Raw genomic sequence first — 570349 nt, forward strand, 5'->3', positions numbered from 1 at the left:
AAGCAGAATAACTGTAAAAAGACATTTTTTGAGATAAGGAAATTTAAATATTGATTGGCTATTAGATGTTATTAAGGAATCATTGTTAATTCTGTAGATATGACCATATTACAGTTATGTAAGAAATTATCCTTATTTTTCAGATATAAACATAGAAGTATTTGGGGTTCAGATGACTTAGATATAATGTCAGGAGTTTGGAATTTTGTGGTAACAAATAAAAAGAAAAAAAGGAGAGGTAAAGCACGTGTCCCGAAATGTTAAAAGATATTGTATTTGATCAGTAGGTTTTATGAGAGTAATTGTACTATTTTTTCTAATGTATGTTTGAAAATTATAATAAATTTTTTAAAGAAAAAATACATTCCTGAAAAAGCACTGTATCATCTTAATATTAAAAATACAAATATTTTCAAAAAAAGTTTAAGTGTTTTCATGATGGATGAAATTTTTATATATAAGATTTTAAAAATGACTCTCTCTGTCTCTGTGTTGCTCAGTCGTGTCTGACTTTTTGTGACCTCATGAACTGTAGTCCACAAGGCTCCTCTGTCCCTGGAATTCTCCAGGCAAGAATACTGGAGAGTGTTGCCATTCCCTTCTCCAGGGGATCTTCCCAACCCATGGATCGAACCTGGGTTAAAAATGACTAGTGGCTAGAGAACAAACCAGAGGGTACTAAAGACAGAGCTGGCAATTTTTGTAGTGGGATGAGCACTGGCTTCAAACTGCTACTAGTGAGTCCCACCCTGTTTGGCAGGGTACTTTACCAGTCTGGGCCTCAGGGTGTTTTTGTTTCTAAGATGAGACATTGGCCAAAAATCCTTTTCAGTTCATCTGTGGTTCTCAGTGTGCTATGTTTCTACTGGGCTTGTTGGAAGAACTTTTTATTTACTAGAATTGGGAATATATACAAGATACTAGGTTTCAGGTTGAGCCCTTAGAATTCTGGTGGTTTTAAGGAATTTCTTCAAGGTGAAGGAGGAATGCTAAGTGACCAGAGATCTGGATCTTCCCTAAACCCCAAGTCAGTAGAACACCTCAGCTTCTGTTGTTAAAAATTTGATGCTTCCTTTTTTGTGCAACTCCCCCAGGAAGAGTTGGTCTTTCTGTGCTCACTATGTATAGATTATTTTTATAGCTCTTTCTCTGTTTACTTTCCCCAAGACTGAGATTCTCAAGGTAGGGATTTTCTATTTCGTTTTTGTATCTTGAGTATCTGGGACACAGTGTGGCATGTAAAGGGCGATAATACATATTTGTTGAATGAAGGAATAGATGAATGAATGAAAACGAACTGAAATACTTCAGTGGCATTTAATTTAACTTCATGGAACATAATGAAAAGAATATAAATGCTTCTTTACTATTAAATTTAGAAAGTTTTGGCTCTTCCCAATGGAGTGCATTTCCATTGTTCCACTCATCTCTATGTTACCTCCTTACCCCAATCCTTACCAGTAATCCACAGCAGCGTGTTGTCTTTTGCAAAATTCATTTGATCGGAAAACATTATGTTCTCCCCTCATTACCTAAACTATTATTTTTCAGTCGCTAAGTCTTGTTCGACTCTCTGTGACCACATGGACTGCAGCATGCGCGGCTTCCCTGTCCACCATCTCCTGAGTTTGCTCAAAACTCATGTCCATTGAGTCGGTGATACTATCCAACCATCTTGTCCCCTTCTAAACTCCTATAGCTATAGTTATAAAAAGGCTGAGAGGCCAGTAAGTTGGAAAGCCATTGGATTTGTGGTATATCTTCCTGCGGGTTGATTTTATTCTAATATTTAAAGAATTGTAATGTCCTTAAATGTAATATCTCTTGAACTACAAGAAGAGCAAACCAGTCAATCCTAAAGGAAATCAATCCTGAATACTTACTGAAAGGACTGTTGTTAAAGCTGAAGCTCCAATACTTTGGCCACCTGATGTGAAAAGCTGTCTTATTGGAAAAGACCCTGATTCTGGGCAAGATTAAAGTCCAGAGGAAAAGAGGGTAGCAAAGGATGAGATGGTTAGATAGTGTCACTGACTCAGCGGATTTCAACTTGAGCAAACTCCAGGAGATAGTGGAGGACAGAGGTCCGTGGGGTTGCAGAGTCAGACACAACTTAGTGACTGAACCACAACAGTGTAATTCGTAAATAATTTAGAGCACTGTTTTACATTAAAGATCATGAGTGTATTGTGAGGTAGAATGTTCAACTAACACAATGCTAAGATACATCATGAGATTGTGCAGAGCCTTTTGGGCTATTAATGCCCTTCCTACCCCAGTTCCTGGGTAAACGTTTTATTCTTTTTGTGGTATTTTGGTAGAAAATGCCTCAATTGCATTAACCTTGAAAACCTTATATGAAAACCCTAGAGTAGTAATATGGAACAATGAATTATTTATTTTAAAATATTCATATTCTCTTTAGAAATAACTGGTTTTGCCCTTGTGTATCAGTACAGGCACCCTGCTGGTGTAAGGAAACACATTTATGAAAATCATAGCATGTATACTTTTTGAAATAGCAAATAATTTGAAAAAGTTGTCAGTTCCTCAGATAACTAGGTGCCTTGTTACTCTTTAACAAAAGGACTGCATAATTCAAATTCTTAGTTCATTCAGGTGTTTTTTTCCCTCTTATTTTCTTAGGTTTCAAATGACTGGACACTTAATGAGCCAGTGGAGTCAATGTTTAATGTTCATAATTCTTTTTGAACTGTAGTTTGCTCTTTATTCTTTATAGTCAGTTGTTTTTTCTTTTTTGGTATATATGCAGGTATATTTAAATCTTTTTTTATTTTATTTTATTTTTTTTTACCATTTAGAAGACTGTTGAACCAAGAAAGAGCCTGGTACTTATGTTGTTTAGTTGCTAAGTTGTGTCTGACTCTTTTGTGACTGCATGGACTGTAGCCTGCCAGGCTCCTCTGTCCATGGGATTTTGCAGGCAAGAATACTGGAGTGGCTTGCCATTTTCTCCTCTAGGGGAACTTCCTGACTCAGGGGTCCAACCCACATCTCCTGTGTCTTTTGCATTGGCAGACAAGTGCTTTACCACACAGCCACCTGGAAAGCCTAAAGAGCTTATAGTGAAGCTAAATTTAAATATTCCTAATTTAGCGGTTTGAAAAAAAGTTATTGAGCACTGAATGATGCTAGGCACTGTAATAAGCATGGCACTAGCATAACTTTCTGAATGTAGTAGGTAATCAGTAAAGGCTTACTAAAAAACTAGCCAATCTGATCACACAGACCACAGCCTTGTCTAACTCAGTGAAACTAAGCCATGCTGTGGGGGCCACCCAAGACCGACGGTCATGGTGGAGAAGTCTGACAGAATACGGTCCACTGGAGAAGGGAATGGCAAACCACTTCAGTATTCTTTCCTTGAGAACCCCATGAACAGTATGAAAAGGCAAAATGATAGGATACTGAAAGAGGAACTCCTCTCTAGTCAAGGCTATGGTTTTTCCTGTGGTCATGTATGGATGTGAGAGTTGGACTGTGAAGAAAGCTAAGCACCGAAGAATTGATGCTTTTGAACTGTGGTGTTGGAGAAGACTCTAGAGAGTCGCTTGGACTGCAAGGAGATCCAGCCAGTCCATCCTAAAGGAGATCAGTCCTGGGTGTTCATTGGAAGGACTGATGTTGAAGCTGAAACTGCAATACTTTGGCCACCTCATGCAAAGAGTTGACTCATTGGAAAAGACTCTGATGCTGGGAGGGATTGGGGGCTGGAGGAGAAGGGGACGACAGAGGATGAGATGGTTGTATGGCATCACCGACTTGATGGACATGAGTTTGAGTGAACTCCGGGAGCTGGTGATGGACAAGGTGGCCTGGCGTGCTGCGATTCATGGGATCGAAAAGAGTCAGATATGACTGAGCGACTGAACTGAACGGAAGTAGGAGTGGTAATAGTAATGAAGAAAGGACTTAAACCTTTGCCTTTACTACATCTGTGAAATTAGTTGTTTCTCCTCATTAAAGTTATAAAGTAGAAGTATGCTTTTCAAGTACTTGATAAATGTTAAATTTGTGTTTAAAGAGAGAAATGTTTTTTAGATGATTCTAAAAAATAGAAAATGTTATTCCATTTTATTTTTCAAATGCATGAGTTATTTACTGTTATTTACATTTCTAATTTTCCTTTTCTTAACTGACTACTGCAGCTGTTTATATTCTTTCTCACATGAGGACTCTGAACTGTTACCTTTATTTCCTCACCAGACGTCACACCTTCCTTTATAGTCTTTACTGAAATGACACTTTCAAAATCTCTAGTGGCTTCCTTCTAGTCAAAATGATTATCCTTTGCTCAGTTCAGTTCAGTCACTCAGTCGTGTCCAACTGTTTGTGACCCCATGGACTGCAGCATACCAGGCCTCCCTGTTCATCGCCACCACCTAGAGTTTACTCACACTCATGTTCATCGTGTAGGTGATGCCATCCAACCATCTCATCCTCTGTTGTCCCCTTCTCCTCCTGCCCTCAATCTTTCCCAGCATCAGGGTTTTTTTCCAATAAGTCAGTTCTTCACATCAGGTGACCAAAGTATTGGAGTTTCAGCTTTAGCATCAGTCCTGCCAATAAATATTCAGGCCTGATCTCTGACTGGTTGGGTCTCTTTGCAGTCCAAGGGACTCTCAAGAGTCTTCTCCAACACCACAGTTCAAAAGCATCAATTCTTCAGTGCTCAGCTTTCTTTATAGTCCAGCTCTCACATCCATACATGACTACTGGAAAAACCATAGCTTTGACTAGACAGACCTCTGTTGGCAAAGTAATGTCTCTGCTTTTTAATATGCTCTCTAGGTTGATCATAGCTTTTCTTCCAAGGAGCAAGTGTCTTTTAATTTCATGGCTGCAGTCACCATCTGCAGTGATTTTGGAGCCCCCCAAAATAAAGTCTGACACTGTTTCCACTGTTTCCCCATCTGTTTACCATGAAGTGATTAGACCAGATGCCATGATCTTAGTTTTCTGAATGTTGAGTTTTAAGGCAACTTTTTCACTCTCCTCTTTCACTTTTCATCAAGAGGCTCTTTAGTTCTTCACTTTCTGCCATAAGGGTGGTGTCATCTGCATATCTGAAGTTATTGATATTTCTCCTGGCAATCTTGATGCCAGCTTGTGCTTCATGCAGCCCAGAATAAGCAGGGTCTTGAGACTTTTTCTGTGGAACTAGCTGCTGTCTCAAAAGTCCACTTTTCAGTTCTGTGTTCCTCAACTCTGTAGCTCTTGCTGCAACATCCATCTGGTAGAACTTGTCTATGTGTACATCTGCCTGGAGGGCATCTTCACACATTGCCTCAAATACTAGCAGATGTGAAACCAAATACATCTCAGGCCTACTTCTCCTAACTTCATCTTTAGTGTTTTAGTCACCTACAGGTCTTGAAGTTCTGTTGATATTCTTCTGTGAAAATAACTCTTCTAAGTATCTCATACTTGGTAAGAATCAATTGACTCATCCAAAGTGACTGATCTAGAAGGTGAGGCCAGGAATCAAGCCAGGAATCAAGCTGAAGTCTTAAGATCTGAAGGACCAGGGCCTATTGCTTATAAGGTCCATGGTGCCTCATCTGGAATCTTTGGTACCAGATGAATTTCAGAATTTAGAATTTTTTAGAGTGTATAAAATAGTAACATACATTTGCTATTTATTTATACAATAATAGTCTTTGGGGGCAGCACAGAAGATATAAACAAATAGGTTAGTGTTTCTTCAGAGAAATATGTGAATATTCACATGAATAGTGCTAAAACATGATGATCAAAAGCCTCACGTTGGGACTTCCCTGATGGTCCAATGGTTAGGAATCACCTTGCAGTGCAGGGGGTGTGAATTTGTTCCCTGGTCAGGGAATTAAGGGGCTTCCCTCTTAGCTCAGTTGGTAAAGAATGCAATGCAGGAGACCCTGGTTCGATCCCTGGGTTGGGAAGATCCCCTGGAGAAGGGAAAGGCTTCCTTCTCCAGTATTCTTGCCTGGGAAATCCCATGGACAGAGGAGACTGGTGGGTTACAGTCCATGGGGTTGCAAGAGAATCAGACACTGCTAGTGACTAAACAACAGCAAGTTAGTAAAGTATCATGACAGAAAGAACAATTTCTCTCTCTTTTTTTTCAGTGAAGTATAGTCAATTCACAATGTTCTATTAATTTCTGCTGTATAGCAAACTGATTCAGTTATACAGGTATGTGTATGTATGTACATACATATATATACACAATATTCTTTTCCATTACAGTTTATCTAAGGAGGTTGGATATAGTTCCCTGTGCTATATATAGGATCTTGTTGTTTATTCATTCTGCATGGAATAACCTCAGACTTCCAGTCCATCCCCCCACGCCCTTTCCCTTGGCAAACGCAAGTCTGGCTTCTATGTCTGTGGGTCTGTTTCTGTTTGTAGATAGGTTTGTTTGTATCATATTTTAGGTTACCCTTAAAGTGATGTATATGGTATTTGCCTTTCTATTTCTGACTTACTTCACTTGGTGTGATAATCCCTAGTTCCATCCATGGTGCTGCAAATGGCATGGTTCTTTCTTTAAATGGCTGAGGACTATTCCATTGTATATACGTGCCACGTCTTCTTTATCCATTCATCTGTAAGTGGACGCCTAGGTTGTTTCCATATCTTGGCAATTGTGAAAAGTGCTTCTGTGAACATAGAGGTGCTTGTATCTTTTTGAATTATAGTTTTGTCTGAATATATGTCCAGGAGTGGAATTGCTAGATTATGTGGTAATTCTGTTTTTAGTTTTCTGAGGAACCTACATACTCTTTTTCCACAATGGCTGCACCAACTTATATTCCCAGAAACAGTGTAGGAAGGTTCCCTTTTTTCCCATACCTTCTCCAACATTTACTATTTGTAGACTTTGATGATGGCCATTGTGACTGGTATGAGGTGGTACTTCATTTTGATTTTGCTTTGCATTTCTCTAATAATTAGTTATGTTGAGCATCTTTTCATATGTCTATTGGCAATCTGTATGTATTCTTTGGAGAAATGTCTATTTAGGTCTTCTGCCCATCTAAAAATGTTTAAAATTCATTTTTACTTGGAAGATAATTGCTTTACAATGTTGTGTTGGTTTCTGCTGTACAACACTATGAATCAGTCATTAAGTATACATATATCCCCTCCCTCATGAACCTTCCTCCCATCCTTCTAGGCCCTCACAGAGCACCAGGCTGAGCACCCTGGTATACAGCAGCTTCCCTAGCTATCTGTTTCACACATGGTCATGTATGTCTGTTAATGCTTCTCTCTCAAGTGGTCCCACCCTCCCCTTGCCCTGCTGTGGCCACAAGTCCATTCTCTGCATGTGCATCTCTGTTCCTGCCCTGCAAATAGATTGACCAGTACCATTTTTCTAGATTTCATATATGTGCATTAATACACAAATTTTTTTTCTTTCTAAGTTAATTCACTCTGTATAACAGGCTCTAGGTTCCTCTACCTCACTTCAGCTGACTCAAATTTGTTCCTTTTTATGGCTAAGTAATATTCCATTATAAATACATACTGCTACTTCTTTATCCATTCATCTGTCAGTGGACATCTAGGTTGCTTCCACGTTCTGGCTGTTGTAAATAGTGCTGCAGTGAACATTGGGGTACTTTTTCAGTTACGATTTTCTCAGGGTATATGCTCAGTAGTAGGAAGGTAGTTTTATTCCTAGTTTTTAAAGAAATCTCCATACTGGTTCTTCATAGTGATCGTATCCATTTACATTCCCACCAACAGTGCAAGAGAGTTCCCTTTTATTCACATTGTCTCCGGCATTTGTTGTAGATTTTTTGATGATGGCCATTCTGACTGTGTGAGGCCACATCTTGTTGTAGTTTTGATTTGCATTTCTCCAGTAATGAGTGATGTTGAGCGTCTTTTCATCTGTTTGTTGGCCATCTGTATGTCTTCTTTGGAGAAATGTCTGTTTAGGTCTTCTACTCATTTTTTTGGTTGGGTTGTTTCTTTTTTTGATTTTGAGCCAGGTGGGCTGTTTATATATTTTAAAAATTAAGCCCTGTCAGTCACATTGTTTCCAAAAATTTTCTCCCATTCCATAGGTTGTCTTCGTTTTATCTGTGGTTTTCTTTGCTGTGCAAAAACTTTTGAGTTTGATTAGGTCCTATTTGCTTATTCTTATTTCTGTTGGCTTGGGAGACTGACCTAAGAAGACATGGGTATGATTTATATCAGAATGTCTTGCCTATGTTCTCTTTCAGGAGTTTTATGGTATCATGTCTTATGTTTGAATTGTTAAGCCATTTTGAGTTTATTTTTTGTTCATTTTGTGTTTATAGTGTGTGGGTGTGTTCTGGCTTAACTGATTTACATGCAGCTGTCCAACTTCCAGCACCACTTGATGAAGAGGCAGTTCTTTTCCCCATTTTATGTTCTTGCCTCCTTTGTTGAAAATTAAGTGACCATAGATGTGTGGGTTTATTCCTGGGCTTTCTGTTCTGTTCCAGTGATTCTGGAATGTCTGTTTTTACACCAGTACCACACTTTTAATTACTGTACCTTTGTAGTATTGTCTGAAGTCTGGGATAGTTGGGGTTTCTGCTTTTTTCTCTTTTATTTCCAGGATTGCTTTGGCAGTTCTGGGTATTTTATGGTTCCATATACATTTTTAGATTATTTGTTTTAGTTCTGTGCAGAATACCATAGGTAATTTGATAAGGATCACATTAAATGTGCAGATTACTTTGGATAGTATTGATGTTTTAACAACATTAATTCTTCCAGTCCAAAAGCATGGGAAATCTTTCCATTTATTTGAATCCTCTTTAGTTTCCTTTATTAATGTTTATACTTCCTAGTATATATGCCCAAACAAGGATTTTAGTCAAAATGATTCTCTATGTTTAATTTTCCTGAGAACTACATCACTTCATGGGAAATAGATGGGGAAACAATGGAAACAGTGTCAGACTTTATTTTTGGGGGCTCAAAAATCACTACAGATGGTGATTGCAGCCATGATATTAAAAGACGCTTACTCCTTGGAAGAAAAGTTATGACCAACCTAGATAGTATATTCAAAAGCAGAGACATTACTTTGCCAACAAAGGTCCGTCTAGTCAAGGCTATGGGTTTTCCTGTGGTCATGTATGGATGTGAGAGTTGGACTGTGAAGAAAGCTGAGTGCCGAAGAATTGATGCTTTTGAACTGTGGTGTTGGAGAAGACTCTTGAGGGTCCCTTGGACTGCAAGGAGATCCAACCAGTCCATTCTGAAGGAGATCAGCCCTGGGATTTCTTTGGAAAGAATGATGCTAAAGCTGAAACTCCAGTACTTTGGCCACCTCATGCAAAGAGCTGACTCATTGGAAAAGACTCTGATGCTGGGAGGGATTGGGGGCAAGAGGAAAAGGGGATGACAGAGGATGAGATGGCTGGATGGCGTCACCGACTCGATGGATGTGAGTTTGAGTGAACTCTGGGAATTGGTGATGGACAGGGAGGCCTGGCGTGCTGTGATTCATGGGGTCGCAGAGAGTCAGACACGACTGCGCGACTGAACTGAACTAAACTGAACTGGGTTTTAAATGAAATTACAGCAGTGTTTCAGGTACTTTATATAATCTCTATATTTGTATAATCTTATGTGATTATATTAACAAACTTGTGAAGAAACAGAACTATTTCCATATCACAGATGAAGAAACTGAGGGTCAAGGAGTAATCTCAGAGTGCAAAGAGCAAGTAAGGTGTTTAAATTCATGATTAGTGTCAGAACTGCATTAATATCCAAGTTTGTCAGATTCAATAGCAAACCAAGTTGTCTGCCTTAAAAAATAAAAGACTGGTTGGATGTCACTATGTTAAATAGTACCAAACATAGTCTGAACCCACTTACCTAAGGCAGTAGTATTTAACAGAATAACATACTTCATAATTATTGGAAAGAGGGAACAAACTGACCTTCAGCTTTATGGGTTTCAGGTGTGGAAGGAAGTTCATTTCCAGGGTGGATCAGCAGCAGAGAAGAGGGGCAGGAGAACATGATGAAAGTCTCAATTATGTCTAGTAAATTTAGTGATAGAGATGGGTATTCTGTGTGTTGTTATTGTTCAGTCACTCAGTCATATCCGACTCTTTGTGACCCCAGGACTGCAGCACACCAGGCTTCCCTGTCCTTCACCATCTCCCGGAGATTGCTCAGACTCATGTCCATTGAGTCGGTGATGCCATCCAACCATCTCATCTTCTGTCATCCCCTTCTCCTCCTGCCCTCAATTTTTCCTAGCATCAGGATCTTTTCTAATGAGTCAGCTCTTCACATCAGGTGGCCAAAGTACTGAAGCTTCAGCTTCAGCATCAGTCCTTCCAGTGAATATTCAGGAGTGATTTCCTTTAGGACTGACTGACTTGATTTCTTTGCAGTCCAAGGGACTCTCAAGAGTCTTCTCCAACACCACAGTTCAAAGCATCAGTTCTTCAGTGCTCAGCCTTCTTTATGGTCCAGCTCTGGACCATACATGACTACTGGAAAAACCATACCTTTGACTATTTGGACCTTTGTTGGCAAAGTAATGTCTTTGCTTTTTAATATGCTGTCCAGGTTGGTCATAGCTTTTCTTCCAAGGAGCAAGCATCTTTTAATTTCATGGCTGCAGTCACCATCTGCAGTGATTTTTTTAGCTCAAGAAAATAGTCTGTCATTGTTTCCATTGTTTCCCCATCTATTTGCCTGAAATGATGGGACCAGATGCCATGATCTTAGTTTTTGAATGTTGAGTTTTAAGCCAGCTTTTTCATTCTCCTCTTTCACCTTCATCAAGAAGCTCTTTAGTTCCTCTTCACTTTCTGCCATAAGGGTGGTGTCATCTGCATACCTGGGGTTATTGATATTTCTCCCAGCAATCTTGATTCCAGCTTGTGCTTTATCGAGTCCAGCACTTTGCATGATGTACTCTGCATATAACTTAAATAAGTAGGGTAACAGTATACAGCCTTGACATACTCTTTCCTAATTTGGAACCAGTCCATTGTTCCATGTCCATTTCTAACTGTTGCTTCTTAACCTGCTCAGAGGTTTTGCAGGAGGCAGGTGAGGTGGTCTGGTATTCCCATATCTTTCAGAATTTTCCACAGTTTGTTGTGATTCACACTGTCAAAGGCTTTATTGTAGTCAGTGAAGCAGAAGTAGATGTTTTTCTGGAATTCCTTGCTCTCTTTGTGATCCAGCGGATGTTGGCAATTTGATATCTGGTTCCTCTGCCTTTTCTAAATCCAGCTTGAACATCTAGAAGTTCTCAGTTCATGTAGTTGAAGCCTAGCTTGGAGAATTTTGAGCATTATTTTGCTAGTGTGTGAAATGAGTGCAATTATGCATTAATTTAAACATTCTTCGGCATTGCTTTTCTTTGGTATTGGAACGAAAACTGACCTTTTCCAGTCCTGTGGCCACTGCTGAGTTTTCCAAATTTGCTGGCATATTGAGTGCAGTACTTTCAGAACATCATCTTTTAGGATTTGGTATAGTTCAGCTGGAATTCCATCACCTTCACTAGCTTTGTTCATAGTGGTGCTTTGTAATGCCCACTTGATTTTGCACTCCAGAATGCCTGGCTCCAGGTGAGTGATAACAATATCATGGTTATCTGGGTCATTAAGGTCTTTTTTGTATAGTTCTTCTATTCTTGTATTGGCAAGGTGGCAAGAATACAATTTTTCTTAATATCTTCTGCTTCTGTTAGATCTGTACCATTTCTGTCCCTTATTGAGCCCATCTTTGCATGAAGTGTTCCCTTGGTATCACTGATTTTCTTGAAAAGATCTCTAGTCTTTCCCATTCTGTTGTTTTCCTCAATGTCTTTGCACTGATCACTGAGGAAGGCTTTCTTATCTCTCCCTGCTAGTCTTTGGAAGTCTGCATTCAGATGGGTATATCTTTCCTTTTCTCCCTTTCTTTTCGTGTCTCTTTTTTAATCAGCTATTTGTAAGGCCTCCTCAAATAACCATTTTGCCTTTTTGCGTTTCTTTTTCTTTGGGATGGTCTTGTTCACTACTTCCTGTACAATGTTACAAACCCTAGTCCATAGTTCTTCAGGCACCCTATCTATCAGATCTAATCCCTTGAATCTATTTGTTACTTCCATCGTGTAATCGTAAGGGATTTGATTTAGGTCATACCTGAATCATACTAGGTCATACTACGTCATACCCAGTGATTTTCCCTACTTTATTCAGTTTAAGTCTGAGTTTGGCAATAAGGAGTTCATGATCTGAGCCACAGTCAGCTCCTCATCTTGTTTTTGCTGACTGTATAGAGCTTCTCCATCTTTGACTGCACAGAAGATAATCAGTCTGATTTTGGTGTTGACCGTCTGGTGATGTCCATGTGTAGAGTCTTCTGTGTTGTTGGAAGAGGGTGTTGTGACCAGTGCGTTTTCTTGGCAATACTCTGTCAGTCTTTGCCCTGCTTCATTCTATACTCCAAAGCTAAGCTTGCCTCTTACTCCAGGTGTCTCTTGACTTCTTACTTTTGCATTCCAGTCCCCTATGATGAAAAGGACATCTTTTTTTTAGTGTTGGTTTTGGAAGATCTTTTAGGTCTTCATAGAACAGTTCCACTTAAGTTTCTTTGGCCTTAGTGGTCAGGGCATAGACTTGGATTACTGTGATATTGAATGGTTTGCCTTGGAAGTGAACAGAGATCATTCTCTTGTTTTTGAGATTGCATCCAAGTACTGGATTTTGGACTCTTGTTGACTGTGAGGGCTACACCATTTTTTCTAAGAGATTCTTGTCCACAGTAGTAGATTTAATGGTCATCTGAATTAAATTTGTCCATTCCGGTCTATTTTAGTTCACTGATTCCTAAAATGTTGATGTTCACTCTTGCCATCTCCCGTTTGACCACTTTCAATTTACCTTGATTCATGGAACTAACATTCCAGGTTCCCATGTAATATTGCTGTTTACAGCATCGGAATTTTACTTTCACTGCCAGACACATTGACACCTGGGTGCTGTTTCCACTTTGGCTCAGCCTCTTCATTCCTTCTGGAGCTGTTTCTTTGCTGTTCTCCAGTAGCATATTGGGCACCTACAGACCCAGGGAGTTCATCTTTCAGTGTCATATCTTTTTGTCTTTTCATGTTGTTCATAGGGTTCTCAAAGCAAGAATACTGAAGTAGTTTGCCAGTCCCTTCTCCAGTGGATCTGTGGACCTCTGTATGCAGGTCAAGAAGCAACAGTTAGAAACAGACATGGAACAATGCACTGGTTCTAAATTGGGAAAGGAGTACGTCAAGGCTGTATATTGTCACCTTGCTTATTTAACTTATATGCAGAGTACATCATGTGAAATGCCTGGCTGGATGAAGCACAAGCTGGAATCAAGATTGCCGGGAGAAATATCAATAACCTCAGATATGCAGATGACATCACCCTTACGGCAGAAAGCGAAGAGGAACTAAAGAGCCTCTTGATGGAATTGAAAGAGGAGAGTGAGAAAGCTGGCTTAAAACTCAACATTCAAAAAACTAAGATCATGGCATCTGGTCCCATCACTTCAGGCAAATAGATGGGGAAACAATGACAGACTTTATTTTCTTGGGCTCCATGCAGATCATGACTGAAACCATGAAATTAAAAGACACTTGCTCCTTGGAAGAAAAACTGTGACAAAGCTAGACAGCATATCAAAAAGTAGAGACATTACTTAACTGACAAAGGTCCATCGATAGTTTTTCCAGTAGTCAGGTATGGATGTGAGAGATGGACCATAAAGAAAGCTGAGTGCCAGAGAATTGATGCTTTGAATGATGGTGTTGGAGAAGACTCTTGAGAGTCCCTTGGACTACAAGGAGATCCAACCAGTTTATCCTAAAGGAAATCAGTCCAGAATAGTTATTGGAAGGACTGATGCTGAAGCTCCAATACTTTGGCCACCTGATGAAAAGAACTAACTCGTTGGATAAGAACTTGATGCTGGGAAAGATTGAGGGCAAGAGGAGAAGGGGGCGACAGAGGATGAGATGGTTGGATGATATCACCGACTCAATGGACATGAGTTTGAGTAAGTTCTGGGTGTTGGTGATGGACAGGGAAGCCTGAAGTGCTGCAGTCCATGGAGTTGTAAAGAGTCTGACACAACTGAACAACTGAACTGAACTGAGTTTTCTGCTGATGGGCTGGGCTGTGTTCCCTCCCTGTATTTTATCCTGAGGCCAAACTATAGTGGGATAATGGCTGTAATAGGGACTGCCTTCAAAAGGCCTTGAGACAGCATGCTGCAGCTCCCAGGACGGTTTTATTCAGTGCCCCAAGCCGGCAGCAGGCCACTGCTGACCCACACCTCCACTGGAGACTCCTGGACACTCGTAGGCAAGTCTGGCTCAGTCTCTTGTGTGGTCACTGCTCCTTTCTTCTGGGTCCTGGTATGCACAAGGTTTTGTTTGTGCCCTCCAAGTGTCTGTTTCCCCAGTCCTATGAAAATTCTGTAATCATATCCCACTGGCCTTCAACGTCAAGTTCCCTGGGGGGTTCTCAGCCCCTTTGCTGGATTTCCAGGTTGGCAAATCTGTTGTGGGCCCTAGAACTTTTGCTACAGTGTGAAAACTTGTTTGGTATAATTGTTCTCCAGTTTGTGGGTCGTCTGCTCAGCAGCTCTACAGTGGGGCTAATGGCCACCTCCTCCAAGAGGACTTATGTCTCACGCCATGCCTCGCAAGTTTGCCACTCCCAGAATCCCGTCTCCGCAGCAGGCCACTGCTGGTCCATGCTTCTGCAGAAGACACCCAAACACTCAGAGGCAGGTCTGGCTTAGTCTCCTGTGGGGTCCCTGGTTCTTGGTGTGCACAAGGTTTTGTTTGAGCCCTCCGAGCGTTTCTAGTGGGTATGGGGTTTGATTCTAAACATGATTTCACCCCTCCTACCATCTTGTTGGGGCTTCTGCTCTGCCCTTGGACAGAGGTATCTTTTTTTGGTGAGATTGAACATTCTCCTGCCGATGATTGTTCAGCAGCTAGTTGCAATTTGGAATTCTTTTAGGAGAAGATGCATGTAGGTCCTTCTACTCTGCCATTTTGTAAAATCATTCTGTGTGTATTAGTGTTTGAAACACTTTCTGCTTATTCAGTTGAGTTTCTGGGTTTTGAGCTCAGTTTCATCTTTTTGCATTGCATGTATGATTTTTAGGAAATTCATTTCTGGAGATTTGACTTTTTCATGTGGAAAATTAAGCTAAATATATGACTGTCTCACAGAGAAAGTGTGAAAATTAACGGGTTAATGCTGGAAGAGCAGTTAAAGATCTTCAGACAAAAGTGCCATTGTCAATTCTATCATAGAATCATTTGGACTCTAGAATAATGTATCTAATGAGATGACAAAGATAGTATTTAAGCACATTTATTCTTAAATATTTTTTCAAGTTATAACTGTGGTTTCTAATTTAACAAATCTAAATTTATTTAATCAAATGGGCCTGGAACCCAGAGAGTGGTCTTACACCAAAAGGGAAAGATAGATAATTATCCTTGTTTTCTTATCTGTTAGTTTTCTAATTATGCAGTTTTTTCCCGTGAGGCTATGCATAGGGCCTCTGAAAGCAACACTGTACTTGATTTAAAGGAAAGCAATTTAGAGACCTAAATTTTTAAAGTCATTTTTCTTTAGCTTACAAAAAACCCAAAATGTTAATGTCCTGGTAATGCATGTTGATGATACGAGATACGCAGATGACCCCACCCTTATGGCAGAAAGGGAAGAGGAGCTAAAGAGCCTCTTGATGAAAGTGAAAGAGGAGAGCGAAAAAGTTGGCTTAAAGCTCAGCATTCAGAAAACTAAGATCATGGCATCTGGTCCCATCACTTCATGGCAAATAGATGGGGAAACAGTGGAAACAGTGTCAGACTTTATTTTTGGGGGTTCCAAAATCACTGCAGATGGTGATTGCAGCCATGAAACTAAGAGATGCTTACTTCTTGGAAGGAAAGTTATGACCAACCTAAGTAGCATATTCAAAAGCAGAGATATTACTTTGCGAACAAAGGTCCGTCTAGTCAAGGCTATGGCTTTTCGAGTGGTCATGTATGGATGTGAAAGTTGGACTGCGAAGAAAGCTGAGCACCAAAGAATTGATGCTTTTGAATTGTGGCGTTGGAGAAGTCTTGAGAGTCCCTTGGACTTCAAGGAGATCCAACCCGTCCATTCTAAAGGAGATCAGTCCTGGATGTTCTTTGGAAAGAATGATGCTAAAGCTGAAACTCCAGTACTTTGGCCACCTGATGTGAAGAGGACTCATTGGAAAAGACTCTGATGCTGGGAGGGATTGGGGGCAGGAGGAGAAGGGGACGGCAGAGGCTGAGATGGCTGGATGGCATCACCGACTCGATGGACGTGAATTTGAGTGAACTCTGGGAGTTGGTGATGGACAGGGAGGCCTGGCGTGCTGCGATTCATGGGGTTGCAGAGAGTTGGACAGGACTGAGCAACTGAAATATTGAATGCATATTGAAGTATATTACACTGAAAGAATGATGTTCTTTAATATTGGCTGTGAATAATCAGCATCTTAAGTAAACTTCTGGAATTTTAAAAAATAGCTTTCTTCTGTGTATCGGTGTGTGTTAGATGGCAGAAAAGATTTCATGCTTTTTGTTACCATGAAATTTTTAAGTATAGTTGTGAAAAAAATTTAAGTGCATGCCTAGAATTGGAAAAACTTTGACATGGGCTTTACATTTAACATAAAAATGCAAATTCACATAAACATGAAAATTAAAGATTAAAAAGTCTTTTAAATTACCTAATCTAGATGCAGACTAGACTGTTTCTATCAATATTGCTTTAGAAAAAATTTTAAAATCTGTTATATTTTCATAGGAATCTATTTTCAAGTTGAATCTTAAATAATTCTCAATACATAAAATTTTGTTTGAATTTCATAATACATTAAGTTAGAGGTAATTTTTTTTATTGAAATATAGTTCATTTCCAGTGTTTTAGGTGTACAGCAAAGTGACTTTTATATATATAAATAGGTATGTGTGTGTTAGTTGCTCAGTCATGTCCAGCTCTTTGCAACACCATGGACTTTAGCTTGCCAGGCTCCCCTGTCTGTGGAATTCTCCCAGGCAAGAATACTGGAGGAAGTAGCCATTCCTTTCTCCAGGGGATTGAACTCGAGTCTTCTGCATTGCAGGCAGATTCTTTACTGTCTGAGCCACCAGAGGAAGTCATATATATATATATGTATGTATGTATAAATAAATATCCTTTTCCACATTTTTTCTGGTATAGGTTATTCCAAGATATTGAATATAGTTCCTGGTGCTCCTAGCAGGTCTTTGTTGCTTATTTTATATGTAATAAAGTGTACCTGATAATCCCCAATTCCTAATTTATCCCTCCCATTCCTTTCTCCTTTGGTAACCATAAGTTTGTTTTTTATGTCTGGGAGACTGTTTCTGTTTTGTAAGTAAATTCATTTGCATTTATTTTTTTAGATTCCACAGATAAGTGACGTGATATTTGAAATTACAGACAGTTTGATACAGCTGTGGGTAGATTAAATTTGGAAAGAACATTGAAATTAAATTGCAACCTAAATCTTCAACTTGATTATTACATTGATTATTTAGTAAATAAATATATATAAAAATTAATGTCCTTAGAAAGTGATACTGTAGAATTGATGATGATGTTTGTTGTCAAATATAGTTTGATAAATTTTGTGTTACCTACTTTCAGAATAACTTCCAGAAGGTTGTAGTGTTAAAAGCTTATGTATTCAGGCACATAGAAATGCAACTTAAACAAGTTTATCTTTCTCAGTGTAAATAACTGGGCAGCACATTTTAATAAAAATTATTTTCAATTTAGTATTCATGCAGTAATTTACTCTTGAATTACATTGGTCTCATGCCCAACATTACATTTATTGAATACACAAATTCCATTATTTAGTATTAGCTGGAAACGTGCTATTCACACTACTCCTAGCATTTTACTAGAGATCTCAAAGGTGTTTCCAGTTTAAGAAAAATGAGTGGTCTTGCTTTGAAGAGAAACTGAGTTTAAGAAAATTAACAATTTTTCAGCAATCACATAGAATTAGTGACAGTGCTGATAAAGTTCTCTTTCTCACTGAGATTATTCATTTAAGATTGAATTTATTCTGTACATATATATTTATTTAAACATTATTGGATTTTAGAGATTAAAATAGTATCTCTGAAAAATTTACATTTTGCTCTTTCTGGAAGTTTTGGTTTATGAACTGTTTTATTTGAAAAATGCTTTCTCTTAATCAAAACAAAAATCAAATTCATAACTACTTCAGAATTAAGAGAACCTCCTCAAGGTGAAGAAGTGCACAGATTAAGAAAATTGTATTTTTCATATCCACCTTTATCATAGGAGTAAAGGGAATTTCTTGTTTGTTTCTGATCTGTGCCATATGAAAACAAATGACTTAGGAAAAACAAGGCTATAATGCCATCTGGGGGCTTTTCAGGATATCACAGTTCACTAGAACTGAGAATCCTATAGGGTAATGTACAGTTACCCCCATTTGTTCTTCAGAACTATAATTACCATTCATTTTTTTCCCTTTCACTGATTTACAGTAATTATACAGGAAGAATACTGGCTCAAATATCTTACCCTATCAAGATGTTTCTTTCCTGTAGCCAGGCAATGTTTTTTTTCCTCTCAAGAGGTAGGATATGTACAACATCAAATGTCTAAAATTTTTACATTATAATTTGCAATAGGATTGCAAGGTGAAACCAAATAAGAACAAGCTTAACCAAAAGGCATATACTAATATGCGTCTATGGCAGTGAAAATATGTTGCTTTTTTGGCTTAGTCACACCAACAGAGCCACCTTAAAGTAAGGGTAGCATTTGAGAAGTGCTTGTAGTGCAACACCCATTTTTGAGAGAGGTCATTTGCATCGGTCCATTAGCAGTCCTAACTGAATGCTAGTTTGCTGAATATTATTAAGAAAAAGAAGGACCCTCTGTACTATCAGGAGGTAGTATATACAATACACATGAGATAAAAACATGTAAGAGCTGCTAGTGTTTTATTTATAGTATTTTTGTTTGTTAATTTTTTTTTTTTTTACAATTTCAAGAGTGACTTTTGCTATCTGATGCTTTAACTATATCTTTCCCATTTGTATGATTTTCAAATCCATGTTGCTGTAAGCAATTTAATTTAAATCTCGTTATTCTATTTGTAGTTTTTTTCACATCTTTTTTCTTTTTGCTAATTACCTATTAGCTTGATATATAGTAGATGTTCAATAAATGAGAATAAGTCAATTTTTGAGTTTTCTAATTGTCTCAACAGAAAATAATATATCATAAGGGAAAAGAAAAAAGTTGAAATAGACAGTGGCTGGATTTGTGAGATGACATATTTGGTCCATTGTTTGCAGCCTGATTCTGTGACTATTTTATGCACATGTTAAGAGGACTCAAAGAAGTCTAGCTGCTGCAGGGCCCTTTAAAACAAGCAGAATAAACTTGTGATGAGATCTGATCCTTTTTTTGGTCAACTGGTCATGATTGCATCTGCCAGAAGCTCTAGTTAGAGTTGATGAGATTTGTAATATATAAAAATGAACATCTGTAAATTATCTGTTATTTGAACTGTATCACATTACTGTGGCAGAAGCTAGTTGTAGTTCTTCAGTGTTTTATCTTTTTCAACAGAGATGGGATTTGCAAAATTATTTGTATTGAAATATAGCTGAATTACAATATTAGTTATTGCTGTACAAAATGACTCAGTTTTACACATATATAATTGTTTTCATATTCTTTTCCATATGGTTTATCAAGGATATTGAATATAGTTCTCTGTGGTGTACAGTAGGACTTTGTTGTGTATCTATTCTATACATATACCAGTTTGCATTTGCTAATCCCAAACTCTCAATCCAACCCTCTCCCCTCCTCCTCCCCCCCATTGGCAACCACTAGTAGAAATAGAATTTTAATTGAGCATTTGACTACCCCAAATAGAGTCTATATTTCTGTGACTTAAGCTCTTGCCTATGGGTTATAAATAGAAATACCTCGTGGCAACTTCTGGAAAACATTCTGAAGAGATATTAAGTGGCATAAGCCATTTGCCTCTTCTTCATCCCTTCGTCTGTCTGCCGCCTGGAACAGAGATGCTGCCCTCTTGGGCTGTCAGGTAGAGGACACACGGAGTAGATCTATATGGAACGAGCCAGGGTCTGTCGAGTGCCGTACAGCTCTAGGCCACTTGCCTGGGAGAGAAGTCAACTTCTACTATGATGCAGTTATTTTGGGTTTTCTATACCTTGCAGCTAATCACTGACTCAATGGCCATGAATTTGAGGAAGCCTGTCCTTGGGATCACAAAGAGTCAGATATGACTTAGTGACTGAACAAACAAGAAAAAATAAAATTGTCATGGAAAATGCAGATTCATTTATTGATTTAGGTAACTAAAGGTGTATTCATATTTTCAAATTAATTTTTAAATAACATCTGTATGTTTATTGCACTAGTGTTGCGTATCCTTGTGATATCATCATAATATTATTAGAAAAGGGACTGTTACAATTGAGTAAAGAAATGCAGATAATAAACATAAGAAAAACATTCAACCTACAACTACAAGTGTAAATTAAAACAATAGAGTATCTTGTATCTATTAATAACGTAACAAAAACATTAAAAAAGGGTACTGCTACACTGATTTATTGCTTGTGGCAACATAAATCGGAAAACATTTGGAAATATGTGTTAAGTGCCACAAGAGTATATTTGCCTTTTGATTCAGCTGATCCTGGGAAACAGTTCTAGGGAAATAATTGTAGATATTGAAAATGTTATGCAGACAAAGATACTCAGTAAGGCATTATTAATAATGGTGACACTTTGGAAAAATCTAAATGTCCATCAATAGGGATTGGTTAGATAATATGTGATAGTATATATCAGACAATTGTCAGGTGACCATTGAAAATGAAGATTACTTATTCAACATATTATATTTGTTGGCACACAGTGGCATGTCAATAAATATTTGTTGGATGTGGGTATCTGCTACATTTCAGGAATTTCTGTAGGTTTTATACCTCCTCATAGACAGTAGACAGACATGGGTTTGGTTGTCTTGGAGCTTATAGTCTCATGGGAAACAGATGACATAATTATACTATGGAGTGGTTAAGACTGAGTTTCCACTGCAGGGGACATGGGTTCAAGCCCTGATTGGCAGTTAAGGTCCCACATTCTGTATGCTGGGTGTGGCACAGCCAAAAAATTAAAAAAAGAAAGAATTACACCATAGTTAGTGCTCTGTAGGAAAGGAACATGGTTCTATGAAAGCAAATAACAAGGCAGCCTTACATAGACTGAGATATCAAGATAGGTATCACTAAAGATGTAACCTTGAATTGAGATCTGCAGAATGGGAGGAAGTTAATCAGGAGAATGGATAGAAACATTATGTAGTAATACCACGGAAAATGCATAGATTGTAGTAACTGGAAAACTCAGGACACAGAAATGAATCCACAGTGTGATTATTTGCAGTAATGTACAGAAAAAATACTGGAAAGGATACATGAAAATACTAAGAACGATTTACATAGTGGTAGGGTTATAAGTGATTTTTTTCCCCTCATAAATTTTCTCAGTTTTCTACATTGTGCTATACTTCTATGAAATTTTTAAGAAACAGATTCTATTTCCCCATTATGTTACCATACAAAACTAATAGCACAACAACGTAGGAAGTTTTGACTCTCGTGGTACAAGAAAGACAAAAGTGAAGGTTTTTGTAGAACAAAATAAAGAAAACAAATGTGTGATAAAGCAATCCTTGATGCAAAAAGACTTCTGTGGGCATGTGCAGAGGGTGTAAAAATTTGACTGCTCTCAGTTTAACAGGAAGAGGAAGGTTTTCTATCATTCTGAGGGTCTTTCATAATCCAGGGAGCTAGACAAATTAATTGGGCTCATGAACAGTTAAAAGCCATATGTAAAATCTGTCAGATAGTATGTGGAAATGATGAACAGTTTTTGGAAGTTGTTCTGTTAAGGTATGTTTAAGTTTTTACAAAGGAAAGAAAATCAGTAGCCCTTTTAAATGCCAGGTTTGGAAAAACTGGGCAACTTCTTTATGATATCTCTACAAATTGTTTGCAAAATACGTTTTATACCTTCCCTGCATTGCAAGGAGGAAGGAGGCAGATGGATGAATGGGGAATAGTAATTTAGTTCCCAAGGAAACATTTTGCTAATTGGAAAAAAGGGCAGGATCAGGATCTGTGGCTATGGCAGTGTATCCAGACAGCTATGAATTTTTCTGCTGTTATTTTCTAACCTTGAAAGAAGGAGGAAGTTGCATTACAGATTTTAATGGTGAATGCTGACCATTAGCCACATAAGAAAGGCAATGCCACTGAAGAATTCAGGTTGTCACTGGCAGATGCACAGATCTGTAGAGTGCCAAGCAGGAATGAAACAGTGAATTCTGTCAATTAGACTTAGGAATCTTCATAAGAATTCCCTAAACAGGGGTTAACAGAAAAAAATCTAGAAAAGTACATATGCCATGTAGTTCACATATAGTTACTCACTCTAAGACTATAGATGTGGAACAATTCCAGTATACTCAAAGTACTCCAAAGACCTAAGTGTTTAGCCAGCATCTATGGAATAAAATTATTATTTTAATTAGGCCTTTAGGCTGCAGGAAAAAATAAAATAGGATAAAATTACAGGCTTTTTTATTTGATCTTAATCAGAAAATTTCCATTGCTACTTGAGATTCCCTGAGGGTTAGAAATGGGTTGGCATCCAGTAGGAATATATTATATATGTCAGTGTTCAATATAATAATGCATTTATATATTGATTTCTATTTTCAGAGTTTAAAAAAACATTCTGCTACTAGGAATGTTGAGATCTCCACCCCAATTTTATGTCCCATGGATTTCTCCTTGTTACCCTTGTCATAACAGCTTCTAACATGCATACTCACACAGCCAAGCAGAAATACACACAGTTAAAACCCTGGCTTTTCTTAACTTTGGGTTTGTGTTACAGTCATCTGGGAAATGTTTTAAAAATCCGATACCCAATTTGCTCCCTAGGCTAGTTACATCAGATTCTGGGTGGAATATCGGCGTCAACATATTTGAAAAACTCTTTCAGGTAATTTTGATGTACAGCAAAGTTGGGAATCACTGTTCTAGATAAACAAGTAAGCTAGCGAAATTATAAATTCATTTTAGTTTTCCCCCCTAAAGGCATAATACTGTTGTTCTTTACCAGTAATTACTGGGTGTGTGTGCACAATGGAATATTGTATTTGTTTATTGACTAACTGCTTAAACCCCTAAGGATGGTGAAAATGGAATAGGTGGTAAAATAAATATAATACACATTATTTATTACTGATTTATGAAGTGTCTTAAATGTGCTCATCTGCAGTATTAATAATTAGGGTGATTTCTGGGTAAGAGGGCTTCCCTAGTGGCTCAGAGGTTAAAGCGTCTGCCTCCAATGCAGGAGACCCGGGTTCGATCCCTGGGTCGGGAAGATCCCCTGGAGAAGGAAATGGTAACCCACTCCAGTATTCTTGCCTGGAGAATCCCATGGATGGAGAAGCCTGGTAGGCTACAGTCCATGGGGTCGCAAAGAGTCGGACATGACTGAGCGACTTCACTCACTCACTGTGGGTAAGCAGTCAAACTTAAGTAATGCTTCTTGGTGACCTAAATGGAGATTTAATATCTCAGAGTGTTATGTACTAGAATTCCAAACAGTTACAGTAATAGTAACAATAAAGCAATAAAGGTCATCTATTCTTGCAACTTTCTAGCTACTTACAGTGAACTAACCTAAGCTGACGTTTGCTAATAGAACTGCAGATGTAATCAAACTGTGGATGGATATTTGAACAGATTCATATTGTTAAAAGATTGCTCGATGGTTTACATGGAGAGAAGATAAAAATTCTTTGCTTGTGTTGTTCAGGGATTTAATATGATACACTATTGAATGACTGTGGTTGATTAATAAGGCATTAAATAAGAATCTGAAGCTAATGCAGACAATGGAATATGTTACAGTGGGTTTCTGTCATCATCAATGCACTCCTTACAAATACTATAATTATGAAGGAAAAGCCATTAGAGACAGAGACTGAGAACTCAATTTAAAATTCTGCTGCATTCTACTGAATTCCTTGAAGTATACAACAGACTCTTTAGTGGAAATGCAAAGTCTTTAGCTGGACGATTCCTTGTTCAAATGGGAGCACAGGATATATTGGTGCAATTGCATGTGTTGAAAAGAGGTCAGCTGGAGAAAATGAACTGGTTGTGTTTGTTGGAGGGGAAAGTAGGAGAGAGCTTTAAATAAGTCTTGTGATTTAAAGGATCTTTCAATGGGAAGGTCTAAAAGTTATAAGTAATACTTTATCCTAATTAGTAGGGGTGTGGTTTTTAAAATTCTAATTTAAAGTCTTGAGTCACAAAAACCTGGCTTTGAATCTTGGCTCCATCATTTAACAGACAGTGTAAATAACCATGATTAACATCTTTGAGACTCAGGTTTATTATTTATAAAATGAAGCTATTTCTTTTACCAACTTTGTAAGTGGTTATGAGGAACAATTAGGGTAGTGGAAAGGGATTCAAACCTGAAAATGCTAAAATTAAGTGTGTGGCAAACATTATTGATGTCCTATGCCACAGCTGTTCTCTTCTTCACTGTTGTTGGCAGAACCTTAATTTAGGAATTGACCCACTTCCCGTGGGGTAAATCGTGATCCAGTCTGGGGATGCCAGTTCCATACTAGTGTCTGGGTTAGAAAGGGAGAGGAGACCCAGTCTCGGGCAACAAGACATGAAGAGGAAGTTTCTCAAGAGGTTCTAGTAAAGACTCACTTTCATATGTTGGCAGAGGAGCAAAATTCAGTGACAGCTTCAGGTTGCCAATAAATGGCTTAATGACTGGAATTTTAAAATAGTTTTATTTTATTTATTTATTTTTTCTTTTTTTTCTTTTTATTTTTTTTTAAATTTTAAAATCTTTAATTCTTACATGTGTTCCCAAACATGATAAATCACATACAGTTAACCCATTTAAAGTATACAGTTCGATGTTTTTAATATCTTTACAGATACGTGCAACTGTTACCACAGTCAGTTGTACAACGTTTTTATCATTTGAAGAATAAACCTTGTATCCTTTAGTTACCATTGCTCTGACCCCTTTCCCCCAGCCCTAAGTAATCACTACCCAAATTTCTGTGTCTATAAATGTCCCTAGTCTGGACTTTCATATGAATGAAATCATATGGTAGTAGTTTCCTGTGACTAGCTTCTTTCACTTAGCATACTGTTTTCAAGGATCACCCATGTTGCAGCATGTATCCGTACTTAATTTCCTTTTATGGCTGAATATTTTATTTTCATGTATATATCACATTTTGTTTGTCCATTTGTCCATTGATGGATATTTAAGTTGTTTCCTCCTTTGGGCTGTTATGAATAAGGCTGCTATAAGCGTGCATGTTACAAGTTTCTGTGTGGACATGTTCTCATTTCTCTCGGTATATATGTGGGAGTAGAATTTTGGGGATCTCTGAAACAAAGGGAATTCCCAGGTAGATGGCACAGGATACCCCAGCTATCCTGTGCTGTACACCTATGCATCAGGCCTTAGCAATCAGTTCAGGTTGGAGTAGGAAATCAGATGTCTTGAGGAGGGAGGTCTCCAGGAATAAAATGGAATTGCTATCTTATAGATTTGTTCAATTACAAAATTATATTGAGAGCAGCAAAGTAAATCATAGGCCAGTTAGTTCAGGAAAAAGAACCAAGGGAAGGGTCAGTTAAGAAGAGCCCTTCTGGGACTTCCGTGGTGGTCCAGTGGTGAAGACTCTGTGCTTCCACTGTAGGGGATGCAAGCTTGACCCCTGGTTGGGGAACAAAGATCCTGTATGCCCCAAGATGTGGCCTCTCCAAAAAAGAAGAGGAGCCCTCTGAGAAAAGAACAAACTAAACTGTGAACACTGGGCTCAAAAAGTATCCATTCCTGAATTTTATTGGATCACATTTTGGAGCAGTTTCTACCCCAGAGCATTGTCGGCAACAATTAGCCAACAATTAGTGAAGACTGATAGCTGGGTATAATAGCAAAAATGGGGAAGAAAGATTAAAGATTAGGGAATGAGGCAGAGAGAGTCGTTCTAAAGCCAGTCCTTCCATGGTGACTCCCATCTGGAAGGCTGTGCCCTCTGATGAGCAAGAGAAGAGTGTCTGTACTGGGGTGTGTGTGTGTGTGTAGCAAGGGTATAGTCACTGGTTTGTCAATTTAGATACTACTCTCTTAGTTTAGTACTTTAGTTTGGCCAAGCCACGAAACCCATTTAGTTTAGCCAAATCAATACACAACCAAACAAAAACAAACCTTCAGAGAGGAAGGGATATCAGTTCAGTTCAGTCACTCAGTCGTGTCCGACTGTTTGAGACCCCATGAATCGCAGCACACCAGGCCTCCTTGTCCATCAACAACTCTCGAAGTTCACTCAAACTCACGTCTATCGAGTCAGTGATGCCATCCAGCCATCTCATCCCCTGTCGTCCCCTTCTCCTCCTGCCCCCAATCCCTCCCAGCATCAGAGTCTTTTCCAATGAGTCAGCTCTTCGCTTGAGGTGGCCAAAGTACTGGAGTTTCAGCTTTGGCATCATTCCCTCCAGAGAACACCCGGGACTGATCTCCTTTAGAATGGACTGGTTGGATCTCCTTGCAGTCCAAGGGACTCTCAAGAGTCTTCTCCAGCACCACCATTCAAAAACATCAATTCTTCTGCACTCAGCTTTCTTCACAGTCCAACTCTCACACTAGATGGACCTTTGTTGGCTAAGTAATGTCTCTGCTTTTGAATATGCTATCTAGGTTGGTCATAACTTTCCTTCCAAGGAGTAAGCGTCTTTTAATTTCATGGCTGCAATCACCATCTGCAGTGATTTTAGAGCCCCCCAAAATAAAATCTGCCACTGTTTCCACTGTTTCCCCATTATTTAACTTACGCAGAGTACATCATGCAAAATGCCAGGCTAGATGAGTTACAAGCTGGAATCAAGACTTCCAGGAGAAATATCAACAACCTCAGATAGGCAGATGCTACCACTCTAATGGCAGAAAACAAAGAGAAACTAAAGAGCCTCTTTATGAGGGTGAAAGAGGAGAGTGAAAAAGCCTGCTTAAAAACTAAGATCATGGCATCCAGTCCCATCACTTCATTGCAAATAGAGGGGAAAAAGTGGAAGCAGTAACAGATTTCCTCTTCTTGGGCTCCAAAATCACTGTGGATGGTGACTACAGTCATGAAATTAAAAGATGGTTGCTTTTTGGAAGGAAAGCTATGACAAACCTAGACACGTATTAAAAAGCAAAGACATCATTTTGCTGACAAAAGGTCTGTAGAGTCAAAGCTATAAACTTTCCAGTAGTCATATACGGATGTGAGAGTTGGACCATAAAGGAGGCAGAATGCTAAAGAATTGACACCTTTGAACTGTGGTTCTGGAGAAGATTCTTGAGAGTACCCTGGACAGCAAGGAAATCAAACCAGTCCATCCTAAAGGAAATCAACCCTGAATACTCACTGGAAGGACTGATGCTGAAGCTCCAATACTTTGGCCATCTGATGCAAACAGCTGACTCATTGGAAAAGACTCTGATGCTGGGAAAGACTGAAGGCAGAAGGAGAAGAGGGCGGCAGAGGAAGGATGAGATGGCTAAATGGCATCACCGACTCAATGAACATAAACTTGGGCAAACTCGGGCAGATGGTGAGGGACAGAGAGGCCTGGCGTGCTGCAGTCTGTGGGGTCGCAAAGAGTCAAACACAACTTGGCAACTGAACAACAACAACAAATTGGATAATCTGGAATAAAAAGGAAATGTCCTAGAAATATACAACCTACCAAGACTGAATCATGAAGAAACAGAAAATATGAACAGTTTAATGAGTAAAGAGAATTAGTCATCAAAAACTTCCCAACAAAGAAAAGCCCAGAACCAAATCCTACCAGGGTCAAAGAAGAATTGATAGTGGAACTTCCCTGGGGGTCTAGTGGTTAAGAATCTGCCTTCCAATGCAGGAGATCCAGGTTTGACCCTGGTCAGGGCACTAAGGTCCCCCATGCTGCTGGTAACTACTGAGCCTGTGCACTTCAGCTAGAGTGCCCATGCACTCTTCAGTCCGTCTGACAAAACCAGAGAGAAGCGTTAAGCACCACGACGAAGATCCTGGGTGCTACAACTCGAATCCAACACAGTCAAAAGAAAGAAAAAAAGGAAAGAATTGATAACCACCATTTTCAAACTCTTCCAAAAAGCTAAAGACAAGAGAAAATTCCCTAACTCACTTGATGAGGCCAGAATTACCCTGACACCAAAGCCAGATGCAGTCATTGCAAGAAAACTGCAGGCCTGCATCCCTGAGCACCGCAGATGTAAAAGTTCTCATCAAAGGATTAGCAAACCAAACTCAGCAGCACAATGAAAGAAACACACACCATGATCAAGTGGGAGTTTTTCTAAGAATGGTTCAGCATTCATAAATCAATACATGTGATATGCCACATTAATTGAATGATAAAAATCATACAATCATCTCAATAGATGCAGAAAAGCACTTGACATAATTCACCATTCTTTCATGATAAAAACTCTCAACAGTATTACAAAGTCCTAGCCAGAGCAATTAGGTAAGGAAAAAATAAAAGACATCCAGATTGGAAAGAAAAATAAAACCGTCAATACTCACAGACAACATGAAAACCCTAAAAACGCCACCAAAAATTATTAGAAATGGTAAATGAATACAGTCAAGCTGTAGGAAACAATCAATACACAAAAATCTGTTGTTTCTCTATACTTAACAATGAGTTAGTAGAAAGAGAAATTAAGAAACAATTCTATTTACATCATAACAAAAAGAATAAAATACCTAGTGATAAAATTTACCCAAAGAGGTGAAAGACCAATATACTGAAAACTATAAGACACCATTAAAAGAAACTGAAGACAGAAATAAATGGAATGGCATTCTGTGCTCATGGTTTGGAAGAATTAACATTGTTAAAAAGTGTCCACATTACCTAAAGCAATCTATAGATTCAATGCAATTCCTATAAAATCCTAAAGACCTTTTTCACGGAAATAGAATAAAAAATTATAAAATGTATATGGAACCACAAAAGACTCTGAATAGCCAAAGTAACCCTGAAATAAAGAGCAAAGCTGAGGTATCACATGCCTTGATTTGCATTTAAATTTCCTTCCCTGGTGGTCCAGTGGCTAAGACTCCATGCTCCCAATCCAGCAGGCCAGTGTTTGATTCCTGGTCAGGGAACTAGATCCCAGATGCTGCAACTAAGACTTGGTGCAGCCAAATAAATAAGTTAATATTATTAAAAGTAAAAATAAATAAATGGGATCTAATCAAAAGGTATAAGCTTTTTCACAGCAAAGGAAACATGAACAAAACTGAAAGGACAACCTATGGGAGAAAATATTTGCAAATGATGCAACTGACAAGGTATAAATATCCAAAATAAAAAATAGCTCTTACAACTCAATATCAGAAATAAATATATAGCCCAATCAAAACATATGCAGAATACCCAAGTAGACGTTTCTCCAAAGAAGGCATTATTGTTGTTTTCCAGCTGTGAAGTCCAGTCTGACTGCAACACCAGGCTTCCCTGTCCCAATCTATCTCCCAGAGTTTGCTCAAACTCATGCTCATTGAGTCAGTGATGCTGCCTAACCATCTCATCCTCTGCCACTCCCTTCTCCTTTTGCCCTCAATCTTTCCCAGCATCAGAGTCTTTTCCAATGAGTTGGCTCTTCATATCACGTGGCCAAAGGATTGGAGCTTCAGCTTCCACATCACTCCTTCCAAGGAATATTCAGGGTTGATTTCCTTTAGGATTGATTGGTTTGATATCCATGCAGTCCAAGGGACTCTCAGGAGTCTTCTTCAGCACAATTGAAAAGCATCAGTTCCTCGGTACTTACCCTTCTAGATGCTCAACATCACTAATGATTCAGTTCAGTTCACTCGCTCAGTCGTGTCCGACTCTTTGCGACCCCATGAATTGCAGCATGCCAGGCCTCCCTGTCCATCACCAACTCCCGGAGTTCACTCAAACTCATCAAGTTGGTGATGCCATCCAGCCATTTCATCCTCTGTCATCGCCTTCTCCACTTGCCCCCAATCCCTCCCAGCATCAGGGTCTTTTCCAATGAGTCAACTCTTCGCATGAGGTGGACAAAGTGTTGGAGTTTCAGCTTTAGCATCAGTCCTTCCAAAGAACACCCAGGGTTGATCTCCTTTAGAATGGACTGGTTGGATCTCCTTGCAGTCCAAGGGACCCTCAAGAGTCTTCTCCAACACCACAGTTCAAAAGCATCAATTCTTCGGCGCTCAGCTTTCTTCACAGTCCAACTCTCACATCCATACACGACTACTGGAAAAACCATAGCCTTGACTGGACGGACCTTTGTTGGCAAAGTATCTCTGCTTTTCAATATTCTATCTAGATTGGTCATAACTTTCCTTCCAAGGAGTAATTGTCTTTTAATTTCATGGCTGCAGTCACCATCTGCAGTGATTTTGGAGGCCAAAAAAATAAAGTCTGACACTGTTTCCACTGTTTACCCATCTGTTTCTCATGAAGTGATGGGACCAGATGCCATGATCTTAGTTTTCTGAATGTGGAGCTTTAAGCCAACTTTTTCACTCTCCTCTTTCACTTTCATCAAGAGGCTTTTTAGTTCCTCTTGACTTTCTGCCATAAGGGTGGTGTCATCTGCATATCTGAGGTTATTGATATTTCTCCCAGCAACCTTGTTTGCAGCTTGTGCTTCTTCCAGCCCAGTGTTTCTCATGATGTACTCTGCATATAAATTAAATAATTTGACCAATGCAAATTAAAACTACAGTAAGGTGCACACCAGTCTGAATGGTTGTCATCAAAAAGTCTACAAATAATAAATGCTGGATAGTGTAGAGAAAAGGCAACATTTGTACACTTTTGACTCTTTTTTAGAAAGTATATCTCTTCATTGGTATTCTCTAATGAGACAATGTCATCACAGTATCTTTTACTTCTTTAAGAATTATATCTTTATTTCTTTCATCGTACTTATAAAGGCTGCCTGTACTCTTTGTTAGATCCTATAGCTGGACTCCTTCACAGATAGTTTCTTTTACTTGCTTTTTTTCCCCATGTATAGGACACACTTTCCTATTTCTTTGCATGTGCCACAACTTTTTTCTTGAACACTGAGCTTTTTAGGTAATATACTGTAGCAATATTGGCTACTTCATTGGAGAAATAACTCCAAAAAGAATGAAGGGATGGAGCCAAAGCAGAAACAATACCCAGCTGTGGATGTGACTGGTGATAGAAACAAAGTCCGATGCTGTAAAGAGCAATATTGCATAGGAACCTGGAATGTCAGGTCCATGAATCAAGGCAAATTGGAAGTGGTCAAACAGGAGATGGCAAGAGTGAACGCCGACATTCTAGGAATCAGCGATCTAAAATGGACTGGAATGGGTGAATTTAACTCAGATGACCTTTATATCTACTACTGTGGGCAGGAATCCCTCAGAAGAAATGGAGTAGCCATCATGGTCAACAAAAGAGTCTGAAATGCAGTACTTGGATGCAATCTCAAAAATGACAGAATGATCTCTGTTCGTTTCCAAGGCAAACCATTCAATATCACCGAAATCCAAGCCTATGCCCCAACCAGTAACTCTGAAGAAGCTGAAGTTGAATGGTTCTATGAAGACCTACAAGACCTTTTAGAACTAACACCAAAAAAAAAGATGTCCTTTTCATTATAGGGGACTGGAATGCAAAAGTAAGAAGTCAAGAAACACCTGGAGTAACAGGCAAATTTGGCCTTGGAATGCGGAATGAAGCAGGGCAAAGGCTAATAGAGTTTTGCCAAGAGAACACACTGGTCATAGCAAACACCCTCTTCCAACAACACAAGAGAAGACTCTACACATGGACATCACCAGATGGTCAACACCGAAATCAGATTGATTATATTCTTTGCAGCCGAAGATGGAGAAGCTCTATACAGTCAGCAAAAATAAGACTGGGAGCTGACTGTGGCTCAGATCATGAACTCCTTATTGCCAAATTCAGACTTAAATTGAAGAAAGTAGGGAAAACCACTAGGCCATCCAGGTATGACCTAAATCAAATCCCTTATCAGTATACAGTGGAAGTGAGAAATAGATTTAAGGGGCTAGATCTGATAGAGTGCCTGATGAACTATGGACAGAGGTTCATGACATTGTACAGGAGACAGGGATCAAGACCATCCCCATGGAAAAGAAATGCAAAAAACCGAAATGGCTGTCTGGGGAGGCCTTACAGCCTTATATCTGTGAAAAGAAGAGAAGCGAAAAGCAAAGGAGAAAAGGAAAGATATAAGCATCTGAATGCAGAGTTCCAAAGAAGAGCAAGAGGAGATAAGAAAGCCTTCCTCAGTGATCAGTGCAAAGAAATAGAGGAAAAGAACAGAATGGGAAAGACTAGAGATCTCTTCAAGAAAATTAGAGATACCAAGGGAACATTTCATGCAAAGATGGGCTCGATAAAGGACAGAAATGGTGTGGACCTAACAGAAGCAGAAGATATTAAGAAGAGGTGGCAAGAATACACAGAAGAACTGTACAAAAAAGATCTTCATGACCAAGATCATCACGATGGTGTGATCACTCACCTAGGGCCAGACATCCTGGAAAGTGAAGTCAACTGGGCCTTAGAAAGCATCGCTACGAACAAGGTTAGTGGAGGTGATGGAATTCCAGTGGAGTTATTTCAAATCCTGAAAGATGATGCTGTGGAAGTGCTGCACTCACTATGTCAGCAAATTTGGAAAATTCAGCAGTGGCCACAGGACTGGAAAAGGTCAGTTTTCATTTCAGTCCCAAAGAAAGGCAATGCCAAAGAATGCTCAAACTACTGCACAATTGCACTCATCTCACATGCTAGTAAAGTAATGCTCAAAATTCTCCAAGCCAGGCTTCAGCAATACGTGAACCAAGAACTTGCAGATGTTCAAGTTGGTTTTAGAAAAGGCAGAGAAACCAGAGATCAAATTGCCAACATCCACTGGATCATGGAAAAAGCAAGAGAGTTCCAGAAAAACATTTATTTCTGCTTTATTGACTATGCCAAAGCCTTTGACTGTGTGGATCACAATAAACTGGAAAATTCTTCAAGAGATGGGAATACCAGACCACCTGACCTGCCTCTTGAGAAACCTGTATGCAGGTCAGGAAGCAACAGTTAGAACTGGACATGGAACAACAGACTGGTTCCAAATAAGAAAAGGAGTATGTCAAGGCTGTATATTGTCACCCTGCTTATGTAACTTATATACAGGTACATCATGAGAAATGCTGGACTGGAGGAAACACAAGCTGGAATCAAGATTGCTGGGAGAAATATCAATAACCTCAGATATGCAGATGATACCACCCTTATGGCAGAAAGTGAAGAGGAACTAAAAAGCCTCTTGATGAAAGTAAAAGAGGACAGTGAAAAAGTTGGCTTAAAGCTCAACATTCAGAAAACTAAGATCATGGCATCTGGTCCCATCATTTCATGGGAAATAGATGGGGAAACAGTGGAAACAGTGTCAGACTTTATTTTTGGGGGGCTCCAGAATCACTGCAGGTGGTGACTGCAGCCATGAAATTAAAAGACGCTTACTCCTTGGAAGGAAAGTTATGACCAACCTAGATAGCATATTTAAAAGCAGAGACCTTACTTGGCAAACAAAGGTCTGTCTAGTCAAGGCTATGGTTTTTCCAGTAGTCGTGTATGGATGTGAGAGTTGGACTGTGAAGAAAGCTGAGCGCCGAAGAATTGATGCTTTTGAACTGTGGTGTTGGGGAAGACTCTTGAGAGTCCCTTGGACTGCAAGGAGATCCAACCAGTCCATTCTAAAGGAGATCAACCCTGGGATTTCTTTGGAAGGAATGATGCTGAAGCTGAAACTCCAGTACTTTGGCCACCTCATGTGAAGAGTTGACTCATTGGAAAAGACTCTGATGCTGGGAGGGATTGGGGGCAGGAGGAGAAGGGGACGACAGGGGATGAGATGGCTGGATGGCATCACTGACTCGATGGATGTGAGTCTGAGTGAACTCTGGGAGTTGGTTTTGGACAGGGAGGCCTGGCGTGCTGTGATTCATGGGGTCACAAAGAGTTGGACAAGACCGAGCGACTGAACTGAACGGAACTGAACAGCCTTGTACTCCCTTCTCAATTTTGAAGCCGTCAGTTGTTCCATGTAAGGTTTTAACTGTTGCTTCTTGATCTACATACAGGTTTCTCAGGAGATGGGTAGGATAGTCTGCTATTCCTGTCTCTTTGTTTTCCACATTTTGTTAGGATCCACACAGCCAAAGGCTTTAGCATAGTCAATGAAACAGAAGTAGATGTTTTCTGGAATTCCCTTGCTTTTTCTATGATGAAACAAATGTTGACAATTTGATCTCTGGTTCCTCTGCCTTTTCTAAATCCAGCTTATACATCCAGAATTTCTCGGTTCATGTATAGTTGAAGCCTAGCTTGAGGGATTTTGAGCATTACCTTGCTAGCATGTGAAATGAATCCACCTGTGGATAGTTTGAACATTCTTTGGCATTGCCCTTCTTTGGGATTGATATTTTAATGATCTTTTAAAACCTCCAAATTTTGGTTTATTGATTTTATGCATTCAAGTTCACTGACTTTTTTCTCTCTTCTGCTTTTCAGTTCATCCAATGAGTTTTAAATTTTGATTACTGTTTTTTTAATTCTGCAATTTTCATTTGGTTCTTCCATTTTATATATTGATACTTCTGTTGTTGTTTAGTTGCTAAGTAGTGTTTGACTGTTTTGTGACCCCATGGGGTGTACCCTGTCAGGCTTTGGGTTGCCATTTCATTCTTCAGGGGATCTTCCCAACTCATGGATCCTCTCCTGCATTGTTGGCAGGTGGAGTCTCTACACTGGGCCACCTGGGAAGCCCTTGCTGATCCCTTACTTTCCGTTTTAATATTTGTTTCAAGAGTGTCACCGTTGCCGTTTGAGCAGTTCTATAACAGCTGTTTGAAGTCATGTCAGACAATTCCAACATTTGTATCATCTTGTCATTGGCGTCTTTAATTGTATTTTCCCATGTGAGCTTTTGTATTTTTTCACATGCCAAGTAATTTCAGATTGAATTCCACACCTTTATATGTATTATACAAAGAACCTGTTTTAAGTCCTCTTGAGAACATTGGTATTTTTATTTTATTAAGTGATTAACCTGGCTAGTTCCGACCTTATGTGACTGTGGTTTCAACCTTGGTTCCATTTTAAAGTGTTAGCAGTGGTATTTGAATTTGTCCTCTTTGTGCCACCCAGTCATCAGCCTTGGGTCTGAGTGGGATTCTATGCGAGCTGAGTTCTCAGTGTCTTTGGTATGCTCGTTAGAGCCACGCGCATTCAGGTGAGAGGAGTGGCCTCAGGAGTTAATATGAAATGCCCCATGGCGTTGCCTCTTCCCACTGTGGTTTCAGTGTCTTCGGGTTCTTTGGGGATCTCTCTTTTGATCTCTGATTAGAAATCGGATGCTCCAGTTTTCTCTGAACTTTAAAGATTCCTATTCTGACTGTTCTAGCCATAGAGGGCTTTTCCTACATTTTCCACTGTCTATATGACTGTGCTTACTTCTAGATTTGAGGCTGCACTGGATATAGGCTGGGAGAGCAGTTGTTGTTTAATCACTAAGTTGTGCCTGACTCTTTGCAACCCCATGGACTGTAGCCTGCCAGGCTCCTCTGTCCATGGGTTACTGGAGGAAAAAGAAATGCTGAATTGGTGTTGTTTTGAATTCTTTTTTCTACCATTGTTTTTTGATTCTCATACAGCTGCACTATCTAGGTTTTGTAGTGTTTACTTGGAAAGAAAAGGAGTTGTGTATTTAATCTGTCTTACCCCAAATTGGACCTCTATTATGTTTTGAAAGTTTATATTCTGAATTTACACTCTTTATCAGATAATTATTGCTGGAAGAGGGACAGTTTCTAGGGCCCAAGAGTGGACTCTTGTCTGACACTCAGAAATGAATTGTCTGAAGAGACATATGTGCTGACAAAGCAAGAGACTTTATTGGGAAGGGGTGCCTTACGGAGAAGGCAGTGGGACCCCACTCCAGTACTCTTGCCTGGAAAATCCCATGGATGGAGGAGCCTGGTGGGCTGCAGTCCATGGGGTCGCTAAGAGTCGGGCACGACTGAGCGACTTCACTTTCGCTTTTTAGTTTCATGCATGGGAGAAGGAAATGGCAACCCACTCCAGTGTTCTTGCCTGGAGAATCCCAGAGACAGTGGGCCCCCGTCTATGGGGTCGCACAGAGTCTGGCATGACTGAAGTGACTTAGCAGCAGCAGCAGCAGCAGCCTTGTGGAGAGCAGGAGGGTAAAGGAACCCAGGAGGACTGCTGTGCCATGTGGCTTGGGGTGCCTGGTTTTCTGGTGATGGGATTAGTTTCTGGGCTGTCTCTGGCACATCATTCTGACCTAGGGTCCTTCCTGGTGGCACACTCATTGCTCAACCAAGATGAATATCAGTGAAGAGGATTCTGGGAGGTCAGTAGGACAAGTCTCCTTTTGACCTTTCCCAAATGCTTCTAGTTGGTGGTGGCTTGTTAGTTCCATGTTCCTTACCAGGACTTCTTGTCCTAAAATAACTCATGTGAATAGTTACTATTTCACTAGTGAATAGTTACTATTTCAATGAAAGTGAAAGAGAAGAGTGAAAAAGCTGGCTTGAAACTCAACATTCAAGAAACTAAGATCATGGCATCCGGTTCCATCACTTCATGGCAAATAGATGGGGAAACAATGGAAACAGTGACTTTATTTTATTTTCTTGGGCTCCAGAATCACTGCAAATGGTTACTGCAGCCATGAAATTAAAAGACGCTTGCTCTTTGGAAGAAGAGTTATGACCAACCTAGACAGCATAGTAAAAAGCAGAGACATTACTTTGCCAACAAAGGTTCATCTAGTCAAAGCTATGGTTTTTCTAGCAGTCATATATGCATGTGAGAGTTGGACCATAAAGAAAGCTGAGAGGCAAGGAATTGATGCTTTTGAACTGTGTTGTTGGAGAAGACTCTTAGAGGCTATTGAATAGTTCAAACAGTTTCTGTCAAGTACATTTGTTGTCTAGGTGGAGAGAGGAAGGCTTAGTACTTCCCACTCTTTCTGCTTTCCTGAGGTTTCTCTAGTGTACTCTTATGAGATTCTTTCTCAGCTGCTCTAAAAGAAAGCAAAGGAGGAATCTGGACCAGAAGAGGAATCTAGATCAGAAGAGTATTCCTTAAGTTCTGGTGTATGCATATGCCACTGGACTAGTCCAGATGAAGGAGTTTAGGGAAGTACAGCTTCTCCAGGCAGCTCTTTAGGAAACCGCGGGGAGGGGGAAAGATTTCCTGATCCCCAAGCCAAGTAAAAGATGCACAAGCCATCTAAAAAAGGAGGGTAGTATACTCGGCATGAACTTGCTCTGCCGGCTCCAGCTGCAGCGCCACGCACGTCCACTAGGGGCCGCTCCAACGACCCAATCTGGGCGCGCAAACCGGGCGACGCCCCGCGCATGCTCACTGGGTGTAGCGTACGCCTCTGAACCTCTGCGGACACCCTAGCTTTAGACTGCTGCTCCCCTGGTGGCTACGTTAAAGCAAACTTCTAGCAGCTGGGTACGGCAGCTCTTTGGGGACAAAAGTGTTCCCTCTGGGGTGGGCTCCGCTTCGCGCTCACGGGTCTTTCGGGCAGACCTGAGCCGGCAGGTATCAGAGGGTGCGCTGTGCTGCTATCGGGGACCAGGAAGAGGCCGGGCTTGCGCGGAGTTGGGGTTGACCTGGGCCGGGGCCCGCGGGACGCCGTCGCTGCCCAGATGTTGCGATGGCTGATCGGGGGAGGCCGAGAACCACAGGGACTGGCCGAGGTAAATCCCGGGTGGACCCTGCCTGCCGCTGCAGTGGCCTAGCCTGCCCGAACTGTGGCTGCTGTCTGAGCCCGGCTCGCATCTGGACGTGGGAGACCCGGCGGAGGCGGGGCCTGCGGGTTCCGAGGGCGAGGTTGGCGGGGGTGGGGGGCCCTTTCCCTGCGAGGTAGACCCCACTTCCAGGAGGTGTGGAGACGGAAACTGATAAGAGTCCAACGACAGAATCAAGCACGCCCAACCAGTCTTCTGCCTACTTAAAGCAGCCTCATTCTAATTTTAAAAGCATCCAGTTTAGTAGAGAGTAAGACGGTGTGACTGCAGATTGACACTTGGTTGGTTTGATATTTTGTCACTTCCCAACATCAACTGATGCGTGCTCAGGGAATATGAAATTAATTTCATTAATTCTATAAAACCAAAAAAGATGTGATTATTTTAAAAATCAATAATTTGCTTAAAAGTTAAAATTATATTCGAATTATTTTGAGTTCCATAGTCACACTTTCTTCATTGGGCCTGAATAGCTGAATAGACTTAAATGTTGAGAATAAAGTAAGTTTGGAACCTGGAAAGTATTGAGGTCTGGAATTTATTTCAAATGCTATTCAAGAATAGAATTCATGTTGAATTCTCTCTCTTTTTTATAGGAAATATTTTTGATTGTTAAAAAAAACTTGCGTTGTAAGCAGTCTTCTCCATTTTAACTTCCTCATATCTTTGCAGTTGAGGCTTATTATCGTTGTCTTAAAAAGTATTTCGTATTTAAAATTAGGTTTATTACAGACAGGCTTAAATTCTAAAGATTGTGGAAGAATTGTGGAAAATTGACTAGTTTGTATGTGATATATATGACAGTTCCTTATTAACCCAATTCTTTTTTTAATCATAGAATTTTATTAACTAATTCTGTCCTGTTTGGCAACCTTTCATTTGGAGGAAGTAGTGTGCAGTTTTCAAACTTCTTGCGTTTTTCTCATCAAAACCACTGCTAGAAGGGCAGTGGGATAAATGAAAAAATTACTGCTTTGAGTTAATTTTTTTAAACATTAATGAGTGTTAAATTATATATTTCTTCATGTAAAAGTACTTGTGTTTTGTAACTGCTGTGAATTCTGAACCAGTGATTTTTCATTCATTGTGCAGGAACTTTGCATCTAGGCTTCTAGTTTGAAGCAGTGTTTGACTAGTGGGGTGGTTTTGCCCCTTAGAGGACCTTTGGCAATGTCCAGGGACATTTCTCGCTGTCACTGTTGAGAGTTTCAGGGAGAGGCTGGATTTCTATTGACAGGTAGTGTGTACAAGCCAGGAAGTAGGTGCAGCATTCTGAAATGCGCAGGAGAGCCCTCAACAAAAGAATTACCTGGTCCCAAATGTCAGTGTCGTCATGTTTGAGAAGCTACAATTTAGAGGTTAAGGAAACAAGTTTTATCATGAAATAGTACTGGATTTGACTATAGGAAGGGAATTGGTAAGATCTAGCTTACAGAATTATTCAGTGAGTTATAAGCCATATGTGCCTTTATACAGTGTCTGGCATATGGACTGCCACTCATGTACTTTCAAATAGAAATGAAGGTGTGTAGGTCTTAGGACTAAGCATCATACTGTGTAAATTTACCAATTATCTTTTTCAGTATTGTCCAAAGTTGAATTTATTGAATTCATTGACTATGAATTATTTCATTTTTCCTTTGTTCATTCAGTACATGTGTCGAGTGCCTGTAATGGGGTAGGCACTGTTTTAGTCTATGTCATATTTTACCCTTTTGACTTAAAGTTGTATTTCTGCCAGATTTTGAGAAACACCCGTTTAAAAATATTGTGTTGGTTTGGCCCATTAGTTTTTTAGATCAGGTTTATTGAGGTGTAATTTCCATAAAACAAAATGCATCCTTTAAAATTTATTTTGACCTGAAAATATTTAAATTTATGATGTGGATTTGTGCTAAGAGAAATGTTTTATGTTAAATTGGCAGTTACTTAATATTAGGGGAAATAATATATAGTATTAGGATACCATATATTACAGTTTCTAGAATCTTGTGTTCTTAGATGTATATCATATAGTTTTATTCCAATATGATCTTTTATCATAAATCATTTTATGTTTTTTTCTGTTACCTCCATTACAAGAAATCTCCGTTACAGACAATAGGTGAAGAACAAACCCAGAACCCCTACACTGAGCTGCTTGTACTGAAAGCTCATCGTGACATTGTACGGTATCTGGTACGGTTAGATGACTCCAGGTAAGCAACTCTAGTTACCCAATTGACTACTGTTTGGAAAGAGGTTTTTTTTTGGAATTCTACATTAAAAACAACTTCAGAATTAATCCAGCTTTTCTAAAAATTTTGGAACTGATCAGTAATAGCATTTAGTAGAAATTGACCTCAGTGGCTTGATGAAATGTGTCTGAAGTCTTTTTGCTCAGAAGTTAGGGTATCATTTCTGGTGATTTGATGGTTATTTTTGCTTATTCAAAGTTTTGGGTTTCTTTTTTGTTATTGTTTTTGAGTACTCAACAAATACTCTTGTTAATTTAAAGGAAATGTGTGACTTTAAAATGTTGGTGGGAGTTTTAACTGTATGTTAAGGTGAATCTAAAGAACCAACCCAGGTGGCACAGTGGTAAACAGTCCACCTGCCACTGCAGGAGACACAAGAGATGTGGGTTTGATCCCTGGGTTGGGAAAATCCCCTGGAGGAGGAAATGGTAACCCACTCCAGTATTCCTGCCTGGAAAATCCCATGGACAGAGGAGCCTGGCGGTCTATAGTCCAGGGGGTCACAGAGTCAGACATGAGTGAGCGTGTGCACACACACACCCCACATACACACAAAATGTTTAAATATCAGGTACCTCCCTGGAATGTACTATTTTCAGTAGAAGATTAGGAAAGTATTTAATCTGAATTTTTTGTTATTCAAATGTTTTTTTTTTTTTTAACACCAAAAACATTTTTTATTGGGTTATAGCTAGTTAGCAATGCTGTGACAGGTTCATGTGAACAGTGAAGGGACTCAGCCATAGATATCCGTACATATCCGTGTATCCACTCTGCCCCACACCCCCTTCCATCCTGGCTGGCACATAACGTTGAGCAGAGTTCCATGTGCTATTCAGTAGGTTTTTGTTGTTATTCATTTTAAATATGGCAGTGTGTACATGACCTTCCCAAAGTCCTTAACTATCGCTTCCCCCCAGCAACTATGAGTTCATTTTCTAAGTCTGTGAGTCTCTTTCTGTTTTATAAGTTTGTGTCATTTCTTTTTAGATTGCACATGTAAGGGATGTCATATGATATATGTCCTCTGCTTCCCTCAGTATGACACTCTCTAGGTCCATCCATGTTGCCGCACATGGCCTTCCTCCATCCTTTTTAATGGCTGAGTAATATTCCCCCCACTTCTCTCTCTCTCTATATATATATGTATATATGCACATATATATATTTATTTCTTTATCCATTCCTCCGTCAGTGGACATTTCTGTTGCTTCCGTGTCTTGGCCGTTGTAAACAGTGCTGCAGTGAACACTGGGGTGGGTGTATCTTTCAGGCCATGTTTTTCTCTGGGTATATCCCCAGGAGTGGGGTGTAGGGTCATTTGCTAGCTCCGTTTTTAGTTTTAAGGAACCTCCATACTGTTCTCCATAATGGCCTATACCAATTTACATTCCCGCCAACATCGCAGGAGGGTTCCCTTCTCTCCACTTCCTTTCTGGCATTTGTTGTTTGTAGGTTTTTGATGATGGCCAGTCTGACCAGGTGTGAGGGGATAGCTCACTGTAGTTTTGATCTGCATTCCTCTAATAACTAGCAATTTTGAACATCTTTTCACGTGCCTAAAGGCCATCTGTTTGTCCTCTATAGAGAAATGTCTGTTTAGGTCTTCTGCCCAGTTTTTGAGTGGGTTGTTTGTTTTGATGCTGTTAAGTGTCATAAGCTGTTTATAAACCTTGGAGACCAATCCCTTCTCAGTCACATCATTTGCAAATAATTTCTGTCAGTCTGTGGTTTTTTTTGTTTTGTTTTGTTTATTGTTTCATTGCTGTGAAAAAGCTTTTGAGTTTAAGTAGGTCCCATTAGTTTATTTTTGCTTTTATTTCCAGTATTCTGAGAGATGTGTTAAAAATGATTTTGCTGTGATTTATGTCAGAGAGTGTTCTACCTATGTTTTCCTGTAAGAGTTTTATAATGTCCGATCTTGCATTTAGGTCTTTAATCCGTTTTGCGCTTATTTGTGTGAGTGGAGTCAGGAAATGATCTAATTTCGTTCTTTTACATGTGGCTGTCCAGTTTCCCCAGCACCATTTGTTGAAGAGACTCTCTTTCCAGCATTGTGTAGCCTTGCCCCCTTTGTCATAGATTAATTGATGAGGTGCATGGGAAAATGTACCTTATTCTGTACTTCCTTGCTAGCATGTATGATGTTGTGTTATATTTGCAAATAGAGAAGGTGTATAGGTCTTAGAACTGTAGATTTAGCTTGTTATTGATCTGTAGATCTGTTTTATTAAGCCTCTGTTCAACTATATGCTTATCCTTTGTAGCCTCTATCACAAATAACGATTACACAAGTAATTGTGTAACTGTATAATATTTATCTTTCTCTCTAGATAAGAGTGAAGGACTTTTTTTTTTCTTATTCTCCACAGTGTCTTTAGTACCTGGCATGGTGCCTTACATGTAGCAGGTAACTAATAATTGTTAAATGAATGAATGACTCCCTCGACTAATAAGTGTACATGTTGCATGCCATCTGGAATCCCTAACCCCACTTCTCTTGTCTCTGTCAGCTACTTCACTATCGTCTCTTAATTTTCTCTTTTGTCTTTGATACCACCTTTATTATTTTTCAACCATTTTGAACTCAGTGGGTGACTGCTGCTGTGATTATTTCCAGTTCTTAGTATCATTGCTGATGTCCTTTAACCTTGCCTTCTCCGCTTTCCTTCTGTCTTTGGTGTTTAGTTGATTGTCCCACATGCAGTGCAGTTCTGGCAATACCTGGAGTTGTGTTGAGTTTTAAAGGTTAGGAGGACAGTCCTGATTAACAGTCCCTTCACCACAGTCACAGCTGCAGTCTCGGGTTCCCAGGCCACCTGCACTTCTGGCCAGTTAGCTACAAATTCTCACTATCCCCTCAGGTTTGATAATTCTCTAGAATGACTAACAGAACTCAGGAAAGCACTCTATTTATGATTACAGTTTTTAAAAAATTAATTAATTAATTTTAACTGGAGGCTAATTACTTTACAGTATTGTAGTAGTTTTTTGCCATACGTTGATGTGACTCAACCATGGGTGTACATGTGTCCCCCATCCTGAGCCCCCTCTCAACTCCGTCCCCATCCCATCCCTCAGGGTTGTCCCAGTTCACCAGCTCTGAGTGCCCTGTTTGCATCGAATCCATGCATCGAGTTTGGACTGGTGATCTATTTCATATATGTAATATACATGTTTCAGTGCTATTCTCTCAAATCATCCCAGCCTCGCCCTCTCCCATAGAGTCCAAAAGACTGTTCTATACATCTGTGTCTCTTTTGCTCTCTTGCATACAGGGTTATCGTTACCATCTTTCTAAATTCCATATGTATGCGTTAGTATACTGTATTGGTGTTTTTCCTTCTGACTTACTTCACTCTGTATAATAGGCTCCAGTTTCATCCACCTCCTTAGAACTGATTCAAATGCATTCTTTTTCATGGCTGAGTAATATTCCATTGTGTATATGTACCACAGCTTTCTTATCCATTCATCTGCTGATGGACATCTAGGTTGCTTCCATGTCCTGGCTATGATAAACAGTGCTGCGATGAACACTGGGGTACACGTGTCTCTTTCATTTCTGGTTTCCTCGGTGTGTATGCCCAGCAGTGGGATTGCTGAATCTTATGGCAGTTCTATTTGCAGTTTTTTAAGGAATCTCCACTCTGTTCTCCATAGTGACTGTACTAGTTTGTATTCCCACCAACAGTGTAAGAGAGTTCCCTTTTCTCCACACCCTCTCCAGCATTTATTGTTTTTAGACTTTTTGATAGCAGCCATTCTCACTGGCATGAGATGGTACCTCATTGTGGTTTTGATTTGAATTTCTCTGATAATGAGTGATGTTGAACATCTTTTTATGTTTGTTAACCATCTGTATTATTGTAAAGGATATGGTCAGGGCTAGCCAAATGAAGAGATACAGAGAGTAAGGTCTAGAAGGATACCTTCTATTTTGTGTCCTCAGGACACATCCCCCTTTCAGTGTATCAATGTGCATCACCAGTGAGGAAGCTCCCTCAAACTTTGGGTGTCCAGAATTTTATTGGGGTTTTATTACATGGGAATGATTATCTCACTTATTTGCCACATGACTGAACTCAGCTTCCAGTCCCTCTCTACCTGTTGTCCCTTCCCTGAGCCCCCAGGTTGGGAGGTCAGGATGATGTCCCGTGGCTCAACTACAAACCAGGGACAAGTCCAGCCAAATTATTGTATGAGCACATGGTCCTCAGATTTTTAAGATTTCACATCGATTGCTATCCTTCAACCAGAGGAGGCAGTGGCACCCCACTCCAGTACTCTTGCCTGGAAAATCCCATGGACAGAGGAGCCTGGTGGCTGCAGTCCATGGGGTCGCTAAGAGCGACTTCACTTGCACTTTTCCCTTTCATGCATTGGAGAAGGAATTGGCAACCCACTCCGGTGTTCTTGCCTGGAGAATCCCAGGGATGAGGGAGCCTGGTGGGCTGCTGTCTATGGGGTCGCACAGAGTCGGACATGACTGAAGCAACGCAGCAGCAGCAGCAGCAGGTATCCTTCAAAATGTCTTCTTGAACTGTTCTTATTACATAGTTTGAAGAATTTGAAGGAAAGGCCATCTTGCAGAATAAGGATCATTGTACAGATACTGATACTTGATTGCATTTTCCCAGTGTGGTGCTTGTGTGAAGGCTAAGTCTCTTTAGTTGTGCCTGACTCTGTGACCCGATGGACTGTAGCCCACCAGGCTCCTCAGTCTATGGGATTCTCCAGGCAAGAATACTGGAGTGCATTGTCATGCCCTTATCAGGGGGTCTTTCTGACCCAGGGATTGAACCCGCATGGTGGCAGGCAGGTTCTTTACCACTTGTGTATACTTCAGTTATTCAGTGATGTAGTAACTGTTTTGTCAATAGTACAGAGCTATTGAAGAGAATATCAGTTATCTATTGCCATTGTCAAATATCAGCCCAAGCAGTGACTATAGCCATGAAATTAAAAGATGTGTGCTCCTTGGAAGAAAAGCTATGACAAACCTAGATACTGTGCTAAAAAGCAGAGGCATCACTTTGCCAACAAAGGTCCATATGGTCAAAGCTATGGTTTTTCCTGTAGTCATGTATGGATGTGAGTTGGACCATAAAGAAGACTGAGTGCCAAAGAATTGATGTTTTTGAACTGTGGTGCTGGAGAAGACTCTTGAGAGTCACTTGGACTGTAAGGAGGTCAAACCAGTCAATCCTAAAGGAAATCAACCCTGAATACTCATTAGAAGGACTGATGCTGAAGCTCCACCTGATGTGAAGAGCCAACTCATTGGAAAAGACTCAGATGCTGGAAAGATTGAGGGCAGGAGAAGTGGGTGGCAGGGGTTGAGATGGTTGGATGGCATCACCAACTCAGTGGACATGAGTTTGAGCAAGCTCTGGGAGATGGTGAAGGACAAGGAAGCCTAGCATGCTACAGTCCATGGGGTTGCAAAAATTGGGCACGACTGAGCATCTGAACAACAGCAACAAAAGCAAACAGTTTATTTCACTGTTCTGTAGGGTGACATTTGGGTAGGCTCAGGTTGATGGGTTCTGTTGTCTGTGCCAGGATCAGCTGATCTTGTTTAGGTTCATGTGTGTTTATGTGGTCGCCTGGTGGATTGGTTGGGGTTGGCAGGTTTACAGTGGTCTCAGCTGGGATGACTGGGGATCTCTCCATGTGGTTGCTTGAGTGCTGTTTCAATAGGAATGGAATTTAAATACTGGTAAAAGGGCAAGCCCCAGTGTAAAACTCTTCAAGTCTATTTTCAGTATGTTTGCTGCTGTTTCATTGGTTAAAGCAAGTCAGAAGCTGGCATGAATTTAGTCAGTTGATAAATGAACTCTATCTCTTGATGGGAGAAGCAACTAAATCCTGTTGCAGAAGGTGGCAGATATAGGGAGGGAGATTGTTGGTCATGTTTATTGTATACCACAGTGAATCTAAATGTCTTGAATAGATTTTTTAAAAAGGCCAACTTTTGGCTTTTGCAATCAGGTAAGCATATTACTATATGAACTACATTTAATTCTTTGTTTCCAAGTCATGACTACGTCAGAATTTGCATATAATTAGGTATGAAGTTTTTCAGTCAGTTGCAGACCTGAAGAACTTTTGATCTCTTTTGTTTGAAAAAATTTAATTCTGTAGTGTACTTTATAAAAACCTGAAAGAGTCATTATTGGTAAGAAGTACATAAAAAATACACAAATGATGTAACTGTTACAAACAGAAGAGCACAGTGTTTTCATTCTTAATGTAATAGTTTAGATAGCTCAGATATAGCTTTACCATTAAATATGTACATTATTTATGCATTGTCAAATTATAGAAATACCTTTCCAGTTTTTAAATAGTATATCATTATGCCTTTTATGTTTTTATTTAGTTTTTATGGACATCACATTCTGGATTTTTGGTCAACTGTTGTAATCCAGGTTTCACGCTTCAGGTCTTTAGATAATATCATTTTATTGAGAATTTTGCAGAAGGATTTTCTTGTTTTCTCGGTGGCTCAGCTAAAACCAGTGAGTGGAAAATTTTCTCAGATTGGTTTTTGAAGATACCAAATAAATCCTGTATAACCTAACAGACAGCTGCCTTTTCTTTTCTTCTTTAGTATTTTTTGAACATGAAGTGAGGGTCATATTGATTGGGAGATCACTAAAGAAGGCTAAGCCTCAGCAAGAGTCTTCCAGAAAATGGACTGTGCTAAAATTGCATGTAATACTCTAGCATTTGACACATTAAACCAAACTGAGTTCATAACACATTTTAAGAATAGTTTTCTCTGTTGCTCATTTGACCATCCCTTGCTTCTCCAGGAAACAGACAAGGTTATGCAGGATGGTGATCATGACTGGAAAAGAATCAGATGACCCATGAAATGCCAGGCTGGAGGCCAGAGTATACCCCTAGGGTGACTGTGAAGCTGTACATTCACAGGGATTTAGACAAACAGTACAGTTTGATAATTCACTAACAGTGAACGATATGTTACACCTTTAAGAAAATATTCTAAAGCTAAGAATATCTTTCTAAAGATATTCTTAGTTTCTTTCTAAAACTAAGAATAACATTTAGAGAATAGAAATCAGTAGTCAAGACCATTTCAGTTCAGTTCAGTTCAGTCGCTCAGTCATGTCGACTCTTTGCGACCCCATGAATCGCAGCACGCCAGGCCTCCCTGTCCATCGCCAACTCCCAGAGTTCACTCAAACTCAGAGCCATTGAGTCCGTGATGCCATCCAGCCATCTTATCCTCTGTCATCCCCTTCTCCTCCTGCCCCCAATCCCTCCCAGTATCAGAGTCTTTTCCAATGAGTCAACTCTTCGCATGAGGTGGCCAAAGTACTGGAGTTTCAGCTTTAGCATCATTCCAAAGAACATCCCAGATCTCCTTCAGAATGGACTGGTTGGCTCTCCTTGCAGTCCAAGGGACTCTCAAGAGTCTTCTCCAACACCACAGTTCAAAAGCATCAATTCTTCAGCGCTCAGCTTTCTTCACAGTCCAACTCTCACATCCATACATGACCACAGGAAAAACCATAGCCTTGACTAGACGGACCTTAGTCGGTGAAGACCATTTAGATCCTCCTAATACCTCATTTCCCTGGGAAGTAGACAATAAAATGGAGTTAAGCATGAAAAAGGATTGTTAGAAATACGAAAGGAAAGGGAAGAAGCAGGATTGGACTAGGGGAGCCATCTCAAACTGTGATGGTGATTTGACCAAGTCTCTGTAAGCCCAGTGTGGAGCTCTGGAGGAAAGAATGCTCTTCAGATGGTCCTGCTTTAGGGAAATGACGAGGACTGTTTAACCTGCATTGCTTGGACACTGGCTGAGGGTCGTCCAGAGATGTGCCCTGGCTTCCACCACCTTGCTTATGTCCCAGACACTGGGTGCCAACTGAGATAGTTTGCATGCGTGCTTAGTCGCTTCAGTCATGTCAGACTCTCTGCGACCCTATGGACCATCACCTGCCAGGCTCCTCTGTCCATGGGATTCTCCAGGCAAGAATACTAGAGGGGGTTGCCATTTCCTTCTCCAAAGAGATAGTTTGAAAGCTGAAATGGACTCTTGAAGTCAACAGCTGGAGGCAGATTAGCCACATTCCTCATAACTCGGCATAGTCCTATCTTGAAGGGGTATCTGCAAGTCAAGATCTATACTGCCTTTCTTTACAAACTCTGTCTTGCCATCAGTAATGTTTGATGAGAGGACATTTTCTTTATAGAAGGATTCAAGCTAGGAAGAATCATAGAATTGGACTCTTATTTTGCCATCTCTAATAGAATAACAAATTTAGGCAATGCTTATTGATAGCTGTTAACATCACAAACACGTATACACAGACAAAAGATTGCCAGAAATTGTATTTCCTGTTGGGGAATATAAACTCCTTATGAAGTAGTCTTACCAAATAGTCAAATTTAAATATGATTAAGTCTCTAGATGTCTCAGTTTACTAGAAACACAAGGGAAACAGATGCATATAAAATGATAACACAAGAAAGTAGCTAACAAAATCCAGACTGTGAGAACTCTGAAGACAAATGCTTAATTACAAGGAAAAAAATATATGAAGAAAGAATCAATAAAATAAGAGAGACTAGAGATATAACAATCAGTTGCAGTATATGAACCTTATTCATGGACTGTATCGTCCATGGGGTCGCAAAGAGTTGGACATGACTGAGTGTCCAACTTTCACTTTTCACTAGATCTTCTAATATACTTAAAAAGCATTGTGAGACAAATTTGATTACATTGTGGTGATGTTAAGGAATTAAATGTTAACTTATTTGTGATGTAAATATGTATTGAAGTATTTATTGATGAAATGAAATACGGGATTTGCATCAAAAGAAACTGCAGGAGGGCGGGTATTGACTGTGGTACAGATGAAACAATATTCGTCACAAGTTGTTAATTATTGAAAACATGTGATGAGTACCTGGAGATTTTTGGTATACTGTTCTGTTTCTGTTATATGTATTTAAATTCTTCATAATGAACAATTTTAAATGATGTATATTTTATATAGAGGGGAAAACCCTCCAATGTAAAATGTATTCTTGTTTCAGTATATTTTTTCTTGGGTATTATTAGAAGTAGGAATCACACATAGACATGAACCCATCAGCTTAATAGCTGGATTACTAGCTGTAATCCAGCTAGCAAAAAGCTGGATTAAAGGATGTAGCTTTGATATACAACCACAGTAGGTTTCCTAATTTTCACCCTGAGTTATGTAGACTTATTCACTGAATTGCTGGTACAGCTGGACATTCGTACGCTTCCCACTCGGATGTAAGTTGACCTCAAAAGTAAGAGCAAGCCAGACTGTTCCCTTGCTGTGCAGTGCTGTGCTTAGTCGCTCAGCCGTGTCCGGCTCTGACTGCATGGACTGCAGCCCGCCAGGCTCCTCTGTGCATGGGATTCTCCAGGCAAGAATCCCGGAGTGGGTTGCCAGGCCCTCCTTGTTCCCTCGCTATGAACAGACAAATCTCAGAGAGCCCAGAAGGGTCTGATCTGAGCATACTCAATGAGTTCTTTAAACTTACTTATTACTCAGTGGGACAGAGAGGCCAAGGCTATTTCTGTAGTAGAAGTTCCTTCCAGAGAAGGCAATGGAGCCTGGTAGGCTGTAGTCCTTGGGGTTGCGAAGAGTTGGACACAGCTGAGTGACTTCACTTCCACTTTTCACTTTCATGCGTTGCAGAAGGAACTGGCAACCCACTCCAGTGTTTTTGCCTGGAGAATCCCAGGGATGGGGGAGCCTGGTGGGCTGCCGTCTATGGGGTTACACAGAGTTGGACACAACTGAAGTGACTTAGCAGCAGCAGCAGAAGTTCCTTTACAGGTATTTGAGTTCAGAAAGATGTAGTTTCCCACCAATTTAAGTCACACAGATTTTTTTTTGTATTCTAACACCTATAAACTTGATGTCATTTAACTTTGTGATTTGGGGGAGACAAAAGCTTATCAAAGATTTTACCTTTGTAAATAACTGTGGAAACTAAAGATTTTTCCATCTTTATTCTGTTTGTGAGACATTCATATTAGCATTGTGTTAAGTAAATACGTGCTTGTGCTTAGTTGCTCAATCATGTCCGACTCCTTGTGTTACTTAGTCAAGGGAAAAATTTTCTGATGCTAGAGTAGATCATGAAAGAGTCAGCAACATAAATATCTATGGTTCCCGAAAATGCTCTAAAGTTGCCTTCAGCTTCTCTTACAAGTTTCTGTCTACAAACTTCTCTAATTTTCTTCAAGAAATTCTAGCATCAAGGTAAGTAAAAGTTTATTTTAAAGGAAAATTTTATTATTTTTTATTTTTGTCTAGTTTCTGATATTAGCATTTTTCAACTTTATTATAAAAACTATATACTATTTTAGTTGCATTATGATTAGAAAGTACTTGTGAATTTGTTGGAAAGGGACTTCTGCATTGTCATAATAATACTCTATTTTTATTTTTCCAGGACTTTATGGTTATGTAAATATTGAATATAAGAAAGTTTAGGTTTATGGCTTATCTTTTTTTATATCCTTTAAGGTTATGTTTGAATCCATAGCACCTTTGATTTAGTTAAAATAAATTCTCCTGAATAAGAACTATTATATAAGCACTTAAGTGATGGCCATAGGAATTGCTTGCGGTAATACTTTATTTTATACAAATCTTTGTGAACCTTTGCTGTACTTTCAGCCACAGTTGGCAAGAATGAGAATACTTTTGCTGAGCTATCCAAAGGAAGGTGTTTACAGGAACTGATTGCTATAAATTGAAATAAGCATAACAGAATTCTCAGTGGACTAATAATTTGGACCCTGTCAAAGCATTCCATCATACTGCAGACTGCGAGCCCTTCAAAGACAAAAACTTAGCTCATTGATCTTTACTTTCAGGATCAAGCATATAAATATATAAAATTAATGCTTAATGTATAGCTAAAGCTTACTAAAGATTTCTAGAACAAACAAATCATTCTTCAGTTCAGTTCAGTCGCTCAGTCGTGTCCAACTCTTTGCAACCCCATGAACATGCCAGGCCTCGCTGTCCATCACCAACTTTCAGAGTTCACCCAAACCCATGTCCATCGAGTTGGTGATGCCGTCCAACCATCTCTTCCTCTGTCGTCGCCTTCTCCTCCTGCCTTCAATCTTTCCCAGCATCAGAGTCTTTTCAAATGAGTCGGCTCTTTGCATCAGGTGGCCAAAGTATTGGAGTTTCAGCTACAACATCAGTCTTTGCAATGAACTCCCAGGACTGATCTCCTTCAGAATGGACTGGTTGGATCTCCTTGCAGTCCAAGGGACTCTCAAGAGTCTTCTCCAACACCACAGTTCAGAAGCATCAATTCTTTGGTGCTCAGCTTTCTTGATAGTCCAACTCTCATATCCATACATGACCACTGGAAAAACCATAGCCTTGGCTAGATGGACCTTTGTTAGCAAAGTAATACCTCTGCTTTTGAGTATACTATCTAGGTTGGTCATAACTTTCCTTCCAAGGAGTAAGCGTCTTTTAATTTCATGGCTGCAGTCATCATCTGCAGTGATTTTGGAGCCCCAAAAAATAAAGTCTGACACTGTTTCCACTGTTTCCCCGTCTATTTCCCATGAAGTGATGGGACCAGATGCCATGATCTTCGTTTTCTGAATGTGGAGCTTTAAGCCAACTTTTTCACTCTCCTCTTTCACTTTCATCAAGAGGCTTTTTAGTTCCTCTTGACTTTCTGCCATAAGGGTGGTGTCATCTGCGTATCTGAGGTTATTCATATTTCTCCCACAAATCTTGATTCCAGCTTGTGCTTCCTCCAGTCCAGCGTGTCTCATGATGTACTCTGTATATAAATTAAATAAGCAGGGTGACAATATACAGCCTTGACGTACTCCTTTTCCTATTTGGAACCAGTCTGTTGTTCCATGTCCAGTTCTAACTGTTGCTTCCTTGACCTGCATACAGGTTTCTCAAGATGCAGGTCAGGTGGTCTGGTATTCCCATCTCTTGAAGAATTTTCCACAGTTTTTTGTGATCCACACAGTCAAAGGCTTTGGCATAGTCAATACAGCAGAAATAGATGTTTTTCTGGAACTCTCTTGCTTTTTCCATGATCCAGTGGATGTTGGCAATTTGATCTCTGGTTCCTCTGCCTTTTCTAAAACCAACTTGAACATCAGGAAGTTCACGGTTGACGTATTGCTGAAGCCTGGCTTGGAGAATTTTGAGCATTACTTTACTAGTGTATGAGATGAGTGCAATTGTGCAGTAGTTTGAGCATTCTTTGGCATTGCCTTTCTTTGGGACTGAAATGAAAACTGACCTTTTACAGTCCTGTGGCCACTGCTGAGTTTTCCAAATTTGCTGGCATATTGAGTGTAGCACTTTGACAGCATCATTTTTCAGGATTTGAAATAGCTGAACTGGAATTCCATCGCCTCCGCTAGGTTTGTTCGTAGTGATGCTTTCTAAGGCCCACTTGACTTCACATTCCAAGATGTCTGGTTCTAGGTGAGTAATTACACCATTGTGACTATATGTTTGCTTATTCACACTGCTCGAGAACAGTGCTTTCTTGATTTTATTATAAGTCAGCCACTGTGACTTTTATTATAAGTCAGCCACTGTACAAATTATTTTTCTTTTTTTTTTGCCTTTAAAAAATTTTTATTAATTTTTTAACTGAGGCATAATTGCTTCACAGAATTTTTTTCTCTGTCAAACCTCAACATGTGTCAGCCATAGGTATATGTATATCCCCTCCCTCCTGAACCTCTCTCCCATCTCCTGCCCCATCCCACCCCTCTAGGTTGATATAGAACCCCTGTTTGAGTTTCCTGAGCCATACAGCAAATTCTTGTTGGCTGTCTATTTTACATATGATAATGTAAGTTTCCATGTTACTTTTTCCATACATCTCACCCTCTCTCCATGTCCATAAGTCTTTCTCTAGGTCTATTTCTCCATTGCTTCCCTGTAAATAAGTTATTCAGTACCATTTTCCTAGATTGCATAAGTGAAAGTGAAGTCACTCAGTCGTGTCTGACTCTTTGTGACCCCCATGGACTGTAACCTACCAGGCTCCTCCGTCCATGGAATTTTTCAGGCAGGAGTACTGGAGTGGGTTGCCATTTCCTTCTCCAGGGGATCTTCCCGACCCAGGGATCAAACCTGGGTCTCCCACATTGCAGGCAGATACTTTACCATCTGAACATATATATGCATTAGAATACAATATTTATCTTTCTCTTTCTGACTTACTTCACTCTGTGTAATCTAACCTCATCAGAACTGACTCAGATGCAATCCTTTCTATGGCTGAGTAATATTCCACTGTGTATATGTGCCACCGCTTCTTTATCCATTCATCTGTCGATGGATATCTAGATTGCCTCCATGTTCTAGCTATTGTAAGCAGTGCTGCAGTGAACAGTGGGATACACGTGTCTTTTTAAATCCTGGTTTCCTCAGCATATACGCTAGGAGTGGGATTGCTGGGACATATGGTGGTTTTATTCCTAGTTTCTTAAGGAATCTCCATGCCATCTTCCATAGTGGCTGTATCAATTTACATTCCCACCAACAGTGCAAGAGTGTTCCCTTTTTTCCACACCCTCTCCAGTGTTTATTGTTTGTAGACTTTTGATGAGGGCCATTCTGACTGGTGTGAGGTGATGTCTCGTAGTTTTGATATGCATTTCTCTAATAATAAGCAGTGTTGAGCATCTTTTCAAATTATTTTTCTTGATAGTGTTTGTATCATGGTTACCTTCTACTCTACAAAATACAGATGATTGTTGTTTTGCTATGTAGTGAATGGATGGTAAAGAGTAGGGAAAAGCTATAATTTAGTTCATTACAGCCCTTTTTTCATGCCAAGAAACGAGGACTATTTCTTTAGTCCTTTAAACCTGCTAGAGGTAATCAGAAATGTGTTGGACTGGAAAGTGCCATATTGGAAAGGTAAATACGATAAATGCTAAATTTCATTGATTCTAAAAAGCCTATTTTCAGTACTGTAACATCTCTAAAATTTGGATACATCATATAATTGGTGTCTTTCATTTATAACTGATAGGATTTTTCCTTAATAGTACATAAAATAATAGTATGTCTTACAGTTGATGTCTTATATATCTTTAGTACATTTCTAAACAATCACTGAATTTTAAGATCTTGAAATAAGAACCACATATAATTGATTTTGGCATTTCCCTAACACATGATATGAGATCTTACTATTTTGTGTGTATCAGTAAAGGATTTCTCTTAAAATCTTAAGTTTAGATTTGAATCTTTGGGTTCTATTAATTTAGAGTGTTTTAAAAAATTTTTGTATATTATTGTATGGCAGTATAGCCCCTATTTTTTCTTCCATTGACTATATTAAACATTATTGGCATTTAATTACTTCTTTCATTGTTCCTTACTTCTTCTCATAGTTATAGTGTATCTTACTGTTAGGGATTCTTAGACTGAACTTTCATTTCTCATTTGGAGATGGCTAGAGTGTGTGCCTGACTGATGAGGATAAACTGATTTGAGATAAGCTGATACAGTGCTGCCAGTTTTCAGTTATCCACGCTAGGAGAATGGATAATTGTCATTTGTGAATGATCTTCCTTCCCTTTATTAGTTATTTTATGGCTGGTGCTGGTATGTAGCAAAGTCAAACTGGTTTGCATTTTAAAGCTTTATGTTTCCTCTTTAGAGCAGGTAATAATAAATAGTGGAACAGCAAAAATAAAGAAAAGGCAATAGAATATGAGAATTGAAAAGCCTGAATAATACACAAACTGGATAATTGACCTCTGAATGATAAAAAGAAAACAATGGGCTGTGGATTCATGCATTACTATTGAGCATTGTTTAGACTGAGCATTGTTTAGATTTAACTTTTGTTCACCACTGATTGAATTAAAGTTTGAGATGAAATGCTCTGTGTCTCATTTCTAAACTCTCAACCGTTCAATCATCTCTCATTGTGAAGTCATGAGATTCAGACATGATAAAGCAATAATGAGAAGTTAAAAATCTGGGCTAGAAAAAAGTATATTTTAAACCTGTACTCTTCTAAAAGGGAGAAAAGCAATTATAAGAGTTTCAAGAATCAATAGAAATTGATATTTTATACCAAAGAAATCTTAAGACCTTGAGTTCTGCCCTCCCCTTCATCATGGTACAAGTAAAAAGAAATCAATAGCCCTAGAAACATAAGCTGTTAAAGATTGACATCCAGCAGTATTTTTGGTATTTAAGGCGTTGCTTCATATTCAGACTGATTCAGACAGTCTGTGTAATTAAGCATAAGAAATTGTTTTTAAATATAAAATTGTTTTCTTTTTAGTCTCCATATCTTTTATATATTCCATTTTGAAAACAGAATAAATGTTATGTATGGGTTTAAAAATAATTCTTTGTATGGTTTCTATCTAGTTAACTAAGACATTTTAAAAGGTCCTTTCTGTTAAAAAGATAAGTAATTCTTTATTAAAAATTACTAATGGACTCTGTCAGACTCTATTAGGCCAATTTCCCACCTCCTGGATAATCTCTTAGCTCCTGCAGTAGAAGATGTAATCAAAAGATTCTGCAGCAGGTACTGAGTATGGGAATTGTCAGAATCAGTGAGGACAGTAGCTAAGTATGAGGCTTTGAAACTGAGCATGAGAAATTTGAACTTGAAGCTCGGTTTGGACTGTTAAGGGAAGTGTTACATGACTGAAGTAGGGAGACTATATGGATCTCTATAGGGTAAAATTCAATAGAACAGAGACTCTCAGGGCCAAAGTATTAATAGTTTTTGTGTCCTCAAGTATCAGTTCTCTCTCCCAATGACACACACACAGCTCACAATGTTTACTTTAATGAAGACGTTTAAGGCATGCCCAGATTTTTGTGAAAACGCACTAACAATCTTGCATGGAAGTACACATTTTCTAAACACCGTAGCTGCTCGTGGAGTACCACTTATTAATGGTTATTAACCATAACCAGATGCAGTTCACAGCTGGCTCTCAACAATACCACTTCCTTCTCTCCCATTCAGAAAAGCAAACCTGGAATTCAAGTGAATAAAAAGTGATATTAGGAGAACAACTTTGAATTGATTTTGGTTCCCTATGAGTTATTTACACACTTGTGTAGTGCATTATTAACAAAGTTGATATGGTTACAATGTGACTGCTGTATACCACTGTGTTGGGACACTGCTTGAGAACGATGCTATCTTGATTTTATTATAATTCAGCCATTGTGATGAATAATCCTGTACAGATTATTTTTCTTGATGGTGTTTGTATCATGGTTATCTTCTACTCTACAAAATATAGATAGTTGGTTTTTGATCTGTAGTGGATGGATGGTAAAGAGTAGAAAAAAGCCATCTTTTTCAAGGATATACATTGAAAAAAAACAAAACAGAAGCCAAACTTTCCCAACCAAAGGACACAAAAGGGAGATGGGATATTTATGTGGAAAGACCACAGAACTGAGAGGAACAAAGGAGAGATGCTGGCTTTAAATATAGTAGAGTTAAAATATCTAAATACCTTTACCTAGAAAATAAGGAATCTAAGGACATGATTCCTTTGGTCTACTCCTGGAATATCACTGCCTGTCACTCTAGCTTTTCCTCAGCTTGGTTTTATGTCACTTCAGGGTTTAATCATATGATTTCAAAGGAAGGACTTTAAAGATCATTTATAGATCTCCCTTATTCTTAGTCTAACAGGTATTATAACTCTCTGAATGGTCTTATTCATCTTTGGATTTGCAGTACCTGACACAAAAATTATAAAGTATTCTATAAAGATTTATTAAGTTGGCTTAAAGAACTTAATGTGCATTGATATTAGTAAGTCAGAATGCTATTAATAAAGTCTGATAATTCTTTTTAAAACATTTTATTCTTATTTATTTGACTGTGTCAGGCCTTTGTTGTGGCATGCACACTCTTAGTTGTGGCACGTGGGGTCTAGTTGCCCAACCAGGGATTGAACCCATGCCCCCTGCATTGGTAGCAAGGAGTCTTATCTGCTGGACCACCAGGGAAATCCCTAAGGTCTGATTCAGTTCAGTTCAGTCGCTCAGTCGTGTCCGACTCTTTGAGACCCCATGAATCAGAGCACGCCAGGCCTCCCTGTCCATCACCAACTCCCTGAGTTTACTCAGACTCACGTCCATCGAGTCTGTGATGCCATCCAGCTATCTCATCCTCTGTCGTCCCCTTCTCCTCCTGCCCCCAATCCCTCCCAGCATCAGAGTCTTTTCCAATGAGTCAACTCTTCGCATGAGGTGGCCAAAGTACTGGAGTTTCAGCTTCAGCATCATTCCTTCCAAAGAAATCCCAGGGCTGATCTCCTTTAGGATGGACTGGTTGGATCTCCTTGCAGTCCAAGGGACTCTCAAGAGTCTTCTCCAACACCACAGTTCAAAAGCATCAATTCTTCGGCGCTCAGCCTTCTTCACAGTCCAACTCTCACATCCATACATGACCACAGGAAAAACCATAGCCTTGACTAGACGGACCTTAGTCGGCAAAGTAATGTCTCTGCTTTTGAATATGCTATCTAGGTTGGTCATAACTTTCCTTCCAAGGAGTAAGTGTCTTTTAATTTCATGGCTGCAGTCACCATCTGCAGTGATTTTGGAGCCCCAAAAAATAAAGTCTAATACTGTTTCCACTGTTTCCCCATCTATTTCCCATGAAGTGATAGGACCTGATGCCATGATCTTCGTTTTCTGAATGTTGAGCTTTAAGGTCTGATTAGTCTTAGTAATTTTAGCACTTAAATGTCATCAGTGATTTTTTGTTTTTCTTGACCTTTTTTCTCTAACCAGATTTGCATCTGCTGGTGATGATGGAACTGTAGTTGTGTGGAATGCCCAGGTGTGTATTGATTCTGTGTGGATTATGTAACACAGACATGACTGTGTTGAGTATGCATTCATAAACATTACCTGGAGATAAGCCTGCATATCAGTAGACTGAGCTGAATTAATGTTTGAAAAGGGCTGCTTAGGATGAATCCATTTACAGTGAGGACCAATGTTTCATAATAGAGTTTTTTATTTAAGATTTTTCCTGAGAAACAAATGCTAAATTATGGAAATAAATGTCTTAATTTTAATTAAGCAAGATTTAAGTTAGCAGCTATGTACTGACTCTGAAAATGAATCAGGTGTTGCTTTTTGTGAGAGACAGTTTTTTCCAAATTGACAATTTTTTCTGAATTTTTCTAAATTGTTTGACAGCATAATATTCTTCATATGTTTCACTTTAATAGTAATGTAATAAAAGGTTTATTTTTTAAAAAATATTTAAGGCTTTACCAAATTTCTCTAGGTCCTCTCTTCCTAATCCTTGGATTCTCAAAGTATTCTCTTTTAAGCATTTATCTTCTCACCCTTGTTTGGATTGTTATCTATTCTGACTCCATCAGATCCTCATTTTTCAAGGGCTTTGCCTGTGATGGACACAGTTTAACATTACATTCATCACCTGCATCATGAAATCCTGCAACCTTGGAGAGATTTGAAATTTATGTTACATTTTCTTTGCATTTTTGTATTTACTACTTGGGAAGTCAGTGAGAGACTGATGGATGAAGACATTGGATGGATGGGAAGAGCTGTTGATGTTAAATAGAAATAGAGTCAATACTGACTTTATGAGTGGTTGATATATTATTGGGTACCTACATCCAATTGTTACTGTTTGCTGACTTTTATTTTCTTCTGCAGTGTTATAAGATGGAGATAATAAATATTTGCATAATGAAGACTCCCTATATTTTCCCTGCTAAGTTACTGATATTTTATACTTAATTTACACAATTATAATCTTAAAACCAAATGGAAAGAGTATTCCTTAAAGTTTCCTATAACAATCTGCTATTTTCTATTAGAAAATAATTAAAATTATTTAAGCCTACTCTTTTAGCATCTGTTTAGATTCTGTTGCTTAAATTATAAAATCTAAGTAATTTCAGATGGAATGTATGTATTTTCTACCTGGTGGTTTTGCTTAATTTTGTCATTTAAGATTAAGTTATAAAATATAAAGTGCTATTAACATTTTTATTGATATTTCAGACAGGAGAAAAACTTTTGGAGCTCAATGGACACACTCAAAAGATAACAGCTATTATTACATTGCCTTGTTTGGAAACTTGTGAAGAAAAAAATCAACTGATCTTGACAGCCTCTGCTGATAGAACAGTTATTATATCCTTAAATCTAGAACCAAGTGAAATAGCTGTGGGGATCCAAGGGACCAGTGCATACATTATTAGACTTTATCCTCTTGAGGCCTGTCTGTACATTCATGATTTAGCAAAAATGGTTTTGTTCTAGCCTTCATAAGGTGCTTCTTGAAAGTATTAGGTGTCTGAAAAAAATTAGATTGGAAGTAGCAAGTTAAGACTTAGTGTTGATGGAAACTCCATAACTAAAGCTGTTCTTCCCAGCTTTATATAAAATTACAAAAGATGGAGGAAATGGAAGAATGTAGGCTTAAAAATATTTATCATCTCAGTTTGCTTTTCAGTTTAGAGAAACAAAGATGAGTTGAACCAGAGAATAATTCACATTTTCTTATATGCTTATTGTACAGCAAAATAAACTTAATGGTCCCAACCCATAAGAACCTTCTGACAATCCAAGTCTGGCAGAAAAGTGAATTAGCATGTGCTCAGTGTTTTATATGGAGAAGGCGATGGCACTCCACTCCAGTACTCTTGCCTGGAGAATCCCATGGACAGAGGAGCCTGGTGGGCTGCAGTCCATGGGGTCGCAAAGAGTCGGACACGACTGAGTGACTTCACTTTCACTTTTCACTTTCATGCATTGAAGGAAATGGCAACCCACTCCAGTGTTCTTGCCTGGAGAATCTCAGGGACAGGGGAGCCTGGTAGGCTGCTGTCTATGGGGTCATACACAGTCGGACACGACTGAAGCGACTTAGCAGCAGCAGCAGTGTTTTATATATTTAGTATTTTAAAACAATTTAAAAATGTAAATTACCTTCCCTCCTTATACTTTTAGTTGAAAATTTAAGATGTAACAGCCATAATAAAGGAGAAGGCAGTGGTACTGCACTCCAGTACTCTTGCCTGGAAAATCCCATGGACGGAGGAGCCTGGTGGGCTGCAGTCCATGGGGTCGCTGAGAGTTGGACAGGACTGAGCGACTTCAGTTTCACTTTTCACTTTCATGCATTGGAGAAGGAAATGGCAACCCACTCCAGTGTTCTTGCCTGGAGAATCCCAGGGATGGGGGAGCCTGGTGGGCTGCTGTCTCTGGGGTCTCACAGAGTCGGACACGACTGAAGCGACTTAGCAGCAGCAGCCATAGTAAAGTTTTATAAATTGCATATATGTGCCAGGCATTGTTCTGTTTTGCATTTATTAACCCATTTAACTCTTATAATAAGTATTTTTATTATTTTCCTTTATAAATAAGAAAAGAGAGGTTAAGTAAATGGCCCAAGTTCATGGGCCAAAGGCAGTAGTCTGACTGCAGAGTCAGTGCTCTGAATCGCTATGTGATACTGGTTTCATAAAATATTTTTCTTAAAGGTAGCCTTTTTATATTTGTATGAGAATTTAATCTATGAAGGCTGTAGCTAATCTTGCATTGCCTTTTCTTTTTTAAGCGTCATAGAATAGCTTTAAAAAGTCTGTGCTTATCTGAGAATTCTATTTAAATAACTTCAGGTGTTAGTGAAGTTGAGTTTTAGAGTAAGCCCAAAGGTGTAGGTGTTTCTTAGGCTTCTATAGAACTAAGACATACTTTATGACACATTTTAAATAAGCTTGTCAGCTGAAGTGATTTTTAGACAGATTGCCAATAGGTGGTAGAAATTCACAAAAAGATTTAGGTGGAGATAAAATGATATACTGTGGTAATTACAGTGTTGCATAATCAGAGGCATAAATGCACTTTAGTATGTTTTGGTCACAGTAGCTTTACCACCATTGTTCTGTTGAGGCACATGTTATTTTATGGCCTAAAGCTCTTTTTTTGTTTGTTTTCTGTATCATTATAACCTCTGCAAAAATAGAATATAAAATTCTTTTTATTAGACTGCTCCTAAAGTACTAGAATACCATTTAGACATAATTGTTAAAATTACTATTACAGTACAGACATGGGTAGCTGGGACAATATCAGTATAAACTTTAACGGTGAATGCTAGTATAGAGTAATTTCCTTTGCTGAATGACTTTTCTTGTTGAAAATAATTTCAGGTTGCTTCGTTAGTAGTTCCATTTATTCAGATGAATTTTAAATTTACCATGCTTGGGTATTTGCTGTTAACTAACTTCATTAATTAAATGCTGAATGTAGGTTTTTTTGGTCAAATTATAATCTTAAGAGTCTATATATGTGTGTATATATACATTTATATGTAAATATGTTCTCATATAAAATGTATATCTTACCATAGGAAATGGTATGAAAAACTTGAAAATTGTTATGCTCCTTAAGTCAAACTAATCTTGGACCTTTTATGAGAGGTCTTGAAATTATTCTAAATATGGATATAGGTATTTGGTTACTGTCTTCTTTGAATTAAGATAACTAGTAAAATCATGCCAGGCACGTTGAGGGAGCTTTCAGTTAATGTTAATTAATGGATGTGATAGTTTTTAGTATGAATATTTTATGTTCAGTGTTTATTAGATTATGGTAGACTGTTTTGGAGAGTAAAAGTTAAATTTTTTATGGTTGCAATATTTAATGTTTGTAAAGATTTGATACTCAGACCATTCATTCTGTTGGTATTTTCAAATGGTTTTATAGTAAAATTTATATCAAACTTATTTTAGATTATAAGCTTGCTATGTTAAGTTGATTTTTGTAGTAGTGTAAACACAAAATACATTATGCTTTATATATTTTCTACATAAAATGTGTCACATTTATAATTTAATTATTAGAAAAGTTATCTCATAATGTTTTGAAATTCTGCTTAGAAATTATTTCTTAACATAAATTTAGAAATGGGATTGTGATACTGGTAGACAAGTTCAGAAAGTGTCATCCTTCCAGTCTACTGTAAAGGTAAATCTTAATCAGATACTTTATGGTAATAATCTTTTTATTTCAGAAAAAGTTTTCTAATGATTTAGATGAAATTATCTTTGAAGGTTTAAAAAATTATTTCTTCTGCACATACCTACAGCTATTTGATTCTTCTAAGGTTAGATTTGGGGGAGTATGTATATTAAATGCTAGAATGTTTAAATTTTAAATTAGAGCAAGAGGTGAGTCTCCATAGTAAGATAAGGAAAAAGGTAGTACCTAGTATGTTTCTAGTAGGTAATTCTAGGAAGAGATACTACTTTCCAAGTGATATGGCAGTAGCTAGTCTTTTTTTGTTGTTCTTTGTTTTAGCTTTAAACTTGAAACGGAGCTATTTGTGCTTCACTATCTGTTTTCTGTAAAATCATAATTTAGTAGTAGTTACTTATTTCCAAAACAAAATCTTTTGTGGCTAATTGGTGGCTACTCTTAGGTTCATTTTATAAACATACTAATTGGGGCTTATTATTGATAGAAACTCTGCTACACATTGGAGAAACAAACTTGGATAAGACTTGGCTACTTTCATTCCTATAGAAGAAATTACCTTAGATGGTCTCAGAAAGTGCTACTGGTTTTCAACAATTTCAGCAGGCTTGGGGAAAGATACTAGTAAAAAGAAATAGTGTTTCCTCATTTACTTTGAAGATTACTGATCTCTTGAAGGGAGAGGGTATCAAACTTGTGGACATATTTTAAAACCACTGAATGCTTGAATTTCTAAACTGATAAATATTTTGCATGAATTTTACAGTGTTTAGCTGTTCTTCAGAGACTAGGTGTTTGGCTCTCTGGAGGGAATGATCTGTGTGTGTGGAACCGAAAATTAGATCTTCTGTGTAAGACGAGTCACCTTTCTGATACAGGTAAAAACAAACAGACACTAAAATAAAGACACAGTGAATCTTCAAAGAGACTTTCCATGAATACAACAGTAATATAGGAGCTTTTCTTTTAAATTCTGAATATAATACAAGATGTAGCCATATTTTCCAATTCAGGTGAAGGGGTGTGTGAAATATATTTCCATTTCAAATTGGAAGGAAAGGATTCCGCCTCTTTTGGCTTCTTCGCCCCTTCTAACAGAATTTCTCAAAAGTGAACAAGAAAAGCCTTTTCTTATATGTTCCTGGACCGTGCCCTCAACTGAGTTTGATGAGCCTGTTGACACCTAGAAGCAGATCTTTATGACTTTACAAAGTATTATCTTCATTTGTACGGTCATCAGACTTTGCATAGAATCGTAAGGATGCCCTCATTTTACAGTTGGTTTTACTAAGGAAATTTCATTCATGTGCAAATGTAAAAACAGAATTCTGTTTTCTCAGAAAAAAATCAGTTTTGACTTACATTGGTATCAAAGAACTTAAAGAATAAAAATTTATTCAGAATAAAAATATTTAAGTGTAAATGAGTAAATTTAAATGACAGTAACCTTAAAATCATGTGATCCACAATTAAGTATTTTTGTTTCTAAAAGTAATAAAATGAACCCATGGTCATCCTAGAAAGAATACAGGCATACCTTGTTTTCTCGCACTTTGCTTTATTTGGCTTTGCAGATGATGCGTTTTTTTACAAATTGTGGCAATGCTGCATCATACAAGTCTTTGCACTATTTTTCCAGCAGCATTTGTTCACTTTGTGTTGTTGTCACATTGTGGTAATTCTTGAAATATTTCACACCCTCCAACAGCAAAAAGAACTGCCTGAAGGCTCAGCTAATTGTTAATATTTTTTTAGCAATAAAGTATTTTACATCTAAGGTACATACATTGTCTTTTAGACATAATACTATTGCACATTAAATAGATGACAGTATAACGTTAACAACTATTATCAGTTCAATTCAGTTGCTCAGTCGTGTCCGACTCTTTGCAACCCCAGGCACTGCAGCATGCTTGGCTTTTCTGTCCACCCCCAATTTCTGGAGCCTGCTCAAACTCATGTCCATTGAGTCAGTGATGCCATCCAACCATCTCATCCTCTGTCATCCCCTTTTCCTCCTGCCCCCAATCTTTCCCAGCATCAGGGTCTTTTCCAATGAGTCAGTTCTTCACATCAGGTGATCAAAGTATCGGAGTTTCAACTTTAGCATCTGTTCTTCCAATGAATATTCAGTACTGATTTCTTTTAGGATGGACTGGTTTGATCTCCTTGCTGTCCAAGGGACTCTCAAGAGTATTTTCCAACACCACAGTTCAAAAGCATCAGTCCTTCGGTGCTCAGCCTTCATTATAGTCCAACTCTCACATCCATAAATGACTACTGGAAAAACCATAGTTTTGACTAGATGAATCTTTGCCAGAGAAGTAATGTCTCTGCTTTGTAATATGCTGTCTAGGTTGGTCACAGCTTTTCTAACAAGGAGCAAGCATCTTTTAATTTCATGGCTGCAGTCACCATCTGCAGAGATTTTGGAGCCTAAGAAAATGAAATCTGTCACTTGTTTCATTGTTTCCCCATCTATTTGCCATGGAGTTATGGGACCAGATGCCATGATCTTAGTTTTTTGAATGTTGAGTTTTAAGCCAGTTTTTTCACTACTGTTATATGCAGTGGGAAATTTAAAAATTTGTGTGACTTTCTTTACTGTGATAATTGCTTCATTTCGGTGGTCAGGAACCAAACCCAAAATATCTTCAAGGTATGCGTGTGTTATTAAAGCATATTATTGTTGTCTTAGAGTAGTAGAAGCCCTGTGAGTGGAATTTACACTTCTTCATTGGAACTAGCTTATCTCCATGTGGGCATTATAAAATACTAGAAAAATAATATAATGCCTTAGTAAAACTAAACCCCTAACTTACTAGGATTTGTAGTTTAGCTTCTCAGTTCCCCACTTGATCACTAGTAATCTTGTTTGTAGTGGTAAAGAACTCGCCTGCCAGTGCAGGAGACTTAATAGTGTGCAGTCCATCCCTGGGTCAGGAGGATCCCCTGGAGGAGGGCGTGGCAACCCACTCCGGTATTCTTGCCTGGAGAATCCCATGGACAGAAGGGCCAAGCAGGCTACAGTCCATAGGGTTGCAAAGAGCCAGACACGAATGAAGTGACTTAGCATGTGCCCACACATGTTATAAAATACTGAAATCAGGGCTAAAAAGGGCCTTTTGCCTGTTAATGGAAATAATCACCTGTTACTGCAGTTCCCCTGCCCTTTGCAAATTAGCTTTGAGTACTGTGCTTTAAGTAGTCACAGTATTGCCCTGCTTATCAGTAAGAGATAGCAGTAAACCTTTGAGAAAATCAGTTAGAAAGCTTTTAAAACACCTTAAGTTGCCATTGGTGAGCTTTTCATGATTTGGATTTTCCAAATTACTGGATGCCAAATAGTTAGCAGTACTATTAGATCCTTATTTTATGACACTCCTTTCACTAAGCCTTGCTTGATTTATAGACTGGCAGGGCTTTTAGGGACAGTTATTATATATTTGGAAATAAGCAAAAATAATCTTAGTATGATAAAACGGAAGGAGCCTTGAACTAGAAAACAGGACACCCATGCCCTTTTCAACAGTGTGGTCTGTGATTCTGTGTATGAAGTTGCTACTTCTGGATTGTTGAGTTTATAGTAATTTTATTTCATAGATAATCAACGTTGTTTTAACAAGCTGTTTTCGGCATCTGTAATTCTCTGCTCTTCTCCCTCCCCCTGCTCTCCTCTCTCTTCCGCTTCTTTATCCTGCACACTGTTCCTCCCGTTTCTCCTCCTCTACCATCAATGCCCTGTCCTTGACCATGGAAGAATATAAAACATATTGGTAAAGCCTATGTGGAGGGAAGGTGTTGGCCAGAAATACCCCCCAAGTGGGAAGGTAAAGCAGATGAGAATATTTTCCCAATTAGCATATGTGTTATGAATTACTATATAAAAATTACACATATTTTATAAGGGAAAAGTTAACTTTAATAAACAAGTTTTGTGCCAACACATATGGTAATTCTAAATCTAACACATGAATTCTTTAATTTTTGCTGACAAAAGTGATAATTATAACATATCTTACAGAAGTTGTGGTTATCCTAAAATCATTTCACGTGAAATGTGATGGAATATTGTATCTGATTATTCTAGTAATACAAGGAATTTTGTAAATGTACTGAGTGATTATAAACATACTATTTGAAGGACACTTTCTTAGCTGTTGACTGTTGGCTCATTTATTTGCTGCCAGGGAGTTCACCCAGGCTTGTTAAATTTACATTGAGGCAAAATGCCAATTTTGTATTTCATTTGAGCTAGCCATCTTGTAAATGCCAATGATGATTATCTTAAGGGCTCCCTGGTAAATAAGTTTGCCACAATAGTACAGATATTCAAAGAGCATTTTCTACCCTTAATAAATCAATAAAGCCTTCGAGAGATCTTACTTTTCAGAGTCGTTTTCACATGCAAGTGTGATGTAGCAAATTGTGTGAGCTTTATTGTTACCATCCTCTTTGAAGAAATGACTAATATAAATCTGAAAATGTTTTTGATCTAATCTATTAAGAAAATAATTAACTTTTATATGTTTTTGAAGGGATCAGTGCTTTGATTGAAATACCTAAGAACTGTGTTGTGGCAGCAGTTGGCAAAGAACTGAGTGAGTATGATTTTCTCCCCCTTCATTTCTTCTTTTTTTAAATTTTAAATTAGCCTTGTGTAAACATTTCGGAAAGACTAATTCGGGTTTTTATGTAAAGGACATCTTTCCCTGCCCCAGTCTTGGCCTCCTGGAATTACTGAAGTGATATGGAACCTGAGACATTTTCAAGATGTTAGGTCAGCTCTTGTACCACACTTAGTCTAGCATAGGCAAGTGGGCAAGGTAACCCCCCACTCCTCTGATGCTGGAGAGGGCCATTTACATCCTACAGTCCTCTCTGTTGATGACCCACACTCACTCAGCAAAAACTTTAGCTACATAAAACAACACCAACATTCTGAAAACCAAAAACGAGCTGGGTTTGGAAGAGGGTTATTATGGGAGTTGAGTAAGACAGGAGCTGTGGAAATCAGAGTGGGACCCATTTTCTTGGAGGGTGGAGTTTGCACCGCTTCCCTCAGAGGAGTGGGATGGCAGAAGGAGGGAGAGCGAGAGGAGTGTGGTAAATGCGCTAGCTGGTTACGAACATGCCATTTGAAGGCCAGTCTCTTACTGTCGGCTGTTGGCTCACTCATTTACTGCCAGGAGTCTGCAGTTTAAAAAGAAACCAAACATATTATGCTCGTTACCTTACAGATAAAAATTGTGTGCTGAGAAGTGACGGAGTTGCTTTTTAAAATCTGCTTTTTTTCTTGAATTTGTCTAATGAAGCCCAGAGGGTATTTGATATTACTTGTGCTGCTACTTCTAGAGACCGTTCTCGAGATTTACCGTGATCATCAGTTGGCATGTTTGCAAATGCCAGTGGGAAATGAGCTAATGGTTTACCAGTTTTAAGCTGCTATCTGCAGGCTCTGCTCCTTTGCAGTCAAGTTTTTCTTTCTTCAACTGAACTTTCCCAGTGTAGTCATGTCTGAGAAGTAATTTTTTAGACCCAATGCTTATGCTTTCTTTTCATAAGCAGCTTCTAAAGATAAAATTTAGTGTGTACGTTTTTTTTCTTTTTCCTTGCAGAAATTCAGTTTTCCCATGTTCTTTATTGTGCTGGAAAGATGCCTCGCCTTTCCCTGCTTTTTTCCTCTTGTTGCTAATCAATCACTTGTGTTTGCTGGTTTTACTCTCAGTGGTTCTCAAAATGTAGTGTGCATGAGGCTGACCTGAAGGACTTGTTAAGAACACAAAATACTGGGCCTTACTCCCAGAGCTTCTAGTTCACTGGTTCTGGAGTGGGGCCTGAGCGTCTGCATTCTAACATGCACTGGGAGTGCTGAGGTGGTTCTGGGGCCATTCTTTGAGGGCGGCTGCTCTAAATATTTTGATCCACTTCTTTCCATCTCACTAGTGTTGCTCTGTTCAGGTCCTCTTCTCCTCTTTTGCCTGGTTGGTCTGGTGCGATAGTCTCCTGACTTATTTTCATTCCTCTACTTTACCTATTTTTTTGAATGTGTACTTAACAATGCTTAAACTATATTTTAGCCATTGCCGTTGTCTGGAGAACACATTGAAAGTATAAATATTTACGAAAGATTATTGTATTCAGATAATGATGAAGTATTAGTAAGATGTCTAAATATATGTAATGTGGAGTGTCCAAAGGGCTTCCCAGGTGGCTCAGTGGTAAAGAATCCGCCTGCCAATGCATGACATGCAGGAGGCCCAGGCTGGATCCCTGGGTCAGAAAGATCCCCTATGAAAGAAAATGGCAATCCATACCAGTATACCTGCCCGGAGAACCCCACAGACAGAGGAGGGTCACAAAAGAGTCAGACATGATTGAGCAGGCATGCCCAGAGTGTCCAAATATAATCCCCCATGATAGAGTTAGTAGCAAGTAAAATAAAATCTCTTTTAAGTATATGCCTATTCAGCGTGCCTGCATGCTGAGTCGTGTCCAACACTTTGCAACCCCCCTGGACTGTAGCCCGCCAGGCTCCTCCGTCCATGGTCCATAACGGCTCTCCAGGCAAGAATACTGGAGCCGGCTGCCACTTCCCTTTTCAGGGGGTTTCCCTGACCCAGAGATTGAACCTGCACCTCCTGTGACTCCTGCGTTGCAGGTGGATTCCCTCCCTGCTGAGCCATCAGGGAAGCCCTTACCTTTCTAATTTATGTGACTGTTTGCATATATTTCAGATACTTGCACATTGTTGCACAAACACTGTGACTGTTTGAATCCATATCAAAATTTGGATACCGGTGAAATTAATTCACCATGATATAGCCTGCTTGGTTGGCTGGTTAGGTATGGCCATTCCCTTCTCTGTTTTGGTGCTTCTAAACAATGTTTTCAATGAAAACATTAAAAACTCCAAACTGGAAACAAAATAAGCTATCATTTACCACCCTCATTTTGTAAAAATAACTTTAACAACAGAATACGAAGAACATGACCTCAGGAAAAAAGTATAGGGCTTTAAATTGAATACATTTAGATTTATTTAAAAAAAAAAAAAAACACTTATGTGGCCTTATTTTTTCTCCCATTTTTGCTCCAGATGAATGAAGTCTTTGCCCTAAGGATGAATGTAATCATGCCTACACGATGAAGTCCAGGCCTTTCAGCATATCAGATCATGCCTTCCATGATCTCCCCCTGCTTCCCTTGAGTCTTGCATCACTGCTGGCTAATCCACATTTCCTGGAACCCCCCAGCCTGAGGTGGTTCTCACCACCTTCCTTTCTCTTGTCACCCATATTGGACTTGACCACATAATTCATTGTCCTCTTTAATCTGGCTCATCACTACTTACTCTTTAAGAGCGCAGCTCTAGTATTTCTTTTTTCAAGGATGAAGCCTTGCTTACCTTATGCCTCCCCTCCCGGAGGTTTTACCTGTGCATTTTTGTAATCTCCTGTCTACCGTTTAACTTACTACTCTAAAACCTTATGTTTGCTTTTTGGTCTCTCTTTGCCCCGCCCCTTCAGAGTATTAGTGCCTTGGTGACTGAAATGTTCTTCATCTTTCTCCTAACAGATAAAGAGATTTTTATCAAGCACAATGAATGTTTAGTGGATTCATTGAAATAGTAATAAGCACTGATGCATCAACAGAAATTAGAATGTCATCTAAAAAAGGGAAGAAATTAAAGTTGGTTTTATTCAAAATACTTTATAAAAAATACAAATATTCTTAAAAATGAGTTTCCATTTTACTTAGCCTCAAAATAGGGCTTCCCGTGTGGTTCAGACGCTAAGGAATCCTCCTGCAATGTGGGACACTTGGGTTCTATTCCTGGGTTGGGAAGATCCCCTGAAAAAGGGAACGCCTACCCACTGCAGTATTCTGGCCTGGAGAATTCCATGGACAGAGGATCCTGGCGGGCTACAGTCCATGGGGTTTCAAAGAGTTGTACACCACTGAGTGACTTTAACTTTTTCATAAAGTAAATACGTAGTGCCATTTTCCTTATGGAAAATAAGTTTTATTCCTCTAAATGTACTATCTTTTCTAAGACAAGTTTGTGCCCCTGTCCTTGGTTTTAAGTGTTCCATACCAATTTCTCTTTTTCTAATGTGAATCTTCTCAACAGGAAATAAAATTTCTGTATGTACTGCCTGTAGTTACTTTGAGGCTTTTATTAGCTGGGCAGGACTATCATCACTCTGAATACTTATCCGGTTCAAAAGTTCAAGATTTTTCTGTTAACCCTTTTTTAGAATTGACTGTTGCTTTTATCTTCTAATTCATGTTTATTTCCTTGAAGTTATTACATACGTGACCCTTGTGAATACTTGACTATAGAGACTATATTTATGAACCTAACAGTCTCACATTGTCTTTAGTACTTCGTAGTTTTCTGGTCACTGTTTCAGTTTGTTCTTCCTGTTAGTTGGATTAAACAGTACAGTGCCTGCTTGTTATTCTGTAATCTCGATCTCAGCATCATTTGGTAGTATTCCAACTAAAGGAGAATTTTCACTCTACTTTGCTAGGTATCAGAAAGAGTCCCCTTTCTGATAGACAACCACAGTTTCTAAGACCTTCATCTGACAGCCACAGTGTCAATGGCTATCAGTATTAAATAACCTTTGTAGAGGTTTGTCATTTGGTAAAATGTGCCCAGAGACATAGAAGGAAATGTGGTGTGACCTGTTTTCCAGAGAGAAGTGTGAGAAAGAAGAGCAACTTAGTAATAAGCCATCACTTGGGAGGAACATGACCTCTGAGATACTAGTTTTTCTAAACTGTGAGCCGCCACAGCACTTGGTGCTGGGGCCTACTATAGCACCGACTACATCGATTCTGAGCTTGTTAATAAGTCTCACTCCCAGTCTCGATGAGTATTTCAGGGCAGTAACTGGAACCTAGTCACATATAATATCTAAGTTCCTGGACCATCATAATAAGTGTTCAGTAAATGTTTGTTTATCGAATCTTTCCAGTTGATTTGATTTTGAATTTTCTACACTGATTAATGTTAGGATTAATACAAGTTTATATAAAACTGTTTGTTAAACTCAGTTGAATAAAGCAACACTATAGTCCAAAAGAACTGTATAACACACAAAAATTATAAGGCATATCTTCTCAGAGAATTTGTAATTTAATGGTGTAAGCTTAGATATCAAGAAAAGTAAATAAGTAACAACTGCTGAAGTCTTCACCGATTTGAAGTTAAGCACAAATTTATAGCTTATTTTGCAGCAGTATTTACTGGCCTGGCATGAGGAGAGAAGGCTAATGGTTGGGGGTGGTTCAGGGGTCCGGACCAGTGCTGGCTCAGGAGAGAATACGGTGGGAGAGCGGGTCATGCACTGAAGGCTTAGGGAGGCTGGGACTTAATGGGTGCTGGGGGTTTAGAAGAAGGAACAGAGCTCTGAGGCTACACTTGGGATTTTAGTAGATCATCGCAGACATCTCAAGGATCTGAGAGAAAGAAAGTGGTATGAACGAGACTGTCTTTGGAGATGGGCTTTTTCAGTATTTTAGGTATTTGTCACTTAGTGAAATATTAGTTTTTTGAGCAGAAATGGAACTTTATCTTCTTTGACTATTTCAGTAAAATTATATCGGTCTTTTCATTTAGTAATTTTCAGGTTGGTAGCAGCCACAGAGGGATCACCAGGATGGGATATTCTTGAAGTTAAGCGCCTCCTTGATCACCAAGATAATATTCTCTCACTGGTTAATGTCAGTGGTAAGCTCATTGTGTCCGTGTTTATATTATGTAAAATTTTTTACTTGTTAACCTGTTTTGAACTTTAGTCTTGTTTTGTCGTAGGATTCTAGAATTACCATCATGAAAATGATGCTATTAATAAGGAGAGAGTGGCAGTGTTATTTTCTGAGGTTTAAACCAGTAGAATTCATCAAGTCTCATAGATTGGTAGGTCTTAGATTTAGGCTCAGGGGAAGGATGGAGTTGGGCAGAGAAAAGGGGTGATGGAGGAGACAGCATACTTACCTCAGCGGTTACTTGGCAGCTGTGGGATGATTGTCGTAGGCTATCAGTACTAATGCTTGGTAGCATTTTGGCTTTGGGGGCAAATGGTTCTGGCTCTTTTCTCTTTTGAAGGTCACACAGGACAAAATTATATACCACTCTATTTACAGTAGAATGAGCTGGATTCAGTCCATCATTGAAGAACCAGAGAATAACACCAAACTAAAGGTCTGCAGAAATGGATCATACCTGCCCTTCCTCATGGCTGTGTGTTTGGTTTGCCAGACTTTGTATTTGGCTTTATCATGATTTTAATGAGTATCTCCTGTGAGGCGAACCTGACATCAGATGACAGGATAGGATCACAGACCACAAATCCTGGGATTTAGCTACTTCACTTTCAAATAGACTGATACCTTATATCATCAGAGCTCTCCTGGGTAGTCTGGGCTCTGAGGTCAGACGCGAGGGCTCTTGGGTGGCTGCAGTTTGATAGTCTGGAGGAGTCTGTAAGAGGGTCCTGTAAGGATGCTGTGAATATGTTGTAGGGGAGGGCACTGCACCCCCTGACCTAGGCTGGCTCTTTCTGAGCAATACTTTGAAGAGACATGAGGTGAAGGGAAAGGGCCGCCAACAGTACTAAGTGTAGTCTCCATCTGTAGGCCGTTCAGTCACATTTTCAATTACATCAGGGAGAATGGCCCTCCCAACTCCAGAAACTTCCTCTCTAATAGCTTGTTCAACCCAGCTGCAAGTCTTTCTGAGGACTAGATTATCTGTATGATAGAAATAACAATGTGAGAGCACCCCTTTTGTCTTTTTCAGGGGACTCTTTTTCCTTTAGCCATGGTGGCAGCCCAGAAGGCAAGTTCTTCTTTGGAAGTCCCTCTGACACTGAGCCAGCAGCCCCAAGGCTGGAGCTGTTGAGAAGAGCACAGCAGTGTCCTGGCCGTTACAGTGGTCATACCTAGTTGTCCCGTTTTAGCAGGGAAGTATTGGGACCAGGACCTGGCATATTTCCATAATGAAGTTGAGGAGATGTTACTGAGGGAGCCTCAGCTTCATGGCACTTCTCTGTACACCTCTGTATCTACAGAGATACTCAGAACAGTTTCATTAAGAATGCTCTTGTCAAGTCTTTCTTTGCCAACATCTTAAGGAAAGGAAAAGGGAAAGCTAAGGCAAAAAATAATTTGTTAATGGAAATTACAGAAAACCCCTAGTACTTTTTACTTCACGAATTCCATGACTATAAAATTACACTACAGAATGCTAGCAAGCCAAAAGCATATTTAGGAATCATATATGGACGAGTGGTCTGGCAACATTGGAGAATGATGCTGTGGCGGTCTCTCATAACGGGTGTGTCTGCCATGCTGCAGATTTAGCCGCCCTGAAATGATTATGTTGTACGGTTCCCAGTTGCACCCTCAGCCCTGCTGCTTTATCCCCACCAATTACCAGTCAAAATGTGGCCAGTTACTGAGTTTATAACTCACAGGGAAAGTGCACGTTCAGTGAGTTGGCGCTAGGACAACCTTAGCAGAACGTTTGTTTGTAGCAGAATTCCCACAAATGTGGATAGTGAATACCGGGTTTGCCCAAGAGCTCTGAATGCCTCTGCAGAGATTGTCTAAGACCAACATACAAGGTAACCTTGCTTAACTCTTCTGGCAGACGGCTCTAGGTGCTGCCGCTTTATTTTATTCCTTTTCTTGTTTTATACTGACAGCATGATATGGTAGTATTAGTACTTCTGAGGGATGGGTAGACAGGTTTCAGCTGAGATTTTCATACTAAGTGACTTCTGATACTTGCCTAAGGATCAAAGTCCATCCTCATACAATACATCATTGAGGCTGTTTGGTGTGAAACATTTTGAATGACCAGTTTGGGATAATTTACACAGCAGTAAACTGCACCGACTCAGGTCAGTGTCAGCATTTCGTTTCTAGTGAAAAATTGTAAGTGGGCTCAAGTACTTTGCTTCTATTGCTTAGATGAATTACAGACACTTGGAGGAGATCAGAGCAGGCAGCTGTGTGGTCTCAGAAGGTTAGCTCCGGTATGATGACACGTGCAGAGCTGGAGTCAAGAATCTTCACTTGTTAATGTCTCTGGTTCTTCTGTAGCTTGAGTGAGATTGAAAAGAGGAGAGAAGGGGATGGAAAAGAAGGCCATGGAAAGATTACTGCCGTCTTAACTTTCCCACTAGTAGACCTACAAGCCTCTTTTCTCTCCACAGATGAGAAATGAACTTAATTCTTCACAGATTGAATTCCAGAGAGTCTGTTAATAAACTATGGAAACTGGACTTGGAACCAGGGAAAAATACTATTTACCTGTATGATTGGTGATAATTCTTTATTTTGAAGAGATTGTTCGTCTAGTTATTAGAGATCTCTGTCCTGGTATATTTGATAAATGAGATAATTAAATCATAATTGCTCATCCATGTATTCCTAAATTACATGTTTTAATACTATTAATATGAAATAATACCAGGGGCTCAAAATAATACCAGGGACTCAAAAGATAACATTCAGTGTCTTTAAAATGTCTACATATTTATTATTTAATTTTATTTCTACGATCATCTTCATTTAATGCTTAAGAAATCCAAGATAGAAAAAGATTAAATGACTTTCTGAAGGCCAGCTACATGGCTAGTAACAGGCTGAGTCAAAATTAAAACTCGAGTTTCTAGACTCACAGTACGCTGTTCTGCTCCACCTTCCACCTTTTCAGTCTTAGCAGTTGTACATTTTCCTTAAATGTATACTTTGTGAAGTGCCTTAGTCCACTAATTTCATTTTCATTAAACATTTTAAAAACTTGTTATTGTGCAAATAATACAGTCATAATAGAAAAATGAGGAAATAGAAACATTAAAAATGTAAAAATGAAAATGAACATCATTCATGTAGTATTAAGTACGGGTCCATGTCCTTCTAGGTGTTTTTGTGGGCATGTATACATATGGTGTGCTTTTTGTAACAGCATTGTTGTTGCTAAGTCACTTCAGTCGTGTCCGACTCTGTGTGACCCCATAGACTATATTTCTGTATTAACATAACATACTTTTACAACTTAGTTTTTGATAACAGCATTACTGTTTCATGGATGTCTTATTTATTTATTCAGTCCCCAATTGGTTTCAGATATCTTTAGATAGTCATTAGACAGATCATGTGTGTGTGATGAAGTTCCCGTAAAAATTCCAGCAGTGTGGGGTTCAGAGAGCTTCTGGGTCGCTGAACACGAGTGGCCTGCCTGGAGAGGGCCTGGCTGCTCTGAGACGCCTCCACACCCGTTGCCCTGTGTGCCTCCTCCCTCAGGAGGTTCATCTGCCTTTCGGCATACCCTGTATGATAAAGTGGTGAACAGTAGGTAGACTGTTTTCCTGAGTTTTGTGAGCTGCTCTAGCATGTTAACTGAACCTGAGGAGGGGATGTGGGACTCTTCAGCTTACAGCCAGTTAGAAACACAGGTAACAGCCTGGATTTGCAATTAGCATCTGAAGTGAGAGAAGTCCTGCAGGACTGAGTCCTTAACCTGTGGGAACTGACATTATTCCCAGGTAGATATGGCCAAAGCTGAGTTAAATTGTAGGGGTATTCGGCTGGTGTTGCATAATTGCCTGCTGTGGGGAAACCCCCACACATCTGGTGTCAGGCATGTTGTGGGTGTGGGAGTACGGGAGAAAGAGAAGTGTGACTTTTTCTTAACTGTATATGATCCAAGGTAAAATCCTTTTGTCTTTGTTCCCCAAATACTTAACCAAGTATTCCAGCATGGCTTATTTCTTTCTTCATTGAATTGAAAAGCAGTTACTATCATTTGCTAAATGTGTAAGTAAATTTGAGTCTATTTCCAGTTGGTTCTGTTAATCTTCCTGCTTGGCTTGTCGAGTTACCTCCCTGTTGTTAATACTGTGATTTCATAGAGCAACACTACTGGGCAGTTCCTTCATTTTTACTGTAGCCTAGGTAAATGATCAATAAAGAGACATATGAACTCTGCCTAGATGTGAGTTTTGTATCTGGCTCCCATGTTGGGGAACTCATCGTCTGGGACACCCTGGGCTGGACCGTGCAGGCCTGCGAACGCAACTTCTGGGACCCATCTCCACAGCTGGATGCTCAGCGGGAAATAAAACTCTGTCAAAAGCCAAATGATGTTTCTATTCATCATCTCACATGGGATGAAGAGGTAAAAAAGTTGAGAAAAATTTCTGTAATCTTAACATCTTTTACTAAACTCAGTTTCTAATTGGGAAAATTTAATCTCATGATATAGAAAGGTGTCATTCCTTGCATCCAAGTTGTGCTTTAAAATGTTTTGATGTATTTCGAAGATTACATCATTTGCTTTAAAAAAAGCATTTTAATCTTTTACCACATCCTTGCCTCTTATCTTTGAGGCAAGAAGGTGATTAAATGGCCACAGATTTTAGAACCCATTGAAATTTTGAGCTGTATTAAGTATTCTCATAGGATCTGAGGATAATGCTTAAAATTGTTTTAAGGAACACTTTGAGAAAGAATCCTTTTGAAGATTCCGGTGCATTTCCTGGAGAAATAAAGGGAATTAAAAACTTCAGGAATGCCTTTCTTTTAGTCTTCTAGCATCCTGGGGCAAGGTGATTGTGTGACAATTACAGATTTCAGTCCTTCAGGCCAGTTGCTCTTGAAGCACTTTACATCTTTTTTTGCAGTAAGAGATTAGTACCAATGGATTTCTGCATCTTGGCTCTGATCTGAACATCTCTTCTTTTAGCTTTAGGAGCTTAGAAAATATGTTTAAAATGGGGTTATTTTTCTAAATCTAATCACAAGAAATGTTTGGGTTGTAAAAGCTTTGAGGAAAGGGGTTGGAGGAAGCTGTTTCCTCACTTTATTTTGTGCCTGCCTATACTGTTTAAATCTTACAATTGTATGTTTTCTAATTTTTATTTTAAAAATGAATAATAGTATTCTAGATGGAGAGAGTGTGGTCCACTTTTTTTTTTTGCTTTCTTTGAATCTCTGTTACTTTAAAAACCAAACCAAAATAGAGTAAGAATAGATAGAGAACATTGTTCTACCTAAAGATGAAGTTTCTTTATATTCTAACTTTACTTTCGGGGAAAAAAGAGTAAATATATATATGATAAAAACAATAGTCTCAGTCAAGATAAAAACTAGATTTCTAAGAGTTGTAGCCCTAAAAATTATATTTTTAATTTGATACCTTTTTCTCATTGTTGTAATTTACAACAATGTTGTAAATTAGTGCTTAAAGTTTTTTCATTTTGCATTCTCTTTAATCTTTAATTTTTGATTGATGTTTATTAAATGCTTAATAAAGCATTACTCAGTTTTCCCTCATTTTCTTTCTTTATAAGAGTTTGTCTTCTTTTCTACAAGGGGGTCAGTTATTGTTGATAACAAGTGATTGATAGAGTGATTCTGTTGAGTAAATACTGCCCCAGAGCTTATTAATTCTCTAGTTGTATTGATAATTTTGTGGGTTTTGATAAAGCATTTGAACTCTACACAGATTTCTTGGTCCATATAAACTAGTTTCTGGGGTTTCTTTGCACTGAATGTTTCCCAGGGCTCCCGATTTTAGCAAGCTGGCCAGGTGTTTCTATTTTTGTGCATGGCACTGGGCCTTAGCTAGCGTTGCTGTGTGCAGAACACCAGTCCTGAGGGTCAAGGGAGTCATTTAGAGTATGGTAAGATTTAGAGTCTGGTAAGCCTTGGAGGCACGTTTGGTTGAGATACTATAGGTCTGAGTTGGCATTTTAACCTTTGAGGTTGCATGAGAAGTTTTCTCTAGTAAGAACAGAAAGGGAAAAGGATTTTTGAAAGGTCTGTCTCACTGGCATACCTGCTGAGTAAGAATAAATGATTCTTAGACGAGAGCCAGCAGAAGTCTAGTGGTTTGCAAAATAGGTTCAGAAGCTATGTGGTATGGTACGAGGCAAGAATAAGGAACTGGAGTAACGTGACCTGAATTCCAACACCACCTCTCATGTCTTAATTTTTTGTGTGACTTTAATCTTTTATTTTGACTTGTTATGCTGCAAAATAGCTTTTCCTACATTAGTGAGATGTTGTGAAGCTGAAGTAAGATAAATATTGGTGAAAGCACTTTCAAAAGATGAAAGCTGTTTTAGTAGAAAGGAAAAATGGAAATTTAGTAGAACTGGAAAAAATGTCTTTGTGAAACCACTATATATATCTATCTATCTATCTATCTCTGCCACTCTAGCATATGCTGTTTTGTATACTTCATAGTTCTTGGGATGCTTAAGCTGTGGAGCCCAAGTAATTTTGCTCACATTTTTCAGGTAGAAGAAGCTAAGTAGTTCCCCAGCGATACAGTATTATGTGAATGAAAACCCGGGTTGTACCCCAGCAGCTCCACCTCCACTGCACCAGTCTTCCAGCCACAGCCCCTGCTCTAGCTGTCATGTTTCAGTAAGGAAGCCAGGGATGCTGCAGGGTGTGATACACAGAGTTCGCTCTGTATTAGCAGTCGTGTCCTTCGACCTTCTAAATGCTGAGCTTTCTTTTGTGCTTTGATAGTTTTGGACTTTAGAGGGCAGTACAGTAATTTGGGCTGAAGGCTAGGCATAGGGAAGGTAACAGCGACTTTGTGATCTCACACCAAGGCTGGAAATCTGTTACTCCGGGTAGTGGTGTTAGTTTTATGTACATTTCCGAACTTTCATCTCCCCCAGAATGTATTTGTTGCAGTTGGAAGGGGTTTATACGTGTATAACCTTCAAATGAAGCGCGTGATTGCCTGCCAGAAAACTGCACATGACTCCAGTGTCCTGCACGTTGCCAGACTCCCAAACAGGTACGAGCTTCCATCTGCCTGGTAACAGGTAGAAGAAATGCATAGCTCCCAGGGCCACCAGTGCTCAAGGGGCAAAGTCACCTGGCTGTGTTCCTTGACCAACAGGTTCTTTTGAAAACGGAGAATACCCTATGGCTGTCTCTAACAGAAGAGTTTGTGGCAATATATTGCAAAATTTACAAACAGAAGTGTTCACAAATTATACTGAATTTCATTGTAAGAAGAGAGAATTTAAAATTTGGTATTTATTTTAATAGTTAGAAGACTTTGGGGCAGTATGTTCTAATTTTTTACTATTTTCCACAAAGCCACCTTTTTGGTGGTGTTGCTTATGGCCAGAATTAAATGGTGGTCTCCTTGTTGGCCGAGGCTACTAACTGAGGGCTTTCCTCTCAGGGCAGATGTGGCCATTGAGCTTCTAGGGATGAATTATATGAAGGAAATGATAGTATTTTCGGGGCTTTCCTGGTGGCTCAGCTGGTAAAGAATCTGCCTGCAGTGCAGGAGACCCCGGAAGTTCCTCTGGAGAAGGGACAGGCTACCCACTCCAGTGTTCTTGGGCTTCCCTGGTGGCTCAGATGACAAAGAATCTGCCTGCAATGTGGGAGGCCTGGGTTGGATCCCTGGGTTGGGAAGATCCCCTTGAGGAGGGCATGGCAACCCACTCCAGTATTCAGGCCTGGAGAATCCCATGGACAGAGGAACCTGGTGGGCTACAGTCTGTGGGGTTGCAGAGAGTTGGACATGACTGAGCAACTTAAGCACAGCACAGCAGTATTTACTCTGCAGGATACTTTCAGAGTGAGAGGTGAGACACAGCAATGGGGCTTCTCAGGATATTGTGAGTGTGTAATTCATAACTTGTTTTCCTGCATGCATTTTTAGAAATGGAAGTGATACATGTTTGTAACATTTGAGCTAGTCTCACACTATAATGCATGCCTTTCCTGAGGAGTGTTTTACTTTGCATTGTAAAGCCATGTTAAAGTGTGATTTTTTAATCAGCTCCTGCCCAGAGCTGGATGAAAGCAGATAAAGGTTGCACTGATGGTTTTCCCTGCACTTCGAGCACTTGCCCTCCATGGCGCGCTCTCTCTCTTCTGACAGGCAGGTCATCTCATGCTCAGAAGATGGCAGTGTACGCATTTGGGAGCTACGAGAAAAACAGCAGCTTTCAGTAGAGCCAGTGCCAACGGGTGTGTATCTTCTCTCAAAAAGGTGGTCTTGCTTTTTTCTCATATGAAAGACAGACGAAAGGCAGTTATGTGTAACCACAGGAATGATACACAGTGTGCTCCAAATAAGCATGTTTACATGAAGCGTTTGGGAATCGGGATGGGGCATTCACATGTTAATATTTACTGTAGGGACCGCCTGTTTATTTCAAGTCAGCTAGGATTCTTTGAGGGGAAGCTAACTGATCTGACTGATCAAATGGGCTTCCCCTGGTGGCTCAGACTGTAAAGACTCTGCCTGCAATGCAGAAGACCCAGGTTTGATCCCTGGGTTGGAAAGATCCCTGGGTTGGAAAGATCTCCTGGAGGATACTGAAGTGGCTACTTCAGTATTCTTGCCTGACTGACCAAATGGCCTAATTAGCTATTTATTAATGTATTGTAATTATGTCTGGTATATAAATATAATGCGTACCATCAGGCATCAAAGTTCTTCAGCCTTGAAGCATTAACATTGAACTCAATTTATAAACAAACACTTTTGTGTTTATGTCATTAATCTTTTGAGCTGTTGATTTTCTGATGCTTGATTTGAAAAACAAAATCCTGGTTAATTAGCAACCTTCGCATAAGCAATCAAATGCCAGTAGCCTCAGAGTTTCTTCTGGTTATTTGAAGTCATAGGGTATTGTCACATGTTGTTTTTTGTCTATCCTTAAGTTGTGACCTTCCCGCCCCCACACGGCCATTCAGCCCTTTCATTTCTCTCCACTTTGACTTCCATTGCCTTTTTCTCATGTTAACACACCTTCAGCAGTGCTTGAGTAGGGGCAGTAAGAAGAGCTGAGCAACAAACGTGGGTAGCTAAGAGGAAATGAAGTAACATAGTGAAAAAACCCTAGCATAGTGCCTGGTATCATCTGCTCACTTAGCCCTTGACTAAAATAAGTGAGAAATGCCTTTGCATTTAAGTTTTGTTTTTCTGATCTTACATTATTATTGTTAAGGAAAGGGAAAGTCACTCAGCTGTGTCCAGCTCTTTGCGACTCCATGGACTATACGGTCCATGGAATTTTCCAGGCCAGAATATTGGAGTGGGTAGCTGTTCCCTTTTCCAGGGGATCTTTCCAACCCAGGAATCAACCCAGGTCTCCCGCATTGCAGGCGGATTCTTTACCAGCTGAGCCATAGGGGAAGCCTGTTAAGAAAAGAGCATACTAATTTTGAGAATGACTAAAATGATTGTGTTTTTCTAGGTTTTTTTAACATGTGGGGATTTGGAAGAGTAAATAAACAAGCCAGCCATCCTGTTAAAAAGCAACAAGAAAATGCCACTTCCTGTTCACTAGAGCTTATTGGAGATTTAATTGGACACTCATCATCTGTGGAGGTATTGTTTTTAATAAGCATAGACGTGTCCAGGGGAGTCTTGCTTTTTGCATCTCATTTGGTCTCATAAAGACCTAAACCTTCTCTTATCAGTAAGTTTTTGCTGATTCTAAACATGGAGTGGGATGGGTTTTAGTATGTGTGGTAAAGATCTCCCTATACAGAGAAATGATTTGAAGGAGGAATGTCTTGCTTCTAAAAACTGGCTTAATTAACTTTACGTATGAGATGTAGGTAGACAGCTGACAATAAGGACAGTGTTGAATATATAAGAGTAGTAAATACTGTTAAATGGTAGTTAATACAGAGGATACATGGAGAAGTGTGCTTATATATGTAGAGGTAAAACCTTACAGAATCTAATTCCAGGGGACATTATCAAATTCATGAATAGAAGTCTGTTTTACTTCGTTTTGAAGGATAATAATTAGTTAGCTTTAGTAAAACCCAGTGTCTTGATTATCATCGTGGAGTTCAGAATTATAGAGTGCATCCAGTTCTAACTTTTTATAAATTCAAATGCATTAATATTTACTATCAGCACCACTGCCTGTAATGAAGAAGGAAAAAGACCAGTCGAGGTAAAGAGATAATTGCAACTGGTAACAGTATCACCACAGCCCTGAGTAATGAATTTCTTACATTATGCTTCTGTTTCATAGCCAGGGAGGAACAAATTAATTTTTCATTTGAAAGTGCATTTATTCTTAAGAGCAGCAACACAACACCACCTTATTATTGAGCATTATCCTGTATTTCAGGCACTATACTGGACATTAGAGTTTACAAAGGGATATAAAATAAAGTCCTGGCTGTTGTGGAGCTTATATTTCAGTAGACAGGAACAATATAGGTAGACTTAATAAGATGTTAATCTAGGTTGCTTATGATGGACCCAGATTAGTAGTGGAATACTCAGGAGTTAGAAGAAAATGGTTAGTGGAAGATAATGGATGGGCCTTGAGCTGAACCTTGATGCTTTGGAGGTTAAGACAGTCTTGTGGCCATAAGCTCCCTGAGGTTGGGTGCTCATGTCTTACTCAGTTTCACCTTCCTGTTAACAGGCAGCCCAGTTGTTTTCATTCTGTTTTTTAACTTCGGGAGTTGTGCAGATGGAATGTAGTAGACAGGAGGGCAAAGACAGAATCTACTTAGTGGCAAGGAGCAGGTTGCCTAGCCCAGAGGTCTGTGTTCCAGTCAGTGGACACAGTAGGAGATAAAGTAGTTTGGGGTCAGATGATTGAATGTATGGCTAAGCAGTTTGGCCTTTAAACTTTTTTAAAGAGTGGGTTTTAAAAATCTATTGAAGGTTTTTAAATGGTGCGGCATATTTGTCATTATATAGAAGTGTCAGATTCTTAGAAATTTGCCCGAGTAGCAGTGTTGACATTTAATTATTTTTTAAAGTATCTTTGGCTTCATTGAGAAAATCTTGGCTCTTTCTTAAATTTTCTCTTTTTCAAAAAATCTTTGTCCTGACTCTCTCAGCCTAGCCCTATACACCTGTGTGTACCGGATTCTCACTTGTGCATCTCATCTCCTGAGGGATTCTGCTCTGATAGCCCCTCCCCTCTCACTACTGCAGCATCAGCTCGGACTGTTTGCAGTTACGTTCAGAAATGTATAAGTTATTTCTCAGAAAGCTCACATCCTATTTCTCTCTTTCATTTCACTCTTTCCCTCGAGGAGCTCGTCTTTTTCATAGTTTCGTTTATCTTCTCTCTTACACCAGCTCTCTCCATAGGATGCATGCTGCCTTCTCATCAACACTTCATTTTCTTGTTCTTAACTTCCAGCCTGTCCCTTCACTGGGCATGAGCTTACTTTTATTTGGAGAGTTTAATGCTTTGTTAGCTTTTTCGGACAATTTCATTTAGTATTGACCTGTGCCTCCTTTTTCTGTGGCAAATCATAGCCTGAAGTATATTACTTAGTACCTAATTACATCGTCTTTAACTGATACCCTTACTGTTTCAATTAAGATTCAGTTTTCACAGCTGAATTAGAAGCTTCTTGAAGATAGGGATTATAAGCATATAGAAAACACTCAGTAAATGCCTAAGGATTGATTATTCTCTGTTTATATAGAGAGCTAAAGCTACTGTTCATCCTGGAGAACTTGGAATTCAGATATTTTATTGTGGCCATTTTTACATTAACAAGGCCAGCAGAAATGATTAAATGAAGCAGGTTTGTCAGGACTTCTACTGAAAAAAAAAAATCTTAAAACCTATTCTTCAAGAATTAAGATAATGGTAAAATTTAGATGACACTTTGGGAATTAAAAAAAAAAACAACTTTTACAGCTCTGTAGTTGAGTAGCGTTTACAACGTTCTGATTATTAAAATATTAGATATGGGTCTGGCATTTGTTATTTGTATGTGACTATCACCCACACTTAAATTTCTCATGAAAGATACAGAGTTTCATAGTCATATCCAAAGAGCTCTCCAAGGTATGCATTTCAGCAAGGACCTACGTTAGTCTACTTGGTATTAGCCACTTCTCTTCTTGAATTTCCTATAATCAGTAATTAATTTTTTTCTACAGATGTTTCTGTACTTTGAAGACCATGGACTAGTGACTTGTTCTGCTGATCACCTCATTATTCTCTGGAAAAATGGAGAACGAGAATCTGGATTGCGCAGTTTAAAGTTATTTCAAAAATTAGAGGAGAATGGTGACTTGTATCTGTCTGTCTAGGTTAGGGAATTAAAATACCTGTACATGAACCTCGAACATCAAATATAGGATAATGCTCTGAAAACCATTACCATATTGATTATTTATTTAATTCTGTTTAATTTTTAGGGGGGGTCTGCAAACCAGCAACAGGTTTGCTTCTGAGGTATTAGTACATCCACCAAAGAATATGGCACAAGTTTTTCATTTGACTTTCCTCATAAGTTACCTGAAACCATTGTAGGAATGGGTCTGATTTCGGCAGTCAGTTTTCAGAAAGTGAAGTGTACAGACTTCAGCACAACTGTCTGACGAAGCAGAATTAAATTATACCACAGTATCCTCACAGATATAAAATTTTTTGCTTTAAATTTTACACCAGAAATTGTATAATCTTATGCTTAATGAAAAGAATAGTGCTCAGAGCCTCTCTCTGTCTTTAGTGTTACTATATTGCCTCTAACTAAATCCATCACCAGGAGTTAGATTTTTAAATCTAGTTTCTTTCATTTAGCCTTTCTGGATTTTGAAATACCTGACTTTGTTATCCAAAACTAGTATATTTTAACTATGTGGCCATCTGTCATTCTTATACTTATTTAAGGAACCTGCTTTAATGGAAATAAATATACATGCTAATTATGGAAGATATTTTATAGAAAAATGAGAACTCCACTGAAGAATAAATAGGATGTAGCATATCTTGAATTTAAACCTTGCGCTGTCTAGAAAGCTGATGCTTCCCTGGAGGAAATGAAGATTCCATAATAACTGTCTGAGTGGTGAATGCTGTGTTTTAAGTGTCTTAATTTGAATCTAGACCACCCTGGAAGGAGGTAGAAATAGAAGTGATAGTATTTAACTGAAATTTAGTTGAAGTGAGCCAATTCATCTTACCATTGGCTCAAATATGAAATGCTTGAGACAGGCTTTACTTAACGTAGTTTCTTGCAGTTACCTGAGATTAAATCAGCTTCATCACCCCATCAGCCTTAGCGTACTCTTTCTCCCTTTTTTGGTACTAAAGGATAAAAATTAAAAAGTGTCCCATATATTAAAAAATGGGTGGTTTTAACTAACTAACTGTGGAGTTAAACTGCTGATGAAAGAATCCTATTGAAGTAACTACAAGGGGGCTGATGTGTTAGGACTGATACTTCTCAAAGAACACTTTCTGGGTTTATTCATCACACACACCCCTAATAGAATCCATAGACCCTAAGGGAATCTTTGTAAAAAAAATTTTTAACTAGTTTTACCTTTGACAGTTGCTTCTGTTATTAACTACCTGCAAAGTCTGGATGAGCTATGGTCATCTATGCCAGATGAGTGCCATAATACTTTTAAATGAGGAAGCTGAAGGCCCAGTCAGGTAAGCCTTTCTAGTTAGCTCAGCTCCCATTATCAGTGAACAGCTTTGAAAAAAAATAATGAATGAGAGAGAAGGGCGTATATGATCACCCCTTGAGCAAAACCAAGTAATGTTCACAATCATTGTTTTAATTCACAATGAAAACAGATTTATGGAGAAATATAAAATTTACATAACCTCCATTTTATAATAGAAAAATTAGCACTGCCTTTTAGCCAAGATCGTTATTATGGCATAATTGAGTGTTACACAGAGGTACCTCTAATCTCACCCTGAAGTTGGCACATGGGTAGGATTCCTAACCAAGCCAACATGCATTTTGGTCTGAGTGCATCAGATTATTGATCAGTCATTTTTAGGCTTTTAATTTTTCTCCATAGATGGACTTTACCCTATTACTAATTAGCTTTTTCTTTGGAGGGTCTATAGTATTAGGTCATGAGTTTATAAACTCTTTTTGAATTGTATAAGATATTCAATGAATTATAAAGGAATTCATAGATTCTTAACTGCTTTTCCTGATTTGTTCTGGATTAAGTGACAGCAATCTATTCACAAGGGATGTTAGAAATCCTAGGTAAGTTTGGGGAGCAGATAGCATAAGTAAGTACCACTATGAGTCCCTCTGTTATTAAAATTTAGAGAAACTTGATGGTTTTGATTTCATGAATGCCCTAAGGTCAGAGATAGGCGAAAACAACGAGATAGGAGAATCTAGCAGGGACTCATACTTGATGGCTGTTCACTTGTTGTATGGAGACTACTGCTAAAAGTTGAACTTTCAGATTAGGAGAATACTATAACTGACATCAATATATAGTATATGCATTTTCCCCACTTCCCTAGCTTAGCTTTCAGTGCTATTATATTTGCAACACCAGATATAATATCTGTACACTGGGCCTTGTCATTTTTACTTAAAAATACCCTTATCACTTCATTTTCTGGCTTATTCACATAAGAGCCTAAACTTCAGGGACACTGTATTTATCTTTGTCAAGTTGAGTGGCTTCAGATTGAATAGATGAGGCATCCTAACTCTGAAGGCAAGCATAATTTTAAAATCTTAAATTGGAAGTAAAAAAATAACCTAATTAAATTATAGTGTTATTTTGGTTTGGGCAACAGTGTTTTATAACTTCTGGTTCAGTAGTAGTAGCAGTAATATGACCTCTCTCTAAATGAGATTTTATTTTCCTAAATTAATAAGGCTCCCCTCAACAGAGAATATTTTAGTAAATAGCTTATTTACTGATTAGTAAATAAGAGACAATAATTTATATCTATCTGATACACATACCATCTAAAAGACTATTTCTTATAAACTATTTTTAGGAATGCACTATGTAATTACCAACTCAGTGAAAGATTACACCATAGTAAATTACACTGGTAAATTACACCATAGTAAATTACACTGGTAAAGAGCAGAGGTATGCTAAAGCTTTAGCTTTAGCAGTGTTAATATGAAATTAATTTGAAACTGAGTCAGCTATAATGTTCATATAGAAAAATGTCAGACATCCAATGAATGTCACTTACCAAATGTAACCAAAAGCGAGATGGTCAGGAAAAGATATTGTTGTCTCAAGCAAGCTTCTGAAGCTTAGGCAAATTGTTTAGCTCCTTAAAATGGGATTCTGACATCCTGAATTTAATGTGTTCTGAAAACAAAGTGTGTGGCTCATGAAATAAAGAACACTTAACCAAAAATTTGAAATTATGAAAAATTTAGGCCAAAGAGTTAAAATAAAAACAGCTGTTTGTTAGGAATGAAAAATGGCTGTAGGAATTTAGTTACAAGTACTTCACAAAAACATTTTCATCACATTTACATAATGCAGCATTACAATACAAAGCTAGCTGCTCCCCTGACCAAGCAAGTTCTCTTAGCATCTAACAAAAATAATTTAGGTACATTTCTTTCTTTGCATGGAATTGTCATATATGTTTGCATTTTTTGGTACAAAACATAGAAAAAAGCATTGGCACATTATGTAGGATTAAGTCATTTTTTCCCCCAGATACTAGTTCCAAGTGCGCTGCATTCAGATTTTCATTTGGAAAAAAGTAACTACTGGTGCAGTTAATTTAATCTCTGTCTATACCTCTCAGGAATGCAGCATGGAGTAGAGAATCTAAAAGAACAACAAAGATCTTGTTTGCTAAATCTCTAATATTTATAAGACACAGAAGGGTTGGCTGGTAAAAGAGAAGGGAAAATCTCAAGACTGACTTGATGTAGATCACAGAAGGTTGTGAAAAGAGCTGTATAAAAATATGCACTTGTGCTTTAGAAGCTTTTAGCATACAATTAATAGCTTAAAATAGTATTTACTGCTTCCCCATACGCCTACTTTCTGATATATTTACACATCTTGCAGTCTTTTTTTTTTTACATCATTAAAGCAAAATGGCATGATCATAAATATAGATAGGTTAAAAACATCTGAACCTTGAAACTTTCTCTCTCTCCTTGGTAACATGGCACAACATACTCCGTGGACTTAAACCCAGAAAATTTAGATTGCTCTAATAAAAAATTTTAAACAGCAAATGTATATAAATTTTTTTAAAAAACAAGCTTGTCCAAGGGTAGTCAGATTAATGGCTTGTATATAATACTCACTGTAGTGCCTTGTGACTGCCTCTGCAAACCAGAAATAAAGCTCTTTGAATACCCCCAAACAAGATGTCACTTCCTTCCCCTTCATGGATGGCTTTCTGTTAGGATGAATCCCTTTTTTGGGAGAGAGGGCTATGCAGGCTGCTGATACCAGTCTAAAGAAGGCACTCACTAGGCCAAGGCTATATTCTGATTTGAGTGTCACACCATTAGTCAGAAGAACCACCTAGCCATGGAGGCTCTGAAACTAGTTTATCAGCAGTTTGGTCCCAGCTGTTCTGCTCATTTTATATAGGTTTTTAAAAATTAGATATTCTTAGGCATCTTTTAGATTGATGCTCTTGAGGAAAATAGTCAAGCCAAACAGTGATAGAGACTTTCATGGTAAAGGATGAGCTAAATACTAGCAAAGCGTCATGGTCCCGCATCCACAGAGATGGTGGGCACGTGGGCACCAAGTCTTTGCTGCATGTGTCCTGCTAGTTACAGTGAATCAGCTGCATGGTTTGATGAGAGCACACAGGATTAGAGCAAGGCAATGGATTTTGCCATGTGTTCGTTCTGTCACTAAGTGATTGTTCAAAAGAACATATATTAATGTTTTTCTTCACAGAACATAGTTTTGTAAAAATGAAATTTGGGAAGTTGAATGATTCAAGGTCAGACATTAAACATTAGCTCCTTAACCTACATCTGTCATTTTCATTATGAAGGAATGCCTCTTACACTACTGTGATTCACAGTGCCCTTTGCAGATCCAGAGGTCACCGCCTCTGTCCTGGCTTTAATTGTCAGATGGAAGCCTCAGACTTTTGCACTTTAGGTCGTCTAATGTCTTCCAGTGTTTGTAGTTATCGGCCAAATGTTGCATCAGCGTTGGCAGGTGTGCAAAGGCTGCAAGGACATAAACAAATAAAAAGAAGCCTGTTAAGTTAGATTCTAGGAGCATTTATAAGGTTGAGGCCCTCTGGGACAAATTTGGGATCAGAATTGGAAGTGAGGTACCCTAGGTTAGGCCTAAGGTGAATACACAAGTGTGAGAAGGATAAATCACTAAGTACTGGTTTCTAAAATAGGAACAGGTCCTTTTAACTAAAAATTGCTAACAAAAGACCAGAAAGAGAAATTAAGGAAACAATCCTATTTATAATCACATCAAAAAGAATAAAACACCTTGGAATAAACCTACCTAAAGAAGCAAAAGACCTAGACCTATACTCTGGAAACTATGAAACATTGATGAAAGAAACTGAAGATGACACAGACAGCTGGAAAGATACCATGTTCCTGGACCGGAAGAATCAATACTGTGAAAATGACTATACTACCCTAAGGCAATCCCTATCCCTATCAAAATACCAATGACATTTTTTCACAGAACTAGAAAAATATTTTAAAATTTGTAGGGAAACACAAAAGACCCCCAATACCCAAAGAAAAACAGAGCTGGAGGAATCAGACTCTCTGACTTCAGACTATACTACAAAGCTACAATCATCAAAACAATATGGTAGTGGCACAAAAACAGAAATAGAGATCAATGAAAAAGAATGGAAAGCCCAGAGATAAACCCACACACTTATCGTCAGTTAATTTACAACAAAGGAAACAAGAATATATGATGGAGAAAAGTGTGTCTACAATAAGTGGTGCTGGGAAAACTGACAACTCGGTGTAAAAGAACTCAATTAGAATGTTCTCTAACACAATACACAAAAATAAACTCAAAATGGATTAAACACCTAAATGTAAAGTCAGACACTATAAAGTTCCTAGAGGAAAACATAGGCAGAACACTAGTTGCCACAAGTCACACCAGTATCTTCTTGGATCTACCTCCTACCTAGAGTAATGAAACCTCCTACCTAGAGTAATGAAAAAAACAGACATAAATGGGACCGAGTTAAACTTAAAAGCTTTTGCGCAGCAAAGGAATCCATAGACAAATCGAAAAGACAACCCGCAGAATGGGAGAAAATATTTGCAAATGAAGTGACTGACAAGGGATCAATCTGAAATATACCAACAGCTCATGCAGCTCTACATCAAACAGCCCATTCAAAAAATGGACTGAAATAGATATTTCTTCAAAGAAGACATACAGACGGCCAAAAAGCTCAACATCACTAAAATGCAAATCAAAGCTACAACGAGGTTATCACCCTCACACCAGTCAGAATAGCCATCAAAGAGTCTATGAATAATACATGCTGAAGAGAGAGTGAAGAGGAAGGAACCTTCCTACACTGTTGGTGGGAATGTAAATTGGTGCAGCCACTGTGGAGAACAGTGTGGAGTTTCAGAACACTTAAAGTAGAATTACCATATGACCCAACAGTCCCACTACTGGGCATATATCCAGAGAAAGCCACGATTCAAAAGATACATGCACCCCAGTGTTCCTTGTAGTACACTTTACAATAGCCAAGACATGAAAGCAACCTAAATGTCCATTGACAGATTAACGAAGAAGATGTGGTAGACATACACAGTTGGTGACTGTAACTCAGATGACCACTGTATCTACTCCTGTGGGCAAGGATCCCTCAGAAGAAATGGAGTAGCCATCATAGTCAACAAAAGGGTCCAAAAAAAAAAAAAATGCAGTACTTGGATGCAGTCTCAGAAACAGCAGAATGATCTCTGTTCATTTCCAAGGCAAACCATTCAATATCACAGTAATCCTGGTCTATGCCCCGACCAGTAATGCTAGAGAAGCAGATGTTGAACAGTTCTATGAAGACCTATAAGACCTTTTTAGAACTAACACCTAAAAAAGATGTCCTTTTCATTATAGGGGCCTGGAATGCAAAAGTAAGAAGTCAAGAAATACTGGAGTAACAGGCAAATTTGGCCTTGGAGTACAGAATGAAGCAGGGCAAAGGCTAATAAAGAGTTTTGCCAAGAGAACGCACTGGTCATGGTGAACACCCTCTTCCAACAACACAAGAGAAGACTCTACACATGGACATCACCAGATGGTCAACACTGAAATGCAGATTGATTATATTCTTTGCAGCCAAAGATGGAGAAGCTCTATATGGTCAGCAAAAACAAGATGGGGAGCTGACTGTGGCTCAGATCATGAACTCCTTATTGCCAAATTCAGAGTTAAATTAAAGAAAGTAGGGAAAACCATTAGACCATTTGGGTATGACCTAAATCAAATCCCTTACGAATATACAGTGGAAGTGACAAATAGATTCAAGAGATTAGATCTGATAGACAGTGCCTGAAGAACTATGGACAGAGGTTAGTGACACTGTACAGGAGGCAGGGGTCAAGACCATCCCCAAGAAAAAGAAATGCAAAAAGACAAAATGGTTATCTGAGGAGGCCTTACAAATAGTGAAAAGAAAAGCGAAAGGCAAAAGAGAAAAGGAAAGATACACCCATCTGAATGGAGAGTTCCAAAGAATAGCAAGGAGAGATAAGAAAGCCTTCCTCAGTGATCAGTGCAAAGAAATAGAGGAAAACAATAGAATGGGAAAGACCAGGGATCTCTTCAAGAAAATTAGAGATACCAAGGGAACATTTCATGCAAAGATGGGCTCAATAAAGGACAGAAATGGTATGGATCAAACAGAAGCAGAAGATATTAAGAAGAGGTGGCAAGAATACACAGAAGAACTATACAAAAAAGATCTTCATGACCCAGATAATCACTATGGTGTGATGACTCACCTAGAGCCAGACATCCTGGAGTGCAAAGTTGAGTGGGCCTTAGAAAACATCACTACAAACAAAGCTAGTGGAGGTGATGGAATTTCAGTTGAGCTATTTCAAATCCCCAAAGATGATGCTGTGAAAGTAACTGCACTCAATATGCCAGCAAATTTGGAAAATTCAGCAGTGTCCACAGGACTGGAAAAGGTCAGTTTTCATTCCGGTCCCTAAGAATGGCAGTGCCAAAGAATGCTCAAACTACTGAACAATCGCACTCATCTCATACGCTAGTAAAGTAATGGTCAAAATTCTCCAAGCCAGGCTTCAACAGTATGTGAACTGTGAACTTCCAGATGTTCAAGCTGGTTTTAGAAAAGGCAGAGGAATCAGAGATCAAATTGCTAACATCTGCTGGATCATCAAAAAAGCAAGAGAGTTCCAGAAAAACATCTGCTTTATTGACTCTGCCAAAGCCTTTGACTGTGGCTCAGAACAAACTGTGGAAAATTCTTCAAGAGATGGGAATACCAGACCACCTGACCTGCCTCTTGAGAAATCTGTATGCAGGTCAGGAAGCAACAGTTAGAACTGGACATGGAACAACAGACTGGTTCCAAATCAGGAAAGGAGTACATCCAGGCTGTATATAGTCACCCTGCTTATTTAACTTATATGCAGAGTACATCATGAGAAATGCTGGGCTGGATGAAGCACAAGCTGGAATCAAGACTGCAGGGAGAAATATCAATAACCTCAGATATGCAGATGACACCACCCTTATGGCAGAAACCAAAAGAGCCTCTTGATGAAAGTGAAAGAGGAGAGTGAAAAAGTTGGCTTAAAACTCCACATTCAGAAGACTAAGATCATGGCATCTGGTCCCATCTCTTTATGGCAAATAGATGGGGAAACAGAGGAAACAGTGACAGACTTAATGTTTTGGGGCTCCAAAATCACTGCAGATGGTGACTGCAGCCATGAAATTAAAAGATGCTTGCTCCTTGGAATAAAAGTTATGACCAACCTAGACAGCATATTAGGGCTTTCCTTAGAGCTCAGTTGGTAAAGAATCTGCCTGCAGTGCAGGAGACCCAGGTTTGATCCCTGGGTTGGGAAGATCCCCTGGAGAAGGAAATGGCAACCCACTCCAGTATCCTTGCCTGGAAAATCTCATGGACAGAGGAACCTTGTGGATTGCAATCCATGGGATCGCAAAGAGTCGGGCACGACTGAGCGACTAACACACACACAGACACACAGACAGCATATTAAAAAGCTAGAGATACTACTTTGCCAACAAAGGTCTGTCTAGTGAAAGCTATGGTGTTTCCAGTGGTCATGTATGGATGTGAGAGTTGGACTATGAAGAAAGCTGAGCGCTGAAGAATTGATGCTTTTGAACTGTGGTGTTGGAGAAGACTCTTGAGAGTCTCTTGGATGGCAAGGAGGTCCAACCAGTCCATCCTAAAGGAAATCAGTCCTGAATATTTATTGGAAGGACTGATGCTAAAGCTGAAACTCCAATACTTTGGCTATCTGAGGCAAAGTACTGACTCATTGGAAAAGGCCCTGATGCTGGGAAAGATCGAAGGTGGTAGGAGAAGGGAACAACAGAGGATGAGATGGTTGGATGGCATCACCGACTCAATGGACATGAGTTTGAGTAGGCTCTGGGAGTTGGTGATGGACAGAGAGGCCTGGCGTGCTGCAGCCCATGGGGTTGCAAAGAGTCGGACACAACTGAGCGACTGAACTGAACTGAATGTTACTCAGCCATAAAAAAAAGCCTGAAATAATGCCATTTGCAGCAACATGAATGGAGCTAGAGACTATCACACTACATGAAGTCAGTCCTAGAAAGAAGTATCACTTATATGTGGAATCTGAAAAAAAAAAGGATGAAAATGAGCTTATTTATAAAACAAGCTCAGAGACTTTAGAAACAAACTTATGGTTACCAGAGGGGAAACGTGGAGGGAGGGATAAATTAGGAGTTTGAGATTACCATCTACACACTACTATGTACACAGTAATCAGTAAGAACCTACTGTGCAGCACAGGTAATTCTGCTCAACAGTAGATCATGTTCTGTAATAACCTATATGGGTTAAGGATCTGAAAGAGAAAGGCTATATGTATATATGTAACTGAATCACCTAGCTGTATACCTGAAAGTAACACATTGTAAATCAACTATAATCCAACATAAAAATAAAAACAAATCTCAGTGAAAAGCTGTTTATCAAGTGACATTACCAAAAGAATCTGTTATTCAGAGTAGACATATTTTGTGTTCTCTAGAATTTCCTCCAGTGATATAAAACTCCTTTCAGCTTTGGAAATATGTCCTTTGAAGAGTTAAACACTTGTTTATCCAGTTATCGGCCATCCATTGAGTCCTCCATACACATGGTCTGTGCTGAGGATGCAGAAAGTGTTCCTTTCCCCCCGCCATATCTGGCCACAAACAGCTGACATTTTTTTAAAAAAGTAACATTTAACACCTTTAGGCCTGGCCTCTGTCATTAAAGGTAATCATTATAAAGCATAACAAGATATTCTGTTTGTGGGTAACAAAACATGAGCCATCTTACCATCCCAAGCATCAAACATGTCTGTTATGAAGTAGTCAATAAAGGAGATTTGGGACTTGGGGATGCTACAGGTATTCCGGTCAAACACTGGCATCACTACGGGCAGCCCCTGTCTCTTCTCTTCATCCGTCTGTAAGAAATAATACACACAGGGCTGTAGGGGACACGAGGAGGTGTCACAGTAGCATCGAGTTTGCCAGAACCACCCTGTGAAAAAGGGGTCACAATCCAGTTGTATCGATCAAGAAATAGGCTCAGCATTTCTCAGGGCTTCCATAACTCAGCTACCTGAAGAGCTGCAGTGACTGGATTCAGGTCTTCTGACTCTTAAATGTGTTAGATACTATCTTACAGCTACCCACCCACCCCCCGACCCCGACCCCACCGAAGCACTGATCTCAGGATTCATACCCTGTCTTCTAAGATCTGTTTTCAAGATTGCAAGGTAGACAACTTTCAGAGTAATACTACTAAAGACTAAGTGGAGTTGACACTGAGGGCACAGAAGCAGTGGTGGGTTCAAAGCTGCAGGCGCTTCAGCACGAATCGAAGAACTGGAACCAAGCTGTACCAACAGACAGTGTGTTATTCACTGTTATATGCTTGCAGTTTAAACAGAAAGTCAGTTTCACTTAAGACTGTCTAAATGAAAGCAGTAAGAATTATTAATCTTGCTAAACTTGACCTTTGAAAACACCTTTTTAAAATATTCTGTGTGACAAAACCCAAAGTACATACAAAGCCCTTGTGCTGCACATGCAAGGGTGTGAAGGTTGTCTGGAGGAAAACCAGGTAGGCAGGTGAGCTGAACTCGATTCTCTTTTTCATGGAATAACTATTTTTACCTGAAAAGAATGACTGACAAACTGTTTGGCTGTCTGTACTGGTCATGCATGCGATTCTGATGATATGTGTAAATTGAGCATTTTGCACACTGAAGTGTATGTTTATAATGCCTAAGGTCATAATTCACAGGACTGAAATTAAAATCCACACTTACTGGTGGTGTACTGAGCCAGAGACTGGCTGGCCAGAAGCCTCATGTGTAACTCGAGTGTTAGGTCACATTGTCGTGTGAACCTGTCCTTTATGGAAAAAAGGACACCTACACAGGGAAATTACATTAAAGAACTTAAAAGTGGTTCTTCCCCATTCCCCATTCACAGACTTTGAGTCTATCTAGGAGTAGGATTTTAAGTCTTCTCTGTGGGTCCTGGAAAGCCCCATTAATGGTGTCCTACCAGTTTCGGCTCAGCTTGCTCATTTCAGGTCAGTCGATCAGGCAGCCTTAAAATATCCACTGCTGTTCAAGGAGAGGTTTGGGGGTTTTTTGCCTCTTCTCTTTCTGGCAAGCTCAGAGCTGGCTGTCCTAATTCCCATGGACTCTCTTCCCATCCTTGAACGCTACAGCTAACTTACTGCATCCTTAGCTGGTTTTTGCTCTGCCAACCCTTCTAGACACCATTGGCTAGTCTTTACCCCTGACTCAGTAGTACATTCCAGTGAGATCGGCACTTGCCCTCCCCAAATAATTACTTGCAGCCACTTGGGATATGTTTGTCTTTCTGTCCCACATCATAAACATTAGTCCCTAAAGCCTCTTCTTTGGAAGTAGGCCTCTGTTTCAAATGGCATCTTGTGGTCTGCTAGTTTTGGGTTATTCTTCAACTCTTCACACTGCAAAGTTACTATTCTTATATAGAAATTCTGTGTTTCCTCTTTACTAATTTTGGTCATAACACTTGGTTCTCTCAGAATGTCCTTTCTCATTTCTAAATTTTGAAATCCTTAAAAAAAAAAAAAAAAAAAAAACCCAGCTCTAACACCTTTTCCACCTTTCTAGATAAAAGCCCTTCTTTTATCTAGGAAAAAAAAAAAAAAACCTTTCTGAACTCTTAGGACTTAACATATACCTCCTTTAGAAGTGTTTTCACTTAAAAAAATATATTGTGTGGACCTATTTATGTCTATGCCCCCTACTGCATTATGAGGTACCCTCAGGCAGAGATGTGTCTTATGTCTGTGTTTCCCACAATACAACGAGGAGATAATAGTTTTTGTGGAAGTTCAGGATCTAAAAACTCAAGAATGAAAAGAATCCCAAAGGCTCAGTTTCTCTCCTTCCCCCTAGAGAGACTTTGAGTAGTGACCAGCCATACCAGTTAGTCTCTTGAGGGACCAGAATCCTATTCCAGGCAGGGGTGAGCCATTTCTTTCTGAGGAAGAGTCATTTAACTTGTTCACTCATGGCGCTTCCCCAGAGAGGCAGCCCACCTGCGCAAAGTACTCCTCAGAGATCCTGCCAGCCCATTCAATGCACAGGTCCAAGGGGCGGCAGGGGTTGGCTACGTCCGCACACTTGATCATCATGCGTTTGATCAGGGTCTGGTTCTCAGGGAAGTTCTTCCCGGGAGGGCTGCACTCGCAGTCGCTGCCATCAATCTGGAAAGCAGACAAGAGTTGGTGCAATACAATGGTGAAGCCCACAAGAGTCAACTGTCTAGATACTAGACCGCGGTCACCCAGGCCACCTCAGCATGAGATGTGGTTGAAGGAGGCGTTCCCAAGTTTAATTCCATATATGGTATGCTGACATATTCAAGCAATACAAACACATAGGGCTTAAAAGTTCAGTGTTCCTATCACCACCCACCTTGTGGTTTTGTTTGCAACCAGTCACTCCCAATTTAACTGTCTACAGTCTTCAGATACTGATAGACATTTAATGAAAATCAACAGGAATATAATTCTTTAAAGCATCTAATTTTAAGGTCTCCCAAGAGCCCAAAGAACAGAGAACTAGAAGGGCTTTGAATCCTCTAAAACGCCACCATTTATTCCAGTCTCAGCTGTCTGCAGGGTCCTCTCATCGTCGTCTTTGGGCCTACTTCCTTTTGTCACCAGTGGCTTTATTTCAGGGCTCTTCTTTCAGGGAGTTCAGAGTTGCTATGGACACCCAATCTGTTCTTGTTACCAGGGAAAACAAGTGGCCAACACTCAGCCCTTCCTTACCAACTCCAAGTAAGTAGCCATCTTGTATTCAAGACGGAGAGAAAATGCTTTGAGGCCAGAGTATAGGGTATAACGGAAATACACTCTGATGTGTATTATTACATGTGAAATGCTTACCTCAGCTGCCATTGGCTTGTTGATGCTGTTCACAAATTTGTTCACATGTTCAAAGTGTTTTGTCATCTCTGTTGCTAAAACCATGTCAATAATAGCCTGGCGCAGTGTTCGATAGTGGTTCCTGAAATAACCAGAGGACAGAGGGCCTTTGTTCAAATCATGCCCCTGAATTAGAACTGTTCTGCCATTTCACCACACTCCCCACAGTCCAGGAGGAGGCTAGGGGCACTGAAGAAATGAGAAGACCACAAGAGCTTACCTGCTCATCTTCCTACCAATCCGGGACTTGGTGACACTATACCATCTTCCCAGAGATAGCTGACCCTCATATGATTCGTGAGTATTAAAAGAGGCACCACCTGTCACATGGGCACTTATCTTACAAGGTGGTGCCCTTCTGTCTGCCCTTGGCAACATCAGAACAGCCAGGCAGAAGGAAATGACGAGTTCTTCCCTGTGAGGCTGGCGCAGCAACCTGATGAGCTGTCCCTTGGCATTTGCTGCAGACACAGCGATTCTTATTACAGAGAAGTCTTGTCATTCCTTTTGATGACGGCATTGGAAGAGTTTTCTGATTAGCGAGCAGTTGTCTACATTACAGTCACACAGAAGCTGTAATGGGAGGAGCAGCAGCCCCGCCCCATCACTGCCCAGTTCCTGCCATCTTTTTCTAAGTCCAGGAGCCAGAATGAGGAGCTGAATAAAACTGGCTGTCGGCAACAATTCCTCCTCGGAAAGTTTTAAAGACGGAACCTGATACTGACGAAGCCCTCAGCTGAAGGTGGAGTAACTGAATATTTTCATATTATAATAACGAGATTTTCTCAGGTTTCTAGAGACCAAGGTGATCGGTTCGGGTTCATGGTGACAAGTGATCACTGAGGCCCGAGCGAGCTCTGCACTCTCCTTGCACTGCCCTCTCTCGGTGGGGGGCGGGGGTCGGGGGGTCTTCTCTCCAGCCTGGCTGGTACTATGTTGGAAGTATTCAGTCTGACTGCAGGGCTGTGTCAGGTGAGAAGAATGTCTCCTATCTGTTCACATGTGGCAAACTCACCAGAGAGAGTACAACAGTGAGTGGGGAAGCCGCACCCCACCCCACCCCCCCCCACCCCCCCCCACCCCCGCCACCGTGGACTCCAGGAGCTCTGCTGGGAGCGGGGAACACGGTCTCCTCATGAGTTAGGATTTTAAGTGCCCAAAAACTGAGCTGGGGAAAGATGGGGAAGGATACATTTCCTCGAGTTACACCAAAGATAGGAAGTCCTTTGGAGAGAGTAGAAATATCTGTTACATTTATCAGTAGCAATAATCTGTAGAAATCTTTGCAGCATATAAAGCATTTTCATGAACTCACTGGAGACCAAATGGAGTTTAAGAAGATGAAAACAGTCTAAAAAGTACAGTTAAGATGAGAAGAGCAAGGCTATTATTTTACTGTCTGATACAATGGGAAAACTATCATTATTTCCTCTTCCCCACCAAGAAGAAGCTAAGTACTTGGAGAAGTCAGGGAAAACTGAGTTTCCGCCTTACATTTTACAAACCCAATCACAAGAGCCTTAGCACACAAACCTGTCGATATTCTTGAAAATGTTGCATTTGCTGTCCTTGACCGTGAGCTGAAAGGCCAGGGCCGTGTGGTGACTCTCCAAGACAGCGGTGTCATTGTAGAGCACAGCGAGCTCACTGCCGGCGTTGCACAGGAAAGAGTTGGTCCTTCCCGGGTGGTCCACGTCGTGGACTGTGGCAGCGATCAGGGCGGCCACCTCGTCCAGCTGATCGAGGCTTCCCTGGGGCCCGGGGGAGGCAAGGTTGAGAGTTACCCACTGGATAATGGAGACCTACACTCATCCCTGTCTCCCAGGAGGGCATACGCCAGGGGATCCTTCTCTGACTTCCTAGAAGTTAAGAGGCCACCTAGGATACATCACATCACCTTGCTGTACCGTGGATTATCTGGAGGGAAACAGAAATCTGAGTTGTGGTTATAATGGATACCTAAATTCTTTCTCCAGAGTCCATTTACTCTAGTGGTTCTGCAGGAAAGTGCCAAACAGGAATGCGTGCAGTGTGGCCTAGTGCCCTGACTCTTCCATAAGCGGACGGAGAAGAAAGTGGCCTAGGATCACAAGCGTTACTTTACTTGCCTACTTCTGAAAAGATTGAGAGTGTGGCAGCAAACAGCACAGATGAAACAATAGATAACACTCTCCACACACACATAAAAGGAGCAGAGCCAAGTAACATAAGGGGATCAAGGGCAAGAAGGATTTTCCCAGGAAGACTGACGCTAAGGGGGCTCTCCCAGTCAAGAAACACAATTTCGCTCTGGGCCAGCAGGTGGCAAAGGCAAACAGGGAGGCCCCTCTTCTTAACGCACTCATTATATAATTAAAGAACACAACCCAGAGCATCGGGAGGCACAAGGTTTTCTCAGCTCACAGCTTGAGGAAGAAGTTATCCAATGGCCTGCTGTTGTGGAAGACATTGTGCTTTATGAACTCTTTCCTTCAGCCACCGTTTATTGGAGGCTTGCTGAGCGCCAGCTGTCTTGCAGGCTGCAGGAGTCACGGTGAATTACTCTGGCATGGTGTCTGTGCTAACGCAGCTGGCCACTTACTGGGGAAAGCATAAGTAACTCACTGGAAGGTGGGCTAAGGAGGTACGTGCAGGTGCTTTGTGAGTGTAGCCATGAGGCCTGGTCTCGTTTAGGGCACTGCTGTCCTTTCAGCTCTCTGTGCTGATGGAGAAGTCTGCACGTGGGCTCTCTAATACAGCGACCCCTCATCCCTCACGCCTCCTGGACACTTGAAATGTGCCAGTGCACCCGGGGAATGGAATGGCTCATTTTGTTTTAATTAAATGTGGCTTCTGGCTACTCTGGATGATGTGGATGCAGAGGGTGGGCAAGAATGGGGTCTCTGAGGGAGCGATTTTTATGCTGGAAACTGAAGGATAAGCAAGAGTCAGCCAGGCAAAAAATGGCAAGGGAGAGAAATCCAGGCAGAAAGATCAGTCTATGTGATGCTTCTGATGCGAAACAAAGTGATTTATGGAGAGGGAACTTAGAAGAGCATCATTGTGACTGAAGGGTAGTGAGTGAGAAGAAAAGTGGTTCCCAAGATGAGGCTCAGGGTAGGGGGTGGTGTGGGCATAATTTTTGATTTTCCCGAGTTGCTTTCCTAGGCTGTTGGAGGAAAACCCTGCAAACTGCTTCTCAGATGCGAACAGGTAAGAAACAGTGATTCTGAAGCTCAGCCCTGACAACTTTTCTGAAAACTGTCCCTTCCAGAAGGAAGACATTTCCATTTTCAGACTGACCTCCCAGAGCTGGGGGACAGTCCTGGCTCGGCCTCGGCCCACATGAACCACCCTCTCAAGCGGGCAGAGCAGTCAAGGCCATTCTTCTTGGTTCTTCCCAGAGACGGGTGCTGTGATGCCCAGGGCGAGCAAACATGCCTAGCCCCCTTTCGATGCTGGTTAGGAGGGGCCATGGTAACCCGCAGGGACAGTCAGGGGCCCGGGCTGCCCCTGCTTGGCCTCCATGCTCACTGATGCTCCCTGCGCAGTGAGGCCCCTGAGGCCCAAACTTCGGGCCTCCAGCCAGTGCTCTTGGAGCGTGTTCTACCTTGCTTGGAGTACGGGGCCGATTTATTTTTACGTTCTTCAATGACATAGATTCAAATGACTAGAGTAGACAGCAAACAGCATTAGAGGAGCCATGCCCTGCCAGCTCGCGCTGGTTCAGACCCTGCCCCTTACAGTGCTATCAGGGCCATGCCCTGAGTTTTGGTGGGCACTGTCTGTTAAGGCAGTGTCTGATAAATGCAAGGGAGGCAGGGAAAGAAGGCCAGGCTGCTCACTAGCAGATGGGAGGAGCGAGGCTCTTCCCACGGCAGGGACGACTGTCTATGGAAGAAACCCCCCGCCAGACCCATGGGAGGAGGAATGCAGACAATTCTGCAGGGCTGTCTTCCTTCAGCCAGCAGGGCCAGAATGGACTCCATCCTAGATTAGCCTTTGCGACAGCTCCTTTACCAGGATAAACAGTCACACACAGACAATACCAAAGGAACGCTGGCTATCCTGACCTCTCCACTAAGAGTGGGTCCTGGGAACAGGCAAGCGTGGGGAGGGGGCAGGGTCTGTAAGGCGCTGAAGGAGAATGCACTCGATCTGGCTGAGGACGTGGAGCTGTCAGTGACGTTAAGAGCTTTAGCCTTCTAAAGAAGTGTGGGGTGACCGATGACATGGGCATTTGGTAAGAACGTTTTTCTGACTCTTGAGCAGTGGAAGCAGGTCTGGTGGACGAGGCCTCAGGAAGCGCTTCACAGTGGACTAACCAGTGATCTTGGGCTGCTAGTAAACCTTTGAGCTCAGGAGTCCCTTCCAGCCCAATTCTCCAGGGTTCCTTGCCGCTCTAAATTATCTGATTCTTTGGCCTCTTAGAAAATGTCTTGTGGATTACAAGCATATTGTATCTAGTCTTAGACTGAATTGTATTGCTATTTGAGAATTTAATTAGACTCTGAATGCTCTAGCAGAACAAATAATTTAAAGAAAATTTCTTATTTTAGCGGAGGGAGAGTAAAGGAGATAATAAAGTGACTAAGCATTCCCTAATCGATCAAGCATTTAATCCATATTTTTTCTAGAGTGATTCTGTTTAAGAAGACTTCATCTTGAACTCAAGGCTGCAGTGCCTACAGGTCAGTTTGGTCTCAGCGGTAATGCCCAAGCTCCTGTCCTCCTTTGGCCGTGTGCAAACACTGCACTATCCTCTCTCATGTGGAAGATGGAGCTAAGTGAAACTGGAGAGGAATCTCCAAGTGTTTTTAGCTCCTCACAGAAGGAGAAGCCTGCGTGTTGTGGCTGCAGAAGCCCAGGAGTGCCTCACTTAGGGAAAGCTTGTGCACCGCGACGGAAAGCCCATGCAGCCAAAAACGGTGCCATAGAAACAGGCTGTTATCACCTGTGATACCACCTTTTGTAAAAGAGAGAAAAACCTTACAAAAGCATCGTCCTTGAACCTCCTTATTTGCTTTCTTGCTGATGAAAATTAATGCCAGGGTCAGTCTTTGGCAGCACTGAGAAGGCAACACCGCCCCCTCCCCGTGTCGGTGCCTTTTCTGCCCCTCTTGCCTGTCCAACTACCACTCTCCTTGAGCACCTAGGGTCCACGACTAAGTAAGGGAACGACTGCGGGGTAAGCATCTGCAGGTTGATGTCAGTCTGTCTCTACAGCATTTGTTCCAAGGGTATGTACTTTCTAAGCTTCACTTCTAATTGTAGCAGCAAAGAATTACAAGCTGCACTGAAAGTGATGATAGTTGGAAAAGAGGGGAGCCGGGGATCTCTTGCAGCCACACGTGGGGTATACACAGAGCTGCCCTGCAAACCAGCACCTTAAACGATGGTGCTGACTTCTCAGACTAAGGAACTTGGAACTCTTCCAGAAGTACAGAAATCATTAGCATACAGATGTACACAATTCACACCTATACAGAACACATACATACGTATATAAATCAGAAGGATGCTGAACGCTTCATAGCTATCTGGACTATAACATACCAATGACAAAACTCGGATCTTAAAATTTAATCTCTAGACCTAGTAACCATTTGCTCTAATAATTAAGTTCTGTCCTCTAAGCTGGTATCATGAAGGGCTCCTAGTGAACATTTGGAGAATGGGTTTATGGATCAGCCAGACATGTAAAGGAGTCCCTATGGCAGCATAAATGATTATTTTAGGCGTTTGGGGGAAGGGAAGACTAGGAGAAAAGGCAGTGTCTTTACAACACTGAAAGGATCAGTCCCTTTGGTAGTTCAAAGACTCTGTCAAATTGGGTCCAAAATAGCTGTTTGCTTTATATATTTATGAAGGTTGAGTTCTTAGTTCTCCAAAAGCTGTGCAGGTAACTAGATTGCGCTATCAAAATTCTACCTTCACTCTCTCCTTGCCGAGGAAGAAGGCTGTGGCGTGCAGGACGTCAGCGGCATGAGTGGAGTTGTGGTAAGCATTGGAAGAGTGGTAGTTGGCTTCAATCACCTGGAGCCAGGCCCGAAGAGTAGTTTCAGAACAGTGTAGAAATTCACATACTCCAAACCGGGAGAAAACTTTCAAGCCCAGGTAAACCAATGGCCTGAAAAACAGGAATGTACGCTCTGATTCATTGTATTAACTGCTCCAGAAACTGCTTTCTTTGAAGATGACTGGGCAATTGGTTCACCTCCCTCCGATGCTTACTCCACAAGCACAGGGGCATAAAAATCGTCCTCTCCAAATTAGAAGGTGATCGAGCCTCTCCACCTCACCCGTCACTTCTTTAAAACTAGGTGCCTCGTGGTGGCGAATCCAAATGACTTGTAGACTGTCTCTAAGCCATCTGCCCTTCAGTGGCTCTACAGCCAGGAAAGGCCTCTTACAGTCCCTCTCTCTGCTTCCACGTAAGCTCCACACTTCTGTGTTCCCTGAGGAAGTTACTAAGCTTGGGGACAAGAGGTATGGCTTGTGTGGGCTCAGCAGGGTCATGTCAGAGAGTCAGTTACTTATTTACAGGTGAGTATCATTCATATCCAACACCCCTGGAAGAAATGAACTTCTGTTTAATAGGAGAGGACTTTCTGAGTTATCGGGTCTTTCTCCTGCCTATAGGGTGAATCCAAGGAAGAGGCTACAGTGCTCTCAAACTCATGCTGTAAGCTGGAACTTTAACAAGTTCGGGCCCGAGAATGCTTAGAACTCTTGGCTCACTGGCAGAAAGATGACCTGGCTAGATCTGAAGAAGACACACAGTATTTCTTCATCCTGGGTTGCCACCAGGCTGATCCCAGATCTTACCCGCTGATACTCCCTGCTCCATAGGGAGCTCACTCCAGGGACCATGGCCTCTCCGCATAATTGAAACTCCTCCAGCACGGCATGAAAAGCAGAGCCTGGGTGGTCACCTGTGGCAAGGACTCATCTCCCTCACAGTTTCCAGATCTGAAAGTCTAGAGCGTGTCCATCAACCCTCCCCCGCCGGCAGCCGGAGGAGCCCCATACCTTTTGTGCGTCACAGCTTCCAGCTCAAAGATGTTGAACTCCCAGCTTTCCTCATTGTCTAGTAATTGGGCGATGGAGGGGGGGACATCACTGATGGTTACTGGCATCGCAAGGTGACTATGACTCTGGTGCACGTCTGAGCAAACAGATGGGGCAAGAAGGGTGGGTAACTGGGGACCCGTGAGCACTGCTGAGGATCTGTCATCTTCATGGGTGCTGCTAGAAAGTAAGTCTTGAACTTCCAGGGGCAGGAAGATTTTCACCTCAGGGTTTTCTTATACTTCTGAGCTTCAAGATCCCCCAGTAGAAAAATAATTCAGCTTAACTGAATTAACTGTTTAAACATGGACAGATTTGTGACTCTTACTCTGACAGTGCACAGGGAAGTAATTTATATTAGGAGACCTGGTTTCAAATGTAGACCATAGAAATGTTTAAACTCCAATGTAGACCAACAGGAAGTATCACGAACACCCTCCCCAAACAATAATCACAACACCGAGGGAGACAGAAGCCCAGAGACAGGTTACCAGCCACAGGTGGAGAGGACAACTTACTCTTAGTGAACACGTACTCGTTTCCTGACAGCCTTCTCAAGCCATCCTGGAATAAAGACAGATGCTATGAGAAGCATGCTTTCTATGCCGTTATCATTATTCTCTCAGTTCTTTAATTAGCCAAAGGGATTTGAATCCTGAATAACTCAGTCAATGTGCAACTCCAGGTGGAAGCTCAAAATTGGATGAGAACAGCAGCTACAGAACAGGGGATGCTCTCCTTTTCATGGCTATTAGCTGCAGGAGATGCAGAACCGAGACTTAAGTGACTCTGTCTGCATTCAAGTCTCTCACCTGAGCTGTGAGCTGGCTCTGTTCTCATGCCGTCTTTCTTCTGTGACATTTTGAAGCCACATCAATGAAATCACAAAAGTAATCTTGTTTTGGGTGCATGTTAATTTGAAAGGACCCCAGGCATCCTCATGAAAGTGAGAGTAAAAGTCACTCAGTCGTGTCCAAGTCTCTGTGACCCCAAGGACTACATAGTCCGTGGAAATCCCCAGGCCAGAATGCTGGAGTGGGTAGCCGCTCCCTTCTCCAGGGGATCTTCCCAACCCGCGGATCGAACCTAGGTCTCCTACACTGCAAGCAGATTCTTTACCAGCTGAGCCACAAGGGAAGCCCAAGAATACTGGAGTGCATAGCCTATCCCCTCTCCAGGGGATCTTCCCAAGCCAGGAATCACAGGCGGATTCTTTACCAACTGAGCTATCAGGGAAGCCCTAGGGACTGTTACTTTGGTGTCCTTAGACTTACATCCTAGGGAGCCAAATGCATGGGCCACATTTGGGGTATGATTTAACGTAAAGCCTTTAGAGTGCTCAGTCGCTCAGCTGTACTGACTCTCTGTGACCCTGTAGACTGTAGCCCACCAGGCTCCTCTGTCCATGGGATTCTCCAGACAAGAATACTGGAATAGGTTGTCATACCCTCCTCCAGGGGATCTTCCTGACCCAGGGATCAAACCCACATCTCCTATACTGCTGAGCGGATTCTTTACTACTGAGCCACTGCGGAAGCCCCAAAGCTTTTAAAGGTTGGGTTAATTTTTGACTAACATCTAAATTAACTTTTTTCCAGTTATAACTTCTATCTTATAACATGAGCTTTGCTGTTAGCCTTCAAAGGAAGTTTCTGGACTTGAGGTCTTGGGAAGGGCAGCACAGGGGAGTGAACAGAATGCCCATGTCCCACCATTTAACAGGCTCTTGAACTTTAGTCCCCAGATGTTCTTCAGTGTCAGTTCCTATCCTCGACCTTCTACCTGAGTACCTCATTATTTAGATCTTTGCTTGAAAGTCATTTATAAGTGCTTGTCATCCCGCAAAAGTATGTGCTAAGGTTTAAAGTGTTAATGAAGGGCTCTCCTGAAGTCACACTTAGAGTCTTCAGGCCAAGAGCTTAAACTTTCAGAACCAGATAAACAGATGAGGCATGACGGCCAGAACTGTCCCGCCTCTAGGGCGGGCATCGCAAGGGGCTCCTCTGTCGTGGTTCTTAGGTTTTCCTTCTGCTTCTAATTTGCCTTTGTCTCTTCTCTTTCCTAACGCTTCATAAGAATAGGTGGAAGCTTGCACTGGTTCCTCACTGCATGACCTGGAGAGGAAGCCCATGGTCTGGCAGCAGGGAAAGGACAGCAGGTCACTTGTTCTGGGAACCAGAATCTCCCCGCAGCGGCTCTGCAGCGGCCAGCCTCCTCACAGACCCTTGCCAGTCTTCCTTTGTGTTTTTAATGGAAGTATTGTTGACCCTCAATGTTGAGATAGTTTCAGGTGCATGGCAAAGTGGTTATTCATATATATGTGTGTGTATTCTTTTTCACTTTCTTTTATATTATGGATTATTATAAGATACTGACTACAGTTCCCTGAGCTATTCAGTAGGTTCTTGTTTCTTATCTGTTTTATATACAATAGTTTGTATCTGCTAACCCTAATCTCCTAATTTATCTCCTCTACCACCCCTTTCCCCTTTGGTGACCATAAATTCATTTTCTATATCTGTGAGTCTATTTCATAAATAAGTTCCTTTGTATCATGATTTTAAATTTTACATATAAGGGATGCCGTGTGATGTTTGTCTTTCTCTGTCTGGGTTACTTCACTTAGCTTGATCATCTGTAGGTCCAACCATGTTGCTGCAGATGGTATTGTTTCATTCTTTTTTACTGGCTGAATAATATTCTGGTGTGGTGTGTGTGTCCTTTAGAAATAGAGTCTACACTGCATTGGGATGGGTGACCAAGGCCAACCCAGGGCCTTGAAAGGAACAGGAGGTTACTCAAATCATGGGGGCATCAGGGACCTTTGGTAAGAACAAGGACAATGGACCAGAAAGCCAGGCAACATTCAGCATCTGCTGGCAGGGCTGGACAGAAAACTTGAAAGTAAAACTCTTCGGTGCCTCAGACTTTGTCCTCCCAAAGAATTCTTCCAGCTTCAGTCTCCAATAAGAAGCACAAATGAATAATTTGAACTTTCTTATTTTTCTTCACTTGCTGATAGATGATGATTACAGACACAGATCACCGCAACACCAATAGGCCAGGACAAGGTCCTTAGCAGTCAGCCACTCCTAGTGGTTACAGACGGTGGCCCCTCCCCTCCTCCCTGTACTGAGCCACAGTGGCCCCCCTCTGTTTTTATTGATTATAAAGGGAATGCTATGTCAAGCTTTTATTTAAAGAAAGGATTCTACAGGTAAGATTTTGGAAACTAGTGCTGTCATCTAAGTACCAACCCTTTCATTATATAAAGAGCCTGAGGTCCGAGGAACCCAAGGATAACTGTACCAGGTCAAGGGGAAGAAGTTAATCAGGGCCCCATTGTGACAGCTAGCCTTCAATCAACTGTCCATTCACTCTTTACTGCAACACGAATTCTGAAGGACAAATTATTCATTTGTGTTCCTGCCACTGCTTCTAGTTAGCTCATACAGCAGGTATTTCTACACCTGCCAGGAATAGTCTATCGGTCACATGTACTTGGGAGTACCCTTAATGTCATCTGCCCTGCATTTCCGGCTCTTTCTCATCACTCACAGTCATCAGCCCGCCCACGAGATCACTGGTGTGGGGATCTTCATCTTTGGTACCCAGCTGAGGGGAGTACAGTTCTGTAGTTCGTAAAATTTCTAAAACTCTGTCCAAGGCTTCTGCCACTGTGACAGGACTGTTTTCTTGGGCTGCATTGATTATATTTATAACCTAAGGAAGGGAAGAGAGAGAAACAATAAATTTGAGGACATTAGGGTTCTGCTTCCCAAAAGCCACTCATGAGCCCAGAATCTAAAAGAAATTAGATGATAACACATCTTATTGTTCAAAATGCCTGGTGTCTTCACGGCAGCACCTCGTCGTACTGAGGCAAGCTTCTCTCGCCACCCTCTCTGGTGTCTCTCTTACTTCGGCAGCTACATCTTCTCAGGCTCCTCTGCTGATCTGTCTCCTCCAGCTCTCTGCTACGGGCTGCAGTCCCTTGGAGATTAATGCTGGGCCTCCCTCTCTCTACAATTCTCTCAGTGATGAGCTCTTTCCTTTCCACGACTCTGGACACATACGACCCGCATGCTGAGGACTCTCAAAATTACACCCCAGCCCTGAACTCTATTTTGACCTTCAGATTTATATATTCAGTTCCCTGCCTGACCTATCTACTGGATTATCTTATTTACATGTCAAAAACTAAAGTCATGACCTTGCTCCCCTCTTCCCAAAGCAAGCAAGTAAACATTAAGAAAAAAAAAAGACAAGAGCTGCACTCCTTCGGTTTCTACATTGCTGGGAAAAAAAAAAAAAAAACTTCTATTAATCTTGTGCTCAAACCAAAACCTGGGGGGCCCTGGTTGACATGTCACTTTCCCTCAATTCTCGCCCTACCTGACAGTATAATTCATCATCAAGAGAAACTGAAGTTACTCCCAAATATTTCTGGATCTACTCATTTCTCTCCACCTCGACCGCTGTGCAGCTGACACCGTTCTTGCTTAGGATTCTGGAATAGGTCCATAAGTGGCTTCTTCTCTTTCACTCTTGTCATCTCCAGCCCATCCTCTGCATGGCAGCTGGGGGTTCTTTTCAATGAACATACCAGGCCACATCACTTCCCTCCTTTGAACTCTTCCGTGGTTTCTGCTGCACATAAACTGGAACATACACTTCCTCTGGGTCAGCTGGTCAGGACGCACTGAGCCCTGCACATCGCTGTCACCGTGACTCCCCGCTGCTCGCCAGGATCCGGTCACGCTGCTTCCCTTCCCGTCCTCTGTTGCTCCGTCCCCTCCTCCCAGCTCGGTGCCCGTCCCCTGCTGCGCCTGCTAGAATCCTCTTCTCCTAACATTCTTGCATGCTTCAGGTCTTACTGCAAATGTTACTTCCTCTACAGAGACCCTCCTCGACCACTCCTTTCACCCAACCCAAACAGGGCCCTAACCTAATTCTCCCTCATAGACACCTGTTGTTTTCCTTTATGACAGCGACTGCCATTTCTAACTATGTATTTAGGATGTGTTTATTTGTTTAATGTGTTTCCTTTCCTGTAAACTCCATGATATCGGTAGTATACCATTCATCACTCTATCTCCAGAATACAGCGAGGGCTCGGTGGCCCTGGCTGCAGAGCAGAGGCCACAGCTGCCACTCACCTTCGTGATGGGCGCCTCGATGGTCATGGAGTGGATCCGTGCCATGGATGGGTAGCGACGGTTCTGCAGACTTGGTGCTGGAGAGAAGTCGGGAAAGCTCAATCTGTTGCTGGTGGCTCAGCTGGGTTTCAGTGCAGCAAAGGAACCCTTCATGGACCGGGGGCCTGATTCTCACAGGACTACTGTCCTCCACTGCACCCCACAAAGCAATGAATTCACCCATCTCTTAATCTTAAACTGCTGAGAGCTCAGCCACTACTTGCCAGGGACTGCAAAGGCTGCTCTGGCCTAGAACTTTGATGACAGGAAGGTTTTATGAGTCTCAGGCCCACAGGGGGGATTTCAGAGAGGGTTGATGGGATCCGGAAACTTCATCCCAAGAGCCTGACGATGCACCAGGACTCACTTTCCCTAAGTCACTAAAGCCCAACTTGGGCAGGCCCATCACTTTCAGCCCTCAGCCACAGATCATGTAGCCAAATAACTGCCGTGTAGGCGGGAAGGTGTGATCCATGACTAGGGTGGGGGTAGGCAGGAGAACGAGGCCCCCTCATTCTGAGTCTTCAGGGTCTTAACACCAAGAACTGATGGTGGGTCTGGCTCTCATCTATAAAAACTGAGCTAGTCCAGCTGAAATCCCCTCATCCATTATCTTCTCCATCTGTCTACACCCGCAACCCACTGGGGAAAATGTCAGTCCATTTTTGTTATCTCATTTTTGGTCCCAATCTCTTGCATGCTGTGTGCTTTAGCCATCTTTCTCAATGAATTATCCGTCTTATTTCTTTGGTCCGTGTTAGTTCAGCCGCTTCCCTCATGCTCACATTTCCCACTGTGACCTGAAGGATAGCCGCTAAGAGGGACTCAGCTATTGAGACTGAGCTGCTCCAGCGGTTATGTGTCCTAACACATATTAAGACATAAAGGAACAAGCCTAGCGTCATTTCATAGGGAAGACAAAGACTATAAAAAGTAAAAAAGAGTAAAAAGGCCTAAAATTTTTCTGCCTACAAGAAAAAAAAGCCAGTTTAGTCATAATCTACTCTTTGGGATTTAGTTTATATGCTGACGAATTCTTGAATATATTCCTATGTCATTTCCTACTCTTTAAAGTCAAGGAAATATGCACTTCTTACCATCACTGCCTCGAGATGATATTGATTTCACATCAACGGACTCTTTCCTCCTGTTCTTGTATCTGAATGAATGAGACTCTAAGGATTTCAGATTAGTAATGGAGAGTGATTAGTTTACAGCTTATTCACAGCAAAGTTTACACACATTTTTTCCCTCGTTCTCCAAAGAAAACAAGGTTACTTTTTAAGCACTGTAAAAATATTTTTAAAGAAATAGCGGACCACTATGTCTTTAAATCCTCAGCACACACAGTATTATCAATAATATTAATTGTAAAAAGATGCCCTTTTCTTGCGGTACCATATTACATTGTAGTGCAGCTTATTATTAAGGGTTATTTAGTTCCATTAATAAATATCTTCTTGAAAATAGACATTAAAATGTGGGGAGAATTTTGAGGAGTTCTTTTTGACTTGAAGGATAAAGGATGGGAAAGGCTTCTGTGGGGATATCTGAGGAAATAAACTGCTAGTCAAATCCATAGAGAGTTGAATTTATTTGAGAAATCAATGTGGACCAATCTTAGGTCCCTCTGAAAAGTCAGACCTCTAGATGGTTTTCTAAGTTCTCCTGAGAATATGTTTTCATCAAATGATGCAGATCCCGGGAATGAAGAGAGGAAAACGCAATTTTATAATCTCAACAATTTCCAACCATTTAACTTTCACTTTCATCCCTGTTTTCTGGTGGAAAAAAATACTTTAAAAACTTTGTGTCTTTGCAGACTTTGAATTTAACACTCAAAATGTGCTGTCACAGTAATGTGAAATCTAAACAGTGCTACCGATGCTACCAAGGAGGACCAAAGGGTGAACATGTCAGAGGGCGGCTTCAGAAAGATACATTTTCAGGGCACCTGCTGCTTGTCCGAGTAACCCATGAGCAAGGAGAAAAACTTAACCATAACACAGAGCTTTCCCTCACTGCGCAAATGTGCAGGTTTCAGCAGGGGAAATGCTTTTCTCAGACACCAATAAGTGACCATATTTCAAGAGAGAAAAGAGACACAGTGATTTTTACAGAATTGTCTAGTGACACCAAAAAAGTACAAGAGAACACAGTAATTAACAGAACCAGTTCCAGAGCCAAACTGCTGAAATTCCAATCTCCACTATGCCGTCTAAAAGCCTTGTAACCTTGGGGATGTTCCTTCTGAAATTCCAATCTCCACTGCGCCATCTGAAAGCAGTGTAACCTTGGGAATGTTCCTTCTGTGTCTCGGTATCCACAGAATGGGGATGATTACAGCATCTCATTCACAGATTATTGTGAGATGTAAACGAGTTAATTCATACATAGCTCTTGGGACAGCCAGTGCCTGCTACGTAGTAAGTATACAGCTCATGTCCGTTATTATGAATCACATCTGTTCATCTGCATGTATAACTTCTTTTCAAGCACACATGGGATCATATTACAATATTATTTTACTACTTGTTATCACTTTGTAATATGTCTTCGATAAGTCTCTAGGTCACCTTTTTAACTATTTAATGTTCTTAAATATCTGATTCAATTTTAAACAGTTTAAATCAGCAACTATAGATAGCACTTTAAAAAATCTGATTCGAGTTTTAAAAGTTTAAATCAGTAGTAACTAAATCTGAATTATATTTATATAGCTTAAAGTGGAAGGTGCATGTGTGCTAAGTCACTTCAGTCGTGTCCGACTCTTTGTGATCCTATAGACCACAGCCCACCAGACTCCTCTATCCATGGGATTCTCCAGGCAAGAATACTGGAGTGAGTCGCCCTGCCCTCCTCCAGGGGATCTTCCCGACCCAGGGATTGAACCCAGGTCTCTTGTGTCTCCTGCACTGGCAGGTGGGTTCTTTACCTCTAGCGCTACATGGGATGCCCAGAGTGGAGGGCAGAAGTATTACAAAGTTAATCTGAACAACGCCTTAGGATCTTGACTTACATCACCTGACTTGAAATATTTTACTATCCCTTTGTGTATTTTTGTTTCAGACCCTGGCCTTGGATTTGAGCTTCAGTATTTCTTTAAAAGGTATCTAGAGTAGGCAGTACTTCAAGTGATATTGTTAGGATCATATTGCATCTTTCAAACCTGAGAAACTGATGGTCATTTGCAAGACACTGGTTTTGAGCCTATTCTGGAGCTTAATAATCATATACACCCATAACATTTGTTTATCAGATAACAAATTAAAGCCGACTTATTAAATATTTAAGATTAAATTCAGGATTAAAGAGCACAAGAGTTCCTCAAAGTGCAGTTTCCAAATAAAGCTAAACTAGAGAGACTATATACAGCCCAGGGTGGCTGGCTGAATTCTAAATCATTCATTAGAATTATTCAAAGATGGGAAATGCTTATTCTTTCAGACTTCATTTCAGCTAAAATTAAGAAAATCTTTAACAACAGAAAAGATCAAGGGTTTGCAGAAATTATTTCTTCAATAAAGGCCACTTAAATCAAAGAATTCATTTAGTCCTTCAATCAACAGATTTTGTGGAATTTGAATTTAAAAAGACAGAGAAACGAAGGATGAGAGATTCAAACAGCCATACTCAATGGCAAAAAAGGATACAGTGTCATCAATTAAAAAAAAAAAACAGCTACCATATACTGAGCACCTACTATGCATCAGACATTGTGCTTTACTATTTATTTAACAATAGTAATTATATAATCATTACAACGGTTCTGTAAGCTACAAAGTACAATCTCCATTTTACTGATGAGGAAATTTAAACTTGGAGAAATTGTGTGGGTAGCTCGAGGTCAAAGAGCTAATAAGTGGCAGAACTTCTGCCTTCCAAGATGGGATGGTTCCAGTTTATCAGTGTTCTGTATTTGTTGAGTGTCTATTATATGCAAGGCAATACTGGGCACCATAAAGGACATGAAAATGCTTGTAACAGTTTTTAGCTGGTAGGTTAGTTAAAACAATACTCTCACTAGGTTAAGGAAATAAACTAAACCATCTGTGAAAGAAACAAAGTGTGGAGGGAAGAGGAGAAAGATAACAAACAGTTAATTCATTTGACAAATGAAGAAACTGAAGGTCAGATCAGATGAAATCTTGCTGAGTATGTGAAAACACGGTCCACTCCAGAACGGAGGAAAGGAATGGCAGAAAGTGAAGAGGAACTAAAGAGCCTCTTGATGAAAGTGAAAGAGGAGAGTGAAAAAGTTGGCTTAAAGTTCAACATTCAGAAAACTAAGATCATGGCATCTGGTCCCATCACTTCATGGGAAATAGATGGGGAAACGGTGTCAGAATTAATTTTGGGGGGCTCCAAAATCACTGCAGATGGTGACTGCAGCCATGAAATTAAAAGATGCTCACTCCTTGGAAGGAAAGTTATGACCAACCTGGATAGCATATTCAAAAGCAGAGACATTACTTGGCCAACAAAGGTCCATCTAGTCGAGGCTATGGTTTTTCCAGTAGTCATGTATGGATGTGAGAGTTGGACTGTGAAGAAAGCTGAGCGCCGAAGAATTAATGCTTTTGAACTCCAACTGGTGTTGGAGAAGACTCTTGAGAGTCCCTTGGATTGCAAGGAGATCCAACCAGTCCATTCTAAAGGAGATCAGTCCTGGGTGTTCTTTGGAAGGAATGATGCTAAAGCTGAAACTCCAGTACTTTGGCCACCTCATGCGAAAAGTTGACTCACTAGAAAAGACTGATGCTGGGAGGGATTGGGGGCAGAAGAAGAAGGGGACGGCAGAGGATGAGATGGCTGGATGGCATCACTGGCTCGATGGATGTGAGTTTGAGTGAACTCCGGGAGTTGGTGATGGACAGGGAGGCCTGACATGCTGTGATTCATGGGGTGGCAAAGAGCTGGACATGACTGAGCAACTGAACTGAACTGAACTGAAGTAGGCCAGGGCCCACTATGTGCCGGGGGCCAGTGTGAGGAATTCCGCCCATGGCAAAGGTCATGAGGAAGGAGGCTTAGCATACGCAAAGGCGTGATCAAGCCTCAGGAAACCCCCTGTTCCCGAGCATCTAACCCCCAAACCAGAGTCTGTTTTATGCTCTCACCTACACCTCTGACTTTACGGGGGGCTCTCCCCCATAACCATTTCTCTCGGAGAAGGAGTAAACGTGCAGCTCCAAGGCAATAAAAATTCCTGGGCGTGACAAGAGTGTTTCAGCTTACGGAAGGTTATCTAGCCCGCCTGTATAGGTTCGTCCAGCCACATGTGATTGTTTACAGCCTCCAAATCTGAGAGGCACGAGATGTTTTAGGCTTATTAAAGGCGAATTATATTGGTGAAGGGTTTTTCATTTGTTGTGTCAATAATTGCTGCTAATTCCCTGCTCTGGGTGGGACAAGGATGTCTCAGGTCAAACCTCTCTGCTGACAGACTAGCTTGTGTGACAGGATTATCCATACTCCTGCCACATGATTGTTTACTACGTCTCAACCATAAACAGCACAGAGAGTTTTGGAGTATTTGGAGAGTCTTAATTAGCATGGGGCTTTTTCTTCTCATTGAGTCAATGATTGCCACCAGGCCTCCATATCCTTAGGCACCTGGGAATATATTAATCAATGTATTTGGAATATAGCAAAGGAAATATAGTAATTTTTGATGTTAGCAATACTAGACTTTTTGAGTTAATGGATTTTCTCTTTTGTAATAGATCACTGTACTTTGTTATAAATCACTGTGTCCTTACTATGTAAGAATGTAACTTTATCATATCTTAAGACTAAATAGATCTTAAGGGGAGCATTGGTGAAAGGATTTTCATTTGTTGGGCTGATGTTTGCTGCTAAATCTCCATGTTCCCTACACTTATAATGAATATAACTAGCATATAGGAAGAAATAAGTATTAACCTTTAAGCATATAGGAAAAATAAGTATTAACCTTTAAGATTAATCCTGTTAACCTTGGGTTAAATAAATTCCTTTCTTGATTGTAACTCACTACACCCTCACCCTATAGGAATGCAGCTTTATTTGGAGGGTGGTGCCTGGTTTGAGAAAAAACACACTTGGAAAAAATAAGTTTTTTGGATATCAGAAAGAAAGGATCATAAAATGTCAGCAGGTCTCACTCATGGCCAGAAGATGATGTAATATCCCTAAGACCTTTTTTTACACATTTATGTGAAGCACCTGATTTTGATAAAGGTCAGGACTGCTGACCCCCACATGACTCTGTATTCATCCCTATGTGTAACAAAAGGTATATAAGCAAACCCAAAAATAAAGAAATCGGATCAGTTTCCGGAAAGACTGATTCCCCCATGTCACTTCTTTCTTGCTCCCGTTTTCCTGGCTGAATTCCCATCTGGGGCATGGATGCTATTCCACGTAATCCAAGTTATTCAGCCTCTTTTTCTCCACTAATATTCCTACTACACTATCCATTTCTAATCTCTCTATATCTGTGATTAAATATGTATTTTTCCAAAGACTCTGACTCCGTCCCCCCACCTTCGAATCACCCTGGATCCACCGGGGCTGGACCCCGGTAACTATGTACTACGTAAGTACGCCTAAGCGGCAGGGAAGCCCCCAGCAGTGGGGAGAAGGTGCTGTCTGTACAGGAATGAGAGCTGTACATTGTTGGTGGCAGACTGATTTTTCCCTCTAATGATTAAAGAATTCCAGACCTTTCTGATGTAGAGGTCATTAGTTCAGCCCCCTCTTTTCATGGGAGAGGAAACCAGGAGTCAGTGAGTCTTGCTCAAGGTATGACGTGCGGGTGTGGGCAGCTGAAATGGTGACTTGCCGCCCTTGAGCCCCAGGAGGGCCTATTCACGTTTCACTGACTGCTGCAGAGAAGGGGAGCCTGACTGCGGTGTGACAACAGTGTACTCTCTGGACCTCCAGGCCACGCTCTGTTTTGAGTTTATCTGCTCTTCATGGTTTCCAGGCAGCAAAGGAAGCCAGGATGGGGAAGGCATTCAGGGGAAAACCTTGCCATGAATGAAGATTCAAAGCCTTTTAAGGGATCCGGCTTTTAACCTGGCTCTCCAACTTTTCATTATCACCACTGAGGTATCAGTAATTCAAGTTTCTGGGTGGTGAAACTGTCAATCCAGGATTCTTCAGACCGATTCATAGACGAGCCCACAAATCCCACCGGACCATGTAAGAGTGAAATTTCAGTATTCTCACCTGTCTGAGAATTGTCTCCTGAATCATGATGAATCTTCAGAATCTAAAGTTGTTCAGAAGTTTGGTAAAGCAAGAAAAAGAGATTTAAAATATGGTATTAGTTACATTTCCAACCAATTTCATTAAAAACTCTGATGAGTTCAAGAAAGGAAGACGTTGCACAGATAATATGAACAGATGAAAGATGTACACAGATGATGACTCTACAAATTCTCTGTGACATCCAGACACACAGAATGCCTGCGTCTGAGAACAGGAAGACATCCAAGGGAAGCTCTTGCTAAGCAAGACATCTAGACCTCCAGTCAGCTGTTTTCATTTTTGACAGTCTACAGAAATGCAGAAAGACAAAAGAAATTTTAAACAAGATTAAATATTTTTATCAGGCTATCATATGTACCCCTGTTTTTATTTCAGACATGTACATTTTTCCTGTAATATAAAAGCAGTCTGATTTTAAGCCTAGAATTAAAGAAAAAAAAGCTTTCAAAAAAGCTCTTCAAACACACATCAGTTATAGACAGAGTCAATTTACTAAATGTTTCTTCACAAGGTCTTAACATTAGATTCAGTTTGGCACCTATTTCTTACTTAGTATCAATTTTTTGTGCTAATGCTCGGTAAATATCTGTCAAATGCTAAGTGAAGTCATTAACAGTAGAAATAATAACTATGCTTTCTTTGGGGTGTTCTGCATTTCTTATGTTGATAACTCAAACATTGATTCTGGGACACATCCAGCCGATTATAATCAGGCTGCTTTGCTGCTAAATCCATCTATTTTTGGTTTCTAAAACCACGATACGTTTGTAGGCACCGAATGAATGGAGTAAGTTAACCTGAAGAGCAAGACAGACGAGTGTGTAGGACTGTTTATGGAGGAAGATAGTATGGTTTAGCAATGTCAGCTGTAACAGCCAGAAGTCCCATATATTAATATATTAGATACGGGCAAAAATGTTCCAGCTTGATTGACCCATTGAAAAATAATCACATAAAACTGAAGTTTTGTACAAATTGTTCTGCACAGTTCATTCCATGTAACTACAGAAACAGTTTCATGGCCAGCCTGTGTGACATCTTGGTCTTACAGGTGACCAAAGGGCTCCTGACTCATTTATCCCACAATTATGGGATTTTTAAATTTCTTCTGTTTTTTTTCTTGTTCTTACATTTTATTTGGCTTCACTGGGTTTTAGTCGGAGCATGTAGGATCTAATTCCCCAACCAGGAATAGAACCCCGGGCCCTTTGCATTAGGGGTGCAGAGTCTTAGCCACTGGACCAGCAGAGAAGTAAGTCCCTGGTTTGGTTTTTTCTTTACAAATGAAGACCATTTGCTCAAAGCTACTGAGTGCAATATGAATTTTTGATATACCAAATGAGTACAGCTTTTTCTCAGTCAACTTTTTAGCTCAAAAGCAAGTCATCGTTAAATGAAAGCTTTTCTCTCTGAATTACAATCCACCTTTCCTTAAGGACCAAAGTCCCGTGGCTCCCCAGATCACACACCAAAAACCCTTTCTTGTCTTTCACTGACCTCCCCAGGCCCGCTGATTGGACTGTGGCCCTCCCGGGAGGGCAACACAGGCTTTGTATTCAGTCTAATGGAGGTCGAGGAAGCCCGAGGTCGAGGAAGCCCAAGGTCCAAGCGAGGCCCAGGCCAGCCCTGCCTTTAGGATGACGGGCTCCACGTTACGGACAGCAGCGAGACTGGAAACACTCCTCAACCGGCCGACCGTCAGCGGCTTCACGCGCAGAGCTTCCCAGTGCGTGTCAGGCCAGGACTCACTTCACAGTCCGCTGTGGTCAGAACTGTGCCCGGCGGCAGCTGGCCCCGCACACCTCAGCAGGGCTAGGTTTATACTGAAGCTTCTGACTCACAATCCACGTGCCTCTTCCAGACACCTCCTTTTACAACCAAAGGTTCACTTGAATGAAAAAAATCTTAGAGAATTGCAATTTTCTTGGAAGGCTACACCCATCCATCATTTATAACTTGGTATGAATGCTTCCACTACAACTATTTCCTCATCGTTCTCACTCACTGAGAGCGGGCCTCCCTGGTGGCTCAGTGGTAGTGAATCCGCCTGCAAGGCAGGAGACGTGGCTTCGATCCCTAGGTCGCGCAGATCCCCTGGAGGAGGAAATGACAACCTACTCTGGTCATCTTGTCTGGGAAAACTCATGGACAGAGGAGCATGGCCAGCTACAGTCCAGGGGGTTGCCAAGGGTCTGACGTTCCTGAAGTGACTGAGCAGACAGGGAACACACAGAAAGTGAGCGGTTGTGTGCTTGGGCATTCACTGCTGGGCGGGCAGAGGAGGCTCGCGGGCCTGCACACTGTGGGCAGCAAGAGAGGGGCCGCTCCTCCCGTGACTACAGCAGCCTTCTCTTCCATGTTTGCACAGTGCTAGCAGTGGAGAAGGAAATGGCACCCCACTCCAGTGTTCTTGCCTGGAGAATCCCAGGGACGGGGGAGCCTGGTGGGCTGCCATCTACGGGGTCGCACAGAGTTGGACACGACTGCAGCGACTTAGCAGCCGCCGCCGCAGCAGTTCTACACCAGCAACCTAGTCATTACAATGTCCGTGCAAGGGAGGGAGGGTCGTCATTCCTTCTGACAGATGGAGAAGTTGGGGGACTTCCCTGAACCACGCAGCCAGCACTTGGCAGATCTCAATTCCAAACCCGGCTCTCTCTAGACCTAAAGCCACTTCCTGTTTGTCACACTGCTCTCTACGGTTAGGCCCCAGAAGGGCAGCCTGGGGTTCAGGCTTGTTAAACTGGGGTCTGAGGACACAGTGCTCTGGTTCGGTGAAGGGCATCTGTTTGAATATAATTCCCTTTGTAACTCTGGAGAAGACATGACTCTGCTATGGGTAGATTTTGTTGTGTGCACGCTAAAGCGAAGCAAAGAATCCTAATTTAAAGGCCACGTGACAGCCAATCTCTCCAGAGTATGGTGTTTTGTTCCCCCTCTTGCAAAGGAAATGCATCTATAAATGACTAAGAATTCTGGTATCCTGTGTCCCACGGGCTTCAGCACTAAGGTGCTGCAATAGGCCGGTGCCACGCCTGCCAGAGCTCAGAACTGGAATTTCTTATTAACAGCAAGGCCTTGGAGGCTTACAGCCTATTTGGGGGAAAAGAAATTCATAATTCCAATGTTTTAGTTACCTAACATGCAATAGGGTCCCGCAAGTGTTGCTGTCCTTGGGTTAAATGCTCTGTGTACAGACCCTGGGTTATGCTTGGCTCCTAAAAACGCTGCAGGTTCTACATGTGTGTGTCCATGCATGTCAAGGTCATGTGGTTGTTTTTCTCTTAAAGAATGACTGTTTTCCAGTGATATTCTTGGGACTTCCCTGGTGGTCCTGTGGTTAGGAATCCACCTTGCAATGCAGGGGATGCAAGCTTGATCCCCGGTCAGAGAACTAAGATCCCAAATGCTGCAGGGCAGCTCAGCTGACTGAAGCCCACACGACTCACCCAGAGAGCCTGCATCTGGCAGTCACTGAGTCTGCACGCTCCGGAGCCTGTGTGCCACAACTCAGACCAAACACAGCCAAATAAGTAAGCATCTAAATAAATAAAACTGTAAAAAGATATTTTCTCTGCACATCCACCCGAACGCTTAAAACTAAAAAGAAATTCCGTCAGGTATATGGAACAACTGCAACCCTTACACATTAGAGGGTGTATAAAGTTGTACAGTCACTATGAAAAAGGTCTGGCAGTTTCTTATAAAATTAAATGCATGCCTACCCTGTGACCCAGCTCTTCTGTGTTCAGTTCTACTCCTGAGTTATCTACCGAAGATAAATGAGAGCATATATCAGAAAAAGACTTGTCTAAGAATGTTCAAAGGAATCCAAACGGAAAGCAGCTTACAAGCCTATCAACAAGAGAAATAAACTGTGGTAGAAATAAAAAGAAAAAAAATACGGATACATACAACATACATGCATGCTGAGTCACGTGTCTGACTCTTTGTGACCCCCTGGACTGTAGCCCGCCAGGCTCCTCTGTCCATGGAATTTCCCAGGCCAGAATACTGGAGCAGATTGTCATTTCCTTCTCCAGGGGATCTTCCTGACCCAGGAATCAAACCCGCATATCCTGTGGTTCCTGAACTGCAGGTGGCAGGTGGATTCTTTACCACTGAGCCACCTGGGAAAAGCCCACGTACAACATAAATGAATCTCAAAACATTGATGATGAATGAAAGAAGCTGACACAGAAGAGGAGACGCTTCAGGAAGCTCTGGAACCAGCGAAACTAACCTATGGTCACAGAAGTCAGAACAGCGTTACCCCCGGGGGTGGGAAGGCAGGGAGTGGAGGCAGGGATAGCCGGGAAGCGGGTGCAAGGGAGTGTCTGGGGCAGGCGGGCGGGTTTGAAGTCTTGATGGGGTCTGCGCTACAGAGGCGCGTGCGTTTGTCAGAATACAAGGACTGTCATACTTAGGGTTCGTACACTCCACCGTATGTGACCTTTACTAGGAAATGAAAAACCTCTCAACCACATACTAAATTCGAATCAATAATATGCATGCCAAACTGCCAAGGGGTGAAATGTCCTGATGTCTGCAACTTAATTTGAAATCTATCGAAGAACAAGATGGAGTGATGGATGAATCAAGGGAGGGATAGATGGATTGACAGATACATAGATGATTGAGCCAAGTGTTACGGAACCTAGGTGGTATGTATATGTGTATTTACTTACAATTTTTCTCTTCTGTGTTTGAAAATTTTCATAACAAAATATTGAGAAAATTGTATGTTCAACTGAGAATATAGATTGATAGCTAAAAATTGGAAGTCTGAAACAATTTCAAAATCAGTGAAAATAAATAAGATGAAGAAAATTAAGAACAGCCTGAAACTGAACGAGGTGAGTGACATGTCCCCGTCCTGGGGACTCTGCCATGAACCTGGGCATGAAAAGGATGTTCCACTTCAAACCATAGCTATGGAATTGTAGACAGCAGCTGCCAATCTTAGACGCATAAGATTTACATAGGTAACTATTTAATACACTGATTTTAATAATTTTATTGATTGATTTTGTGTATTATGGAGTTATAAATGAACCTAAATCCTGATGTCTCTTCTGGGAGAAAAATTCTGAAATAACTTTTTAAAAAAATGGACAATCACAAGGCTTTTTAGCAGTTAAAATGAATCAAGGCCAGGATGACTGCAATGACCAGCTACTAAGCAAAGAAATACTAGATACCTCCTTCAGTATGCCTTTCAGAGTCACCTTGGGAGAGTGTGAACAGACCTTGGGTAGAAATGTCTAATCTGCTTTTGTCATCATGGAATGATAGAGTTATACAAGACATCCATTGTAATCAAAACCACCAGATTGCCCAGTATGTGAGCTGGGTGTGTGTGTAGGGGGGCGGTCATCCTTGATGCTTCCTTTTCTCTCATCTTCACATCTAGTCCATCATCAAATCTTGTAAAATCTCATTTCTAAACCCTTCTGGGATTACCCACTTCTCTCCATTGTCAGAGTACAGGCTACCATCAGTTCTCATCTGAACTCTGACCTCGGCAATAACCTTCCCAACTTAATCCATTTTCAACTTTTGAATCAGGATCCTGCAAAACTACATCTAATCCTGCCACTTTCCTGCTTAAAACTCATACTTCCACCTGGCCTTGGCGTCAGCCCCACGTGACGACCTGGCTATGAGAGGCTGCAGTGTGGGCTGGCCCTGCAGTTCCCCAGAGGCACCCTTGACCCCTGCCACTCTGCCCTGGGCTCCCCATTTGTGGGGTGCGCTGCCATCCCCATCTCTCTGATTTTCCCATGCTCTTTGCTACTACACATGTACAAGCCCGGAAGCTTCCCAGTCCACTCTCTTCCTTTTGCCCATCTGTCCTCCAAATCTGAGCTGAGCGTGGTTTCTCAGGGAGGCCTTCCCAGGTATTTCCTGCCCATCCCAGTCCCTCATGAGGCTAGGTTCTAGTTTCACAGGTTCTCAATGGACTTTGCCTTTATTGCGTTTTATACAGTTCATAACGCTGTACTTATTTCATTGTCTGTTATCCTTCACAACTACAAGTCCCACTTATAGCAGGAGCAGTGTCTCACTTGATTACCCTTGTAAACTTGACTACCCTAGTACTGAGTGCTAACACAGTAACTGCATGCAGAAGTACGCTAAATATCAGTGCACACAAGAGTGAGATTAATCAGGTTCTTCACCTTATAGCTTGTGGTGAAAACACTATTAATGATTAGCCCATCATACTGGCTTTTGTTGATTATACTTAATACTGATGTCTCTAAAGTGCTTCATGGTACGGTTCAGTTCAGTTCAGTTGCTCAGTTGTGTCCAACTCTTTGCAACCCCATGGACTGCAGCACAGCGTGGCTTCCCTGTCCATAACCACCTCCCAGAGCTTGTTCAAACTCATGTCCATCAAATCAGTGATGCCATTCAACCATCTTATCCTGTCGTCCCCTTTTCCTTCCACCTTCAATCTTTCCCAGCATCAGGTCTTTTCCAATGAGTCAGTTCTTCACATCAGGTGGCCAAAGTATTGGAGCTTCAGCTTCAGCATCAGTCCTTTCAATGAGTATTCAGCTGATTTCCTTTAGGATGGACCTGTTGGATTGCCTTGCAGTCCAAGAGACTCTCAAGAGTCTTCTCCAACACCACCATTCAAAAGCATCAATTCTTCAGCACTCAGCTTTCTTTATGGTCCAGCTCTCACATCCATACATGACTACTGGAAAAACCATAGCTTTGACTAGATGGACCTTTGTCAGTAATGTCTCTGCTTTTTAATATGCTGTCTAGATTTGTCATTGCTTTTCTTCCAAGGAGCAAAGGTCTTAATTTCACAGCTGCAGTCACTGTCTGCAGTGATTTTGGAGCCCAAGAAAATAAAATCTCTCAATGTTTCCATTGTTTCCCCATCTATTTGCCATGAAGTGATGGGACCAGATGCCATGATCTTCATTTTTTGAATGTTGTTTTAAGCCAGCTTTTTCACTCTTCTCTTTCACTTTCATCAAGAGGCTCTTTAGTTCCTTTTCACTTTCTGCCATAAGGGTGGTGTCATCTGCATATCTGAGGTTATTGATATTTCTCCCAGCAATCTTGATTCCAGCTTGTGCTTCTTCCAGCCAAGTGTTTCTCATGATGTACTCTGCATATGTTAAATAAGCACAGTAACTATATACAGCCTTGATGAATCCCTTTCCCAATTTTGAACCAGTCTGTTGTCCCATGTCTGGTTCTAACTGTTGCTTCCTGACCTGCATACAGGTTTCTCAGGAGGCAGGTCAGGTGGTCTGGTATTCCCATCTCTTTCAGAATTTTCCACAGTTTGTTGTGATCGACAGTCAAAGGCTTTGGCATAGTCAATAAAGCAGAAGTAGATGTTTTTCTGGAATTCTCCTGCTTTTTCTATGATCCAATGGATGTTGGCAATTTGATCTCTGGCTCCTCTGCCTTTTCTAAATCCAGCTTGAAAATCTGGAAATTCTCAGTTCACGTACTGTTGAAGCCTAGCTTGGAGGATTTTAAGCATTATTTTGCCAGCGTGTGAGATGAGTTCAATTGTGCAGTAGTTTGAGCATTCTTTGGCATTGCCTTTCTTTGGGATTGGAATGAAAACTGACCTTTTCCAGTCCTGTGGACACTGCTGAGTTTTCCAAATTTGCTGGCATATTGAGTGCAGCACTTTCACAGCATCATCTTTGAGGATTTGAAATAGCTCAGCTGGAATTCCATCACCTCTACTAGCTTTGTTTACAGTGATGCTTCCTAAGATCCGTTTGACCTTGCACTCCAGGATGTCTGGCTCTCGGTGAGTGATCACACCATCGTGATTATCTTGGTCATGAAGATCTTTTTGTATACGTCTTCTGTGTATTCTTGCCACCTCTTCTTAATACCTACTGCTTCTGTTAGGTCCCTACCATTTCTGTCCTTTATCGTGCCCATCTTTGCATGAAATGTTCCCTTGGTATCTCTAATCGTCTTGAAGAGACCTCTAGTCCTCCCCATTCTGCTGTTTTCCTCTATTTCTTTGCATGGTAGTGTACTGATAAGGGATTTTCCCAGTAAATGTGCTCCAATAGCGCCAGATCTGTGACAGCAGAAGAACTGGTGGGACGGTGAGAAGTCAAACACCTGGGTGCACCCTCATCCCTGAACCAGTTGCTGCCCCTCTGATTCACTGCTGTGTTTCTCGTCATCATCTATGCACTTATAAAACCAGTAGCTACTAGACATTCGTTCATAAAGGAATGATGAGTGACTTTGAGAGATTTCTTGATCATACAGAAGAGTGCTGGCTTTGATCAGTTTTCAACCTCAGGCTTGGAGAAGGTGCTGGCACCCCACTCCAGTACTCTTGCCTGGAGACTCCCATGGATGGAGGAGCCTGGAAGGCTGCGGTCCATGGGGTCGCGAAGAGTCGGACACGACTGAGCGACTTCACTTCCACTTTTCACTTTCATGCATTGGAGAAGGAGACAGCAACCCACTCCAGTACTCTTGCCTGGAGAATCCCAGGGAGGGGGGAGCCTGGTGGGCTGCCATCTATGGGATCGCACAGAGTCGGACACGACTGAAGTGACTTAGCAGCAGCAGCTCAGCAACCTCAGGCTTTACATTATTTGCTTGTTTTCTGCATCTCCCCCTAACCCAAATATTATGAGAAACTGTACAAACCTGGTTAGATGAAGAAAAGTACTATTCTCTTAAATACTCAGTGTAAGCAGTCTTTGAGTGAACATTCTTGCTCAGTGACTTCAATGACAAAGCCGAATGCTTTGATGTACTTGACAAGACTTCAGTAATAGTGGAGGTTGAATGCTGGATGAGAGATTTGATTTTGGAAACTGGTCATTCAAGACCCTCCCTTCATTAACATGCAGCGAAACTGACAGGGTAAGTGGTATAATACAGAACTTCTTTGATCATCTTTCTTTACTGAAAATACTTTGATGAGTTTTTCCTTGGAAGGTATGAATATCTGATGTAGAGATCAAATATCCTTTCTGTCTGCTCTATTTTAAAAAAAACCACTTGAAGATACACGTCTCAAATTTCCCAAACAGCAAAACAAATACCAAACAATGAACCCCAAAACACTGAAAGGAAATTCATGCAACATGCTGGATCCCCATCCTCAATGGTTACCTTTACATAAGCTCCCAAAGTCAGGGCCAAGTTGTTGCCATTGTTTTCATGCACTGAGTCTGGTTTCTCAAGATACTACAGCACCAAGACAGAGAAGTTGCATGGATGCCAGCCTTGACGCCTGGTGTCAGATCTCCTCACTTCAGGTAATTTCATGAGCATAACAGACTCAACATGACATTCTCTCTCGTCTTTTATCTTGATGGTAATTGAAAATGCTACTTATATCAAAGCTACATGCATTGGCTTGATATAAATGAAAATGCATACAAATATTTAAGATTACAGAAGATTAAAAAGAAAGATCTCAAGCTGCTTTTTTTTTTTTTTTCCAGGTCATTTGCTATATTCGAGACAAATGCAGAAATAAATACCTCCAGTTCTGGGAGGAAATTTTCTTGGGAAAATTTAAACACCCTTCTGTGCAATGTCTGATCTAGCATGTTCAGATATCACTGGTATCCCTTGGTCAAAACTTCTTTTACTTCAGTCCTAGTATCCACTGGCCCTACATTCAACATGCACTTGCAAGAACCTTTACACAGAGAAGGACTCTCATTACGCAGCCCAGTGAGAATCATTTCTGTATGCTTATCTCATGGGGAAACACTTAATGCAAGCCACCGTTCAGGTTTAGATGGTTTGTCTTTTTCCCCTTGTCCAGTTTCTCCTTTAATTGCTATCAAATACCTACAATGTAAGCACCACCTTGCTGCATACCTGGACAACACTGGGTTTTCTAATATGGAAATAGGATAGTGATTCTCAAACTTCCTCCCAGAACTGGATCTCTAACAACTTCCCCAGTGAGCTGGGGCCGCAAGTCTGGGGACTGCAGAGCAGTTCCTGAGGCCGCCCTCTTCAGAATGCTCTGTGCACCAGCAGAAGGGAACACCCGGGAGCTTGTTAACTCTGCTCTCAGGCTCATGCTGAACAGAATCTGCATTCTAACGTGCCATCTCTAAGTGAACTGATTTTAAGTGCAGTTTGAGAAACACTGATTCAAGTGGAAAAATCATAGGCCGCCAGATTTTTTAAAAAATCTGCACTCATAGCTGTGTAAACTTATGAGCTTCACTGAGTCTCAGTTTCCTTATAGGTAAACGGGACCAATGCCTACCTTTTAGGATCTAAGAGGATCAAACGAGATAACGTGTACAAAAGGCCTGGCCCACTAGCTCTCAGGCTGGTCTGTTATGTTGCAATCCCACAGAAGGCTGGGAAACCACACAGTAGGTTGAGGTCAGGGCCCCAGAACTTGATTGAAATGCAAGTTCTGTGAGGCTGAGGCTGCTGAGTCAGTGGCCCTACTTTGAGAACCACTGGCCTGGCAAATAGTGGACGCCCAGATAAGGCTGGATCCCTCTGCCTGCTCTTGCACAGAGGTGTCCTGTTTCCTGAGAATCTGGCTGCAGTGCCACTCACTGTGCCAGGGCTGATCTTAGTTTACGGAAATCATTTCCTTTAAGGCAGACACACAAGCAGCACACGTGTGTTTCTCCCTTTCATGCCATCATTTCTCTAGCCTCTGTCCCCTCACTGCTAGGGACAAAGAGAAACTTACAGATAAATCACCCCAGAAAAAATTTCACTGTGCTTAAAGCTTCTTGCTCTCAAGGAACTGTCCATGACTGATGGCACTTTTGCTAAACATTCTGTTGTGTGAACTCAGATGACTGCTAGATTTTGTCAGGAGAGGGAGGGAACTGCAACAATCTAACATTTTCCCCACTCCTGTTACTGCAGCATGCTACATTAAACTGCTTAATGACACCCGGGCTTTGCTGGCACTGTGATTAGCAAAAGATAGAAGCCACCAGCAGGCCCCTTGCTTAATAAATCAGGCCCTTTGGAAGCTACCCAGAGGCGGGGACAGCACCAAAGGAAAAATAAGCAATAGAGAGGATAGAATGGTGAAACAGCTTTATCACTGTGCCCTGAGGCTCTGAAAATGCTGTTCATCAGAATCTTTGCTTACGTTTTGTGAAAAATCACCCCTGGGAGGGGAAAAAAGGGCATCTCTAATGGATACCTCTTCTTCTAACTTCAGCTGAAGAATCATTTACTGGTTCTGTGAGACAAAGATGTTTAGGACCTGCTCTCAAGGGATTTACTGATAGGGGACAAAAAACAAGTACTGTCACAATGAATTTATTCACTCCGTGTTTGATGAGCATGTACTATGTGTCAGGCAATGTTCTAGACACTGGGAATGTGACAGAAAACAAAACAGATAGTTTTAGGAAGCTGGTTTGAGTGTCAAGATGGCATTTCACAAACGGTGTGATGCTGAGGGGTTAAAATTTAAGTTTGGGGCATTTCAAAACTTGATGCTAAATAGCCTGGACTCTCCTATTCAATTCATCTGTCCTCTAATGTTTTTCCAGGTCTTCTGGGTTTATCAAGGAGAAAGCCTCAGGCGGATCCCAGTCTCTGAACTTTCAACCAACAGCTGTAGTGTCTGGATTTGCTAACACCGTGGGGTTTTTTCTACTCTGATCTGTTTTACTGTTAGCTTCCATATGACTAGCCATTATGGCATTCCATTTTATGGTAGTGACTACCATGATGATACAAAGTATTACCAGTGACTGCTTCAAGGAAGAGGAAGAACTTTCCCTACATGCAGATGAGATGATACTATACCTAGAAAATCCTGAGGACTCCAGACAAAAACTACTAATAAGCTAATAAGTGGATTCAGCCAAGTAGCAGGATACAAGGTCAACATGCACAATCAGTTGCATTTCTTTACACTAACAATGAAATATCAGAAAAGAAATGCAGAAAAACAATACTTTATAAAATAGCACCAAAATGAAAAAATACCTAGGACTAAACTGACCAAGGAGGTGAGAGGCGTATGCTGAGAACTGCAAAACATTAATAAGGGAAACTGAAGAGGATTCAAAAATGTTACGATATCCCATGCTCTTGGATTGGAAGATATTGTTAAAGGTATTGTTTAATATTGTTAAAATGGCAATTCTACCCAAAGCAATCTACAAATTTAATGTGATCCCTATCAAAACACCCATGACATTCTTCACAGAACTAGAACAAATAATCCCCAAATAAATAAAAGATCCAGAACTTCCAAAGCAATCCTGAAGGGAGAAAACAAAGCGAGAAGCATAAGTCTCCCAGACTTCAGACAATATTACAAAGCTACAGTAATCAAAACAGTGTTAATGATACCAAGACATATGGATCAGTGAAAGAGAATAGAGCCCAGAAATAAACCTACACATTTACAGCCAATTAATCTTCAACAACGAAAATAAGAATGTAAAATGGGAAAAAGACAGTCTCTTCAGCAAGTGGTGTTGGGAAAGTTGGACAGTGCACATAAATCAATGCAGTGAGAACCATCCTCACACAATGTACAAAAATAAACTCAAAAGCCTTAAAGATTTAAACATAAGACAAGACACCACAGGACTCCTATAAGAGAGCGTAGGCAAACCATCCTCTGACATAAATCATACCAAAGTTTGCTTAGGTCAGCAGCCCAAGATAATAGCCACTCATTTGGAGCTGCTTCTTTGCTCTCTTTCCTCTTTTAAAAATTATTTATGTGTTCATGGCTGTGCCGGGTTTTCAGTGCTGGGTGTGGGCTAGCCGCATTGAGTGGGGACTACTCTTCCTGCAGTGCGCAAGCTTCTCTTTGAGGCGGCTTCTCTGGTTGCGGAGTGTGGGCCCCGCGGTTGCAGTGCTCAGGCTTAGCTGCCCTGGGGCCTGTGGAATCTTCCCGGACTAGAGATGGGCCCTCACATTGGCAGGTGGATTCTCTACCACAGGACCACCATGGAACTCTCTTTGCTTTCCTTTCTATCTCACCCCCACGATACCTCATTTGGCAGAAAATACGGATAATTCTTTGGTCAAAACAACTCTTCCATGCATCTTTCCTTTTCCATGCATCTTTTCTTTTCCATGCATCTTTAAGAAGCGTCTTTAAGATGACGTCTATCCATGCTCCTTTATTTCTCTGTTTTCCTATATCTGAGTCTTGTCTATTTGACTTAAAACTAGAACAGAGGGTGTCTTTTTTCTTCTGGGCAGCTCATCAAATCCCTTTCCAGTGATTAACTTGTAAGATATAATGCTGATAACTTAAGTATGAATAAATTCAGATAACCTAATTTAATCTGAGGGTTTCTCTGGTGGCTCAGTGGTAATGAATCTGTTAATGCAGGAGACACGGGTTCAATCCTTGATCTAGGAAGATCTCTTGGAGAAGGAAAGGGAAACCACTCCAGTATTTTTGCCTGGAAAATCCCATGGATAGAGGAGCCTGGTGGGCTATAGTCCCTATCCCTACTTCCCCCACCCCTCCCCCGCACAGAGAGCGGGACACAACGTCGCAACTAAACAACCACAATTTAATATGAATGTGTCCACCACCTACCTTGCAGTGCATAAGGCCCTTCAGGGAAGGGGCAGTCAACATGGAGAAGAAGCTGAAAGCTGCTTGGGGTGACAAGGGGAGGAGAAGAGAGGCTGGACACAGCCTGTGTGATGCACCAGGAAGTACAGCCACGGCCCTCACAGTCCAGAGGTCACTCTGCAGGGGCCATGCAGCTGGACAACTGGATTCCTGTATCTGCCTCGTAATACGTAACCGAGACTTTGGAACCAGAGTGAAGGAAGGTGCCAAAAGGCTGAGCTTTCTAGAGTGTAGGCTCCAGGGGGAGAGTGTGTCACAGGAGTGACAGGGGCCAAATTCTGGAACTTATGTCACCTTGGCAGACCTTACAGGCAACAGAGAGCCAGTGGAAATTTTTAAGGTAGAAATGAATGAGCTGAGTGGTGTCCTGGGAAGATGAGTTTGGCATCTTCCCAGATTCATCTTCTGGTGCAGGATGGACCGGGAGAGAAGGACTAGCTTCCACTCAGGAAGTGTGGAGAAAGGTAGTGTTCTCCTGGGGGAAGAAGAGAGTGGATCTGAAAGACCATGCTGAACTTGCACTTGCTCCTCTAAATGCTGCTAGGGATGCTGAAGGTCGAGTTCTCTTGGGAATCACATAATCTTCACACTGGAGGAAGCCTGTCCTCCCATGGGGGAGGACTGGTCACAGGGGCCAGGCCATCTTCACTGGCTCCTGCCGATGGGCTGGAGGCGACAGTCGCGTTCTAGTGGGACAGCCGTGGGAGCCAGCGCACGGGTGAGAAGGCGCGCAGATGACTAACCTATGCCTGTGGCTCAGTGTCGTTACAGCCTCAGCAAAGTGCAAACTTCCCCAGGCTACCACTGGTATTTCCAGAATTAAAGGTCAGCGTGCTGCCAGCTAGACTAGCTGGACAGTGTGCTCTGGGCCAGAGATCACGTCAGCCACAGAAGCCACAGCCCTGCTTCACGGCGCCCTCCTCAAGGGGTGACGCCCTCGCTCTGAGCCCCTGAACCAGGAGGAATGCGGACCTCACCCCGGGGAGTGCATCTGGGCTCTGGCTCACCTTCAGCTGCAGAAGGACGAGATTCGTCCTGAACTAACCCAGACCAGTGGTTTCCCTTTCCTTTCTTCCGCTCCCTTTTTAGGAAAGATACTGTGTTTTCTCAGGAAACCAAATTTCAACACCCCCTCTTCGTGCTTTTGAACTGTGGTGTTGGAGAAGACTCTTGAGAGTCCCTTGGACTGCAAGGAGATCCAACCAGTCCATCCTAAAGGAAATCAGTCCTGGGTGTTCATTGGAAGGACTGATGCTGAAGCTGAAACTCCAATACTTTGGCCACCTCATGCGAAGAACTGACTCATTGGAAAAGACCCTGATGCTGGGAAACATTGAGGGCAGGAGGAGAAGGGGACGACAGAGGATGAGATGGCTGGATGGCATCACTGACTCAATGGACATGAGTCTGAGTGAACTCCAGGAGTTGGTGATGGACAGGGAGGCCTGGCGTGCGGCAGTCCATGGGGTCGCTAAGAGTCAGACATGACTGAGCGACTGAACTGAACTGAAATTCTCTGTGGGCTTTCATACTGGCTCAGATACTAAAGAATCTGCCTGCAATGCAGGAGACCTGGGTTTGATCCCTGCGTTGGGAAGATCCCCTGGAGGAGGGCCTGGCACCACTCCAGTATTCTTGCCTGAAGAATCCCCATGGACAGAGGAACCTGGTGGGCTATACTCCAGGGGATCACAAACAGTCAGATATGACTGAGCAACTAACACGACTCTTTGTAAGTTCACAAATAGCGGTAAATATTGTCTCAAACCCACTTTTGAAAGGTCTTTTTTCCCGTATCAGTTTACTCTCCAGCTGCAAGGGAAGCTGATGAGTCGAGAGGCTCCCCCACGGGCCTGGACGCCGCAGTTCCCCCACCAGCCTCTGTCCTGCTCTGCACCTGACGCCCTCAGTCGTGAGCAAATCCTCGAACCCTGAAGCCCCCACGAGTCCTGGTTAGGTTTTGTAAAAATGTTCTATTTTAAAGCCCGCCAGAAAACAACTCTGGAACAGCCGCTCAAACAACTCCCCCTGAGCCCTCACTGATTCATCCAAAGGTAAGACAAGGCAGCGCATACAGGGGCCGGCCCAGGTCCGCCCCTGCCCTGCCTCGGGTCAGCCGGCGGGAAGGCGCTGCAGCAGCGCGGCCCCAAGCACGGGCGCCACGGTTCTCAGGTCCAGACGAAGAGCCGCGGCCACGGTGAGGGCTGATCTCCTCTGAAGAGGAAAGTTCCACCCCCCCTCGGAGCCTGGCCAGTGGGTACGGGTCAGCCCTGAGGTCAGCTCCGAGGCTCTGAGCTCCCAGGCCGGCCCCGCAGCACGGTCCTGGCTTCCCCCGGGGAAGCACCGTCCCCTCCGCACCACCGCGCGATCCCGGGACAGGAGCCGGGCCGCACCCTCCGACACGGGCGCTTACACACGTTCGTGCTTCTGTGGCTAAAGGTGGCAGCCCCGGCAGGGGGACCATGGTGCCAGGGAAAGAAGACCTGGCCTTTCCGCCCTGGAGAGCCATAAGGTGGATGATCTATGGAATACACTTAAAAATAAGTCACTGTCAGGGCCTACTGGGTGAATTTCTTCCATTTAAATGGAAACCGAAACCGAATCCCATGTACACCATTACTTCCCCAACCAGATCTCCTAGCCACGAAGTGTTCGTGTGGAAGAGAAATGGAAAAGAAGGCTGCTGCCAGTTGATATATAACAGGGCCTGGCTCGCAGACCGTGGAACTAATTCCTGTTGGATGTGTCCCCAAGTCTCCCTGTGATCAGGAGGTCAGGTGCCTCGGGGGCAGCCCCTAAGGAGACAGCACCTCCTGTGCCTGGGACCAATCAGGTCCGGGGACAAGTACAGGGAACATCACCCATCAGTTCTGGGGGCACCCCCCCCCCCCCACCCTGCATGCCAGGCGCCCTCTGAGAAAACAGGCAGGGTCTCCACCCCCGCAGCCTCTGGAGCCAGCAGAGACAGCGCTTCCTCCACCCGCCTTCTCTAGGGCCAGTGCCTGTCCGAGAAGCCCTTCCTGCCCACTTACTAGAACTCAACGTCAGTGCTGTGCCCTGGGCCTCCTGGTCCAGACGCCGCCTGCGGACGAGTCCCTGCAGAAACCTCCACTGCCGCCCAAACCCCAAGGCTTCGCTCCTGCAGCCTGCAAACACCCATTCCACAGACATTTTCTGTGTGCCCAGGCCCAGGGGGGACATGCAAAGATGAGGAAGGCTTGGCCTCACCCTTGGCAGTTCCACGGTGGCCTGGCCTCCTCTGTGTGAATTACACACAGGCTATCCTGTTCGCTGACCTTTCCACAGTCCTCTAGTCAAACCACACTGCTGCTGCTGCTGCTGCTGCTAAGTCGCTTCCGTCATGTCCGACTCTGTGCGACCCCGTAGACGGCAGCCCACCAGGCTCCCCCGTCCCTGGGATTCTCCAGGCAAGAACACTGGAGTGGGTTGCCAGTTCCTTCTCCAATGCATGAAAGTGAAAAGTGAAAGTGAAGTTGCTCAGTCATATCCGACTCTTCGCGATCCCATGGACTGCAGCCTACCAGGCTCCATCCATGGGATTTTCCAGGCAAGAGTACTGGAGTGGGGTGCCATTGCCTTCTCCGCAAATCACACTCCTCTCCCCTTATAAAACGTCCAGCAGAAAAGTCCCCAGACGAACCTAACCTGTCACACCAGATCCAAGCCACTCTGTAGCCTGGTGGTTCTTGACTTTGACAAATACGTTAGAGTCTGCTGTGGAGCTCTTAGAAACCCCATGCCCAGTCTATACCTCAGCCCCTTCTATCAGAGCCCTGGGGGCTCAGGCATCACTGATTTTTTTTTAAAATAACTCTCTAGGTAGTTCAAACATCCAGCCAAGACTCAGAACGACTGCATTAACCTAACCTGACCACCTTCCTCACCATTTAGCATGAGTGCTCACAGGTGCAGCTGCTCCCTCATGCTAGTGGGTGGCTGCAACATTCCTCCTGTAGGGACATCCGTGGTCCTGTGTTACATATGGATTATCCCCTGCCTGTCCTCAACCTGCCTTCCTCTCCGTTTGTAACTCCAGAGTCAACGCTGTGTGCTTAGGCCCTTAAATTCACTTTGATAGTTGTAATGCTCTGAAACCCACTGACCAATCTCTCCTAGACTCAGGGCGCCTGAGAGCAGACTGCACCCGTGGTTTCTCTGCGTTGTCCCGTAGTTCTCATTCATGTTCCAGGTATAGCGATTCAACCAGCACCCGTGGAATAAATGGCACTGGGCTGAGATGGGCCGTTCATCTCCTCCCCTCTTGTCCCTGAGTACATATCATACCTGTTCAGTTCTCTGCCCACAATCACCTTTCTTGACTAATAAGGAAAAGTATTATTTACCCTACTCCTTACACCGTGATGGGCTTCCCAGGTGGTGCAGTGGTCTAAAGAATCTGCCTCCCCAGGCAGGAGATGCAGGTTCGATCTCTGGGTCAGGAGATCCCCTGGAGGAGGAAATGGCAACCCACTGCAGTATTCTTGCCTGGAAAATTCCATGAACAGAGGAGCCTGGTGGCCTACAGTCCATGGGGTCGCAGAGAGTTGTACATGACTGAGCAGGCACGCACGTTAGTTACACTGTGATTCTAAACTGAAGAATGAGGTGGACATGAAGATAAAGAAGATGCTTTCTTCAGTTCCCTGGAGCTGGGCTCTGAAACCACAACCAGAAACTCAGCCTTCAGCAAACCCGAGTCAGATTTCTGCAGCAGTCAGATTTCTCCAAAATGCGGCAGAGCAAGTGTAATGGAAAACATGCCATTTACCATGATAATGGAAAAAAAGCTTCCTCTTTCTTGCTCCTTTTTCTAGCAATGGTACTGGAAGAGAGCATACTTACTGGAATTTTCTTCTTAGAAATTATTTAAAGAGACATCTTATCTATGAAGGTCCACAAGCTGGAATAAAATCCTCAGAGACAAAACTCCGCTCTGACTGTACTTGAAACAAATGATCTTTTAGGCAAAGGACTTGGAGACACTGCGGTTGGGGTATTAAGCTTCGATCGGCTGCATATGTCCAAATATGATGGGAAGATGAATTCTGAAGCACCGCTTAGATCTGACAACATTTAAAGGGCATTACCGCACACCTAATGAGTCCTGGCACTTCAATAACCTTCACAAGCAGCGGACATACCAGGCTCCTCTGTGGACACTTTGCTACCTTCTCTTCTTATTCTACATGGGCCCCCAAAATGCCCTGATGCAACTTACTTTCATGGCACATCAAATGTACGCATAAACTCGATTTCATCGGTACGTGGAGGTTGGGTTAGGGCATGGAGCACACGACGTGATTTACTTTGATTTAAACACCCACCAGGATGTCCCGAGACCCTGATATGCCTGGGGGAGGGTACAGACAGTCAGAGGAGGGTATAGACAGGCAAAGGCGGCGGGGAGCTGAGAGGCTGAGCCCCAGCCTGACTCTCAGCTGCATCTCTTCTGGTCTATACCACACAGGAGGGCAGGGCCAAGCCACGCCATTCCTGCTTCTCCTGCCTCTGGTTATCTTTCTGCCCCTGGATGGGCTTCTTCTCCCCAAGGATGAATTCTATCCCACCTCAGTCAACACCTCCTCCATGAAGCTGTCCCCCAGCTTACCCAGTAAGAGTAGCCTTTCTCTTGTATGGTGGTGGTGGTGGTTGCTAAGTCGTGTCCAACTCTTGCAACCCCATGGACTGTAGCCCGCCAGGCTCCTCTGTCCATGGGATTCTCCAGGCAAGAAGACTGGAGTGGGGTGCCATTTCTTCCCCAGGGGATCTTCCTGACCCAGGAATCGAACCCAGGTCTCCTGCATTGCAGACGGATTCTTTTACAAACGGAGCTCTGAGGGAAACCCTTCTCTTGTGTAACTGCCCATAATATACACTTGTTTTTATTTTATAACCTTAGTGGTAACTACTCTAAGATGTGCATTCTGGTTCTGTCACATAGCATCTACATGCAACCATTCCAGGCCTCAGTTCCCTCATCTTTAAAATGGGAGTCATTATATCTAACCTCATGGAGTTGCAGTGAGGATTATAGGAGTTAATGTATGAAAAATGCCAGCAGAGTAAGGGATACAAAGTCATCAATACATGATACACCTTATCGCGACTCTTAAAAACATAAGATGCTTGACAAGCTCCACTGATCAGAAGTTATGACTGAAGGACATCCCTGGAGGTCCAGTGGTTAAGCATTCACCTTGTGACACAGGGAATACAGGTTCCAGCCCTGGTCAGGGACCTGAGATCCCACACGCGGTGGAGCAACTAAGCCTGGATGCTGCAACTACTGAAGCCTCGCACCAGAGGCTGTGCACCACAATGAAAGAGCCTGCGTGATGCAACAGAGGTCCCACGTGCTGCAACTATGAGCTGATGCAGCCAAATTAGTTAATTAAAAATAAAATTATCAACAGAGAATGTATTGAGTGAGTTCAGTAGCATCAGCAGGAGAGAGGGAGGCAGGATGCTGGGACATGAGCTGCCCTCGATGAGCAGGGTCTAGTGTGAAAAGGGAAGCCAAAGTGTTAGTTGCTCAGTTGTGTCCAGCTCTTTGTGACCCCATGGACTGTAGCCTGCCAATCTACAGGATAGACTGGCAGAGTGGGTGGCCATTCCCTTCCTCCGGGGGTTTTTCAGAAGAGCTAAATGCACTCAGTAGGAGAGAGGAGGAGAGGGTGGCCAGGCAAACAGCCCAGGGGGGGAACCTGGCCTGGGTCAGGCAAGCAAGAGTGCCCCAGGCGGAAGGAAGAGTAGGTGGTGGTGGGGGGGTCGTAGGAGTGATGCCCGGACATGTGAAAAAGCTGGTGTGTTCAGGGAACTAGCAGAGCTGTCGTGGCTGGAACAAAGTGCAGTGAAAGAGGTGGGGAGTGTGCAGGAGCACAGAGGCCTTGGGTTGCTCCAGAAAGATGCCTGATGACTGCGTGTTAGACCACGAGGAGCCACTGGGGACACTTTAGAATGAGGACTATGGACTGGATGGGATGGTGATCTGTGTGTGCGGGTGAAGACGTAACAACTGGCTGGAAAATGCATACATGTCCACAGTCACCTTTATCACACCTTCTACTGATGGAGAGCAGACAAAAGAAAAGTATGGCCCGGGGCCAGCCATCTGGTTTTGTAGATACAATTTTATAGCAAAGCCTTGACCACTCACTGACACATCACCTATGGCTGCTTTCCTACCGTAAGAGCAGAGTAGAGATGGGCAGAGGCAACTGAGACTGTAGGATCGAAAATATTTACCACCTGGTCCTTTAAGGGAAAAAAAAAATGCCACCTTTCTAAAAAGATGTGTAGCACAGAGTTTCCAAATAATACTAGGATATAAAATACTCTTTCCCATAAATTCCCTATAGTCAACGGATTCTCACAAAATACTTTTGCTGATTTTTCTCTTGAGCTCTTGTCTGAGTGGCCTAAGTATGGTTGCAACTGATTAATGCGTGGATTTCCAACCCGAACGTGAGCTGATACTTTGATGTGCACTGAGCAGTAAGGTGGAAGCAAGACATCAGCTGCACAGGAACCCCACTTCCTCATCAATGATGCGAGAGACTTCTTTGTTGATTCACATAATTTTCGAATACTGGAGGGATATCTTTCTTTAATTTTTTGCACTATTCACAATGAAACTGCTGCAGACTTGATGCCTATTTAAATTTAATCTGCATGATTAACATTCTCTCCACCACTTTCTTAAATCTAAAAAATCAACCAGAAAATAAATCCTGGAAATTTTTAGGTTCAAGATGGTGACATAGGAGGGTCTTCAACTCATGGACAGACCGAATCTACAACTACATAGTGGACAACTCCCTCTGGAAAAAATCTGGAAACGAGTTGAGCAACTCCTACACAAGTGAATGAGAAAGACTGCACACTGAAGCTGTGGAGAGAGGTTGAGCAACCATCTTATCACAAACCCTCCCCCCGGCACGGCAACACAGAATCAAGTGGAAACCCCCAGCTTCTCCTGAGAAGCAAAGAGTTTGGATGCCACAGCTGGCCACTTCCACCTGAGATATGGGACCCCAAACGTCTAGCTTTGAAAGCCAACAGTGCTATGGGAAACTAATGGTTCTCGAAGGGCCCATGTGAACTCATCATGGCTAAACCCCAGGGCCCAGAGCAGACAGCAAACAGACATTCACTCAGTCTTTCTGTGAAAGAGGTCTATTTGTTTATCTTGAAGCTTTGATCTAAAGGGCAGGCTTTAAATTTAACACACATCTTGGGACCAAATGCAATACTATCCACGGACTGGGAGGCCAGCAGAGGCCATTTTTGCACTCTCCCTCCGCTTCATGCTGCCGGCATCTTCCTGAAGTTAAAAGATGATTGGTCCTTGGAAAGAAAGCTATGACAAACCTAGACAGCATATTAAAAAGCAGAAACATCACTTTGCTGACAAAGGTCCATCTAGTCAAAGCTATGGATTTTCCAGTAGTCACGTACACATGTGAGAGCCGGACCATAAAAAAGGCTGAGAGTCGAAGAATTGATGCTTTCGAACTGGGGTGTGGGGGAAGACTCTTGCGAGTCCCTTGGATGCAAGGAGATCCAACCAGTCCATCCTAAAGGAGATCAGTCCTGGGTGTTCATTGGAAGGACTGATATTGAAGCTCCAATACTTTGGCCACCTGAAGTGAAGAGCCGACTCATAGGAAAAGACTCTGACGCTGATAAAGGCTGAAGGCAAGAGAAGAGGGTGACAGAGGATGAGATGGTTGGCTGGCATCACTGACTCAATGGACATGAGTTTGAGCAAGCTCCAGGAGATGGTGAAGGACAGGGAAGCCTGGCGTCCTGCAGTCCATGGGGTCTCAAAGGGTTGGACACAACTGAGCAACTGAACACCAGCAACAATCTCCTGGAAAGGAGCTTGTGCACATACACGGCACCTTGGTTTTTGCGGCTGCCAGCCAGGAGACACCCCTTGATTGCCTGGCTCTGGTAGCCAGCAGGGCTTCTTTCAGAGGTTCCACAGGACTGCAACAAATGGAAAAATAGTTCTTAACAGGCTGTCCCCCAAGGGCACAGCACAGAGGCAGCACAGAGAAACACCCAGTCTCACCTGTAAGAGCGATGGTGATTTAGTCATTCAGTTGTGTCCAACTCTTCATGACCCCATGAGCTTTGGCCCGCCAGGCTCCTCTGTCCAAGGGATTCTCCAGGCAAGAGTACTGGAGTGGCTTGCCATTTCCATCTCCAACTTGAAGAGCTGCTGCCTGAGGGTCCCGTTTCCAATCAGCCTCCATCTGGTTCTGACTAGATCCTCTCCATTGAGACACTGACAGGTCTTGGCACACCTTCAACTCTAGAAACCACTAACTCAAAGCAGGCTGCCCAGACAATCACACAGGCATGAGGGCCAACCAAGAGCTCGGGCAGGGTGGAGCATTAAGTTTCATCAAGCTGTGTTTTCTAACACATAGAAACCAATACGGAGAATCAAGTAAAATGAAGACACAGAGAAACATGTTCCAAATGAAAGAACAAGATAAAAACCCTCAGAAAAAGGCCTTAATTAAGTAGAGATAAGTAATTTACCTAACGAAGATTTCAAAATAACAGCCATAAATGTGTGTACTGAGGTCAGGAGAATAATGCCTGAACAAAGCAAGAATTTCAATAAAGAGAGAATATAAATAAGTACCAAGCATAAATCCCAGAGCTAAACAATATAATAACTGCAGTGAAAACTCCAAAAGAGGAGTTTCAACAGCAGACTAGATCAAGCGGAAGAAAGGATCATTGAACGCAAAGACAGGGCAATGGGCCCACTCCGAGCAGCAAAAAGAAAAAAGAATGAAAAAGAGTGAAGGGCACAACCAATATTTGCATTACAGGAATTCCAGGAAGAGAAGAGAGACAGGGATAGAAAGCTTAGTTAAGAAATAATGGCTGAAAACTTCACTAACCTAGGAAAGGAAACAGATATCCAGATTCATGAAGCTGCAAAAGTTTCAAATAAGATGAATCCAAACAGACCCACACCAACACACATTCTAATTAAATCCTCAAAAGTCAAAGACAAGGGCTCAATCTTAAAAGCAGCAAGAAAAAAACAATGTTATGCACAAGGTAACTTCCATACGACCGTGAGCATATTTTTCAGCAGAAACTGTGCAGGCCCAAAAAGAATGGCGTGATATATTCAAAGTGCTGAAAAAACCAAACCAAACCAAACCAAAACAAAAACTGTCAACCACAATTCTTCAGGATTGAAGGAGATAAAGAGTTTTGCACATAAGGAAACACTGAAGGAGCTCGTAGCAACTAGACTGGCCCTGGGCTTCCCTGGTAGCTCAGCTGGTAAAGAATCAGTCTGCAATGCAGGAGACCCTGGTTTGATTCTTGGGTTGGGAAGATCCCCTGGAGAAGGAATAGACTACCCATCCAGTATTCTTAGGCTTCCCAGATGGCTCAGATGGTAAAGAATCTGCCTGCAATGTGGAAGACCTGGGTTCGATCCTGGGTTGCAAAGACCTGGGTTGGGAAGATTCGCTGGAGGAGGGCATGGCAACCCATTCAGTATTCTTGCCTGGAGAATCCTCAAAGACAGAGGTTCCTGGTAGGCTACAGTCCTTGAGGTTGCAAAGAGTCACACACAACTGAATGACTAAGCACAGCACAGCACAAACTGGCCCTAGAAAAAATGTCAAAGACACTTCTTTAAGGTGAAACAAAAGAGAACTAATTAGTAGGAACACAAAGTATAAATCTCACTGTTGAGAGTAATATACAAAAAACAATCTAATGTTGTAAAGGTGGTAGATTTTCACTTGTAAAAGACAAAAGTAATAAAAATAACTAAAATAATTTGCTAATAAATACATAAGATAAAAGGATGCTGAACAACATTTGAAAGAATAAAAACTGACCACTATTTTACGTTCCACAAAACATCAACTTGGAATGGATTGAGGACTTGAATTTAAGTCCTGAAGCCACGAAACTCCTAGAAGAAGATATAGGAAGTAAGCTCCTTAACACTGGCCTTGGGGATGACTTGTAAAAAACCTGACAGCAAAGCAAAAGCAACAAAAGCATAAATAGACGAGATGGACTGCATCACACTAAGAGCTTCTGCACAGCAAAGGAAACCGTCAACCAAACAAAAAGGCAGCCTACAGTATGGGAGAAAACACGGCATCTCTGATAAAGGGCTAATTACAAAATAAAGAACACATATAACTTAAGGGCAAAAAACAATCATCCAATTAAAAAATGGGCAGAGGATCTCTCTAGATACTTTTGTTAAAAAGATATACAGATGGCCAACAGGTATACAAATAGGTGCTCAGTAACGCTAATCATCAGGTAACTGCAAATCAAAGCCACAACAAGATATCAACTCATATCTGTTAGAATGGCTGTTATCAGAAAAGATAAGAAATAGCAAGTGTTGGCAAGGATATGGAGGAAAGGGAACCCTTGTGCGCTGTTGTGAGAATGCAAATTGGTACTGTCACTGTGGAAAGCAGTATGAAGATTCCTCAAGATACTAAAAATGAAAGTATCATATAATCCAGAATCCCACTTCAGGGTATTTATTCTGAGGAAACGAAATCACTGTCTTGCAGAGATACCTGAACCTTCATGTTCACTGCGGCATTACTTACAACAGGCAAGACGTGGAAGCAACCTCTGTGTCCCCTAATGAATGAACGAATAAAGAAAATCTGGGAATGAATACAGACAATCCAGGGAAGCCCAAGAATACGAGAGTGGGTAGTCTACCCCTTCTCCAGGGGATCTTCCCGATCCAGGAATCAAACCGGGATCTCCTGCATTTATATACACAATGGAATATTACTCAGCTATAATAAAGAAGGAAATTCTGCCATTTGCAATAACTGGACCTTGAAGCATTATAATAGGTGAAATAATTCAGAGAAGGACAAATACTATGACATCTCCTATATGTGGGATCTAAAAACAAAAAGCCTGATCTCATAGTTGCAGAGACCAGACTGGTGGTTGCCAGAGGCAGGGCATTGAGAGGTGGGTGAAATGAGTGAAGGTGACCCAAAGATACCAGCTTTTAGTGATGAGGTAAGCAAGTTCTGGGGATACATGTGTAGCATACATTAATAATACTGTATTGTGTATTTGAAATTTGCTAAGAGAGTAGATCTTAAATTTTCTCATCAAAAGAAAAAAATTTCTAACTGGGTGGCGATGATGTTAACTTACTGTGTTGATAATTTTGCAATATATGTCTATCAAATCATTATACTGTTCACTTAAAACTAATACAGTGTTATTTGTCAGTAATGTCTCCGTTTTAAAAAATCTGAGCCAATGTGGATAAAACTGTGATCTAGACTAAGTCATATACGTAAAGTTTTTTTATTTTTATCCATATGAACTGTGTCTTTCCTGAGCATTTTTCCTGCAATGAGTTTCTCTGTTCAGAATTTTCCAAGGGCATATGATGATATAGAAAGATTTTTAAGATGTGAGTAGTTAACAAATACTTAAATACAAATTAAAACATTCTTTGGAGGGTGGGGGAGTTCTCTGTTTTCACCACAATAACATTAAGAAGAGCACTTAAAATAATAAATTGTGCTTTTTCTTTTTTTTTAAAGTCCTGACTTATAGCATTCACTGATTTCCCTGGTCTAAAAATATTCCCACCATTGCTGTTTGAAGCTACCAACATGATGTCACTGAACATGGGTTGGGGAGATATGAGCTACTTTCTATTGCACTTCCCCCATGCAGGTAAAAGAAATGTAAGTAACCTCAAGAGCACAGACAATAGTAAAATGTAGTCACACCCAATAAGTTGTAGATTTTTGAGTACTTATTACCTGTTTTAAAATTTTATTTAACAGCATGATTCTATAATTTAATTTTAATAATGACTCACAGAACTCCAGAAAATTAAACGGTCAGTTCTCATGAGCCTGTATGAGGCGGTCCCTGCACACCGCTAAGTGGAGACAGAGAGCAGCCAGGCCGCTCCTGCAAGACAGCCAGAGGCCGCCGTGGGATGGGATGAGTGGGGCCGCAGGGCAGAAGGGGGCGTGACGCCGAGAGCTGCGAGGAAGACACAGCCTTCAGAACTTGTGGCTTCACGAATGCAGGGAGATGAGGAAAGTAAAGGTGCTCTGAAGTTGATTCCCAGGTTGGGGGTGGTGGGCCTGAGTGGAAGGGGTGGTCCCGTGAGCTAAGCCAAGGATTTCAGCGGATATGAGGTAAACGTGGTGACTGCATTCTCACCCATCCTGTCTCTTCTACAGGCCACAGGGCTGGAAGGCCGTTGCTGCTTACTGAACAGAGGAATGAATGCCCGGCTTAGGCTGAGCACATGTCCCAAAATGAAAAGTTCTCAGTGTAAAGTGAATTAATTCCTTCAGAGGAGGCAACCACCAACTGTTGCTCTGGGAAAAGAACAATTTCCTATCAACTGCTAATACTCATAAATTGCATAAAAACAGGTTAAGTAAAACTTGAACCTAAATCAGGTCTCAGTTCAGTTGAGTTGCTCAGTCGTGTCCTAGAGTGAAGTCAGGTCTAAGGTAATGCAAAAACCTCGTGTGCTGAATTATTTTAAGTCTCCACAGTGAGCAGATATTGCTCACTTAGATAATATATATCTATCATTAGTGTGAATGACACCATCCAAAAATGCAGCCTTGGGAATTTTAGCTAAACTTTGAGAGGAAAGCCCTTCTTCTCAAAGACCAACAGAGAATTTCCTCTTTCAATCCGAGTTGTCTTAAATGTGTCAGAGATGAAGAGGCAACATTAATGTTTAAGAAATAGCTCAGCTATGTCTGTTTGCCATGCATCAGCAAACCTCCAGGCAAGGTTATCTATCTTGCTTTCCTAAAGCCAGACGTATTTGTCTTCCTGTTTAGGCCTCGGTACTGAGGCCCCACAGAATGGGGCGGGCTGTTACAGGTGAGTGGGCGTGGGCTCTCACACAGAGGGAAACTGGATTCCCCGCTTGGCCTTAGGAACTCCTCCCGCTCTGTTCTTCCCATCCTCCACCTCCTGGTTGTCCCCACCACAGGCTAAGTCGCTTCAGTCGTGTCTGACTCTGTGCGTCCCCATGGACTGCAGCCCGCCAGGCTCCTCTGTCCACGGGACTCTCCAGGCAGGAACACTGGAGTGGGCTGCTGTGCCCTCTTCCAGGGGATCTTCCCCACCAAGGGATCAAACTCAAGCCTCTTATCTCTCCTGTACTGGCAAGTGGGTTTTTTGACCACTGGTGCCACCTGGGAAGACCCATAAATACCTCCTGCTGTTGAAGAGAGAACTGGATAAGGAGCAGCCAGGGCGAAGGTGTCCCATTCCAGTGGAGGGCAGACAGCGCCGGGCCTGCTGCCCTGCTGCCCACAAGGGACGGAGCGCCTGCGTCTACCTGAAACGAGGCAGCCTCCTTTCCAACGGTGCTCAGCGCAGGTACACGTGCCCAGAATATTCTGGGTCACTCCTCCCCCTTGTCAGCCAGGTGACTCTCTCAGCTTCAGCCTCTGGGGTCTCATGAAGCTCACTGTGCCCAGCGCCAGGCCTAAGGCCCCCTCTCTCTCCTGCGAGCCAAGGCTTTCCCACACACATGACCCACGGCTGCAACCTCAGCATCCTGTCCTGTTCCCTGTTGGGAGCTCCAGGTTGTCTTACCCTCAGACACCCCACAGACGTGCACCCCTCTCTGCTCAGGCCTTTGGCTGCTCCAATGTCGTTTCTCAGGAAAAGCTGTGGTTTTGCAACACCAGAGGCCTTTCTTTAAATAGCTCCGCGTAAATATGTACTAAAGCTAAATGGAAACATTTTGTTGACTTAGTGGCTTTACTAAATCTATCGACAAATGTTTGGGGCACCTACTGTGAGTCACGGGCATCGTACAGACGCGGTACCGTGGCAATGCACGGATGACATAAAGGACATCTCTAAACGTGAGCAGCCACGTTCAGGGTAACTCGGGTTGTGTCTTCAGCGGCAGTGTCCTTCTCCCACTTCCTCTTAAGAAGTCACCCTTGGATGTTCTCCATGGGAAAACACAGCAGATATTCTTTGTAGCAGCATGTGATATGTGTGCAGATCAAGACTTTGCATGCAATAATAACTTCGGACTAGACAAGGCTGTCCCTTTGATTTCCTATGCCTTCTGAATGTTACTGTACTAGGGAGTAAAAGTTAGCTTTCAAAATACTTCCCTGATATCTACTGGGCACGCACAGTGGCCCAAGGTGAGAACTGACCCAAAGCATATGGATGATACAGAAACACAGAGTCACCATCACCCTCACCGTGGGGACAGAGGAGACAGGCAGGTTCAGGAAGGTTCTTGGGAGGGGAGAGAACCTGGGTTGAAGGAAGCTGCAAAGGGTCTGCACCATTCAAAAATGGGTGACTCGGACAACCCAGACAACACTCACTTAAAGAGGACATGTTACATATCTGGGGGAGAGAAATGGGCCAGACGACCTTCCCAACAACTCGGTGATTCTGCGTTCTTATGGGCAGGAGAAGTGCATCTTGGATATATTTGCCACCACAGGCAACAGTATAGAAAGTGAGGGTAAAATCAACACACTAATAAAATCCAAGTAGAATTAGTTGGATGCTGAGGTCCTCGACAGAGCAGAAACTTGAAGAATGTATGTTTAGGGTACAGAAGTATAATGGTGTTATAAATACAAAGAGGCATCAGTAATAAATGCACTGAGGCGACGGAAAAAATTCTCCCCACCTTGTTTCCATGGATACATTTTCTATGTTAACACAGGAAATATAAAACAAAAAACCCCCATGCGACACATCTCAAGTAGGGGGGATTGAGGATGCACTGAAAACGTGCTTTATCACTGGAGATCAGCAGTGACTAGAAACGAGCAAGTGACTCTCCCCATCTTTCCCTCCTGGGTTCCTGCACCCGGCACACTCTTCCCGTCTTGCAGAGAAGGCGGTGGGTGAGGCTGTCTGAGCATTAAGCCTGTTTCGAGCACGCTGGGGGTAAGCACCCGAATCATGCAGACATCTCTCAGCCAGGCCACGTGCCTGGAGGGGCAGGATAGGGGGAGACTAGAGGTCAGGGCAGCAAGAGGCGAGGCACATCCAGAGAAGCCAGCCTGAGGGTGGGAACTCCAGGGCCGTGGGGGCAGGGGGTTGGGGGAAGGGGGGCCCCTTGCTCCCCACTGTCTACCCTACAGCTTTGGAAAGTGACAGCTAGATTTCTGCGGCAGTTTGAGAACCAATGAAAGGTGACCTTTACATCATCCCAAACAAAAGTGTTTCTGGAAGTCTGCTTCAGCACCCGTCATGTCACGGGAAAGCATTCCTGGGAGGCTTGGTGAGTCTGTGCTGACTCTGGCAGGAGCTGGACTGTGTGCACAGCTACATGGGCCCCTCTATCGCTTGTGAGAGGGCGCAGGGAGCTGGCTCTGGGGTACGATTGAGCAGGGGAGGGAAGGGCCAGACCTCCAACAGAAATATTATGAGAGCCTCACATGCAGGTCACATGTAAAATTTTACATTTTCTAGTAGCTGCATTAAAAAATAAACAGGTGAAATTAGTTTAATATTTTAAGCGCAGTATGTGCAAGATGTTATCGTTTCAACATGGAATCAACACGTGACTGAGATATCTTTAATGAGCTAATCTATGTTCTTTTTCATACGAAGTTCCTGGAATCTCATAATGGTTCATAATGGTTCACACTTGGAGAACGTTACCATTGGATGAGCTGCAGTTCAGTCTGGGACGGGCAGGTCTAGGGCATAAGCTGGGCAAACACGGAGCATGCTGGGGGCCGTCTGCCACACAGGATTCTGAGCCGCCTGGGTCAGGGGCTTCAAGCTCAGGAGGGGAAAGCTGGAGGGCCAGAAGTGAAAACCAGCTCCTGACTCTGTCAAATCCAGAACAGCCTCTGCTCATCAACCTGTGATTGGAATTCACATAACAGAATCTTGAAACCATTCCTCTTGGCCAGTAGCGCTTTAACTTCAGAGTGAGTCAGAAGCACCTGGAAAGTTTATCAGAACAGATTGGGAGGTGCTTCCCTGGTGATCCAGCGGTTAAGAATCTGCCTGCCAGTACAGGGAACACGGTTTCCGATCCCTGGAACAGGAAGATCCCACGTGCCGCAGGGGAATGAAGCCCAGATGCCATAAGCACTGAAGCCCGCACGCCTAGAACCTGTGCTCAACAAGAGAAGACACCGCAGGAAAGTCCACACGCTGCAGCTAGAGAGACCGGCCCTCACTCACCACAGCTAGAGAAAGCCCCACGCAGTAAAGAGCCAGCAGGGCCACAAACAAGCGAACAGGCTGCCCGGGCCCAGCCACTGAATTTCCGGTTCTGTAGTTGAGCTGTGTCGGCCTGACAAATTCCTGGGGCCACCACTGCTCCTGGGAACCACATCTAGAGAACCACTGCTCTAGTCTAACCTCTGGCCAAGGCATGACCTTCCTAGACAGCTTTTCCCACTGAAGGCTCAGGGTACTTCTATTTGATTACCTCCCGTGGGAGTGAACTCACTACCCACAAAGGCTACCAATTCCACTTCCATTCTAATATTTTCAATTCTGATTCTTTCCCATATTGAGCCTAATATGATACCTTAAAACTGTCCACTGCTTCTGCCTTCAGGGCTGCATTTCTCCTTCCTCACTCAAAGTCTTTACAAAACGAAAGATCTCTGCCATTCCTTCTTCTCGCTCCCTGGCACTCCTCCGCCTATGTGCCTTGTTTTAGGCAATTATGACAGGCTTAGTATTATGCATTATTATTACAGCAGAGTTCTACCCTCCCCTAATCTTCACAACAATTTCAAGATTAAATAGTTTACTATAAAACAAAATACAGTCGTCCCTTGGCATCCATGGGACCCACCCCCAGTCGTCCTCCACCCCCATGGACATCAAAATCCACAGACATTCAAGTCTCCTGTGTAAAATGGCATGGTAGTATGAACCCTGAAAAGCTTGTCTCAAAGCAAGGTTTCATAACTGCAAACTTGGCCAATTCAGTCCCTATTTCTGCCTCTACTATCCCCAAAGTAGGTCACGTGTGTGAAAGTGCTTTTAAAGCAGGCACTTCCAAATGCCTGTCCCCATACTGATGTTAGTCTGTGATGATGATTGCATACGTTTTCACTGATAGAAACAAAGATTCCACTAAGCCAAATGGATTCACATTAAATAGCTCTCCTGCATTCAGAGATTATGCCCTTCCTATTTTCCAGGGCTAAAACAACCTTCCTGTCATGAGGGTGAGGAGGTGCTCAGTGAAATTCCAAAGGCAGGAACTTCTCTTTTCTAGCTCTGGAAAGCCCTGTGCAAAGTCCAGGTCAAACTGGTCTCAGGCTGCTCTCAACCAGCCTATGTCCTGTAATGTTAATTAGTCAGAAAGCAGACCGCCTCCTCCGAGGCCGGCCATGATTTTCTCCTGCTACTACCCGGTGGAACAAGGGAGTCTTTTTGGGAGCTGCTCATTGGGTGAGCTGTGCTTTCGGACTTCACAACAAAACCACTTCCTCTTATTGGACACGAGACACGTGCCTCTCCCAGAGGCTTTGCTATGGCTGCACGTCCCCCTCCTCCATGAGAACAGGGACAGGTTACGCAGTCTGACGGACCTCAGCAGCTGCAGCCCCGTACTCGTCCCAGGGCTCCAAGCCTGCCACGGACGCCTGGTGTTTGAGAGCACTACGCTCCCCAGCAAGAATACATAGAAGAACTACACAAAAAAGATCTTCACAACCCAGATAATCAGGATGGTGTGATCACTCACCTAGAGCCAGACATCCTGGAATGCAAAGTCAAGTGGGCCTTAGGAAGCATCACTATGAACAAAGCTAGTGCAGGTGATGGAATTCCAGTTGAGCTGTTTCAAATCCTAAAATATGCCAGCAAATTTGCAAAACTCAGCAGGACTGGAAAAGGTCAGTTTTCATTCCACTCCCAAAGAAAGGCAAAGCCAAAGAATGCTTAAACTACCGTATAATTGCACTCATCTCACACGCTAGTAAAGTAATGCTCAAAATTCACCAAGCCAGGCTTCAGCAATACGTGAACTGTGAACTTCCAGATGTTCAAGCTGTATTTAGAAAAGAGGAACCAGAGATCAAATTGCCAACATCATTGTATCATCAAAAAAGCAAGAGAGTTTCAGAAAAACATCTACTTCTGCCTCACTAACTACGCCAAAGCCTTTGACTGTGTGGATCACAACAAACTGTGGAAAATTCTGAAAGAGATGGGATTATCAGACCACCTGACCTGCCTCCTGAGAATCCTGTATGCAGGTCAAGAAGTTAACAGTTAGAACCGGACATGGAACAACCAACTGGCTCCTAATTAGGAAAGGAGTATGTCAAGGCTGTATATTGTCACCCTGCTTATTTAACTTATATGCAGAGTACATGAGAAATGCTGGACCTGATGAAGCACAAGCTGGTATCAAAATTGCTTGTAGAAATATCAATAATCTAAGATATGCAGATGATATCACCCTTATGGCAGAAAATGAAGAACAACTACAGAGCCTCTTGATGAAAGTGAAAGAGGAGAGTGAAAAAGTTGGCTTAAAACTCAGCATTCAGAAAACTAAGATTGTGGCATCTGGTCCCATCACTTCATGGCAAATAGATGGAGAAACAGTGGAAACAGTGACAGACTTAATTTTGGGGGCTCCCAAATCAGTGCAGATGGTAACTGTAGCCATGAAATTAAAAGATGTGTGCTCCTTGGAAGAAAAGTTATAACCAACCTAGACAGCTTATTAAAAAGCAGAGATATTAGTTTGCCAACAAAGGTCTATCTAGTCAAAGCTCTGGTTTTCCCAGTAGTCATGTATGGATGTGAGAGTTGGACTATAAAGAAAGCTGAGCACCAAAGAATTGATGCTTTTGAACTGTGGCATTGGAGAAGACTCTTGAGAGTCCCTTGGACTGAAAGGAGATCCAACCAGTCCATCCTAAAGGAGATCAGTCCTGAATATTCATTGGAAGGACTGATGCTGAAGCTGAAACTCCAATACTTTGGCCACCTGATGTGAAGAACTGACTCACTGGAAAAGACCCTGATGCTGGGAAAAATTGAAGGCGGGAGGAGAAGGGGATGACAGAGGATGAGCTGGTTGGATGGCATCAACGACTCAATGGACACGAATTTGGGTAAATTCTGGGAGTTGGTGATGGACAGGGAGGCCTGGCGTGCTGCAGTCCATGGGGTCACAAAGAGTCAGACACGACTGAGTGACTGAACTGACTGATGCTCCCCGTATTCTAATGGCCAAGGCTTGTAGGAATGAGGATGTGGGCTGCGCTGAAACTGGGCTGGGGGTAGGCGCTACGGGGAGGCAATGTTGACACCCCGTCTGCTTTGACCAGGCCAGCTTAGGAAGAGCTGGTGTAAAGCTGGGATTCCCGGAAGCCTCCTTCCGCTATACATGTCTGACCACTGGACTGTGCTTTGCAGATCCCTGAAATCCCACAGGCATGGAGGGGGCCCTTCTAGGGGACTGGCAGATGGTCCCTGACCTCAGAAAGTAGGAGATCCAAGAAAGAAAATCACCTTTTAGAAACAAGACTGGCAATTTTTTTTCTGTAAAGGGCCAGAGAGCACTTATTTTAGGGTTTGCTGGCACACGGCCCCCACTGTACCTACTCGACCCTGCTGTTGAGTAAAAGCAGCCACAGGTGCTATGTAACCAAGAGCGAGGCTGTGAGCCAATAAAACTTTATTTACAAAGCAGGCCACATTTGGCCCATAGCTTGTACCCCTCTGTCCTAGAGGACACCTAAAAAATCCTAGGCAGCCTCAGTCGGTCCTGTGTTTTGTGCTTCTCCAGCACCCGGTTCACACCTCCCCACGCTGTGCTCTAGAAACATGTCCTGTTTATCTGTCTGTGGACCCCATGGCTTCTGGAGCAGAGACTGTGTCCCTGGAACCAGACAGAACAGCTGTTTAATATTAATACTTAATCTGGGGAGAAAGTGTGAGAGTGCTGCTGGGGGAGCTGATGTTGACAGCAGACAAACCTCTCGGGGCATTTCCAGCCTTTTGGCAAAAATTTACAGGAACAAGGGAGTCTTTTCAGGAGATGCTTATTAGGTGGGCTGTGCTTCTAGGAAAGATCCAGGAAAAAAAGATCTTTGCTGATGTCAAGCACCACCAGCAGACAGCAGCGTGGCTTCCAATTTCATCCTTTGTTAAAATGCAGACCCATGGGTGGATTCTGACGTCAGGGCTAAACCCCAGAAAGCAGTGCTCCTGGAGCTGCCTGTAGACGGGCTGCTCCCATCCCCCAGGGAGCCTTCCTGTCACAGACCCATCACTATTCACTGCTGCCTCCTTTGATGAGGAGGAAAAACACCATGGCTGGCCAGAGATATAAAAATCCTTTGTTATCGGAAAGTCTAAAGTGTCCCTCCAGGCCAGTGCAGCATCATTAGGTGACGTCAATGGCTCAGGACATCTGAGCCCCGCGTTTTCACCCTTCTCAGAACAGCAGCTAATTTATGGCAGTAAAGACATTTCTATTTCGAGCCTCAGAAAAGAGGAGGTGGCCCCTCTTCTTCTGCATCCCTAAGCCCTGTGCGAAGGGCTCGCCTTCACCCCGAGAGGCAGGAAGAGCTTACAGGTGGCAAGAAGCCAGGACCAGGACATTCAAGTCCATCCCAGCTCACCAAGAGCTTAGGAACCCGCTAAGTGCCAGGCGGCACAAGCACACAAAGACAAGCACAGCCCAAGGACCCTGCTGGAGAGAAGAGGGCAGGGAGGCACACGGGTGGCATCATAAGGGTGGGCGTGACACACAGCAAAGAAGGCTCTTCGGGGGCTTGAGGATGGAGCTGGAACTGGATGCTTCTGCGGCTGGGCCATGGATGTCCGGCAGAATTCGGGTACATGGAGCTTCAGGGAGAATGATAACAGGAGACGGGTCCCAGTCACTAAAGGAGAACATGGCGAAGGAGAAGGAGCAGGGCCTGGCTAGTGGCAGAGGCTGCACTGGTTTTGGATCTGGGCTGACTTGACTCATTTCTGAAAAGGCGTGAATGAGCCCAGTGGACCTGTGTCCTGCACTGTGGTGTCACAGCCCCTGCGCTGGCTTGCCCTGCCTGGGTTCACTACTGTGTCTCTAAAAAGCCACCAGGATGTCCTATGATTCTCCCTGCACCCATTTCACCTCTCACGTAGACCTCATCCTTCTGCCTTCAATGTCTAAACTTGGAGGCTGAATTGTTTTTTTTAACCTATGAAAAAGGAGTTCCCCTCCTTCCTCAGAGGTCTCCAAGGACTTGCTTCTCTGCATGGACTTACGGTATTAACACATAACTGACTGGAGACGTAGTAACACCACAGGTATCAGTTTCTACGAAAATCCCCCAGTCAATAATGTGTTTAGTGAAAACCACTTGATTCCAGATGAAACTATGCTGATGGAGGCATTTTTATGTTGAACTAAATCTTTCCAAAAAGTACATGGTTGCTTTTGCTATTCTGGAATGCTTTCCTAATATTCTTAAGAAGAACAAAGCTGGAGGAATCACACTTTGTTATTCCAAACTGTGCTACAAAGTCGTGGTAGTCAAGACAGTATGGTGCTGGCGTAAAAACAGACACATAGATCAGCGTACCTACCGATGCAGACCAAGGGGGTCCAGATGTAACCCACACATGCATACAGTCGATTAATTTATGACAAAGAAGCCAAGAACATACAAAGAGGAAAGAATGGTTTCTTTAGTAAATGGTGTTGGGAATTAAATACACACACGGGAAAGAATGAAACTGAACCCCTATCTTACACCATACACAAAAATCTACTCAAACTGATTACAGTTTTGAACATAAGACCTGAAATCATGAAAATCCTAGAAGAAACCGTAGGAGATAAGCTCCTAGGACATCAGTCTTGGCAGTGATTTTTTTTGACAGCAAAAGCAAGGGCAAAAAAAGACCCCAAAAATAATTCATTGGGACTACACAAAGTCATCAAGAAAATGAAAGGATATCATACCAAATGGGAGAAACTATTTGTAAATCACATAGCTGATAAGGGAGTTAGCATCTAAAAAATAGAAAGAAATCATACAACTCAATGGCAATAGCAAACAAACAATCCAATTTTAAAAATGCGTGGAGGATTTAAACAGACATTTTTTCTAAAGAAGACTTCCAGGTACACAAATAAGTTTTCAACATCACTAATTATCAGGGAAATACAAATCAAAACCATAATGAGATATAAACTCACGCTCATTAAAATGGCTATTACCAAAAAGTAAGTAAAAAACAAATAACAAGAGTTGTCCAGGATGTCGAGAAAAGGGAATCCTTGTGCACTGCTGGTGGGAATGTAAATTGGTGCAGCCAGTATGGGAAACAGCAGAGGAGTTCGTAAAAAAATAAAAAATGGGACCACCATATGATCCAGAAATTCCACTCCTGGGTATTTATCCAAAGGAAATAAAATCACTAGCTCTAAAAGATATATACACCCCCTGTTTACTGCAGCGTTATTTACAATAGCTAAGACATGGAAACAACCCAAGTGCCCACGGATGGCTGAATGGATAAAGAAAATGTGGTTTCTACACACACAATGAAATATTATTTAGCCACAAGAAAGAAGGAAATCTTGCCATTTGAAACAACATGGATAGACCTTGAGGGCACCGTGGTAAGTGAAGTAAGTCAGGTGGAGAAAGACAGATACAACATGTTATCCTTTATACCTGGAGTCTCAAACAAAAACTCAGACTCATACAGACAATAGTTTGGTAGTTGCCAGAGGTGGGGGTGGCGTGGGTGAAAGGGATGCAGGTGGTCAAAAAGTACAGGTTTCCAGTTATAACAAGTAAGTCCTGAGGATGTGGTGTATAACGTGGGCTATGGTTAGTAATGCCACGTTGCATATTTGAAATTTGCCAAGAGCTGGTATTCCACATTTTCATTAAAAGAATAACCTTGTAACCATATATGGTGATAGATGTCAACTAGACTTACTTATATATATCACTTCACAATATATACAAATACTGAATCATTAGTTTCTAAAGAAGCATGAGCAAAGATACCTTCCATACCAGCTGGAAGCTCACTGTACTCACAGCCTGTGTCCTCGGAAGCCACCTTCTCACTGGGAAGAGCCCAGGAATCTTCCGTCTGCAGTTCTCTAGTTTACCTCCTTGCCTGGCCAGGCTTCTTCCTGACCCCAGTCACCTCCCAGGTCTCCGACATGCTACCCGAAAGGGATTATGCCCCAAAGCCCTTCATAGCCTTGACAGACACTGTCCCTTCAGTTAAAATCTTCATCTAAGTCAAAGGCCATGTTTGAAAGGTTTTAAAACATAGATTACACACACACAAACACACATGGTAGAATACTATTCAGCCATAAAAGAGAATGAAGTCTTGCCATTTGCAACAACATGGATGCACTTGGAGGGTATTATGTGAAGCGCAACAAGGCAGAGAAAGACCGTATGATATCACTTATATGTGGAATATAAAAAATTAAATGAATGAACAAAAAAGAAAGACTCAGGGAAAGAGAACTAGTGGTTACCAGTGGGAAAGAGGAAGGGAGGAGAGGAAAACTGGGCAGGGAATTAAGAGGCATAAACTGCTGATTGCTGATTGCTGATTAGTCGCTCAGTCGTGTTCGACTCTTTGCGACCCCATGGACTGTAGCCCACCAGGCTCCTCCCTCCATGGGATTCTCCAGGCAAGAGTACTGGAGCGGGTTGCCATTTCCTTCTCCCAGGTATCAAATAAATAAGCTAAACGGATATATAGTACAACACAGGGATTACAGGCAATATTTTATAATAACTATAAATGGACTATAACCTTTAAAAAATTGTGAATCGCTATGTTGTACTGAAATTTACATAATATTGCATGTCTATTATACCTAAATAAATAGATTTTTATTAAAAAATATACCATTGGTAATTATGTTTGTTGAATAGCTTTTAATCAATAAACTTTAAAGCATAAAGCGAAAATACACACAATCCGGTACTAAAGTATAAATCAAAAAGAAACAATGACACACCATCGCTGTTCTCCATGATACAGCTACCTAAACAAAGCTCCTAGATACAGCAACTTATTAAAATTCCGTTACTTCAGAAAACACTCAAATACATTGCTCTGCATGCTGCTGCTGCTGCTACGTCACTTCAGTCGTGTCCAACTCTGTGCAACCCCAGAGACGGCAGCCCACCAGGCTCCCCCATCCCTGGGATTCTCCAGGCAAGAACACTGGAGTGGGGTGCCATTTCCTTCTCTAGTGCATGAAAGTGAAAAGTGAAAGTGAAGTCGCTCAGTCGTGTCCGACTCTTCGCGACCCCATGGACTGCAGCCCACCAGGTTCCTCCGTCCATGGGATTTTCCAGGCAAAAGTACTGGAGTGGGTCACCCGTGCCTTCTCCGATTGTTTTGCATGACATAATGGTTAAAGAAAATCGCAGTACTAATTGGAAATGATTTCTGGTTTTGACATGAATTTATAGGGGTGAAATGCTCAAATAAATATATACTTTCCATGTAAGAAATTAAGGTAGAAAATTAGGACAGCTTTTATTTGGAAGAAAAAACATTTTATGATCTCATTAAATATATTGGTCCTGCGCTGTTCAGTCACAAGCTAAATCATAACCTATGTAGCATTACTAATAAAGTGCATAGGCTTGCTGGAGAATCTTTTCTTTTACTATTTGTCTAAGGGCCTCATTTTGCCCCAAAGCCTCTAAATTGGCAACTACCGTAGATATGGAGAAAGACAGACAGACAGCAGTGGTGAGAAGGTAACGGATGCACGGTCACGCCGACAAAGCACGTGGAGCACACTGAACGCCTTACCTGCTTGTTTTTGTCAGTGGTACAACACAGTTTCTTGAGGGAGACGAAATGCCTGATTTTCCTAATAACATACATAATCCGTGATTAGTGAGTCAGATATGAGACAATTCAACAAGTCAGCAAACGAAAACATCCACAGAATCTTCAAGTAAAACTCCAGGGTCCGTTCTGGGGCAGGTTTTAAATTCCAGTAAAACACAATTGATAAAAGCTGCATCTTTTTTTATACACACAGTCTATACCTGCCTTCAAAAGCTGGGCTCTCCTTTTAATCATAGCTGGCTCCGAAACACTCCCTTAATGGATACTTCATTTCTAACTGACTCCTGAGGGCTGGCTCCTAGACAGCCTTGGTGACAGGATGAAATGCTACTCCAAACAAAATGGGTTTTAATTCTGAACACTTTTATAGCTTATAAAGAAGGCCAAGACTCATCTGGACACTGGCCAAAGTCCACGGTTGCTATTTTTATATTTAATATGCCACATTCTTTCACAGCCTGGTCATAGTGCATGATGGCATTTTTCAGGGCAGAGAAAAGTCCTCTTATTTTAAGGTCACGGACAGAATCCCAAGACAGCCTGTGGTCTTGGTCATCACCACAAGGAGACGGAAAAGACAGCAGGTGCCTTAGTGCTACACAAAGATCAGCTCCAGGCGGACTTTTCTCGAGAGCAGCTAGAATTTCAGTGGCCACGTTAGGTGTCACAGTAAGGAACCTCTTCTCTGATTCTGCCTCTCTTTGGTTCAGTTTTCTCTGGAGGACTCGGAAGAGAGAATCGAATATGCTGATTATTCTGCATTGAGCTTCAGTAAATAGGAAGAGGTAATATGTCCCTACCCAATAAGACTTTCTTCTGATAGTTCACTGGGGGGAAATATTGGTGGCGGGGGGTGGAAAGAACACTGCCTCTGGACAACAGAACTTCTCGTTCTTACCCGTAAAATCAGAAAGATCAGAAAAACTCATCCTGACAGAAATCACCAAACAGTAACATGGTCTCCTCTGCTTTGTAAGCTAATAATTCTGGTCACACACAACACACAAGAGCATCTTAGGTTGAAAACACAGTCCCCAGATGAAGGCGTAGCCCTGAGTTCTGACTGCTGCTGGGAATGGCCCCGCGGAGGCCTGCGGCGGGGGTGGGGGGCCCTCGGGGGCCTTTCTCTGCAAGCTCGTGACCCGAGCTCAGGGCATGCCAGTGCCTCCGCCACCTGGAGGGAAGCAGAGTGGCAGGAAACATGGGACAGTGGCCCCTGAACTGAGCAGGAACAGTTTCAAAACTACCCAATAAGTGAAATCGGAGGGGAAGTACCCTAGAGACACTTTGCTGGCTACAGAATCCCTTCCAACCTTCCCCAGTGGCTCAGACAGTAAAGAATCTGCCTGCAATGCTGGAACCTGGGGTCCATCCCTGGGTCAGGAGGATCCCCTGGAGGAGGAAACGGCAACCCACTCCAGTATTCTGGTTTAGAGAGTTCCTTGGACAGAGGAGTCTGGTGGGCTTCAGTCCATGTGGTTGTGAAGAGTCGGACACGACTGAGTGACTAACACACACACACAGTAAGTCACAGACAGGGCTCTCCTTCCTGGCTATTCACACCGTAACTGCTCTTTTTCCAAAACGTCACTCAACGGCGTGTGTACCTTGTACACCTATACTAAGAGGCTGGTTGGTTGACTCTAGGCTCCTTTACAAAGCCTGCTCGGTGGGGTACTGTTAGGGGTCCTGTTTGGCTCCATAAACCTTCTCACAAAACAACTGGGAGAAGGGAAAGAAATTGCATATTTTCTTTGTTTCTCTGCAAATGAATAGGCTCCTCTGATAAGCTGAGGTTACATGGAACCAGCTGCCTCAGCTTCTGGTCAGACACCTTTCTCTCCTAAGCATGACCCTCGTGCTCCCTCCCCTCGTGAATGAGCCCCGAGGCCTGGAGAGAAACATCACAGAGCCGGTACCCCAAGGAGAGGAGCTCGGCTCCCAGGCGGGGCTGAGGCAGGGAGCCTCGAAGTTCTGTAGCTGCAGTGATGACAAGGGAAGGTCTAGAAATTGGCCCCTTGGGGCGTGGGGACAACCACAGACAACCAGGCGGAGGTGGACAGTTGGGCTGAGGCTTCAGAAGGCCCATGGGCAGGAGAAGAGGGGCGATTTGTTCAGTGGCTGCATGGAGGCGGCCTCAGCAAGCGTTACGTACACACCCAATGCTGTTGTATTGGTGGGTTGAAGCCACTTGCATTTCCCATATACAAACCCGATGCCCACAGGGGCCCCTCAAACAGCAGAGGCTAAGAGTTGGCGCTCACCCTCCTTGGCCGATCACCGGCGTGATCTTCACGTGCTGCTGGATGCTGTCGCCGGATTTCCGTCTGGCGTAGTAGACCCCCTGCCACTCCTACACGGACAAAGAGAGCTCTCAAGATCCTTCCGTGCAGGTACTCAGCGGCTCCTGCAGAGGGTCTCATCACGTTCAGCAGTGAAATGCCCACGCACTTTCCCTACACCCCACAGGACACTGCTCGCCAGCTGCGCCCACCGTGGTGCTGGCTACACAAGGCTTAGACTCACGGGCACAAGGCCCACAAGGATCGAGCCCAGCCACTGCCAGGCTGCCCCTTCCAGGCTCTGGGCTCTCAGCCCCATGGGTGTGGTGGCACCAGGTCAAGGAGTTCTTTAAGGTCTCTCTTGAGGTCTTTATGACAACCTGCGAGCCTGGTATTCATCACCGTTCAGTTGCAGATCTGTCCACTGAGGCTCAGTGACGCGAACTAATCTGCCCACATGAGGAAGTAGAAAACGTGGTTATAAATCTGTCTCAACTCCCCTGCTACTATCCTCTGGGGCCTCCAGCCAAGCCTTCTCTGGGCTTGGGAGGTTCCTGGGAGGTTCCATGGATGAGGCAAACGGGAGTATGAGGTTCCTCCCGCATCCAGACCCCGGGGAACTGGGCAGGACGAAGAGCCTGGCGGCCTCCAGGGGGAGCCTGTGGCACCTCCACTGCTTCTGGGAGGAAGTGGCTGAATCAGGACGTGAGATGCTCTGCCGCCTCTTCTCACCCAAGTACTCACATGGGAAGGCCAACTGGTATGCAGGCCGGGGCCACCAGGGGTGGCGGCACTCTTCCAGCAGTATTCCTGCTTCCTTTTTGGTCTCTCTCCCCTAATATTCTTCTATTAATTCTGGCCGTCATAGATAATCCAAACTTATTGCATTCCCATAAAATGGTCCCCCAGTGAATAAATGCAAAGCTATCGAACTCCTTCACATCAGAGAAAGCATCTGAATGCTTCCAAGAAAATGCCCAGGCAGCTCCAGACCCAAGGGCAGCGGCCTGGAAGGAAGGGCCTATCGTAAATGCTCACTGCATACACACCACCGCCTTCACCTGCTGGGATGCAACGGAGGCTGCCGGACCGACGCCGAGGCAGGGACGAGGGAGCTGCATGGCCCTACTCAACTGTGATAGAGTAAAAAGAATAGGAAAAAAAAAATGCTTGAAAAGTGGGCCTATGAAACATGTAAATACCGATACTAAATCCTAGTCCTTCAAACAGTGCATAAGCTAAACCCTGGGAGGAGCCCTGCTTGGAGATAGGTATGAATTTCCAGCCATCACAGGTGAGACGTAATCACACGAAGGAAGAAGCTTCCTTGTACAAAATTTTCAGATTCTACAGCATCGTGATAAGCACCAGATTTGCCTGCCATCCAAAATTAACTCAGATTTTAACTCATCTTACAAACTAAGAGATTTTTCACTTAACTGCAATATCATTAAGGAAGCCCGTGTGAGAGAGATGACATATCAGTTGGGCGCAGTCTGCGGACGGGTCCGGTTTCACCCACCTTGCCCTTCTTGATGCAGGTGTTAATGGTGTCGAGAAGGTCTGCCCGGTTTTTGTCGCTTTTGGGCAGCTCGGCGAGTTCTTTCCCCAGCAGTTCACCTTTGTGGTAGCCCATCATCCTTTCGAAGGCTGGGTTGACGTACTGTGAATGGGAAGTGGGTATGAGTCAGGACAGGATGCTGTGTGCCCGCAGAACACTTGTCAGGGAACAGAAAACGTGCCCTGGGCCAGTGTTCTCTGATATGGGTCTGGACGCGTCCCCGAGCCCCAGTGGGCGGGCTCCCTCCTGACCAGCAATGCGCTCACTCTGCCATCCCAGCACCCCGGGCCCTCTGGAAACTGGAAGAAATTCTTCAGCAGTAAAAACAGCAAGAAACCTTTATCTACTAGTGCCAGCTTGCAATGGGCCTTATTCATCACCCACTGCCCATGAAATAAGGAAAAATGCAGGAAAAAAAAAGAACCCATAAAAATTAACTAGAGGGATGTCCCTGCTGACCCAGTGGTTAAGACTTGACCTTCCAATGCAGGGGATGTGGGTTCGATCCCACATGCCTTACCGCCACAAAACCAAAACATGAAACAGAAGCAATATCGTGACAAATCCAATAAAGACTTGAAAATGGTCCACATCAGAAAAAAGTCTTAAAAAAAAACTAACTAGAACTCCACTCAACAGGTCACGCCTTCTATCAGTCACATTTCTGCAAGGAAGCAATTGGATCTCTCATGTCTAGATAATATCAATAGATAATTGCCACTGTCTATTAACCAATGCTATGCCTTGGGGCCACTTCTGGTCTAACTGAAGCATAAATTCCGTTAAAAACCTTGGGCAGGAGGGAGTCCTTTCGCAGCTGGGCACAGAGCAGGCCGGAGGCATCGTCCCCACCGAGCACATGTTGGGATGGGCAGACTCAGAAGCTTCTTTCCAAAATTCTGTCCAGGGCCCTGGAATTTAGAGCTATCTCCCAGGCTGCCTCCCAGCTCCTGTCCACAGCCTCCCATTTCTTCTCAAAGAACAGAATCACCAGATGAGCAGCTGAGTGGAGGGGACAAGCAACAGGACCGTGGGGAAGACGTCAGCACACTGCATCTAGGTCACGGATTTCTTTGGGCATAACTAACATCCACGTGCTGCTTCAGAAACGGTCTTGCACATGGAATCACTTTTGCCCTCCACGGGGATGACAGCAGCGGGGAGCACGGTGAGGCAGGGACACATGGGGAGCTGCTCCCTGGGGAAGCCGGCTTCTACTAGCACCGTCCACCCTGGGAGGAGGGGCTGGGAGGTGGCTCTCGGGACTTCCAGGGGTCACCGAAGAGGAAGGGGTGGTGACACTGTCTTCACTGACCTTCTATCACCTTCCTGCGGTGGTCGCCACCTTCCCTGGGTGGGCAGCAGGACCCCTGCTCATCAGGTCAGGCTCACAGTCCCCCGGCCCAGCCCTGCCTGCAGCTAGGTGGCCTGGGCTTGTCTCCCAACCTGTGAGACTCTGCCCACCTGCTCTCTGCCTAGAGGCCCTTCGCCACCTCCTGGTCATGTCAACTCCGAATTCCACCCGCCCCCAGCAAGCTGTCCTTAAGCGCCTACCCAGTCGGAGCCTGTGCCTCTCTGACGACTCCCACCCCATCCTGTGCAGGCTTCTGATGCCTTATTACAGGGGACCTAAATTCTTTTCTTTCTCTCTCCCCGACTAGACATGAAACTCCTCAAGGGCAAAGGTTACTTCAGATTTGTCTTTGGATATTCAGGACCGTTCAGTAAATAGCTGAGGAATGGATAATACTTGATAATGTATTGTTCTCCTTATTTGTTGGCCAAATGCTCATATTTCCCTATGTGTTTACCCTGCTTTTGCTACTAGGCTGTAAATACAGGTAGGAGTCATAGGCCTCCATTCGTGCCAGGCAACCTCACAATGCAACAGATGCTCCAGGACATGGACTGTGGAGCCAAGGCACTCAAGTTCACACCCTGGCTCTTGTTCATCACCAGCACCACGGGCAGCTTACTGATCCTCTCTGGACCTCAGTTTCCTCATCTGTAAAATGGCTCGGACAGTAGTACCTGCTTCACAGAATTGTTTTAAGAGAGAAACGAGCTTGTGGAAAATGCTAAGTACTGCGTCTGGCACATGGTAAGCACCACTTAAGTGTTCTGAAGCAAACAGTTTCAATGGATGGAAAGGGAGAGAGAGAATATTTATGAATGTCAAGTGCTTCTGCCACCTCACTAAGAGACACATGCCCTGAGAAGCGGAACTGCCCCAAGAAGGACTGGTACTGAAAAAGAACATATATGATGTAACTCACTCATGATGACACCTTTTAAAATCTATGGCACAAAGGCCTTTTAAATTTCCCCCTTATATATAATGTCCTCCCTTCAACTTCCTCCTTGTGCTTGAGTGTTATGTTTAGGATGCTGGCAGGCTTGTAAAGGGGCCTGAGAGGGTGCCCCAAGGGAAACTCTGCAATCAGTACAGTTTCCCTTTTAATAGAAGGATTCCCCTAATCAGGCACCCACCATACCCAGCCCCTGCTCCTTCCTCTTTCAGGTAAAGGCTGCCAGTGATTCACAGCTTGTGACACCATCGGCCTATCACCTCTCCCAGAGATGCAGGTTTCCTGACCATCAGGAGCTAACTGGAGAAGGAAGGACTCGTCCATCTGTGAAAGGACTGCCTGCAACACTACAGCTGGTAGAGAGCAGAAAGTCCCTTCTCCTCATCAGTAAAACCACGCCCTGGCTTCCCTGTAAAAGCTGGAGGTGTGAGTTCACTCCTTTTCCCCTGGATATCTCCTTGGTATGCAAGTATATAGGAAGAAACTTCTGCTTTTCTCTTGTAAAGAAAGAAAAAAAGAGGGAGGTGCAAAACAATGTGTTTCATGAACAGAACTGACTGTTCGAGTCCAGGTGGAAGTGGATCTGTGCCCGGTCTATAACAGAAACATGTCTGATTTCTCTAGTTCAGGGCAGATCCGCGGGCAGGTGGGCCGGTGACAGGCAGCATCATGAGGAAGCCTTTAGACCCGTGTCATGGGACAGCCAGCAAAACAAAGTCCAAAAACGCAGCCAAACAGGGAACCAGGTGGGAAGGCTCCGGAGTCAGAAAGACATGGGTGGATGTTTTGGTTCCAGTATTTATTACCGGGGTTTTCCTTGGAGGAATTCCTTGGCCTTCCTGGGCCTTGGTTTCCCCATCTGTGTTACTGTATGTCTCTTTCATGGGGTTCCTGAAGGGAAACGAGATAACTTCCTGAGCGTATGGATGACCAGGCCCACACAGTGGGTGACTGCTATCACCAACCCCAGGTGGGAGTGGGGTGTCTGTGTGGGCAGCGGGCTGTTTCACAGGAAAGCACATGAGAGGCAGTCGTGGGCGGTGTGCTGGACACAGTCTTTGTCTCTACCAAGGGCAGCGAGGCTCTCACACTCAGTGCCACGATGCAGACCAAGGGCAGCAGGCCAGTGCCCATCAGTGCAGAGTCTACGTTGCAGAATATTTTCTAAGTATAAATTTCTTATAGTGTTAGTTGCCCTATAGCGTCTGACTCTTTGTGATCCCATGGATTTATTATAGCTTGCCAGACTCCTCTGTCCATGGGATTTCCTACCTTCCAAAAATAATAAGACAACTTTATTTTCACACACATTTGTCTGCCAATCTCATTTTCTTAGGAAGACGACTTTAATATTATCTAAGCATACACGCCAAGTCACTTGAGTCGTGTCTGACTCTTTGGGACCCTATGGACTGTAGCCCACCAGGCTCCTCTGTCCATGGAATGCTCCAGATGAGAATACTGGAGTGGGTTGCTGTGCCCTCCAGGGGATCTTCCCAGCCCAGGGATCGAACCCCAGTATCCTGCATTGCAGGCGGATTCTTTACCACTAGTGCCACCTGGGAAGCCCGTATATTATATAAGAATGCTTTATAACTGGAATACCAACTGCAGGCAAATGAATGAGGACCACTGATAATATTCTGTTCCCAAGGCATTTATAAATATTTACGGTTCTGACATACTTTGGTATAAACAATGTCTTTTCCGCAAAGTCTAAAGAATTTACCCCATCTCTGTCAGAGAAATCGCAGGTTCTGATCTGAACTAATTTTTATTCCCACTGAGTATCTAATTCTCAGCCAAAGAGTATCAGTTTTCTTCGCATACTTTGATGTTCGTTTCTCCAAAGAAAATGTGCTGAAATGTGAGAATCACAGCAAAGTGCTCAGAGAAGGGTGGCTCAGACTTCAAAGGCTCTCTTTTGTTGTCTAAAGAAAAAAAGTGCTCCCATACCTGGATCACGTGGTCATCGCTTGTGATCTCTATGGCTTCGTGACAGTGGTCTAATGCTGTAAACACTGAATTACAGGCCCTGAAAGTTGCAGAAGATTCACGTTAGTCCTGCGAGAAAACCATGAGCATTTCATCTGTTGCCTTATCAAAGCAGACAGTTCCTGAGATTCATTAAAACCAAGTACCTTTCGATATTCTGTTTTGGAGGGGGGAAAAAAAGAAACCTAGCCTTTCAAATGAAATAAACAAACAATAGCAGATACTTCTACGTATATCACACAAAGAGAAGAAATCTATCCAGCCACTTGTCATGGGTCATGGAATGACCTCTGTGTGTGCAGGATGAGAACTTCATACTGACACAAGGGAAGAGACACGCAGAAGCCGGCCTCAGAGGCGCCCGTGTTCTACGAAAATGACGTTCTGCAGTTCCATTCACAGCAATGTCACAGAGAAGTTCCGTCCCCATCAGCTTGGAAAACCTAATTAAACCCATATTGGATCTGAGGTATTCTGGCCTTTTGCAACAGACACAGAAACATTTTTTTTTTTTTTCTTACTTTGATGACCTTAGTTAAGAAGCCTTTATGGTACTTTGCTTTCAACTATACCCACTGTCTGATGAAAGGCAAAGAGGGCAGAATTCCTCTTGCCTGGGTCATTTCACAGGTCTCCAGGTGGGCACTATTCTTGACGACCTCCCTTGTATATCTGGAATATTTAAAATCATTTCAATTTCTCACATAACATTCTAGCTACCTTACAACCTAGAGCAACTCCAGATACAATAAGCTACTTACCATCTAACTCAGAAGGATGTGCCTAGTTTCCAGAGCTTTCTTATTCATGCTGGCTGTTAAAACAAGTCCAGTGAAGGCTTTCTTACACATTACCCCCACAAAAATGTTAATTTACTAGACAGATGTTTCTTCTCATAAACTCTTAAAACATTATTCGTTTTTCTCTCATAAAGCATCTAACTTTGCCATTTTACTTTGAACTGTTTACAAGGCAGAGAGTAGAAAAAAACTGGGTGAAACTTGGTTCGGTATCATGCCAGTTATGGGGCCCTGGGCAATATTTTCTCTTTGGTGTGTCCCAGTTTCCTCATCTACAAAATGAAGTGAAGTGTTAGTTGACCAGTCATGTCTGATTCTTTGTGACCCCAGGGACTGTAGCCCGCTGGGCTCCTCTGTTCATGGAATTCTCTAGGCAAGAATACTGGAGTGGGTTGCCATGCTCTCCTCCAGGGGATCTTCCCAACCCAGGGCTCGAACTTGGGTCTCCTACATTGCCGGCAGATTCTTTAAATTTTGTTGTAAGACTCAACATAGATAGTTTATGTGAGCTATGTCTCAAAGTACTTGGGACAATATAAGATTTCAAGACATAGTACTTAATATTATTTGCAAGATCTCAAAATAATTCTTTGTTCTCTAAAGATTTCAAAGGCTGTTGGTGAGGAGAAAAGTTAATCCTAACCTATACTTTCTCATGAGTGTATCTGGAACATCAGACCAAGAACTGCTTTCAATAGTAGCAAGGCAACCTGCATGAAAAATGAAGGATTTCAGTCCACTGATGGGTGGTGTTCCTGTCACTGCAGAGATGAAGACGCCAGTGTGGGAGGGTAGGTACAGTAAGTAATCGTGATGGAGGTGAGCGGAGGGGAACATAAACCCCAGTCAACCAAGATGCCCAACAGCGTAAGGCGTTTTCTTATTCAAATTGCTCCTAACTACATTTCTCAAAAGACTGGAAACAGAACTACCATATGACATAGAACCATCATATGACCCAGAAATTCCACTCCTAGGTACTCATCCATAAAAAACAAACACACTAATTCAAAAACATACATATGCCCCAATATTCGTAACAGCATTATTCACAATAACCAAGATATGGAAGCAACGTAAGTACCCATTGACAGATGAATGGATAAAGATGTGATGTAGATATACAATGGAATATTACTCAGCCACAGAAAGAACAAAATTTTGCCATTTGCAGCAACATGGATGGACTTGGCGGGCATTATGCTAAGTGAGGTAAGTCAGAAAAAGACAAATACTATATGATATCACTTATATGTGGAATCTAAAAAAAATCAACAAACCAGTGACTATAACAAAAAGCAATTTCACAGATATGGAGTACAAACTAGTGGTTTCCACTGGGGAGAGGGGAGAAAGAAATACAAACTATTAAGTATAAAATAAGCTATAGGGATATACAGTATAATATTTTATTATAACTATAAATGGAGCATAACCTTTCAAAATTATGAATCACTATATTGTAACATAGGGGCTTCCCTGGTAGCTCAGTTGGTAAAGAATCCACCTGCAATGCAGGAGACCCCAGTTCGATTCCTGGGTCAGGAAGATCTCCTGGAGAAAGGAGAGGCTACCCACTCCAGTATTCTTGGGCTTCCCTGGTGGCTCAGACGGTAAAGAATCTGCCTGCAATGTGGGAGACCTGGGTTTGACCCCTGGGTTGGGAGGATCCCCTGGAGGAGGACATGGCCTGGAGAATCCCATGGGCAGAGGAGCCCAGTGGGCTACAGTCCATGGGGTCACAGAGAGTTGGACATGATTGAGCAACTAAGCAGAGCACGTATTGTAACATATGGTACAGCAGCTATACTTCAATTAAAACCAAAAATAAAGTGAGTTGCTACAGCCTACCTAATATGAGCTGTATAGTGTCCTGTTAGCAACGCTGTATTTGTAAACATGATCATTTAAAATGGGAAAAAGAATCAAGGAGGACTTTAAAATTGTTACCAAAGTCATTACTGCACCATGTCTCAGGAAGAAGCAAGTAAGAGCTGGTCTCATCGCGAGTGTGCTCAGGGCTTTGGGTCCAGTACCCAGCCCAGCACCACAGGAAAGCAAGCCCGGTCTCCAGCAGTCCCACACGGAAAAGCAAGTCCATGTGGGCTAGTTCCTTAGCTTTGGGAGCTGGATAAGGAAGTGCTAACACGTCTGATCAGATGATACATTCCCCTCGCACCCAAGTATTTTCTTAAAGTACCTGTGTGGCTCAATTAAGTATGTAAACAGCTACCTCCGAGTATGACTGTTTCTGTCAATTCAAGAGGCTGCTTTCGTACAAGATCTGTAGTGAACATCTGATAGATACTCCGGTGAGTATCATGCCCCATGGAACAAAGCAGATCTTTATCAATAGTTAGAGTGAAAGCATACTGGCAGGACCAGCAGATTACTGTCCCCAGTGACGAATGGTATGGGACTGCCATGTGTAAATCTAGGCTTTAAATCAATTTGGCTGATGGTTCTGTTTAAATAAACCTGTAGCAAAATGAAGTAATTACTTTGAATCATGTTCCTAGAGTTTGAGAATTAAATTTCCTCCATTAATTATTAATATTCTTCACGTAGAAGAAATTTAGCTTAATTTTTCTGTTCTTACAAGCCATATAACACAGCAATGCGAATGCATTTTTGTAGTCTTCAGGTTGAGAAGTTGAAAAATTAGAAAAAGCTCCAGAGAAACAGAATATTGTTGTGAAAAGCCAAGAAGTGCTGGTAATGTAACCATTTCTCCTTCATTATCTTAGTTGTCCATGAAGATCCACACGAAGCAGGTAAATGCCACAAAGCTATGATAAACCTAGACAGTGTATTAAAAAGCAGAGGCGTTACTTTGCCTGCAAAGGCCCATATATCAAAGCTATGATTATTCCAGTAGTCGTGTATGGACGTGAGACTATGGATGGAACATAAAGAAGGCTGAGTGCTAAAGAACTGATGCTTTCAAACTGTGATGTTGGAGGAGACTCTTGAGAGTCCCTTGGACTGCAAGGAGATCAAACAAGTCAGTCCTAAAGGAAATCAACCCTGAATATTCATTGGAAGGACTGATGCTGAAGCTCCAATACTTTGGCTACCTGAGGCAAAGAGCCGACTCATGGGAAAAGATCCTGATGCTGGGAAAGATTGAAGGCAGGAGGAGAAGGGGACAACAGAGGATGAGATGGTTGGGTGGCATCACCGACTCAATGGACATGAGTTTGAGCAAACTCTGGGAGATGGTGAAGGACAGGGAAGCCTGGCATGCTGCAGTCCATGGGGTCACAAAGAGTCTGACACGACTGAGCAAATGAACAAGAGGTGGAAATTCTACAGGGAACACGGTGCTACGATGGTCTGCAGAGTGCATCTGACTTAACACAGGTGCCTGCATTCTGCTCCAGCACTGGCGCCTACATATCAGGCACCCGCGACTGTGCCAAGAGTCTCTCTGGCTCTCAGTGTTTCCTCTGTCAGCTGTGCTGGGCTGGTTGGGTTGTTACATGATCTCTTGTGTTCCTAACAAAAGGACTCTAGAATCTACTCCAACAAAACATGCACACCCCTCTGAGACACACACACCGAGGCTATAGAACCAGGGTAGGATGGATTGTGCAAGGTGGTGGCGTGAAGGGCGAAGGTTTTGGACACAAACTCACATCCCAGCAGGAGTGTGGAAGTGGCAGGGAGGAAGTCATGGACGTGCCACCAGCCAGCACCGCTCCTGGGCAGCGATGCAGCACAGGCTGGTTACCTTAAGTCATCACAGCTCAGTTTTCACTCCTGTAACACAAGACTGTCACGCAGAGCCCACATGAGGATAAAGTGCCCTAAAAACATCGGTTGGTAATGAGAGGTGTAGTGTTCTACAGAATACCGAGGTTAGCGCATCAGGAATTGATTCTTTCTAAAATGGAGGACTGCTATTGTCTTAAGACTTGGAGTAAAATAAACTGATCCAGGTGTAAGCCTTAGATAATGGGTATCAGATTGCCTAATGATGAAACAATAGCTCATCCTTCATTAGTGTAAACTCACAGTCCATAGGGCTGGACATGACTGAAGCGATTTAGTACGCACATCACCTTAAACTCCCAATAAATACCCAAATCCTACTGATATTTTAGTTAACATAGTTCTTTTCATGATAAAAAAGCACAAGAATGTAAGTGATAAACAGCCATCAGTTCTCCCTTGTCTCCCTAGCCATTTCCTCTTTCATGAATTCTTCTGTTCAATAAAGCAATCCACCACATGTACACAGAAGTATGACTCTGTTCTATCTTTAAAAGTTATTCTCATATAATGGAATTTCTAGATTAGGTATCTTATGTTTGATTACATGATCTTTTTTCTTGGTTAAGTAAATATGGTCACCATCCACAAAGACTGGACAGAAGTATCTGCCTTCAGCATCCAGTATTATCCATGCAGTACAGCGTGTCCTTGCTGAATGCTAGTAAGTCACATATTTAGCTGCAGCTGGGGGTGGAATTGCAGGGAAAAGTATTATATAATTAGACTATAATTATTCTGGCATTGTATAACACAGAGCCTTATTTCCCCTATCAACAGCAAGTCACAGAGTTGCCTGTCAGCCCCTGGGGTGCAGGTAGATGGTTTAGATGTCCTGAAGTACCCTAAGGAGCTGGAGAGACCATGGAGGGTCACTGTCTCTCCCACCCACTAGGCCTAGGGAAAATCAAACCACACACCCCACCGCTACCTCTCCAAAAAACAAGAAGGGAGCTGAAGATAGTTGAGGCACAACCAGCCAAACAGCATCAGAAGGACCTGACCACTTAGTCCTTCCGCCTCTGTCTTCTCTTGCAGAGAACTTGCCTCCCTTCCCTCCTGTAGGGCTGCTCCCAAGCAGGTTGCTTGTGGCTGGGAAGCGAGGCTTCCTATCAGCCAAGCTGAAGCTGGTGCAGAAGATGAGGGGGTTAGGGTTCTGAGTAAACCCACCTTCCTGGGACCGCAGCTGCTGGGCCAGGCCCATTCACCAGCATGATGCAGATTTGGACTAAGAACCCAAGGCATTTCACCACGACCTTTACAATGAGCCCAACTCTGCAAACAGGCTCCAGGCACTGACGGGTGAGAAGTTATGGGACTTGCACAGTGCTAGGTGCTTAGAATCTTGCCGAGGTCTGAATCTGTGAGTCCTTGAGAAGTTCTCAGTCCCCTGGCTCTGAGCAGATTTCATCAGCACGATAACCTAAAGCCCTTTCCTTTTTAGCTCCAGTGCTGCCTGCGGATGTTTATTTCAAATTGCCAGACCTGCCTTCACCCCACTCCCCCTTGACGAAGTACCTTCTGACCTCTGACCTGTGCCATTGCTGGGGTCCAGCCCCGGTGGATCCAGAGAATTCGAAGCGGGGATGATGTTGGCGAGGAAAGCTTATTTATTTATTAATATAGAAATATAAGATTAGATTAGGAAGAAATAGTGTAGTAGGAAAATTAAGTGGAGAAGAGAGGCTGATTAACTTGGTCTATGTGGAAAACCAATAAAGTTCCAGACAAGGAGCCTGCACTGTCTACGTTAGGCCAGCGGCACCCGTTTGAATATCGGAGAGTGCTCCGCCTTGGGCTCTCTCTCTTACGGATCTTGGAAGCCGGGACAAGTAAGTAGACATGGTGAGCCTCCACTCCCCAGGTGGGAATTCAGCCTGAAATTAGAGTAAAGAGGAGACACGGGGGAAACCAGTACTTCCAATGACCAGCCCCGCCTCTATTGTCTAGAAAGGCCTTTTATACCTTTTTGATTGTACATAGAGATCAATGGGTAATACAAAATTATGTAGTGTCAGCAGCCCAGACTCTTTCTGTGTATCTTTTTGTATACAAAAGGTCTCACATGATTTACATTATCTTCTGGCCAAGAGGCTTGCTAACACTGGCTCTCCTCCTTAATGAATGTTAATTTCATTTCCCCTAAAGTGTTTTCCTTTAATCTGCATCTCCTTAAAGCCCTCAAGTTACATCTCTATAGAACAAAGGCGCAGTGGGTTATAACAAAGAAGGTACTTAACTCAAAGATCTAATGTTGCTAATACCAGGTTTACTACTTGTTTTTCTATATACCAACTATATCTAAAAATAAAGGATATGAAAATTTGGCAGCAAGTATTGGCTCAACAATGAAACGCTTAATAAGTTTTATTCTAATGATCTTGACACCTCGGAAGCCCCTGCATTCCGAGGATGTTATAAGCTTCCTGTGCCTCTCGAGGTTAGGAGACTGTAAACAATCACATGCGCAGCTGTACGAGTCCTGCAGGCAGGCTAGAAAGCCATCAGAGGGGTTTCTGGATTGAAACAGTCATATTATGCCCAGGAGATTTATTATCTAAAAGCTCTAAATTAATTTTTTTTCCAGAAAAAGGTGGTGGGGGGACAGCCCCCTGTTAATGACAGAAGAGTAGGTGGAAAGCATAACACAGTAAAGCAGGCAGACTCTGGTCTTGGGGAGTGGATGTTCAGGAAATTCCAGGGGGAACCCCTGAAGTCTGATCACGTCCTTGCATTTTGTCAGGCTTCCTTCCGCATGACCTTGTCACAGGTGGGATTCCTCACGCTGGCCCCCGGCATGCCATCATACTTCCTGCTGCCTAGGAAAACTCAGGCAGTCATTTAAAATAAAATGAGGGAATTACTGATGAAAGCAGTAAGGCGTCTGCAGTTCACTTTTGTGGTAGACCATGCAACTGTTGAAGAATTAAACCAAAATGAAATCTCTCTTTTCCTAATCCTATTTATTGTGAAAACATCTAAAATAAAAGTACAAAGTCTTTTTCACTCTCCATAAAAACAGAAGAGACCCCCAGGAATAAAAACAATTAAAGTACAATTAAAAATAAATTGCTGTAGTAAAGGCAATGTGGTTTCCCTAAGAAATTCTATGAAGTTCCCTGACGCTAATAAATATAGGAATACAAAGAAACCAAGGGATTTCTTTTCCTTACCAAAGAACTCCCACTGGTTTGAGATTCTCAATTGTTTAAGACTGCAAAAGGGACTGTTTACCCCCACTCTTCTTAGAGCTCTCTAGCCACCAAATGGCAACCCACTCCAGTACTCTTGCCTGGAAAATCCCATGGACAGAGGAGCATGGGGGTCACTAAGAGTCAGACATGACTGAGCGACTTCACTTTCACTTTTCACTTTGATGCATTGAAGAAGGAAATGGCAACCCACTCCAGTGTTCTTGCCTGGAGAATCCCAGGGACGGGGGAGCCTGGTGGGCTGCTGTCTCTGGGGTCGCACAGAGTCGGACATGACTGAAGCGACTTGGCAGCAGCAGCAGCAGCCACCAAATAGTTGCCTTCCCTGAGCAGGGTGAACCACAGAAGAGGTCTCTGTGGGTTCATGCCCATCCATTTTTCTTTCAAGGGACAGAGGATGGTCCAGAAAAGTTAAGTTTAGAAAGGGTTTTGTTCTCTTTGAAAGCAAATTCAGTAATCAAGGTAAGAAATAGAGCCATTTCAAAGAAATGCTATCTTATTTATTTTTCGCTGAGTCTGAAAGCCTGGCAGGCTACAGTCCATATGGCTGCACAGAGTTGGACATGACTGAAGCAACTTAGCATGCACGCACACACTGAAAGCCAGGTGACCCCTCAGTCTGCCGGAGAGAGGAGCCAGGGCCCTTCTGGCATCCTGTAGCCTGCAGCCCCTTGAGACTGGCCTCCCAGGGGCTGCAAGCTGCCCTGAGCCTCTTCTTTGCCCTGCTCTCTCTGCTTATAGGTTGAGGAAATCAGGGTCCTGAGAGTGTGCCAGAGCAGAGCCTGAGCAAAAGCAGGCATGGGCTAGAACTCAGCTGTTTCAAGAAGCCCCAGAAGCAGAGCATCCTGCCACCCAGACAGCGAGAGAATCCATTTATCTCAGAAGTGAGCACCACAGAGAAGCTACGAGCACCAGATATGCACACAGAGACCCAAAAACGCTCTTGGGGATACCTCATGCATACTGAGGCCACAAGCAGGCCTCAGGCAACTGCTATCACAAATAGATAACAATTACCATAGTTAGCATAAAAGATACCCCTGGGTGCATCTATACTAATCCAAGTAAGAGTTTATAAATGTTGCAAGTACCAAGTACTAATCCTCAAAGGCTATTCTTAATCTCCATATAATTGTACAGAAGTTAAACAGTACTTTTCCTAGGGTATAATTTTAAAACTGCTGTAAATAGTGGAAAATACTGTCAAAAGAAGAAACGCTTCCAATTTATTTCATTATACCAAAGGGCTCCCAGTTTAGACTCTCTCTTTTAGCAGCTACCATCACTTGTTCAATAGCTTCAGAATCTCTGGGGTTCTACTGTGACTCTCAGCCTGAGGACAGACAAGCTTGGCCACAGAACGGTGAACCTTGTGTTCATCCTATTTTGCCACATACCTTAATTTGAACTGTGAGAGAACTTCCCCATGTTCTATTTGAATCAGTTCATTGTAGCAAGCAATTATGCTGCTGTTCTCCATAAATCTCTGGGGGAAAAAGCAAAGATAATACATAAGACAAATACAATTACTTCTTAAACAGTTAAAACAGGCTTGTTTCTCCAACCTCAGGTAACTTTGTTATATAAGACAATTAGTAAGTGAGATGAGATGAAATATAACAGCTGTCAGGGTGTTTGAAATGCCTGTTTAAATGTATACGAGACAAGAAAGCAGATAATATTGTACAGTTAACTATGACAAAGATGGGGAAAAGTTCACTATGAACATTCACAGGAAAATAAACACGCAAGGGTAAGAACACCTCCCCAGCCTTAGCTAATCACTGAAGCATCTGGGCTGCTGCTGCACGAAGGGAAGTTTTCTGAAACCTGAGCCTGGACGCCTTCACCGTGTGCATTGTGAGTGATGCCTCCTGGACGGAAGGGAAGATCTTTGCTTCTTTCCTCATTTGAGGGCCTCACACTGCTCCCTCTCCCGTGTCTGTCTCTTTCACACACATGCGCGTGTGCACGCACACGCACACACACACATACACACACACACACACACTTCCACACATCTAGCATGGATGGCACCTCCCTGGGGATCACCGGCAAAGCCCCCCGACTCTCCCTGTGGCTCTGGTCCCACTATCCCAGGAAGAAGCTGGGAAGGGCTAAGAACAGAAGGGGAACCATGAAGACACATGGAGGGAAATGTTTTCTAATTGCAAAGCAAAGTCAAACTTGGTGAAGTTTTGGTTGAGCTTCTGGGCAGCTGGAGATTACATGTCAGTCTGTATCCGAGCTCTGCGAAGTGTCAGATGATGCTTCATAAAGCACAAAAAAAGATCATAATAAAATAAGTTCTTGAAAAGGATGAGATAAACAGTTACATTTCTTTTTAATAATGTTAATTTTAAAGTGTATAAAATGTAGAAAAATCTCCAAATCACTGATAATATCATAAGGCTAGAGATATCATTAATTTTGGTTTATTTACCTTAGACTTTTATCATATCTCTGTGTATATGGATATATTTTATATCCATATGCTTATACATATAAAATATAAAATGATGTTATATTTTCACTTTCATAGCCAAGTAGTAATTTTTTATGATTCTTATTTCCCTTTAGGTCTCCTAAGAACTTTCAGTGTGGGAAAGGTCAGCCTTCCGGTGGGTGACAGTTTCTAAACACTGGAGTGCTTTGTTTGCCCGTAAGTGACACTCAGTGAGTGTTTTATAGACTAAAGGCAGTAGGAAAATCTTTGGGGGATTTTAAGACTATAGTTAGTTATTGCAAAAATCTGAAATAAACTGAGTGAACCAAGAACAGTGCTCCTCACACTTCAACACACCGAGAATAACGTGGGTGTTTGGTTAAAATGCAGATTCCTGGGCCCTGCTTCCAGAAATGTAGGCATGTGTCTTTAGAACAGTATTTCTCCACATGCTCAGGTGTGACTCTGCCAACAGGCACTGTATGTTCTCAGGACAGGAGGAGGAGAAGCAGAGTCTTCACTGATTTTTCACACTTACTTGACCACAGCAGCCTTTTGCCACGGACACCTTGTAAGAGCTCTGGGCCACTAGCATCCCTTGAAACAGTTTGGGAAATATGACTTTGATGGACCAGGCAAGGAGTTGGCAGTTTAGCACCATAGATTTGCATCTTGACTTGTTTTGAGTATGAGCTCTGCAAGCTAGTCATTTTGAGTATGTTTCCTCTTCCACAAAAACAGAAAATACCAAACCTCTCATCTGTAGATGAGGATCAGGTCAATCACCTAGAATGGAGTCTGACAAATAATAAGTCTTAATTCCCCACTTCTTCCTCCATAAGATACCTCCGCAGGGAGGAACTGTCTGATCACTGTATCCTTGACACGCCAAGCACACTGCCTCACACAGAGCCCATGCTCCCTGAACACCTGCTGAATGAACTCATAATGATGTCCCTTGGAATGATTCCACTTGGAATGATGTCATGTCAACGTCATTCCAAGTAGAAAAAGTGGTACACAAAGGTTGATACAAACACCAGCTGCAATGGCCCTCTGCTGAGACGCTCTTTCTAAAAGGCTCAGAGTAGACCAAGCGCCATGCAGCCGGCCACTCGCTCACACAGAGCTACAGAGGCTTCAAGCAGAGCTGCTGCGGGGTACTTGATGGTGCCCTGTGTTCCCGGGTCCCCATTCAAGACCCATCGCCTGAAGCACTGGCCAATTAGCTAGTAACACAGAGCTGAGTTTCAGCAGATGATTTAACATAAGCAAGATAACTCAGAGGTGGGAAACAACTTCACAGAAGGCAAGAAGAATAGCTGGCATATTTGGAAGGGTGCTTGGGTAGAAAGTTGCCAGAGACAAGATTTTGCCCAAAAAAGGAGACCAGCCACCTGGGGAGCAGCCTCAGTCGATTCTGTGCCATGGTAGCTTGGGATAGAAAACCTGGAAGGTGTGGTGTGCTTCTCTGGGAAAGAGCCCCAACTACTTGGGGGCACCCTGACCTGGCTGGCAAATGGCCTTCATCAGGCCCAGGACTAAAGAATACCAGGTGGCCCCGACGGTTACTGTCTTTCATGCTTTCACCAAGAGCTTCATGCTCCATGGCGGCCTGCAGAAAGTCGTGCTGTATCCAGACAGAGAAGTGAAACCTTCCAGGGCAGCACAGACAGGTCACAAAAAGAATGAAAGGAACACTTGTATCATCCCTCCTAAATTTACTCAGTAGCATTGCACCCAAAGCGGACAGGTGTTTCTCCTGAGCTTTTCTGAGCAGACGGGCAATCTCAGCCCTCCAGACAAGAGGCACCACTCCAGACACCACCAGTCTCCACACCAGTTGGTTGGAAGCGGGATCAGTGAACTAAAAGCTGAATGGGAGGGAAGTGGGAGGGGGGTTCAGGATTGGGAACACGTGTACACCCGTGGCGGATTCATGTTGATGTATGGCAAAACCAATACAATATTGTAAAGTAAAAAAAAATAATAATAATAATATAAAAATAAATAAATAAACCTTTAAAAAAAAAGATGAATTCCAAAGGGACACTCAACAGTACACATGGCAATTGGGGCTCATCGCTGTACCCATGGTGTTGTGCCTTCCCCAACCTGCTCCCAGGCAATGGAGAGGACCTCCACGCTCATATCCTAAGAGGGCCTGCCTCAGATGTGAAGGGCAGAGGTGGGCTGGGGTGCAGAGGTGGTCAACGTTCCACAGCAGATTTATGAATACCCATCAATTCTCAGAAAATGAGTAAGTAAAGACGTCCCCACAACGTGACTTCTTACGTTGTGCAACTCTCCATTCGGATGCTCAGAAGCACCGTCTCATTTAGATGGAGCAGCACATGAGAAGAGCGTCCAGAGGTGAGTGCCAGCCTTTGAAGGTGTGATGACGGACAGGAGGCAGGTGTCAGGGGTGAGAGACGGGGCTGACCAGAACCGCTTGACCCAGTCACGTGTGAACCGTGGCACCCCTTCGATGTTTTACATAGCACTGTTACTCCCCCACGGAAGCACACTGAAGCCCAAAAGAATGGCATTCCATGGGCAATTTCTGCTTCTCTGGGATTGACAATGAAGGAGGGATTCTTTTTTGGAACCTAAGAGGGTGAAACACCAGTTGCTTAAAGCACCCAAAGGACTTCTCATAATTCACAAGGCTCTGGCGGTCTCCTATTTTTGCAGGAAAAGGATGCATCACACTCTGAGATTCAGATTACCCCGATCACGGGACTCCAAGACGCCAGGTAAACCTAGTTACCTAGTTTGGTGGTAAGTTTCCTTAATCAATCTTAGTCTTCTAGTTGAGCATCAGTGTTATTCATGTAGTTGTCACAGAATTTTTCTTTGCTGTTGTTTTTGGTTTAAAGCAGCAGCTCACAAGCTGCCTAAGTCAGCTGTGGATCTCTACTCTATTTTTTCCCAAAGGGTAATCTTTTATTTTCTAATAGAAGAAATAGATGTTTGTTATTAAAAAAAATCAAGTTGTGTATAAAGTGAGGTCCTCCACAATTTCTCTGTAAGGATCTATAATACCTTAATCTTATGAAATATATTCCCTTTAAGCAGCCATATTTTGATGCTCTTTCTCCACCCCTTTTTTTTCTCTCTCAAACTGATTCCATCATGTGGCCTTCCATTTGTATGCACAAGGCCTCACCTCCAATCAAGCCTTCAGACTGCCCCTACCCTGAGCTACTAGTAAGCTTCCGGAGCTTGTTAAGTTTCCTTCAGTAAGCAGTCTTCATCTTCAAATTGAATATCAGGGTTACTCATGGAGACATCACTCAGAATTCTTTGCTGACAAGTATGGTCTCAATGAGGAGTTTCTCAGATGCTGTTGGAATCAAGGGCCTGTGTCTGAGGTGTAAGCTCTGGCTGGGCCCTGAAGACCATGGAACCCTGTGCGCCGATCTAGGGACTACTGATAATCACATACATATATGCTAACTGGTTTAAGTGGGATTACTTTGGGACTATGGAATTTTGACCTGATATAGTAAGACAGATTTTTAGCTATTACATATCCGTTGCTAAGATAAATGAAGTTATGAGAGAAGAGGGGAAAAAGCCTGGCCATCAGACACTTGTCATCCCCCATGAGAACAGTTTTCCCTCCCAGTCCTGGGGCCGAATGTCTGCGACAAGACGCACGGCCGCACCTGCGGGAGGTGCCAGGTCATCCTTTACGTACCCTGTTGAAGCCCGCGTGCAGAAGGGGGAGCACAGAGGCCTCTTCATAGTTGCTGGATCTGCCACAGAGCAGAAAACGTGATCACTCAACAGATACAACCAGGGCTCTTCACACTGAAATGCAGAGACAGCAAGGAGGAAGCAGGGAGCTGGCTCCAAGAGTGGCTCCCTGGCCAGCACGCGCCTGCAGCGGGCACCTGTCTTGCAGGAAGCCAGACTCCCACATCTGCCTTTGGATGCAAAAAGAGCAGAGACGGTAGCGGGAACTCCAGCAGTGTGGCTGAGAACTGTAGCGCAGGTGCGCACGAGAGGCTCCCTCAGAGCTGGAGCAAGTGTACAGGAGCAGCGTGTCGAGGGACGACGTATGTGCAACGCTCGCCCCGCAGAGTACTGTGCCCTTTGACACCCCCGGACATTCTGGAAGCATGACGCCCCCACCCTAGACCTAGCTGGGTCCAACTCTCAGGAGGACAACTGGCATCAGAGGCTGCAGCGCCCCAGAGCCAACAGGAGAGGACAGCCATCAGGAGAGCCAAAGTTCAAGGGAAGGAGACAAAACTCACTGGCTCTCGTTTCACAGGGTGGCCTCCTGCATTGAGCCTGCCTCCAGGTCTCAGAGCTGCAGTTTAAGTACAAGGTGGGGATGGGGTCAGCTGATCGTGAAGTCGTGCTGAAGCTCTGCTGCCATCTTTATGAGAGATGGTGCCCCCAAGACAGCCCACAAGTAACATGGCGCATGCGCCGTAGAAATGGGGACGAAAAACGGGACACTAGGGATTGGCCGGAGTAGCAGACAGCTCTGCCCGCCCAGAAATCCCAGGGCATATCTGCCTTGTCACCTGTGGCTGAATCCCACCTGACAGGTAAAAGCTCTTCCGCCTCCCTCTTTGGGAGCTCAAGGTTCTACTCTCTCTGGTCAATAAATAAGTAGGGGCACAAAACGGGCTCCAAAGGTATGAATCATGTCCTACTTCATAAGCTGGCTGGCACAAGCAGCATTAATTTTATTACCGTGCGTGCCGAGTCCCTTCAGTCGTGTACAACTCTTTGTGACCCCATGGACTATAACCTGCCAGGCTCCTCTGTCCATGGGATATCCCAGCTAAGAATACTGTAGTCGGTTGCCATTTGGGGAATCTTCCTGACCCAGGGATTGAACCCACATTTCTTATGTCTCCTGCATTGGCAGGTGGGTTCTTTACCACTACCCGCCACCTGGGAAGCATTATAACTTCCTCTATAAATGAAATATTTTTAAAAACAGGGAAAAAAGTGAAAACTCATAACGAGACACAACAAACCACTACTTGTCAAGGACAAGTACACATTTTTGCTATATGAGCAGGAAAAAAACAAATGTTTTGTTTTGGGGCCCATGGAATCAGCCAGGCTTGGGCAAATGCTGTGTGGTCTGGTATCCATGTCAAGGCTCTAAGACCCTGTTAAGAGTTCCCAGTCCCCAGAAGATAAAATATAAGCAAGGAGGCTGAAGAAGGCTAGTCCCCTCACTCTTTCCCTTGAGATCCTGTCACCACTAGGATGGCGAGATGCTGAGCCCAGTGGGACAGTTTCTTTACGTTCCTTGGCTCAGACCCTGTGGTATGTGTCAAAGCGAAGAGACACAGCTCCTAACAAGACACTCAAGGAGTCGCAGGTCAGGAGGAGTCTTTGGTTAGGGCAAGACTTGGAAGCCAGGATTTCTTACTGTCCCAATATGGCCTTGGAATGGATATTTTAAATCTCCCCCTGGGTGGGGCCTGTCTGAGGGGAGACTGATACTCTGAGCTGCTGGCCTGTGAGCTCTTCCAGGGCAGCATCTGTGCCAACTCTCAGAACAGGGCCAAGTCCAGTCAGTCCCGGGCTCAGATTAAGGCCTTATGCTCTCCAAAGCTAGTGATGGCCACTAAGTGGCTACAACACATTTTGGTACTGGCAAAGGCTCTCATCATGCTAGCTGTACACGCAGCTTTTCTCCTTCCTGGCCTTTCATTTGAAGTGCGGGCCGCGTCCTACACGCAGCACAGGGGTTTCTCATTCCACAGTTTCCGACCTACAGCTCAAGCACCCTTTTTCCCTTCCAGCACTGGCATTCATCCTTTCATCCTGCTTCGAACCACATAACAGTCCTAACAGAGACCGCACACTCCTTTTCTGGCAGGGGCTTTGGTGCCAGTTCTCATGGTATAATTTATTTTTACTTAAGTGAAAAAACAAGCATTTCCCTATCTCTTTTTTTCTGCAAAGAAGAAAGGTAAACTGGAACAACATTCTCTTCAGACCTCCTCCTCCTGAGATTTTCCACCCATTTCTAGCATACAGTGAGTAACCATTCTTTTTTTGAGGTGCTAACAGAAATCAGAGAGGATAAAGAGAAAGGCCTATTTATTTCTAGAAACTTGCAAAAAAAGGAAAATCGCAAGTGAGATCGAAGGTTGCTAGTGTCAGGCCAAAGACTTCCCCCCAGCTTCGCTAGCTCTGAGAACGTGTTACATCAGAGAAGGTTTCAGGAGGAACAGCGGTGCTCCCAGCGGGGGGCGGGGGGTGAGCTTACGTTTGTGAGACCACGGCGAGGATCACTGCATGCTCTGAGGGGTTCGTGGCCCGGATTGACCTGCAAAGAGAAAGCGCCACATCAGACCCAGCAATGTGGCCTCGTTCTGGTGACTGACTGACTGTGGGACTTCTTCACAGGAAAAACGGAAGAAAAATCAAACGTCCATCCAAAGAAGGAGTCTGAAAACACGTGGAAGACAGCAAAAGAAGATGCTCTTATGGATCAGGACAATCTTTGTTTTACTAAAAAAAAAAAAAACAACAAAAAACAAAAGAACAAACAAAAAAAACACCCCACACACACATCTAAAAGAAATTCCCGGGCAATTCTCCAGTAGGTCAGATCTGCCAATGTTCCACTTCAAAAACTGGCAAATTCCACTTAAATTCCATGTTTTCTGATTGAAATTCCACTCTGCAAGAAAACTGGCAGTCCGACAATTCTCTAGTTATCAGTTTGTACTTGGGGAGCTAATTAAGTTGGACCTGTTTTTCTTTTAAAATAATAGATAGTTCAGAAAGTTGATCTTAAAAGAAGGATTGCTGGCAGCTGGATACACAGGTGCAGGTGAAGGTCTTTTAAACATTGTATGAAGAACCACTCCAATTTTTTGGTTGTACGGTTATTTTTGTTCAAATACTTTAAACAGCTGAGTCATCAACTAGGGCTGAGAAACGATCGATGCAGTAACTGTCACTATAATGATGTCTGTCGTACCATGACCACCTGTCTATCATTTGTTTATTCCCTAGGAACTTACCAGGGTTAAGATACAGAAGAATTCTGAAGTCCAAGAATCTTCCTGGAAACTGTGCTATGCTACAGCTTAGACTCGGGTTTAGACCGCTGGTCAGGGGTCATGAGTCTGATGAATTCTTAAGAAAGGGCCACACACTGGAACCTTCATACAAATAAGCGTGTCTGTTTCGATCCATCTCCATGGTCTGGCCTCTCCTTATTTCGAGATCCCTCACAAGGGAACCATCCGCCCTGAGAAGTGAAAGCTCAAGGCTGCTCCTGAGGAATCTGTGAAGCAGCTTATATTTGTTTCTTTCTAGCTCCTGGTGTTTCTGCTCCTCTCCATTTTCATGTGTTTGCACCAGCGCTCCTCCAGGGACAGCCAGCTCATATTGCTTCACCCTTGTGACTAAATGTCCTCACCTTCCTCTAAAAATGTACCTTGTGAGGTCTGTTCCTTGAGACCTCACTCCATGTGAGAAGAAGACTCAAGACAATGGCCAGCTGCTGTCTTTCTGGGAAGTACAGGTCCCCTTGTGGATAAGTGGTATTTGAATGAACTCCCTTGAAGAGAGGCCTGAACTCACTGTGGACAGCAGATTACTTCCTGTGCGTGCATGCTATACTGCTTCAGTTGTGTCCAACATTGCAGCCACAGGGACTGTAGCCCCCTAGGCCCCTCTGTCCATGGAATTCTCCTGGTAAGAATACTGGAGTGGGTTGCCATGCCCTTCTCCAGGGATCTTCTCGACCCAGGGATCAAAACCACACTGCTTCCATCTCCTGCACTGGCAGGCAGGTTCTTTACCACTAGCGCCACCTGGGAAGCCCCTGTCCCTACCACGGATTGGTCACATGAAACTACACTTATCTCCTGCTTAGGAGCCTTCTACTGAATTCTCAGCAGAAATACCAGGAGCACCTCATGAAAAAAAATGGACAGCATCTCAGAGGTGTGTGCTCATCTCCAGGGAGCTGCTGCGCACCCCTCACTTTCCTTCAGCCTCTTCCACCCCCTCAAGGTGTCTGGGTGTCTGTTGGGCTACATTCTAAGGGGTGGGGCTTAGGCAAGAGGAAACATGTTATAACTGAGCTGGAGCTCATGCTCACTCAGCTTCTTTTGAGACTGGTTTCTGTGTTTTGAGTCCCCTCCTACCACTGATCTCTTCTCTCTCATTCCTCCAAAGAAGGAACAGGTGTGGCCAAAGGGACCTGGACCTCTTTCTGCTTAAGAGGACTAAGGGGGATCCGGGGACTGGTGAGGCCGAGGTCCAAAGAAGCATGCTAAGGTCCAGTCCAGCTCAAAACCCAGCGGTCCTGGACCGCTGACAATGAACAACGCACATCTGCTGGGAACGCATCTCCTCTCATTTTAGGGAGGACGTGCTCACAGTCCAGCATTCAGGAATCTCTCCATCAACATGATCAGAAACTGGAAACGCACCAGCAGAGACGTAACCTGGCTTTCGAACTGCACAGATGCTTCAGTGTTTTTCTGTGCAGCTAAGACAAAAAGTTCCCTCAACAGGAAACAAAACCACCTTCCTGGATATTCAAGGAAGATTATAAAGTTTATCTACTAAATTGGGCCTTTGCCTGATTTCAAAGAATTCTTCCTATTCATTTCTTCTTTTTATAGCTGAAGACTGACTTATATCATTCTATACATGTACAAAGGATTGCGCTAGTTCTACTAAAAAATCATGTCACCATAAGTGGAGATCAAGAAAATGCAGATATATTTAGCTATAAGAGACTCAATTCTAGCCTGACAATCATTTTACACACACAACATACATATATATCCACACATGTACATATCTATTTCTTAATACTTCCCTGGTAACTCAGACAGTAGAGAGTCTGCCTGCAATGCAGGAAACCTGAGTTTGATCCCTGAATCAGGAAGGTTCCCTGCAGAAGAGAATGGCAACCCATTCTAGCATTCTTGCCTGGAGAATTCCATGGACTGAGGAGCCTGCCAAGCTAAAGTCCATGAGGTCACAAAGAGTTGGACATGGCCGAACAACTCTTTCTTCCCTTAATACTAAAAATACCCAAATATTTTGTGATATATTTTACTGTATAGTTAAACAGGCAAATGTTTCTATGCAGGAAGATAGGATTATTTGAGATCTGTAAGACATTTTAAAACAGGTTCCTTAAGAAAGTTTCTTCTTTGGGAAACTGAAAATGGTCAAAGAATAGCAAGGTGATGCCTATGAGGAGAAACTTCTCTTAAATGCACTCATTTCTTGTCAGGGTACCAACAGGTCTAAGAAGCCATTTCCATGCCTTTCATTTCACTTGCTAATACTCAAGACAGTTCCCATTCTGTTTGTAACTAGAGTCTGTCCTGGTCTAGCATTTAATTAGTGACCTCTTCCCATTGAGCTTCAAAGCATTCCACTTGTGCCAAATGGATGGGTTCATCCAGAGCTAACTCTGATGACTGCATTTATTTATGAACAGTCAAGCATTTCCTCCCCAGAGTGCAAGCATTTCTGTAAACAAGCAGGGGCTTCGGATCCTTGGGAGATTCTTCTGCTGCTGAAAAGTGGCTGCCTTTCCTCCCCGACTGCTGTAAAATCCACCCATCTGTTGTCAGGCAGGCAGAAATGGTCTATTTCACACATTTCTGATGTTCATTTTGGGACAGAATAATTAGGATTAAAATATCTGGTTTAAATCCAAACCATATCTGTGTAATAAGAACTGTGTGAATCTCTCTATTTTTTTTTTTTTTTTTAGTGCAACATGAACAACACTCAAGGGGAAAAAATGCCCTATAGTTTTCAGAGGAGCCCAGCTCACACCTCTAAATTCTTTGGAATGCAAATGTGGAAAAATAGAAAAGGCCATAGGAGGAGCTATAGCATTCATTGTAGAGATCTATACACACCGCTTAGAAATATCAGCACAGACTTTAGAGACATTTGGGCTGGAACTAAAGACATATATACGTGAATTTCATTTTAAGCTGTTAGGTAGACATTTGCTAATATATTAACATAAGTATGGTACCTGCACACTGCTTCTGCATCGAAGTTTCGAGTCTGTCTGTGATCGATTACAATAATCTCATGATGTTTATCTAGAAAGCATTCCAGGGCTGACTCTGGAGTCCGAGCAATATTGCAGCTGTAACCGGCTCTGTCACAGGCCCACCAGAATCCATCACTCTGACTATCTTCCTTTGCAAAGATGAGCAAAACCTGAAACAGACAGAAAAGAGGATCTTGACAGGAGTCAGCATCCTTAGAGACGACTGAAAGCAGAGAGACATGATGCTGGTTGAGGGTGCAGCCTCTGGAGAGAAGCCACCTGGGTTCAAATCCCAGCTGGTCCCCTGGTTCCTGGGGGTCTCTGAACAAGGCAGAGCATCTCCAGCCTACAGCTTCCCCAATATCAGATGTGCTAAAAACAGTGCCGTGTAAGCTAGCTGGGAGGCCTGAGTGAGCACAGAAGACAAGCTCCACCACTGTTGGTGGCTGCTACCCATTTATGATTTCCTAAGTGGCTCTGTCTTCAAATGGACTGATCAGTAAAACGGCAACAGGCCCATCAACATAGGTTAGCCTGTGGTTCCCACGTACATGTATTTGGGGGCAACAGGCCCATCAACATAGGTTAGCCTGTGGTTCCCACGTACATGTATTTGGGGTCAGGGCAGTTGGGGTTTGCCTGAGGTACCTAGAAGCCGCCTCTCCAAACTTAGCATGTAAATCTTTACAGACGCAAAAGGGATGGGAACTCAAAACATCCTCAAAAACTAGTTGCAACATCCAGCACTTGCTGAATCTGGAAAGAACAGTCATGAAATGTGAAGCTACTGGAGCCAAGGTGAGGAAGCAGGCCTCTTTTTTTCTTCACGGGCAAGTGCAGCCCCACTCCCTGGAAAGAAGACGGCAATGCTTACCACCACCCACGTGCCCTCATCATTCCCTGGGCGCTGGAACCCTGATCCCCTGGGGGCCACAACGCCAGAGATGGCTACACCAGCACCTGAGCTTGTTCATTTGTTTGTTTATGGTCTCCCTTCCCCACTAGAATTGAGTTTGGGGCAGGGAAGACCTGCCTGACTTGCTCCTGCTGTGACCCTCTGCCGGGGCAGCACTTGGTACCTGAGTGACTGGATGACTGCGCACAGGGTTTCTGTAAAACGCAAGAGGGCTTTTACTGTCAACTGGAGTAAGACTATGTCACGGCAACAGACTGAATAAGAAGTACATATATTAATAGTCTCCGGATACTGATAAGCATTTAACATTCTTCACCATTCAGTTCTCATTTAAACAATTACGAACAGAAGGGAAGTTTCTGGTCCTTTAAGCCCAGAGTCAATACCAATCTTCACAATGAAAGGGTGAATGTGTTCCACTTAAAATCAGAAAGAAGACAAATTGATCAATAATTACCACTACATTTTAAAAAATCCTTCACTAACTGAAAACTGACAATATACACAATACCGAAAATAACAGTATGATGACTCTCATGGTTCCATCACCCAGTTTCAGCAGTAAGCAGCTCCTGGCCAATGGACCTCAATGCTTTCCCTACCCACTTTCCAACTCTTGTATTAGTTTACAGCAAAGCCCACATATTTCACCCGTATGCATCTATTAAAGAAAAAAAAACTTTTCTAAAAAGAGAAAACCACAACACCATTTTATACCTGCTGCTGCTGCTGCTAAGTCGCTTCAGTCGTGTCCGACTCTGTGCAACCCCATGGACGGCAGCCCACCAGGCACCCCTGTCCCTGGGATTCTCCAGGCAAGAACACTGGAGTGGGTCGTCATTTAATAATCCTTTATCATTTAACATCTGAATGCATCATAAATGTCAGTTGTTCTACACTGCTTGAATCATTTCCTGTTTTCTCAAATACCATGATTCCAGAAGAGAAATCACGTTTTTCAGCATGATTTTGATATTTTCTTTCAGCACATGGCTTGAAATCACATGCCAGTAACACATGAGGCAGCTACCCTTCTTCATGGCTCACCGTGGGCAAGGGTCTGTCAGTCCTCAGGCCAGGCTATCCCCCAGAACCTTTGCTACAGACCTACCCCTGGAAAGAAGTGGGAGGCAGCTCTTCCAAGGGAAGCGAGGGACGCAGCCTTCCGGATCTTGCTAGTGAAAAGAAAGCCTTCAAATGGAACTATTAACAATGGAGCTACAGTGAAAAAAATCAGGTAGAATAAATTGGTTTGTACAAAAAGTCACCGGCCTTTAACTTGATGTAGCTGTGGTATTAGCATGAGAAACTCAATATGCAAAGGCTAAACGTCAGGGAAGGTGACTGAACCTCTTGTCCCATCTGTCTGGCTGAATAATGATTGCTAAGCAAGAACCTCAACACTTTATGTTTCCTTTATACATTTATGCCTCAGTATTTAACTAATGCTTCCCTAGTGGCTCAGTGGTGAAGAGTCCGCCTGCAATGCAGGAGACATGAGTTGGACCCCTGGGTGAGGAAGATCCCCCAGAGAAGGAAATGGCTACCCACTCCAATATTCTCGCCTGGGAAATCTCATGGACAGAGGAGACTGACGGTCTAGAGTCTACGGGGTTGCAAAAGAGTCGAACATGACTTAGCAACTAAACAACAACATTTGACTAATGCAATAAGACCCTAACTGTATCCCCATATTGGCCACGGATACAGGTGCTAATCTCTGATGTCTTATGTGTCCTTAAAAGACTGGAGTGCTCCACTCTTGGAAAAATAATGTCATTATTCAAATATTCTTGAGCACCTACTATGTGTAGACATGATTTTTTATTGCTTAGAGTATGCTAACAAAATAAATATGACCTCTTGACCTCAAACGACAGGCATAATAAATAAACAAATGATATGGAATGCTGAAAGTGGTAAGTGCTAGGTGAAACAGTAGAGGCTGCTGGGAGCAGTATTAAGTAGGGTGCTTAGGGTAAGCCTCACCGAGGAAGTGACATATGAGCAGATGCCCAAAGAAGATGGAAAAGTCAAAATGACCACTGGAGATAAATCATCCCACAAAGAGGGAACAGACCCACTGGTCCCTTCAGCGGGATGCATGGCTGATGCGTTCAAGAACTGCAAGGAAGCCAGTGTGACGGGGGGGAGGGCAAAAGAGAGGGACAGGAAGTGGAGGTCACAGCAGAGGGCTCCGTTGTGTAATGCCTTGTAGCCACTTTGGGAAGTTATGCTGGATTTCACATGGAAACTTACAAACCAACTGAACATGTAGGGACTTGTATTAATCACGCCTTAATTTTTTTTTTTTTTTATTTGGCTGTGTTGGGTCTTAGTTGTGGCATTCGGGATCTTAAGTGGCGGCATGTGAACTCTTAGCTGTGGCATGTGGGATCTAGTTCCCTGACCAGGGGTCAAACCTGAGCCCCCTGCATTGGGAGTGCAGAGTCTCAGCCAGGTTAGCCTCTGCATTTCTAATGCTTTGATGTCTGGAGCCTTGCTGACTCTGGAGAGATGCCCCTGAGGGCTAGCCAGTTCTCCGATGCCTAGAGAAAGCCACGGACTTGCCTAGGAATGCATTTTCCATATGCAAACCAATCCAGAGTGGGCTCCTACCACCCCTACCACTCGCTAACCCTCTGGACCACTATCTACCTGTCCTAAGTCACTCCAGGGCCAGGTACCAGGCAACTAGGGACAGTCCTTCTGCCCAACAGGTCTCATGAGTGATTCAGCCAGTCAAACCTGTCTACCCTGCCATCCCTGCCTCACCGCTTCGCACAGAGAGCATAACCACAGCCCCTGCCCACGCTTTGACCCTCACGCTCCAGCCGGCCTCTGTGCTTCCCTCTGTGGTCCCGCGCGGCCTGCCCCCTCCTCCCGGGAACTGTGAGGAATTAACTCTGTTTCAATGACAGTAGCTCCTATGCTGTTGGCTTCACCCTGCCTGATTAAATACTAAAGTCTACATACTGAAACAAGAATACTCATAAAAGTGCTCACTAGAAACATCTCTCTAGGTGCTATTCAAAATTCTTTCCATTTATAAAAGATTAATTCAGAAAGACTACTTTTCAATGATTCAATTCCTAAGCAAAGTGAAAATCTATGGCAATTAAAAAATATATATATTTTAAAGTACTATAGCCATGACATTGTTGTTAAGGTCTGCCTATCTGGAAAATTCTATTTTCTCTAGGAAGACGGCGAGTTACCAAAGTTATACTCTCTGCCCCTATCTCCTAGGCCACAGCTGGGATAATAATGTTGTTTTTGGGAATTTGAAATTTGAACAGAGAGACACAGAGGCTGAGAATTAGGACCCATGGGCCATTAATATAGAGAGATTGAAGGAAGAACCTCAAATTCCTTCTGTCAAAATACTCAGAAATGGCTGACTACCACCCTTTCTAAATCATGGCTTTCAATTCTTCCTTGGATTCTGGGGAAAAAAAATATACTAATATATTTCTTATTCATTTACTATTTTGTGAAAGGCAACTGTTACTCCAAACCAAAGAATGCTGCTGCTGCTGCTGCTAAGTTGCTTCAGTCGTGGCCAACTCTGCGACCCCGTAGACAGCAGCCCACCAGGCTCCCCCGTCCCTGGGACTCTCCAGGCAAGAATACTGGAGTGGGTTGCCATTTCCCTCTCCAATGCATGAAACCAAAGAATGCAACCCCTAAAAAACCTTATGTGATACAGTCCCTCTTCAAACTTATCATTTTATGTATCAGTATTTAGTTTCTTATTAAACATGTCAATGTGTAAATGTTTACCGACCATTCATTGAGGCAAATCCCTTAAAGTGATTTTTAAAGGGATGATTATTAAATGATTTTTATGTTTAAAATGATTTTTACAAAATAATTAATGAAAGCATATAGCCGAACTTGGGACTTCTCTGGCGGTCCTCTGCCTTCCAATGCAGAGGGCACAGGTTCAATCCCTGATCAGGGCACTAAGATCCCACATGCCGCACAGTGTGGGCAAAAAATGTAAATTAAAAAAAGGATATTGCTTTTTATTTATAGAGTAAAAGTAAACTCACTCTCACCTGCTCTAAATAGTATGTGGAACATTCCTTTGAAGAATACTTTTGTTGATCTCTCGCATAAGATATAAGACCTGGGAGGAAGAAGCTGATGGAGACAGCCAGACTCCAGTGTCCACCCCCGGGCCCAGGCAGGGGCACGTTCAGGTAAGCAGATAAGCATGAGGGGTGCACAGCTGGCCAGCAACCAAAGCCAGAGCGCGGGCAGGGCCTCCAGGGAAAGAGTCCACGCACAGCACAACGGGGAGAAGGAAGCAGTTTCGTTACACCAACCTCATGCGCGACTGCAAACCCAGCAGAAGAGAACTGAAAGCAACCCTGTGGTGAAGCCTGGGACAACGAGGAAACGCCTTCCTCTGGAGCAGGTCTTGGCCAGCTTGGGTTTTGTCCAGGATCGGAACACATACACAGGCAGTGCCCACTCTGCACGGTAGCGCCAGACCATACAAACGGCCATGCGAAGCAAACTGAATGAAGAATGGTCGCAACTACTGTTCTATGGCATTCAGAAATTTTGTCAAAACATACAAAAACTTTACCATTGGTTATAAGTGTACAGGGAAATGAAACATGTAAAACTAACACCTATCCAGTGCACTTTCTTTGAAACACTAGAAACTGAGACTCTGAAGTTTCTCCAGCTTACTGAGTAGTTTGCTCGCCTTCTTCCCGCTGTATAAACTATATGAGCCTCCTTATGCCTTGGTGAATTATAAACTCCTACGTCTGGATAAACTGCCAACATTTTATCCTCTGTACTTTCAATGTCATGAAATGTCCCGGAGTTCCTTTAATGAACGTGCAGTTTCCTGTTGGCATCACTTCATCTGTGATATTTCATCCTTTTCATCACAACCACTTTCTTCACTTAGCTCAATAAACTTGCGCTGAGACTAACATCCCCTGGCTACACGCTGGAATATCTCACTGGCAGCGCTGTGAGCCCTGCCAGCCAGCTTTCTCCTCTAGCTCCATTTACCCTGCCGTTTCACTTCTGGCATTGTCACCTTCCATTTCTTTACTATGCTTTCATTCCGGGCGGCCACCTTCCTCTTTCGATCATCAGCTTTTGAGTAATGTCATGTAGGTTATCAGAGAGAAATAAAGGGGCACACTTTGCTTGACCAGAGACTGTGAAACAAGCCTTGAGATTGTCACTGTCCAGGCTGCACATCTGTCTCTGATCATGCTGCACATTTGTAATTTATGTAATGACTTGTGGACTGAAGACTATCAGAAAAGTTTGTAGCAACTTGATGCAGTTATCACAGTTCAAACACCAATGTGACTGCAATCTTTGTGACCAGGCATTAGTTAAACCTAGTCTGTGTATACTGAAACTGTGCAAAGTGAAGGCTACTTGTGTGTCCTGGGTGCTCAGTCGCTCAGTCATGTCTGACTCTTTGTGACCCCGTGGACCGTACCCTGCCAGGCTCCTCTATCCATGGGGATTCTCCAGGCAAGAACACTGAAGTGGGTTGCCATGCCTTCCTCCAGGGGATCTTCCTGACCCTGGGACTGAACCCATGTCTCTTGTGTCTCCTGCACTGCAGGCCGATTTTTTTATCTGCTGTGCCATTGGGGTATGGCTTTTCAAATGTAGCAATGAAAACCTCAAAATGTCAGGCTGGGCCTCCCTCGATTTCTACCTACATTTTTTGGAATTGCAAAGTTTAAATCATCTTTCAACCCAAGCCCGATTGACGAAGTAATGGATAACACAGGGCAGGGTCCAGGGAATAAGTGCGGGGGTCTGGTGTAAGAGATTGCAGAGGGGTAGCAGCCAGACAGCAGGTGACCTGGGGGGTGTCCTAGAGGCAATGACAGGAACAGGGACTATGACTCTCAGGAGTTTTCAGGGCAGGAAGGGACTCTGGGGGTGACCCACCATCACCCATTCAACAGATGAGGGCAGCAACTTCCCTGAGCAAAGCAGAGCTAGACCCATAATCCCCAGCTCCTCCTTCAGTGATCTTTCTGATGTCCCTGGGCTGTGTTGGAAGTATTATAACCATTCCTATGACATGTTTTATCAAGAAGGTCCGAAAAACTATCTTTCAGAGGACAGCAATAAGCTGTCTTTGACAGTTAAATGAGAATGAAACGATATAATCATGAAAAAGATGAAAAAAACAAACTCTAACTTTTCCTTAACTTGCAGACAGTGTACATGTTCATCATTATTAGTGTTCTTTCTAGAAAGGATATGCCTACATGTCTCCAAATGGATTGTCAATGTCCACAATTAAACATCTAATTTCCAGAACACTTGGTTTGGCTTTAAGCAAAAGCCAGGGAACAAGGAGCTCCTAAGAGTAGACCACGTGTATTAAGTGGTTACTGAACAACTGGCCAATGTGATCATAGGTGGGGTTGATTCATTTGGAGAAAACAGTTTGGGAGCTTTCCTTAAATGTCCCTAGGAAAGTGACGCTCATATACCTTGTCTAATACATCTTTTTGGTTATCTGATGTTGACTAAACTCTGAAATTTGTGTATACTGGAACTATGCAAAGTGAGGGCTTTTTCAAGTAGCTATAGTTTGATGAGAATTTAAGGGCCAGCCTACTGAAAGGACTTTAAATACACTACCTCATTTAGTAACCCTTTCACAAATCTTTCTTTGGAGGTGGGCATCATCCCTACTTACAGATGTGGGAACTGAGGTATGGAATGGTTAAGAGACACACCCAAGTCATCAGCTAACAAGATCTGAACTGTGGTTGACCTGAGCCTCAAGCTTGTATAATCATAAGTAACATGCTCTGATTTTACCCCCGAAATGCTGGAACCTAACAACTAAAATCCCTAACAACTCTGTGGTTCCGTGAAACTGGCTGGGTAGAGGACACTCCTGGTGCCAGCAATCAAGACAGACAGGAGAGAAGACGCTGACCACAGGGAGTTACTGAAGCTGAACGTTTCCATCACTCCATCACTTAATGTGTCAAGACCAGCTGCCCACAAGGCCAAAGGATTGCCAGATAAAGTCTCCAATATATAATGGTTCCGGGGGGGAAAATAAGATCCATGTCCTCACAATATGGAAGTATAAGTTTTAAAGGAAACTGCTGTCTTGCTGGGAGAATGCTCAGGTCACAGCAGTCAGGATCTGCTTCCAAGACCAGCTGCAAGGCTCAGTCTGAGGGGTGGGGGCGGCAGCAGTCTAAACAGAAATAATTCCACACACTGGAAAGTGAATACGCTCCAGGCATTGACAAAGGAAGGGCCTCTTGGTTTCCAGATGGCATCATGTTGATAAAAATCTATTGCCTCATAATATTCCCCCTACTTTTCTTTTTCGCCAAGACTGGAAAACATGCCCTGCCGTGAGTCACAGGCACTCACCCAGGAGAGCTGTCCTCTACACCTCTGCAAGGCACATTTGCCCACTCCACCCCGACAGTACTCCACCAGCCCACGTCACACTGCCTGGCCACCACATGGGAGCAAATTCCCCCCAGTGACCTCAGAAATGCACCCTCCAAAGCAACCACATCTTGGAATATGCTTGTCAAGTAAGTTCCTCCCAAGTCCTACGGGCTCCGGCTGACACAGTTAACATTTTCAGCAAGGCAGTGAAATTACAGAGCAGGTATTTTTTTTCTCCAAGAAATAAAATGTAAAAACTAAGATTCTAGGCCCTTTCTAAGACGGTTGCAATGACAGTATCAGAAGCACAAGAACACTTGATTAGATATCACTGCCCTTCCAGTGAGAATGTAAAAGACAATTGAAAAACCAGCCAGACTCCCTGGGCGGTCAGGGGTCAACCTGTGGCTCCCTTCCTCCGGATAACACCTGCTGTGGAGTCTTGAGCATATGGACTTGAACTGGATGGATCAGCGCCTAAAATTACGCTTGAATGAGACCCAGGAGTAAAAGCATCCTTAGTTCTAAGTTGAGCTTATTTTTTAAAAAAGAGTTTTCTTAATTATTCCGCCCCTCATTCAGAGAGGGACTCTTGACTACTTTTAGCTGCTGTCACAGGGCCCAAACACATGGGACAGGAATCAGGCAGGTACATGGTACCACTGGAACCATCCCACCTCTTATGCTGGCTGATGGATTCGTGGCATTAATTTTTTTAGCTACTATATTTCACAGCTTATGAGCACAAATTTAAAATGTTTTATTATGCTTCAACATACCAAATGTAAGTCCAAAATTACAGACAACTGAGGCTATTATAGAATATTTAAATACTGCAAAGGACTATATCATACTTCAGAGGACAGAAATATAGTATACTTGAGACTTCGTTACAAAATTTGACTGCTAAGCAAACATATTAAAAGTAATTTAAGGAAAACCGCTAAAGTAGGAGACTAACTTAAACCTTCTAAAACAGAGAAAGTAAAAAGGTAATTTTTTGAAAACCATTTTAACAAAGAGTAGAAACAAGGGGAAAAGGGGAATAAAATAGAAAATACAAAAGGAGACTAATTATGTCAGTAATCACACTCAATATAACCAGATTAAACTTACTTATTAAAGTTATTTATCAGAATAGGTTTTAGAAAATTAAAACTATGTGTTCCGTATAAGAGGGACATTGAACATAAAGTTATAAATAAAACTGACAGTGAAAAGATACAAAAAGGTATATCAGGAAAACATTAACTAAAGAAACCATATTACCAACAAATAAAATATAAATTAAGGTAGAAGTTTAAAGAGGGACAAAATATAAAAGCATCAGTTATCAAGAACATACACAAATCTAGAACTTGGATACAGATTAACACGGCAGATTCAAAACATCAGAAAATATTTTAAAAAATATTGAGGCTACTGACATATCCATTACAACAGAAACTGACACAACACAGAAAGTTAAGATAGAAGTGGTTTGAATAGCATCATTAATAAAGGTGAATTAATTTCACAGATATAGAAGCCTGTCTTCCAGAAACAGGAATATATCTTCTTAAAAGTTTTGTGTGGAAAATTTAATAACTGGCTACATTACTTACTGGCTGCCAAACAAGTTGCAACAAGTATCAAAGAATCAGTAACAAAGGCATCAAGTGATAATTCAGTGGAGCAAGGAATAGTCATTTCAACAAATAGAGCTAGAATAATGGGGCTTCCCGGGGTGGCTCAGTCAGTAAAGAATTCGTCTGCAATGCAGGAGACCCAGGTTTGATCCCTAGGTTGGGAAGATCCCCTGGAGGAGGAAATGGCTTCTCACTCCAGTATTCTTGCCTGGAGAATCCCCTGGACAGAGGAGCCTGCAGGGCTACAGTCCACGAGGTCCCAAGAGCTGGACGTGACTTAGCGACTAAAGCACCACCACCATCCAGTATGGAGAGGGAAGGAGCCTTAACCTCTTTACTACACCATACCTAAAAGGGAACTTGAGTTATAGATCTAAATTAAAATTTAACAACAAAGTTCCCAGAAGAAAACAAGTAATCTTCAACCTGGGATTAAAGATGATAGTAATAGTGAAACTCTAGATATGGGTTTAGAAGAAAATATTCTCAAAATTTGACAGAGGACTTGGACAAGAATATGTAAAGAATTACCACAACGCACTAATTTTTAAAAAGTCAACCCAACTAAAAAGGAGCCGAAGACTTAACTAAACATTCATACAAGATTTTTCAAATGGCCAAGCAGCAAATTAAGAATTGGCCTAACATTATGAGTCATGGAGAAATGCAAATTATGTTACCATAAGTCAGTGCTACTCACCTAGTAGATGAGCTGAAATTAGAAGACTGAGACATATATTACCAAGGATTTGGAGTAATCAGAACTCACACCGCTTATAGAAGTGCAAAATGGTAGAGCTTTAAGAAAAGATCTGCATATATCTTATAAAACTAAACACAGATCTGGATGTATCTTATAAAACTAAATACACTTGTTTTGAAGGTTCAAGAGGACATTAGGCAAATAGTAAAAGGCATTCAGATTGGGAAGAAAGTAGTAATGATTTGATTTTGTATATAGAAAACCTTTAAAAATTCACAAAAATATAAAAGCTAATAAGTTCAGCAAGATTGCAAGGTACAAGAACAACATACAAAAATAAATTTTGTTTCTATATATTAACAATGAACCCAAAATGAAAGTGAGGAAACAATTCCATTTGCCATAGTACCAAGTAAATAAAATATTTCAGGAATAAATATAACAAAAATAGGAAACACATTCACTAAAAACTACAAGACAGTGATGAAAAAATTAAAGAAAATCTAAATAAACAGAAAAACATATTAATGGATTAGAAGACTAAATGGTTAATATAGCAATAGTCCCCAAACTGATCTACAGATTTATTGCAATCACTATCAAAATCCCAGCTGGTCCTCCCCTCCCCAAATTAACAAGTTGGTCTTGAAAATGGTAGGAAGATGCAAGGGACTCAGCAAAAACAATCTTAAAAAATAAGAAAGGGGATTCACACTTCAAAGCTACAGAAATCAAAGCAGTGTGTACAGACATATATCAGTGAAATAGACTTGAGAATCCAGAAATAAACCTTCACAATTAAAGCCATATGATTTTAGGAAACGGTACCAAGACAACTCCACGGTGGAAGGAACATTCTTTTTAACAAATGCTGCTGCACAACCAGACATCCATATGCAAAAGAATGAAGCCCTACCTCACACCATATACAAAAATTAAGTCAAAATGGATCAGAGAGCTAACTCGTAAAATTACAAAACTCTTGGAAAAAAACAAAGGAGTAAATCTTTGCTACCTTAGATTAGGTGACAGATTCTTAGGTATCACACTAAATGATGAAAAAAAAATTTCAGAATGATGACTACTGCATGACAATTTCAAATAAAATTTAAGTTATTCAAAACAAAGTGTTAATGGATACACAGATATGCAGAAGACATACACAAATATCCATCATAGTCAATCTCCAAACAGTGGTTACTTTTAAGGAAGAGAGAGGAGGGCAAAGGGAAACAATAGAGTTTCTAAAGTATCTGTAATCTCTTGTTTCTAAAATGAGCTCAAACAAATAGGACATCCTTGATAAAATAAATTTATCATACTTGGTAAAATTTGCATATTTGATAAAAGTGGGTATGGGGAGACACATGTACTTTTATGAGTATTTGAAACACTTCACATTTTAACAAACATAACAAAAATCACAGTATTTTAAAAGAATGAGATGTCCTTATCATGAGCATTCATTGCCAGTAGAGCACAGGGTGAAAAATGAAGGTAAACTAAGTTAACTGATCTGAAACCACATGAATTCCAAGAAAGAGTGTGGATATTACTTTGGGAATAAATACTGATATCAGAACCTTTGTCACTGCCTTTATTCAAAATGGACTACAAAGTCCCATGCCCCTAGGATGAATACTGGAATTTTCCACTTGTTTGTATTCTATATAAATAGTTGGGGCTTATGTTTATTTTAATAAATTCTCACTCCCTCTCTCTCTGCTCCTAAATTTGTTTCATCCAGTTTTCCCAAACTTAAATCTCTTGTTTCACTCCCCCTGCCCCAGATTTGCATTTCCTTTTCCAAGAAACACTAAGCTGTTTTCTTTCCCAATCGCTCATAAATCAAACAGTGCATTTCTCTGGTTGGTTTTTCACTTTCATCTACATGTTAACTGGTTTGTTTACATGTTTCCTGCATGTTTACTTGTCGGGAGCGCAGAACAAACGGGTGCTAAAACGCGACAGTTTCACAAGGAGAAAGGTGGCCCACGTAGGCCTTAGCAGGAAGATGCAGACGTAGATGAGGCCCTAACACACCCCTCTCAGACCTGTCTCCCACAGGGTGCCCGTGAAGCTGGAGGGGCTGTGGGGAGGACACAGTCGCTGTCAGTTAGAGGGAAGTTAGTGCGCAGTTAGGCCCTTCTCTCCCTGTAGATGGTAGCCTTGGTGTCTAAGAGCCCAGTAGGCTGCCTGGCCCAAGACACACAGGACAACAGTTATCATCCCTGAGCACCTTCCGCTGCCAGGCAGTGTCCCAAGCACTTGATGGTTATTTCACTGAACTTCGGAAACTCATAATTTCCTAAGAGGGAGGCATCACCATCTCCACGTTACAGACTTCTTTACTGGGTAGAGAAGTGAAGCAATACATCCAAGGTCACACAGCTGGAAAGGGCAGATCCAGGGTTCCCATCCAGCTGCGGCTCATGGCAAAGCCTGCCCTTTACCGCTCATGGCTTCTTCTCTTTCCAGCTGCAGGAGCGGCATGTAGAATAGACACGTTTTTTTGGTGAAGCATTGTAGTTCCTTACAACCCACCATGCAATCAATTTACCTATCATATCATACTCCAAATGGGGTAGTGTTTTCTTCAAGAAACCAATCTGATATGTCAAGTATGACATTAATAAAAACAAGTGTTTGCACACAGACACACACACACACACACACACACACACACACCCATGTATGGATGCCTGGGTGTGCATCTCAGAGCAAGGGTGGCATCTGCTGTAGATGAGGCGAGCCCCTCAGATGGGGCTCCTATAACTACTTCTCTGTAAACCGAGCCCCTAAGAGGAACAGAGGTGTACCTGGATAGGATCCTGTGTCAATCTCATGGGCCCGATGCGTACCTCCGCAGAAGAAACCTGCTAAAAAAAAAAAAAAAAAAAAACAAGAAAAAAGCACGTGAGATGTGTTGAGTCACAAGATACAGGAATTGACACATTTTTCCTGACACTGGATATTATATCATGCTCCTCTGCCGCTAAATAAAAGGATCCAAGTTAATGACATGGAGACAGTTGCTAAAACATCCTGTACAATACAGTTCTGATTTTGTAAAAGTACACATACATTTATATGCTTTGAAATGTCTGGGAGGATATATCCCCAAATGCTAACTGGTGGGATTTCAGGTTATTTTTCTTTTAAGTGTATGGCTTTTTACAATAAGCACTTATTATTCCTTACTCTTTCTATGGGAGAAAAAATGGATTATTTACTGAGCACCTACTATGCTGCACATGGTGCCAGGCTGTTACTCCTCTGAAATTTCTAAAGAGTAAAAATTTCTCTCATATGTGGAAGCTAAAGCATTTCGATGGTTTTAACAGCTTTTCCCATATTGAGATCTTATTTTTTATCTTCATGTTTTAATGTAAGGAATACACAGCTCACTCTTATCTGTGTGGATCATGACTAAATTATCCATTTCAGTTGCACTTCCTCAAATGAAATGAGTGACCCCACACCACAACTGCAAGAAGCTGAACTCTGCCCCACGACGCCAGGAACGAGCCTGGGTGCTCACTGGCCCACACCACACAACTGCCTTTGGCTGCAAGCAGAGAGCAGAGACGTATCTTCATTTTAAACTACTGGACTGAAGGTTCTGCCTCATCTCCATGGGTCCAGATGTGTTCTTCTCTAAGAGGATGCAGTGTTCTGCCTCTGCTTGGCAGCTTTTCCTGCAATCAACACACTAGCTTGGCCCCCGTGAGTCGGATGGGACACCTTCAGAGTTCACAGGAGTCATCACAGGGACCCGAGGGTCAGAGGAGGCTTTATCAGGTAAACGACAAGGCAGAACTTTCTTTAAATTAGACTTTGAAGACTAAATACCTCCCTTTCTTGCCCTTTAACTTTCGGTGGGCATGGTGTGAATCTTCTCCAACGCCTGACCATGAACTGCCAACATTCTGCAGTCCATGGGGTCGCGAAGAGTCGGACATGGTCGAGTGACTGAACTGAACTGAGGCAGAGCTACATCCTGCAAGGTATCTATACTGATACCCGGGCCCAGCATGCGTGTGCAGCCCCAGAATCGACTGGAAGAGGAGTGTCACCAGGCTTCCTGCATCACTGGGACTCTGGCCCCCTATGCAGCTTCACCCTGAGAGCAGTTTTGCTTGTTTTTGGTCTAAAAGAGACACGCCTCTTCAAAAATAGTGCAACTGCCAGAATCCTACTAAAAAGTTAATGATTAAGAAGTGAAACCAGCTTGGTACAGACAGATAGATCTGATTGATAACCTAAGCTATCTCTGCACTCTCTGTGATGTCTGCTGGGTAGACTGCCTCTACCACACACAGGAACCCCCCTCCCAACAAGGCCTCCTGTGGTTGTTCCAGCAAAACTGGCCCTGAAGAGGGACACCCAGGGACGGAAGATAGATAAAGTGAGAAATCAACAAGAGTTTAAAAGGAATAAAATAAAGTGACTCACATTGGAAGGCTAAGGGATTGAGGGAAGAGCAGAGACTGTCCCCTAAATGCACACACGCCTACATACTCTGAAGGAACCAAGATGGGCATGAGGTCATTAAATGGGCCATCTTCAACTCTGCCAGGAAAGCACGTGATGACTTTGGGAGCCCCATGGCCCCAGCCCTGAGCTGAGCCCTTTCATGTGAGCGACCTTGGCAAGAGGCAGGCCACGGCCACTGAGCAACTGCACGGAGATTCAGGAGCAACCCTCAACTTAGAAGATCTTTTTCTTGCTGTCAGATAGGAAAGGCCCTCCAGCTTTCTCCAGAGCCACAAGAGTTCCCTGCCTGCATCCAGCATGGTAACCTCTACCTAACCCAGGTTGGCTGGAGGCTGGCATCTGAGGCCGAGCCTGGCAGAGGCCTGGCAGCATTGCTGAGCTCCAAGGCGTCTCTCTCCCATCTCCACCCAGCCCCACCCCCAGCCCCACGTCCCTGGGCCGCCTCCCTGGGAACACAGGTCGCCCTTGGCACCAGCCTGGAGGCCTCTGCGTCTGTAGCCAATGTCTGTGTAGCCGAGCCAAGATTCTCTACTTCAGAGATTGAACTGTAAGCAACTGCAGATACACAGATCCTCAGTTAGCATATTAGCTCTGATTCCAGGAAGTCACCACATTTGCCAAGGACACAGAAGCAAGAAGGAGGTGGGGTCATGGGTATTACAATTCCAGCTCTGAAGAGGAGAGGAGGAGAGGAGAGACACACTTCCTAGCCACCTCAACCACACGCTCTCCCCTCTGCCTCACGAGGAAGCTCTGCTGGCCAATGGTGCACTCCTAATAGTCCAATATTAACAGTGTGTCAAATACGCGTGTGCACACGCGAGCGCACGGTCACCTACACACATACGTGTAGACACGTAGCAGGGTCACCAGTTCACACTCAGATGAGTTGGCTCTTCAGGAAAATAGAAAAGTCCTATTTTTTAGCATTTGCTGATTCTATGATGTAAATACTTTCATCTTGGCTGAAATCAAGCCAGTAACCTAGGTCCCTGAACATGCAACTGGGAGTATGCCTTTTCATTCTGAGAGAGTCTGTGAGAGAGACACTCTTTCAGACTTGGCTGATGTGCCCATTTCTATCATTGGCTTTTGTTGGAAAGTTTGGTGAGATACAGAATTCTGATTGGTAGACACTGCGCCTCAGGCTTTGAGGTTGAGAGAAACGAGATCATCTTTCTGGCTTTGAAGGTTAGGGAGACCAAAGACTCTGATGCTGGGAAAGATTGAGGGCAGGAGAAGTGGATGACAGAGGATGACATGGTTGGATGGCATCACTGACTTGATGGAGATGAGTTTGAGCAAGCTCCGGGAGTTGGTGAGGGACAGGGGAGCCCGGCGTGCTGCACTCCATGGGGTCGCAAAGACTCGGACATGACTGAGCAACGGAATGACAACAGCGAAGATCGAAGAAGGATGGAAACAAGTGGGTCATGGATGGGAAGAAGAGACCAGGGCTGGGAGAGGAAATTCCAGACACGGGAACACCGAAAGCAGGCACAGAAGCAAGAATGCAAAGATGCTTGTGGGGAAGACGACACGGGTCTAGAGAAACTGGATTTCAGAGCGTGACGGGGAAGACTATGTTGGGGTCAGATCCTTAAAAGGATTTTGGAAAGGAAATCCCTTTTGATTCTGTAGGCACCAACCACACAGCAGGCTTTGAGGGGAGAATTACCAGGATCAGATGTATGAATTGGGAGGAAAAAAGAAAAGTTTGGTTTTCCCACTTTCTGGATAGTCAAGAACAGAGATTTAGCAAACACGAAACAAAGACACTGCTATGAGTAGGAAACAGTGTCAGCAGTGAAAACAAATGGGGAAAATGTACCACAATGATTAAGAAAAAAAAAATTACCCCCAGTCCCCACACAGCTTGGACTCATTTCAAAGGAGAGGGAACTCCCAGGAAGAAAACCAGCTGGTGCAGGGCAAACAGACGAGAGAATGAGTCTGGGAAGAAATCAAGGCCATTCACGTGGCCGGGCCGTCACCATAGCACACACTCTGCCACGGGCATCCACAGTTCTCGGCAGCTTCAGGAATAGTGTTAAAGAATTTGGATTCTGATTTTAGAGCTCCCCTCCAACAAGGAGGAGGAGAGAATTCAGGCCAAATGGTTGACCTGGAAAGGCCTTCTTCCCACATCTGCTCCGCTGACGCCTGCTCAGGGGCCACTCACGTGCCCCCAACTCCCGGGAGGCCGTCGAGGCCCAGCTGCACCCCTGCAAGACTCAACACTCTCTGCTCAGCTCCTCCCGTGCTTCAGGGCACTAATCTTACTACCGGTTAAAATATCTTTCTCCTGGGAAAGGTTGTGAGTGTCTTGAAGGACACAGACATTGTTTTTTTTCCCACAGTTTTGTCCCCAGCATCTAGAAAGTGCTCAGTCAAGGCTGGTGCTCAATAAATAAGTGGCCCTGACCTAAACTGCCTAAGATCACATAGATTTGAAGTAACGGAGTCAGGACTGAGACTCCATTTTTCCTGACTCCCAGTGCGCTGCTCTTTGATTGTGCTCCACATTGTAAAGCCTCAGTTCTGACTGCACTCCCCATATTTCTCCTATGGGTTTCTGGACTCTGTTCCAGTTTTGCAGATGGATCCAACACCTGGTGATTCCCTGCTCACACCCCAGGAGCCTGAGCTGCTGCTAACAGGGCTGCCACCGGGATGAAGAAGCAAAAGCAGAGTGTTGTGTGTCTGTCTGGGGCGGGTACCGATCTTCCCATAGCTTCTGTCTTCCGAAACAAGCTCAGAGCCTGAATCCTCCCCACTTCAGCAACTCCTTGGGAATCCCATCCTCCCCGCCACCTGCAGGACTGAGTGTCCATGCACAGGTGAATACACACACATAGCTCAGGGCCAAACCAACTTCATTTCACAAAAAGGGGGCTTCATTGTAAAGATCATTTTTACTTTTCAATGCCCTTAATCAATTCTGCCTGCTGCCCTGTTGGCTCTAATTTTAAAATAGTATTTACATCTCTAAAGGGGTCCTCTTTATTTATTTTTGGGGGCTCCAAAATCACTGCAGATGGTGACTACAGACATGAAACTAAAAGACGCTTGCTCCTTGGAAGAAAAGTTATGACCAACCTAGACAGCATATTAAAAAGCAGAGACATTACTTTGCCAATGAAAGTCCATCTAGTCAAAGCTATGGTTTTTCCAGTAGTCTTGTATGAATGTGAGAGTTGGACTATAAAGAAAGCTGAGTGCCAAAGAATTGATGCTTTTGAACTGTGGTGTTGGAGAAGACTCTTGAGAGTCCCTTGGACTGCAAAGAGATCCAACTAGTCCATCCTAAAGGAAGTCAACCCTGAATATTCACTGGAAGGACCGATGCTGGAGCTGAAGCTCCAATACTTTGGCCACCTGATGCGAAGAGCTGACTCATTGGAAAAGACCCTGATGCTGGGAAAGACTGAAGGCAGGAGGAGAAGGGGACAACAGAGGATGAGATAGTTGGATGACATCACCTACACGATGGACATGAGTTTGAGAAAATTCAGGGAGTTGGCGATGGACAGGGAGGCCTGGCGTGCTGCAGTCCATGGGGTCGCAAAGAGTCTAATATAGCTGAGCAACTGAACTGAACTGAACTAGAAGGGAAGCCCTGTCTTCACTCCATTCCCAGGCCAAACGTCTTTCTTTACTCCTCTGACCCATGGGAAGCCAAAGGTTGTATTTGACTCGTGCCTTTTAAATGAACCGAGGCCTGCCCTCTGGCTTCTGGTCAGAAAGGCACCAGCACTGCAGGGTCCACAGGCCCAGCCCTGCCCCAGCCTGGGAACCCCTGGCTTGTCCTACCTCCCTTCCCTGGCCCACTGTCCTCCAAACATCTAGAATGCTTCTTTGCTCCTTCTGTCTCTTTTCAGCCACAGGCCCGGATGATCAGCCTGACCTCACGCCAACCTCCAGCCTTCACTGTGCTTTGATTCGAGCCACGTTCCACTGCCTTGTGGACCTTTCTGAGTCCAGTAGGTGGTCTCAGCCCTCCCTTGCCCTTTCTGCCTCCAATTCTCTGACCTGAAGTTCTCAACCTGGACTTCCTAGTAGAAGTATCTGAAGAACTTTTAAAATATATTAGTGCCTGGGTCCTACTTCAAACCAAGAGACTTAGCATCTCCCCATGCGTGGATGGGGCCCGTGCATTAATCTCCATGGCAACCAGATTTGAGAACCACTAGTCTATTCTTCCAAGCAGACACATCTGTTGTTAACTTCAGATGCTCTTACATATTCATTATGCAACAGATATCAACGGAGTACTTAGCTGGCAGAAGGCACCAAAGTCTGCCTGGACTCAGCCATCATGCTTGAACCCAGACACCCACAGGGTTTTTTCCAGATAACCCACTCCAAAAATACAAGATGACCACTTAGGTAAGACGAAGATACAGTCCTTCATGTTTGATGATTCTGCCACCCTAACAGTATCCCTGGACATTTCTGGTGGCTCCGTGGTAAAGAATCCACCTGTCAGGCAGCAGATGCGGGTTCGATCCCTGGGTCAGGAAGATCCCCTGGAGAAGGAAATGGCAGCCCACTACAGTATTCTTGCCTGGGAAATCCCACGGACAGGGGATCCTGGTGGGCTACAGTCCACAGGGCTGTAAACGGTTGGACACGACTTAGTGACTAAACACCAACAGGATCCCTAAATTAGAATCAAAATTTAAAAAATGTCATAGTCTTTTTTTGTTACACACACACACACTATATATATGGAAGATTACTCATAGTCATGAGATACTCACAGTCAGTGACAGATCTACCAACTTTGTACTTAATGCTCTGCTGTTTGGAATATTAATTTGGCAGTGTAAGGTTTTATCACAAAAATACAGACATACAAATGTCTACTATCAAAATATACAGCCATAAAAGAAAAGATCCATCTGGCTTTAAAATTTTAACCTCCTATTCACCAAAAGTAAAAGCAAAAAACTTTAATAAAACAGAAAAAAAGAGAGGTGCTAGTTTGAGAAGTCGCTTCAGTCGTGTCCAACTCTGTGCGACCCGCATGGACTGCAGTCCACCAGGCTCCTCTGTCCCTGGGATTCTCCAGGCAAGAACACTGGAGTGGGTTGCCATTTCCTTCCCCAATGCAGGAAAGTGAAAAGTGAAAGTGAAGTCGCTCAGTTGTGCCCAACTTGGAGTGACCCCATGGACGGCAGCCCACCAGGCTCCTCCGTCCATGGGGTCGCACAGAGTCGGACACGACTGAAGCGACTTAGCAGCAGCAGCAATTTGAGAAATGACATCTACAATATAGGAAACCAACAAGTATTAGTAACTGGAACATAACAAAATCCTTAAAAACAATAAAAACACAAACAGAAAGAAAGCTGGGCAAAAGATTTGAAACAGAAAGGCACAAAACAGGAAATACAAGTATGAAGAGACACTCAACATTTAGTAATTAGGAAAACAAAAATTTCAAACTACAATGAGATAACCATGTCACAATCAGCTGTTGTTTTGATCAACAGAACAGTAGATTTAAGAAGTCAAACACTGTCGAGCAATGGCAAGAAGGAGACCCACAGGAGCTCAAACATTGTTGCCGGGAGAGTAAAATGGTTCAGCCACTCTGAAAAACATTCTGGAGATTTCTAGTAAAGGTGAAGCTAACACGTGACCTATCACCCACCTACTACATGAATGGATCTCTAGGCTCGATGAAGGACACTTGCAAGAACATTTGGAGCAGATTTAGAACCAGTTTTTGGAAACAGCCTAATCCACATTCATTAACATCCATCACCAAAAAACTTCTGTTGAGAAATATTCATACACTGGAAATTATATGACAGTGAAAATGAAACAGCTAACGCTACCCATTCAAAATGAAGGGATCTCACAAATATCAAGTAAAAAAATGTCATAGAAGAATACAGACCACAGAATCCTGCTTAAGATTTTAAAATATTTAAAACAATACTGAGTATAAGCTTACGAGTGTAACAGGACAAAGAAATGGTTCTAAATTCCCAGTTGAAAAGTGGCGCTGCTAGTGAGGGAAGAGGTATATTCAGGGACTTCAAGTATTATGGATCATTCATTTTTTTTAAAGCAGTGAATATTGAGTACATTGGTGTTTACTGAACTATACTTTCTGGTTTGTTGCTATCTTAAATACCAAAAAATAAATTTAAAATACATTTAATTTTATGGGAAAAGCCTGTTTTGGGGTTAATTGAGCAAGTAGTCACTATGCAAATAAGAACACATATACTTTTTCCCCCTAGTAAAGTCTTTATTTGGGAAAACAAGATGCTGTATTTAAAATTCTTCAGAATATGGATAGAGTTTTCCTGAAACTTGGTAAAATGCAATGCTAGGAAATGGGTCTGGAACTCGGGGGACCTTGCTCAAGGTAAATAACTGCTCCGTGCCACAGTAAGACAAGAGGGAACTGAGGGCCCACTCGCGATGGACATCATCCCCTGTAACAGCTACAGCAATCTCGTTTCCTTTAAGCTAGAGAAATGCAAGCTCCAGTCAGGTCTCTCAGCTCACCTGAGGGCTGGCTTTGAGACTAACGCCCATACCTGCCTTTTGTGGAAGGAAGGTTATGGTCTTATTTACATGTTCAATTATATCTAGATGCAGTGATGGGCTCCCCAGCCCTGGGTCTTACGACTCTGCCATCCCCATCCCTGCCCTGTCTGTTCTCCACTGTCCCTGTTCCGGACAAGGCTCCTGTTAAGAAGAATTGCTACTACACTCAGTGAGCCTTCATGGCAAGGGGAGAGAGGAGGATACATCCCACCAGGCCTGGAAAACACCGCAGTGACCAAGGACAGAACCACCCTCTGGCTAGCACGGGAACGGTGCTTCAGAGAAACTTTAAAAATACAGGCAGAAGGCATCCCAAATGCCAAGAGATACAACCCATGGAAAATGTGGCCGGCATAGTCTGATGGAGAAACCACTGCACTCCCCAGAAATACCAGATGAAAGAGAGAAATTAGTTAAACAATGGAGTCATTTGATCTACAGCCATCAGAACTCAGTTTGAAACAGACTATGCATTAAAAGCTGGGTGGGGCGTGTAGAGAAAGGTCTAGAATACAATTCATGAAATGGTGAGGACAGGAAGGAGCTAGCATAGCACAATGAAGCCTTAGAGAGAATTGGGCTTAGAGGGAAAAAATCCTAATTACACTTCAGTACCATGTTTACATCAAAAGGCTTTGCATCATACATGCCGTGCAAGAAGCAAGGCACCAGACTTTTTATTAAGCTAGCAATTCAGCTGCAGCGTCCCAGGCCCAGCCTGTGTGTCAACATAACACCATTCCCAGACTCCAAAGGTCAAATTCAGGGCCTGACTCAGAGAACAGAGGAATTTTAAGGCAACCACAAAACGTGACATCCCTCAACCAACTTCCTTCCTTTTATTAGAGATATTACTGATAATAGAAATAGCCAGATGACTTCAAGCATTTAAAATCACATGTGTAACAGAGGACAAGCAGAGACCGTTGATCTCTGATTGTTCAGAAGGCAATTACTCGGACTGTGGAAAAACCCAAGCCTTTCTGAGGCCCTTCCATCCTGCTATATGCCTTCTCCTTAACATTAAATGAAGGTGGGGGAAACTGGGGAAGGACAGAATTCAAATCAGTCAGTTCTGCTACGTGGTCAGCGGTTCTGGTAAATAGATTTGATGGCAAGAAAACAGAAACCATCTGCTAAATATGCATTTCAGAGATATCCTGTGGATTTCAATTATGCAGGCCGCCTCTGTCCTCAGTTTCATCATTGAAAAGCTAGAACCACCTTAAAGAACCAGCAGCCTCCCTGCTTGGCTCCAGAAGACTCTCACACTAGGCCCCCCAGGGCCCATGAAACAAAACTGGATTTTCAGCCACCTCTGGCACCCCACCAGAACTAAATCATGCCCATTCTCCTGACTCTGGTGTGTCGGGGCCCCTCATGCTGGATCAACCATCCCAGTCAGACCCTCAGTCCATGGCCTGCACAGTTGTTGGGGGTGATGGATCTGCATGGAGTGCTGCTGCTGCTGCTAAGTCGCTTCAGTCGTGTCCGACTCTGTGCGACCCCATAGACGGCAGCCCACCAGGCTCCACCATCCCTGGGATTCAGGCAAGAACACTGGAGTGGGTGCCATTGCCTTCTCCGCATGGAGTGCTGACTCCTGTTTAAAAGCTTATCCCACATCAACAAATCCCACTTAAAGGTAACAAACTCATGACAAGCCGTCCACAAAATGTCCTGCCGGGAGCCAGTGTGAGGAATCCCGCCCGTGACAAGGTCATGAGGAAGGAAGCTGACATACGCAAGGCGTGCTCAGACTTCAGGGACCCCTCTGGAAATTCCTAAGCATGTACACCAACAAAAATCTGCCCGTTTTTGTGCTCTGCTTTTCCACTCTTCTGACATTCTCTGGAAAAAGTCAATTCAGGGCTTTAGTCTTCTGCATTTGAAAGAGTGTTTCAATCCAAAAACCCCTCCGATGGCTTTCTAGCCTGCCTGCAGGACTCGTACAGCTGTGCATGTGATTGTTTGAGGCCTCCTGACCGCAGGAGGCACAGGAAGCTTAAAACATCCTAGGAATGTAGGAGCTTCTGAGGAGTCAAAATCTTTAGAATAGGACTGACTAAAAGTTTCATTTGTTGAGTCAATGCTTGCTGCCAAATTTTCATATCCTTTATTTTTAGATATAGTTGGTATATAGAAAAACAAGTAGTAGACCTTGTATTAGCAACATTAGATCTTTAGTTAAGTACCTTCTTTGTTATAACCCACTGAGCCTTTGTTCTATAGAGATGTAACTTTAGTGCTTTAAGGAGATGCAGATTAAAGAAAAACACTTCAGGGGAAACAAAAATAAACATTCATTAAGGAAGAGAGCCAAAAAGTGTTAACAAGCCTCTTGGCCAGAAGATAATGTAAATCACCTGAGACCTTTTGTATACAAAATGATATACGGAAAGAATCTGGGTTGCGAACGCTACATAATTTTGTGTTACCCATTGATCTCCATGTTTTATCAAAAGTATAAAAGGCCTTCTGAACAATAAAGGATGGGACCAGCTTCTCGGACCACCTTCTCAGACCAGTTTCTCGAACTAGTCTCTCGGTCTGGGTTCTTGGGAATCTGGCTCCCCCCCGTGTCTTTCTCTCTCTCTTCTTCTCTCCCTTTCCCTCTCTCTGCTCTTTAATTTCAGGCTGAATCTCCACCTGGGGCGCGGAGGCTCGCCAGGTCTACTTACTTGCCCTGGCTGTTAAGACCCGCGTGAAAGGGAGCTTAAGGCGAGGCACCCTTAGATATTCAAGCAGGCGCCGGTGGCCCAACGTAGATGGTGCAAATTCCTTGTCTGGAATTTTATTGGTCTTCCATGTAAACCAAGCTATTCAGCCCTCTTCCTCCACTTAATCTTCCTACTACACTATAGTTTCTTAATCTAATCTTATATTAATAAATAAACAAGTCTTTCCACGCCAACGCTGTCCACCCTTCGAATTCGCTGGATCCACCGGGGCTGGACCCCGGCAATGTCCACTTTTGTTCAGAAAGAAATTTACTTTGTTGGCAAAAAACAATGATTTCCAAATAGTTATTCATCATATGCATAGTTCACATCCTAGGTAAAGCACTATACGATGAGAAACTCAACATTTTTAGGAGCTCAGCATATGAACAGTTGACCCCAAGTCCAGCAGAGCAAATCCTGAAAACGCCCCCAGCCTCCACCCCCAGCCCTTCGCTCCTCCCTTTAACTAATGAAGGTACCCACGTCTAGGGCAGGGGCAGGTCCCTACAGGTCCACGCTGGCTTCCATCAGAAGTCAAGATGCCAACACCCACAACCTTACTTCTTTTTAAAAAGCAGTGCTTTTTAAGATTGAGAGAGGACAACAGGGGAACACTGTGTGGGTGGGGGTGACCTCTTTATGGGCATGTGGCTGAGCTGAGGAAGGGCGTCCAGGGCAGCACTCTCCTCCTCCTCCCAGAAACCCAGAGTGGGAAATGGGCAGAAAATGAATGTGTTCTCTGGGGGAGGAAAAACCAGAAAACTCCCAAGCACAGCAAAAGATAAGTCTCCAAAGACCATTTTCTACTCAACCAAAGTACATTTCTTTAAAAAGGTGGTCTGAACTCACAGCCTATCTTGGATTCCCACACATCTCCCTCTTCTCTTGGCTGGAGACCAGGCTGAAGAACACACTCCTGTCTGACAGAGGAAAGGAAGCTCAAGAGCCCCCTCTTGTTCTTGCTCTGAAGCTCTGCCCACTTGCGCCTTCTGCCCTGGGGCTCTCACCTCTCGGTACTCATTAAGTACCTTCATCTGAGAGCACAGCACTCGGCAAACAATTCAATAATGGCGATAAGAAATAAGCCAGAGGTACCTGCGGGGTGCTATGGGAACTCAGGCAAGATGCATTAAGCTCCTGCTGGGAATTCAGGCAGAATTCCAGGAAATCACAGGAGAGCTCAGTGAAAAAGGTGGCGTGAGGATGAGATGGGTAAAAACCTTGGAAGGGGCATTTCAGGCCTATGGAGGACCAAAAGGAATGGCAAAGAACGGACTTCCCATGGGCAACCACAGGCATCGTGGGTCTGTGGGAGGGGATGGTGAGTCTGACCAGGGTGGAAGGAGTCAGCTCACAGCCTTGCCATGGTGAGCAACTTGGACTTACAACCCCTTTGGGTAGCACTGTTGGATTAGTATTTAGCTACTTCCCTGGTAGCTCAGATGGTAAAGACCCTGCCTGTAATGCAGGCGACCCAGGTTCGATCCCTGGGTCGGGGAGATCCCTTGGAGAAGGGAATGGCTACCCACTCCGGTACTTTTGCCTGGAGAATTCCATGGACAGAGAAGCCTGGCAGGCTACAGTCCATGGGATCACAAAGACCTGGTGGACATGACTGAGCAATTAACATTAGTTTTTTTCTGGCTGAAGTGTGGATAGAGTAAGGGCATCAAGGCCAGAGGACCAGAAACCAGAAAGCAGCTGCTGCATTGATCTAGCCCTGTGGTTCTCAAAGTGTTGTTCCTGAACCACCAGCAGCAGCCTCACCTGGACTTACTAGAAATGGACCCCCTCAGGCCACTCCAGACCTGCTGAGTCAGAAACTCTGGGGGTGGGCCCAGAAATGCATGAACTGACCGGCTCTCCAGGTGACTGTGATGCTCACTAAAGTCTGAGAATGACTTGTGCAGACAAGGGGGATGGGTGCCTGCACTAGGGGCAAGGTGGTGGACAGAAGGGGATGGACTCAAGGCTACGACAGATTGTAAAATCAGCTGAGACATGTGTGTGTAAGGGAGGGTCAAGAGAGGAAGTTCAAGGACTTTGGTGTGAGTGACTGATTGGAGTTGTCAGGAATACAAGACGCCAAGCAGGCTTTGAGGGCTGATGAGTTCTGTGCTGGGCGTGGGGAGCTGGAGCTGTCTCTGGGCCATGCAGCTGGTCAGGCTGTGGTATACACGAGTAGGAATCTCAGAGGAGAGCTTCCACGTGACCGCTCAGAGCAGGAGGCCAGAGACAGAACTCTGAGGACACCAGTATCAGAGGGCTGAGGAGACAGAGAAGCCCACAGCAGTGAAGACGGATAAAGAGAAGCAGAAGGAAAACAAGCGGTTCTCGCAGAACCTCTGGTCCTTCCGCAGGGCATAGCGAAGCAGGTTTTGTTCTGCCCTGACACTGTGCTCTGCTAAGTCTCTTCAGTCGTGTCTGACTCTTTGCGAGCCTATGGACTGTAGCCCACCAGGCTCCTCTGTCCATGGGAATCTCTAGGCATGAATACTGGAGTGGGTTGCCACGCCCTCCCCTCCAGGGGATCTTCCCGACCCAGAGATCGAACTCGCCTCTCTTGCGTCTCCTGCCCTGGTGGCAGGTTCTTTACCACGAGTGTCACCTGGGAAGCACCCTTACTATTAGGGTATCTATTTATGTTACCCACCATCACCAATAAGATAAAATCAATACATGGTCATCTCAAGAGATGCCTAGACGGCATTTTGATCAAGTCCAATGTTCCTTTTTAAAGTTTCTTTTAACAGCCTCTCCAACATCCACTTCCACCCCTCCTTCTTTCTTCCCAGGGGCCACTGACTCCTGTTTGGGGAGCTAAGTAGTTCTTAAAAAAAAAATGTGGATTTATATGAATATGGCTAAGCATTTGGCTTCCTTGGCTATGGTGACTGGTTAGAGGTGGTCAAGTGACTTAGTCTGGTCCAATCAGAGTTCTATCATGGGATTTTGCTAGGAATGCTGAGAAAAGGCAGTTCTCTCTCTCTTCTCACTGCTTCATCCTCTGCCCCTCTCTCATGTTTAATTCTCCCTGGCTGGCAAAAGAAACATTTCTTCAACAACTGCTGACCACCCAAGATATTACAGTCACTGGGAAAAACAACTGCTCATCACCATGCAAGTTAATACATGGTTCAATTTGGATTTGAACTTGAACTCCTTGACTTCAGAACCTGTGCTCTCACATATCAGACTACCTGAGCGTCACCAAAGAAGACTGAAATAAATGGAATGATATATCCCTTCCCGGATGGGAGGTCACTATTAAAAAAGCGTCATCTCCCCTAAGCCAATCAATATATTAATTACTATAAATATCCTGGTGGTGGTTTAGTCGCTAAGTCATGTCCAGCTCTTGAGACCACATGCACTGTCTACCCCTCCAGGCTCCTCTGTCCAGAGGCTTCTCCAGGCAAGAACCCTGGAGTGGGTTGGCGTGCCCTCCTCTCAGGGATCTTCCCAACCCAGGGATTGAACCCGTGTCTCTTATGTCTCCTGCATTGGCAGGTGGGTTCTTTACCACTAGCGCCTTCCCGGGTGTGAGTACCTTAAATGATTAGAACCCTGGAATGTATTTAAGACTCTTTAAATTGCTGTTCCCTTTCTTCTGCTTATATTTCTACCACAGCACAGGCATACCTCATTTTATTGCACTTCACTTTTCTGTGCTTCTCAGATACTGATTTGCTTCACTTTTTTACAAATTGAAGGTTTGTGCTAACCCTGTGCATTGTCAGTTAATGATTACTACTTTTTTTTTAAGCAATAAAGTATTTTTGAATAAGTTATGTATTTTGATTTTAAAGTCATAACTTAGCAGACTATAGTAATCCGGCACTGGGAAAGAAATAAATTCGAGTGACTCCCATTATTGCAGTATTTTTTTTATTGCAGTGATCTGGACAGGAATCCACAATATCTCAGAGGTGTGCCTGTATTTATCATGTAATAATTTTGTCACCATCACCACAAACCGCTGGGGGCAAGAGGACCCTAGGAGACAAATGGCAACTCCATCCAACCAGTCCGAGAAACAGTAAATGATCAGTTGTAACAGGATGCATCCAGCACCCAACACCCAAACCCATCTGCCACAACCAAGATTCACAGATATTTGGTGAGTGGGTGTTTAATTTAATACATCATTAAAAAGCTGAAAAAGCCCTTGGTAAATGAAGATTACTCTGCTGCTTGGCACAAAATGCAGGCTGCTGGAGAGCGAAAGCTGCCAATGTTGGTTCGGTTTTGAATGTAAAACCAAGCCTGGAATTCCTTTTCCCCATGTGTAACAAGAGGTAATAAGACATGCCCCTCGGGGAGGCTGATGCTGGCTGTGCGTCATTCATGGTGCACCTCCAGGGCTTGGCACATCAGGCAGTTGATAAACGATACATATTATTATGCTGATCTCTCATTCATTCTTTTGGAAAAACCCTTACTAATCCCCACAGTAAGCCAGAAACCAAACTTTTGTAATCTAACTTAATAAACTGGATCACCATAACATAAGCCCTTTCTTTATCTTGCATCAAAATGTAGTCCTAAAATATCTGACATACTGACATGAAAACACAAATGTCAACTTCTGTATCAGGTAACTTTACCACCTTTCTTCCCCCCAGTATCACAGAAAACCAAGGACTGCTTTACATTTTCACTTTCATTATTACAACCAAGTCTTCAAGGCATTGACCTCATGGTGAAGGATGATTTCCAACAATTTGGGAACTGGAATGCTTCCAAGGGGTCATCTTCTTTAGCCCTTTCATTTTATAGATCACCAAGTAAGGCCTAAGAGGGTACTGCTATATTCAAGGCTGTACTCAAATAAGATGTCATAGTGGAATAAAATCAAAGTCTTCAAGTTGCCAGGCTAATGATACTTCCACTCTGCCCCCACTGTTTCACGGTAACCACCAAAATGCTCTCCCATCAAAAACAGAAGCACAGAACACCACATTTGCAAGCCTTTTAAAGAGAAGATAGTGGAATACATTAACTTGTGGTTAACTTTATCTCCTGTTCCCTACCTCACAATTCTGCTTATAATTTAACATAAGACCTGTAAATATATACCATGTGCTTGAGAGAATGGCAGCTAAACCAGAAAAGTTAAAAGCCTTTGTTAGAAATTCTGAGATTGTGAGTTATTTTTAAATAAAGAGGCTAATCAAGAGTTTACAAATTCCTCAAACGCCTCATTTTATCATTTTCCTCTATATCTTATTCTCCAAAGCCTCCTTCAGAATCTAACATAATATATTTAGCCACAAAAGGAGACCAAACTAATTAAGCAGTCTCTGTAGCCCCTCTATTAGAAGGTGTGTCTTTCAGTGTGGACTTACCTGTTAGTCAAAGACAAGATAAAAGTGGCAATGCGAGAGACTAAAGCAGTGAGGGAGAGCAGGAGGAAGGGGCAAGAGATCACTCTTGTATGTTGCTAACTCGTGTCCAACTTTTTGGCAACCTCATGGACTGTAGCCTACCGGGCCCCTCTGTCCATGGGACTTTCCAGGCAAGAATACTGGAGTGAGTTGCCATTTCCTTCTCTAGACTCTTGTATATGGTTAGGTAAATCAAGGACAACTTCCATAAACTAGAAGGATCTTCCTGGACCACTATGATGTCTTACTAAAGCAGAGACAGAGGTCTGGGTCCTTGAGTAATAATGAAAAATAATAGAAGGCATCAAGGTGCAGTAGGAGAAAACTGACTGAAGATCCAAGATCTGTATTCTGTCCCAACTTATACATTAACAAGCTGTGTGATGATGGACAGACGTACTATTATTCTGGGTAACCAGTTTTATGACACGACAGGTAAACGCATAGCTTCTAATACCTATCCACAGACATACCCTGTTGATGATGGTTGGAGATGTAGGCTGCTTGAAACCCCGGATTTCTTTGGTCTTGTGTCTCCTATTTAAAAATATTTCAAGGACAATCTCACTTCCAGGGCCTGTATGTCCCTGAGCAACTTATTTTATCCTCTGTAAACCACAGTTTTTTTTTTTTTTTGAATCAACCCTTTTATAAGAATAACTAGAAAATTTGGGAAGAATATTTTTTTTAATTAAAAAAATTAAAAAAAAGAAATATTTAAATGTAAAAAAAAAATAAATAAATATAAAAAATAAAAAATAAAAAACATCCATTAGAAAGCATTAGTGTGATCACAAGGCAGTGAGACATTGTCAGGTCAAGATATGGGAGAGAAAGAAAGGTGAGAAGCAAGAACATGGCTTTTGGTGCGCACATCCGCTCAAGGCCATTGACAACTCAAAAGCAGCAGATGACAAGCTGAGCAGAGCTTCTATACATCTCACAGAAGTGGAAGGACAAAACTGGAAGCTTGGGGCCCACTAGGGAGTAAGGATCTTGGTAAACACCCTAGGTTTTCAGTTGAGCAGCTCTGAAACCTATGACGTTTCAGTGAGCTACAACCTACAAAAATAGGATTGACCTGGAAACAGAATAGCCTTCATACGGAATGACATCTTTCTTTGAATCATCTCTATCAGTGACTGAAGTATTATCATCTCTTCCTTGTCCAGCTACAATCTAAAAGCAAGAGAATATTCTATCTGAAGGAATATGCCATCATCTAGAGTCTCAATTTATCTCTAAAACTGCTCAAATATAATGTTCAACATACAATAAAAAATAACTGGGTTACAATGAAAATAAGATTGACTAAAGGGAGACAATAATTAAGTTTACACATAGAAAATCCAGATAATGGAGTTATCATACACAGACTTTAAGATAACCATGGTTAATATGTTCAAAGAATAAAGAGACAAGATGTAAAATTTTGGTACAGAACCAAAAATTATAAAAAAAGAAACGGAAAACTTCATTTTTCATTAATGTACTAAAAATATAATAATTAAAAATAGTCACAAATGGGTGGGTTTATAAGACTGTGAGACACAATGGAGAAAGAATTAAAATAAATGTCAGAAGACAAGATCCAGGTTAAGGCACAGAGAGACAAAAGGATGGAAAACTGTGTGGAGTATATGAACCATCTGATACACAGAGAAAAGGTGTCACGTATATGTAATTTCAACCCCAGCAGGGCTGGAAAGAGAATGGGGCAGAAATGATATTTGAAGAGGAAATGGCTGAGAATTTTTCAGTAGTGAAGAAGTGTATCAAATCACAAATTCAAGAAGCACTATGAACCCTAAGAAGAAAAAATACAAAGAAAATCACATGTACTCGCACTATAAAAGAATTGTTGAAAGCAAAATGCAAAGTGAAAATGTTTAAAAATAGCCAAAGGCTTTAGCAGAGCAACAGTCAAGACAGGCAGCAAACTTCTCAACAGAAATAATGCGAGGTAGAATACAATGAAACGATATCTTCAAAGTGCTGAAATAAAATACATGACAACCTATAATTCTACAAAAATAATAACAAAATAGATGCTTCAGACAAACAAAAACTGAGAGAATTTTTCAGTAGAGGAAATACTAATAGACCTTTAGTCATTCAAAGACAAATGATCTCAGATGGAAGCTCACAGACTGGAAAAAATAAAGAAAAGATAAATATGTGAGTAAGTCCAAATCAATTTTGTGTTTAGATAACAATGACAAGGTCTTCTTGAATTTAAAAATATAGAGTGTTAAAATACATGACAACAGGAGAATAAAATGAGTAGGGAAATAACAAGAGGACAGAACTCTGACAAAGAGCTGACCACCAATCTTGTCTAAGGGACCAGAAGATGGAGCTTGAGGCAATGAGCGTTGCTAGGCAGCAACAGGAGAATTTTAGCAAGAGGGAACCAGAAAAGGGGGATTCTAAACTCCTCCCAAAGCTCTGGCTGACTCTTGAACCACAGAAGAACAGGGAAAACTCCAAGGAGTCCAGCTAAAGATAAAAAAGCTTAATTGAGATTTGAGCTTCTATACACCTTAGAGGACAGAGTGTTTACACTTTGAGTCTAATCAAATTAAACTGCCTGCAAAAATAAACCAAAAAGTCAACATTCTTCAGGCTAAAACAGAATTCAGAGTCTCCTCAACATATCATTCTCAATGTCCATGATATAAACAATGGCAACCCAGAGATAACCCAGATTTTGAAATTATCAGACAAGACTTTAAAGCTGCTATTATAATTATACTAAATGAGGTAAAGAAAAATATGCACATAACAAGTGAAAAGAGAAGATATCTCAGCCCAAAATAAAAAAGGAAAAAAAGAACAAGTGAAAATATTAGAACTGAAAAATAGAATATCAGAAGTATTCACTGGATGGGATTAATATCAGAAGAGAGATTTCAGAAGAAAGTTCATGAACATGAGAGTACATCAGTAGAAGTTATCCAATCTGAATAAAAGAGAAAAAGGTTGAAAAAAAAAATAAACAGAGACCTAGGGATCTATGGGCAATATCAGAAAGGTCTAACATATTGAGGATTAGAGTTCCAGGTAGAGAAAAGAGATAAAGAATGGGAGATTAAAATATTTAGAAAAAATACAATAAAATTTTCCAAATTTTCTGAAAGCCATATGTTTACAAGTTTAAGAAGTCAAAATCACGAATGAGCTAGAGATGAAGAAAGTTACTCTGTATGAACAATCTGCTGAAACCCTAAGAAGAAAGTCGCCAGAGAAAAGCAGCACATTACACACAGTGGGACCATGAGTCAGATGTCTACTGTATTTTCATGAGCAACTGTGCACAGAGGAGCCACAACGTTAAAGGTAAGACATTCCTGAACAGAGGAAAATGAAGGCAGTTCATTGCCCACAGACCCGCAGTCTAAGAAATGCTAACATAGCTATTTCAGGATTAAAGAAATGATAAGAGAAGGGAACATGACTGCTGAGTGAATAGGGAGTATCAGATATAGTACATGTGAAAGGTTACTTCATCCGGGTTAACACAGAGAAGAAATATAAAAGATAAAATAGTAAGAGTTTTAAAAGAGAATGTAGGAGACTATCTTCATGACCTTGGGGTAGGGAAAGATTTCTTAGACTACATGAAACTTCTACTCATCAAAAGACATATTTTTTATTGCCCAAACTGGGATGATTCTTAGAAGGAAAGAGAACATAAGTAGTTATTACTCTGGAAGACTTGGAGAAGGGAACAGCTACCTACTCCAGGATTCTGGCCTGGAGAATTCCATGGACGGTATAGTCCATGGGGTAGCAAAGAGCTGGACATGACTGAGCGACTTTCACTGGAAGGCTAGGCATATACTGGGGTAGTTAGGCACCAATTGGAAATGCGGTGACATCACTCATCTATTCACAGGTGAATGCCCAACAGGAATGTGCCCACAGGTGAATCAAAAGAAATGTACAAGAAAGCTCATGGCAGCATCATTTATAACAGTCGTAAACGGTAACATCCCAAGTGTTCATTACCAACACATTGAATGGTGGTATAATTATGCAATGGAATACTATGCAGCGATGAAAATGTCTTGAACACAGCAAAACGCAACATGAATTCATCTCTGAAATATAATGTTAAGCAAAAGAAAACAGACATAAAATAGCATATCCTTTTGGTTTCATTTACATAAGGTTCAAAAATGAGCAACACTGCTGCATGATTTTATAAGTCAAAATAGTAAAAGAGAGTAATGATTAAGAAGGGTTTCCGGGGGTACTGGTTCTATTTCTTAACCTGTGTGATAGTTACAAAAATGTCGACTTTGTGATAATTTATCACATGGTATACTTAGGATTTTCAAACCCTGTTTGGATATTGTTCTTCAGTTTAAAAGCTTATAAAAATGAAACCTAGACCTGAATGTAAAATGCAAAAGTACAAAAGTCCTAGAAGATAAAATAGGTCAGATGACTTTTTAGATGGAACACCAAAGGCACAACCCATGAAAGGAGTAATTGATATGCTGGGCTTCAATGAGATGAAAAACAATCTACCCTGCAAAAGACTGTATCAAGAGAATGAGAAGAGAAGCCTCGGAGAAAATATCTGCAAAAGACACGTTTGATATAGAACTGTTAATCAAAATATAAAAATAACTCTTAAAACTCAACAATATAAAAAATAATCTGATTAAAAATGGGTGAAAGAGTTTAGCAGACATCTCACCAAAGTAGATGGTGTCAAATAAGTCCATGAAAATATGCTCCATATCATACACCATTAGGAAATTGCTAATTAAAACAATGACATACATGCATCCATTAGAATGCTGAAGATATAAACTATGATCAACGTGAAATGCTGATCAGGCTGTGGAGGAACATGAACTGTCATTGCTGGTAAGAGTGCAAAATGATATAGCCCCTGTGAAAGACAGTTTGGTGGTTTCTTACAAAGCTAACAAAACTTTTATAGCAATCATGGTTTTTACACTGACCTGAAGGAGTTGAAAGGGATTTCCCTGGTGGTTCAGTGGTAAAGAACCCCTGCCCCTGCCAGTGCAGGTTTGGTCCCTGGGTCAGGAAGACCCCCTGAAGAAGGAAATGGTAGCCCACCCCAGTATTCTCGCCTGGGAGATTCCATGGACAGAGGAGCCTGGTGGGTTACAGTCCATGGGGTCACAAAGAGTCAGACACGACTTAGTGACTAACAACAAAGGAGTTGTACATTTACAGAAAAGTATGCACCTGGACCTCTAGAACAGCTTGGTTCATAACTGCCACAACTTGAAGGCAACCAAGATGTCCTTCAGTAGGTAAAGGCGTGAATAAACTGTGGCTCACCTAAACAATGAAGCATTATTCAGTGGTTTTAAAAAAAAAAAAAAAGACATGAACTCTCAAGCCATGAGCATACAAGGGAGAACCTTAAATGCGTATCAGTATGTGAAGGGGGCCAATCTGAAAAGACTCCATACTGTATAGTCCCAACTTCAGGACTATGGAAAAGAGAAAACAGCAGAGACAGGAAGAGCAGTGGTTGCCAGGGGTCAGTGAAGGAGAATAAGTCGGTAGAGAAGAGGCTTTTTAGGGCAACACGTGATATTATAATGGTGGATATATGGCATGATAGCTTGTCGAAATCCATTGAATGTACTCCACCAAGACTGAACCTTCATGTCAACTGTGGACTCTGGGTGACAATGATGTATCAATACAGGTTCATCAATGTTCAACAAACACACCCCTCTGGCGGAGGAGGCTGATGGAGTCTGGCTGTGCATGTGTGGGGATTTTGTGGGGGTTGGTATATGGAAACCCTCTGTACTTTCTACTTAGTTTTGCTGTGAATCTAAACTGCTCTAAAAATAAACTATTTAAAAACAAACTATTTCAGGACTTCCCTGGTGGTCCAGTGGTTGGGAGTCCACCTGTCAATGCAGCGGACACAGGTTCGATCCCTGTTGCAGGAAGATGCCACGGGCTGAAGGGCAGCGAAGCCTGTACACCTAGGGCCTGTGCTCCATGAGAGGGGCCATCGCAGTGAGCAGCCGGCACACCCCAGCTAGAGAGTAGCCCCTGCTCGCTGCAACCAGAGAACGCCTGCAGGAAGCAAGCGGCAACAGAGACCCAGGGCAGCCGAAAATGAATGAAGAAATCAGTAAAATTAACTCATGCTGAGGTTTGACAGAAAACAACAAAAATCTATACAGCAATTATCCTTCATTCAAAAAATAAATGAAAAAACAATAAACCACTTCAGTTCTTACTTACATAACGTAGAAGATACACAAATAACTTGTATTCTCATCAATAATCTATCCACACTGATATGAAAACACTTAAATTCCATGGAATTTCATAAACTCCTAGTCTGGGAAAAGGCAGGGCTCACCTGCGGATTCCACCTGCAGGCCCAGCGTGGACAGCCCTGGGGCATGCCCCTCTCACAAAGGAGCCCTCACTGAGCACTATCTAAGGTCGGCCTGCAGTTTAGGTCCTAATTCTTGTGACATATCCCTTTGCTTGGCATTTTATGGTTCCACTGGTTGGGGATTCAGGACAGGCTGACCCGGGAAGCCATCTGAGGGAGCTTGGCTCTCTGCCACATCTGGCTTCTGTCTCTGGCTACCAGGCAGGGTTCTCGATTTCTAAGTTTTCCTAAGTCGGCTGTACATGGCACCACCAGAGCTCAGAATGTGCTGTCAGGGAGGATGACTCACAGCCTAACAGCCTTTCCCAAAACCCCAGCTGCTGCGGTACCAGCGAGTGTTGCCAGCACCGCCTCCTAAATGGAAGCAGAAGGCCCCAGAGGGTCCTGGGGCTGCCAGAAGCCACGGCAGGTTCCCAGGAGCACAGGATGGGAGAACGCCCTCCGGTGCCCTCTCCTGTCTGACTTCCAGCCAGGAATGCTTAACGACACATCATGACAGGACCAGCGCTGGCAGATGGCCAACATATTCCTGTCCAAACGCTGCCTGGAAGAGTAGGGGCTCTTCTCACAGTCACTCGCTTTGGTTCAGGAGCTCTTCTGGGAGAGAGTGGAAGTGTTCTTCCTGGCTTCTTGGGGAGATGCATCCCACAGGCCAGATGGGAAAGGAAGGGAGCTGAACCAGGCTGGGGCACTCACTCTGGCCTGTGACTGGTGCTTGGGGGTGGGAGGCGTGCTTGCAGGTCACCTCTGTGCTTGCAGGGGCTGCCTCTGTCCAGGGCAGCCTGGTGTGGAGGTGAGGCCTACAGCATGGGGCCAGACTGCCGGGGACTGCATGCCGCTGGGCACCTACCTGCCAGGGGGCCTTGGGCAACTATCTAATCTCCTGAACATGCCATTTCTTCATCTCCAAGTTGGAAGCCATAGTATCCCTTGGGTGATTTTGAGTATTAAATGGCTAATCTACAAAGTCTTTAGCAGAGTGTCTAAAATGCAAATTACTCAATAACTGTTAGCTGCCACACCAGTGCCCCCAGACTCTGACAACCTCAGACCCAACAAATGACTCCACCTGGCAGATGGCCGTGTGTGTGTGTGTGTGTGTGTGTGTGTGTGTGTGAGTGCACATAGCAGAAGCAACACCTACAGTGGGTCAGATGATAATGACCAGAATCCCCAAATCTGGAGATGGTAGGCGGAATACTGTCCTCCAAAGAGGTCCAGCTCTTCTTCCCCAAAACTTGTGTTACTTACACGGCAAAAGGGTCTTTGCAATTGTGACTGAGTTAAGGATATAGAGACGGGGAGATTATTTTGGATACCAGAACGGGCCATAATTGTAAATACAAATGTTTTTGTAACAGGCAGATGTGACCATGGAAAAAGGCAATGTGGCATGAAAGCAGAGATTAATGTGGCCACAAGCTAAAGAATGCTGGTAGTCAACAGAAGCTGGAAAAGGCAAGACTGAATTCTCCCCTACAGCTTCATGAAGAAACCAGCTTTGTCAAGGCCTAGATTTTACTCCATAAGACTCATTTCAGACTTCTGGCTTCTAGAACACTAAAAGAATAAAAAGTGAAAGTGTTAATCACTCAGATGTGTCTGACTTGGCAACCCTGCACACTGTAGCCAGCCAGGCTCCTCTGTCCATGGGATTCTCCAGGCAAGAATACTTCTACAGGGGATCTTCCCAACCCAGGAACTGAACCCAGGTCTTCTGCATTGCAGGGAGATTCTTTACCATCTGAGCCACCAGGGGAGAGAATAAAGTTCTGTTGTTTTAAACCACTCAATGAGTAGTCATTTGTTACAGCAGCAGTAAGAAACTGATACGTTATCTCGGAATCCTGCCAACGACCACGCGTCCAGACAGACGAATGGAGGTCTGGAGGGAGAATGCTGGCAGGACCCTCTCCGTGTCACAGCACATCAGTCAGGACTCCGGGCTGAGTTCTAGGACCCGGGGAAACCAGCATGGAGCTGAGGCAGGGACCGAGCCTCAAGGACAGAGTGCTGACGGAAAACAGCAAGGGACTGGCACTGCTCCATGCCCAAGCCTTCCACACGCAAGCTGATGGCAGTGGGCACCCCTCCAGGCCTTGGCAGGAGGGCCTGCACCCACACACATACTGCCAGCCTCTGTCAGGGTGAGCGCTGGGCCAGCTTGTCAAAGTGTCCTCTGCAGGCTGGTACTAGCCTGGAAACTCTTCTCCAGCTGCAATGAGATAAGGATGAACATTGAGAATACCTGCTTAGAAACTTAGAGCAATTTGGATTGCCTTGATATTTTTGGAAATGTAATTTTACTGCTGCTGAATCTTCTGATAAAATATTTCATCTTGGGTTCTATATGTCTTTTATAAAAAGTAATTTTTCTAGTAATCCATTTTGATTGTATTTTATGAATACTCGTTTGTAATAAATTGGAAATTACACACACATATACACTCACAACATTGGTCCTCTACCACCAATAGGGCTCCTGAGAACCACACTGCAGGTGGAAGGGAGGAGGCTTCTGGACAGCCAGGTGTGATCAGCCAGTGGTTCCAGCAGACGGCTGGCATACAACTGCCTGAAAGATGAAGGCCAGGTGCCCAGAAGACAATACAATGCTCAGGCTCCATGACGGGCTCTTTGGTACACAGCTTAACACCCGACCACCTGCCCTGCATGGCCTTAGGGATGGTCCTACCTCTCAGATGATAAAGGGAATAAAGGATAAGGCTCTCAAGGGCATACCTTTCCTCAGCACCACCTTCCTGCATAATCAGGCACTTCCAAATTACCTGCACTTCCTCAGTGCACACGACCAGAGCTGGGGAGCATGGCGGGTGGCAGGATGAATGGCATCCAGCAGGAGACATTGCTACCCATAGCCAAGCAAGGGGCAGCTTACTCCCATGCTGTTCAGGTAGTGCCACGCCACTCACGCACAGGACACTAGGCTGTTCTTTTCTCAGTCGTGCCTCCGGATAACCCTGAGCGACTAATACTGCCGCTCTCACTTTAAAGAAAACCCAAAGTTGGCTCAGAGAAGCATGTACCGGGTAGGAAGTCAAGTGCAGGCTTTGGAAGGAAGACCTGTATTCAATTCTCATCACTAACCAGTAGGGTGACCTTGCAGTTATCTAACAGTTCTGGACTTGAGTTTGCGTATTTATAAGACATGGATACTAATACCTTCATCACAGAGTTCTTATAATTAAGTAGTTAAAGCAATGTCTGGAAAACACTCAACATTTAGCACCTGGCCCGAAGTTTCCAATAAATACTGACCTTAATAAGGGGGGGAGGGGAAGATGGGAGCCACAGCTAAGGTGTGAAAAAGCTCTAAGGACAGAGATTAAAAGAATACAACAATGAGAACATCAAGATGGAAAAATACAGAATAAAATAAAGGCAACTAGCATGAGAATAGCAACTGCAGCTCAAGTCATGCACCACATTTTGTAAACACAATTTAAAAAATTATCCTGTTTACAATCACATCATCAAAGAATTGGAAATTCAGAATTAAGCAAGTTGATGTTTTTGACCCTCCTGAATCTAAAGTCTCTCTTCTTATTACATATACACACTCATCAGAGCTCCACATAATCAACAGTATTTAGCAAAATGTGACATTAAAATATAATTATGGATGGAACAAAAACACTTTAAGAAAGCAATTAAAATGATTTCGCAAGCTGGGGTACATCTATTTGATTTCAGATGTTTACAGCGATTGGAGTGTGACACTGACTACCGCCACAGTCAGGAGTATCAGGAGCCACACACGTCCTGTCCTCACATCATGCATTTTGTATCCTGTATGAAAGGGGAATTGTTTGAAGTACCAGTTTATACTAAGCAGGTATTTTCTGGGAAGAGAGAAATTAAAATGAAGATTGATTCTATACTGTTTTCAGTATTAGCGTTAATATGCCAACCTGTCCACTCAAATATTTGAAAAGCTTTTCTCTCTTTAAAGTAAGACAGCATCTTGTTATGATCTCAAGTAGAAGTCTTCAAAGACACCTGGGCCCATGATTTTTATCTCAGAGGAACACAGGAGATGAAAAAACTAAAATGGACAGTCCTGAGCAAGACCATTATTAAGGGTTAAGAGATGCGTTATGACAACTTAGCATGACAGCACCTTCTCTTCTTAGGCCGAGGTCAGGAAATTGGGTTCCTACCTATCAGAACCTCAGAAGGGCAAGACAATAGCCCAAGTTCTGAACAGAGGGCCACACAAGGGACTTTTTCTATAGAAAAGCGACAGTCAATTCGGGCCTTAACTCAGCCAACTGCATATACAAGCAGGGAAAAATCCGAAGCCACACAGACCCAGTGGTCATCCCAGAAAATGAGCCAGAGCGGTAACCTGAGACGGAAAGAAACGTGAGACCGTCCGGTGCCCAGGCAAGCAGCTCTGGTAGCCCCAGCAGCCTCTGAGCTATGGCTTTGCAGCCGCACTCAGCAACGGAGCTCACCAGGCCAGGCTTGACCCAATACGGACAGGTATATGTTCTGCATGGTCCGAGTAATAGATAAGCTCTTCAGAAGAACTCTACAAACAAAGTGGAGGTTTGCGATAACCACTTAAGCAATTTAGGCCCTTAATCATACAGTTACTATACTCATATTCTGAACTTCACTCTTCTACGTAATTAATTCAGCACAAAGGATAACAAGCACATACTACTTGCTTCAGTTCAAAAGATGATAGTATAGGTATTTATACGACAGTTTATATCATTTTGAAGTACCTTCTGGTGTGTGCACAGGATAATGATTACTTTTAAGATGTTTAGTCTTGTGTGGTTAGATTCTTTTTTTTCTTTGTTGAGATACTTAAATTCAACATTTTATAAATTATCTTGGAAGCACTTTGTATTTGGGACACAAAGACTTGTAATCCTCAAAACAATTCTCACAATGTGTCCGATCTGACTTTCCCCGTGGGTGGGTTCTTACAAGTTCACAGAGTAACTAAGGAGAACGACACAGCATTGAAAGCAATTAAAAGCAGGTGTCTAACTTCTTCTGTAGAGTCGTGGTAGTATTTCACTCAAGATACTTTTCTTTTACTCCCAGGCTTCACATACTGAAGAATGTTGCCCTCAAACTGACCAGAAGACCACCTTCCCAGTCTTTCCTACAATTTGCTGATAACTCAATGGTGTTTGCACCCTCGTGGGAGGAATTTCTAGATGTTCTCTTAGAAGTCAAAGATAAGATCATGAATGGGCCTGAGTTACCTTAAATTTAAAAAGGGAAAATGGCAGAAAAGCAAAAACAGAAGAATGGTCCTGTTTTGGTAAAAAGATAAAATGGGGATTGTATGTGAAAATTAATATGGACCTTCACCATGGGTAAGGAGGAAGTACAGAGCATTAATTGGGAAGGATTCAAGCTGCTAATAGTGAATATCTCCAGGGTGGGGCTGGAGGAGTAGGTCTTCAGGGAGAGCAACTTCATAGACATGTATGTATGGGACACACGGCAAACAAGTGTCTATGTGTGTTTACATGTTAAACACACATATATATACATTTATATGCTTTTAAACTGGTGATAGTATAGGTGAGTTTTACTTTTTGCATTTCTCAGTTTTTTCAAAAGATTTTGTTTAAAAGTAGGCCAGTAGATGAAATTTCTGAACACATCGTTTCATTTGGTTCTCACCAAAACCTTGCTCTCTCTACCCTCACCTTTTTCCCTCGCCACACCCCTACTACTTAAAATGCTGACATGGGCTTTTATTGGTATCACACTCTGTATGGCTTAGGTGAGGTATGCTCTTGGGCACTCAGGGATATCAACTGCTAAAACCCTAAACTACTGGGACTTCCTTGGTGGTTCTGTGGCACCAGTTCAATCCCTGGTCAAGAAAACAGATTTCACATGCTGCAACTAAGGCCCAGTGCAGCCAAATAAATTTAAAAAGAGAAAAAAAAAATATCCTAAAATACTGAAATTTCCATGTTTTAAGTTGTAAATCTTCCAACATTAAATTACTCTTTATTTTTCCATCTATTATTTCTCATTGAGCACTGTGCCTTTCTAATTATTGGATGAAGGGAGAATACTTGATAAAATCAAATTAGTCCTCTGAATTTATGCTGAATTGGAAATCTTAATGTCCCCGGAATGTCAGGGTGCTATTTGTTTCCCCACGTGTCCCATACATTTAGCAGGGGACCTGCCACAGCATTCCAGGTTCCTATATAGTACTGTTCCTTGCAGCATCAGACTTTACTTTCACCATCAGACACATCCACAGCTGAGCGTCATTTCTGCTTTGGCCCAGATGATCCATTCTTTCTGGAGCTGCCCTTTGCTCTTTCAGGGGCATATTGGACGCCTTCTGACCTAGGGGGCTCACCTTCTGGTGTCGTATCTTTTTGCCTTTTCATATTATTCACAGAATTCTCGAGGCAAGAATACTGGAGTGGGTTGCCATTTCCTCCTCCAGTGGATGACGTTTGGTCAGAACTCTTCACTACGACCTCTCCATCTTGGGTGGACAGGCACAGCATGGCTCATAGCTTCATTGAGTGATGCAAGCCCTTTGCCATAACAAGACTGTGGTCCATGAAGGGGAACCTAAAGAAAAATATGCATAGGAACCTGGAATGTTAGGTCCATAAATCAAGGTATATTGGAAATGGTCAAACAGGAGATGGAAAGAGTCAACATTGACATCTTGGGAATCTGTAAACTAAAACGGACAGGAATGGGTGAACTGAATCTAGGTGACCATTATATCTACTGCTGTGGGCAGGTATTCCTTAAAAGAGATCTAGTAGCCCTCATAGTCAACAAAACAGTCTGAAATGTAGTACTTGGGTGCACTCTCATAAACGACAGAATGATCTTGGTTCATTTCCAAGGCAAACGATTCAATACCACAATAATTCAAGTCTATGCCCCATCCACTGATGCAGAAAAAGCTGAAGTTGACCAGTTCTATGAAGACCTACAACACCTTCTAGAACTAATATCAAGAAAAGATGTTCTTTTCATCATAGGGAATGCAAAAGTAGAACATTAGAATAACAGGGAAGTATGGTCTTGGAGTACAAAATGAAGCAGGGTAAATGCTAACAGAGTGTTGTCAAGAGAATATGCTGATCGTAGCAAACACCTTTGCCCAACAGCCCAAGAGACAACTCTACACACGGATATAACCAGATGGTTAATACCAAAATCAGATTGATTATATTCTTTGCAGCTGAAGGTGGAGAAGCTCTATACAGTCAGCAAAAACAAGATCGAGAGCTGACCGTGGCTCAGATCATGAGCTTCTTATTGCAAAATTCAGACTTAAACTGAAGAAAGTAGGGAAAACCACTAGACCATTCAGGTATGGTCTAAATCAAATCCTTTATGATTACACAGTGGAAGTGACAAATAGATTCAAGGATTAGATCTGATAGACAGACTGCCTGGAGAACTATGGATGGAGGTTCATAGCACTGTTCAGAAGGCAGTGACCAAAACCATCCCAAAGAAAAAGAAATGGAAAGGGCAAAGCGACAGTCTGAGGAGGCCTTACAAATAGCTGAGAAAAGAAGAGAAGAGAAAGACAAGGGAGGAAAGGGAAAGATATACCCAACTGAATGCAGAGTTCCAGAGAATAGCAAGGGGAGACAGGAAGGCCTTCTTAAATAATGCAAAGAAGCAATGGAAAACAACAGAATGGGAAAGACTAGAGATCTCTTCAAGAAAACTGGATATCAAGGGAAGATTTCATGTGAGGATGGGCACAATAAAGGACAGAAACAGCAAGAACCTAACAGAAACAGAGGAGACTCAGAAGAGACGGCAAGAACACACAGCACCATACAAAAGAGGTCTTAATGACTCGAATAACGACGGTGTGGTCACCTACCTAGAGTCGGACACCCTGGAGTGTGCAGTCAAATGGGCCTTAGGAACCACTGTTATTAATACGAACAAAGCTAGTGGGTGTGACGGAATTCCAACTGAGATATTTCAAATCCTAAAAGATGATGCTGTGAAAGTGCTGCACTCAGTATGTCAGCAAATTTGGAAAACTCAGCAGTGGCCACAGGACTGGAGAAGATCAGTTTTCATCCCAAAGAAGGGCAATGCCAAAGAATGTTTAAGTTACTCTACAATTAGGCTCATTTCACATGCTAGAAAGGTCATGCTCAAAATCCTTCAAGCTAGGCTTCAAAAGTATGTAAACCGAGAACTTCCAGATGTACAAGTTAGGTTTAGAAAAGGCAGAGGAACCAGAGATCAAATTGCCAACATTTGCTGGATCATGAAGAAAGTAAGAGAATTCCAGAAAAATAGCTACTTCTGCTTCACTGACTACACTAAAGCTTTTGACTATGTTCAGTTCAGTTCAGTCACTCAGTCGTGTCCGACTCTTTGCGACCCCATGAACCACAGCACACCACGCCTCCCTGTCCATCATCAACTCCCGGAGTCCACCCAAACCCATGTCCATTGATTTGTTGATGCCATCCAACGATCTCATCCTCTGTCATCCCCTTCTCCTCCTGCCCTCAATCTTTCTCAGCATCAGGGTCTTTTCCAATGAGTCAGCTCTCTGCATCAGGTGGCCAAAGCATTGGAGTTTCAGCTTCAACGTCAGAGCTTCCAATGAACACCCAGGACTGATCTGCTTTAGGATGGACTGGATGGATCTCCTTGAAGCCCAAGGGACTCTCAAGAGTCTTCTCCAACACCACAGTTCAAAAGCATCAGTTCTTTGGCACTCAGCCTTCTTCACAGTCCAACTCTCACATCCATACATGACCACTGGAAAAACCATAGCATTGACTAGATGGACCTTTGTTGACAAAGTAATGTCTCTACTTTTTATTATTTTTATTTTTATTTTTTTTTACTTTTATTTGCATTTATTTTTTGCGGCATTTATTCCCGGGCCATAAGTTTTTGTTTCTTCAGTTTCTTCTGGGATATCTTTTTCTTCTGTGCAACCTCCTCTTCTGGTTTAGGAACAATCTGTTCTTTTTCAGTAAGGATCATCTCAATGTGGCAGGGAGAGCTCATGTAGGGGTTGATCCGACCATGCGCTCTGTAAGTCCTGCGTCGCATCTTGGGGGCTTTGTTCACTTGGATGTGCTCAATGACCAGAGAATCTACATCTAAGCCCTTAAGTTCAGCATTACTCTGCATTTTTGAGCATGTGTAGTAAAAATTCAGCACTCTTTTTGGGCCATCGACCCTGAGTCCAGCCCTACTGTTTGGCCTGTGCACACCTGCCAACTCCACCGTTCTAGCGGCGGAATGGCACACACTGCTTCTTTAACGTGACGTCCTTCAGATACTTGGTGGCTTTTCGGATACGCATACCCTTTATGGCCTGGGCGGTTTCACGAGTGTTCTTAAAGTGTACACGAAGATTTGAACCTCTTGATTTGCATGATTTGTGGGGTTTTCTGGGTCAAGTGAATAGCGCACCATTTTTAGGAGTCACCTCAGGCCGCTTACCGGAAAAGCTGTCTCTACTTTTTAATATGCTGTCTAGGTTGGTCATAACTTTCCTTCCAAGGAGTAAGCATCTTTTAATTTCATGGCTGCGATCACCATCTGCAGTGATTTTGGAGCCCCCAAAAATAAAGTCTGACACTGTTTCCACAGTTTCCCCATCTATTTCCCATGAAGTGATGGGGCTGGATGCCATGATCCTAATTTTTTGAATATTGAGTGTTAAGCCAACTTTTTCACTCTCCTCTTTCACTTTCATCAAGAGGCTCTTTAGTTCTTCTTCACTTTCTGCCATAAGGGTGGTGTCATCTGCATATCTGAGGTTATTGATATTTCTCCCAGCAATCTTGATTCCAGTTTGTACTTCCTCCAGCCCAGCATTTCTCATGATGTACTCTGCATATAAGTTAAATAAGCAGGGTGACAATATACAGCCTTGACATAGTCCTTTTCCTATTTGGAACCAGTCTGTTGTTCCATGTCAAGTTCTAACTGTTGCTTCCTGACCTGCATATAGGTTTCTCAAGAGGCAGGTCAGGTGGTCTCGTATTCCCATCTCTTTCAGAATTTTCCACAGTTGATTGTGATCCACAGTCAAAGGCTTTGGCATAGTCAATAAAGCAGAAATAGATGCTTTCCTGGAACTCTCTTGCTTTTTCCATGATCCAGCAGATGTTGGCAATTTTGATTACTTGTTCCTCTGTCTTTTCTAAAACCAGCTTGAACATCTGGAAGTTCACAGTTCACATACTGCTGAAGCCTGGCTGGAGAATTTTAAGCATCACTTTACTAGCGTGTGAGATGAGTGCAATTGTGCAGTAGGTTGAGCATTCTTTGGCATTGCCTTTCTTTGGGACTGGAATGAAAACTGACCTTTTCCAGTCCTGTGGCCACTGCTGAGTTTTCCAAATTTTCCAATTTGACTATGTGGATCACAACAAACTGTGGAAAATTCTTAAAGACATTGGAGTACCAGACCACCTTACCTGCCTCCTGAGAAACTAGTATGCAGGTCAAGAAGCAACAGTTAGAATTGGACACGGTTCAAAATTGGGAAAGGAGTATATCAAGGCTGTCATCCTGCTTATTTAACTTATATGCAGAGTACAGCATGCGAAATGCTGGGCTGGATGAAGCAATAGTTGGAATCAAGATTGCTGGGAGAAATATCAACAACCATGGATATGCAGATGATACATTGTAATGGCAGAAAGTGGAGAACTAAAAAGCCTCTTGATGAGGGTGAAAGAGGAGAGTGAAAAAGCTGGCTTGAAACTCAACATTGAAAAAACCAAGATCATGCCATCCATCACTTCATGGCAAATAGAAGGGGAAAAAGTGGAAACAGTGGCAGATTTTATTTTCTTGGGCTCCAAAATCACTGCAGACAATGACTGCAACCATGAAATTAAAATTTGTTCCTTGGAAGGAAAGCTACGACAAACCTAGACAGCATATTAAAAAGTGGAGACATCATTTTGTTGATAAAGGTTCATATAGTCAAAGCTATGGTTTTCCCAGTAGTTACATATGGATGTGAGAGTTGGACCATAAAGAAAGCTGACTGCCAAAGAACTGATGCTTTCCAATTGTGGTGCTGGAGAAGACTGTTGAAAGTCCCTTGGACTGCAAGATCAAATCAGTCAATTCCAAAGGAAAACAACCCTGATTATTCATTGGAAGGACTGATGCTGAAGCTCCAATACTTTGGCCACCTGATGCGTGGCCAAAGCCAGCTGACTCATTAGAAAAGAGCCTGATGCTGGAAAAGATTGAAAGCAAAATGAGAAGGGGGTTGCAGAGGATTAGATGGTTAGACAGCATCACCGACTCAGTGGATGTGAATTTAAGCAAGCTCTGGGAGATGGTGAAAGACAGGGAAGCCTGGTATGCTGCAGTCCATGGGGTCACAGGGTCAGATATGACTTAGTATATGCACAACAACAAATGGCACAGCATGGCTGTGTTGCCAGGAAAACTACAACCGTAGCTCTAAACAGCAAACCCAGAGCCTAGCATGGTAAGTGGGCTCTGTTCAACAGTAAACAACCATTTGTGGAACGAATGAAGGCATGAATAGCAATCTGTGAACATGTCCACAGGAAGGAAGCAGGAATTAGTGGAAAGAGCACAAGCTTTGGAATCAAATCGGTTACATACTAGCTCTAGGGCCTTGAGCAAAATGATTAATTTTTCCGAGCATCAGTTTCTTTACCTGTTAGTGGGGATACTTCCCTACTTCATCAGGTTTTCATGAGGATTGAGATAAAACACATGTACCTAAATACTAGCAAGCATTCAAGAAATAGTAGCGTCTCCTTTTTGTGGATACGGACATGACTGAGTAACTACGCTTTCACTTTTCACTTTCATGCATTGGAGAAGGAAATGGCAACCCACTCCAGTGTTCTTACCTGGAGAATCCCAGGGACGGGGGAGCCTGGTGGGCTGCCGTCTATGGGGTCTCACAGAGTCAGACACGACTGAAGAGACTTAGCAGCAGCAGCAACCATTATCCAGGCTTTCCTGGTGGCTCAGTGGTGAAGAATCTGCCCTAATGCAGGAGACATGGGTTCAACCCCTAGTTTGGGAAGACCCTTGGAGAAGGAAATGGCAACCCACTCCAGTATTCTTGCCTGGGAAATCCCATGGACCAAGGAGCCTACAGTCCATGGGGTCGCAAAAGAGTCAGACACAACTTAGTGACTAAACGACAAAAACCGTTATCTAGAGATGGAACCATCTGGCATGATACTGTGCTTATGAAAATCAAAACAACTCACTTGAGAATATTTTGTCCACCTAGAATGCCTTTTGCATTATTTCTGCCTATCAAACAGAACCTTAAGGTCAAACTGAACCATTGCCTTTGTCTTAAAGCTTTTAGCCTCTACTCCCATTCCAGCCAAAAGTGAGTTGTTCGCCCTCGGTGAGCACAGTGTCTCCCCTCTCTTACAATATGACTTACATTGGTGAGTTTACAATTATTTCTGTGATATTGCCCTTCCTAGGCTGTTCCCTGATAGCTCAGTTGGTAAAGAATCTGCCTGCAATGCAGGAGACCCTGGTTTGATTCCTGGGTCGGGAAGATCCACTGGAAAAGGGATGGGCTGCCACTCCAGTATTCTTGGGCTTCCCTTGTGGCTCAGCTGGTAGAGAATCCGCCTGCAATGCGGGAGGCCTGGGTTCAATCCCTGGGTTAGGAAGATCCGCTGGAGAAGGGAAAGGCTACCCACTCCAGTATTCTGGCCTGGAGATTTCCATGGATTGGATAGTCCATGGGGTTGCAAAGAGTCAGACACCACTGAGCGACTTTCAGGCTATCAACTCCCTGAAGAACAAATAATTTCTAGTTCATGACTGCATCCCTCAAAATGCAATGTTTGTAGAGTTTTCCAGCTAATAGATGTTTAGGAAATTTTTTAAAACCTAAACTATTAAGAAACTTGACCCTATTTTCCCATAGGAAGAATGAGACAGTAGGTGATTACATAGCTGGTCAAGAAACTGATTTGAAATAAATTACAGATAGAATTAAGGATAGAAGCAAAGATTCAATAACTCTGAAAATAACTACACATTAATAAAATATCAAAAAATAACTACAAATGGTAAAACTGGACTTTAGGTTCCATAAAATGTACATTAAAATGGGAGCTGGCATATACAGTACATTGATCACAAAGGCCTCAGCATAGCACAAAGGCATACACATAACCTAAAAATAAAACTCTGCCCTTTCATACATTTTTTCTAACTTATAAAACCAGCGATAACAAATACAAAGCTTTCTTACACCTAGAATGATTTGGATAAGCTAGTTTCCCCAAAACGATGGCTTCTTTCCCCCCACCTTATAACTACCCTCACGGCCACAGAGCCATTCAACACCATTCCTCTGCCTCCATCCTGCCCTGTGGCCCTTCCCTTCCCAGCACAGAAAATTCTCAGTCATCACTTCAATATGGTGCTGGCTGGGATCATTGGCTATGTTTGCCCGCTTTATATTGAGTGACTCTCTCTCAACCACAGGTTCTGCTCTCAACTGTTACACCTTCATTCCCGCTCTAAGGCTAATCTCAGACACTAGTGCTTACTGACCACTTATGATGTGCCAGGCACCATGGTGAGTCCTTCAGAGATCACCAACCAGCCCCAGCCTTGCAGATGGTGATTGGGAGCATACAAAGGGTGGTAGGCCAATGACATGGGTGCCGGGGTAGGCAAGGAAGTCTTTGCAGAAGGATGTTTAAAGGACAAGTCAGACAAAGAACAGAGAGAAGGAACCACAGGTTCCTGGGGCATCGAGCTGTGAAAAAACAGGCCATGTGTGAGGCACTGCAATTCTTTTTCTTTTTTTTAATTGTTATTGGAGTATAGTTGATTTATAAAGTTGTATTAGTTTCAGGTGTAAGTAAAGTGAATCAGTTCTACATATATATGTGTGTGTGTGTGTGTATATATCTATATATCTCCACTCTGTTTTTAAGAATCTTTTCCCATATGGGCCATTACAGAGTACTGAGTAGAGCACCCTGTGCTACAAGTAGGTTCTTCTTGTTTTCTATTTTATACACAGTATTCACAGCAAGTCTTTTGATAATAAATCAGCCAGCTCTGCCATGACCCTCCTGGGAGACTGGGCAGCTAAGAATATTAGAACAACCAGAGTCAATCAAGGTCACTTGGGCATTCTCTCCAGAAAGCACAATTACATCGACTTATCTGAAGCCATTACCCAGTCTAGCCTTAACCTGTGAATTCTCAGGCATCCTAACATTTTAGCAGTATTCTCTTAATACGGCCTATCATATTCCGATGACTGCTGTTCCAGCCCTCCCCCCTCCCCCCACTCTGCAGGGAGCCAAGCCAGCATTCCAGGCTCAGGGACAGCAGGGGGCCAAGGTTCAGACCAGGGTTCTCAAATTTTCACTTGTAGACGTACCACATAGGGATGGTGTCCAAATGCAGGTCAGGTTCAGCCCAAGGCTGTGGCCATCCCTAGACTACACTTCTAACAGGGTTTCACACACTGCTGTTCTGAGGACCACACTTTGAGTAGCAAGACTCCTGCTGAGCGGAGTTGGCAAGACACACTGACTGAGTGACGCCCGCCTCTCCCACACATCAGCTGAGTAACCTGCTCTGAGCTCCAGGTTTCTCATCTTAAAACACGAAGTAACTAGAAAGCTCAGGTTAGACGGTGTAGGAAGCACCTGGCACCTGGTCAGCCTTCAAGAAAGGGTGGCTCTCACGGGTAGACTGAGTGCCTTTTGGGACATCCACGACTGCCTCAGTGACTTTTCCTTCCACTTCCTTCTACCCATTCTTGATTCTACTCTTTCTGGCCTACTCCTTGGCCACGTCCTGTCTATTATTCCCTCTTTCACTAATATTTCCACCTGCTTTCAAAAACGTCATTTTTCATGTCTTCAAAAATGAATTGCCTCCATGACCCTAAGCCATCACCTTCTTTGTTCCAGGTGCAACTAGAAATTTGCAAGAAGTCTCCACCTGCCTTTGCCTCATCCACAGCCCACTCCACCACTGATCTCCAAATGGAAATCCCATGGCCTATGACATCCTTTATTTCTTGATGTTGTTGAACTGTTAAATCCTTTACTTCTTGATATTGGTGGCCCACCACTACAGTGACTTAGGAAGAGGCAAGTAAAAGGAGGGACCTGACCACTGAAATGCAGTTATAGCACATCCCTTTACAGTTTGGAGTCTCTTCTGCTGGGAGTTTGGCCAGTGTTCCCACAATGTCATCATGTCAGGGATTCCATGAACAGTTTTAACCCCAAGGACTGGCTGAATTCCTGAACAAATGGCAAGGGATGAGCCTGTACTCTACACTTGGAAGGGCAGTTTTCAGGAGGTTTTTGACATCCTGTGGGACTCCAAAGCACCTCTCTACCACCCAAACCCATCTAGCAGGTGAAGCATGCCAGGGCAACTGGAGTCACTCTAAGAAAAAGTCTCGATCCCGCCCGCCCTGCCGCGCCTCTCAGAGAGAAGTGGGGTCTCTGGCTGGTTCTTCCTTCTGTTCAAGGAGTTCTCCACATGGTCTGCTGGAGGAAGACTTCCCAGTCCCACCCTGAGTGGGGGAGGGCAAGATTTAACAGCAAAGCCATCAACAGTCAGCACACCATCCTCTGTGTGCATGCATCCCCCTGCTGCTGCTGCTGCTGCTAAGTCGCTTCCGTCGTGTCCGACTCTGTGCGACCCCATAGACGGCAGCCCACCAGGCTCCCCCCGTCCCCGGGATTCTCCAGGCAAGAACACTGGAGTGGGTTGCCATTTCCTTCTCCAATGCATGAAAGTGAAAAGTGAAACTGAAGTCACTCAGTCGTGTCCGACTCTTAGCGACCCCATGGACGGCAGCCTACCAGGCTCCTCCGTCCATGGGATTTTCCAGGCAAGAGGACTGGAGTGGGGTGCCATTGCCTTCTCCAATGTATCCCCCAAGGCCTCATCAAGCAAGGTGGCTAGTCAAGCCTGGGATTTAGGAGCTCCAGGATCCCTCGCCCAAATACATCGTCAAGTCAGTCTGTTGCTTAACAGGTGCTAAGAGCACAGAGTAGGGGTGGGAGTGAAGGGTTAAGAGGGAGCGTGGGAGAAAATGAGATGCTGAAAGTACAAAAGCAAATGAAGCTGCTCAGTGGTCAACAGGGGTCACTATCCTTCAGCTGAATAACTTCTCCCATTCCTAAGGCCCAATCTGTCACCTTTTGACCACCAGGGTTTTTTTTTTTTTCTTCTCCTTAATGTGAAAATTAAGGACAATCACTAAACAACTGGAGTGGGTGATACACATTGTCCTGTAAGGAGATCTCTTCAAGGAATCTGCTCATTGTTCATGTGTTCCAGGAAACATCTCATTCTAATCTCCAACTAAATAAACAATTTCCAGATTCACTTGTAGACAATTCATTTGCTCACTAAGGACTCTGCCATCACCTGAACTCTCTTCTGATTGCTCTCATAGGCCATCTCTTTGTAATCATTTCACAGCATACAAGAAGTCTTATGAAAGCTGCCCACTGTCTGGGGACTGGGTCACCATGATGACTGAAGAGGCTGGTAAGAAACCTTGATTAAGATCTTGATCTGAAGAACAGGGAACAATGTGAGAGTCAGTAAGGGATGAGATAGAGCAGGGGCTTCAAAGTCAGGCAGGCACAGTGAGGGCTGCTAGGCGTGCTTCAGAATCCAGAAGAGAGACCTGTCTCACTAACCCTTGTGAGATCCGTCAGGGCAGATGGGTGCTCAGGGCAGCCCCTCTGAAGCTCAGAAAAGGAGGCACGACTCAAAAATGAGGCAACACTCTCACTTGGACCTGCTGTGCGATGTTTTCTTGATATTTTTAACATTGATGCTAAACCTCCAGGAAGTAGGAAGAGGTGAATGAGTCACTCAGCTGATCAATGAGCAAATCTGAAGGCAGGAGAACGTATCAGGTGGGCTTAAGGGATAGAGAATGAATCAGACTCCATAATTAACTTTCAAAAATTCATGTTTTGAAAAACATTGTTTTATTTTTTACCAATGTTTTGCAATAATTATTACTTGATGCCTACCAAACTTTCTTATTCAGGAAGACTCTCTAGAGAAAAAAGATTAAGAAAATAAGGATTAAGGCTATAAATGGGCCTACAGAAATCTGTAATTTTTTCAGCTCATTCAAAGGCTTCTGCATTGGAGGCTGTGACATGATTTGTTGCATGAAATTAGTTCACTAAATATGATCCTCATCTTTTAACATTTTATTGTTAATGATTTTCTATAGATTTATGATGTTGTATAATTCAATGCCCAATAAACCATTCTTTAAGTTGTGTGGAGATATGCAGTTTTCCACGTTATGAATTTCTAGTAAATTAAAAAAAAAACACATTCTCACATTTACTATATCCTGTGAAAATACTAAGGAAAGAAGCCTGAGGAAAGGCCGAGCTCTCCATCTGGTTAAACACTGGCTCAATGTGTGGAATAAAAATCCTTGTAGATGACTTCAACTAGGTTTTCAAAAACTCAATTCAGCATTACATAATATTTGTGATTTGTCAAGTAGAATTCTCCACAGGAAACAAAGCCAAGAAATAATAAGAAAAACAGAGGAAGAAAAGAAAAAATGTAATAGAAAATAAGAAAAAATAAACAATAAATAAGCCCCATGTTTCATCCTGGAGGGCTTGAAGGCAAAGTCCTCCAGACTTAAATTAGGAGGGCAGGAAAAGAGACAGCTGATTCTCACCATCCACAGTAGTTATAGTCTATAAAGTCACTGCGAACACTGAATTAATAAATACTGAACCGCCACTCCTAGGGGAAAGCTAGGGTTAGGTTCCTGCGAGCCTCTGGTCACAACATTTTTGTCAACCAACCTATATTATAACCTTGTTTTACCTGTGTTTCTGCTGACAGATATCTTGTTTAATACATTGTTGATTGATTAATATTCAACACTTGGCCAAGAGCACTGGAACCCATGACTGAAGGACACTTATCTAAAACATGTATGTTCTTCATGACACAGCACAGCTTCCGTGCACTTAGGAATACCAGACAGCACTTCCACACGGTGCTTAGGGGCTCCTTCAACAGTGAAATCACCAACGAGAAGCACCAAAATGTGGAAACATCACACTAAACAGACTGTGAGACGAGGACACTTGTTTAGAGACTAGAACAGAAACGAGAAGGCAGAGAGCTCCCTTGTTCAGCCTCTCCGCCGGGGACGCGCATATTGGATGATCTAACCTGTTCACTGCTCTGCGCATGTCCAGGAGTGACGTAAAAGCACAGCAAGTAGTGATTTGGGGTTATAAATTAATTTTAGGGCACAGGCAAATACAGGATGCACAAGGAGTGAGGACTGACTGTACCTCTCTTCCGCCTCAGGGATGATATTGCTATGTGGCAAGCTACTCAAGGGCACAAGACCCCGCTGAGGCCCCCTGCCACCCCACCATGCTAGGGTGCTGTACCCATATTCCCTGAGCAGCCCAGTCAAGGCAGAGTTCACGCTGAACTCTCTGAAATGCCCTGAGACAGGAGCAGTTCTTACACCAATTTTAGAGGCGGTACTCCTACCTGTCCCCCCAAGAAAAGAAGGGGAAGTAGAGAGACTTTCATGTCTACACATTTCAATCAAGGACGATGTGAATTATCTCAGAAGGGCTTGCAGTTTAAACTTCAGCCCATTTCTCCTGCAGGATATTTAATCTTGAGATAAGTGCTTCTTTATCAAGCATTCTGCCTTTTCAAATTAAATTCTGGAAGAACACCCAAAGAGCTATTCTCCTAATACTTTCCGAGCACAAACAAACAAGGGAGGACCAGATGGAAGGGATCCCCGAAGGAGAAGGCACCACTTAGAAGGGCCACTTAAATCAAATCATCAGATTTTCAAGAGGTCTATGATTCTGAAGAGAAAGGACAGTGATATTTTACAAGGGGGAGTTTTTAAAAGTTCAAAGGTGACTGACAATTAAAAAAAAACACAGAAGATTTAGGATAAATAAAAATATAGTTAAAAAGGCACTGGATAAAGCTCAGAAATTGTCGTATTAAAGACATTAATGATTTAGTTACTATGGTTGAACAAAATAATTCAGCTCTGAGCATTCTGGCAATACATAAGAAAGAAATTTTTTTTTTTTTTTACTTTATTTTACTTTACAATACTGTATTGGTTTTGCCATACATTGACATGAATCCACCACAGGTGTACATGCGTTCCCAAACATGAACCCCCCTCCCACCTCCCTCCCCATAACATCTCTCTGGGTCATCACCGTGCACCAGCCCCAAGCATCCTGTATCCTGCGACGGACATAGACTGGCGATTCGATTCTTACATGATAGTATACATGTTACAATGCCATTCTCCCAAATCATCCCACCCTCTCCCTCTCCCTCTGTGTCCAATAGTCCGTTATACACATCTGTGTCTTTTTTGCTGTCTTGCATACAGGGTCGTCATTGCCATCTTTCTAAATTCCATATATATGTGTTAGTATACTGTATTGGTGTTTTTCTTTCTGGCTTACTTCACTCTGTATAATCGGCTCCAGTTTCATCCACCTCATCAGAACTGATTCAAATGTATTCTTTTTAACAGCTGAGTAATGCTCCATTGTGTATATATACCACAGCTTTCTTATCCATTCATCTGCTGATGGACATCTAGGTTGTTTCCATGTCCTGGCTAGAAAATATTTTGATACACAAATTTTCATCAGTAGATAAAAGCCAACACAACAGACTGTCTCAAATAGAAGAATATGTCTTGTCGGTATTGGAGGCCAGTGGGCACTTATTGTCCCATAAAATCGCCATTATTTATCACGCCTTGCTTTCTGAGCCAGCTGATGTTCTATATGGCATCACCCTACTCAGTCTACAAGAGTACCGTGAGTTATTGCTATTTGGGTGAGTCAGTTGCCACAGGTAGAGGGCCAGAGACGCCCTCATGAGATAGCTCACAAAAACACTACCAGCTGGTCACTAATGATATAAAAAAAGCATCAGTGGACAAAGATCTGTGAAACTTGAGGATCTAATGACCCGCGTAAACAAACAGGAGAGGCCTATTTCAAACGCCAAAGATGCGTTTCAATGTCAAAAGAATGTCCCTAGTAACAAACCACAGTAAGGTGAAGGTCTGATGTGATTCCCTCTTACATATTTGCTCCTGGGAGCTGATTTTGGGCAAAATGGCTTACGGTTCACCTGGATGAGTTGTTTTTACCTACTGAACAAAAATGATCTATTGTGTAATACTATCAACAGTGATGACATAATCATAGCCTGAAATGATTTTAAGGGCCTTGAGTCTTTTTCCAAATAATTGTAGCTTTGATAACTTTAAACAGTAATAACTTCCCACGGGACATTATGATAAACCTGGTCATGTTCTCCCAGGTTTGACTATATCTAATCTCCTGGCACTTGGCACCCCACTTCCCAAAATGTCCCCCAAGTCCCCTCTTACACTACTTCTAGCAGACCCCCACCCATTCCCCATTCCCCAGTGTGCTAGGGTAAATCAGGCTTCGTGGTCAAGGTAGTCACACCTGATTCAGACCAGATGTGACTGGTAAGTGCTCATTTCCACTCTAAAAACTGTCCGCACTATAAAACAGAAAGTGAGGAGCCTGGTAGGCTGCAGTCCATGGGGTCGCGAAGAGTCGGACACGACGGAGCGACTTCACTTTCACTTTTCACTTTCATGCACTGGAGAAGGAAATGGCAACCCACTCCAGTGTTCTTGCCTGGAGAATCCCAGGGACAGGGGGACCCTAGTGGGCTGCTGTCTATGGGGTCGCACAGAGTCGGACACGACTGAGGCGACTTAGCAGCAGCAGCAGCAACAAGTAATGACAATTATTGCTATTAATTACAATGACAAGTAATTGTCTAATGACAATGTAGAGATATTGGAACCCTCATACACTGCTGATGACAACAGGACTGCGTACGGCTGCTTTGCAGAACAGTACGGTAGCTCCTCAAGAAGTGAAATATAGAATGATGACATGGCCCAGCAATTCCATTTCTAGGGACGAACTCAAGGGAAACTAAAACACATGTCATTATATAAGTTTGCATGTGAATGTTAATATCATCATTACTCATAGCAGCCAAAACGTGTAAGCATCCTAATGTCCATAAATAATACACGTTACATCCATACTTGTCAGCAATAAAAAGAAATGAAGTTCTTAAAGTACATAAAAGGTTTAAGAGTCACATTCTATGACCTTCACTCCAAGACCAGCCAATAAAGGACAAAAGTCTTCCTGTGTTAAGTCAAGATTCATTTCAGTAGAAAATACTCTTCTCCTAGTAAAATTTCAAGACCAGACCGAGCCTTTAAAGGGAAGCCTCAAGAGTCTCATTTTATGGTAACACTGGCTGCTTTTGGTCCCCATGGATGGAGTAGTTGAAATCTGTAGGAATGAACCTCTGAAGGCTGGTGACATATTTGGGAACTGATTAACTAGCTATAATCTAGTTTTGTGAATTTATTGCCCTGATGCTATAAAACCTGGACCTTGTGGCATATCTGCCCCTAAATATGTGTTCTTTTCTCCCCTTCAACATTGCTGCAAACAGGGGGTATCCATGTAGCATATGTCTGACTTTTTAATGTTTTGTATAAAACTACCATAATTACATGTGTTTCCTCATGGTAAATAAGCTTGTCTTTCTATCCAGATTTTTTGCGTGTATGTTCAGTTCAGTTCAGTCGCTCAGTTGTGTCTGACTCTTTGCAACCCCAGGAACCACAGCATGCCAGGCCTGCCTGTCCATCACCAACTCCCAGAATTTACCCAAACTCATGTCCGCTGAATCAGTGATGCCATCCAACCATCTCATCCTCTGTCATCCCTTTCTCCTGCCCTCAATCTTTCCCAGCATCAGGGCCTTTTCTAATGAGTCAGCTCTTCACATCAGGTGGCCAAAGTACTGGAGTTTCAGCTTCAACATCAGTCCTCCCAATGAATATTCAGGGCTGATTTACTTTAGGATGGGCAGGTTGGATCTCCTTGCAGTCCAAGGGACTCTCAAGAGTCTTCTCCAACACCACAGTTCAAAAGCATCAATTCTTCAGTGCTCAGCTTTCTTTATAGTCCAACTCTCACATTCATACATGACTACTGGAAAAACCTTGACTAGATGGACCTTTGATGACAAAGTAATGTCTCTGCTTTTTAATATGCTTCTAGGTTGGTCATAACTTTTCTTCCACAGAGTAAGCATTTTTTAATTTCATGGCTGCAATCACCATCTGCAGTGATTTTGGAGCCCCCCCAAAATAAAGTCAGCCACTGTTTCTACCATTTCCCCATCTATTTGCCATGAAGTGATGGGACCAGATGCCATGATCTTCGTTTTCTGAATGTTGAGCTTAAAGCCAACTTTTTCACTCTCCTCTTTCACCTTCATCAAGAGGCTCTTTAGTTCTTTTTCACTTTCTGTCATAAGGGTGGTGTTATCTGCATATCTGAGGTTATTGATATTTCTCCCGGCAATCTTGATTCCAGCTTGAGCTTCTTCCAGTCCAGCGTTTCTCATGATGTACTTTGCATATAAGTTACATAAGCAGGGTGACAATATACAGCCTTGAGGTACTCCTTGTCCTATTTGGAGCCAGTCTGCTGTTCCATGTCCAGTTCTAACTGTTGTTTCCTGACCTGCACACAGATTTCCCAAGAGGCAGGTCAGGTGGTCTGGTATTCCCATCTCTTTCAGAATTTCCCCCAGTTTATTATGAGCCACACAGTCAACGGCTTTGGCATAGGCAATAAAGCAGAAATAGGTGTATTTGTGTATATGCGTGTTCTATCAATTAACTACTTTTGTAGTTTTAATCCTATACTATTTTCTTCTACTTTGTGTAAAAGGGTAATAAATTTAAAAGCTGACCCCCCTAAAGGAATGAAGTTCTGATATGTGCTAGAACATGAACGAACCTTGAAAACATTATGTCAAATGAAAGAAGTCAGACACACAGGCTGGATATATACTGGACACTTTTAGCAATGACATAAATTGGTGAAACCGCCTCAACTTTTAGGCCTTCCCTTGTAGCTCAGTTGGTAAAGCGTCTGCCTGCAGTGCAGGAGGCCTTGTTTGATCCCTGGGTTGGGAAGATCCCCTGGAGAAGGAAATGGCAACCCACTCCAGTATTCTTGCCTGGAGAATCCCATGCACAGAGGAGCCTGGCAGGCTATAGCCCACAGGGTCGCAGAGTCAGACACGACTTAGCAACTAAATCCCCACCACCACTTCAACTTTTAAATAAGGCACGTGAATATACTATATTTTCAAATCATCCTATTCCAATGGGTGGGGAAGGGAAGCAGGATGGTGGGTTCCTGTTATTTATTCTTTTAGCATAGAAGAATCCAATTTGTTCTGTTGGAAATTATTTACCAGAGTCTACAAGAGCATTTCAGATACAAAGTATAGAGCATAAAGTTCTGGGTACTAAAGAGTAAAAGCTTTTATTCGCTTAAGCATGATCCAGGAAACAAAGGTTCTTATTTACTTAAGTATATTCCAAGAACACACACTGCAACATTAGAATACATGAGTTAACCTATAGCAAGATCAGCATTTGAATAAAATTTCTTTTTGATCTTAACTCACTAAAAACATTTCCTATTTTTGACCAAAAAGTGTTCTGCTCACACCTGTCACTGAGTCTTAGCCCCCTTTTTTACTTCTCACTAATCATGCCCAAATTCTCCTTGATGGCATGTGTGTAACCCACGAATCAATTCGCTTTGTTTGCTCCATCTTGCTTCTCTTTTGGTGAAAGTTTACAGCACACATCTTAGAGTCAATTTGGTCAATATCCATGAAGAGACAACCATGCCCATTCCCATTAATCTCCAGGAGAGCCTTTAAAAATTATTATATCAGAAAAAAAAGTTAAGTCTCCTGTTAAGGATATTATATCACATGCCAAGTGAAAAGAAAAATTGACCAGTACTAATTCTTATGAAATCAGTTGAAAGTGTCTCAGTAGATGGAGCAGGCACCCACTTCTAAACAGAGAGGGGCCTCCAGTCTTTTGGTTTGCAAAATGGATTTGGGGAGAGAAATAATTAGTCTCCAAGTCTATCTGGCCTCCCCTGGAGGATGTGCCATGATGGGTTGTTGACACAAGTATGTTCCAACAAGTGAAGACAGAATGAGAAAACCAGAGGGCACAACTACTTCTCGACATGGAATAAGAGTGGTCATACAAGGCGCCAAATTAAATATAAGCTATGGAATGTATCTTGCACATTCATACTGCATTTTTGTTCAGTCACTAAGTCATGTCTGACTCTGGGACCCCATGGACTGCAGCACGCCAGGCTTTCCTGTCCTTCACTATCCCTTGGAGCTTACTCAAACGCTTGTGCATTGAGTCAGTGATGCTATCCAACCATCTCATCCTCTGCTGTGCCCTTCTCCTCCTGCCTTCAATCTTTCCCAGCATCAGGGTCTTTCCCAATGAGTCAGTTCTTCCCATCACATGGTCAAAGTATTGGAGCTTCAGCTTCATCCTCAGTCCTTCCAGTAAATATTCAGGGTTGATTTCCTTTAGGATCGATCTGGTTTGATCTCCTTGCCATCCAAGGGACTCTCATGAGTCTTCTCCAGCACCACATTCGAAAGTATCAATTCTTTGGAACTCAGCCTTCTTTATGGTCCAACTTGCACATTCATACATGACAAATGAACAAACCATAGCTTTGACAATATGGATCTTTGTTGGCAAAGAGATGTCTCTGCTTTTTAATGCACTGTCAAGGTTTCTCATAGCTTTCCTGCAGTCATTGTCCAAAATTGATTTTTGAGCCCACGAAAATAAAATTTGACACTGCCTCCACTTTTTCCCCTTTTATTTGCCATAAAGTGATGGGACTGGATGCCATGATCACAGTTTTTGTTAATGTTGAGTTTTAAGGGTAAAGACACACAATGTCCCCAAGCGATAAAAAAGTATAAAGTATGGAAATCTACTCTTGTGTAATGGGTATGTAATCAACCCTGCTACTTTCTACTCCTCCATAATCATATGTTTTGAAAATGAACAGCAACATGTGCCTCCATCAGAGATTAGTTCTGTAATATTTCAGTAGGGGTAAAAAAGGAGGAGGACACTTGTTTTCCTCTCTCAGTTCTATTTTTGCAAAATAATACTGACTGTGCTTAATAGCCACATAGAGGGATTGTGGACAAGCTAATCAGTGACCATTTTACTAATACAGAACGTATTAAAAACATACAGAGGCTCCTCTGTCTCCCTTTTTCTTTGTGTGCACTTTTTTCTGTCCCCCTATTTCTCTTCACTGTCTGTTCCTGCTTTTTTTTTTTTCCCTCAACAGATGTTTTCACTAGCCCTCCCCTGATTTCCACCGGCAGGACTTTTCTATCTTAACTGGCCCCAATACAAACATGAAGGATATTGTTACTATGTTTACTGCATAAAGTGAAAAAGATATGCATCTCCTGCTACTCTTTTTAAGGCACAGTATTCTCATTTTTTTTTTAAGCTTTTCAGGTATAAAAAAATGGAGCCCAACTTATTTTATCCTAAGCAAAGATGCATAAAGGAAAAATGGAAACCAGGAGACTAGCCACAGCCTGCAGAGGAACAGCATCAAATGTTACACGGGAATAAAAACGATTTCACCGTGAATATAAGATACTTTGCCAAAGCCACACATGGCAAAGCCTCTGTGTGGCTGAAAGCAAAGTTGGGGTAAACTTCTCAAAGTTAGGCATAGGGCCCAGCCAAACATCAGCATTCAGAGGACATGAGGACATCTTTCCCCCTCTCGCATACCCTTGAAAGGGACCTTACTGGAATCAACTCTAGCATCACCCGGCACATTACAGGTCCAGTGTGTGGAGCAGACCCACCGGCTGACCATCTGGGTGGCTCCCCATAAGACAGAAAGGGTATCTGGCAATGAACCTAGAAGAGGACGGAAAGTCTAGTTGACAGCCGTGAATTACACTGCTATGTTTAAATGCTAGTGATTAATTAGAAACTAAATGGCATGACTGAGAGCAAAATGCAGAAAAATCAGTGTAGTTCCCAGAGTCATGCCAAAGCATTATCAATCATTGCTTGACTTCATCTTGGTTTCCAATACAAGCTAAAGAGAAATATTTAGCCACCTTTTCACTTCAGCCTCTCAGAAGGCCTTGGGCTTACATGCAGATCGGAAGGGAGTAGCGATCTTTTCCTCTCTCCATGGAGACAGCATTCTCACCACTGCATCTACATGTATCGTACGGCCAGTTCTTTGCATAAAGACTACAGTTCTTTTCATAAAGGCTGGTTTTCTTACCTTCCTGAGAGAATTCTAACAGGATGGCTTCTGACTATTTTAAGGCATTAGACTTTCTCTAAATGTCTTAAAGATGTCAGGCCATTTTTATTTCTGGACATTTAAAAGCATTGGAATACATTGATCTCTGAAATAGAATCAGTGGTCTCTTCACAGCCCCGCAGAATTGGAGGATGGTCTTGACAGCCGTTTCTGATTTGTTTCTCCATCTCTAGTCAGTATCAGGAAAGTCATGATTTTTTTTTTAAACCACTTCTCTGATGAAGAAATAGCGTACTTTGGGAAAATGGACCAACAACTGATTACGAAGTGAGCCTTAGTGGAAATCATTAATGAAATGCCTGAGAATATATTTTTTATTGTGAAATCAACAAATAATCAAATCCAGGAAACTGATTTCTGAGGGTACTTAATATTTTCTAATTTACCAAATCACTAAATTGTATGTAAAAATTTCCAGAAGCATTTACATAAATGGTGGCTAATTTTTAAATGTCACTTTTTAAAGCACTCCTTACAGAGAGAGGCCTCTTATTTTCCTGATGAACTGATTCCAAAGTAACCCTTTGAATTCAGCAAGGTCTTAAATTTGTATAGCTATATTAGAACTTTTCAAAAGATTATTGAATAAATTAGTTGGGTTTTTTTTAATATTAGTACAATGAAATGTAAACGAGAGCTTTATTTATACAAACCTTTTTCTGTGTGTCACAGGATATTAAATGGCCAAAAGCTGAAGTAAGAGTCCCCACACCACAGAGGCTCATCCACAGAGGACCTTGCAGCAGGGAACCAAAGTACTCCACAAGGGAAGGCACTTAAACCAAGGGAGTTAGAAACCCAAAAAGGCCCCACGTCCCAGGTTTTACCTCCCACTCTCTCCGCTCAGGCCCTGAGGAACCGGAAGGCTGTGCAGGACGGAGTGGGGCAGAAGAGCAGAGATGAAGGCCACACAGCCTCGCTCAGCTGCAGGTTTTCAAGACAAGGTCAGCCTTGAGCTAAGGGAAGCAGAGAAGACTTGGAAGATGGGGGATGGGAGTTTTGACTGAGATCAGATGGACTTTTTAATAACTGACTATGAGACTCAAAATCGGTGACAGATCCCTGAGATACAAACTGGACATGCAGAAGAAAGAGCTCACAGAACAGGTTTGAAGGGGTGATGGGGGAGACACAACTGTTTTCCTGATGGTCCAGCCTATTCCTTAATGTGTGGGACTCTCTGTCATCTATTATATTCAGTTTGAGGCAATGGAGATATCTGAGAGCCACCTAAATGTTAAATCAAAGTTACAGTATGAAGCAAATATTTTTGCTCTCCAGTTCTGTTTTGGGCTTACATAAACTCCTTACATCGTCCATAAGGTCCTGTGCAGTCGAGCCCCTGCCTGCCTCTCTGGCCTACCAAGGACCATGCCTCAACTCACCCTGCTCCAAGCACACATGCCAACTCTCCCTGACCCCAGAACCCTTGCCTATACCTTTTCTTCTGCCTGTACACTCTTCTGCAAATCATTATTAAGAAAAGGTGGGAAAATCTCTGGTTATAAATGTGGATTCATCTATTTTCCCTTTCAGTTCTATCAGTTTTTCTTTTAATATATTTTGAAGTATTTTTACGACATGTATAATTCTTTTAGTATTGCCATATTCTCTTGGTTCATTGGCATCTTTTTGATTATGAGATGATAATATTTATCATGGGTAATAGTCTTAGTTCCAAAATTCATTTTTATACTAATATAAGCCACTTCAGCTTTGTTCTTTAATTCGTGTCACCATGGAGTATTTTTTCCTATATCCTTTTCCTAGTAACATTTTTGTGTCTTTATACTTAAGGTGAGTGTCTTGTTGACAGCAAATAATTGAATCTCACCTTTTCATTCCTGCCTTTTGGACCACTGACATTTAATGTAATTATTGATATGACTAGGTTTAAGTGATCAATTTCTTGATTGTTGTTTCCCCCATTTTTCTCCCTTCTTCTGGATTTACTGAGTATTTTTAAAATACCTTCCATATAATTTTACTAGGTGTATTTCTCCCTTTTTTGTGGCTGATTTACCGTATCACATTCTTTGTTCATTATTGTTCAGTTCATTTCTATTACCCTTGTACCTGGAAAAAATGGCTTAAACTTAGCTGGGGCTCAATAAACTGTTGTTGAACAAACTGATCACAGAGCTAAGAAAAATACCAACTTGGGGCTCAAAATATGGGATATTTTGGTTAACTGAATTTCTAATCAAATAAGGGTTATTCAGAAAACTATCTGCTTCAACTCTTTTTTGGCTTGAGATATTTTCTAAAACGCAGTCATTGGCTCTTCATGCTTACACGTTTACTGTACTGGAAGTGGCTTTTTGGCACCTCCTTTTCATCTTTCTGAACACCTGTGATGCTGATGTCTGAACACAGAAATGGCAGAGAAGCTACCGCATGCAATAAATCTTTACAGCGCTCAGGACGCACCTTGGAAGTTATTTATTTAGTTTCTGTTTTTTGAAGAAAATCTTAATGTGGTATGCTTTCTCTATAATCCGCCTTTGTCCTTGACACAGAAGGAAAAAATTTCTTTCAGTTATTGAAGACGAAAGCAGCATACTTACTGTATGGATAAAAAGAGTAAGAGGGAAAAATCGTTTCTGTGTCAGACTCATAGAAACCACCATAGGATTTTAGAAACGCAATTGAATCAAATGGGATTACAATAGGGTAGTAATGCACTAGCAAGTGTTGAAGGCATCATGAAATTGCCCACACACTTGCATGCAGTCAGGGCACAATGAGCAGACTAAGCAATGCATTACAATAGCTCCCACAGGGCTACACTTCTTCTGTGGTATATGAACATGACCCATCTTCGCTTTCATGGATTATTTCCAGTTTATGATTCTTTAGCGAAAACTATTCTGACAATGTGAAAATAAATTGATTACTCTAATAATTAAATGATGATAAATGGCATATAATTATCAATAACCATTCCTGTAGAGATAAAGGACACTCACAAATTTAAATTGTACCTTGTCTGAACCAAAGCTTTAAAAGAGTAATTAAGAACACAGACAGATCACCTTCTAAATCTGCAAATCCCGGCACAAAGAGAACCCTCTGGAACCTGGAAAAGTTTAAGTAATCAGCTGAACTCGCATTTTCGCTGTAAACCACAGCAATGACAAGCCAGTAGGTGTTCTCATAGAACTTCTAGAAGATGGGATGAAGGGATAGCAAACAGAGTTCTGGAGCATCGTTCTCTGTGGGGCTTATTTCTCCTGCATGATTGGGTTCTACTGGTGCGACTGTACATAGCACTTATACTGTAATATTTATTTTAAAATCAGCACTGAGCCTGGGGATTTGGGGGGTATACGTGCATATGCATACCTAGATCTACAGAAGAAAATAAACAGGACTGCAGTCCTCCATTTATTGATAGCAATATAGACCACCTCCCTATAGCCACTGAACTCCTAATCAAAGACACGCCAGGTCCCAAGCTGCTCTGTATCATAACCACCTACACCACCTATTCCTTCCTGGCATAGTCAGGTAGGCAACAGGAAAAAGCAAATACTCAAATGTGAAATCAACAAGGAGATCCCCAACTTCCTATCTGTGAACTCACTACATGACTCTGAAGTAGGGAAAATAAGAGCTAGCCTGTTGCTGAGGCCTAGAAAGCACAGGGCAGCTGGGGCCTGCAGTTCTTAAGAGGTGAGAATCGGTCCTGGCTTTGTAACCCGGTACATGACCTAGGGGGGCGGCGGGTGCACAAGAAGGCAGCCAGCATGCATCGACAGGGAAAGGGCTGCATTGCCCAGCAGAGTATGAACCCCCCCGATGTTGGGGCTCACAGTCTGGCTGGACCCAGAGGGCGGCCTTGTCTTGGTCCTCACAGACTGGACCAGGCTGGTTCACCCACCCATTCACATCAAGACTGGAGAGGAAAGGCCTTCCTTGCTCATCTGGATCAGTACAGTTTTTTCTCATTTTGAGACCAAGGGTGGCCCCAAGGACTAGCCGGTCTTGCAGCCCTTCCAAGTCTGACACTGCCCAGGAGCCTCCACAGCCTCACTGCTAAGCCTCACTGTTCTGCAGCAGAACAGGTGAAGAAACCCCGCAGGTCCTAAAAGGGGCCTCACAGAAACTGCACGGGCTGTCACTAATGGAGGAAATGAAAGAAAACAGTAAGAAACAGACGGATGCAAGTTCTCAAAGTGATGTAGCTAAAACAAAAAATATTTATTGAAGCTAAATTTTTTTTTAACTTAAAAAAAAATTTTTAAGTAACTTTTATTCACACATTTTTTTCTTTCAGTTTTGAGATATAATTGACATTTTTTTAAAGCTTTAAAATTTGATAACTAACTGAAAGAGAATATTCACTGCCAAGAACAAAATAAGTAGTCTGTAACAGGAGTTGGCAAACCTCCTGTAAAGGTCAAATTAGTAAATATTTTTGACTTTGTGAGCCATATGGTCTTGGTTGAAATTGCCCAACTTTGCCATCATAGCATGAGGGCAGCCATAGATAATACATAAGTGGGTCTGGCTGTATTCCAATACAAATTTATTTATAGAAACAGGCAGCAGAGTGGTTCTGGCAAGCAATTTGAAGTGTAGATCCTTGGTCTAGAAGGTCAAATAAAAAAATCTGTCACAACACAGGAGAAAAAATGAAAAAGAAATAGATCCAGATACAAAAAAGAACAGTAATTCCTCTATTCTAACCTTTTAACCTTTTAAAAATAAAAACCAATTCCATACATGGTAGCAGCAACAGTTATAAAACCCAGAAAGGAAACTGATAAATATTAATTATACATTTTAAAATGAATATTTAAACTTTAAGTAACATATAAAATTTCAATCCAAATGCCAACATAGATTTTAGAAGAAATGGAAGCAACTATTTTAAAGTTCTTATGGAATAGGACATCAGAATTGCCCCCCAAACACTGCAAAATAAAGAATAGTGAGGGGAGATTTTCCCCACGAGAGATAACCATATTATAAATGACATGCCCATGAAGCCTGCCCTGCCTATAGCGTAACTAGGAGATGGAGCAGACAAGAAGCTTCAGCTAGTGCACAGGGAAGGAAACAAACGTGAAAGTTGCAGAAACCGTGCCAGAGGGACAGAGTCTGGTAGTCACATCTGCTTCTAGTAGCAGAACAGATGAAAACTGCCTCCAGAAGGAGCGTCCCCTCCTGAATGTGGAAATACTGAAAGCAAGTCTGATGCTTGGGCACCAGGGAAATGAGGGGAAAGGACTGGGAAGTCAGCGGGAATGAAGACGGGGGTCTTGGAGACATCACTTCTGGAGGAAGGGAGGTGACCTGGAGAGCCATATCCCCTCGATGCTGGATGATGAGGAGAAAAAAAGAAGCAAGCAACAGAAATTAAGGGTCCCTTGAGAACAAAAGAGAGTCACAAAATCAGAAGACACATCCACACCTCCCTCTCTCCCCCAAAGGCACCATTTATTAAAGAAATGTCTCTTCTCTGTACCAAGAAGACACACACAAACAGAAACCCAGCGGGCTCTCACCGCTGCCTGCACAGCATCACCAGCGACTGCTGGGCACAGCCACGTAAGCGTAAGACATTTCAGGAGAAAGAGAACACGGCAGGCACACGTGAGATCGACTGATGCTAAAGAATGTCTAGTGATGAAAAGAAATTAATTCCAGCTATGATTCTTTTCAAGTTACACTGAATGTTCCAACCGTTATTTAACCGTCTTTCAGAAGTAGAAAGTAGACACAAAAGAAAAACAAAACAAGAAACCTCAAATAATAAATGTAAAAGATTAGTTCCTTTCTGAAAAAGGCAGAAGGAGGCTAAGTGCATCATTACACACCTGGCTCTTTGGCGGGGGGGGGGGTGGGGGTGGGGGGGGGTGGGGTGGGGGGGATTGCTATAACAATACAATGAGCAAAGAAAAGAGGCGGTGAAAAATCCATTAGAGATAGAAATCTCAAAAGAACACCAAACTATCGTTCTTCTGAGCAATTATTTCAATCTTTTTAATGACTGAATTCTCTAAATTGGAAAGCACTTATTCAAATAGTTCTGAGATCTTTTCCATCTACTTTTGAGACAGTTTTTCACTGTGATTCTTTCCTGAACACAATTCCTATTTACTTTAAAAATTAAGAGATATACAATGTCCAAGGTGTCTCTCAATTTCTAAAAACTTAACACTTGAAGTTCTTTCAGGGAGTTCCATCATATATAATCTAGTTGCTAGCCAACGGGATTCTTTTAGAGCTATAATTACAACAGATAAGGAAAGGATCTGAAAGGTACACTGTAAAATTCTTCAAGTAAAGACAGAATCGTATAGCTCACTCTATTTATTGATTCCAAACAAATTCCCAGTGCCATAATTGTTTTTGGCAACATTTTAGGTGACATTAATGAAAAGAATATGATGGCATACTTCTATTGATGGTAACTAAAACACAAAATATAGAACACTTGAACTTCATTACAGTCCTTTTTATTAATACAATTATATTAAATCCATCCATTAGGAGTTTGGCATATGTCAATTTAAATAAGGGGAAAATATTTTCTTTTCCTGTTATGTACTGTGTGACCAATGATATTATGATATCAGGACTGCCATTCTTGTAAGGTTCAACGTCAAATTTCATATCAGGTCTGTGCAATTAAAATAGCAGATGTCCTCAAGTTTTTCCTCCAAAACTTTTGCTCTAGTCTTTCCAACCATTTTGGAGGGTGATCTCAAATGAAAAACATTAAAATATAACTGTTAACTGTAAGCTGCCTTTATTTGTTTCAAATGAATAAAATAAATATATACATGGAGCAAGCTTCAATTTCTTTTTCTCTCATTGTTGGAAGATTTCTACAAGAAGAAGAATGAAAATGTTAATATTTTGACTGGTTTTTCCCAATCATCTTTGAAGACTTAGGCTTCAGAGAGAGTAATCTGGAATCTGAAGATGTGAAGGATATGTCTTCTCAACACCCAAAAATGATGTGTTGAGAAAAATATATAAACAACAACAAACAATGCCTCTCACAGTCAATTATTTTTCTCTCCAGCCTCACTTGTATTAACAATCCATCAGTAATGCTGAAGAAGCTGAAGCTGAACGGATCTATGAAGACCTTCAAGAACTAACACCCAAAAATGATGTCCTTTTCATCATAGGGGACTGGAATGCAAAAGCAGGAAGTCAAGAGATACCTGGAGTAACAAGCAAATTTGGCCTTGGAGTACAGAATGAAGCAGGAAAAAGGCTAACAAAGTTTTGCCAAGAGAACGCACTGGTCATAGCACCCTCTTCCAACAACACAAGAGAAGACTCTACACATGGATATCATCAGATGGTCAATACTGAAATCAGATTGATTATATTCTTCTCAGCCAAAGTTGAAGAAGCTCTATAGAGTCAGCAAAACCAAGACTGGGAGCTGACTGTGGCTCAGAACATGAACTCCTTATTGCCAAATTCAGACTTAAATTGAAGAAAGTAGGGAAAGCCACTAGACCATTCAGGTATGACCTAAATCAAATCTCCTATGATTATACATAGAAAGTGACAACTAGATTCAAGGGATTAGATCTGACAGACAGAGGGCCTGAAGAACTATGGATGGAGGTTTGTGACACTGTATAGGAGGCAGTGATCAAGATCATCCCCAAGAAAAAGAAATGCAAAATAGCAAAATGGCTGTCTGAGGAGACCTTAAAAATAGCCGTGAAAAGAAGAGAAATGAAAAGCAAAGGAGAAAAGGAAAGTTATACCCATTTGAATGCAGAGTTCCAAAAAATAGCAAGGAGAGATAAGACAGCCTACCTCAGTGATCAGTGCAAAGAAATAGAGGAAAACAATAGAATGGGAAAGACTAGAGATCTCTTCAAGAAAATTAGAGATACCAAGGGACCATTTCATGCAAAGTTGGGCTCAGTAAAGGACAGAAATGGTATGGACTTATGAGAAGCAGAAGATATTAAGAAGAGGTGGCAAGAATACACAGAAGAACTATACAAAAAAGACCTTCACGACCAAGATACTCACAATGGTGTGATCACTCACCTAGAGCCAGACATCCTGGAATGTGAAGTCCAGTGGGCCTTAGGAAGCATCACTACAAACACAGCTAGTGGAGGTGATGGAATTCCAGTGGAGCTATTTCAAACCCTCAAAGATGATGCTGTGAAAGTGCTGCACTCAATATGCCAGCAAATTTGGAAAACTCAGCAGTGGCCACAGGAAAGGTCAGTTGGAAAAGGTCAGTTTTCATTCTAATCCCAAAGAAAGGCAATGCCAAGGAATTGTCAAACTACCACACAATTGCACTCATCTCACACATTAGTAAAGTAATGCTCAAAATTCTCCAAGCCAGGCTTCAACAGTACATGAACTGTGAACTTCCAGATATTCAAGCTGGATTTAGAAAAGGCAGAGGAACCAGAGATCAAATTGCCAACATCCGCTGGATCATGGAAAAAGCAAGAGAGTTCCAGAAAAACATCTACTTTTGCTTTATTGACTATGCCAAAGCCTTTGACTGTGTGTATCACAACAAACTGGAAAATTGTGAAAGAGATGGGAAATGTGAGAAATCTGTATGCAGGTCAAGAAGCAACAGTTAGAAGTGGACATGGAACAACAGACTGGTTCTAATTTGCGGAAGGAGTACGTCAAGGCTGTATATTGTCACCCTGCTTATTTAACTTATATGCAGAGTAACATCATGAGAAATGCCAGGCTGGATGAAGCACAAGCTGGAATCAAGATTCCCGGGAGAAATATCAATCACCTCAGGAGAAGGCAATGGCACCCCACTCCAGTACTCCTGCCTGGAAAATCCCATGGACGGAGGAGCCCAGTAGGCTGCAGTCCATGGGGTTGCAAAGAGTTGGACATGCCTGAGCAACTTCACTTTCACTTTTCACTTTCATGCATTGGAGAAGGAAATGGCAACCCACTCCAGTCTTCTTGCCTGGAGAATCCCAGGGATGGGAGAGTCTGGTGGTCTGCCGTCTGTGGGGTCAAACAGAGTTGGACATGACTGAAGCGACTTAGCAGCAGCAGCAGCAGCAGCAGCAGCAGCAGCAGCAGATATGCAGATGACACCACCCTTATGGCAGAAAGTGAAGAGGAACTAAAAAGCCTCTTGATGAAAGTGAAAGGGGAGAGTGAAAAAGTTGGCTTAAAGTTCAACATTCAGAAAACTTAAGATCATGGCATCTGGTCCCATCACTTCACGGCAAATAGATGGGGAAACAATGGAAACAGTGAAAGACTTCACTTTTTTGGGCTCCAAAATCACTGCAGATGGTGATTGCAGCCATGAAATTAAAAGACGCCTCCTCCTTGGAAGAAAAATTACAACCAACCTAGACAGCATATTCAAAAGCAGAGACATTACTTTGCCAACAAAGGTCCATCTAGTCAAAGCTATTGTTTTTCCGGTAGTCATGTATGGATGTGAGTGAAAGTGCAAGTGAAAGTAAAGTCGCGTCCGACTCTTCGCGACCCCGTGGACTGTAACCCACCAGGCTCCTCCATCCATGGGATTCTTCAGGCAAGAATACTGGAGTGGGGTGCCATTGCCTTCTCCAGGGGATCTTCCCGACCCAGGGATTGAACCCGGGTCTCCTGCACTGCAGGCAGACGCTTTAACCTCTGAGTCACCAGGGAAGCCCATGGATGTGAGAGTTGGACTATAAAGAAAGCTGAGCGCCAAAGAATTGATGTTTTTGAACTGTGGTATTGGAGAAGACTCTTGAGAGTCTCTTGGACTGCAAGGAGATCCAACCAGTCCATCCTAAAGGAAATCAATCCTGAATTTTCATTGGAAGGACTGATATGAAAGCTGAAACTCCAAAACTTTGGCCACCTGATGTGAAGAACTGCCTCGTTGGAAAAGACCCTGAGGCTGGGAAAGATTGAAGGTAGGAGGAGAAGGTGACGACAGAGGATGAGATGGTTGGATGGCATCACCGGCTCGATGAACATGAGTTTGAGTAGGCTTTGGGAGTTGGTGATGGACAGGGAAGCCTGGTGAGCTGCAGTCCATGGGGTTGCAAAGAGTCAGACATGACTGAGTGACTGAACTGAACTGAGGTGCCTCCAAGTAAAGGATGTACTTTGTCACTGGAACCAGACTACTGCAATACCTTATGCTTTAAAATGTGTACCATTTGTGATAAGATTGCAAGATGCTTGGAACATTGTTTTCATCATAATTACTTTGAGCGAATATATTCCTACAGGAAAATGCAAACTACCCTCGGAAGAGCGCTTCATGTTGCTCTAACCCAGATATTCACCCATTGAGCCTGGAGCCTGCTGCTCTCTGCTCCTTGCACACTGAGTAATCTACTTGCTGCCTTTTCTGGGCCTGTGTTTATAGAAAAAAAAAAAATCACTTCTATCATTTAAATGATATTTGCTGTCTAAAAATATGACACTTTACTCAGTAATAGGATATGATTCATAAGTGGAGAGACTAGACTTGGTTAAAAAAAAAGGTGACCTCAATGGAAAGGCTGAATTATCTACTCAAAGTAGATTTAAAAAGTAGAAAGTAGAGAATTATCTACTCAAACTCGAATGCCTTTGAAGATGGCAACAGAAAAAAAAAATTGAAATATTGATCAGAAACAGTCTTCTTTTCTACCAAAGCAGCCATTTTCCATCATTCCAAACCTTTTCACTCCTCAAAGGCTGCCTTTGCCAGAGAGATGGATGAATAGTTACATCTACAGCTCCCTTCCAAATAAATAAATACAATGCCAATTGCTTTCCACCTGTTCCTCAAAAAGGAGATGCATGTGGAAAAGGGGCTCCCAAAAGTATCTTCCTCAAAAAGACAACAACAAACACAGTTAACCAGGCCACTGACCTTCTTGTATCAAAGTCAGAAACTAACAATGGGATCGTAGGAAATTAAGACCAGCTTTCCCGAGGACAGCTAAAAATACCAAACACTGAAAACATCCTCTTAAAAGCCTCAAAGGAGGATCAATACTATGAAGAATTACCAGGCCCAGTTCTAGAACATTAGAACCCAGTTGGGTAGATGTACTACCAGAAGTATTTGCTGATTTAATCTAAAGAACTATGAAAGTGAGCCTCTTATTTTAACAGTTTCAGGGAAACGAGGAGTAATATAAAAGCCAAGGGCCACCAAAAGCGGAGAATGTCACGAACCATGTCCAGCTCACCTGTGGCCCCAGTGAGCTACGAATAGGGGAAGGGGTGAACCACCCTTGGCAGACACGCAGGCAGTTTGCGTCAGCTAAGTCATCCAGGGACTCTCAAGCCTGAAGCTCAGATCAAGCCAGTCCCCACCACAACCCCCTACCCTTGGCGGAAGTGAAAGAAATGCTCTGTGAAGGATGACCAGGCACATGTGATGATTTAAGTGAGAACCAACAGCAACAACAAAAACAGAGACACTGGAATGAGCAGCTGTGGACGCTAACACAACTGCACTTACAACATTCAAAGAAATTAAAAGCAAAGTCTGAATTTTCATAGGGAATTGAAAATGGTTTTTTAATGACTTGGGAAAGAACCAAATAAAAATTCTAGAATGAAAGAAAAAAAAAAGAATCAAAATCTATAAATCAGTGGGAGGATTTAACAGCTGATAAGACATAACAGAAAATTAGTAAATCATAAGATGTCAGAAAAACTATGCAGAATGTATCACAGAGAGAGACACAAAGATGAACTTGGAGTTCAAGGAGATGAGTGAGAAGTTGAGAGAGAAGCATCATGTAAGGAGGTCACGGCTGAGAATATTTTAGAACTAGTAAAAGACATCAATCCATGGACTCAGAAGAACTTACAATTCTCAAGCAGTATAAATAAGAAGAAACTCACACCTACGCATTGCACAGTGAAATTGCAGAAAATCAAAGAAAATCTTAAGAGCCAGCCAGAGGGAAAATTATAATGACCTTCAAAGAAATCCTCAGAGTAATACTTCTCAGCAGCGATAAGAGAAGCCAGAGATGATGGGATGACACTTTCCCCCTGACAGTACTGCTCACAGAAAACAACTACCACACTAGAATTTCATACGCAGCAAAAACATGCTTCAAGAAAAACGGTGCAAGCGACCTCAGGGTCCATTGACAGATACATGAATAGAGAAGAAGTGGCACACATATACAACATTTCTCAGCCACAAAAAGAAAGAAACAGCATCATCTGAAGAACAAGGATGGACCTAGAGATTATCATATTAAGTGACGTAAGTCAGAGAATGACAAATATCATATCACTCATATGTGGAATGGAATCTAAAAAATGATACAAATGAACCTAATTAAAACAGAAACAGACTCACTGACATTGAAAACAAACCTATAGTTACCAAAGGGGAAGAGGAGGAGGGATACATTGGGAATATGGGCTTAATAGATGCACACGAGCATATACAAAACAGATAAACAGCAAAGGATTTACTGTATAGCTATAGTCTGCCTCTTGCAACAAACTATAATGGAAAAGAATTTTAAACAGTATATATACATATATATGTGTGTGTGTGTATACATATATACATATACACACATATACATATACACATATATACATATATATACATGTATATATACACATATAACTGAATCACTTTGCCATACACCTGAAACTAACACAATATTGTATTCAGTTTAGTTGCTCAGTCATGTTCAGCTCTTTGTGACCCCATGGACTGCAGCATGCCAGGCTTCCCTGTCCATCACCAACTCCTGGAGCTTACTCAAACTCATGTTCATTGAGTCGGTGATGCCACCCAACCATCTCATCCTCTGTCGTCCCCTCCTCCTCCTGCCTTCGATCTTTCCCAGCATCAGGGTCTTTTCCAATGAGGCAGTTCCTCACATCAGGTGGCCAAAGTATTGGAGTTTCAGCTTCAGCATCAGTCCTTTCAATGAATATATAGGATTTATTTCCTTTAGGATGGACTGCTTGGATCTCATTGCAGTCCAAGGGACTCTCAAGAGCCTCCTCCAAGTTCAAAAGAATCAATTCTTCGGTGCTCAGCTTTCTTTATAGTCCAACTCTCACATCCATACATGACCACTGGAAAAACCGTAGCTTTGACTTGAAAGACCTTTGCTGGAAATGTAATGTCTCTGCTTTTTAATATGCTGTCTAGATTGGTCAAAACTTTTCTTCCAAGGAGCAGGCATCTTTTAATTTCATGGCTGCAGTCACCATCTTCAGTGATTTTGCAGCCCCCCAGAATAAAGTCTCTCACTGTTTCCCCATCTACTTGCCATGAAGTCATGGGACCAGATGCCATGATCTTAGTTTTCTGAATGTTGAGTTTTAAGCCAACCTTTTCACTCTCCTCTTTCACTTTCATCAAGAGGCTCTTTAGTTCTTTGCTTTCTGCCATAAGGGTGGTGTCATCTGCATATCTGAGGTTATTGATATTTCTCCCAGCGATCTTGATTCCAGTCTGTGCTTCATCCAGCCTGGCATTTCGCGTGATGTACTCTGCATATAAGTTAAATAAGCAGGGTGACAATATACAGCCTTGATGTACTCCTTTCCCGATTTGTAACCAGTCTGTTGTTCCATGTAATGAAGTAATATTGTATTACTTCAAATTAAAAAAAGAATTAAGGTGTAATTACTTCAGTTTAAAAGAAAAGAATTAAGGTGTAATCAAGAAATTATTAAATGAAAATAGCCTGCCAAAGAAGACCTGCATCAAAGGAAATGAGTGTTCAAGCAGAAGAAAGATGTTTCCAGATGGAAGAAATATAAGAAGGAACAACAAAAATGGGACATGTGGGTCAACCTAAATAATACTGACAGCAGAATGCAGTGTCTCATGGGGTTTACTACATACTGGGAAATAGAAGACCACACAAAACATACAAGACCACAACAGCACGTAAGACAAAAGGGAGAGGACCCTTCCACACTCTTGGAGGCATGGGCCATGCTGGTTCACTTCCAACTTTGATAAGTTACAGGGGTGTGTTCTATTTTCTCTGGTAAGCAAGAAAAGAAGCATACTTGTGAGAAGGAGGGATCAAACATTTTTTTTTCAATGTAATCCACCTTAAAGAAGAAAGGAATGAAACATGAAACAGATGGGACAAAGAAAAAAAAAGATTTAGACCCAAATATAATCAGTGATTACATTAAAGTATAAATATTAGAATAAAAGAAAATTGGTATGGGATCACAGAACATTACAATTCATGGCGGCTTTAGGGACGGCAAGCGCTCCACTATTCTTGCCTGGAGAATTCCATGGACAGGGGAGCCTGGCAGGCTCTAGCCCATGGAGTCACATGGAGTTGGACGCAACTGAGCGACTAAGAGAGTTACTCTAAATTTCAAAGTTCCCCTCACTCTCCTGTTTAACCCCACAGCTATCAGGATAACACGTACATTCCTAATCCCATTTTACAAACAAAGAAATCAAGGTACAAGTTAAACACCAAACAAATGGGATATGAACCTCGGAAGTCCGACTCCAAAACCCATGCTCTCAGCTCCTATTGTTGGACAGCTTCCCCAATTTTCAAAGCCCTCTGTAAGAATCCATATTGTGGCTGAATGATGCTACTACAGATGGCTACTTAATCAAGAGCATCTATATTACATACTTTTATACTTGGACCTAGAAAGAAAACACATCGCACGATGTTCAGCCAAAATCCATTTGCAGAATCATGGAATGTCTCCTCTAGCCCTTGGCACCCTCTCCCTGCACCTGTGGAGAGGAGGCTTGGTGGCTCAGGAAACCAGGCTTCTTCTCTGGAGGTGTCAGCGAAGCTGGAACCAGGGACCCCACTGGAGAAGTTAGGACAGGAATGCTGCAGAGAGGTTGAGGCCTCCCACACCTGACTCAGGGTGTGGACCATGGCAACGGAGTTATCGCTGGGCGGGCAAGAATGTGGAGGTTACTACCACATGGGAGAGCAAGAAACCTCTTCTGCTTTCCCTAAGAGAGCCGAGCTGATGAACAGGGGAAGGCATCCCGCAACCTCAAGACAACTTGCTCTTTAAGCATCAAAGACGGGCGTTTCGCCAGGTCCCCCCTCGTCATGCAGCTCGGGGGCAGGAGGGGGACCTCCCTCACCTCTCCCCTGAATCCCCAGAGAGGGAACACAGGAGGGGAGGGACTGAACCCCGTCAACAGTGAGCAAGGATTTCTGACTCATGTGACCTTGTTTCCATTCCCAACTTCAAAAGAGAAAAACCTTGAACAAGTTATTTTACCACTCTATTTATTAATTTGTATCTACCTCACAAAGTTGCTATGAAGACAAAAATACAATAAGCCCACCTAAAGAACCCAGGGCAGAGCCTGACATAGCCAGGCAGACAATAAATGTGAATTTCTTACACTGCCTTCCAGTTGGACGAGAAAGAAGCAGCTCATGGGTACATGCTTTTCCACTTAAATATTAGTTTCACTGTGTTGCTTGTGCTTATGCTGTTTTCAAGACAGAGGCAATTAAGACAAGCAGTAATTCTATAACAGGGATGTGTGCACATAACCTGACCGACAGAAGGAACCCCTGGATGCATCTTCTTATACAAGTCCGGCTGCTTTTGTTTTCACAAACCTTCATGTTTCCCAGGAATCCAATCCAAGCTTGCAGACTCTTCAGCCAAATGACTTGTTCTGTGCTGGTATGCTTGCTCCCCCTCACCCCGCCGCCCCAAACTTAGTTCCTCTCATTTTCATCAGTGGAGAATGAAGTGCTTCTAAAACGGCGTGCTTCAGGTGACCAAGACCGAGCAGCCTGCACAGCTGCGAAGTCTGGCTCCTGCCAGCGCCTTCCGCAGCTCTTCTTACTCTGCCTACTAACTGCTGCAAATGCGGCAAGCTGCATCCCACACACTTCTGAGACATCCACTACTTCAGAAAACGCTGGCAGGTAAATTAAGGACAAAGACAAATCCTCCGTTCTAAATGCTCCTGATTCCTCGTTCCGTTACAGCACCCTAATTTGAGCTCTTTTTGGCCACCTGATAGATATGACCAACATGGGTCAGAGAATCTGAACTGTGTCCTGAAGTTAAAACGGCCCTGCCGAAGAGTCACAGGCTTATGCTGGGGTTCAGCTCAAAACACTGTGTGGCCTTAGACCTCTCGTTCAAACTCTCTTGAGCATAAATTTGCTTAACTTTCACAATAACATAGCAGGACTTCGAGAACTCAGTTCAGTTCAGTCACTCAGTTGTGTCCGACTCACTGCCACCCCATGGACTGCAGCACACCAGCCTTCCCTGTCCATCAACAACTCCCCGAGTTTATTCAAACTCCTGTCCATTGAGTCAGTGATGTCATCCAACCAGCTCATCCTCTGTCATCCCCTTCTCCTACCACCTTCAACCTTTCCCAGCATCAGGGTCTTTTCAAATGAGTCAGCTCTTTGCATCAGGTGGCCAAAATCTGGAGTTTCAGCTTCAGCATCAGTCCTTCCAATGAATATTCAGGACTGATTTCCTTTAGGATGGACTGGTTGGATCTCCTTGCAGTCCAAGAGACTCTCAAGAGTCTTCTCCAACACCACAGTTCAAAAGCATTAATTCTTTGGCAGTCAGCTTTCTTTAAAGTCCAACTCTCACATCCATACATGACTATTGGAAAAACCATAGGCTTGACTAGATGGCCTTTGTTGGCAAAGTAATCTCTCTGCTTTTTAATATGCTGTCTAAGTTGGTCGTAACTTTTCTTTCAAGGAGCAAGCGTCTTTTAACTTCATGGCTGTAGTCACCATCTGCACTGATTCTGGAGCCCAAGAAAGTAAAGTCTCTCACTGTTTCCATTGTTTCCCCATCTATTTGCCATGAAGTGATGGGACCGGATGCCATGATCTTAGTTTTCTGAATGTGGAGCTTTAAGCCAACTTTTTCACTCTCCTCTTTCACGTTCATCAAAAGGCTCTTTAGTTCTTCTTCACTTTCTGCCATAAGGGTAGTATCATCTGAATATCTGAGGTTATTGGTATTTCTGCCAGCAATCTTGATTCTAGCTTGTGCTTCATCCAGCCCAGCGTTTCTCATGATGTACTCTGCATATAAGTTAAATAAGCAGGGTGACAATATACAGCCTTAACGTACTCCTTTTCCTATTTGGAACCAGTCTGTTGTTCCATGTCCACTTCTAACTGTTGCTTCTTGACCTTCATACAGATTTCTCAGGAGGCAGGTCAGGTGGTCTGGTATTCCCATCTCTTTCAGAATTTTCTACAGTTTCTTGTGATCCACACAGTCAAAGGCTTTGGCATAGTCAATAAAGCAAAAGTAGATGTTTTTCTGGAACTCTCTTGCTTTTTCGATGATCCAGCGGATGTTGGCAATTTGATCTCTGGTTCCTCTGCCTTTTCTAAATCCAGCTTAAATATCTGGAAGTTCACAGTTCACGTACTGTGGAAGCCTGGCTTGGAGAATTTTGAGCATTACTTTACTAATGTGTGAGATGAGTGCAATTGTGTGGTAGTTTGAGCATTCTTTGGCATTGCCTTTCTTTGGGATTAGAATGAAAACTGACCTTTTCCAACTGACCTTTCCTGTGGCCACTGCTGAGTTTTCCAAATTTGCTGGCATACTGAGTGCAGCACTTTCACAGCATCATCTTTGAGGGTTTGAAATAGCTCCACTGGAATTCCATCACCTCCACTAGCTGTGTTTGTAGTGATGCTTCCTAAGGCCCACTGGACTTCACATTCCAGGATGTCTGGCTCTAGGTGAGTGATCACACCACTGTGAGTATCTTGGTCGTGAAGATCTTTTTTGTATAGTTCTTCTGTGTATTCTTGCCACCTCTTCTTAATATCTTCTGCTTCTGTTAAGTCCATACCATTTCTGTCCTTTACTGAGCCCAACTTTGCATGAAATGGTCCCTTGGTATCTCTAATTTTCTTGAAGAGATCTCTAGTCTTTCCCATTCTATTGTTTTCCTCTATTTCTTTGCACTGATCACTGAGGTAGGCTGTCTTATCTCTCCTTGCTATTCTTTGGAACTCTGCATTCAAATGGGTATAACTTTCCTTTTCTCCTTTGCTTTTCATTTCTCTTCTTTTCACAGCTATTTTTAAGGCCTCCTCAGGCAGACATTTTGCTTTTTTGCATTTCTGTTTCTTGGGGATGGTCTTGCTCCCTGTCTCCTGTACAATATCACGGACCTCCATCCAAAGTTCATCAGGCACTCTGTCTATCAGAGCTAGTCCCTTAAGTCTATTTCTCACTTCCACCATATAATTGTTAGGGATTTGATTTAGGTCATACCTGAATGGTCTAGTGGTTTTCCCTACTTTCTTCAATTTAAGTCTGAATTTGGCAATAAGGAGTTCATGTTCTGAGCCACAGTCAGCTCCCAGTCTTGGTTTTGCTGACTGTATAGAGTTTCTCCATCTTTGACTGCAAAGAATATAATCAATCTGGTTTCGGTATTGACCTTCTGATGATATCCATGTGTAGAGTCTTCTCTTGTGCTGTTGGAAGAGGGTGCTATGACCAGTGTGTTCTCTTGGCAAAACTCTATTAGCCTTTTTCCTGCTTCAGTCTGTATTCCAAGGCCAAATTTGCCTGTTACTCCAGTATTTCTTGACTGCCTACTTTTGCATTCCAGTCCCCTATAATGAAAAGGACATCTTTTTTGGGTGTTAGTACAAAAATTAAATTTTATGGTAGACTTTCTATGCAGAAAAGGACTCAATGAAGCTGTTCCTGTTGTAAAAATATGAACCACTATGCATCCTATACATTTGGATACAGTTTATTAAGTATTGTTGTCATTGCTGTTATTCAGCCACTCAGTTGTGTCTGACTCTTTACGACCCCATGCACTGCAACACGTCAGGCTTCCCTGTCCTTCACCATCTGCTGGAGTTTGCTCAAACTCACATCCATTGAGTCAATGATGCCATCCAACCCTCTCATCCTCTGTCGTCCCCTTATTCTCCTGCCCTCAATCCTTCCCAGCATCAGGGTCTTTTCCAATGAGTCCATTCTTTGCATCATGTGGCCAAAGTATTGGCATCAGTCCTTTCAATGAATATTCAGGGTTGATCTCCTTTAGGATTGGCTTGATCTCCCTGCTGTCCAAGGGACTCTCAAGAGTCTTCTCCAACACCAGAGTTCGAAAGCATCAATTATTAAGTATTAGTGGCATCATTTGGAGATATCTGCTTCTGCTGTTGAAAGTGTGATGACCTTCCAGCCAGACGCTAGTTATGTCAATGGATGAATACTAAAAGAACCATGTGTATCAGTCAGCACAGGTCCCCGTAACAAAAACCACACTCTAGGTGGCTCCAACAACTGAAGACAATTTTCTCACAGTTCTGGGAAGCCCATTTTTAAGGAGCCAGAAGACTGGGTTTCTGGTGAGAATCCTCTCCCCAGCTTGCCACCTTCTCGTTATGCCCTCACATTGCAGAGAGCCAGTGAACCAGTGTCTCATCTCTTTGGGCACTAACCACACTGTGCCAAGGCCCCTGCTTTGACTCATTGGCCTTAATCTCCTTGCTGAAGGCTCCAAATCCAGTAGTCGTGGTGGCTTCAACCCCTGGATCTGGACTGAGGAGGGTGGGGACACAAGTCAGGCCACAGCTCCATGTTTGAGGTGTGAATTTCCAGGGTTTTTCTGGAGTGGGTTGCCATTTCCTTCCTACAGTCCATGGGGCTGCAAAAGAGTTGGACACCACTTAGCAACATCCCTATCCCAACAGAGAAGCAGGACTCTGCATGTGCACCTACGGGGCTGACCGAGTGGACATAACACCCTTGCTTCATCACACTGTGGACATGGGGCCTCTGCCTGTCATGATGTCATGTGATCGGGTCTGGGAGGTTTTGTCCCCCGAGGCCAGTGATCTTGTTGTGGATGGGGAAGAAGTCACAGCTCATTAAAAAAGCTAATTTAATTTGGGGTATCAATTTAATTTTTGAGGCTATAAATAAAGCATCCCACTCAGTGTATAGCTGTGCTCTCTCTCATGTTCCCATCCAAACAGGAAGTTCCAAGTTTCTCTGCAGGCTTCCCTGGTGGCTCAGTGGTAAAGAACCCACTTTCTTATGCAGGAGACGGGATCGATCCCTGGGTTGGGAAGATCCCCTGGTGAAGGAAATGGCAACCCACTCCAGTATTCCTGCCTGGAAAATGCCATGGACAGAGGAGCCTGGCAGGCTACAGTCGATGAGGCTCCAAAAGAGTTGGACACCACTTAGCAACTACCAATAATGAGTTTCTCTGTGCCTTGGTCAAACATCAATCACTATGACTGCAATCAATATTTGTTGGGAGCTAACCACAAATCCAGTACTTCTTTGGGCCGTTGGGCTCCAACTGTGAATAAAACAGGCAACAACCCCTGCCCTCATGGAGCTGGCAGTCTAGTGAACACTTATTAGCCTTTCACTTTCCATCTCTGCCATATTCCTTAGTTTCAGAGTCAGAGCCAGCTTTGGAAGCCTAGCTGTAACAGGGAGTGTCACTTCACCTCTCCACACCTCTGTCTTTGCAGCGGGGAAGGGCAGGCATAGTCTAGCTGTGCTGTTAACACAGACGACATCATGTCAGTAACATACCTTGGATTTTTCTACCTGAAACCTCTTATGGCTCATACAGCGAGGGGATCAAACAAGTCAATCTTAAAGGAAATCAACCCAGAATACTCGTTGGAAGGGCTGATGCTGAAGCTGACGCTCCAGTATTTTTGATGCGAAGAGCTGACAAATTAGAAAAGACCCTGATGCTGAGAAAGATTGAGGGCAGAAGGAGAAGAGGGCATCAGAGGATGAGATGGCTGGATGGCATCACTGACTCAATGGACATGAACTGGGGCAAACTTCGGGAGATGGGGACAGATAGGGAGGCCTGGCATGCTGCAGTCCATGGGGTCACAGAGAGTCAGACATGACTAGGCAACTGAACAACAGCAACAACCCGGAACCTCAGACTGTCCTGCGTGAGTCCCTGGACAGCATGTCACAGGGATAGGGGAATGAGGGAGCCAAGGGTAGGGGGCAGAAACAAACCACCATTGTCAGAGACAGGACAGGCCTTCTACCTTTACTAAGGGAAATCAAATCTGCATACAACACCGGCCCCCAGGGAAGCCATGTTCTAGCCTTGATCCAGTAGAAGGACTCATCCCCAGTGCCATGACACTCTCCCCTAAGATAAGTGTGGTGCTACGCTTCAGGGGTTTCATGAGGATGATGATGTGAGCAGAACACCCAGCCTAAAACCAGGCGTGCAGTTCCTGGTCCATGAAAGAGAGAGTGGTCTAGACGTGGGGCAGCTCACACACAGGACTCACCACGGCGCTGTCTCCCCCACTGGACTCAAGGTCATGCCTGGGGCCCCATGGGGCTACCGGGGGTGCAGTCATTGTGACAGGACGTGGAGGGAGGTCCGGGTGAGACCCATGCAGCCCAGGTTTGGGTGCCAGCACACGACAGCCAGCATCATGGCTGGCAGCGGGGCCCTGGAAGAGAGCCTGGAGCCTCATGGAGGGCTGGCCCAGGAGAAAGAGAAGAAAGGTATGCCTATGGGCCACCAGGGCCTGTGCTGGGGACAAAGTATCTCAGGAGGCGAAGGAGGCTTATAATTCTAAGCATGGCGTGCTAGCCCGAGAGGCCAAGCTGTGGAAGTTACTAGGGCCCTGCTGTGCCTTGCCTAGAGAAAATAAATGTCCACGGCATAAGGATGAACATTAACCACCTTTTTTTGTGCATTTTATTTATATGTAAAATACTGTTTAAATGTTTTGCCTATAAACTTTGTAACAACCTATGAACTGGGAACTATTATTATCCCCACTATATAGATACAGAAATGGAAGCGCAGACAGGTTAAGTAACTTGCCCAAGGTCAAAAAGCCCATCACTGGTAGAGTGGAAATCAAACCCGGAGTCTGAGGGGCTCTCACCAGGGAGGACATCACACTGCCCGGTGTCTCCCTCTCCATTAAAAAGCTTAGTCCCTCTGCTCCAGAGGCTCATCACTCTCCAGTCTCCCCCAGCAGACCATGGGTGGGCAAACATTTCTGTAAAGGGCCAGAGAGTTACGATTTTCGGTTTTGACGCCACTTGGTCTACACTGCAACTACTATAGCGTGAGCTCAGCCGCAGACAATATGCAAATGGATGAGTGGAGCTATTTCATTAGAACATTGTTCACATTCATTGAAACTTGTATTCCGAAAAATGGGCTTTTTTCAACTATTCAGAAATGAAGACATCTTTCTTAGGTCATAAGTTGTACGGTAACAGGCAGTGTGTTAGATTTGGTCCTCAGCTACAGCTGGCAGATTCCTACAATGGATGCAGTTAAGTGTGGTCTAGGCTGCTCCCCTCTCTGACCTTGGAGGGCTGGGTGGTCTCCACAAGCAGCCTAACTGACGGGAGCCCTGCCTCTCACAAAGGCCCTGATGCCCACAGGCCTGGTGCCTACTGTATTTATAAGATCAGTCATCTTAGATCAATAATGTAGATCTGTGGATCAAGCGTACCAAAAAAAAAAAAAAAAAATCCATCAAATGACCTGAAAGACACTGTTGTTTTTATATCAATTGAGGAGGAAAGGAAATAGGTGATGGGTCCTCACCAGGGAAATGCAAATCAAAGGCTCACACCTGTCGGGATGGCTATCATCAGAAAGAGCACAGACAGCAACAGGCGGGGAAGATGCAGAGAAAAGGGAGCCCTCCACACTGTTGCTGGGAATGTACAGAGGTTTCTCAAAATGCTAACTAGAGAATCCCACACAACCCAGTAATTTCACTCCTAGGTATGTGTCTGAAAACCACAAAAACTCTCATTCGAAAAGATACATGCACCCCAGTGCTCATAGGAGCATTATTTACAAACTGCCAAGGGATAGAAGCAGTCTAAGTGTCCATCAACAGACATATAGACACACAATGGAATACTACTCGGTCATAAAAAAAAAGAATAAAAATTTTTCCATTCGCAACAACATGGATGGACCTTGGATGGCACCTTCCTAAAGGAAGTAAGTCATACAGAGAAAGACAAATAGTGCATGGCATCACTTACATGTGAAATTAAAAAAAAATACAACAAACGAATAAAATTTTAAAAGTGACTCAGGTATAGACAAACTGGTGGCTACAAATTGGTGGGGAGGAGGGGCAACACAGGAGTGGGAGAAAAGGGTTATGGCAGGATTACATGAAATCATGTGTAAAACATGGAAACTGAAAAGCACTATAGAATGTAAAGAATTTTTCACTTAATAGTAAAAAAATAAAAAAACTAAAAGAAAGGTGATGGGAGAGACACCACTGAAGTGACTTAGCACATACGCACATTATGTGAAACACCTAGAAGAGCAGTTAGTGTTCTAAGCACTAAGTACTACATAAACACTGGTTGCTGTTATTGCTGTTCATCTATCAAAGGCTCGACTCTCTATCCAAAATATCACAGGCCTGCTAGTCCACCTTCACCAACTCACTTCTGCTAGGAAGCTCGTCTCTGCAGCATCTTCACTGCAAGCTGACTTAGGGCGGCCCCTGGGGCCTCTGAGGCTACCAAGGTCCAGCTCCTTGATGTTTCCTCCCTGACCTGGGTTCCATCCCCGTATCTGACTCTGTTTCTCTGCCCGAAGTTGGAGTGTCCCACACTTCAGCCTTACCACAAGCCTGAGGGTGGTAAGTCTCCATCTGTTTTCAGCCTTCCACTCTGGAGTCTAATGCTGCAGCCCAGGCCTACAGCTAGAGTGCTTCTGTGCCCGGGAGCCCGTGTCAGATGTCAGCCACCAACAGCACACGCAGCCCCAGTCTAACTCATTCTCACATGCCATCAGACTCCCCAACCTGAACTGTTTCCCGGTCTGCGGCCACCAGGGAGCCTGGATCTCCTTAGACCAACCCTCTCCTTTGCTCATGTGGTCCAAATGGACTCCCCAGCATCCTTGCTATCACAGCAGTGCTCGTGGTGGGAGAGTCTTCTTCAGCCCTCATCTACACCCTGCTTCCTGCTTGTAAGCTCACCATTAACCATTTATTCTAGTAAAAACTGATGCAGTGGTTGTGGTGAGAATGTAGCATGTTACAGGCACTTTGGAAAATAATTGGGTAGTGTCTTAAAAGACATTCTTATGCCCCAACCACTAATGCTGAAGAAGCTGAAGTTGAATGTTTCTGTGAAGACCTACAAGAGCTTCTAGAACCAAGATCAAAAACAAAGAAGTCCTTTTCATCATGGGGGACTGGAACGCAAAACTAGGAAGTCAAGAGATACCTGGAGTAAGAGGCACGTTTGGCCTTGGAGTACAAAATGAAGGCTAACAGCGTTCTGCCAAGAGAATGACTGGTCATAGCAAACACCCTCTTCCAACAACACAAGAGAAGACTCTACACATGAGCATCAAAAGATGGTCAATACTGAAATCAAACTGATTCTATTCTTTGCAGCGGAAGTAAGATAAGCTCTATACAGTCAACAAAAACAAGACCAGAAGCTGACTGCGGCTCAGATCATGAACTCCTTATTGCAAAAGCAGACTTATATTGAAGACAGTAGGGAAAACCACTAGGCCATTCAGGTATGACCTAAATCAAATCCCTTACGATTATACAGTGGAAGTGACAAATAGATTCAAGGCATTAGATCTGATAGACAGAGGGCCTGAAAAACTAAGGACAGAGGTTCATAACATTGTATAGGAGGTGGTGATCAAGACCATGCCTAAGAAAAAGAAATCAAAAAGGCAAAATGGTTGTCTGAGGAGGCTTTACAAATAGCTGAGAAAAGAAGAGAAGTGGAAGGCAAAGGAGAAAAAGAAAGATATACCCATGTGAATGCAGAGTTCCAAAGAATAGCAAGGAGAGATAAGAAAGCTTTCCTAAGTGATCAATGCAAAGAAATAGAGGAAAACAAGAGAACGGGAAAGGCTAGAATCTCTTCAAAAAATTTAGAGATACCAAGGAATATTTCATGCAAAGATGAGCACAATAAAGGATAGAAATGGTATGGACCTAACAGAAGCAGAAGATATTAAGAAGAGGTGACAAGACTACACAGAAGAACTATACAAAAAAGATCTTCATGACCCAGATAACCACAATGGTGTGACCACTCACCTAGAACCAGACATCCTGGAGTATGAAGTCAAATGGGCCTTAGGAAGCATCACTGCGAACAAAGCTAGAGGAGGTGATGGAATTCCAGTTGAGCTATTTCAAATCCTGAAAGATGATGCTGTGAAAGTGCTGCACTCAATATGCCAGCAAGTTTGGAAAACTCAGCAGTGGCCACAGGACTGGAAAAGGTCAGTTTTCATTTCAATCCCAAAGAAAGGCAATGCCAAAGAATGTTCAAAATATTGCACAACTGCACTCATTTCACACACTGGCAAAGTAATGGTCAAAATTCTCCAAGCCAGGCTCCAACAGTACATGAAGCAAGAACTTCCAGATGTTCAAGCTGGATTTAGAAAAGGCAGGGGAACCAGAGATCAAATTGCCAGCATTCATTGGATCATCAAAAAAGCAAGAGAGTTCCAGAGAAACATCTACTTCTGCTTCACTGACTATGCCAAAGCTTTTGACTGTGTGGAACACAGCTGTGGAATATCCTTAAAGAGATGGGAATACCAGACCACCTGACCTGCCTCCTGAGAAATCTGTATGCAGGTCAAGAAGCAACAGAACGAGACATGAAACAACAGACTGATTCCAAATTGGGAAAGGAGTACGTCAAGGCTGTATACTGTCACCCTGCTTATTTAACTTACATGCAGAGGACATCATACGAAATACCAGACTGGATGAAGCACAAGCTGGAATCAAGATTGCTGACAGAAATAACAATAACCTCAGATATGCAGATGACACCACCCTTATGGCAGAAAGCAAAATGGAACTAAAATACCTCTTGATGAAGGTGAAAGAGGAGAGTGAAAAAGTTGGCTTAAAACTCAACATTCAGAAAATGAAGACCATAGCATCTGGTCCCATCACTTCATGGCAAATAGATGGGGAGACAATGGAAACAGTGACAGAGTTTATTTTCTTGGACTCCAAAATCACTGCAGATGGTGACTGCACCATAAAATTAAAAGACACTTGCTCCTTGGAAGAATAGCTATGACCAACCTAGACAGCATATTAAAAAGCAGAGACATTACTTTGCCAACAAAGGTCCATCTAGTCAAACCTATGGTTTTTCCAGTAGTCATATATGGATGTGAGAGTTGGACTATAAAGAAGGCTGAGAGCCAAAGAACTGCTGCTTTTGAACTGCGGTGTTGGAGAAGACTCTTGAGAGTCCCTTGGACTACAAGGAGATCCAACCTGTTCATCCGAAAGGAAATCAATCCTGAATATTCATTGGAAGGACTGATGCTCAAGCTCCAATACTTTGGCCACCTGATGTGAAGAGCTGACTCATTAGAAAAGACCCTGATGCTGGGAAAGATTGAAGGCAGGAGAAGAAGGGGATGACAGAGGATGAGATGGTTGGATGGCATCACTGACGCAGCGGACATGAGTTTGAGCAAGCTCTGTGAGATGGTGGAGGATAGGGAAGCCTGGTGTGCTGCAGTCCGTGGGGTCGCAAACAGTCAGACACCACTGAGTGAATGAACAACAAACCGTCCTAAAAAGTCGAATATACACTTACCATACAATCCTGACTGCACTGTGTGTGCTTAGTCAGGCAATCGTGTCTGAGTCTTTGAGACCCCATGGACAGAAGCCTGCCAGGCTCCTCTGCCCATGGGGATTCTCCAGCCAAGAATACTGGAGTGGGTTGCCATGCCCTTCTCCAGGGGGTCTTCCCAACCCACGATCAAACCCATGTCTCACATCTCCAGCACTGGAAGGCAGGTTCTTTACTACTAGCACCATCTTAGAAGCCCACTACTCATCTGTAGAAAGGAAAAAACTAATACTTGTTACTGCATATATAAACTTTGTAAACCATGTGAAGTGAAGGGAACCAGACAGAAAAACTAAATATTATATGACTCCATTTATATGGAATTTCTAGAAAAGGGAAATGTAACAACAGAAAGAGGATTAATGCTGGCCTCGGTCTTGGGGTGGGACAAGTATTAGAGATCTTTTAGTAGTGACAGAAATGTCCTAAAACTTGATTGTGGTGATATTTACATAACTGTATAAATCTACTAAAATTCATGAAAGTATATACTTAAAATGGATAAATTATATGATATGTAAATTATATAGGTTTTTTTTTCTTTCTTAAAAATTAGTTTCTATTACAGTATAGTTGATGTGAAGATTTTTTAAAATAAATTCAGTGATAATTCCTTAACAGTATATTTGCTTCAAATATAAAGTATCTTTATTTTTGGTAGCATGGATGACTCTACCCAAATATACTGCATTTTACTCTAAAGCTATTCTACAGAAGCGATCTTCTGAGAACCTCTCCCTAACCTGCAAAAAGTTAGACTCAAGCTTTGTAATTATAGGTTCACCATGAATATCTCCTAACAATTTCCCTGAAAATCTTCACTAAACGGCACCACATTAAAAATTAGAATAAACATATTATAGCTGATATAAAAAGGTACAATTAACTTCTTGACATTTTTTAGAATGATAGAGCTAACAAGCAAAAATAAATCTGACTGGTATTTTAACAGAAAACTTAGAGAACACTGATGTCTTACCTGAAGCCTCACTAATAAAATTTCAACATGATCAACTGGATCTCTAAATCATACTTATTTTATCAAATCAGAAATATATCTGGCTTCCTTAATGGCTTACAAAGGGCTTCACTTCATTCAAGACTGCAATGGACCATCCCTTCCGCCCCCACCCCAAACTGTTTTGCTTGATTCAGTATAACACCCTGAGCAACTAGTGTTCTTTGAAACATACTTTAAAACATGCTGATGTGGATAAAATATGTTTAGCTACTGTTACCTTCTCCTTCTGCACCTTTGTTAATGATATTTGGTCACCTTTCTTTTCTCAAATTCTCTGTGTAATTAAGGGGTTTGCACCAATGTTTTCTCTCCTTTAATGGATCGTTTTAGCATGGAAAATAACAGCCAATCTTTTTGAAATTAAAATTCACACTTTCAATGAAAATAGCCCAATTTCTTATCCTTGTGTAATTTTAAAACTTTCCACATGCCTCTGTAACAGACACGGACTCCTCCGGCTTCAGATCTACCTTGAAGATCTCGGATGAGGTTAAACATGTTCCTCTTCGGAAATCTCACTCTTATATTAACCCAGGCTTGTGTCTCCAGAATGCTCCTCTACTTGGGAGGCTTTTAAAGCATGTTTGTCTATCCCTGCTACTGGTCCATTATCATCTGGGAACACGATGTTTTGTAGGGGTCCTCGAGCTGAGGAACATGCCAGAAGCTTTTAGACTTCAGTCCATCCAAGTGCATCAAGTTTAAGTGGTTTTTTCCTTCATCAATATTTTGTCTGTGATCCTTCTGTTTCAACAAGGTTTCCAGTGACAGCACAGAAGTCAAAATAAAACCTTTTTTTTTCAGCATTTTGTTTTAGTCAGTCAACTGAGAGTTTTTTGGAAAGGCAATTTAAATTTTAATTAAAACCCAGGGCTGACAGGAGGGCTTGTAGATCAGATTCTATCCATGTAGAAAGAAAATAAGCATAACTCACAGCATAACCCAGTGCTGTTCTGCTTTGCAATTGATCAAATAATATTATGCCAACATCTTATCCATCACTGGAGGCTAGTTATTAATGTATTTTTGGTAAAATGTTCAAAATAAAATGTTTCAACCATACTAAAAATTATTAAAAACTACTTGAGTTTCAATTAACTAAGCAAATAATTACATAAAATTTTATGCAAAAGACCAATACTTTGTGAAAGACAGTAGAGAAAATACTAATTCTTATGTCCAAGAGCTCCTTGATTTGTATTTCCACAAAATAAAAATATTTTGCCTTGGGGACTTCCCTGGTGGTCCAGTGGCTATGACTGCAGTCCCAACGCAAGGGGCCTGGGTTCAATCCCTGGTCAGGGAACTAGAGCCTACATACTGCAACTAGGAGTTCGCATGCCCCAGTGAGGACTGGAGGCCTCATGTGCTGCAACTGAGGCCCAGCACAGCCAAATTAATTAAAATTTTCTTTTACCTTTCAAATACAGTTTTCCAAATATGCAGGAATAAAATGTTTTAAAATTCATTTAAATAACATGTTATTATAACCAAGCAGCATTTTGATAAGTTTTGTTTACAAAACGTTCTAGGAAGTGACCAGGTTGCTGTTCATTTCAGTAACACGCATTGACTGCTTTTCAATGTAAAAATGAAGACGAGAACATAAGACAGTTGTAAATAGGATTTTCAATCAGCAGATGAGATGGAGACCACTTCAAAAGTGGCCTTCTTCTAGAGGAGTCCCTGCTATGGCACCATCAGAGGGGCAGCTCTTGGATGAGATGTCCAGAAGACTGGGTAACACACTTACTGTGATTCCACTGATAGTAAGTTACAATACTTATTCAAATAATTTCACTGGCAGAAATACCATAGCTCAAAGTGTATTGCTCTTAAATCTTAAGAGATAATCTTAAATGATGCTTAGTATGGGCGGAAATGTTAAGAGAAAAGTGGGCAGATGCCATACATTAATACTTCCACAGATTAAAAGTAATTTGAGGAGGCACATCATTTTACTGATGACACAAAAACAATCATAGTAAGAATAACAGCTTATATTTATCAAGCAGCATATGAAGAGCATTACCTCCATTACCCCACTGAATCACACAGCAACTGTATCATGCAAGCACTATCATTACTTATCTCCATTTACCCATGAAGGAATGAAGGTTAACGAGGTTCAGCAGCTTGACCAAGGTCACGCAGTTACTAAGTGACAAGGCCGAGGCTGGAATTCAAGTCTGTCTGATGGCCAAGGCCAGCTCCCAATCGCCTTCTGCAGCTCTCTCATGGGATAATGTGTTCTTAAAGCAAAGTTCACATTAGCCTTTGGGTGATTCCTCTGGGGAAATGAAAAAGCTAAATTGATTTGCTGAAAAAAACAGAAGCATCTGGCCAACTTGAACTTCAGATTTTGCATTTATAGGTTCTGAGGTTACTGTTTAAAAAACAGAGCTGCCATCGCTGCTAAAATGCCTTTGAAAAAGGCAGACAGCAAGAACCCATCACCTCGCTCACTACCACCACAAACAGCAATGAAACACTCTCTTATGGTTCAAAACCTTCCTTAATTTGTTTCAACACCAAATTTAAGCATGGCCCCTGCCAATGGGCCTCCTGTAAAATATCCAGAGACTCTAGTTCCGAGTAAACTCCACTCTGTCTCTCCAATCTAATGCAACTATAGAACCAGTGCGAAGTCATGTAGCAGTTATTTGAGAACCTTGAAAAGTAAAGAGTAGCAAGTGGGCTGGAGAAGACAACCAGAACTCAAAGCACCTTTGCACTGGTAGTGACTTGACCATCTTTCCCCCTCCTGGTACCCGTGGACTGTATTCGGTGCAGACTGAAAACCATCAGCGCTCTCACACAGAACTCCAGAAGAAGCCCTATTTTGGCTCAAAGAATGGGAAAGGGATCTGCTAACACTTGAAGGAGGAGGAGCCTACATTTTTCCCATCTTTTCCCGCTTTCTCTCACCCCAGCCTTCAAGCTGCCCTGTGACAGAGGCAGTAGCAATTCATATGAAACGAAACCTCTAAAGGATGAGAACTTTCCTTTTCAGTCTGAGAAGCTGTGATCTGAAGAAAGTGATCAAATCTCTGTTACTCTTTTTTAAACTATCATTGCTTGGCTCCAAATGTGGCCACAGTCATAGGAAAGGGATAGCAGAATGAGGTAAATAAAGTCCCAGACTCCTGGACAGAGGATCAAAAGGGAGAGCCCTGGGGAGCTAGGAAACACCGAGAGATTGCGAAGACAGAAGATCTTGGAAAAGAGAAACCATGAACTTGTTTATGTACTCCTGGGGTCACTTCCAAGTTACACACACATGGATCTCACATTGAACGGCAGAGCTAGACTTGGAGAACTAAGCTATGAGATAGATCAGCTCCCAGGTCACAGGCTGGCCACTGGGTGGCATACACACCAGACACAAGCGAAGAGCACTGTACGGGCTTAAAAAATGAAACTTATAGTGAGACTGCAACCCACAGAAGGCTGGTAAGAACTTACAGCTGACACCCAGCTGGGTTGATTCCCTGCTGAAAGAAAACTATCAGGATCTGACGTAAGATTTAATCAAGACACAAAGTTTCACTGCATAATGCAATCCAAAATTCCTAAGAACCAATAAAGTCACAACTTGTGTGGGAAAACAGAACCAAAAGATGCTAACGTCAAGAGACAAGGGTGTTAGAATGATCTGACAAAGACCTGAAAACACCTTTAATAAAATATGGTCCAATAGGTAGAGGTTAACATTGGAAGTGAACAGAAAGGTACAAAGTCAAAGCAAACAACAGATGATACAGTGAAGAACCAAATGGAAGTTTTAGGATTGAAAGATAAAACAACCAAAGTACAAAAACTAATTAAATAGGCTCAATCTTAGAATGGAGGTAAAGGAAAGAGTCAGTGAACTTTAAGACAGATCAATACAAATGATCCGATCTGAACAGAGAGGGAAAACTAAATAAATGGACAGAACCTCAGAGAACTGTGGAGCAATAACAAAAGGTCAAACAGCATGTCATGGGAGTTTGAGAGAAAACAGAGAAAGTCTTTGAAGAAACAATGGCTGAGAGCTTCCCAATTTTGATGCATTTTGGTGAAATCTACATAGTCAAGAAACTTAAACTCTAAACAGGAAAAGTGAAAGTGAAGTCGCGTCCGACTCTTGGCGACCCCATGGACTATAGCCTACTGTGCTCTTCCATCTGTGGGATTTTCCAGGCAAGAGTACTGGAATGGGTTGCCATTTCCTTCTCCAGAGGATCTTCCCGACCCAGGGATGGAACCTGGGTCTCCTGCATTGTAGGCAGACGCTTTACCATCTGAGCCACCAGGGATAAACATGATAAACCCCAACAAATCCATGTCCAGAAACAATGGAATTAAACTACAGTAATCTAAAGACTGAAAAATTCTTAAAAGCATTCAGAGAAAATGATGCATTATTTATAGGGGATTCAAAGATAAGATTTCTCAACAGAAACCATGAAGGACAGAAGGAAGTGAAGCAACAGTTTCAGAATGCTGAAAGAAAAGAATTGACAATGCAGAATTCTATATTCAGTGAAAAGATCCATCGGGGACTAATGGTTTCTCAAGCAAAGGAAAACTAAAAGAATTAGTTTCCACCAGAACTTCTGTTTAAAAAACATTTTTTTTTTTCCTAAAGGAAATCCTTCAGACCTAAAGGAAATGATACCAGAAGAAAATCTGGAAGGTTAGGAACAAGGAAGAGCAACAGAAATTGTAAATATCTAAACAAATATCGTCAACTACTATTCTCCTGAGTTCTTTAAAATATGTTTGACAGTTGAAAGAGAATTTTACAGCATCTGATGTATGTGAACCTAATACAGAAGAAAACTATAACAGAAAAAGGGCAGGATAAAAGGACCTATATGAAGCTGTCTTCATTATCACTTGAAGTAGAACAATGTTTCTACTTGCAAAGAAATATTGTCAAAAATATAACATGTAAATTTAAAGTGAATACTAACAAGTTTTCAATAACCCAAAGAAAGCAGAAAAGAGGAAATACAGAAATAAAAGAATAGAGGAAACAAACAGGACACAAATAATAAATCTGTAGGTCCAAACTGAGACATATCAATAGTGCATGAAATATAAACGGCCTAGACAAATCAAATAAAAGACAGATGGTTAGAATAGAACAGTGTTAGAAAATATACACTTTATAAACAAAAGCTATCATCCCTGGCCAGTACCCTCCAAATAAAGACTACACTGTTCTGGCTGTGAAGGAGATAATGAAGTGAAGTGAAGTGAAAATCACTCAGTCATGTCCAACTCTCTGAGATCCTGCTGGAATGGGGGGCCACTCCCTTCTCCAGGGAATCTTCCTGACCTAGGGATCAAAGCCAGGTCTCCCACATTGCAGGCGGATTCTTTACCATCTGAGCCACCAGAGAAGCCCAAGAATACTGGAGTGGGTAGCCTATCCCTTCTCCAGAGGATCTTCCCGACCCAGGAATCGAACTGGGGTCTCCTGCACTTACCAACTGAGCTACTAGGGAAGCCCCGAAGGAGATAATAGTAGCTTCAAAAATGGTCCCTCTCAAACAGAGATACCCTTCATTGCTGGAGGGGCATGATTTTATCCTGCTGTGCTCTTTTATTTAGAAATATCTCATCGTACTACATTAATGTTACTGAATTTTCTGTATTGGAGACATGTTTTCCATTTTATTTGTAATATGAGACTATTTTTCCTGCCAAGTAAATTAACCTAATGAGATATAAACAAACATTGACCAAACAAACAAAAAAAAAAGATTGTTAGAACGGACTAGAAACATATGATCTGACCATGTGCTGTCTATAAGAAATGGACTTCAGATGCTGGTAGGTTAAAAGTAAAAGGATGGAAAGAGAAATTCCATGTCAACTCTGATCAAAAGAAAGGAAGAGTGATTGTATTAACATCTGTCTAGGTAAACTTCAGATCAAAGAAAGTTACCAGGGATTAAAAAGGGACATTACATAATGATAAAAAGGTCAGTTCATGAAGAAGACATAACAATAGTAAGCTTGCAATCACCAGATGACAGTGCTGCAAAATACACAGAGTAAAAACTGACGGAATTAAAGGGGGAAACAAACAAACCCACAATTAGAGTTGGGAACTTCACCTCTTTTGGTTTTCAATAAAATGCTAGGCAGAATCTCAGCAAGGATGCAGAGGAACTCACACCACCAAAGAGCTGGACCCAGCGGACATTAAAGAACACTTTCCCTAGAAGATATCCCATTTCTTTACTTGGCTTTGCAGAAAAACTTCTCAAAATAGTGTTCTAAATTTGCTGTCTCCAATTTCTCTCCCTTACTCCTTAAGCTGCTCTAAGCAGATTTTTGCCTCCACCACTGTGTGGAAACTGTCCTGGTCAAGCTCACCCTCATGTTTCTAAATCCAATGGTCCAGCATCCGTCCTCATCTTATTCGATCAAAGCACATGGCACGGTTGCTGACTCCATCCTCTTTGAAACACTATTTTTTCACTGGGTTTTCAGGTTACCACCCTACCTTCTTCCTACCCAGGGATTACTACTGCTGCTGCTAAGTTGCTTCAGTCATGTTCAACTCTGTGCAATCCCATAGACCGCAGCCCACCAGGCTCCCTCGTCCCTGGGATTCTCCAGGTAAGAACACTGGAGTGGGTTGCCATTTCCTTCTCCAATGCATGAAAGTGAAACGTGAAAGTGAAGTTGCTCAGTCGTGTCTGACTCTTAGCGATCCCATGGACTGCAGCCCACCAGGCTTCTCCGTCCATGGGATTTTCCAGGCAAGGGTACTACTTCCTACTAAACTCAACGGATTGGATTCCTCTTCAGCTCAGTCTCTAAATGCTGGATGCCTTAGGACCTAGTCGGGGCCTCAGATCTCTTCTTGCTGTCCACTTTCACTCCCTTAGTAATCCCACCCAGCTTTAGGTGTCATCTGTGTACTGATGACTTTCAAACATGTCAGTGGGAAGGACCCTGCCCCTGAAATCCAAGCCTGTACATATTTCACTGCCTTTGCCGCCTCTCCACAGAGCTATCTATAAGTCAACTCTAACTTAACGTATTCAAGCCTGATCTGAATACTATCATCTCTTTTTAAAGAAAGTACTTCTCACCACACCTCAGTGGTTTTCAATTACTTAGAAAAAAATCTTAGTTCATGCATGACTCCCTTCTTTTCCCAGGTTAGTGGCAATAAAACATAGTAGTTGAAAATATGCTCCGGGTCCAGACCACCTGGATTGGAATCCTATTTTCACCACTAATAGTCTGCGATACTACACAAATTCCCTAACCTTTCAGTGCCTCAATGTCCTCATCTTTTGTTGTTATTTACTCACTAAGTTGTGTCCAACTCTTTGTGACCCCATGGACTGTAGCCTGCCTGGCTCTGCTGTCCATGGGATTTTGTAGGCAAGAATACTAGAGTGTGTTGCCATTTCCTCCTCCAGGGGATCTTCCTGACCCAGGGATCGAACCTGTGTCTCTTGCATTGACAGGTGGATTTTTTACCACTGAGCCACCAGGGAAGCCCCTCCTCCTCTATAAGACAGGAATAAAAATAGTACTTTCTTCCTCACAGAGTTGTTATAGGGATTAACTAAATTAGTATGTGTAAATTATTTAGTGAGAATACACAAATGTTGGCTACTATTTTTAATCTCATCATTGCCATCTCATGCTCTCAAATTTAATCTATCAGAAATGCCATCTGTATCTTCAAAATACATTTGGAATCTGAATATTTCTTACCACCTCTTGCCGTTACCACTCTCATCCAAGCCATGGACATTTCTCTCCTGAATTACTCCAGTGAGCTTCTAACTTGTCTCTTTCAGACTAGTCTCAATGCATCAGGCAGAATGATCCTAGTAAATAAGTCCTCTTGTCAGAACCATCTAGTGACTCCCATGTTGTTCAAATTAAATGCCAGAGTCTTTAAGACAGACTAAACTCATATAAGACGTGCCCACCCCTCATCTCTTTGACCTCCCCTTCCCTCCCCTTCCCTCTCACTGATCCCAGATATACAGACCTGCTTATGGTTCTTTGAAAATGCCAAACACATTCCAGACAAAGGGAACTCCCTCTGCCTGCAACATTCTTCCTCCAGATATCCACAGGGCTTGCTGCTCCTCTCTTTCATGTCTTATCTCAAAAGCCACCTTCCTGAAGACCCTCTCTGGTATTATATCACCTCAGTTAGGAGCCCAGACTCCACAGCCAGCCTGGATTCCAATCCTGACTTTGCCACTTTCTGATGGCATGACCTTCAGTAAATTACTTAATCTCTCTGGGTTTCAGTTTCCTCATCTTTAAATGGAGAATAATAATGCTGCCAGCCTAAATAAGATTGTTTTGAGGATTCAACGAATTAAAATAAATTGCTTAGAATGGTGCCATGTGGTAAGGGCTGTCATATTTATTAAATCTAAGAAGCTATGCATTATAAGACACATCATTATTTTATTTGCCATTTTAAATATTGTCAATTAAATTAGTAAATGTTATCAGTTATAAAATGCATTCCAATTTTAGAACTGCAAAATTTTTTTTGGAAACAGTACACCTTAACATCAGTGAAATGTGATCTTTTCAGGTTTTTCTGTAAGATGGTGTGACAAAACCTGAGCAAACTTTCTGGCCAACCAAATATTTCACTGAGTGGCGTTTAAGACCCAGATCTATTTTATATCATTTCCTTCCTTCATATATTCATATAGTATACACACACACACATATATTTAATGAGTACCTAGTACTTTGGCCACCTCATGAGAAGAGTTGACTCATTGGAAAAGACTCTGATGCTGGGAGGGATTGGGGGCAGGAGGAGAAGGGGACGACAGAGGATGAGATGGCTGGGTGGCATCACGGACTCGATGGACGTGAGTCTGAGTGAACTCCAGGAGATGGTGATGGACAGGGAGGCCTGGCGTGCTGCGATTCATGGGGTCGCAGAGTCGGACACGACTGAGCGACTGAACTGACTGTGTGCTGGGTACTTCCGGTACATGTGTTGTTTTTACAAAACAGTTGTCAGGAGTCAGGAGCTGAAGGCAGAAGCCAGCCAGAGCCCAAGGCCTGCCCAGTGTGGTGGGCACAACCAGGAAGGTGGCATCCAGCAGCCATACTGGGATCCCCTTGCTGAGGTCCCTGCATTCCCATGACTTGCATCTTACAGTTTTGGCTGTACTCCCAGTTCCAGACTCTGGCAGTAGGTCTTGATGACAAGGTGGAACACATGCCCAGCATTTCTTTATGTCCTTCCAGTACTGACCTTCTGAAGGGAATGTCACCATTACTGATAAAGTGGCCACCCCAACACTTACTTAAACTGGCTTCTTTCCATTGTCAATCTAAGGACTCATGTTAAACTTTTCCCCCTGAAGTGAAAGAAACTCAAACACGTTAAATGTGGAAACATTGATAAAAGATATTCTGCAAAAGTCTAAAATGAGCAGATTTATTTCAGTGCAACAAACGACTATTACACACACACAGCTGCAGAGCGGGAAATGAAAGCCCAGGAGTTTAGTCTCCATGGAGGCAGATGAACCACTAAGCACAGTATAAAGTCTCCTTTCAGTTCAGTTCTCCTATCCTGACTAATTACCTGCATTTGAAATTGTACCCTAATAAGCGAGTGATCAAGATACAAGCAACATTCATCATACCTACGATGCTAGAAGGGTCTGTCCTCTATCTGCAGGACAGCAGGATCTCGTTTCCTTAAGGGCCCTTTTAACTACCACGGGAGGTCAGGGAAGAAGACTCTGCTTCGGGATCTGCTCCTGGGGTGTCTGGGTGCTTAGCAGAGTCAGCAGGTGGAGTTATCCCCCTCACCCCACAGCCTGCCATGCTCCTGGAGGAAGGGGGATGGAGAGGGGAAGGGAAATGTAAAACCAGCCAACCAGCCAAAGAACAGACCCTGGCAACCTCGCCGACACTCGCAGTGTGGGTGTGCTGCCTTCCACCTCATTTGGAAGCTCGGGAGCTGGGGCTGGTAAGAAAGCCCTACAGTAAAAAGCCACAGGGGGAAATCATGTGTTTTCTGACTCTGAGGACAAGTAGACAAACAAACTGATTAGCTCCCATCACTTCACACAGCCAAGCCCCTGCCAATGTCGAATGACTTTGCTGGTGACATCTTCCGATTCAAAAGATGTGCAGCGGGCAGCAGCATTCCCCTTCAAGTTACAGGTTTTTTTTCCATTTCATTTTATTATTATTATTATTATTAATCCCTTAACCCTGGATTACAATTTTTTATCATTACAAGATAAGTAAGTCTGACAAAGCAATGATGCACTTGGTTTCCATGACAACCCTTTTCAGAAAAAAGTTCAACCTGCTGCATCACCATGAAGTACTTTGAAAATCATTTCCTAGCAACCCCAGAGGTACCCAGAGACATGGACCTTTATCTGCCCTTTACTTAGACCTAGGAGAATTACACACAGGATGACAGAGAAACCAGGTCCCTTAGTTACCGCTAACAGCAAGTGGGCATATTTCATCAGTGTATGAAGCAGAATAACTCCCAGCTGTGTCTGCAAGGAGACATATATGCCTATCTGGATGTTTTTAACAGACTGCACCTTCTTCCCCTCAGTTAGGGGCTACAAAAACACCCAACTAAATTCCACCTTGACCCATTTGAAGACAAGTGATCCCCTTCAAATAATTCACTAACATCAATGCACTCATCTAAAAAGCGGGAATTTAAAAATTACCCTCTGCTAATTATGAAAGCTTGGGCTTCCCTTGTGGCTCATCTGGTAAAGAATCCGCCTGCAATGTGGGAGACCTGGGTTTGATCCCTGGGTTGGGAAGATCCCCCTGGAGAAGGGAAAGGCCACCCAGTCCAGTATTCTGGCCTGGAGAATTCCATGGACTGTATAGTCCAAGGGGTCGCAAAGAGTCGGACACGACTGAATGATTTACAATTATGAAAGCATGGCACCCTCTGCTTTAGGCTTACCACAGTATAATGATATGCACCCTTGTATTAGGAAAATAAGAAAAAAGTGCAACGTTTAAGAGACTTCATGACAAAGTTACCACCTAAAAGATATGAAGCTTTTGCGGAAGTAAATGTGAAAATAAAATGGAATTTTTTAAAAAATGAGAAACAGACATTTCTCTATGGTTGCACTATTTCTCAAGGTTCTCCAAAATAACAGTTTCTAAAATTAACAGAAAATAGAATGTGCTGACTGTAGGATAGTTGGTTATTGTGCAAACTGGTCTCCAACTGCAACCCACCAAACCTGTCTGCTGCTCTGCACCCCGGGAAGCTCACCTCTGCAGCCTGCACCACCAGCCTCCTCTCCCAGCTGGCTTCACGTTGGCCAGACAGGGGAGGGTGAGGAGAGACTGAGCCTGGTGCATTTCTTCCTCCCACCTTCCTGCTTCAGTGCCCTGGTCGGGCAACACCTTGTGCCACTATGAGCACGACTCCTGCCAGGGGCCCTACGGCCTGCAATGCCCTTCCTCTGGGGGCCCCTTCAGCCCTAGAGCTGGTGAGGGCTTCCCATGCACCTCTCTCGGCTTCCCTAATCTCTGCTCACACCTCTTCTCCATTTAAGTCTCTTCATGAGAACCATCTGGGTTGAATTGTTTCCCCTGGGACCCTGACTGATGCAACTTTGACAACTGCAATCAATTCTGAATTAACAAGGAGCAAAATCTTTTGTCACACAGCTCCCTTTTGACATTATTACCATTCCTCCGTTCTCTGATTATCACACAAAAGAAGCTAGAAAAGAAGGTGATTTGAAATTCCCTCCTTTGAAGTGTAAGTCTGATAAGTCTGATTTATTCCTCAATAACCAGGGAAAAGGTAGCTTAAAGAGAAACAGAATGTTTCCTTAGGAACTTCATGTCCATCTACAAAGCCAAGCTATTTAATCAACATGAGTTTGAGCAAACTCCCGGAGATGGTGAAGGACAGGGAAGCCTGGCGTGCTGCAGTGCATGGGGTGGCAACGAGTCGCACACAACGTGGCAACTGAACAATGACAACAACAAAGAACTGGAAAATAGAAGGGCCGTTTTCCCCAGACCGCCCGTGAGTACTTTTCCACTGGGTCTTCAGAGCCTGGCTTGTTTAGCTTGCTGTATTTCCACACCAGGCAGCTGCACCGGCATTCACATGAGTAGGTAGAATATGCATTCCCAAACAACTACCCATGAATTTCGCATGAGCCACCATCTGGGAATTATCTTCACCACCATCCCCTCTAAATTAGCGAAACAAGTAGCAAGAACCAACACACACTCTGTGACTCATTGTGCCCAAACCAAAAACCCAGCCCCACACTTAATTCTAATGTTTCCCGTGATTTCGTCCTGACACCAAGCTTCTGAACCAAATCCAAACCTTAGTTTCTGCACCTGTAAAAACGGCGACTGACCCTCTCAGGTGTTACTGTGAGATCCGAATGATCTGTGCTCAATGGCACCTTCTGCGGTGGCAAAAGAGTGCCCCTTAGCCCAGAGTTGTTTCCCTGTCTTCAAAATCCTACCAATTACTTTTCTTAGACTGAAACTGAGGCAGTGACTCAAATGTGTAGCTTTCTTCTATTGCACAGGATGCAGCCTGCTACACTGATTCTAGAGCTCTGGGATAACCATTCCCTTCTTCAAGAGACCTTCCTGACCCAGGGACTGAACCCTGGGTTCCCTGCATTGCAGGCAGACTCCTTACTATCTGAGCCACCAGAGAAGTCCTATAAAAATGACAAGGAACACTAACACTAATTCTGAGGGCTCCCTGAATCTAGTATAGAACTGAGACCCAAATTCATATCAGACTTTATCTATGGTATCTTGCTCAATTCTTTAAAACAACCCTGAATCAAAACTGTAATAAGATCGGCTTCACACCCACCTGACTGTCTCTAGTTTAAAAAGACAGTTAATAGCAAGTGCTCGTGAAGATGTGGAGAGAGAAACACCCCCCATAGATGGTAATAGAAATGTAAAATGACGTGGCTGCGTTGGAAAACAGTCTGATGGTTCCTCACAAAGTCAAACACAGAGTAACCACATAATCTAGCAATCTACTCCTGCCAGACACCCAAGAGAAATGAAAGCGTGTGTTTATACAAAAAACTGTCCAGGATGTTCACAGCAGCGTTATTCAAAATAGCCAAAAAGGAGAAACAACCCAAATGTCCATCAATGAATAAATACATGAATAAAATGTGGTATATCCAAACAATGGAATATTCTTTCACAATAAAGAGGGATAAAATACCGACATGTGCTATAGCACAAAAGAACCACGACAATATCACGCCAAGCGAAAAGAAGCCAGACACGGACACTCGAGTCCCATTCTACCTGAAATGCCAGAATAAGACCAAAATAGGATAATGATTGTTAAGAGCTGGGGAAGTACGGAATTGGGACTGATTGTGAATGGGTATGGAGTTCCTCTGGGTATGATGGAAATATTTTAGAATTAGACACTGGTGGTAGTTGTAAAACATAACGAATGTATGAAAAACCTCTAAACTGTACAATGTAAAGCAGTGGATTTTATGTTATATGAAGGTATAACTCAACTGAAGAAAGAGTCGGCGACTTGACACTTTGTACAGAGCGGTCTGGTGTAGTACTTGCTGGATTACAATGTTCCGAGCACTACACAGGACAGGACAGAGGCTCCCTCTTCCTGGCCGAGGCTTACTAAAAGTCTAACGCTGACTTTCCTTTTGTCAGACTGTTTGCAAGGAGAATGAATTCTGCACTTGATTCTGTCTCCTATCCCTGAGGCATATGGTTTGACTAGAAAGTAAATTTACATAGCCACATTGATTGCACTGAGAACATAAACATTGTAAAGAATATTTGGAGACAAGCTCTCCTGCAGTCAGTCACTAAGTTTACAAACCTGTATACACACTTTTAGACCTGTCCTTCCACCCATCCTTTCCTTCTTCCCATTTCTCTCTCCCCTGCTTCCTAGCAAGGATGTTCTGCCAAAACTAAGCCAAAACCCAGGCATCATTCCAGTGTATTCCATCTCCCACCTCTACCTCATCCAAACATTAAATCACTTCCTAATTTAAAAAATAATAATGTATTCCCTCCTCTCTGTTGCCACTACTTTAATCCAGGCCCTCTTTATCTCAAGCCTAAATTATTATAAAAGGTATCAAAATCAAACTTCCACAATCTGCCCAGATCAAGAAACCACAACCCTATGTCACTACCCTGCTTAAAATCCACCCCACGATCACTTGATAAAGTCCTCGCTTTTTAGCCTGGCAAAGGAGAAACCAATAAACCAGCCCTTACCGTACATTTCTGGCTCTTCTGCCTGTCTTCCACCCACAGTCTACACTTAACTATTGGATGGTGGTCCTCAGACACACGATCTTACTTCACTCACTACCATGTCTGTGCACACTGTTCGCTCTGTTTGAAATTCCCTCCTCCTCTCTACCTTATACACACCCAGTTAATTCTCAGTTGTCCGTCAAGGAGACCCTCAACATCACATTATTTGAGAAGCCATTTCCATTCCAGGTGAGGTCAGATGCTCTTCCCTCTTATTTCTGCAGAACCTTTCCTCTCAAACATCAGCAGATTATAGAAAACACCGGCATGGCAGGTGGACTCGGCCAGCTCTCCCAGCAACTCCCATCTCCTAGTATCCCCACCCCGTGAGTCCCTGCCTCTTGACTGTGGGCTGGCCCAGTGACTTCCTTCTAATCACAGCAAAGACAATGGACAGGATGACGGACAGCCACAACTGTAACTAACAGGCTGTCTCTCTCGCTGGTTCTGAGGAAGCATGCTACCGTATCAGAGAGGTCTGTGCGGCAAGAACCTGAAGCCTACAGCCTATAGCCCACAGCCAGCAAGGAACAGAGTCCCTCACCTAAAAGCTGCTGAAGAACTGAATCCTGCCCAAAGCCATGTCAATAAGCCAGTAGAGGACCCAGATGAACTATGCCTGGCTTTCTGACCCACAGAAAATAAGAATGAATGTGCGTGTTTTAAGCTACTTCACGTGTGGTACTTTTACACAGCGATTAATGTGGGCATGCCACGTGTTACTGTGCTTCGCTTTACTGCACCTCACAGAAGTTGTGTTCCTTACACACTGAGCGTTTGTGGCAACCCTGCCTCGAGCAAGCCTATCAGTGCGTCTGCTCACTTCATGTCTCTTGGCCACATTTTGGTCATCCTTGCACTATTCCAAACTTTTCCTTATATTTGTATGGTGATCTGTGATCAGAGATCATCAGTGTTATAAGTGCAAAATGATTATGACTCAAAGAGGGCTCAACTGATGGTTAGCATCTTTTGAGCAATAACGTGTTAAGGTATGTACATTGCTTTTAGACATACTGCTATTGCACACTTACTAGACTAGAGTATACTGTACACACAAGTTCTCTATGCACTAGGAAACAACCCAAATCTCCTGTGACTTGCTTTATGCAACAGCCACTATACTGCAGGGGCCTAGACCCGCGTCTCCAAGGCGTGCCTGCAATATGTCTCACTCTCCATCCCAACGAGGACATAAACCTCTCCAGGGAAAGGATCATCTTATTCATCTTCGTGCCTTTACTCTAACACAGGTCCTTGATGCTCAGTTAGAGTCTCAATAAATATTTATGAACTATCGTTGAGTTGAACCAACCTACCCTAAATCGCCTCCATGTTTGACAACTGAGCTGCCTTAGCTTGACGGCACCACCTGACGGCCAACAGTGGGAACTGTGACCGAAATCTGCTTCTCTTTCCTAAACAGAGGCAGGTCAGCACGTCTTCCTTCTTTAGTGACGCACAATGAAGTTGATGTACCTTCAGGAGCATCTTTTTTGGACATGCACAGACACAGACGCACGCTGTGTATCACTTTCTCCATCTTCTATTTTCTAGTCTGCACCCCCAAAATCTCATCACACATATTGGCGCGCTCTCTCTCCTGTCTCTGCTCCTTTCTTCCCCAGCCCCACCCCAACTGCATCACATCTTCTCACTCACTCATATACAACAACTCACAAGCCACTCTAAGCAGTGCTCATTGGTCAAATTGATATATCGGCATAAGGGAAAAAACAAGATCCATTCACAAATGATGCTAACATAAGAAAGCACTTTAGGAAAAGTTTCTGTAGATCAGCTATCTGATTCTAGTGCAAAAAGAGAATCATATTTTTTAAACATACAAAAGAATATATATTTGTGCATTCAATTTCTAAAATGGAAAAAGAAACCCTGATGTTAGGTCTTAATGGTTAAAACTGAAGATTCAAAGTCCTCATGAAGATGCAAAGAAATTCTTTAAAACAGAGATGCTGAGCCCGCTGTGAGTGCATTCTGTGGGTGCTGACAGGGTTAAAGATAAAGTAACTGCACTCAAATTTAAGGTAAGTGAACAGGCAGAAGTGAAGGTGAAAAAAACATAGTCAACTCCTCCCAAACCATTTTGCTGCCATGAAAAAATGAGAGCTACCATAGTCAACAGACAGTTACCCTGGAGAGGCCCAACCTCCTCCGGAAATTTTTTCTCAAAGATTTCACGCCTCCATGAAAATGACACCATAGTTGGGATAAAAGTAGAAAAAAAGCAGGTTTTACTCACAAAGAAGTCTCTGCTGGAGATTTTATGCTTGAGTTTGAGCAAAAACTATATTACTATTTTACGATTTCTAGAGAACTAAAGGGCCCAGTGAAATCTCTATGTAATAGGCAGAAGTTAATGTCCCAGATTAGATAAATAAGGCTTTTCTGGGAAAATATTTCATTATTGCACTGAAAAAAATCATAATATGAAAAGATTGAGGGGGGGAGGAGGAGAAGGGGGAGATAGAAGTTGAGATGGTTGGATGGCATCACCAACTCAATGGACATGAGTTTGAGCAGACTCCAGGAGACAGTGAAGGACAGGGAAGCCTGGCATGCTACCATTCATGGAGTTGCAAAGAGTCAAATATGACTGAGCGACTGAACAACAATGACAACAAATATGAAAAGATACCAGCACAAGAACATTCTCTTCAGCAACACTTCTTATAGCAAAAATGATGAAAATAATTTAAAAACTATCAATGGGGGACCGGATGAATAAGTTGTTGTACAGTCACACAAAGGAATTCTATGCAAGTATAAAAAGGGATGAGGAATACCTATGAATTATGGTAGAGTGATCTCTGCTACTGCTGCTAAGTCACTTCAGTCATGTCCGACTCTGTGTGACCCCATAGATGGCAGCCCACCAGGCTCCCCTGTCCCTGGGATTCTCCAGGCAAGAACACAGGAGTGGGTTGCCGTTTCCTTCTCCAATGCATGAAAGTGAAAAGTGAAAGTGAAGTCACTCAGTCATGTCCAACTCTCAGCGACCCCATGGACTACAGCCCACCACGTTCCTCTGCCCAAAATCCTCTGGGATTTTCCAGGCAAGAGTCCTGGAGTGGGGTGCCATTGCTTTCTCCATTAGTATGCTACCATTTATCTAAGAAATGGAGAATATAAACATGGTTGTGTGTAATTCAACCAATGGTATGAAAACCACAAACATTTTAACCATTTGATGGAGGGCATAATATGTAGAAGATATGGATAAAATCTAAACTTCTCTGAATATACCACATTATAAAGATTTTACTTTGTAATGTAAATAATTTACATTATTACAACAAAATAATTTTTTTAAAAGATCAAATCGAAAGTAAAATGAAACAAATGAATATAACTGTATTGAATTAATCACCATTCCAGTGTAAGTTTGCTCTATAAAAAGGAACCGATTCAAATGACTTAAAACTCAATAATTTGCCCATTCATCCCAGCAGGATATGCTCTAATGTAAAAGATTACTGGGGAAAAAATATTAAACTGCTTTCAGTGGTGATTCCAAGACTGTGGTCCATGTGTTGTGGGACAGAACAAATGAGGGATTACCGTGGTGTTGTTAAGATCCAGGGTTGATGTCATCAGAAGAGGAAATAGAAACGTTAAGACTGATGAGGTTAGAGAAAAGGCCCTAAATTTGAATTGGAAGTGTTAGTATAAATTCATGGCACATTTTATCTTTAAAAACATTTATTTTCTGGCTGTGTTCACTTAAAAAGCCAGGAGACAATGATCAGTCCATTAGCAACGATCACTCCATTGCCCAGATCATGTCTGTAAGTATCATCTTTCAATAAAAAGAATTAGGTTCCTGAGAGAAATGACTGAGTCCAGATCAGAGGATGAACACAACGAAACTGGAACATCCTGTCACATCATCAGGCAAACAGCCTATCAGAGATGACAAGGAGACAACGCAGCTACCCCAGGAGCCAGAGACAGATCAACTGAGCTTCAGTAAGGACAGTAACTCCGGCAGACTGGGACATGGCTGCTATCTTACAGACCGGTAATAACAAGACCAAAAGCACCGCCGGTTATCTTCGGAGGAGGCTAGGAAACCAAACCACTATCTTGAAAACTGCCAAGGAAAAGAGAAATCTCAAGTATTTACCCCATCTTTTCCCATTTGGACTGTACCTCGGGATAATCAAATAGTTGCTGAGGGAAGTTTCTCTTCAGAGAAGCATTCCAGAACTTTTGTAGAAAGAACAGACCACAAACTTGTGCAACCCCTAGTGAATGAATGGATTTAGGCATCAATCATGAACCAAAAAACAGAGAAAACCAGATATTACCTGCCTCCTGATGGATATACACAGCACTATAACGAAGTCTGAATAAGTAAGCCTGAAAGGCAACCAAATAATATACCTCTGAATCTGACTAACAATACACAAGGAATATAGGGCCAGAAGAACATGGTACATGATACCACAAGGCTGTAATCCACAAAAGCCAGCCTGTGGGAAACTCTGCCAGACAAATGACCCCATTTCTTTAACAAGAAAATTTTAAGGGGAAAAAAGAAAAAGGAGGTACCTATAGATTAAAAGATACTTAAGAAACATATCAACCAACTACAGCTGGTGGTTATTTCAAACATGATTCAAACAACATTTTTTAAAACTAAGACATTTATGAGCTAATTAGGGAAACGAGCACTGTCTTGATATTTGATGATATCAAGCAATTATTTTCGTTTTTCTACAATCTAATAGTATTTTGGTTGTTTTTTAAGCAGTCTTTATTTCTTATAGTTGGGAACTTCCCCAGTGGCTCAAGGGTAAAGAATCTGTCTGCAATGCAGGGGACGTGGGTTCAATCCCTGGGTCAGGAAGATCCTCTAGAGAAGGAAATGGCAACCCATTCCAGCATTCTGACTGGGAAAATTCCATGGACAAAGAAGCCTGGCAGGCTAGAGTGCATAGGGGTGCAGAGTTGGACACGACTAAGCAACTGAGCACGATCTCTTAGAGTTAGTTATGGTGAAAATAATATGATGTTTTAGATTTGCTTTAAAATAATCCCAGAGTAGGGGGGAGAGTGGGTGGTACATGTAAAAGAATAGCCTTAATTTTATAACTGTCAAAGCTGGGTAATATTTGCATAAAGTTTCATTGCATTACTCTATTTTTGTATACATTTGAACTTTTCCATAATAAAAAATTTAAATGAAAAGCCTTCAAAAATCAGTCTGTGGACTTCCCTGATGGCACAGCAGATAAGAATCTACCTGCCAATGCAGGGGACACAGGTTCGATCCCTGGTTCAGGAAGATTCCAGCTGCCTCAGAGCAACCCCCGTGCTCTAGAGTTCGTAAGGCACAACTAATGAGCCTGTGAGCCTTGACTACTGAGCCTGCGCTCTGCAGCAAGAGGAGCCGCTGCAATGAGAAGCCCGCACACCGCAACTAGAGAGTAGCCCCGAGCTCCAAAACCAGAGAAAACCCACCACGGCAACAAAAGACTCGGCACAGTCAAAAAAAAAAAAAACAACCACCACCTAGCTTGCATCTTGTTAACATGTATTGACAGTTATGTTCAAAGCTAATAATGCGTGTGTATGTGAGTGTGTGTATAAAATCATTTTCAAACAACTCTGTAAGGCAGTTACTTTTCCAATCCTCCTTAGATAGAGGGAGAAACAGAAAATTAAAGAAGTTAAGCCATGGAACAGTGTAAGCCATGCACATGAGATTAAGACCTAGGTCTCCCTAACCGGAGATCCCATGTATAGTGGGAAAAACAAAAACTCCTCTACAGATGTTAGGAAGAGGGAGACGGGTGCAGAGAATCGTTAACAAGGCCCTGGAAGGCAGAGAAGAGCCAAAAAGAGCATGGCGATACATTGGAGAAACAGAAACTCAAAGGGCAGCATCCAGAGACCAGAAACTGCTCCCACGCGGGGTGGCACCCACCCGTCATGCACGCTCATCAGTGGCGCCGGCACCAGCTGGGAAAGCCGCGCCAGCGCCACTGAGCAGGAGCCCTTGCTGCTGCCCCCTCCCTTCTCCCACACCCCAGTTTTCCCCACCAGTACCTCCTCCTTGCAGCATCCAAGCGCAGACCCACTGGCAAAAGAGTCTGGAAGACGTAGTCTGTAGGCTTCTGGCCCCACATAATCAAAAGGAGAACATGGAAGAGCAGGAACGGAGCTGAGAACCAAGGACAAAGAGCACAACCCCACTGCTGTGACTTCTTGACTTAGGACTCAGGCGTGGGCGAATTAGGTGAAGGGGATTAAAAGGTACAGACTTCCGGTTATAAAAAACACTGTCAAGGGGATGTAATGTACCGCACAGGGAGTGAAGTCAATAATACTGTAATACCTTTGTATGGCGGCAGATGATGACAAGGCTTGCAGTGATCAATTCATAATGTACAAATATCGAATCATTACGTGGTACATTTAAAACCAACACTATTATATGTCAATTAAACTTCAATGGTAAAAAAAGAAAGCAGAAAAGGAAGCTCTCTTGTGTGAAGTTTTACCTCCTTCCTCAATTCTTCCACTGCGACAGCTGCTGTGATGTCTGAGGCTGCCTATGACTAGGGGTGCCTATGCAGACATCTCCAGGTGGTCAGCGAACCTCACCGACAAAGAACGTTGTTTTGAAGAAGGACATAACTTAGTCAACTTAGCTGGAACTATTTTCTTCAAGAAAAATGCCTCACCAACTTGCATTAGCTCCCTCCAGCCAAGAATGGACAATTTGTGTATCCAAGTATTAAGAACTGCAACTGATTGGCACACATCAAGTATATGTGTTAAAATAAGCTACAAGGACAGATTGTACAACACAGGGAAGACGGCCAATATTTTGTCATGACTGTAAGTGGCATATAACCTTTACAAATACGACTCACTGTATTGTACACCTGCAACTTATATGCTGGGCTTCCCTTGTGGCTCAGCTGGTAAAGAATCCGCCTGCAGTGCAGGAGACCTGGGTTCCATCCCTGGGTTGGGAAGATCCCCTGGAGAAGGGAAAGGCTGCCCACTCCAGTATCCTGGCCTGGAGAATTCCATGGACTGTATAGTGGGTCGTAAAGAGTCAGACATGGCTGAGTGACTTTCACTATTCACTAACTTATATGGTATTGTACATTGACTATACTTCGATTTTTAAAAAATATCATGTTAGTAAGCAAACAGGAACAGGTGAAACATCTTTGTCACTTCAGGAGAATGGGAGGAAATCAACTCATTATTCTGAAAACTGGAAATAAGAGAGAAGATTGACGCAGTTAATCTGCCTTTCCCATACAAACTGTATCCCAGGGAAACCAACTAACTGATGAGGGGAAGTTTTCCTTCTTAGAGATGTTGCAGCTAATGAGTGAAGGAAATGATGGAACAAGAATTTCACCATTTGACACCCCCACTGTGGAATGGATGTAAGCAATGTTCATTAAGACTAGTGGTTTAGTCATTAAGTCGTGTCTGACTCTTTGCAATCCCAGGTTCCTCTGCCCATGTAATTCTCCAGGCAAGAATACTGGAGTGGGTTGCCATTTCCTTCTCCAGGGGATCTTTCTGATCCAGGGATTGAACTCAGGTCTCCTGCATTGCAGGCAGATTCTTTATCACTGAACCACCAGGGAAGACCAAGACTTAGCATCACTGCAAAAAGACAATCACAGCAAAAGCAAACCCCAAAAAGCAAATAAACCTCCCATACATTGTGTATTTCCTGCTGTAAGAACACAATATCACTGAAAGTATATTCTCACCCCACTTCCAACTCCCCCAAATTGAGCATAATCGATCAAACCTCTATATCTAACTGCACGTTTCTAGCACACACAGAAGGCAGGGAAACATGTTACTTTTCGCCAGGAATGCAAAAAAGTAAAATGCAGACTGGGGAATAAGATACAGGACAAACCCACCATCCTAAACAAAGTAACTGCAAGCGGAGAAAGAGGGGAGGAGGACTGGGAACCTATAGATTAAGGGAGACTTCAGAGACATACCAACCAATTGCAATGGGTAGGCATCCTATGGAAACCAAAACAAACCGTAAAATATAAGAAGACAAGTAGAAAATGTGATTGATATTAAGTAGCTGCTGTTGACTGAGTGTTTCTGCCCCTCCCTAATACATATGTTGAAATCCTAACTCCCAGGTAGGAGCTCTGCGAAGGGATTAGATCATAAACATAGATCCCTCACAAATGGGATTAGTGTCCCTATAAAAGTGACCCCAGGGAACTCCTTCACTTCCCCCTCCATGTGAGGACACAGTGAAATGACTGTCTATGAACTAGGAAGCAGTTCCTCACCAGACACAGAATCTGCAGGCACCTGACCTTGGACTTCTGACCTCTGGAAACGTGGACTGTGAGAAGTTGTCCATAAGCCACCCAGTCTAGGGTATTTTTGTTATAGCAGCTGGAACTAAGAGAGTAGTTATTAAACCTTTCGGTACATAAGGTTTTACGACTTTTTGAAACAAAGAGTTCTTAGATTTTAAAGTTACAGACTGAAATCTTTGTAGATAAAATAGAAAATAAGTGCTTAAGAGGAACGAGACACTTGAGTGCCTCTGGGGGTAAACAGCACAGTGAAAAGAGAAGGGGCCCCATCTCTGGGTCCCTAGCTGTGGGGTCCTGGTCAAGCCCCTGGAGATCCCTGCACCCCAGCTCTCTCCCTCCCAACGTGGGGCAAAACACCACCTGAGCCCCTTACCTGCTCAGAAGCCCGAAGGTCACTTAGGATAACGATTCCCCAAGGGGACCTCACAGCTTCTTCCTCAGCTGCTTCATCACCTTCTCATTAAACCCACTTCTCCCGAAGGACATGCATACAAAAACGAAACGGTAACTCTAATTCAACTGTATGTTTCTTTCACGACACTGTAAATATATTCCAGCCACATAATGGGCCAACTCCTTTTTTTGGGTTAACCTAGAAACCTAAATGCCACGTATAACATTGTTTCTATATGAAAACCCTTTCCCAAAAGTATGTTTGTCGTATAATCTGCATATAAGAGGGTTACCTTTCACATTGTTTGTTTGTTTAGTCGCTCAGTCATGCCCAACTCTGCGACCTCACGGACGGTAGCCCACCGGGCTCCTCTGTCCATGGGATTCTCCAGGCAAGAATGCTGGAGTGGACTGCCATCCTTCTCCAGGGGATCTTCCCGATCCAGGGATCAAACGTGTGTCTCCTGCATTGCAGGCGAATTCTTTACCACTGAACCATCTGGGAAGCACCCCCCCTTTACATTAATTCAATTTCCTGCTTCTTTTTTCAGTTTCAATGTTCTCATCTTTGACACACAAAATTGATTTTAGTCATGTGCTCTTCTTTCTCCCTGCTTGAAAATCTCCACCAACAAACGGCAGGAGAGAATTTGCTTGCCTCGTTCCTCCCAGCCAGGTCCCTGGGAGGTGAGGGGCGAGGAGCACGTTCCTCCCGAAAGGGTGAAGAGGAAATCCCCAAGATCAGAGACAGACAGTCCTGATGCCTCACTCTCCTAGAGGGCCTGACCTCTGTAGGAAGAGGTGCTGGGCTCTCACCCAGGTGGCAGCTCACCTGAGTCCCACGTGTGGCTGGCGGCGTGGGCAGAGAGGCTGACCACAGGGACACAACAGATCCCCTGCATTGTTCTCCATCTGGCCATCACTGTCTCGGCTATCCCTCTCTCTAGAGAGCTCTGGAAAGGAGATGTGGTAGCCAGAGTCTGTATCAGACTGTGGGGAAAAAAGAAACTTCTAGCTCCGTCTCCGTTCACAACACTACAGATGCAACACCCAAGGGAATGCCTTTTGCTTTGCTCACAATCACCCAGCTTCTAGACTTTCCATCAGTTTCTTAAGCTGAAAATGGAAATGCCTCAGATGACCCAAAGACCATTTGTGGGTGAGGTCTAAGCTGTTAGGTTGCTGTGCGTGTACTTCAGTCACTTCAGTCGTGTCCGACTCTTTGCGACCCTATGGGCTGCAGCCCTCCAGGCTCCTCTGTCCATGGGATTTTCCAGGCAAGGATACTGGAGTGGGTTGCCATTTCCTCCCCCAGAAGACCTTCCCGACCCAGGAATCAAACCAGCGTCTCTTATGTCTCCTGCACTGGCCGGTAGCTTCTTTACCACTAGCGCCACATTGCTTGGGTCCTTACCAGCCTTCATAAACCGGTACCTTCCCCTCCATTTGGCGACTGCCCTTGACGCTTCCTCAGCAGGGACTCTGAGGACAAAAGCTCCATCCACTCTGAAGTCACCACCTTTCAGGTTCAGAGCTTTAATGTTATTTGTGGTTCTGACGTCAGAAAATGGCACTTTTTAAAAAAAAATCCATGTTAACCTGCGTGATATGTTACTAAAAAGTCTTCCTATAAAAGTGTCCAAAATTTGGGGTCTTCCCTCCTTTTTGTGACTCACACAGGCAACTGAATCCCTGTAGCTAACCATTATACCTTCCCCTCTAGGAGGCAACAGTGTTAGAGTTACAAAGCATCACATTTCTAACAATGTACTACATCTGACAGCTACATCATACAGAAAAGCTACAACACAAAAGCCAGCAGAGCTTTTGCCAACTGGCTTTAAGCTCAGTTATGGACCAAAACTTCAGGTGATAAGCAAACAAGAATTTCACATGGAACCACCTCAACATAGCACCACAGCCCTTTAAAGGCAGAAGGGTTATGCAGGTCCAACAGTCAAGGAACCCAAATGCCAGCTTGGGCCTTTCACTGTCAAGCTTCTCCTGTGTCATCTCCTTTGGAAATCTAATCGACAGAGACCACACCCGGCAGTATCCAAAGCTTCAGGGTAACACAGTGCTCAGGGCTCAGTCTTGTCCGACTCTTTGGCACCCCATGGACTGCAGCCCACCAGGCTCTTTCGTCGATGGGATTCTCCAGGCAAGAATACTGGAGTGAAAAAAAAAAAAAAAAAGCATACTGGAGTGGGTTGCCATGCCCTCCCCCAGGGGGTCTTCCCCAGCCAGGGATCAAACTCACGTCTCCTGTGTCTCCTGTATCAGCAGGTGGGTTCTTTACCACTGAGCCACCTAGGAGGCCTCAGGGTAACATGTCTATATGTAAATCCAGTTAGTCACCTACATTGGTCAAACCAATCTATTTGAAAGTGGGATACATTTTCCAATAGAAAATGTATTTCAACAATATCTAAATCTAAATCAGCAAAATTTTATCTTAATTACCAAAACAGAAATCAGCAACCATGAGGTTATTAGCAGCTAGTATTGGTACAATATTTACAAAGTGCCAAGTAACATGGGCAATGTGTTCTGCCAAAGCATCTCCAATTTTGTGTGCATTTTACATTCTCCACTCGTTTCAAAGCAACGCTCTAGTTTGAGCTAATACAGGAGGTGAGAGTGGGTCTGTAACGGGAAAAACCTCACCCACTAGGCCCTCTGATTGCTCTTCCCTCCCTCACCACTACGCCACTCTGCTCGAAACGACTTCAGTTCCAGCACTAGCCATGCCTGGGCCTTTCGGCCTGTGTGAGAGGCAAGAAAGCAGTGGTTAAGAACTTCCGAGTTGGATTCAGACATCTCCTACTTAAATTTCAGCCCCGTCTAGAAAGATGCCTTGTACCTCTTGCAGCCCTGTCTTCCTCCTTTGTAAAATAAGAAGGGTAATTTGTAGCTCATAGTGCTTTTATATAGATGGGTAAAACAATGTATCAATATATAAAGTGCTCTGCAAATAGCAAGATTTAATAGCTCATGTTACCAGATCTATTCTACACACCGTGTTGCAAAATGTACAAACCACACAAGGAAACTGGAATCACCTTGGAAACAAGACACAACCCGTGAGGCTTTCTTCCAGTGATGGATTATCCAAAAGCAGAGTCATCTCCTGATGCTCATCAAGCCAATCACAGGTCCCTAACCTATTCTGCTTGAGGAAGCACAAAGGAGTAGCTGAAAAAGTTGATGGGAAAGAATGAAGCAGGAAAATCCTGAGTAAAAAATGGCTTTTATCTGCCAGTGGGAGAGAGAGAAACCAGGGAAAAAGGAGCAGCAACCAAATCTAACCTAACCTATATTGCAACTTACTAAAAAGTGGTGTTTTCCATTAAAACATAATAGTTACCCAGACTTTCACTGTAAGATATTGGTAGCACCTATGTTTTTACACTTTCAATTTTTGCTTTAAATTGGAGTATAGCTGATTTACACTGGTGTGTTAGTTTCAGGTGTACAGCAGTGATTCTGTTATGTGTGTGTGTGTGTGTGTGTGTGTGTGTGTGTATCCATTATTTTTCAGATTCATTTTCCATATAGGCTATTAAAGAATATTGAGTATAGTTCCATGTGCTATACAGTAGGTCCTTGTGGATTATCTATATACATATAGTAGGGTAACACTTATTTTAAAAAAAAACTTTTTATTTTGTATTGGGGTATAGCCAATTAACAATGAGAGTTTCAGGTGGGCAGTGAAAGGATTAAGCCACACATAGACATGTATCCGCTCCCCCTAAAGTCCCCTCCCATCCAGGCTGCCATATAACAACACTGAGCAGAGTTCCATGTGGTAACACCTGAAATATTTTTGAATGTTTTAAATATGCATATTTTTGAGTGAAAATATAAGCTTATAAACACATTATAAACTCGCTTATTAATGTTTTGAGACTGTGGAAAGAAGGTATAGAGAACAATAAAGTATAAACTGAGCAGAAATAGAGTAAATTTGGCTAAGCTTGGTTTTTACTTAGAGAACTTCTTACTTAGAGTGCATTCACCCCACCCCCAACCTCTGAGCTCCAAGACTGTGGGGAGAGGGGTCAGTGGGCAAGGAACAGAAGAGACGACAGAAACATTTCTGTTATGGGTGGAACATCTGAATCCCACCCCACCCCGCCAATTCCTATGTTGCAGCCCTAACCCTGATGATATTTGGAGATGATTGGGTTTAGATGACATCATGAGGGTGGGATCCCCATGACAGGATCAGCATCCTTCTAAGAGGAAGAAGACAGACCACAGTTTGCTTGCTCTCAGCCATGTGATGACACAAGGAGATTCGGAAGCCAGGCAAAGTGCTCTCACAAAGCACCTTGACCTTGGCCTTCCCAGCCTCCAGAATAGGAGAAAAAAATGTCTGCTGTTTATTTCACTGATGCGGACCCGGGTACGATCACTGGTTGGGGAACTAAGCTCCCACAAGCCACAAAGTGCTGTCAAAATAAATAAAACAGAAATGTCTGTTCTTTAAGCCACTCTGTTTACGGTATTTTGTTAGAGCAGCCCCTACCCCACCCCTGAGCTAACTCAGAGAATGTCTAAGCAGAGTCAAGGTGGAGAGTGAACTGAAGATGAAGAGATGTTTTCAGCAGTATCTTAGAAGTCTGCACACAAGATCAGTGGATATACTTTAATATCATTAATCATCCAACAAGAGAAATAAACAGTACACTAACTGACCATTTTAAAATGCCATTATTTTGAACAATTATCAAAATTACCCATCTCAATTTGAACTTCCCAGGGTATCTCCAATGATGTTGGACATCTTTTAGAACACGTTACAGCAGGCCTTCTGGGATATGGTCAGGATATATCCTCCCTTGTTCTGGAAAACCTCGATCAATGGACTTCCTTGCCCTCTGGTTTCCAAATGTGTTTGGACAAAGATGGTACCAATCTGTAGATCAATGAAAGCGAGGACAACAGGGGTATTTTACAGGTATTTATTCCCGGAGGTCCCCCGGCCCAGGCACAGGCCTCCAATCACTGCATTCTTCTGCAAGGCCACAGCTTTCGGGGGCTGCCCTACCCTATAGGGTTGGTTTCTCAGGTCCCCATAACCATTCCCTCCTGCACGTCTTCTCGGTGGTAACTGCGCTCTTTTTCTAGTCTTAGGATGCTTCATCATCATTTGTTAATCTCCTTACATTTTGCCAACACACCTGTAATAGTCTCTTCATTACATTATTTCCTTAAACTTTTGTGGACACACAATCTGTTTCCTGTCCAGACACCATCTGATCAGGTCTGAGGAAGGACTGGTTGGTTGGTCTTGCCTCACTTAGGTACAGGGTTTACTTGCAGCCCTTTGACTGCTCACCCTTCCTTTTTTCCCCAACCAGAAGTCTCAACCCAGTTCAACAGCCTGTTAGCTTTCTGAGCTCCTGGATTTTGGACTTTACGTGCCCACTCGGCTCTGAAGAAGCTGCTCCTCCCCCAACCCTGCTGGTTCCCAGACCCTAAACTCTCTCTTCCCTGGTGCTACAGGAGTCCTCCCCGCCTCCCCCCCACTCCGATTCCTGGCCTTCACCCATCACAACCTGCTCCCGCAGGAGCTGCCCGGCTCTCACCAGCACACCCTGCTCTGCTGCAGCCCACCTCCTGCCTCGTGCCCACCAGGGTGGGATTCAGTAGAAAAGCATCACCTCTGAAAAGGAGCAGTTTGCTCTCTTGCTTTCTGATTTGAGGACAGATTTACCAAAGTCCAAAGGGAGCATTACCTGACAGGTCTTTTTTTTTTCCTTTTCCAGGGATATATCTTTTTCCTTATTATGTCTACTTAGCTAATTTTAGTTTAGCAAATACATTATTTCAATATTACATAAAACTTCATGGAAAAGATGTTAGAGAAGGACCCATGGACCGTCCTCATTGTCTTCATCATCATCGGCCTCAGCACCAGCATTAATGGCAGGATTCCACCCTTAAAACATTCTCCAAAGTGCTTTCAAGTTTACTCTTTTTAAGTCACAAAGTCTTTACAAGTAGACAGATCATATATTGTTTTCTTTTGTAGATATGAAAACTGAAGTATAGAAAAGGCATTAAACTTTTTCATGATGAATTAACCAAGGAAACAGGGCTTCCCAGGGGACTCAGTGGTAAAAGAATCCTCCTGCCGACCCAAGAGATGCTGGTTTGATCCCTGGCTCGGGAAGATCCCCTGGAGGAGGAAAGGACAACCCACTCCAGTATTCTTGCTGGAGAATTTCATGGACAGGGAAGTCTGGCCGGCTATAATCCATGGGGTTGCAAAGAGCTGGACATGATTGAGCACGCGCGCGCACACACACACACACACACACAACCAAGGAAATATAGCTAGCAAATATTCTGAATAAATACTGCTTGAAATAAGGGCTGTTTTTGCTTCATATTAGAAATATTAATATTGTACCTATATTGAAAAGAACGCGTGCTCTTTGATCTATGCAGCCATCCAGTTTTAACAGGAGAAATGATGCCATTGTAAAAAGAGCAGGGACTAGTTTATATCTGATAGATCTTAAAAATGAGTGTAACTACTGAAGAAAGCAGTGAAAACCAGGAAAATCTGCCCAATGACTATAGTTCATGTGTTGGGACAAAGGGAGGGGGCACTAAATTGTGATGAAATGAGCTACGGCAGAAAATAAACTAGGGATTTCCTAAAACTAAACACACACAGCACGGTGAAAAGGACTAGCAAGAACTCCAAGAGCCGACATCAGCCCATTTTAAGTTGCTCCTTTGCCTTGCAATTTCCATTGTGCAGGACGCAGACCCAGCAGAGCAGAGGCATGTGAGCGACGGAAATGACAAAGACACCAGGACCTGCCAACCCCAGTGGATCCTAGGGGAGTCTGCCCCTCAGGAAGCCAGAATGGGCTACACATGGTCCAGCCCTCTCACCACTTACAGACTTCCCAGCCACATCTGGAGGCTCAGAGCCTGACTTCACAGGTAGAGATGACAGATGGTCCACATCACCAAAGCAAACTAAGATGAAGGCAGGGCAGCTTCCCTGTTGGCTCACTGGTAAAGAATCTGCCTGCAATGCAGGAGATGGGGGTTCGATCCCTAGGTCTAGAAAATCCCCTGGAGAAGGAAATGGCAACCCACTCCAGTATTCTTGCCTGGGAAATTTCATGGACAGAGGAGTCTGGTGGGCTACAGTCCATGGAGTCACAAGAGTCAGACACAACTTGGCGACAACCACCACCAAGATGAAGGAAGGGCGGTGAATAGTACTCTGAATACACAGTGTGGAATCATACACTATACTGGAGGTGGCCACACCTAATTCAATTTCTGACCCACAGACAATTTAATTCATTTAAAAACAGTAGTTCCCAAATTGTGGTCCCTAGATCAGCAAAACTAGTGTCTCCTAGAAGCTTTTAGAAATCCAAACTCTTGGGCCCCACCCAGGAGCTCCTAAATCAGAAACTCTGGGAGTGGAACCCAACAGTCAGTAGTTCAACAAGCCTTCCAGGTGATTCTGATGTACACTAAAGCTTGAGACTACTGACTTAACAAAAATCTTTTTTTTTTTTTTTCAAAATAGCTCTATACCTCCATTTAAAGGTGGGGTGAGAGTTGGACTATGAAGAAAGCTGAGCGCCAAAGAATTGATGCTTTTGAACTGTGGTGTTAGAGAAGATTCTTGAGAGTCCATTGGACTGCAAGGAGGTCCAACCAGTCCTTTCTAAAGGAGATCAGCCCTTGGTGTTCTTTGGAAGGAATGATGCTAAAGCTGAAACTCCAGTACTTTGGCCACCTCATGCGAAGAGTTGACTCATTGGAAAAGACTCTGATGCTGGGAGGGATTGGGGGCAGGAGAAGGGGACGACAGAGGATGAAATGGCTGGATGGCGTCACCAACTCTATGGACGTGAGTTTGAGTGAACTCCGGGAGTTGGTAATGGACAGGGAGGCCTGGTGTGCTGCAATTCATGGGGTTGCAAAGAGTCGGACACGACTGAGAGACTGAACTGAACTGAAATAAAATCTCACTCATTATTTACTATAAGGTCAGAAAATTATCTATTTTCCCTTTATAGATAGTCAACTTGGGATTATCCTCAATGATTTGGAAAGCCATGGAACACGGATAATACAAAAGTAATGAATCACTGGCTTAGGCACACCCTTTTGCAATAGACTGACCATCCTCATTAGGTTTTGCTTACCAGGCTTCATGGATATTCCCTGAATCCACAGTACAGCAGAACCTGGTACAAATACTGACTGAATGAATGACTGAGCACAATGAATGGGGGACAACACGGGAGCTGGCAAGGTTGCCTACTAGAACAAAATCACTTGGAAACTAAGAACCTCCTGTGTCTGATCCACAAAATAGTTTGCCTCATAAGAGATGGCTGCAAGTTGACTGAATTGTCAGTCAAGATTCTCTTCTACAACTGGCTGCCTAATCCTGGATCCTCCCCAGGCACAACAGCTGGGATGAGGAAAAGAAAACTTGTAAGAATCCCCAGATCTTCCCAGGGAGAGGTTCCACCATCTCCTCTGAGGATTTCTGAACAAGAATTGCAAAACTGGCACAGTCTCAGCAGTGAGCATTCTGCAGGATTCTCCTGTTGGAGCATGATTTTTAAAAAGGCAAACAAGAGGGAGACAAATTGCTAGGAAGCTGCATTTTTTACAGCAATTGGAAGACAAATCTAACTTCTTACCAGAATTGGAAACCCACATGATATCACTGTAGTGAACATGAATTATTAATGCTCATCATTTTTTGTAAATTAGGTATTCAGGAAGGTTCCTGTTGACATCATGTTTGACATCATAATGCTTTATCATTCTAAAAGCCTAATGAGATGAATTCTTGCTAGAAAAGAGAGAGATCAAGCATGCATTTCTGCACTCTGGAGAATACCAGAGACCAGGGAGATAATGAAGATATGGTTTATAATTGATGTACAAACAGCAAATTAAAAAAAAAAAAACCTGTTACAACCCTACCACCACTGTAAACAAGACCAAATGGCACTTTACTTTTCCACCTGAGCATTTTGGAAAAGGGAGGGGTGAGTGCAGTGTGGGGCAGGGGCCATGACTAGCAATTATCTCAAACTCCTAAGGTAGAAGAATTCTTCTAAAAAGAAATGAAAGTAATGTCTTTATAAAATTACCTCAGCTACAGAAGAATGTGGAACAGGTGAAAATTGAAAAAGATACTATAACACCAAGTCACACATCCTAAAAGGATAGTGTTAAACATTTTAAACCAATTCTGTAACAGTAATTCTATGTAATTTGAATAAATAATCATTCTGGTCTCACATGTAATATCAAATCTGTAGTTTCTGAGTTCTGCACGTGCAAATTAGTGTTGGATAAACTGAACCAGCAGTTTTGTCCAACATCTGCAGCAATGGGTTGGAATGAAATAAGCTCTTGTTTGGAAATCTGGTTGACAATGCAAAGTAAGTTAAATTCCTATCCAGGTCAAGCCTTTTAACACTTCAGCCAAGTAGCAATGATATATATACAAGTTCATACTAACTGCTAATAATTGGGACTCATTTCCCCTCCAGTTTTTATTTCATTTGGTCTCTAAGGAGCCTCTTGAGAGAAGTACTAAAACAGAGAATGAGTTCATTCATTATTCTTTCTTCTACTGAACAAACATGGAGTAACTGAAGTTGCCACGTACTAAACTGGGATTCTTGCTACTCTGAAAGGCGAAAAATCCTCTTAAGCAAACCAAAAAGTATCTAGAGTTCATCAGTTGTCATATGAACTACTGCTTCACGTCATCAGATTTCCTTTTCAACAAGAAGGCAAAGGACAGTCATTATTGGCAACATTCCAATTTAATTACTTCACCAAATAAAACACTTTCATCCCCTGAAATTACTTCTAATGATAACTTTATGTGAACCAGTGTGGGGGGGGAAAAAAAGAAACTTAGTGTTCAGCATGCTCCCTTATAACAAATGTTCAATTAGTACGTAGTACTGTCATGGATCCAGGTCTCTAGTTCTTGGATATTCTATCAGTAAACAGTTAACATTCAAAAGCTAGAAAACGTCTACCTGGTACATAGTAGGTGCTCAATAATTAGTGTTTGTATTATAATGATGATATTATCATACCCTATTATACGATTATTACCAGAGAAACTCTCTAACTTATAAACATCAGTTAAGCTTCATGTTACCAAATCAGATGCTGTTAAAGCAAGCTCACTGAAAGAAGTGTTTGCTCTTCCATGTCATGGAAGTCAGCACAGGTCATCTTCTCTTCACCCATCCACTGAGAGCTGACTTTATCCAATGAATACTAGGAGCCTCCTCACACAAGGCCAATCGTTGAATAACTTTTCAAGTACTAAAGATATAATGGTGCCTTTAATCAGTGACACAATTCCTGGTAATCTACTGACCATGTAAAAGCTGTTGATTCTCTTAAATTAACAGTGAGAGACACATTTCCCTCCCTCTGTACTGTAGGATATGCCACCATCCTTCTGTTTGGTATAAGGATAAAAGGCCCAGTGGCCAGATTTACACAAAGAAAAACCTCTTGGATTTAACAGTATTTTAAGAACACACAGGAGGGCACCGGTAAAAAAAAAAAAAAGTCATTTTTCTTCTGGCACTAAGAAATATGTAGTGACTGCTTTAATCACTTCATGTTTTCCAGTGGCTCAAAATTTCGTTCTCCTGAAAGATAAGATGAATGTGCAGAATGAATGTTCATCTTCAGGCAGCTGCACTGCATTGGAAATCAGTTGCCCTCACGGCAGCGCTGCCGACCCTCCAAACTCCCTGCCAGGTTCTTTCAATTATGTTGCAGACACGCAGCCAACCCAAAGAAGTCGTAAACAACAGGTTCCACTCGGGTCCTCCTCCTCCGTTCCCTTCCTCCATCCCTCCTGAGAAAAGACACCCTCTCATCCATTCACAAATCCCCACACTCGGCCCCTGTGGCTGAGCCTCCATGCAACCCGGCCGGTGTCTGCAGGTAAAAATCTGAACACGAGGGCACTGTAGTACCGTGGCACCGAGTCTGCACCATTCACCTCCCAGCCACGCAAATCCAGCCCGGAGCTCGGATTTCATTCAGTAGAACTCGTCCCCGAATGCTCCCAATGATGCCCACCCCTCCTCCAGAGCTGACCCAGTCCAGCCTTCTCCTTCTGGATAAGAACCAGGCCAGCCCACCTGCTTCCCTTCTCCACCCGCCCCCCACCCCCACCCAACCCGGCTCTCAGGACCCCTCCAGGGGTCTTTAACGCGCCCATTTCCGGGGCCCTCATTACGCCCCTCCCAAATGAAAAGTAAACTCCTCCTTAGTGACCACCTCCGCAAACCAACCAGGCCACTAAACTCCGCCGGAGCCCCCTGCCCGCGGGACGCGGCCGGCGGCCCCCGGCAGCGCGCGCGGACGCCCGGCGTTTACCTTGACGCTGGTGAAGCTGGTCTGGGTCTCGGCCTCCGCGCTGCTGCAGCAGTGGCGCCTCCGGCCCCTGCAGGTGGTCGCCGCGGGGCCCGCGGAGCCCGTGCTGCTGCCGCTGCCCAGCTCCCCGCGGGCCCTGCGGGCGCGGGCGGCGCCTGGGGACCCGGACGCGCGGCTCTGGGGGATGGCGTCGGCGGCGTCGGTCTGGACGAAGAGGCCGTGCAGGGGGGCCGCGGGGCCCTGCGACACGCCGGTGGTCTGGCGGGGCGAGCTGGACTCGTCCGAGTCCCGGCAGTAGATCACGCCGCTCTGCGAGACGTGGATGCTGGGGGCGCAGCCCATCCCTCGGCCGGGCTCCCCCGCGCGCCTGCCCGCGCCCCCGGCCGCCCGGCCCCGGCGCCGCGGCGGCCACCTGCAGTGAGGGGGCGGGCGCCTCGGCGGCGGCGGCGGCGCCCCGACCGTGCGCCCCCCGGCCGGCCTGGCCGCCGCTCCGTCGGGCTCACCGCGGGGCACCCCGCCGAGCCTGCCGGGGCTGCGCGCGTCACCCCAACTTTCCCTTCTGGGCCATCTTCCTCCTCGAGCGGGCGAGCGCGCACACACAGCGCCCCGCGCGCACCGGCGGCCGCCACCCTCTCCGCCGCGGCGCCCCAAACGCGCTCCCCACGCCTCCGCCCGCCCCTCCGCCCTCGGCTCCGCTCGACCCGCGCCGCCGCCCAGCTCGACCTCGCCGGGCTCCCGCGGCCCCGGGACCCCAGCACCGCCCGCACCTCTTTCCCTACTTTCACTCCGCGTGTCTCCCTCCCTCCGTCCCTCCCGCCCGCCTTTCTCCGCGGCGCCCCCGCTTCGCAGTCGCCGCCGATGGGGCGCTGCTGCACCCCTCGGCCCCGCCCGCCGCTGCCCGCACTCTCGCACGCTGGACACGGCGCTCTGGCTGCCCGGCTCGGCACCCCCCACGCCCCGCCTCTCCCGGGCCCCAGGGTGCGGCGGCGGTCACCACGCCCCGGCTCCCTCCCCTCCCTCCGCTGTCCAGAGGCCTCGATACTCCTGCACCCGTCCCGGGGGCCGCACCCCCAGTGCCCTAGCCTCTCTTCCCCTCGCGGCACAAACCCCGGGCCGGCCTCGAAGGGTAGTGTGGGCTGGGGAGCAGCCCCAGTAAGCCCCCGGCCTTTCAGGAACACATTGTAACATTCGTGAGCCAAACATCATGACGCGCTGCAGGGACCCTCCAGCCCGTGCCCACCCATCTAACTTGCTCGCCTCCTAGTTGACTCAGATCATTAAGGAGAGGCTTCATACCTCTGTCGTCCCCCGCTTCCCTGGCTGAGTTGGATGGCGATCCAGTCTTCAAAAGGGTAGAGTAGACAGATGATGTCCACTCATCATCCGAGGTCACGCCAAGGAACCAGAGATCAGGTGGAGGGCCAAGCCCTTGAATGCACAAATTCCTCTAAGACCCAAAGAAAGAACAGAAAAAGCTGTTCGCCATGGTTCTGGGCTTTCTCCTCCAAAGTTTTCACCTCTTCTTGGGTGTCACTACATTTTTCACAGTGGCTTCTCCTCCATCCAGTCCCCACCCCGACCCCGATTGTCCACTGCTGTGCCTCACACCAGGCTGGGCAGTCAAAACTGCCTCCCCTCAGTCAGGCCTGCACAGCTTCCTTGGAGGGGAGCAAGAATACCTTCAGAAGAAGGCTGCTTATCCTCCCCGATGTGCAGTCTGGGTTGGAGCTGCCAAGCACCACTGCCCATTTATTCCGTTGTTCTTTGAGTAATTCCAGTCTGCTGCCACAGCATCACAGAGGAGAAATGGATGGTCCAAGAAAGGACTCAGTGTATAAGGTCAAATGCAAAAGCAAGAACATAGAGTCCTAATGCAAAGCACAAAGAAGAATCCAGCTTGAAATAATTTCTTTGGTTCTTCCCTCTCTTTCTCTCCCTATCACATCAAATTTGGGGATGACTGGGTCAAGACTTCAAATAATAGCTTCTAACCTTCACAGAGAAGCAAGGTGTCACCCCACATCTCAAATTCAGAAATACAGAGGAGAAAGAACGAACCTAACCTAGTCTAACTGACCTAATCTCTTTTGTTTCTCTTCTCAGCTTTCTCTTCCCAACTCTTGGTCTCTAAAAAACTTGTTGATGACATAGAAAAAAGTCTGTGCTACATTTTCGAATGGACAGGCAAATTGCTCATAAAACTCCTGTGCAGGTTGGGCTCCTCCCAAAGCAGATTCTGAAATGATCTTCTGCAGGCGCAAGGCTGATGAGCGCATACTCTTGGAATCAACATCTGGAAGGAAAGGAGGGAGAAAAGGAAGCAGGGAAGGGAGGTGGAGGTTGAGCAGAGGGAGAAACTGAGCTAGGATGCAGCCTCACTCAAAGCCACAGGCACCCCTGCAGGGAAAATTCTGAAGCCGGATGATGCTTCAGGTTGTCCTGAACTGAGTCTAGGAGGACACACCTTTACACCCTCACATAGGTCAGCAGTTACTTGTAGGCCACGTGGGCGGCCCTGGGCCAGGTGACTCTCTTCAGCTGAGGCAATTGCCTTGTAAGACTGACAGCTGAGCAGAGGGCTCCCCGCTGCCAGCACTCCCCCAGCTCGAGGATTAAGTCCTTCTTTCCTGGCACCACCGCCCCCACCACACTGCCCTTCCATGCTTCCTTGTCCCTACCCATGACTATAAGAGTGCCACATTAAATGGTCACCACTGAGATGCAGGGACGGTCATTCATTTGAAATAGGTCTAAGCCTGATGGCTGCCAACTGTTCGACTTCCAAGGGACCATTCAGAATCTGGGAAAACATCATCAGAGTTAAGTTACAAAAGCCTAGTCTCCATACCAGTCCCTGACACAATGTTAAGTCAGGAGATAACCGCTCCTAAAGCTTCTTTTTTTATTCTCTTATATACACGCATTTCAGTCATCATCCTTCATGGAGCTCCTAATCAAGGTCAACCTCTTTGGACACTTTGAGCCATGGTAATTCTCATGCCCCATATCTACTTTTTCAGTTTTCTCTAGGAATGTGCTTACTATGATGAAACCTCCCAGAGAAGAGAAATGGGCCAGCCACTCACTGAGGCTTTGAGAGGAAGAAGGCTATGATAAAACAGAAGTTACAACCAGTCTTCTGGTGGAGAACATTAGGAGCTGAGTCATGAAGGGACAAGTCACCCAGAAGAAAATTTAGAAAAAAAAGAAAAAGAAGAAGAAGAAGAAAATAGAAGGAAAAAAGAAAAAGGTTAAGTTTCGAGAGAGTAAATAACCTCAAGGTGGCTGCTGAACAAGACTAGGCCGCTTCAGGACCTTAACTGACCATTTCATCCGGAGAACCATGCCTTCCCCTGCATGCGAGTGTCCTGCAGAAATGGAAGAGGGAACAGGGGAGTGTACTAGGTATAAATTCCTCCTTCCATTCCCAGAACAGCCAATAGTTTTAGACACAATCTTCCTCAGACCCAGCTTCCACTGCCAATTCTGGCTTAGTGAAAGGAAAAAAATAAAATATCCCGATAATCTCCACCAAGTGTTCTCAGTGGGAATGTGTAACCTCCCCCCATCGCTGGCACAAATCTGGTCACTGAAACATGCAGAAATGTGCGAGTGGAGGATGGTTTAACTGAAATCGTGCCCCAGCTAAGCTCTGAGGCCTGAGTTCTTGCTCCTGTAAGTGATTTCTGGACCAATCCCCACGTCACAATTTCAACGCATTCCAGGGTCACAGCAAAGTCTACAAGTTCAGACACTGCAGATAAAATTTAGGCTCAAGTTACAGAATAAGGCCAGAAAAACCAACATTATTTAAAAAATTGAATTAAGTTAAAAAATTTAGCTACAGCTAATGTCCAAGAAAGAAATAAAAAAGCAAACCAAATCAGAAATTTCTTCAAAAACTCAGAAATGTCCAAGGTCAGCTGAACGTTACATACAAGGTCAGCTTGTATGTTTTATACTCATACCAAATACAGCTGGTTTCAGAATTATGACCCAGAAGCACTGCAAGACTCTGAACAATTAAGGTCCCTTCCCAGTCGAGATTGGTATAACTCTTCTAGAATTCCTCTAAAGGAGAAAAGAATATGACTGATACATTTTGAGTGACTCTTCATAAAGGTTAAAACAATAGGAGTTTTGGATTAATCTTTAGATAATCAAACATTTAATCAACCAATCAACCTTACAGAGCTCTGAATTCAAACTATATTCTTAATGGTGGAGCTTATTGGAAATCTAACCACCTGATAAGTGAAATGATACAGTTTATTAGGTAGCCGAGCACAGTGGAAGGTTCCTTGATCTCAGAGAGAGAAGGGCAAACTTGGAAGCAGTGCTGCCTCTTAAAGCAGTGTAACCTCAGGCAAGTCACTTAACCTTGGGGCCTCCATTTCCTACATCATCTCCAACATCTCTAAATCACCAACCTTTGGGGATCCAGTGAAATCTCTGCTTTCTTTTATTAAGTTGTTTTTAATTTAGAACAGTGGAATTTTTGAGCTGAAAGAGTGGTCTTCAACCTCCCTGCACATCAGAATCACCCTGAGGAATCTGTCAGAAACACAACAGCTTCCAGATCCCACCCTGGAGACCTGGAGTCAGGGGTCAAGGGCAAGTCCAGCATTTGCCCTTTCAAAGAAGGTGAGTCCAGTGTAGCCTTTCCACAGCCTTCTTTGGGGATTAGAGTAAGAACTGAAATCCTGGAACTGCCCTGGTGGTCCAGTGGTTAAGAATCCACCTGCCAGGGCAAGGGACACAGGTTCAATCCCTGGTCCAGAAAGATCCCAGCCTGTGCGCCACAACTAAGTCCATGCGCTAGAGCTGGTTCTCTGCAACCAGAGAAGTGGCTGCAATGAGCATCCCGTGTGCAACAACTAGAGAGCATCCCCCACTTGCCACGATTGGAGACAGCCAGCATGTGGCAGTGAAGACTCAACGCAGCCAAAATAATTAGAAAAGAAAAAACACACTGAAGTCCTTCCAAGAGCCTGAGTATCCTGCTGCTGTGGCCCCTACCCTGCCTGTCTGTGCCTGCTCAGTCTCTGCTCCAGCCACAATGACCGCCTTGCTGTTTTCCCAAGGGAACCAACAGTATCAGCCAGGAGCCCTTCCGGTTATGCTCTTCATCAAAAAGAACAGGGCTAACTTCCTCACTTTCCTTAAATCTCTGCTCAAAGGCTGTCTTCTCAATACTCATTTAAAATCACAACCTGCACCCTTCCATGTCCCCCCATCACTCCTGATTCTACTCTGCCTGGTCTATTTTTCTTCTTTTCATAGCATTTATCACTTTCCAACTGATTATGTAGTTAGCACATTTATTATTATATTTATTGCCTATCTTCTCCCACTAGACTGGAGGCTCTACTAGAGACAGCAGAGATTTTTTTGGTTTCTTATTCACTGATGGATGAAATGACCAGTGCCTGGTACTGTGCCTGTTGAAATATCTGTTGAATGAATGAATGATTTTTTCTCAGTTCTCCCTTTTATGTTTTTCTCTTCTCTTAACTGATATGACTCAAAATGGAAGGGGGTTGGGTTTTCTCTTGAGTAGAGGGTTATGGTCTATGTTTTTTATTTTTAAAGTCAGTGAATGGTTTGACCTCATAATCCTCCTTTTGGTATTATACATCAGGAACATCAGAAGAATAAAATAATTTATTCACAATGTTTGTAGCAACACTGTTTATGATAATAAAAATGGAGATAATCTAAATATCAAACACTTAAGGAATAGCTCAACAAACTATCCTAACAGTCAGAATACCATTGTTTATACGTGTATGGGTTAAATATTTATATATAGTATATGTAGATGGAGCACAGCTATGGAAAATGCATGTCTATTTGTTGAGGTTCATAAGTGAATGTAAAGTGATATAGATAAGAAGCTGGAGCATGGCAGATTTCTTTTTTTGAAAAACTATTTCAAGTCCAGAAAAATAAATGACCCAATCAAAAAATGGGCCAAAGAACTAAATAGACATTTCTCCAAAGAAGACATACGGATGGCTAACAAACACATGAAAAGATGCTCAACATCACTCATGATCAGAGAAATGCAAATCAAAACCACAATGAGGTACCATTTCATGCCAGTCAGAATGGCTGCGATCCAAAAGTCTACAAGCAATAAATGCTGGAGAGGGTGTGGAGAAAAAAGAACCCTCTTACACTGTTGATGGGAATGCAAACTAGTACAGCCACTATGGAGAACAGTGTGGAAATCCTTAAAAAACTGCAAATAGAACTGCCTTATGACCCAGCAATCCCACTGCTGGGCATACACACCGAGGAAACCAGAATTGAAAGAGACACGTGTACCCCAGTGTTCACCGCAGCACTGTTTATAATAGCCAGGACATGGAAACAACCTAGATGTCCATCAGCAGATGAATGGATAAGAAAGCAGTGGTACATATACACAATGGAGTATTACTCAGCCATTAAAGAGAATACCTTTGAATCAGTTCTAATGAGGTGGATGAAACTGGAGCCTATTATACAGAGTGAAGTAAGCCAGAAAGAAAAACACCAATACAGTATACTAACACATATATATGGAATTTAGAAAGATGATAATGATAACCCTCTATGTGAGACAGCAAAAGAGACACAGATGTACAGAATGGACTTTTAGACTCTGGGAGAGGGAGAGGGTGGGATGATTTGGGAGAATGGCATTGAAACGTATACTATCAGGTAAGATATGAATCACCAGTCTATGTTTGATACAGGATACCAGATGCTTGGGGCTGGTGCACGGGGATGATCCAGAGAGATGATATGGGGTGGGAGGTGGGAGGGGGGGTTCAGGATTGGGAACTCATGTACACCCATGGCTGATTCATGTCAATGTATGGCAAAACCAATACAGTATTGTAAAGCAAAATAAAGCAAAAAGAAAAAGAAAAAAAAAGAAAAACTATCTCACTGAATACAAAAATAATGTAAACGAATGAATGTAATGTTTCTCAATTCTCTTTCCAAAAATATTTTAGCTAAGTATATTTTCCTTTATGGACTTCCAGTGATTTTTTTTCTTTCAGACAGAAGGGAGAAGATGGAAAACATTAAAGAAGGAAAAGAATCAGACATAGATGGAGACAAATTAACTTCTGCTTTTTTTTTTTTTTAACAAATTTCTTTCTAATTTACAAAGGAACTACTTACAAAGCAGGTGCACAGAGCCTACCAGAAAGTGAGAATCAGAAAGACATGAGAACTATTCTCATGGTGAAATAGTCCTACCAAGTGGCTTCACAGCTCTTTTAAGGGAGTAAAAATAAGTTTTAAGTCGTATGTTCAACTGTGAGTATATCACTTCTTGGCCCTTTCACCACACACCAAATGAAATTTGGGAGACTTGGCCCACAGGATAGTTTTCCCAAGCTTGTTGTAGAATATGCAAAAAGAAATGCAGGAAGGGATTCAGCCACCATTTGACTTTTTTAGGTTAACATCATCCAACATGGAATCCACTGAGCACTGGGCTCTGAATCCCTGTTATCAAAGGTGATCTGATCTTCCTATTAATAAGAACACCACAGGGAGGGGCTGGATCAGGCCTGGAAAGGGGCCTCCAGAATCTTCCTTCTACTCATTTTCAGAGTTCTCCTGGATTCAAATAGTTAGACTATGAAAGATGAAACATTCATTTCCAAAAATCTGGTAAATATGTCTCACAGGAGTAAAATCAGGCATAAAAGGATACACAAATGAAACACAAGGTACAGTCCTACTCAAAGGGGCTTCTGGAACAATCAAGGAGATGGGACTTACACACAGGAAGTGACAGAGCATAATACATGAGTTGACATTCAAAGCATAAGAGTGAAAATGAGTGGTACTGGCAATTCTCTTCAGTGGTTATGACAACTGGGAGAGGCTTGCTAGAGAAGGAGACATGGCGATTGGACCTCAACCAGAAGGACTTTTCAAGCAAGGGGAACAGCATGAGCAAAGAAAGACACAGGGGCAGAATTCACCTGGGTGGATCTAGAAGACAGTGAGTAGATGAGACAGTTTAGTGTCTCCTAAGGTGGGGATGCTACAATCGGAAGGGGAAGAAAGAAGACAGAAAATGGAAAACCCTGAAACTTCTCCTATTTGTAGTGGAAGTCAACGTGGGTCCTACCACCTTTAAGGCAACTCCCTAAGTGAAAGTCTAGATTTAGAAAACAAATTCACCATCCTGCGAAATAAGTGTTTGCCAAATGATAAAATACTGGCTTTCAAAAAAAAAAAAAATAGACTGCATGGCTTCAAGAAAACTTTTCTGTAGCACTTTGAGTGTTTTTGGGTATTCTAAGTCAGGTTACAAATTATTAATTCGCTCCTATTTGATTTAAGATATACAATATATAAAGCAAATTAGTTTGTTTCTAAGTTAGTGTGACATTTTCTCAAGGCTTCATGGGTTATTTTTAAAGAAAAGTTGGGGTCAGGTTTCTAAGCAGGCCCTCCTCCACTGGTACACACACTTTGCCACACTCCAAAAGATTCCATTACACCCTGTGATGCTTAAGTAATTCCTTCATTCAGCATACATTTACTGAGGGGCTACCGTGTATCAGACACTAACTCAGCATGGGGGGACAGACGGAAAGTCTGTGCTATAGAGCTGGAGAGAGAAACAAACACTACAGTTCTCTGGTAGCAGTGAAGCTGGTGCAGGGATTCAGAACACACTGACGTGGTAGAGACGGCGGAGGTGATGGACTTTTTCTCAGAGGAGTTGACATTTACATGTGAGTCTCGAAAAACCTTACCAAAGGAATATTGTTCTTTTCATCTAATCATCCACTCACCCACATAGTAAGAACACCGAGGGACTTCGCTGGTGGTCCAGTGGTTAAGAATCCACCTGCCAATGCAGGGGACACATTGATCCCTGCTCTGGAAAGATTCCACATGCTTCCAAGCAATTAAGCCTATGTGCCGCAACTACTGAGCACACGTGTGGCGACTATTGAAGCCTGCATGTCCTGGAGCCTGAGCTCGACAACAAGAGAACCCACCACAATGAGAAGCCCATGCCCACTGCAACTAGAGATAAGTCCGCGTAGCAACAAAGACCCAGCACAACCAAAAGTAAAATAAATAAATACTTTTTAAAAAAAGAACACTGAGCCCCCACTACTGTGCCAGCCCTGAGAGGGACACAAAGAAGGAACACTCAGTACCCACTCTCAGGCAGTTCCATCAGAAATACAGACACATACTCAGAGATGTGTGTTAACACTTGCTTTGGAAAAGTAATCCAAGCCCAGAGAGAAAGATCACTGTGGGTGGAAGTGATGCAGAAGATGTCACTGAGGAGTGTGGCACTTGGAAGAAAGGGCAGTATTTGAATAAGCTGAAATGCTGTAATTTCATTTACATGTAGCTGTCCAGTTTTCCTAGCACCACTTATTGAAGAGGCTGTCTTTGTCCCATTGTATATTCTTGCCTCATTTGTCAAAAATAAGACACCCATAGGTGCATGGGTTTATTTCTGGGCTTTCTATTGATCCATTGGTCTATATTTCTGTTTCTGTGCCAGTACCATACTGTCTTGATGACTGCAGCTTTGTAGTATAGTCTGAAGTTAGAAAGGTTGATTCCTCCAGTTCCAGTCTTCTTTCTCAAGATTGCTTTGGCTATTCGGGGTCTTTTGTGTTTCCAAATTAATTGTGAAATTTTTTGTTCTAGTTCTGTGAAAAATGCCATTGGTAATTTGATAGGGATCACATTAAATCTGTAGATTGCATTTGGTAGTATAGCCATTTTCACAATATTGATTCCAATTCCAATTCAGGAACATGGAATATCTCTGCATCTCCTTAGGTAGGTTTATTTCTAGACATTCTATTCTTTTTGTTGCAATGGTGAATGAGATTGATTCCTTAATTTCTCTGATTTTTCATTGTTAGTATATAGGAACACAAGTGATTTCTATGTACTGATTTTGTATCCTGCGACTTTGCTAAATTCACTGATTAGCTCTAGTATTTTCTGATAGTATCATTAGGGTTTTCTATGTATAGTATCAAGTCATCTGCAAACAGTGAGAGTTTTACTTCTTTTCCAATCTGGATTCCTTTTCTTTTTCTTTTCTGATTGCTGTAACTAGGACTTCCAAAACTATGTTGAATAATAAGTGGAAAAGAGGCCATTCCAGAGGCAATAATGCGAGCAAAGGCCTAGAGGTGGGCACACACACTGAGTGCATGCAGAACAATGAAGTAGGTTATTCAAAAGGGGTGCAATGCGGGGGAAGAGCAGAGCTTTCTTTTGGCTGTCAAGGTAGGCTTGCACCTACCAGGGAACCAAGTGCCAGACTGAGGGGTTTGACGGAATTCTAGTCATTAGGAATCACTGAGGTTTGTTGGTTTGTTTGTTTTCCAGTAAGAGTACTAATTTACTAAGATGAGTCTGGTTGCATATTCAAGAAGGACAGGTGAAGGAATTGGGAAGGAGGATGAGTAAGGGGCTATAACAATCCAGGGATGAGATGATAAGGACTGTTGTGGACTGGATTATGCCCCACCCACCCACCCAAATCCATATGTTGAAGCCCTATCCCTAGTGTGACCATGTTTGGAGATAGGGCTGTTAAGGAGGTAATTAAGGTTAAATGCGGTCATAAGGGTGAGTCCTAATCCAATAGGACTGGTACCCTTATAAGAAGAGGGAGAGACACTAGGGAGTTTGCGCGCTCTCTCTGCAGGCACACACAGTGAGAAGGCACCATATGTCAGCTTCTAGGTCCTCCATGCTAGCACAAGCATGACCCTCCTTTCCCAGTGCAGCTAAGGAAACAGTCTCTTTGCCAAGACTTTGGGTTTCCCTATGATCGGGTCTACACAGGGATACGAGTTTCTTGCTTCATGTCCAGATTGCTAAAGTCAATCTTCTGATAGTTTGAGAACAGATTTTGAGCCCTGGGATTTCCCCTCTTAACCAGCAAAAGGTGCCTCAAGGCTGCAGCTCGGCCCGAGGGCCCTGCATTAGCACCTTCTGTAGTTCTGATGTCTTAATCCTCTCCCTTGGGCTGCTGGGGCTGTGAAATGAGGCATTCTAGAAGGCTTTTGGCAGAAAGTCTCTTCCTTCTCAGAGTTTGACATTTGCTCAGCAGCATAGCACTTCCCGTGTTGCACCATTAAACATCTCCTAGGCAACAGTAGCTGGGGGCATGACTGATTACTTCTTCATACCTCATATGATATGGCTTATAATAAATTAAGTCAGATATAGGAGCCTTTCCAGGGTTCTCTGCACCAGCAGCTGTCAAACATCAAAACTGCCTAAAACAGAGCACAGGGCCTGAGAATTTTTATTTGGAACTAGTTCCCAAATGATGCTGATGCTACTGATGCCAGGGCATACTTTGAAAACCACTGCTATACATAAGATAACAATATTACAAAACAATATCAATGACAAAAAAAAAAAAAGAAAGCAAGAAACCCCAAAACCCTTTACCTGTGATGTTTCATTTTCTGAAGCATAATATAACTTGTGCATAAACCTGAATGCTTCATTATACAACACAGTGTCACAAAGTGCTATCATCTGGCAATTTCTAAGAATTGTGAGGTTATAAGTCTCACGATGCCCCTCCAAGCCAGGGACTTCTAAGAACAGGTTCTCAAGAATCTTCACCCTGTCTGGGACATAGAATGTGGTGTGGCATGTATGGCAGAGGGGAGACTTACAGAAGTAAATGTTACATTTAAATGCACACCAGCAGAGCTATATAAATTTCCAATAGAAGACTTGACTTGCCTTTTCTTAATATATAGTGTTCAAGCCTAGGAAGACAAACATTCACTAACTTTTAGAACAATAAATAAAATTCTGGAAAGCAGTGTCCTAAGGAATAGGAGAGGAAGACAGTATGAAGTCAATCCAATGTAAGTACATAAAGCAAAATTTCTTTCAGAAAAACTGATGGAAAAGCAATAATAGCAATGGCTACTATTTAGGAGATAGTTCACTCTGTGTTACACTTTACATGTTTCCTCTCTGTACACAGTTTCTCTGTGTATGATGTATCTATGCTTCTCTTCTCCTTTTGGATATAAAAGCTTTCAACATCTTCTGTTTACCACTACTCTCAACTCCCACCTAGCATGGCTAAGTTTTCTTGGTTTGAGTATGGAGTCATCAAACTTTTATAGGTTATTGAGACTTCCCTGGCAGTCCAGTGGTTAAGACTTCACATTTCCAATGCAGGGCACATAGATTTGATCTGTGAGTGGGGAACTAGGATCCCACATGCTGTGTGGCACAGCCGAAAATAAAAAACCAGGAACACAAGCTTTTAAAGGCTATAAAAATCCACAGAGCATTTAAATATATGTGTATGTGTGTATTAGTCATCAGTCATGTCCAACTCTTTGTGACCGCATGGACTATAACCCGCCAGGCTCCTCTGTCCATGGGATTCTCCAGGCAAGAATACTGGAGTGAGTTGCCATCCCCTTCTTTAGTGGATCTTCCTAAATCAGGGATCAAATCTGGGTTTCATGCACTGCAGGCAGATTCTTACCGACTAAGCTACCAGAGAAGCCACATATATATGTATATTATATATATATTTAACCAAATACATATATGGGTGTATATATATATATATACACACACATACACACACACACATGGCTTAGGCTATATGTACTGCATTTTCGAGATCTAAAAGATAAAATTCAGATCCTTCCTAGTGGAGAATATTTTGAAATCACCAACATAAACAACTTTAAAAGAAAAAAAAAAACCAAAACCCTAGATTGTAGAAATGGAAATGACACATTAGGAGAAACATAGTTGTTAAATTAAGGATTCAAGCCAGGATTTAAGATTTTCCTTCTCTTAACACTTTTCTCAGAGATAGAGCACAGCCACAAAATGTATACGCTTATAAGACACTTAAAGCACGAAAGTGCAGAAAGTTTTGTGAGACATTCATCAGTTCAGTTCAGTTGCTCAGTCATGTCCAACTCTTTGCGACCCCATGGTCTGCAGCATGCCAGGCTTCCCTGTCCATCACCAACTGCCAGAGTTTATTCAAACTCATGTCCATTGCATCAGTGATGCCATTCAGCCATCTCGTCCTCTGTTATCCCCTTCTCCTCCTGCCTTCAATCTTTCCCAGCATCAGGGTCTTTTCCAATGAATCAGTTCTTTCCATCAGGTGGCCCAAGTATTGGAGTTAAGCTTCAGCATCAGTCCTTCCAATGAATATTCAGGACTAATTTCCTTTAGGATTGACTGGTTTGATCTCCTTGAGGTCCAAGGACTCTCAAGAGTTTTCTCCAACACTACAGTTCAAAATCATCAATTCTTCCACACTCAGCTTTCTTTATCGTCCAACTCTCACATCCATACATGATTACTGGAAAAACCATAGCTTTGACTAGGCGGACTTTTGTTGGTAATGTCTCTGCCTTTTAATATGCTGTCTAAGTTGGTCATAGCTTTTCTTCCAAGGAGCAAGTGTCTTTTAATTTGATGGCTGCAGTCACCATCTACAGTGATTTTGGAGCCCCCCAAAATAAAGTCTCTTACTGTTTCCATTGTTTCCCCATCTATTTGCCATGAAGTGATGGGACCAGATGCCATGATTAAGTTTTCTGAATGCTGAGTTTTAAGCCAACTTTTTCACTTTCCTCTTTCACTTTCATCAGGAGGCTCTTTAGTTTTTTGCTTTCTGCCATAAGAGTGGTGTCATCTATATATCTGAGGTTATTGATATTTCTTCCAGCAATCTTGATTCCAGCTTGTGCTTCTTCCAGCCTGGCATTTCGCATGATGTACTCTGCATATAAGTTAAATAAGCAGGATGACAGCCTTGATGTACTCCTTTCCCAATTTGGAACCAGTCTGTTGTTCCATGTCCACTTCTAACTGTTGCTTCTTGACCTTCATACAGATTTCTCAGGAGGCAGGTCGGGTGGTCTGGTATTCTCATCTCTTTAAGAATTTTCCAGTTTGTTGTGATACACACATTCAAAGGCTTTGGCATAGTCAATAAAGCAAAAGTAGATGTTTTTCTGGAACTCTCTTGCTTTTTCAATGATCCAACAGATGTTGGCAATTTGATCTCTGGTTCCTCTGCCTTTTCTAAATCCAGCTTGAACATCTGGAATTTCACAGTTTGTGAATTGTTGAAGCCTGGCTTGGAGAACTTTGAATATTACTTTGCTAGTGTGTGAGATGAGTGCAATTGTGTGGTAGTTTGAGTACTCTCTGGCATTGCCTTTCTTTGGAATTGGAATGAAAACTGACCTTTTCCAGTCCTGTGGCCACTGCTGAGTTTTCCAAATTTGCTGGCATACTGAGTGCAGCACTTTCACATAATCATCATTTAGGATTTGAAAAAGTACAACTGAAATTCCATCACCTCCACTAGCTGTGTTTGTAGTGATGCTTCCTAAGGCCCACTGGACTTCGCATTCCAGGATGTCTGACTTTACGTGAGTGATCACACCATCGTGATTTTCTTGGTCATGAAGATCTTTTTTGTATAGTTCTTTTGTGTATTCTTGCCACCTCTTCTTGGTATCTTCTGCTTCTGTTAGGTCCATACCATTTCTGTCTTTTATTGTGCTCATCTTTGCATGAAATATTCCTTGGTATCTCTAATTTTCTTGAAGAGATCCCTAGTCTTTCCCATTCTATTATTTTCCTCTATTTCTTTGTACTGATTGCTGAAAAAGGCTTTCTTATTTCTCCTTGCTATTCCTTGGAACTCTGCATTCAAATGGGTATATCTTTCTTTTTCTCCTTTGCCTTTAGCCTCTCTTCTTTTCTCAGCTATTTGTAAGGCCTCCTCAGACAACCATTTTGCCTCTTTGCATTTTTTTTTTCCCTTGGGGATGGTCTTGATCACTACCTCCTGTACAATGTCACAAACCTCCAACTATAGTTCTTCAGGTACTCTATCAGATCTAAACCCTTGAATCTATTAGTCACTTCTTCTGAATAATTGTAAGGGATCTGATTTATGTCATACCTGAATGGTCTAGTGGTTTTCCCTACTTTCTTCAATTTAAATCTGAAATTGGCAATATGGAGTTCATGATCTGAGCCACAGTCAGCTCCTGGTCTTGTTTTTGCTGACTGTATAGAGCTTCTCCATCTTTGGCTGCAAAGAATAAGAATATAATCAATCTGATTTTGGTATCGACCATCGGGTGATGTCCATGTGTAGAGTCTTCTCTTGTGCTGTTGAAGGATGGTGTTTGCTATGACCAGCGCATTCTCTTGGCAAAACTCTATTAGCCTTTTTCTGTTTCATTCTGTACTCCGAGGTCAAATTTGCTTGTTACTCCAGTATCTCTTGACTGCCTACTGTTGTATTCCAGTCCCCTATAATGAAGAGGACATCTTTTTTGGATGTTAGTTCTAGAAGGTCTTGTAGGTCTTCATAGAACTGTTCAACTTCAGCTTCTTCAGCATTGCTGGTTGTGGCATAGACTTGGATTACTGTGATATTGAATGGTTTGCCTTGGAAAGAAACAGAGATCATTCTGTCATTTTTGAGACTGCATCCAAGTACTGCATTTTGGACTCTCTGTTGACTATGATGGCTACTCCATTTCTTCTAAGGGATTCTTGCCCACAGTAGTAGATATAATGGTCATCTGAGTTAAATTATTACAATTCAGATGGATAAATTTCCGCATTAATTGTACTTTTCATATATTCTCCTTATGATATGAACAAGTATAAAACATATATAATAATTAGTTTGAGATGCCATATCTTCAAGTAATTTCTCTCCTTAGGAAATGTAGGGAGCAAGCCATGAATGGCCATTAGTAGAAATCTAGCAATCAGGGGCTTAAAAGTATCCCCTGGGAGTCATTTCAGAGCCTGAATCCTGTATCAATAAGTTGTATGAGCTCTATTTGGAGAATAGGTATAGAAGCCATTGTGGGGCAGATAATTTCATAATTAAAAAAAATGCAATGCATCCTTCCAAATTTCTTTGCAATGTCCATTATTTTAAATTATGGAAGAATGAAGAAAAAAAAAGAACACAAAACATCTCAGAGTACATCTTCAATCTGAATCACATTCAAGATGGAAATCTTTTGTGTAGAATTATGAATAAATATTTGAAGCATGGACTTATTAATGGCTCTGATGAAGAAACAGCAACCAAAGTTATCCTCATTCCATTAACAACTAAAAAAACAGATAAAATATACAAAACAATTATTTTAAGATATTGGACAATAGGTAGCTCAGAACTGTCATTCCTGAGAGAAAGGAAACAGATGAGGTATATAATATAACCTTAGCTTTTACCCTGGAGACATTCTATGCCTTGGAGCAGAGAAGGAGTCCTGTGGCATCACTGACTTGAGGTAACAGAAATCAGAGTTTGGAGAGGCTTTTGTGGCTGAAATTTATGAGACAGAGTTTCAGAAAGAGGAAACTATATATACAAAGAGCACTGAGGGATACTTGAAAGTTTACTAAATACTAAGACATGCATGAGTAGGGTGAAATTCTACAGACCAGGAAGAGAGTGACTGGCAAGCTGTAAGCTGAACAACTCAGAACTCACAAAGAATTGGGAGCCATCCAAGTTCTCACAAGCCAGAGTAGAAAGTCCTTGTCGATCACTCAAAAATTTAGTAGAAAACCCAGTGGGTTGTGCTTTAATTAGGTTAAAGAATGGTTAGAAAATACTACACCAGACCTACATTTAAAAGCTGGAAAGCAATCCTTTAAAGGGTCAAATTGAACCAAAATTAACTTGTCTGCCAAAACAAAATCCAACGTTCTTTAAAGAAAACAAAAATCTAAATGCTCAACAATGTAATATTTAAAAAGCCTAACATACAATTGCAAAGACTAGGTATGATACGTAGGAAATATGGCCATATAATTACAAGAAAGGTGAGCAAATGGAAACAGAAATAAGATAAATATTATAATTAGCATACAAGAACATATAAAAAGCCACTACAACTATTGTCCAAGTATTGGAAGGAAAACATAAACATTCTGAGATTTTTTTTTAAAGAAGAGATTTTAAAAAGGAATTAAATTCTAAAAATAAAAAATATAAGTTCTGAAATGAAACAGTCACTGGATAGGACAAAGAGCATATCAGACACTGAAGAAGAAAAGACCAGTAAAGTAGAAGATATGTTAATTAAAAATTTTCAAAGTAAAGCAAAGAGAGACAGAAAGCTAAAAGAAAACTAACAGAGCCTCAGTGACTCAACAAATCCAAGAAATTCAACAAACTTCAAGCAGGACAAACCAAAAGAAAACCATACCAAGATACAATATAATTTCTGGAAATATTGATAAAAAGAAAATCTTTTAAAAAGCCAGAGGAAAGGGCATAGTAAATACAGAGGGAAAAAATAACAATGATGGACTTCTCATGAGAAACTAAAAATATCCAGAAGAAAATAGAGGAATATTTTAAAGTGCTGAAAGAAGAAACTGTCGACCTATATGTAGGAAAAATTTCTTTCAAAAAATGAAGATAAATAAAGACTTTTTCAGACAAACAAAATTTGACAGAATTCATCACCAGCAATTACGCATTACAAGAAAATTGTTAACAGTTCTTTAAGTAGAGGAAATGAGACCAGTTAGGAATTAGAACATACACAAATAAATGAAAAGCATTAAAATACAGGCCTCCCTTGTTCTATTATACTTTGTGTTATTGTACTTTGCAGAGAGGGCAGTTCTTACAAGTTGAAGGTATGTGGCTACGCTGTAACAAGCAAGTCTATCAGTGCCAATTTTCCACAGCATTTGCTGATTTTGTGTTTCTGGGTCACATTTAAATAATTTTTTCAATATTTCAAATGTTTTCATTATCATTATATTTGTCATTCTGATCTGTGATCAGTGATCTTTGATGTTACTCTTGCCAATTCACTGAAGGCTCATCTGATGGTCAGCCTTTTTTAGTAACAAAATGCTTTTGATTTACTAATAATGAGAAAGTAGAAAAAGAAATTAAAGAAACAATTCCATTCACCATTGCAACAAAAAGAATAAAATACTTAGGAATATATCTACCCAAAGAAACTAAAGACCTATATATAGAAAACTATAAAACACTGATGAAAGAAATCAAAGAGGACACTAATAGATGGAGAAATATACCATGTTCATGGATTGGAGGAATCAGTATAGTGAAAATGAGTATACTACCCAAAGCAATTTACAAATTCAATGCAATCCCTATCAAGCTACCAGCCATATTTTTCACAGAACTAGAACAAATAATTTCAAGATTTGTATGGAAATACAAAAAACCTCGAATTGCCAAAGCAATCTTGAGAAAGAAGAATGGAACTGGAGGAATCAACTTGCCTGACTTCAGGCTCTACTACAAAGCCACAGTCATCAAAACAGTATGGTACTGGCACAAAGACAGAAATATAGATCAATGGAACAAAATAGAAAGCCCAGAGATAAATCCACACACCTATGGACACCTTATCTTTGACAAAGGAGGCAAGAATATACAATGGAGTAAAGACAATCTCTTTAACAAGTGGTGCTGGGAAAACTGGTCAACCACTTGTAAAAGAATGAAACTAGATCACTTTCTAACACTGCACACAAAAATAAACTCAAAATGGATTAAAGATCTAAATGTAAGACCAGAAACTATAAAACTCCTAGAGGAGAACATAGGCAAAACACTCTCCGACATAAATCACAGCAGGATCCTCTATGATCCACCCCCCAGAATTCTGGAAATAAAAGCAAAAATAAACAAATGGGATCTAATTAAAATTAAAAGCTTCTGCACAACAAAGGAAAATATAAGCAAGGTGAAAAGACAGCCTTCTGAATGGGAGAAAATAATAGCGAATAAAGCAACTGACAAACAACTAATCTCAAAAATATACAAGCAACTTATGCAGCTCAATGCCAGAAAAATAAATGACCCAATCAAAAAATGGGCCAAAGAACTAAATAGACATTTCTCCAAAGAAGACATACGGATGGCTAACAAACACATGAAAAGATGCTCAACATCACTCATTATCAGAGAAATGCAAATCAAAACCACAATGAGGTACCACTTCACACCAGTCAGAATGGCTGCGATCCAAAAATCTGCAAGCAATAAATGGTGGAGAGGGTGTGGAGAAAAGGGAACCCTCCTACACTGTTGGTGGGAATGCAAACTAGTACAGCCACTATGGAGAACAGTGTGGAGATTCCTTAAAAAATTGCAAATAGAACTGCCTTATGACCCAGCAATCCCACTGCTGGGCATACACATCGAGGAAACCAGAATTGAAAGAGACACGTGTACCCCAATGTTCATCGCAGCACTGTTTAGAATAGCCAGGACATGGAAACAACCTAGATGTCCATCAGCAGATGAATGGATAAGAACGCTGTGGTACATGTACACAATGGAGTATTACTCAGCTGTTAAAAAGAATACATTTGAATCAGTTCTGATGAGATGGATGAAACTGGAGCCGATTATACAGAGTGAAGTAAGCCAGAAAGAAAAACACCAATACAGTATACTAACACATATATATGGAATTTAGAAAGATGGCAATGATGACCCTGTATGCAAGACAGGAAAAAAGACACAGCTGTGTATAACAGACTTTTGGACACAGAGGGAGAGGGAGAGGGTGGGATGATTTTGGAGAATGGCATTCTATCATGTATACCCTCATGTAAGAATTGAATCGCCAGTCTATGTCTGACACAGGATACAGCATGCTTGGGGCTGGTGCATGGGGATGACCCACAGAGATGTTATGGGAAGGGAGGTGGGAGGGGGGTTCATGTTTGGGAACACATGTAAGAATTAAAGATTTTAAAAAATAAATAAATAAATTTAAAAAAAACCAAAAAACACTACATTTTATATGCATAAAAAAAAAAAGTATGTATGTTACTTCTAGATATAGTGGTACTGCACACTCACTCGACAATAGTATGGTGTAAAAGCAACTTTTATAGGCACTGGGAAACAAAAATATTCATGTGACACTTTGCTGCAATATTCACGTTATTGCAGTGGTGGAACCAAAACTGCAATATCTCTGAGGACTGTCTGTAAACATGAGGGTAAACATAAAATACCTTTTTAAAATTTTTATTGCTTTTAAAAGATAATTAACTTTATAGCAAAAATAATAGCAATGTATTGTGTTTATGAAACATGTAAAAGGAAAATGACAAAAATAGCACAAAGGATGGGAGGGAGTAAATGGAAGCATATTGTTGGATTCTTCTTACTCTAAACACTAAAGAGTGTAATAATATTTAAAAGTGCATTATGATAACTAAAAAATATACACTGTGAATCTAAGAGCAATCACTAAGAAAAGAAACAAAGAAGTGACTAATATGAAATAAAATCATTAAAATTACTTGGTTAACATGAAAGAATGCAAAGAGGGTAAAAACAAATTAAAAAAAGATGAAAAAAGAGGATACAAATACTAATGTGAGTGCCCTATATTCTACCATATAAATGTTTTAATTAAATTACTGTGATTACTAATTACTTTAAATGTAAATTATCCAAGCACAATAATTAAACCAATTATATATTACTTTAAAAAAATCTACTTTAAATATAAAGATGGATTAGTTAAAAGTAATAGGATAGAATAAGATAGGATAAGGATAGAATAAGATATACCATGCAAAGACTAAAAAGAAACATGGCTATAATGATTATCAGATAAAGTAGATTTCAGAACAAGATATACTTAGGCATAACAAAGGGCATTTCATTATGATAGAGAGGTCAGTTCATCCAGAAGACACAACAATTCTAAATATGGAGGCACTCAATTAGAGAACTTCAGTATACATTAAACAAAAACTGATAAAGCTGAAAAGAGGAGTAGACAAGTCCACAATTCTACTCGGAAATTTCGTCTTGTAGCAATTGATACAACAAATAGAAAAACAATCAGTAAGTACATAAAATACTTGAAAATTACCATTTATCAACTTGGCATAATTTATACTGATCCCACTACCCAATAAGAGCAGAATAAAGATTTTTTTCAGGCACACATGCAACACTCACTAAGATATACTATAGGTTAATCCATAAACAAGTCTCAATATATTTAAAAGATTGAACTCATGCACAGAATATTCTCTGACCACAGTGGATTTAAAGTAGAACTCAAAGGCTTTCTCTGCATCTATTGAGATGGCTTTTATTTTTCAATTTGTTAATGTGGTGTATTACATTGATTGAAAATTCAACATCCATTTATGATAAAAACTCTCCAGAAAGCAGGAATAGAAGGAACATACCTCAACATAATAAAAGCTATATATGACAAACCCACAGCAAACATTATCCTCAATGGTGAAAAACTGAAAGCATTTCCCCTAAAGTCAGGAACAAGACAAGGGTGCCCACTTTCACCACTACTATTCAACATAGTTTTGGAGGTTTTGGCCACAGCAATCAGAGCAGAAAAAGAAATAAAAGGAATCCAAATTGGAAAAGAAGAAGTAAAACTCTCACTGTTTGCAGATGACATGATCCTCTACATAGAAAACCCTAAAGATTCCACCAGAAAATTACTAGAGCTAATCAATGAATATAGTAAAGTTGCAGGATATAAAATCAACACACAGAAATCCCTTGCATTCCTATACACTAATAATGAGAAAATAGAAAGAGAAATTAAGGAAACAATTCCATTCACCACTGCAACAAAAAGAATAAAATACTAGGAATATATCTACCTAAAGAAACTAAAGCCCTATATATAGAAAACGATAAAACACTGGTGAAAGAAATCAAAGAGGACATTAATAGATGGAGAAATATACCATGTTCATGGATCAGAAGAATCAATATAATGAAAATGAGTATACTACCCAAAGCAATCTATAGATTCAATGTAAGCCCTATCAAGGTACCAATAGTATTTTTCACACAGCTAGAACAAATAATTTCAAGATTTGTATGGAAATACAAAAAAAAAACCTCAAATAGCCAAAGCAATTTTGAGAAAGAAGAATGGAACTGGAGGAATCAACTTGCCTGACTTCAGGCTCTACTACAAAGCCACAGTCATCAAGACAGTATGGTACTGGCACAAAGACAGAAATATAGATCAATGGAACAAAATAGAAAGCCCAGAGATAAATCCACACACCTATGGACACCTTATCTTTGACAAAGGAGGCAAGAATATACAATGGATTAAAGACAATCTCTTTAACAAGTGGTGCTGGGAAAACTGGTCAACCACTTGTAAAAGAATGAAACTAGATCACTTTCTAACACCACACACAAAAATAAACTCAAAATGGATTGAAGATCTAAACGTAAGACCAGACTATAAAACTCCTAGAGGAGAACATAGGCAAAACACTCTCTGACATAAATCACAGCAGGATCCTCTATGACCCACCTCCCAGAATACTGGAAATAAAAGCAAAAATAAACAAATGGGATCTAATTAAAATTAAAAGTTTTTGCACAACTATAAGCAAGGTGAAAAGACAGCCTTCAGAATGGGAGAAAATAATAGCAAATAAAGCAACTGACAAACAACTAATCTCAAAAATATACAAGCAACTTATGCAGCTCAATTCCAGAAAAATAAACGACCCAATCAAAAAATGGGCCAAAGAACTAAATAGACATTTCTCCAAAGAAGACATACGGATGGCTAACAAACACATGAAAAGATGCTCAACATCACTCATTATCAGAGAAATGCAAATCAAAACCACAATGAGGTACCATTTCATGCCAGTCAGAATGGCTGCGATCCAAAAGTTTACAAGCAATAAATGCTGGAGAGGGTGTGGAGAAAAGGGAATCCTCTTACACTGTTGATGGGAATGCAAACTAGTACAGCCACTATGCAGAACAGTGTGGAGATCCTTAAAAAACTGCAAATAGAACTGCCTTATGACCCAGCAATCCCACTGCTGGGCATACACATCGAGGAAACCAGAATTGAAAGAGACACGTGTGCCCCAATGTTCACCGCAGCACTGTTTATAATAGCCAGGACATGGAAACAACCTAGATGTCCATCAGCAGATGAATGGATAAGAAAGCAGTGGTACATATACACAATGGAGTATTACTCAGCTGTTAAAAAGAATACATTTGAATCAGTTCTGATGAGATGGATGAAACTCGAGCCTATTATACAGAGAGAAGTAAGCCAGAAAGAAAAACACCAATGCAGTAATACTAACGCATATATATGGAATTTAGAAAGATGGTAACAGTAACCCTGTATGCAAGACAGCAAAAAAGACAGATGTATAGAACAGTCTTTTGGACTCTGTGGGAGAGGCAGAGGGTGGGATGGTTTGGGAGAATGGCATTGAAACATGTATAATATTATATAAGAAATGAATTGCCAGTCCAAGTTTTATGCATGATACTGGACGCTTGGGGCTGGTGCACTGGGATGACCCAGAAGGATGGTATGGGGAAGAAGGAGGGAGGGGGGTTCAGGATGGGGAACACGTGTACATCCGTGGTGGATTTATGTTGATGTATGGCAAAACCAATACAATATTGTAAAGTAATTAACCTCCAATTAAAATAAATAAATTTATATTTTAAAAAATAAAAAATAAAGTAGAACTCAATAAGAAAGTTACCTGAAAAATCCAGATATATTTGGAAATTAAACAACATACTAAGTAACCCATAAGTCAAATAAGAACTAGGGAAATTAGAAAATATTTCAACTGAATAAAACTGAAAAGAAATAGAACCTTGTATATACAGTTAAAGTGGCACTTAAAGGGAAATTTATGGCTCTAAAATTTTTATTAGAAGAAGGTTTAACTTAGGGAGCTAAGATTCCACTTAAAAGTCTAGAGAAAATAAAAATGAGAAAATTAGATCTAAACTAAGAAGTAAAAAGGACACAATATAAAACAGAAATTAATATATAGGAGACAAGTAAGCAATAGACAAACTCAATGTATACAAAAGCTGGTTTTTTGAAAGATCAATAAAAGTAATAAACCTCTAGCAAGACTGGCCAATAAAAAAGAAGACACCAGTTACTGACATCAGTCACCCTACAGTCATTAAAAGGTTAAGAAGAAATAATGCAAACAAGTTTATTTGAATAAATTAACAATCCAGATAATTACTCAAAGTATCAAAACTCACTCAAGAAAAAGTATTTGTAAATGCAAATTTCCCTAAAGAAATTGAATTTGTGTTTAAAATTTGCTTACACAGAAAACTCCAGTCTCAGAAATACTCTCTGGTGCAGCCTATAAAGCTCACCAGGAAGAAATAATACCAGCACTACACAAACATTTTCATAAAACTGAACAATAAGGAATGTTCCACAATTCATATCATAAGGCCAAAATTATCCACATGACAAAGCAAACAACTACAAAAGAATCGACACTCTAAGAAAAGAAAATTTCAGGTAACATCTCCCTGAACATAAATGCAAAAATCCTAACAAAATTTAGCAAATCAATTCCAGTAATATATTTTGAAAAATAGTACACCATGATCAAGTTGTGTTTATCCTAGAAATGCAAGGTTAATTTCACATTCAAAAGTCAATCAGTGTGTGAAAGAATGAAACTGGACTCTTTCCTCACATCATATATAAAAACTAAAAATGCATCACAGACAAATTTAAAAGTTAAAACTATAAGACTCTTAGAAGAAAACATAGGGACAAATTTTCCTGATCTTGAATTTGACAAAGGTTTTTTTAAACACGACACCAAAAAGTACAAGCAACAAAAGAAAAATTCATAAACTGGACTTCATTAAAATTAAAAACTTATACACCAAAGGATACTATCAAGGAAGTGAAAAGACACTTCACAGAATGGGAGAAAATATTTGAGAATCAAATACCTGATAAGGGTTAATGATCCAGAATATATATATATCTTTAAAAAAAAAAAGAAAAAAAAAAACCTCTACAAGTCAACTATAAAAAGACAGAAAAACCTAATGGAAAAAGGGACAAAGAACTTGAATAAAAATTTCTCCAAAGAAGACATACAAGTGGCCAACAAGGATAAAAGGGAAATGCAATTCACAACCACAATGAGATGTCACTTCATACCCACTAAGATACATAAATTTTTTAAAAAAAGAAAAATAACAAGTTTAGTAATGATGTGCAAAACCTGAAACCCTTATACCCAAAGAATTGACAACAGATGTTCAAAACTTACATGAACGTTGACAGAGGCATCATTCACAAGAGCCAAAACGTGGAAGCAGCCCAAATATTCAACAGATGGAAGGATAAACAAAATGTGGTATATCTGTACTATACAACAATATTAGTGAGTGCGCGTTCAGTCATGTCTGACTGTTTGTGACCACATGGACTGCAGCCCACCAGGCTCCTCTGTCCATGGGATTTCCCAGGCAGGAAAACTGGGGTGGGTTGCCATTTCCTACTCTAGGGGATCTTCCCTGACCCAGGGATCAAATCAGCATCTCCAATGTCTCCTACATTGGCAGTCAGGCTCTTTACCATTAAGCCACCCGGGAAACCCATGAATACTATACAGTCATTAAAAAAAAAAATGAAGTATGGATATATACTACAATATGGATGAACCTTGAAGACATTATGCTAAGTAAAAGAAGTCAAACACAAAGGCCACAAGCTATGGTTCTATTTATGTGAAATTCCCAGAATAGGCAAATCCAGAGACAGAAAGCAGATTAGTGGTGACCAGGGGCTGGAGCAAGATGTGAATGGGGAGAGATGCCTAATGGGCATGGGCTTTCCTTTTGGAGAGATAAAAATGTTTGGAACTAGATAGTAGTGGTGGTGGTACAACATTATACACATACTTAACAGCACTGAATTGTATACTTTAAAATGGTTAAAAAGTGAATCTTCTGTTATGTGCATTTACCGTAATAAAAAATCAATATAATTCATTAACAGAATGAAGGGAAAAAATCATCATCGCAACAGATGTAGGAAAAGCATTTGACAATTTGCTATCTATTCATGATAAGAACTCTCAATAAATGAGTTGTAGAAAGGAACTTTTTCAATCTGATTTTTAAAATATCTATGAAAAACCAACAGCAATCATCCTACTTCAAAGTGAAAGACTGAGTCCTTTCCCCCCAGATCAGGAATAAGGCACAGGTGTGTGCACTATTATCAAATATACACCGGGGACCCTAGCCAGTATAACAGAAAAAAAGGAGAGCTACTTAAATTGGAAAGGAACAAGCAGAACTTTATTCACAGACAATGTAATTGCACAGATAATGTCCTAAACACTCTACAGAAAAAGCTACTAGCACAAGTGAATTTAGCAAACTCAGAGGATACAGGTCAACAGCAAAAATCAATTATATTCTATATACTAAAAATGAACAACTGGATACTGAAATTTAACAATGATATTAAAAGCATAAAAGTTTCTCTCTAGATCCCTGGATTGAAAGCTATAAGACTCAGCTGAGACAGAGTAAGAAGTCCTTAATAAAGAGCTGCATATAATATTCTTGGATCAGAAGATTATTCTGCTGAGATGTCGATTCTCCCTCAACTGATCAATACATTCAATACAGTTTCAGTCAAAACCCAGTAGAAACTGGCAAAGTGACTTTAAAATTTGTGTAGAAATGCAAAAGGCTTAGAATAGCCAAATGTATTTTAAAAAAGAAAAAACAAAGTTGGAAGATAACAATATTTGATTTAGAAATTTAATATGCTGCTGCTGCTGCTGCTAAGTCACTTCAGTAGTGTCTGACTCTGTGTGACCCCATAGACGGCAGCCCACCAGGCTCCCCTGTCCCTGGGATTCTCCAGGCAAGAACACTGGAGTGGGGTGCCATTTCCTTCTCCAATGCATGAAAGTGAAAAGTGAAAGTGAAGTCGCTCAGTCATGTCTGACTCTTCGCGACCCCATGGACTGCAGCCCACCAGGCTCCTCCATCCCTGGGATTCTCCAGGCAAGAGTACTGGAGTGGGGTGCTATCGCCTTCTCCGGAAATTTAATATAAAGCTATAGTAATCAAGACAGAGTGGTACTGGCATAAGGATAGTGTCCACACAGAGACTCAATTAAGAGAGTCAATTAATTTGCAATGAAAATGCCAAGAAAATTCAACAGAGCAAATATAACCTTTTCAACAAATGGTGGTAGAATGACTGGATAGCCATGTGCAAAAACAAAATACAAACCAGCAACCTTCATTCCTTACCTTACACTATACACAAATATTGACTAGAAATAGACCATGGAACTAAAGAAGCTATAAATAGACACAGGAAAATATCTTTACAAACTAGAGGTGAGCAAACATTACCTAGAAAGAATGTAAAATGCATAAACCATGGGAAAAAAAACACTTGATAAACTGGAATTCAACAAAAGTATAAAAGTGTGCTCTTTTAAAGATAATCCTATGAAAATAAAAAGGCAAGCCACAAACGGGAAGAAATTCATATTCAAAGACTTGTATGCAGAATATATAGAGAATTCTTATAGTCAATAATCAAGACAAATAAAAATTGGGTAAAAACTTTGAACAGACACTTCACAATACAAGACATTAAAATAGCCAGTAGGCACAAGAAAAACCAAATGCTCAGCATCGTTACCAGTCACAATGAGATCACAATGAGATATCATGATACATGTGCTAAGATGGCTAAAAATGCAAGAGACTGACAATACCAAGTGACAGCAAGGATGTGGAATAGCTGGCACTCTCATACATTGCTGATGGGAATGTAAACAGTCCAACAGTTTTATATTAAACATATACTTACCTTACAACCATGAGATTTCACTTCTAGGCACTCACCCAACAGCAATGAAAATATATGCCCAAAGCCTGGTCTAGAGTAGAGTTTAAAATAGTAGCTCCAAACTGGAAATAACCCAAGTGTTTATTACCAGGTGAGTAAGTAGACTGCTGCTAAGTCGCTTCAGTCGTGTCCAACTCTGTGCGATCCCATAGACGGCAGCCCACCAGGCTCCCCCGTCCCTGGGATTCTCCAGGCAAGAACACTGGAGTGGGCTGCTATTTCCTTCTCCAATGCATGAAAGTGAAAAGTGAAAGTGAAGTCGCTCAGTCATGTCTGACTCTTCAAGACCCCATGGACTGCAGCCTACCAGGCTCCTCTGTCCATGGGATTTTCCAGGCAAGAGTGCTGGAGTGGGGTGCCATTGCCTTCTCCAAGTAAACTGCAGTACATCCATAAAACAGAATGCGACTCAATGATAAAATGTGACAAACTGCTGATACACACGGCAGTATGAATGAATCTCAAAATCATTACACTGGGTGAAAGAACACAGGCACGAAAGGCTACATGTATGATTTGACTAATATGAAATTCTAGAAAAGATAAATCTAGTCTACTGGAATAAGAAGAAGACTAGTGGCTACTTGAGGTCTATGGTGGGGTTGAGAATTGACTGCGCAAAAGCACAAGGGAGGAGATGACAGAACAGTACTATATCTCGATTGTAGTAATGTTTCATGGGCATATTCTGTGACTGCATTTTTGTCCAAACCAGCATACTATATAAAGGTACATAAAAAAAAAAAAAACTTGCAACATTTGCCTGATGTTACAGACTGAAGTGCCCCCAAAATTCAAAGGTTGAAGTCTTGATGCTTGATATGAGTATATTTGCAAATAGGGCCTTTAGGGAAATAATGGGTTGGGCCCTAATCCGATAGAACTGGTGACCTTAAGGAAAGATGAGACACTATAGCGCTCTCCATGAGTGCCAAGAAAAAGGCCCTGTGAGGACAGAGCAAGAAGACAGCCATCTACAAGCCACGGAGAGGAGCCTCCTGGAAACTAACCCTGATGGCATCTTGGTCTTGGGCTTCTAGCTTTGAATTATGAGAAACTAATTATCTGCTGTTTTAATCACTCAACCTATGGTATGACTAAAAAATAAGCATGCCGTTCCTTACTAATGATGTTACTCTTGAGTCTATTTTTACTTCAGCTGATGGAAGCTTTTCTGGAATACATATTGAGAGACCAGCAGTTGTTTTAATTCTGTAGAAGGCCTTGGTAGATCAGTAGATCAGACAGCTGCTGCATACGTTAGACCCAGTGTGATAGTGGGATTTTCAGACCTGTGAATGCAGTCATTGAAACCAGACCAACGTTGCTGTGACCAAGTGAAAGAAAGCTTGCAGGAGCACGTCTGTCGCACCCACGGATTAGCCAAGACTGGCTTTCTCCTGGCTCTTGGTGTGCCTCACTCGGCAATGGCCCCAAATTCACGGGTGGTAGGCGTCTCTCTTTCTCTCTTTCACCCCATTTATCAGATCCATTTCTACAACCAACAATTTTGTCAGTTCTCATCTGTCCACTGACTAGGTTTATTTACATAGAGCAGCATTTTTCAGTTAACAAACCATGACCCACCTTTTCCCTTGAAAACTCTCTTAGAGATACTCAAAGGCAGATTATGAGGAAAGGTGTCCAGGTGGGCCTTTGTTTGGACCAAGTCTTCACCATGCCTCCCCTCGGGTTACTCTCAATACAGCAGCCAGCATGATTGCCCCAGCTTAGATCAGGCTCCATCACTCCCATCTGACCCAGAGTCTTCACAGCAGAGGACAAGGCCCTCAGTGACCTCTCTGACCTCAGCTTCTACCCACTGCACTGGCCTCCACGCTGCACTTTGGACATGGCAATGCGCCTTCAAGGTTTCTGTGCCCGCTCTTCCTCTCTTCTGGGAATGCATTTCCCAACCATCCATACAGCTAGCTTCTCATTTCCTCTGGGACTTGGCTCAAATGTCACCTCTCCAGGGAGGCCTTCTCTGACACCCCAAGTGAATAAAGCAACATTCCCTACCCCACCTCAGGGAGTCCTCTCTGGGTTTATCTTCTCCCTGGTGCACTCTCTCCCTCAGACATGTTGACTGCCCTCTGACTTGCTTGCTTTCTGTCTCACTCTCTCATTCTTTCCCCTCTCCCCATCAGTTCAGTTCAGTTCAGTTCAGTTCAGTCGCTCAGTCATGTCCGACTCTTTGTGACCCTGTGAATCGCAGCACGCCAGGCCTCCCTGTCCATCACCAACTCCCGGAGTTCACTCAGACTCACATCCATCGAGTCCGTGATGCCATCCCATCCTCTGTCATCCCCTTCTCCTCCTGCCCCCAATCCCTCCCAGCATCAGGGTCTTTTCCAATGCGTCAACTCTTCACATGAGGTGGCCAAAGTACTAGAGTTTCAGCTTTAGCATCATTCCTTCCAAAGAAATCCCAGGGTTGATTTCCTTCAGAATGGACTGGTTGGATCTCCTTGCAGTCCAAGGGACTCTCAAGAGTCTTCCCCAGCACCACAGTTCAAAAGCATCAATTCTTCAATGCTCAGCTTTCTTCACAGTCCAACTCTCACATCCATACACGACTACTGGAAAAACCATAGCCTTAACTAGACAGACCTTAGTCAACAGAGTAATGTCTCTGCTTTTGGATATCCTATCTAGGTTGCTCATAACTTTTCTTCCAAGGAGTAAGCGTCTTTTAATTTCATGGCTGCAATCACCATCTGGAGTGATTTTGGAGCCCAAACCAGAAGGTAAATGCCAAGAGGAGAGAAACATTGTCTGCTACCTGCATGATACTCAGTAGTAACTTGTTGCCTGGGCACTGGAAACCTGCTCCTTTAATGGAAGAGCAGTCAGAGGGGAGATGCAACCACCCTCGACTATATCCTCCTCTGCTGCCCGTAGCTCTCCCTGGTCTCCAGGCCTTACTCGGACAGAAAAAGAGAGAAGTTCCGCAGATGAGCCTATGAGGTAGGGCTTTGGGCAGAAATAAGACCAGTTACATGTGGGTCAAGACAAGAGGCCGTTCAGTGTTTGAGCCAGGCAGGGAGGATAAGCCAGTGGCCCTGGGCTCCCTGCCTCCCTCCTGCTGATGGCTACACTTTCCACCAGGGTTTTCTTAGCAATGGACTGCCTGAACTGGCACAGTATGACAAGATACTGGTTCTCTCAGCCCTCAGGCCACCTGTGCAGGGCCTGGAGCAGACAGTGTCTTGTCCACCACCTCCAGCATCTCAGACAACATCACCATTGTCCTCCTTGTCCTGTGATGTAAAAGGGTTGGGACACGGTGCTTTTCCTCTTCCTCCGGGCAGCCTTCCCCTCTTCTCCTTCCATTCTGCTCTCCGTTGTTCCTGCTTGTTTTTCTCTCTTGTGCAATCCCTGCAGCCATGAGATCTTTTCTGCTATTGTAGAAATCCATTGGGTTTCCCTAGTGGCTCAGCTAGTAAAGAATCCACCTGCAATGTGGGAAACCCGTGTTCCATTCCTGGGTTGGGAATATCTTCCTGGAGAAGGAAATGACTCCAGTATTCTGGCCTTGAAAACTCCATGGACTGTATAGTCCCTGGGGTCACAGAGTCAGACACGACTGAGTGACTTTCACTTTCATGGGGGTCCTATGGCCTTTCCAACAGAACGGATTCCTACAACATGAGTGACCGCATGCTAAAAACTTCTGGCACCTGCCACTTGAAAACTCCTGAAATACCCTTCCTTAAACAGAGAAGCCTGCTCAGCAAAAGACAGAAGGTGAGAATACTTCAGTGGGCACTGCCCCTAGGAAAATGCCATTCTGAGATAAAACTGAGTTTTTCCTCTTTGAGACATAAAAATGTGTATTGTTAAAGGGTGGTCCTCAGGCAGAAATGCCATTCAATGGGTTGTTTGCCAAAGAAGCTCATAGTAAAGTCTACATTGATAATATTAGTCTTCCTCATATCACCCCACCACCAGCTAGGACAGGATCCAGAACTCTCCAACCTTCTAAAGCACTCCTGGGTTGCTGAGAAGATCTTTTGTGCAGTTTTTCAACACAGAAGAGATTTGATGAGGCACTGAATTCACCTCTTCACGTTCCATTCCATTGCAAGGAAGATGGCCTTGAATTTTCGCTTTAAAAATGTTAAATGGAACTAGTAAAAGAGCCTAGAAACTTACAAAAATCATTTGTTTTCCTATTACTTAGTCGACTTCCCTGGTAGCTCAGATGGTAAAGCGTCTGCCTGCAATAAGGGAAACTCAGGTTCGATCCCCATGGCCTCCTAACACACATACAAGGGTAAAGAACTCATACAGTGTTAGTGTGTTTTTGAGGTCGTTTTCTTAGCAACGTGCCCACCACTCCTGGTGATGCTCTCCACAGGTCTCACTCAGGAGCACTCATCCTCGCAATGGAGGACACTGGCTGGTCATGTATTTTAGATGATTATTTTTCATCCACTTATACTTCCGTTTAATTTTCCTAATCATCTAGGGAAAACTTTGAAATCTTTTTCAAAGCTCAAAACTGGGGCTGGGACTAGGGCAAGGTAACTAGATTGCCATTTTAAGAAGGTACTCACTCTCAGATGCTGGCCCTGTATTTGAAGGTCTCCTTAAATTTTGCAGCCTAGGCTCCTCACTCTTAGGGTCATGCAAGTGACTGTCACCAATCTGGAGGCTACAGATAACAGCTTGGTCAAGGAATGTGGATGCAAGGGAAATTAAAGCTTGTGGGGCAGGAGATCTAGGTTCCAGACTTCTCTTTACCACTTTTACCATATTCCAGAAGGGGATACAGAGGACGAGATGGTTGAATGGCATCACTGACTCAATGGACATGAGTTTGAGCAAGTTCTGGGAAATGATGATGGACAGGGAAGCCCAGTGAGCTGCAGTCCATGGGGTCACAAAGAGCTAGACATCACTGAGCAACCGAACAACAACAATCAAATCTAAGATACCACTGATTGTACAAACACCATCACTTTATGTACCATTAAGAAAAAAAAATGCTGCCCATTTAATTATGACATAATTGCATGCTGCTGCTGCTAAGTTGCATCAGTCGTGTCTGATTCTGTGCGACCCCATAGACGGCAGCCCACCAGGCTCCTCCATCCCTGGGATTCTCTAGGCGAGAATACTGGAGTGGGTTGCCATTTTCTTCTCCAGTACATGAAAGTGAAGAGTGAAAGTGAAGTTACTCAGTCATGTCTGACTCTTCGCGACCTCATGGACTGTCGCCCACCAGGCTCCTCCATCCATGGGATTCTCCAGGCAAGAGTACTGGAGTGGGTCACCATTGCCTTCTCCCATAATGGCATAATAATAGTCTTATAAGATACAAGAATTCGTTCCAATAGCCTCTCACAGCCTTGACTTTTTTCAACTATACTGAGGGATTTGGCAATTTCTCCTGCCTTTGGTTTAGTAACTTGACATAATAGGTAATCCTCTTGCGTATATCTCAATAATAAAACATAAATCTAGCTCAATGTACTTGTAGGTACCTTTTCCATATTAAAAGCATTTGGCTCCATATTAAAAGCATTTGCAAAAAAAAAAGACTGAAATCGTATCATTTCTCCAATGACAAAATATTTTGCTTTATCAATATCAAATTTATCCACCCTGCTCTATTCCCTCTACGCTCTGTATAATCATGTGAACAATCATTTGTTTTAATGCCAAATCACAGTGTAATCTTTTTGAAATCACCTGAATCAATAATTAAATTCAAGATATGTATCATCAACAATGCACCTATCTCCACTGAAAAGCTGAAAATATCAGGTGTTCAAGCTGGTTTTAGAAAAGGCAGAGGAACCAGATATCAAATTGCCAACATCCACTGGATCGTGGAAAAAGCAAGAGAGTTCCAGAAAAACATCTATTTCTGCTTTATTGACTATGCCAAAGCCTTTGACTGTGAGGATCACAATGAACTGTGGAAAATTCTGAAAGAGATGGGAATACCAGACCACTTGACCTGCCTCTTGAGAAACCTATATGTAGGTCAGGAAGCAACAGTTAGAAGTGGACATGGAACAACAGACTGGTTCCAAATAGGAAAAGCAGCACATCAAGGCTATATACTGTCACCCTGCTTATTGAACTTCTATGCAGAGTACATCATGAGAAACGCTGGGCTGGAAGAAGCACAAGCTAGAATCAAGACTGCCAGGAGAAATATCAATAACCTCGGATATGCAGATGACACCACCCTTATGGAAGAAAGTGAAGAAGAGCTAAAGAGCTGCTTGATGAAAGTGAAAGTGGAGAGTGAAAAAGTTGGCTTAAAGCTCAACATTCAGAAAACGAAGATCATGACATGTGGTCCCATCACTTCATGGGAAATAGATAGGGAAACAGTGGAAACGGTGTCAGACTTTATTTTGGGGGGCTCCAAAATCACTGCAGATGGTGATTGCAGCCATGAAATTAAAAGATGCTTACTCCTTGGAAGGAAAGTTATGACCAACCTAGATAGCATAAAGCAGAGACATTACTTTGCCAACAAATGTCCATCTAGTCAAGGCTTTGGTTTTTCTAGTAGTCATGTATGGATGTGAGAGTTGGACTGTGAAGAAAGCTGAGTGCTGAAGAATTGATGCTTTTGAACTGTGGTGTTGGAGAAGACTCTTGAGAGTCCCTTGGACTGCAAGGAGATCCAACCAGTCCATTCTACAGGAGATCAGCCCTGGGTGTTCTTCGGAAGGAAGGATGCTGAAGCTGAAATTCCAATACTTTGGCCACCTCATGCGAAGAGTTGACTCATTGGAAAAGACCCTGATGCTGGGAGGGATTGGGGGCAGGAGGAGAAGGGGACGACAGAGGATGAGATGGCTGGATGGCATCACGGACTCAATGGATGTGAGTCTGAGTGAACTCCGGGAGTTGGTGATGGACAGGGAGGCCTGGCGTGCTATGATTCATGGGGTTGCAAAGAGTCAGACACAACTGAGCGACTGAACTGAACTGAACTGAATACTTAGTAAATGCATTCACAGGCAATGACAAGTATATCACAACCACTGCCTGGCCGTCAGCAGTTGATAAGGTGCTGTCCCACCAGCAGGAATGGTCACAGATCCAGATGGATAGTCAATTCATAACACCCTTGAATTCCTAGCTGTGCCCTTGCTTAGCTTCACAGTAGGACACACGACAGGAGATACAGTATATACAGGATCTGTGGTCTCATAGGCAGGCCAGCAACTACTCCCAATGCAGATTTGGCCTTGGCCTTCCTCTGCTTCGGGGGGGTGCACACAGTTGCTAGAGGTGATGTATATGGTTCAGCTCCAGAGAAGCCGCTGCCTTGGTTTCCTTTGCCCTCCGTATAGCTCTAGTCCACCAGGCCCAAGGCCACATGACCACTGCAAGCTCTCCTAGTCCCAGCGTGGTCCCAGGAACCTAGAGTTTCACAATAATCGAGACAGATAATTCACCCCAGGTATAGAGCAATCCACACTTCTGTTTCCAAGGAAAAGTTGCGGTGAGAACGTAAGTCTGAGGTTATCTTCTAAGGCAGATCAATGGGAAAATGTTTCTAACTCTCAGGTACCACTGACTGCAAAACACACCCTGGTTCTAGGGGCATTAAAATGGGCCAGGGTACATCTCAGAAAAACTGAAATGCTGCTCTCACATTTAACACTTTGACTGCCAAGCTGGGTGCCTCAACTGAAATGGGGCTATCATCTTAATGGGCGATTTGAGGGAATGGCCTCTGGTGTTGCTTTTCAGCTCTCAGATAGAACTGTGAGCCTGGGACTTTAATGTGTGTGAGCTGTTGATCTTTTACAATGGTTATTCAACAACCATGAGACCACAGCACGCACACGGAAGCCCTGGGAACTCCAGGAGCAACGCCTCTGGGTTGTCTGTACACTTGGGGTACAGGCTGGGGCAGACCACACTGAGCCCGTGAACTTCTGAAGTTGCAAAGTAATCAGAGTCCCATTTTTGAGCCCCCCTAGTATAGACCACGGAGAAGGCAATGGCACCCCACTCCAGTACTCTTGCCTGGAAAATCCCATGGACAGAGGAGCCTGGTAGGCTGCAGTCCACGGGGTCGCTAAGAGTCGGACACGACTGAGCGACTTCACTTTCACTTTTCACTTTCCTGCATTGGAGAAGGAAATGGCACCCCACTCCAGTGTTCTTGCCTGGAGAGTCCCAGGGACGGGGGAGCCTGGTGGGCTGCCATCTATGGGTTCACACAGAGTCGGACACAACTGAAGTGACTTAGCAGCAGCAGCAGTATAGGCCAAGTACTTTACATACATTATCTCATTTAATCAGCACAGTAACCCTGTAAGGTTAAGTATTACTCTTCCCATTTTACAGATGATAAAACTCTGCTGGTGAGTGATGGTGCTAGGATTAGAAACCCAGGCAGCCTGCTTCAGGATGCAAGCTCTTAATCAAAAGCTTACCACCTCCTACTTATAGTCACCTTGTCTCACATGAGATTTAATGCCATTAATAAAAGATTACTTGACACAAGTATTAATACTGGACCCCTTTAAAGAACACCCATGGAATTAAAAGAAAAAACACATTTTTTTTAGGCAATAGGGGAGGATGTGATGGGAAAAGAGAGAGGATTCCATGATGTAGCTTCAGAAACATATTGTCCTCCTCAAATAAAAACAGGTGATGACACCTCAGTATGTGCCATCTGACAGGGAATGTTATGGAATGAACTGTATCCTGCCAAATTCACAGGCTGAAGTCCTAGCCTCAAGCACCTCTGAATGTAAAGGTATGTGGAGAGAGGTCATTTAAAAAGGTGATTAACATCAAATGAGGTCATTAGGGTAGGTCTTAATCCAGCAGGACTGATGCCTTTACAAAAAGAGAGCAGGACACAGACTTGCATGTAAGATAAGCCATATCTCACACTGAAATCCTCAGAAACCTGGGGTACCAAAAATGGGTATTTTAGGAGTTCATGTGCTGCTAGGTAAATCCATATTAAATTTTTGGATTTCAAGTAAAAAAAAAAAGTGTCAAATACGGACAATTTTATTTGTTCATCCTCTAACTGTACACATTTGAAGAAAAGACCTTGAGCCCAACAAGTCCTACTAACCCTACTTTACAAATGATACACCTGAGACCCACTCAGATACACTGATTCATCAAAAGCCCGAAAATGTGTTAAAGGAAGAACTAGATGGCAAATCAGAAATTACATTTCTTTTTGTGAACACAAGTAGGCAGTATCTATTAAAAAATACATACTAAATAGTAACCATGCTCTTTCATATAACAATTTCACCCCTAGGAATTAATCTACCAGAAATATCTTAACAGGTGTGCAGAAATATATAAACATGAAGACCCACAATGCTAGCCCCATACGTGATGTGAAAATTTAGAAATAATCCAAGTGCCGACGCACAGGGAATTGGTTGAATGAATAATAATTCGTCCATCTACATGCAAATCTATGTACTGTAGTTAAAAAGAAAGAGGTCAGCCTCTGCTCATATTAAAAGATGCCCAAATCATATTAAAAGCAAGAGAAGATACCTAGAAAAATAAAAACACAACTCATAAAATGTTTATTAATATCTGTGCACTGAGGGGCATAAAGTAGTCAACACTCAGTAGGTACTTTTCCCCTCCCCACCTCCTCCATGTTACACATCCCTTGAATTATTGCAAATGAACCCAAGGAGCTGGTGCAGCTCTACTGTCTACCAGCTGGGTGATCTCACGCAAGAAGCTTCAGTTCCCCCACCAGTCAGTTGAAAGAAATTATAGCACTTCCTTCAGAAGTTGTTGACAGGATTCCATGAGACTATGTACATAATGTGCTTAGAACAATGCATGGTGGATAGTAAGTGCTTAATAGATAGGCAAAATTATGGTAATGATGATGTTATTCATCTCTGGAACCTGAAGAAACAAGGTTTCCTTAATTCGTGGTGTATTTACTTTTTTTTTTAATCTCCTTTAAAAAATTATCTTATAAGAAAACATAATAAATCATTCTGCTTATTTTCTTTACTGAAATTAAATAAAAAGACAGTGCTTTTAAAACTAGTGCTTACCCCAATAAACTCTAGCAATATTATGCATCCTCTAAAGACAATTTCGTTGTTTCATTACTGAAGTGATAAACTGCTTTTCTGAGAAGTTAATATTAACAGAGTCATTCCTAGGTAAATATATTATCAGGTATAACCCAAGGTGCCTCCATGAAATATGCGGTAGACCCAGCCCTCTTCTACTGAAGAATCAGTTTGGGTCTTTTCTACTCACTTAGGTTAAAGAGGTGATTATGGCAAAGGTCTTTCAAACGCACAGAAAGAACCTTTTATGCAACCATGCTGCTGCTGCTGCTAAGTTGCTTCAGTCATGTCCCACTCTGTGCGACCCCATAGACAGCAGCCTACCAGGCTCCCCCGACCCTGGGATTCTCCAGGCAAGAACACTGGAGTGGATTGCCATTTCCTTCTCCAATGCATGAAAGTGAAAATTGAAAGGGAAGTCGCTCAGTCGTGTTTGATTCTTCGAGACCCCATGGACTGCAGCCTACCAGGCTCCTCCATCCATGGGATATTCCAGGCAAGAGTACTGGAGTGGGTTGCCATTGCCTTCTCCTTATGTAACCACATTCTGACTTAAAACATGACTTTCTATTTGAGGTCCCTCCCAGGGCATTCTAAGTATTAACTAAACCAGCCAGGCTTCTTTCCACAGATCTTAAGCCTGAAAGATTTGTGCAGCTCTATAAACAGAATAGAATTAAAATACAGTTCACCCAGAGTTCTGATTCTGATCCAGTATTTCTTTGGTCCATGTATGCTCTGTGGAACCAAGTACAGTCTAGACTCCAAAGAACCAGTGAGCATGGGAAAGCTATCAAAGCGTGGCAAATTACTGTCACAGAAACTCCCGGAATTAAAGGATCTTTTTGAGCCTTTTGTGGTAGCTGAGATCCAGACAGGTTATGTGTCTTGTCCCAAGTTTCGCAGCTGGTACATGTGGGGCTGGAACTCAGGTAGCATGCTTCCCAATAGCAATGCTCTTTCCCCTGCTGGAGAATTACTGTTCTTCTGTTTTGCTTCTTGGAAAACTGAGCCAAGTTAAAACAGCTCATTCAAGGTCAGAGGGGCAGTCAAGAAGAACTTGTGATGCCGACCAGCAGATTATACAACCCTAGAGGGAGGGTCCTCTGCCCCTCACCTACCCCCTCGGGCCCTGTGTAAATGTTTTGGTTGACACAACACACAAGAGTTTAGAGGAAGTGTCTCTTCTAGGTTTGCACTACGTGTTTAACTTCAGGTTCTGGCACACGCGCGCGTCAGTTATTATCAGAGCAGGCACGCCCCCCAGTGCCTCGATCCAGCGGGCCGCCAAGGTTGGGGGCGGGGGCGATTAGCCACCACTCAACCAGGTGGTCTTGCAGCCCTAGAAACTCGCCCATAGCAACTCCTCAGCGGTGTTTTTCTGGTTTTGCCAATCGGGAGACAGTAAACTGCTGTCAGATTGAGCCGGAAGGAGAATGGTTGGGCACGCCAGTCTTGAGGGTACAGAGGCGACTGCTGAACGCTGAATACCTCTAGCCAAGCTGTTATAAAGGCTAATGCAAGCCTCGCCTCCCACAACACTCCAGGGACCGTGTCCACTTGATCCTGGTAACTACGTGCACTTTCAGGTGACACTCCGACGCCCACAAGGACCGCCCCCCCACCCCCCACCCCAAGTTCCGGGAGGCAGCTTCTGCCTTGGTCCAACGCCTCTCATGTACCGTGGACCCTTCTCACCCGCACTTTTCCTACAGCCCACACTGTGAGCCCCTTCTCTGAAGCTACATTCCATCTCCCCCACCGCAGGCTGGTAGTATAAACCTCACAGCAGGTCAAGGTGCCCAGCAAGCGCGGATGCGGGAGTTGGGCACGCGCCTGTGTGCGCGCGGGTGGGAGTGGGTCCCCGAATCCCAGAGGGCTGGGGCAGCGGGGTTTAGCTTTTCGGGAGGGATAGCAGCTACGCAGCTACTGGAAGCACTGAGAGGAAGGCAGGGACACGACGCTCGCCCAGAGACGGCGTGGGAAACTCGGGGCGCAACAGGAGTCAGTGCCACTGGCCCAACGGCGCTGCAGGTCGGCTCTTGCCCAGGGAAAGCGCCACACAGGCGCAGACGCACTGTTGGTGGGTGATTGGTATCATTTGAAATTATAAATCGGACGGTCACAGCAGACAGTCGAGGTGCGTCCCTCCTGGGAAGGAAGAAAGAAGTTGGACACCAGTACACAGAGGGGCTGGAGAGGGGAGAAGCCCCTCCGGACCTGCAGGGTGCCCGAAAGGGGTGCAGGGTCAGCTCTGGACTCGGGGGTGGTGGAAGGGGGAGGCTCGCCAGGCGTGCAGATCCAGCGCTCGGGGCTCACCTGGCCGGCGTTCGGAGGGTCCATGCTGGAGGCTGGCAGCCGCCAGGCGCTCGAGCGGTGCCCGTGGCCCGCACCGCAGCCCCGCACAGAGGGCACAGGGCGGCTGCACCCCGCACTCGGGCCTCCTGCCCCGCGCCAAGGGGCCGGTCGTTCCGAGGGACTCTGGCCGCGAGCCTGAGCCTCTTTGCCTTCACTCTCCAGGCACGCCTGGAGCCGGCGAGTGCCTGGGTCCTAGCGCCCCTCCCGGGGTGTAAAGCCCGACTCGGAGCCTGCTCGGCGCCCCTCTAGCTATTCCCCCCACTCCACTCGAGGGGGGTTAGGGCTAAGGGCCGGCGCTGCCCAGCCTGGCGCTTCTCAGGACTGGGAATCTGGACAGGGAGCTTCTTTCTCACCACGCCCACCCTTCCCAGTTTCATCTCCATGTGCTGCGGCTGCTAAGTCGCTTCAGTCGTGTCCGACTCTGTGCGACCCCATAGACGGCAGCCCACCAGGCTGCCCGTCGCTGGGATTCTCCAGGCAAGAACACTGGAGTGGGTTGCCATTGCCTTCTCCATGTGCTTCTGCTCCCCAAGAAAACACGGAAGGATCGGATTTGCCTCCTTCTTCACTCAAATCCGTGTACACTATCATTTTAAAGAGATTCCATCACAGACAGCAGTCATGACAGATCACAGATAGTTCTTCCTCAAACTGAAAGCAAGACTTCTGTATTCAGATGAATTTGTAAAGGACACTCCACTATGTGTCTATCGTGGAACTGGGAGTGGGTGATGGGGTATTGTCCTTCAGCCTTAACTGTGGGGACAAGTTACCAACGTGAATCAAACGTGGATCAAGACAAAGGTCCTGGTCCCCTTCCTGCCTCCTCCCAGTCTGTTTAGGGAGCTGGAGTCAAAGGCCTGCGCAGATACGGTGAAGCTTCCAGAGACTTTGGAAAAGTAAAGAATCGAGCCCAGTTAAATGCTTCAGCTGCAAATTAGCCTGGCCTCCTGCTCCTGGTTCCTATCACACCTGCCCATACCTGGCTCCTTTGGTGGAGGGATGTCTAACAAAGACCTAGGGAGCATTTACAAAGGCCCCTCCTTTCTCAACTGCCCACAGGGCTGAGTCAGTCCAGTTAAAACCAAGATCAACAACAGTGATCTTTTCCTGCTGACTTTCTCATCCAGAGAGGCTGATGAAATTTCTAATGGCAGGAAAGGAAAACAAGTCATCTTTAGAAGTAAAACCTATTGCACAGGACATGGAGAGAGACAAAAAGAAGTATTATTACGTCGGCATTAGCCATTATCCATAAAGGCCAACCATGAGCCACGAAAGCAGTATGAATACAGCCTTTCATGTCTTTTTTTAAAGAGCTCCAAACCTTTTCCCTCAAGAGCACTGCTGTCTGTATGGACCAACTCTAAGATGATCTCCAGCCATCCCCACTTCCTAATGTTCATGCCTTTGAGGACTCCCCACCCCTTGAATGTTAGGGAAGTTGTGACTTGCCTCTTATCCATTAAGTATGGCAAGGGTGATGGGATGTCTTTTCAAAGACTATGGTACTGTCTTGATAGGAGATGCTCTCTTTTGCTGGTTTTGATAAAGCAATAGCCATGTTGGGGAGGCCCATGTGGCAAAGAACCTAAGGGGCCTCTGGCCTAGAACCAGTAAGAAACTGGGGCCCTTCGTCCAACAAACTGCAAAGTTTCCTGCCAACAACCAGGAAAGCCCAAAAGTGAACCCTCCTCTCACTGAGCCTTGAGATGAGACTGTATCCTCAGCTAACACAGAGCACCTGTAAAACCATGCTTACCTTCTGACCCACAGAAACTGTGAGATAATATATGTGTGTGTTTAAGCCACTAAATTTGTGGTGGTGTGTTATGTACAACAGCAAAACTAATACACTGCCTCCATCCACAGATGGAAATGTAAAGCAAAGGAGATTAGGTAAAAGAGTTAAGGTCACTGAAATCAGCAGCATAATCTATCATCATTTCACTATCATAGCCTGAATAGACAAGGAAGGCTTTCCCAGTGGTAAAGAATCTGCCTGGCAATGCAGGAGACGCAGGCAGGAGACGTGGGTTTGATCTCCAGGTTGGGAAGATCCCCTGGAGGAGGAAATGGCAACCCACTCCAGACCTTGCCTGGAAAATCCCATGGAGAGAGGAGCTTGGCAGGCTACAGTCTGTGGGGTCGCAAAGGAGACAGACACAACTTAGCGACTGAGCACACAGACAGGGAAAAGCACAACAGCTAAGGCATCTGCAGGTCAAAGGGCAAGTTCAGGTTGAGCCTTGGAGAGGGGTACACCCAGCAGGTAAAAGGACAGACTGAAGAACTCAGGGTAGGTCAACCCAAGCAAAAAGAACAAATAAATATCTTCAGAAAGTAAAGTAAGAGGAAAACAAGAAAACCACTAACAATGAGAAGATGCGGAAAGGTAAAGGCCCCAGATCCTCTGAATCTCTTTTCTCGTTGTCTATTAAAAACAAAACAAAAACAAAAACAAAACCACATCATTCACTCCTGGAAGTGTGGGGGATTTTCCAGAATAGCTGCTCAAGAAGTCCTAGGAGGCCAGTAGCGCATGGTACGGGCCTGTGACAACCAGCAGGTCATCTGTTGTTCCCATGATACCGTATAAAAACGGATGGTGTCTCAAAACAATCAGCCAGCATTGAGGGTCCGCACGTATTCGTGAGCTTTTCGATATCTTTAGACACCTAGTGTTAAAAGTTGTCTCTCCCATCCCAGCTAAAATACAGCAAAATTGAGGCTAACACTTAACCCTGTTATATACCTTGAAGGGTATTATGGAGTGATGTGTGATTTTTAAAGAGAGAGGGAGAAAAAGGAAAGAAAGAAGGGAGGGAGGAGAGGGACAGGGAACTAAAGCAAAGGGGAGGAAAGGAAGAAGGGAAGAAGGGAAGAGAACCCCGAAGCACAGAGTTCCCAGTCTAGCGGAGGGGCTGCTGAGAGGCCTATCACAGCATAAGAAGGCACTGTTCTCACTCTTCCCGTTGCCTGCTGGACATCTCCACGAGAGTCCCGCCCACATTCCACAAGAAGAATGTTTCTGAATCAGGAAGCATCCATCTCCCCACCGAATCTGAGTCCCGGTGGTTAATGCCAGTAACGCCTCTCCCAATTCAAACCATAGCCATGCGGCTTCCCTCCCTCTCTGTGCCAACCAGCCACCTGTGGGGTCGTGGCCTGTCCCTCCTTCGGCGCCCCTACTGGCAGGAGTGATACACTGCCTGCCTCTCCTAAGCTAGGTGAGTAGCAAGAGCCAACATGGGATGATTTAACTCACAGCGGTCAGAGTCCAGCCTACCCACTGCTCATGCCCATAATGTCTCCTCCACCCAGATTTTACACAGCTTGTCATTTCCTCTAAGTGGTTTCTTTCTTTTTTTTTCATTTCTCTAATTGGTCCAGCATTGCTCTATCCTAAAGTTGAAAACTATAAATATTTCTACCTGTGGCAACTCCTTGTGCCTTTAAAGCCTTCATAAGACTGTGGATCTGACACTCCCTTCTACTCTGAAGAGCAACTTAACACAATGCTTACTTAGGAAGAATATCCATTTATGGGGTAAAAGGAAATGGGCAGCAAATCCAATGGCACCCATTCCACAGCTTTGCCCATGGATCGATGCGTCTAGCTGTTTCGAATATGGGAGAGAGCACAACAGCTTCCGGTTGGCTGTTGACTGTTGGCTTTTGGTGGCCCCAGACTTGTGGTGGAATCTGTTTCAGGTCTATAACCCAACAGGCAGAAAAATACACTGGGAGAGTAAAAAGCTATTTTCCTATAGGGAATAAATGGAAGTCTGACAACGCATGAGTGGAAAAGCAGCAGTTATATATTAATAACAAGACTTTGATTCCACTGATAAGGTTAAAACAAACGAGACACACCTTTTTGGCTTCTCTGAACATACCACTGGCCATTCTTTGAAGACTGAAGATGCTGATGGTGCTGACAAGCTGGTATTTATACGATTGCTAAAGTATGAAAGACCAGTACTTTCAAGTGCTGCCTGCATTTGACAGTTTCTGGAGAAACTAAGTCCATGGTTTACCTTCTATGGCAATGTATGCATTAAACTCGTGTTGTAACTCTTCCAGCCAGTTGGTTTTCCATTATTCCATTACCACCACCCCTATCCTGAACCAGAGGGATACACAGACAGTAACATGACTGACCTTCCGACAACAGAGAAACAGACTCTGAGAGGTCACTGGGTATCACCTGTGGCCTCCCTTACTCTAAATATGTGAGTAGATTCAGTCTTCCCTAATCATAGGGAAATCTCAGCCTGAATCTAGCAAAGCTCCCCTAAGAAAACACAACCCATCTCCTACATAACTGCAGACCAGACCTTCTGCAACCTGGATCCCTGTTGTCAGAAGGGCTCAAGTCAGAGACACAGAGGAATAGAAAGTTTTGAGCAAACCTGTATTGTCACATGGACAGGCATTAGCTCTATGGCTTAGAGTTATAGATTTGCAAAGATTAAACATGAAACTGGAAAAGTGAGCATTATCAGTGAAATCTCCCTCATCATTATTTTTCAGCAGGGGGCCATAAGCATAAAGTTGCACTTGAATCTGAAGAGAAGCCACTGTGCCAAGTGGCTGCCACATATTCCTTTCAGTGTGCTTGAGACCAAGCCCCTCCTCCAATCGTCACTGATTCTTACACCCAGCATTTATGCTTTCAAACTGTGGTGCTAGAGAAGACTCTTGAGAGTTCCTTGGACTGCAAGGAGATCAAACAAATCAATCCTAAAGAAAATCAATCCTGGACATTTATTGGAAGGACTGATGCTGAATCTGAAACTCCAATACTTTGGCCACCTGGTGCAAAGAGGTAACTCATCGGAAACGATGCTGATGCTGGGAAAGATTGAGAGCAGGAGGAAGAGGGGGCAACAGAGGAGGAAATGCTTAGATGGCATCACTGACTCAATGGACATGAGTTTGGACAAACTCCAGGAGACAATGAAGGACAAGGAAGGCTGGCGGGCTGCAGTCCATGGGGTTGCAAAGAGTCAGACACGACTGAGCAACTGAACAACAATGGATGTATAAAAGAGATTGAAAACAAGGTGAATCCATACTGCTTATGTGCTAGTGGAGGAAGAGACAATTACCATGAAAAAATAAAAGAAAGAGATCATTTTAACATGAGCTGAAGATAATAAAACAAATTATTGCAATAGAAAGAGATGGATAAAGGTGACGCTGGGAGCTCAGAGATGGCTTCTGTGGGAAGGGACGTTTGAACTGACACAAAGATTACCTCAAGGAGCTGGGAAAGCAAAGATCTGAGGGAAGAGGATCCCAGGGAGGAGAAGAGCAAATGTAGAATTCTGAAGGCCTCACAAGCTTAGTAAGTTTCAGGAAGAGACAAGAGGCCATTGTGGGTATGGCCAGGTGCAACAAGAAGCCTGGTGACGGTGTTAAGCAGAGAAGAAACATGGTACAATTTGCTTTTTTAAAAGATCCTCTGGCCACTGTATAGAGAATCCATTCTAGGCATTCACAGGGCAGCAGGAGGCTGCTGGAGCAATCCAAGTGAGAGGTGGTGATGACGGAGGAGAGAGCGGCAGAGGCTGTAGAGACAGTCAGGTTGGGGCTGTAGGGTCTTGAGGGTGAGGCCAACAGGACTCGAGACGGAGTGCCCGGGGGGAGTGGAGCGAGCAGAGAGAAGGGACAACGACACCACCTAGGTCTGGGGCCTGAGCAGTCAGGTGGACAGTGGACCCATTCACTCAGATGGGGAAGGGCGAGGCAGGAGCAGGAAAAGAACGGGTGGGAAGTCAACAGCTCCAGTTTGATCCTGTTCAGCTCCAGTCTCTGCAAGAGATCCAACTGAAGATGTGAAGCAAGCCGCTGGATCTCTGAGTCTGGAGCTCAAGAGAAAGGTCAGGGCTGGACTCCCACGTTTGGGAGTCATCTGTGTGCAGCTGCTACTGTTAGCCCTGGGGTCAATCATCAGAAAGGGCGCAGAACCACAGGCCATGTCTGCCAACTCATTGAGGTTCCACAGAAGGTGCCAGCGAAAGGGCCGGGCCAGCTGATAGGAGGAAAACCCATGCAAAGAGAAGGAAACTATTTTAACCAACTTGCCCACTGATATGAAGAGCTTTATGGAGCACTTCTGAAAGATTTTACGCCAGGACTAGACATGCAGATCGGTACATTATAAAGATAAATTTGGGGGTGAAGGCAAGCACAGGTTGCAGAAGGCTAACAGAGCCAGAGAAACAACTAAGAATAATCCAGAAGAGCGGAGGAGAGCCTGAAGTAGAGCACTGGTATCAGGAATGGAGAGGAGGGGGAGAATAAGAAAGAAACCCAAGGACACAATAGGACTTGGAAGCCAATGGGCTCTGAGTGGCCGGCTCTTGGATGCTGGTATGAACCACTAAGACAGGCACTGGTTGGGCAAAAGCAGGAACTCTGGTGAGAGGGTCTGAGTCGGGGGTCAGAGGTGCCTGTGGAAGGCAGGAAAGATGTCTACCAGGTAAGAGGAAACAGGTCTGCAGGTGACAGGAAATGTTTGGACTGGAGCTAAAAATTCAGGCATCATCAACATAAAGATGAGAGAGGAGGCTCTGAGCAGGAGAGCTGCGGATCTAGCCTTGAAGGTTTTCAAGAGGTGAACAGAGAGAGGGCTGGACACGGAGACTTGAGTGGATGGTCAGAAAGTAAGGTACCTGCCCTCCGGCCAGATGTGGGTCCCAGCCCAACATCTTCCAGGCTAAGGCTGACAAAAACCCGGAAGGCTGCAAGTGGAGAGAGTTACTCCCTAACAGAACTAGCGTTCTTCTAGAAAGTGAAATACAGTTCTACACACACACAAACACAGTTAACTCAACAAAACTTTCTGGGGTTGGATGTTTTATCTGCCTTTAAAAAATTAAGTGGAGGAGGTAGGAGTGAATTAAAAAAACAAAAACAAAAAAACACTTCTATTTTCCAAATTTATCTAAGAAGTAAAATGCAATTTAATCAAATTCTCACAACTATAGCAGGCTTTAAAAATGAGATAAAGTAAGAAGCATCTGCCCCTTAGATTTTGACCACTCTATTTCTTGTTTCCCCCTCTGCTTCTCCTCCCCAACTTATATTTTTCCTCCCATCACTAGTCATCATATTCAAGTGAAAGGCGAGAATGTTCCGATTAACAAAACCTCTGGGAATGAAGTGCACTTGTAACAAAATCACCCATGTTTTAAAACCAGTCAACCACCTTCATAAATCAGGCAGATTTGTATTAACACACATCGGGCGGGTCCATAAGAACATTTCCGAGACCTTGGACCCTATGTTCAGCTGCTAGAGACTAAGAAAAAAAGAAAAAACCCAACAAGTGAACATGGAGAAACAAACGAACCTCCTCACAAACGTTCCATTTGTTTGCAAAGAGTTAAAGGCAGAATACTGATCCTGCAAAAAAAATCCTGCAGTCAGTGAGGTTTGTCTAGACAGCCCCCAGCCTCCCTTTCTGTCCCTGTTCTCTCCTCTCTCCAATCCTCCTGACCTCGGGGAGGAAGAAGGAATGAGCTCTCCACTTGAGTTCACTGATTGGCGGATGGCACTTGGTGTGAATGCATCTGAGACCAAGTGTTAGGCAGCAATGTTGGTTTCAAGACTTCTGCTTACTTATCTACTTACTGGAACTTACTTTCTTATTTCCTTATTGGGTGGGTGGGCGAGAAGGCATGGGTAGATGCCAGCAATAAAGTAAACAGGTGGGACAATCCTTCAGGATTTGCCTCCTGGGAGACCTCCAGCCCATGTAGTCTGCCACCCGAGGCTTCCACAGCGGCCCTCGATCTCTGTAGCTGTCATCAACACTGCTGTTTCCTGCATCACGTCCGCAGCTTCTACCAGACTAAGTTCCTTGAGAGCAAAGACTGGATCTGTCTTAATTTTGTATTCCCAGACAAAAAAATGAGCACTTGATTAATGTTCACTGAATGCATAAATGAATGAATGAACTGAGGTTGGGATCCAGGAGTTATAATGTTGTCCTTTTAAGCTGCCGGAGAAGATTGAAAGACTATCCTTTATCTTTCAAACACCATCAAACGGCTTTTGTTCCCTGGGAGGTGCTTTGACCTAAAAAGTACTAGAAGCAGGAAAACAAACACAGTCATCACCTGCTTCTTCTGGGTCTGAAAATGTTAGGTCCTGACCCTAACTCTGGATTCTCCCAAGACCCCAGACCCACATTTATGTTGCTGGGTATTCTTGACGTTTCATCCATCACGTTATTCAGATAAATGGTTATTGGGGTCTGCGAAGCTCCAGGCACAATGCTAGGTATGGAGGACTCAATGATCAAGAAACCCAGCCCAGACCCTACGTCCACCAACTTTATAATCTGGCTGAGATATATTTAGGGACCTATTCCAGCCAAAGCCTCCTTCGCCAACCACCATTCACCTATCCATCCAATCTATCTTCTGTGTTTCTTAATTTTATATACCTTCCCGAGAACAACAGAGGGGGTTGGAATACATTTGTTAAATAAAGGCTACACTAGTTTGGGTTGTTCTGGCACCATATTATCAAAGCTAAAAATATTAAAAAGCTAAAAAGGCTTGTGTTGGATAGCCTTTGTCTGCCCTTCCAGATGGACTCTCTGTCTCTCCTCCCCAACCCTGTGCCCGGGGAGGCTGACCTGTAGGGAACACATCACGGGCCCCTTGGTCTCTGGCTGCCAGCTGGCTTCAGCAACGGAGGCACCAGCACAGGATGGCAGCAGGGCAGGAGTCATGTGTCTCCATGGTACCACAAAGCTCTCTCAGTCCCAGCATCAGCTGCATCTCTGGGCCTGTTCCCATCTTCCCAGTGGCATGTTACCATCGGCCCCTGGTGGTAATGGCTTCTCAGGTCTTGTTAGCCCGTGGAAACTGCGTCATTGCTTATCGGGTCCCCTTAAGTCTGCTGACCACCCACACCTGTTTAGGACAAGCCTTCATCTGTTTCCTGCTGCTGCTGCTAAGTTGCTTCAGTCGTGTCTGACTCTGTGCGACCCCATGGACAGCAGCCCACCAGGCTCCCCTGTCCACAGGATTCTCTAGGCAAGAATACTGGAGTGGGCTGCCATTTCCTTCTCCAATGCATGAAAGTGAAAAGTGAAAGTGAAGTCGCTCAGACCCTCAGTGACCCCACAGACTGCAGCCTTCCAGGCTCCTCCGTCCATGGGATTTTCCAGGCAAGAGTACTGGAACGGGGTGTCATTGCCTTCTCCGCATCTGTTTCCTAAAGGAACTCCAATACAAAGCCCATTTCTTTCAGCCTCCTGGGGTGGAGTCACAGATTCCTAAAGAAAAGGGTCTGCTCTCAGTCTGGGGCCTTCACAGCTATTTGCAGCTACCCTGTGATTTTTACTACCATCAGCCTACACAGGCTGATTTTTTAAAACATATCCTATGGGTTAGACAAAGGTGGCGTAGTGGTAAAGAATTTGCCCGCCGATGCAGGGGACGCAGGTTCAATCCCTAGGTCAGGAAGACCTCCTGGAGTAGGAAATGAACCCACTTCAGTATTTCTTGCCTGGAAGATTCCATGGAGAAAGGAGTCTGGCGGGCTACAGTTCATGGGGTCACAAAGAGTCGGACAGACTCAGCATGTACATACACGTGCCAAAACAAAGGTCAGGCCTGAGATGCCAACTAAAAATGCGCAGGAGGAATCAAGTGACGAGTGCTTGGCATTGCAAATTCCAAGAAGTCACAGCTGGTGGAGTCAAGTTCAAACTTTGGATGTGAGGCCGATATCAACCAATTCTATCTCCTTCCCCAGGTCACACCCCAAACAGGACCTCCCCCTCCTTTCGTTCGCAAACCTGTCTCTGCCTGGAATGCCTTCCCCACCACCCCCTGCCTTAATCCTGTGTGTCTAATCCCTTCCCACCCTACAATGTTTGGTGCACATGGCTTCTCCATAAATGGTCAAGAAAATAACTTTTTCCCTCCAGATATGTGGAGTATTTTGTTTGTGCTCATTCATACCACTTACCACTCACTTGTGTTAAAATTATTTGTGTCTAGGTGTTTTCTCACTCCTACCACTTCTAGAGTCCTGAGGGCGGGACAATGTCTTATATATCTGTTGTTCCCACGACAGTGCTTCAAAAATGGACAGTCCTAACTAGGTGCTTGTTGAGTGACTAAATAAAAGTATGAATCAACCACCAAAATTATTTTCCCTTGGAATGGTGATATAACTGCTTCTGAGTCTCAGAAGACCAAACCATATTTCACATTTTCAGCCCGAAATAGCAAATTCATAAAACAAATGGCACTAAATTTGAGGAGAAATATTTTCAGATTGTTTCCATATGTGTTGCTATATATAACGGGTTTATGCAATATTTTAAATCAAACTCAATACCATGTGGTCATGTATCTTAGAAGCTCATGATGATGACATAGATCAGAACTTAAAACAATAACAAGAAAGTTCTTAAAGGTTTGTCCATTGATCCTTCAGTTCTGCTTATTCCCTCACTGTTTCCTTTCCAGGCTTGTCCCCGATGTCACTTCCTGTCTGTGACTTCCGTCTTCCCGAGGCAGAACTGCTCTCTCTCCTGAGTCTTTATTGCCCTCCGTACAGACCTTTGTTATGGCTTTTATCCCACTGCTCTGTGTTATTCATGTGTCCTTGTCCCGCCGTCATCACCTACCTCCATCTTCCCAACCCCTAGCGTGGCGCCTGGCATGGAGTGAGGACTCAATAAATGTACTCAGAATTGAACCGGCCTAAGGCTAACTTTGGCTTCAAAAATCTAACCCAGGCTTTCCTTGGCTTCAAATCCTATGATATTTATAAATTACATGAGATGTAGGAAAACACACACGTACACCTGCCCTTTGGAAGCGGTATCCAGATTCCTTACCTATAGTCAGCTGCTGACCCGGATCCCAGTTGGGGTGACACGGGTGCCTGCCACATGAACTCTTTTTGCTTGCAGCTCCAGGAAAGCAGCAATTCAGCATCGTGTTCCTCTAGCTAAAATAGAAACCCCTTGAGACAGGGTCATGTTTCAAGCCAGGGAAAGGAGGGAGCAAAGAAAACTAGAATGAACTGAGCACCTGATCTGTGCTCAGCCCCTTGCATGTTAGTTTCACAATATCTCAGGGCCAGCACCACCCCACCAGCCCCGTGTGGCAGCAGGGCATCACCAAGGGTCAATGGAACCATTGTTCTTAGACATACTACCACTGGCGATGGCTCTGCTGGGGTAAATTTCAGGATGGGGATAAGGGTCAGGTTCATCTCCAACATCTCCCCAAACCACTGCCTTGAGGACACTGACCTTCCATTACCTGAAGCCCCTAGGTCTTTCCCACATCAGAGTGTTGGCACATGCTCTTCCTTCTCTGCTCACCGGTCACATCTCCACTCTTCTCCTGGCTAATTCCTACAGATCCTCTAGGCCAGGGATTCTCAGAGCTTGGTCTCCAAACCAGCAGTTTCAGCACTACCTACGAACTTGTTGTTGCTGTCAATCAGTCGCTAAGTTGTGTTTGACTCTGAGAACTCATGAACTGCAACACGCCAGGCTTCCCTGTCCTTCACTGTCTCCTAGAGTTTGCTCAAACTCATGTCCATTGAGTCGGTGATGTGATCCAACCATTTCATCCTCTGTCGCTCCCCTTCTCCTCCTGCCCTCAATGTTTCCCAGCATCAGGGTCTTTTCCAATGTATCACCTCTTTGCACCAGGTGGTCAAAGTATTGGAGTTTCAGCTTCAGCATCAGTCCTTCCAATGAATACTCAGGGTTGATTTCCTCTAGGATTGACTGGTTTGATTTCCTTGCAGTCCAAGCAACTCTCAAGAGTCTTCTCCAGCACCACAGTTTAAAAGCATCAGTTCTTTGGCACTCAGCCTTCTTTATGGTCCAACTCTCACATCCGTACATGACTCCTGGAAAAACCATAGCTCTGACTATATAGACCTTCATTGGCAAAGTGATGTCTCTGCTTTTTAATATGCTGTCTAGGTTGGTCATAGTTTTTCTTCCAAGGAGCAAGCATCTTTTAATTTCATGGCTGCAGTCACCATCTGCAGAGACTTATTAGAAACGCAAACTCTTGGGACTCACCTCAGACCTACTGAATCAGAAACTGTGGAGGTGGGACCCAGAAACCTGTTTTGTAACCAACTCTCCAGGTGATTCTGATGTACGCTGAAATTTGAGCAGCAATGTTCTAGGTTTTATCTTAACTGTCACTTCCTCAGAGAGAACTTCCTTGACCCCGGCTCCCAATCTATGCTATACCCCACCTGCTATTCTCTCTCATGATAGCTATTCATTTATCTCAATCTGCAGATCATATAACTGTTAGTGGGTTTCTTTTTTTTTTTAACTTTTGGCCACACCCTGAGGCATATGGGATCTTAAGTCTCCTGACCAGGGATTGAACCCACACCCCCTGCGTTGGAAGGCAAAGTCTCAACCATTGGACCCCCAGGGAAGTTCCCCTGTTAGTGCATTTCTTTGCTTAAAATCTGTCTTCCTCAGCAGACTCTGAGTTCTGTGAAGACAGAGACTGTGTACAGCCCACAGCTTCACACAGTGCTTGCCACAGAATAGGGACTTGAGCAACGCTTGCTCATGTCAGTGTTTTTCTAACCATAACCGGATCATGAGCCAACCTGCCTGTGAGATTCCACACTCCTTCCTGAGCCCATGTGTGAACTTTTGCCTCCAGCCATGAACAACACAGCATAAATGACCGCCCAGCTTCATTTTGGGTCCCCCCCCCGGCATCGCTAGGGTTAAAGAACCTGCCTGCCAACACAGGAGTTGAAAGAGACAGTCATTCAATCCCTAGGTTGGGAAGATCCCCTGGAGGAGGGCATGGCAACCCACTCCAGTATTCTTGCCTGGAGAACCCCATGGACAGAGAAGCCTGGCGGGCTACAGTCCATGGGGTCACAGACTCAGACATGACTGAGCAACTAACACTTCGGGCTTCCCAGGTGGTGCTAGTGGTAAAGAACCTGCCTGTCAAAGCAGGAGATAGAAGAGATGCAGGTTTGATCCCTGGATAGGGAATATCCCCTGGAGAAGGAGGTGGCAACCCACTGCAGTATTCTTGCCTGGAGAATCCCATGAACAGAGGAGACTGCATGGGGTCACAGAGAGTCAGACACGACTCAGCACACAGCACACAGCTTCATTTACTCACCAGCCAGCAGGAAGACTGCCCATGACCCCCTGTGTCTCAGCCTCTCTTTTCTTTCCACTGCGGAGGAGCCACATGGACATACAGGTGTGTGTGTGGCTTGGGGGGATCAGGAGGTTTAGGCAACTGTTCATCAGTAGCTTGGGAAGACAGCAACATTTTTAACCATGTGAGATTTTCAGACTCTCAATGGATTCTGACCTTGCTAGCTTTTTGCTTGGAGCCACTCTGAAGCCAGCACAGATGCCCCAGTGTCCCTGTAACCCAACAACTCCTGCTTCTCTTTCAGGCCTGATGTGTGTGAGAAAGAACCACGGTTCACTTTCCACTGTGGCTCGCTTAGGTAGGTAGGATGCTTGGATTTCAACGTCCTCACAAAAATAATTGTTAAATTTGTTCCTCCCCATGACTGATGAAAGATCCCTCCTGACAGCTGTGTCACTCGGCACTTGTCCGGCTGAGTCTTCACGAGACGCAGCAACACCCAGAACAACTCTCAGATGACTGTGGCTGGCTGGGGGCCACCACAGGGCTTGGGGGCCTTGCCCTGGGGATTCTGGCTCAGGGTAGAGTGTACAGTGGAGTGTATACTTTCCCTTAATATTTGCCCCCTCCCACCTTATACCTCAAGACAAAAACAAGTTCACATGAACTTCCAAGGTAGGTAAGACAAGCGTGCTGGCAGAGGCAGCCCCAGCCCAGCCCCGCTCCTCCCTGAGAACACAAGGAGGATCAGGTCAGCCACATGTGTTCCCACGGCCCTCAGCTCTGCTCTTCCAATACCTACTCATGAAGACAACTCTCCTCCCCACACCGTGTCCCTGAGTGCAGAGAGCCACTGGCCCCTTTGCCCCACATCTTAGTAGCACAGTCATATCTGTCCTGTCCAGACAGAGACTCCCAACCTTCACAGCCTAACACAAAGAAAGCTCAGAGAAGTGGAACTACCTGGTGTGGCTAAGACTTAAAAGTAGACCCTGTGTGCAGCCGCTGTGGAAAATGGTATGGATACTCCTAAAAAACTGAAAAGAGAGTTGCCATATGATCCAGAAGTTCCACTCCTGGGCATAAATCCAGAAAAGATGAAAACTCTAATTAGGAAAAATATATGCACTCCTCATGTTCATAGCAGCACTAGTTGCTTACAATAGTTAAGACATGGAAGCAACCTAAATGCTCACCAACAGATGAGCAGATAAAGAAGATGTGATATATGTGTGTATGTGTGTGTGTATATAATGGAACACTGCTGTGCTGTGCTTAGTTGCTGAGTCGTGTCTGACTCTTTGTGACCCCATGGACTGTAGCCTGCCAGGCTCCTCTGTCCATGTGGATTCCCCAGGCAAGAATATTAGAGAGGGGTTGCCATGCCCTTCTCCAGAGGATCTTCCCAACCCAGGGATCGAACCCAGGTTCCACACATTGCAGGTGGATTCTTACTGTCTGAGCCACAAGGGAGGCCCAAGAATACTGAAGTGGGTAGCCTATCTCTTCTCCAGGGGATCTTCCCTGGATATCCAGTGCTCCTGCACTGCAGAGAGATTCTTACCAGCTGAGCTACCAGGGAAGACCCAGTGGAATACTACTCAGCCATAAACAGGGATGAAATGATGCCATTTGCAGCAACATGGGCGGACCTAGAGATTACTGTACTCAGGGAAGCAAATCAGAGAAAGACAAGCATCATGCTATCATTTACATGTAGAATCTAAAAATATGATATGAATGAACTTATTTACAAAACAGAAAGAGATTCACAGACAAAGAAAACAAATTTATGGTTACCAAAGCGGAAAGGGAGGGGGGAGGAATGAATTAGGAGTTGGGGATTAACACACACACTCTACTACATAAAAAACAGATAAACATATGAGGACAGGGAACCACATTGTAATAACCTATAATGGAGAAGCATCTGAAGAGAATACACATATATATAACTAAATCACTTTGCTGTACTCCTGAAACTAACTCATTGTTAATCAACTATACTTCAATTAAAAAAAAAAAAAAGGCAGACCCTCTGTGGGCTCTTCCATCATGAGTCCGAGCAGGGAAGGCGATCAATGCTGGGGACATGCTTGTCTTTTGATTATTCAACCCCCCACAGTAATCCTAAGTGACAGCATCTGTAGCTCCGTTTTATAGATGTAGAAGCTGAGACTTAGAGACTTTAAGCACTTTCCCAACATCACAGAACTCATAAGGAAGTACTTGAACCCTGGACTGTCTGACTGCAAACTTCATGCACTTGTCCGAAACAACCCTCCAAAAAGCCTTGGGAAAGAGATGTCTAAGTGAGAGCAGTAGCCCGATAGGGAACCTAGAGCTCGTCCACTTATATCCTGAGCTCATGGAGTCTACTTCGTCCTTCCTCACCACCATGCTTACACCAACTGGGGAAAAGTATTTCCCGCAGCCTTGCGTTCCTTCAATTTTTTGGCTCATGGAAATGGCCCTTGTCTCGTTCATGCCTCCTCGCCCTTGGCCCCTGTGCCCACCGCAGCACCAAGAAGGAACCACTTGATACCTCGCCCAGGGGAAGCCTTTGAGAGAGATGTTTCAACAGATGCAGACTTTCAGAACCGGGTCTCAGGTGGGCTGGTGTGGATGGGATTCTAAAGGCCTGGCCTCGAGCTGTTGCACACAAGACAGCCCCTTCCATCCCAAGCAACTCCTGCCCTGCAGGTCAGTGGGCGGTGAGACGCCAGCACAGTTTTGGAGGTTTTCTCTCCGGCTTCCCACACTGTATTTCTGGACAACAGTTTACTCTGTGCCATTTTTACCTAAATTGACAGAAGTAACACAGAAGTATTGGGTTGGCCAAAAAGTTCATTAGGGTTTTTCTGTAACCTCTTTTGAAAAACCTGAACAAACCTTTTGACCAATCCAATATATAGGGGGCAACACCAAGCATAGAGACTACAGAAGATTCAATCAAACCCAGATCCAATTATGGAAACCTTCGTTTCAAAAGCAAAACAAACAAGATATAGAAAGTAAATGTCGTGAAAACTCATGGACACCCATTTCTAAATATCTTGGAAGATGTCGGTGACACGAGCTGGCGCCCTGCCACCTCTCAGGGAGTGTCTGTCCTTGGGCTTCTCCTTTTTAAATTCTCAGACTCTGTTGGTTTACTAGCTCAGAAGGCCTGAGGCCCCTCTTATCAGACGTCTGCATCAGAATCCTGAATAACAAACGTCTTCTGAACTGAGAACAAGGAAGTTGCAATTTCTCTGGGGTCAGAGACTGAGGAACATTGTTGAAAAGCTGGCGACAGGAGGCCCTACTGAAACAGTGATGGGTCCGCAGGGACCTGGGTGGAGTTCTCAGCTCAGGGCACGAAGAGGGCCCGTGGTACAGACGCTGTCTGCATGGAGGCCGTGGCAGGGAGAGGGAGGAGGCTATTTGCAGGGATGAGGTCCCCAGCCTCAAGCAAGGAGTTGGGGTGTCGCCCGCTCTGTTCACCTCCTGGATACACAAGCCACTCTCTTCTCCATCCCAGACACACCTCGAAAGGCCACCACGGCACACAGGGCCATAACTCAACTTTGCCCCCGCCAACAAGCCCTAACTCTCCTGCCATTCCTTCCAGCTCCATCTCTGCTCCTGACCCTGCCTTGCCCCTAAGGGACAGAAGAAGTGGGACCCACCAGAGCATGAGTGGTCCCGGTACAGGCAGTTCTGGATCACAGGGCTGGAACCACACTCCTGGTGCCAGGGCCCAGATTCATGCCCAGACAGCGGCCGGGGCTCTGTGCCAAGGCTGCCGTGCGGCCTCACTGCTCCCTGGCCTCCCTCCAGCGTCCGTGCCAGGAAGGAACAGCCTGCCGCCCATGAGGAGTGGGCAACCGGATGCCTCCAGTTCTGACTACTTGGGGGTCTGCGCTCTGTAGAAGCATGATCCCTTCTGCCCTTTGCCATGCCCAGTCGACCGGTTCAAGGAAGGAGCAGGCAGGTGGGCAGACAGAGGCAGACACCTAATCCTGTAGGGACCCTGGCTTCAGATCAACTGAAAATATTGTTTTCCAGGCCCAGACACAAATTCACTTGTCATCACTCGTGTCCTAACAGAGGGAAAAAATACAATGGAAAATCAGATCCCGTCACAATGTCACGGGTATAAATAAAATGAAAGGCAAGCCTGACGTCAAGAATGAGGACTCTCACATTCCACTCCACTTCCTCATCATCAAATATGCAGCTCAGTTTACCCGGTTGGGTGGCGGAAACTGGTTGGTGTAAACAGGTAGGGGCTCTGATGCTGCGGGGACAGCGTCAGAGTGGTCCTGCGAGAGACTGAAGTCCCCCAAAGCCAGCTTCACTTCCTGTGCTGGGGGTTTCCTGGGATGCGGCGGCATTCTTGGCAGATGTCACGATTCCTTCCACACATGCCTTCAGCTTCCCCCAGTCTATTTCCTGCCTCTCTAATTCTCCTTCTCAGGGGCAGCCAGTCTGTCCCTTCACGAGATTTCCTGGGCATTGACTGAGGGAACATTGCTCTTCCCGGAGCAGAGAAGGGCGAGGGCAGGTGGGGAGAGCTACCGGGACGGGGCTGGTGTAGATTAGACGCTGGTCTCTGCAGCTCCCTTAACTCAAATGTGCCCCTGAAAAGTGGTGTGCAGCTCAGCCTGGGGATATGGGTTCATATTTTAAGCGTATGATGGACTGCAATGAGCTAAAGGAACCCCATGGCAGAGAATTCTGCAGTAGAAACACTCTTTCCCACCAAGTTGTCTCTTTGTGAATTTAGCCATTCCTCTATTACAGCTTTGGCAACATCCCTGTACCCCAAAGCCAAAAACAGATGTGGTCTGCTGTGCAATCTAACACACCTTTGTCGTTGAAGGGCATCTGACTTCAAAGCATACTGAGGAATGGTGCCACACTTATGAATAAACCCATACCTATTAATACAGGTGCCAGGATTGGTACCTGCCATTTTCTGGTTTTCTGTCTTGACTCTTAGAGGATATCAGTGAATCCAGGATAATCATGGAGACTCTTCCAATTCCCTTCCTCCAAGTCAAACACTGAGATGTTAAGTCTTTGCTCTGAAACCACTACACACTCAGCATGAGTCGGTGGAACTTCCTCTGTGCTGGGACCCTTCTGACCCTGGGTGTGCTGAGACGAGCAGGACCCAGCTCTGGATCTCTCTGGTCTCATCTGTGAAGGATGTGATTAGCAGCAGCAAAGTCGGGGGGCAAACAGAGTGGCCTTGATGTCTAATAGGGAAGTCAACACAGTTCTGGGAATTGCCTGGTGGTCCAGTGGTTAGGGCTCCACACTTCCACTGCAGTGGGTCGTTAGGTTCTACCTGCTCCTGGCTGCTCGACTGCGCCTGCCTCAGAGGGTGGTGAGTGCTGCGTGGATAACCCATGGGAGGTGCTAGGTCCTGCCTCCCTCTGCCCCACTCTCCAGGGTGAAAGTGAAAGTCGCTCAGTTGTGTCCGACTCTTTGCGACCCCATGGACTATACAGTCCATGGAGTTCTCCAGGCCAGAATACTGGAATGGGTAGCCTTTCCCTTCTCCAGGGGGATCTTCCCAACCCAGGGATCGAACCCAGGTCTTCCTCATTGTGGGCGAATTCTTTACCAGCTGAGCCACAAGAGAAGCCCAAGAATACTGGAATGGATAGCCTATCCCTGTTCCAGTGAATCTTCCAGACCCAGGAACTGAACCCGGGTCTCCTTCATTGCAGGCAGATTCTTTACCAGCTGAGCCAACAGGGAAGCCCAGGGTGGGCAGGAAGCAATAAAACAGGAAAGAAGATCACTGCTGTGTATACTTGCACAGTGGTGTTCTTTCTGTCACCCCACCCTACGTGCACACACACGTGCAGCCACACACTCACACAGCCTGGCTGCAGATAGGTGTGATGATTCCAGGACAGATCACAATGTTATTTTTAGATCCAGATTTCTAACTCTGCTCCCACTCAAGAAGCAGTAGATTAGACTGATAATGGGCTGAAATGGCAACTGGTCATTTTCCTCTCCACGTGCTCTCAGCGGGGCAGGACTTGGTAGGACGCAGGGCTCGGGTGCGTCTCGTTTTATGCCTCCTTCTGGCTGCTGAGGATGGCTCTGTGACCTGAATTCTGGGAGACCTATTTTTAGAAGCCATGATTCTGAGACCATAGGAGGTATTTCCCTTTACCATAATAATATCACGAGGGGATGTGGTTCTTCAAAAAAGTGTGCAAGGGGACTTCCTTGGTGGTCCAGTGGCTAAGACTCCTTACTCCAATGCAGGGTGCTAGAGTTCGATCCCTAGTCAGGGAACTAGAACCCGCATGCCATAGCAAAGAACTAGTGCAGCCTAATTAAATAAATAGTTTTTTTAAAGTGTGCCAGAGCTGGCCTAGGGCAGAACTGTGCAGGCAAGGTGTCGGCTTCCTCCCGTCATCCCCCTGCTTCCTCTCCCTGGTCTATGTATCCATTCCAAATCCCACTCCTGGCTTCCAGAACTTTCTATGAGAGTCCTTGTCTGTTTTGTCACCATCCAAGGTCTCATCCTGGAGAAGAAAATGGCAACCCACTCCAGTACTCTTGCCTGGAGAATCCCATAGAGGGAGGAGCCTGGTAGGCTACAGTCCATGGGGTCACAAAGAGTCAGACACGACTGAGCAACTTCACTTCAAGGTCTCATCCACCTTACATCTCAAAGCTCAACATTCCAGTAACCCTTTCCTCCCACACCTGCTCTCTGCTAGATACACTTGGGTTAACCTTGAGGTGAGATGGAGATTTTAAATAAGCTGGTTAAAGGTTGGGGGCTTTTTTTGTTTGGTTGGTTTTTTGTTATTGTGATAGTTAAGGATGCGAGTTGCTGGCTTCAGACCCATACTAGGGCTCTTGCCCTGCCAGAGAAGGGGATGAAGTAGAAGGCAGGAGCCTTATACTATGCAAAGAGGTTGGATGTTCCACTAACACGCAGCATTTTGTTCTCCTCCTTTGGACCTAGCTTGTCCTGGCTCATAAGAACCCAGTGTCAAAATTTCAGGAATTTTTGCCAGATAGTTGTTAAACAGTCATTATTAAAAGTCATATTACGTAGACATACAATTAAATAAAATATATTAAGAATAAGGGTAGTGTTAGTGTTAGGTCACTCAGTCATGTCCAACTCTTTGCAACCCCATGGCCTATAGCTCACCAGGCTCCTCTGTCCATGGGATTTTCCAGGCAAGAATACTGAAGTGGTAGCCATTTTCTTCTCCAGGGGATCTTCCCAAATTAGAGATCGAACCCAGGTCTCCCACATTGCAGGCAGATTCTTTACCATTTGAGCAACCAGGGAAGCCCAAAATAATGGCAATCGATACTTAAATCTCATCATTTCCTAGTTACTTCATGATACTCACTCTCATCTATGCACTTGAAGCTATTTATGTCTAATGAGTATGTACGAATACTACATCTGGTGGGTAATTGCACATCTTTTCCCAATTCGGTGTCCAATACTGTCACACTGGTAGCTTGAACTCAGCCATGGTGAGTAGGAATACTTATACCAGAGAATGTGGTAAACAGTACGAGTCAGGGCTGTATTTATTGCCTCTTCTTCCATCACACCAGTTCATGGGCATCCCACTATCTGCCCTCCCTGGGGCTCAGGAGCCAGACCTGTGGTCAGCCAGGAGCTATTGGTACCCAACAGCATGGATGTTGGGAGAGGTCGGCAGGGTGTCCTCGAAGCTCTCCTGAGCCTTCCCAAAGCCACTCTGCTGGGATAACTTCTGACGCTCTCCCATTGTCCTGCTTTGTCCTCCCCCTACTACAGAGACAGTGGTGCCTGCCCCCACCCCCAAGTCCCGTGCTCACAGCCAATCCATTCTGCTTGGGGCGATTCTGGAAGCTCCAGCTCAGTCCTGGGGCAGGCATATATGCGGGCCTGGGGGTGGGGTGGGGGTCTGAAGCATGAGATGGGGGAGGCAGCGGCGGGGGAGGGTTTTAGATATAAGGCTACTGCACGCACCAGCTCGGTGCATTTGGTCCCACAAGATGACTTCAGAGCCTGGAGATGAGTGTTTCTCCTCGGTTCTCTGCTCTGAATGTTATTTTTGGCCGACACAGTCTGGAATCGCTGGGTGAAGGACTGAGCAAGTACAAGGAACCTGTAACACTGACCTCTGGGTTTCAAGAGAGTTACTTTTCCCTCCGCCCCAGAGTGAGTGGGTCAAAGACCATCATCCTTAGAAGAATATTACGTGTTCTGCACGTTACGAAGCCCCGTCACATTTACAATCACAGCCTTTACAAGCACACTGGCAGACGCACAGCACACACATGACTGTCCTGACTGTGAACAAAAGGAGTCAAGACATAGACGCTATCAGACTGAGCAGTGCCCACCTCCCTAGCTTGTAAAAGAGCTGGGATCAGGTCCCACCATGCCAGCTGGTTCTGAAAATGTCCGCCTTACAAAGGTAGGAAGCATGTCACGCCAGTTGCTTCACCTGTCAATCATGGAAGCCACCATGGGCTATCCGCTCTCTCTTCCTCCTCCAAGGACTTGCCTGTGAGCTTTCTACCTGATTCCACGGCACTGAACTATTGAGAGGTTCATCCTGGCCATCTCAACCATTAATTTACCAGAAAGTGAGATTAGAAGCTCACCTTCAGTGTCCTTAACAGATGACACCAGAGTCCAAAGAAGACCACAAGGTCATAGGACCACAAGGCCTCAGTATCCCTGGGGCAAGCCAGAGCTGGTGCAGAAGTGCTGCTCGTAACATGGAGTATGGAGTTCCTCACGTGTGTGTTCACATGCCATCCACATATATATGAGACCATGGTTTATTAATTCCTGACTCCAAGACTAGCAGACATCAAGCCTTATTAATTTGGTGGCCAACTGGGCAGAGACTCTGAAGCGGGGAAAGAGAGAGGCCAGCTTTTGCAAAACAGCTGCTTAGCCAGTCCTTGGGCCAGGCCCAAAGAACTGGGGAAAAGAAACTCATTATATCCTTGTAAGTGAGAGTTTTTATTTGTGTAAACTATGACTGGAAAAATTTGTACCAAACTGTTAGTAGTGATTTTTCAAGGGGAAATGATGATTTTTTTTTTAAGTCCCACCGTCAACAGTTTTCAGCAGATAACAACCTTTCTTCAGTGTTCCATATGCTTTCAGAAGCACAATCACATCATCTTAAATTTATAAAGCATGCCAACCTTTGCAAACTGTTATTGTCCATTACTTCAATGGAGCCATGTAAACACAAGAATCCTATCCTTAAATAAACTAAGCCAAAATCTCCCCAAAGACAAGAGAAATACGAGAGAAACATTACAGTAAGGGTGGAGGGATTGCCACACAAGCCATTTCTCCAAGCCCCTCTCTTCCTAAGTTTTTGTGTCTGTTTAGGGTCTTCATAATTTTATCTCTGACTCTCTTTTCTATTACAAAACTGAGTTCAGTAGGTATCCTGTTTGTTCCTTCTCTTGGTTTTTATTTACATGCTTGCCTCTTGGGTAAAATCAATAGTAAATGGCTAGCTTCAAAAGTAACACAGGAATCATTTTCATGTAACTTCCCCATGAGTAAGATTAATGCTCCCTTTTAACCTGTCTTCTTTATTTGAAGTCAAGTATATTTTAGTCCATAGGTCTGGTTAAAGCAAATATGGGAATCAATTCTTTGTGCAAATAAGTCAATTACTACTAAGAACTATTGTGAATGGTTAATAATTCTTTTGGGCCCACCTACACACTTCTATCCTGAAAAGGCAATTTACAAATTAGACCTCTGTAGTTTAAAAACCTGGCTCATTTTCTCTATACTTGTTGGTAAGATCAGGGCCACTGAATTATTGGTTAGTAATGAGCTGGCTTCCTATTAACTTTAATACCTATTTCTGCCTTACTCTAACCAAGTAAACATGACCTCCATACTAAAATCAAGAATATCCTCACAGGTGATAAAAGTGTTAATTATCTAGGTCTTAGTGATCATTCCACAATATCTATGTATATCGAATCATCACATTGTATACTCTAAATATATACAATTATATGTGCCAATTATTCCTCAATAAAATTGGGAGGGAGAAAAGAAAGCAAGTCTTCACTAAACTCAAAATAACATCAAGATGATTTGGTGGGGAAAAGTGGATAGCTTAATTATAATTTGACATATCATTGGGGAAAAGGATGAAAAAGAGAGAAAAGAAAGGGAGACATGGGGGAGAGAAAGAAAGGAGACAGTATTCATAGGTTAAAAAAAAACAACCAGAAAAAGATTAGCACTGCTAAGAGTTTTCAGCTGTTCCCAAGGCTGAAAAACAGAATAAAAGGATCAGAACTGACTGAAGTGTCCAAACTATTTTAATATTTAGAAAACAAAGCATTTTAAATCAGGAGGGAGAGAATGGAATATCAACACAGGGTACTGGCATAATTTGCTAACATTTTTTAAAAGTAATTTAGGTAGGTTAACTATTTTAATGGTTTCAATATAGATTTAATAAAAATGCCAAAATTATAAATGAACTATAGACGAATACTTGTATAATATTGGGGAAAATAGCATCGTCCTAAGAATGACACCAAAGGCATCAGAATTAAGAAAGACTGATACATTTTACTTTGTAGAAATTTTAAATTTGTATGTTAAAAACATGCATGATACCAGTCGTTTGTCAGACACACATATTAAATATTTTCTCACAATTTATTACTTGCTTTTCATATTCTCAGTTATTTACTTTGAGAATACAACAGCATGAATCTCAAAAACAATATGCTCTGTGAAGAAAAGTATATACTGCATGATTCCATGTATGTGAAGCTCTAGGATAGGAAATACTAATCCAAAATGATGGAAGTTACATCCATGTAAAATGACACACGGGAATTTGGGGGGTAACAGAAATGTTCTATATCTTGACTGTGGTCACAGCTGCTGCTGCTGCTGCTGCTAAGTGGCTTCAGCCGTGTCCGACTCTACAAGGGCATATATATTTATCACAACTTACTGAGCTGTACGCTTAAAGCGGATGCATTTTACTGTATATAAATTATATTGCAATCACATTGAAAAAGTTTCATTATAAGCATCAAAGAAAATAACAGACTGTGAGAATATTTGCCATGTCTAAGGCAGACAAATTTGTGAGATCCTAATATACAAAGAACTTTTACAAATCAATAAGAAAAAAGTGAACATACCAGTGGAAAACTGGAAAAGCATCCTAAAGATTTGTAAAAGAAGAAATGCAAATGGCCAGCAAATATGGAAACAACTCCAATGCTTTATAAATCAAAGAAATATAAAACAGAAACTCTAATCTGAAAAGATACATGTAACCCGATGTTCGCAGCAGCACTATTACAACAGCCAAGATAGGCATGGAAGCCACCTAAATGCCCACTGACAGGCGAATGGATAAAGCAAGACGTCACACACACACACAGGACTGCTACTCAGCCACCAAAAAGAACGAAATCATGCCGTATACCGCAACAGGGATGAGATTATCAAACCGAGTGAAGTAAGTCAGACGGAGAAAAGTGAAAGTGAAAGCGAAGTCGCTTAGTCGTGTCCGACTCTTTGCGACCCCGTGGACTGTAGCCCACCAGGCTCCTCAGTCCATGGGATTCTCCAGGCAAGAATACTGGAGTGGGTTGCCATTTCCTTCTCCAGGGGGTCTTCCTGACCCAGGGATCGAACCCAGGTCTCCTGCATTGCAGGCAGACGCTTTAACCTCGGCTCCACCAGGGAAGCCAACATGGAGAAAGACAAGTATCAGATGATATCATTTATGTGCAGAAGCTAAAAAAAAAAAAAAAAAAAAGACACAAATGTTTTGTTATTTCCAAAACAGAAAGAGACTCACAGACACAAAAAAACAAACTTAAGGTTACCAAAGGCAAAAGAGGGGTGGAGGGGATAATTTAGGAGGCTGGACTTAACATATACATGCTACTATGTATAAAATAGATAACCAACAAGGACCTACTTCATAGCAGACAGAACTATGCTCAATATTATTTATAACCTATCAGGGAAAAGAATCTGAAATAGTATATATACATAAAAGTGTGTGTGTGTATATACACATATGTATATAGCAAATCGCTGTGCTATACACCTGAAACTTACATGATATTGTAAATCAACTATACTTCAATTAAAAAAAATTGGGGGGAGTGGGGAAAGAGACTTCCCTGGTGGTCTAGTGGTTAAGACTTGCGCTTCCATTGCAGGGGTATGGGTTTGATCCCTGGTCAGGGGACTAAGATCCCGCATGCTGCACAGTGCAGCCAAAGGGAAAAAAGTGGAAAACGAAAAAAAGACAATGACAAAAAAAAAAAAAAAGACTCCAGCTCTTTATAAACCAAAGAAATATAAATTTAAAAACCAATATAATTTATCTTTCTCAAACTGATTTTTTAAAATTAGTTAGGTTTGGTGAGGGCTGGGAGGAAAAGACATTCTCGGATCTCTCCTTCCCAGAAGAAAAGCTGTCAGTGTGTAAGTAAGGTCCTTTTGCTACAACAGGATGTCTAGGCACAAAGACTACAGGTGGGCATGCGGATTCATGATGATTGGAGAACAAGAGGCATCCCTGTCACCAGCCAGGGGGCCCGCTGAGTCGTCCGACTGACCAGCTAGGTTATCCCCTCTCCTCTGTGCTACGTATGATTGAGTCCCACTTAGACCAAGTGGAGTAGGTAAGGACTTCCCCAAGAGAAAGAATAATAGACTAAAATGATAACATTTTATTTCAGGGGACAAGCAGGCTTTCTCTTGCCTCCTTCTCAGACACTCCAACTTCCTCCTGCTGGGGCCACTTTCCTGAGTCACAGAATGACCAGGCCATCACGGAGTCAGCTCAAGTCTCAGGCGATGCTTGCCCTTCCATCCTCCCGAGGATGGACCGGGCGGGATGGTGTCTCCTTCTTGGCTGTAGTGGGATCTGCCTTTGCTGCTGTGATCACAGGTGATGTGTGAGATAAAGCATAGGAAGAGGCCACTCCTAAAGGAAAACTGCAGTCCCAGCAAAGGCCTATGTCAACCTAAAAATAGGAACACATACGAAATGAGTCTGCTACAGGTGTCCAGCAGAGAAGTTAGAAAGGTGATTCCACCCATTGGCCATTCACTCCAGGCTCCAGCCACAGAATCTCAGAGCTAGAGGATCACCCAGGTGGCTTTTTACCGTCCATACGAATTGCTCCTTTAATTCTCTGCTGCAACTTGCGCCAGCCCACTAGCGACCTCCAAGTTGGTCTTACATCGTTTCAGAGGAGTTCAGCATGTCCCCTTCACTAGCAGGAAAACCACACGTCAAATCCTAGCTTCTTCCTTAAGCCTCCTCCCTTGATTCTCCTAGTCTTGGATGACCCCTCTCGTTATCCCTGTCAGACGATCATCACATTCTGGCTTATGGCAGATTTCCTTTTGTTGCCTTGAATTGCTTTATATTTTTAGCCTGAAAGTTGACTCTTTGGGTACTCACATCTTCCTCCTGCCAGCTTTCTTTATATCCCCAAAGAATATAAAGAAAATAACACCACATACAGCGCTAGGCAGCATAGCCTAGTGGCTCAGAGCCGGGGCTGCAGAGTCAGACACCTGGGTACGAATTCCGGCTCTGTCACTTACTAGCTGCGTGACTGCAGCAGCTCACTCAGCCTCTGTGTGTCTTCTTTATCCATAAAATGAGGACAGAAGTGGCACCACTTCACTGAGTGGTAATGAGGGCCGAGACAACGCATGGCAAGTGTTGAGCACAGAGCCTGTAAGTGCTGGGTAAACACCACCTATTTGGATGTCAGTGCTTAGTAAACACCTGCTAATTGAAAGATTCGAATGGGGAAGGGCATTCAGTAAATAGAGAGAGAGTTGATCCAGAGTGCTGTGAACCCCAAGCTGTCCTCCAAAAAGCAAGCACAGATCTAGAGACTCTAACAGGCTCCACAGGACAGGTCAAATATTGGCTGGGCCAAAAGGTTTGTCCAGGTTTTTCCATGACATCTTACAGAAAAACCCGAATGAACCTTTGGGCCAACCCAATATTTTTTAAATTTACTTTTAATTGGAGGATAATTGCTTTACAATGGTGTGCTAGTTTCTGACATACAACCGCAGGCATCGGCCATAAGTATACGGCTGTCCCCTCCCTCCTGAACCTCCTTTCCCCCTCCATCCCCATCATCTTACCCCTCGAGGTCCTCACAGAGCAGGGGGCTGAGTGCCCTGTGTTATATGGCAGCTTCCCACCAGCTATCTATGTTACGCTAGTGTGCAGACGTCAGTGCAACTGTCTCAGTCACCCCACTCTCTCCTTCCCCCGCTGTGTCCCCAGGCCCATTCTCTGCGTCTGCACCTCCATTCCTGCCCTGCCAACCCAGTGTTATCACAGCACCTCGGGTTCTGGTGGAGGGAAAGAAATGTGGGGAAAGAAGGGCACAACTGAGGTTTTTTAAATGGGCAAAGGACCTGAATAGACATTTCTCCAAAGACACATAAATGGCCAATAAGCCCACAAAAAGAGACTCACTATCATTAATCATAGGGCCATGCAAATCAAAATCACAGTGACTTACTACTTCCTACCCCTTAAGTGATTATAACAACAACAAAAAAAAACTGGATAATATCAAATGTTGGTGAGGACACAGAGGAATCAGAATCCATACACTGCTGATGGGAATGTAAAATGGTGTAGCCACTTTGGAAAACACTCTGGCAGGTCCTCAAACAGTTAAACACAGAATTACCATATGACCCAGAGACTTCACTCCTCGGTATATAACCAAAAGGAATGAAAATGTGTCCACACAAAAACTGGTCCTCACTATTTATACGAGCATTCTTCATAATATCCAAAAGGAGAAAAGAAGTTATTGGAGTATTAATTCAGTCAACAAATATTTATTGAGCACCTATTATGTGCCAGGAATATAAGGAGTTTCTTTTCTTGGAATTAATTAAGAGTGTAATATCTAGGGTGCAAAGAGTCGGACACGACTGAGCAACTCTCTCTTCACTTCGCATCTAGGGTATGACCTTTCCTATCTATCACACTCATAATTCAAGCCTCAGTGGCTTCTGGTCTGAATTGTTTGTTTGCCTCTAAATAGGCTTCATGCCCGCCCTGCTATTTTCTTTAGCAACCTGTACTAAGCAGAATTAGTCAGGAGAGCTTTCTAAAATGCCTACACACTTTAAGCTCTTTCTGAAGGTCTTCAGTGGCTCACCACTGGGAGGGTGGCCTGCCCCTCCTGAATCTCCACGCTCAACTGTTTCCATTTCCTACTGTATTTAGGACATTCTGGATCTTTACCTAGCAAATTTCTTCTTTCCCTTTCAAAGCCAGTTCGAGCATCAGCTCCCCTGGCAGCTCTCTACATCCACTAGAGCCCACCCTGAAATACAGAAATGACTCTCTGCATTCACATGGTGTGAATTAATTGCAGGGGATTGGTTTCAAAGCAGGTGATGGAAAACACTGAGTCACCAGCTGGGGAACAGTGAGATTAGCATCTGCAAAAAGCTGCAACCATTTCTAAGCTAGAAGGGCAATGGGAGGAGGTAACCAGGGCCCAGGGGCCGTGATCACCTTGAGGAGGCTGTACCCTGGTGGGCCTGTCCAGCAGGAGGTGCAGTCATGGTAGAGACCCATACGCTGTGAAAAAGGAGGAGAAACACCCTGACTTGCCTCTCTCTGCAACCCTCCAGTCTGGCACCCTTGCCTCCCGTTGGCTGGGCTAGCTGGAAGTCAGCTGACACGGAGCCTGCAGAGGTTCCTGCTCCCGCTGCCAACGTAAAGAGAGCAGAAGTGAGAGAGATGGAAGGTTCCTCTTCCTGAGTAGGCAGACTGTCACTGTCTCTTCTCTGCCCTACTCTGATCCTATCTTCTTTATAACCCTGATCCCAATGGGCTGTGGTGTGTGTTTACAAGTCTGTTTTCTTTAATAGATTGTGGAATTCCACAGGGTGAGACAATAGCCTTATTCATCGTGGCGGTCTGAGCTCCTGGCATAAGTCACTGAATGTAATAGGCACTGTATCTTTGTTGGACACCTACTGCAAGGAAATTTCTGGAGTTACCTCCAGCTAGACCTCCTTTTTCCATCTCCTTGATTGATTTACCTATGTTGGCTGTCTGAACTCTCAGCGCTAAAGACTAAGCAAGGAGGAGCTTGGGGTCCATTCAACTCTGAGTCCATTCAACTCTCAGGCTGTGACTCTGAGTCACAGCCTTATATTTAAATACTCTGACAACAAATCCCGATGATTATCTATAGTCAGAGTACCATCAACACATCAGCCTTCTACCTACCCATAGCTCCATGAAAATTATCCAGGAAATTTCTCCAAATCTCAAGATATCCTTCCTCTACCACCCAAGATGCTCCTAGGCCACCTCTCCCTGCTGTTAATCAGTATGAGCCCAGGGTAAACAGACTAATTTTAAAATCAGCTTAAGCAAAACATAATTAGCAAGATAAATTAGCTGCCCCCAGATTGCATAGTGAATGCCCAAGGAGAAATTATTTTGTTATCCACCATTTTAAATATCCGTGTAACATTTTCTCTTCTATCATCACAGATGATACTCAGCTGAAAGTGTAGGGAAATACCACAGAACGTAACTTTCGACCTTGACTGTCTGTACAATGATTACCAAGGAGAAAAATGGGCTGTTTTTGTTTTTCTTATCTTGAATTTATAACACCAGCCTAGTTGTATAACGAGGGAAGTAGAGAAATTATAGTCAGACAATGTAATTATAATTGGACCCAGACAATCAGGGTCCAATTCTTGGTTCTAATTTATTGCTGGACAATCATGGGCAACTTAAATAACCTCTCAGAAATCAGTTTCTTCACATGTACAATGAGGGTGAGGATAACACCGACCTCAATGGCGCTGAGGGCCAAAACAGGCAATCAGTTTCAAACATTTCATATGAATCTTTCATCTGTACCACAGCATCAGGACTCCCCTACTATTATTTACACTTTACACTTTACACAAGGAAACAAGCACAGCGAGATTAAGTGACTTGCTCAAAAAAAGTAAAAGCTGAGTGTGACTTTATACAGTGCAATCACCAACTGTCTGAAACCTAGTAGGTGCTCAATTAATTTTTTCTTTACAATATCCCTCCTGTCTTGCCAAATTAACTAATCTTCATAGAAAATGGTTTTTTAATTAAAGCATAGGTGATTTTCAATGCTGTGTGCATTTCTGCTGTACAGCAAAGATACACACACACACACACACACACACACACACACACATTCTTTTTTTTTTTTTTTTATTAAATTTTAAAAACTTTAATTCTTACATGTGTTCCCAAACATGAAACCCCCTCCCACCTCCCTCCCCATAACTTCTCTGTGGGTGATCCCCATGCACCAGCCCCAAGCATGCTGTATCCTGCGTCAGACATAGACTGGCGATTCAATTCTTACATGATAGTATACATGATAGAATGCCATTCTCCCAAATCATCCCGCCCTCTCTCTCTCTCTCTGAGTCCAAAAGTCCGTTATACACAGCTGTGTCTTTTTTCCTGTCTTGCATACAGGGTCGTCATTGCCATCTTTCTAAATTCCATATATATGTGTTAGTATACTGTATTGGTGTTTTTCTTTCTGGCTTACTTCACTCTGTATAATCGGCTCCAGTTTCATCCATCTCATCAGAACTGATTCAAATGAATTCTTTTTAACGGCTGAGTAATACTCCATTGTGTACATGTACCAAAGCTTTCTTATCCATTCATCTGCTGATGGACATCTAGGTTGTTTCCATGTCCTGGCTATTATAAACAGTGCTGCGATGAACATTGGGGTACATGTGTCTCTTTCAATTCTGGTTTCCTCGGTGACACACATTCTTTTTTATGTTCTCTTCCACCATGGTTTATCATAGGATGTTGAATATAGTTCTCCACTATACAGGAGGACCTTGCTGTTATCCAGTCTCTACTTAATAGTCTGAATCTGTTCATCCCAAACTCCTGTTCCGCCCCTTCCCCACCGTCCCGTCACCGCCCCTGCCTTCCACTGCCCTGGCAGCCCTGAATCTGTTCCCTGTGTCTGTGAGTCCGTTTCTGTTTCAGAAATAAGTTCATCTGTGTCATAGATTGCACATACAAGTGATGTCACGAGATATCTTTCTCTGTTTGACTTACTTCAGTTATTAGAGCAATCTCCCAGTTCACCGTGTTGCTGCGAACAGCATTATTTCGGTCTTTCCTGTGGGTGAACCGTATTCCCCCGTGTATGCGCACCACATCTCCCTTACCAGTCCTCTCTCCTGCACATTATGTTGCTCCCGTGTGCTGGCTCCTGTGAACAGTGCTGCTATGAACATAAGGCTGCGCGTATCTTTCTGAGTTCGAGCCCTGCCCAGGAATGGCATTGCTGGGTCACGTGGGAACTCTATTGTTCGTTTTTCCAGGACTCTCCACACTGTTCTCCATGCTGGTGGCACCATGTGCGCTCCCACTGATAGTGCAGGAGGGCCTCCAGAAAGGGATTTTTAAATGAAGCTCTTTGCTCGAGGGCCTGGACCCCACACTCCTGGCTGTGCATTCACTATGCTCTGTGCCTCAGTTTCCCCCTGTGTAGACTGAGACAGCAGGCCGCCGCGGCCCCCAGTCAGCAGCCTGTGAGCTGGACCCGGCCTGCAGTTACACTCTGTTACACTGCCCAACACTCACACTTCAGTTAAAGCAATGCCAACGCTTAAAAATCAGTGTGTTTGTCTATCTCGCACACACACCAACACACATTTCAGGGTTCTCTTTAAAAAATAAGCCCAGCTGGCTCGACGGGCTCTCACTCCCACAGGTCAACATTCCCCTCGAGTTGAGGGCCACCACCTCCTTTCACAAAGGACAGATATTTCCCAATTTGCAATCCACCCCCCCATTTCTCACGGTTTCGGGCCCACTGACGAGTCTACAGCTCCTGGACTCAGTGGTCGTTAGGGTCTCTCCTTCCACCTCTAAGAGTCCCTGGTTCTCTGACCCTGAAAAACATTTCCTGGAGGCGGCAGCCACTGCAGGGCGCCGCGGGTTTTCCCGCACGTCACTGTCACACAGGCCGGCCACTCAGCCCAGCTGAACTGCGGGCTTCCCCGTTTTAGTCTGATAGTCCTGCATCTGAAGAAATTCCTCGGGCCCAGGCCAAGCACATAGGTCACTCCAGGGGTCACGTCCCAAGATCCCCCTCCAACGTAGGAGATGAGGATGCCATCCCACACCCCTGTGCCCCTAAGACTCCGTGGGCAACTCTGCCGTGTTAGAGGAGCTTGCCTAGCATCTCTCCCCGACCAGGTATTTGCTGGGGGAGCTGGGGCAAGCCAGATGAGAGGGCCCGGACCTGGTTATACAGCTGCATCTCCTGACTGGGCTCAGCATGACCTTAGGGAGGCCATTCAGTCTCTGAGCCCCTCTGCTCTGCCATTTATTCATTCAGCAAACACGTGTGACATGCCCCCAAGGTGCCAGGCGCCATTCAAGGCAGGGCAGTGAATAAGCAAGAAGGTCCTTGCTCTCAGAGGACTCACACCTGGAAGAGGAAGCAGACAGTAAAACAAGTACACAGTATCTGATAGAGCTTCGGGTGGTGACAGCGGCATAAAGAAACCAGCGGCCGTGCGGGAGGAGCAGAGCCCTCAGAGCCGCGCAGCCATCAGCGATTTTGCGGGTGCCAAGGAGTGCCAGACGTAAACTCAGGTTCCGCCTGGCCTCTCGTTTTGGCCAATATATAAAATCCTTAAGTTTGAGATTTTTTGACTCAGGGATTACAAGTAACAATTCAATCTTTCAATTATAAAATGTTTCCTTCTTGGTTAAAACATGCACACACATAGCATTACAGCGATAATCCATATCAATACCAAATCTGGTTCTCCTACAATGGACCGGAAATTCACGAAATCAAATCCGCCCAAATAATAGCGCTAGGATTGAGGAAAGAGAGAGGCCAGCCTTATTAGTAAACTGACAACATTTCATTTAAAAACATGCCGTGGGAGTCAGGGAAAGAAAGTGAAGTCCTGTCTGACTCTTTGCAACCCCATGGACTGTAGCCTACCAGGCTCCTCTGTCCGTGGGATTTTCCAGGCGAGAGTACTGGAGTGGGCTGCCATTTCCTTCTCCAGGGGATCTTCCCGACCCAGGGATCGAACCTGGATCTCCTGCATTTCAGGCAGGCGCTTTACCCTCTGAGCCACCAGGGCTCAGTCAGGGGCCCACACACAAAGGCCCGAAGCAGAAAATGAATGAATGACTGAACAAGGGGTCCAAAGGCCAGAAGCAGAAAATGAATGAATGACTGAACAAGCGGTCCAAAGGCCAGAAGCAGAAAATGAATGAATGACTGAACAAGCGGTCCAATACCTCCTCCCTCCCCCTAAAAGAGCTGCATACTGCTTCAATGAAAGGGGTACCCACTTATAAACAGTTAAACAAAGGGTACCAGTAAAGTAGTCATCCATTTATTGCATACATAGGTACTGGCTATCTTCTATATGCCAACACTATTATAAATAGTGAAAGAAGGTGATACTTGGGAAGTCCAACATATTTATCTATATTTAAAACAACTTATTTTTTCTGATTGTAAAGTAATAAATTACCTTTTATAATTTTGAAGCTTAAAAAAAGGAATAAAAGCTCTCAGGCTTTGAGGCAAGCTTTCTCAGTCTCGGCACTTTCGACATTTGGGGATGGGGAATTCTCCATGGTGGGGCTGTGCGCTCTAAGATATGTCCATGAGAAGCCAGCAGCGCTCCCTGCCCCCATGGAAATGGGTGGGGAGGGGGGGAATGCACTAACATCAAAAGTGTGTCCAGGCTTAGCAAATGCCCCCCTGGGGGTGGGGGGTGACCTCAGATCCAGAACAGCTGCCTTAAGCAATCCACTTTGCTACCCAACGAGCCTCAGAAGTCAGAGCCTACGGGGAACCCCCTTTCTACCTCCAGGCCAACAAGCAGGAGCCCTTGTGTTCCCCTTCTCCTCCCTGATGCCAAGTCACCAGCGGTCCGGGGACAGGCAGCACCATCCCAGGTGGAGGTGGGGAGCGGCGGGCCTGGGCCCCGCTAAGGCGATCAGCGAGGCTGCAGCTTACGCTGAGGCTGTGTGCGTCAGGGCTGCTGATCTGGGCCATGCCCCAGACCCGCACTCCTCCAAATGAGCTCGGCTGATGACCTGGGAGGAAAGCTCCCCATGTGCAAGGCTTAGGGAGCCACACAGAAGTCCAGTAGTCTGCGGCTGCTCTGCACCAGGATTAAATCATGCCTGTCCATCCTCAGCGCTGTTATGAGAGAGTCTCCGAAGCTGTGAGCAGGCATGCCTGCCTCTCCACGCCACGCTCTACAGACTGTACAAAGGGTCCATTGTGCGCAACCTAATCTGAGACAGAACCAGACAACCTGCCTGGCCATTGAGCCCCATTTCTGGCTGGTTCTTCAGAACAAACACTAGTCACAAAGAAGTGAATGTTTGCAGTTGGGAGAAGGTGTCAGCATGAGCCCAAGTCAGGCACAGCATTTGTAGGTGCCTTCACCTGGGTCCTGGCTGCTTGGAACCAAAGGGAAGTTCGTCTTCTGTGTTATCACTGAGGGACTCAGATTCCCTGGTTCCCAATCACAGGAGGGAGAGCTGGAAGAAGAGGAGAGGCTGAGAGAATCTGGGTTCTGCTTTTATTCATTTATTGTGTACACTTGCTGAGTTTCTCTTAGATGCCAGACCCTGTGACTGGGGAGAATGTAGCCTTAGATGGAACCTTCCAGGGTTCACTAAATCAAAAGCTCCTGGAGCTTGATAATAACCTAAGTGAGGAGACAGGTTTATTCCCCACCTGAAGGGGAATAAACAGTCCTCAGCTCCACCTGCCTGCTGCCATCATGGCCTGTAAGCCAGTTTTGGCAGATCTTCTGACTTTCAAGAGGCACTGGAAAACAGAATTTCTGTGTGAAATCTGTTCATTGTCACATATAGTCTGAAATCTCAAAATAAAATCAAAGAAAAAATTCCTGCATGGACAAAACTGATCTAGTCTCCAAGTCTCAGCTTTAGAGATGAACGGGAGTAGTGACTGAGAGCGAGGTACCTGGAAGCAGTACGAAGGGTGTCTGGTTCTACCTCTTACCTGCTGTGTGACCTTGGGCAAGTAACCTAACTCCTCTGTGCCTTGCTTTCCTCATGTATAAAATGAGCGTGATAAAGTATACCGTAGACTTTAAATGAAAGAATGCACATACAAGCCTGATCTATAATAGCTCAATAAACATTAACTATCATTTTTGCAGGTCATCTGGTCCCTTGCCCCAGAAATCTTTTACAACAGCCTTGGCAACTGGACATTTGATCCCTGTTGGCGTGCTTTCTGAGACAGGAAGTTCAGGGTTTCTTAGGGAATGTCAGTCGTATGACAATTCCTAAATCTCAGCAGCTTAATCAAACGTATGTCCACCTGTTGCTCATGTCCCAGCCCGGTGTGGTGAACACTCCAGGTGCTTTGTTCCACCCCAGGCCCTGGGATCCATGCACCCTCTCTCTGGTGGCTAAGCCTTCTCCCAGGACCTTCCCAGAGTCCTCTACTGGGTTCTCCGCTTTCAGCTGCCCAAGAGGCCAAAAAAGAAAGCGGGAGAGAAAGAAAATATCAGGTGCCTCACATCTGCACATTTCCATTTGCCAGAACTCTGGTACATGGCCCCAGTCTAATTGCAAAGGAAGCTGGAACATGAAATGTTCCTCCATCCAGAAAGAGAAAATAGCATTGGCGGACATCTAAACAATCTCTGTCAAGCCCTGCATTCATATAAAGACAATTGGGCGGACTCAGAACATCTGCCTGTTGGTCCCCGTCTCACCCATTACTGCAATAGGCACAAGACACCAAGAAGATGCAAGCCGGGGCAAAGTAGGTGTGGCTTTGAATCTTAGTGAAAATGCTTGTTAACTTTGGACCTTGAGAAAATTCCTTCAACTCTCTGTACCTCAGTTTGCTCCTCTGAAAGATAAAGATAGTAACTGCCTCCCTGGATTGCTTTAAGCTGGAATAAGATAATACAGGCCTTGGCACGCTGCATAACATCTGATATATAACCTCGAACTGATGCTCCTGTCCCCCCGATCCTCTTCTACATGAATGTTTTCCAGGTATTTAAAAATGACTATCATTATTTCTGTGAGCTTTCTCTTCTCCAGTTTCCTCAGCTATTGTCATTGTTTTAATATCATGTCATTGCTAGCCCCTAATTCTCCCGATGGCCGTTCCATGGACAGACCTCAATTTGTCAAGGGACCAAATACGATGCCTGCCTTAGGTGTCTCTGAAAACACACCCTGAGATAAGTCTTGTGCAGATAATTTGGTGGGGGGAGTTATCTTAGGAAACAGAAGTGAGGGAAATGGGGAAGGGAGAAAAGTCAACAAATGAGTGAGTTACACCTGGGGGCAACTGGATACTTCACTAAAGGTGGTGCACAGACGTCTAATAAGCTTGTGGAAAGATGCCCATAGGGAAATGCAAATGAAAACTACAAGCAGATTCTACTATCCACTTACTGAAACAGTGAGGATGCAAAACAGACACAACACCAAATGTTTGTGAGGCTGCGGAAGAACTGGAATCTTCACACATTGTTGATAAGAATGTGAAATAGTTCAACCACAGTGGAAAACATTTTGGCAGCTTCTTTAAACGTTAGACGTACGTCTACCACACAACCTAACGATTCCACTCCTAGGAATCCACCCATGAGAAGTAAAAGCGTATGTCTACACCATGACTTGGATGTACAGTAGCATTATTCATAACATTCAAAAACTGAAAAGCCAAATTTCTGTTATGAGATAAATGGATACACACAAAGTAATACAACAATACAAGAGAACGCTCCCCTGGGTAGCCGTGGCCAACTTTTGAAAGTGCAAACGAGACTTGTGATTTTAAGGGGAAATGTAGCAGAGAATTGTTCCCACACTGTTAACAGGTTAGAAATATTTAAGGTTAGGTAAGTTTACATGATGCTATATTTCAGTGCCTGGATAAGTAATTTTGGAGCTGACTCACCCCACCGGTGTGAAGCAGCATCCGGCTGTGCAATGGCCCTCCTTCTCTGGCTTCCCTTTCAGTGGCCTGACTCCTGGGCCAGGTGTATGTGTTTAGTTCCATTATGAAGGATTCCAGCTTCTGCAGGACACTGTTGTCTAAAGTTCAAAGACAACAAGAACAAATATGAGCTTCAACCTGTCTTTGTGGGGTTCTGGCTCACGTTCCTGAGATACCAGCCTGCTCGTGACCTTCCCTCCCTGCTTACCTGTCTATAGACTTCAAAGGTCTGACTGGAGTCAGATCTGTTCCAGGCTCATAGAGCTATTGGAGTATTTCAGTTTCTTGCAGCCTATCAGACTGAAGACCTTATCTTCTTGCTGACCATCACTTGGAGGCTGCCTTCAGCTCCTTGGTGCATATGGAAGCTCAGGGCAAGGCAGCTTACTCCTTCAAAGACAGCAGGGGCGAGGTCTCCTAGCAAGATGAAATGCAATTTTATGTAATAGAATCGTGTGCACATAATCACACATATCCAATTGGCTTTGCCAAGCTCCACTAGTTAGAAGCACTTCATAGGTTCCGTTCACACTCAAGAGGAAGAGATCACACAAAGGTTCAAGCCAGTTGGTGCAGAACCTAAGGACTACCCTAGAGTCGGTCCGGCACAGTCTACCTTCCCCAATGATTTGTGTATCTACCACATGAAAAAGACATTTATTCCCTTCCAATTTCCCAAAAAAGCTCATCCCATTATAGCATCTGTTCAAAGTCTAGAATCTCATCATCTAAATCAAGTCCAGGTATGGCGGAGTCTCTTTGAGTATAGTTACTCTCAGTCTGCAAAACTAGACAACCTACTAACTCCCAAGCATCCAACACGCAGCAGAGGGCTAGGCACAGTAAAATAGGAATTGACTTTCTATTTAAAATGGGAGAGAATATATGAAAGGTAAAAAGGAGTTACCCATCCAAAATCCAAAGAGATTTTGAAATTCAGCCTGGCAAATTGTTACTGGTTCCTTGATTAGATCCTAAATTCTGGGAATAATCCCTGGTAGCTCTTGCCTCCACCCTCTGAGTCATGTTACGTTTTTCATGAAAGGCAGAACATTTGCAGTTGAGTATGTTTATTATCCTGCTTCCTGCCAGTAGAATTTTGGAGACCTAACCGCCTCCTTTCAGTTTTTACTCTTTCTGTCCCCTTTAGTTTAAGTTGGCAGTGCTTTTTCCAAAAAAAAAAAAACAAAAACAAAAGGAAGAAAAAAGTTCTTAAATACTTTGTGGGTCTCCTGTCAATTTGCCTTACACTTAAGCAACATCCTCAGTTTCCTGAGACAGGCACTCCTTCACCTAGGGTGAAGATGCTGAGATGGTTAAGGGACAACTCAGACAGGCCTTATCATTTGAAATGTTGTATGAGGCACACCCTTTATCTCTAAAGAAGGCCTGTCATGGGACTGAATACAATTCTGATCCTTGGATCTTTCCAAGGTTTTAATAAAACCGCTTGTACAATAACCACTTGGCTTTTTTTCTAGGCCAGGGTTTATCTCTATGCCACCTGCTAGAAAAGTCATTTCTCACTTTAAACATCTTTTGCCATTTGGAGACTGGGGACTGTCAAAATCATCAAGTCCCGGTTCCTTTTTGTTGAACAGCTCTTCCCTCATTTTATCTTTCTCCTCTAGCATTTTACTATATGCAGCAACTAAGAACCAGGTGGTACCCTCAACCTTTTGCCTGGAAACCTTAGCCAGATAAACAAGTTCATCACTTACCTGTACTGCTTGACACATAACTGCAGGACACAGTTTTGCTAAGCTTTCTGTTACTACCTAACAAGCAACCCTCTTCCTCCAGTTTCTAATACCACATTTCTCACTTCCTTTTAGTAGTCAGCAGCAGCATCTTCCAAGTTTGAATTCTTACTAACAGTCTGTTCAAGGCAATTTAGGCTTTTTCTATCATGTTCCTCAAAATTCTTCTAGCCTCTAAGCAGTTCCCAGTCAATCTCACTGTTTTAGGTATTTGTTAGAGCAGCACTCCACTTGTAGGTACCAAAAATATAACCTTGTGTCTTTAAGTTTAATTGACTAGATGCATTGGAATTTTAAGTACATGGGAAGATTTTGAATGTCTGTATGAAGTTTCAAAACCCAGCATCTCCAACCTGAGCTACCTGATTTTTTTTGCTTTTGAGTTTGACATAATTACTATGTCACCATAAAGGTATAGAAATACATATTTTTATTTTATTTTTTATTTTTTTATTTTTTTACTTTACAATACTGTATTGGTTTTGCCATACATTGACATGAAGCCACCACAGGTGTACATGAGTTCCCAATCCTGAACCCCCCTCCCACCAACCTCCCCATATCATCTCTCTGGGTCATCCCAGTGCTCCAGCCCCGAGCATCCTGTATCCTGTATCGAACCTAGACTAGCAATTCGTTTCTTACATGATAGTATACATGTTTCAATGCCATTCTCCCAAATCATCCCACCCTCTCCCTCTCCCACAGAGTCCAAAAGTCTGTTCTATACATCTGTGTCTCTTTTGCTGTCTCACATAGAGGGTTATCATTACCATCTTTCTAAATTCCATATATATGTGTTAGTATACTGTATTAGTGTTTTTCTTTCTGGCTTACTTCACTCTGTATAATAGGCTCCAGTTTCATCCACCTCATTAGAACTGATTCAAATGTATTCTTTTTAATGGCTGAGTAATATTCCATTGCGTATATGTACCCCAGCTTTCTTATCCATTCGTCTGCTGATGGACATCTAGGTTGCTTCCATGTCCTGGCTATTATAAACAGTGCTGCGATGAACATTGGGGTACATGTGTCTCTTTCAGTTCTGGTTTCCTCAGTGTGTATGCCCAGCAGTGGGATTGCTGGGTCATAAGGCAGCTCTATTTCCAGTTTTTTAAGGAATCTCCACACTGTTCTCCATAGTGGCTGTACCAGTTTGCATTCCCACCAACAGTGTAAGAGGGTTCCCTTTTCTCCACACTGTCTCCAGCATTTATTGCTTGTAGACTTTTGGATCACAGCCATTCTGACTGGCTTGAAATGGTACCTCATTGTGGTCTTGATTTGCAAGAAATATGTATTTTAAAAGATACTCTATCCTCAGGAGAGTATAAGAATATTCATAAGAGTAAGTATAGTGAGAGAGGAGAAAAAAGGGTGCAAGTACTTTATAATAGCATAAGTATAAATATAATAGTGTTGTAATTATTTCAATAATTCAATATATATGTTTCTACTTTTAAAGGACTTGTAGCATTTAAAAGATTCAGATATAGGATACTCATGATTTTAGACAAAATCGGTTAGCTTGTAAATTAACGTTTAAATGGCTGGAAAATGTTATATTGGTTAAATTCATAAATTTTAATTTTTTTTAGTTGTACAGAGAGTATTCGAATTTTCAGAGGAATATTGTTTAATCTATTTATACAATTAATAAACCCAGCTTTAAAGTACAAACAACAGGTAATTGTGCCTCAGGACGCACAGAGTCCCCTCCTTGGATACTAAAGAATTTAATCAGATGCAAGCATTCCGGAAAGATTCGTGGAGGAGAGGTAGAAGGCAGAATTCAGGAGGCAGGAGCCAGGACCAGATTGGTATCAGTTGCTACTTAAAGAGCCTGGATGACGGCTCTGGAACGCTGCTGTCCTGACGCCCTCTAGTGGTTGAAACGCAAAGAACACCTTTCCTGAGCACCTGGTGAAAGATGTTTGTTGGTAGCTCAGCTCACTCTCTAAGAACTTTCCCTTGATTGGGGTCGGGGGTGGGTTGGGGAAAGAGCCAGAAATTCTTCTGTCAACGATCTTGTGAGATTCTCATCCAGTCTCTGCACAAACACTTCCTGTGTCATTCTCATCCAGTCTCTGCACAAACACTTCCTGTGTCACTAGGCGCCTCAGTCCTCTTTGAGCATCTCCAGTTACAAAACGCTTCCTCCTTTCCAGCTGACACTCTATCCCTGCAATCCGTGCCCACTGGCTCTGCTTTTCCCTCTGGGGCTGCACACGGCACCATTCTAATCTCTCCTGAGCCCGACAGCACCTCAAATATTGGAAACTTTCTTCTCCTGCCTGGTTTCCAGCTTATCTTCTCCAGGTCCGTACACGTGGTTCCCCCAACTATTCCTCATGTGACCCAGCTTCCAGTTTCTGACCCCAGTTGCTCTCTTCTAGAGGCATTTCTGGTTTGTCACCAGCCCCTGAAAGCACACTGATGACAAGGATGGCCTCCAGCCCCTGAGAGGTGGCCCAGCCTCCCAGAGGGCAGAGGGGCTGCCCCCGCCCCCCACAACCATATACTCCATTCCAAGGGGCCCTGCTGTTTGGAGCAGCCTTGTCACACGATGGATAGAGAGAAGGCTTTGCACTCCCTTGTCTGGTCTTTTCCTCTTGCCTTCCTTTACTCTTTGCAGCCTTGAAGTATCTTCTGTGTTTGGACAGAGTTCATCAGTTTCCTAAATAGTACTATGTGCAAACCATCTGGACAGATGTTAGCCTGCCACTGAGCAGAGAGACCTTTTGAAAAACCTCAAGAATGACGTCCTCCCTTGTGAGAAAGAAGCGTGGTTACTTGAGACTGGATTCTGACCTTCAGAGGCTGGGGACCTCTGACCAGCCTACATCCTTCTGCTGCAGCTGACGCTCATTTTCTCTCCTATCTCCCTCTGTGAACACACAGAAGAAAGACTAGGTGTCAATAATGTAACATCCTTTTATAGTTTGAAGGCTGATATTCAGTCTGCTCACACCTCTCTTCTCTGAACTAATGTAGACTTTTCCCTGAAGGGCTATTTTTCAAAACCTTCCATCATTTTCTTTGTTTCCACTGGCTCCTTTCCAATTTCTCCATAACATCCTACTCTTATGGGCCCCAGGACTGAACAGTATGTTTTAATGACTGATATTGGCTATAGATTAAGAATTATATCTGTAAAAATATTTCCATTACAACATAGCTCATTGTACAAAGATTTATATACCTAAGGAGTTCCTGGCTGGCACATAACAAGTTATGTTTCAAAACTTTCTTTGTAGATCAGTTATTTGAAATTTGGATGACTTCGCTGGTGGTTCAGAGGTTAAGGATCAGCCTGCCGTTGCAGGGGACATGGGTTCAATCCCTGGCCTGGGAAGATCCCACATGTAGCAAAGCAGCTAAGCCTGTGCTGACACAAGAGAAGTCACCTCGGTGAGAAGCCTATACACCGCAATGAAGACCCAGACAGCCAAAAATAAATAAATAAAATTTCAACGAGATAAATAAAAATAAAACCCCAGGCACTGAGCAGAGGAAGCCTTGAGGAGAAGGTTGATTTAAAAAAAGAAAAAAGAAGAAAACTGGGCATTTTCCCACAGAAACAATGGCTCCCTGTCCAGCCAAAAAAACCCAAAAGTCACTTTAGGTCACAGACCAATAATGATATCAGGTTGAACTTAGAATAAGAATTCTCTGATCTGAAGCTTAAGAGATGCAGGAAGGTGAAATGAGAACTTCTTCCTCAATGTCTCAGCAGAGGAAATTGAGGCAGAAATGAATGACCCTCAACCTGGGGTTGGAATGAAAACTGACCTTTTCCAGTCCTGTGGCCACTGCTGAGTTTTCCAAATTTGCTGGCATATTGAGTGCAGCACTCTCACAGCATCATCTTTCAGGATTTGAAATAGCTCAACTGGAATTCCATCACCTCCACTAGCTTTGTTCGTAGTGACGCTTTCTAAGGCCCACTTGACTTCACATTCCAGGATGTCTGGCTCTAGATGAGTGATCACACCATCGTGATTATCTTGGTTGTGAAGATCTTTTTTGTACAGTTCTTCTGTGTATTCTTGCCACCTCTTTTTAATATTATCTGCTTCTGTTACATCCATACCATTTCTGTCCTTTATCAAGCCCATCTTTACATGAAATGTTCCCTTGGTATCTCTAATTTTCTTGAAGAGATCTCTGCTGCTGCTGCTAAGTCGCTTCAGTCGTGTCCGACTCTGTGTAACCCCAGAGACGGCAGCCCACCAGGCTCCCATGCCCCTGGGATTCTTCAGGCAAGAACACAGGAGTGGGTTGCCATTTCCTTCTCCAATCCATGAAAGTGAAAAGTGAAAGTGAAGTCGCTCAGTCGTGTCCGACTCCTAGCGACCCCATGGACTGCAGCCTACCAGGCTCCTCCATCCATGGGATTTGCCAGGCAAGAGTACTAGAGTGGGGTGCCATTGCCTTCTCTGGAAGAGATCTCTAGTCTTTCCCACTCTGTTGTTTTCCTCTATTTCTTTGCATTGATTGCTGAGGAAGGCTTTCTTATCTCTTCTTGCTATTCTTTGGAACTCTGCATTCAGATGGTTATATCTTTCCTTTTCTCCTTTGCTTTTCACTTATCTCCTTTTCACAGCTCTTTGTAAGGCCTCCCCAGGCAGCCATTTTGCTTTTTTTGCATTTCATTTCCATGAGGATGGTCTTGATCCCTGTCTCCTGTACAATGTCACGAACCTCCGTCCATAGTTCATCAGGCACTCTATCTATCAGATCTAGTCCATTAAATCTATTTCCCACTTCCACTGTATAATCATAAGGGATTTGATTTAGGTCATACCTGAATGGTCTAGTGGTTTTCCCTACTTACTTCAATTTAAGTGTGAATTTGGCAATAAGGAGTTCATGATCTGAGCCAAAAGCTGAGTGCCAAAGAATTGATGCTTTTGAACTGCGGTGCTGGAGAAGACTCTTGAGAGTCCCTTGGACTGCAAGGAGATCCAACCAGTCCATCCTAAAGGAAATCAGTCCTGGGTGTTCATAGGAAGGATGATGCTAAAGCTAAAACTCCAAAACTTCGGCCACCTCATGCGAAGAGTTGACTCATTGGAAAAGACTCTGATGCTGGGAGGGATTAGGGGCAGGAGGAGAAGGGGACGACAGAGGATGAGATGGCTGGATAGCATCACTGATTTGATGGACATGGATTTGGGTGGACTCCGGGAGTTGGTGATGGACAGGGAGGCCTGGCGTGCTGCAGTCCATGGGGTTGCAAAGTTGGACATGACTGAGCGACCCAAAAACACCCACCAGCACCAACCCCAAGAAAAGCACATGCGGTAGGACTTCATTCATATAAGATTCTACAGAAAGCAAACTAATCTATATGACAGAAAGCAAATCAATGTTTGCCCAAGTCCAAGGCAGGAAGGAGAAATGGATGCAAAAGGGCTTGAAGAAACTGTTGGAAGTGATGTAAATATTCATGTCTTCATGTGGTAATGCTTTCATGGGTGTATACATCTGTCAAAATTGATCACACTGTACACATTAAATATGTGCAGTTTACTGTACATCATTTATGCCTCAATAAAGTTGCAAAAAAAAAGAGAAAATGCAAAAAGACTAACATGTATGAACACATATATTTTTCCTCTCAGAAGTGACCCTTATTAACAGTTTATCATATTTGCCTCAGTAGCATTTATATAGGCGAAGGCAATGGCACCCCACTCCAGTACTCTTGCCTGGCAAATCCCATGGACGGAGGAGCCTGGTAGGCTGCAGTCCTTGGGGTCGCTAGGAGTCGGACACGACTGAGCGACTTCACTTTCACTTTTCACTTCATGCATTGGAGAAGGAAATGGCAACCCACTCTAGTATTCTTGCCTGAAGAATCCCAGGGACGTGGGAGCCTGGTGGGCTGCCGTCTATGGGGTCGCACAGAGTCGGACACGACTGAAGCGACTTAGCAGCAGCAGCAGCAGCATTTATATAAAATAAATTAAATAAAACAGATTATAGTTGTCCCCAGCCAAGTTCTGTTTCTTCAGCCCAGTCCCTGGAAGCAACTATCATGGATTTAGTGTGTATCCCAACCATCTGTAGTAATTTTACATGTATATAGAAAGAAAGAAAGAAGAAAGTGAAGTCACTCAGTCATGTCTGACTCTTTGCGACCCCATGGACTGTAGCCTACCAGGCTCCTCTGTCCATGGAATTTTCCAGGCAAGAGTACTGGAGTGGGTTGCCATTTCCTTTTCCAGGGGATCTTCCTGACCCAGGGATCGAACCCGGGTCTCCTGCATTGCAGGCAGACGCTTTACCATCTGAGCCACCAGGGAAGTCTTACATGTATACATTTATCTTTAAATAATACATATTGTGCTTCAAAATTCATGTAAATGAATGCATGTTTTATGCCGCACTTTCCTTTTTATTACATGTCATGAGTTGACTTACACAAAGATGTTTTATACGTGGATATACTATGGTATATATAGGGACAGTCCATTCTTTCTGCGTCCATGTGTGCTAAGTCGCTTCAGTCGTGTCTGACTCTTTGCAGCGCTATGGACTGTAGGCTCCTCTGTCCATGGGATTCTTCAGGCAGGAATACTGAAGTAGGTTGCCGTGCCCTCCTCGAGGGGATCTTCCTGATGCAGGGGTTGAACCCGCGTCTCCTGTGGCTCCTGCTAAGCAGGTGGATTGTTTACCACTGAGCCACCAGGAAAGTCCCCTATTCCTTCTAATGGCTACTATAAGGGTTCATATCATAATATACTAGAATATTAGGATATTAGGATAAAATTCATATCACAATAATATGGATATGCCACATTTTATTTATCCATCCCCCCTTTGATAGGCATTTCAAGGTTTTCCCCTCAATTTTTCATAATTACAAGCAATAATAAGCTGCAAAGTTTTCAAAGCAAATCTCATGGTATTGGCAGTAGGAGTTACTGGGTAGTGGCTACCAGGTAAGTGGGCAGGGGGGTTTGTTCAGTTGGATGCTGGTAAGGAGGGTAGTCCTGCTTCAAGGATCTGTGGTCTGCACAGAAATAGCCAAAGTTGGATATGACCCTGTCTCTGGACTGCAGCTGAACCAGGTGCCTCTGTGATGTACCTGCAGAGCTGGAGATGGTTCAGAGGACAACTCCAGCAGCCCACCCACAGAGTTCACATCTGAGTTGGACACACGAGGGATCCAAAAGAGATGACCTTCTGTGACGCAGTTACGGCAAATGCCTTTGGCAACAAGCCGTGAGCAATTCAACTCTGTCAGCTGCTGTTTAAATTCTTGAGGGTTTTCACGTCAAATGAGCATCCGAAAATGTATATTCACTGCCTCTAGGTTACTGTGTGATATACATGTACTAACCTGCCTTGTCTATAGTAATGCTCAGACCCTTGTGTGGTGCTTCACTTTTACTTTCTAGATTTGGTAAAGTCTCAGTGTAGCTTGTTAAAGTCTCCACTATGACTGTACTTCTAACAAATTTTGCTTCATACATTTTGATGCACTGTGATTCAACACATACAGATTCCCAAATCTTATGTCTTTCTTGTAAACCCTACCTTTCATTATTATAAAATTACATCCCAAAAGTGTGAAGAGAACCTCTGAATTGATGCAGGAGAGTTCCCTTTCAGCTACTACTACTGAGAAACACTGGACAAATTATCATTATATATATATAATGATAATTTGTCCAGTGTTTTATATATATATATGAAACTGATAGAAAGAAAGGGAACTCTCCCTACTCTAGAAACAAAGAGAGACCTTAGAGGCTGAGCTGTAAGTAGGAACTAAGGCCATGGCAGTGTGTTTGGACTAGGTGGGGATTTTAACACCCTTGCAGTCAATAGGATGCTGTCTGGTGTGATGAATGAAGGCAACAGGAATTGAGCAATCTGCAAAATCTGAGTTCCTGAGAGCGAGGCTACTGGTAAAAACAGGATCAGTAAGTCCCTGTGCCCTCAGGCTACAGGTGAAAAAAGAATTCATCCACAAAAACTTGAAACCATGCCTGTGTCAACACTGATGAGTTCTGAATTTTCGCTGTAAGACAGAAATACCGGGCTGAGAAGAAACATAAAAGCGAGTTGAGAGCTGGTGATATCGCCGGGACTCCTGCAGAAGCAAACTGGCAGCCACAGTGAACGGACAATCTAACACCCCAGGCACACAGCTCATCCCCCAAAGGAAAAAAAAAAAACCCTGCTGAAAATAAGCTCATAATAAAAATTAATCATAGGAGGAAACCACCGAGTGTCAGATCGTGAAATTCACAGGGGAAATAATGCCCCAAGAAACAGAGAAACTAGATCCATCTATAGATGACTACAAAGTGAGGATGCTTTAGAAGACTTCAAAATGAAAGAAGGAATCGAACATATAATGGAAAAGAGAAAATCATGGGAAAAGAAAAGGGTCAGACGATAGATAGTTCTTTTAGAAATGAAATACATCCATTGACAGTCAAAACTAAATAGATATACTTAATACTTGAGTAGAAAATGGGGGAGAGGGGTGAGGCAGAATGATGAGAGTTTAAGGATCACAAAGGACAGGGACTTCCCTGGTGGTCCAGGGTTTAAGACCTTGCCTTCCAGGGTAGTGGGTGTGAGTTTGATCCCTGGTCAGGAAGTTCAGATCCCACATGCCTCAAGGTCAAAAATCCAAAACATGAAACAGAAGCAATACTGTAACAAATTCAATAGAGACTTTTTTAAAAACAGTGCACATCAAAAAAAGAGCTGTAAAAAAAAATCACAAAGGACAAATTTAAAAGACAAAAACAGACAAAAATACAGAAGAGAAAAAAAAGTAGGAAACACACACACACAAAAGTAAAATAATAATGATAAAAGAATCACGAATGACAGAATCACAAATAACACAAACTCTATCTGAAGTTATGGATGGGGTAAATAGGAAATGGGAGAGAGGCAATACTTGAAGGGATAATGCTTGAGAATTTTTTCCAATTTGATATAGAATGTACAGAGAAGTGCACTGTATCAGAGTATATTGGTATGTAACAAACCACCCCCACACCTGGTAGGGTAAACCCACCACTGTTTGCTTAAATCATGGTTCCGTGGATGAACACGCTGGACTTAGCTGTACTGAGAGGTTATCCCCAAGTCTGTGGCCAGCAGGCAGTAGCCTCACTCACTTTAGCCAAAAGGAGAAATCAAGCGGAAGTGAAGGGGCTGAGCCCCAGCGGGCTCCCCGCGGAGAGCGCTGGTTCCTTTGGCAGCTATCCAGCTGCGGACAAGTTCGACTCATGTGGCCCAAAGGCCTCTGTGCTCAGGTTTAATGTTTTGCAGCTGGGTTTTGAAATGGGTTGTTGTGTAGCCTGTTCTCCCTTTGACATAGATTGTGACAGATGTTGACTGACTGGGAACAACTTCACTTCAAGAGAGAAGTCGGAGGCCTTTTCACTGATGACTTGACATTTCCTTGCCTCTTTTGCAAGCTTGGCTTACTAACTGTTAGTTCTGCCCATGACTGCTTCACCCTCTGAATTTAGCTCAAAGTGTCTGAATAAAAACAAATCACACACACATAAACAAATCTCGGGTTTAGTGTTAAAATTTGCTCTGCTAGAACTGCAGTACAAGACTTTAGGGGTGGCGGTGGTTATGGTTAATATTTAAATGAATCAACAAGAACTATATTTACACAATCAACAGATTGACGAATGGGCAGAGTAGGAAGATGAGACGAGATTGTGGGAAATATAAGCAAGCAGAAAAAATTGAAAATAATTGATTAACTGATCATTGATTAATTCAAAGGAGTAAACAAGAAGGTTTTCCTATTTGGGGCTTCCTACATCATGAATCTCTATTCTCAGCACAGCAGTGGAAGTTAGAAAGTAATTTGTTTTTCCTAAGTAAATTCCACACTAGAGTGTTTGATAAACAAACTCACGGGAAATAAAGAAATCTTACTAACCATCACTGCACACTAGAATGGGAGCAGCCCATTTACCTGTCCTGAAAACACCTTGTTCTGGAAAGGGCTCTCAGGTAGATAAAGTGAAAGTGAAAGTCGCTTAGTCCTGTCTGACCTTTTGCAACTCCATAGACTATACAGTCCATGGAATTCTCCAGGCCAGAATACTGAAGTGGGTAGCCTTTCCCTTCTCCAGAGGATTTTCCCAACCCGGGGATCGAAACCAGGTTTCCTACATTGCAGGTGGATTCTTTACCAGCTGAGCCACCAGGGAAGCCCAATAATACTGGAGTGGGGAGCCTATCCCTCCTTCTCTAGCAGATCTTCCCAACTCAGAAATCGAACCGGGGTCTCCCGGATTGCAGGCAGATTCTTTACCAACTGAGCTATCAGGGAAGCCCCTCGGGTAGACAACCCACACCCAATTGTTCTATTCAAGATACACAAGATATTGGGAGAAAAAAAAAGAGAGGCAAGAGGAAAAAGTGTCACTTGTCCTAGGAGACTCCTAACTGAATCATTTAGGGCCTGAAAGCAGGGACAGAGAGTGAACAGTTCCAGGGGAGGGGGCGGTGACCAGGAATCACTGTAGGCTTCCAAGGTACCTGTTTCAGATATTCAGACTGCATGTCCTGAGGAGTGCCCTTGGACTCGTCACACCAGATGTCCAGATGTATGGGTTTGAGAATTTGGTCAGGATCAACATGAGGTGCCAGGGAAGGGAGGGGGTTTCTCCTGCTGCCGGGCAGTCATTCTTAGTTGTAATGATTCTCGGGTGGGTGACACACCTGTGCCTTTCCTCTGGTTAGTCTGTGGATCTGGTGTCCCCCTCAGCCATCTCACATGCCGAAGTCTCCCCTTTGCTTTAATAATGGCCAATCTCTAGCCATACCACTGACATCCTCCACACCTTATTCTCCAGTAGGGAAAAAGAATGCCCAAATTGAACAAGATACACGAAATGTGAGGGCAAAGTAGACAGACTCAGAGCTGGAGCAAGAGTGTGACTTTCTGAGATTTTGGTCAAGCAATCTCTTCTACAGAGCACCTGCTGATTCTAGAACCTGATCCCTGGTGTTCCCTACTTTAAGATACTGAGGCCCAAGAAGGCAGTGGCACCCAGACAGGTCTGACATGGCTGCTAGCAGAACCTGCAGAGAAATTCAAGTAAGCTTCCATCTTGACTCTGACGAACACTAGAGCCTCTCCTATCTGTTCCTTCTTCCATATCTGAGTCTGTCCTGTCCTGTCCTCAGTCGCTTCAGTTATGCCTGACTCTTGACCCTAAGGACTGTAGCCAGTCCATAGGATTCTCCAGGCAAGAACACTGGATGGATTGCCATGCCCTCCTCCAGGGGACCTTCCCAACCCAGGGATCAAAGCCAGGTCTCCTGCATTGCAAGTAGATTCTTTACCATCTGAGCCACCAGGGAAGCCCAAGAATACTGGAGTGGGTAGCCTATCCCCTCTCCAGGGGAACTTCCTGACCCAGGAATTGAACCGGGGTCTCCTGTATTGCAGGCAGATTGTTTTTACCAGCTGAGCTACCAGGGAAGCCCCCCGACTGAGTTTACCTCAACTCAGTTACAACTCCCAACCTGTCTCGGAACAGGCCATTTGGAAAAGTGCTCTTTCCCAGCTCTGCCATGCTTTCTGCTCTTGGCATTCAATCCAGCTGCATCCATGTACCCTGCACTGTTGGTTCTCCAAGGCCTCCAGGGCGGGCTCTCCTGGCATAACCCTACACAAGCTAGTTAGGAGTGAGGCATTTACTCTTTCAACGTGAAAAAAGTCAGGCAAGAATTCCAATTATAAGGTGGTAGAGAAAATATAGTTTTCCCCCTTTCACCTCTCAGCAAGTAAGATGAGAAATAGAAACACACAGCTTTCTGATGAAACCACTAGGCTCTCCTCTTCTCAAATCACAATATGTAAAGACAGAATGACTGGAAGATTCCGGCCTGAGCGAAGTAGAGAAAGGTGCCCAACTCCTAAGCAAGTAAGAGGAAGTAGAAACAATGCCAAGAATAATGAACACTCCAAAGACCAGAAGAAAAAAAATAAAAACCTAGAAATAACACCCTTAGACAAGAAGAGAAAGTACATTCAGGAAATAAAAACAAGATACTAAAGAAAGCAAATAATTGGAAAATAAGAATGGACTCTTGGAAATTAAGAATAAGAGATCTGAAATTTGGAAAACGGATAGAAAAGTGTAATGATAAAGTTGAAAGTCTCCCAGAAAGTAGAACAAAAAGACAAAGATACGAACAATAGAAGAGAAAAGACAGGGAAATTAGAAGCTTGATCTTGAAGGCCCAATATTCAACTAATACAAGCTCCAGAAAAGGAAATTTGGAAAGATTCGAAAAGAAGACATAAAATCTCCTCTAACTGAAAGTCTTGACTCCCTCAATGGAAAGGGTCCCCCAAGTGCCAGTGAACAGAAACTATACCAAGTCATAGTATGTCAATTGCTAGTGCCAAAAAACCACCCTGGGACAGATCCTCTGAGGAGGACCAAGGGTCGGTGATATGTACAAGAGATTTACTGGGGGAAATGCCTGTGAAGGATAAAAGGATAGAGAGCAAGAATAGACGGGCAGAGCCTTCAGATCACAATGCAGGTCTGATACCTATGAAAGGAGAGGGGAAAGACAGACTTGAGCAGGAAAAGCTTCAGACCCCAGAACAGTTCTGCAAAGGTCTCAGCCAGGCCAAAGAGGAGCCTCTGAACCCAAGGCGGCCCATGAAAGGAGCTCCACTTCAGGTGAGCCAAGCCTCACTCTAGTTTCTGTTGCTCTTTAGTCGGTCAGTTGTGCCCAATTCTTTTGAGACCCCATGGACTGCAGACCACAGCGCTCCTCTGTCCATGAGGTTTCCCAGGCAAGAATACTGGAGTGGGTTGCCATTTCTTCTCCAGGGCATCTTCCCAACCCAGGGATGGAACCCATGTCTCATGCCTGGCAGGCAGATTCCTTACCACTGAGCCACCAGGGAAGCCCAGCCTCCCTCTAGCACCCTCACCTTATTCAGTTATCAGCTGGAAGCCGCCCGAGGGAAGGATGGCTGCTTTGTTCACAAGACATTGAATACAGAGATGTGGCAGCTGGGCTATCAGTCAACTCTGATTTACACAGAAGATTATCTTTGAGGGATAGCTAAACAGTGAACTGTTATGGCTGCCACTGTCCATTTCTTGCCCTTTACAGGCCAAATGCCCCATGGTTCCTACTGGTCTCTCTTCCAGAGGAAAAATTTAGAAGAGGGAAGTTATGGGAAGAACTACAGCCCCTGATACTGACATTTGTCTCGAGGTCACAAATAGGATCCGTTCTCTTCCACCTACACCATCCGATCTAAATTTCCCTCCCCCTCAGTTATCAATTCTGCAGCTTTTTGGTGGCTTACTTAGTGAGATGACCCAAACTTTCATTCTAGAGGGGTCCTAGTAATCACATTCTTTTCAGGCAGAACTTGTTGCCCATATCTGTTCAAAAATTGAGCAAGGGTGGAGAAGAGGTGCCCACGAGGATCACCTGGGATCCAAAGACATTTCCTCCTTGGCCCCATTGTGTAAAAAGTGGCTCCAACTTCTCCTACGGACCAAAGTTAATGATCTCTGCCTAGATGAGGACTCACTTCACCTGCTGGTCAGGGGTTTCAAGGCATCCAAAATGCCCTGGTTGCAGCTATAGCAAGTGGTTCAGTGGGACCCTTGCTGTATTTCCTGTTAAGAGTGCACCGCATTTGGGTAGCAGGACCTCTACCACAGAGCTGCAGAGACAAGAAACAGCAAGCTCCCCAGTGGGCTGCTGGGACTGACGATACCTGGTACTTCTCCTGCTTCCACCCCTTGTTTCCCAGGCCCACACAGTCTTCCCACAGAGGACGCACATCATACAGAGGACCTGGTGTAATGTGCACAGCGCCTCCTGAAGGTGAGAACCCTACCCTTTCCAGGTACAGCTGTCTCCAAGCTGGAGTTACACCTGTGCCTTGGTGACCATTCCAGCGCTTTATGAAGTTTGCTCCTTCTAGGTGACACAATATGTGACATGATCAGTGGAGTCAGTGGTCATGAGCCTCCTCTCACAACTCCTTGGCTATGAAGTGGATCTGATAGCTGACATGACACTGTGTGTGACTTTATGACTTGCTGCTGTTCAGTCGCTAAGTTGTGTCTGACTCTTTGTGACCCCCATGGACCGCAGCACGCCAGGCTTCCCTGTCCATCACCAACTCCTGGAGCTTACTCAAACTCACATCCATCGAGTCGGTGATGCCATCCAACCATCTCATCCTCTGCTGTCCCTTTCTCCTCCTGCCTTCAATCTTTCCCAGCATCAGGGTCTTTTCTAGTGAATCAGCTCTTCTCATCAGATGGCCAAAGTATTGGAGTTTCAGCTTCAGCATCAGTCATTCCAAAGAATATTCAGGACTAATTGCCTTTAGGATGGACTGGTTGGATCTCCTTACAGACCAAGTGATTCTCAAGAGTCTTCTCCAGCACCACAGTTCAAAAGCATCAATTCTTCAGTGTTCAGCTTTCTTTATAGTCCAACTCTCACATCCATACATGACCACTGGAAAAACCATAGCTTTGACTAAACGGACCTTTGTTGGCAAAGTAATGTCTTCGCTTTCTAACATGCTGTCTAGGTTGGTCACAGTTTTTCTTCCAAGGAGCAAGCATCTTTTAATTTCATGGCTGCAGTCACGATCTGCAGTGATTTTGGAGCCCCCCAAATTAAAGTCTCTCACTGTTTCTACTGTTTCCCCATTTGTTTGCCATGAAGTGATGGGACCGGATGCCATGGTCTTAGTTTTCTGAACATTGAGTTTTAAGCCAACTCTTTCACTCTGTTCTTTCACTTTCACCAAGTGGCTCCTTAGTTCTTCTCTTTCTGCCATAAGGGTGGTGTCACCTGCATATCTGAGATTATTGATGTTTCTCCCAGCAATCTTAATTCCAACTTGTGCTTCTGTCTCCCAGAGTTTCCTAAATTCATGTCCATTGAGTTGGTGACAAGCAATCTGTAAGTCCCCAGACAGTGGTGCCCGCTGAAGCTCTGTGAGGAACAGTGGCAATCCTACAGTCAGAACAGGTCTGAGGACAGGCTGCTGAGCCCCCCAGGACAGAGGGGCCGATGTAGCTGACTCGCCACGAAGCAGCCAGCTGAGGGTGAAAAAGCTATTTTCCAACTCAGCTAGTTCTGGACTCTATTTCATCCACATTTTCCTTGAAAACTGGCTGGTCCACCTAGGAATTCATTTCTTTCTTGCACGTCTATTATCTGCAGCTACATACAACGAGTTCACCCTTCCATTATTTTCTCTGCAGATCTCTCAGCACAAATCCAAATATTTTTAGGTGAATATTCCAAGTTACCAAACATTCACAAACCATTTCATTCCTACATAACACAGATCTAGATTTTATTTCCAGCCTCTTATTAGGCTTCTGTTTCCTACCGTTCAGTCCCCAAACCAATGCCACTTATTTTTTGCTCCTCTTGTGTCTATATCCTACTGCTGATACCAACTCCTAATACCAATAGATAGCAATCCCTGACACCAAAAGCCATTGCCACAAAATGCTATATGACAAACATCCAAAAACTCAGTGGCTTAAAATAACAGCAATTTATTATCATTGATCTGTGAATCAGCTGAGGGTTGGCAGATCTCCGCTAGGCTCAGCTGGGCAGCTTTGCTGATTTAGGTTGAACTTGGCCAAGACTGACTGGCTTTGTTCCATCTATTAGAACCAATGGGCTAGTCATCAGCGTGTTCTGCTGCTTCTGATGACAAAGAGTGAGAGAGCAAGCTCAATCACATAAGTGCTTTTCAAATTCGGCTTGCAACAGTCTGCTAACATCCCATCAGCCAAAATAAGCCACATGGCCAAGGTTAGAATCTAACAGCTGGGAAGCATAGTCCACTCATCTGAGTGGGAGGAAAAGGAAGAACAGTGAATATATCTGAGCAATAATCTAATCAACCGCATATGCTATTGTGGATTCTCAGATCATCTCCAAAGAGGAAAAATCTTCAGGTACGAAGGATTGATTGGGAATTGGAATTCCCAGAACTTCTCAAGAGTAATACCAGAAGCAGGAAGTAGGAAACCCAACCTAGGAGAGAGATAAAGAAGATGTCCAGTTGACAGCACATGGAAATTCCAACCTGCTGCACACACACAGAGCTATGAGAGCGACCTTTAGCAGAAGAATACCGGGCTCCCTGGCTCTCTGCAGTGCAGGGAGCTGAACTTGTGCAGAACTCATCTAAAATGCTGTTGTAAAGAATAGGAACACTCAAGTATACATACAACAAAAAGTCAGAAAAAGAAAAAGTGCCACACTTACCAACTTTGAAGTGAAGTGAAGTCAAGTCACTCAGTCGCAGGAAAGTAAAAAAAGATGCCTATGAGAAGAAATATAATCATAGTTCACTATGCTTCGGCTATAAACAATATCTCATATTAATTTAGTCATAAAATTATAGTGAAACTGTATTGAAGAATGAGAAGAAGAAACCAATATCCTTCTCTACCATAATAAAACATTACTAGATGTTATCCAACATCAATAAATCTGGAGAAGGCAATATAAGATGTATTTTTTAGCAATATGGAAGAAATGTATTGACTCTGGAAAGAGGAATTAGAAAATATGAAATGTGAGACATGGAATTGCCATTTTTTGTTGCAAGTCTTCTATCAATATTTGATGATTTTGTAAAAATGTATGCATATATTATTCTGATAAATTTTGGAAGGTCTAAGGAAAACTAATACAATAAGCCATTTAACACCAGGGGGAGCACAAATTTCATCCATTTCATCATTTATTAAATAATCATTTATGCTTGGATTCAGACATCAGAATAAAGTTGAACACCGCACTATGTTTAGTAATTACAACAGGTTTTCATATATTTAGTCTTGTGATTTAATTTTCACAACTCTATGAGGCTGACAAAGAAGCCAATTTATCATGATATTAATAAATCTTAAGCTTCAAGACCCTTCACTGAATGGACCCCTTCCTAACTCTGGTATGGGGCCCACGTGATATATTCATACACACAGAAAAAGACCTTTTGTTAATGTGATGGTTTCTTTACACTTCACTTCCAAAGCATTGTACTTCCCTTATGTATCCATGGGCATCATTTCTAAATAAATACACATTTTGTACCCACCCAATGTGTATTCACAATTTTGTATTCTTTTGTTTAAAAAGGGTCCCCCAAAAAGGATAAACTTCAAGGCCCATAAAATCAGAATTCATCCCTAGGTAAGTACTATCTATCTCCTTTTACAAACTGATGAATGAGTTTCAGTGACTTTGCCCAAGTTTGCATCTCTGGACCTAAATTCAGATATTTGAATGTACAAATCCATTTTCTTTCCACTACTCCAGAATCCATCTCTAGATGGTGGAAGAAAGGTTAAGAGACATCAGCTCCTTCCTGGGAAAATCATTCCTGGAACATGGATGGAAAGGAGGCAGTCCCAAATCATCAGGACTCAGGTGGTGGTGGTCTGGGTCACAGGCGGAAAGATATGAAAGGGAAGTTCACTGAAGACAAGTCATGATGACACGTAATTTTCTCTTCAGTCAGCTTTGCCTAGTGCTTGGAGAGCAATCACACTAAGATGCCACCCGTGAGACACAGTCTACCTGGAATAGAAAGAGGCCACCTCCTCTTTCCAGATCTCTCTTATTTCAACATGGCCTCTGGGAACAAATCTTGCATCTCCCTAATGCATCTCTAGCTGGTGGGAAGAGCTTGAGGGACAGGTTGGAGTTAGCGGTCAGGAAATCAAAGCTCCCAGAATTGAAAGAGATGCCTGGTGGCACTTAGTTTAACTTAATAAGAGGAGGCAGAGCTTAGTGAGAGGCAGCACATGGGGTGGTTAAGAGTACGACTTTGTGCAAGTTATTTAATCCCTATGCCTCAGTGTATTCATTAGCAAACTAAAGATGACAAAATGAGACCCTATTCCTTCATCTACAATTCAGAATCTATAAATCTAAAATTATTTCAAAGGATTTCCCTGGTGGTCCAATGGCTAAGACTCTGCACTCCGAATGCAGGAGGCCCAGGTTCGACCCCTGGCCAGGGAACTTATCTCACATGCTGCAACTAAAGATCCTGAATGCCCCAACTAAGACCTGGCAAAGCCAAATGAACACATAAATAAATACATTTTTAAATAAATAATGTTCAAAAAATAATGTCAAAACCTATTTCATGAGAAAAGCTGACCTGAATTCATTTGGCAGCAAAATCTAACCCATTCATGTATGTGTTCCATTTAATGTTAAATTCACATGCCTTATCACAGAAATATTAATGTATTTGATAGTTCCATGAGGGTGTTTTCTAACACCAGATAAATGTGCCATGCACCTTTCTATTAAGCCTTTAAATAAAAGTCTATGAATCTGAAGGGCCTATCTAAAGGGCTGCTGTTGGGGATTAAATTAGTAAGATAGGAAAGGTGCTCAGAATGGTACCTGGCACTAAATAAGTGCTCTAAACAGGTTTTCTGTTGTTCCTGGGAACACCCTCTGTAAGTATATTCCTAAGAGATGTTATCTGGCCTTTATCTGACTCTTGGGGAGGAGAACACACTTCCTATGAGACAATCTAGTTTAAATGCTGGATATTTCGAATCTAATCTACTCTTATAATTTATAAGATTATAAAGATCTTATAAAACTAATTTGCCTTTCTCCGATTTCTCACAGTTAGCTTTCAGTACAGCTTTTGCAGATAGCACTGCATCTCCCCAGGTTTTTTTTTCTACATGGTTAGTTCTTCATATATTGCTCCCAGACCAATCTGATCGCTCTCCCCTTGACACACTCCTATTTGCCAATATGTTCTTTCAAATGCAGTACCCCCAGTAAAACCCAGAGATCCAAATTGGTTCTGCTCAGCATAGAATTCAGTCCATATTTTTTTTTCCTGTGCTCCAGAGTATGAAAAACAACTGCATCTCAGTGTGAAAACAGAAGTGAGATAGGAGGAGATTTGGAAAAACACAACCAAGGCCATCACAGAATTTCATTAGAAAAACATACCAAAAAAAAAAATCAATTTCAAAGCAATTTTTTTCTGGTTTCCCTGAACTAAGATGGAAAACAGTGAGCAGCCTAGGCTGATCAAAATGCAAGAGTCAAACAATATGGAAGGAAGATGGGTGATGTTACACCAATTCATTTACTGTGAAATACCACAGACAGTAATGCTGGCGCCCAGGTGAAGGTCAGGGGCTGTATCCCACAGTCCAAGAAAAACGAATGATATTCCAACAGAAGGGAAATAAGAACAGAGCTAAATAAAACGCTGACAAGTATCAGAACTGATTTACAGTGAATTACTAAGAAACAGGAGGACACTGCTCCCTCCAGTAGGCACAGCTAGACCCCTCCTCATCTCTGGCCTTGAACCCCTCTGGTCAGAGACAACCTGAGCAAATAAACCCACTGGAGGGGAAGAAATCCATTTCTTGGGGGTAGGCAATGTGATCACTCAAGCTGTGAAGGAAACAGAAGGAAACGGCGAGAAAACATTCCTCCCTTGCAGTGGCCACGTTAGCCACCCGCAGTGTGAACCCAGAATTCTAGATTTCTTTGGAGTCTTGGTAAAGAGCCCCTAAGAGGCTGGCGGACACATGGGGATTCATTATTCTATTCTTTCTATGTTGTGTACGTTTAACATTTTCCATAATAAAATACTTTGAAACATTCTCAAGCATTTGTAACTTTTTAAAAGGATGGCACCAGTCTAACAGTTGATTCTCTTCTTTTCCCTGTAATATTGAAGGTATTTTTAAAATCTGAAGGCACCTTCCTTAATGAACTGTCAGGAGGATGTCGGTAATTTCTTATGGGAGCCATATATACAGTTTCCCCTGTCTGAAGCCCAGCCTTGCAGCCACCCCCAAGCAGAAAGTCTCTGTGACAGTAGCCCTTGCTCCATTTGTTTTCCACTTCTCAGGGAGCACAACTCTTCTCCAGTGTTTGAAGACATTTCCTGTATTTTGTTTAGTTTTCTACTTGCTTAGGTTCAAAAGGTAATTCCAGAACTGGCTCACTCCCTCATAGCTGGAAGCAGCTCTTGGAAAGTTCTTCAAATAACTCAGCTTAAGTGTCAGCTCAAGGCAAACATCCTGTTGTAAGGACACTGTCCTCCAGAATACCGTGTATGTACAGCATGTACGTACGTATATACTCTATGGTGTGTACACAGTGCCACGTCCCCAGTGTCCAGCAACACTGGTCCAGGATTAGCAGAAAACCAGCCCCCAACTCACCATCACCCCTTTTAATCTAGCTAAAATTTGCATTTCCCATTACCATAATTCTTTTATATTAATTTCTGTAGAATTAATCATCCTATGTTCAGGTAGGAGAATTATTTCCCTAGGGAAAATAGTAGGCCTTCCCCTGAACTTGAGACTTCCACTTGTTAACTTTAGCCTCCTCATGGCAGTAGATTAGGAAGCAGAGAAAGGTGTTCTTATACCGGCAAGAGTAATTGACTCTGATTATTCAAGAGCAGACTTAGCTCTTCATGGTAATGTGGATAAAGAGGCGTATATCTGGAACACAGAGATTCACTAGGATATCAACTGATGATTGCGTGATCAGTGATGATGAAATGAGCAACTGCAACAATCACGGCCTTACAAAATGAAGGCAACTAGAGGCCCAGACACTTCACAGACGAGGGTTTCAGTCATCCATTCAGAAAACAATGAAAGTCAGTCAAAGAACCAGCTGAGCATAAGGGAAATACAGACAGATAGTAGAAAGGGAGATGACAAATATTAATTATGGACTTGGGACAAGTTGCAGCAACAGGGAATGTAACTTCTTCTATTAACCTTGTATTAAATCTCTGTGCTGGCCAAGGTTTGAAGGCGACTGCACAGAATGGATATAATGCAGAACTGATACGCATGTAAGGATAAAGGTTGAACTCTACTGGAAATACATTGTGGTTTCAAAATATGTCCATAAGTTCTTTGATGCTCCTTCCTTCAAAAGATGAAGCCTCATCCCCTTCCCCTTGAGTATGGACTGTACTTAGTTACTCAATTCTAAGGAACAGAATGAGGTGGAAGTGACAGTGTGTAACTTCTGGGACTAGGTCATAAAAGGCTGTATGCCACCTCTCTCTTTCTCTCTCATCACCCATTGGAGGAAGCCAGATGCCATGTTGTAACAACACTCAAGCTTCTTATCCTCATCCATCAGTGGGCAGACAGCAGAAACAACTACAATCCCACAGCCTCCAGAACAAAAACCATGATCACAGAAAGCAACATGATCACGTGGATCACAGCCTTGTGTAATTCAATGAAGCTATGAGCCATGCCATGCAGGGTCCCCCACGACAGATGGGGCATAGCGGAGAGTTCTGACAGAAAGGGAATGGCAAACCACTCCAGCCCTCTTGCCTTGGGCACCCCACGAACAGTATGAAAAGGCAAAAAGAGATGACACTGAGAGAAGAGCCTCACAGGTTGGAAGGTGTCCAATATGCTATTGAGGAAGAGCAGAGAAATCGCTCCAGAAAGAATGAAGAGGCTGAGCCAAAGCGGAAATGATGCTCTGTGGTGGCTGTGTCTGGTGGGGAAAGCAAAGTCTGATGCTGCAGAGAACAGCATTGAACAGCAACTGCTTTGCTCATCTATCCTGTAAATATGCTGATCTGAGTATTTGCTGCTGTGGGTAGCATTCCTACCCAAGTCTGGCTGTGGATGGATAGTCTCACTGAGTAAGCTTTTTAGGAATGGAATCGCTGGGTCATAGACATGTACATTTAGTTTCATGAGAAATGGTCAGATTGTTTTTAAGTGACTGTCCCCACTTTATGCTTCTATCAATAATTTATGAGAGCGCCAATGACTCCACGTTCTCAGCAACCTCTGCAGCTGCCAGTCTTTGTAATTTAGCCATCTCAGTGGTCATCGAGGGGTGTCTCATTGAGATGTGAATTTGAATTCCCCTGATGACCAGTGATATGGAGCACCTTTTCATGCACTTCTTGGTCATTGGTGGCTTAACATGACATTCTTCTAGTGGCTTTTCTGCCTTCCTTGTTTCACTGTCCCATTCCTCATTCCTGGTGAAAGGGTTAGCTGCTCAGTTGTGTCTGACTCTTTGCGACCCCCGTGGACTATAGCCCACCAGGCTCCTCTGCCCATGGGATGCTCTGGGCAAGAATACTGGAGTGGGTTGCCATGCCCTCCTCCAGGGGATCTTCCAGACCTAGGGATCGAATTCGTCTCCAGCATTGCAGGCAGACTCTTTACCATCTGAGCCACCAGGGAAGCCCTCATTCCTGGTATCTAGTATCATTTCTCAGACTACCTGTTTGTAACCCTTCATTTTGGCTTTCCTTTAGGAATACCCAGGCTACTCTCTCAGGAGAGCTGAGAAATACAACTTTCTCCGCTCCCCCACACCTGGGAAAACAGCGAAGGTGATGTTTCTCTATTGTGGCTATGCTCACCCCTCCGAGGTTAGCAGATGTGCTTCCATCTGATGTCCAGGGGAGGGGAAGGGGGTGGAAAATGCACCTCTGACTGGGAGTATTCTATAAGCCAACTGAAGTCACTATATCCTTCACAATTACAGAAATCTTCCGTCTTTTGACTCTCGGTTATCATTGTTAGAGTCACTAAGATGGTCATTCCCGCTCCCCAGTTTAAACAGAGGATAGTGGTCTAAGGACCAGGCAGAGCAATGGCTTAGAAAATGAAATTCTTCTTTCATTTGTCACCTGAACTTCACATAAGACCCAGCTCAGCCCCCCTAAGGTGGACACCATCCCTCCTCCGCCCCCAGAGCACCCTGAAGCACCGCGTGACTCTCCAGCATGCAGACCCAAGAGGACAACGCTGAGAGAGAAGTCCCACCACTCTCCCCTTCAGTTGGCCCTACATTTGTGTTCTGCCCCGGGATCTGGGTCTTCCCACCACCACAAAAGACATCTTCAAGCTTAACTGAGGATTCAAGACTTAGATACAGAACTACCATGGAGAAGAGTGCCTCTATATACATGCATTCAATAATTTTGGGTTGAATAAAATAATGAGTGTACAAATGAACGGATGCATACTTAAGTAACAGTTCAAATGTGTGTGCATCCTCAGCTGTGTCTGACTCTGCGACCCTATGGACTGTAGTCTGCCAGACTCCTCTGACCATGGCATTTCCCAGGCAAGAATACGGGAGCAGGGTGCCATTCCCTCAACTAGGGGCTCCTCCTGACCCAGAGAGTGGACTCGCGTCTCCTGCGTCTTCTGCGTTGGCAGGCGATCACCACTGAGCCACCACAGTTCAAACAGAGCGTGGCACACACACACACACTGAGTGACACAAAACGAAAGCTCCGTGGGGAGGTCTGAGGTGAGAGGAGGGAACACGTTTCTCCAGCCAGCCGCCTGGTCTGGGGGTAACCGGGCCCGCAGCCTCCTGCTGCCCTGTCCCGGAGACCTGCCCCGGGCTGGAGGAGCAACAAGGTACACAGAGGACGGCGGCCAGAGGTGGTGGCATCGGTCCAGGGGACGGGGTGCGCCCTGGGACCCTTCGAGCTGTGACCACACTGCCCAGGTCCCAGACCATACGGGTCCCAGCCACAAAGCCGCAGAAACTGAGCAGGAAGAGACGCCCCCTCACGGAGGGCCTGGAAGCAGCCTCTGCCCGGGTGGCAGCGGACAGCCGCTTGGAAAGGCGCTCGGGGTGCAGAGCTGCGAGGCCCTGCTGGGGAGAAGGCGCTAGGGGCCTGTGGCAGAGGCTGGAGAGTCAGGCTGTGGCGGGGCTGCAGGCCAAGCGAGTAGTAACAGGAACAGATACTGTAGCAGCCGAAGAGGTGAGGGAGGCAGAGCACGTGGCGGAGGGGAGAGGAGGCGGAGCGGAGAAGCTGCTACATGGAGACGCGGGCGTGTCCAAGCAGAGATGTGCTGTACGGACACAATGCACACTGGACTTCAAAGACTTGAGGAAAAAAGACTGTAAACCAACTCAGTTTCTATATTGATTTCATGTTGAAATATTACTTTTGATATACAGTATGAAATCAAGTATAATTAAATTTTTTTTTTTGGCATATAATGCTTTATTTCAAGGAAGGTAAAAATGCAACTGAAATACAAAAAAGGATTTGTATGGAGAAGGTGCTGTGACTGATCAAAGGTATATGAAAGAAATCAGCATGTAGGAATGGGCATGAAAGACTTATGGGAGTTGAACAATCTGAACTGAGCCTTGAAGGGTAAGCAGGATTTACCTAAGCTGGTGGGAGAAAAGGGAAACAGCCGGTAAGAGAGGCTCTAGCCTGTATAGATGTGAATTCTTTCTGATGACTCTATTCAAAGCTGAAATTAACCTTCACTACAGCACTGAAAAAGATCAAGAATGCTGGAATCTGAAGACATAGGTTAAAAAAACTCTTCCACCATTGATTAGTGTTGGACAAATGACTTAATGAATCTGAGATTCCAATTGCTCATTCAAAAACAGGTATCAAAAAGAAATCTACCTTACAAGCTCTAGTGATACTTAAATGAGATAGTATGTTAAAGAGCTTTGTTATAAAGCACCTTGAAATATATCACTCTCACTTTTTCTCCAGTATTTTTGTATTGGCACATCTTCCCAACAATTTATTTCACAAGACTCGTGTTTCTCATTCAATGCCTGTGTGTGGTCAGAGAAGCACTCAGTTGTGCCTGACTCTTTGCAGCCCCATGGACTATAGCCTGCCAGGCTCCTCTACCCATGGGATTTCCCAGGGAAGAATACTGGAGTGGGTTGCCATTTCCTCCTCCAGGAGTCTTCCCGACCCAGGGATGAAGCCAGTGTCTCTTGTGTACCCTGCACCGCAGGCAGACACTCTACCACTCCACCACCTGGGAGGGCTGTATACTTTAGTATTTTCAAATGCTTCTCTTCTGCATACACACCTCTTCCACAGATACCAGACTCTTGTAATTGACTCTAGGGTATAGAGGGTAGGGGTCTTTGCAGAAGAAAATGGTATTTCCCATCCACCTAATATTCCAGCACCATCTACCCAGTTGAATTGTCCTTACAACATTCCCTTGCTAGATAAATCTGTGAGCCTTGTCTACGTTACCTTTCAAATACCTCTCATTTCTCTTGCGGCCACCAAAGTCTAACTTTTATCTTTGCCCGAACTACTGCAGTAACCTCCTAGATGCCACTAAATCCCCGACATTAGCCTGGCTCTCTACATTCCATTCTTTACAGCCAGAGTGATTTTCCGATATCAAGGAAAAGCATTCAGTCTTGCAGCACTCCGTGTGTTCTTCGCTGAAAGTTGGGTTGTTGTTGTTGCCCTTTACTAGGCTCAGGGAGTTCTCTTCTGTTCCAAGAGGGCTGAGAGCTTCTATGATGACGCTCTTGATACGGCCAATTACGGGAACCCTGTCGGAATGGGAGGTAGAACTAGAAGGACAGGGGAAGATGGCATTCTCTGAAATAATTGGACGCATCATGGCTAGTAGAAGGGGGTCAACTAGAGGCCACCTCACAGTCCCTGCCGCCTCCATGACTTTTAGGCAACCAGGTACGTTGCCTTGTACCAAGGTACAGCACATCCTTCAAAACTACAGATTCTGTCTTAGCCTGTGGGTGACATCTGGATCCATTCTCTAAGATCACTTTCTCAGGACGCCCCTAGAGAAGTTTCGGTTGGTATCCAGTCCCTCTGCTTGGCTGTCCTTCAACAAATAGCAATTGTGACATCTCCAACACGAAACTGCGGAGGCAGATTATCTACTATTCACAGGCTAGCTTGTAATTAGCTACTGAGCTCAGGAGCCAAATCCCAATGCAAATCGGCTCATCAGAGGACAATTAATTAAACTCGACTTTCTCATTAGCCAACTACAGTTTCCCTAACCTTCTATTCAGGCCATGGATTCCATGTGGGGAATGTCACCTCATGATTTGTCATGACCTGCCGTCTCATTTTATTCTCTCAGAGTACTTGATACTACTTAAGATGACATCTCTTGATTTTGCAGAATGACGAGCTTGAAGGACAAAACACTGGTTATTTAATAATTACAAAATATTGTGAAACAACAAAGGCAGTAAAATAGGTTCAATAATTCATTTGTACTGTATCATCTTTGAACCATTTTCAAATCTTCAGTCTCGTGGTCACCCTCCCACATGAATGGTGCTCAAACCTCAGAAGGCTTTATATCTCCTGGAAACAGTTTACGAGCAGATCCCCAGAATTTCACCTTAGATTCTGGATCTGTAAGTCTGGAAGCACTCCAAGCGATAAAGATGTTGGTAATCCATGACCATCTTTGGAGAGGCTCTGACCTCTGGTATTATATCTGCGTCTGCTTCTGCTGTCTGAGGCCACAGAAAATTCCCTGGCGGAAGTGGGTTTGAGCTAAGCACCCAGGAGAAACCTCAGAGGCAGACACATCATGAGTTAGCCACCACCTGTCTGTCCTCTGCAATCCAACTTAATAAAGGCCCCAGAGGCCTGCAAATGAGGTGCAAGGTCAGCATCACGACAGGAGTGGGCATCCCTGGAGTGGCTGAGGACAAGCCTCTTCCCTTTGCCTTTAATGGTAAAGAAACTGCCTGCCAGTGCAGGAGACGTGAGAGACGTGGGTTCCATCCCTTGGTCCAGAAGATCCTCTGGAGAAGGAAATGGCAGCCCACTCCAGCATTCTTGCCTGGAGAATCCCATGGACAGAGGAGCCTGGCGGGCTACAGTCCATAGGGTCGCAAAGAGTCAGACACAACTGGAGCGACGTAACACACACACACAGAAAATGTTTAAATATATAATTGCCTTGTCCTTCCCTCTCATTGGTCAATTTCTCCAGGGCCTCTTCTTTGTCCGTTGATACGAACGACAGTAATAATAGCCCTTTATACTTTCTTACGAGACAAGAGAGCCACTGAATTTCAGAACCAGAAGAAATCACTGAGATGGCCTCATTAAACCCCAGAGAGGTGAAAAGCAGATGAGGTGATGGGAGGGCAGAGTCTCCTGACTCCCAGGCCAGGGTTTTCCACTAGAACTTCACAAAATCACCTCATGTCTTTCAATCATTAATCTGTCTGTCTTTTATCTGTGCCCCTGCCTCAGAGCAAAACTCAAAATGCTCCCCAGAAGACAAACATAATAAACCACAAGTAACCAAACAAAGCGCACTCTGCCTGCTTGGCGGGGTGGGGTGTGGGCTGACCACTGCCCAGGGCTGTCCCTTCCCAGGCCCCAGCTCACCAGGGCTGCAGCTGACGCTTCCCTACTGCACTGAAATTTCTGTCTTGAATAATCATGAACTGGAATGAACAACAGTGACGACCAGCAAAGAATTGCTGACAGCAAGAGTTTTCTCTTATTGAACCTTGTGAATGGAATTTTGCCAATAAAACAAAAGTAAGCAATAAAAAATAACGCAGTACAAACATGCAAACACAACAACTGACTATTTTTCCTACTTCATTAATGTACGTTTAACGCTTACTGACCGGAGACATATCAACACCACAGGCATTAGTTTCTGCAAGAATCCCCCAGTCAATAATGTGTTAAAAGGAAAAAAAACTTAGACCTACATATTGGCCCATCACAAAAATGAGTATTACAGTTAAGCAATAAGGAGCAATTAAGATGAATAAACTTCAATTTTTAAGGATATTACTCAATTCAGTAAAATAGTTCCTATATGAATTAAAATTTGCCCCTAGCAAACAAAAATATTACACCTTATAGTTTCACTGTTTAAATTTTTCTCCTTTTTTGGCCACACAGCAGGGCATGCAGAACTCCACTGACCAGGAGTGGAACCTATGGCCCTGGCACTGGAAGCAAGGTGTCTTAACCACCGTGCCACCAAGGAAGTTCCACTGTCATAAATGTCTTAAATTTTGAGACGTAAGTAAAAACTCCAATAGTCATATGGACCACAGAACGGAGGTAAGTGAAGTTCTGTTTCTTCATCTTTGCATTTATTGTGCTGTAACTATTTGGACTTTATTGCGTAAATGCAGGAACAAGTTCATCCCAGGTGCGAGAGGCACAAACTGTGCCCGAGGTGAGCTGGAGGGACTTGTCATGTTACAAACGCATTCTCCAAAGAAGGCATGCAGCCAAGTCACGGTGCGTGTGGAGGGGACAGCGGAGCAACGTATGACTAGGGATTTCCTCACTTCCCCGTAAAATACAGCTACTAACAGATAATCAACATAAATGTGTGAATTCTAAGCTTTCAGATATATTAATAAAACCCAACAGTAACTCAGCAATTGTTTGGAACTTAAACAATTGGGGGATGGTACTTGATCACTGACATGTTCAGAATTGCCAGAACATGGTAATAATTAAAAGCAGACTACTAATAAATTTTAGCACATCTACACACAACCTACAGGTAATATTGTGGCTTCCCAGTGACAGGCTACTTCTCCCTAAGAAAGTGAACAGACGAGGATGCTTTCTCTCATCACTCTGTTCAGAACTGCAAGCTCTAATAATTGCCCCCCAAAAAGGCTCAAAGAGAAAGAAAAAGCACAGATAATGGATGGGAAAAAAAAAAAAATCTTTGTTCACAAATAAGATCATTATGTTAGAAAATCGTAAGGAATCTACATACATACACATGCACACACATACACAGAGCTACTAAAACTAGTGAGTTGAACTTATAAAGGTCATAAGATATAAGGTCAATATATAAAGCTGATTATATTTCTATATACCAGCAATGAGCACTTGGAAAATGAAAATATATACTTACTTGATACCATCGAAAAACATGATATACTTTGCAGTCAATTTGACAAAGTATGTGCAAAACCTATACACTGAAATTTTAAAAACACTGCAAAAAATATGAAGACCTAAATTAACAGGCACACATATCATGCTCATGGATCTGAAGGTTCAATATTGCTAAGATGGCAAATCTCTCCCAAATTGACTCATGGGTTGAACACAATTACAATCAAAATTCCAGTAGATTTTCTTTTAGAACTTGATGAGCTGATTCTAAATTTTTTAAGGAAATGAAAATGACCTAGAACAACCAAAGCAGTTTCAAGACTTCTATAAAATATAATAATCAAGACAGCATGACAGGGAAACACATGGATCAACAGAAGAGAGACAATCCAAAATCAGACCCACCAATGTATGTGATTTTCAGCCAAGGTGCCAAGGGATTTCCATAGGGAAAGGGACGCTGCAAAAATTACAAGTATTGAGCCTCAACTCACAGCATACTCAATAATTAACTCATAATGGGTAATAGACAACATATGAAATTGAAAACCATAAACTCCTAGAAAAATTTGAAAGTGAAAGTCGCTCAGTCATGTCCGACTCTGCGACCCCACGGACTGTATAGCTCATGGAACTCTCCAGGCCAGAATACTGGAGTGGGTAGCCTTTCCCGTCTCCAGGGGATCTTCCCAACCCAGGAGTCAAAGCCAGGTCTCCTTCATTGCAGGCAGATTCTTTACCAGCTGAGTCACAAGGGAAGCCCAAGAATGCTGGAGTGGGTAGCCTATCCCTTCTCCAGTGGGTCTTCCTGACCCAGGAATCGAACCGGAGTCTCCTGCATTGCAGGCAGATTCTTTACCAACTGAGCTATCAGGGAAGAAAACCAAAAAGAAAATCTTTGTAACTTTGGTATAGGCAGTATTTCTTAGGGTTAAAAGGCACAAACCATTAGAGAAATAACTGGAACATAAGGCTTTTTCAAAATTAATATTTTTGCTCATTAAAAATCACTACTTGGAAAACAAATAAAGCCACAGACTAGGAGGAAATATTTCCTCTCCCTCTCATTTGTATATATATCTCACAAAGGACTTATACACAGAATATAAAAAGAACTAATATAATCCAAGTGTGAAGACAGAAATGAATTAAATATAGGCAAGATATTTGCAAAGACACCACAAAGAAGATAATATGAATGACCAATAAGCACACGGAAAGACCTCAGCATCATTAACCATTAGGAAAATGCAGATTAAAACCAAAATAAGACACCACTTCACAGCCACTAGAATGACCAAAATAAAAGATACAGACAATACCAAGGGTCAGTGACATTGCTGGTAGGAGTGTAAAACACTGCTGCTACATTGGAAAACATTCTGGAAGTTTCTTATAAATGTAAACATATTCTGTATTTACCATATCACCCAGTAACTCCACTCCCAGTATTTATCCAAAAGAAATTAAAACATATATCCACACAAAGATTTGAACACAAATGTTTAGCTATACAACACACGTAACCAGAAACAACCCAAATGTCCATCACCAGGGGAATGGATAAACAAATTGTGGCCTAGCTATATAATGGAATAAAGCTCAACAATAAGTAGGAAGACCTCATGGATATACTGCAATAACATGGATATGACTCTCAAAAGCACTGCGATGAATGAAAGAAACCTGACACATTTACGTGAAATTCTAGAAAATACGAACTCTTCTGCAGTGACAGAAAGCAGATCAGCAGTTGCCTGGGGGGTGGGAAAAAGGGGAGACCAATGGAACAGGATACAAGGGAACATTGGGAGTGGATGGAAACATTCTGTATCTGGATTCAAGTGGTACTTACATGGAGGTATACATTTTTTCAAAACTCACCAAACTTTAAAATGGAAGCATTTTGTTGTATATAAATTATACTATAAAACTCGTTTTAAAAAACAACAATAAAAATCCAAGCTCCTAGACTCTCCTGGTAGCACGGTGGATAAGAACCCACCTGTCAATGCAGGCGACATGGGTTTCAATCCCTGGTCCATGTGCCACAGAGCAACGAAGCCCATGAGCCACAGCTGCTGAGCCTGGGTGCTGCAACTGCTGAGGGCCCCGCACCCAGAGCCTGTGTTCCATGAGAAAAGCCACCGCGAAGAGAAGCCCAAGCACCCCAACCAAGAGCAGCCCCCGCTGTCCCAGCCTAGAGAAAGCCCACGCACAGCAACGAGAGATCCAGTGCAACCAAAAAGAACAGAAAGTGATATAGTTTAAAAAAACCCAGTTCCTAAATGCTCAACTAGCTGCCCACTGCCACCTAGAGTGCAGGGCTGTAAAGGGGTCATCTGCTATACAGGGGACCCTCCAGGCTAATGTGTATTTGGCTCTGGGTCACCGTGCAATGTCTCACGCAACACAGAGGACCAGCCCGCATGCACACGATGGTGAGGTGGAGGCCTGGACCAGAGGTGGGCTCAGAAGGGCTGCCTTTGTGCCACACCACCCACCTTGGATCCTGCTTGGCTTTCTGAGGGCACCTCCACCCAAGGAGAGATTTCAGCTGGTCTCAGGAAGGGCCACTGGGCTTCCAAAGGAGTCCACTGGACCGAGAAGAAGGATGCAAGGGACAGAAGATAATGAGCGCCCTGCTCTGAACCTCCCTCAGGAACAAGAACCATTTCTTATGGCTCCCTCCATGCCAAACACTATGGTAAGAGCTTTCCCTGTGTTACTCAAATTCTTACCATAACCCCAGGTGTCACTCCTGTTAGGCCAGTTTAGAGAAGAAACACCAAAAGCGGCAGAAAGGAGAAGACATTGCCCCAAGCTTTCAGAGCCAGTACAGGGCAGAGCTGCAGCCAAGCCCGTGATGCGGAGCCTGTGCTCACGCCCACAGCCTCGCCTGGTGAACCAGCTGGGCCGGCTGCCCCCAGTGCCCTGCCCGAGGCACACATGGCAGAAGGGAGCCTCAGGGATGGTGTTCAGAACAGACAGGACCCCGGCCCGGAACACGGAGTCCTGTTCTCTCTGCTCCTGCTCCATCAAGAGTGCCCACAGTTCAGAATCCTATTAAGTCATTTCCTCCGTAATTCAAATACAGAAGTACTTTTAGGAGACACACAGCACTCTGGCTATTCCCAAGTGCTATAAATATACAATTTATGGGGGAAATGGGGACTCTGTGTCACATTCAAACTAAGAACTATTTGAAGAAAGGGAGAAACTATTCTATCCTCTTGAGTCATGAGGAAAAATACCATAGTATATCATGCTAGTAAATAGGAATATAAAAATAGCTTCTGTTTGGAAGTGCTGATTGAATGTTAATGGGGCCTTGAGTTTATTTCAAGTATTTTTCATTACATGTTTTTACCTTTTTTTCAATTTTGTCTTTGCAATCTGTAAGTTTCCCCCTCATATTAAATCAAGGTCAAAACTTTAGATGCCAAACCTTGAAAAGCCTTAAGATCGATGTGCTCACCTCCCTGGAAAAAGAAGAAACCAAAGACAACTGTTCTTTGAAAACAGGCTACCATGACCCAGAGGTCATCAGTCATGTTCTGAGGGTGGGGCCCATGGCTGATTTCCTTTGACTCACCCAGAGCACTTGTGCACATTGGTAGGCTCTGGGTTTTTTTGCCCAACACTGCTTTTTTCCAGGAAAAAGCAGTCCTCTTCTCTGGAAACTGCCCTCCCCTACTCTAACCTCCAAAGTGAGAGAGAGCTGCCAAACCTGGTCTCACCTGACCAAGTCGGTGAGAAGGCCGCCAAGATTGGGTCTTGTCCAGTCCTTTCCCAAGATCTTTCCAATTTAAACAAAAGATAGCACGACAGGGGACTTATGAGCCCAGCAACTGCTGGCACTGTGTCTGGCTGAGCAGGGAAGTCAGTCTGCAAAAAAAGAGCTGTCAGGCTCTCTCTGACAAGGCTGCTCCTCCAGCCAGCAAGCTGGTATTTTCCAGGTGTTTGTTACAAGAGGGATTACACATCCTAGGCGAGGGCACTGTGGGTCTACAAGGGCCAGTAGTCTGCTCAAAGCCATGCTGAAGCCACAAAATGAAATAATACCTACCCAGCTGCCATTTATAGACAGGTCCTGGGTAGTTCACGTCATTCATCTCATTTAACCCTCGTAACAGCTTAGTGGAGGAAAGAAAGTACTATTATTGTCCCCGTTTTACAGATGAGCAACAAAACCAAACTAACTTGAAAGGAGCAAGTGTTTTAGATCTTAAGTAATATGCCCACATTTACAGCATCGCTTGCTTTCTCCTCTCACCCTGAGAGCAGCACTGACCCTGGGGACCCTGGTTGGCGTCTGGACTCCTTCCTAACCATTCTCATGCAAGCACGAAGCACAAAGCCCAGCCTAAGCCAAATGCCTGATGCAAGTGTTCCCCTGTTTAAAAGATGGAGCTAGCAAGTATGAAATGAGCCCAGCATTTGAAGCCTGCCCTGCAAGCCTATCAGTTAGAAATTTCTTTGAAAAAAAAATTAAGTTTTTTTTTTTAAATGTGGATCATTTTAAAAGTCTTTATGGAATTTGTTACAATATTGCTTCTGTTTTATGTTATTGCTTCTGTTTTATGTTACCTTAAGGTCCCATGGCCTTGAGGCATGTGGGATCTTAGCCCTCCAGTTCAGTTCAGTTTAGCCGTTCAGTCGTGTCTGACTCTTTGCAACCCCATGAATCGCAGCACCCCAGGCCTCGCTGTCCATCACCAACTCCCGGAGTTCACTCAAACTCATATCCATTGAGTTGGTGATGCCATCCAGCCATCTCATCCTCTGTCGTCCCCTTCTCCTCCTGCCTCCAATCCCTCCCAGCATCAGGGTCTTTTCCAATGAGTCAACTCTTCTCATGAGGTGGCCAAAGTATTGGAGTTTCAGCCTCAGCATCAGTCCTTCCAATGAACACCCAGGACTGGTCTCCTTTAGGATGGACTGGTTGGATCTCCTTGCAGTCCAAGGGACTCTCAAGAGTCTTCTCCAATACCACAGTTCAAAAGTGTCGATTCTTCGGCACTCAGCTTTCTTCACAAACTCTCACATCCATACATGACCACTGGAAAAACCATAGCCTTGACTAGATGGACCTTTGTTGGTGAAGTAATATCTCTGCTTTCTAATATGCTGTCTAGGTTGGTCATTTCATGACTGCAATAACCATATGCAGTGATTTTGGAACCCCCAAAATAAAGTCTGACACTGTGTCCACTGTTTCCCCATCTATTTCCCATGAAGTGATGGGACCGGATGCCATGATCTTAGTTTTCTGAATGTTGAGCTTTAAGCCAACCAGGAATCAAACCCAACCCCCTGCATTGAAAGATGAAGTCTTAACCACTGGACTATCAATAAAGTTCTGAACTGGAAATTTCATTCACAACACACACTGATTCTGTACCCTTGCACTGGGTAGGGAGGCTAAACAGAGAAATAGGGAAGAGCCTCAGATTTCTATGGTATGTGCATTTTAAAAAGCATTATTTTCTTTTGCAGTAAAATACACATAAAATTTACTATTTTAAACCTTTTAAAGTGGATGGTTTGAAAAAAAGCTCAAGAAGGACCAGTAAGATAGTGGAGTAGAAAGATGTGAGCTCACCCCTTCTTACAAAATCATCAAAATCACAACTCATTGCTGAACAACCATAGATTAAAAAAAACAATAATAATTCTGGAATCTACCAGAAAAGAAACCCCACATCCAAAAACCAAAAAGAAGCCACAACAAGATGCAGATGAAAAAGTGTACCCAGAGAAGATATATTTAACACCACTGGCCTTTTGGTGAGCATAGTTGTTCTTAAGGACACTGGGAGCAACATCAAGTCAATTAAGAAGGAGGCAAATGACTGGATGCAATTTTTTTTGGCTCCCGATGATCTCAGATGTCCATGTAGCCACTCTGCTGCTGCTTCTGCGAGGAGTCAACACCCTCATCCTGAGTTGGGAAGGGTCTGAAGATCGAGCCTCCACGCACTGAGAGGAACTCAACTGACAACTCACGTAAGAATCCTTGCAGAGCTGAGAAGACATGAGCTTGGTGGAACTGGATGTGGGATCTGCTGACGTGCATTCTGACGGACGCAAACGAGAACACCCGGGAGCACGAGGAGGCCTCGGAGACAAGGCCGCAAACTCGTAAAGACGGAGCGTCCACAGCCTGTGTGTCTTCACGGTATTGTTCACTGCAGATAACGCCGAGGAAAACGTCTGCATCACTTACCGCGGGCATCTGCTGAGCCCACCAGCCTTGCCGACAGCGAACCTCATTTGCTCTTATGTCCTGAACCAGGATGAAGAGATGTGCATTTGCAAGCAACTTTAATAACAAGGAACACTAACTCTGAACCTCAATTAAGCAAAACAGGTATCTACTCTTTTTGGATACCTGTAATACAAGTATTACAAAATATTGTAGGGTTACGTCTTGAATTTCTTTCTAAGAAATCAGAGGTGTTTGTTTCCTTGTGTTTTCCTAGACTTTTGACTCTTGACCCATAAAACCCAAAATACTTACTACCTGGCTCTTCACAGAAAAAGTTGTAAACCTCTACAATAAACTATCTCCATTTTACACAGAAGAAAATGAAAGAAGCTCAGCCACTTGACAGGCTGGCAGGCTGATTTCAGAGGGCATGACCTTCCCACTGATCCATGCTGCCTCCAACAACACACACAAGAGAGTGGGCGCCTGAGACATGTAGCTAAAGACATAAGGAGAAGACACTGGAGGTAACACCCACATGATAAAGTCACATTCGTAAAACCAGCACACACTGGTCTGAAACAGAACCAGTTGGAGACCCTGGGTCAGGGATCTGCTCAACACGTTCTAACAATAAAACAGTCACGTGACACAGAAAGATGAATCATTTCTTGGAAAGATGACAGGTTTCGAAAAAAGTAAAAATCAAAGGCATAAATTTAAGTCCCATTGTTTCATAAGTGAGACTTCACTATTAAGAGATTTGGCACAGGGAACTATATTCAATGTCCTGTAATAAATCATAATGGCAAAGAACAGGCAAAATGTAAGTAAATAAGTGGACCGTTCCCTGGCATTAAGTCTATCCCCATAGCTGTGGAACCACCACCACCATCCATCTCTAAAACTTTTTCATCTTCCCAAACTAAAACTCTACCCATTAAACACGAACTCCCCTTCCTCTGCCCCCAGCACCTACCCTTCTACTCTCTATCACCGTGAACCTGACTACTCTAAATGCCTCACAGAAGTGGCACACTACACGTTTGAATTTTCAATCCCTCCATGTACATACTGAGACCTACCATCTGCCCAGAACTGTGCTGAGCTGTATGGCAGGAATATATAAACCATGAGATCAGATTTCTGCCACCAAGATTATTACAGTTGAGCTGCAAAGGCAAAGCTACCTTCTAGGCTCTCTCTTATCTAAATTTCCTCTGTCCTCCAAGTTAGACTATATCCACTGTACAGTCTAAGAAGTCTGCATAAAAGTGGTGACTTGAGGAATGAGAAGGATGTGTGGTTGGGAAGAGAGGAAGATTTTAAATTAATTAAATCACTCACAGATATAGGCAGCCTGGTTCATCCCGCGTCAACCCAGACGAAGCCAACGGGCCCAGTGTCATGACCTGGCTTCTCTGAGGACAAGATGCTGGACCCTAGACCCGTGAACCAGACTGGTTGGTGGTTTGTATCCACCAACCACACATACAATGGTTTCCTTTTCTCCTCCTGCAGAATAAGACACAGAATAAAGTCAAAACGGTTTTGTTGTTATTATTCTTTTTAACTATCTTAGAAAAGAACCAAATCAGCTCTTTTGTGCATTTATCATTTTCCTTTGGCAGAAGAAGCTAGGAAGAACTTCTGACACTTGTGTGGAATGTCTGATCACCAGGGTCAGGTCATGTCAACCTTGACCATGGCAGGGGACACGGACCCCTGGAAAGATAAACCTCCAGATGCTCACCCTAACACTCACATCAGGCCTTCAAACCAGCAGTATGAACACCACCCCCGACGCACCAGCCCTGCCAGCACTTTGAGCAAGTGTCCAACGGAGCTGCACCCAGACAAGGCTGTCCGCGCAGGGGTGCCTTCCACCGTCCTTCCTGCTGGGTCTGTTTTCCAAACACAGGCCTTGGATAGGGACCCTGGTGGGTGAGTAAGAACAGGAAGGCCCGTAATGCTGTCATTCATGCTGCTTTGCCTTTTCTGCCCCCCACCCTTCAAGATGTGGCAGTTAGTAAAACAGTATTTCCTGTGTTAAGACATCACCATTCCTTAGCACGTCCTACAGAATGCAGGTTTGATTCTGACTGTAAAGCCAACTGTACATGAACAGAAATTGCAAGTGCAGGGTGGAGTGAAGCAGCCAGAAAGTGCACTGTGGGTCCTTATAAGACATTTTACAGCCCTGGGGGAAGGAAAATGTGAAATGGGTCCAATGGGTCCTGTCTGAATAACTGCAAGCCTTGCACAGTCAGAGGCATGTAATAGTTTATGGTTAACAGATACACATAAACCATAACAAAATACAGGAGGGTGGACTAGCAGATTCTGAAAAGGGATGGAAATTCTGAGATAAACCCATCTACTATTTCTTCCTAATAGTTCTGAGAAATAGGAATAAATTTCTAAGGCCTGTCTGAGAATTCCCATAGGAAGAGAGCCATTTTTTTTTCTGCCACCATTTTCCCCTCTTATCCCAGGGACATGCAAGGGGTCACCTGGGGAGCACTATTCTTTTGAGGTGAGGATGGTGCCCTCCAAGCAGTAGCCCAGGCTCCTCCAGCACACCGTGGCCAGGAAAAGACAGCAGGGAGACATGGAACCACAACTCCACTGTGGTTACATGGACCAATTACGTCATCCATCCATTCTCTTGCTTATTATTTTCTGCTACATGATGAATTGGTTGAATCTTAAAAATATCTCAGTTTTGGTCCACAATATTGCAATATTGGCCTACTTGTCTCTAGTACGTTTTTTCCCCCAACACATCCCACATCCTTCCTTGAAGTGGTATGCTTAAAATATAAATGTTACTATGTACCTCTCTTGCATGCCTTCAGGATAAACTCCAAGCTTAGCTCACTGTTTCAAGCCAAAAGAGACTCACACTCATATATTTAAGACTAGTGAAAATGTGCCGTTTCAAAGGTAAGTTTAAAATACTTCCTGAGTCTTCAAGCCAAAAGTCAACCAATGAAATAAAGTCTATAGTAACATTTTCCTCGCATTAACTGACAGAAAATGGTAAAGTTAAAATAATGAAGGAGTTGGGTCTGAAAAACCTAGAGGTGAGGATCGAAAACAGTTCACCATGTGGGAATACCTTTTGTTACACTCACGATTATAAATATAAAATGAAAACATCATTTGGAAGGCACACAATTACTTACAGTTAACAAAACAAAGACTCTTTATTCTGGCACACATTTCTTTTATTACTCTCCATGCTGCCCCATCATCCTGTGGTTACCTCTCAAGCTACCTGCACACTAGTTTTTCGTTTTAGTTACTGATTTTAGGGAGTAGTAGTTGTTCAGTTGTGCCCAGCTCTTTGCGATCCCATGGACGGCAGCCTGCCAGGCTTCTCTCTCCTTAGCATTCCCCAGGCAAGCATACTGGAGGAGGTAGCCATTCCCTTCTCCAGGGGATCTTCTCAACCTAGGGATTGAACCTGGGTCTCCTGAATTGCAGGTAGATTCTTAACTGTCTGAGCCACCAGGGAAGCCTCTGAATTTAGGGAACCCAAGTTTAAAAAGTAGATACCAGAGTGGCCCTAGAAAGCAGCAGCTTAAAACCTATGAATCTCCAAATCTCAAGATGGGTTTCTGGAACTGGATTATTTACCCACCAGATAGTAACGAGAATCTCATTTCCAGTGGTAAGTAGAATGATGAGAACCCTTGGTGTGCTGGGGCGTTAGGATGAGGATTCTCACCTCTGATGAATTAAGATGAGGAACAGATGAAGGGGAAAATGGTTTATTCAGCAGCTTTGGCTGACCCTATAACATGTTATATTTAACCCTGCTTATTTAACCTATATGCAGAGTACATCATGAGAAACGCTGGGCTGGATGAAGCACAAGCTAGAATCAAGACTTCCAGGAGAAAGATCAATAACCTCAGATATGCAGATGACACCACCCTTATGGCAGAAAGCGAAGAACTAAAGAGCCTCAATAAAAGAGGAGAGTGAAAAAGCTGGCTTAAAGCTCAGCGTTCAGAAAATGAAGATCATGGCATCTGGTCTTATCACTTCATGGCAAATAGATGGGGAAACAGTGGAAACAGTGACAGACTTTATTTTTGGCGGGCTCCAAAATCACTGCAGATGGTGACTGCAGCCATGAAATTAAAAGACACTTACTCCTTGGAAGAAAAGTTATGACCAAACTAGACATATTGACATATTAACATAGTTATGACATATTAAACCAACTAATTATGACATATTAAAAAGCAGAGACATTACTTTGCCCACAAAGGTCCGTCTAGTCAAGGCTATGGTTTTCCCAGTGGTCATGTATGGATATGAGAGAGACTATAAAGAAAGCTGAGCACTGAAGAATTAATGCTTTTGAACTATGGTGCTGGAGAAGACTCTTGAGAGTCCCTTGGACTGCAAGGAGATCCAACCAGTCCATCCTAAAAGAAATCACTCCTGGATGTTCGTCGGAAGGACTGATGTTGAAGCTGAAACTCCAATACTTTGTGAAGAACTGACTCAATGGAAAAGCCCCTGATGCTGGGAAAGATTGAAGGCAGAAAGAGAAGGGGACAACAGAGGATGAGATGGTTGGATGGCATCACTGACTCAATGGACATGAGTTTGGGTGGACTCCAGGAGTTGGTGATGGACAGGGAGGCCTGCCATGCTGCAGCCCATGGGGTTGCAAAGAGTCGGACACGACTAAGCAACTGATCTGAACTGATAACACATGTACACCTAGAAGCAGCTAGCCTGATAGATCATTAGGATAGCCTATTAAAGTTTCAGCTAAGCTTCCATTTGGGAAATAATATGTTAAAAGGATGGGATGCAGTCATCCACAGTAAATGGTATACATTAAATCAATGATTTAATGGGTTTATGTCCCCAATACCTAGAGTACCTGGCTCCTCAACACAGTATAAACTTTCAAGCACCACAAAACCTGGATCCATATTGTATCTGTTAATGTCAGCATCAAAAGTAGCTAGATCATACCCTTCATTCCTAATCCTCAGCTCCCCAAACTACCTTCCAAATTTTCTCTAAGTAAGCTAAACTGTAAGGCTTCTGCTAACCACTACTCTCAGTTCAGTTCAGTTGATCAGTCGTGCCCGATTCTTTGTGACCCCATGGACTGCAGCACGCCAGGCCTCCCTGTCCATCATCAACTGCCAGAGCCTACTCAAACTCATATCCTTCCACTCGGTAATGCCATCCAACCATCTCATCCTTTGTCGTGCCCTTCTCCTCTTGCCTTCAATCTTTCCCAGCATTAGAGTCTTTCCAATGAGTCAGTTCTTTGCATCAGCTGGCCAAAGTATTGGAGTTTCAGCTCAGCATCAGTCCTTCCAATGAATATTCAGGACTAATTTCCTTTAGGATGGACTGGTTGGATCTCCTTGCAGTCCAAGGGACTCTCAAGAGTTTTCTCCAACACCACAGTTCAAAAGCATCAATTCTTCAGCGCTCAGCTTTCTTTATGGTCCAACTCTCACATCCATACATGACTACTGGAAAAACTGTAGCCTTGACTATACAGACCTTTGTTGGTAAAGTAGTGTCTCTGCTTTTTAATATACTGTCTAGGTTGGACATAGCTATTCTTCCAAGGAGTAAGCGTCTTTTACTTTCATGGCTGCAGTCACCATCTGCAGTGATTTTGGAGCCCCCCAAAATAAAGTCTCTGCCTGTTTCTATTGTTTCCCCATCTATTTTCCAAGAAGTGATGGGCCCGGATGCCATGATCTTAGTTTTCTGAATGTTGAGTTTTAAGCCAACTTTTTCACTCTCCTCTTTCACTTTCATCAAGAGGCTCTTAAGTTCTTCTTCGCTTTCTGCCATAAAGGTGGTGTCATCTGCATATCTGAGGTTAGTGATATTTCTCCCGGCAATCTTGATTCCAGATTGTGCTTCATCCAGCCTGGCATTTCCAACCTTACAGAAAGTAAAAAGAAATACTGTGTACAACTGTATATCAGCACATTAGATAACTTGAATGAAACAGACAAATTCCTAGAAAGATACAAACTACCACAACTTCCTCAAGAATGAACTGACAATCTAAGAGACCTACAACCAGTGAAGAAATTGAATTAGTCATTTAAAACACTACCCTTAAAGAAAAACTCAGGCTAAATGGCTTCTTTGTTCAATTCCAAGAAGCATTTAAAGAAGAACACCAATTATTCACAAAATCTTCAAAAATATGAAAGAGGAAGGAGTATTTCTCAATTCATTTTTAAGACTGCATTACTCTGACACCAAAATCAGACAAAAACATCTAAGAAAAGAAAGCTAGAGGCCAAAAGCACATAAAGGAAGGTGGATCCAAAGAGTGTGGTTCAGGTACACAGCTCTATAATTTCAAGTCTTTAAAGCAACATCCATAAGTAATTTTTTCAAACTGGATTAGCTAGCAGATTTGAAAGTCATAATCTCTGGCAAGAATCTAAAGAGTGAATATTCTGCATTATCAATGAAAGTCCCTGTGCTTCAGGGCAGCGGACAGAAGTGAGATCCTCTTATTTATTTATCATTAACAGCATGCTGAAAGGGAAACGGTTATCACCGAAATAAGAACTAAAGAGTGTTTTTCTTGTTGAAATTTGAACAAAGAGTGTGGGGCAAGGGAGATATATTTAATAATTTGATTTAAATTTTAATTTAAAACTACAAGAGATTTCAGATTGCTAGAAAGTTTAAGCATTGAATTAAAAACTAACCCTGAATATTCATTGGAAGGACTGTTGGTGAAGCTCCAATACTTGGCCACCTGATGCGAAGGGCTGACTCACTGGAAAAGACCCTGATGCTGGGAAAAGTCACTAAACTACGGCATCATTTTTAAACCTGGGCAGACACGAGTCTGTTGCTTTTGGACCTGGACACAGAAAAGACAGGTTTCTTTCCTCTGGACTTTAAAAATATACCCAAATACATCTTGTGAGTAAAATGAACACAGTTCCGGGAGTCTAAATTCTGCTCTTTTTCAGGTCTTGGTTAAATGTTGCCACTGTCAAGAAGACGTAGTTGTTCTCAGTTGAGTGCGGCACGGGAAGGTCTCCTCTTACAATACTTTACACTTTCTTCCTGGAGTTCATTTGTCTGTCTCACTGGAGTAGAATCTTCTTGAGGGCAGGAATGTTGTCTTAATTAAGACTCTTACTCAAATAGCACTGACTAGAACTAACAAAAATACCGTGTGTCTCATTATATGGTCAAATGGATTTTTAAGGTACTCAAAAGTGATAAGTCTCTTGTTAAAAGGATCATCAGGTGCAATAAACTTTGTAATTAATTAAATGTTGTGATTAATTAAATGATGAATAAGAGATCATCTTTAATCTGATTCACTTATACCAGCCATTATTATTTTAATCAGATGTCCACAGTGTTAAGTATAGGCATCTTTTGGGAGAAAAGAAAAGTAGTAACCTAATAGCTAACCTTCACATTGCAAATTATCCCCTTGAAGACATCTTCTTCTTCTGACACCATTCTTGGAATGGTAAGGAGAAATCCCATTAATGGATTGTTAATAAACTCTAGTTTATGGAAATAATGAGGTTTAAAAAAATTACTTGAACCAAAGTATGTAAAATGGATTGTATTATGTAACCAGTTATTTGTTGTAGTTGAGTTGCTAAGTCGTGTCTGACTTTGTGTGACCCCATGGACTGCAGCACACCAGGCTCCTCTGTCCTCCACTGTTTCTTAGAGTTGGCTCAGATTCCTGTCCATTGAGTTGGGGATGCTACCTAACCATCTCATCCTCTACAGCCACCTTCCTCTCTTGCCCTCAATCTTTCCCAGCGTCAGAGCCTTTTCCAAAGAGCTGGCTCTTCACATTAGGTGGCCAAAGTATTGGAGCTTCAGCAACAGTCCTTCCAATGAATATTCAGGGTTAGTTATTTACTCAACTTCTTTTAAAAGGATGGTACAATCTCTGCCCATTGTCACATGACTGGCAAGTCTTCTTTATGAGAGGAATATACTTTCTGGCCCCACTGAGTGGCTTTGTCAAGTTACTTGCTTTGGTCAACAGAATGGGAGTAGAACTGAAGTGAGCGGAACTTAGTTATGTGGAATGTGAACTGTTTTCAGTTTTAGGAGCAGCATGGACCAGTGGTTTATAAGAGATGATTGTTACATGTCCAGAAACTTGGCAAGTCACTTTAACTTGGCAAGTTAAACCATCAGTGACCCGAAGTCCTTCATGGTTGCCAGTATTTACATCATGGAATTAGCAAACACTACAAATTAGGACTCCTCCTCCCTCGAGGCTGTTTCCAGCAGGCTATCAGCATGGCCCCTCAAAAGCTGATCTTTCAACCTGGAGCCTGGAGGCCAAAACAGTGGCGGAGCAGAGCCAAAGCTGCCTGCAGCAGATGTGATTTGATTGAGAAAGGAATCTTTGTTTTTGTAAATCACTGAGCTGTAGGGGTTGTTTGTTACCTCAGCACAATCCACCAAAAACTGACCAATACACACCATGCTAACATGACTAGGTTTTCATGAACACCAACGAGCCCTAACTTTATCTGTCCAGACTTTAGCTCAGGGCATTTCTTCTGACAACTTGAACCTGAAAGGATGAAAATTACACTCAGAGACTCAAGCCCAGGAACCCAGGTCTTGGAAGATTAATATAAAGATATAAAAGTGTAATTATACTTGTAAAAAAAAATCACTAAACTACTACATCCTCTTTAAACCTGGGCAAACACAAGTCTGTCGCTGCTGGACTTGGACGGTTTGGGAGTGGTTTCCCAGCCCTTTCAACAACAGGTCCTCGCCCACGCCCCCTTCCCAGCCCAGGCTCCGGAACGGAGCGCTGTGTCTTTAAGGGGGACGCGCGGAGCTTTCCGCACAGGACAACATGTCCGCGAGGAGCCCGGAGGGGCTCTGCCATCCCGGACTCCCAGCCCACCGCCCGCTTCAGAGGTGATGGGTGAGTGTGGGCGCGCCCACGGGGAGACTGGGGACTCCCGGGGCGGGGGAGCGGCGGGGTCTGAGGGAGGCTTCCCGGGCCGGGCCGGATGGAGGAGTGAGCTGGGGACCAGCCCCGGGCCCCGGGGGACCGCAGAGGAGCCGCGACCCGCCGACGACGCCCAGACCCCGGGTGCGCCAGGTGCAGGCCTGCCCTCGGCGGTGGTCGGGTCGTCCTTTACGTAAAAGATGCATTTGGATTCTGATAAAGGCCTCGTGCAGTTTCTTTGTGCACCTCATTTTGCTCCTTTTCTACCATCTCTCGTCAAAAAAAAGTTATTTAGGAATATCGAAAATATTGTGCTCTCCCCTTATTAAAGTTGCCTTATTGTAGTCAGGGCAAGTGGTTGGGGCCCTTTCTCTAACTGAGACTTTCTCTAATTCCCACTTTGGCGAGAAACTGAAAGCAAGCTAGATACTCAAACAAAGACCCCTGTCCCTACCGTGCTCAAACAAAGGGATTTTCTGATCCTTTCGGAACGGACAGGAGCAGTTTGCTCTAATCACTTACGTTAATCTAATGCTGGAAGTTGACCCAGCAAAGTTATTTTTCCCTCCTTCAGAAAAAAAATACCTGCCACCATGAGAACTTCTAATTAGCCAAGACTACACAGATAATGGTTTTTAAGAGAAACTGTTATAGAAATTAGCTTGATAAATTGACATAATTAGGGTAATCCTTTGGTGCACTTTTCATTAATGAAATTGTTTATATACTTTTTTTGGACTAAAAATAGCTTGAGGCAACAGATAATGAAAAAGTATACAATAAAGTATGCAAAAGTCAAGAGCCAAAACCAGGTAATTAAAATCTTTTTACGAAGATCTTGAAAGTAGGACAGCTTTACATCCCTCTAATTCATTTAAATGATGCATTTTACAAGATTAAAATGGATCAGCACCCTTCTTTTTAGGAACAAATGTATTCAATAAAGTAATGTAGGCCTGAAATAAAGGTCCACATTAGGGAAGATTTTCATTTAAAAAACATATTAATAATGTTGCTCAGCCTTTTAGCTAATGGTAGAGGTATCTCAGATTTTGGTTTATGACATTTAGAGATTATCTCTATATACCAGTTAATTAGTTGTGGGTCCAGTACAGGTTTTACACTCCATGTGTAACATTTTTCTAAACTTTTTCACTAAATTCCCTAACCAAGGTATCCATCCTTTACAATTTGGAAGCATTTTTAATTCATTTAAGCCTTCAGCCTGCTGACTACAGACTAATTTTTCTAATTGTCTGGATATGTTTATAAATAGATTAATACATGGTAGTAAATTAATATTTCAACAGAGATGGACAGCTAACAGATGAATTGTGGTTTCCTTGATATGTCAGTTGTCACAGGTAATTATTTGTATTAATTATTATATTCTGCTTTGATTAAAGTTACTGGTGGATAAAAATGTTTTTAGTGTCTTCACACAAGTCTGTGTGGCTTTCACATTAGAGTGAATTTCTCGCCTAAGATCAGACAGGCTCAACCTACACATACGTGTTTATAACTCTGCTGGATTGATCCACCTAAAGTGATTAACCCTGGATGGACAAACAGAGCTTTAATTCATCTGTTATTTCCTTTTGACAACATTGCCTGGTTCTTTGGCCTTTAGCTTGCCTGATATTTTGTATGTGTAAAGCTTAAGTATGAAATAATAAAATTAATTTTCATGGGTGGCTTACGAGCTGATTCTCAATGTTATAGTAATTTATGGTGTGTTTACACCACTATTTACACAAATTATTCATCCAGGTTCCAATCTCTTCCCTTATTCTCTATATTGATATTCTGGGAGATCATACTGAGAAATCTGGGTTTTAATCTCATAAGTTATTAAAAGAATACAACTTCTTCAGAGACCATCAAATGCAGAGGTAATTAACGCAAATGTCTTATCTTCTACCAGCTTAGACATCACCCCTTCCAATTAATAGATAATAGAATGAAAACTCGTCAAAGGAGAATTCAGAAGCATCATACCATCAACACTACTTTTTCCTTTTTCTTGAAATAACCAAAGTCTGTCTACTTTTTTTCCAGTTTTTTTTCTGCCTGAAATTGGATTCAAAATTTTCCACTGTTAATTTCATGCTAGCAGAGCTTTTATTTAGCTTGAAGAAATTTTATTTAAAATATGAGCTTGGAAGCCAGATTATACAACTAAAGAACTGCAGCTTTATGTTTTAGATTCAGCTCTACGGTGATGTGTTTTAGTAACCGTTGTACCGTGAGCAAGGTAGGGAAAGGATGCTTAAGCAGGGGTGTCTGCATGAACGTTTGTGTTAGGGTCCCAAACCCGCCCCTCCCCAGTCCTCATGAGTGAACACTGCTCTGACCTTTATCATGAGCGTTAGCATGTTAAAGCATCTCTCTTCACCAGATGGCAGGCTTCTGGAGGGCAGGGACTATGTGGTTCTCCTCTTGGCATCCTGGGTGGCAAGCACATGCCTGGCCCTGAGCAGGTACACAAGAAAAGTTTGAATGAAAGAGTGGATGGAGTGAATGGACCTAAGTCAGATAATCACATTCACTGGCATATTTCTGATAGTCTAAAAATTGTATAAGGGAAACAAACAGAACTTTAAATTTTTCATTTTCTTCTTTTTACCTAACCATATCAGTTAATAGATATTTGGTTTTGGGGGGGTAATCAGTAAGGAAGAAATGCATATCACAGGACTCCAGCAAACTAGGCCTTCCTATATTATCTTATCTGCTGCTGCTGCTGCTGAGTCCCTTCAGTCGTGTCCGACTGCGTGACCCCCATAGACGGCAGCCCACCAGGCTCCCCCGTCCCTGGGATTCTCCAGGCAAGAGCACTGGAGTCGGTCACCATTGCCTTCTCCATATTATCTTCTACCTTGCTATTTTGCAGGAAGGTCAACTGAGGAACTGAAAATAAATTTGGTCAATGATGGGGAAGTGGGTCTATGATTCTTTTTTATTTGCCTTTTGTATTAAAAAAAAATCCTCAGAATTCTTCTTACTTAAACTACCTCCTCTGTTGTATACAAAATGCTAAAAAGAAAAACAGCACTGCCTTTCAGCCACTAAGATCTTCAGGTGAGCATGTGTGAGCAGTAAATACTGGGAGCTTCCTTTTGTTCATATTTTGAAATGATATAGTACTGGTGAGTCCAGTAGTGACATCACTTGCATTATCTGATTTTGCTATCTGTTTATTAGGGGCAACTAATCTTACCATTTCCCCTGACAGATGGGGAGATGGAGGACTTGGGTGAGCTGGGGCTTAGAAGCATAAGATCAGGCTCATTTTGTTTAATGCAGTGTCCCCTGAGTGCCTGCCCTCTGCCAGGGAGACGAGTGAGGTGGGGTGCCCTCCCACAGCACCCCCCCCCCAATTCTCTGGATATAGAATCTCCTTTTGCCCAGGCAGGGGACAGCGAACTACCCGCTCGAAGCTAGCTCACACACTGGGGCCCCTCCAGGGCCAGATGGCAGCACACTATACCCCATGGGACTGTCCCCTCCAGCCTTCAGAGTTAAGGCTACCTAGGCCTGCCTGACTCACACACTTGAGGACTGTTTTAGACAATTATTATTTATACAGACTCTGCCATATACATAACTCTGCCTAAATGTAGACACGTGACCACCTGCACGCTTCCTTAGCGCCCTTGTCTTTACTTCTTCCCTTTCTCCTTTTACATCAGCTGCTACCCCCTCAACCCATAGTGTGTCTCCTTATTTTTCTTCATATATATAAAAAATCTGTATACCCTATACAGGTCTACTGATTATTTAATACAAGACCAGGGACGGCGGAGCCTGGGGCTGCCGTCTGCGGGGTCGCACAGAGTCGGACACGACTGAAGTGACTTAGCAGCAGCAGCAGCAGCAGCATATTATACACATTTTTCTGCATCTTGCTTTTCTCCCGAAACATTATTCCAGAAATCTCTCTGGCAGAGCTCCAATCCAGTCTTTTTAATGGTGGCATAATATTCCCCAGGGTGACTACACATTGTTTACCCAGCCATTCCCCTGCCGATAGGCATTCCTTTGATTCCAGTCTTCAGCCATTCTAAACAACCCTATGACAAACATCCTAATACATGTTACTTTACGTATTGGTCCTTTTCAGTTATACAGAACAGATGCCCAGGAGTTGGATCCCTGATTATATCTATTTTTAATTAATAGAAATTGCAGATTGGTTTTCCTAAAAGCCTTCCCATCTCCACTAGGGATGCACGAGTACACTCTCTTCTCAGCCTCCCTTCCAGCTTCGGCTGACAGACCTCTTCATTTGTGTTAGTGTGAGGGATTTAACAACAGACTTAATATAAGTGATGTGCATCTTTTCACAAATTTCCTGGCCGTCTGATTTTGCCCTTGACTCACTCAGCTACTCACATCTCTGGCCCATTTTTCAACCGGCTTGTTTGTCTGTTTCTTCCCAGTCTGTAAGAGCTCTTTGTGTATTGTGGTTGTAGCTGAAGATTCTAAGACTTCTCTGCCAAGCCCAGAGGATAGGAGCTTCTCTCAGTCTGCACTGTAGGGATGGTTGAAATGAGCTCAGTGCTTGCATGGCAGAGCCAGGAAGGCTCTCCTAGGAATGGTTGGTGACCACAGTTACTGCTGGTCACTCTTTCGAGACTGAGCGTTAAAAGAAGCCCCTTTCGAGAGAGAACGTAGCTGTTGTCGGAGGACTGAGAAGGTGAGGCAGTTCTGAACCATGCTGCCTTCCACTGGTCAAGACCTCCGAGAGCGAAGGCCTGCAGAGGCAGAGGAAGTCCCTCTGCCGCCCTCAGAGGGGCAGCACTGTGCTGGCCGACACTGGTGGTTTTTCTTGTCCCTGTCTCAGATGAGCACTCCACTAAATCCAAAGGATTAAATCATCAAAATCAGTGAGTGCTTCTGATCCCTGTTTCCACTTTACATCTTACAACAGATGGCACTCCTGTATGTGGCACTCCTCTGGGCACCCCTGATTTTGAAGAAACCTGTAGACATCTTGTAGGGAGATATAGCAGGACAGTAATTGGTCACCTCCAGCACTTGTAGGGGCACATCAGTAATAACAGCTCTCAGACTTTGGCACAGGTAGGAGAATCTGAAGCTTATATACCATTTTCAACCCCTGTCTCAAGAAAGCATGCAATCTCAAGATTGTAAAGCAGTAGTCTTGATACTATACAAAAACTTTAAATCTCTTGGTCTATAACTATAGGGACTCATGGTGAAAGTCACTCAGTCATGTCCGACTCTTTGCAACCCCAAGGACTGTGTAGTCCATGGAATTCTCCAGGCCAGAATACTGGAGTGGGTAGCCTTTCCCTTCTCCAGGGTATCTTCCCAACCCAGGGATCAAACCCAGGTCTCCTGCATTGCAGGCAGATTCTTTACCAGCTGAGCCATCAGGAACTCATAGTACTACTATTTTCTATTATCTCCACTTTGTGTATTTCTAGTAGTAAAAAAGGTGTACTCTGGAAAGATAAGATTCTAATTTAGAAGAAATGGAATTCTAAAAAAAGAAGTGTAGAAAAAAATTTAGGTAAAGTTAGATTACCAAAAAAAAGTCTAAAACTAAAATCTGGCTCTGTTTACTAAACATTAAAAAAGTTACTCTTGAAGGGGGTCTGTAACTCCCCTCTCATCCCACTGCTCCAGCTTTGGGGGTCTAGTGATTTAGTAAATCTCTTGAGGGAAATTTAGCCTTTAATTTCTTAAGACTTTTAAACCTAATTGTCATATTCAAACCAATGCCTATTATATCAGAAGATATGCAAATAGATATTTCTCTTGTTAAAAGAGGCCTGGACTTATCTTTTTTGATGATTCTGGTAAATTCGCTTTTTGGGTTTTTTTTTAAGTCAAGAGATAACGTTAAATATCGTGCCTAATCTCGGAGGAATTACTTGGTGGGGGATAAAACAAATGAGACTTAGAAAACTATAATGCAACTGTAACAAGCAACTGAGTTAAAAGCTTCACTATATACTATTATTACAGCAACTTGTGGCGCCGCAGAGTTGATTGTTGGGCGGCACGGGGCCGGGTGTGGTCGGGGGATTGCCATGGTGCTGGTCTCTGCAGTGCACGGCGCTCTGTATGCTGGCTGTGCATGCCAGGGACTGCTGAGCACCCAGCTGACCCCCATACCCCCAGTCCATGTGGGCCCCAGCTCCCTCCAGGGCTTTCATTTGTTAGTTTCTGCTGTGAGGAAATTCAAGGATGAATGAGCTGGGACAACTGAGGCAGGAAGCCAGGTAGCTGTGGAATCAGATCCAGAGATCAAGCCCTGAGCCTTTGGAGTGGGAGCACTGACTCCAAGACCCGAGCCTACCAAGGAACTAACCCTGCTGCTGCTGCTAAGTCGCTTCAGTCATGTCTGACTCTGTGCGACCCCATGGACGGCAGCCCAACAGGCTCCCCCGTCCCTGGGATTCTCCAGGCAAGAACACTGGAGTGGGTTGCCATTTCCTTCTTCAATGCATGAAAGTGAAAAGTGAAAGTAAAGTTGCTCAGTCGTGTCTGACCCTCAGCGACCCCATGGACTGCAGCCTTCTAGGCTTCTCCGTCCATGGGATTTTCCAGGCAAGAGTACTGGAGTGGGGTGCCATTACCTTCTCTGGAGAACTAGCCCTCAGTTCAGTTCAGTTCAGTTCAGTCGCTCAGTCGTGTCCGACTCTTTGCGACCCCATGAATCGCAGCACGCCAGGCCTCCCTGTCCATCACCATCTCCTGGAGTTCACTCAGACTCACAACCATCGAGTCCGTGATGCCATCCAGCCATCTCATCCTCTGTCATCCCCTTCTCTTCCTGCCCCCAATCCCTCCCAGCATCAGAGTCTTTTCCAATGAGTCAACTCTTCACATGAGGTGGCCAAAGTACTGGAGTTTCAGCTTTAGCATCATTCCTTCCAAAGAAATCCCAGGGTTGATCTCCTTCAGAATGGACTGGTTAGATCTTGCAGTCCAAGGGATCTCAAGAGTCTTCTCCAACACCACAGTTCAAAACCATCAATTGTTCGGTGCTCAGCCTTCTTTACAGTCCAACTCTCACATCCATACATGACCAAAGGAAAAACCATAGCCTTGACTAGACGGACTTTAGTCGGCAAAGTAATGTCTCTGCTTTTGAATATGCTATCTAGGTTGGTCATAACTTTTCTTCCAAGGAGTAAGTGTCTTTTAATTTCATGGCTGCAGTCACCATCTGCAGTGATTTTGGAGCCCAAAAAAAAATAGTCTGACACTATTTCCACTGTTTCCCCATCTATTTCCCATGAAGTGATGGGACGGATGCCATGATCTTCGTTTTCCGAATGTTGAGCTTTAAGCCAACTTTTTCGCGCTCGTCTTTTACTTTCATCAAGAGGCTTTTTAGTTCCTCTTCACTTTCTGCCATAAGGGTGGTGTCATCTGCATTTCTGAGGTTATTGATATTTCTCCCAGCAATCTTGATTCCAGCTTGTGTTTCTTCCAGTCCAGCGTTTCTCATGATGTACTCTGCATAGAAGTTAAATAAGCAGGGTAACAATAGACAGCCTTGATGTACTCCTTTTCCTATTTGGAACCAGTCTGTTGTTCCATGTCCAGTTCTAACTGTTGCTTCCTGACCTGCATACAGGTTTCTCAAGAGGCAGGTTAGGTGGTCTGCTATTCCCATCTCTTGAAGAATTTTCCACAGTTTATTGTGATCCACACAGTCAAAGGCTTTGGCATAGTCAATAAAGCAGAAGTAGTTTTTCTGGAACTCTCTTGCTTTCTTGATGATCCAGCGGATGTTGGCAATTTGATCTCTGGTTCCTCTGCCTTTTCTAAAACCAGCTTGAACATCTGGAAGTTCATGGTTTATGTATTGCTGAAGCCTGGCTTGGAGAATTTTAAGCATTACTTTACTAACATGTGGTGAAGTCACTCAGTTGTGCCTGTCTCTTTGTGACCCCATGGACTGTAGCCTACCAGGCTCTTCCATCCATGGGATTTTCCAGGCAAGAGTCCTGGAGTGGGTTGCCATTTCCTTCTCCATACTAGCGTGTGAGATGAGTGCAACTGTGCAGTAGTTCTTTGAGCATTCTTTGGCATTGCCTTTCTTTGGGATTGGAATGAAAACTGACCTTTTCCAGTCCTGTAGCCACTGCTGAATTTTCCAAATTTGTTGGCATATTGAGTGCAGCACTTTTGCAGCATCATCTTCAGGATTTGAAATAGCTCAACTGGAATTTCATCACCTCCACTAGCTTTGTTCATAGTGATGCTTCCTAGGACCCATTTGACTTCACATTCCAGGAGGTCTGGCTCTAGGTGAGTGATCACACCATGATTATCTTGGTTGTGAAGATCTTTTTTATATAGTTCTTCTGTGTATTCTTGCCACATCTTCTTAATATCTTCTGCTTCTGTTAGGTCCCTACCATTTCTGTCCTTTATTGAGCCCATCTTTGCAGGAAATGTTCCCTTGGTATCTCTAAATTTTCTTGAAGAGATCTCTAGTCTTTCCCATTCTGTTGTTTTCCTCTATTTCTTTGCATTGATCGCTGAGGAAGGCTTTCTTATCTCTCCTTGCTATTCTTTGGAACTCTGCATTCAGATGCTTCTATCTTTCCTCTTATCCTTTGCTTTTTGCTTCCCTTATTTTCACAGCTCTTTGTAAGGCCTCCCCAGACAGCCATTTTGCTTTCTTGTATTTCTTTTTCTTGGGGATGGTCCTGATTCCTGTCTCCTGTACAATGTCATGAACCTCCATCCATAGTTCATCAGGTACTCTGTCTATCAGATTTAGTCCCTTAAATCTATTTCTCACTTCCACTGTATAGTCATAAGGGATTTGATTTAGGTCATACCTGAATGGTCTAGTGGTTTTCTCCACTTTCTTCAATTTCAGTCTGAATTTGGCAATAAGGAGTTCATGATCCAAGCCAAAGTCTACAAAAGCAACCCCAAACAATTAAGAAAATGGCAATAGGAACATATATATCAATACTTACTTTAATTTTAAATGGATTAAGTGCTCCAACTAAAAGACACAGAGTGGCTGAATGGATACAAAAACAAGACCCATATATATGCTGTGTATAAGAAACCCACTTCAGACCTCAAGACAGATATAGACTGAAAGTGAGAGGATGGAAAAAGATATTCAATGCAAATAGGAAGAAAAAAAAAGCTGGAATAGCAATCCTCATATCAGACAAAATAGACCTTAAAATAAAGAAGTTACAAGAGATAAGGAAGGACACTACATAATGATCAAGGGATCAATCCAAGAGGAAGACATAACAATTGTAAATATCTATGCACCCAACATAGGAGCACCTCAGTACATAAGACAAACACTAACAGACATAAAAGGAGAAATTGACAGTAACACAGTAACAGTAGGAGACTTTAACACCCCACTCACACCAATGGACAGATCATCAAAACAGAAAATTAATTCGGAAACACAAGTCTTGAATGATACATTAATGAGATGGATCTCATTGATGTCTTCCATCTAAATGCAGAAGACTACACCTTCTTCTCAAGTGCACATGGAACATTCTCCAGGATAGATCACATCTTGGGTCACAAATCAAGCCTCAGTAAATTTAAGAAAATTGAAATCGTATCAAGCATCTTCTCTGACCACAACGCCATGAGACTAGATATCAATTACAAGAAAATAACTGTAAGAAACACAAACACCTGGAGATTAAACAACACATTTCTAAGCAACCAATATGTTACTGAAGAAATCAAAAGGGAAATCAGAAAATTTCTAGAAACAAATGACAATGAAAACATGACAACCCAAAACCTATGGGATGCAGCAAAAGCAGTTCTAAGAGGGACGTTTATAGAAATACAATCCTGCCTCAAGAAAGAAGAAAAACGTCGAAGAGACAGCCTAACTTCACACCGAAAACAACAGGAAAAAGAACAACAACAAAAGATTAGTAGAAGGAAAGAAATCATAAAGGTCCGAGCAGAAGTAAATGAAAAAGAAATGAAAGAAACAACAGTAAAGATTAATAAAACTAAAAGCTTGTTCTTTGAGAAGATAAAATTGACAAGCCTTTAGCCAGACTCATCAAGAAAAGAAGAAGAATCAAACCAACAAAATTCGAAATGAAACAAGCGAGGTTACAACAGACAGTGCACAAATACAAAGGATTCTAAGAGACTATTACGAACAACTATCTGGCAATAAAATGGACAACCTGGAAGAAATGGACTGATTCTTAGAAAAGTTCAATCTTCTAAGACTGAACAAGGAAGAAATAGAAATTATGAGCAACCCAATTACAAGCACTGAAATTGAAGCTGTGATAAAAAATCTCCCAAAAAACAAAAGCTCAGGACCAGATGGCTTCACAAGAGAAGTTTTAGAAGCCATCCTTCTAAAACTCTTTCAAAAAATTGCAGAGCAAGGAACACTTCCAAACTCATTCTATGAGGCCACCATCACCCTGATACCAAAACCAGACAAAGACAACACCAAACAAGGAAACTACAGGCCAATGTCACTGATGAACATAGACGCAAAATTTCTCAACAAAATTTTAGCAAACAGAATTCAGGAACACATCAAAAAGCTCATACACCATTATCAAGTTGGGTTTATTCCAGGATACAAGGATTCTTCAATATATGCAAAGCAATCAATGGGATATACCGTATTAACAAATTGAAAGATAAAAACCATATGATAATCTCAATAGATGCAGAAAAAGCCTTTGACAAAATTCAGCACCTATTTATGATTCAGTTCAGTTCAGTTGCTCAGTCGTGTCTGACTCTTTGCGACCCCATGAATCGCAGCACACCAGGCCTCCCTGTCCATCACCAACTTCCAGAGTTCACTCAGACTCACGTCCATCGAGTCAGTGATGCCATCCAGCCATCTGATCCTCTGTCATCCCCTTCTCCTCCTGCCTCCAATCCCTCCCAGCATCAGGGTCTTTTCCAATGAGTCAACTCTTCGCATGAGGTGGCCAGAGTACTGGAGTTTCAGCTTTAGCATCATTCCCTCCAAAGAAATCCCAGGGCTGATCTCCTTCAGAATGGACTGGTTGGATCTCCTTGCAGTCCAGGGGACTCTCAAGAGTCTTCTCCAACACCACAGTTCAAAAGCATCAATTCTTCAGTGCTCAGCCTTCTTCACAGTCCAACTCTCACATCCATACATGACCACAGGAAAAACCATAGCTTTGACTAGACAGACCTTAGTCGGCAAAGTAACGTCTCTGCTTTTGAATATGCTATCTAGGTTGGTCATAACTTTCCTTCCAAGGAGTAAGCGTCTTTTAATTTCATGGCTGCAGTCACCGTCTGCAGTGATTTTGGAGCCCAAAAAACTAAAGTCTGACACTGTTTCCACTGTTTCCCCATCTGTTTCCCATGAAGTGATGGGACCAGATGCCATGATCTTCATTTTCTGAATGTTGAGCTTTAAGCCAACTTTTTCACTCTCCTCTTTCACCTTCATCAAGAGGCTTTTTAGTTCCTCTTCACTTTCTGCCATAAGGGTGGTGTCATCTTAAAATTCTTCAAAAAATGGGCATAGAAGGAACCTACCTCAACACAGTAAAGGCCATATATGATAAGCCTACAGCCAACATTATTCTCAATGGTGAAAAATTGAAAGCATTCCCCCTAAGATCAGGAACAAGACAAGGGTGTCCACTTTCACCACTATTATTCAACATAGTTCTGGAAGTCCTAGCTATTGCAATCAGAGAAGAAAAAGAAAGAAAAGGAATCCAGATCAGAAAAGAAGAAGTAAAGCTCTCACTGTTTGCAGATGACATGATACTGTACCTAGAAAACCCTAAAGATAGTATCAGAAAATTACTAGAGCTAATCAGTGAATTTAGCAAAGTTGCAGGATACAAAATCAATACAAAGAAATCACTTGCATTTCTATACACTAACAATGAAAAATCAGAAAGAGAAATTAAGGAATCAATCCCATTCACCATTGCAACAAAAAGAATTAAATATCTAGGAGTAAACTTACCTAAAGAGACAAAAGAACTGTACACAGAAAATTATAAGACACTAATGAAAGAAATCAAAGATGACATAAACAGATGGAGAGATATTCTATGTTCCTGGGTAGGAAGAATCAATATTGTGAAAATGACTATATTACCAAGTGCAATCTACAGATTCAATGTGATCCCTATCAAATTATCAGTGGCATTTTTCACAGAACTAGAACAAAAAATTTCACAATTCATATGGAAACACAAAAGACCCTGAATAGCCAAAGCAGTCTTGAGAAAGAAGAATGGAGCTGGAAGAATCAACCTTCCTGGCTTCAGATTATACTACAAAGTTACAGTCATCAAGACAGTAGGATACTGGCACAAAAACAGAAATACAGACCAATGGAACAAGATAGAAAGCCCAGAAGTAAACCCATGCACCTATGGATACCTTATTTTTTACAAAGGAGGCAAGAATATACAATGGGGAAAAGAGAGCCTCTTCAATAAATGGTGCTGGGAAAACTGGACAGCTACACGTAAAAGAATGAAATTAGAACACTTCCCAACACCATATACAAAGATCAGCTCAAAATGGATTAAAGGCCTAAATGTAAGGCCAAAAACTATAAAACTCTTAGAGGAAAACAGGCAGAACACTTGATGACATAAATCAAAGCAAGATCCTCTACGACCCACCTCCTAGAGTAAAGGAAATAAAAGTAAACAAGTGGGACCTGATTAAACTTAAAAGCTTTTGCACAGCAAAGGAAACTATAAGCAAGGTGGAAAGACAACCCTCAGAATGGGAGAAAATAATAGCAAGCGAAACAACTGACAAAGGATTAATTTGCAAAGTATACAAGCAGCTCATACAACTCAATGCCAGGAAAACAAACAACCCAATCAAAAAGTGGGGAAAAGACCTAAACAGACATTTCTCCAAAGAAGACATAGAGATGGCTAACAAACATATGAAAAGATGCTCAACATTGCCCATTATTAGAGAAATGCAAGTCAAAACCATAATGAGATATCACCTCACACCGGTCAGAATGACCAACATCAAAAAATCTACAAACAATAAATGCTGGTGAGGGTGTGGAGAAAAGGGAACACTCTTGCACTGTTGATGGGGATGTAAATTGATACAGCCACTATGGAAGATGGTATGGAGAGATTCCTTAAAAAACTAGGAATAAAACCACCATATGACCCAGCAATCTGAGTCCTAGGCATATACCCTGAGGAAACCATACTTGAAAAAGACACATGTATCCCATTGTTCATTGCAGCACTATTTACAATAGCTAGAACATGGAAGCAACCTAGATGTCCGTCTACATATGAATGGATAAAGAAGTTGTGGTACATAGACACAATGGAATATTACTCAGCCACAGAAAGGAATGCCTTTGAGTCAATTCTGATGAGGCTGATGAACCTAGAACCTATTATACAGAGTGAAGTGAGTCAGAAAGAGAAAGATAAATTCTTTATTCTAACGCATATACACAGAATCTAGAAAAATGGTATGAATAATTTATTTACAGGGTAGCAATGGAGAAACAGACCTAGAGAACAGACTTACGGACATGGGGAGAGGGGAGGAGAGGGTGTGATGTATGGAAAGAGTAACATGGAAACTTACATTACCATATGTAAAATAGATAGCCAATAGGAATTTGCTGTATGGCTCAGGAAACTCAAACAGGGGCTCTGTATCAACATGGGGGTGGGGGGGATAGGGAGGGAGATGGGAAGGAGGTTCAAAAGGGAGGGGAAATATGTATTCCTATCACTGATTGACATAGAGGTTTGACCAGTGAGCCAGTGAAGTTGCTCAGTCTTGCCGAACTCCTTGCGATCCCATGGACTGTAGCCTACCAGGCTCAGCCATCCATGGAATTTTCCAGGCAAGAGTACTGGAGTGGGTTACCATTTCCTTCTCCAGGGCATCTTCCTGACCCAGGGATTGAACCCACGTCTCCCACATTGCAGGCAGATGCCTTACTATCTGAGCCAGCAGGGAAGCCCAGAAAACAAAAAATTCTGTAAAGCAATTATCCTTCAATAAAAAAATAAAAAAAATCAACTTGTCTTTTCTGTTCTCATCTTTGTCTCCTGTCATCCCTAGTTGCCTTTAACAAAAGATTCTGGAACTTCACCATCTCCACTGCTGCTGGTTTAAAAGCTGACAAGGGAGCACTGGCCATCTCACTGCCCAGGATTCTCCCAGCTTGGCCTGAATTTTCCCCATGAAATAAGTTCTCAAGGGAGCTCCAAGTTGTTCTCATTGTTTAAACTTCCAAAGCAGATTTGTTGAGAATCATACATTTGACCCTTTGTGAAGTTATTTTCTTAAAGAAGAAATGTCACCTTTTCTGTCTCCCTCCTCATGTGATAGGTCATCACATTGGGAAACACTTTCTTAATAGAGAAGACCTTGCAATGAGAGGCACTATGTTGTGTTCGGACCCCTTTAACTACAACTATTTGTTGGACAAAGCAAACAACTATCATTTTTCCTTGGAACTGACCAAACTTTCTGTCTTGCAAATATATAGAGAGGGCCATTTAGTTGGGATAAGCAGCACAGAGAACTAATTTTATTTGTTTCATGACCGGAGCAACTATGAGAGGGTTGGGAAAATGAACACCAGAGGGTCAAGGCACTAGCTAGTATTTCTAGTGTCTACTTTTAGGGCTGTTTAATTGAATGTATTTTACTGGCTACCTGTCCTCTGACTTTACTCCTAGCACAGCTGATGGTTCTTGAGATCTCAGAAGTCATGCTACACTGTTTCCACCTGAGAACTTGGGTCTGCTGAAAACCCTGAGGCAATGACCGAGACTGCCCATTGCCTCCTTTGAAGGTAAAAGTTTACAAAACTGCCCTGTATATTGCTTTTTCCTAAATGAGATGTGCATTTTAATGACTCTTAGGACAATTTTCTCATAAGCACATGGTTTTTAAAATCACAGAAAGATATTTTTATCTTGAAAAAAGTTTTCTCTGAAAGCTTTTTAAAAAGCTGCTCAGTCCTAGCACTTAAGGTCTAAGAAACAAAATTTTCATTCCTAAAACTCTTTTTCCCCACTCCTTCCTTCTGTAACACTGCAAGAAGAATTCAAAAGGGAGCCTTTCTTTTATTCGGAAAAGGTCAGTTTCTTTTAAAAGAGCATAAAAGAGACTAGTTAAAACTAATATATATATAAAGCACTTTTTAAACTTATGGGAAGCTTGGCTTCCCAATTTTAGTCTCAGTACTTGTTAGGTAAGGATCCAGTGAATTTCAAAGACTCCTGGTTATGGAAAGAAGGCCTAGGCATCTTCAACATTTTTTTTTTTCCTGAGTAATTAACGTGCTAAAATAAACAAATGAACATACATACTGAAGAAGACTTATTTCTCAAGGGCACTTGCTCCTTGGAAGAAAAGCTATGACCAACCTAGACTGCATATTAAAAAGCAGAGACATTACTTTGCCAAGAAAGGCCCGTCTAGTCAAAGGTATGGTTTTTACAGTAGTCATGTATGGATGTGAGACTTGGACTATAAAGAAAGCTGAGCGCCAAAGAATTGATGCTTTTGAACTGTGGTGCTGGAGGAGACTCTTGAAAGTCCCTTGGGCTGCAAGGAGATCCAACCAGTCCATTCTGAAGGAGATCAACCCTGGGATTTCTTTGGAAGGAATGATGCTAAAGCTGAAGCTCCAGTACTTTGGCCACCTCATGTGAAGAGTTGACTCATTGGAAAAGACTCTGATGCTGGGAGGGATCGGGGGCAGGAGGAGAAGGGGACGACAGAGGATGAGATGGCTGGATGGCATCACCGACTCGATGGACATGAGTTTGAGTGGACTCCGGGAGTTGGTGATGGACAGGGAGGCCTGGCGTGCTGCAGTCCATGGGGTCGCAAAGAGTCGAACAGCAACTGAACTGAACTGAGAAAGAAATGCAAGTGACTATTCAAACTACAGGATTTTATCAGTAGTGAGAACGAGGCATGGTTTCTTAACAGGTTAAATCTAGTCCTAGAAGCTGTGTGTTGGAGCGGTTGTCCGGTGGCACATGTAATTTTGCGGTCATTAACTTAACCCTGTCTCCCTCGGTGCAGGCGCTGCCTAAAGAATGAGGAGCGAAGAGCCGGCCGTGAACATGGAAGAGACCGGCGGGCCGGACGCGGCTGCGGGCCGCCTGGGGGCCCCCTACTCCGAGGCCTGGGGGTACTTCCACCTGGCTCCCGCGCGCCCTGGCCACGCGGCGGGTCCCTGGGCCACCTGCCGGCTGTGCGGGGAGCAAGTGGGCCGCGGCCCGGGCTGGCACGCGAGCACCCCGGTGCTGTGGAAGCACCTGAGAAGCGCGCACCGGCGGGAGCTGGCGGAGAGCGCCGCCCGCCGCTCGCCACCCGCCGCCCCTGGCCCCGTCGCGGCCGCCGAGGGCGACTGGGCGCGCCTCCTCGAGCAGATGGGCGCGCTGGCCGTGCGGGGCAGCCTGCGCGAGCGGGAGCTGGCGCGGCGCGAGGCGGCCGTGGAGCAGGGCGAGCGCGCCCTGGAGCGCAGGCGGCGGGCGCTGCAGGAGGAGGAGCGCGCGGCGGCCCAGGCGCGCCGGGAGCTGCAGGCCGAGAGGGAGGCGCTGCAGGCGAGGCAGCGGGAAGTGAGCCGGCGCGAGGGCGCCTTGGCCCCGGCCCCCCCGCTGCACGCTCCACTCAAAGACGAGCCCGAGGGGGAACCCAGGGACGGCTGCGTCATCACGAAGGTCCTCCTGTAGGTTTTGGCCGCTCCCACCTCCCCACTCCACCAGCGGTATTCCACGTGTGGCCCGCGGAGCGGCGTCTTCAGCCTCACCTGGGAGCGGGATCTCAGTCCCTTGACCCCTCTGCCAAATTGAAATCGCCAAATGCAGGGTCTTGAGAAGCAGAACCAGAATATGCTCATGATCCTCTCCGGCGGCCTCCTCTGCTGGTGGCGTTTCGTCGGACCCGCGCAGGCGGTGGTTTTCCTCTGACCGCCTTTGGAAAAGAGTCCATCGGCCCCGTGAAGCTACAGCACTTGGAGCCACGGCCATTCTTTGGCTGGTAACTTTGAAAGGACCGAAACTTCCTTACACACCAAGGACTACCACACCATGTGTCCGCAACCCAGGGTAGAGTGTGCATTGAAACGAGGATCAGGCATTTTTACCCCCCAAAAGTTTTACTTCCTAACGAGTAAGTCTGATGAGTAGCCCTTGCCCAGCACCAAGTTCTGAACAGGAGGCCGTTTAGTTTCCAGAACTGCTCATTACCCTATCATTCCCAGTGCCTTAGGAAGGCAGTCCTGGAGAAGCCCTCTTTTTGCTCCCCTCCCCAGCTGGCCCCCCAGTACCAAGCGCCTTGTCTCACCTCCGCCATCTTCCTTCCCCCGTTGCAGGCCTGATGGCAGCTGTGTTTTAAGTTTCCCCTCTTCACTGCCTCACACCTGCCACCTTTCTTGCAAGGCCTGACCTCAGCCCTCCTTGACAGGAAGGGAGCTTCCTCCCCCATGTCTCTTCAGTCCCCAACCTGGGCCAAGGGGAAGGCACCCTCCCATCTGAGGCCACCTCCTTCACCTTTTTTGGGCCTTTTGTTGTTGCCGTGCTAAGTCATGTCCAACTCTTTCGACCTCATGGATTGTAGTCCCCCAGGCTCCTTCCCAGGCAGTAACATGGAGTGGGTTGCCATTTTCTACTCCAGGGATCTTCCCCATTCAGGGATCAAACCCACGGCTCCTGCATTGCAGGCGAATTCTTTACCACTGAGCCACCTGGGAAGCCCCATGGATGTCTTACAGAATGTCCGATACTCTGGATTTGTCTGATTGTTTCCTTAGGCCAAATTATGTACTCCTTCTTGGTTCATCTACCCTGAGAGCTGCAACAGTCACCTCCGTGCCAGAAACTCCTGACTACCTCCAGCCTCATGTGTTCTTCCCAGGTCTGTGCTTCGTGTTCAGTCCCCTGCAGCGTATCTCCCCCTTTACTTGCACATCTTGCCACTGGGGATGGAAGGGGTGAATGCATTCAACTCCACATCCCCGCCCCTGATCCAATGACTAAGAATTACTGGGCTCTTAAAATGTGTCAGGTACATTTGCCTCTCACTTTATTTCCATAGCAGCTCTCTGGGGAGGGGGGCATACAAACACTCTGCCCATTTTACAGCTAATGAAACTGAGAGAGGGCTTAAGTGGCTTGTACAAGATGACAGCTGGTAAGTAGTAGTGTCAGCAGTCCCATCCAATCTCTACCTCCAGATGCCGTGTTCCCGGCTGCTGTACTGTTGCCCCTGTTGCTCACTCATCCCAGCTGACCCGTTTGCTTCCTAATTCCAGCTCCAGGTCATACCATCAGTGACACTGACATGTACTGACCACTCACCATGCCAGAGCTGTGCAAAAATGCTGGACGAGAATAACTGCCTACCGTGCAGCAACCCCATGATATAATTACTCTTACGCCCACTTTGCAGAGGAGAGACAGGCTCAGAGGAACTAAGTAATGCTGAGGAAGAATGGGATTTGGGTACCAGTCTTGCTGAATCCTAGGCCCCTGATCTGTTGAGTCTATTTCTAGTGGCTCAGTTGGTAATGAAGAAGACCCAGGTTCGATCCCTGGGTCAGGAAGATCCCCTGGAGAAGGGCATGGCAACCCACTCCAGTATTCTTGCCTGGAGAATTCCATGGGCACCAGGAATTCCCGGTGGGCTACAGTCCATGGGGTCGCAAAGAGTCAAATATGACTGAGCGACTGAGACTTTCACTTTTACACCTGTCTTCCTTCTGATGTCACCTGCCCAACTCAGGACCCAGTTATCATTCAGCTGGGATTCACCTTTCCATCCTCGTCTTCTCACACTACCACCTACCTGACACTCAGCTTGGCCAGAGGAACTCTTCTGACACTGATTGTATCACATTTCCTGCTCAAGACTGATCACCCATCCTCTACAAGCTCTCTTTGTGGCCTGACAGTCAAGTCCCCTCCAGCCCTGTGCCAGTCTTATCTGTCCCCTCCACACACGCTGTATGCCTCAGCCAAATTGGACTCTTTGTTCTGATGTGTCCTGGTCTTGGCACCTCTGTGCCTGTTTGCACTTCCACCTCTTAAAAAAAGCCCCTCAATCTGAGCATGAAAAATACCGCCCATTTTCTAAGAATAAACTCAAATTTGACTCCCTACATGAAGCTTTCCTGGATTCTCATCATTCAGAAATGATTCTTTACTTCTCTGGACGCTCAGCATTTTGTATCTTAAAGCCCTTAGGAAGGCCCTCTGGTGTGTACCCTTGGGAGGTGGGCTGGTGTCCACTCATCCGGCTCCCCCAGTGTCTTACCTGTAGCAGCTGCTCAATAAATATTTGAGGCGATAAACCCATTCAGTTTTCCCAGTTAATACAATTATTCCTTTATCTTTAATTCTGAGTGGAATTCCTAACAGAAAAAAGAAGTAGCCTAAAAGGAAGTAGCAGTAAATTTTTAAAAGCTGTTTAGTCAGTGAACTTTTAATGTGTCAGTTTGGGGCTGTTTGGTTTGAATCTAATCACGAGGTATATCAATTATCAGGAACACTTTTCTTAAAATTATTTTTTTCATTACACGATTAATATAAATGCATTGCCCCAATCTAGGAAGAAAAACTGAAAGAAAAAATCTCCCAAAGTCCTGTCATCTTAGACTGCTATTAACATTTTATTTTATTCGTCTCCTCCAATTTTTTATTACTCTAAAAATAATGTTATTTCTATTAAGAACTGAAATGTAACTTCATGTGTGTTTATAATTGGGCTGTACAGTCTGAATTTGGACTTTTAGGAAGGAAAAATAAAGTACAAATGTCACTCTTCGGTTTCACCAATTGTTCAAACCATTAAAATAAGCAAAGAGTGACTTAGAATCTTAACCACTCTTTCAAGAAAGGTGGCTAATGGGTGCACCAGTCATCTGTTCAGGGGATGGGGAAAGCAATTAGCCTGACTGATGACTTACTACTGGTTGTGGGAGTTAAAACTTTTTACACTTCTGCATTGCTATAGCTTTTTCATATCAAGCATAAATTACTTTTATAATCAAAAATAAAAATTACTTCTTGCAAATGGAAAATCCTTACTATCAGCATTCAGCTTATTTAAGATACACAAAACTTCCCACACAAGAACTGGGATAACCTGCAATTCCAGAAAAGCCTAGAAGGAAATGCAGTCCAACTCCATCGTTTTGACAGATGAGAAAAATAAGCCTGAGTGGCTCATCCACTTAGTGGCTACGATGGCTCACCTGACTCCATCCTCATCAGATACTCTGCCTCTCTGGTCCTGAGGGCTTCTGCTGGCTCACCTGGCAAAGCACACGGGCTACCAGGACCAACTGGCTGAGCTGGCATCCTGTCAGGTAAGTGCTGGGATCTGAAAGTGCAGAGGTGGGTTCCAGGGGTAGCATCGGTCTCTCTGGCCCAGTCTGCTCACATTAGAGCTGTCACTGCTAATGGGTGATGGGGATGTGCCCTTCTTACACTGGCAGAACTTCCCTGATTGATACAGTAAGGCTTGCTAATAGCAGCAGACAGTTGCTGCCTTTGAGGGCAAGGCACATGGCCAGGTGGAGGGCTGGAACTGGGATGCAGAATGCCCTGAATCCAACTCCTGAACCCCTGCCATGATGTCAAGTGATGGGCCACTTCTGTTAAGTTGAGATTCGGCAGAGGAGAGGGTGTGGGCAAATCAGGGTAATGACAACCAAGACTGAAAGAGCGAGGGCTCTTTATGCACCTAAGGTGTCATCCTTGGAGGCTGGAGAAGGGAACAGCTTGCTTAGTTTGGGCTGAATTTCTACTTTAGAAAGCTGTCCATGTCTTAAGGTCTCTAAGCTTTTGCTTTGCTACCATGGACTTACTGGGGAATTGTGTTTCTAAAAAGGTGTGATCTTCTTCAGTCTGCTCCTTTGTCTGGAAAATGGATGACATGATCATTAAGGTCCCCTTTGGCTCTAATGTACCATGATAACATAAAGTCCAGTGAAACAGCAATCTCTGAGTGAATCGGTGGTTCTGTTTAGATTTTCCTGTTAATTACAGATTTAGAAGGAAGTGTTTAAAGTCACATATATGTGTTTATTATTAAAAATAACAATAGTATATCACACTTCTACAGAAGTGAGGCACTAACTATGAGATTCACTACCCAGAACTGAAAATGTGTGTAAGCGTGCTCTCCCATTCCCCATTCTTTCGGTTCTCACAGCACCCTGCAAGCAGGACAGGTATAATCACCCGTGTGTTACTATGAGGCCCCACACTTCAACAAGGTGAAACAGCCTACGAAAGACCACAGCTCATAAGCAGCAGACTGGAGGCTGGACCTCAATCCATGGGCCCCAGCCGGATGTGGAACCAAACAGCTGACCTCCTTCCATGACTGTCTTCTGACCCACCTCTTCACCACTGCCTGACCTCTGTATCGTGGCCTGAGTGTCTGCTGACACTTGGGTCCATGTTGATTATTCCTGCCCATGAGCTCTGGTGCTGAGAGGAAGCAAGGCTGGCCATCGTTGAGTTTTGTGTGGCTGCTGTAACAGAGTCCACAAACTTGGTAGCTAAAAACACCACAAATGTATTAACTTACAGTTCTGCAGGTCAGAAGTCTTAAAATGCATCTCAAAGTGTTGGCAGGGCTGTGTTCTTTTCCAGAGGCTCCAGGAGAGAATCTCGTTTTGGGGTTGTTTTTTTTTTTTTTTTGCTTTTTCTGGTTTCTGGAGGCTGCCCACGTTCTGGCTGCTTCTTCAAGGCCAGCAGGACCAGTCTTTCTCACAACCCATCACTCTGGCTCCCTTGTCCACATTTTAAAGGACTGTCTATTGAACTTAAGTTCAGTTGGTCAGCAACCTAATTCTATCTGCAAACTGAGTTCTCCCCTGCCAGGTAATACTGCGGTTCCAGGGGCTAGGATATGGACACTTAGGGAAGTGGGGAAGTGGCAGGCATTGTCTATCTACCATAGCACATTACACTGTCTGACCTGGGTCTGGGTAGGGGTGATGTGAGAAAGGAACGTGCCTGATGAGGAGCCCCTCTTCCTTGGGAATCAGCACTTCACTGAGGTCATCTTTCCCTCTTGTGTCTTCCTCAGTCTCTCTGCCCAGTGCGGGGAGTCCTCATAGGCTTTTCTGAGAAATATACCTAGAAAGTGATATGAAGAATGCCCCTCGAGTTTATAAATTTGTACACTGACAAGAAAGGCTGGTGTGTGTGTGTGAAGAGTTGATTGAGTCTTTAGAGTCAGATGTGAATTAAACTCAAGTTAAAAAAAAAAGTACTCAAATGTTATTAGCAAAAATGTTGAAACACAAAAAATTAAAATCTAAGCTTCCAACTACCTCTGTTAGATGTCACCTTGGCAACCACTGCAATCTCTCTGAAATCCAGTTTCTTCAGTAAAATGCAGATAAGACATACCTTACAGAGTTGCCATTATGATTACTATTTAGGCAAATTCTGATGTACTTTAAATTCAGTAACAATGACTTCTTTTCTTCCTTTTTTCTCTTACTTATCTGAAAGACAGCTCAAAACCAATCCAAACAATTTCAGAAAGAGCAAGTTCCCCCGGGATGACTCCCGACAGGAGAGGAACATAAGCCAGAAGGGTCTGCCAAATCATTCTCCCTCATGATGGGACTACTCTTCTATCAAAACATAAATGTCACACCTGCTTTGCCAAAGAAGCTAATCCAGTCAAACTCAACATGACTTGTGACTACCAAGTCGTCTGACCAATCTTACAAGTAAATCTATCAAAGACGATCCATCTATGCACTTCTGCCTTCAAAGTTATCCCCTTGGAAGATTATATAGTTATTCCACAAATGTTTCCATGCTTCAGACACTTCTGGAACTCTTTTTTCAGGGTAGCCCTTGGAGTTTCTGGTGTGTTCTAAAGTTACCAAATATTCATCTTTCCAGGAAAAGTTGATTTTTGAAAAGAGCTGCCAGTTACTCAGAGCCCAGTCTGATGAATATAACCAGATTAACATTTCTGGTTGATAAGGTGTGATTATAATAAAGCAGCAATAATTCTGTGTGTGTGTGGTTCATAAATTGGCCTTGAAGGTGTTGTACATTAAGGTTAAGTAAAGGGAGCATAATCGTAGTGGCAATTAAAGCCCATTTTAGTGGGTTTATGATGTGAATGAATGCAGATAGCACTGGGAGTCATTACATATTTAAACAGTATTAAATGTTTCTCTTTATGAAAATCTTAATTATGACATTCTCTGAACTCTGATTTCATAGTATTAAAATGAAGGCTTTAAGGAAAAGCATTAAATGCTAATGAGAGCTTTATTATTTCAGTATATATTCTCCTGGGCCTTTGGTCAAGGTAAGTAATGATCAGATGAATGAGCTGGCAACCTTCCTGGCCTCTGAAGTCTACTAGTAATTGGAAGCTAAGTAACACACTGTCACATGTTTAAATATATTTAATAATATTCCACCAACTTTTCCCTGTCTTGCTTTCTGGGCAATGAAACACCATGGCATTTTAACACAGACAAGGAAAGCTGGCTTTCCGTCGGGAGATTTTCTGAGTCATCCTCACTCAGCACACTCAAGACTCTGTGTGCATCCATCACATTAGCTCCCCAAACGTGTCTGCTCCTCATCCTCCAGGGACTTTTGATTTAAATGTTTTCCATCAACTCCAATTTCTAACAACTTGATAAATGGTTTTTGTTTTGTTTCTTTGTACTTCAGTGCTGTGTTGTTCAGACTGAGGACCACAAAACCCAAATGTCTGATGAGGCAGAAGTACTAATATTTTCAGTAGTCAGAGAAGATGCATCATCAAGTGAGGGGCTTGCAGCCTCTAAGGTTCTACTGTTGTCTACATATCCAAAACCCTTAAAGACATGACTGAAATATTTTGAAGGCAGAGTTTATAAGATTCCTCTAAGAATATCTGATTTAGGGACAAATCTGAAAAGTATTGTTTATATCCCAGAAGGTGCAGTGGTAAAGAACCCACCTATCAATGCAGGAGACACAAGAGAGCAAGTTCCATCCCTGGGTCAGGAAGATCCCCTAGAGTAGGAAATGGTAACCCGCTCCTGCATACAGGTTTCTCAAGAGGCAGGTCAGGTGGTCTGCTATTCCCATCTCTTTCAGAATTTTCCACAGTTTATTATGATCCACACAGTCAAAGGCTTTCGCATAGTCAATAAAGCAGAAATAGATGTCTTTCTGGAACTCTCTTGCTTTTTCCATGATCCAGCAGATATTGGCAATTTGATCTCTGGTTCCTCTGCCTTTTCTACACCAGCTTGAACATCTGGAAGTTCACGATTCACGTATTGCTGAAGCCTGGCTTGGAGAATTTTGAGCATTACTTTACTAGCGTGTGAGATGAATGCAACTGTGCGGTAGTTTGAGCATTCTTTGGCATTGCCTTTCTTTGGGATTGGAATGAAAACTGACCTTTTCCAGTCCTGTGGCCACTGCTGAGTTTTCCAAATTTGCTGGCATATTGAGTGCAGCACTCTCACAGCATCATCTTTCAGGATTTGAAATAGCTCAACTGGAATTCCATCACCTCCACTAGCTTTGTTCGTAGTGATGCTTTCTAAGGCCCACTTGACTTCACATTCCAGGATGTCTGGCTCTAGGTGAGTGATCACACCATCGTGATTATCTTGGTTGTGAAGATCTTTTTTGTATAGTTCTTCTGTGTATTCTTGCCACCTCTTCCTAATATCTTCTGCTTCTGTTAGGTCCCTACCATTTCTGCCCTTTATCAAGCCCATCTTGGCATGAAATGTTCCCTTGGTATCTCTAATTTTCTAATTAAGCAGGTCAGGAAGCAGCAGTTAGAACTGGACATGGAACAACAGACTGGTTCCAAATAGGAAAAGGAGGACGTCAAGGCTGTATATTGTCACCCTGCTTATTTAACATGAGAAACGCTGGGCTGGAAGAAGCACAAGCTAGAATCAAGATTGCTGGGAGAAATATCAATAATCAAATATGCAGATGACACCACCCTTATGGCAGAAAGTGAAGAGGAACTAAAAAGCCTCTTGATCAAAGTGAAAGAGGAGAGTGAAAAAGTTGGCTTAAAGCTCAACATTCAGAAAACAAAGATCATGGCATCTGGTCCCATCATTTCATGGGATATAGATGGGAAAACTGGAAACAGCGTCAGACTTTATTTTTTTGGGCTCCAAAGTCACTGCTGATGGTGACTGCAGCCATGAAATTAAACGATGCTTATTCGTTGGAAGGAAAGTTATGACCAACCTAGATAGCATATTCAAAAGCAGAGACATTACTTTGCCAACAAAGGTCCGTCTAGTCAAGGCTATGGTTTTTCCAGTAGTCATGTATGGATGTGAGAGTTGGACTGTGAAGAAAGCTGAGCACTGAAGAATTGATGCTTTTGCACTGTGGTGTTGGAGAAGACTCTTTAGAGTCCCTTGGACTGCAAGGAGATCCAACCAGTCCATTCTAAAGGAGATCAGCCCTGGGTGTTCTTTGGAAGGAATGATGCTAAAGCTGAAATTCCAGTACTTTGGCTACCTCATGCAAAGAGTTGACTCATTGGAAAAGATTCTGATGCTGGGAGGGGTTGGGGGCAGGAGAAGGGGACCACAGAGAATGAGATGGCTAGATGGCATCACTGACTCAATGGACCTGAGTTTGCGTGAACTCCGAAAGTTGGTGATGGACAGGGAGGCCTGGTGTACTGCGATTCATGGGGTCGCAAAAAGTTGGACATGACTGAGCGACTGAACTGAATTGAACCCGCTCCTATTCTGTCAATGGCATGAGAACTGGACTCACCAGTTTAGCATCCCATCCTGTTCCCACCTCTATCTCCCTCTCTCTCATTCTCACACTCACACACTTGTAGCTCCTAAGACAATGCCACAGGTTCTGTCAAACAGTTTGAAAACCAAGTTTTAGATCAGTGTTCTTCTAACTGTAGGGCTCAGCCCATTAATGGATTATAAAATCAATGCAGTGGTTGGGATCAGTAATTTGGAAAACAAAAATAAAAGTGCATTACATGAACTAATGGCTAAGTGAAAGTCACTCAGTCGTGTCCAGCTCTTTGTGACCCCATGGACTATACAGTCCATGGAATTCTCTAGGCCAGAAAACTGGAGTGGGTAGCCTTTCCTTTCTCCAGGGGATTTTCCCAACCCAGGGATCGAACCTAGGTTTCCTGCATTGCAGGCAGATTCTTTAATCAGCTGAGCCACAAAGGGAAGCCCAAGAATGCTGAAGTGGGTAGCCTATCCCCTCTCCAGCAAATCTTCCCCAACCAGGAATCAAACCGGAGTCTCCTGCATTGCAGGCAGATTCTTTACCAACCGAGCAATCAGGAAAGCCCTAGTATTGGTATCTATAAAACCTGTTATATATGTACACACAGACCCTCATGTAGCGAGCTGTGACATAAACTGTATTTCTTAACGCAGATCATGGTCAAAATGGCTTGAAAGGTTTTGCTTTACCTTCTCTTGTAGCCTCTATTTCTTCCATTTCCTCAGTCACACAAATCTCCATTGATGTCAAACCACTTGTGGTTCCTCAAACCCAACCTGCTCTTCCTCTTCTATGTGTCCATGCTGTACGATGCTAGGCACCTCTTCTGTGCGTGTAAGTGCTCACATGGACAGACAAGTATCATACGGATCACACTAACACTTAGCTGTGAACCCAAGTTAAGTAGGCTAAGTGAAACACATCTGGATTTTCAAGAACATGAACCAAAGGCAATTAATCTCAGGAGACAAGGGAGCCATCTCTGTAGAAGAATCCATTAGCGGAGAGCTAAAGAACAAGTCAAAGGTAACTAGGTAAGCAGGCAGAGGAAAAGCACTCCAGACGGAACATACAGGCAGCCCTGGGATGAGAGAGGACGTGGGCGTGTTTGAGGAACGGACAAAAAGCCCAGCAAATGAGCGGGAGGGCAGCACAAGACACGACTGGAGAGGCTGGCAGTGGCTGGGCCAGCTGGGGCCTCAGGGGCTCGGGCTTTGCTTCTGTCCTCAGAGTGGAAAGCCATGCAAGGATTTAAGCAGAACATGACGACTAAAGAGTTGTGAGGACACTGTGTTCTGCAGAGTGGAAGACGGACTACAGGGAAGGAGTGACTGCAGGGTTAGGAAGCTAGTAGAATAATCTGGGTGCATAGTGACAGTGAATTGACTCAATATATTGGAAGTCAAGGGGCAGAGGAAAAAGGGTGTGGTGGTGAAATGGAGACTGACTGCTAGGTTCTGACTTGCATAACTCGGTAGATAATGCTGCTTGCCGAGAGTAAACTGAAAAAGATCAGGTTTGGAGAAGACTCTGGGTTCCGTCCTGAATAAGCTGTTTGGATACGTATCCTGGCTAAGACAACCTGGAAGCCGTAGGAGTACAGATGGTAAATGAAATTGGGTGTATGAGCGTAAGGAAAACACCTGGGCTTGTGCCCTGAAAGCCTCTCCACTTCCTGGTGTTATATTCCTACTTACTACAATGTCTCTGAGTACACACAATTAACAATACAGGTTTTATCTGCGTTAAAGTTCAAATATAGAAATAATAAAAAGTGAAAATCTGCTCACTCTGTGGGTAATTAATCATTTGATATGACCCTTAGATGTATTTTTAAGTGGGATTATGTAAAACATACGTTTCTAAAATCAGCAATGTAATAAGAATATTCTTCTCCATCATCATATAGAAAGTTTCTATCTTACTTACCTGAATGGCTACAGTATTACATAGCGGGCCTGCATTACAATTTAACCAACCCCCCAGTCACCACTGATGGACAGTTGGATCATCTCACAGCTACTGCCCATTCAGTAGTCACTGACCTCCTTCTGCCTTGCTCACTGAAGCCTGATTTTGTTTGAACAGCAACATGTTCCACCTTGTGATGGCTCACAATTGGTTTAAGGCAACAGAGACCATCCTGTTGGCCACCTTTTCAACTTTCTTTGTAGCCATGGGCAGTCATGTTACCAGGTTCTGGCTAATCACCCCAGGGAGAAGTCTGTTATGAGAGTTTGTGAGTAAGCTTTCGCTTTCCTGATAAAGGAGAAACAACAGGAATACTGCTCTTTCCCCTGTTTTGGACTTGAACATGATGACTGGAGTTTCAAAAGTCATTTTGCAACTACAAGGACATAAGCCGGAACTAAGAATAGTAAAGCAGAAAGACAAAGAGAAAGAGCCTGGGCCCTGATACACATAGACACACAGGTAAACACTGACTCATTTTAAAGAATGCAAATGTATTTCCACTTTAAAGCCTGAAAAAAGTAAAATGAAATGTTTTAAAGATTCACGGCAGAGACGTAAGTGATGCCCTAAAAAAATAAGAAGCACACTTAGAACACAATGGGGAAGACACTTTCAACAGTCCCTGAGAACCTTCAGGTGCTGGGGCCAGAAACGCATTTCCGGCTCCCTGCCCAGCACAGCCCTCTGCCCTGCGACTCAACAGGACGGCCTCTGTACACAGTCTCTGACACCTCTTCTCCTCGGTGGAAATTTATGTCTTCTTTTGGCTGCTCTTTGAAAATGTGCCAAATTAAGAAATAATCTTTTACATGAAAAGCTGGGAGGTATTTTAACTGGGTGAACCATAACTTCGTAAGTTCACAACTAGAATAAATTAAACAGAAGTAAAAGCCTTTAAAAACAGAAGAAAAATAAAACCCCTCCCTTTCTGAGAAAAAGTGCCTCTTAGCTATTTAATTTAGAAGACAATTTCTGTTATTTTACTATAATGGTGACGGTATCTTCTGTTCTCAATTTTGCCAACTTCTCATGTTCTCGCAAAATATGTTAGAATTCTCAAAATTCAGCAACTCGCAGCTTCACTTTAAACAGACACTTAAAGGCTATTAAATTACTAAATGTAATTTAGTAATAAACTGTGTAAATAAACTATAATTTTAAATATTAGACACAAAACAATTTTATGCATAATTCAAATTGTACATAATCCACATTTATGCTTCTAAACAAACAGAAGCTCACATTTGTACTACTTTCATAGTTTACAAAGTGCTTTTATATACATTTTCTTATTTTTTATTCGAGACAAACATGTGAGTTAAATATTATTCTCATTTCACAAGTAGAAATAGAACCAGACATTATTCAGTGCTTTAACCAGTATACAGTATAGCCCTGAGACTTTAGATCTGCCAAGGGTTTTAATAATGCAAATACCATACATGTATCAATTTTTATCACCATTTTCAAGTTTCCATTTTCTTAACAAAGGAAAACAATGAAAAAGTTTTCCACAATCTAATAATAAAAGTGGGAAATATTATATATACAGTTGTATACTAACCCAGTGAGTGAGATCTATCAGAAGCAAGTTCACTCTGAAGGTCCTATGTTGTTACCTGTATACAGGGCACCAGTATCAGAACCATGTTTACACGAGTAATTTTTCTACTTTAGAGAAAATAATCCAGGACATTCCTACTGCCTCCAAGTCTTGTGAGTTGTGTGTTATGTGTTAGGGTATGTAAGCAGCCAGGAAGAGGTGTGTGTGTGTTAGGGTATGTAAGTGGGCAGGAAGGATACAGAAAAATACTTAATCCATCTTTAGAGTTATAGGACCTCTGATTTTCCCATCTGCAATGACTTGACAAATTTGGTCATATGTCTCATCTATAGTAATACATTTTCTTTCCACACCCCTCCTTCTTAAGTACCCTCTACCATTAAGATTAGAAATTTCAACAGGTAGCTTTTCTTTCTGAACTATCTTCCCTATTGCATATTTTTTTCCCCCGGAATTTTCCTTTCCTATTTCTGTATCTTGAAGACATTTCATTATAGTAGATGACAGAGCTATAGTTTATATTCACTGTGATAAAAGATCAGTCTCAGCATTGATTTCCCAGCAAAAAGCTGACAGAAAAGTCGACCACAAAGGGAAGAAACAGCGGTAACCGGCAGCGCAGTGACACCTACACTCAGACAGCTGCGCTGCAGCCTCCCCAGACCTGAGCTAGTCTCCTCTCATCACCGTGCTGTCAATTCTCAGAGGGAGATTCTGGCTGGTTTCATTACTGCGCTGTCAATCTACAGAGGGAAATTCTGCCTACTCTTGAGTTCAACACAAACCAGAATGTTTAAATTATTGGTTCAATGAATTATTTTTTTTGATGTTACAATGTTTTTATTGCATCTGAAGATATTTTCAATAAATATCTTGAGTTTGGAGCCTTGGCTAGGTAAGGAAGCAAGGTGAAGTCGCTCATTCGTGTCCGACTCTTTGCGACCTCATGGACTGTAGCCTACCAGGCTCTTCCCATCCATGGGATTTTCCAGGTAAGAGTACTGGAGTGGGTTGCCATTTCCTCCTCCAGAGGATCTTCCCGACCCTGGGATTGAACCCAGGTCTCTCGCATTGTAGGCAGACGCTTTACCGTCTGAGCCACCAGGGAAGTCTCTAATCCTTTTGCAATAGAAATCAAATTTTTCTGGTACGACTCCATTGCCAGCAATGGGATTTATCAAAACTACAAACGCCAGCACATTGAATATTTCAATACTGTACTCAATTGTTCATATTTTAGCTATGAAACAAACCAAATGTAAATGCTGAATATATAATACAAATCCACAGATTCTTCACAGAAGAAAACAATGGAAGACTGATTTTCTACTTGTCACCTGCTCATTAGTTCTTCAATAATATGTCTTGAGTTATTTCAAATATAATGTATACACCACTACCTATGTTTTTCAACATTTTCTATCTAGGTCCTAAAGGGTATAAACAAGGATGCATACAGTCAGGTTGTTTCTATAAACTTTTCATGTTTCTTCTGTTATGCATCTTACAATAATGAATATAAGGAGACAAAGACAAATGTACATTTAAGTTAGTGGTTTCATGAATTTTGCTTATATGGCTAGTTGTTTATATGGGTCTTGCAAATGACAAAGTAAACTAGCAAAGTTTGATAAGCCCATCCATGCCCCGTGAACTTTAGTCCACTCACAGCATGACTTGATTCAGTCACTATTTATTAGTTTTTTAAAAATGTTTTTTAAAAGCTCTGCAAACCACACTTTATTACAAATTTTTGAATCATGAGGGGGTAAACTGACACAGTCCCCTCATGTCACTGACTCTTTTTGAGGGGAAATTTCTGCAATTATACAAGAGTTTCCAAACTCTATAAAAAAGGTTAATTGTGTTCTATGACTGACCTTCACTCTACAGTCCCTTTGACCCAAGGCACAGTCCCTGGTCCATCTTTTTGAGATTTAGTTTCCAGGAAATTTTCAGCAAACCTCTCTCGTGCTTTCTCCCAGTTCTTTTTGCTCTTGTTTTGGAGAAGGTGAACATCTTCAATTGAAGATGGCTTGCCTGTCCCCAAGCCTGCATGTGTTCGCCGAAGCTGAAGCTGGATCTGTTACCAAAAGTTGAGAAGAGAACTTACTGCAGCACCTAAACACACTGAGAGCTGCTTTATCCAATCTGATACTTTTAACTATAATTCTTTCAATTAGAAAAGATTGATGCATAAGAAAAAGCTGTCAAATGCATCTAATACATACAGGGGTATTACATACATGGTGATATGTGGAACTTACACTCATTTTTCTACACTGTCTTGCTTATCAATAAGAACAGTGGACTCTATTATAATAAAACAGAGTGGTCCTTAAACAGCAATCACCGTATTTCACTGAGATGCTGCACAATCAATCTGTCATCTACTCTAACTACAAGTAAAAGCAATGGATGTATGTAAACCTACAGTCTGAGCCTCACCTAAGTAAGTGAAGGATAAGTTAAACCTCTGACTCATAAAGAGTTTGTTTTCATAAAAGGAGCAGAGAACTTCTCATTATTTTGAGAACCATTAAAAGCCACAAATTACTGAGTGTCTAATGTACGTCAGGCATCAACCTAGGGGCTTTATTTTCGGATATTCCTGAAAAAGTTCTCATTATCCCCATTTTAACAGAAGAAGACTGAAATCCAAATGTGCCCTAAGTCGTACAGCAAGTGAGAGAGCCCACACTCTAACCTAACTGCAAAACCCATGTCCTTTCCTCTGTACCTCCAATGAGAGGATCTACATTAAATCTTCCATTATTTCGTTAGGTACCAAGTCATTATCAAGAATGTTCTCTGGTCGTATTACTACTTTGTAAGGTTTCTGTGAAAGAGAATCTGAACCGCCCATGAACCATGGGACTGCAGAATTAAACCACTGTATTGTTTTCTAGACACGATTCACTCTATTGCCTGTTACATGCTCCGAATCTTGAACCTAAAACAGATTCTCCAGCTAGTACAGAATCTGACTGTTGGTAAGGTAACACTCAATTGTTCCTGCATGTTAGGACAAGGCACAGTAAACAAAGCCACTGAAAATAAAAGGCACAGAAGAACTTCTGCCTCAGGGAAAAAACACGGATTATTTAGAGGTTTAGGAAGTCTCTAAGAGGCTTCCTAAAAACAAAACAAATCATAAACACAAAAATTTGGTAATTGTGATTGCCGCAAAGGTAGTTACCATGTCTCTTTGCTCGCTACCATACTCCTAGCACTTATAGCAATGCCTAGCATATAGTAAGTATACAGTACATATATCTGTTACAAGAGTAACTAATCAAAGAAATCACAAGTCTTACCGGAGTTTTCATGCCTCCACCATCCTTCCCTAGGCCCTCTCCTTTTTTCCATCCCATCTTCTCCAACATCTTCCGACCTTTATTGCTATCAGTAATTTCACTTTAGAGAAAATTAAGATGATAGTTGATTTTGAGACCATTTAAGTCACATTTATAATAAACTAACGAATTAAAAATAATTGGTACAACTACTTTAGAAAACTACTTGGCTTTCCCTAATAAAGCTGAAGACACACAAGTTCTAGTCCTACATATACTAAACAGAAAAGCATGTATACGGTGCACCAAAAAGACATGGATGAGAATTTTTGCAGCCAAATCTAACAATAACCACAAATTAGAAATAATTCAGATGTCCATCAGTGGCAAAGTAGATAAATTGTGTCATATTTATACAGGAGAATATACAGCAATGAAAATAAAATGCACCTCACAAAGTAATGCTGGATAAAAAGAATACAGACACAAAATAAATACTGAATTACTCCATATACTTAAAATTAAAAATTAAGTAAAATTAATCTGACACTGTTGGAAGTCAGTAGAAGAGTCACTTCTGGGGAGGAGAGAGGAATGGTGATTCAGAGGGGACACTAGGAGGCCAGGCTTCTGGGGTTACTTGTGATTTTCTATTTCTTAATCCAAGACTGGATTCTGCAATGTGTTAATCTTATGATATATCATTGATATTGATGCTTAACATTTGTGAATTTAACATCAATTTAAAAAGTTAAAATGAAAATAAACCTTTCATTAACTAGTTGCATTTTATGATTTTATGGTCTAATTTAAGGGTATTTTAATTTTATGTTCTATCACATTGTCTTTTCAATTCCACAAAATGTTAAATTAGCTCTTCAATAAAAATAGACGAAGCAATGCCCTCAGACCAATGTATTTCATTATTTATTAACTGTAATATAATCTTCATGTTGTCCAGCAATTATTTAAAAAATATTAAACCTTAAAAATATTTGTCAAGTTGTTTGGTATATGTAGTCTAAAATATTGTATTTCATAAAATCTGACTCCATAAATTCAAAGATGCCCTGTTAGTTTATGTACCATTATGAAAAAATTGCTATTATATGTAACTGTAAAATTCTATCCAAGTAATACATCTTAGAGCCAGTAAAATATATTAAGTCAAAATTTAATAATTGCTAGTTCTACATGAAAAATTTAAGTAACTAAACCTAGAATTTATATTCTGAGAAAAAAATGTAGCTAATATATGATTAAATGTAGAAATATAATCATATTGTAGGTTTCAGAATTACAGTTTTCATGCTTATCAATGCTACTTAACCAAAAGGAAAGAACTGAATCAAAAATAGTAAGAAAAATAATATTTCAGTGTCAAGAACAGAAGCAGTTGAGTACTGAAATAACTAATTAAAAGTATCAGTCTATTACCAATTTCTTACAGCCCAGCCTTCTAAATACACAGTATATAAATGTATGGTCACTCAGCTGGGTGGCTAGAATGTTAGCTATGCATATATATATGTGTGTGTGTTTAAGTTTATATGTGATAAATATGTATGTATCCATATTCATGTATACAATCAGTAATTTTCCAGGGAATAGCAGAATATCAGTATTAGAGGAAAATATAAACAGAACTTCCACAGTCCTATAAATCAGATTTGTCCTATGAGTGTGATTATGGTACAAAGACTATTTCAAGCAACTAAAATTTAATACTTACGAATGAACAGATGCAGGAGCATCATCTCTTTGGAAAGTTCCTTCACTTCCAATCTGCTCCCTACGTTTTCCAGCTCTATCTTTATATTTTGGATTCTTCAATGCCTTTTCATCTTCATAGTCTGTATTCTTTATAAACATGAAATATTCATTGAGGAAAACAAAATTGAAAAAATGTCCGTATATTTGCCTTGCTTAGTGAATATGGTTCAGTGTGGTCTCTATTAAGTAAGTCATGATATAAATTAAGACATGACACAAAGTAAGACATTTATGCTATTAATATTTTTAGTCTATCCCCTTTAAAATGTTTATTATTTCAAGTTGTGCTACAATATAAATTGTACATAGAAGATAATATAAACCATATATAAATTATAATATGTAATTATATGAAAATATAGTAAAAAATACAGTATATTTTGAATTAATGATATGTATTCATATTCTCATATGACTACTAGTATTAAAAGAAACATAGAGAACCCCTGGGGTTGGAGAAAAACTCTATTTCTCCTTTTCTCTAAGGAACTGAAAGTTCCAAAAGATCTAAAAGTTTTGATACTGTTCCTTAAAAGGGAAAAACGTAGAAAGTCTTTTAAAAAACAGATAAAAAACAAATACTCTTTTACAATGGCAACAATAATAGCTTTTTCTTCAATACAGCTTTGCTATATGATTAATCAGTCACTCAACAAAAACTGGAGAAGGAAATGGCACCCTACTCCAGTACTCTTGCCTGGAAAATCCCATGGACGGAGCAGCCTGGAAGGCTGCAGTCCATGAGGTCGCTGAGGGTTAGACACGACTGAGCGACTTCACTTTCACTTTTCACTTTCCTGCATTGGAGAAGGAAATGGCAACCCACTCCAGTGTTCTTGCCTGGAGAATCCCAGGGATGGGGGAGCTTGTTGGGCTGCCATCTATGGGGCTGCACAGAGTCGGACACGACTGAAGCAACTTAGCAGCAGCAGCAACAAAAATTACTGAGTAAAGAGTAAATTAAGCTCCATGTAAGATGCCAGAATGCAAATAAATTTGTAATCCTCAAATACAGACATACAATCTTCAGCATGCTACAGTATGACTGGTTCAACAATAAAGGGATGCCCAAGACAAACCAGTGGCACAAAAGAGGCAATTCAGTGGGGGGTATCAAAGAAGAATTCTCTTTCCTTTTGTTACTATTTGCTAACCTTTATATAAAAAGTTGGAGTAGGAAATCACAACCCACTCCACTATTCTTGCCTGGAAAATCCCATGGACAGAGGAGCCTGGTGGGCTACAGTCCATAGGGTCTCAAGAGTCCATAGGGTTGCAAGAGTTGGACATGACTAAGCACGCACATATAAAAAGTGAAAAACATTCATCAAAAAACACACTACAGACTGCTAGAGCCATGTAAGGAAAGCAGCATAGAAGTTTTTACTTAATTTTGCTTTCAAAACAGAGAAATGAAGAACCACCAATCCTAATGGGTATTCGCCCTCAGAAAATGATGCAGAAATTGAACTAAAATTTTGAGAAAACATTTTATTCTCTCCTTATAGATCTTCTACTTTCCTCCCAAATTAACCTCTTGACATTTTTTCTATTATGATTTCTCTTTTAGTACAACAGCAACAACAAAAAATACAATTTTTCAGAAAAATTTTGGCAGCATCTTCTCTGATATCTTCCTAAAGTATAAAAATCACTGGACAAATACACTTAAGACCTACAATTCTGTATCTAGCTCTGTCATTTAGTAGCTGGGTGACCAGATCTAGTTTCTCCGATGTAAACTGGCAATATTAATTACTTTCTTGCTCTATTATTGAATTAAATGGTAATTTTTAACTGCCTTATTGCTACATAATTAACAAACAATAAATTATACATGAAGTGTACAATTAGATACTTTTGAGATTTGTATACACTTATGAACTTAGAACTGGACATGGAACAACTGACTGGTTCCAAATCGGGAAAGGAGTACATCAAGGCTGTATACTGTCACCCTGCTTATTTAACTTACATGCAGAGTACATCAGGTGAAATGCTGGGCTTGATGAAGCACAAATTGGAATCAAAATTGCTGGGAGAAATATCAGTAACCTCAGATACACAGATGACACCACCCTTAGGGCAGAAAGCGAAGAAGAACTAAAGAGCCTCTTGATGAAAATGAAAGAGGAGAGTGAAAAAGTTGGCTTAAATCTCAACATTGAGAAAACTTAAGATCAGGGAATCTAGTCCCATCACTTTATGGCAAATATATAGGGCAACAATGGAAACATTGACAGACTTTATTTCTGAGGGCTCCAAAATCATTGGAGATGGTGACTGCAGCCACAAAATTAGAAAACGCTTGCTCCTTGGAAGAAAAGCTATGACCAACCTAGACAGTATATTAAAAAGCAGAGACATTACTTTACCAACAAAGGCCCATCTAGTCAAAGCTATGGTTTTCCCAAGAGTCATGTGTGGATCTGAGAGTTGGACTATAAAGAAAGCTGAACGCCAAAGAATCGATGCTTTTGAACTGTGGTGCTGGAGGAGACTCTTGAGAGTCCCTTGGGCTGCAAGGAGATCCAACCAGTCCATCCTAAAGGAAATTAGTCCTGAATATTCACTGGAAGGACTGATACTGAAGCTGAAACTCTAATACTTTAGCCACCTGATGCAAAGAATCGACTCATTGGCAAAGACCCTGATGCTGATAAAGACTGAGGGCAGGAGAAGGGGTTGACAGAGGATGAGATGGTTGGATGGCATCACTGACTCGATGGACATGAGTTTGAGCAAGCTCCTGGAGTTGGTGATGGACAGGGAAGCCTGGTCTGCTGCAGTCCATGAGGTCACATAGAGCTGGACACGACTGAGCAACTGAACTGATACACTTATGAAACCATCACAATTAGGATAATAGATATTCATCTCCCACAAAAGTATTCTTGTCCTTTTTTTTCCTAGAATTTTACAGAACTGAAGTCCATAGTATGTACAGTTGATCCTTGAACAACATGAATTTGAACTGTGCACGTTCACTGATACACAGATTTTTTTCCATTGGTAAATGTGACAGTACTACCCTATCTGTAATTGGTTGAATCTGCAGATGCAGAACACCAGATACAGATGAACTGTAGTTATGCAGGGCTGAGTACAGACATGAAGATTTTTCCACCAAGGTGAGACTCGGCACAGCTAATCCCTGTGTTGTTCAATAGTCATCTGTACTCTTTATGCCTGGCTTTCACTCAGCATAATCATTTTGAGATCCATCTACATTGTAATCTGTATTAACAGCCTATGTTTGTTTCTTTTTTTTATTGTTAGGAGTGTTTAACATATATATTTAACACAGTTTATCTATTAATGATGGACACGAGTTTTTTTTCCAGTTTTTGGCTATTAGGAAAAAAGCTGTTGTGACCATTTGTTCCCTAGTCTTTGTATGAACATATGCTTTCACTTCTCTTGGGTAAATACTTTGAAGTAGAATGGTGAATCATATAGCAGGTGTACACATAACTTTTAGACAAAATATTAAACTCTCTACCAAAGCCACTGTACCGTGTGCAGTCTCATCAGCACTGTATGAGAGTTCCAGTCCTTCCACATGCCAGCAACACAATATAGTCTTAAATGTTTCTAATTTGCATTTCTGGAAAATCCCATGGATGGAGGAGCCTCGTGGGCTGCAGTCCATGGGGTCGCTGAGTCGGACATGACTGAGCGACTTCACTTTCACTTTTCACTTTCATGCACTGGAGAAGGAAATGGCAACCCACTCCATTGCTCTTGCCTGGAGAATCCCAGGGACAGGGGGAGCCTGGTGGGCTGCTGTCTATGGGGTCGCACAGAGTCGGACAAGACTGAAGCGACTCAGCAGCAGCAGCAGCAGCAGTAAGTAATGATACTAAACATCTTTTCATAACTGCCATGTGCTTTGGTGAAGTGTCTACTCAAATCATTTGCTCATTTTTAAACTGTTTTCCTTTACTGAATTTTGAGAGTTCTTTGTAAACTTCATCGGATACATGATTTACAAATATTTTTGCCAGTCTGTGGCTTATCTTTTCATTCTCTTAACGAAATCTTTGGAAGAACAGAAATTTTGGAGGAGTACAATTTGTGCTTTTAAGGATTGTGCTTTTAGTGTTAAATATCTAGAAATTCTTTGCCTAACTCTTTTTTTAAGGTTTGCTTCTAGAAGTCTTGTAGTTGTAAGTTTTGGATGCATATGTTCAGTCCATTCTGAGTTCATTTCTGTACGTTATGAGGCGTGGATCAAGGCTGCTGTTCCTGCTTTTGTTGCGGTATGTGCTGTGCTGACTTTCCAATTAGTTCAGCACTGTTTGTTGGAAAAAGACTATCATTTCTCCACGACACTGGCTTTATACCTTTCCCGAAAATCATACATACATACACACACACACACACACACACACACACACGCACACACACACACGCACGCACACACATACACACACATACACACACATGCACACACACGCACACATCTATCTATGCATCTGTCTATATAGGTCTATTTCTGGACTCACTAGTCTGTCCATCAACATATTTGTTTCTCTTTTTGCCAATGCTACTCTCTGTATTATAAGAGTTTATAAAAAGTCTTGAAATCAGGCAGCATTAGCACTCTGACTGTATTTCTCAATGGTATCGTTTTAATGTAAGTTTTTTAAAAATCAGAAATGGCTACGGAAATGTAGAGTATTATCATCACTTTTCTGCTCCAATCTCAACAGTTGTTGAAGAAAACAGTAAACAACTAGAAGGAATTACATGAATCTCAAAATAATTACGAGCAGCCCCTCTCTTTTTTTTTTTTCCTCTCTCTTTTGTATATAAAAATTGACTTTGCTTATCTAAGGGCTTCCCTGGTAGCTCAGCTGGTCAAAAATCTGCCTGCAATGCAGGAGCAATGATCAATTCCTGGGTTGGGAAGACCCCCTTGAGAAGGGATAGGCTATCCATTCCAGTATTCTTGGGCTTCCCTGGTGGCTCAGATGGTAAAGAATCCACCTGCAATGCAGGAGACCTGGGTTCAGTCCTTGGGTTGGGAAGATCCCCTGGAGGAGGGCCTGGAAACCCACTCTAATATTCTCGCCTGGAGAATCCCATGGACAGAGAAGCCTGGTGGGCTACAGCCCATGGGATCGCAAAGAGTCAGACATGACTGAGCAACTCAGCACAGCATGCTGATCTAAAGGCACTTGTACACAAAATCAGACACCCAGTTTAGCAACGTGACAATATTTAACTCCCTTACCTGCAAACCATATTTTACTCGTATTTTCTTTAATTCTTTCCTCCTTTCCAACTCTTTTTCCTCCTTACTTAGTGTTGGACCAACTACAAGGAAAAATTGAGTTAAAAAAAAAAACACTAAGTCTGATATAATACTGTTTATTTAATAATGAAAAACTAAGAGTACTAGTATTCCATCTCCAGATTAACAAAAAGTTCAAATACATTAATATAAAAGTATCTTGGGTTGTGATGATGTCCTTTCAGCATTTTGGTAATTAAATCTAATTGGAAAGTAAATCAAACCTCAAAGAGTATAAGAATGTTACAGCTTAGATACTAAAAGAAATACTGAACATCTTAGTTTTTCAGTATGGTTATTGTAATAGTATCCCAGATGTAGAAATATTGTGAGTTCTCTGAAAGAACATAAGTTTGTGCAAAAGAAAAAACAGAATTCAAGAGTCACATTATTGTGTAGTGTGCCCTACTCATTTTCATAATGTAGTATATAGGAAAACAAAAAATACATAATGAACATTTAGTGAACATTAAGAGGAAAAAATAATGTAAGGAAAATTACTCTTTCAATTTTTAAAGCCTTAAATAAGAAAGTTTTAACAAGATAGCAACCTTTTACAGTACTATTATAGAAAATAATGGTATATACACAGATAATACATCAACAAACTGTAATTAGGAAAGCAGACATAGCAACCAATAAATCTTAATACCTTAGCCTATTATTTTATATCTTACTATTTTACATCAAAGTCTAACTGTGGGTTACTTTTTATAACAGTAAATAGATGTTAAAGAGAAACCCTGGGCTTCCCAGGTAAGCTCAGTGGTAAAGAATCCACCTGCCAATGTAGGAGAGGCAGGTTCGATCCCTGGGTCGGGAAGATCCTTTGGAGAAAGAACTGGCAACCCACTTCAGTATTCTTGCCTGGAGAATCCCATGGCCAGAGGAGCCTGGTGGGGTATAGTCCGTGGGGTTGCAAAAGAGCCGAGCACCACTTAGTGACTAACACGACAAATCTTTATTTAACTGCATCACAATTACCCCTCTGAAGGACAGTTAGCTACCCTGCAGTGCTGCTTCAGAGCCCCACAGACTTGGGACTTCCCTGGTAGCTCAGTGCTAAGACTCTGTGCTCCCAACACAGGGGGCCTAGGTTCACTCCTGGTCAGGGACCTACATCCTGCATACAGCAAGAAAGGGCCCGCGGGCCACACCTAAGACCCCACGTGCCACACCTAAGACCTGGCACGGCCAACCAAATAAATAATTAAAAAGATAAAAAGCCTACAGATGGATTAGCAACAGCAGAGCTATCGATTATCATTCCTGGTCAGAAAGTAACCTAATGCTGTAACAGTACAACTAAACCATTACATAGAAAAATCAACTACAATCATAATCTACTACCTAAGTCTCCCATTTCAAAACATGTTATTTTTTTAGCCTCATCTGATAGTAATCACTGAAATATAAATGTATCTCAATAGAGTATTATATCAATTAGATATGAAGCTGGTAGCTACTGATACGTTTTTTAGAACACTTTGGTGAATTAAAGTTATCACACACATAAACAGTATGTTTCACATACCAAAAAGTTCATCTTTCTTATCAAGACGAAGGTGAGCTCTAACCTGCCCTGGTTCACAGCCATCACAGGTATCACTGCCAGGGTGAATATGAAACGACAACACAGTCTCTCCAATTTTCACTTCATCCCCATGCTCAAGTACATAAGGGTCACATTTAGTTTTGGGCTAAAGGGGAAAAAAATAACAAAACAGAAATCCAAGAGTTACATATGATTATTTATTCATGGTTACTGTAAATAATGTCAGATTATAACAAAAAATTTTGAGATGGTACTCAATGAGACAGACAGACATATGCATACACACCCATTTCCACAACATGAGGGTGATTTGTAATATTCTATTAGTGGAGCAGACAGATGAACTGAGCAACTTCTAATTTTTATATTATCAAAATCCACTATCTGCCCATCTCCATACCCAATGCTATCAGAGAAATATCCAACCCAAACTTCAATCTATTACCAAAATGAATAATCATCACAGTCAAAAAGATGACATATTAAGGAGATAAATCACATCATATTTCCCTTTTTCTTTCTTCTCTTGATAATTTTTATTTCATTTTTGATCCTTAACTAAGACCTCCCTCCCTCCCCTCCTTCCACATATTATCTTATTAGGTGCTAAGCACTCTGCTACATGTTAGGGATAAAAGAGTTAACTGAAGAGACATAGCCCCTGCTTTCAAGGAGTTTTCCAATTTAACATTTCTGTTAAAACAGCTTAAGAAAATAAAAAACACACACAAAAGAATGGCCCCTAAAGTTGCTATAACTTCCTTTGCATGGCTTTAAAATGCATTTATCTCTAAAAATAAGGTATAGATACATAATTAGAAAGGCAAAACTCAGCAGTTAAGTATCTACTTACTGTATATATTTTTCAGCTCTAAGAATTCTCTTCCACATTAATACATCTGGCTTGAATACCAATCTGAGCTAAATGATATGTATAATCACTATGATAACTATGCCCTGAGGGATAAAATATTCCAGTTCAGTTTCTTAAGAGAATATGCAAGTACTTAATTAATAAATATACACTTACCTGAAGAATCTGTTTTCCATTAACAACTGTACCATTCTGACTACCTTGATCCACAAGGACATAACTTTGTAAGTCATGGTCAAAATAAATTTCTGCATGAAACTTAAAAAAAGAAACCAGGTAATTATAAATTATTATACTTTTTTAAATCACAGATAATAATTTCTCCATGATAAAATGCAGTGGACTCTGATGATGTAACTTGTATTATTCTTAATACATTTCTTTTCTGAATACAAAAGAATTACAATGTTTCTGGTAGAAGTAAGGAGGCTGCAGGAGAAAAAGTCACCCACCTGTAACCCCACCGATAATTACCATTAATAACTTAGTATGTGTCCTATCGTTCCTACTCTTATAATATTCTTGAGATTATACTATATATAGTCTGAAATAATTTTTCACCTAATATAGTTGCTCACATCATTAAAAATTTTTAATACAAAGGTGATTTGAAATATTCAAGGTCAACTTCTCAGAGTTTCCAAATTTTCAGTACTCAGGATTAATCACTCCCTCCTGCTCCACAGCACTTTGTTTATGTAACACTTAAACTATACAAAGTTACTGTATATGTGAAGGCCACTGTACTGCTTACAATTATTGCTTACATTTAGTTGACAATTTGCTTACCACTTAGTATATAATATAGTGCTTCACATATATTAGGCACGTACTCAATACATGTGCGTTTAACTGGATACAGAGCTGCAAAAATATTTAAAGTTCCATAAACAATACATAGATGGTGGTTACAAAAAATGATGTAGCTGCTTTGTGGGGAAGTTTGACAGTTCCTCAAAATGCTAAACAGAGTTACCATATGACTCAATAATTCTACTCCAAGGTAGGTATCAAGAGAAATGGAAACTACACTTCCAAACAAACTTAGCAGTATTACTCTTAATAACCAAAAAATGGAAACAATTCAAATGTCTAACAGTTGATGAACAGATAAACAAAATACTATAGTGTGTCTGAACAATGGAGTATTATTTGGCAATAAAAACAAATGAAGTACTGATACTTGCTACAACAAGGATGAATCTTGAAGACAAGCTAAGCGTACAAGCTAGTTACAAAAGACTACATACCGTATTATTAATATGATTCCATTTACATGAAATGTGAAGAACAGGCAAATCCACAGAACCAGAAAGTAAACTGGTGGTTGCCTAGGGCTGTGGGAGGTGAGGAAGGAATGGGGAAGGACTACTATTGAGTATGATACTTTTTTCCAAAGTGATGAAAATGTTCTAAAATTGACTGCAGCAATGGTTACACAACCATTGCTGTTGCTGCTGCTGCTGCTGCTAAGTCGCTTCAGTCGTGTCCGACTCTGTGCGACCCCATAGACGGCAGCCCACCAGGCTCCCCTCCCCTGGGATTCTCCAGGCAAGAACACTGGAGTGGGTTGCCATTTCCTTCGCCAATGCATGAAACTAAACAGTGAAAGGGAAGTCGCTCAGTCGTGTTGGACTCTTCGCGATCCCATGGAGTGGAGCCTACCAGGCTCCTCTGTCCATGGGATTTTCCAGGCAAGAGTACTGGAGTGGGTTGCCACTGCCTTCTCCAACAGTCTGATGAGCTTTGACAAATGTACACTAACAGTATTTATCTCCTTTATCTTGCATCTTTGGCTTAATACCATCTAGCTGTAGTGCAGCTGTGGCTGTACCATAAGCTATAATATATTCTTTCAATGACAACAGCCAGGTTTTTTCCCCAGGTTTTACTATTTTTCAAAATGCTTCTATGAACAACCCTGTCCATGCACTCTTCCTGTGGACAATACAAGGGTTTCTCTGGGGGTATACACTTAGGAATGAAACTGCTAAGCCATCTACATGCAAACAAACTTTATTAGATACTGCCATACGATATTCCAGGCTTCACAGCTGGCTCGAGTGGTAAAGAATCCATCTGCCAAAGCAGGAGCTGCAAGTTTGATCTCTGGGTCAGGAAGATTCCCTGGAGCAGGAAATGGCAACCCACTCCAATATTGCTGCTGGGATAATCCCATGGACAGAGGAGCCTGGTGGATTACAGTCCATGGAGTCGCAAAGAGTCAGACATGACTAAGCACACACATATCATTTTCCAAAATGGTTGGACCCATATATAGTCTCAATGCCAATCTATAAGAATTTCTGTTGATCTATACAGTTTTAAATAACACTTTGTATTGTCAGAATTTTTAGCTTTTGTAAGCATATCAAGTGTGAAATTAAATTTCATTACTGTGGTTTTAATTTGCATTTTCCTGATTACAGGTGAGGCTGAAATCTCTTCTTATATTTTTAGCCATTTGGGTTTCATCTTCTGTAAATTTTCTCTTCATGTCCTTCATACATTTCTTTCAATTGGGTTGTTTAGGAAAACTATATCAAAGAGTTTAAATAACTTCAAATCTTATGACTAGAAACCTTATTCCAAAGACCTTTCTAAATTATGCTCTCAATAGGAATGATATTTAATAAATGGGATGAATGAAAACTAACACTTTGGTCTCAATTGTATTTCTTGAATTACTACAAATATTGAATGGTTTTCGCAAGTTAAGCATATTTCCTCTACTGTGAATTACTTATCTATGTCCTTCACTCATTTACCTGTTGGTATCATAGTGGGGTTTAAAAAATGAATTTGTATGAGCTCTTAAAATATAAGGGATTTATAGATCTGATTATCTTAGACTGCCATTTAAATTTATTTCTTACTTAAATTATTCAAAATTATCTCGTCTTCTGTGATTTTGTTTCTTTTTTTAAACTTAGAAAATCCTCTCCTATACACTGGTTAAATATTAGTTTCTGGTTTTTCTCCTAATATTAATATGAAATATGTTGGAGTTTTTTGACTTTAACTTTTTCATATATCTGGATATGTGTGATATATACTGTCAAACTGATTTCACACAACTAACAAATTACCTACCCAACCAGTGGACATGTTTGTTTCAAAGAAAGGAAAAGCAGAAATGTCACCAGAGAACTACCTACATTTCAGACTGAAGTAGAAGGACGTCTTTGTTATTTAAGTTATAGACAGGTTTTTCTTTGGAGGCAGAAAAACCAAGCATCATGAGAAGGTAAAAAAGGAAGCTAACTTGGTCTGCATTAAGATTACAAGGACTTCATTCCCTCTGAGTGAATCCAAACAAAGTAAAAAAAAATCAGACTTTCAACTAATAATGAAAAAACAAATTTCATTCCAAAAAGACAAAAATCACAAAAATACAGTTTAGAATCATATTATAACCCATTAAATAGAAACAAAATGGGGTTGATGAAAGGTCAAAAAAAATAACAGTTATAAAAGGGAAGGGGGAAAACCACAGAAAATGTAGTAAAGAAAAAAGATAAACAAGACTTTTGATAGTTAAATCTTACAACTTTAGCTGCAACTCTGTTCTTTTTGTTTGTTTTGAAACACCCAACTGCTCTCTTTCCTGAAACCATTAGAAAGTCAACTAGGAAAAGCTGTAAAATCAACTAGAAAAAGCCTTGAGTGGTAGAGGATAGATTATTCTTGAGTTGAAAAATACCATGGACTTGAAGTAACTATGCACTAAAGTAGCCTGAATCCACGTATGATTTATCTTTGAACTACCACAATATCCAGCATATTGACTTCACTCAGTAAGTATTTGCTAAACAGGTATTACTTTAATACTTTGTCTACGTTTTCTACTCCTGCTCCAGACAGTTAAAAACTAAACATTATTTTAGTTCATGCAAATTTTGATGGAGAATTTTTTTTTCTCAAGTAATGGAATAAACAACCTGCATTACTTTCATTACCATTACTATATTGACTATTAACCTTTCTTTTTCATCTGAAAAACCCTAGCTTTCTGCCATAATGATGATTTACAAAGTCACACCGAGGGGGCTGTATCTGAAAAATCAAAGAACTTACCTTACTGACACCAACTTCAGGGATTCGGAGAGTATGCTCCATATCTTTTTCTCTGCGGAGTTAAGTAAAATTAAAATGCGTTTAATACTTTTTGAAGCATATTTAAAGAACTTTTTTAAAGATAATTTTGCTTTAAAAGATACATTAGGATGCAAGTCTCCCTATCAGACTAAACCCAGTTTCCGTAATGCTACTCTAAATTTCATGTTTGAAAGTAGGTCCCGGAATTACCTTACCTCTTTCATAAGGTAACTGTAGCGGTCCCCAACCTTTCTGGCACCAGGAACCAGTTTTGTGGAAGACAGTTTTTCCACAGACCAGGGCAAGGGTATTTGGGATGATTCAAGTGCATTACATTTATTGTGCACTTTATTTCTATTATTATTATATTGTGATATGGAATGAAATAATTATACAATTCACCACGATGTAGAATCAGTGGGAGCCCTGAGCTTGGCTTTCTGCAATTGGATAGTCCCATCTGGAGGTAACGGCAAACAGTGACATCTGAAGTGTGTTGCGAGTGATGAGGCGCAGCTGTAAACAAGATGAAGTTTTCCTCGCTCACCCAGCGCTCCTCTCCTGCTGTGCAGCCCGACTCCTAACAGGTCCAGGGGATGGGGACCCCGGTTTTGGTACATCTGTCACAGGCTAGTGAGCATCCAGCAGGACCAAATATCCTTTGTAGTAATGTCAGTCCAGATCTGTTGACTATGTTTCCACTTCTATTACTACGTGTAAAAGGAACATACTATTTTCCAAGAATTTAAAATTACGATACTGTATGAAACCTGAATTAAAGATATATTACCTTTCCAGTTGGGAAAAAAGGAAATTATCGTACTCATGATTAAAATCTACTTCTCTAGTTACACAGGGGTAAAGGAAAAGGATCAAAGGAGGAGGTCATACTGGGTTTAAATAAGTAGCTTAAGCCTAAAAAAAGCAATACCAAAGGTAAGAAAATGATGAAATCTCTGTGGAAGGTATCACCAAGATTTTAACTCTTTACATAGGCAGACTGCTTTAGGGACAATGAAGTTATGCCTGCAACTGACTTCCAAAACCGCGTGACAAAAGGTAAGTGTCAGCATATTTTCTGAGTGAGAGAGGAAGGAACAAGGATATCATTTTTTGTCTATTCTACAAGTACCACACATATTTAATGGTTAATTGGAATAAGAAAAATAAACAGAATACGATAATAGAAAACATTTTTACCTTCCAATTGTAGCAGGATTTACAGCTGTAATGATAAAAAGTGATCCTGTCTGCAACACAGGTGATCTAATTACAATTACTCTAATACATGGAGGCCAGATTTTTTCTTCATCTGCCAAAGAAAGAAACGGGTAAGTATTAATTCAAAAATAACAAATGCCCAGGGAACAGTAGAAAGCATACTGCTGCTGCTGAGTCGCTTCAGTCGTGTCCGACTCTGTGCGACCCCATAGACAGCAGCCCACCAGGCTCAGCCACCCTTGGGATTCTCCAGGGAAGAACACTGGAGTGGGTTGCCATTTCCTTCTCCAGTGCATGAAAGTGAAACGTGAAAGTGAAGTCGCTCAGTCATGTCCAACTCTTCGCGACCCCATGGATGGCAGCCCACCAGGCTCCTCCATTCATGGGATTTGCCAGGCAAGAGTACTGGAGTGGGGTGCCATTGCCTTCTCCGAGAAAGCATACATAAAGCTAAAATAAATTGATCAAAAATCTTCCTTCTGTTTAAAACAACCTTCTCAAATTCTGCTATGTGACATATACAATTTTAACAACATTGGCAATTTAAAATAATCAACCTAAAGATATACAGCAGCTATCACAATTACAAAATAATCAACTCTCTCTTTTTTAAGGTATTGGTATTTGAAAAATATGCCCCCCCAAAAAGCATTTTTTAAGTTAGAAAAACTGAGTCTACCCTTTTAAGAAAAAAATGAGAGGAAATTCCATTAAGAACAAAATAAGCTTGTACACACTACTGCAAAATTCTGAGTTTTCAAAGTATGCCATTATATCAAGTAAAAAAAAAAAAAAAATCAGATTTACCATAATACCTATGTAGCTGAATTAATGGCCTACTCTTTAAAGGCAACTGCCTTCCCTCCCTCAACTACAAAAGTGGATAATAAATATCTAACCCATTAAAACAGACTTAGCACAGACTCTAGGAAAGAGTAGGTAACTTGGTTTTTTGTTCTACTGAGTAGGCCATTCAATGCAATTAAACTTTAGGATCCAAGCAGTAGTCATTTATTCACACCCTACCGTAAATATAACCAAAGTTATCATTTTCAATATTGTTATTAAAACAATCTCTTTAAAACAATCAGCTCACTTTTTGGCAAATATATGGGCTACCAACGCTTGTAACTACTGTGCTGTACTTTTACAATGACTGTAAAATAATGCCTGTCTACTCACCTTCATCCTCAGTATCTTCTGCAGTTGCGTTGTCTTCACTGGTAGTGTCTTCATCGTAACTGTCCTCGGTCTGAGAGTCTGTAATTTCACCTTCTTCAGGCTCACTATCAGTGTCTATGATTTTCTCATCTTTAAATGAAGCCGAATTATAAATGTTTTCACTAAGAGGAGATTCTACAGTCTTTGCACTAACTGGAACAGTATATTTGGGGGGACTATTTTTGTAATGGATGTCTATTTTGGCCTTCTTTTTCACATTTGCAAAATCTTCTCCCTCACTGCAGCTTATATGTTCAATATTGGATGTTTTCTGATCTTCTGAATTCAAATTCTGGAAAGAGGTGGGAAGAGGAGAGAAGAATCTTAAACATGACCATCTTATAATGTTTAACTCTAAATGTTTCAATGAATTAGTGAAAACATATGTTCAGCGAAATAACAGCTATTATCTCTATCGCCTCTTCCTCTTATTATGTTCCCTTTCTTAATGATGTTACCATCCACTTATCCAAATCAAAAGTCTTTGACATCTCCTGAACCACTCCATGGAATCAATTACTGAGGCTATAGACTATGTTTGAAATTAATCCCAATTTTCTCTCTTTATTTAGTATCATTTTCTTAACTGTCCCAATCCAGGTCCTCATCACATATTGCTTGGACCATGTGAGAGCCTAGAACAATGCAGTCAAAAATAAAATGCAAGTTTTATATTTATATATATATATATGTGTGTGTGTGTGTGTGTGTGTGTGTGTGTGTATATATATATGCTTTAAAATTATCTAGTAGGGTCATTAAAAAGGTAAAAAAGAAGCTGGTGAAATTCATTTTGTTACTTTACCTAACCCAGTACTTACAAAATATTACCAATTATATATAAAGATGACATTTCATCAGCATAAAATTTTTTACCAATACTTTATATGGAGTTTCTGTACCAAGTCTTCAAAACTGAGTATAGTTTATACTCAACTAGGTAAAGTAGCCTAGCAACATTTAAAGTGTTCAGTAGCCACATGGAGCTGGCAGAACAGTGCAGGCCTAGAGAATACAACTAAACCTAAATTTTCTTTTTGAACTTTGAGTCAATTATTAAGTCAACATACATGACATAAAGATTTAGCACTAATTACAGCAGGGATTTAAAGATCTAAATGTACCTAATATATCAGAACTGAAGTTTTACTAAAATACTTTATAGAGTCAGTTTGATGATACAGAAAATAGTACAGATGAGTCAATTACATCTCTTTATTCTGAACTTCCAACTTAACTGGCATAAGCCTTTTATTATTTACTATACACGCATATTGGTCACACCCTAGGACAAATGAACATATCTATTATTTTTACTTTAGAAGAAGCAGTTATCTTCCTCTAGTTTGTAACACACTCTAGTTTTCTTTCTACCTTAGGGCAACATGATGAGGTGAAGTCATATGTTCTGCTGTTATTTTATAAAATACGAGAGCATCCTAAACACATATTTTTAATGGTAGCACAAATTCAGTTTGAAGACTGGCTAAACATTCACAGCATGCTAAACTATACGTATTTCCAGCAACACAAACTCACCAAGGACAATAATAAGAGCAAGTTCCTGAAAAGCTATGAGGAACTTTAAAGACCACTGTAAACTATAGCCAAAAAGTTTCCTGATGTATACATGCTTAAAAGAAAAGCAGTTTCCAATATTATATATTTTATTATTGTTTATAGGACAACACATGTAGAGGAAAATGAGCGAAACAGAAATAGGTACTGCTTTTTAAAGCTGTCAGTCTCGAATGTTAGATAAATATCCATTAAGATAAAAGAAAGGCCCAGGGCCTACATCAGGCATATATGCACATTTCAAGTTATTACTCTAATCTCCTCACCCTACTTCCTTCCTTCCGTATACTCTGCTGCTGCTAAGTCACTTCAGTCGTGTCTGACTCCGTGAGACCCCACAGACAGCAGCCCACCGGGCTCCTCTGTCCCTGGGATTCTCCAGGCAAGAATACTGGAGTGGGTTATTTCCTTCTCCAAGGCATGCATGCACGCTAAGTCGCTTCAGTCGTGTCCGACTCTGTGTGACCCCATGGACAGCAGCCCATCAGGCTCCCCTGTCCACAGGACTCTCTAGGCAAGAACACTGGGGTGGGTTGCCATTTCCTTCCCCATCTGTATACTCTGCACTTCCAAAAAGTGAAGCCCAAGAATATCTTAAAACTCAAGAAAAGGATGAGGATGTCCTAAAACTGGTTTCCTCCCAGCGACACAACTACCTTTTATAATCCTTGGGGAATTCGAAATTTTTATTAGTATTTTTCTTAAGTCCTTGTCCTAAATTAACATATTTTTACAGAAGGATGGTAAAGATGAATGGCTATGAGAGCTAAACTGGACCAAAATCTCACAGAATGCTATCAAATTTCATCATCTATTTGTCAGAAAAGGTCCTTTGAGGACCCCTATATATTCTTTGCTTTGCTGGGAGAACTAGTTTCATTAACATATTCTCTCAAACAGTTCAATGACTAGTAACAGGTAGGAGTCACTAACACAGAGGTCTCTGAAAAAAAAGAAAAATAATTTTCAACATTTTTCTTACTTACTCTTCAATTCTTAGGTACTGTCAGTGAAAATAATAGAGAAATAAACAAAGCAAATAGAGAATTGAGATAAAATTTCAAGAACAGAAGTGGCCAAGACGGTGAAGTGAGAAGACCCTAAACTCATCTCCTCCATGGACACACCAAAATTACAACTACTTACAGAGCAACTGTCTATGAGAATGACCTTCCTGAACACTAGCAGAAAAGACTTTCCACAACTGAAGACAGAAAGAAGGAACCACACAAGATGGGTAGGAGAGGTGGAGACCCATACCCCTGTGTTGGCAAACCACAAATGGAAGGGATATCCCAAGCACAGAGGTTCTTTCCAAGGAGTGAGGAGTGGGAGGCCCAAATGGGGCTCCGCAGCCTGGGGATCCTGAACTGGAAAGACAAGCCCCTAGAATGTACAGCTTTGAAAAAGTAGCAGAGCTTCTGTTCAGGAGAACTGGAGAGATACAGGAATAAGATTCAGCTCTTGAGGCACATGTAAGACGGCACACGCTCTGGGTCTCGACAGGGAGGTAGCAGCTTGAAAGGAGCCTGGGTCAGCTGTTTTGGGGAATCTGTTCTACCCCAGTAGCAGTGGAACGGGAACGCATCTTTCTGGAATCTTTCCTCTGGTCTGTTAGTGCTGGCATCCCTGCTCTGCCCAACTGCTGGCCGGCACAAGCCCCTGGCTTTCCAGAAGAGAGCCACACAGGGACTCGTCCAATGGGCCAGGAACAGCCCTGAGCCCCTGGGTCACACGGTCAACTTCACAGGAAGGCCACCCTTCTCTTGACTGGGCCTGCAGGCACCACGTGAGGCATGACTTCACAGCCGGCCAGGGCGAGGGCCAGCCCTGCCTTCCAGCACTCCCACAGTCATCAGTCTCACCACAGCAGAAGGATGTACACAGCCCACACAGGGAACACCCCCAGAGAAAACAGTCCTGGTGACCAGAAGGGCATGTGTTGCCTGGGCCTCAGAGGAGGCCTGCTAAATACGGCCACTTCTCCAAGATGGGAAACATAAACAACCTACCCACCTTGAAGTCCACCTAACACACAGAAATAAATACAGTGAACAGAGCACAGTGAGGAGACAGAGGAATACGTTCTCAACAAAGGTACAAGACATAACCTCAGAAAAGAACATTCTTCCAAAATACAGGTTTAAAAAGGACTTTTCCACTATTTTATAAGATGTTTCCATACTTCAAAGAATACAATTAAAATCTAGTCAAATCACAGAAAAAAAAAATGGAGATAAGCAATCTACTGGATAAAAAGCTCAAGGTGATGAACATAAAGATGCTCACCAAACTCAGAAGAATGAATGAACATAAAATTTCAGTAGTTAGAAAACATGAAGAAGAACCAAACAGAGCTAAAGAATACAAAACTGAAAATGAAAATATACTAGAAGGAACAAAAATCAGATGATATAGGGGAGCAGATCAGCAATCTGGCAAAGAGTAGTAATCACTCGAGCTGAAGAGAGAACAAAAAAAGAGTATAGTTTATACCTCTAGACAATATTAAGCATACTAACAACCACAAAGCATATGTGAAGAAATCATAGCTGAAAATGTCGCTAACCTGGGGAAAGAAACACATCCAGGTTCAAGAAGCACAGAGTCCCAAACAAGATGAACCAAAAGCAGTTCACATGAAGACAAAATATAATTAAAATGGCAAAAATTAAAGAAAAAGAATTTTAAAAGCAACAAGGGAAAAGCAACTAGTTATCCACAAGGGACCTACTATAAGGCTATCACTGACTTTTCAGCAGAACTGAAAAGTCAGGCCAAAAGGGAATGGCACCATATATTCAAAGTGATAAAAGGAAAAAACCTTCAACCAAGAACACTCTACCCAGAAAGGCTCTCCTTCAGATTGGGAGAAAAGATGAAGAACTTTCTAGACAAGCAAGTGCTAAAAGAGTTCAACACCACTAAAAGAGCTTTACAAGAAATATCAAAGGGACTTCTCTAAGTAGAAATCAAAGAGCCACATCTAGAAACATGAAACTCGTGAAGGGAAGAGTCGCGTTGGTAAAGGCAATCGCACAGTAAAGGCAGCAGGTCAACCAGTGACGATGGCGAAGCCAGTAGAAAGGCTAAAAGACGAGAGCGGTGAAATCATCTACAGCCACATCTGCAGTTAAGGGACAAACAGCAAAAACACAAAATGCGACCACAGACACAGATGTAGGGGCAAGGACAGTGAGAACAGAGAGCAGTCAGAATGCATCCAAACTTAAGAAATCATCAACTTAAAATAACCACATCTATGTGCTGCTGCACCATACTAAGTTGCTTGAGTCACGTCTCACTCTCTGCGACCCTATGGACTGTAGCCCTGCAGGCTCCTCTGTTCATGGGATTTTCCAGGCAAGAATACCAGAGTGGGTTGCCATGCCCTCCTCCAGGGGACCTTCATGACCCCAGGTCTCTTACGTCTTACGCACTGGTAGGTGGAGCAGGTTCTTTACCACTAGCGCCACCTGGGAAACTCCAATCACATATATATAGGTTGTCAATATGAATGAATCTGATGGTTACCAAAAACCAAAACTCAGTAATAGATACACAGAAAGGGAAGGAATCCAAACGTAACACTGAAGGCAGTCATCAAATCATAGGGGAAGGGAGCAAACGAAACAGAACCAGAAAGGAAAGACAACCCCTCTTCAAGACAATCAACAAAGCAGCAGTACACACACACTTACCGATAATTACTTCAAAAGCAGACGGACTAAAAGCTCCAACTAAAAGACACAAGCGTGGCTGAGTGGATTAAAGAAACAAAAACGCACATATATGCTGCCTAAAGGAGACTTACTTCAGATCTAAAGACACACTGACTGAAAATAAGGGGACAGAAAAAAAGATTTTCCATACAAATGAAAATAAAAAGAAAACTGGGGGAGCAATACTTATGTCAGACAAAACAGACAGCAAAAAGAGACAAAGAAGCATATTACATGCTAAAGGGATCAAGCCAACAAGGAGCCATAACAACTGTATATATAAATATCTATGTACCCAACACAGAAGCACCTTCTAAGTACATAGAGAAAATACTAACGAACATAAAGGCAGAAACTGACACTACCACAGTAGTAGAGGACGTTAACACTCCCCTTACATCACTGGACAGATCATCCAGACAGAAGGCCAGTGAAGAAACACTGGCCTTAAACGATACGTGTGGCTAAACGAACCTAACAGAGACACAGGCATCATTCTATCCAAAAGCAGCAGGGATACACATTTGCTTCAAGTGAAGATGGAACATTCTTTAAGATGATGACATGCTAGGCTACAAACCAAGCCTCAAGCAACTAAGGCTTGAGGTGCAACTACAGGTTATCACACTAAGTGAAGTAAGTCAGAAAGAGGAACACAAATGCCATATGCTATCACTTACATGCAGAATCTAAACTATGGCACAAATGGACCTCTTTACAAAACAGAAACAGACTCACAGACACAGAGACCGTTCTTGTGGTTGCCAAAGGGGAGAGAAGGAGGGAAGGGGATGAACTGGGAGTCTGGAGTTAGTAGATGCAAGTTACTACATTTAAAACAGATAAATAAAGGCTTACTGTATAGCTCAGGGAACTATATCCAGTCTCCTGGGATAAATCATAATGGAAAACAATATTTTAAAAAAAAAGTATATATGTGTGTATAACTGAGTCACTTTTCTATACAGCAGAAATTAGCACAATCCTGTAAATCAATTATACTTCAATTTCAAATAAAGAAATTTAAGACTGAATTATTAGGCAGCTTTTCCAATCACAACAGTGAAAGACTAGAAACCCACTATAAGAAATAAACTGCAAAAAACACATAAGAGTCTAAACAACAAGCTACTATACAAGCAACTGGTCACTAGTGAACTCAAAAAGGAGATTTGAAAAAATTACTGGAGACAAATGCAAATGTTAATATAATTATCTAAAATCCATGGGATGAGGCAAAAGCAGTTCTAAGAAGTTAAGAACAACACAAGCCTAACTCAGGAATAAGAAAAATTCCAAATAAACAATCTAACGTTACAGCTGAAGGACCTAGAAAAAGAAGGAAAAAATCCAAAGTTAAGAGAAGAAACAATAGAAGTCAGAATAGAAATAAATGATACAAGAAATCCCTGGGAGGCCCAGTGGTCAGGACTCTGTGCTTCCACTGCAGGGGGGCACAGGTTTAATCTCTGTTGGGGAACTAAGATCCTGCAAGCTGCAAGGTACAGACAATAAAAATAAGAAGAAGAAGACAGGATACAGAGGTTAAAAAAAGAAAAAAGGTCAGTGAAACTACGAGATGGTTCTCTGAAAAAATAAACAAAATTGTTAAGCCTTTAGACGGACTCATCGTCCGAGAGGACCCAAATAAATAAAATCAGAAATCAAAGAGGAGAAGTTACAATTGATATTGCAGAAATAAAAAGAATAAGAGTTTACTATGAACAATGATATGCCGATAAAATGGACAACTCAGAAAAAAATGGATAAATCCTGAAAAACAGTCTCCCAAGACTGAATCAGGATAATAGAAAAAATATCAATGAACCATTTACCAGAAATGAAAATGATTCAACAATCAAAAATCTCATAAGTAATAAAAATCCAGGACCAGATGACCTCACAAGTGAATTCTACCAAACATTTAGGGAATAGTTAAAAAACATAAAAGATGATGCTGTGAAAGTGCTGCACTCCATATGCCAGCAAATTCAGAAAACTCAGCAGTAGCCACAGGACTGGAAAAGGTCAGTTTTCACCCAGAAAGGCAATCCCAAAGAATGCTCAAACTACTGCACAATTGCACTCATCTCACACGCTAGTCAAGTGATACTTAAAATTCTCCAAGCCAGGTTTCAACAGTACGTGAACCGAGAACTTCCAGATGTTCAAGCTTGATTTAGAAAAGGCAGAGGAACCGGAGATCAAATTGCCAACATCTGCTGGATCATCCAAAAAGCAAGAGAGTTCCAGAAAAACATCTACTTCTGCTTTATTGACTACACCAAAGCCTTTGACTATGTGGATCACAACAAACTGTGGAAAATCCTTAAAGAGATGGGAATATCAGACCACCTAACCTGCCTCCTGAGAAATCTGTATGCAGGTCAAGAAGCAACAGTTAAAACCAGACATGGAACAACAGACTAGTTCCAAGTTGGGAAAGGAGTATATTGTCATCCTGCTTATTTAACTTATATGTAATGAGTACACCATGAGGAATGCCGGGCTGGATAAAGCACAAACTGGAATTGAGAATGCTGGGAGAAATATCAATAACCTCAGATATGCAGATGACATCACCCTCATGGCAAAAAGCGAAGAGGAACTGAGGAGCCTCTCGATGAAAGTGAAAGGGTAGAGTGAAAAAGTTGGCTTAAAACTCAACATTCAAAAAACGAGGATCATGGCATCTGGTCCCATCACTTCATGGGAAATAGATGGGCAAACAATGGAAACAGTGACAGACTTTATTTCGGGGGGGGGTCTAAAATCACTGCAGATGGTGACTGCAGTTGTGAAATTAAAAGATGTTTGTTCCTTGGAAGAAAAGCTATGACCAATCTAGACAGCATATTGAAAAGCAGAGACATTACTTTACCAACAAAGGTCTGTCTAGTCAAAGCTATGGTTTTTCCAGTAGTCATATATGAATAAGAGAGTTGGACCATAAAGAAGGCTGAACACCGAACAATTGATGCTTTTGAACTGTGGTGTTGGAGAAGACTCTTGAGAGGCCGCTGGACTGCAAGGAGATCCAACCAGTCCATCCTAAAGGAAATCAGTCCTGAATATTCACTGAAAGGACTGATGCTGAAGCTGAAGCTCTAATACTTTGGCCACCTAATGTGAAGAACTGACTCAATGGAAAAGACCCTGAGGCTGGGAAAGACTGAAGGCGGGAGGAGAAGGGGATGACAGAGGATAAGATGGTTGGATGGCATCACTGACTTGATGTACATGAGCTTCAGCAGGCTTGGGGAGTTGGTGCTGGACAGGGAAGCTCAGCATGCTGCAGTTCATGGGGTCGCAAAGAGTCAGACATGACTGAGCTGAACTGAACTACTGAGCTAACAAACCTGTCTTTCTCAAATTATTCTAAGAAGTTAAAGGGGAAGGAACATTTTGAACTCATTCTATAAGGCCAGCATCAGCCTGACAAGAAAACCAAACACACCACAAATAAACTAAAATTTCAGGCCAATGTCACTGATGAACACAGATGTAAAAATACTAGCATAGCAAATTCAACAACATATTAAAAGGCCACACACCACGATCAAATGGGATTTATCCCAGGAATGCAAGGATGGTTCAATACCCACATATCAATCAATGTGATACACCACACTAACACACTGAAGAGTTAAAATCATATTGAATATCTCAAAAGAAAAAGAAAAAGTTTTTGACAAAATTCAACATCAACTTAGGATAAACTAAACAAAGTAGATACAAAGGAAATGCACTTCAACATAATAAAGGTCATGTATAACAAACCCACCCTGGAGGACGGCATGGCAACCTACCCCAGTATTCCTGCCTGAGGAACCCATGGAGAGAGGAGCCTGGTGGGCTATAGTCCACGGGGTCACAGAAAGTCAGACACGACTGAAACTACTCAGCACACACACATACATATGACAAACCCATGTCCAGCATCACACTCAATGCTGGAAAGCTGAAGCGTTTTCTCTAAGATCAGGCACAAGACGGGTGTCACACTTGCCACATCTATTCAACACAATACTGGACGTCCTCGCCACAGAAAACAGACAAGAAAAAGAAAGACAAGAAATCCACACGAGAAAAGAAGTTAGACTGTCACTGTTTGCAGGTGACATGATACAACAGATAGAAAATCCTAAAGACAGTACCAAAACCTATGAGAACTAATATGAATTCAGTAAAGCTTCAGAATACAAATATACAAAAATACAGAAACCTGCTGTATTTTTATATGCATAACAACAAACTACAAGAGAAATTAAGAAAACAATCACATTTATAACAGCATTAAAAAGAATAAAATGCCTATGAATAAATCAAACCAAAGAGGTAACAGATTCATACTCTGAAAACTCTAAGATATTGATGAAAGAAAGGGAAAGATATACTGTGCTCATGGATTAGGGGAATTAATACTGTTAAAATGGCTATACTATATCCAAAGCAATCTATATACTTAATGCAGTCTCTATCAAATTCCAATGGTGTTTTTCATAGAACTAGAAAAATTCTGTAATTTGTAGGGAAACAAAAAAAGAACCCAAATAGCCAAACAATCTTAAGAAAGAAGAACAAAGCTGGAGGTACCACGCACTCTAATTTAAAAATACACTACAAAGCTACAGTAACCAACAGTACGGTACCAGCACAAAAGAAGACACACAGATCAATGCAATAGAATAGAGCCCAGAAATAAACTCACATTTATATGAGCAACTAATCTATGACAAGGGAGGCAAGAATATACAATGGGAAAAGACTGCCTCTTTAGTAAATGGTGTTGGAAAAACTAAACAGCTAAATGCAAAAAAGTGAAACCGGACCATTTTCTCACACCATACACAAAAATAAATTCAAAATAGATTAAAGACTTAAATGTAACAAAGGAGGAAAGAATATACAATGGAGAAAAGACAGTCTCTTCAGCAAGTGATACTGGGAAAGCTGACAGCCACATATAAAAATCAGTAAAGTTAGAACATTCCCTCATAGCCTACCCAAAAATAAACTCAAAATGGCCTTAAAGACTTAAATATTGAGACATGATACCATAAAACTCTTAGAAGAGAACATAGGTAAAATATTCTTTGACATATAGTAGCAATGTTTTCATATGTCAGTGTTTCAAACCTATAGAAATATAAACAAAGGGGATCTAATCAAACTTACATGCTTTTGCACAGCAAACTCAACTATAAATGAACAAAAAGGCAACCGACAGACTGGGAGAAAATCTTCACAAATGATGTGACTAATGACAATTTTCCAAAATACATCAACAGCTCATACAACTCAGTAGGAAAAGAAAAACAAGTAACACAATCCAAAAATTGGGAAGACCTAAATAGACATTTCTCCAAAGAAAACATACAGATAGCCAAGAGGCCCATGAAAAGATGCTTCTTCGCTAATTATTAGAGAACTGCAAATCAAAACTATAATGAAGTAACATCCCACACTGTTCAGAATGGCCATGATTAAAAAGTCTACAAATAATAAATGCTGGAGATGGTGTGGAGAAAAGAGAACCCTCCTGTACTGTTGATGGGAATGTAAGTTGTGCAGCCACTATGGAAAATAGTATGGAAGTTCCTTAAAATGCTAAAAATAGAGTTACCCTGGGCTTCCAAGGTGGCTCAGTGGTCAAGAATCCACTTGCTCATGTACGGGACATGGGTTCAATCCTTGGGTTGGGAAGATCCCCTGGAGAAGGAAAAGGCAACCCACTCGAGTCTTCCTGCCTGGGGAATCCCATGGACAGAGGAGCCTGGTGGGCTACAGTCCATGGGGTCGCACAGAGTGGGGTACGACTGAGACTGCACACAAGACTGAGCATACACACGGAGAGTTACATTATGGTCCATCAATCTCACTCCTGGGCAGATATTCAGAGAAAACACACCAACATTCACAGCAGCACTGTTTATAACAGCCAAGACACAGACCCAACCTAAAAGTTCACAGACAGATCAACCGATAAAGAGGCGGTATATATACACAACGGACTCTACTCAGCCATGGAAAAGGATCATGCCGTTTGCAGCAATGTGGATACAACTAGAGATTATTATCCTAAATGAAGTAGATCAGAAAAAGACAAATATTATATAAATCACTTATACATGGAATCTAAAAAATGACACAAACTCGCTTACAAAATAGAAACAGACATGGGGTCACAGAGTCAGACTGAGCACACATGCAAGCAAGCAACCTATTTCCCCCAAAGATACCAATTTACACTAATAAATATACACATGTCCTATATTCGCTAGCAGTGGATTTTTTTCTTACGTTTCCTAACATAAGTAACTGCTCAACATAACTAAGAATGTTGAACTTTTACCCACAGCTGCTTATAAACTGTTTTTCTTGTGTTGTGAGTTGTGCACTGACATCAGCGTATCAACAGATGCTCTGAATGGTCTTCTTCCAAATTACGCAAGAGTACTTTATCTGCCCTACCTGCTTCAAACTTTAAAAAATTTTTTCAGTGGTCAATTTCAGGCTGAAAAAAAGAAAACCAATTTTTCTGCTTCTCGTAACTGAGAAATTGTAAAAAGTCCATGTTTTCCCCATGTAAAAGTTTCTTTTGGTAAGATTCTGGCACCTTATTATTATATAATGTAATATTCTAATTGAATGCTGTATTTAAAACACAGACTTACTGGGTAGGGTGGGTAGGGGACTGGGACTGGCATACATACACTGTATGTGTGTGCTCAGCTGCTCAGTCGTGTCTGACTCTTTGTGACCCCGGGGACTGTAGCCCACCAGGCTTCTCTGTCCATGGGGTTCTCCAGGCTAGAATCCTGGAGTGGGGTGCTGTTTCCTACGCCAGGGGATCTTCTCGAACCAGGGACTGAATCTGAGCCTCCTGCGTCTCCAGCGCTGGCAGGTAGACTTCCTCCCTAGCGCCACCAGGAAGCCACAGACACGCTACTATGTGTAAAGCAGATGACTGATGAGAACCACGTGCACGGCACAGGGAACTCTGCTCAGTGCTCTGCGGTGACCTAAATGCCAAGGAAATCCAGGAAGAGGAGACACGCACATCTCACACATCTGTGGCTGGATGACTCTGCTGTACAGCACAAACTAACACAACACTATAAAGCAAAGATACTCTAATTAAATTTAAAAAAAAGCAGAGCTACTAAATGATTTCCAGTTTCATCTAAAATTTTGGCTTTGGGACTTCCCTGGTGGTCTAGTGGTTAGGAATTCAGCTTCCAAAGCAGGGGACACAGTTTCTATCCGGGCTGGAGGAACTAAGATCCCATATGCTGCTGGCCAGCTGAGCCTGGGCACTACAATCAGGAAGCCCAAACACCGCAATGAAGAGCCTGCACACCACAAAAAGACCCAGAGTAGCCAAATAGTAAAGCAGAATGCAAAAAAAGGAATCTGGCTTAACTATGCCACCACTGCATAAGTTTTAAAAATTATGATGACATTACCTTTTCTTCATTTGTCGTAGAAGAATCTGGATCCTTTCTTTTTTTCTTCAATTTTTTATCTTTAGTTTGTTTTGTGCCAGAAGTCTGATAAGGCTGCAAATCCACTCGAGAATGAAACTGGTATCGACCACTTTCCACATCACAGTAGTAATAAATTCCAGTGGAGGGATCATAATACAGCTGGTTTTCCTTTCAAAGTGAAGGGAACAGTAAGTTCTATTCATGGTGAAATAAAATGGAAAACTAAACTTTCTAGTAAATGTGTTTCTTTAAAGAATTACAGTTTTTTCTGGAAAAAAAAAAGATAACATAATAAAAATGCTTGTAATTTTCCAAAATACCATTCAATATCTCCTCTAGTTTTCCAAGTGTGGAAAATAAATACATATATATATTAAATTAAATCTCAGATAATTGCCAACATTTGACCATGTTTATGCTTACAGAAATAGCAACTTCAGATGGTTCAACAAGAAACCTTTAAAAGTCATGAAAACTAAGGCATGCATCAGAAAAAGCTGACCACATAAAAGCAATTCCAGACTCATCATCTATATAATTACATGGTAATGATTTGGTAGTATAAACGCCTAAGCTCTCCTCTCAGTGTCATAAAGATTTGCCTCTTACTGTTCATGATTCAAAATTCTGGAGAAAATTTGAAAATAAAATTAAGCTCATGAATACTGTAACATAACATTCTATACAAAGAAATCAAACAACTGTCTTCACTAATCAATTCTACACTAAGCAACTACATAAGACTTACTGTAAAGCAGCCATGCAATAAAGAATTTTGGTCAATTATAGATAAAACCTAGAAATATAAAATTATAGAATCATCTGCATTTATTAGATACTGGCCAAGATTTCCAAATCTTGAAAAACTTTTTCCAAAAACTTTTTGGAAAACTCAGCAGTGGCCACAGGACTGGAAAAGGTCAGTTTTCATTCCAATCCCAAAGAAAGGCAATGCCAAAGAATGCTCAAACGACCGCACAATTGCACTCATCTCACATGCTAGTGAAGTAATGCTCAAGATTCTCCAAGCCAGGCTTCAGCAATACGTGAACCGCGAACTTCCTGATGTTCAAGCTGGATTTAGAAAAGGCAGAGGAGCCAGAGATCAAATTGCCAACATCCGCTGGATCATGGAAAAAGAAAGAGAGTTCCAGAAAAACATCTATTTCTGCTTTATTGACTATGCCAAAGCCTTTGACTGTGTGGATCACAATCAACTGTGGAAAATTCTGAAGGAGATGGGAATACCAGACCACCTGACCTGCCTCTTGAGAAACCTATATGCAGGTCAGGAAGCAACAGTTAGAACTGGACATGGAACAACAGAATGGTTCCAAATAGGAAAAGGAGTACGTCAAGGCTGTCTATTGTCACCCTGCTTATTTAACTTCTATGCAGAGGACATCATGAGAAATGCTGGACTGGAAGAAGAACAGGCTGGAATCAAGATGGCTGGGAGAAATATCAATAACCTCAGATATGCAGATGATACCACCCTAATGGCAGAAAGTGAAGAGGAACTCAAAAGCCTCTTGATGAAAGTGAAAGAGGACAGTGAAAAAGTTGGCTTAAAGCTCAACATTAAGAAAACGAAGATCATGGCATCTGGTGCCATCACTTCATGGGAAATAGATGGGGAAACAATGGAAACAGTGTCAGACTTTATTTTTTGGGGCTCCAAAATCACTGCAGATGGTAACTGCAGCCATGAAATTAAAAGACGCTTACTCCTTGGAAGGAAAGTTATGACCAACCTAGATAGCATATTGAAAAGCAGAGACATTACTTTGCCAACTAAGGTCCGTCTAGTCAAGGCTATGGTTTTTCCAGTGGATGTGAGAGTTGGACTGTAAAGAAGGCTGAGTGCCAAAGAATTGATGCTTTTGAACTGTGGTGTTGGAGAAGACTCTTGAGAGTCCCTTGGACTGCAAGGAGATCCAACCAGTCCATTCTGAAGGACATCAGCCTTGGGATTTCTTTGGAGGGAATGATGCTAAAGCTGAAACTCCGGTACTTTGGCCACCTCATACAAAGAGTTGACTCATTGGAAAAGACTCTGATGCTGGGAGGGATTGGGGGCAGGAGGAGAAGGGGACGACAGAGGATGAGATGACTGGATGGCATCACTGACTTGATGGATGCCGAGTCTGAGTAAACTCCGGGAGTTGGTGATGGACAGGGAGGCCTGGCGTGCTGCGATTCATGGGGTCGCAAAGAGTCGGACATGACTGAGCGACTGAACTGAACTGGCCAAGATTTGATTTAATAGTCTATATCTTATTTACATCATAAATCCATGCAGATCAGATCTGGAAACATCTGGCAATACACTGAGATTAAGCAACTAAAGCTTCCTGAAAAAGAATTATTTTTCTAAGTGTTGATACTATTACAATTTACTAATTCATTTTGTCAATCTCTTACAAAAAATATTTATAATCCTCACTATCCTTCCTTTAGCTAAAAAACTGAATGGAAGCTTTAAATCTTTATTTCCAATGATAACAGAACTTCTACAGCTGAAATCTTTTTAATCTGTTACCTGTCAGCCCGAAATACAGACATTTCAATTATGTAAGAAAATTTTATTTAATTAAAATAAAATGAAAACTAGCGAAATAAAAATGGCAAAACAATGATGCCCCTACTCCAAAGACACACAACCTGCAGAACGTGATTAAGCATTTACGGAAGAGATGTCAGGAGGAAAGCTACAGAAAGGAAGGTGGAAGAATGGCAGACGCTAATGTCATATACTTGGAAATCGCGTATTTTCCTAGAAACCAATTAGCTAATCATTATTTTCTTTGGTAATAAGAGTTTAAACATTTATTTCCTGGGTATTAATTAACATTTTCAATTGGCATACTCCTATGAAAGAAAACTCTCTCTTTACAAAGTATTTACAAAGTACTGTACCAAGTGCCAACTGACAAGCTAATGAAATCGATAAAATATTTACTCTTATCATTATGTTCCCTAGATTAGTTAATAGCAGTTCCTATAACTGGAATTGTGAATATCTACTCCACTTTGTGGCACTCATTACATTCTGTAATTCCTGAACGAGATCATATTTGTAGACCACAGAGGTTGAAGAATGTGGGTGTACTGAGTTCCATCATTACTGTCATCAAAAGCTGAAAAAATCCAACTCAGTACTAGATCTTCAACAATCAAAACACTGCATTATAAATCAAGAATTTTATTTTCTGGTTTTGTCCTAGTTGGTGGTTCACTGTATTTCTGATTCCACACTAAGTCCCTAGTTCTCACTGTTAACAGATCGATTTTTTTTTTAAGTAGAATGCTTAAAGGACACAGAAAATAAAACACTAATAATAAACATGCCATAAAGAACTTTTAAAAAAAGACTCCTTTGTGGACTAAAATGAATTCACAAAGATACAGGTATTTGAAACAATTAAAAAAAAAAAAATCTCACCACCAAGCCTAGAACTAACAATGTTACTTCTGTATAAATTCTACGAAAAAATGTTAAGTTCTAAAACATTTTACAAAATGCAGTTCTCATCTCTTTTTATTAATAAATATGCTAACATTTTTGTATGTTACTTTACAATGTAAAGGTTATTAGATCTCTCTAAAATAGTAATCTATAATAACACAATTAACTCATCTAATTAAATAAACATAAAAGTATAGTATCATAAGCTATTTTATAAATCTTTATTCTTATCAAGTAGCTCTGAATCAAACAATTTTTACATGCAGCTCTCTGCTTTTCTTAATTCAACCTAAGGTTTAATATTAAGGATTCAAGCAGCTAGGAACACAACCATCCAGTATGAAAAGGTCTGAGACACTTACGGAATCATAATAGAATCCAGTACTGTGATCAAAATACAATCCAGTGTTCTCATCATAGCTAAAGCCAGTCTGTGATACAGCAGCTTCTGCTGCAGCTCTCAAACTTTCAGCTAGTGATGAACCTTCTAAGGATGTATTCTCTGTTGCTAACGCAGATGCTGGCTCCTAGATATGGTACAATCATGTCAAATAGGACAAAAACATCCTTAAATAAAAAAGTAACAGAATTTGAACAATAAACAGACCTATAAACTATTTGGAATATAAGACCTCAGTTTCTGCAATGGAAAGGGATGGCTATCAATTACAATTTGATTGCCATTTAAAAAAAATGTCAGTTAATTCAAATCTGACCCCGTTTTGAAGACATGAGTGAGTGAGTGACCATTATTCAAAAATAAATATCTAATACCATAGGGAAGCAATCCACAAAATACAGACAGAACTATTCTTTACGATAAATGTTCAGGATTCTTCAATAGTTATAGGTGCAAAGGAAACAATTTTAGAAAATAGATGGGTGAGGAAAGCTATGAATTCTATATCACACATTAAGCAGTTGCCCTGTATAAACCTTACAAGATCCTGATTCAAACAAACTGTAGAAACTAATTTATAAAACATTCTGGGAAATTTGACAATGGCATGATGTTAGACATAAAGGAAGCATTGAAAGAAGCTGGTGTGAGCATGGTATTGTGGTTGTTCAAGATTTTTGGGTTGAGTCAATACATACTGACAAATTTTGCTTTAGTTTATGTGTACCATACTTTTTTTTTGGAACACAATAGAGTAGGAAAACAATAACACATATGAATCAGTTCTAATTTTTGTTTCTCAAAAAGTGTATAATTTACTACATAATTAGAGCATGTTTACAACCCTTGCATATGCTGCGATAAAAGAAAGAACTCTATTTTTCTCCATAATAACAACAAAGAAGAACAAGTTCCTGTAATAACAGTTTCAAGTAAAGCACTCTATTACCTGTGAATTCGAGGCAAAATGGTCCTCTTGTCCAAAATTAACATTTTCTGTTATATCAGTACCAGCATAAGTATCATTTTGTATGTGAGACTGGTCTTTAGAATTAAAAGTAGAAGCTTCGATATCCTTATCTTCCTGAACTGAGAGTTCAGATGCTTTATTTGAAAGATTAACTTCATTATAGTATGTCTGATAGTAATAATCTATTGCAAAAACAAAAAGTGGTATCATATTAGAATAGTGTATATAAAAGAACTTAATTCCAAAACATTACCAGCAAACACCAAAGAGCACACATTGCATGCAACTTGTATTTTTACAATTAAACACATTTTAACAGATTAAAATGAAGAGTGCAAGTAAATCTGCAGAAGGATACATCTTTGATTCTAACATCACCTTCAGTACCCTAGCTGTCAAGCTAAAAAGAAAAAAAAAGGTAAGCAGATTTGGATTTTCCATAGCAAAAGTAAAAAGAGAAAACAGGTAGACAGGTTGTGTTCTGTCCAAAAAAATTAGCAACTCTTAAAAATATCTAAGCACACACCTTAGTGTCGTTGAATATCAAACGACAATGGAATAAAGACAACATGTCAAGGGCTCATTTTTCCATCACATTTTAGTCACGATGCTGACTTTTTTAAAAAACATACCATAATTTGCTAAGTTGTGCACAGAATAAACAAGGCAAAGTTGATTGGGAAAGACCATTTCTTGTGATTCCTATTTGTTAAAACCCAGGTGCTCAGTGATTTTGCCTGCCAACATCATGCCATTGATGAGGCCATGGTTGTAGGCCCAGCCTCTTCCCAGAAGGACCTGAGACTGACACGGAACTGATACTAAGTGTAATACGTCAACAAGAAAACACACCCCCTGGTCACAAGTAAGGCGAGGAGAGAGGAGACGGTTTGCAGCAGAGCAAGAACTGCTCGGTGAACATGCCACTGAAAACAGCAGCAGTACTGTGCATTTATAAGAGCAACAAGTTCTGCTTTCCCACAAGAGCAAACAGATTATCTGAAAATGCCAAGTCATACAGAGAAAAGGCAACTTTGTAACAGCTCTATTTATCTGGGGGGGGGGGGGGGTGGTGTGTGTGTGTGTGTGTGTGTGTGTGTGTGTGTGTGTGTGTTTTAAGTTTAAAGAAAACGCCACACTAGCACGATTTGAAGGTGAAAGTATTTGGATAGCTTCACTGTACGGTGAGTACCTGAGATTGACCAAGGAGGGTGGTTCTCTGTTTGTACTTCTACATCAGACTTTTTATTATCTTCGTTTCTCCCACAATGGAGTATTTTACTGAGCTCTTCTACCTGAAAGAAAAAAAGGCTTTAGGAAATAAACCATACAGCCACCTACTAATATGTACATTATTCTCCTAAAATTACAGTAATTATTTTCCCTGGTAAAAGTCTGGAGAAGTACCAGGATCAGCTAGTTTCCTTTCAGAAAAACTAAACATACTATAATTGGCTTTCATCTTTTACATCTGCAAAGGGAGGTGTTTTTATTCCTATACTCTCTTGGGAAACCTCAGACTATTCCTTCCAAAAATCAGACTCACGACATCAGTAAGACCCTGTGAACAGATTTATTTACTTCTAACAAAATAAGAATGCCTTTATACTAACATTTTAACTGGTCAGCAGCTCTCCCTGAGGAGAATTAAATTACCTAGTATCATTCAGTGTTCTCCACCTGGAATTAACTATTCACTTAAATAATGTCACTCATATACGTTAACACACTTTTTTCTTGAAATATTAATCTTACACCTAAATAACTGGAGCAGAAGGAAACAGAGATGACTGCCTCAGAGGGGCCTCTGGGCTCCCTGTACCTCACTGAAGGTCAAGGCCAGCGCACCAGAGTGTGAAGAACACCCATCAACAGAAAAGAGCACTTATTAGCAACCTCAGGCAGACAGAGTCTCAATGCAAGACTCAATTCAGCTCAGTTCAGTCCAGTCACTCAGTCATGTCTGACTCTTTGTGACCCCATGAACCACTGCACGCCAGGCCTCCCTGTCCATCACCAACTCCCGGGGTTCACCCAAACACATGTGCATCAAGTCAGTGATGCCATCCAGCCATCTCATCCTCTGTCGTCCCCTTCTCCTCCTGCCCTCAATCTTTCCTAGCATCAGGGTCTTTTCAAATGAGTCAGCTCTTCACATCAGGTGGCCAAAGTATTGAAGTTTCAGCTTCAGCATCATTCCCTCCAATGAACACCTAGGACTGATCTGCTTTAGGATGGACTGGTTGGATCTCCTTGCAGTCCAAGGGACTCTCAAGAGTCTTCTCCAGCACCACAGTTCAAAAGCATCAATTCTCTAATGCTCAGCTTTCTTTATAGCCCAACTCTCACATCCATACATGACTACTGGAAAAGCCATAGCTTTGACTAGACGGACCTTTGTTGGCAAAGTAACGTCTCTGCTTTTTAATATGCTGTCTAGGTTGGTCATAACTTTCCTTCCAAGGAGTAAGCGTCTTTTAATTTCATGGCTGCAGTCACCATCTGCAGTGATTTTGGAGCCCAAGAAAATAAAGTCTGTCACTGTTTCCATTGTTTCCCCATCTATTTCCCATGAAGTGTGGGACCGGATGCCATGATCTTAGTTTTCTGACTGCTGAGCTTTAGGCCAACTTTTTCACTCTCCTCTTTCACTTTCATCAAGAGGCTCTTCAGTTCTTCTTCACTTTCTGCCATAAGGGTGGTGTCATCTGCATTTCTGAGGTTACTGACATTTCTCCCGGCAATCTTGATTCCAGCTTGTGCTTCATCCAGCTCAGCATTTCTCATGATGTACTCTGCATAATAGTTAAATAAGCAGGGTGACAATATACACCCTTGACGTACTTCTTTCCTGATTTGGAAAAGTCTGCTGTTCCATGTCCACTCCTAATTGTTGCTTCCTGACCTGCATACAGATTTCTCAAGAGGCAGGTCAGGTGGTCAGGTATTCCCATCTCTTCCAGAATTTTCCAGTTTATTGTGATCCACACAGTCAAAGGCTTTGGCATAGTCCATAAAGCAGTAATAGATGTTTTTCTGTAATTCTCTTGCTTTTTCAATGATGCAATGTGAGATTATATTCCTTATAAGCATGAAACTAAAGTACAAGCTTCCACATATTTCTTTCATGTTACATAGAGGTTAAAAAGAGAAAGGTGGTAAGACTGATTATATACTGATTTTCTATGCATTTCATCAAAGAAGGCAATAGCACCCCACTCCAGTACTCTTGCCTGGAAAATCCCATGGACGGAGGAGCCTGGTAGGCTGCAGTCTGTGGGACTGCTAAATTGGACACGACTGAGTGACTTCACTTTCACCTTTTGCTTTCATGCATTGGAGAAGGAAATGGCAACCCACTCCAGTGTTCTTGCCTGGAGAATCCCAGGGACGGGGGAGCCTGGTGGGCTGCTGTCTATGGGGTCACACAGAGTCGGACATGACTGAAGCAACTTAGCAACTTAGCATGCATTTCATAAATGATCAGATCTGCTGCTACCACCAAAGCTGGAACTAGACTGAAGCAAGCAAGGCACCAAAGGCATAAAATTTAAGGAGGCACTCACACTTAGGCTCATGAAAGTTTAGGACAGTACCTGAGAATCAGTACCCCCTTGAATTTTTCACCTTAGGTTACCGATTGCCTTGCCCTAGTCCTGGTTCTAGCTACTACTACTATTACTGTGAACAAGATAATTTATTTAGCACGTGCTACATTCTAGGCACTACACTTGGTACTTTGGATGACATCACATTCATTCTTACAACCACCTTACAAACTGGCTGTCCTAATCCCCATTTTAAACATGAGAAATTTAAAGAGATAAAGTAATTTGCAAAAAGTTTCTTTGACTCTAAAGCCTGTACATTTATGTGTTTTACTGCTAGTTCAACTTCAGTTCTCAAGCCAATTTTTCACTGCTCCAGAGAAACCACTATCTAGTAATCAGCAACGACAGTTAACAAACTCCACCCAACTCCAGGGGCGGCTGACCAGAAAGATAATAAAGAGCCATTACTATCACTAGGAGAGTTACAGCTTTCTGTGCATTTCAATTTTTCATATTAGACGACTATCGAGTTAACACTAACAACCAAAATGCTAGCTCTTCAAAGACTAGCAGAAACGTTTTCAGAATCTCTAGCAAGCAGAACTTTCACAATTTAGAATTATAAAAGGATTTTTTTAAGGCTATCAAATTTTCCTCCCCTCTCTCCACAATATTTTAACCGTATTTGTAGTCTCCTGTAGGTGTCCAAGAAACAGCTGTTGAGTAACCAAACACAAATTTTCTATATCATAATATTAACAACTCCATACAATGGTCACAGAAAGTCATTGCTACTCAGCACTTATTTGCATAGCTTATTTGACAAAGCATAACAAAGTCTGATACTTTAATTTTCACCCTACATATGTGGTTTTAGGAAATGTACCAATATATGTCAAAGGACAACAGTTTAACTGAAATTAATAGTTACATGTAAATATAACTTGTTGGGAAAGAATGCAATAGACCAAAAAAATCAAGCTGGAAAAATTATACTGTTTAAAAATTCAAGGGGGTTACTGATTCTCAGGTACTATCCTAAACTTTCATGAGCCTAAGTGTGAGTGCCTCCTTAACCTTAAATTTTGTGCCTTAGGTGCCTTATTTGCTTCACTCTAGTTCCAGCTTCAGTGGTAGTAGCAGATGTTTGTCAGTTTAAATATTTGCCCTTACTGTATTTTATGGCAAAGAGTTAGCTGCTTAGTGTCTTTAACAAGCAGAGTTCTATCTTCCCGACTTCCACCAGACAACTCAAGATAAATGCCCAGAACAACCTCACATTAATACCTTCTTGCTCTTTAGTCGCTCAGTCGTGTCTGAATCTTCACGACCCTATGAACTGTAGCCCATTAGGCTTCTCTGTCCATGGGATTTCCCAGGCAAGAATACTGGAGGGGATTGCTATTACCTGCTCCACACGATTTTCCGAACCCTCCCACTCACGTCTCCTGAATTGGCAGGTGGATTCTTTTACCACTGAGCCACCAGGGAAGCCCCCTCACATTTGTATAGCGATCAAAACGGTGAAACAGTTTATGGACGCTTAATTTGACTTAACCTTCATCAGTTGGTCCCATCATTCTCATTTTATGGGCAACCAAGGCTCAATTCAAGGCTCAACCAAGGTCGCAAAGAGTCGGACACGACTGAGCGACTTGAACTGGAACTTGAAAGCTCAATTTCAGTTCACCCTTCTAGACAATGATAAATGGGGCTGATTGCAATTGGTGCTTTACAAACTTAAAAAGTGATCTGGAATATTGTAAATGTGCCTACTGCCCAGGGGATTTTACAAGTGAGAATGAAAACTCAAGGTCCTTAAGTTCACTTCACGCCCGGTCGTAACTGCAGCTCACGCATTTCATCTAAACCGAGTACCCCAACTCTTAGGTTTGTTCCAAAGGTTCTTGTAATTAAAATAGCACAAAACTTTTAACTCTTCCAGGAACTCTCTAAAGCAGTCCAGGGCCCTGCCAGGGAGCCCTCCCGAGGCGATCCCAGGCCTCGAAGGCCTCGCCGCTGGGTGGGGCGTGGGGCTGGAACCGGACGGCGCACCTGTGTGCGGAGCTCTTGGTTGTTGCTCTCGGCGCTCTGGTACAGCCGCTCCGTGTGGTGCAGCAGCTTCTCGATCTCCCGCACTTGTCGCTTGCAGCTCCGCAGCTCGCGTTCCAACGTCTCCACCTTGCGCCTCAGCTGGGCCAGCTCAGGCTCGGGGGAGGGTGGCGGCGACGGAGACAACGAAGGCGGCGGCGCCTCGGAGGCCATGGGGTCCGGCGCGACGCGGCCCGTGGGCGCGGAAGGGGCTGCGCTCAGACCGAGGCGGACGCCGGTGGACCCGGGAGCCAAGGGAGCGCGTGGGCAGCGAAAGGCGGCCTCAGCTCCGCCCGGCCGCGGCGGCCCCTGGCCATGACGCCCTGAAGCTTGTTCCCTGTAGCCGAGAGGGACTGCGGACAAACAAACAAGGGAACGGATAATGGGCACGGCCCAGCCAGGCCGGCTTTCAAACAGTAAAACTTTATTGGTAACTTCCCGTCCAACCGACCCCGTAAGCCGCAGAAACGTTAGACAAATGGGCGGGCTAGAGAAGGGACCGAAGCGATCCGGCCGTTTCTCGGCGGAACCGGAAACGATGGTGCCGGCGGTGGGTGGGACCGAGACGGAAAAGGAAGCGACGGGAGCCGAGAAGGGCCTTACAGCGCACAAGCGCAGGCTGCCGGGTGGGCGGGGAGAGGGCGGGGCGGGGCGGCACCGAGGGCGTGAAGAGCCAATGCGAAAGCTGCTACAGACTGTAGCTCAGAAGAGATGAACTAAGGCGAGCATTCTTGCAGGCTTTTACCATCGTACGCTTTCAAAACGTTTTCAAACTTTTTGCACAGAGTTCACTTCCTAGCTGCTTATTTTACAGAGAAGAAGAGCGAATCTCCAAGAAATGATTTGCCAAGAACTAATGGCTCAAGCGGTAAAGAATCTGCCTGCATGCAGGAGACACAAGAGACGAGGGTTCCATCCCTGGGTCAGGAAGACCCCCTGGAAAAGGAAAGGGCAACCCACTCCGGGATTCTTGCCTGGAAAAATCGATAGACAGCCTGGCGGGCTGCAATCCATGGGGTCTCTAAAGAGTCGGACACGACTTAGCGACTAAACCAAACCATAGAATTAATACTAAACCAGGACTGAAACGTAGTGTTCTGATGCTCTGCTTGCTTAGTGCTTCTGCAGATTCTGTGAGGTTAGGAACCCCCAGTACAAGAAAACAAATTCCTTTAGGTCTGGCTTGCAGAGAGAAGCATCCCTGGTGGGAAAATAAGCAGAAAGATTCTATGCAAGCAAGAGAGAAAGTTTTTCTGTTTCAGTGGATTTATTTGGTGTTTCGTCTACATTAAACTGGCATTTCCTCAGCAGCCCTTAAACTGATGAGGGCTTCTTGAAACACACTTCCTTCCTTGCCAGGGTTATTTAGAATCAGAGCCTGACCTCAGAATGCTGGGCCTGAGCGTTTGGAAGTCAGCGACTACATCTTGTCCATCTTCTCCCAGGTCTTAGCCCAGTGCCAGTCACAGAGCTGCTGCTGCTAAGTCGCTTCAGTCGTGTCCGACTCTGTGTGACTCCATAGACGGCAGCCCACCAGGCTCCCCTGTCCCTGGGTTTCTCCAGGCAAGAACACTGGAGTGGGTTGCCATTTCCTTCTCCAATGCATGAAAGTGAAAGTGAAGTCGCTCAGTCGTGTCCGACTCTTCGCGACCCCATGGACAGCAGCCTACCAGGCTCCTCCATCCATGGGATTCTCCAGGCAAGAGTACTGGAGTGGGGTGCCATAGCCTTCTCCGCAGTCACAGAGCAGGTATCCTTAAATATTTGCTGAACGTAAGAATCCTGTTAGATGTCCTAGTTCAGTGGCCGCTGTGACTGCTTTTTGTCCTGTGCACTGCCTGCTAGTTAAGTCACAGGGGGTGAGCTCTCCAAAGGGAACCTGCCCTCTAGGTCCTGCACACATTATTCCTTAGGCTTTGAGTCCAACAAGGAACCACAGTACTCTCCTAGCCATCAATAAATGTTTAATGAGAAGACACAGTATGTCCTCTCCGATGTAAACTAGAGATGTGCTGCCCACGCCACCCCATCTGACCTACCTTAAAGCATTATGAGTCTAATCAAGAATTTGTCCAAATCTTTATATTAAAAGCTATTTTTCCATCTTTGGGGTGGGGGCAGTGGGATAAGGAATCCCATAAACACCACTTGTAAGTAACCTTAAGGTAAAGGGTACTTCCTAGCTCATTTTATAGATGAGATTTTAAGTTTTAACCATTCATTATAAAATGAATAAATAAACTTATTAGCAAATAAACTTATTAGCTGCTACTTGAAGTAATTTTTTTATTTGCCTCAACGGTAATCCATTTAATCCTAAATTCTGACCTATCCTGCAACTAATCTATAACTTACCTCTGACCATTAGTCTGGAAGAAAAAGTGACAGTTTTTTGTTTTTTTTTGTTTTTTTTTTGAGGAAAAAAAAGCTTTGCGTATCAGGTGGAAATTGCATGAAGGTTCTAAGTAACTTAACTTAGTCTGCTGTGCCATGCCATATGTCCTTAAGTATAATCTATCCTTATCCTTCAGTTCAGTTCAGTTCAGTCACTAGCTGTGTCCGACTCTGCCACCCCAGGGACTGCAGCGCGCCAGGCTTCCCTGTCCTTCACTAGAGGACAGAGAAGCTTCTCCCTGAGTTTGCTCACACTCATATCCATTGAGTTGGTGATGCCATCCAACCATCTCATCCTCTGTCTTCCCCTTCTCCTCCCACCTTCAGTCTTTCCCAGCATCAAGGTCTTTTCCAGTGAGTCAGTTCTTCACATCAGGTGGCCAAAGTATTAGAGCTTCAGCTTCAGCATCAGTTCTTCCAATGAATATTTAGGACTGATTTCCTTTAGGATGGACCGGTTGGATCTCCTTGCAGTCCAATGGACTCTCAAGAATTTTCTCCAATGCCACAGTTCAAAAGCATGTTCTTCAATTGGTTGAATTAAGCTTCAATCAATTCCTTATCATTTCTTTTGAAAATTTTTATTTGCAAACATATTTGCAAACAAAGTGACCAACAAGGGATTAATCTCCAAAATACATAAGTAATTCAAGCAACTCAATATAAAAAAAATTTTAAAAATGAGCAGAAGATCTAAATAGACATATCTCCAAAGAAGGCAAACAGATGGCCAAATAGCACATGAAAAGATGCTCAGCATCACTAATGGTTAGAGAAATGCAAATCAAAACTATAATGAGGTATCACCTCATACTATCAGAATGGCCATTATCAAAAAACCTGCAAACAATAAATGTTGGAGACAGTGTGGAAAAAAGTGAATCCTTCTGCACTGTTGGTGGGGATGTAAATTGGTACAAGCATTATGGAGAACAGTATGGAGGGTCCTTAAAAAAACGAAAAATAGAACTACCATATAATCCAGCAATCCCACTCCTGAGCATATATCTGGAGAAAATCCCCCACTTCTCTATAGCTGGTTGTTATACCACTTCACCTCTACAGAAGACCTGCACTGGTACCTGTTGTTGCTAACTAAAATAAATCCAGAGGGATTTCCACTTTGATGAAAAAAGGCAAAATCTGAAAATAGTGCTCAGCATTTGTTTTGCAGCACCCAGAGCAGTGAGAATGGCACCACCCAGCTCCTTGCAAAAGAACTATCTCAGCACCTCAACACCAGCCTCCACGGCTATGGACTGTGTCTGTGAACATTTGTGCCTTAATCTCCATTTATTTTGTGTACACCCATTAGCAAGATGTATCTAAAAGGTATCAGAAAGGTCAAAGAGAGATCACAAGAATATTGTACTTATCATAAAACTGGACGTGTTGATAATTAAGAAGTTTGATCGTGGTGAACAAAATAGACACTGTGCGTGCAGTGAACCTGACTGCATCCACCCTTTGTACCAAGTGCACACAGGAGAGGTTCTTCAAAGCTGCCAAAGTTACTATTATTTCTGCTAGTGGCAAAGTGGTCTCCAGTAATTGACAAAATGGAAAGTCTGTTGCTTGAGTGGACTCATAGATGTACAAGGTTCAGCATTAAGTTATCCTATGTTTACAGAGAAATCAATCCGTCTTTTCAATAAACTGAAACAGAATGATGGTGGTTCAAGTGTGGCAACAGTGGAATTTAAAAGAGGTCATGCCCATCACAAGCATGGAAATTGACACTGTAATCAGAAATCTTTCAGCAAACAAAAGCCCAGGAACAGACAGCTTCACAGCTGAATTCTACCAAAGAAGAGCTACCAGAGAAGAGCTACCAGAATTCTACCAGAGAAGAGCTAACACCTATCCTACTCAAACTCTTCCAGAAAATTTCAGAGGAAGGTAAACTTCCAAACTCATTCTATGAGGCCACCATCACCCTAATACCAAAATCAGACAAAGATGTCACAAAAAAAGAAAACTACAGGCCAGTATCACTGATGAACATAGATGCAAAAATTCTTAACAAAATTATAGCAAATAGAATCCAACTACATATTTAAAAGATCATACATCATGACCAAGTGGGCTTTATCCCAGGGATGCAAGGATTCTTCAATATTCACAAATCAATCAAGGTGGAGGGATCAACCTGCCTGACTTCAGACTATACTACAAAGCTACAGTCATCAAGTGCCGGGGTCCAGCCCCAGTGGATCCAGGGTAATTCGAGGAGGAGACGGAATCAGCATCCTAGAAAAATGCTATTTAATTAGAAATATAAAGAGAGATTAGAAAAGAATAGTGTAGTAGGAAAATTAGTGGAGAAAAGGAGGCTGAATAACTTGGTTTACGTGGAATACGAATAAAACTCCAAGACAAGGAGTTTGCACCACCTACGTAGGCCACCGGCACCCACTTGAATAGCGGAGGGTGCCCCGCCTTGGGCTCCCTCTTGCATGGGTCTTAGAAACCAGGGCAAAATTAGCAGGCTTGGCGAGCATCCACGCTCCAGATGGGAATTCAGCCAGAAGGGGAAAGAAAGAACGACATGGGGGAATCAGTCTTTCCAGAAACTGATCTGTTTTCTTTATTTTCAGGTTAGCTTATATACTTTTTGTTATACATAGGGATGAATACAGAGTCACGTGGGGTCAGCAGACCTGACCTTTATCAAAATCAGGTGCTTCATATAAATGTATACAAAGGTCTTAGGGGTTTTACATCATCTTCTGGCCATGAGGCCTGCTGACATTTTATGGCTCTTTCTGATAATGGTCAGTCAACCAGAAAACTTATTTTTTCCAGGGGTGATTTTTTCTTAAACCAGGCGCCACCCTCCGAAGGCACCAGATAAAGTTGCATTCCTATAGGGTGAGGGTGCAGGGGGTTATAATCAAGAAAGGAATTTACTTAGCCTAAGGTTTAAGATGATTAATATTAAAGGTTAATACTTATTTCTCCCATATGCTAGTTATAATTCATTATAAGGGCAGGGAATATGGAGATTTAGCAGCAAATATTGGCTCAGCAAATGAAAAACCCTTCACCAATATAATTTCTAATCAACCCACTATACTATACTAATAATTTTCTAGCTTCTCAAAAGAATCCGTATTTAGAAAGTTTAAAGCATCTCGTGCCTCTCACGGTTGGGAGACAATCACATGTGGCTGGACAAACCTGCTCAGGCAGACTAGAGAACCTTCAGAGGAGTTTGTAAGTTGAAACACTCTTGTCACGCCCAGGAATTTTTATCGACTGGAACTGCAAGTTAACTCCTTCTCCGAGAGAGGTGGTGGGGGACAGCCCCCCGTAAAGTCAGAGGTGTAGGTGAGAGCATAAAACAGTAAAGTAGGCAGACTCTGGTTGGGGGGTAGATGCTCGGGAACAGAGGGTCTCCTGAGGCTCAATCCCACCTTTGCGTAATGCCGAGCCTCCTTCCTCATGACCTTTGCCATGGCGGAGTTCCTCACGCTAGCTCCCGGCAATCAAGACAATATGGTACTGGCACAAAGACAGAAATATAGATCAATGGAACAAAATAGAAAGCCCAGGGATAAATCCATGCACCTATGGACACCTTATCTTTGACAAGGGAGGCAAGAATATACAATGGAGAAAAGACAATCTCTTTAACAAGTGGTGCTGGGAAAACTGGTCAACCACTTGTAAAACAATGAGACTAGAACATTTTCTAACACCCTACACGAAAATAAACCCAAAATGGATTAAAGATCTAAATGTAAGACCAGAAACTATAAAACTCCTAGAGGAAAACATAGGCAAAACACTCTCCGACATAAATCACAGCAGGATCCTCTATGACCCACCTCCCAGAGTAATGGAAATAAAAGCAAAAATAAACAAATGAGACCTAATTAAACTTAAAAGCTTTTGCACAATGAAGGAAACTATAAGCAAGGTGAAAAGACAGCCTTCAGAATGGGAGAAAATAATAGCAAATGAAGCAACTGACAAAGAATTAATCTCAAAAATAAACAAGCAGCTCCAGCAGCTCAATTCCACAAAAATAAGTGACCCAATCAAAACATGGGCCAAAGAACCAAACAGACATTTCTCCAAAGAAGACACAGATGGCTAACAAACACATGAAAAGATACTCAACATTACTCATTATCAGAGAAATACGAATCAAAACCACAATGAGGTACGATCTCACACCAGTCTAAATGACTGCTATCAAATAGCCTAAAAGCAATAAATGCTGGAGAGGGTGTGGAGAAAAAGGAACTCTTACACTGTTGGTGGGAATGCAAACTAATACAGCCACTGTGGAGAACAGTGTGGACATTCCTTAAAGAACTGGAACTAGAACTGCCTTATGACCCAGCAATCCCACTGCTGGGCATACACACCGAGGAAACCAGAACTGAAAGAGACACGTGCACCCCAATGTTCATCGCAGCACTGTTTATAATAGCCAGGACATGCAAACAACCTAGATGTCCATCAGCAGATGAATGGATAAGAAAGCTGTGGTACAGATACACAATGGAGTATTACTCAGCCATTAAAAAGAATGCATTTGAATCAGTTCTAATGAGGTGGATGAAACTGGAGCCGATTATACAGAGTGACGTAAGCCAGAAAGAAAAACACCAATACTGTATACTAACGCATATATATGGAATTTAGAAAGATGGCAATGATGATCCTGTACATGAGACAGCAAAAGAGACACAGATGTATAGAACAGTCCTTTGGACTCTGGGAGAAGGTGAGGGTGGGATGATTTGAGAGGGTAGCGTTGAAATGTGTATATTATCATATGTGAAGTGAATTGCAGGTCCAGGTTCAATGCATGAGACAGGGGGCTCAGGGCTGGTGCACTGGGATGACCCTGAGGGATGGGATGGGGAGGGAGGGTCAGGATGGGAAACACATTACAGCCGTGGCGGATTCATGTTGATATATGGCAAAACCACTACAATACTGTAAAGCAATTAGCCTCCAATTAAAATAAATAAATTAATTAAAAAATAAAATGACCTGAAATGTGAAAAAAATAAATAAAGGTGGTCACGGTGCTTTGATCAGTTTTTGAGGTGAGGGGAATTTCATTGCTTAAAGGTTACTGGAGAGAGAGTTTTGGCTGATACTGAGGCTGCCAAAAAGTTTCCAGAACTGAAGAAAATAATTATAGAAGTTGCTTATTTGTATAAGCAAGTGTCTAATTGCAAGGAAACAGCAATTTATTGGAAAAAATTGCAAGAAAAATCATTAATTTCAATAGAAGAAAGGCAGGCTAAGGGATGTAAAGCATTGAAGGACAGGCTTACCCTGTCCTATTATTAAAACCTCTGGTAAGGCTATCGTTAGGCCTTTACTAAGGCACATTCAGAAAACCCGAGGGCATGTAAGGACATTGGTTATTTTTTTGTTTTTGTTTTAATTTAAATTTATTTATTTTAATGGGAGGCTAATTACTTTACAATATTGTATTCGTTTTGCCATACATCATCATGAATCTGCCACGGGTGTACATGTGTTCCCCATACTAAACCCCCCTCCCACCTGCCTCCCCATATCATCCCTCTGGGTCATCCCAGTGCACCAGCCCCGAGTATCCTGTATCCTACATCGAACCTAGACTGGCGATTCATTTCTTATATGATATTATACATGTTTCAGCGCCATTCTCCCAAATCATCCCACCCTCTCCCTCTCCCACAGAGTCCAAAAGACTGTTCTATACATTTGTGTCTCTTTTGCTATCTCGCATACAGGGTTATTGTTACCATCTTTCTAAATTCCATATATATGCGTTAGTATACTGTATTGGTGTTTTTCTTTCTGGCTTACTTCACTCTGTATAATTGGCTCCAGTTTCATCCACCTCATTAGAACTGATTCAAATGTATTCTTTTTAATGGCTGAGTAATACTCCATTGTGTATATGTACCACAGCTTTCTTATCCATTCGTCTGCTGATGGACATCTAGGTTGCTTCCATGTCTGTAAGAACATTGTTAAGGACACACTTCCTGTTGTGTTTCATTCACATCCAAGTGGTTGGAGTGCCCAAGTGATTTTTTTCTAAGTACATAAGTGGATATATTAGTCCTTTAGTTGAAAAACACTGCAGAGAAAATAACCATGACAACAGGCATCTTTTTGGTTGTCAGTAATTGTGCTGCTTATCCACCTGGCATTGTTGAGGATGGTGGTAACATTTGTGTTGTGTTCTTACCGCTGAATATAACATCATTGCTGCAATGTATGATCCAGCCTGATCACTAAAATTAAGGCTTATGTGACACAAAATGTGATCTGTTTTATTATAAATGCTATTGCCAGAAAGGGAAACTCCAAAGCATCTTTATCAGAGATCTGGAAAGACTACAGGATAAAATTAACAATCATCAACCTTAGAGATGCTCTTGATCAACTAACAATCTCAATGAGAAAAATGGCATTTGGAGGAAACCATGTCCCGCAGCAGTGAACCAACAACAATAAATACAGCAAAAGTGACTTTGTGTTGGTGGAAGTTGGCAAAAACGAGGTGGAAGAGGTTCTGGCATTCTATGACCAAGGTGAAGAGTTATCTAGGAGCTGGCCATGAAGCTCTCCGGTGAGCTTTCACTGTGACTGACAGAACTACAGGGACTGCAGAAAAGCGTGACTTTAATTTGGAAAGTGCACGAAGGTTTAGGGCAGTTTTGCAGGATGTTCTGAGGACCTACAAAGACTTCTATGACAGAGTGTTGCATGAGGCTAAGTAGTCAGGCATACTGTCATACTTCAAGCCTTCTACATCAGCCATGCAAACATCTAGGCAGGCAGGCACAGAAGATGTAGATGTTAGTGACCTATCTGTCCTGATGAGTCTAGATGAGGATGAGATGTTAATAGCTGACCCTCTCCCTCTCCCTCCAGCCTGTTCTCTAGCCACCACCCCAACTTCTCATGACTCAGCCTAATACACCGTCATCACTACCTCTTGGCCTTCCAGTGTGCTTGCTGTCTTCCTGATTCTGATAAGTGAAACCACACTTATTTCTACTTCATCTGGCCTGCGTATTTATCATTCACTCTAGTTTTCACTATATGTTCCAGTTATTTTAGGTTTATATGTTATTTGGTATGATTTGTTAGGTTATTTATTGGGTCTGGGAATGCTCAAACGCTTTTCCATTTAAAATAATGGTCATTGTTTCTTTGCTTTACACAGTTTGGGTTTATGAAAAGCTTCCTAGGCCTGCTCTACTTTCAGATAGTGAGGGAAACCAGTATTCCATAGCAGAGGAATCCTATCAATTAACTAAAACCTGATTTATACCCAGTTTCTTTTAGAGTATCATCAATTCTATGCCTCATGAATCTCACCTGTCATAATTTATGTTGAATCTGGTGGGTAGCCAACTCTCCTATCTGATCCTACTATTTGATATCACACAAAAATATCTAGGGAGCCACAGTATTTCAGTAGTTCTGATTTATTGCTCTATATTACTTTTAGTCAATTGACCATTACCTGTTTTCTCCCCCTGGAGACCTAAGGAAAGAATGGGTGGGTGTAATCCCTGGAGTGATGGTAAAGGAAGGAAGCCAAAGGAAACTAGGCAGGCGCTTCTTGTCCATCCCTCAAATGATATACCTACACTGTGTCTTCATTGTATAATTGTATAATGAATTTTTTAAGTACTATACTGTAAATTTTCCCACACTGTTTTTCCCCCACCCCCGCCCCCGCCCCAAGGCACACATGTCTAATATGGTGAATGCTAACTCTCCAAGGAGAATCCGTCTTCACTGGACTGATTCTAGATCTTTAAGGTGCAAAAATCAATGCTTTCAACTACAGCAGTACTTTCTCAAACTCAGTGGTGAAGGACAATTTGTAAAAAGTTCTAATCTATTGTGGATTGATACTTTTGTAAAATATAGCAAAATGTGTGCGTGAGTAGGAGAGAGAAGAGTAAGGGATGCAAGAGGTTTCTGAGTAGTATGAAATGGGTGCATGCATGCTCAGTCGTGTCTGACTTTTTACAGCCTCAAGGACCGTAGCCCACCAGGCTCCTCTGTCCGTGAAATTTCCAGTGTTGCTATATCCTCCTTCAGGGGATCTTCCCGACTCAAGGATCAAACCTAAGTCTCTTGTATTACAGGCAGGTTCTTGACCACTGTGGCACTGATGATTACCCCTCAATAGTTTAAGAGATACAAGTTAAAGTTCGGATTAAAAAAAAAATTACTTGGCTATTTGAACTATACTTTGACTTCCACTGACCATCATTAAGTTAGCATTAACATGGGCCACAAGATACAAAAATTTGCAATTAGGCATCATTGTTAAATTCTTTTGAGGGCGTTCATTGCTAGTGGGTGCCTTTCAGGCATCCTACAGCGTAAGTGGGAAGGTGCCTCCGTAGTTCTTTAAAAATCACTGAAGCTAGCCTATGCTGAACTATGTCTAATCGTCCATTGGTGGAAACACAGGTTATCCTCGTCCTGAGCTTGAGCTTGCAAGAAACTTTTATTCATAATGCTAAATTCATTCATTTTCTCACTGTCTCCAAAGTTCCTGGGACTCAAACACTTTCTGCATTCAGTGTTTATAAGTGTTTTTGTGGCAGGCACAGCTAGTTGTCAATCCAACAGCCATTCGCCCTTCTTCCTTACAAGAGAACCCAAATTTTGCACAGGGTATCAAAACACCTAACTAAAAGTATGTACTTCTCACCATTGGTCATAGCTGGGTGACCATGTGACATAACTATGGCCAAAGAAGTTTAAGTAGAAGTCTAGAGGCAAGTCTCCTCGGAAAGCTACTGCTTTCCAACAGAGCAGGACAGGTGCAGACTTTTGCCTTTCTCTTTCTCTTTATTACTCTCCCTACCGGGGAAGTGGATGTCATGCTAGAGGTGGAGCAGCGTCATTGTGACCATGAGGCAATCATGAAAATGAATACCACATTCAAAGGACCACAAACCAGAAAGAAGGATCCTGAGATGTTAGTGAATGACGCTGTGACTTGTCAGTCTCTAGACTTCTTTGAAGAGAAACATAAATCCCTTTTGATTAAGTTACCATTGTTGGATTTCTAGGTCACTGAGCCAAACGTAGTTCCTAAATGACAGTTTTTTTATAGAGAGTATTTTTATGTAGTTCATAGACTTTGCTTGATGTCTCAGTAAGTTTGAATAACCTAACTTTTAAATGAATAGAGCATTTACTACACTAGACATATTGGATTGGCCAAAAAGTGTGGGTAACATCGTGTAGAAACATCCATCTGTACAATGCTACAGAAAACCCAAACAAGCTTTCTGGCCAACACAATACTCTATAAGAGTTTCACCTCATGAAATGATTGCTAATAAAATAACACCAAAGCTAAGAACTTCTGAATTCTTGGTTTGGTTTGCCATGGAAGATTGGAAGATATAGCATTTTTTTCTTGACCATCTTTTCTTTTTCCTCTCTGTGACTGGCCTAGGGAAACTTCCAGTTAAGAAACATTTCAATTGGCTCAGATATGAAAGTTTTATACCCTTCAACCTGTTCTTTAGAAGCCAAGGATTAATTAATTGACAAGTGTACAGAGATTTAACTTACTAGGATTTGGCAAAGAAATTGTTGTGGATTCTTTTCTAATCAGTTTGACATAAAATACTCCTGGTGTGTGTTGAAGTTTTTGACTTTTCTCCTTGCCCTTTGGCAAATATTAGCCAAGAAGTGGTGCATAGAAGACGTTGTGTCCATGGTGGAAAGGGGAGACTGACTCTGTGTGTGTAGGGGTGTGTGTGTGTGTGTGTGTGTATATACGTATGTTTGAGACCCCATGGACTGTAGCCCACCAGGCTTCTCTGTCCCTGGAATTCTCCAGGCAAGGATACTGGACTGGGTTGCATTTCCACAATCTTCCCGACCCAGGGATTGAACCCAGGTCTCCCACACTGCAGGCAGATTCTTTACTATCTGAGCCACCAGGGAAGCCACATATGGTTACTACCTGGGTTCATTTGGAAATTAGAATTTGTTACATTTGCAGATAACTTTGATTCAGGCTTTTACAAATGAGTTGTGAACCTAAAATGCTCTAAAACAATAAAAGCTATTAAAATGAGTAGTAAGCAGAATACCTGTGTACTGAGGCTTTGCACACACACCCAGGATACCAAGTGTTCAGTATATGCTTGCTGAATTGAATGGTAAGAGCATTAGGGGCATGAGAAAACCCTATTAATGTACAGACATATGGCTGGAGTTGTGCAGAACTGCGGAACTTACAGAGTGTAGAAGCTGAAGAAAGTTTTGTGAAACATTGGTGATATGTGATTTTTCCGTGGTCTCACTGCCTCCCAGCATGAGATGCGATCAGCATATACGCAGCAAAGATGCAGCCACTCTGCACTTGGTTCTTCCCACTGAATCCAAGCTTGACTCCGTAATCCCCAACTCTTCATTTGTTACTCTCCCTATCCTTCATGATCCTCAGCATAACTGTTCCCGTTGGTCACAACCAACTTATAAAACCATCATGTGTAATAAAATTAAATCATCTGGGTAAGAACCAGTGAACTGGGGGCACAGGAGACCTACGTCCTTAATATGGCTCTGCCAATATTCTGCTTCATCCTTATTTCTAAACTATGCATAAAATCTTTAAAGGGAAAGGCTTTCAAGGGAATATAGGGTGCCATCTATTTGTTTGACCAAAACGTATAGAACACGAATCATGTGCCAAGCATGGTAGTGGACTCTGTGCATACAATCAGCTCAGTTCAGTCCAGTCGCTCAGTCGTGTCCGACTCTTTGTGACCCCATGAACCGCAGCACCCCAGGCCTCCCTATCCATCACCAACTCCCAGAGATTACTCAAACTCATGTCCATTGAGTTGGTGACGGCATCCTACCATCTCATCCTCTGTTGTCCCCTTCTCCTCCCACCGTCAATCTTTCCCAGCATGAATGGTAAGTGAAAATAGATTCAGTTCACTGTCCTTTACAGTCTAGTTAAGGAGGCAGACACTAATCAAAAAATCACTTGTAGTTCTAGCATTTCTGAATTCCTATGCCATATTTCCCTTGTGGCTCAGCTGGTAAAGAATCTGCCTGCAGTGCGGGAGACCTGGGTTCGATCCCTGGGTTGGGAAGACTCCCCGGAGAAGGAAAAGGCTACCCACTCCAGTATTCTGGCCTGGAGAATTCCATGGACTCTATAGTCCATGGGGTTGCAGAGAGTCAGACTGAGCGACTTTCACTTTTTCTTTCGTGGGATATTTAGGTTAACTTGCATAGGAACCTGGAATGTCAAGTCCATGAATCAAGGCAAACTGGAAGTGGTCAAACAAGAGATGGCAAGGGTGAACGTCGACATTCTAGGAATCAGCGAACTAAAATGGACTGGAATGGGTGAATTTAACTCAGATGACCATTATATCTACTACTGCGGACAGGAATCTCTCAGAAAAAATGGAGTAGCCATCACGGTCAACAAGAGAGTCCAAAATGCAGTACTCGGATGCAATCTCAAAAACGACAGAATGATCTCTGTTCATCTCCAAGGCAAACCATTCAATATCACGGTTATCCAAGTCTATGCCCCAACCAGTAATGCTGAAGAAGCTGAAGTTGAACGGTTTTATGAAGACCTACAAGACCTTTTAGAACTAACACCCAAAAAAGATGTCTTTCTCATTATAGGGGACTGGAATGCAAAAGTAGGAAGTCAAGAAACACCTGGAGTAACAGGCAAATTTGGCCTTGGAATGAGGAATGAAGCAGGACAAAGGCTAATAGAGTTTTGCCAAGAAAACGCACGGGTCATAGCAAACACCCTCTTCCAACAACACAAGAGAAGACTCTACACATGGACATCACCAGATGGTCAACACGGAAATCAGATTGATTATATTCTCTGCAGCCAAAGATGGAGAAGCTCTATACAGTCAACAAAAATAAGACCAGGAGCTGACTGTGGCTCAGATCGTGAACTCCTTATTATCAAATTCAGACTTAAATTGAAGAAAGTAGGGAAAACTGCTAGACCATTCAGGTATGACCTAAATCAAATCCCTTATGATTATACAGTGGAAGTGAGAAATAGATTTAAGGGCCTAGATTTGATAGATAGAGTGCCTAAGGAACTACGGAATGAGGTTTGTGACATTGTACAGGAGACAGGGATGAAGACCATCCCCATGGAAAAGAAATGCAAAAAAGCAAAATGGCTGTCTGGGGAGGCCTTACAAATAGCTGTGAAAAGGAGAGAGGCAAAAAGCAAAGGAGAAAAGGAAAGATATAAGCATCTGAACACAGAGTTCCAGAGAATAGCAAGAAGAGATAAGAAAGCCTTCTTCAGTGATCAATGCAAAGAAATCGAGGAAAACAACAGAATGGGAATCTCTTCAGAAAATTAGAGATACCAAGGGAACATTTCATGCCAAGATGGGCTCGATAAAGGACAGAAATGGTCTGGACCTAACAGAAGCAGAAGATATTAAGAAGAGGTGGCAAGAATACACAGAAGAACTGTACAAAAAAGATCTTCACGACCCAGATAATCATGATGATGTGATCACTAATCTAGAGCCAGACATCCTGGAATGTGAACTCAAGTGGGCCTTAGAAAGCATCACTATGAACAAAGCTAGTGGAGGTGATGGAATTCCAGTTGAGCTATTTCAAATCCTGAAAGATGATGCCGTGAAAGTGCTGCACTCAAGATGCCAGCAAATTTGGAAAACAGCAGTGGCCATAGGACTGGAAAAGGTCAGTTTTCATTCCAATCCCAAAAAAAGGCAACACCAAAGAATGCTCAAACTACTGCACAATTGCACTCATCTCACATGCTAGTAAAGTAATGCTCAAAATTCTCCAGGCCAGGCTTCACCGATATGTGAACCGTGAACTTCTAGATGTTCAAGCTGGTTTTAGAAAAGGCAGAGGAACCAGAGATCAAATTGCCAACATCCGCTGGATCATCAAGAAAGCAAGAGAGTTCCAGAAAAACATCTATTTCTGCTTTATTGACTATGCCAAAGCCTTTGACTGTGTGGATCACAATAAACTCTGAAAATTCTGAAAGAGATGGGAATACCAGACCATCTAAGCTGCCTCTTGAGAAATCTGTATGCAGGTCAGGAAGCAACAGTTAGAACTGGACATGGAACAACAGAATGGTTCCAAATAGGAAAAGGAGTACATCAAGGCTGTATATTGTCACCCTGCTTATGTAACTTATATGCAGAGTACATCATGAGAAATGCTGGACTGGAAGAAACACAAGCTGGAATCAAGATTGCCAGGAGAAATATCAATAACAGATATGCAGATGACACCACCCTTATGGCAGAAAGTGAAGAGGAACTAAAAAGCCTCTTGATGAATGTGAAAGTGGAGAGTGAAAAAGTTGGCTTAAAGCTCAACATTCAGAAAACAAAGATCATGGCATCCGGTCCCATCACTTCATGGGAAATAGATAGGGAAACAATGGAAACAGTGTCAGACTTTATTTTTGGGGCTCCAAAATCACCGCAGATGGTGACTGTAGCCATGAAATTAAAAGACACTTACTCCTTGGAAGAAAAGTTATGACCAACCTAGATAGCATATTCAAAAGCAGGGACATTACTTTGCTGACTAAGGTCCATCTAGTCAAGGCTGTGGTTTTTCCTGTGGTCATATATGGATGTGAGAGTTGGACTGTGAAGAAGGCTGAGTGCCAAAGAATTGATACTTTTGAGCTGTGGTGTTGGAGAAGACTCTTGAGAGTCCCTTGGACTGCAAGGAGATCCAACCAGTCCATTCTGAAGGAGATCAACCCTGGGATTTCTTTGGAGGGAATGATGCTGAAGCTGAAGCTCCAGTACTTTGGCCACTTCATGCGAAGAGTTGACTCACTGGAAAAGACTCTGATGCTGGGAGGGATTGGGGGCAGGAGGAGAAGGGGACGACAGAGGATGAGATGGCTGGGTGGCATCACTGACTTGATGGACGTGAGTCTGAGTGAACTCCGGGAGATGGTGATGGACAGGGAGGCCTGGCGTGCTGCGATTCATGGGGTCTCAAAGAGTCGGACACGACTGAGCGACTGAGCTGAACTGAACTGAAGTGTGCTTAAGACAAAAGGACTTGACAGAGTTGAGAAGACACAGTTTAACATGTTTCTTATGGAATGAGACTGGCTGCACACAACCATAACATCCACTGAATGCAAATGCTTTTGTAGAACTATCGCGTCTTGGCCTTTTGGCTAAGATCAAGTGGTGGCTCAGACGGAAAGCGTCTTCCTGCAATGTGGGAGACCTGGGTTCAATCCCTGGGTTGGGAAGTTCCCTGGAGAAGGAAACGGCAACCCACTCCAGTACTCTTGCCTGGAAAATCCCATGGACGGAGGAGCCTGGTGTCCATGGGGTCGCAAAGAGTTGGACACGACTGAGAGACTTCACTTTTTTTTTTTCACAAGTCTTAATATGTAATGGAAGTTATCTTTTTTAAAAAAATAATAAAGATTGTCAAAGAAAATAGAATAAGTCTTGCAGCAAGGTCTTTAGTTCCTCTAATTAGATTTTTAAAAATAAGCAAAGCAAATTGTCTTCTAGAGAATCAAACCAGACCACTGGGACAGAATAAACATTTTTTCCTTGTTAGGGAACCAAAACATAGTTAGAACTTTTCTCCCAATTCTTCTACACTCTGGCATTCTCCCTAGAGCTGTTAATTTCACTCAAGATGGGTGCAACATTGTATATCAACTGTACTTCAGTTTAAAAAAAACTAAATTAAAGAACGATAGTGTAACAAGATAGGAATGTTTAGACCATTTTAATATCATTATCCTTATCTAACAATATATAAAGTTAATATTTTATACTAATATTGCTTATCTTATTAATTTATATTTTAATATTTGTTAACATGTTGGAACAATTATAAATGATACAATAATATAGTATGATTTCCCCCAAGGTTCTTAGAAAAGCCTAGAGATCAGTGAACATCAATCTATCATAAAGGAACCCAAGACTAGAACTGGGAGAAAGAAAGAAAGGAGTGTACTTAGAGAAGGCAAGAAGCTAATGGAAGGACAGGTTTCTCCTAACCAGAAGGAGACAAGAGGGTGGAGGAAAGGGGGAGCAAGGGGCAGGGGCTGGGAGGGGAGCCAGGAGACCTAGCTTAAGTAGAGAAAGGGCATTGCCCTGGAAGAGCTGGGCAGATGCATCTGAGATAGTTCTTCCATGTGATGTGGATTCAGGGCCCAGGACCTGGTTAGAAACCGAGCCATCATTTCTGGTTTGTCCTGTTTTCATTGAAGGGAATGTCTCCACCACCTATACTAGGGGAGACTCTGATAACTGTCCTCCCTTGGGGTCCATGAGGACTTCATTTCTCTAGCATCCTCCCCTCCGATTGTCTAGGAAGACTGGCTGACAATCCCTTCTCCCCTATTGGCTGCCAATGCATACAACAGTCCCAAGACACCCTTGAACTCATGAACCCATAGAAAGAGAAGAGGACTGCTGGGGTCTAGACTGGACCCAACCTGTAGAGTAGATATGAGAAACATCTTATGCTTGGGTGGGGGCTCTGAATGAATCCATCTTGGTGCTGGAGAAGACTTCCCCTTCCCTCCCTGCCTTTTTTCCTCTGAGACAGAGTAATAGTTATTGACAATTCTCTTGTAATAATTTAAAATATATGAGTAAGGGAAGGAAATTAAAGTTAACCAAAGGAAACATTAGAATGCTGGAAATACATATTTGCCTTCTTGCTCAGCCATGAGCCTATCGTTAATTGACAAAATTGGTTGTTTATGTAGCTTATTAGGGTTCCAGAAGACAAATAGTATAGAATTAATTTGATAAATCAGTGAAATGGTTTAAATGCAAAGGGTACATACGTGGCACAGCTAAATAACAATGTTTAGATGGAGGTAGGTTAGCTGAATCTCAGCTCTGCCACGTATTAGCCATGTGACTTGGAGCAAGTTGCTTAAGAATTTTGTGCTTTTTCAGTTTCCTCTTCTCTAAAATGGAGGCTAAATAATAGAATCATTCACACAGGATGGTGGAAGGTGAAAAGCAACCAGGGGTGGAAAGTGCCGAATTTAGAACCTAGCATACGATAAGTCTGGAGTGAATAATGATCATGTTCTATTATTGTTTTATTTAATAAATACTTACACAGTGTACCAGACACTGTTCTAATTACTTTGCAAAATAATAATTCATCTATGTGCTAAGCACTGTTTTAAGCACTGTACAGATATTAAGCAGTTCAGTTCTCATCGCAATCCTGTGGGATAGGTACATTACCTATATTTGATGGATAAGGACACTGAAGGCCAGACATTAAACAACTTGCTTAAAGGTAACAGCCAGTAAGAGTCAGAGCCGGAATTCAAATTCAGACCATATGCTTCCAGAGGCAGTGCTCTTAGCCATGTGCCACCTGTTCTCCATGTGTTAGCATCATTATCAATCGAGGGTGATACATGAGATATTAATGTATATGTGTTTGCTGCTGCTGCTGCTAAGTCGCTTCATTCGTGTCCAACTCTGTGTGACACCATGGACTGCAGCCCGCGTTTAGTAGCTGATTATTAAAGTGTTTTCTGTTTTGTGTTTTTATGTTTTCATAAAATTTTCATAAATTTTATGTTTTCCTAAAATTTATATGTCACTTTAATAAATAGAATTACATTTTAAGTACCAAAGGAGGCTTGGTAATGAAAAAATATACATGGAATCATTCTAGAAAGGTTAAAAAGATTTATAAGACAAACATTTGTAAGGAAATTTAAGGACTCATCAATAATTTCCTATCTTCTTATGGGATAAAAATAATTCCATTCCTACTTACTTCTTAAGTTAATAGAATGACCAAATGTGAAAGAACCTGGTAAACTTAAAAAAAAAAAACAACCACTATAATTCCCTGCCTTTATATTTGCACATATACAGAAGAGTATTCATTTGTGTGTGTAATATAAATAAACATAGAATATATATGGACATTCTTGAAAAGTTTCTCAAGGGTTACATGATATTCTGTCCATGTTGGTGCCACTGGAAAAGTGAGCTGATCAGGACTTAACTTTTGTCAAATCTTTTCTGACTTGCAGAAATAACATAGAGCACATTTTGACCAGAAGGTGGCAATAAAGCATCAATCCTTTCAAAAGGTTCCTGGCGTGAGGACTAGTAGGTTTTGTATATCCTTGTACATCCAAGGAGCCAGAATATTGTGAACAGCTTCTGATCATCCAGATTCTGTGGGCTACTCCTCACCCTCAGCCTGCCCTGGAGGACCCCCAGGCTCAGACAAGACGTGGTGGGAGCACCGTGCCCCAAGTGTTGCCATTGCAAGAGCACAGGGCTCCGGGGGCAAGGTCACTGGTCTGAAAAGTATGACCCATCTTAGAATTCTCATTTAACTTTATTATATGAGTGAAATGATTATTGGGGTATTAGGGTCATTATTTTTAACTCTTTGATGAAGTTTTCCATGTACCAATTTTACTGCATCTAAGAATGTACTTTCTTCTCTTCATCTAAGCAATGGCAATGATATACTGGGAGACATTGGACACCCTTGAATTTGGTCCCCTCATTGTTCACCCCAAACAATCATGAAGACACTGACAAGGCTCCCTTTATTGTGGGAAGTACACATTAGCATTGCCTAGAATAGTCTAGAGAGCCTGGGATTTGTTTTCTAATTATTCTGTCACTTGTAAGGAAGACTTTATGCAGGACTACTGCCACAGGTATAGCTGCCAAGACTACTGCAATAGAGGAGAGAGATTGGACTCAACTCCAGATACAAAAACAAGGAATAGGCGTCGGGGTGAGGTTGGGGGAGAGGGGCTGGATGGAAAATTATTTGAGGAGTCTGATGAAAAGAGGCAGATGGGTGCATGGCTTGCATACCAAAAACAACCTCACAGGCAAGTTATTTGTCATCTTTAGGAATTTCCTTACCCTGGGAAAACCAGCCCATTCCTAGGTCTATGAGGCCCTAAGTTGTTGAGGCATTATAAAAAATGGAAAAAAATTTAAAAGTATGATTAATACAAAGTGCTTTGCTTCTAGCTTTTAAACACCATTTATGTCAACCAACCAATCACCTCATCAAATGAGAAAGCACTGAATTAACAAGATTATCTAATTTCCATTAACTAATAATTACCATAAGATAATATTTAATTAGTTTCTTCTATATGCTACCCCTTGAGCTAAGTATTTTAAAAGTGTAATTCTATCTAATTCACATATTTGTATCTTGATTATAGTGGTGATTATACACAGATCTGTACATGTGATAAAATACCATAGAATTATACACAAAGTCCTAACCAAATAATAATCATGCATGCAAAAGTTAGTGAAATTTGAATAAGAATGTCTAATTAATTGTATTATGGCAATCAGTTTCCTGGTTTTGATAATGCACTATTTATCTAAGATGCCACCACTAGGGTAAAGCTAGGTGATGGATATAAAGGACCTCACTGTGCTATTTGTATAACTTCTTGTGAATATACAATTATTTCAATTAAAAAGTTAAAAGTCTTTGAGGCTAAGACTGTTATTACTCCTATCTTATACATGAGGAAACTGAGGCTCGGAAAGGTTAAGTGACCTGCCTAAGGTCATTCAGTTAGTAAGTGACAGAGTGTGGAATTCTGACCCAGCGCTGATGCACTATCAACTTCCCTTCAGTAGAGATAATCTTCATATGAAATAGTAATTCCTGCTATTCACAGAATGTTCTAGGTTCCAATATGGTCTGAAAATATGTAAATAAATTCAATTACATTCCAATATGGTCTGAAAATATGTAAATAAATTCAATTACATTACAGTGCTTTAGAGTTCAACTTCACACACGTAAAAGTATAGGCATTGGGATGGGTCCATGCCAAGAAACAATGAAATGATGGCATACTTTATGGGCTTCTTTCAGTAAGAAATTCTAAAATGTCAACACTCATTTTTCTTTTTTTTGCTAGTGTAAAACACCAGACACTAGACTAACAGCTGTACACAGATTTTCTTCATCTACCAAGAGAAATTTTAGACCTGAGTCATAAATAACAGATAATACATTTATTTTATACAGCTCAGTCCTTTCTAATGGCGAAGAAATTGTCAACATATTTCCAGAATTCTAATTCCATCGTCGGTAGATGAATCATAGCATTTTCCATGACACACTTGTTAGACGCCTTTTCACTTCATTTAGTCTTAATTACAGTGGCAGCATAGAGCACAGAATCAATTGAGTGCGCATATCTGATCTCAGTGTTTGGAAAATGTCAGAAATACAAGGTAATCATAGACCCAGTGCTTTTCCTGAATATATTATGTGCCATACAGTTAAATTCATAAAGTATAGGTCAGTGACCTCCACAGTTTTACTAAATGTTTTGTGTCATTCCCTAAACGTTCTCAATTACGTTTTACCTTTGGCTATTTCTTGTATTTGGTTTAGTGTGACCTGGTCTTATGGGACTCAATAATTGGATATCGAGATCCAGAAGGCCCCGGGCAAGCCATGTTTCAGTGTGATGCGACGCTGTGAGCTGACTAGGTCAGCAGATAGGAGGAGAGGGTGACGTGCCCAGCTCAGCACAAGAATCGCCATGACCCTCAATTCCTGACCCTAAACTGTCTCTAGAGGGCAGATGGTCTGTAACAGGGAGGCGGGGGTCGGGGGGGACCCTCACTGTGAGTGAGGGTTGTTGATGATGACCATCGCCAGCTCCACCCTGGCCTGGCCCCCTACCTGCAGCGAGGGAAACCAGAGTTTGATTTCATCAACCAATGGCTTAAAATAAGATTTTGAGAATTTTGCTGTATGGTTTTCTATGTAAGATGCTACGCGGGTTAACTGAATATCACTTTCAAAGTAGGGGGGAAAGGAAAGAAAACCTAGCATGGAGCCACTAACATTCTTTGAGCATTCTACAGAACTCCCAGGTAACAAGATTATCTTCATTTTTTGTCTTCCTCATTGGGACTGATTTCAGTTTCATCAGTGTTTCTTTACGGGTGTTCACCATTTAGTGTTTTTTTACAATTAACCTAGACTTTAATTCTACTCAAATCCCAAATGTGCTTGCTCATTTTAAAGTTTCGAATATTTTCTCAGACACATTTTCATCTGTATGTCAAAAGAATGAAGCAGGTTGCATAAGTACAGTTTTCTTTATTGTATCCCACACATTTTGTTAAGGATACAAAAAAGGTCCTGTGCAACCAGCCACGAGGCAATGCTCCCAGCTCAAGATGGAGTTAAGAGTTGCAGCACACACACAAGACATTGTGGGTCCCTTTGATATGTGGACCCCAACCTAACAAGACAGTGAGCAGAAGCCAGGAAACACGATCTTAGCTGGCTTTGTGAAGACGAAAATCAGACAGTCATACAGATGTAAAACTACAAAGTGCGTCTACACCATGAAATGCTCTGCAGTTGTCAAATGGGAAAACAGGGGGTATAGTGATTGTATTTAAATGCATATAGACTATATATTTTTAGTTTGAAATATAACTTTTTAGTTAGAAACACTGTGTAGTATGATCCCATTTCTATATATGTTTACATATGTATAGAAAATAGCCTGGATAGATAACCAGCATCATTTAAATGGGTGTTCTATATGGTTGAGACGGAGAAGGCAATGGCACCCCACTCCAGTACTCTTGCCTGGAAAATCCCATGGACGGAGGAGCCTGGTAGGCTGCAGTCCATGGGGTTGCTAAGAATCAGTCATGACTGAGTGACTTCACTTTCACTTTTCACTTTCATGCATTGGAGAAGGAAGTGGTAACCCACTCCAGTGTTCTTGTTGGAGAATCCCAGGGACAGAGGAGCCTAGCGGGCTGCCGTCTCTGGGGTCGCACAGAGTCTGACACACAGCATAGCATATGGTTGAGAGATAATGGATAATTTTCCTTTTTATTTTCACTTGAGTATATTTCCTAGGTTTTTAAATTAGCTGATATTAGTTAATAAAACTTTCAAGAGAGAAATGAGAAGAACAAGTAGGTGGTAGTATAGGAATCTGAAAACTAACATTTAATTCAGTTACCATTACTAACTCAAAAAACACTTAGCAAGTATTGATTATCTTCCTACTATAGGCACAAATCACTGCTATGTCCTAAGGGAAACTTAAATGTGCACAACTGCTTCTCCACCACTGAAGACAATTTTAGTAGTGGCGTACACAGAAGCAACTGAAATTAACTTAGAGGCAGAATGGAAGACACAGAAAAAGAACGGACAAGGTGCTGTGCGAAGAGAGGAAAGAGGAGTGAGCGCTGACGAGACATTGACAGCCACAACACAGCACCAGAGTGAGAGGCTTCCAGGTTCACCTGTTAGGAGGTGCTTTGGAGCTGGGCTTCAGCACCGCTTGCAAGCCAGGCTGAGGATCTCCAATAACAGAGCTAAGTCCTGTCTTCTAGGTAAATCTACCACTTTATGCTCCAACTTAACAGTTTTAGATGTAAATTTATCACTCAAGCAAGAGCTCTTGTATTGCAGATGTCTGGTATTATGCAATCACCAGGAAATATATGGATGTATTTTCATCTGATGGATGAAATATATTTCTCATCACTTGAACCAATATGCCCAACTTTTCACAAACAGAGGGACGATGGCTAGTAAACAAGCTACATAGATGCAGGGAAGACTAATTCAGGGACGAGATAGGGTGGAGGAGAGAGAAATTTTTTCATTCTGGGGACTCAGGACAGTGACAATAAAAGACCAAAGGCTGCTGGTGAGACACAGATCTAGCCACCAAACCATACCCTAGACATGCCATTAGTGGATGATGTTCCAGCTGGTTTTAGAAAAGGCAGAGGAACCAGAGATCAAATTGCCAACATCTGCTTGATCATGGAAAAAGCAAGAGAGTTCCAGAAAAACATCTATTTCTGCTTTATTGACTATGCCAAAGCCTTTGACTATGTGGATCACAATCAACTGTGGAAAATTCTGAAAGAGATGGGAATAGCAGACCACCTGACCTGCCTCTTGAGAAATCTGTATGCAGGTCAGGAAGCAACAGTTAGAACTGGACATGGAACAACAGACTGGTTCCAAATAGGAAAAGGAGTACGTCAAGGCTGTCTATTGTCACCCTGCTTATTTAACTTCTATGCAGAGTACATCATGAGAAATGCTGGACTGGAGGAAACACAAGCTGGAATCAAGATTGCCGGGAGAAATATCAATAACCTCAGATATACAGATGACACCACCCTTATGGCAGAAAGTGAAGAGGAGCTAAAAAGCCTCTTGATGAACGTGAAAGAGGAGAGTGAAAAAGTTGGCTTAAAGCTCAACATTCAGAAAATGAAGATCATGGCATCCGGTCCCATCACTTCATGGGAAATAGATGAGGAAACAGTGGAAATAATGTCAGACTTTATTTTTCTGGGCTCCAAAATCACTGCAGATGGTGACTGCAGCCATGAAATTAAAAGACACTTACTCCTTGGAAGAAAAGTTATGACCAACCTAGAGAGCATATTCAAAAGCAGGGACATTACTTTGCCGACAAAGGTCCGTCTAGTAAAGGCTATGGTTTTTCCTGTGGTCATGTATGGATGTGAGAGTTGGACTGTGAAGAAGGCTGAGCGCCGAAGAATTGATGCTTTTGAACTGTGGTGTTGGAGAAGACTCTTGAGAGTCCCTTGGACTGCAAGGAGATCCAACTAGTCCATTCTGAAGGAGATCAGCCCTGGGATTTCTTTGGAAGGAATGATGCTGAAGCTGAAACTCCAGTACTTTGGCCACCTCATGTGAAGAGTTGACTCATTGGAAAAGACTCTGATGCTGGGAGGGATTGGGGGCAGGAGGAGAAGGGGATGAACGAGGATGAGATGGCCGGATGGCATCACGGACTCGATGGACATGAGTCTGAGTGAACTCCGGGAGATGGTGATGGACAGGGAGGCCTGGTGTGCTGCGATTCATGGGGTCGCAAAGAGTCGGACACGACTGAGCGAATGAACTGAACTGAAGTGAAATGAGGTGACATACACACTGCCTTCTTTCCCCTGCTTATCCTAGTTTCATATGGAGATAAACCTTTTCTCCTCAATTTGACACTCTGCTACCAACTTTCCTCTGTCCTGGAGCTCAACTGTATGGTTAAAAAGAAGATGCAAATGGAAGAGATAAATACCAAAATCATCAGAGTCCAAAGCATTGTGATAATATTCTCTTACAAATAAACAGCTATAGGGATTAGCAGACGAGTGTGTCAGAAGAGCCACAGTGCTATAGAAACAGCCAGCAATGACAACCGTGTCTCACCCCATGCTTGCTTGCTTCATTGCTCATCCTGCTCTCCTCGATGAAGAGGTTCAATAACCCTCTTTTTCCGTTTGCCAGGGCTAAACGCATATGTATTTTGTGGCAAAACCTCAGGACTGGCATCATTTTCTGATACATGTAATCCTGAGTAGGGTGGCACCTGTATTAAAGGCAGTTTAGTAAAGGTTGGATTTTCCTGTTCAAAGGAATGAAGCTAAACAGAGTGAAGGTGTGAACAGAAGAGCAGCTTCGAGTCGTGAATGCAGCGGACCTAGGGTTTATTCCGTGGTGTCGAGTCCTTTTCAGCCACTAACAATAAACCTGTCCATTCAACTTAGCAAGCAGGCTGATCTCTCTCCGAGTTGGTGAGAAGGTGCTATATTGCTATTCACCTGTAGTTAATAGAACTCTTAAAACTGGAGCTAGCTCATCCATTTCTATTACAGCTTAACTTACCTAAGCTGTAAGATATGCACAGACATGCCTCCCTTTAGATAGGGTATTTTCTAGAGCCAAGTTACTTGACAATTGGATTGTTTCCTCACTGAACTGCATTATAATATTATCAATGAGTTTAATGACTATTTTTCAATTGAAAACAACTTGGTTTTTAGAATTTTAACTTTGAAGTTTTTTCTAACAAGTATTTATTAAGGGCTGATGTGTGTATATGGAGTTTTCCCATTACTGGGAAGGACACAGAAAATGTAAAGTATAGTCCCTGTCCTTCAATAGCCTAAAATATAATCATGGAAGGCATAGAGAATTCACACAATTAATAGACAAGTTAATAAAGTAATGATTAAGGTAGACAGTAGTTTAAAAAGAAGAGATTTGGGTGATCTGAAAGAAATAGGTCTCCAACTGGACCTATTTAAATAAATGAAATGAACCAGGAAGGGCATTTTAGGCAGTGAGCTAGCCTAGGAAAATATCTGGTGTCACTACTGAACCTGACTTATATTGAGATGGTAGGACTGTTTAACAAATAGAAATATCTTACAATGTAACTATTATATACAGAATGGATAAACAACAAGATTCTTCTGTATAGGACAGAAAACAATTAATATGTTCAATATCCTATGATAAACCATAATGGAAAAGAATACGAAAAAGAATGTGTGTGTATGTATATATATACACATGTATAATTGAATCACTTTACGGTACAGCAGAAATTAACACAACATTGCAAATGAACTATACATCAATTTAAAAAACAGAAATATCTTGCAATGTATGTACTGACTGACCTAGTTTTCAATTGCTGTTTTAACAAATTACTACACACTTATTGGCTTAACACAATACTAATCATATGATCTCACTTATATGCAGAATCTTTAGAAACAAAGACCAAGCTCTTAAATGCAGAGTTCAGGCTGGTTGCCAGAGGTGGCAGTCGGAGGATGGGGAGAGGATGGTGGGTGAAATGGGTGAAGGAGGTCAAAAGGTACAAACTTTCAGTTATAAGTCACAGGAATGTATTGTACAACATGGCAACTATAGTTATTAATACTGTACTACATATTTGAGACTTGCTAAGAGGAATCTTAAAAGTTCTCTTCACAAGAAAAAAAATTCTGTGATGATGTATGGGTGTCGACTAGACTTACTGTGGTGATCATTTCATGTGTTTGAGCGCACGCACGCTCAGCCGTGTCTGACTCTGCGACCCCATGGACCGTAGCCCACCAGGCTCCTCTGTCCAGGGGATTGTCCAGGCAAGAATACTGGAGTGGGTGGCCATTTCCTTCTCCAGGGGATCTTCCCGACCCAGGGAGTGAACTTGCGTCTCCCGCACATCTTACACTGGCAGGCAGATTCTTTACTTCTGTGCCACCTGGAAAGCCTAATTATGTCATAGTATATACAAATACTGAATCATTAGGTTGTACACCTGAAATGAATATAATGTTGCATGTCAATTATACCTCAATTTAAAAAACATACAGTTGTACGGTCTTACAGTTCTAGAAGTCCAGGGCAGGTCTTACTAAAATCAAGGGGTCGACAGGCTAATTCCTTTCCAGAGTTCCACCCCTGCAGTCTGTCTCCTCGACATTTTCAGCTTCCTTCCTTGGCTTGTAGCCCCCTTACTCCATCTGCAAAGCCTGTAAGATTGAAAGATTGCATCTCTCTGACCATTCGGCCATATTTATGTCTTCCTCACTGTACAGCCAGGAAAGCATCTCTGTTTTTAAGAACGTGTTAACTACATTGGGCCCACCAGGACAACCCAGGATATTCTACCATCTCAAAGTCCTTAACCTTACTCATATCTGCAAAGTCTCTCCTGTCGCATAAAGCACCAATTTTTTTTCTCTAATCACTTTCTTTCCACCCCCATAGTTTTAGTCTAGGTTCTTATCCTTGGACTTGGGTTTGCAGCATAACATGCTAACTGCTCTCCTTACAGGAGTTTCTCTTTCAGTTTAATCCATCCCATGCTTCAGTTTCATACGGATCCTCTTAACACACCATTAAAAAGAAAAATTCAACTGAGTACATTTTAAAGATCTTATGGGTTTTATTCAATAATCCATGAATTGGGCAGCATCCAACTGAACAGCTAGAAAGGAGCTCGCAGGAGCTGTAGAAAATGAAAGACTTTGACAGGCAGGAGCAGAACAAGGAAGTTATACTAGGCAAAAAATAAGTTTGGTTGTTGCAAGGATAGTATCTTAGGGGATGGTAGAGGTCTATCAAGCTGATGGCCTAACTAGTGTCAATTGGACAATTCCAGATTGACTGGATAACATTTCATTTCTGGGAGAGCAGAACTGTAATTTTTGCACCTATTAATATATATTCTGAATACATGTAAAACATTTCTGAAAGGATGCCCAAGAAACTGTCAATGGATGGAAAGGAAACCTTAACTATTTACATTTTATGCTTTTCAATACTGAGCTCTAACCGTATCAATGCATTCTTCTAAAATTAAAAAAAAAACTAGCATAATAACTTTGATTTAAAAGGACTGGATGGGAGAGGATACTAGGGGAGAATGGATACATGTTTATGTATGGCTGAGTCCCATCACCGTTCACCTGAAACTATCACAACATTGCTAATCAGCTGTACTCTAATACAAAATAAAATGTTTTTAAAAAATGAGAAAAAGTCACTGATGAACCAGTTAAAGTACTTATTTTGTATAATCTCTATTTTCAAGTACAATGTGGTTGAAAACAACTAACAATAAATGGTACCAATGATAAAAATTCAAAAATAAAAGAAAACATATTTTTGAAGGAAATTTTAGATTTGCAGGGAAAAATCACTACTATTTTTCTCCATCCAAACACAGAGTGAGTAAAATGTTATTTAAAAAAAAAATCACACCACCAGTCTTCAAAAAAATCTTGGGAAAGTGAAGATGGCTAGACACCCCCACGACATTGTCCTCTAAAGTGCTCCAAGTTCTGGACAAACAGGTCCCATTGTGGGGCAGCAGGGAGATGAATACTTCTGGGTAATCAACAAGAAAGAGACCATGTCACCCATTAAGTGCCTGTCCTGCCAGGTGCTGGCTGAGACGAAGCAGAAGCAAAGAGTAAGTCAATCCCTAACCCATGGAATTTACACACTGCTTATGTTTGAAATTAAGCAAATTTAATGATCGTGGGAAGAATGCTATATTTATAACTTAGCTAACATTTAGAAATTAGAGTCATAATGAATTAGCAGTTGTTTTCTCCTGGAAAAACCAATGGAGAAAACATACTGTAAGATCTTAACTAACATTTATTAAATCACAGGATCTTACTCTGGAGTCAGATAACTAGGATTCAAACTTGAATTATTCTATCCTCCAGATGCATGGAGAAGTCTGGATGAGTTATTTGACTTTTCCTAGGCCTCAGTTTTCTCCTCTGAAAAATGGAGAGATATGAAGCACCCACTGCCTAAGGTGGTTGCAGGGACAGAAGAAGATGAATGAATGAAGTGTATTGGATGGGGTCCTTCAGGGACCCTGTTAATCTGGCTCCGTAGGAATACCCTGGACAGTGCCTGCCATGGGAAGACCTCATTCAGCAGCAAATGAATTAGACAACTGATACAACCTAAAACTATTTTGAAAAATGTTTCAAGAAGAAGCAGATAATTACAAAAGTCTGGAAACAACCCAAATGTTAACTGTTATGGCTGAACAAAGTATAGAATACCCATAAATATGGATGCTCTGCAACTGAAGAAATAATGGGGATGTTTTCTAGTCTTATATGAAAGGAGCCCTATGATGTATTATTAAAATTTAAAATGGAGAAAAACAAAAACATATACGTACTTGTATTGCCACTGAAAAGTTCTACAATGATCTACTAGAAACTAATAAGAGTGGTTATCCATGAAGATGGAGAATATGAATTCAGTCAAAAGGGTAGTCGGAGGGACTTTTTTTTTTTTTTTTACTGTATCTGTTTTTATATTATTTTTAAAATGTTGAACCGTGGGAATGGATTCCATATTCAAAAAATAAATGAAAAATTTAAAGAAAAACAAGGAGCTATGTTACTTTCGTTTATGCCAGTCAGGGCTATGGTGCAATGTTGGAGGGAGGTTTTTGTTTCTGTTGCTTTTTGTGAGATATTATATTCTTAAGAGTTCTCTCAAGGTCAGAATTCAAATGGTAAAAAAAGAGTATATCATGACAAATGTTCTCCCCACCTTAGCTACAGAGTTCCCCTTCAATCAGCCGACCAATGTTTAAAAAGTTCTTGAACACGACGGGAGGTTTTGGATATGTAGAATTTTAAAATGTATTTATTGATGTGATTTCAAGCAGGATTATGCAACTGTGGTTTTAGCAAGTCAGGACTCTCTTATGAAAAGCTAACTCTTTCATTACACCATCTTTTCTTATTTTGCAAATGAGATGCTGTTGTGAGCTCCTGACAACTGCTGCTGCTGCTGCTAAGTCACTTCAGTCGTGTCCAACTCTGTGCGACCCCATAGATGGCAGCCCACCAGGCTTCCCTGTCCCTGGGATTCTCCAGGCAAGAACACGAGTGGGTTGCCATTTCCTTCTCCAATGCATGAAAGTGAAAAGTGAAAGTGAAGTCACTCAGTCGTGTCCGACTCTTAGCGACCACATGGACTGCAGCCTACCAGGCTCCTCCATCCATGGGACTTTCCAGGCAAGAGTACTGGAGCCTGACAACGGCAGGCAACACAAATGTAATGATGTTGGTAACAGGTGGCAAAGATGCCCCTCATGGACGTCAGTGGAGTAAAGGAAATACTCAGAAATAGTAAATGCTCAGCCTACCTGGCTTTGCTTGGTTCACGGTCTTCAGGGGAGGGGGCTGTGGCAAGGGGGCTGTGAAGACCAGAAGTTGTTGCCGAGTGCATCTTTGGACTACAACACAATTCCTGACCTTCTGGGCCACCAATCCCACTCCAGCCTCTTTCTACCCCAATCTAAAAGGGTTTCTAATGCAAAGGATCTGCACAGAGAAAATAGGTTGTTTACATTAATGCTTCCAAAGTGGGGTCCCTGGATCAGCAGCATCAACATCACCTGGGAACTTGGAAGTACAGATTCTCAGGCCCCTCTCAGACCTCCCAAATCAGAAACCCTGGGGGTAGGAGTGTTTTCTAACAAGCCCTTCACCCTTCCAGTGCAGGCCACAGTTTGAGAACTACTGGTTTAACTCACCATTTTCTCTTGGACCTAGAGATGATCATACTAAGCGAATTAAGTCAGAAAGAAAAAGACAGATGCCATATGATGTCACTTATATGTAGGATCTAAAATAGACACAAATGAACTTGTCTACAAAACAGGAACAGACTCACAGACCTAGAGAACAGACTTAATGATTGCCAACAGAAAGGGAGATTGGGTTGGGAGTTTGGGACTAGCAGATGCAAGCTATTATGTCCAGAATGGATAAACAACATGTCCTGTCCTACAGCACAGGGAACCATGTTCAAAATCTTATGGTAAACTATAATGGAAAAGAATATGAAAAGAATATATATATGGATAACTGAATCACTGAGCTGTACAGCAGAAATCAACACAATGTTGTAAGTCAACTCTACTTGAACAAACAAATATACAAAAAAAAAAAAAAGAACTTTTTCTCCACTTTCCTGGAGTCAGGGGGCAAGGAGGTGGGAAACTCGTGAAAAATGCATACACCCAGTGCCACCTCAGACTCACTAAATCTAAATATGCCGTGGAGAAGCCTTCGAATCTGCTTCCAGGGACGACTGAGATCCTGACTTAAAGGGAGGGCTTTAAGCTGCTTTACCAGCTGCATGATGTTAGCCTTCCTCCCTGAATGTATCAGATGTTTCTTTCTCTCAAAAGCAAACATCCAGGCTGACCCTACAGCTCAAACAAGATTCTTTCAAACTCTAATAAACAGCAACCTCTTCCAGAACACATTTGGCATTTCTGACCCCCAGCTGCACAGTGGTCTACATCTCACAATTCTAATTTGACAGTAATCAGAATAAGGAAGTACAGATCCTGTGTTTTGCTCTTACCCACTCCCATAAATAAACTCAGAGGCGAACTCAGTGTGTTCCTCACTATCGTCACACAGAGAGGGGCTTAAGAAATGAGACCTGAGGTGAGGAGTTTACACAAAGGCGGGATTTAAGAATAAGGTGTTGCCTGTTGCCCTGGATAACAGCAGACAGCTCTGAGGAGAGAAGCATGGCAACAGTCTCAATTTCCTGCATTGAGTCATATCCTGCAGGTGGTTGAGTGGTTGCATCACTCTTCAGCTGCTTTAAAAAGAAGAGAACTTTCTCATGCCCAGTCCTCCATCCCAAGCTCCTCATCCCCTGCTCTACGATGGGGGACAGGCACGGGGAAGTGCGGCTGCGTGCATGTTTTCTACATCTTAGAACTGGGTAAAGTGTTAGTCGCTCAGTCGTGTCCAACTCTGCGACCCCATGGACTGTAGCCTGCCAGACTCCTCTGTCCATTGGATTTCCCAGGCAAGAATACTGGAGTGCCATTTCCTTCTCCAGGGGTTCTTCCCAACCCAGGGATCGAACCTGGGTCTCCTGCACTGCAGGCAGATTCTTTACCATCTGGGCTGCGAGGGAAGCTCTAGAACTGGGTAAGCACCATACACTGGAGCTCTTCCCCTGGCAAAGCCCTAGGGGCTGGCGCTTCCGTAGGAAAGCAGTGGGGAGAGGATGACGAAGCCCCTAGGGAGTCAAACTCATCCAAGGGGTGGGTGCAGTGAGTGGGCTCAGCCACAAGCTCAGAGGTAGACCTCCCCAGTGGCCCAGTGGGTAAAGAGTATGCCTGCAATGCAGGAGAAGGAGACACAGGAGATGCAGGTTCAGTCCTCTGGGTTGGGAAGATCCCTTGGAGGAGGCAATGGCAACCCAGTCCAGTATTCTTGCCTGGAGAATCCCATGGACAGAGAAGCCTGGCGGGCTACAGTCCATGGTGGTCACAAAGAGTCTTACACGACTGAGTACAAGCAATGCTCAACCAGTGCCAACCCAGTCCAAAGGGTTAGAAAATAGCATATTCAGAAAAATGGAGACAGTAATCATTTACAGAATAACTTCATCCCTCCTATCCATTCTATAACAATCAAAGTCTGCAGTGGTTTTGCCCCAAGGTCAACTACACTGAAGAAATCAGACCACAGCTTGCTGGTCTGGAGTATGTGACGAGAGAGTGTCCAAGGACAACACTATAGTCCTTGACAAACATAGGCACTTACGAGCGTTGCTGTAGCAGGAGAAAGATCCATAGTTGTTAAAATCAGCCAATGTTTCTGAACAGCAATTGTCACCAGTTTTTTTGTTTTTTTTCTCATTGCACCGCTCACCACCACTTTGCAGCTGAAAGTCTGGAGGCCTATTTTTCTCTGCACATTCTAGTACAGTCAGCTCCATTTAAGAACAGAAAGGGGGGGAAAGATGTACTGTGGAAGGCAGGACAGGGCAAAAATGACATGGCTCTGAGGATCCCTGGTGGGGAGGAGGCAGCTGACGTATGATCACTTCAGGAGGAGAAAAACCAAGAGGAATCTCTGCCTCCACCTGCTGCAATGACCTGGTGTTTTGGACTTCAGATATCTTAGACTATTGTTTTTTTCAATTCATTCTTTCTAGGCCACTTTGTCATAGGAGGAAAAAAGCTCCTGAGTTGAACATGGAGCCACACCATTGCGGAGGTTCACTTGTGAGATGCCTCAAGGCCTCAGCCTGGGCTCATTCCACCCCAGGTTTCTCCAGGGCGGTCAGATGGTATTGGTAATGCTTTTGTTGCCTCATTCCATGAGGCTTCCCACATTTTACCCCCAAGAGGATTGAGAATATGAAAAAGCATCTGCACAAAAAGAACAAAGGGTGGCTCCTTCTAAAATGAACATAAACTCCTTGAGGACTAGGATTTTCGTTTGTTTCTTACGCTGCCGTGGACCGAATGTTCGTGCCCCCACAAATTCATATATGGAAATGCTACCCACTAAGGTGATAGGAGGTGGGGCCTTTCGGAGGTAAGTAGGTTGTAAGGGCAGACTTCCTCATAATCAGGATTAATGCCCTTAGAAAGGAGACCTAGCTCACCCTTTCTGCCACGTGAGGTTATTCTGACAAATAAGGTCATCTGTGAACAAGGGAGGAGGTTCTCATCAGACACGGAATCTGCCAAAGTTACATCTTGGACTTCCAGCTTCCAGAACTGTGAGAAATAGACTTCTATTGTTTCTAATCATATAAGCTTATGATATTTTTGTGCTAGGAGCCCAAACAAACTCAGACCCACACCATCCTCAGTGCCTAGAACAGTTCCTGACACACAGTAGGTGCTCTATAGGTATTTATTAGGTAGAAAAGGGGGATACCCTGGTAAGGAGTAGAAGCCAGCACTCCTCAAGGTCATGGACAAAGGGCTACAATGGACTTTGTCCTACCATATTTATACTCATTTCATTTCTCCCACCAAGGAGGACCAACAAACATTCACATCGTTCACCTATGTGCTTCAGTTTCATGAGATTTCTTTGCACTATTTCTGATTGTGTCATGCTTTTGTCACTGGCTTCCCTGGTGGCTCAGAGGTTAAAGCGTCTGCCTGGAATAAGGGATACCCGGGTTCGATCCCTGGGTTGGGAAGATCCCCTGGAGAAAGAAATGGCAACCCACTCCAGTACTCTTGCCTGGAGAATCCCATGGAGGGAGGAGCCTGGTAGGCTACAGTCCATGGGGTCGCAAAGAGTCGGACATGACTGAGCGACTTTCCTTTCACCTTTCACCTTTCACTTTCATACCAGCTTTATTTACTAGCATTTTTATTCTTCATACTCACTAAAAGATGCTCAGAACTGCAGATGAATGTCATGGAGTACTGGAGAGTCAGGTGCCCCACTCACATGCCAGGAAACAGTAATATGCTGAGGTAGGTGGTATAGGTCTGAAGGAATGCTGACCAACACATAGTCCCAAATCCTTGTTATGCAAAAAGGGACGCTGAGATCCAGAAAAGAAAAATCTGCCTGGGCACTAGGCAGCAACTCACTTGTTCAGCAGCACCTTGGCCCACTAATATCATGGCGATTTAGCATCACCTTTTGGCATTCCAGAGTCCCACCTAAAACAAAAATGTGCTATTTGGGAAAACTAATTGCTACTGAAATCCCTTAAGCTCTTTGCTTTTCATGATAACTTTATGGTGGGGTTTTCATGATAGGTTTTATGAATAACTTGACTCATAAACTTATTGGGATGCAGGACAAATCGGTTCAAAGTAGGGGGTGGAAAAGGTCTTAATTCACTGAATAAAAAAGGAAAGGTGAACCACCATCTCACAGAGGCAGCTCAGCACAGAGTAATGACTTTGGAGCCGGCTAGCCTGAGCTCGCCCGGCCCTGCCACTCACTAGCTTCGGAGAGCTACTCAGTAGATCCTTGTCAGTCTCCCCATCTGTCCTTATCTGTAAATGGGAGGCGGTGATAGTAGAGCTGCTGCTAAGTCGCTTCAGTCGTGTCTGACTCTGTGCGACCCCATAGACGGCAGCCCACCAGGCGCCCCTGTCCCTGGGATTCTCCAGGCAAGAACACTGGAGTGGGGTGCCATTTCCTTCTCCAATGCATGAAAGTGAAAAGTGAAAGTGAAGTCGCTCAGTCATGTCCGACCCTCAGCGACCCCATGGACTGCAGCCTTCCAGGCTCCCCTGTCCATAGGATTTTCCAGGCAAGAGTACTGGAGTGGGGTGCCATTGCCTTCTCCGATAGTAGAGCTAGTTAAGTACAAAGAATTCAGGACAGCACCTTACACCTACAAGTTCTTAGGATATAGAAACCATTGTTTTTTCTCTCTCCATGTCTCTTTAGGTAAAACTTTGCTTATATTTGCTACTTATTTCTAGCATAAAACACATCCAGATCTGTGGTGCATGACCTACTCACCATGTATAAATATACTGTCTTTCTACTTGGGCCAAGAGGGGAAAGATGAGGAAAACTCCAGAGAGGAAATGGGGCTGGGATGCCACATATGCTGTTTACTCCAAGGGCAGACTTTGTAGACATTAAATTTACTGTTCCATAAGGCTCCCGTTTTAATCTACTTGAGGATCATTTAAAGAACCTGGGTTCAGTTTAGTGTTTAATGTGATTGTTTTGGGTTTTCTGGGGGAAGTCTTTATCTCAAGAATGTAAACATGGGGTCTCACAATACATATGAGTAATTCAATTAAACAACTATTTTTGGAACTGATATCAAATGCAAAGCATCATGTACAGAATTTTGAAGGATGTAAAGATAACTATGAAACAGCTCTCACTCCTGTTGAACAGAGTAGCTGAATGCATCTAATGACATTCCTGTCTAAAAACAGGTGAGGAAGGGATCTTTTATAAGAGTTTTTTGCATTGTCCTTAATTCCCTCCAAACGCCTCTTTTCAACTTCACCTCTAACGTCATAACATTATCCTAAACATCCATCTCTGAGGTTTGCTTTGCTGCAAATATCCTCCGGTGAACTGAGAAGTAAATTACATGATCAGAGATTATTCTGAATGCGATCTAAGAGAAATGAAGGTTTATTTTCTGATGCAAAAGAGTAAAGTGACAGTTCCATAAAACAGAATACATTCTCCTTCCAAGATCACAAAGATATAGAACTGTAAAAGGAAGAGCAATTTCATGTTAGCTCTCTGATGAATACCTAGTAAGATTTTATTTTCAATTTTATTTCAAGAAATCTTTAAAGGTCTGAATTGTCAATATTCACTTGGGAGTTTTACTGTATTAGTTAACTGCAAATTAACTGAATTAGTTAACTGGAAACCAAAAGTAGCAATGTATAAAACTAGGGGAAATGCCTTTAAATGAAAAACTTGTAACCTCGCATTATGATTTTTTTTCATTTTCATCCTGCAGTGTTAATATTACATGATGCTGAATTGTAAATACAAGCCTTCAGTGGTTAGCCAGTAGTCTAGAAACCTGGGGGTTTTGAGTATAAATTCTAGTTTGGTATTCACTCACTATCAGTACTTCTATAAACCTCTCAATATTGTGTTTGCTCATATACTAAGTGGAGATATCCATATTCCCCTGATTCATAGAGCCGAGACCTCATACACTGCAGAGATTAAGTGAAATAAGACACATGAGAGCCCCTGATGAAGTGTTAGAAAAAATACAAATAGTAGTAATAAATTACTATATCTATTAGAGCACAGAATGCATGCCAAGCAACCTAAATCACATGAATACAACATGTATAAATATCATGCTACATTAAACAAAATATATCCAGAATATGATTCTGGTTGTCATAATGGCACCCAAAGAAAGCCCTGTGACCCATATTATATGACTCCTATAACACGTTTAACTTCCTTTAATAATCAAGTCCATAATTCAACATATATTACTACAAGTCTTTCTGGTGACAACATAAACAAAGTCCTTGTTCTTCTGGAGCTTACACCCCAGTGGACAATTCCTCATCTTTCTCAGGCTTGAATGTGCGTGCGAGTCTTCTAAGAGTTTGATACAAATACAAATTCTAATTCACTGGGCCTGGGGGGAGGCCTGCTAGTCCAGAACCCCTGCTAGTCCTAGAAAGGAATTAGGAAGCCAACCTCCCAAGCCACGTGACAATAAAAATGCTCAACTTCTTAAGAGCCCTTAAGGACTTACAGTAATATTCAGAATTTAAGGCAGCTGACGGCGGCAGGGGAGGAGAAGACATGTATATACAAATGGACCTTTTATAACCTTTCAATAAGAGGGTTGGCCCAGAAGCAGCCCAGGGAGGGCAAGGCCCACACGCACCGCTCTGCTCCAGTTTCTCTAGGAGGGAATCAGTACCCGCAGGAAGTCTGCCTTGATCAATAGGACGACGGATCATATACATCAAAGGTTTCCAACCCTGGTTGCAGCATCTCCAAAGCAATCTTTCAAAGTGTGGGGCAGGACCGAGATATGGGTACTTTTGAAAGTTCCCCCAAATGATTCTAATGTGCATCCAGGATTGAGAACCATCATCTTACAGGTAGGGGTTTTCAGACCAGTTATTTCAGGAATTTTAATTATTTTCTTTAAAGATAGATTATTATAACTAACTGTGAGTTATTTTTATAGATTTCAGTAAACCTTTTTATATACATACATTTGTAAATCGGGTAAACATCCTTTTACAAAACATCTATCCTAGTTTTTAGTTTGGAAAATATGACAACTATATGGAGGAATAATATTTGCAATATAGATGACAAACATTTAGTGTCACTGGAATATAAAGCTTCCTTTAAAACCTTAGAAAAAGATCATCACTACACAGAAAATCGGAGAAGGCAATGGCACCCCACTCCAGTACTCTTGCCTGGAAAATCGCATGGACAGAGGAGCCTGGTGGGCTGCAGTCCATGGGGTCGCTGAGGGTTGGACACGACTGAGCGACTTCACTTTCACTTTTCACTTTCATGCCTTGGAAAAGGAAATGGCAACCCACTCCATTATTCTTGCCTGGAGAATCACAAGGATGGGGGAGCCTGGTGGGCTGCCCTCTATGGGGTCACACAGAGTCAGACATGACTGAAGTGACTTAGCAGCAGCATAGAAAATGGGCAAAAGAAATGAACAGGCAGTTCAAAAAGGAAAAAAAAATGCATGTGACCAACAAGCAGCTTTTAATGGTTGACCTTATTAATAATGAAATAGAAGCAAATGAAAACAATGAGACATGAAAGAGAACAAACAAAAAATCTGAAGGAAAACAAACTATGGAAGGTGATGGGAACTACAAATAAACTCGAGACTTGAAGCTGCACCTTATTCTCTAGGCTCCTTGTTAAAGCCTTCAGCCACAACAGAATGGTCTCACCGCCCCAAGGACACCATGCTGTGAGGGGGCCACACAGACAGACCACGGCGAGAAGCCCTGGGACAAGTGGAGAGAGACATGCCCGGCCAGCCCTCGGCCGCTGCTTTCCTCTGCTGTTCTAGCACCAGCTGTTATCTGCAACCACAGAAAGATAATGAGCTACAAGCTGGGAGTAGAGTCCTCCCCAAATCTCTTAGACACAGAAGCTGTGGGAGATAATAAAATGATTATTGTGTTGATTATTATTATAATGTGTGTTAGTCACTCAGTCATGTCCAACTCTTTGCAACCCCATGGATTGTAGCCTGCCTAGCTCCTCTCTCCAAGGAATTCTCCAGGCAAGAATGCTGGAGTGGGTAGCCATGGTAATAAATGATTATTATTATTGCATGGGGCAATTTTTAAGCCTGTGATAGAGAATTCAGTGCCTGGAAATTGAGTGCTTCCATAATAAAACCCTAAAGCAAGTGTCACCGGCTTTGGGAGAGGGTGGCGTATGGAACCAGAAGGGCCTTGGGAAAACCATTAGCAGAGATCTGAAAGCGAGAACCAAACCAGAACCACTCCACTGAGTGCTTCCTAAATGCCCAACCCACAGCCAGGAGAGTTTACAATGAGATTATTACTACTGTTTTAAGCTAGTCAACATTGGGGTGTTTTGTTACACAGCAGTAGGTAACAAAGACACCCCATTTCTGGTACCAAATTCTAGATTGACTGCTGTTCAGTAGGGGAAGCAGAACCACCACGGGGATCAGACACGAGGCGACTGCGGCAGGTGGTTAAGCAGTCTACATAAGGCTGCAGCTTCCGCTTCTGGTGTTGGGCTTGAAACTGCCAGACCTAGCACCTGAGAAAGGAGGAGAGACAAACTAGAACCTGTGAAAATAGCCCCAGATTCAAAGATGACAAACTGAACCCCACGTCTGTGTCTCAACCTTAAAGATGCAGAGAACCTGCAGGATAAGTTTCTGCCCTTCAACACAGCACTGTACAACTGCTGCGTACAACACAGCACTGTACAACTGCTGCGTACAACACAGCACTGTACAACTGCCTCGGGATTCGGTCGATAAGGGAGCCAAAGTGGCTAGAGACTGTGGTCGCTCCCCCCTAAAGAGAACCAGGTGATGGTATGGGAAGCTGCAGCAGCGCCCGGTCCCGGGTCCCAGTGTAACACAACGGCCACAACTGCCTCTCCACCATCCACCCATCTCCACTCACATAAATTTCTCCTGTGACCAACTCTAACCAGTGCCATATGGGGAAGGGAATTCTGGGCAATATAGTTTCAGCTCACTTGACACAATATATGGAACTGTAGGGTCAACTGAATTAATATGGAAGCACACTTATTGGCAAGGAAGATATTTACAAAATGCAGTTCAGGAGCTAAAGCAGATGAAAAAACAGAAAATATGATATGATCTCATCTTTAACGCATAAAATTTTTAAATAGCGAAAAGGTCTGGGAGAACATTAGCAATATCAGCAAAAATATTCAGTTATTCCTGCATTGATACTGTTATATGCTTTTTATTTTCCTTTATTTTGCTCACCGATTTTTCTTATCTATCCATAATCAACTTGCATTATTTATGCTAATAAAGGAAAAGTTATTTTAAATGGCTTAAGATTAGCACAGTGAAAAGACACACTCAAAATTGTTTTTTTCTGAATCACTTGAATCATCTGAAAACCCTGAAAGTCTATTTAAACGAATTTTGAGCTCAGACAACACACAAAAAAATCCTGATTATAAATTAGGAGAATCAGTCTTCCTCAACACCTACAGTGGGTCTGTCTTCCAAAAACTGCTCTTGTCAGAAGCCATTCATTTTTTTCTGGAAGCAAGGAAACCCAGCTACGGTGTCAGAGTTCCAAAGAGAGAGAGGAGAGAGAGTGAGCAAGTAGGTGTTCTTTATAATTTAGATTCAATTTCTGCAGCTCACAGCTCAGATATCGACTTTTTCTTTCCTTTATATTCTTTTCTCTTCCATTCAATTCCTTTTTCTCTTATTTTATGATCAGCCAAAATTGGTGCTGGCTTCATTCTCGGTGCCAGAAATCTCTGCTGTTACTGCTGTCGCTTCAATTGCAAGAAAATGTAAATGTTATGTTTTTTGAGACAGAGAATGGCCACAGGGATTTTCTGTCTCTTTTTTTCAGTGACAACAATGCCCAGTGAGATCATATTTTCATCCTCTGCCCACTCCATTATCTCCATCTACACAGTAATAGTAATGGTTCCATCACATAAAGGTCTAAGCCCACTACAGACAAGAGTGGCCTTGCTAAATAGGAAGCCCTTATAAATCTTTCTTCCATTGGATTGGATTGGATCTGAGAATGGGTGTTTGTCCCTGAGAGGGGCGTGTGTGTGTGTGTGTGTGTGTGTGTGTGTGTGTGTGTGTGTGTGTGCCTGCACGCATTTGCAATCCTAGAGTTACCCAATGAACACTCAAAAGAATGCAGGGGCAGGTCCACAGCTCCCATGAAGCAGCACGTGAATACATTGAATGTACTGTGGCTCATTCTAGGTGATCCTGCTATAAGCCCTTCATCTGCAGGACACTTCTGGGCTGGATAATTCAGAGTTAGGAAAAAACATAGCTAGGGCTATTATCATAAACTGGGGGGGAAGGAAAATCAGTCCTAGAAGGAAACCAATCCCTAATGTAGTGAATGAGATTTCCCAAGAGTTGAGTGGGGACCTGAATTTGAGTAAGGTGGGGAAGTGCTGGAGCCCTATGAAGGGCTTACGTCGCAGAGATTTTTCTTTAGAGTGTAAGAGAAGTCATACTTTCCACAGTTTTAACTTCTTTTCTGCACAGCTTCAAATTCCTTTCATTTCCCTCACTCACTGTGCTAGTTGGCTAGGGCAGCCATGACAAAGTACCACAAACTGGATTGCTTCAAACAATAAACATTTATTTTCTCAGAGTTCTGGAGGCCAAATTGAGGTATTCGCAAGGCCATGCTATTCTTGCCTGGAGAATCCCAGGGACGGGGGAGCCTGGTGGGCTGCTGTCTCTGGGGTCGCACAGAGTTGGACACGACTGAAGCGACTTGGCAGCAGCAGCAGCAGGAGGGGAAGGAAAATGTTGGCTTAAAAAGAAAGAGGAGAGTGAAAAAGTTGGCTTAAAGCTCAACATTCAGAAAACTAAGGTCATGGCATCAAGTCCCATCACTTCATGGCAAATAGATGGAAAAACAGTGGAAACAGTGACAGCCTTTATTTTTGGAGGCTCCAAAACCACTGCAGATGGTGACTGCAGCCATGAAATTAAAAGACGCTTGCTCTTTGGAAGAAAAGCTATGACCAACCTAGATAGCATATTAGAAAGTAGAGTCATTACTTCGCCAACAAAGGTCCATCTAGTCAAAGTTATGGTTTTTCCAGTAGTCATGTACAGATGTGAGATTTGGACCATAAAGAAAGCTGAGTGCTGAAGAATTGATGCTTTTGAACTGTGGTGTTGGAGAAGACTCTTGAGAGGCTCTTGTACTACAAGGAGATCCAACCAGTACATCCTAAAGGAAATCAGTCCTGAATATTCATTGGAAGGACTGATGCTGAAGCTGAAACTCCAATATTTGGCCACGTGATGCAAAGAACTGACTCATTGGAAAAGACCCTGATGCTGGAAAAGATCGAAGGCAGGAGGAGAAAGGGACAACAGAGAATGAGATGGTTGGATGGCATCACTGATGGACATGAGTTTGAGTAGGCTCTGGGAGTTGGTGATGGACAGGGAAGCCTGGCATGCTGCAGCCCATGGGGTCACAAAGAGCTGGACAAGACTGAGCAACTGAACTGACTGAGGAGGGAAACCCTTCCCTATCTTTTCCCAGCTTCTGGTGATTGCCGGCCATCTTTGGAATTCTTTGGCTTGTGACAGCATCACTCCAATCTCTGCCTCCTTTTTCATGTGGGTTTCTCACCTGTGTGTCTCCTCTGAGCATCTATGTGTCCTTTGCTCTTACAAGGACACTGATGACTGAATTTAGGGCTCAGCCTAACCCAGTTGAACCTTGTCTTAACTAACTACATCTGCAAAGACTCTATTCCCAAGTAAGATCCCATTCTGAAGTTCCTGGTAGACATAACCACAGGGGACACTATTCAACCCACTCTACCCCCATTACACTACACCGAAGCTGAAGCCCAATACTTTGACCACCTGATACAAAGAGCCAGCTCATTGGAGAAGACTCTGATGCTGGGGAAGATTGAAGGCAGGAGGAGAAGGGAGTGACAGAGGATGAGATGGTTGGATGGCATCACCGACTCAATGGACATGAGTTTGAGCAAACTCCAGGATTTGGTGATGGACAGGGAAGCCTGGCGTCCTGCAGGCCGTGGGTTCGCAAAGAGTCGGACACAACTGAGTGAATAACAACAACGCTCAGAAAAATGTTCGGCTCAGTGTGGTGATGTTATGGAGGGAAGTAAAAGAGAACCAAGAGGGGAAGTGAGAGCTGCATGGCCCTCCTCACCCACACTGCCTCAGGTGGTAGATGAGACAGCAGGCCATTAGTCCCCTGGGCCACAGCCGAAAGTGAAGTGAGCAGGCATGCAACGAGGGGAGTTGTGGGGTGGGCAGCCAAGGTCAGGAAGATGCCTCAGAGAGGCCTTGAGACAGCCCGCCTCCCTTCCCCCACACCGGGGCCGTACCCACAAGCCTAAAACAAGCTGCTGAAAGGGAAGCTATGGGCCCTTCTCATTTTTCCATTGACAGTCAAAACAAACAGAAGCATAACAAATAATGAGGAGTTTCAAATGATTCAGAGGAAATAAACGTAGACACTTTGGTGTACCGTCTGGGTTGGGGCTGCTGATGAGCTGAGATAACTGAGAAGGTGTTTCTCCCTTTCAGGGAAAGTATATCAGATGTTTAGTTATAAATGGTCAGAAAGCATCCTTAACCAAGACAGGGGTATTGATCAGAAAATAATTGTTTACTGGAAGCAGGGTAGTCTTTTCCACGAGTAATTAAGATGGTGTCACTTGATACCTGCTCCAGGGAGAATCACTTTCCCTGTGCAGTGTCATTAACCCGGTGTCATGGCAACAGGCCAGTCAGGGATTCTCTCTCTGGGGTTTTCTTTTATTAATGTGTCTGCTCTTCACAAGTTACAGCTTGCCCTTTCTGTTGTGTTTCTCCAAACACAACTGACAAGCTGGAAGAAAAGGGAAGTAGAATTTATTATTTAGAACAAGCCTTCAAGAAAAGCAAAAACAATAAACCAACTGCTGGCTAGCTTTATTGAAAGGTAATCTCCTTCCCCCATACAGGTCCCTATACCTTCCTAACTCATGGACCAGTAGCATCAGCATCTCTCAGTTCAGTTCAGCCGCTCATCATGTCCAGCTCTCTGCGACCCCATGGGCTGCAGCACACCAGGCTTCCTGTCCATCACCAACTCCTGGAGCTTGCTCAAACTCAAGTCCATCGAGTCAGTGATGCCATCCAACCATCTCATCCTCTGTCATCCCCTTCTCCTCCCACCTTCAATCTTTCCCAGCATCAGGGTCTTTTCCAATGAGTCAGCTCTTCACATCAGGTGGCTGTGGGAAATGCAGATTCTCAGATCCTACCCTGGAATCAGAATTTGATCTTTGATTCCCACGAGTTTCATGTTATGGTTTGAGAAGCACTGCCAAATTTAACTTCCTTTTAAATAGTAACACAGCCAGCAGCTGTGTGCAAGACATTTCTCTTTTAAGACAATATGGTTTTTGTTTTTTTTCATTAGCCTTGCTGGCCTGATAAGATTTCACGAAAACAAGTGGAAAAGACTCACTGTTTTCTCAGTAAGAGTAAGGCTTGGCAATTTAGGCTAAGTTGATCATAAGAAAATGTTTGCAGGCTGAATCGTGTATTTTGTCCCTGGGCTTCTCTGGTGCCCTGTCTGGATTAGGAGACCTTCCCCACAGACTCTGAGCTCACCTAGTCAGATCAGAGACTGCAGTCTGTGAATCGGGAGCCATGTCCCAGAAGCTGCAAATACAGGAGGCTTCTGGTCTAGCAACAGTGCCAAAGAAAAGCTCAAAAGCAAGCTTTGTCTCTTCTTGCCAGGACACAAGACCATGCTGTTGTTTTGTATTCATCACAGCAGTGAATTCATTGTCTAAACCTTGACCGAAGGATCATTATGAAAATGTTTGGATAGCTAGAACACCATGTGTGAAGGGCTTTCCTTCATTCCTGGCATATGAAATACAAGTCAGATCTTATGCATAATGAAATGAAGAATGAAGAAATGACCCAGTACTTCCATCAAAAAGCAAATAATAAGTCCATTGAATTATCTATATATTGTTCCTTAGACTTTAGACATTCCTATCTGGGAGGGGCGGAGGGGATAGAAAAGGATGGGTTGTAATAGAAGAGTGAGATGAGACTGTAAAACAGATGGTACTCTTAAAAAATGATCGATAATCAAGAACGAGATGAGTCATTGTAACCAAGAATTAATCTTGACCAAGGAATGTGAACTGCCTTCCATTATGGGTGGGTAGATGTATGACCTTGGGTGAATGTCTTAACCTCTTGCCTCCTCAGTTCCTTAATTTGTGAAATAAAGATAATACTACCTACCTCTTTAGATTGTTATAAGGTTAAATTAGATAATAAATGTAAACCATTTCACAATGGTTGCTGCTAAGCCGCTTCAGTTGTGTTCAACTCTGTGTGACCCCATAGACGGCAGCCTACCAGGCTCCCCTGTCCCTGGGATTCTCCAGGCAAGAACACTGGAGTGGGTTGCCATTTCCTTTTCCAATGCATGAAAGTGAAAAGTGAAAGGGAAGTCGCTCAGTCGTGTCCGAGTCTTAGAGACCCCATGGACAGCCTACCAGGCTCCTCCGTCCATGGGATTTTCCAGGCAGGAGTACTGGAGTGGGGTGCCATTGCCTTCTCCGTCACAGTGGTTAGTAGTAGGTAATAAACACTGAATAAATGTTAGATTTACTATCGTAAAGAGATCAATTCTGGGACTAAATTCTGGGACTGCAAATTTAGTCTGAGGTCAATACTGGGACTAAAAGAATGCATTATTACAAAACTTGGAGTATCAGTTAAATTAAAATCTGTATACACAAAGAAGTAAAATGAGTAATTGAGGTACTTCACCAGATTACTTCGGAGAAGGCAATGGCACCCCACTCCAGTACTCCTGCCTGGAAAATCCCATGGACGGAGGAGCCTGGTGGGCTACAGTCCATGGGGTCACACAGAGTCAGACACGACTGAGGGACTTCCCTTTCACTTTTCACTTTCGTGCATTGGAGAAGGAAATTGTGACCCACTCCAGTGTTCTTGCCTGGAGAATCCCAGGGACAGGGGAGCCTGGTGGGCTGCCGTCTATGGGGTCACACAGAGTCGGACACGACTGAAGTGACTTAGCAGCAGCAGCAGCCCCGGATTACTTAAGAAAAAAACAAAACAGAATGACTACAGCGGGAGTTAGCAGATGAAGCAGGACCGGGAGAGTGACTCAGTCTGTTTGGGTCACCATAACAGAAGGACCAGAGAGGAGGTGGCTTAGAAACAGCGAGCACTTATCTCACTGTTCTGTGGTCTGGGAAGTCCAGTGGACTCGGTGCTTGGTGAGGTGCCACTTTCCAGATGGCCATCTTTTCTCGGTAACCTCAACTGGAAGAAAGGGCAGCGGGGGCTTTTTGGTTCTCTTCTATGAAGGCACTAATCCCAGTCACCACCCAAAGGCCTGACCTCAAAGAACCATCACACAGGGGATTCATATTTCAACATACGAATTTGGAGGCAGCACAAGCATTCAATCCATAGCACATGAGTCACTGTAAATTATCAATTTCGTTCTCCTACATTCATTTATTAGAAGTGATCAGTTATTCATAGCATCTTTATGAAACAGTAATATTCAACAGAATTATTTTAAAAACCTGTGAAGTTGACATGATTCTATATAGAGAAAACCCTAAAGCTTCCACACAAAAAAATACTAGAACTGATAAATGAATTTAGCAAGGTACAAGATTTACAGAAATTGGTTGCATTTCTTTACACTCTTAATGAATAGGAAGGGAGTGTGAAAAAAAAAAAACCTCTCAAAATCTCACCAAAAAGAAAAAGAAAAGATACTTGGGAATAAATCTGACCAAGATGGTCAAGGACTTATATGAAAGTGAAAGCTTTTGTGACTCAGTTGTGTCCTACTCTTTGCAACCCCATGGACCACAGCCCATCAGGCTCCTTTCTCCATGCAGTTCTTCAGGCAAGAACATTGGAGTGGGTAGCCATTCCCTTCTCCAGGGGATCTTCCCAACCCAGGGATCAAACCTGGGTCTCCTGCATTGCAGACAGACCTGTAAACATGAATAAAGAAAAGTAAAGATGATTCAAAGAAATGGAAACATATCCCACGCTCTTGGATGAGAATTAATATTGTTAAAATGACAATATACCCAGAGCAATCTACAGATTTAATGCAATTCTGAAAGAGATGGGAATACCAGACCACCTGACCTGCCTCCTGAGAAATCTTTATGCAGGTCAAGAAGGAACAGTTAGAACTGGACATGGACCAACAGACTGTTTCCAAATCGGGAAATGGGTAGGTCAAAGCTATATATTGTCACCCTGCTTACTTAACTTATATGCAGAGTACATCATGAGAAATGCCGGGCTGGATTAAGCACAAGTGGGAATCAAGATTACCAGGAGAATAACCTCAGATATGCAGATGACACCACCCTTATGACAGAAAGTGAAGAACTAAAGAGCCTCTTGATGAAAGTGAAAAAGGAGAGTGAAAAAGTTGGCTTAAAACTCAACATTCAGAAAACTAAGATCATGGCATCTGGTCCCATCACTCATGGCATCCGGTCCCATCACTCATGGCAAATAGATGGGGAAACAATGGAAACTGATAAGACTTTATATGGGGGAGGGGCTCCAAAATCACTGTAGATGGTGACTGCAGCCATGAAATTAAACAGATGGAAGAAAAGCTTGCTCCTTGGAAGAAAAGCTATGACCAACCTAGACAGCATATTAAAAAGCAGAGCCATTACTTTGCCAACCAAGGTCCATCTAGTCAAACTTATGGTTTTTCCAGTAGTCATGTATGGATGTGAGAGTTGGACTATAAAGAAAGCTGAGCATTGAAGAACTGATGCTTTTGAACTGTGGTGTTGGAGAAGACTCTTGAGAGTCCCTTGGACTGCAAGGAGATCTAACCAGTCAATCCTAAAGGAAATCAGTGCTAAATATTCATTGGAAGGACTGATGCTGAAGCTGAAACTCCAATACTTTGGCTACCTGATGCGAAGAAATGACTCATTGGAAAAGACCCTGAATATGGGAAAGATTGAAGGCAGGAGGAGAAGGGGATGACAGAGGATGAGATGGTTGGATGGCATCACCAATGGACATGAGTTTGAGTAAGCTCTGGGAGTTGGTGATGGACAGGGAAGCCTGGCATGCTACAGTCCATGGGGGTCACAGAGTCAGACACGACTAACTGAACTGAACTGATCAAATTACCCATGGCATTTTTCATTAAACCAGAACAAATAATCTTCAAATTTATATGAAACTATAAAAACACCAGAATTGTCAAAGCAATCTTTAGGAAAAAGGACAAAGCAGGAGGCATAATCCTCCCAGACTTCAGACAGTTCTACAAAACTACGGTAATCAAAGGAGGATGCGGACTTCCCTGGGGTCCAGTTTTTAAGAATCTGCACCAGACCATGCAGGGACACTAAGATCCCACATGCTGCAGGATGATGAAGCCCTTGCGCTGCAACTAGCGAAGTCCACAGGCTGCAAGGAAGATCCCACAGGCCACAGCCAACACCTGCCATGTGTTAGTCGCTCAGCTATGTCTGACTCTCCGCACTCCCACAGACTGCAGCCTGCTAGGTCCTCTGTCCATGGATTCTCCAGGCAAGAATACTGGAATGGGTAGTCATTTCCTTCTCCAGGGGATCTTTCCAACCCAGGAACGGAATCCAGGTCTCCTACACTGCAGGCAGATTCTTTACTGTCTGAGCCACCAGGGAAGTCCTAAAACCTGACACAGCCAAATAAATAAATAAATATATTTATAAAGGAGCAATCCTCCATTAAAAAAAAAAACAAAAACAAAAACCAGCATGGTATGGGCACAAAAACAGACATATGAATCAATGAAAGAGAGAGCCCAGAAATAAACCCACAAACCTATGGTCAATTAATCTTCAACAAAGGAACCAAGAATATACAATGGGGAAAAGATAGTCTTTTTAGCAAGTGGTTCTGGAAAAGTTGGACAGCTACATGTAAATCAGTGAAGTCAGAACACACCTTCTCAACACACACAAAAATAAACTCAAAATGGCTTAAAGACTTAAATATAAGACAAGATAACATAAACTTCTTAGAAGACATCACAGACAAAACATTATCTGACATAAATTGTACCACTGTTTTCTTAAGTCAATATCCCAAGGAAATAGAAATAAAAGCAAAAATAAACAAATGGAAACAAATCAAACCTACAGGCTTTTTGCACAGCAGAGGAAATTTAAGCCAAAAGAAAAGACAACCCGAGAAATGGGAGAAAGTATTTGCAAACAATGTGACCAACATGGCTTACCTTCCAAAATATACAAATAGCTCATACAACTCAACAGCAAAATAAACAAACAACTCAATCAAAAGTGGGCAAAAGACCTAGACAGACATCTCTCCAGAGAAGATATAGATGATTAACAGGCACCAGAAAAGATGCTCGACATTGCTAATCATTCAGTTCAGTTCAGTTCAATTCAGTCACTCAGTCGTGTCCGACTCTTTGCGACCCCATGAATCGCAGCATGCCAGGCCTCCCTGTCCATCACCAACTCCCGGAGTTCACTCAGACTCACATCCGTCGAGTCGGTGATGCCATCCAGCCATCTCATCCTCGGTCATCCCCTTCTCCTCCTGCCCCCAATCCCTCCCAGCATCAGAGTCTTTTCCAATGAGTCAACCCTTCACATGAGGTGGCCGAAGTACTGGAGTTTCAGCTTCAGCATCATTCCTTCCAAAGAAATCCCAGGGTTGATCTCCTTCAGAGTGGACTGGTTGGATCTCCTTGCAGTCCAGGGGACACTCAAGAGTCTTTTCCAACACCACAGCTCAAAAGCATCAATTGTTTGGTGCTCAGCCTCCTTCACAGTCCAACTCTCACATCCATACACGACCACTGGAAAAACCATAGCCTTGACTCGACGGACCTTTTCTCTAATCATTAGAGAAATGCAAGTCAAAACTACAGTGAAGTACCACACCGCACTGGTTAGAATGCCCATGATTAAAGTCTACAAATAGCAAATGCTGCAGAAGGTGTGGAGAAGAGGGAACCCTCCTAAACTCCTGGCGGGAAAGGAACTTGGAGCAGCCACTACGGGAAACAGTGTGGAGGTTCCTCAGCAAAGTAAAGACAGAATTACCATAAAATCCCCAATCCCACTTGCCGGCATATATCTGACAAAACTACAATTCAAAATGATACACGCACCCGCTATGTTCATAGCAGCACTATTCACAATAGCCCAAACATGGAAATAACCTAAATGTCTGTCTACAGATGAATGGATAAAAAAAGATACATGTCTCTTCTTACATATACACAGTGGACCACTACTTAGTCATACAAGAGAATGAAATGATGCCTATGCCACAACATGGATGGACCTAGAAATTATCCTAAGCAAGGTGAGTCAGGAAGAAAAAGATAAACGCCATATGATATCACTTAGATGTGGAACCTAAAACATGGCACAAATGAATCTATCTATGAAACAGAAACAGACTTAACGGATACAGAGGACAGACCTGCAGTCCCCAAGGGGGACGGGGCAGGGGTGGAGTGGGACGGTGGGGTCAGCAGATGTAAGCTTGTGTATATAGAATGGGTAAACAGCAAAGTCCTACTTTATAGTACAGAGAACTCTGTTCAATATCTTATGAGAAACCATGATGGAAGAAAATATAAAAAAGAATTTGTACACCCGTATAACTGAACCACTTTGCTGTATAGCAGAAATTAGCACACCATTGTAAATCAACTCTACTTCAATTAAAAGTGATTTTCAAAAATCCCCCCAAATTTGCAAAGTATATGAGAAGCTTAATCATTTATCATGAGGAGAAACAAAAGGCCTACCTATCATCCAGTGATCCCATCAGATGTTCATCAGTGCCTCTCATTCTGCCCTTCAGGCTTCCTAACTTCTTTGAGAACTGATTTTCTCAGCTTGGCCCATCTTTTAAACCCATCCATCGAGCTTTATATTTTACTGACTTTTCTTCATTCTTTAAATCTATTATACTTTTAAAAATGGAATCTTCTGAGGTTTTCCCCATAATGTTCTGTTCTTGTCACACGGTTACATTGCAGATGTTTCTGCAGCCTTGGGTAGAGCACTTGTTACCAGTGATCTGAGGAAACACATTATTCATCCCTGCACAAGGGAGCGCTTTCCAATTAAAGATATCGCTTTGAAAGAGTCTTCCAAATTGGTTTCATTGGGGGGGGGGGCGGGAGGAAGCTAAAAGCCTTTCACTTGCAATTTGACAATATCTGGAAAACCTTTGCTAATCATGAAGGTTAGGTGATAACATTTAATTAGCACTGGTTATAAATAGAATATAGGGCTTCCCACGGGGCTCAGTGGTAAAGAATCTGCCTGCCAATGCAGGGGAGACTGATTCAGTCACTGCATCAGAAAGATCCCCTGGAAAAGGGAATGGCAACCCACTCCAGTGTTCTTGCCTGGGAAATCCCATGGATGGGGGAGCCTGGAGGGCAAGCCCATGGGGTTGCAAAGAGTCAGACACAAGTGAGCATATCCACACATAAACAGAATATAGCTTGGAATTTATGTAGGCACAATCTTAAAGTTTCTGTTGACTGTTCTTTCTACGGTTCCTTCTAAAAATGGGACAGTGACATCTAGCAGCCTTTCTTATTTTGGACTTTCAGAGATAGTTTATTTGGGCGAGAGCTGGGTTTTATTTTGGCCTTATCTTCAACAGCTGGTTCTCAGGTAAGTAGACCAGGGTGAGGTGGAGAAGGAGCTGATGAATCTACAGGCATCCACTCCTTTGCCTGTTGTGTTCCTGTATATGAAGTCAGTGTGGCCGTGATCACGAGGTCACAGAGGACTATGCAGAGAGTGAAAACACAGAAGCACCTCAGATCCTTCATTAGCAAACAGGGATTTAGCTACAGCTTTGTTTATAGAGCATTAAGGTTGGATATAAGGAAAAGATTTTCAGGGGAAAAAAAATGTAGTATTTAGAGGAAACTACAATTTGAAAACATACATGCACCCCAGTGTTCACTGCAGTACTATACTCAATAGACAAGACATGGAAGTAATCAGTGTCCATCCAGATAAAGAAGATACGTTCTACGGACTTCCCTGGTGGTCCAGTAGTTAAGAATCCGCCTGCCAGTGCAGGGGACATGGGTTCAGATCCCTGGTCTAGGAAGAGTCCACACGCCGTGGAGCAACTGAGCCCACACAGCACAAGTACTGAAGCCTGGAGGCCCCGGGGCCCTGCTCTGCAAACAGAGAAGCCACAAGGAGAAGCTCTCACACTTTCTCACACTAGAAAGTAGCTCCTGCTCATAGCAACGAGAGAAAGCCCGTGCACAGCAACAAAGACCCCCACACAGCCAAAAATAAATATAGAAATAAACGTTAAAAAAAAAGAAGGCATAGTATGCGTATGTGTGTGTATATATGTACATATGTACGTATGTAAGTATATGGGCTTCTCTGGGGGCTCAGTGGTAAAGAACCCGCCTGCCAATGCAGGAGCAAAGGTTCAGTCCCTGGGTTGGGAAGATTCCTGGAGAAGGAAGTGGCAACCCACTCCAGTATTCTTGCCTGGAAAATCCCATGAACAGAAGATCCTGGTGGGCCACCGTCCATGGAGTCATAAAGAGGCAGACACAATCTAGCAACTCCACACACACGCATGCATGTGTACACACACACTGGAATACTACTCAGCCATAAAAAAGAATGAAATCATGTCAAGTGCAGCAACATGGATGGACCTAGAGGTTATCAAACTGAGTAAAGCAGGCCAGAGAAACACAAACACCGTATGACATCACTTATATGTGAAATCTAAAAAATAAATAAACTTATTTACAATACAGAAACAAGACTCACAGACTTAGAAGACAAACGTATGGTTACCAAATGGGAAAAGAAGGGGGAAGGGATAAATTAGGAGCTTGGGATTAGCATATATACACTGCTACACATAAAATAATCACCAAAGAACTACTGTATAGAACAGGGAATTCTACTCAACATTCTGTAATAACCTAAATGGGAAAATAATCTGAAAAAAAGATAGGTATACGTATAACTGAATCACTTTTCTGTATACCTGAAACTAACACAACATTGTAAATCAATACACTCAATAAAAAATTTTTTAAAAATTTAAATAAAATAAAGGAAAAAAGGAGTATTTAACTTGTTAGTCAGGGATCTCCAGAAAAACAGAACCAACAGATGTTCCGTCTCCCTCAGGGGCCCCTCATCTTTTTCTCTTAAGAAACAGTGAAGTGAAAATTGCTCAGTCATGTCCGACTCTTTGCGGCCCCATGGACTATAGCCTGCCAGGCTCCTCTGTCCATAGCATTCTCCAAGCCAGAATTCTGGAGTGGGTGGCTGTTCCCTTCTCCAGGGGGTCTTTTCAACCCAGGGATCGAACCCAGTTCTCCCGCACTGCAGGAGGATTCTTTAAGGTCTGAGCCACCAGGGAAGCAACTTCAGCTAATTGGATGAGGCCCATCTGTATTACAGAAGATAACCTACTTTCTTCAAAATTCACTGATTTAACAGTTAATCTCATCTAAAAAACACCTCCACCAGCTACATCCCGATATGCATTTAACCAAATATCAGGGTACCATGGCCTAGCCAAATTGACACATAAAATTAGCCATCACATTTAGCTGTTCTGAGAGTTGGAATTGGGATTGATTTGTTATAATATCCTTAGACAACTGCCTTCAAATCACTTTGAATGGTGTGTTTTGATAGAGGAATAAGGGCCAAGAAGCTTTCAATGTCACTGCTGTGCTGGCGGAAACTGTGAAAGCAGTACTTCGGGCTTTCTTTCAGTACAGGCTCCCGCAGGGTGGAGCCGTAATCAAGTGGGCAGGCTCTGGTGTCAGATCGCTGGAGTCTGCTTCCTGACTCCACTGCTTTCTGTGCGGTTTGATAGCACTCCCTTTTATTCCTCTCTGCTTCAGCTTCTCCCTTCATCTGGGAAACGGAGATGGGTTCGAACAAACTAAATCACAGGAAATGTGTAGAACAGTGCGAGGAACATGTTAAGTCTTCAATAAATCTTAGCGTTTATTACTACCTGTATTAAAAAGAAAGTCAAACATTTTCTTAACATTTGCCCATCTTAGAGACAGGGTTTTTTTTTTTTTGGTTTTGGCTTACTTATTTTGTTTTTAAACCTCCGGCCTTACAGAAAGTTACACCAGCTTCACCCCTTCCTACCTTTACCTGGAATTGGCATTTCAGTGTCCTGTAAGGAGCACTCCATGTGAGGATGTTGTTTTTCACCCGGAAGGCCAGGGAAGAACTGTAGAGGCTCTTGTTAATATAAACCTGGACACGATGGATAGAAGATTGGTTCTTCAGTGAGCAGATGGCAAAGAGGTGCTATGATTCTATGAAACTTGCAAGTGGACCACCCCACGGCAATAAACTGATTAGAAAATACTACAGCAGTAAGGCTAGCCTAAGGAAAAAATATGTAAGAATTTGATGTTACAAAAACAACCAGAAAATTCACATCACTTAAAAGAACCATCTCTTAGTTCCTTTAAGTAGCACTTCTTCACAGCATTTAAGATGGAATTTTATTACCAATTATTTATTTCATTTCAGTCTCTCAGTTGTGTCCGACTCTTTGCGACCCCATGAATCGCAGCACGCCAGGCCTCCCTGTCCATCACCAACTCCTGGAGTTCACACAAACTCACATCCATCGAGTCCGTGATGCCATCCAGCCATCTCATCCTCTGTCGTCCCCTTCTCCTCCTGCCCCCAATCCCTCCCAGCATCAGAGTCTTTACAATGAGTCAACACTTTGCATAAAATGGCCAAAGTACTGGAGCTTCAGCTTTAGCATCATTCCTTCCAAAGATATTCCAGGGTTGATCTCCTTCAGAATGGACTGGTTGGATCTCCTTGCAGTCCAAGGGACTCTCAAGAGTCTTCTCCAACACCACAGTTCAAAAGCATCAATTGTTCGGCGCTCAGCCTTCTTCACAGTCCAACTCTCACATCCATACATGACCACAGGAAAAACCATAGCCTTGACTAGACGGACCTTTGTTGGCAAAGTAATGACTCTGCTTTTGAATATGCTATCTAGGTTGGTCATAACTTTTCTTCCAAGGAGTAAGCATCTTTTAATTTCATGGCTGTAATCATCATCTGCAGTGATTTTGGAGCCCAAAAAAATAAAGTCCGACACTGTTTCCACTGTTTCCCCATCTATTTCCCATGAAGTGATGGGACCAGATGCCATGATCTTTGTTTTCTGAATGTAGAGCTTTAAGGCAACTTTTTCACTCTCCACTTTCACTTTCATCAAGAGGCTCTTTAGTTCCTCTTCACTTTCTGCCATAAGGGTGGTGTCATCTGCATATCTGAGGTTACTGATATTTCTCCCGGCAATCTTGATTTCAGCTTGTGTTTCTTCCAGTCCAGTGTTTCTCATGATGTACTCTGCATATAAGTTAAATAAGCAGGGTGACAATATACAGCCTTGACGTACTCCTTTTCCTATTTGGAACCAGTCTGTTTTTCCACGTCCAGTTCTAACTGTTGCTTCCTGACCTGCATACAGATTTCTCAAGAGGCAGCTCAGGTGGTCTGGTATTCCCATCTCTTGAAGAATTTTCCATGGTTTACTGTGATCCACACAGTCAGAGGCTTTGGCATAGTCAATAAAGCAGAAATAGATGTTTTTCTGGAACTCTCTTGCTTTTTCCATGATCCAGCGGATGTTGGCAATTTGATCTCTGGTTCCTCTGCCTTTTCTAAAACCAGGTTGAACATCTGGAAGTTCACGGTTCACATATTGCTGAAGCCTGGCTTGGAGAATTTTGAGCATTACTTTACTACTGTGTGAGATGAGTGCAATTGTGTGGTCGTTTGAGCATTCTTTGGCATTGCCTTTCTTTGGGATTGGAATGAAAACTGACCTTTTCCAGTCCTGTGGCCACTGCTGAGTTTTCCAAATTTGCTGGCATCTTGAGTGCAGCACTCTCACAGCATCATCTTCAGGATTTGAAATAGCTCAACTGGAATTCCATCACTTCCACTAGCTTTGTTTGTAGTGATGCTTTCTAAGGCCCACTTAACTTCACATTCCAGGATGTCTGGCTCTAGATGAGTGATCACACCATCGTGATTATCTGGGTCGTGAAGATCTTTTTTGTACAGTTCTTCTGTGTATTCTTGCCACCTCTTCCTAATATCTTCTGCTTCTGTTAGGTCCAGACCATTTCTGTCCTTTATCGAGCCCATCTTTGCATGAAATGTTCCCTGGTATCTCTAATTTTCTTGAAGAGATCTTTAGTCTTTCCCATTCTGTTCTTTTCCTCTATTTCTTTGCATTGATCGCTGAAGAAGGCTTTCTTATCTCTTCTTGCTATTCTCTGGAACTCTGCATTCAGATGCTTATATCTTTCCTTTTCTCCTTTGCTTTTTGCCTCTCTTCTTTTCACAGCTATTTGTAAGGCCTCCCCAGACAGCCATTTTGCTTTTTTGCATTTCTTTTCCATGGGGATGGTCTTGATCCCTGTCTCCTGTACAATGTCACGAACCTCATTCCATAGTTCATCAGGCACTCTGTCTATCAGATCTAGACCCTTAAATCTATTTCTCACTTTCACTGTATAATCATAAGGGATTTGTTTTAGGTCATACCTGAATGGTCTAGTGGTTTTCCCTACTTTCTTCAATTTAAGTATGAATTTGGCAATAAGGAGTTCATGATCTGAGCCACAGTCAGCTCCTGGTCTTGTTTTTGTTGACTGTATAGAGCTTCTCCATCTTTGGCTGCAAAGAATATAATCAATCTGATTTTGGTGTTGACCATCTGGTGATGTCCATGTGCAGAGTCTTCTCTTGTGTTGTTGGAAGAGGGTGTTTGCTATGACCAGTGCATTTTCTTGGCAAAACTCTATTAGTCTTTGCCCTGCTTCATTCCAAGGCCTGTTACTCCAGGTGTTTCTTGACTTCCTACTTTTGCATTCCAGTCCCCTATAATGGAAAGAACATCTTTTTGGGGTGTTAGTTCTACAAGGTTTCGTAGGTCTTCATAGAACCGTTCAACTTCAGCTTCTTCAGCCTCACTGGGTGGGGCATAGACTTGGATTACTGTGATATTGAATGGTTTGCCTTGGAAACGAACAGAAATCATTCTGTCGTTTTTGAGATTGCATCCAAGTACTGCATTTCGGACTCTTTTGTTGACCATGATGGCTACTCCATTTCTTCTGTGGGATTCCTGCCCACAGTAGTAGATATAATGGTCATCTGAGTTAAATTCACCCATTCCAGTCCATTTTAGTTCACTGATTCCTAGAATGTCGACGTTCACTCTTGCCGTCTTTTGTTTGACCACTTCCAATTTGCCTTGATTCATGGTTCCTATGCAATATTGCTCTTTACAGCATCAGACCTTGCTTCTATCACCAGTCACATCCACAGCTGGGTATTGTTTTTGCTTTGGCTCCATCCCTTCATTCTTTCTGGAGTTATTACCAAAGCCTTGACTAATAAACAAATTTGCCAGGAAATGGATGCTCATATTTCTAACATCTTCCATGTACCTAGATTGATACTTGTCACGTCATGGGAGCTATCACATTAAAGAGGGAGGTGCTCCTGTTTACGGTGCTTCCCAGGTGGCACGGCGGTAAAGAACCTGCCTGCCAATGTGGGGAGATGCAAGAGATGCAGTTCCTATCCCTGGGTCAGAAAGATTCCTTGGAGTAGGAAATGGCAACCCACTCCAGTATTCTTGCCAGGAAAAATTTAATAGACAGAGGAGGCCAGTGGGCTACAGTCCATGGTGTTGCAAAGAGTCGGACACAACTGAGCATGCATGCTCCTGTTTACATTTTGCATGTGAAGAAGATAATTCTCAAAGAGGTGTGCTGACTTGCTCAAGGGTTCACAGAAGGTTATTGGTTGATAAACAAATTCAACAAAGTAGCAGGATACAATATTAAGTGAAATTTGCTCAGTTGTGTCCGACTCTTTGTGACCCCATGGACTATACAGTCCATGGAATTCTCCAGGCCAGAATATTGGAGGGGGTAGTTTTTCCTTTCTCCAGTGGATCTTCCCAACCCAGGAATCGAACTGGGACCTCCTGAATTGCAGGGGGATTCTTCACCATCTAAGCTATCAGAGATATAAGATTAACATACAGAAACTGGTGGTATTTCTTTATACCAACAATGAAATACCAAAAGGAAGGAGTTAAAAAGTAACTTTTAAAATTGCATCCCCTAAAATAAAATACTTAGTAATAAACCTGACCAAGGAGGTGAAAGATTTATATGCTGAGAACTCTAAGAGATGAACAAAGGAAATTCAATATGATTCAAAGAAATGGACAGATATCCCATGCTCTTAGATTGGAAGAATTAATATCATTTAAATGGTCATTGCAGAGTACATCATGCAAAATGCTGGGCTGGATGAATCACAAACCGAAATCAAGATCGCCGGGAGAGATATCAACAACTTCAGTTATGCAGATGATACCACTCTAATGGCAGGAAGCAAAGAGGAACTAAAGAGCCTCTTGATGAGGGTGAGAGAGGAGAGCAAAAAAACTGGTTTAAAACTCAACATTCAAAAAACTAAGATCATAGCATCCAGTCCCATCACTTCATGACAAATAGATGAGGAAAAAGCAGAAACAGTGACAGATTTTATTTTCTTGGGCTCCAATATCACTGCAGTCAGTGACTGCAGCCATGAAATTAAGACATTTGCTCTTTGAAAGGAAAACTGTGACGAACCTAACAGTGTATTAAACTATGACATCACTTTGCTGACAAAGATTGCATAGTTAAAGCTATGGTTTTTCCAGGAGTCATGTACGAATGTGAGAGTTGGACCATTCAGAAGACTGAGCGCCAAAGAATAGATGCTTTTGAGCTGTGGTGTTGGAGAAGACTCTCAAGAGTCCCTTGGACTGCAAGGAGATCAAACCAGTCAGTTCTAAAGGAAATCAACCCTGAATATTCATTGGAAGGACTGAAGCTGAAGCTGAAGTTCCAGTACTTTGGCCACCTGATGTGAAGAGCCAGCTCATTGGAAAAGACCCTGGTGCTGGAAAAGATTGAGGGCAAGAGGAGAAAAGGATGACAGAAAATGAGATGGTTGGATGGGATCACTGACTCGATGGACATAACTTCAGGAGAGAGTGGAGGACAGGGAAGCATGGTGTGCTGCAGTCCATGGAGTCGCAAAGAATCAGATGCAAGTAAGTGACTGAACAACAACAAATGGTCATACTACCCAAAGCAGACTACAGATTTAATCCCTATCAAATTATCTATGACATTTTTCACAGAATTAGAACAAATAATCCTAAAATTCATATAGAACCATAAAAGACCCAGAATTGCCAAAGCAATCCTGGAGAAAAAGAACAAAGCAGGAGGCATAACCTTCACAGACTCTAGACAATACCACAAAGTGACAGTAATCAAAACAGCATGGTATTGGCACAAAGACAGACATGTGGATCAACGGAACTGAGTAGAGAGCCCAGAAATAAACCCACACACCAATTGTCAAAAAGCTTCTCTGTCCATGAGTTTTTCAAGCAAGAATACTGGAGCAGGTTGCCATTTCCTCTCCCAGGGGATCTGCCCCACCCAGGGACTGAACCTGAGTCTCCTGTGTCTCCTGCATTATAGACAGTTTCTTTACCATTGAGCCATAGGGGAAGCCCTAATAATGATTAGCAAAATGTTATACAGTTAAATCAGAGAAGGCGATGGCACCCCACTCCAGTACTCTTGCCTGGCAAATCCCATGGACGGAGGAGCCTGGTGGGCTGCAGTCCATGGGGTCGCTAAGAGTCGGGCACGACTGAGCGACTTCACTTTCACTTTTCACTTTCATGCACTGGAGAAGGAAATGGCAACCCACTCTAGTATTCTTGCCTGGAGAATCCCAGGGACAGAGGAGCCTAGTGGGCTGCCATCTATGGGGGTCACACAGAGTTGGACACGACTGAAGTGACTTAGCAGTAGCATACAGTTAAATTAATTACTGATGAGATCACTTCACTAACTAGTTACTTCTGTATGGTTTGAATCTTTTAATACAATTAAGTACTCACAAACTACTTGCTTAATTATTATAAAAATACATCTTAAGGGGAAAAAAAGAACAAGATTATGAAGATGTGAATTTTGGTGATGTTTTCCATAAAGTAGGTCTTTCACTGTCCCTCAAATCACACCACACGGGTAGCCATCTACTTTGCTTGGCTTGACTGGGTTGATTACCTCTCAATCACTAATAGAACAGGATCCATTTTTTATACTTCAGAAAACTGGAGAAGGGAGGGAGTTGTGGAGCAGGGAGTCCTTCTTCTTACTAGGAAACCCAAATGTCTGATAACACATCTAGTTACAAAGATCATGGTTCTGTTCAACTCACACAGCTGTATGACCTAGTATTGATAATGTCTTTTCCATAAAGCACAAAACACTTCACATTTTCAATTTTTCAGCACAGAGGGATTGAGTACACTGTTGTAACCAAGAGCAAAACCCTGAGTCCAATTTGGAGACCTCTATTTTCATAATATTTTCAAATCCTCTAATCAAGCCTTCTTTCTCTTACCCATATTTTCCCCCTTGCTTCTCTGCTTCTTTCTCTACATAATTTGTCTTAACACATGAAGAAAGTACTTTTAAATGCAAAGAGGAAAATGGACAGTGATCATTACAAATGGCCTATTAGAACAGGCCATTCAGTTCACTTATTTCAGCATACAGAAGTGTTTCTTCTGAAATACCCCATGGCACTGAGATAAGTGTTTTCAGATATAATTTCATGTGATTATCCCCTAATAAGAGCCCTTATCCACAACTCTCTATCAGGTCTGGGAAGCACACATGCAAACTACCTTCAAGTAAATCCTATGCATCAAATTTTTATTTTTGGTCCATGAAGATTCTACTTTGCCGGCCAACTTTTATAATATTGCTGTTGTTGTTTAGTCACTAAATCGTATCCAACTCTTTTGCAACCCCATGAACAGTAGCCCGTCAGGCTCCTCTGTCCATGAGATTTTCCAGGCAAGAATACTGGAATGGGTTGCCATTTCCTTCTCCAAGGATATTTCTGACCCAGGGATCGAACCCGAGTCCCCTGCATTGGCAGGCAGATTCTTTACCACTGAATCATGAGTGAAGGTCCTGATAATGTTGCCACTCTATTAAAAAAGCAAGAAAGGAAAGTTTGAAGTTGGGAGAGATCTGGATCAATCTTTGTCACAAAAGTTTGTCCCATGTCAAATATATTTCCTCCCTGAGAAAAAAACTACAAAGCAGGGCAGAAAAACCCATGGAGTAAAAGGCAAAGTTAAATATTTAAATATAAAACCAGAAACATTAAGTTGCTATCATGGACTTACTTTGCTGCCAAATGAAGCAAAGAATGTTTTAAACTAATATCTAAGAGACGGCAGTGCGGTTTCAGAAGACTGGTATAGAATTTATTTTTACCCATTATTTTCTCCTAGAGCAGGGATTTTTATTTTGAAGCCTTTATGGGCTTCAGGGATTTGTGAATTCTTAGAAATTTGGAGCTGTTCTTGTATATACAGGCTTTCCTTTTATTTTCTTTCTGGGAGATGATCTGAAGTTACTAGCCAGTTTTCAAAGAAGTCTAATCTAAAAATCATTTGTTCTTAGAAGATTTTTTAAGACAGATGGGAAAGTTGAATGCAACGATATCAGTTCAAGTCCAGTGTTCATGAGATAAAAGATGTGCATTTGAGGTATGTTTCTTTGAAAGACAATCAGATCAGGACTATCTGGACAGTTGCAGCAAAACCAGAGAAATTAGAGAACAGCTGAGAACTGCATTTAGACAGGCCCACGGTCACATTCAATGCTGTACCAAAATCATCATTATCACCATTTCAGCAGCTAAACCAAAAAAATATTTTTTTACTCCTTGTTGCTGTTTAGTGGCTCAGTCACGTCAGACTCTTTGCGACCCCATGAACTGCAGCAAGTCCGGCCTCCCTATCCATCACCATCTCCAAGAGCTTGCTTAAACTCAGGTCCATTGAGTCGGTGATGCCATCCAACCATCTCATCCTCTGTCATCCCCTTCTCCTCCTCTCTTCAATCTTTCCCAGCATCAGGGTCTTTTCTAATGAGTCAGCTCTTTGCATTAGGTGGCCAAACTACTGAAGCTTCAGCTTCGGCATCAGTCCTTTCAATGAATATTCAGGATTTATTTCCTTTAGAACTGACTGGTTTGATCTCCTTGCTGTCCAAGGGACTCTCAAGAGTCTTCTCCAACACCACAGTTCAAAAGCATCAATTCTTTGGCACTCAGCCTTCTTTATGGTCTAACTCTCACATCCATACATGACTACTAGAAAAATCATAGCTTTGACTATACAGACTTTTGTTGCAAAGATCCACATAAAATCCAATTCCTGGTCAACAGGCAGCCTTCCATGAGATCATTCTAGGATCCAGGCTCCTTGCATCTTATGACTCTGTCTTCTTGCATGGCCTTGGAGTCCTCTCTTATAACTTAAGTATCTTGCCAATAGATAGGGGAAGAGAAAGAAGGTATGAAGGATCACATGAGGGTTGGACATCATTTGACCCGTACTCCTTCAGTCAAAATTCAGTCACAGAACCAAATCTAACTGTAAGGGAGGTTAGAAAATGTAGTCTAGCTGCATACTCAGGAGGTAGAAATATAACTTATGGTGAACAAAGCACATTTCTGCCCTATTCTCGTAAGTGAAAATAGCAGTGCCAGGCAGAGCTTGGAGAAGAAGACATAATCCTTCAGATACTGGGAGCAAGTCCAGTATCATAGCCAGACCAATGTATCCCACACATAATGGGCTGGAAGACAGAGGCAGAGGAAGCAAAGGAGACAGAGAAGGGTCTAGAGGGTGGGGTGTGCACAGCGACACAAAAGCCATGAGCAAACCATTCAGAATTTCAGACACAGAGGCAGCAGGAATTTGGAATTTCCTTAGTCAGTAGTAGAGCCAGAGTGACCCATTTAGTATTTAGGAGATGTGCGGTTTGGAGTGGAGGATAAGATTAGAGTCAGACAAGAGCTAGGATGAAATAGCCAAGAGCTAGGAAGATTATAGAGATGCGGCCTGGGCACGATGGTAGGGAGTCAAGGCAGGCCATATGTGACCTGACTCCTTCTTAACCAGCGTGGTGGACAACAGCTATGCCAATTCCTCCTATTTGAGGCCAGCATTGGTGCTACAGCCATTCAGGGCCTACAGACAGGGTCAGCTGGAAGCGGAGGCACAGGGGAAACTGGTAAGACCTGCCATCATCCACCCTCAAATGTTATCGGTAACTTTACTCTGCTTCTTGGTCCCAGAAAAGAGCCCTAACTAATCCTAACTTCCTGATAAGTGTCCTGGGATGAACCAAGACAACTGAATCAGCACATGCTCTTCAGAGCATAAAGCAAATGCCCCACTGAGAATATGGAGGAACTGGGACAGCATATTTGCTTACAATTGAGAATTAATAATAAAAATGACAGTTAACATGTACAAGACACAGTGCTAGAGCTACATATATATATATATTTACCCAATTTTACAGATTTAAAATTGAGCAATAGAGACTTATGAATGACTTGCTCAAGTAAGTGGCAGGGCTGGGATTCAAAGAGGTCTGGCTCTAGAGTTGATAACCTTAGCCACTATGCATATGGCCTTTTTTATTTAGAAAGTCAAATTTGGCCAGAATTTCATGTAACCTATTACTTTCTTAATGGCAGTGCAGGTGAAGATTTGCACTTTCCGCCTCCCCTGAGAGCTCATCTGCAATTTTGTTTCTAGAAAGCCATCCCATCCTTTTGGAATGAAGACTAAATCATGGTTATCCAAAGGAAAAGTCACAGACCGTTCACTGGAGTGACAGTCCTCTCAAAGAGTGTACTGTAATATGCAGTAACAAGCTCCGAAGTCACATGTCACAACTAAATGGCTGCAGTGTCAAGATTTGAAGAGACCTCAGGGACCACAGTCCTGCCCACGTTAGTGCAGAGAGGCTAAGTAGTTTGCAAGATGTCCCTCAGGGACAGAAACAACCTGTCCCACTTCCATGATAAAAACACTTGCCTCCTGACCGCGGGCCATTTATTTTCCCTACTGAGTCTAAGGGGATCATGAGTGTTAAGAGCCAGAAACTTCTGATGGTGATATAAGCAACTGCATTAATTCTTTGGCCGCTAGAGGGACTGCGAAAAAGATAAAAGGGTTCAACTCCATGGAATTTATTTTCTATAAAATAAGAAACCCAGTATCTTACATAACTAATCGGGAATTATATAGCCCTCTGTTTAGACATTTATTCATTCATCCCAGCATTTATCCATCTATCCATTTAGGCATTTATTCATCCATTTGCTATTTCCAGAATATCTACTGAGACAAAATTTAGGCTCAAACCTGGGTCACTATTTTCAGTCACTATTTTTCTTTCTGCTAGGTTGCCAGATTTCATTAACAATCCCAGTATATGGGATTCCAGTACATTCTATTATAAAATTAACTTT

At 42.5% G+C, this 570349-nt stretch overlaps 4 protein-coding genes and 3 non-coding genes across 15 annotated transcripts; 5 read left to right on the forward strand and 2 right to left on the reverse strand.

The window, feature by feature from the left end:
- The first annotated feature begins 23498 nt into the window (after window positions 1–23498).
- TRNAW-CCA (transfer RNA tryptophan (anticodon CCA)) lies at window positions 23499–23570 on the forward strand. The gene has a single exon. It is a non-coding gene; the product is annotated as a tRNA-Trp (tRNA).
- A 14244-nt stretch (window positions 23571–37814) lies between these two features.
- WDR41 (WD repeat domain 41) lies at window positions 37815–85345 on the forward strand. The gene is made up of 13 exons (XM_068964293.1): window positions 37815–38076; window positions 40210–40325; window positions 58214–58262; window positions 59468–59601; window positions 62380–62440; window positions 63216–63327; window positions 66988–67050; window positions 72081–72191; window positions 76465–76649; window positions 79168–79289; window positions 80397–80485; window positions 81721–81854; window positions 84405–85345. Exons 1-13 carry the CDS (start codon window positions 38026–38028, stop codon window positions 84555–84557), a joined length of 1380 nt encoding a protein of 459 aa, XP_068820394.1. The 5' UTR covers window positions 37815–38025; the 3' UTR covers window positions 84558–85345.
- Window positions 85346–87541: 2196 nt separating this feature from the next.
- PDE8B (phosphodiesterase 8B) lies at window positions 87542–310564 on the reverse strand. Of its 9 annotated transcripts, none has more exons than XM_068965367.1 (22): window positions 310226–310564; window positions 198873–198929; window positions 185355–185545; window positions 181590–181649; window positions 179040–179097; window positions 174288–174376; window positions 165066–165144; window positions 160762–160902; window positions 159222–159310; window positions 156916–156976; window positions 117426–117468; window positions 111308–111385; window positions 110172–110248; window positions 108571–108735; window positions 105531–105576; window positions 104974–105109; window positions 103873–104071; window positions 99496–99713; window positions 97924–98044; window positions 97069–97236; window positions 94795–94924; window positions 87542–89428 (listed from the first exon to the last, which is right to left on the reverse strand). In XM_068965367.1, the coding sequence occupies exons 1-22, from the start codon at window positions 310562–310564 to the stop codon at window positions 89319–89321; spliced, it is 2655 nt and encodes an 884-aa protein (XP_068821468.1). In that variant the 3' UTR covers window positions 87542–89318. The 9 variants fall into 9 exon arrangements, with proteins under 9 accessions (XP_068821468.1, XP_068821469.1, XP_068821467.1 ...); XM_068965368.1 differs by having other exon boundaries at window positions 156916–156967; window positions 198873–198932; XM_068965366.1 differs by having other exon boundaries at window positions 198873–198932.
- Window positions 310565–407507: 96943 nt separating this feature from the next.
- On the forward strand, window positions 407508–407580 carry TRNAR-CCG (transfer RNA arginine (anticodon CCG)). The gene has a single exon. It is a non-coding gene; the product is annotated as a tRNA-Arg (tRNA).
- Window positions 407581–438139: 30559 nt separating this feature from the next.
- Window positions 438140–438277, forward strand: LOC138074781 (small nucleolar RNA SNORA47). Its single transcript, XR_011144589.1, has one exon. It is a non-coding gene; the product is annotated as a small nucleolar RNA SNORA47 (small nucleolar RNA).
- Window positions 438278–448229: 9952 nt separating this feature from the next.
- Window positions 448230–450191, forward strand: ZBED3 (zinc finger BED-type containing 3). Its single transcript, XM_068991834.1, has 2 exons — window positions 448230–448294; window positions 449539–450191. The coding sequence occupies exon 2, from the start codon at window positions 449553–449555 to the stop codon at window positions 450189–450191; it is 639 nt and encodes a 212-aa protein (XP_068847935.1). The 5' UTR covers window positions 448230–448294; window positions 449539–449552.
- An 11563-nt stretch (window positions 450192–461754) lies between these two features.
- Window positions 461755–505574, reverse strand: AGGF1 (angiogenic factor with G-patch and FHA domains 1). Its single transcript, XM_068964292.1, has 14 exons — window positions 505365–505574; window positions 500951–501053; window positions 499738–499940; window positions 498751–498915; window positions 494899–495087; window positions 482091–482421; window positions 480888–480999; window positions 479667–479718; window positions 475746–475847; window positions 474695–474860; window positions 473101–473183; window positions 467821–467948; window positions 466110–466209; window positions 461755–464875 (listed from the first exon to the last, which is right to left on the reverse strand). Exons 1-14 carry the CDS (start codon window positions 505572–505574, stop codon window positions 464675–464677), a joined length of 2145 nt encoding a protein of 714 aa, XP_068820393.1. The 3' UTR covers window positions 461755–464674.
- Window positions 505575–570349: the final 64775 nt, after the last annotated feature.

Source organism: Capricornis sumatraensis, chromosome 2 (genome assembly GCF_032405125.1).
Source record: "Capricornis sumatraensis isolate serow.1 chromosome 2, serow.2, whole genome shotgun sequence".
Classification (NCBI taxonomy): domain Eukaryota; kingdom Metazoa; phylum Chordata; class Mammalia; order Artiodactyla; family Bovidae; genus Capricornis; species Capricornis sumatraensis.

Coding starts and splice junctions, on each gene's coding strand:
- WDR41 (XM_068964293.1), top strand. CDS start 38,026: ATGTTGCGATGGCTGATCGGGGGAGGCCGAGAACCACAGGGACTGGCC. Junction 38,077..40,209: donor AACCACAGGGACTGGCCGAG/GTAAATCCCGGG, acceptor CTCCATTACAAG/AAATCTCCGTTACAGACAAT. Junction 63,328..66,987: donor GAGTCACCTTTCTGATACAG/GTAAAAACAAAC, acceptor ATGTTTTTGAAG/GGATCAGTGCTTTGATTGAA.
- PDE8B (XM_068965366.1), bottom strand. CDS start 310,564: ATGGGCTGCGCCCCCAGCATCCACGTCTCGCAGAGCGGCGTGATCTAC. Junction 156,977..159,221: donor CCGGTGATCGGCCAAGGAGG/GTGAGCGCCAAC, acceptor GTATGTTATTAG/GAAAATCAGGCATTTCGTCT. Junction 110,249..111,307: donor ATCATCTCGAGGCAGTGATG/GTAAGAAGTGCA, acceptor ACTTCTCTCCAG/CACCAAGTCTGCAGAACCGT.
- ZBED3 (XM_068991834.1), top strand. CDS start 449,553: ATGAGGAGCGAAGAGCCGGCCGTGAACATGGAAGAGACCGGCGGGCCG.
- AGGF1 (XM_068964292.1), bottom strand. CDS start 505,574: ATGGCCTCCGAGGCGCCGCCGCCTTCGTTGTCTCCGTCGCCGCCACCC. Junction 482,422..494,898: donor CTACGACAAATGAAGAAAAG/GTAATGTCATCA, acceptor ACCTCTTTCCAG/AATTTGAATTCAGAAGATCA. Junction 481,000..482,090: donor AGAAGATACTGAGGATGAAG/GTGAGTAGACAG, acceptor TTTCTTTGGCAG/ATGAAGAAAAAATCTGGCCT.